A 561,287-nucleotide genomic window follows, 5' to 3' on the forward strand; every position below is an offset into this window, starting at 1 on the left:
CTGCACCTAAGGGCCTGCGGTGTAAGAGAGGAGTTGAAGGCCAGGAAAACGTCATCAGGCATCCTTTGTAGGCCAGAAATTCCAGGAAAGATTGGAGTCTTTTCCTGACCCTAGGACACCCCCACCTGACAAGGCAGCTGTCCCTCTTCCCCCTTTCCCAGAGGCCCTGCCAGCACCTGCTCCAGATGGCCTCCAACCCCAATGTCCTACGCAGGCCCATGACGTCAGAGTTTATCCCTCTCCACCCGCCTTTTCTTTTCCTTGTAAAAAAAAAAGATAGGTCCTTACCCATGGGTTCAGCTCCTTTGGGGGAACAACCTCTCCTCATCTTGCTGCTGCAGGCAGGTGAGGGGGCAGGGCTAAGGTTTGAGCCCCCGAAAAAGTGTTCAGAGTAAGGGAGGTGCCTTCCCAGCAGAGCCAGGCTCAGCACCCCAACGATGTGAAGCCTGCACCAGATGTTTGAGTCTGTTGCCAGGCCATTGCCCTGGGGATGAGGTCTTGCCTTGGCTGGGCTGTGGTAAAATGCTGGTTCTATGCAGCTTTCTAAGCAGTGAGCCACACTCTTAGGCTGCGTGAGGACCTTTGTGACAGGCCCCCTTCTTAGTTTGGACCCACAGGGAGTTCATGTTATCTGATCTTAGAATGTTTCAGATTTTCTGGAGGCTACAGTCTTTAAGGGGGGTTACTTCTGGAGGACAGAAGGGACTCCAAGTGTCTTCCGGAAGCCCCTTAAAATGGCCCCTTCACAGAATCATGAGATGGGGTGGCCAGAATCTTCATGCCACAGTTTGCTTGAAGGAACCATTTCTCTGAGTTTTCTAATCCTGGAAGTTCTCTGTGGACGTTTTTTGCCCCGTGTGATCATGCACTGCTCCCTGGCCAGTGGTCAGTTTCTAGAACTACAACTGGCCAGACACATGACCATGCCAAGTGCTCACACAGCTGGAAGGAACATACTACTTGCAATCCCAACTTCATGGGAATTGGAAAATACTTTAAAATCTGAAGTGCATAAATCGTTTGACAAAACAAAACCCCCCAAAAACTAAAAACAACAACAACAACAAAACAAAAACAACAACAACAACAACAAAAAAAAAAACCCGAAAACCCTCCACAGTGACTGTGTGAATTGTCTTCGGGCTGAAGAAGCAACATTATATAACGACCTGTTCCTACCTTATGTCCTAGTGTGGGTTTGGCAAGGAGACACGACCTTCCCCTGAGTCAACAGCCTCCTTTGCCATACAGAAATAATTCTAAGAGAAAGCCATGGCTCCGTAGGCTTGGAACTTCTTCTCAAGCAGCTGATTTGGGATCTGGGTCCCCTTGGAGGTGGTGAAGGGCAGAGAGACAGTCCTGTGGATTGGACACCAGCCTTGGCCGCCTGGGATCTTGGCCTGCTGAAGAAGCTGGAATGCCGAGAGGGAGTTTTCCCAGGTGTCCTTGACTACTCTTAGGTGTGTAACCCGAAATAGGACGGTCTCATCCCCAGTTTCCAATTAGCTGCTGCGTTATTAAAGGAGCCAGCCCACGGGGAATGTCTGTCACATGGCCAGAGCAGTTCCTGGGGCAGAGAGGACCTGCCAGTCGCATCTGTTCCCCTGTGTTAAGGTTGTCATCAATGCAAGTATTCTTATAACTATTGTTGCTAATGATTACATAGGGCTTCTTCTTGGACCCACTCCCTGGGCTGCATGTGGACTAACTGTGGGTGGGCCATTCCTAAGCTCCCCTGACTGTGTGATACCTTTTTAATAGATCTCTTTTCTATTTCACTCACAAGGTAAGTTTCTTTTGCTTACACAGACCCCCAAATAGCTCCCAAGGGACCATACTTTCAGCCCTACAATTTCGTCTTTGGGAATAATGCATCTGCTGGAATCCTTGGTTCTTACACAGCCACTCAGGTAAAGGTGACGCCTGGAAATGCCATGTTCTTCTTCGCCCAGTAATGAATAGCTGGGCCAAGGGGATGATACATAGCGAAGCAAAGGTTAGGTGGCCCGTGTGGCTTCTCTCTAGAACCGCAGGATGAATCACATAGACAATGTTCAGGGACAGGGTCTAGGCTGTCTCCAGAATGAGATGCCTCCTGAATTGGTTCTTGGAAAGTTGGGTGAAATGAATGTGACGAACACGTACAGGCATGATTCAGTGAAGCAAATATTTCTGACTTTGGAACCTTCTTATCCCATTAGCTCGTTTCTTTCCTTGAGCTCAGAGAAACATCAAGATGGCCCCAGACTGTGAAAGACAGGGGGCAATAGAAAACCTGGGGTGGTGGATGGAGCTGCTCAGGGAGACTCTTCAAGGAGCGTAGCCACTTGGAGGGTGAGTTGCCATTGATTTGATTTCTAACCGTTTCTGTAATGGGTGGGCTGGGCAGAAACGTTCTTCTGAATCCCAAGGCTGCATTCCCTCTGGACTGCTTTCCAAATGCCTTTCCCCTGCTGGAGAAATATATCTGTCCCCTGGTTAAGTACTCAAGGAGTGGGACATAGCTGTCTGAGCATGTCACTGCTGTATCCCCATTTACCACTGAGTCTTCCTTCTCTTATTCTGCCATCTCTTCAGGGGACACATCTATTTCAATAGGTACAGGTCCCAGTCTGGCTACCAGATTGTAGGTGTTTATTAAATGCTCAGTAACTGGAGAGCAGCGCTCTGCTGTGCCTCAGAAGTGAAGAGGCAGCCTCTGCCCATGCAGTGGGGAAGTCTGGGGAAGCCACCAGCTGATCCATTTTTCAGAAGGGGTTGGGAAGGTCCCGACCAATTTCCCGATCTGCCTTCAGTCATGGCTCGGGCCTCATTACTGTCTAGGCCTTGCTGGTAAGCTGGCTGATATCCAGTCAGTTGTGGGGACAGGCTAGGGAATGAGGCTCTGCCCCTTTTTTGAACATCTGCTTGGGAGGACAGCTGTCTCCACCTTATGCGGAGCAGCTCCAGTGGGAATGTGGTGTGTGGCCTGGCAGATTATGGGACATAGTTGTTCTGCCACCAGTGGCCATTTTGGGGGAAGAGGTAACCTCCAGGTTCTGGGGCCTTTGTCACATCTGTCAGCAATGATTTCCCTGGGACTTTCTTTTCATTCTTTTCTAGTTAGCTTCTTGGAGGTCTGGGAAGGACAGAACTGGACACTTTAGGAATGCTTTGGCCATAGAGAGTATTAAGAGATGGCCTCTGGGGTCAGGAAAGCAGCCCTCCGCTGTGGGTTAGTGGGTGTCGGGCCGGAGACGTGGGCATGGGAAGTAGGCCAGAGTAGGGCTCTGAGACTGCAGTGTCATGGATGCCACTTCAGGAATGCTGGCCTTGCCTTGGACTCTCAGTCAGGCATGTTGTGGGGTTCCTGGGCCTCAGAGCCAGTGGATGATCCAACCTGGACCTACTCAAAGAAACCATTCCTCAGCACTGGCCATCTGAGGCCACAGCTGCTATCTCTATCTTGAGAAGCTTCAAAGAAGCAGAGTCTCACGGTTCATCACCCCATTCCCAGTGCCTTCCTGGAACACTCCTCTGCAGGAGAACTCTGCCTCAAAGCTGTCACAGAGTCTGGGACTGAGCCAAGAGAGACCTAAAGGAGTCAGGGGCTCAGACAGGGCAGGGCTTTGTGTCTGGGAGGGGTCTGCCTGCTCTCAGAGTCTGAAGAGCTTCCAGACGAGGCGGGGAGGGGGCAGAGAACATGCCCAAATCCCGCAGGATGGAGGATCCCCTCACGCAGTTCTCTGGTATAGAACTATAAGAGTGGGCAGCAGCAGGCCTGGGCCTCTTAGGTCTGGGGATGGGAAAGGAGCAGGCAGCTGACCCTCAGAGGACTTTCCTCTGGATCTCTGAGCTCGTGGGCATAAGCACAGAGGAGTGACAGGAAAAGAATGACCATCACTGGGGACCTAGAGGTTTGGGCCTTTTACATGAGCTCATGCGATAAGACGTACTCAGGCTTTGCATGCCGGGAGCTTGGCACAGCTGCTTGGACTGGCCCTGCAGCCCTCATCCAGCATGCATCCCTTGCATTTTTGGAAACTTGAGGGTGAGCCCTAGGAACTCGGCTTGGGGATGATGTGACCAGTGTTAGTTTGGTTGGATGGAATTCTGGCTGAGAGAGTGAATGGCAGGAGACTCGGGGTCAGAAGTCACTAGTAGCTCAGGGCTGATGAGTCAGAGCGGGTTCTCTGTCGTGGTCTCTTTCCAACCCCTCTTTAGTGCACGTTGCTTGTATTCAGTGGGGTTAGGGTTTAGGATTAGGGTGTAGGATTTTGGTTAGAGTTGTCTTCTACGGTTTCTAAAGACTTTCTTAAATATTTTGAAAATCAGGTTGTAGTTGTTATTGCTGTGGTTATTTTTATGTGGCTTTTCACTTCCAGAGTCTCATACTGTAGCCCAGGCTGACCTGAGTAGCTGAGGCTAGCCCAGACACTCCACAAGTAGCTAAGGCTAGCTTCCGGTTCTCAGATATCTCTTCCTTTAGACTTCTGAGTGCTGGGATTACAAGCATGAGCCGCTGTACCTGACTCAGATTATTAACATTTTTTAACCACTTAATTTTTTTTATTCAGAAAATATTTTTTTCATGCAATATATTTGATCAAAGTCTTTTCCCTCCCCCAAGTCCTTCCGGATTCTCCCCACCTCTATACCCATTTGACTCCATTCTCTCTGTCTGTCTCAAAAACAAACCCCCTCAAAAAAAACCCTCGATAATATCATTTCTGATGTTTACTGTGACACTTTCTTCCACTCTACCAAGATCAATTGTATGCTACATCCCTATGCTTTCTGTATTTCTCCTTTGTTACTGGCTCATGTGGTCGCTTGATTTACATCTTTGTCCCTGAGATCCATCTGTCCCCGGAGGGCTGAGGTCTGGCCTGATTTGTTCCTGTCTGTCCCTTAACTCCCAGCCTGGAAAGGCAAGTCCTCTACAGAGACTCTAAGTGTAGGCCACAACGTGGCTTCCATTATGGCGAATTTGACATTTCTATTTCAATGGTACAGAGAGGAAACTGAGCTCAGAGATGGCTCAGATATGAATCAACTTTTCAGGTAGGACCAAAAACCCAAGAGTCCGTCTGTTCCAACGCTTGCTCTTTGTTCCCCCACCAAAATCTCTGTGGAGCGCCTAGGCGGGCAACGTCTGCATTCTTCTGTTGTGGTTTTACAAGCGTAGCTGTGTGAGTGTGTGTACATGGACGTATTAAGCTTCAACCTGTCTGGAAGGTTCTGTGGTAAGTAGAAAGTAAAGATCTGTTTGCTGTTTGTATCCTACTGCAACTTATTTCCCAGGTTAGCCGAGTGGTGATTCTTTCTTTTGTTGCCTGAGGTTTACTTGATTCATGAAATGTTTAACTTACGTGTCACGCAGAAGCTGCTCTTCTGTTGTGTTGCTTTAAATAGGATCTCAGACCTCCCTGACTGGTCATGAACTGGCTATGTAGACCAGGATGACCTTGAAGTTTTAGTCCTCCTGCCTCTAGCCCTCGAGAGTCCTGGGACTACAGGTGTGCGCTACCACAGCTGGCTTTCACCATAAAGTTTCAACAATTGCTATTTATGTACCATAGATTTGCAGGCATTTCCCCTGGTTTTGCCTAAAGAATTTTCCTGAAAACTGTTTTTTTTCCATATAAATGTTATTACTTTATAAACTTTTATAGAATTAAATTTAATTTTAACTAGTCACATTTTATTTTCATTTAAACTCTTATAATAGCTAGTTTTATTGATTTATGTTTAATTTTATTGCCTCGTGATTGGAGAATATAACCTGTAATATCTGTAGGATATGAGCATTACTATCAGTTCTTTGTGCCTGAAAACGAACCCTTGAACTGAAAGAAACCCAATTCTAACTATAAGGGTCTTTAGTTGGTACCTAGGACCTTCTGGGTGGCGGAAAAATTCCTCTGTACAGCTTACGGGTTGGGGTTGGGAAGGATTGAGGATTAAGGAGACACCTGAAATGGGCAGTGAACTGCCCCAGTCACATGGACACAGGTATTTCACAGGATGAGTGACTTGGGGGGGGGAGGGTGGACCTGTACAGTGGCCGTGAGCTTGCTGTCTGCTGTGTTCCCTGTGTCATCTCAGTCACTGTGAGAGTTGTTCTTGGTTCTTCTAGGGGATTTGAGAGGAACTGATGCTGTGCTCTAGAGGAAGTAGAAGGGGACCGTGGAGCTGTCCCTCTTCCCTTAAACCTGGTGGGGTGCCTGAGCCTTTCTAGATGAAACATACTGACACACTACCCCCCATCCCCCAAACAGCCTTGCGGCTCTCCCCAGCAGCATGGAGCGCCCCTTCTTGCTTCTCATCAACACTGGGTGTGACAATCCTTTCCAGTTTACTAATCTAGTAAAAGAGCTTCCCACGGGTTTTGAGGAGGTGGTGGCAACACATGTGTGTTTATTTTTCTTTTATTCTTCTTTAAAAAAAAAAAGCCCTTCAGTTTCCAGTGAGCGTTCACATACGCTCCTCACTGTCTGTTTGCCAATCTTCACCGATAACCATTTTATTGATAATCGTTTTATACCTATCATCCATTTCCCACGGAAGCGTATGTCTTTCTAATTGGTTTGGAGGATTTATTCATCCACAGAGAAGATGGTCTCCATGGTTTCTCACATGTCAGAACGCCCTCGGTTTTAAAAAAGCCATATGGAAATTTCTATTTTTAATGTAGTCGAATCCATCATTTTTAAATGTTTTCTAGCTTTGTAGTCATTTTTAGAAAAAGCCTTCCTCCTCACTCCTCAAAACTACATAAACACACACTTATTTTTTTCTAGTACTTTTCTGGACTGGTTCTGTGCGTGTTGATGTCTATCTATGTCTTTACTTCAGACCCATCTGGTGTGAGGACCGGGATCCAGCTTTGGTTTCCACCATGGAAAAGTTGAAGGCAGAGGCTCTTAATCACCTCTCAGGATGATTTCTTTTAATTCAACTTAAATGTTGAGCACCCAATTTTAGATACTAAGACTTCTTGGTACAAACTTCACTCTCAGACATAACGAATAATTAAATGCTTAAGTTTCATTCATCCATTCATTTAACCATAGAAAGTTAAACACAGAAAGACTGATTAAAAAACAGTCAGAGAGACTGCTCTTCAGTCATCTCCTCTCACGGGGTTAGTAGCCAATCCCCACAGTGACTTGGTCAGTGTGCTCAGCAGTCAGAGACCAGGATTGGAGTCAGGAGGGATGAGCATTTGGTCCACGCAAAGGTGGGATCCAGTCACCCACCGTGCAATTTCATCAGAAGAAAGGATGGCATCCAACAGTTCTCTCTAAAGCAGACCAGCTGATTTTATGTGATTAATACCACGTACTCCGTAATTTATAACAAAAATTGGTTTATTCTGCTCTTTCACTAGTACCTTGGGAGTTGAAGATCGAAGGGTGTTTGTAAAATCCTCTTCCTATGATGGTTAGAGAAGCAGGGAGAAGGGAGAGAGACCGAGGCAGAGAGACAGACAGAGACACAGAGAGATAGAAACAGAGAGAGACACACACAGAGAGAGGCAGAGAGAGGCAAAGAGAGACAGACAGAGATACAAAGAGACAGAGAGAGGGACAGACATAGACAGAGACAGACAAACAGAAACAGAAAGGCAGAGGAGGAAGACAGAAGGGGAGGGGAAGGATAGAGGAAGAGAACTTCTGGTCTTCAGCCTTTAAAGAATTGCATTACACTCGCGCACACCCACACACGCATGCACAAATGTGTGTGTGCGTGTGTAAGTGTCACAGCACTTCTGTTGATGTCAGAGGACAACATGCTGAATTTTGTCCTCTTCTATTAGGTGGGCTGTGGTTGCCTTGGCAGCCAAGTACCTTCCCCCACTGAGCTATCTCAGGTGGCTTTCCTCTATCCCTTTGCTGTTTTTTCTGTGTATGCCCCCAACTCCAGTGCTGGGGCCGATACCCACATTCTTGCACTTACAAGTGCTCTGTCGTGAAGCTAAATCCCCACCCTTCACTTGCCTTTCGTAACTGCCAATAGTCTACTCATGAGGATGGAGCCCCAGGATCTAACCACCTCCTATTAAGCCCCAACTCTCAACACTGTTGCACCAGACATTAAGTTTCTAGCACAGGTTTTTGGGGAAACACATTCAAACCTCAGCAGAACCCATCCATTCACAGATCCAAGCTCTGGTAGAAGTCCCCTTAGCTCTGTAGCAATGAGGTATATGAAAGACCACATGTTTCTTTGTCCTTTCTCCCCCTAAATCAGGTCGAATGTGGCTCAGCCTTTAGCTGTCTTATCTTAGAATGATTGGCTTTGCCTTTTGATCCCAGAGAAGGAGCTTTGAATTCAAGACTGGGGCAACTCAAAAGATTTAGCTAGGGGAATTTAATGACAGAACTTACCCCAAAGTAAAAGGAAATACAGGAGGTAGTAGCAGAGGGCTGGAGGTAAAATAAACGAGCTGCTTTAGCCCCTGACAGGACATGGTCAAGTAGGGCAGAGAATGAAGAGAATGAAGAGAAGAGTGTGGAGAGTATCTGATGCAGAGACTTATGGATGTCCCAAGAGGGCCTCCAGGTTGGGCTCAACACTGAGTCTTCTGCACCCTGGTCTCGATGACCCATCTGCCTTGGGGATGAGCCAGCTGGTGTCCTGGGCAACTCTGCTGGCCCGACCACGTGGGCACTGGAAGGCACTGCTTTCTGACTTGTTTTGGGGACAATAGTGGTCTCCCCTTTCTCCTCTCTAAGAGATCACTGAGGGAGGGCTTGGTCTGCAGTGGGGATCTAGAACAGTAACAAACTCTTTCTGGAGCCCTTTCTGGGGCTGGGCCCTCGTGGTTTGTACCAGGGTCAGCAGAGCAGGCAATGTTGGACATTGGCGCTTCAGGGCCAGAGGAGCCAAAGTTGGTGCTCAGCAGGGGGTAGATACCTAGAGAGAGGCGAGCGCCTGGAGAGAGGGTGTCTAAGGAAACCAAGTTAGAGCGAAGGACACTTAAGATGTCCTTCAAGGCGGGGCTGGAAGCTAGAGGGGGTGAAGGAATTACTTTCGCTTATTCATGACTCTCTATCAATAACTGAGTGGGATCACATGAGAATTATGTAAGTCCATTCTGAGTGGAACATCTGCTGCTTCAAAGACCTCTTCTTAGGCCCTGCTTCTTAAAGCTTCAGTTTAAGTTGTCAGACAGGGATCAGGTTTCCAGCATAGGTGCGATCGGTCCCTTTAGGGACCAAGCCCAGCATCACTTTGTGAAGAGTATCCTTACATGACTAACTAGTGAGGAGGGAATCATGGGGGACCGTCAGAAGGGACAGTCGAATAAACTGGATACTCACAATAATATCCATATAGTGCTCTTTACATATTAGGTGTTCTGGAACTGTTTACCAGGCCATTTGCTATTAGCTTATTTATAATGGTAGCTTTATTATCATTATTTTTCAGAACCTTGGACCTTACACCTGGTAGGCAGGCACTCTACCACTGAGGCTGAGTGCCCAACCAATCCTGGCAGCCATTTTTACCTCTATAAATGAAGAAACGGAGGCACAGTTGGGTAACTTGCCCAGAATCAGTCACACAACTAGACCTGGGGGAACCTGGATTCACACTCAGGGAATCCATTCAGAGTTCATATTCATTAATCAGTGAATTAATATTGATTATTAATCAATGAATCAATTCAATTAATATTCTATGCCATTCGCATTTGAGAGCTTCACAAAGATGTATCAAATGTCTGCTATGTGCGTTGAAGCCACTTGGGAAACCAAACCTTCTCACGAAACTCCAACAGGCAAGCCCCCAAGGATCACCCCACACCTGCTGAAAGTCGCACCATGGTACCTCAGGAGTCAAGTCAGGTTCCCTCCCAAGACAGAGGAAGCAGTAGTGTGGTCAGAGCACAGCAGACAGATTGTCCTGCACACTGTTGTCTCTTGCCACATCCTGCCTCCTGCTTCCTGGGGCAGCTGGAGAACCATAAGGCAAATCTCATGTATTCAGATGTAAGTGTGCTTAATTTATGGACCATCTGTTGAAAGGAAGAGGGAGGGCTAGCTTTCTTGAAGGGTGCCTTCAGAGGATACTAAGGTATCCGAATGGGCAGAAAACTAACTTCCTTCCTCCCTCCCTCCCTCCCTCCCTCCCTCCCTCCCTCCCTCCCTCCCTTCCTTCCTTCCCTCCCTGTCTTCCTTTTTTCCTTTCCTCCCTTTCTTCTTCCTTTCCTTGCTTTCTTTCTCTTTTTCTTTCCTAAGGCAGGATTTCTCTGTGTATCCCTGACTGTCCTGGAACCCACTCAGTAGACCAGACTGGCCTCAAACTAAGAGATCTGCCTGCCTTTGCCTCCTGAGTGTTGGTATTAAAAGTGTGCACTTTGCCCACAAATAATTCTTAATAGAATTCAGCCCAGCCTGTGTCTGACTCCTTAAGAGGATCAGTTCCATGTTTGGGGGAATAGAGGGTGGGAAGTCAGGACAGGAGGGGAGGGGTCTACCTCAGGATGGTAGGAGACAGGCTTATCTGGCATCTCATAGTTGAGTGTTCACTAGAGTTTCACTAGCACCTGTAATCATCTTTAACACCCCTAAAGAGGAGGAGGCCATCATTACTCCAGTGAGGGCCATACACCTAGTTTGTGTCAGGACCTTATAGCACTGGGGGTTGGGGGGGGTAGGAGGGTTATGCCTAAATAAAAGCTTGGCCAAGATTTATCTGTGAGGAATAACCCATATACTTTTTGAAAGGTGTCCAGAAGCCAGGAAGTCTCATTCCCCCATGGCTTTAAAAGGAGATTATAAAAGCCCTTCTAACTTCAGTATGTTTCCTTTTGCTACAAATGTACATGTTTGACTTTGTATCTTTGTTTAAAGTGAAATGTGCCCTTTAAAGAAAATACTCAGTTACTGTCACACTGTTAATTGGGTTTTTCTCCCCCCCATTTAGACATTCACTTTCTCACACTGTGTCCTAAGTTTACCTTAGAAACTGGGCCATGTTTATGGTTTTGCCTCTTATTTCTGACCACACGTTTTAACTCATTGTGGTTTTAAAAGACATTCAGCTATCTGGGAATGCACCCCTCCAAAGTTAAGGGTTTTTTTTTTTCAGGATCTTTCTTCTCTTTTCAGAAGAACTTTGAGGTAACTTCTTCAAGTTTTCAAAGTATCGTATATAGTCCTATCAGAATCCTATGAGAATGTGATATCCTATCAATATTGAAGTTTCCGTTTTAAGAAACAAAGCAGTTCTGAGATTTCATGGTATATATTCTCTACAACCTAATGACACTTAAAAAAAAACCCAACTGATCCTCAATTCTTTTGGAAGTTAGAAATACATACATGCAGATAGCCAATTTTTTAAAAAAGTTAAGCTATAGTTGTCCTTGGAGATACAAAAAGTGTACTATCAAACTGACTTACGATGTTTATGGATAAAGAAATAGATCAGAAAGAGGGCAGGAGGTAGAGAGATGAACCAGGTTTGCAGAGTCAGGCCTCTGGGATCTGGATCATCTGGATTGGAGGACAGACCTAAAATAATAATAGCACATTGTCTAAGTCAAGAGCAAACACACACACATTGAGAAGGTGTTCTTTGTGCAGTGAAGCCAGGCTGCCCGCCCCAGCTATACCTGGCCCTCCCTGCCCACTGGCCTCTGTCACCTGTCACAGCACCTGGTGGTGAAGGTGTGGGAGATTCCTCTGTAAGATTCCCACAGCTGGTTCGGTGGAGCCCCTGGAGCTGCTTTGGGGATGTCTTGGGTACTCAGACCCGTGTGCTTTGCAGTTAGGCTCCTAGAGTTCTTAATGGGGTTGCTTCTGGAGATCTGGCTAGTCCAGTTTGCTTGACTTGTCCGAGCCCATCCTGTCTCCAGTGCCAGGATCGAAGTGAAGTGGTCCCTCTATTCAAGGCTTCCTGAATGCCAAGATTTGATCATGGGAGGAGCTGGTTAGCAGTCAGCCTCCTCTGGAAGCTGACAGTTTGGGGACGGTACTGACCCTTTCTTATCTAGGGAGCTTCCCGGTATCAGGAGGAACCAAAGACAGGAATGCCGGAGGCTCCCCTCTGTCTGCTGCTCACTCGAATGTATTTGGCCTTGGCCACCTCGTAAAACTCACCGAGCCCTCAGAAGGTACCCCCTTAACCGGGTAACCAAGGAGAATATTTTGTTAGGAAAATTATGTGGGCTTGGATAGAGGTATTCAAGACAAAAAGTTTTCTCTTTTGTGCAGACAGGAGTGTGGCTGGTGGGGAAGACATCACTCAGTATTGTCTTTTGAGTAATTTGCTGTCTGACAACGATGACCTCACTGAATGAGGTGTGTGGCTTGACTGTCTTCACTGATTTTCCATGGTGGAAGTCTTGTTACCTACAATGCTGAGGTGGGATGTCTACGTTTTGACATGGCTACAATTTTACTGCTTCTGACCAGATGACTCTGGGGAATGTGAGATTTGAGTATTTTTGGTTGCAAATTCTCTGCCAAGTTAAACAATAGAAAGCACCAGGCTTCCACCTTAGGGCGACATGAAGGGTTGGTTTTACTATGGATGGGTTTCCTTGCAGTAGGAGATGATGACATGGGACATTCTAGAATTTAGGACAATAGGGAAAAAAAACTTTATCCAAAGCTGAAATGTGCAAAAAGGACCAAGATGCAGGTTCTGGAGAGACATGTGACAGATCTTGGGGACAGGCCTCACTGGACTGGTTTACCATGGCACCGTTACTCCATGTAACTCCATGGTACTCCAGTGTACTCCAGTATCAGCTGATGACCTTGTGTACATCCTCCCAGTCATTCCTAAGTCAACTGTCACTATTCTTGTTTTACAGATAAGGCACCTAGGTTTGACTCGGGGCATGGTGGTCAGGGAGTCAAGATGGGATTGGACCCGTTCTGAGCCACTGTACATTGGAGCCGCAGTGAGTGAACACCACAAGAGTGTTGGTTGGAGGGACGGAGGAGGATGATATGGAGGTACCAATGCGGGCACAGATTGTTGTTGGGCAGGAAAAGGAGGGAGGCCTGCTCACTGGAGATTCCTTGGTAATTTGGGAATCTTGCACCCAATGAGTATTACTTTCCAAATGAAATATGTAAAATAACAAAGAAGACAAGATTCCTCAGAGCTGAATATAAAAAGGTCACTTCAAACAAACAACAAACACTCCCATGGGTATCCCTGACTGGCCTAAAATTTCTGGTCCTCCTGGCTGTACCTTCTGAGGGCTGAAGTCGCAGGTGTAAGCTACCACACCTGCTTTAATATGGTGCCGAGGATTGACCCAGAAGCTGTTTGCAAGCACCCTGCCAGCTGAGCTGCACCTTCAGAACCCCTCCCCCTTCTTACGTTTTAAAATACTTTATGGTTCTTTGAGAATGTTGGGCACTGTGTTTTGATTGCCTTCACCCTCCTCCTCACTTTTCTTTTTTTAATGATTCTGGAGATCTAACCTAGGGCCTCACCTAGGGTCTCATGCATGGGAGAACAAGTGTTCAAACGCTGATCTACAGTCCTGGATCTTCCTCCTTCCTTCCTATCTCCTCTGCGTCGTCATCATAGTCCTCCTCTTCCTCTTCCTCCTCTTCTTCCTCCTCTTCCTCCTTTATGATGGTTTTTTTTGGTTTTATTTATTTATTTTATGTGTGCAAGTACACTGTCATTGTCTTCAGACACCCCAGAAGAGAGCATTGGATCCCGTTATAGATGGTTATGAGACACCATGTGGTTGCTGGGATTTGAACTCAGGACCTCTGGACTCTCTGGCTACTGCTCTCTTAACCGATGAGCCCTATCTCTCCACCCATGATAGGGTTTTACTATGCAGTCTAACCTTGAATCAAAAATCCTCCTGTCTCTACCTTCTGAGTGCTGGGTTTGCAGTTGTGTACCTTGTGAACCTCACACACAGCCAAAGGCCACTTTTGGGTGGTGTGTGTGTGTGTGTGTGTGTGTGTGTGTGTGTGTGTGTGTGTGTAGAGGTCACAGGTCAACCTTGGGTGTCCTCCCTTGGGAGCTGTCCTCCTTGTCTTTTTGGAGAAATAGTCTAACTGAGACCTAGTGCTCACCAAGGGTGACTGGCCAGCAAGCTTCAGAAAGCCTTTCGTCTCTGTTTCCCCAGAGCTGGGATTACTAGTATGTGAAACCACATCTTACTTTCCACCCCCAGGGGTTCTGAGGAGCAAACTTATCTACTCATGTGTGTGCTAAGCCCTTTACTGACTGAGCTATGTATGTTCCAGTCCACAAGCTACTTTTGAAAGACCTCAAACCAGCTTGGTTTTAGTTTTCATTCTTCAAAAGCAGCGCTCACAAGCAGCCTGATTCTCTGGCTGCCCTTCCCTTTCTATGGATTAAGATAAAAATTAGCACAAAACAAGCGGGAAATTACTTACAGCAAGGGTGATAAGAAATCGCCAATGTGGTATTTTATTTCAGTTAAAATTTTAATTTTGAGTTATAAAAATCATAATGTATGGTATGAATGATATTTTGACCGGTGTACACATTGTAGAAAGGCTGAATCAAACCAATGAATATATTTATTGCCTTAAGTACTTAGTTAATGGTGAGATTTGAAGTGTATTCTCCTAGCCACTCTTTATTGTATAATCTGTTGTTATTCACTGCAGTTATTGTGGTGTCCAACAGGTCTCTGAAACTTAGTCGGTGTCTGTCTGTCTGTCTGTCTGTCGGTCGGTCGGTCTGTCTATCAACCTTCTGAGGCAGGGTCTCATTGTTGCCCAGACTGACCTGTAACTCATTATGTAGTTAAGGCTGCCCTTGAACCCTGAGTTCCCTGCTTTAGCCACCCCAGTGATGGCTCTACATCCTGCAGGTCTATTGAAATGTTGTATCCCTTGTGGGGAAAAAGAAAACATCTTTTCCATTCACCCACGTCTCAACCCCACGTTGCCACCACAGCTTTCTATTTCTGCTTTCTCAGATCTGGGTGTAAGTGAGCTCAGGGCTGTTTGTCTTTCCTTGTCTCTTTTTTCTTACTTGGCACAAAGTCCTTTCAGTGAATGCATGTTGCTACAAGTAACAGGATTCCCTTCTGATGAAAAGGTCTGCATAGCACCCATCACATCTGTATGGTTTGGATGTGAAATCGCCCTTCTCCGCAAGAGACTCCTGAGATGGAGGCTCTGTCCCTGACTCAGGGAGTGTTCAGAGCTGGGCCTTTCAGGAAGGGGCTTCGACAATAGATTAATCTCTTGATGGAGTCTTAATTCAGTGGAATTATTGGAAGGCAGCGAGAGGTGGGTGTAGAAACGCAGACAGTGGGTCACTGGGTGTGTCTAGAAAGGTAAACTTTGTCTTTGGCCCCTTCTAAGTCCATTCTCTCTCTCTCTCTCTCTCTCTCTCTCTCTCTCTCTCTCTCTCTCTCTCTCACACACACACACACACACACACACACACACACGCGCGCGCGCACCTGCACACACACGGAGTTTCTTTTATGCACTTTCCAAGGATAGACACTTGTATTGGCTCCCTGTTTTGGCTGTTGTAAACAGCACTGCAGTAAACATGGGATAGCAGATGTCTCTGACACACTGACTTCATTTCCTTTGGATAGATATGCAGAAGTGGAATTGCCGGATCATAATGTAGATGAGTGTATAATTTTTTGAGAAAATTCCAGGTTTTCCACAATGGCTGAATTGATTTAGGCTCCCACACCAGTGTTTGAGGGCTCTCTTTTCTCCACATGCTGGCCAAGCCTTTGCTCTTGCCTTTGTGTTTATCGGCATTGTAACAGCTATGAGGTAATCTTACTGTGGTTTTAATTTGCAACTTGACACTTTTTTCTGAGGGAAGTTCTCATGGATCCCAGGCTGGCCTTGAACTCATCATGAGCTCCTGAATCTCCTGCCTCCGCTTCCCAAGTGCTGAAGTTACAAGTATGTGTCACCAAGTCTGGCTTTACTGTGACATTCTGTTAAGAGACTTCAGGAATGAATAGGATTGAAGACCTTAGTAGATGACTACATATTCACAATGGAAAGAACAGATATACTCAGGAGAAAAGATACTTCTAGTATCCAGATGTTAAAATATAAGTAGTAATCATACAAATATAATTTAAAGAGGCTGGATAGATGGTTCAGTGCCTAAGAATACTCGCTGCTCTTGCAGAGGACCTGTGTTGTGTTCCCAGCACCCACCTGGCAGTTTACAATTGTAATTTCAATTCCAGGGCGTCTGACACCGTCTGGTCTCTGCAGGCACCAGGTACAAATGCGGTGCACAGACGTACATGCAGGCAAGAAATGCATGCATATATGATAAAAATATGGTGTTTTTTTTTTTAGCAGCATTCAATGGATGCGATGCACATTTGATATGGTCAATTGCCAAGCAAATATTTATTTTTGTGACTAATAAATTTGTTTGTCTATGCAAATGGTCCAAACGAAGTTGAGCAAAATATACAGATATAATTACCTCATTCCTCATAGTGTTAAGACTAAATGTAGCTACTATATACAAATTTATTTAACTGCTGTACAATTTTTTATAAAATGATTATTTCTAAAGTAAAAATGTGATGCATCTGAAAGATTGTTATATGTATGTTCTTAAGTATTGTTTATGATAGCAAATATGTAGACTAACCTATATGTCTAATAGCATAAAATAATTTCTCTTAAACAAGTAATAAAAAATAAATATGACACTGGAAAATCAATGATGTATAATGTTGTTGTATAACATTTTCCCCTGAGATTAAGACACTCTATCTCCAATGGAATATTATTCAACTATTAAAAACAAGGACTTCATGAAATTCATAGGCAAATGGATGGAATTAGAAAATATCATCCTGAGTGAGGTAACCCAACCACAAAAAAAATATGGTATGCACTCACTGATAAGTGGATATTAGCCCAAAAGCTCAGATTACCAAACATACAATCTACAGACCACATGAAGCTCAAGAAGAAGGATGACCAAAGTGCGGATGCTTCAGCCCTTCTTAGAAGAAGGAACAAAAATATTCATAGAAGGAAATACAGAGACAAAGTTTGGAGCAGAGACTGAAGGAATGGTCATTCAGAGACTGCCCCACCTGGGGATCCAGCCCATATACATACAGCCACCAAACCCAGACACTATTGCTGATGCCAAGAAGTGCATGTTGACAGGCGCCTGAGCTCCTGAGAGGCTCTGCCAGAGCATGACAAATACAGAGGTGAATGCTCACAGCCAACCATTGAACTTAGAACAGGGTCCCCATTGGAGGAGTTAGAAAAAGGATTGAAGGAGCTGAAGGGGTTTGCAACCCCATAAGAACAACAATACAAACCAACCAGAGCTCCCAGGGACTAAACCATTGTCCAAAGAGTACACATGACTCCAGTTGCATATGTAGCAGAGGATGGCTTTGTTGTATACCAATGGGAGGAGAAGCCCTTGGTTCTGCCAAGGCTGAACCCCCCCACCCCCAGTGTAGGGGAATGTCAGGGAGGTAAGGTAGGAAGGGTGGGGAAACACCCTCATAGAAGAAGGAGGGGAGTGATGGGATAAGGGTTTTATGGACAGGAAACTGGGAATGAAGATAACATTTGAAATGTAAATAAAAAATCTAATAATAAAAAAGACATTCCATTAGCAAGGGAGCCCCTATAGCAGGAAAGTAAACAACTCAAGAGAGCTTCAGGAAGTCCTTGAAACTCAACAGATTCACTAGACTCCTCCCTACCAGAGCAAGCAATAAAAGATGAGAGTCCTTCTCAGATGAAGTAAAGCTGAGCAGCAAAGAAGGTTTTAGATTAGAGCAGCTATGTGGAAGAAACAGAAAGCAGCTGAGCAGCCAGGAAGGGGTTTAGACCACAGTTACTTGGAACAGTTCAACCTGTTGAGCTGCCTGCAGGTTGTGCACTGCTCCAGGTTCCCAGTTTTGTGAGCTGTCACCCATGCTGGAGTGGGTTTTGGTGATGCAGCCATCTGCTCCTGTAAGTAACCTCAATAAAACTCATTGATGGTGTCTGTATGTTGGTCCATCTGGGATGAGTAGGCATGTATGTTGTATCTTCCCAGGAAAAGTTTTATCACATGATGTATGTACATGTTTTAAGTTGATGCTATGGAAATTTACTGTGGATGGTATACATGCAAATGTGTCAAAAATTTAAAGTTAGAGATTATTTTTTTTTTTAAATGTTTATTTATTTTACGTATATGAGTACACTGTAGCTGTCTTCAGATACACCAGAAGAGGGCATCAGATCTTACTATAGATGGTTGTGAACCACCATGTGGTTGCTGGGGATTGAACTCAGGACCTCTGGAAGAACTGTCAGTGCTCTTAACCCCTGAGCCATCTCTCCAGTCCTAGAGATTATTTTTAAGGTCTTAAAATATATTCCATTGGGGACACACTTCTCCACTTACACACTTACTGTAAGACCCGTCACCATGGCAGTGTGGTACTGGCTTACAGTGGACAGACAGAGGGACAGAAAGGAGAGACAGAAGAAACATATAACTCCATGGCCAAGTGATATCAACAAGTGTACCAATATCATAGGAAAAGAAACATCTTTTCACAGCACATAACAGGAAAGAAAGAAGGAAGTTTACCCAACTCTAAATCAAGAACCAAAATTGTGACATGAAACTCTTAAAAGGAGTGAATTGCTATTGATGTGAATTGCTGTGATTTCAGATTAGACAGTATGATATTGAAACACAAATGACCCAAGAAAACAGATGATTTAGATGTCATCAGAATAAAAAAAAAGGCACCAAAGGAGACTCTTGGGATAGTGAAAAACCTATTCAGAGATTGGGATCAAATATTTGAAAGTGCCTAGTACCTAGGATATAGAACTCTTTCAATACAATACAAGCAGTACTAGATAATGAACAAATGTCTTGAAGAAAATGTCTCCAAAGACAAATGGTTGGCGAATGAGCTCACAAAGAGAGGGAAGGCAGAGACAACACTGTGCTAGATGATGCTCCGTTCATCAGGATTGCTGAGAGAAAAAGGGGGGGGGGCAGTGAGATGATGACTCAGCAGCTAAGTTCGCGTTTGCAGTTGAACTTGATGACCCGTGTCCAAGGTCCCTGGTGGTGGAAGTGGACAACTGGTTTCAAGTTGTCCTCCGGCTTCTGTGGGTAAAGACACTTGCAATGTTCGCCTGGTGACGTGAGTTCAAGTCTGGGATCGCTGTAAAGGGACCCGGAGCTGGCGGGAACTGAGTCTGCAAAGCTGTTCTCTGCGCGTGCGCCCACAGGCACACAGAATGCGCTCTTACACGGTGATAATGAATAAGTACCAGCTACAAAAGGTAGAAATATTGTCATACGTAAAGAAACCACGGTGTTCATACACAGGAACACATAGCAGCACACTTACTATTTAATCAACTCACGCAACGCAGGAATCCCGCTACTCAGGGTGCACCCAAAAGGATCGAAAACTCTTTCTACGCAAAAATGTGTATGTCAGTGTTCACAGTACTTTGGCTGTAATTACCAAAAGGTGATTAATAGAAAAACAAAATGCGGGTGTCCACACAATTCAGCCATAAAAATAAGTAAAGTAGATACAAGCTGTGGTAGGAACAAACATTGAAAATATTAATTATGCTAAGCGGAAAACGTCAGCCAAGGGACCACACAACAGGTGATTCTATTTGTAGTAAAGTTCAAGATAGAAAATTCTAGAGAGGGAGACTAGATTGGCAGTTGCTTTGAGTTTCAAGGAAGGGCGGATAATGGGGAGTGACTGCCACTGGGTACAGTGTCTCTTTTTGGTGCGATGGAGAACGTTGTCCTGTTTGGCTATTTTCCTTCATCGTGTCTACTCTGACCGTGGTGGTTATTATGCACTAGGACGGCACTAATCAGCCCTGGGCCGCACACTTTAAAATGACGAATTTATGTTACATAAATTGTATATCAACCAAAAATTTCAGAAAACAATATTCCGAATGTACACGTCTGTATATCAGCTAATTTTCCCTTTGCAGAGCTAAAATCAGGTTAGGGACAGAAGGGTTTATTTTGGCTTGTGGTTATAGGACATCCGTGGTGGGGAAGGTATGGTAGCAGGAACTCGACTCTGTCCCTTCCCCACCCCTGATTTTATTCAGAGATCTCTTTCTTTTCCTCTTCCCCTTTCTGTCCTATTTAACATTAGGGAGTTGAAAGGGAGGAAGAAAAGAGATGAAGGGGGAGGAAGAAAGAAGAAGAAAGAAGCCAAAGTCCAGTTACAGTCACGTCTGTCTGTAAGGAAATGCCATGCCATTGGAGTTAGGCAGACATGTAGGTTAGCCACATGAGAGATCAACAGCCACATGGTGGGGAGGGGAACTTCAGAGAGAGGGGAAGCACAAAGTACCAGGAAAAGCAAACTTGGGCTTTGGTCAGCATATGAAAGACACAGGGAAAAAAAGGAAAAGTTGAGGACTGACCACTGGCGTCAACTCACAGGGACTACTAGCCAGAAGGAACTCTCTCTAATGAAGTGTGTGTGTGTGTGTGTGTGTGTGTGTGTGTGTGTGTGTTAGACAAGGTCTTACTATGTAGCCCTGGCTGTCCTGTAGACCAGGCTGGCCTCAAACTCACAAATCACCTGCCTCTGTTTCCCGGGTCCTGGAATTAAAGGTATGTGCCACTCCACTCCCTGTAATGAAGTTTTAAAATCTTATTTTGCATGTTAAATATCCCTTTTCCCTAATCTGTTTGATTTTCTATTTATTACTCTTCCTTTAAACTTGCATCTTTTAGAAAAGCTTAGACGTAGGTCCCTTTGTTTCGTTCTTTCTTGTTACTATAGTAGTTAAAGCTGTAAACATTTCTCGAACACAACTTTTTTTTTTTTTTTGGTTCTTTTTTTTTTTTTTTTTCGGAGCTGGGGACCGAACCCAGGGCCTTGCGCTTCCTAGGCAAGCGCTCTACCACTGAGCTAAATCCCCAACCCCTCGAACACAACTTTTAACTGTGTACCTGGTATGATTTTTGTTTTTCAAATATGGAGGCCTGCATTGCAGCCTTGCAACTGGGACGCTCCCTTCCAGAATGCTGCTTCTACTCACATCTTGCCACGTGTGAGCACGTGGTATCCTGGTATTCACTAACTCTTGTATTGCAGTCTAATAGAGGGGGAACGTTTCTGAGTCTTGATACCATCTACCAAGAATATCTTTGTTTTCAAAACTGTAATTAATTTCTTTTGTAATGCCATAATTGTTACTAAAATAATGATGGTCATTTTGGGGGAAAGCTCTCATTTCTGAGGGTGTTCTCCTTTGGAGAAATCCCTCCCAATAGCTCTCTGCAGTAGAGGAAGTTAGACAAGGTGCTGAGGTGTGGGGACTTGCTAGTGATTCCTCACTGGGGCTGGGTCAAAGCCTGTGTTTGAGGCTCATGAATGAAGTATTGTGGGGGAACCGATGCCAACATGCTCCAACAGCACCCTTCCCTTGTTGGTGCTGCTTCTGTTGAAACCCTGCAGGGCAGGGCTGCCCTTGGCCAAAAGGCATGCCCTTGCCTTCCAGTTTCCCTGCTCCACAGAGCACTAGGTGACCTCTTGTCCTTGGTCCTCTTTCTGGCTTTGGCTGAAGAAGAAATTCTCCGTTGGGGTGAGGGTAGCTTCTCATGCACACTGACCTCTAAAGGGTCTCCCTCTGGTGTTCCGGGCATGCCAAGGTGTGCTGGAATCCTGGGATGAAAATAGCTTCGACAGTCAAGCCAGCACACGCGTGCTTGCTATTGTATAAGTGTGGTTTATCTGAGCCAACTTCTCATCCCCTTTCTCCTTTTTTTTTTTTTGGAAATACATATTTTACAAGATGCATAGATGTGAATTTTGTTTTTAAATCCAACCTGTGATTCTGCTTTTTTTCTAAGTAGGAGAATTTAGTCCATTTACATGTAATCTTAAAATTGTTGTAATTGTGTTATCTGATATTCTCTCAGTTCATAAAATTCTTGGCTTTCTTCTAAACTTAATGCAGGGTTTCTAATAGATGCTGTTTTTGAGATTCATTTAGAGATCAGATGTAATGTTTCTGAACCTAACTTCCTGGAGCTTTTCTCAGTGTCTTCAATTATCTGAACTGAAACATCCTGTGTTCATTTTTCATACATAGTTTAGCTCAAGAGCATCTTCTTTCTTATACATAGATTTAAATTTTTGAAGACTTACTTCTACAAATCCTCCCTAGTCAGACAATCTTGGTGTGTGTGTGTGTGTGTGTGTGTGTGTGTGTGTGTGTTGCACATACATATGTGTCACAGGATAACTTGTAGTAAGTGGTTCTCTTCACCATGTGGATCCTGATAATCAAACTCAGGTTGTTAGACTTGGTGGAAAACACTTTAACCCATCGAGCTGCCTCGTGGCCCTCCCAGCAAGACATTTTAAGATTTGGTCATTCCGTTTTTATCATCCCTGCTCATCACATTCCTCCTCTTCACACTAAGTTGTGTATCTGTGGAGAGGTCAGGCTACTCTGGACGAAGTTATCATTTTTCCCTTACCCTGCTCATTCCTTATCCCTCTCCCCTAAGAAGACACATACACACCCTCGTCCTTAAGCCACTATAGTCCTGAGTTGTGATAACGCTAATGGGTGAGTCTGGTTTCCCGACTCAGCTGACTGGGCCCCTAACCCAATTCAAAGGCTGACTTCAGTCAATCGGGTGTTTCTGTGTAGAATTCTAGAGTGAACAGGCAGTATTGTTGAATGGAAAGGGAAACCAATTCTTCATTTATATTTTCTCTTTTTTGCCGCCCCAGCATATATGCCTGCTGGTGCACATGTACCCACTGCCCTGCAAAGCTTCCTCTGTGATCATAAAGCAGTTGGTGCTCCATTTGTTAGAAATGCCAAAAAAAAAGGGTTGGCAGGCTATGTGGCCTGCTACGGAAATATAAATGCTACCCTGTTGTTGGGACCACCATCCACCAGACACAGCCATTTTACAGTCTTGAGAGTGGCTACCATTTAGAATAACTTTTTATTGAATGATAACAGTGTATTTACTATGCGTCAGGCACCATTATAAATGGTTTACACTTACAAGGCCATTTAAATGGTTCACAGTAACATCATAGTTGCTATGCATAGTACCATAATCATCCATAGCAGTGGCTCTCAACCTTCCCAATGCTGAGACCCTTTAAGACAGTTCCTCGTGTTGTGTTGATCCCAACCATAAACTTAGTTTTGTTGCTACTTCATAATTGTAATTTTGCTACTGTTATGAATTGGGATGTAAATATCTCACATGCGATCTCCAAAGGGGCCTTGACCCATGGGTTGAGCACCACTGTTCTAGAGGGAAGGAAACTATTGAGTACCTAGTTCAAGACTTTACAGTGTGTAAGTGGCTTCCACTGAGCAACTAGGGGAGCTGGATTTAACCCAGCGGTTTGGCTCCCTCTGCTGTAAGGGCTGCGATGTGTTGCTGTGTTATTGATTCCGTAGCTCAAGAGGTCCCCTTGTGTTAAATTATCACCTGCTGGAGCCGGGATCTGGCAGTGGCAAAATATGGAAGAAAAGTAAAGTTTTGTCTAATGACGCCCTTTCCCTGCAGTGCAGTCCCCACTAGCAGTCTGGGTTTTGTGGATTTTATGTCATTTTTCTCTCCTTCAGGTGTGACAGCTACTAGGTGCCCCTTGGAACACTCCCATGATGGAAAGAGACCATTCAGAATCTAAAGCGACATGGAAGACAGAGACAGGAGAAAGAGAAAAAATGCTGAGAAAAGATAAAAACAGAAGTTGTTTTGAGACTAGTTCTCACTGGGTAGCCCAGGCTAGGGCCCAAATCCCACATTTAAAGTGCAGTGCATGGACTGAGAAAAAAGTGGAGCAGTAAGAAGCACCAAAAAGCTAATAATAAGAGACTGTCTAAAAAGAACAATATACTGAAGAAATTAGGAGAAAATTGGGTTCAGTGGGTAGGAAGTTCTTGCTGTGCAAGCCTGACCACCCGGGTTTTATCCTGGGAAACCGTGTAAAAAGTTTGTTGTACATCTGTCATCCCTCTGGTGAGATGGGAGCATCTGCCAGCTTTCAGGCCAGCTAAGCTAGAGTATGAAGCACCATTTAGAATTAAGAGAAACTCTTGTCTCAACAAGGTGGAGGGGACAACAACTCCCGAAAGTTTCCTCTTACACACACACACACACACACACACACACACACACACACACACACACACACAATTTAAAAGATGATGTTGACAGTTATAATAATTAGAAAGATAGAAATCATACTTATTTTTTTTCATTTTCTTTTTACTTTATGTGTATGGGTATTTTCCCTGCGGGTCTAACTGCACTATGTGCATGCAGTACCCACTGAAGTCAGAAGAGGGTGTCAGATCCACATGGGACGGGAGCTACAGGCTGTTGCGAGCTACCCCATGAGTGCTGAGAACTTGGGTCCTCTGGAAGAGCAGCCAGTGCTCTTAACTGCTGAGCCATCTCTCTGGCAAGATCAAAAATGTAAAAGGGACCTGTAAGGTAAAAAGGGAACACAATAATAAAACAATAAGACCCAAGAATTTAAAAAAAATGTTCTGGTAGGATTTACATTCTAAAGGAATATAAGAGAAATTAAATACTAGGAAGGGGGGAAAAAGCCCCAAGCATTTATACAAAGTAAAATGAGGACAAAACCAGAATACAGAACACAGCTTCCCATTGGAAACAGTGGCCTGGATGGGTGTAGGTACCTCGGGGAGGAGGCTGGACCAGGTACTGAGACATTGAGACATCTTTCTTGCTTTCCCACAGCCCGCTGGCCCATGTACTTAGGCCATGTATAAGGTCTTTATGATTTGAAGTCTCCCCAGATCCCTCCAAGGCCAGCAAACATCACTTTACACTGCTTCTCGGAATGCTTTTAGTTCCCAACCTACTTCACACTCTTTTCGTGATCCTTCACTTCCTGTGTGATGAGACCAGCAGAGACAGCAGTTAGATTACGCTGCTGAATGAACTGATTCTGCATTATCTCCCTGAAGTTCCTGTGGTGTTTGGTTTGGTCACCTCACTCTTTCACACACTTACTCCCATGCGTATGTTGTGTAAACACCCTGCCTCTGTCGCCTGGGTTTGCTTTTGAGGTTGCAACATTTTTTTTTAATTGATCCCAGGTTACTTAGTAACTGCTCTTTTCCCGGTCTCTGATGCCAATGGAATTGGGGCGGGATGAAAAAGACAACTTCCAGGATCAGCTGATGAATGTGTAAAGATGTGGTGACAGAAAATGTGCAATCAGGGACAACTCCTTGATGCCTACCGTTGTGACTGGGTGGGTGTTAACACAGAACCCTGGGCAGAGGAAATGGTGGTTAGGAATCAAGATTAACCAACCCTGGAACGCTCTGGGACTCCAGCAGTTCTTCATTAGTCCTTAACTCATCAGTGAAGCAGGGTTTAAGAGTTTAAGAGCAAGGTCACGGATTGCAGGTTTATGTCCTTCCAGATTTCTATTCCGAAAACAGGTCCTAGGGTAATAGGAGGTGGGGCTTTGGAAGGTGATTGTGACCCAAGGGTGAAGCCATCAAGAATGGGATTGGTATTTTTATGAGAATCCAGAAAACCAACTAGTTCTTTTCCTGTCTGATCAGGACAAGACAGGAAACAGGAAGTTGGTCCTGACCAGACAGTCTGCCAACACTTTGATCTTAGAGTTCACAACTTCAGGAATTGTGTAAGTTTCTGTTGTTTAAGGCTCCCAGCTTGTGGTATATTGTTACAGCAGAGGAAACTAAGATGTAGACACAACGTTTCCTAGAATCAAGCTGGTGTGCTTCTTCAGGCTGTAGGCACTTTTCATATCCCAGCAGGGCATGGGAGTTGTGATCCTACTATGTGCTGGGTCTTTTGAGACACTTTTGAGCATTTTGTATCATTAATGGACTATCAGTCACCCAGAGACCAAGCATAGATGAGGTTGAAGTGCAGAGCAAATTAGGCCTTCCCATTTCTCATGACACCACTGACATCCCACAGAAACCCAACCAAATGGAGCCTAGTGAATCACCTGACCCTTCAACAGGATGCAGTATGAGGTATATATGTAGACAGAATTCACCAACTCATGCATTTGGGCCTTCTCTTCTCTAGATCACCAGGTGGGTTTGTACTTTTTATTCACTGAATGAGTGATGTGACTTACTTTTACCAAACTATCACTACTTACTGGTCCTGGTTTGCTGTTTTTTTTTTTTTTTTTTTGTTCTTTTTTTCGGAGCTGGGGACCGAACCCAGGGCCTTGCGCTTCCTAGGCAAGGTTGCTGTATTATATCTAGGCCTTTGCTACAGAGTGAACGTCTGTGTCCTTCACCACTTTCCCAACACCTAATGAGACGGTATTGGGAGGCAGTCATTGATAGATGACTAAGTCATGGGCACCAAGTCTCCATGGGTGGGACAGTCTCCTTGTAACAGATTTTAGAGTCTGTATTTGTATTTTCTGTCTTGTGGGGGATACGGTGAACAGATTCCTGATTATCAGTCAGGAAGTGGGTCTACAATAAACACTGAAATAGGTCTGTGACTTAATTTTGGATTTCCCAGCCTCTGCTCATAGACTGCTCAGTCTCTGGTATTTCAGTACTGCAGTCAGAATGGATTAAGACAGCCCTCTTGACTATATGGTTTCCATAATCTTCAGCCACACAAATATTTTTCTTGATTCACTTTCATAGACAGCTGGTTAAACCAATCATGGAAAGATTCAGTTTCCCAGGGGAAATCACTATTTCTAAGTCTTTTGGAAGTACTCAAGGGCACACTTGTTCTGTGAGGATTATACGTAGACCAGAGACAGGTGCGTGGAGTAAGGCTCTTAGCCCAGATCCACCTCAGAGTGTGTGGTCTTTCAGAACACACGAGGAAGACAAGCTCACTACACTTGGAAGTCATGGTAGTATGCTCACTCGACCTTGACACAGTTATCAACACTTTATGCCAGATGTTCCATCAAAATGAGGTCTTGGACACTAATAATCTTGACTCTCCTTCCTTTGTCCTTGCCATTCTAGTCTTGAGTTTATTTTTGTTTTTCTCAGTTCACCTCCCATTTCCCCCACCCCCACCCCCAACAATCCTTTGTTCTCTGTCTCTTCTGGCTTTTCTCATCCCTGTCTCCATTGGTTTGGCTTCCTATTTGCAGAACCCCCAAGTCTCTGCCATTTATTCTCTGCAGTCTGAATAGGCAAATTTTGCTTACACGGAAGTTTGGTTGGGGTTCTGGAAGGATCTGAGGAAGAGCAAGAAAAAAATAAAATAAAGAATCCTCAGGTTCACTCCTTAAGCAAACATGGAATTTATACCAAGGTGGGGCTTCTTAAAGGAATAAGAAATCCAGACGTTTTCCGTATCTTCTATTCTTGATTCAATATGGAGAAAAATGGGCCTTCACCAGAAGTGGATCCCATTCCTTACTTTGACAATGAGTATTGAATTTTGACTATTCTATTGGCATCTTTAGACACATGATCTCCACAACAGTTGGTAGCCCCTCTCTGATGCTCTTTGGGTTTCCTTCTCTATGGTTCACAGAGTCCTCGAGTTTTCAATTCTTGACCCACTTGCCTGTAGGGGCCATGCTGCCTTCTGGCAGGCTTAACACCGCGTTGCAGGTATTCCATAGCTTGACACACTTTTCCCACCCACTCCACTTGGTTGAGGTCTCCTTGCTCTTCTCTTCTTTTGCCTAGGCAAATTTTTCTCGCGCAGGCTTTACAGCTTCCTTCGCTCAGCTTATCTGGGATAGACGGACACTGTCACCTCTTTGGTTACCAGCCTGCACGTGCCAACAATGCACCTAGCCATGTACAGGTGCCCAGTGAAGAAGTGATGGGCCAATGCGTGGATGAATAAAACTTGGTAACAAGGAAGGTGCTGGCGTTATTCCACCGGCGAGGACAGGAAGATGAGAGTATCCAAAAGTCTAGTGACACACGCAACGTGACACCGGCTGGGTGGTGGGTTTAGGATCCAGGTAGAACGAGAGGGACCCCAGGCAGAAAGGCTGCCGTCGCCCAACCGGGAGCCGCCCATGAGGGATGAGCCTTGCACCGCCCCTCACTCAATCCCTTGGTCCTGCAGCGACCAACACCTTCACCGCCCACCAGCCCCGCGCTTCGCTCTTGGCCCTATCCGGCCACCGTCGCTCTCGGAACGCTCGCTCGTGACCCGGAAGCGCATTCTCCCTAGCAACTGCGGGTCTGCGGCGGCGCCGGCCTCCGGGGAGCGACGGTGAGGCTCCTGCCCCCTCCCCCTGCGCACGCCCTGGCCGTCCGGCCTGGCCTTCCCTCCGCGCCGCGCTCCGCGGCCTGGACCGTGCGTCCTCGCTTCACTGGGCGCCGGACCCCAGCGCCTCTGGTCGCCTTCTGCCGGCCCCGGCCGGGCCTCAGGCCCCTCACGCCCTACGGGCCCTTTCTTTTTGTAGTGCAATTCAGTGAGAGAGGAGGGAGAAGGGATTGGGGCCGGTGTCTAGGAAGACGCCGCTTCCCGAGGCATGGGTCACCTGGGGACGTGTTCTCGTGGGTCTTGATGGAGGCTGACCGGCTTGCGGCGCCTCGGGAGTACTGAGAGGCAGCACATGCTGATTGCAGGAGCTTTCCAAAGTGATACACTTTATCCGGTCTCTGGGGCGTAGAGGCTCTTTTAGTTGTACACTTTGAACCGACCATTTCCCCGGGAGTTAGCTTTCCAGTTATGAATGAGTTGTGGATAGTATATTGTATCATAGTTGCTGTGACTTCCAGTTTTATACAGAAGGAACGTCCTGGGACCTGACTGACTAATCTTGGGAAAGATTTCAAGTAAAATTTACTCTGCAGGGGTAAATGTATCTCTAATTTACACTTCAAAAGATAACAGTGGCACCGAAAACCTCTTTTGAGTTTGGACAAGTGGCACCTAAGAAGACCTTAGTCCTTGCTGACCTTAATAGAATGGTAGAGTAAAAACAAAGGTGTGAGTAGTTTGCAGAATTATTTAGAAATAAAATGCAGGAGCTTTTAAAGACTCACCATTGAAAATTGTGTCATTTAATTTCAGTGCTAAGCACCTGTAGTGTTAATGCACTTGAAATAAGTTTTAGCAGACATATGAGGTTGTACACATTGCACTATTGGAGAAACAGGAAAATGACATTTGGTTAAATACAATCTTATGTGGTGATATTCAGTGCTGTGTAGTAGGTTAGGGGGTGGAGAAATAAATGTAGGCTGGTGCTTTCAGAAACGTGTTTGAGGAGGAAATAATAGTTGATTTGCTCTGAAGGATAGATACACTATATATTGGAGGTGACAGTGAATTAAAATTTTTTTTTAATATTCTTTATGGTTTGGGAAACATTTCCATGTGGTGTTCTTTAGTTCTTATTTAAAAATTTAAAGCCACTCTGATCCTGATCCATTTCTTTTAAAACACACCATGATCTTACCCCTTCAAGATCTTTTGCTTCTGCAGTCAGTCTTACTTTTATGTAAAACACAACTGTTGAAGAAGGGTTACTGTTTAATATGTAAGACCTAATTTTGCTCTTTGACTGATATCTTGAGTGTTTCATTTGTAGCAGGCACTGTGTCAGGAGACATCAAAAACAATGGTTACTCAGCAGCCAATTTCTATGTTTTATCTATGGGGTGCGTGTGTGTGTGTGTGTGTGTGTGTGTGTGTGTGTGTATGAGCATGTGTGTGTTAACGTGCTCGAGTGCTTGTGCTTAGCTGTGGAGTTGAGAATGGATGCAGATGTGGCTTCTGTCTTTAGCAGATGATGTTAAGCTACAGTTGTGATGTGTTAAGAGAAGTCACAAATGAGACCTATGAATGGAGGTATTCAGGATGCATAGGAATGGAAGTGCTTCAGTCTCACTGAAGATAGCAGGGCAGAGACCCTGTGCTGGCAGGGTGTTTGGAGAGGATCAGGGACAGAAAGCACAGCTTTTGGGAGCTGGAGGCATGTGGAGCAATCTGGTAGGACAGTGGTGTGGGGCCAGATTGTGCTGGACCTTGTAGGCAGGCTGAATTTTCCTTTGTGCTTTGAATAAAGAGAAGCCTCAATGGAAGGTTTTACTAAGGGACTTAGGCTGTGTGTCTGGTGGGGATGACACAGTATGTTTGTGTCTGAATAGCATGCTTTGTGTTTCTACCCCCGCCAGGCTAGCATTTGCATTGTTTTCTCATCCCTTGTTCTTCAACTTGCTCCCTATATTTTATTTTGTAGATTTAATAAAAAATCTGAATTTACATTTGTTAAACGTGTGCATGCGTGTGTATGTGTGAGGAGGACTATGGGTGATGTGTGGGAGTCTCTCGTGCTACCAAGTGGGTCCCTTGGGCTTGAACTCCGATGGCCAGGCTTTGTGACAAGTATATTTACTTCCTGAGCCATCTCATTGCCCCCCTCTCATGCTTCATTATAGTTTGGGATATCTCCATGTTCCACTTGCAAGGTGTACTCATTTTTCTTTTCTTTGGGAAAAACAAAAGAATTGGGACTGTAGAGATGGCTCAGCTCTTAAAGGCTAGACTCCTCAGTAAAAATATAAAATAGACCATTGTGGTTAGTTGACTAATAGTAATTTTAATCAGTACTACTGCTTGGGAACTAGTTTTTGTGTCTCTTTTACTTTTTTTTTTTTTAAGTTGTAGTGAAACTCATAATATCGAACTTACTGTCAGGCTGGGAATTAGCTTAGTTGGTGAAGTGTTTGCAGCACACGAGGACCTGAGTTCCACATCCCAAGCACCCATGTAAGATGCAGACCTGGTGGCATGTGCTTGTAAGAGTTGTGCTTAGGAGACAGAAGGATCCTTGTGGTTTGCTGTAATCTGTGAACCCCATCCCAATGAGAGTCAAGCTCAGAATAAAACAAAACAAAGCAAACCCCAAGCTTTCCCAGATGAAAACCAGGGTAAGCAGCTTCTGAGGAATAACACCCAAGTTGACTTCCTGGCTTTCAGGTGCAAGCGTCCATCCACATACTCCTAATCATTTTCATAATGAAATGTAGCCTATTTCTAGAGAAAGCCGTTCTCTCCTTGCCTGCTGTTGGCAACCATCATTCTGCTGTCTGTTGTCATAATTTTGGCCATTTGTATATTTTGAGTGGACTTGTGCATTGCCCCTGTGTCTGTCCACCATCACTCAGCTCAAAGCCGTCAGATCTTAAGTACTCAGCTAGTCTCTGGGCTTCATTCACAGATTTGGGGCAAAAGAGTTTCTGTTTTTGTAAATCTTTTTGGCCTGCCAGTAATGTAATGAACCCCGATGAATTGGGAAATGGTTCCTTTTCTTCAGTTTTCTGTTACACTTTGTGTATACTTGGTGTTTTTTCCCCTTACCTGATATCAGTATTTGTTAGTGTTTTTATCTGGTTTGGAGTGCTCTTGTGGGAAGGTTGTTGTTTTGACAAAAATCTGGATTCTTTAATGGAAAGAATGAAACCTGTTTCTTTTTGGATGACCTTATTAATCATAGTGTTGTTGAGTTTACTTGTACGTTGGTGTTCTTGGTCACCTTATTTTATGTGTTGTCAGCCTCAGTGCAGTTTCCATTATTTGTAAGCATCTTTAAAAAGCATATTTACCCCTCCCCCTATTTTCATGAAGTGTATGGTGTATGCGTGGATATTTTGTGTATGCATGAATATTTTATGGACGCGTGTTTGGGTGACGCCTGTGGTTGGATGTGGGGAATCATCCGGTATTGATTTTCTGCCTCATTATTGAGGTGGAGTCTCTCATTCAAATCCAGAGATCACTGATGTGACTAGTCTTACAGTCTGGCTTGTTCTGGGGATCCCTGTCTCCTCCTTCATAGGTTTGAAGTACCTGCAAGCTGCCACACTCACCCAGCATTTATATAGGTTCTTGGACTCTGAACCCATGTCCCCAGGCTTGCTTGCAAGACACGGGTTTTAACCACTGAACCATCTTTTCAGCCCAGAATCATATCAGATACATGTATGTATGTATGTATGTATGTATGTATGTATGTATGAACGCATGCATGTATGTTCCAGGGCAGCCAGGGCTCTGTTACACAGAGAAACTCAGACTCAACCTACTCACCCTTACCTCCAACAAAAAGCTGAACCTCTTTCTGGTTACACATGCATTGAGTTAATTTTCTCTTCTTTCCTCTGCTTATGCTCATATTTGCATCTATTATGATTTTATTTCTGCTTTAGGGACTTCCTTTAAACTTTCTATTAATGGGAACTTGTTGGTGATTGTATGTCTGAAAAATTGTTTTATTTGCTTTGGAAAACATTTAAGTAATGAATTTTAGATTCCTCCCTGCCCCCAATCAATCACTTAAAAGATGTTGATTTATTGTTTTCTGTCTCACTTGTCTCTGATAAGAAAGCAGCCAAGACCATTTTGTTTCCTGGTACATAATATGTATTTTTTCTGTGGCTGCTTTAAAGATACTGTCTTTAAACTGGTTTAACCAAATTGATTGTGGTATATGTTAGTGTAGTTTTCTTTATGTTCCTTGTATTTGGTATCATTGAACTTCTTGATTTATGATTTAATAGTTTCTATCAATTTGGTAAAGTATTTGACTATCACTTTTCCCCAATATTTTTCTTTCCTATTCCTCTCCCTTGTAGATTTTGATTAAATGTAATTAAGTTGCACGAGGTGGTTCTGCATCTCACTGATGCTCTGTTAATTTCTTTCTTTGGATTTATGTTGTTGCCCATTGCTATATTTAGAGGTCACTAGCCTTGTCCCTGTACAGTATCTAGTCTATTACTAGTTCAGTCCTTCTGTTCTTCTAAGGTGTGTTATTAAAGACATTTCACCATGTCTTTAATCTCAGACACCAGAATTTTAAACTTCTGTCTTGGTGTGTATGTGTGAGCATGTGCCCCACATACCATAGCATATCTGTGGAGATCAGAGGACAACTTTGTGAAATCATTTCTCTTTCTACCTTTATATGGGTTCCTGGGGTGGAGCTCAAATTGTTAGGCCAATGTGACTGGTGACAGCCTGGTGCCATCTTAAAGACCCTGGTGCCATAGTTTTTAATTTCTAGGGGTCTTATTTGGATCTTCTGAATACTTTTTCCTGACTTTTCTTAATATATTCAACTTTTCCTCTAGCTCATTAAGAATATAGAGTGTTACATCATTTGTTGTCATTCAAAGGCACTGTACCACAGTCTTTCTTTCCATTCTCTCTCCTAAACCCACACTAGGTGAAGGTCTCCTGATTTTATATTCCAGGAGCTGAAGCTTAAGAGAACTGGGAGTTTGTTTTGGTTCAGGTCAGATAGCTAATGATTCAAATTGAAATTTAGTTTTTTTCTAACTAGAACTTGATTCTAGCTAGACAGACAAATATAGAAACAAAGCAGGAGATGAGTGGGGAAGAATGCCGTAACAGAGCGTAGCACATGGGGCCGTGCTGTCCATAAAGATTTCTAAAGATGCAGGAAGCGTTTGGGATGGGCTTTGGAAGTTAGGAAATTTTGTAGATCTCTCTTGTGAGGGAAGCATCTGAGGGGTGTGTGGTGTATGGGTGGGCAGGAGGGGGCAAGGGAGTGTGTATTGCAGTGCACAGGCTTGGAAGATGGGGCATGTATTTGGCTGAATTGGGTGTGACTATGAAAGCAGATAACAAAGGAGTTAGACTGAGTTGTAGAAGTTTTTTTTTTTTTTTTTTTTTGTCTAGCTTCCAAACAGTCTTTTGTATGTCTTTAGCTACTGTATGAGTCTGATCCAGGACAGGCATCTTTTAAAATTTGCCTTCATTACTTAGTACAGTCTTGCACATAATTAATTCACAGGTTATTGATTGATTGATAGAATGTTTTCTTACTGTTACTTAGTTACTTTGTTAGTGCTTGTGATTGAATTGTTTATTGTATAAGAAGTCTTAACTCTTGTGTTCATAAAATTCCTTCCAAAGAAGTCAGCATACTGTATGCTGATTCATTTATTGATTATCTCAGCAGTTAGTTTACTATACCCAAGAGTATTCCTCTATAGGAACTTGGATACAGCTTCAACTGTAGAGTCATTGTAGCTGTCTTTGTTTTTATTCTTCAAGACTGGGTTTCTCTCTGTAACCTAGGCTGTCCTCAAACTCACACTATAGACCAGGCTGGCCTCGAATGCACAGGTCTGTTTACCTCTGCCTCCTGAGTTCTGGGATTAAAGATGGGTACCACCACTGCCTGGCTCTACTTTTTTCACTAACAGTGACAAAATTTATGTGTGTGATTGTTTTCCTTGCATATATATCTATGTAACATGTGTGTGCAGTGCCCTCAAGAACTAAGAAGAAGGTATCAGATCCCTGGAATCTTAGCTACAGGTAGTTGTGAGCCATTATGTGCTTACTGGGAATTAAATGAAGATCTTCTGGAAGAGCAGGCAGCTCTTGAAAAACAAGACAAACAAACAATTTAAGCTACATTTTAACTTTAGTGAGAATGCTACTAAGTTATATCATAAGTATTATTCTTACTGTTTTAATAGATAAGCATTTTAAGAGGTTTATTTGCTATTTTTATTTTATATGATGTGTTTGCCTAAGTGTGTGTGTGTGTTTGTGCACCAGGTATGTACAGTGCGTGGAGGCTTTAAAGCTGTCAGATCCTCTGTAAGTGGAGCTATAGATGGTGATCCACTATATGGGTGTGGGGAATTGAACCTAGGTCCTTGAGAAGAGCAGTGGGTGCTGTCTGTTGCAGAGCCATCTCTTCATGCCCTCCATTGTATCTTTTGAGGCTTGAAGTCTTTCACTGTGCTGATGGTCTTTCCATCTCTGCCACTCTTGCTAGGGTTAAAATGCAAACATCTGTGCCCAACTCTTTTTTTCTTCCCAACATGGGTCCCAGGAATTGGAACTCAGGTCCTCATGATTGCATAACAGACCTTACTGATAGAATGTCTTCCCAGCCCCAAAATTTTCATCTTCTATGTGTTGGAATAGCTTAACAGCAACCAGGATATTTGACATTGGTTAAGGTAGAGTATGTGTTCAATATTTACTGTTTTAGTCTTTTGCAATTAAATCTGTTGCTTTTCTTCCTGATCACTATCAGGTTTGGTGGGAAGTAGGGCAGTAGCTTAAAGATGAAAATAATTTTCTTCACTTGTATAGCTGACCATTGTTTAGAATCATGTAGTGAGAAATCCTTTATCTGTTGAGGCATAACCTTCAGCACACATAAAAATATCTGCATTTGTTTCTTTATTGTCTGATTAAGCATCTTTTAATAGCGACCATTGGTAAGTTTATTTGAAAACTAATTTAAAAAGTAGTTTTTACTATTTAGACTTTTGTCTGTTTTTAATAATGAGGCCCTGCTATGTGCTTTTTTTTTTCCTATGTAGTTACTTTCTTGCCTTTTTTCGGAAAAGTTGTTGAGAGAGAGGTTTTCACTGGATCTCCTGAACCTGGTTATGGTGATACATTAATTTGCTGGTCTAGCAGGATACAATATATAAAAGTATAATTGTCTCTCATTTTCGTTTTCATTTTAGATTATTTTGTGTGTGTATTTGTGTTTATGTATGTTCACCATGTGCATGTTTCATGTCCATGGAGGTCAGAAGAGGTGATGGGTCCTTTAGCCTGGTATTATAGATGGTTGTGAGCCGCTTTGTGGGTGCTGGAAACTGAACTCAGGTCCACTGTAATAGCAACAAGTGTTCTTAACTACTGAACCACCTCTCCAGCCTTTTGATTCTGTAGCTCCAGAAGCCTGGAGAATTGTGCTGATGTTTTTAGTACCTTATATGGAACACTGTATTTGCATGTGACCTGTGCATATCCTTTTGAAATTATTTCTTGATTAGTTAAAGTATTTAACACAATTCCTGTGTTGTTTAGGGAATAATGATAATGAAAAAGTGTAAGCATATTTAGCATTTTTTCTTTGTTCTTTTCAATCTGTGTTTGTTGAATCCACCAAGGCAGAACCTGTGGATTTGGAGGGTCCAGTATACCACTGAGTGATTTACACAACAGAAATGTACAGCACAAAGGTCTGGAAGCCAGAAACCTGACATCCAGGTCTTGGCAGAGTTGATTCCTGAAGGCTGTGAAGAATCTGTTCCATCTCTCCCTCTCCTAGCTTCAGGAGGTTGCTGGCAGTCTCTGGCATTCTTTGGCTTTTAGACATACCATTTTGATGTTTGCCTTAGTCTTCACATGATGTTATCTCTGGGAATGTGTCTATGTTCAAAATTTTCCTTTTTATAAACACAACAGCCACTGGGTATGTCCCTACTCTTATATGATGTCAAACTAATTACTTCTGCAGAAACCAAATAAAGTTATATGCTGAGAAGCTTCAGGTTTAGGACTTCAACATATATTGTGTTAGTCAGCTATGGCTGTAACACAATATCTGAGATGACTAACCTATTTTGGCTTATAGTTTTGGAGGTCCAACCTGTGATGAACTAGAAGTCTGTTGTTTTGGGCATGTGGTGAAGTCACATCATGGTGGGAGTGCATGACAAACCTAAATTGGACATGCTATGACCAAAGAACAAAGGAAAGAAGTAGAAAGAGGCCAGGATTCTATTACCCTCTTCAAGGGCTTTCATCAATAACATAAAACTCTTAAAGGTTCTGCCATTTCCTAATAACACAAGGCTCCTTGGGAGACATTCAAGGGTACCGTCATAGTAGTCTCCTTGCTCCTGCAGACATGGCAGCTCCTGGTGGGTCTAGGTGGTAGTGGTTTAGAAGCACTGTAGTTTGGAACTGGGGTAAATGTGAGAGACTCATAACCAGGAATGGTTGCATTAAACATGGTTCTGCTATGTACTGGTTTTCATTGACTGAGAACCTGAAATTTGTCAGAGAGAGAAGCCTCACAAAGATAGATGTTTCTGAGGCCCAAGGAAGAATGCCCTGTTAAGAGTCTCCCAGAGTTGATGAGAGGAGTCTAAGCTCCTGGAAAGAATGGAGGTTCAGAGTTAAGGAAGAAAGCATAGAACTTCATGTCTGAGAACTGGCTTAAACTTATTCAAAATACAATTGTCCTCAGTATCCATGGGGCCTGTGTATAAGGATTCAGATAACAACAGATCAGAGTCATTGCACTGAGCAGGTGTGGGCTCTGACTGTGCTGTCAATACATGATTTGCATAGGATTTAAATTGACTATAAAGACAATTCTTTCACATGCAAGTATATGTGTGTTTGAAAGTATTTCTCTCTGTGTGAGTGTGTGCATGTTTGCATGGTGACTAGAAGACAATCTCTAGTATCATACACAGGGAGGCCACCCATCTTCTTTGAGATAGAGTCTCTTATTGGCCTGGAACTCACCAATTAGGCTACTCTGGCTGTTCAGTAAGTGTCAGGAATGGATCCTTTGTGCCTCCCACAATAGGATTACAAGTGTCAGCTAGTATACCTGCTCTTGTTCCTTGGGTTCTGGGCTTGAACTCAGGTGTTTGTGCTTGTAGGGTTTGATTTTTGATCAAGCCAGCTCTTCCCCTGTCAGAGATAGTCTAAGTGTATAGATGGATGGGCACAGACACAGATACAGTCCCATTTAGTATAAAGGACTTGGTCATCTTTGGATTTTGGTGTACATGAGGGCCTTGGAACCAGTGTTCCAAGTAGGAAGACTATGTTTACGGCCTTGGGAGACTAGGCACCATTTTGAATTTCTTTTAGAATCTTTAACTTATAAAGTAAAGAAGAAGTAGAGACCAAAACCTGGAAGGCAGTGAAGAGTGAGGATGTACTTATGTGGGAGAACTGGAGACTGCTGTCTTGTTAGAGATCCAGTGGAAACAGCATGTGAGCTGTGCAAGGAGAGACAGAAAATACAAATGGAGTTCTTTATAGAGTTTTCTAACTGACCATTGACAGTTTTTGAATTAATTTCTAGAGTTTCATTACAAGCATTCCTTCTGAGCTGTAAGTTAAAAACTTTGTATTTGGATACCACTGAACAACTGCAATGCTTTTTCTGGTGATTGTGTTGGATTTTCTAGGTAGATTTCATTTATAATGATAATTCTAAAATACTGTTTATATCACCTTTTATGTAGCAATGACTAGCTCCTTCAGAATGGCATTGAACAAAAACACCATATCCTTTGGTAGAAGCCTTTTCCTGTTTTTAAGCTAATTGGGATGCCTTTGGTGCTTTCGTTGTTTATTATATTTTCTGTTTATATTTTTGCTTTATGAGGCAGGATTTCTCTGTGTAACCATGGCAGTCCTGGAACTTACTATGTAGGCTAGGTAGACTTCGAACTTAGGGAGATTGGCCTGCCTCTGCCTCTCAAGCCACCATGTCTGGCTACTTTCTTTTAAAACTTTCTTTTTGAGTTAAACTTATAGTTTGAGATATTTGTAGACCTACACACAGTAGTAAGAAATAATAGAGATAGAGCCCAACTGCCCTTCACTCAGTTCTCTCTAGAAAAACTGTAGTATATTATTATTACCAGGGTATCTCAGCCACTGTTTCTCTGTATTACCACATGTTGGTGCTTTGTATTCTTGTTTTTCCAGTTTCACGTGTACTCACTAGAGATTGTGTGAGGTGTATATCTGTGTGTTTGTGTGATCACCACCACAGTAGATGTGCAGAAGAGTCTTCTCATTACCCTTTCATAGCCTCAGTCATGTCTGCCCCTACCCAGCCTGGGTACCACTCAGCTCTTCTCTGCAGTTTTCTCATTTCAGGGGTACTACATAAATGGAGCCACATGGTCCATAACTTGTGGGGTTTCTTTCTCTTGGTATCATTCCCCTAAGCTTTGTTCTGGTTGTTGTGTGTATCAGTAGTTTGTATCTTCTTACTGCTGAGTAGAATTCTGCAGCAGCCTGGTCATTCTGTGGAAAGATTGTTCTGCTTTTGGCTGTTTGAATAAAGCTGCTGTGAGCATTCATGTGCAAACATAATGTTCATTTCTTTAGCATAAATGCTCAAAGTGCACATGCATTTAGATTCTCCTGTGGTTAACATTTCTTCTCTTTCTGCTCTGTCTGCCTTCTTTATGCACGTATGCAATACAGTTTTCCCCCTTAAATGCATGAACGCATGTGAGTAAATTGCATAAACCATTACCTCCAAATATTTCAGCGAGTGTTTGGCATAGTAAAGACATTTTCTTACATATGCACAATCATTATTAGTTTAATTTAACTCAGATATTACTTCTGTTAGGTCCACTGTCTCCTACTCATAAACTGTTACTAAGGTCTCCTTTAGTATCTTGTTTCTCTTTTCTTGTTTTAGTTAGTATGTTATTTTATGGACTAATCAATTCAATACAGCTTTACAAGATGCATTTTATTCTCACTGGATCATATGGGTGATGGAACCAAGGCAAAGAAAGGTGAGGCGCTTTGTCCAAGTCACAGCTTCTAAGAGATAAGAGGTTGGATTCATCTCTGGTGTTTTGACTCTCAAGGTCTCTTAACCACTAAGCTCTGTCTTCCATTAACTATTTAGCTCATAGCAGCAATGTTTGACCTTCCAGAAACTGATGTTTTAATTTTCTTATGTTGTTGGCAGAAACAAGTGTTACTTTTTTTGTTTGAGGGTATTCCAGTCATTTCGTGGTGACTAGGTATTTTCTCTTTCAAATGGAGCTAACACTGAGCCTGTTTTGCACCTGCTTAGTGTCTACTACAGGAAGTAGTATTTGAAATGAAGTTTTGGGCATTTGAGAGTAGAGGAGATTTTTTTTTAACCCCCCTTTAAGTTTATTTATTCACTTTATATCCCAATTGCTGCCCCTTATTCCCAGCCCCTTCCCCCACAATCCTTTCCTCCATCTCCCCTCCTCTTCTCTGAGGGGGTGGAGGCCCCCCAATGACCCCCCTACCCCCATCAAGTCTCTATACAGCTAGGCCTATCCTCTCCCACTGATGCCAGACTAGGTTTACCAGCTAGAAGAACTTATCCCACAGATTGGTAACAGCTTTAGGGATAGCCCCTGCTCCAGTTCTTTGGGACCTACATGAAGGCCAAGTTGCACACCTGCTACATTTAAGTGGGGAGGCCTAGGTTCAGCCCATGTATGCTCTTTGGTTGGTGGTTCAGTCTCCGAGAGCCCCTAAGGGTTCAGGTTAGTTGACTTCGTTGGTTTTCCTGTAGAGTTCCTATCTCCTTTGGGGTCCTCAGTCCTTCTCCCAACTCTTCTATAAGTGTCTATAAGCTCTATCCAACGTTTGGCTGTGGGGCTCTGCATCTGTTTCGATTAGCTGCTGAGTGGAGCCTCTCAGAGGACAGTGCTAGGCTCCTGTCTACAGAGTATCATTAATAGTGTCAGGGATGGTGCTTGCCCATGGGATGGATCTCTAGTTGGCCCAGTTATTGGTTGGCCATTCCCTCAGACTCTCCATCCCCCATTCCTGTATTTCTTGTAGACAGGATAAATTTTGGGTTGAAAGTTTTGTGGGTGGGTTGGTGTCCCTATCAATCCACTGGGTTTTTGCCTGCCTCTACCATATCCCCACTGCTATGAGTCTCAGCTAAGGTCACTCCCATTGATTCCTGGGAGCCTCCCCCATCCCAGGTCTCTGGCATGTCCTGGAGATGCTCCCCTCTCTCCCACGTCCACCAGTTGCATATTTCCATTCATTCTCCTGGCCCTCCCCACACCTGATCCTGAACCCTGTCCCCCTTTTCCTTCCTCATCCCCTCTCCCCCCACCAGTTCACTCCCTCCATCTGCCTCCTATGACTATATTATTCCCCCTTCTAAGTGAGATTCGAGCGTCCTCGCATGGGCCTTCCTTCTTGGTTAGCTTGTTTGGATCTGTGGAGTGCCTGGTCTCTGCACTTCACATTAGTTAAGGATTATTTCTTTCAGGATTATTTCTTCAGTGCTCTGCTCAGTCTTTAATTTCTCAAAGAAAGAGTTTCCCTCTCCCTGGAGGAGGGCAGTTTTGTAATCTTTATCTTTTCCAGGCATCTTTGATGCCCTCTTCTTCTGCAGCACCATAAATTGCATGTGTGTAGGCTTGCCAAGCTTGTAGTTGTGGGAACTGCCATCTCTAGATTTCTTCACATCTGCCTTGGTGGACTGCGTGCCCAGGCTCTGTATGGTGCTCTGTATGGTTGCAGGCTTAGATTTAACACCCAGAGGCGGTGGGATCTTGTGCTGCAGCTCTTCTGGGATGAGTTGGATGCTTGCAGCCTGAAGATGTAAAGCACTCACCTGAGGTTCTGAGCTTCGCTTTGGAGCTGGCCCGTGCTCTGATCCCTGCTCACACTTTGCACAAACACTGGCTTGCTTCCCTGGGTTCCCAAGCTATGCTTTATTCTGTCTCACTAGACATGTAGGGTCTAGGTGGGTCGTAGTTGTACTTGAGTATTTTTGGAATTGTTACAGTTATCTGCTTGAATTTGTTTCTTTATTTGGATTTTACAGTTTCTCTGCATGTACCTAAGATTGTTAAGGACTAAATTCATGGGATGGTTCTTATGAGTGATGATCTTACCAATGGGCTGGTTTGGGCTATTTCTATATCTGGATGGAAGTTGTGAATAGGCAAAGGGTGGCTGTTTTAGTCTTGGTGGTTCTGGACCCTCGAGTGCTAAGAACCCATGGTTAGGCAGGCTAACAGGTTTATCATTTACAATCCTGAAGAATAGAGGCTATGGCTCCTAGCCCTGGCGGTCAGAAACTCACAGTCATAGATGCTTAGGTTGGGGGTTTACTGTTCTGAGCGTTGACTGTTAGTGGCGTTACACTCTGACCAGGAAACCAGTTCATTGCAGTGTCTACGGTTGGTAGTAAGCAGCAGCAGTGCACCAGGCAGCAGTGTTACAGTTCTTGAACCCTGAGAGTCTGGACCATGGCTTCTATGGACTCTCAGTCCCCAGGGCTTGGCAATTTCCTGAATTATTCTAATTCTCATCTTTGTTTCTTTACAACCTTCTGTCTCTCACAGTTTTGGATTTCTGCTTCCTCTCATCTTCTGATATCAGCCTCTGTGATCTCAGCTGCAGCTGAGATCCCTACTCCCTGTAGCACTTTGGTCCTCACTAGCTTTCTATAACTTGCCTGTTTCTGCCAGTAACACCATCTCCTCTTTGACCTGTCAGTTTAGCACCATGTTTTTACTATAAAGTCACAAGTGGGCAAGAAAAGACCAGTGGGAGAAGCCTTCTCAAAAGGTGTCTGTTAGTTGATTACAAAGTAAACTTTACAGAATGGTTATATAGTTTGGGAGGGCATAGATGTAGCATGTAAATGAAGGATTATATTTGTACCAATCATAGTATAGTGTCCAGTCCCATTGAGCATAGGCTCTGCATAGGGACAGGTTTCCTGCTGAGTTACTGAGGAGTAACTTGAGTGAGAATAGCCTCAAGGTTATCTAAAGGTTACTAAATCTTGCCTTGATTGGATTGATGCCTTCCAAGGTCAGTGCAGGCAGTTGTGAGGAGAGCAAGGCCTCCTGGAGCCAGAGTTGTGGCTTTCACTGCAGTGTTCCTGGCAGCTGGTGCATTCTCAGAGCGATAAAGTGTCTGAAGTAGCTGGGTTGTCTTGAGGTCAGTCTACCCAGTTGTCAGAGAGGAGGCTGCCTAGCTGATGGGTCCCTACTCCAACTTCCAGGCATAAATGTACCCTATTCACTTCTATTCAATTCTATTTTATTCCCAAAAGTTTCAGTTTACAGGGAAAAATGGCATTTATAAGATATTTAAAACTGAACACAAAACTAGTATTCTTGAAGCATTTAGCAGTCCTTGAAAGCAGTTAGTGGGCTTAACAGTGCCTAGTCCCTGTCCCAGGGCCCTGCAGAGTTGAGTCCCTTTGATCTCAGTAGTAGTTTTTATATGGGAAATGTGGAAAAGCTACAGACCATAGGGTCACCGTCTTCCAAAACACGTTGAAAAGTGCAAATGTAGACAATGTTTCCTTCACAGAGATGGGGGCTAGAATTAGGGTTGAGTTTGCTGGGCCTCTCAGATCCTTCACTGCAAGGTGAACAGACCAGATCTGGAGCCGGCAGGTTGGCTTAGGGGCCATTGAGCTGCCCACATCTCACTGTATATTTGAATTTAACTCCCCAGGCCTTTTTGTGTCCTGCAATCCTCTATATTTCTTGAATTATATATTTTTTCTCTGACTTCGGGCATTTTAAGGTAGATGTTTGACTTTGTATGTCTTCTAGTGCTGCCTAAGACATGATACAGATGTTGTGTTACAGTAGGCCAGAACGTGGCTGACTCCATAGGTAGTGAATTCCAGATGTTTGTAGTGGCAGATCTGAGAGTGTTATACATTGTTATAGCAACACTTTACCAAGGACAAAGTAATGATATAAGTGACCTTAACAAAATGAACTTTTGTTAAATTTCTCACAGAAGCCAGCTTGATAGTGATAGCATGTGTAAAATTTAAAGAATGCTTTGACAAACATTGACATTTTATTTGAAATGATATGAAACTAGGGGAAACTAGTTTCAATTCTTGTATGTTTTAGTCATTTCTTTCAGCAGATTGCAGGTTATGAAAGTCACATATTTTTCCAAATTGCCATGGTAAAATTGGCCATGCAGGTGGGTTTTGCGGTTCTGTTTATGTCTTATTACTTTTTAGATGATGGCAGCGATTACTATGGAAATGCTGTGTATGGTTGGTAGATCAGTTCGTTTTCAGCTCTCATTAAGTAACTGCTTTTCTAACACACTGTGGAATTTGTATTGTTCCTATGTTTGTCTTGTCTCATACAATTTATGATTTATGTACATAAAGGCTTTTAGTAGTTTTTTAGTGTGTGTCTCTGTGTGTGTGTGTGTGTATGTGTGTGTGTGTGTGTGTGTGTGTGTGTGTGTGTGTGTGTGTGTAAGATAGAGAACCATTTCATGTGTCATGTCTAGACTGGCTGACCAGTGGGTACCAGGGGTCCTCCTGTCTCTGCCTGCCTATCACTGAGATTACTGATGTGCTTTACCACGCCTGGATTTTTATATGCGTTGTAGGGACTGGACTCAGGTCTCTGTGCTCACGGAGCCAGTGCTTTACTGATGAAACCGTCCTCCCTGAGCCTAATAGCTGTAGTGTTACTGAGTTGATTGCTAAGTAGGATATTTTGACATCATGTCTGGGTATGATGGAATAGCCTATCATCCAAGCTACTTAGGACTCTGCAGCAGGAGAATTGCAGTTTGAGGCCAGCTATGGTGGACAACTTAGGGACACTCTGTATCGGAGACACTTTGTAAAACAAAACAAACAAAAAATGGAGGGAAAAAAAGAGATTGGTAATATAGCTCAGTAGTAGACCACTTTTCTAGCAGGCATGAGGCCTTGAGTTAAATAGTGCTACAGAGACAGGCAGACAGACAGACAGACAGAATTTTGACTTTGTAACCCATAATTGAGTTTTATAAAGGAGATTAAAGAGTTTTCTTAGTAGTTTAATATAATTTAAGATGTGTGTGCTTGTTTAGGGATAGATGAAAGATTAGGTATTAAAGTGAACATGTAGATAAGCATCACAATATTTCCTACCCTCCCACTTCTTTTCTTGGCACTCACTTCGTAGACATGATATAGTCTTATGATGCTCTCACTTCATAGCCTAGGCTCTTCTGGATCTCATTATGTAGCCCAGACTGCAAAACTTACAGCAGTCTTCCTTACTCAGCCTCTCAAGTGCTGGCATTATGAGCATGGCCACCATGCTTGGCATGAATATGTTTTATTTAAATTTTTAATTATAGATTTGTATATGTGTGTTATCTTTGTTAGGGTTTCTACTGCTGTGATAAAACATCATGACCAAAGGCAACCCAAGGAGGAAAGGTTTCTTTCACTCGCATTTTCTGTAAGTGTAAGAATTGGCACAGTTCTGGAAATTGTGGCTTTTCTCGGGAAGAATGACTTGATCAGTAGGTGACTGTTTATTTTATGTTCCATACTCTTTGGGTTTTAACCTTGCCTTAGGCATGTTGGCTCTCTGTAATAGAGTATAGGACCTGTCCACTGTACATCGAACTCTTAAAGTTTTTGTTTCTGAATTCTCAAACAAGACGAATAGAAGACAGCTAAGCTGGTGAAGTAGAGAAAGAGAAAGAGGCATTGCTAGCTGTAGTATATAGTTCCACACAGTTTTTAAAATTTCTATGAAAAATTCACTCATAGAAGTAGAGAGAGCAGTGTATTGACCACCTGTTATAGATCCTCAAAAGTCAGTATTTGGAGTACATTTGCCTTACACATCTAAGTTTATCTTCCATTGCTGTCATACTACAAAGATCCCTGGCATCATTTACACACACACACACACACACACACACACACACACACACACACACACACACACACACAATTTCATTCTACACAATGCTGTTGCAGTATCTAATACAAAGTTGGTTATCTTTTGCTGCTATCTACTATAGAAAGGATATTAATGAGTTTTTAAAAAATTCTTTGAACATGTAGGGAGTGTTCCTCCTTTGGTCTTGTGTTTTGTGCCTAGAACGCTATGCTATGAGACATTCACGTAGTGGACTTAGTTCTATATAGCTTTCTCAAAAGAGGTGTTTCTTTACCAAAAGAGGTAGTGTCCTCTTTCCCCACTGTGTTCACTGGCCATGTGATCAGGGTCTCATCAGTCTACACTGTAAGTACCATGAAAGCAGGCATGTAGTTGGTCATGCTTATTGCCCGCTGTTCAGGGTCTGAAGCAATAAATAGCTTGTAGCAATAAATGTCTATAAACATTAATAATAAATGGTTCCAATTTATTGCTTAATATCTTGTAACCGCTGTTTTCTGAGTTTTATCCTGAAGCCTTGCTTTTCTCAAGATCTTAGTGAGCTGCTGTGTTAGCAGAAAGTGCTGGGTTGTTGTCCCTTTCAGGACATTTCATTTTTTAAATCCTCAAAATATTTTGTAAATTATAAATGAGTAAAGTCACTTCTGACCCGTTTAAGAGGCTGTGTCTCACTGACATCACTTTCATTTGAGATCACTTTTATTTGGGTTTACAGCTAATAAATCTGTTTTGGTTTATGTGAAACAGGATAGAATGATCTTGTAGCCCACATATCTTTAGTTGATTAATTTAAATTAATGCATCATGCATTCTACGCCGGGGTTCTTAAAATTGTTTTATCGACAGTTGTTGAGCATATTGTTTAGCATGAGAAAAATGTAATTCACTAAAACAGATATGACTCTAAAGATGCTCTTTAGATGCAGAGAACCATGGTTCATTTCCCAGTACCCACATTGCAGCTCACAACTGCAGGGAGACTGACATCCTTTTCTGGTATCTGCAGTTACCAGGTATGCACACACTGCACAGTCATACATACAGGCAAAGCACCCACACACAGAAAGTTAAAAATGTAGAATTACAGTGGTCCTAGGTTTACTGTTCAGCACTGAAAAGGAAGGAAGGAGGGAAGGGTAGAAGGAAGGATGGAAGGAAGAAAGGAAGGATTGGAGGATTGTAGACCTACAGGAAGGAGTTAAGATTAGGGGCTGATGAGACGGCTCAGTGGAAAGGCACTTTCTGCTAAGCCTGTTGACCTGAGTTCAATCACTGGGACCCATATGATAGGAGAGAAACAAAGTTGGTTGTCTTTTGCTGCTATCTGTCTACTGTAGAAAGGACATTAATGATTGACCCTGTAAGTTGTCCTTTGACTTCCACACACATGTTGTGACACAAGTGTAGACACACACACCACACCACACACACCACACACCACACCACACACACCACACACCACACACACACACACCACACACCACACCACACACACACACACACACCACACACCACACCACACACACACACACCACACACACACACACACACACACACACACACACACACACGTGCACTGACTTTGGGGAAGAATGGTAGAAAGAGGAGGATGGTTCACTAAAGTGTTTCCTTACAATCTTAGAATCACAGGGGCCTGAGTTAGATTCCCTAGAGTGTATGTAAGCAAAGTGGGGTTTTGGGTGGCTCCTTATAACTCCAGTGCTGGGGAGGTGTTCCCTGGGTTCCCTGGCCAGCCAGCTTAGGAAGCTTGGTAAGCTCTAGGCCATGAGAAATCTTGTCTCCAAAAAAGTTGAACAGATCTCCTGAGGAGAGACATTTGAATTTCATGCATTCACACACACAGACAGGTTTGAGCACACTCAATGGTACTGAGAGTTACTCTGAACTTTTTTTAAAATCATATTTCCCAGTGTTAACATTTTCCCACATTCTCTTTGATATCCCTCTTGTCTCAACTCTCTTTTATTTTAGCTGTTTGAAAGTCAATAACAGAAACTCAAAGCCATTGGGGTTTCTAATAATCATTGCATAATTAACCAAAACTGGGAAATCAGGACTGATATAAATAATATCATGTATAATTTATAATTCTTTTTTTTTTTTTTTTTCGGAGCTGGGGATCGAACCCAGGGACTTGCGCTTGCTAGGCAAGTGCTCTACCACTGAGCTAAATCCCCAGCCCTTTAATTTAGAATTCTTATAGTCTCCTATTAATCTTCGTGATAGCCTTGAATTTATTGTATAGCCCAGGCCTGAAACTTGAAGCAAGCAATCCCCCTGCCTTAGCCTCTTGAGAATTAAACAATTTTGAAAATTGTCGACAGTTATTTTGTAATAAGTCATACATTTGGATTCTACTGATTCTTTAAAAGTGATGTTTCCCAGTACGTGAGCTCAGGGGGCAGCTGGTGTTGATTTTGACCATTTGCTTGAAGTGTGTTTGCCAAAGTTTTCCATAGCCTAAATCTGATTCCTTCCTTCAACCTACCCAATATCTCAAGGTACTTTGAGACCATTTAGTTTTCCGTTATTCCTTAGTCTTTCACCATCACTTTTAGCACTAATTGAGGAGCATGGGTTGTTAAGATTGTCCATGGTAAGTGTTCAGTTTTTATTCCTCCCTGCATTTGTTAATTGGGTCCTGCTGTAAGGAAGGTCTTGCCCCTTTTATTATTTGGTATTTTTTGCCAGCATAAATTCATGGCTTCTTATTTTATTTAATGAATTATCTGTTACCATTTAAGTATTTTGGTACTTATGGTATCACGTATCTGGCTAGTGGGAACCTTTACATCTGGCTTCTATGAACTTTTGATTCATTTTCATTTTCTAGGCTAGTTCTCAGCAAACACTTTCTGTAAGTGATCAGATAAAAAATATTTTGTCATAATGTTGCCTGTGTGTCAGGAAAGCAACCACAGATAGTTTGTAAAACAGTGAGTAGTCTGTTTTCCAGTAAAAGTTTATTCACAAAATAAATGGACCATAGTTTGTTAACACATTATTAATATTATTGTTATTTCATTGAGACAAGGTCTTGTTATATAGGTTAAGGTGTTCTCAAAACTCAAAGGCCTCCCAATCTCATCCTCCAACTGATGGGATTGATTGTAAGTGTGGTCTATCATGCCTATTCTTGTAAGACCTTCTTCTGGTATCCAATTTAAGTCTTCTTTCCTTCCTTCCTTCCTTCCTTCCTTCCTTCCTTCCTTCCTTCCTTGCTTTATTGCTTTATTATTTCCTGTCTGTCTGTCTGTCTGTCTATCTATCTATCTATCTATCTATCTATCTATCTATCTATCTATCTATCTAATTCAAGTGTGGTCCATCATGCCTATTCTCCTAAGACCTTCTTGTGGGATCCAATTTGTGTGTACATTTCTTCCTTCCTTCCTTCCTTCCTTCCTTCCTTCCTTCCTTCCTTCCTTCCTCCCTTCCTCCCTCCCTCCCTTCCTTCCTCCCTCCCTTCCTTCCTTCCTTTATTCTTTTCCTCTTATTCATTCATTCATTCATTCATTCATTCATTCATTTTAGAGACAGGTTATCATATATCATTTTTGTCTATTATTATTATTATTGTTGTTGTTGTTGTTATTTCCCTTTATATCCCAATCACTGCCCCCACTCCCTGTTCCTTCTCACAAAGTCCCTCCCTTTTTCCCTCTCCCCTTCTCTTCTGAGAGGGTGGAGACCCCTGGTATCCCCCAAGTCTCTGCAGGGCTAATTTCATTCTCTCCCACTGAGGCCAGACAAGGCAGCTCAGTTACAGGAATGTATTCCACAAACAGGCAACAGGCAACAGCTTTAAGGATAACCTCTTCCTCCCCACTCCAATTGTTGGGGGACCTACATGAAGACTGAGCTGCATATCTGCTACATATGTGTGCAGGGGTGGGGGAGGGGCTTGATCTACCCATATATTTTCTTTGGTTGGTGGTTCAGTCTGTGAGAGCTCCCAAGAGTTCAGGTTAGTTGACTCTGTTGGTCTTCCTGTGGCGTTCCTATCCCCTTCAGGGCTCTCAATCCTTCTCCCAACTCTTCTATAAGTGTTCCAGAGCTCCATCCAATGTTTGGCTGTGGGTGTCTGCATCCGTTTCAATTAGCTGCTGGATGGAGCCTCTTAGAGGACAATTGTGTTAGGCTTCTGTCTACAAGCATAACAGAATCTATCATTAATAGTGTTAGGGGCATGGGTCTCAAGTTGGGCTGGTTATTGAGTGGCTATTCCCTCAGTCTCAGATCCATCCCCCATCCCTGCATTTCTTATAGACAGGATAAATTTTGGGTTGAAAGTTTCGTGGGTGGGTTGGTGTCCCTATTGATCCACTGGGGTTCCTGCTTGGCTGTACAGGAGGTGGCCTCTTCAGGCTCTATATCCACACTGCTGCCTCAGCTAAGGTCACTCCCATCAATTCTTGGGAGCCTCCCCCATCCCAGGTCTCTGGTATGTCCTCCAGACACCCCTCCCCCACTTCCCCACCCTGCCAGCTGAGATTTCTATTCCTTCTCATGGCATTTGGCCATCTCTCCTGTCTCTGTCCACACCTGATCCTGAAAACCCTCCCCTATTCCCTTCTCCTTCCCCTCTTCTGCCACCCAGTTTCTTCTCTTCCTTTACCTCTCCCGACTATTTAATTCCCTCTTCTAAGTGAGATTCAAGCATCCTCACTTGGACCTTTTTGTTTAGCTTCTTTGGGTCTGTGGAGTGTGTGTAGAGTGGGTATCCTGTACTTTATGGCTAATATCCATTTATGATTGAGTAATACCATGCATGTTCTTTTGGGTCTGCATTACCTCACTCAGGATGATATTCTCAAGTTTCATCCATTCGCCTGCAAAATTCGTAATTTCCTTATTTTTAATAACTGAACAGCATTTCATTGTATAGATGTACCACATTTTCTTTATCCATTCTTCAGTTGAGGGGCATCTAGTTTCTGGTGATTACAATAAACCTGTTATGAACATAGTGGAGCAAGTGTCTCTGTGGTATTGTGGGGCATCTTTCGGGTATATGCCCAGGAGTGGGTCTTGTGGTAGAACTATTCCTAGTTTTATGAGAAGCTGCCAAATTGATTTCCAAAGTGGTTGTAGGAGTTTGCACTCCCACTGGCAACAGAGGAGAGCTCCCCTTGCCCCACGTCCTCCACAGCGTGTGCTGCCACCTGAGGTTTCCATCTTAGCCATTCTGATGGGTGTGAGATGGACTCTCAGGGCTGTTTGATTTGCATTTTCCTGACGACTAAGGAACATTTCTTTTCATGCTTTGTGGCCATTTGGGATTCCTTTATTGAGAGTTCTCGGTTTAGCTCTCTATCCCATTCTCAAACTAGTTGGGTTGTTGGTGTCTAATTTTTTTTTAAATATATTATTTATTTAATGTATATGAGTACACTGTAGCTGTCTTCAGACACACTGGAAGAGGGCATCAGATCCCATTACAGATGGTTGTGATCCACCATGTGGTTGCTGGGAATTGAACTCAGGACCTCTGGAAGAGCAGTCAGTGCTCTTAACCACTGAGCCATCTCTCCAGCCCCGGTGTCTAACTTCTTGAGTTCTTTATGTATTTTGGATATTAGCATTCTGTTAGATGTGGGGTTGGTGAAGATATTTTCCCAGTCTGTAGGCTGCTGTTTTGTTCTATTGGCAGTGCCCTTTGCCTTACAGTTTTTTAGTTTCATAAAGTCTCATTTATTGATTGTTGATCTGAGAGCCTGAGCCATTGATGTTCTGTTTAGGAAGTTGTCTCCTGTATCAATGTATTCAAGACTTATTCCCTACTTTCTCTATTAGATTTAGTGTATCCAGTTGTATGTTGAGGTCTTTGATCCACTTGTACTTGAGCTTTGTGCAGGGTGATAAATATGGATCTATTTGCATTAATCTACATACAGACATCCAGTTAGACCAGCACCATTTCTTGAAGATATTTTCTTTTGTCCCATTTTATGGTTTTGACTATGTCAAAAATCAAGTGTCCATAGGTGTGCTTGTTTATTTCAGAGTCTTTGATTTGATTCCATTGATCTGTCCATTTCTATACCAGCATCATGCTGGTTTTATTACTCTTGCTCTGTAGTACAGCTTGAGATCAGGAATGGTGATACCTCTAGAAGTTCTCTTATTGTACAGGACTGTTTTGGCTATTCTGGGTTTCCTGTTTTTTCATATGAAGTAGAGAGTTGTCCTTTCAAGGTCTCTAAAGAATTATGTTGGAATTTTGATGGGAATTGCAGTGAATCTGTAGATTGCTTTTGATAAGATGCACATTTTTACTATGTTAATCCTACCTATCCATGAGCATGGAAGAGCTTCCTGTCTTCTGAGGTCTTCCTCAGTTTCTTTCTTCAGAGACTTGAAGTTCTTGTCATACAGATCTTTCACTTGCTTGGTTAAAGTTACACCAAGATATTTTATATTACTTGTGAATATTGTGATGGGTGTTGTTTCCCTGATTTTTCCGAGTGATCTTTCTCATACTACTTATTATTTGGGTAAAGGAGGGCTACTAATTATTTTGAGTTGGTTTTGTATCCAGCCACTTTGCCCAAGGTGTTTATCAGTTGTAGGAGTTCTCTGGTAGAATTTTTGAGGTCACTTTTGTGTACTATCATCTCATCTGCAAATAGCAACTTCTTTTCTAATTTGTATCCCCTTGATCTCCTTTAATTGTCTTACTGCTCTAGCTAGAATTTCAAATACTATATCAGGAAGAGAGAGAGAGAGAGAGAGAGAGAGAGAGAGAGAGAGAGAGAGAGAGAGAGAGAGAGAGAGAGAGGCGGGCGCTTTGTCTATCTCTGATTTTAGTGAAATTGCTTTAAGTTTTTCTCCATTTAGTTTGATTTTGACTATCGGCTTGCTGTATATTGCCTTTATTGTGTTTAGGTATGTGCCTTGTATCCCCGATCTTTCTAAGACTTTTAATTTGAAGGGGTGTTGGATTTTGTCAAAGACCTTTTCAGTATCTAATGAGATGATCATGTGGAATTTTTCTTTCAGTTTGTTTATATGGTGGATTATGTTGATGCATTTTCGTATATTGAACCACTCCTGCATCCCTAGGACAAAGCCCACTTGATCATGGTGGATGATTTTTTTTTTCCTTTTCTTTTTTTCGGAGCTGGGGACCGAACCCAGGGCCTTGTGCTTGCTAGGCAAGCGCTCTACCACTGAGCTAAATCCCCAACCCCGGTGGATGATGTTTTTGATGTGTTCTTGGATCTGTTTTAAGAGTATTTTCTTGAGTACCTTTGCATCAATGTTCATAAGGGAAGTTGGTCTGAAATTCTCTTTGTTGAGTCTGTGTGGTTTAGGTATCAGGGTGGCTGTCGCTTCATAGAATGAGTTTGACAATGTTCTTTCTGTTTTTATTTTGTGGGGTAGTTTGAGGAGTATTAGCTCTTCTTTGAAAGCATGATAGAATTCTGTGCTCAAACCACCTGGCCCTGGGATGGCTGGCTTTCTTCCTCTTCTTCCTCCTCTTCCTCCTCCTCCTCCTCCTCTTCCTCCTCCTCTTTCTCCTCCTCTTCCTCCCCCTCTTTCTCCTCCTCCTCCTCTTCCTCCTCTTTCTCCTCCTCTTCCTCCCCCTCTTTCTCCTCCTCTTCCTCTTCCTCCTCTTCCTCCTCCTCCTCCTCCTCTTTTTGTTGAGAGACTTTTGATGACTGCTTCTATTTAAATAGTTTACCTTATCTTGGTTTAACTTTGGTAAGTTGTATCTATCTAGAAAAATCATCCATTTTGTTTAGATTTTTCCAGTTTTGTGGAGTACAGATTTTTGACGTAAGACCTAATGATTTCTTTGAATTTCCTCAGTGTCTAATGTTGTCTCCCTTTTTATTTCTGATTTTTTAAATTTGGATACCATCTGGTTGCCTTTTAGTTAATTTCCCTAAGGGTTTGTCTGTCTGCTTGATTTTACTGGTTTTGGTGATTCTTGGTATTGTTCTCTTTGTTTCTAATTGATTGATTTCAACCCCAAGTTTAATTTAAAAAAAGCAAATGCACCCAAGATAGGATGGGATAGTTCAAACTTGCACATTATTTTCCTGAAGAGCTGTAATAATTTTTCTACTGTTTGTGTAAGATCTCTTATCAACACTTGTTTTCTTGTGCCATTCTTCTCACAGCCGTTCTAATAGCTTTGGGTGGTTTCTCATGGTGGTTTCACTTGTGTTTCCTTGGGGTGACACTTGTGACGAGGGATGTTAGGTATCTTTACACACACTTGCTGGGTGGCTCTGTGTTTACCTTTGAGAAGTGTCTGTTCAGATCCTGCTGGACATTAAAAGTTGGTTAGTTCCATATATATTTTGGATATTGGTATGTGATCAGGTGGACAGTTTGAGGATGATGCATCTTCCAGTCCCACAGCTTGAATCTTCAGACCCTGGGTTACTTCCTTTGCTGTGCTGAGATTCATTGATTTGACGCAATCCTGTCTGGTTTGTTCTTTTGCTCTTGTTATCTGTGCTTTTGTGTTTGTAGCTCCTAAACGGCAGCAGCAGCAGCAGCGAAGAGTCTGCCCAGCTCAGTGGGACACAACTTTACCCTTGTGCTTTCACACGTGGTATTATATTGTCAAGTGTAGCAGTCAAGTCTGTAGTAATTTTGAATTGAATTCTTTTTTGAGTTGACTTTTGTATATGGTGTGAGACAAGAGTCCTAACTTCATGCACATGCTTAATTAGAAAATTAAGATTCTAAGTTTCTTAGTACTATTTGGTACAGACTATCCTTTTTCTATTGTGTCTTCTTGCCATTCTTTGTTGAAGATTATCGGTTATAAATGTGTGTGTTTGTTTCTGAGTTCTTTGTTCTTTTTCACTGATTTGATTTTCCATGACAAAATTGTGATGCTTTGATCACTACAGCTTTGTAATATACTTTGATGTTTAATTTTATTATTTTTGTTTGTGTGTACATGTGCACACATGCTTAGTATGTGTGGTTGGGTTATGGTCATGTTATGCCCAGAACAGGAAGTAACCCAAGCTAACTCAGGCATTCTACTTTGGTTTAGAAAGGCAGTAGCTACTTGGATAACCAGTATTAATGCCAACTGCCCTTGTCTTGACAACTATTGTAATTAAAGCTGTTGTCTTCAGAGGCTGCCCTCAAGTCTACTGCATTGTTACTGTACTGAGATCTTTTTTTGAGATCTTTTGTTCTGGATCCTAGCCATTGAACTCTGGATCACTATCATTCTTTTTTTTTTTTTTTTTTTTTGGTTCTTTTTTTCGGAGCTGGGGACCGAACCCAGGGCCTTGCGCTTCCTAGGCAAGCGCTCTACCACTGAGCTAAATCCCCAACCCCACCATCATTCTTAATTAGCTGTCTTGTCTTGGTAAAGCATATCCTTTAGCTTTGTAAGAGTCTGAGGTCTTTGAAGTCTGCACTTCTGAAGATATCTTTATTCTATCTATATACTTCGTTAGTTTCATGAAATATATGGGTAACTGTAAGTCTGAATAATTTTCCTAAACTTTTAACCATTTTATTGAGGTTTGGTTTACATACATGAACTAGTTCCAGGGCTCACATACCTTCTAAAGGCCCAGTGTAACTTCTTTTGTGCTCCTGGAGCTCCTACACTTGATCTTAGCCAAAAGGCCGAGAAGTGATTCTCCTGGAGCTCCTGATGATGTTTTTATTTGGAGTAATTTCTGCTGGGGATGGACTTTCTTCCTTATTTTAAAGTTTTCTAGCTTGCCATCATTCTTGAAGGATTTTTAAGGAAACATTCTATTGATTCTTTGTGAATTTCACATCATGAACCCCAGTCCCTCTTATTTTCTTGTCCCTCCATATTTGCCTTTTGCCCTTGCAGCCTCCCCTCAAAAGAAATCAGTCAACCAATCAATCAGTCAATCAATCAGTCAATCAATCAATCAATCAATCAATCGTCTCACTATGGAAGCTGTGATATGTTACAGTGTGTCACAGTGTGTCCTATAGTCACCCTTTTGCCCAAACAGCTTTTTCTTTCTTTTTTTTTTCTTTACGGATGCTCATTGCACTGAGTCATTGGTCTGGTTCGAGGCCTCTGGCTTCTGCTACACCATCCATCAAGACTGGATCCTCACTGGGACTCCTCTCAGATGTCCTGTTGTTGTAGATATCCTGCATCGCGAAGATCCTGCAGCTTTGGTCTGTAGGACTGGCCATTAAAGAATATTTTTCCTGCTATAGAATTCAAGGTCGATGGCTGTTTCGTTTCAGGACTTTAAAGATGTTCTATTGTCTTTGGCTGTCATGGAGGAAGATACAAAGCAAATCTGATGTTCCAAGTATTGTGGCCAAGTGCTTTGTGCTGCATGCTACATGCTGCATGTACATGCTACATACCATCATGTATGGAATTGACTGTTCTTCTCATAGTCTCAGTTTCTTCCTCAGTGCAGCTGCAGCTTTCAGAGTGTGTGGATTTTGCAGGAACTCTGCCCCACAAGAGTAGAGAAGAGGTGGTGGTAAGAACTCCTTCTGCAGCACCACACACCACACACCACACACCACACACCACACACCACACACCACACACCACACACCACACACCTCTGTTCTTACAAGAGCGGTAGATCTTAATAAACCAGCATCCCAGTTTGATGTGTGTTTTTAGTCAATATCTAGATCTTTATATTATTTCAGTAGTTTTGTATGATTTTATTGTTGTTTTTATTCTGGAGGAATATTTGCTAAATTCCTTCTTTGACCATTTTGGTTTATTCTTTCTCCATACCTCCCTTCTCTGCCCCCAGCCCCCATCTTGTCTTCTTTCATTTTAAACATATTTGTTCAAACTCAGTGTCTCTGCATATGCTGTGAAATGGGAAGCCATTGGATTTCTTTGTAATGTAGCTTAATGCTGCATGTTGATTAACTAGTGTGCTTTTCTCTGATTAGTAATAGAGTTGTTTCTTTGCTTTCAGTGAGCTCTATTTTCCTCTCCCTCCTTCCCCACCTTTATTACTGCATCAGCTTTGCCCTCCTTTACTTTTTCCAGGTCTTGGTTCCTGTCAGTGTCTCAGCTCAGAGTTCAGCTTGTCATTAAGCTTCTGACTTTGCACCTTTCTTCCCTTCATTGCACAGCTTCCTGAATTCATCTGTCCTTGCTGCTCCGGGAGGATGAGACCAGGCCAAAATGAGAAAGAAGGCACAAGAATTCAGTCATTTTCAGGCCCTTCAAGTGTGTCATTGGTACCCTGTAGGGTCGTGGCCCTTGGCTCCCTCCCACCTCCCATATTTTCTATAGTGTGTGTTCGTTGCAGGTTGCCCACTGTTCCAGCAGACTGAATTTGATTCAGGGTTTCGAGCCTCTCCTGTGCTTTGTGCAGTGTGCAGTGTGCAGTGTGCTAGGTTTAGAGGCTAGAGGGTCTCAAGGTATCACTTCATGTGCTCCTGAGCTGTCTTCATGCTCAAGTGTAATGACTTTCACCCCATTCCTTACCATGCCTGCCTTTTGATACCATGCACCATGTCAGCTGTTACTGCCTGTTCCTCCTTGCCCTAGCCTAGCTCTTAGACTGCCATGTCCATGGCGAGGGCCCCTTCTAGGTGACAGTGAGTCATTGTTTCTCATCTGGGAATTGTCTTGTTCCTTTAGTTTGTGAGGGTAGTAGTATCCAGGGTTCCTCCAGGGTTCATGAGCTGTCACAACAATGTGACAGAGAAGGCAAAGTTGTCTGTTTAGTCATCTTTTCCTTAGCAACAGTATACTCAGTTTTTCCTTGTTCTTTTCTAGTGCTTTGGTATTCATAGGTGAGTTTTTGACTCTAGTTTTCTGGCTTATTTTTGCCAATTTGCCTAAATTCTGTGTTCTCTTCCTGCTCTTTGCTGACTTTTAAAGAATGTGACTTCCCTGAATGACCCTGCTCTACTTGCTGTCTTGCTGTTTGTTCACTGAGACACACTTACCAGGTTTGTAAGAAATGGGGTTTCTCAAGCCCACGTTCTAGGCACTGTGGGAGTCACTGGGGCACAGTGATGAACCCAACAAAATGATTTTGTTTTTTTGAGGTAGAAATGGCAGGAATCCAGTTTCTGCAGGAAGGAAAAGTATAGATGCTGTTGATACCTGAATTGGATCTCGTGTTTCATGTCCTTTAACTGGTAGTATTCCTCACTGCATCACGATTGATATAAAGGAACCTGTTTTAATGTGCTTTTGCTCTGTGGAGACACCACGATCATGGCAACTCATATAATAGAAAGCATTTAAATGGGAGCTGGCTTATAATTTCAGAGGCTTAGTTGGCAAAATCATGGTGGGGAGCGTGGTGGGGAACATGGTGGGGAGCATGGTGGCCTACAGGCAGGTGCTGGAGTTACATCTCGATCAGTTGGCAGAGAGAGAGAGAGAGACTGGGCCTGGCCTTTCCATACCTCCTCATCCTTCTAATCCTTTGAAAGCATTCTCCTCTGTGGTGACCAAGCATTCAATATTCACGTGTTTATGAGCCTGTGGGGGCACGACTCTCACTTCTGGCTCTTGCCCCACCCCAGGCTGCTGTTGGGCTCAGACTCCCTATTGGGAACCAATTCTGATCATGAATTTTTCTTTGGAAACTTTCCTGTTTTCTTATTACTTAACTCTGTTAGCTCTTTTCCTGTGTCTTATTTTTATGTTTCTTTTATTGTTTGTTTATTTTGCTGTTGTTATTATTATATTTTCTACTTCTTCCCTTTTGCATTTATAATGCTGCCTTAACTGATTTATCAGGAGTGCTCGCTCAGACCTTGCCCAGGGCCACAGGGCCTATATTGATGCTTCATGGAAATGTAGGTTACTGATTATCCCTTATATTGCTACCTTCTCTGCTACAGCGGATAGACCCTTGCTATCCATTCTTGAGCATGTTGGTTTGCATCTTTATCTAATAGCTAGGTGATGTCTCACTATAGATTATGTCTCACTTTTTTGGATTATTTCACATGGACATGTAGTACCTCAAATAGAAGTCATCATTTTTTTCTAGCATTAGGCCAGTCATAACTCCCAGCCCTATCACCAGGAACCTACTCAGTTTGCATGGTTGTTTTTGGTCTTCCTGATTGCCAGGTGAGTCAGCCCAGCTGCAGAGGAGCATGTCAGAGGCTTCTGTTGTCCACTCGTATAGCTCCAGTGCTAGCTCTTCCTGTTGTCCTGACTCATCTGCTTCTCCACGAGGTGCAGGTGCTGCTCTCCACTCCATTCAGTTCTGACTTCTGTGCCAGGAAGATTCTTCTTAAAACAACTTTAGTCCATTGTTCTCTCTGCTCATTCATGCTTCAGAAACTCCCTAGTGCCTTTGAAAACCCCGGCTTGTTTTCTAGACCTTCCAACTTGTTTTAATTCCTTGCCTCTGCCTTCCTCCATATAGGCAGGACTCTAGCCAAATGGGATTAATGTTGCAAGAATCCGCCTGTGTTTTCTGTTTGCGTCCTGATTCTTGTTTCCTTTTGCCAGACGTATGCTTTCTTCACTTCCTAATGTCTTAGTTCTCTCTTAAAACTCTCCCAAGGTTTCTTAGATTTCCTGACCTGGGCACACTCTTTCCTTCCCATACATAGTTAGTTATCCATACTTTGAAAACCATGATGCTATCATTCCTGATGTATATTACTATTACTGCATGACTTTTTAAATCTCATGCTTCTTTCTCTTTCATTCTGTTAACTATTGTGCATTGTACATATTTGTTAAAATATGAGAGAATGAATGCGTGCCTGCTTTAACCCTCAGGCCGCCTAGATTCCTCTCTTCTCTTCCTATCCCTTTTCTATTTCTGTGAGGATATCTCCGTATTTGGGTTAACTTTATCTTACAGTTACTTTGTATATCACTAAGTGATCTGTTAACCTTTATCTTTGTTGTTCTCTGAGTTAATAGCAGTTTCAGTTTAAAGAAAACTTTGATCATTTGGTAAGTCTTGTGTGAGGGAAATTTGAAGAATGGTTCAAAATGACATCTTGATCCATTTTGTTGTGAAAGGTTGCCTAGTAGGATTTGGTAGTTTGTAAGTATAGACTTAACTCCAGGTGGGTGGCCAGTAGAATGAGAAGTACAAGTTGTGGTGGTGTGTTCACTGTGCAGATGGTGGCCACATATGGTTGGGCTTTCAAACCTACTCCAGTACAGCTTTCAGAGTTTCCACTCTACAGATTTGCCTACTTTCTTATTTTCTACTTCATTGCCCCATCAGTGGAGCCTTAGCTGAAGTGCTCAGAAGGAGCAATGTAGTGTGTCTATGAGGGTGTAAACCTTGGATAGAAATGCAGTGCAGATCGTATGACTACCCAGGAGAATCCCACATTGCCTTTGCCATCTCTCAGTACTAAATTTCTAAGGGGACAAATGAAACCACATGTAACTGCTCTCTAGTCACCAGTTTCTTTTTGGTTTTAGCTCGTGACAACTGAGCTGCTCAAGGCAGGAAGAACTCTGAGCTGAATAGTAGTGGGTCCCTGAATCTGGAAAGAAGAAGCCACCTTGGAACCAGTAATGAACCATCCTGACTACAAGCTGAACCTTCAGTCTCCAGGGACTCCCAGAGGTAGAGAAAAGAAAATAGAGCTTGGCTTGGCAATTGGAGACTTGAAATACAAATGGACTGGGTGTGGAGGTAGAGGGAGTTTCTTGGACTGAGACTAATTCTTTTTTTTTTTTTATTGGATATGTTTTTATTTACATTTCAGATGTTATTCCCTTTCCTAGTTTCTGTCCATAACCCCCTCATCCCACCTCCCCTTTCTCTGCTTCTATGAGGGTATTCACACACCTCCCCCCATTTCCTGCCTCTCCGCCCTGACATCCCCCTACCCTGGGTATCAAAACTTGTTGATGCCCAACAAGACATCCTCTGTTATATATGCAGCTGGAGCCAGGGGTCTGTCCATGTGTACTCTTTGGATGGTGGTTTAGTCCCTGGGAGCTCTGGTTGGTTGGTATTGTTGTTCTTATGGGGTTGCAAATCTCTCTAGCTCCTTCAATCCTTTCTCTAACTCCTCCATTGGGTACCCCATTCTCATTTCAGTGGTTGGCTGCAAGCATCCACCTCTGTATTTGAGACTGATTCTTTTAATAAACTCTTAAATATTCTCCCATGTTACTTATTCTAGAATTAGGTATGCTGTTATGGTTTTAGTTGATTATTATATAGCCATTTTATTTCTTCCAGAAATTTGACAGTCTTTTAATAATTCCTTATTTTTAAAGGTTTGTATATGAAAATAGCAAAGTATACCATACCCATTATTCAAATTTTGCTCTGTGCATACTGCAGTGGTCACTAAGGCCTCATCTGCTTCATTTATACTGTCTTATATGTTCTTTCCTTTTTGTGGCTGTTTGAAATTATCACTGGAAAGGTTCATTCATTCTCTTGCTGGCCTTTGGAGGTAACAAGAACAACAACAAAAGACAGTGACATCATAACACCTCCAGTTAAAAAAACAGAGATGTGTAACTGAGGGAGGGTTGATTGCTGCCTCATGTTTCTAGGTGTGTCCTCTGTGGTTGGCCCGAATGCTGTTGGTGCTTCGCCAGGTGACAAAAAGTCAAAGAACAAGTCCATGCGAGGGAAGAAAAAGAGCATATTTGAAACCTACATGTCCAAGGAGGATGTTTCAGAAGGCTTGAAGAAAGGAACGCTTATCCAGGTGCTTAAAGTTTACAGGCTATTTAACCCCTGAATATATGGAAGGGCAGCAGTCTTGTTTGTTAAACTTTTCCCTGTTCTGTGCTGTGTGCTCTGACATGGTGCCGGGTTTGTGCTTCTTAAATCTATAGCATGTGTAGGTAAGTACCACTGGACTCTCATAGGCAAACCTTTGAGAGATGACAAGAGAGCCTTTGTAGCTCACGTCAATGTTGTGTCTGCCTGGGAGAGATCTATCTGAGCCAGGCTGGGGATTGGTGCAGTTGAACAGATAAGTATAAAGAGCTTTCCAAATGAAGTAGCCAGTATGAGCTTTTAAGAAAGAGTAGATGGTTGGGTTAGACAGTGCTAGTCATTGAATTGTTCAGTGTGCCTGAAGCACATGAATACCAAATAACTGAGGAAAATGGGTAAAGGTGTAGAGGAAACAGTAAACAGGATTTATTGAATGCTTTGTAATTTGTATAGTCTGTTCCCAGGCTATTCATTGGTGTGGCTGAGCAGATGTTCTTTGAGCATCTATCTTTGAGCCAGGAACACTTCCTGTTAGGAGAGTGCTGTAGGGTGAACTTGAGAAGCAGTATGGGATAAGGCAGCTTAGGTTTGCTCTGGTGTGACATCCAAGGCAGCTAGTAGGTAACAAGGCTCGAGAAGGAAGCAGGAACATGCCTTCTTTGGATTCAGAGTGTTTCATAATTCTTGGGTAGAAATACTGCCATGCTGTACCCGACTCAACTAATATTATTGAGTCAGGGCTGGGGCTTCAGTAAAGTGCTTAATACCCACGCATGAGATCCTGAATGTGACCCAGCGCTCACATAAAAGCTGGGAGGAAGTACGAAGAAGCAGAGAAAGGAGATTCCTGGGGCTTGCTAGCTACCTGCCTAGCTCTGGGTTTACTGAAAGACTCTCGAAAAGCCAGGTGGAGAGTTATTGAGGAAACCACTCTATGTTGACTGCTGGCCTCTTTACACCCATGTCTACACATGTCTACACACATGTATAAACACACATATTTAACATGTACAAATGCTGACTGAGTCCCATCTTGTCTCATTCTGAAAACTCAGAATCAGTTGTGTTTTGGGTGGAAGATTCATACAAACAACAGATAACAGCTTCTCTGGTTTTATCATCTTTCTATAGTTACCTATGTCCATACTACATGTGATTGATGTAGACTCTGGAGCACATCACTAATTTTTCACAAATCAGTTGGTCCTTTTGATATAGGAATACCATTGGCTTTTTTCCTCCTGGATGTCTCTGACAAGTCTCTCTTAAGAAACTGTATTTGCTTGCTTCTCATGGTTTGACATTTATATACTTCACTTTACCTGCGAGTGTCTTGGCTCTCCTGTTCCTGTGTGAGGTCTTAATGTGACTTCCTCATTGTTGTCTCCTGCCACTCCTTTCCAGGAATGTCCTATGTTCTGATTGTCTTGGACTTGCAGATCTTTCCTCTAAAACCTGTGCTTGCTTGCTGTGGTAGCTTGTGCTGATAGTCCCAGTACTTGGGAAGCAGAAGCAGGTAGATTTTGGTGATTTTTTTTTAAAAAAGACTTATTTATTAATATGACTACAATGTCTGTCCTCAGACACACCAGTAGAGGGCATCGGATCCCATTACAGAGGCTTGTGAGCCACCATGTGGGTGCTGGGAATTGAACTCAGGATCTCTGGAAGAGCAGTCAGTGCTCTTAACCACTGAGCCTTCCCTCCAACCCCGATTTTGGTGATTTTTAAGGCTAGCCTGATCTATATAGTAAGTTTCATAGTGAGATCATGTCTCACAAGACCAACAACAACACCACCAACAACAACAACCCAAGGTGAAACTAAGTATAGGTCCCTGGTAGACTTTGCTCTTGCTGTCCTGGAGCTTGAGTTGGTTCCCCCATCAAAGTGTGGCAGTCATGTTTGCCTTGCCAGTCCCCGAGCAGCCTGTACTTAGATGTCACCCTCACATTTTCTAAGCTGAGTTGGGTGTTACTGCCCTCAGGAAGTTAGCTTTGTTGTCTTCATGTTAAACTCTTACCTTTGTTTGGCTTTTATGTCTCCAAATAGATTTTTCATCTCCTTATTGCATGGCCACACATATTGTACATGGTGTCCAGCTCTGGGGATTGGCCAGTGCTTACTAAATTTATGCTGAATAAGGATTTCTTTTGCTGGCTGAATACAGATCTAGATACTGCCTTTTGAAGAAGAGTGAGGGGAACTATAGTTGTTAGAACTTGAGAGGAAACCAGCTTTGTTATAGAAGTATACCTTTATGAGATAGGGTTGGAGTGGTGTCCTGCAATATTAGTTTTCGTTTCCTTTTAATTTTTACATTTGAAGTGACTTTTTGCTGGCATTACCACAAAACAAAATATCTGATCAATATAACAGCTCACATTCCCAGAAGTTTGTAAGTGATTCTTCCTGGCCTATGACATCATAAGCCTCCACAGCCAGAGACTCTCTCCCCCTCTATCCCCCACATGTGAGAACAGTTGTTCTCTGCAGATGGGGTGAGGAATGGGTTCCAGATATGAGGTCACCATGAGAAATATACAACATTGTAAATAAGATTTTCATAGGCAGAGAAATAGAGTACATCTGCTTTTGGATAAAAACTTTCTGTGTGTATCTGTAAGGTAAAAAGCTAGACAAAAAGTGATATTTTAATGCCATTGAAGAAAGTTAAACATATCAAATATACTTAGAAATATCTGTCAACTTTTGTGTTCAGATATGTCATAACTTCTCTCTTCCTTATCAAGAGAAAAGTCTTGTATTGAGAGATATTAGGGATCTTAAAAATTAGTGGAATAATTTAGTGTTAGCCAATGCCTTGACAAAAATTTGGATTTTATTGTTTTGTAGGAAAGAGGAGACCATAGTGATCAAAGAAACCTCTTCTGTATTTTTAAATGAATGGGAATAAAATATAATTCAGTCCGTGTAGTTTTCTTAATAACCAAGTTCTCACATTAGTGTGTCATTACTCTGTGCATAGGAGTAGTATTGGTTGGTTGTTATGTGCTCTGAGAGAGGAGAGCCTGGAGGTAGGTCCAGTTAAGGGGATAACTAAGTCACACGGGCAAAGAGAGGGTAGAATTAGCTCTTTCAGAATCCAGATTATGCACTGATTAATAGAAGTCCCAAATGAGCCCTCAGATCTGCTGGAGGCATGATGTCAGGATTCCTGCTGGAGTGGAATATTGGTGAGAAGTGGTTTTCACTTCTGACAAGACATATTCCAGGACAGAGAGCACGAGAGTCTCATCATTTCTAGGGATTTTGCTCTTTGTTAAGATTGAGGTCAGGGGACTAGATATTTTGCTCAGTGGTTAGAGCACTGGTTGCTCTTCCACAGGACCCAGGTTCAATTCCTAGCACACATATAGCAGCTCACAACAGTCTGTAACTCCAGTCCCAGAGTATCTGTCCTCTTTTGGCTTCTGAAGGCACTGTATGCACATCGTGTGCTGAAGTACAAGCAGACCACCCACACACATAAAGGAAAAAAGATTGAGGTCAGCTTGGGTGAGTATTAAAGGACAGAACAGTAGAGGTGACATTAGGATGGAATGCCTAAGAGAGAAGTGGCGTTCAGAGTTGTGATACCAGGAACAAAGGGATAACGTCAACACTGCAGATATTGGTAACTAATGAACTAAAAACCATTTCTTGACAGCCTAGTGAATGTCAAGCATTTGGGAATGAACACTAGAAAAGTCACTGGGGTGGTAGGCAAAAATAGCTAATAATGAATGAAATTGTAGACTGGATCATTGTTCAGAGAGAGAGGAGAGAGACTGGATAGATGGAGCCACTGCACATATTGTGGTTAGGGAAGTCTCTGTGAGATTATCCTGCAGGTGAGATCTGAAGAGCAAGAGTAGGCAGCCATTTTCAGCTTTGGAAAAGATTATAGGTAAAGAGGTCAAGCAGAGCAGCAAGGAGAAGACTTGATGTTTTTGAGGATTAAGAAGGAAGCAGCCTTTTGGGACATACTGGAGCAAAGATAGAGTTAGGCAGTAGCCAAGTCCTTTAGGGGCTTAGACTATATTAGAAATTTGGATTATGCCAAAGACAAGTCTCAGCTTGGAGAGGGGTTCCTGAGAGAAGAAGTGTTTGAGAGTGTGAGAAATGACTTGAAGTCAATCTTGGGGTACAAACTGTCAGCCTGTGTTCTGCTCAAGACAGCTTTCCCAGGAGGTCTCTAGATAGCTCAGCTTGCAAAGATCAAGGCCCAGTCTTTTATTTACAAATCATTTTCAAGTCAATCATTTATTCTAGGTTCCCTTTTGATTATCCCAGGAATCAGCATTCCATGACTTTCCCTTGATTCTTAGAAGAAGATAGCAAGTATACTTTTTAAAACATTGCAGAGGAAGTCAGAGATCTGTCTGTCTTTGTAAGAACAACCAATAAACCTAGTTGGGTGGGATCTCATCCTGGGATCTCATTCCTACCACTCCTGCACCTAAATTTGGTCTGTTTCAGGCTAACCTTGAAATCAGGAATCTGCCTGCTTTTGTATCTTCTTGCCTTTGTATCTTTTTGACAAGTTTTGTATTTTTCAATAGTGTAGCTGCTTCTTTTTTTTTTAGGCCTGTGAATCCCCTTATATTATTCATATTGTGTCCTTATATTTTGCATAGTTGAAAAATTATATTTTTGAACTCATATTTTCAGAGTTCTTTCCCATAGCCTTAAGGGCTGTCCTGAAGGTCACAGCTTTTACCATTTTTGCTAAGGACATTGACATACCCTCTCCTCCCCAACTGTCTCTGATGCTCATGGAATCATTAACCTTGGCAGAGAGCACATTCCCTGGAAGGAGGAACATAAAGTAAAATATACAAATAAGCCTTACACCTAGCAACTCCAGGAGGCCTAGGCCCTGCTGGCTCTGTTCCATGGATGGGAAATCATTGGCCTTACATGGCCATGCAGGTCTTCGAAGACACCTTGCCCAGAACAATGGCAAGTTACCAAAGGGTATTAAGTAGGTAGCACGCAGTCCATTTCACATTTTAAAAATGTCTCTTTGGCTGTGGTGAAATGAGTAGACTTGAATGGAAGTTGGACGTCCACTTAGGAAGCCACCAAAGCCCACTAGATAAGAAAATGCTGTGACATGAAAAGAGAGCGAAGGGTGCTGCAATGAGGAGAGAAGTGCTTGCATGTGGAGCCTGAATGGACGCCATGCTGGTGTGTGCATGTGGAGCCTGAGTGGACGCCATGCTGGTGTGTGCATGTGGAGCCTGAGTGGACGCCATGCTGGTGTGTGTCCATGTGGAGCCTGAGTGGACACCAGGCTGGTGTGTGCATGTGGAGCCTGAGTGGACGCCATGCTGGTGTGTGCATGTGGAGCCTGAGGAGCCTGAGTGGACGCCATGCTGGTGTGTGCATGTGGAGCCTGAGTGGACGCCATGCTGGTGTGTGCATGTGGAGCCTGAGTGGACGCCATGCTGGTGTGTGTCCATGTGGAGCCTGAGTGGACACCAGGCTGGTGTGTGCATGTGGAGCCTGAATGGACGCCATGCTGGTGTGTGCATGTGGAGCCTGAGTGGACGCCATGCTGGTGTGTGCATGTGGAGCCTGAGGAGCCTGAGTGGACGCCATGCTGGTGTGTGCATGTGGAGCCTGAGTGGACGCCATGCTGGTGTGTGTCCATGTGGAGCCTGAATGGACGCCATGCTGGTGTGTGCATGTGGACAAGCAGGCAAAGGGAGGGATTGGGGCTGATTCCTTAGCATCCAAGTGAAGGCCTGATCTTGCTGTTAGTTAAGGTAAAGAAGACAGAATTGAAGATGTATGGATTTGGGGAGGGTATAAATTTGTGAAGGAGTCCTGGTGAGGACTATCACACAGAGGCATTGGAGCCTGGATTCTGGAGCCAGACTTAACAGACTTATCTTCTCATTAAATGCCCCAGTCACCTCATCTATAACAAAAGAAGAAAACAGTATCTATGTTATAGTTGTGAGAGTTATTTCATAGCTAATTTAAATTAGCTAACTTAATTTAAATTAGTTTATTACCTCTTTTTTTTTTTTTTATTTATTTTTTTTATTAACTTGAGTATTTCTTATATACATTTCAAGTGTTATTCCCTTTCCCGGTTTCCGGGCAAAATCCCCCTCCCCCCTCCCCTTCCTTATGGGTGTTCCCCTCCCAACCCTCCCCCCATTGCCGCCCTCCCCCCATAGTCTAGTTCACTGGGGGTTCAGTCTTAGCAGGACCCAGGGCTTCCCCTTCCACTGGTGCTCTTACAAGGATATTCATTGCTACCTATGGGGTCAGAGTCCAGGGTCAGTCCATATATAGTCTTTAGGTAGTGGCTTAGTCCCTGGAAGCTCTGGTTGCTTGACATTGTTGTACTTTTGGGGTCTCGAGCCCCTTCAAGCTCTTCCAGTTCTTTCTCTGATTCCTTCAACGGGGGACCTATTCTCAGCTCAGTGGTTTGCTGCTGGCATTCGCCTCTGTATTTGCTGTATTCTGGCTGTGTCTCTCAGGAGCGATCTACATCCGGCTCCTGTCGGTCTGCACTTCTTTGCTTCATCCATCTTGTCCAATTGGGTGGCTGTATATGTATGGGCCACCTGTGGGGCAGGCTCTGAATGGGTGTTCCTTCAGTCTCTGTTTTAATCTTTGCCTCTCCCTTCCCAGCCAAGGGTATTCTTTTTCCTCATTTAAAGAAGGAGTGAAGCATTCACATTTTGATCATCCGTCTTGAGTTTCGTTTGTTCTAGGGATCTAGGGTAATTCAAGCATTTGGGCTAATAGCCACTTATCAATGAGTGCATACCATGTATGTCTTTCTGTGATTGGGTTAGCTCACTCAGGATGATATTTTCCAGTTCCAACCATTTGCCTACGAATTTCATAGACTCGTTGTTTTTGATAGCTGAGTAATATTCCATTGTGTAGATGTACCACATTTTCTGTATCCATTCCTCTGTTGAAGGGCATCTCGGTTCTTTCCATTTTCTGGCTATTATAAATAAGGCTGCGATGAACATAGTGGAGCACGTGTCTCTTTTATATGTTGAGGCATCTTTTGGGTATATGCCCAAGAGAGGTATAGCTGGATCCTCAGGCAGTTCAATGTCCAATTTTCTGAGGAACCTCCAGACTGATTTCCAGAATGGTTTTACCAGTCTGCAATCCCACCAACAATGGAGGAGTGTTCCTCTTTCTCCACATCCTCGCCAGCATCTGCTGTCACCTGAGTTTTTGATCTTAGCCATTCTCACTGGTGTGAGGTGAAATCTCAGGGTTGTTTTGATTTGCATTTCCCTTATGACTAAAGATGTTGAACATTTCTTTAGGTGTTTCTCAGCCATTCGGCATTCCTCAGCTGTGAATTCTTTGTTTAGCTCTGAACCCCATTTTTTAATAGGGTTATTTGTCTCCCTGCGGTCTAACTTCTTGAGTTCTTTGTATATTTTGGATATAAGGCCTCTATCTGTTGTAGGATTGGTAAAGATCTTTTCCCAATCTGTTGGTTGCCGTTTTGTCCTAACCACCGTGTCCTTTGCCTTACAGAAGCTTTGCAGTTTTATGAGATCCCATTTGTCGATTCTTGATCTTAGAGCATAAGCCATTGGTGTTTTGTTCAGGAAATTTTTTCCAGTGCCCATGTGTTCCAGATGCTTCCCTAGTTTTTCTTCTATTAGTTTGAGTGTGTCTGGTTTGATGTGGAGGTCCTTGATCCACTTGGACTTAAGCTTTGTACAGGGTGATAAGCATGGATCGATCTGCATTCTTCTACATGTTGACCTCCAGTTGAACCAGCACCATTTGCTGAAAATGCTATCTTTTTTCCATTGGATGGTTTTGGCTCCTTTGTCAAAAATCAAGTGACCATAGGTGTGTGGGTTCATTTCTGGGTCTTCAATTCTATTCCATTGGTCTATCTGTCTGTCTCTGTACCAATACCATGCAGTTTTTATCACTATTGCTCTGTAATACTGCTTGAGTTCAGGGATAGTGATTCCCCCTGAAGTCCTTTTATTGTTGAGGATAGCTTTAGCTATCCTGGGTTTTTTGTTATTCCAGATGAATTTGCAAATTGTTCTGTCTAACTCTTTGAAGAATTGGATTGGTATTTTGATGGGGATTGCATTGAATCTGTAGATTGCTTTTGGTAAAATGGCCATTTTTACTATATTAATCCTGCCAATCCATGAGCATGGGAGATCTTTCCATCTTCTGAGGTCTTCTTCAATTTCTTTCCTCAGTGTCTTGAAGTTCTTATTGAACAGATCTTTTACTTGCTTGGTTAAAGTCACACCGAGGTACTTTATATTATTTGGGTCTATTATGAAGGGTGTTGTTTCCCTAATTTCTTTCTCGGCTTGTTTCTCTTTTGTATAGAGGAGGGCAACTGATTTATTTGAGTTAATTTTATACCCAGCCACTTTGCTGAAGTTGTTTATCAGCTTTAGTAGTTCTCTGGTGGAACTTTTGGGATCACTTAAATATACTATCATGTCATCTGCAAATAGTGATATTTTGACTTCTTCTTTTCCGATCTGTATCCCCTTGATCTCCTTTTGTTGTCTGATTGCTCTGGCTAGAACTTCAAGAACTATATTGAATAAGTAGGGAGAGAGTGGGCAGCCTTGTCTAGTCCCTGATTTTAGTGGGATTGCTTCGAGTTTCTCTCCATTTAGTTTAATGTTAGCAACTGGTTTGCTGTATATGGCTTTTACTATGTTTAGGTATGGGCCTTGAATTCCTATTCTTTCCAGGACTTTTATCATGAAGGGGTGTTGAATTTTGTCAAATGCTTTCTCAGCATCTAATGAAATGATCATGTGGTTTTGTTCTTTCAGTTTGTTTATATGATGGATCACGTTGATGGTTTTCCGTATATTAAACCATCCCTGCATGCCTGGGATGAAGCCTACTTGATCATGGTGGATGATTGTTTTGATGTGCTCTTGAATTCGGTTTGCCAGAATTTTATTGAGTATTTTTGCGTCGATATTCATAAGGGAAATTGGTCTGAAGTTCTCTTTCTTTGTTGTGTCTTTGTGTGGTTTAGGTATAAGAGTAATTATGGCTTCGTAGAAGGAATTCGGTAGTGCTCCATCTGTTTCAATTTTGTGGAATAGTTTGGATAATATTGGTATGAGGTCTTCTATGAAGGTTTGATAGAATTCTGCACTAAACCCGTCTGGACCTGGGCTCTTTTTGGTTGGAAGACCTTTAATGACTGCTTCTATTTCCTTAGGAGTTATGGGGTTGTTTAACTGGTTTATCTGTTCCTGATTTAACTTCGATACCTGGTATCTGTCTAGGAAATTGTCCATTTCCTGAAGATTTTCAAATTTTGTTGAATATAGGTTTTTATAGTAAGATCTGATGATTTTTTGAATTTCCTCTGAATCTGTAGTTATGTCTCCCTTTTCATTTCTAATTTTGTTAATTTGGACGCACTCTCTGTGTCCTCTCGTTAGTCTGGCTAAGGGTTTATCTATCTTGTTGATTTTCTCAAAGAACCAACTTTTGGTTCTGTTGATTCTTTCTATGGTCCTTTTTGTTTCTACTTGGTTGATTTCAGCTCTGAGTTTGATTATTTCCTGCCTTCTACTCCTCCTGGGTGTATTTGCTTCTTTTTGTTCTAGAGCTTTTAGGTGTGCTGTCAAGCTGCTGACATATGCTCTTTCCTGTTTCTTTCTGCAGGCACTCAGCGCTATGAGTTTTCCTCTTAGCACAGCTTTCATTGTGTCCCATAAGTTTGGGTATGTTGTATCTTCATTTTCATTAAATTCTAAAAAGTTTTTAATTTCTTTCTTTATTTCTTCCTTGACCAGGTTATCATTGAGTAGAGCATTGTTCAATTTCCACGTATATGTGGGCATTCTTCCCTTATTGTTATTGAAGACCAGTTTTAGGCCGTGGTGGTCCGATAGCATGCATGGGATTATCTCTATCTTTCTGTACCTGTTGAGGCCCGTTTTTTGACCAATTATATGGTCAATTTTGGAGAAAGTACCATGAGGAGCTGAGAAGAAGGTATATCCTTTTGCTTTAGGATAGAATGTTCTATAAATATCCGTTAAGTCCATTTGGCTCATGACTTCTCTTAGTCTGTCGACATCACTGTTTAATTTCTGTTTCCATGATCTGTCCATTGATGAGAGTGGGGTGTTGAAGTCTCCCACTATTATTGTGTGAGGTGCAATGTGTGTTTTGAGCTTTAGTAAGGTTTCTTTTACGTATGTAGGTGCCCTTGTATTTGGGGCATAGATATTTAGGATTGAGAGTTCATCTTGGTGGATTTTTCCTTTGATGAATATGAAGTGTCCTTCCTTATCTTTTTTGATGACTTTTAGTTGGAAATTGATTTTATTTGATATTAGAATGGCTACTCCAGCTTGCTTCTTCTGACCATTTGCTTGGAAAGTTGTTTTCCAGCCTTTCACTCTGAGGTAGTGTCTGTCTTTGTCTCTGAGGTGTGTTTCCTGTAGGCAGCAGAATGCAGGGTCCTCATTGCGTATCCAGTTTGTTAATCTATGTCTTTTTATTGGGGAGTTGAGGCCATTGATATTGAGAGATATTAAGGAATAGTGATTATTGCTTCCCTTTATATTCATATTTGGATGTGAGGTTATGTTTGTGTGCTTTCATTCTCTTTGTTTTGTTGCCAAGACGATTAGTTTCTTGCTTCTTCTAGGGCATAGCTTGCCTCCTTATGTTGGGCTTTACCATTTATTATCCTTTGTAGTGCTGGATTTGTAGGAAGATATTGTGTAAATTTGGTTTTGTCATGGAATATCTTGGTTTCTCCATCAATGTTAATTGAGAGTTTTGCTGGATACAGTAACCTGGGCTGGCATTTGTGTTCTCTTAGGGTCTGTATGACATCAGTCCAGGATCTTCTGGCCTTCATAGTTTCTGGCGAGAAGTCTGGTGTGATTCTGATAGGTCTCCCTTTATATGTTACTTGACCTTTTTCCCTTACTGCTTTTAATATTCTTTCTTTATTTTGTGCGTTTGGTGTTTTGACAATTATGTGACGGGAGGTGTTTCTTTTCTGGTCCAATCTATTTGGAGTTCTGTAGGCTTCTTGTATGTCTATGGGTATCTCTTTTTTTAGGTTAGGGAAGTTTTCTTCTATGATTTTGTTGAAGATATTTACTGGTCCTTTGAGCTGGGAGTCTTCACTCTCTTCTATACCTATTATCCTTAGGTTTGATCTTCTCATTGAGTCCTGGATTTCCTGTATGTTTTGGACCAGTAGCTTTTTCCGCTTTACATTATCTTTGACAGTTGAGTCAATGATTTCTATGGAATCTTCTGCTCCTGAGATTCTCTCTTCCATCTCTTGAATTCTGTTGGTGAGGCTTGTATCTACAGCTCCTTGTCTCTTCTTTTGGTTTTCTATATCCAGGGTTGTTTCCATGTGTTCTTTCTTGATTGCTTCTATTTCCATTTTTAATTCCTTCAACTGTTTGATTGTGTTTTCCTGGAATTCTTTCAGGGATTTTTGCGATTCCTCTCTGTAGGCTTTTACTTGTTTATTAATGTTTTCCTGTGCTTCCCTAAGTGTGTTCATGTCTTTCTTGAAGTCCTCCAGCATCATGATCAAATATGATTTTGTAACTAGATCTTGCTTTTCTGGTGTGTTTGGATATTCCATGTTTGTTTTGGTGGGAGAATTGGGCTCCGATGATGGCATGTAGTCTTGGTTTCTGTTGCTTGGGTTCCTGCGCTTGCCTCTCGCCATCAGATTATCTCTAGTGTTACTTTGTTCTGCTATTTCTGACAGTGGCTAGACTGTCCTATAAGCCTGTGTGACAGGAGTGCTGTAGACCTGTTTTCCTCTCTTTCAGTCAGTTATGGGGACAGAGTGTTCTGCTTTCTGGCGTGTAGTTTTTCCTCTCTACAGGTCTTCAGCTGTTCCTGTGGGCCTGTGTCTTGAGTTCACCAGGCAGCTTTCTTGCAGCAGAAAATTTGGTCTTACCTGTGGTCCCGAGGCTCAGGTTCGCTCGTGGGGTGCTGCCCACGGGCTCTCTGCAGCGGCAGCAACCAGGAAGACCTGTGCCGCCCCTTCCGGGAACTTCAGTGCACCAGGGTTCCAGATGGTCTTTGGCTTTTTCCTCTGGCGTCCGAGATGAGTGTGCAGGGAGCAGTCACTTCTGGTTTCCCAGGCTTGTCTGCCTCTCTGAAGGTTTAGCTCTCCCTCCCACGGGATTTGGGTGCAGAGAACTGTTTATCCGGTCTGTTTCTTTCAGGTTCCGGCGGTGTCTCAGGCACAGGGGTCCTGCTGCTCCTGGGCCCTTCCCCACGGGAGCCCAGAGGCCTTATACAGTTTCCTCTTGGGCCAGGGATGTGGGCAGGGGTGAGCAGAGTTGGTGGTCTCTTCTGCTCTGCAGCCTCAGGAGTGCCCACCTGACCAGGCGGTTGGGTCTCTCTCTCACCGGGTCTGGGAGCAGAGAGCTGCTGCGGGCCGGGATCCGCGGGTGTGGGACTTCTGGTAAACACAGAACGTGCCCGGTCCTAGAGAAATTCTGCTTTCCTGTGTCCCAAGCTCACCAGGCAGCTTTCTTGCAGCAGAAAATTTGGTCTTACCTATGGTCCCGAGGCTCAGGTTCGCTCGTGGGGTGCTCCCCACGGGCTCTCTGCAGCGGCAGCAACCAGGAAGACCAGTTTATTACCTCTTAAAAGTGCATGGTCCATCCATATTCTACACATATGAGTGGTGTTTGAGATTGTTTTCAATTACTGTCTGGCACATCTATAATTAACTGAGGTGGTTGCTGCCCTGTGGAGATAGCTGTCTGCAGTTGTATGATTATTTTTCAAGAAAATCTGGAAACATATTTTTATGTGTGAAATTCCTTAGTTTTTAGTCTTTTCAAACATACTGTAAGCCTGCTAAAATGTATTTGTGATTGCCAAGCTGGACTGATTAGACCATTCGCCTGTTCTTTTTCTGCAGTGCCATTCTGGTCCTCGGGTATAGGCAAGGAGAAGGCAGATAGTTGGGGTCAGTTGAAAGGTAGACCTTATTGATTGTGTAGACGGAATTGGGGACCCAGAGCTCAAAGTTTCTGAAGCTTAGAGATAATGGCAGGCCAAAACTATTAGTTGGCCAAGGAAGGGAGTAACCATAGCTGAAGGACACTGATTGGTAAGTTTCTGGGCTGTGACATGGAGGTCTTAGTGAAGCTGAAGTATTACTGGAGTTCCCATGGCATGTGGGATGGAAAGTACAGCACACTCCACCCAGGAGGAGTGATGCCGGACTGTCTATGTTGGGAACTGATGTGATGGCAGGGGATAGGCAGTGGACAAGGTAGCTTGAATGATTTGGTCACTGATGTCGATTCAGAGTCCTTAAATGTTTATAGGAATAGGGATTAGAAGGGAAGGGAGTGACACTTGCGTCAAAACATTAGTGAATTAATGCTGTAATTAGTAAGTAAGAAGTACCTGCACTAAGTCTAGCAACAACTGTGACATGAACTTCAAAAGGGTGTTTGAGAAGGAATATAGGAACAAACCAATTTTAAGTCCATTATTGGGAAATAGTCTCCACTATCCTTGAGATTGTCTTTGATAGCACCCAGAGGAAGCAATGACATTAGTGCAGGGCTGGGTTCTGATCTCGTAAGAAGTGACAAAAGTATTCAGAATAGGATCCTCATTGGTTAAACTCCAGGCCTGGAAAAATTTCAAAAAGAGGAAGTACAGAGGATTGGGTGAAAGATAGACACTCAGGATTTGGCCTCCTCTGGGTGAGACTGATCTTCTGCTAGGGGAGTCTTTGAGCTGGTAGACTGACAGTCTTCTCCTGTCAGGCTGTAGGGCCAGCTCTGCTCTGCCGAGGACTCAGGTGGAATTGCTTGTTTCTACATGTGATCTGTTCTCTCTCGGGTCTGTTCCTGATATCCAGCTTTTAAGTTAAATTTCCGTATGCTAATCAGAAGCAAGGCTTCTGTCCTACCCTCTGTGCTTTTATCTGTTGCGAGGTTTGGGACAGTGAATCAAGAATCAAGAACTTTTTGCCTTTTCATATATTTTAAGTTGAGCCTAGATACAGACCTGAACAATGTGTGTCTTTCCTGGGAGCCCAGTCTTGATTTTTCTCAGTATTCTGCAATTAAAGGCACACTCAAATCAAGAGGCTAACTCTTTGCTAAACTAAAAGGGAGATGTTAGAAGAATAGGAATTAAAAAAAAATCTTAGAAAAGGGTGTCTGGAATCAGAAAATGAAATGCTTAAAAAATCCTGTTTAAATTCACAGAAGCATTTCCCCTTAAGTCTGTCATTCCCTACTGTAGCCTCCTTATCACAGTGCCTGTCAAACTAGTGGTCAGGAAATATTTGTTGAATGTGTGAGTATTTAGAAAAAAGTTGTAAGTGTTTCTCCTTCCTTTCAGGAAGAAACAGTTGTTTTAGAAGTTAATTTGCTTCATCACTCTTAACCAAGAAAGCCTGGGCAGCTTTGTCAGCTATATCCCCCATGCCTCTTTCTGTACCCCAGCAGGGTTCTGGCAGGATGGGGACAAGTGTTGGACGCCTCTCCTGCTGCAACTCTACTGCCCTGCCCCCTTCCTTCACCTTTGCTCTTCCCTTAGGACTGTGTTAGCTGTCAGTGTGCTCCTGTAACTGTAACTCACAGCATTCCACACCTTTTCTTTCTCAAGGACCAAGCTTAGTTCTTACTCAGTACCCTATGTGGTCTGTTTGGGGGTTTGACCATAATCACTATCAAGTATCAATACCAATGGCTAAGGACTGAGTGATCATTTGTGATAATCTAATTGTTATATTAAGATGTGTACCATGGCATGGTAATTTGTAATTTAAATACCTGTGAAAGAAAGAAATTATTTTCCATTTAATTTTATGCCTTCACCTATCTTGTGAATTATGTGCCTTTGAGTCATTCCTTTTAGTGGGGAATGTTATTCAAACACTTTCTCAAGTTATCCTTTGAGTTGTGTAGGTCGGAAAACAGCTTCTTCCCTGCACGTGTTCCAGTGGCTGTGAGTGCAGCTGGGCTCTGGGGGAGGTTATGGCTTCCTGAAAAAGACCCACAGCACTGAGCAGCCATTGAAGACTGTCCCCACCTGCACCCCTGACTTGGTGCTGGAGTCCTACGAAGTTGAAGGCAGACTGGGTGGCCTAGCTGTGGGAGCCAGCATTGACAGTTGCAGTGAGAGCTGTAGGAACCATTTGGAATATTAACTCATGTGGCTCTAGGAGGAGCCAGAGTAAAACATGCACATCCGGTTCCTTGAGGCTAAGCATCTGATTAGAAACCAGCTTGAAAAAATGGTCCCAGAAACGTGACATTGAGCAGAGGTCATGGGACTGAGAGAGAAAATAGGCTGCTGGTATGGAGGAGGCTCCTCTCCAGAGAGCCTGAGTAGAGTCGGGTGTAAATGAGAGGGTAGGTAGTTGTCCTGTCCTGCTCTATGCGACTGCTGCTAATCCTTCTTGTGCCCTCAGAGCAGGGCAGCAGACTCAGCTGCCGGTATTGGAACCTGGTGTCTCCTATACCAGCCTTGATCAGTTCTCATACATCTAACTTGTTTTCTGGATCAAATTGCTTAATAACTTTATCAGAGAATAACATATATAGGAGAAATCATAAATATCCAGCTAGTAGATTTTTTCATAGACTTTGGTTTTGTTTTGTTTTAAAGGGTGTATTGAGGATCAATCCAAAGAAGTTTCATGAAGCCTTCATTCCTTCTCCGGTAAGTTTATTAACTTTATAACTCAATGTCATACTGAATATTTTAGATGTGCTCTGAACTTGAAATCATATACTTTGACTAAAAAGCAGAATAGTAAAACAAAGTTGAGAATAGGCAAAGGTTTGTTTCAAATTTAAATAAATAAAATTTGTTCACTGCCCCTTCTGCCAATCTTAAAGCTGAACGCCAGATGAGAAGGGTGACATTTGCTCTGAGGCTGCAGAAAGCAGCTGGACCTTCGCAGACGACCCGCCAGCCCATGTAATTGGATGCTCTTGCTTTATAGCTTAAAGGGATTTATAGGTTTTCCCACTGATTTAAGTTAATCTTTCCTAAACATATATGCTATCTACTTTCGTTCTACCGCATGAGCTAATCTGAACATTTGTCCAAAAATAATGTGTAATGCTTTTCTGTTTCTCACTTCACTTGGGTGCAGATGATAGGCCTGTGGACAAGGTGCTTTAGGTTTTGTGTTTAGGCTGTTTCTTGTATTCATGACTTATCTAAGAGCTTCTCTCTGGTTAAAGTAGTCCTGCACTGATAAGTAGTTAGCAGCAGGTCTGTGCAGAAGTCTGTACCTGAAGCTGGGAGAACACTATTCTTGAGTTCCTGGTCTGACTTTTCCAGGATGTTGTAATGGATGGCTACTTTTTTTAAATTGTATTTTCTTTTTACATTTACATGTTACCCCATTTCCTGGTTTCCCCTCCAGAAACCCACTACCCCACACCTCCGGCTTCTATAGCTATACTCTGACTTGTAAAGTACCAACTTTGAGGTGGCATTTTACCTTGGGGACAGTTCTGTTATGCAGTGGATTGTGTAGAGTTTGTTTACATGTATGTTAGAGTCTAAAGTTTGCTCATACAATGAAGGTCACATGCAAGAAGAAGATGCCATGTGTCATCTTAGAATCAATGTCTGTTTCAGTAGGCTTTGTATAACCAGCATTTCTCACATTAGAAAGGTTGGCTTTGGTTTTTGTTTTTGTTTTTGTTTTTTTTGGTAACATTCCAGTTGTGAGAGTTTAATTAAATCATGAGTCTTTGTGTATGAAAAACAGTGATTTTTTTTAATTGGACATGTTTTTATTTACATTTCGAATGTTATCCCCTTTCCGGGTTTCCCATCCGTAAGTGGGATGTTAGGACTTGAATGCTTACCTGTCTACAGGAAAGTGTATGAAAAGAACTTATGGTCTGACCATAGGAAATAGATGTTCTCATGTCTAATATGAAGAGATGATCAAATATACTCTGTCACAGCTTTAAAATTCTAAGGCTTTTGGAGAGAAAAGAAGGAAATTTAATTAGGTTAGGCTTATTCTTACTCTAAAAATGTTTACTGAGTGTTATTTGCCGTGTGAAACTGTCCACCTAGGCCAGTGGGCTAGGTTCTTATCATCAGCTATAAAAGAATATTTTGTGTTGAAGGAACTTGACTTGGAATATTATAGTTTCTATTGGTAGTAAGCAGATTTTATTTTCTTACGGCGGATTCCAAATGTGTGGGACAAGTACATATATCTACCTGCCAGTACCTGGAATTTTTGGCAAAAGTAAAATACAAAGTGAAAATTAAAACAAATAACTTTTAAGTAAAGTAAGATAATGATAATATTACAATTTCTTTTTATCCTATTTGAGTTGAGATAAAGAAAAGTAATGGAGGGCGTGTTGTTTCTGTCCTGGATTATGTGGGTCTAACTTTTGTCGTGGGAGGCATGCTTTATCCAGCTGCGGGATTTTTTTCTGGTCTAGAAGGACCTATTATCTCACTAATAGAGGATACTTTGACCATTATGACATTCTTGTATTGTCTTCCATCATTGTCTTTTTAGTTAGATATTCCCACACTCCTTTTATTTTTCTATGGATGTTCATCTTCCACTTCCTGTCTCCTTCCTGATCCCCTACCCATCTTTAGATATTTCTTCTGCTATTTTTTCTAATGGATGAGCAAGTCTAGCATCCAAGTGAAGAGCTGAATTTCAGAGCCTTAGAGACCAGTTAAGAGGGATGATACTGAACAGTTCCTAAGTGCAGGATCTTTTGTTTTGTTTTTTAAGACAGGATTTCTCTGCAAAGCCCTGGTTGTCCTGGGACTCGATCTGTAGACCAGTCTGGCCTCTCAAAACACAAGAGATGTGCTTGCCTTTGCCTCCAGGGTGCAGGGATTAAAGGTGCCATCACATCACCTGGCTTAAGTTTAGTATCTTAAAAATGACGAACTTGGCTATAGATATAGGCTTCTGAGTGAATTGAAGAATTGAATAGTGTACAGTAGCTAGGGGTTGTCTTAGATTCTACTTATTCTCTCTTCTTGGTTCTTTAAGACAGTAATGTTATAGTCTAGTCATCTACTCTTTTATTTTCTGAGCCACGAAAGGATGCATACAGCTGCTTGTTGAGGAGACACTGCATTGCTGATGTTTCGATACAGGAGGATGGGTTAGGATGACCTCTGAGCAGCTCTCTTCCTTGAAGGGCAGTTCATGAGATCATGGTGCTTTAAATACTTTGCAGAAGGCAACAGTTGATGGTGATGGGTCACACTTGTGTTCACATTCTAGTCACCAGTCCCCTCTGTTTCGCTGGGAAGCTCATCACAGGGTCAAATTGCCTTAATTCTTTGTGGCTAACACGGTAGCTGTTTCTTAGGGATGAGGGTGGGGTCAGGTTTGGCAGAGTGTAGGCCACAGCTGCCAGCCATCACCAGACTGGAAATTGAATAGAAAGTTTGTAACTGGGAACTATAAAACATGCTAAGTGGTTAAAATCTTCTTCCTTTTTTTTTTTTTTTTTGAGGCAGGGTTGGTGATTTTGGAATGCCAGTTTTAATTAACTAGAATTTTATAGTACTCAAGTTACTTGAGTACTATAAAATATTAAATATTAACAGTATAGAGTATCTATATTACAAAATGAGTGACTTTCCAGAGACTTTTGCTATCAGCTCCTGTAAGGAACACCAACATTTAACTTCTCTTTTATTCTCTGAAAACGAACATGACAACTTGGGACACTAAAGAAGAGTGCATGATTGTGGAGACATTTTTCTCTTGGCCTCAGATCCCCAAAAGCATGTTTTTCCTTAGCTGTTTCTTGCATTTAAGAGATTTATCAAGAAATCTCTGACACCCATTTGATTTTGAAGTAGATGCCTGGAGAGTTTGCTGGGCACCACACCACTTACCATGGGGCCTTTCTGGTTTTGAGACTGAGGATGCCTAAGGTGTTGATGCTTTGTGTTCACAGTCTAGAGCTTACCATGCTCTGAAGTCAGGAGATAGGCGGTTTGAAGATGCTTTATGAATCTTATTTTCATTTAAAATTTCATGTATAAGTACTATATTTAAATCATCTCCTTTCCCTCTCATCCCTCTAATTCCTCCCAAATCTCTTCACTACTCCTCAGGTCATAACCTTATGTTTATATGTATGTATGTGCATGTATATATCCATGTTTGTACATATAAATGCATAAATATAACCTGCGGAGTCAATTTGGTATTATGTATGTGTTTAGATTGTTGGGTGACCAATTAAGATGTTCATCAGAGGGGAAGGCTGATTCTCTCTCTCCTGCAGTCATTAAGGTGTCCTGAGTCTGAAGTATGTGATATCTTCATCAACAGGGATTGACCTCAATATCTGGGTAGCAATTTAGAGTAACAGCAACAGCATGTTATTTTGAGAGTCTTTTGGACTCTCTTGATCAACAACTTGCAAGGAGGGTCCCTATTTTCTGGTACTGAGGTTTTAAATGTGATTCCTTATGGAATCATGTTTACTTGAAATTACATATAAGTGTAAATGTTTACATATGTATCTGTTAAATTAACCTTAAGTTCTTGTCCCTTTCATTTCTCTCTGCTTTCTTTGGAGGTTATTTTTTTCTCTCACTCTAAACTGAAAAAGGATAACATAAAAAAAGCATCTTTTTTGTTTTAGTAATTTCTTTCTTTCTTTCTTTTTTTTTTTTTACTGAGTATTTCTTATTTACATTTCGAATGTTATTCCCTTTCCCGGTTTCCAGGCAAACATCCCCCTAGCCCCTCCGTCTCCCCTTCTTTATGGGTGCTCCCCTCCCCATCCTCCCCCCATTACCGCCCTGCCCCCAACAATCACGTTCACTGGAAGTTCAGTCTTAGCAGGACCAAGGGCTTCCCCTTCCACTGGTGCTCTTACTAGGATATTCATTGCTACCTATGAGGTCAGAGTCGAGGGTCAGTCCATGCATAGTCTTTGGGTAGTGGCTTAGTCCCTGGAAGCTCTGGTTGCTTGGCATTGTTGTTCATAAGGGGTCTCGAGCCCCTTCAAACTCTTCCAGTCCTTTCTCTGATTCCTTCAACGGGGGTCCTGTTCTCAGTTCAGTGGTTTGCTGCTGGCATTCGCCTCTGTGTTTGCTGTATTCTGGCTGTGTCTCTCAGGAGAGATCTATATCCGGTTCCTGTCGGCCTGCACTTCTTTGCTTTATCCATCTTGTCTAATTGGGTGGCTGTATATGTATGGGCCACAAGTGGGGCAGGCTCTGAATGGGTGTTCCTTCTGCCTCTGTTTTAATCTTTGCCTCTCTATTCCTTGCCAAGGGTATTCTTGTTCCCCTTTTAAAGAAGGAGTGAAGCATTCATATTTTGATCATCCGTCTTGAGTTTCATTTGTTCTAGGCATCTAGGGTAATTCAAGCATTTGGGCTAATAGCCACTTATCAATGAGTACATACCATGTGTGTTTTTCTGTGATTGGGTTACCTCACTCAGGATGATATTTTTCCAGTTCCAACCATTTGCCTATGAATTTCATAAAGTCATTGTTTTTGATAGCTGAGTAATATTCCATTGTGTAGATATACCACAATGTACATTCTGTATCCATTCCTCTGTTGAAGGACATCTGGGTTCTTTCCAGCTTCTGGCTATTATAAATAAGGCTGCTATGAACATAGTGGAGCACGTGTCTTTTTTATATGTTGGGGCATCTTTTGGGTATATGCCCAAGAGAGGTATAGCTTGGTCCTCAGGTAGTTCAATGTCCAATTTACTGAGGACCCTCCAGACTGATTTCCAGAATGGTTGTACCAGTCTGCAATCCCACCAGCAATGGAGGAGTGTTCCTCTTTCTCCACATCCTCGCCAGCATTTGCTGTCACCTGAGTTTTTGATCTTAGCCATTCTCACTGGTGTGAGGTGAAATCTCAGGGTTGTTTTGATTTGCGTTTCCATGATGACTAGGGATGTTGAACATTTCTTTAGGTGTTTCTCGGCCATTCAGCATTCCTCAGCTGTGAATTCTTTGTTTAGCTCTGAACCCCATTTTTAATAGGGTTATTTGTCTCCCTGAGGTCTAACTTCTTGAGTTCTTTGTATATTTTGGATATAAGGCCTCTATCTGTTGTAGGATTGGTAAAGATCTTTTCCCAATCTGTTGGTTGTCGTTTTGTCCTAATCACAGTGTCCTTTGCCTTACAGAAGCTTTGCAGTTTATGAGATCCCATTTGTCGATTCTTGATCTTAGAGCATAAGCCATTGGTGTTTTGTTCAGGAAATTGTTTCCAGTGCCCATGTGTTCCAGATGCTTCCCCACTTTTTCTTCTATTAGTTTGAGTGTATCTGGTTTGATGTGGAGGTCCTTGATCCACTTGGACTTAAGCTTTGTACAGGGTGATAAGCATGGATCGATCTGCATTCTTCTACATGTTGACCTCCAGTTGAACCAGCACCATTTGCTGAAAATGCTATCTTTTTTCCATTGGATGGTTTTGGCTCCTTTGTCAAAAATCAAGTGACCATAGGTGTGTGGGTTCATTTCTGGGTCTTCAATTCTATTCCATTGGTCTATCTGTCTGTCTCTGTACCAATACCATGCAGTTTTTATCTTTTAGTAATTTCTTTATGTGTTTTCTTTGTTTTTGTTTGCCTATAGTAGATCTCTTTAAGTATTTGGTGATTTTAGCCTCTGCTAGTCTGTTTTTAGGTTTGAATTTTTTTTCTATCAGAAGAGACTTAGTTCCATTTAGATTTGTTTTAGGCTATGGAAGAGTGTTTTCAGACAGATTTAGAGTGTAAACACTTTTTTTTCTTTCTATCTGTTTTTCAGAGCTGGGGACTGAAACCAGGGCCTTGCTCTTGCTAGGCAAGCGCTCTGCCACTGAGCTAAATCCCCAACCCCGAGTGTAAACACTTTTAAAGAAATAAATTTTGGCTCCAGGCCTTGGTAATTTGACTGTTCCTTTATTTCTCCCTCCAACTTAGGATGGTGATCGGGACATTTTTATTGATGGAGTTGTTGCTCGTAATAGAGCCTTAAATGGGGACCTTGTGGTTGTAAAACTGCTTCCTGAGGACCAGTGGAAGGTGAGTTTAAATTTCCTTTTCTAATTATTTTTTTATAGTGTATCGTGCATTCTATGATGTACTTAAGCAGTGTGTGTGTGTGTGTGTGTGTGTGTGTGTGTGTGTGTGTTGTGGATTATGGGCCTCTTAGACCCCAAGGCAAAACTGAGTTTTGCCTCTGAGTAAGGAAGGTTACTGAATGGGGATTTGAAGCATCTTCCCCCACCCCGTTTTCTTTCTCCAGTCCATCTATCTTGTCAGATTCTTGTATTGAATTGATTTCTTTTGGATAAGAAAAGTGCTTGTAGTCTACGGCCATACCACCCTGAACGCGCCGGATCTCGTCTGAAGAAAAGTGGTTGTAGGGTCTTGGCAAATGTGAAATAATTTATTAATTTCCTACACCCTATGCTGTAAGAGCTGGAACAAATCTACAGAAATGATACTTTTCATCCAATTCTGTACTGTACTGTACACACTTTTTCATCCATGTCCTGTACTGAGCCACGCAGCAGTATATATTTAGTGCTGAGATTTGAGGTATGTGCCACTGAGCCTGGATCTAGAGGTCTGATTTTGCGAATGCCCATGCTGCTAGAGCTGGTTAAACAGCAAAGGGTTGGCAAAAACAGGTAGCATCCCTGCAGTCGGTACAATCCAGGCTTCATGGATAAAACTTACTGTCTTTCTTTTCCAGTTAGTATGTAAAAATGGAAGAAATCAAATCAGAAACTGTCCTGGCTGTTGTCTGAACATTCACTGCAGTGGGGACATGTTACAGTGTGGAGGCTAAGACTTGGGCCTGACAGTTGATGTGGAGAGGAGTTGGCATGTGAAGACAGAGTAGACAGGAGTGAAGGCATCTGTGAGAGCAGAACAAGGAGTCAGGGGAGCTGCAAACAGCTGCTACGTTTTGTAATAGGCAAAATGATTGTGATGTCATTAGCTGAAATGGAGGGCAGGGGGGAAAAGCATGGATTGCTGTAAATGTCACTTGTTTTGCTTGGTCTTATTAATGTTTTCCTTTCTGAATATATTATTTAAAAAAAACTTCAGCATCCTAGATGGTCCCACTTACTGGTAAACCCTGCTAAACATTTAAAGAAGAAATAGTCCTTGTCTTACACAAAGAGCTACCCTTTTTCCCTCATTCTATACCAGACCACCATTGTGAAATAGCAGCATAAGAAACCACATAAAAAAATCAAAAGATTTCTTAAGATCTCATAAACACAGGTGAACAAGTACCCAACAAAATATTGGCAAAGAGACTCTAGGAATGTGAACTAAGAATAGAACGTGGATATGTGGCGCTTGTCCTAGAAATGCGAAGTTGGCTTAATGTTTAAAAGCAATCTTTACAGCCCACCATTTAACAAGCTAAGTCTTACACCATATTTCAATCAAGTATTAGTCAGTGTACATAGGAAAAACAAAATTCCAGAATTGCTCACGATAAAATTCTAGTACTGAAGAGGCTAGGGCAGGGGGTCCTGAGTTGGTGCTACATGGTAAGACTCCATCCTACCCACTAAGAGGAGGTTGTCAGGGGCACTCCTGCTTCCTCCTCAGTTTTGATGGCAAATCCTTTCACCACTAAGAATGGCACTGCTTTAATGTCTTCTACATGTTCTCTGTGGTCTCGGTTCATAACATGACCACTATTCCAGGCTTGCTGCAAATTTTTATCATGAACAGTTATGGTATATAGGTATCGGCCACCAAACTTGCCTTCCCTACATTGAGACTCAAGCCAGTACCAAAAGGAACTAGGAAATAACTGTTTTATGACAGTGTGTGTGTGTCTGTTTGTGTGTGTGTGTGTGTACCATTTGTTTAGTCTTTTCTCATACAATACATCCTAACTACTGCCTACCTTCCCTTTTCCCTCCAACACTGCCTGGATGTCCAAGGTCTGGAAACTACACGGCTTAGAGATCTAGGGTAGAACCAAACATCACTTACAAAACTACATGGTTTTCTCTGTAGAAAGTTCTAATGAGTCTGTTGAAAAAGATGCTAGAAGAAGTGAGTTATCAAGATTGAAGAACAGAAGTTCTATATAAAAAATTAATTATTTGCAATTCATGCTGGCAATGAAAACCAGGAAATTAAAAATTTTCTGAAAATGTCATTTAAAATAGGATAAAAATATGACACAATTAGGGAGAAACTTGACCAAAAATAAAAGCAGAATACATTAAAACTATAAATCACCAGTGAAAGAAATTAAAAATGGAGGGAATGGGGGAAATAGAAAAGAGTCAATATTTTTCTTTCTTTTTTTTTCCCCCAGAGCTGGGGACCAAACCCAGGGTCTTGTGCTTGCTAGGCAAGCACTCTACCACTGAGCTAAATCCCCAACCCCAAGTGTCAATATTTTTAAGATTCCAGTACTACCTAAACAGATCAAACCGATTCCATGCACTGCCCTCCTCCAATATCAGCAGTCTCTTTAAAGGAGTTACAGGCAACTTTTTAGATGTATGTGGAAGCCCAAAACATCTAGAAGAGCCAAACAAAGAACAAAACTGGAGATTTCAAGAGCTTTGTTAAAGCCCCTGTAAGCAGGGCTGGGTATGCTGATAGAATTAAGGTGGACAGAAGATAAGTGGGACAAAGGAGAGAACCCCGAAATAGACTCAGACATTCTTTGATTATATTCCATAAATTACTAAGGTAATTTAATGAGAAAGGGAACTTTTCCCAACAAATGTTCTGTGCTAGTTTTCTAGACATATAAAAATAAATTAACTTTGCCTCTTCCTGTATATGGGGACATAGAGCACAGGGATATACAGAGGTGCCTTGGGAAGCTGAGGCAGGAGTATTTCAGGTTAGAGGCCTGACTGGACTGCATAGTGGGTTTAAGGCCAGCCTTTCACAGGATGACCATGAAAACACCGTGGGCTAAGGAATGAGCTCAACAGTAAGGAGCACACCTGTAACTGGCTCTAGGTTCAGTCTGTAACACAGCCAAAATAGGGACCAGCAAAAGAAGGAAACACAAGTTAGAAATTAATCAGACCCAAATGTTTATGTAAAAATACAAATTTGCTAGAAGAAAACTAAGTCAAAAATTTTAGATTTCTAGATTTTAGATAACAGATTTGACCAATATTTCTTAGGGATCCCAAAAGAAATTGGAAAGTATAAAAAAATGTCAAAATCATACACTTCGTTCTTTAAAATTCACTGTTTGAAATAAAACAAGATAGGTCACAGATGAGGGTAAAGATTGCAAAAATTTTTTTTCTGACTATGTACTTTTATTTAGAATATAAAGAAATATTCACTAATAACTGAATTACAAAATGTATTAAATGTTTGAACAGCTTCATTAAAGATATATGATAGTAAATATGGGAAAAGATATTAAACATAATTAGTCATTAAGGAAATACAGAGTACAATTACAAGATACTACAGACCTACTGGAATAGCTAAAGGTAGCAAGATTGACCATGTGTAGAAGCAAATACACACAGGAGGAGTAGAAGGCAGGAAATAATCAAACTCAGAGCTGAAATCAACCAAGTAGAAACAAAAAGGACCATAGAAAGAATCAACAGAACCAAAAGTTGGTTCTTTGAGAAAATCAACAAGATAGATAAACCCTTAGCCAGACTAACGAGAGGACACAGAGAGTGTGTCCAAATTAACAAAATCAGAAATGAAAAGGGAGACATAACTACAGATTCAGAGGAAATTCAAAAAATCATCAGATCTTACTATAAAAGCCTATATTCAACAAAACTTGAAAATCTGCAGGAAATGGACAATTTCCTAGACAGATACCAGGTACCGAAGTTAAATCAGGAACAGATAAACCAGTTAAACAACCCCATAACTCCTAAGGAAATAGAAGCAGTCATTAAAAGTCTCCTAACCAAAAAGAGACCAGGTCCAGACGGGTTTAGTGCAGAATTCTATCAGACCTTCATAGAAGACCTCATACCAATATTATCCAAACTATTCCACAAAATTGAAACAGATGGAGTGCTACCAAATTCCTTCTATGAAGCCACAATTACTCTTATACCTAAACCACACAAAGACCCAACAAAGAAAGAGAACTTCAGACCAATTTCCCTTATGAATATCGACACAAAAATACTCAATAAAATTCTGGCAAACTGAATCCAAGAGCACATCAAAACAATCATTTACCATGATCAAGTAGGCTTCATCCCAGGCATGCAGGGATGGTTTAATATACGGAAAACCATCAACGTGATCCATTATATAAACAAACTGAAAGAACAAAACCACATGATCATTTCATTAGATGCTGAGAAAGAATTTGACAAAATTCAACACCCCTTCATGATAAAAGTCCTGGAAAGAATAGGAATTCAAGGCCCATACCTAAACATAGTAAAAGCCATATACAGCAAACCAGTTGCTAACATTAAACTAAATGGAGAGAAACTTGAAGCAATCCCACTAAAATCAGGGACTAGACAAGGCTGCCCACTCTCTCCCTACTTATTCAATATAGTTCTTGAAGTTCTAGCCAGAGCAATCAGACAACAAAAGGAGGTCAAGTGGATACAGATCGGAAAAGAAGAAGTCAAAATATCACTATTTGCAGATGATATGATAGTATATTTACGTGATCCCAAAAGTTCCACCAGAGAACTACTAAGCTGATAAACAACTTCAGCAAAGTGGCTGGGTATAAAATTAACTCAAATAAATCAGTAGCCTTCCTCTACACAAAAGAGAAACAAGCCGAGAAAGAAATTAGGGAAACGACACCCTTCATAATAGACCCAAATAATATAAAGTACCTTGGTGTGACTTTAACCAAGCAAGTAAAAGATTTGTATAATAAGAACTTCAAGACTCTGAAGAAAGAAATTGAAGAAGACCTCAGAAGATGGAAAGATCTCCCATGCTCATGGATTGGCAGGATTAATATAGTAAAAATGGCCATTTTTACCAAAAGCGATGTACAGATTCAATGCAATCCCCATCAAAATACCAATCCAATTCTTCAAAGAGCTAGACAGAACAATTTGCAAATTCATCTGGAATAACAAAAAACCCAGGATAGCTAAAACTATCCTCAACAATAAAAGGACTTCAGGGGGAATCACTATCCCTGAACTCAAGCAGTATTACAGAGCAATAGTGATAAAAACTGCATGGTATTGGTACAGAGACAGACAGATAGACCAATGGAACAGAATTGAAGACCCAGAAATGAATCCACACACCTATGTGCACTTGATTTTTGACAAAGGAACCAAAACCATCAAATGGAAAAAAGACAGCATTTTCAGCAAATGGTGCTGGTTCAACTGGAGGTCAACATGTAGAAGAATGCAGATCGATCCATGCTTATCACCCTGTACAAAGCTTAGGTCCAAGTGGATCAAGGAAACCAGATACACTCAAACTAATAGAAGAACAACTAGGGAAGCATCTGGAACACATGGGCACTGGAAACAATTTCCTGAACAAAACACCAATGGCTTATGCTCTAAGATCAAGAATCGACAAATGGGATCTCATAAAACTGCAAAGCTTCTGTAAGGCAAAGGACACTGTGATTAGGACAAAACGACAACCAACAGATTGGGAAAAGATCTTTACCAATCCTACAACAGATAGAGGCCTTATATCCAAAATATACAAAGAACTCAAGAAGTTAGACCTCAGGGAGACAAATAACCCTATTAAAAATGGGGTTCAGAGCTAAACAAAGAATTCACAGCTGAGGAATGCTGAATGGCCGAGAAACACCTAAAGAAATGTTCAACATCCCTAGTCATCATGGAAACGCAAATCAAAACAACCCTGAGATTTCACCTCACACCAGTGAGAATGGCTAAGATCAAAAACTCAGGTGACAGCAAATGCTGGCGAGGATGTGGAGAAAGAGGAACACTCCTCCATTGCTGGTGGGATTGCAGACTGGTACAACCATTCTGGAAATCAGTCTGGAGGGTCCTCAGTAAATTGGACATTGAACTACCTAAGGACCACGCTATACCTCTCTTGGGCATATACCCAAAAGATGCCCCAACATATAAAAAAGACACGTGCTCCACTATGTTCATAGCAGCCTTATTTATAATAGCCAGAAGCTGGAAAGAACCCAGATGTCCTTCAACAGAGGAATGGATACAGAATGTACATTGTGGTATATCTACACAATGGAATATTACTCAGCTATCAAAAACAATGACTTTATGAAATTCATAGGCAAATGGTTGGAACTGGAAAAATATCATCCTGAGTGAGGTAACCCAATCACAGAAAAACACACATGGTATGTACTCATTGATAAGTGGCTATTAGCCCAAATGCTTGAATTACCCTAGATGCCTAGAACAAATGAAACTCAAGACGGATGATCAAAATATGAATGCTTCACTCCTTCTTTAAAAGGGGAACAAGAATACCCTTGGCAAGGAATAGAGAGGCAAAGATTAAAACAGAGGCAGAAGGAACACCCATTCAGAGCCTGCCCCACTTGTGGCCCATACATATACAGCCACCCAATTAGACAAGATGGATAAAGCAAAGAAGTGCAGGCCGACAGGAACCGGATATAGATCTCTCCTGGGAGACACAGCCAGAATACAGCAAACACAGAGGCGAATGCCAGCAGCAAACCACTGAACTGAGAATAGGACCGCCATTGAAGGAATCAGAGAAAGAACTGGAAGAACTTGAAGGGGCTCGAGACCCCATATGTACAACAATGCCAAGCAACCAGAGCTTCCAGGGACTAAGCCACTACCTAAAGACTAAACATGGACTGACCCTGGACTCTGACCTCATAGGTAGCAATGAATATCCTAGTAAGAGCACCAGTGGAAGGGGAAGCCCTGGGTCCTGCTAAGACTGAACCCCCAGTGAACTAGATTGTTGGGGGGAGGGCGGCAATGGGGGTAGGATGGGGAGGGGAACACCCATAAGGAAGGGGAGGTGGTAGGGGGATATTTGCCCGGAAACCGGGAAAGGGAATAACACTTGAAATGTATATCAGAAATACTCAAGTTAAAAAAAAAAAAAGAAAAAAAAAAGCTTGATTATGTGTTGGTGAGGTTATGGAGTAGCTAGTATTGTTGATGGGGGAAAAAACTGACAGTTCCTTTGGAAAGGAGTTTGGTAGTTTCTTAAACTGTTCAGCATATGACTAATACATGATTCAGCCTTTCTGTTCTTAGTTGTTTACCTTAGTGGAATGAAATTATTGGCACATTAAATCTTTTTTTTTATTGGATATTTTTATTTACATTTCAAATGTTATCCCTTTTCTCGGTTCCCCCTCTAGATACCCCCTATCTCATTCTCTCTCCCCCTGCTTCTATGAGGATGCTCCCCTGCCCACCCAACCACTCCCTCCTACCTAAAGTCTTGTACACAAATGTTTTGACTCCAAGGTGGGAAACAAATGTACATCATTATGTGAATGAGTAACCTGATCATGGTATGTCCATTCAATGTAATACAATTCAGTAGTAAAAGTAGAAAATGTCTGACATGTACCACAAGATAAATAGATAACAAAATAATCATGATGAATGAGAGAAGATAGGGGAAGGGATGTACCCTGTGATTTGATTTGTATAAAAATCTAGAAATGCAAACCAATTATGACAAAAGAAAGAGTAATGGTGGCTTAGAGTGGGAGTAGGAGAAGTACATGTGTGAATTCATCTTTTGTGGAATTGTTCATTGCATGTGTATTTCAGAACTCATCACTTTGTACTTTTAGTATGTGTAGTTTATGATGTGTTAGCTCTACCTCAAGAATGTTTTAGAAAGTATTAAAAATGAAGCTCTTTGTAAAAATGAGTTTGGAGCTCCAGGAAGAGATAGAAACTAGACATGCAATTTTGGTAGTCATGAATATGTACATGTGCTTATAGTAACATTGGTAGGTGGATTACCTATAGTCACAGCTAAAGAAGGGATACTTGAATACTATGTTCTTGTGTGAGCCACTATTTAGGGATTAGGTGAGGACAGCATAGAGAGGCCCACATCCCTGTCATATGGGGACAAAACCATGGCAGCCAGATTATGCCTGGTGTAGATAAGGAGCTAGTGCTATCTGAGAAGTGAGAACACAGGTGAGATGGCGTCAACAAACTCAGGCTCTTGTAGTCCATTCTCTGTACAGAGAAGAGGGTGTAATTTTGCTGTCTGTGATTTTTGAGACAGACTTTTTGGGTAGTCCAGGTTGACTTCAAAGTCGCCGTCCTCCTTCCTCAGCCTTCTGAGTCCTAGGATTATGGGCATGTGCTTTTGAATACACCTTGTTTGCTGCTACTTAATCTCTCTTGGCTGGAAGGCCAGATGGAGCTTAGAGTCATTAAGAAAGAGGAGAATGCCAGTAGTTTTTGTCCTCAGGGATATAGGGAGAAGATGAGCTCACAGAGGCCAGGATGAGAGACATGTGATACAAGGGCCTACCTAGTGTAGGCTGCAATATGCTTTGTATTCCTCCATGTTTAAAATAAGGCAGCAGCAGCAGCAGCAGCAGCAGCAGCAGCAGCAGCAGCAGCAGCAGCAAAGCTCTGGAAATGCAGAAAGTTGTGTTCTCACCTGCTCCTCTCTGAATTCTTCAGCAGTCCATATTGTGGAGGAACGTTTTCCAGGGGCTAGAAGGAGCGGTGGCATCTTGCGGGTCAAAAGAGTAAGAGTCCCTGAGCTCTGGGTGCTGAGTCCTGGCCTCAGTCGTTGAGTTGTCCACGAAGCATAGACAAACCTCCGCCTTACAGGGGTCAGAGGCCTCTTGAGCTCCATGGTTTGGAGGCTGCCTCTTTTACCTGGAAGGCAGTATAGGTATCTTATCAAGAGGCAAAGCAGCTAGTGCTTTGTGGGACTGGGTGACTCTAGAGGTTGGAGGAAGCTGAGAGAGGAGATGGCACTCAGCAGAGAAACTTGTGAGCTGAGAGCAGTTATCTCAAGTCTCTGAGAAAGATGGAGTTGGGAATGTCAGGCCTTCGGCCTGGGCCTGTCTTTAGTCTACAAATCATCTATCTGGGAATTTTGGTAAATAAAAATTCTAATTTAGTGAGGCCTAAGTGGTGCCCCAAATTGAGCATGTCTAGTACATTCCCAAGCCATGCTGATTCTCTTGTTTTGAGAGTCATACCTTGAGTAAAAGACCTACTCTGTGGAGCAGGAAGAAAAGAGAAAGAAGCAGATAGGTGTTATTGGTCCTTGGATCTGAGTTCCTTTTGGTTGGGGAAGACAGTTGAGTGAGCAGTGTGGATAGAACAGTTGTGGCTGGACCATCGAGTCCCAGGCTAGATGTTCGTGCCCTCTGTCTATTGGTACCATCCTAATGAATAGAGACTGACATGAACAGTCATAGGCTTGACTGGCAAGGAGCATCCCTTTCTCGTAGTTTCTGCTGAGGGCTGGTGTACGACTGTGGGGGCTACACTCTTGAGTTACAGTTTTGATGTGATATGCTTCTTTAACGTTAAGAAGTTTGAGATTTGGAGGCTACTCTGGTTGCTTATTCCGTGTCTGTGGAATTCCCAAGTGTCTTCACAGGGGCTGCTGACACCGGCTTTGGTTCTTTTCAGATCAGCTCCATTAGGCGTATCTCTTAGGCCTCATTAGTCCATGTGGTTCACAACTTCTCAGTTTGAAGGGCTTGGAAGTCTATTTGCTGTGACCTAGCTGTGATAGTTGTTGGTGACAGAATCAAACTAGAGAGAAGAAAATATTCAGACTATCACTAGAAATTCCTGACATGTATAATATAGGCACCTCAAAACATGCTGGCCAGTTGTATTACAGGTTTGTTAGTATAAGAACATATTGTTATTAAAGGACTCTCTAGTTAGCAGTGTAAGTGAATGGGGATTAATTGGCTTATTTGTCTTTGCTTCTTTATGCTTGCTGTGTTCACTCTCTTGGGTATGTAAACTACAGTGCCTTTAGGGTTTTAGAGAAAAACAATAGTTCTTTTAGTTATGGTAGTAAATAGTCAATTTATTTCACAGCATGCTTTTTGGCAAAATAGATAGCTATAAAAGTATCAAGCTGTGAGGCAATAATAAAAATAATTTACTCTTATATAACAATTTTAATTTCAGAATTCTTTCACATTTTTAGTGTTTGCATATAAGAGACATCTACTGAAGGATGTTTGAGGGACAAATGATAATTTCTTTACTTTGCCAGTTGGGGAACTGATACAGTGAAGGTGTGTGGTTTGAACAGAGTTTTCCTCAGGTGTTCCACTGGGTGATGATGGTGGGAGTTGTGCCCAAGCATTGGCCCTGTTTCTTCTTGGAGCTGCATGGATAACCAGTGACTTCTCCCATTCACCCTGCCCTGGGCTAGATCCTGGAGATATAAACAGAATAGGTCCCAGGTTTACCCTTAGGGAGCTGCTAGGCTGGTTAGAAGGAGATGGAAAGAATTATGGTAAGGTTTACAACATGGAAAGAAATACATCATTATTTGAGAAGCAAACTCTGAGACAGTTGGGGAAGGTGGCACAAAGGTTACATTAGAATTCAGGTTTAAGGGATGAGAGCTTTTGTTTTGTTTTATTCCAGAATGAGAATGATTTGTCAAAAAAGGGTTATGGAAGCATCAGGTTTCAGGGAAGAACATGTGGATTGAAGTATTGGCTAAATAAAGTCTCTCTACTTACTCCCAGATGTGTTAAAGAAGAAGGGGGTCTACCTGCTCTCAAGACCCTACCCTTTGTGGGAACCAGTGTCCCTGGCATCTCATACAAGTCTCCTGAGATGCTGCTTCGATTAGAAATGTTTGCTAGGGCTGAGGAGATGAGTTAATTGTTAATGTCCTTGCTACCCAAGCCTGAAGACCTGAATTTGGATCCTCAGCATCCACCAAAAAACAAAACAAAGCAAAACAGGTGCACCAGTGCACATGCTGTGGGGGTGAAGGTGGGGGTGGGGTGGTGGCAGCAGAGACAGAGGTGTCAGGGGCTTGTTGTCCAGCCTTCCTATCTGAAATGTTGAGCTCCAGTTTCAGCTAAAGAACCTGTTTCAAAAATAAGGGCTGTGTGTGGTAGTGCACATCCTTAACCTAGCACTTGGGAAGCAGAGGTGGGCTGATCTTTTGAATTTGAGGCCAGCCTGTTCTGCATAGTGAGTTGCTGGGCAGCTAAAGCTACATAGAGAGACACTGTCTCCAAACAATAACTACAACATCTACAACCACAACCACTACTGGCAGCACAACCACAGCAAATGATGAGGCAGAAAGGACTAGGGAGACATCTGACATTGACCTCTGCTTCCACGTCAGTGCCCACCAGCAGGTCCACTAGCCCACACATGTACAGCACGCACGCACGCACACACACACACACACACACACACACACACACACACACACACACAAAATATTTGCTGGCTTTGTGATTTTTTTCCTTTGGTTTTTCTGTTTCTTCTCATCCTTTTCCCAATTTAAAATATTCATCCTTCATAACTAATATTGTCTTACCCTTCATATCTTTTGTGCATATGTGATGTGATGTGGTGTGTGTGTGTGTGTGTGTGTGTGTGTGTGTATGTGTGTGTGTGTGTGTGTGTGTGTGTGTGTGTGTCTGTCTGTCTGTCTGTCTGTCTGTCTGTCTGTCTGTGTCTATGATGGAGTTTATGTGGAGGTCAGTAGACAAGCTCAGGTTTTGGTTCTTGCCTTTTTGCCTTGTTTGAGTCACGGTTTCTTCACCACTCTGTAAGCCTGGTCAGCTGACTGGTGAGTTTGTGGAGGTTCTCTTGACTCTGACTCCCATCGTTCTGTAGAATTTCCATGGAGTTACAGATGCTTGTGTTACTGAGACCAGCTTTTTAATCTTATTTATTTTAGTAATATGTTTTTGGGGGATCTGAACTCAGGTTGTCTGGTTTGCACAGTAAACAGTCTTACCCACTGAGTTATCTCCCTGGCCCTCTGTCCTTCTTTTAAACAATAAAAAGCTGTATCCTGCTATTTTCCTTATCTTTGTACTCCAGTATAGTAGACTGCAAAGAACCATGGGTAATAAGCCTGGTGACTGAACGTTTTGTATCTGCTCTAGTAGCAGGTAGTTCATTTTGCATCTCATTCTTTAGGATCTCTACTTCAGTTTTATGAATGAGAAAAATGGGGCTTACATATCTTAATATAATCAATATTGATATAATTAATTAGTAAGTTGGGTTCAGATGTATGTCTTATGATTTTATTATCTCATTGATATTTGTTAATCCAGGAATAATCAATGAAGGAGTTATTTGATCTGTAGGTGGATATTGTCTGTACCATAGAATTTGCTTGGATTTAGAAAAAAACATATGTTTTAGCATTAGATAGCATCGTAAGTTGCCACCATGAGTAATGGAGTTGACTTTATCAGCTGGGATGTCTGAAACCTAGTGTCAGTCTCAGGAAATAATTTAGGGAAACTTACTTAGAGCTCTGGCAGCTGTGTGTGAGGACGAGAAAGTGTGGGAGTTTCCCAGGTTTTGTGGAGGCAGATGTTGGTACCTGACAGCAGCCTGAATGTGAGGCCTAAAGCAAGAGCCATTGTGCACTGGGCAGACAGATAAAGGGGGTGGTGGGCCTAGATGCTGTCCGGGCTCAGTGTCAGCAGATGGCAAGCAACACAGGACAGATTTTCAAGGAGCAAATAGGCGGTTGTGGAGATGTGGCATTTCAGAGATGTGGCACTTAAGTCTTAGTGCCAGTCACCTGACTTGGAGCACAGGGAGTCACACACAGGGAGCATGGTCCAGAACAGAAGTGGAATTCTAAGAGGCAGAATTCTGGGATTTTTTTGGTTACAGCAAATGATGCTTGGGGCACAGAATTCAGCCCTGGTGTCTTGATTCTGAATGATGGATTGAAAAGCAAGCCTTTCAGTGAGCTTGACTTGAGAACTCAGGTGAGCAGCTTAGCTGAGGCAGTCATAGTAATCAGCTCTGAGAAAACTAGAGTACAGGAGCCTGACAAGATTGTGTTAAAATTAGACTCAGATAACACAGTGTGAAACAGAACTTGACTGGAAGAGAGAGATTTTAAGTGAAGGTTTTGCTCACTGGGCCTTAGTCTTTGGATTCTTTTGATTGAATATTAAAAGTGAAAAGTCAAGCAGAGGTCTTGATATACTGATACCTCCTGTACACCTGATGCTAGGGACTGATTCACTTAGTACCATGGATCACCTCATGTATTTTTGGTCCCTTACATTGGTGTGAGAGGACAAGTGGTGGTGGGGTGGGGAGACCAGGCAGCTATTGTGCTGGTTAAGTCTAGATCCCTCTCAAGATTCTAGTGGGTTGGTCACTCAGCTTACAGTGAAACAGAGTATAACCATGGACAGCCATGGCACATTGGCCGGCATGTCTGTTGTATGCTCACTAAGCAAGCTTACTTTGGGCAGGGGTAGTGATGCTTCAGCTGCTAGAGCTCAGTTGTATGTTTTCAAGAGAAGACTGGCTCAGAAAGAAACAGCTTGAGTTTGAAAGAATAAAGGAAGTACTGATAGGGGTGCTGCTCTTGTTCTAAACTAAACAAATACAGAAATCAAAGTGTACATTTAATCCCTAATTTTCAGTGGCGGTTCCAAACCTTTTCAGGGTCACAAGACTTTGGACCAGTACAGTAAATTGTTTCCTTTGACAATCAACATTTACTTCAAGTGATTGTTTGAAAGTTTTATCTTCCAAGTTCTTCTTTAAATATGCACCCATCATGCTAGATTATATTTAATCCAATCTCTTACATAACCACTATCGTTTTGGATTGTTGTCAATTCCAATGGAATTAGAATTTCTTAGAACTGTTTGCTTTCTTGGCCTGCATGACAGTCCCAGAAAGGACTTGGAAGGTACTTAATGATGGAGGGAAGGCTTGGGAACTCCACCTGGAGTACAGTGTGTAGGCGTATCTACTCCCATGATCAGCTTTTCCTCAGATGCTATGGACACAAACCTATTTTTAACAGTCATCTTTTCTTCTTCAATGTTGCCAACTCTGGGCTCAAATACTTCAGGTTCTTGCCTGTTTTAAACATGTCTTCAGATCTCTGTAATTCAGGTTGAAATGTCTGAAATAAAGAATGTATCATTTAAGGATAGAACAGCTTATTTGTCCTGGAAAACTCCCAATTAATATTTTACGATTATATGTTGAAAAACGAATTTCATTCCTCCTTAAGTCTATGGAGATAGTTTGGTGAAATCCGTATTCATTGCAGCGAATGAGTTAATGGAGACAAGACATGGCAAAAATGACATATGAGTGCTCCAAAAGTGTCAGGTATTTATTACTGTTATTTCTAGAAATGAAAACTGTGAAGCCAAGACCACCTAGTTCAAATGTACTATTTGTAGCTCTTCAGTTTGCTACTGATAACAATTGTGTATAGGAGATATAAAATATTGGTGTCTTAGAATATCTGACTGCTAAGTAGTCTGCATGGTAGGTTAGCTTATAGTGTGGGATAGTGTGATCTGTATCTTACTGACACTCTTCCCTAGAAAGATCCTCCAGTGTTTTACTTTGCATTTTCCTTACTCCAGAGCTTAGACTGGATGGAACTGTGGCCATATACTCCTCTTGCCATGTACTCCTATGACAAAAGGAAACCAACATTTAAAATCCCTGCTCTAGATGGTGAGGTCACTTCTACTTGTTTGTCAGGATGGCTCTACCTAACCAGAAGAGGAACAAGAGGTTCAGTCTTCCTGAGAGTGTGTAGGCAGGGGTAGCAGGATCTATTTGCCAAATGGTGTTTGTGGCTGTCACACTGGATTAATTATACTCATTATATGTTGCATGCTGAGTAACCATTTGAAAAATATATGCCAGTGCTTGTGGGATGAGCTTTTCCACCACTTACTGCAAATTCATCCCAGTTAATGAAAACAAAATTCAGAAGTAGTTGAAAGTGATCCAGATGGTCTTCAAGGTCGCCCTTGGTTAGGTAATCACGCTTTAAAGTACATTCTGTGATACAAAGTAATTTTGTTGTTTTTCAAGTTAAGTTGATAGTGCAACAGTATAGTTTTAATAAATGGGAGGCTAAAATATTATATTTTAAAGAAATATACTGGGATTTATCTGTAATATTTACAAAGCATAAGAGTATCTCTCAGGGTATAGTACTGCTGCCTCCTCCTGCTGTTGTTTAGATTCTCTTTTTTATTTTAAAAAAGCCAATAGGTCTACCTTATCCAGTAATGATATAGGGGACACATACACATACACACACACACACACACACACACACACACACACACACACACACACATATACACACATGCACACACACAATATTGTCTTATGTATTTAGGTAATATATACCAGGTAGAAATTTTGTACAATGGGCTATTGAGAAAATAATGATAGAATTGGATAGCCACATATATTTTAGTGCTTTGAAACTTAAAATGCAAGAGAAGAGGCGAGGCTGGTAAATAAAATATGAGGAGTGGTGTCAAATCTTGAAATGTCTTGCTGCATAAGAAAGTCTAAAATTAACATGTAAGCCTTGGAGAGCCATAGACTTCCTTGGAGAGTGGATAGTCATATTTGCATATTGAAATATTCCAGCTGGTTGGGTGCATGACCTAAAGGGAAGGGGAAAAATGGTGGGAGATTGCTCATGGATTGGCAGGATTAATATAGTAAAAATGGCCATTTTACCAAAAGCAATCTACAGATTCAATGCAATCCCCATCAAAATACCAATCCAATTCTTCAAAGAGTTAGACAGAACAATTTGCAAATTCATCTGGAATAACAAAAAACCCAGGATAGCTAAAGCTATCCTCAACAATAAAAGGACTTCAGGGGGAATCACTATCCCTGAACTCAAGCAGTATTACAGAGCAATAGTGATAAAAACTGCATGGTATTGGTACAGAGATAGGCAGATAGACCAATGGAATAGAGTTGAAGACCCAGAAATGAACCCACACACCTATGGTCACTTGATTTTTGACAAAGGAGCCAAAACCATCCAATGGAAAAAAGACAGCATTTTCAGCAAATGGTGCTGGTTCAACTGGAGGTCAACATGTAGAAGAATACAGATCGATCCATGCTTATCACCCTGTACAAAGCTTAAGTCCAAGTGGATCAAGGACCTCCACATCAAACCAGATACACTCAAACTAATAGAAGAAAAACTAGGGAAGCATCTGGAACACAGGGGCACTGGAAAAAATTTCCTAAACAAAACACCAATGGCTTATGCTCTAAGATCAAGAATTGACAAATGGGATCTCATAAAACTGCAAAGCTTCTGTAAGGCAAAGGACACTATGGTTAGGACAAAATGGCAACCAACAGATTGGGAAAAGATCTTTACCAATCCTACAACAGATAGAGGCCTTATATCCAAAATATACAAAGAACTCAAGAAGTTAGACTGCAGGGAAACAAATAACCCTATTAAAAAATGGGGTTCAGAGCTAAACAAAGAATTCACAGCTGAGGAATGCCAAATGGCTGAGAAACACCTAAAGAAATGTTCAACATCTTTAGTCATAAGGGAAATGCAAATCAAAACAACCCTGAGATTTCACCTCACACCAGTGAGAATGGCTATGATCAAAAACTCAGGGGACAACAGATGCTGGCGAGGATGTGGAGAAAGAGGAACACTCCTCCATTGTTGGTGGGATTGCAAACTGGTACAACCATTCTGGAAATCAGTCTGGAGGATCCTCAGAAAATTGGACATTGAACTGCCTGAGGATCCAGCTATACCTCTCTTGGGCATATACCCAAAAGATGCCCCAGCATATAAAAAAGACACGTGCTCCACTATGTTCATTGCAGCCTTATTTATAATAGCCAGAAGCTGGAAAGAACCCAGATGCCCTTCAACAGAGGAATGGATACAGAAAATGTGGTACATCTACACAATGGAATATTACTCAGCTATCAAAAACAACGACTTTATGAAATTCGTAGGCAAATGGTTGGAACTGGAAAACATCATCCTGAGTGAGCTAACCCAATCACAGAAAGACATACATGGGATGCACTCATTGATAAGTGGCTATTAGCCCAAATGCTTGAATTACCCTAGATGCCTAGAACAAATGAAACTCAAGACGGATGATCAAAATGTGAATGCTTCACTCCTTCTTTAAAAGGGGAACAAGAATACCCTTGGCAGGGAAGAGAGAGGCAAAGATTAAAACAGAGACTGAAGGAACACCCATTCAGAGCCTGCCCCACATGTGGCCCATACATATACAGCCACCCAATTAGACAAGATGGATGAAGCAAAGAAGTGCAGACCGACAGGAGCCGGATGTAGTTCGCTCCTGAGAGACACAGCCAGAATACAGCAAATACAGAGGCGAATGCCAGCAGCAAACCACTGAACTGAGAATAGGACCCCCGTTGAAGGAATCAGAGAAAGAACTGGAAGATCTTGAAGGGGCTCGAGACCCCATATGTACAACAATGCTAAGCAACCAGAGCTTCCAGGGACTAAGCCACTACCTAAAGACTATACATGGACTGACCCTGGACTCTGACCTCATAGGTAGCAATGAATATCCTAGTAAGAGCACCAGTGGAAGGAGAAGCCCTGGGTCCTGCTAAGACTGAACCCCCAGTGAACTAGACTGGTGGGGGGAGGGCGGCAATGGGGGGAGGGTCGGGAGGGGAACACCCATAAGGAAGGGGAGGGGGGAGGGGGATGTTTGCCCGGAAACCGGGAAAGGGAATAACACTCGAAATGTATATAAGAAATACTCAAGTTAATAAAAAAAAAAAATTGTAAAAAAAAAAAAAAGAAATACTCAAGTTAATAAAAAAAAATGGTGGGAGATTGATGGGAACATTTGTTCAGAGAGACTTAAGGAGGGATGATAAGCCACAATGGCATTGAGGAAGTTGAGTTGAATTTAGGCTTGAGTAAACCTGGTGATTGGATATAGTAAATGAAGTAGAAGGCAGAAACTAGGATGTGTCTTTCACTTTGTGCTTAGGTGAATGAAGATAGCAGCATTATTTGTTATGGTAGGATCTAGAAAAGGGAGCGGGCTCAGAGGCTAAGGCAGGAGCAGTTTGACATGTGCAGGAACATGTAAATTTATAAAACTAGAAGGGAGCTTTCTCTTAGGATTTAAGCTAAGGTATGGGACCTGGCTAGAAGTAGATGTTTGGTTGTCCTCAGTGGCACTTCATTAAGTGGAGATTTTATGAAGAAATAAAAGCAGTATAGAACCCAAGGAGTACTGAACATAGTATTCTGTGGGGAAGAGCATCCCGAGATGGAGAGTGAAAGCCGGGGCAGAAAGACACCTAAGAGTCTACCAGGAGAGAATGCGGTCCTGGGAATGAGGACAGGGACATCTGAAGGAGGAATGAAGAGACATGTTCCTGGTTAATATGGAGCACCTATGATATTGATTGTTGGAGCAGATTTGGTGGAGTAAGAAGGCAGGAACCAGAGCACCTTTAGTCAAGGAGTGCATATGAAGACCCAGAAAGACCAGTGATCTCAGAATAAGGGACATGTAGCTCATGGGCACTGTTGTTTTGAGATGGTAGAAAGTTCAATATAGTGCTTTAAGTTGGGATTCTTGCTCAAATAGCCTATGTGAAAAATGTACAATTTCTATTTATGATTTAATTAGGAAAATCTCAACAGAAATCCAAAGCTAGAGTTTGAGAACAGAGCACCGAGGATAGACAGACACAATGCTAGAAGCTGGAAGAGCCTGGAGAGGGAGGACTTGGCTCACAGGACTGAAGGCAGACACGGGGCAAGCCAGAGAGAGCCAGAGAAGGTTTCAGGAGCAAACGCACCCAGGGCAGTCAGCCGGGATAAGGGAGATACCTCAATGATGGATTTTGGGGAGCATAGGAACTTTGAATAGAACGAGTTGATAAACTTATGGAAAAGGCTAGATAGCAAACATTTTTGACTATGGGTCTTCCAGATCAGTCACAGCTTCTTTGCTGTTTGTATTTCCTACAAACAGAGAAAGACTGTATGTAAATGAATATGTACAGCTGTGTTTCAGCACAGCTTATAGAAACAACAGGGTTTGGGCTATAAGCTGGAGTTCCCCGCTCTGTGGTAGAGGTTGTAATTATACCTCCTCAAGGAGCTTGCTCTGCCCGTTGAAGATCCTGGTGATCCTGGACACATCTCTTTCTCATTTCTAAAAAGTACATAGACTGTGCTAGAAAATGTCTGACTCCTTTGAATCTGTTCCAGATCTACTAATTCTACTTTGAATTTTCTTGAGTCTTTAGATTTTAAGTCAGAAAATGTTAAGAAGTCTCTGTCTCTCTAGGTTCTTAGGAATTAGTTGTCTGGGCTCTGTATTCTCTCTCTTTTTCCTGCATTTTCTCTTTAATAAGGTGAAAACATTTAGTTTAAAATCTATTAAGAATTCTTGGGGCTGAGGATACATTAGTAGTTCAGTTGATGAAGTTCTCGTCTAGAGTGCACAAGGCACTGGGCTTGATCCGTAGCCTCACATCAAGCAGGCCGTGGTGGCACAGGCCTAGAATCTACAAACTCAGGATGAAAAGGTAGGAGGATCAGAAGTCAGAGTCATTGCTGACTGTAGAGGGAGTTCAGTGCTAGCCTGAGCTACAAGAGACACTCTAAAACAACAACAACAGCAACAACACACCTGGATATATTATTCATCACAGCTTTAGGTTCATCAAAACCTTTTTGTTGTATGTATGTATGTATGTATGTATGTATGTATGTATGTATGTATGTATGTATGTATCTGTGTGTGTACATGTGAGTGCATGTGTCATGTTCTTTCTTCCAGGTATTGAAGTCAGGTCTTTAGTCTTGGTCGTGAGCATCTTTACCCTCTGAACCATATTGATGGTCTGTTTTAGGTCCTTTTGATTAGGCTAGAAACTAATCTTGCAGATGTTGATCTAAGTGATATAGTTTGGAATAGAAGTCACATTGTCCACATTAACTCTCTGACATGACTCCCTATTCAGTAATGGCCCAGTCCAGGTTCTCATTCTGTTTTTCCTTTACTGTCCTTGGGCTCTGCTCTCATCTTAAGGCCTTTGTCATTATTTAGTGGTGGCAACTTTGCAATGATCAGAAAAAGGACAAGTATTTCTCTACTCATCTCTTTTTTTAATCTTTATTTGAGACATGGTCTTAAATAACTCAGGCTGGCCATGTACTCACTATGTAGCTGAGGCTAGCCTTGAACTCTTGATCTGTACACTTCTACCTCCCAAGTGCTTGGATCACTGGCATTTACCATAATGCATGTCTCTCCTAAGTTCTTTGAAAGTCATATGGCGATTGATTGTGTCTCTAGATAAAGTGTCAGGGTACGCGATGCCCTAGTATTTAGTAGTCATCAACTAAAGGTTGGTGCTCGAGGCAAGGGACAAAATGCAAGGTTACAAATATGAAATGAATACAGAATCAGAATAAAGGAGATGCCTTATAGATTGGTGCAGAGAAAGGGGAATGACCCAGATCAGTAGCTTGGAGTCTGTCTTATTAGCAGGGGCCATTATGCTGCTTTGCCATTGGACTTACGTTAAGAGTGAACCAGTTATTGTGGGTGATCTTAGAAGTCTAGTCAGGAAAACCAGCACAGAACACAGAAACTGATGTGAGGAATTCTGGGAGCAAGGATGGTATTTGAATAGTGCTATTCCTGAGGTAAAGTAGAGAAGTGAGTTTGTTAGACATAATGAATGCCTTAGTGTGATAGGGCTAATTCTCCTGAGGAACTCAGCTTGAGAAGGGGAGTCTAGAGGAGCAATGCAGAGAAAAGCAGAACATTCTGGGTATGATGGGAGTTCAACAAAATTCCCAGCTAGTCCTAGAGAGGGCCAAGGAATGCTTTCTGGAAAGAAATTTTGGAAGGAAATAATGAGTGGAGAGAAAATTAAGCATGGAGTATCTAAAGAACAGAAGACTTGATCTAGAAAGAACTCAAGCTGCTTTCGGTTCAGAGCCTCTTTCAGCTTCGTGATTTATGTGGGCAGAGGAGTAGCCGTAGATGCTTCTTCCCAAGGCACTGGCCCAGGCAGAGTGTGCACCTGAAAACCTAGTGTTTAGTCTATTTTGTGCTGCTGTGACAAAATATTTGAAATTATTTCTAAAGAAAAGAAACTTGTTCTTACAGCTTAGGGGCCAAAAAGCATACAGATTCAGTTGTGTTGTGTGGGGAGGGTTTTCAGTTCCAATTTGATTCTTTGTTTCTGCCTCTGAATTAATTTCCTAATTTGAGCCTCACACTCATCTTTACACTTTGCCACTTGCCTTAGGCACTGACCTTTACTTGAATATTAAAGGCAGAAAGGACAAGCAGAGAGAGTGCTGCACTGTAAGAGGAGAGAGCCCCCCCCCTTGACCTGAGCATCTGTAAATCCCTTCCTCCTAATGCCACCACCCTGTCACCATCTATTGAGTGTTGAAGAAGGCATGCTCAAACTGCCACATCTACCAATGGTTCCAGTAAACAGATAACCCTTCACCAAGGGTTGTAACAGTGTCCAACCCTTCTCTATGTCCCTGAACACATGACACAGCTAGGAGTGGAATCTCAGTAACCATCTATGAAGGTATCTTCAGCTGGTAAGTGCTATTGTTTCAGGCCTTTGGGGTAAGATCTGGTCGTCTTTGGAAAATGAGGGGTTGAGCATTGACAACTGGCACATACTGACTTTCTGCTACTTCTCTGTGACTTGCACTTGGTGTTAGGTGGGCTTTTCCCTTTGGAATCTGAACACAGGCAGCTCCAAGTGTGGTCCGTGTACCAGCCCCCCACATTCTCAAGCTCTATTCCTGAGACTCAGTGGATTAGAATCTGCGGTTAACAAGAGCCCTGTTCGAACTGTGTGAGCATTAGTATTTAAAAAATACTGAGGAAGATGATGAAGTAGAACAGAACGATAATGTCCTTTTGTGGCTTATGTCCTTAAAATAATATCTTCAAGGCTCATCTGTGTTGTAACACATGAGCACTTTGACTGACTGGGTAACCATGTTACATTGGATGGCTGTACCACATTTTATCATCTCACCAGTTGATATACATTCCTGTGGTATTGTAACACTTCTTTACATTCCAGGCAAAGAATGAAGAGAGGAAGCATATACACACACACCGTTTTAACTGGAGGCCAGCGTTCTGTGGGTGAAGTGATGTAGAATCTCCTTGTGTAGGCTCCGGGTACTCGCGATATTCTCTCTCCCTCCCCTCCTAGTTAGCTGTAGCAAATGGAGAGAGAGAGATACTATTTGTATAGTTTGTAGGCAGAAAAATATGTTTATTGACAAAGGTTAGGTTGATCTGTTTTGAATTGTTTTTATTCTAAGAAGAGTTCTATATATAACCTTTTCCTTCCCATTTTCAGAGATCTTTGAAGTTCAAGCAGTTACATCATTTCTCTTAATAGTCTCCAGTCTCACTCATTTTCCTGAAGAATCTCTCTTACCATGTGTCTGTAGTGATGCGGTTTTCTATTTTCTTCTCATTAATTGAAACCATGCTTTAGTTCTTTTTAATATATTTTGAAATCTTATTGAAAGTCAACAAAAGATTTATCACTTTTGCATAGTGGGGGCCAAAATACCTGAGATAAGCATAAAGAAGGGAAGATTGCTTTGGGCACACAGTTTGGTGCATGGTTTCAGAGGGTTTGGTGTATGGTTGCTTGGCCCCAAGAACATGATGTTGGGTTAGTGTGAGTATGGAGAAGGCTGTTGACTTCAAGACAGATAGGAAGCAGAGGACAAGCCAGGGACTCAGGATTAGATACAGCTTCCAAAGTTCTTATGTTGAGGACTTGGATCTATTAGGTGTTGATGTTTGTGCAGGGTGAGAGAGAAGGACCTAGGTTCATTCTTCTCGTACACTTTGAGTTTTACTTGTTGAAGATGCTGTCTTTTCTCTAATGAGTAGTTTTGACATCTTTGCCAATTGTCAGATGGTTATAGTAGTATCACCCTGTACAAAGCTCAAGTCCAAGTGGATCAAGGACCTCCACATCAAACCAGTACACTCAAACTAATAGAAGAGAAAGTGGGGAAGAGCCTCGAACACATGGGCACAGGGGAAATTTTCCTGAACAGAACACCAATGGCTTATGCTCTAAGATCAAGAATCAACAAATAGAACCTCATAAAATTGTAAAACTTCTGTAAGGCAAAGGACATTGTCATTAGGACAAAATGGCAACCAACAGATTGGGAAAAGATCTTTACCAATCCTACATCTGATAGAGGACTGATATCCAATATGTACAAGGAACTCAAGAAGTTTGACTCCAGAGAATCAAAGAAACCTATTAAAAAGGGGGGGACAGAGCTAAACAAAGAATTCTCAACTGAAGAATATCAAATGGCTGAGAAGCACCTAAAGAAATGTTCAACATCCTTAGTCATCAGGGGAATGTAAATCAAAACAACCCTGAGATTCCACCTCACACCAGTCAGAATGGCTAAGATAAAAAACTCAGGTGACAGCAGATGCTGGCGAGGATGTGGAGAAAGAGAAACACTCCTCCACTGTTGGTGGGATTACAACCACTCTGGAAATCAGTCTGGAGGTTTCTCAGAAAATTGGACATAGTACTACCTAAGGACCCAGCTATACCACTCCTGGGCATATACCCAAAAGATGCTGCAACATATAACAAGGACACATATTCCACTGTGTCCATAGCAGCCTTATTTATAATAGCCAGAAGCTGGAAAGAACCCAGATGTCCTTCAACAGAGGAATGGATACAGAAAAAGTGGTACATCTATACAATGGAGTGAGGTAACCCAATCTCAAAAGAACACACATGATATGCACTCATTGATAAGTGGATATTATCCCAAAAGCTCGGAATACCCAAGATGCAATCCACAGACCACATGAAGTTCAAGAAGTTAGAAGAACAAAGAGAGGATGTTTCAGTCCTTCTTAGAAGGGAGAACAAAATATTCACAGGAGGAAAGTGTGGAGCAGAGACTGAAGGAAAGGTCATCCAGAGACGGCCCCACCCAAGGATCCATCCCATATACTGTCACCAAACCCAGACAATATTGCTGATGCCAAGAAGTGCATGCTGACAGGAGTCTGATATAGCTGTCTCCTGAGAGGCTCTGCCAGAGCATGACAAATACAGAGTCAGGTGCTAGCCATTGAATTGAGAACAGGGTCCCTAATGGAGGAGTTAGAGAAAGGACTGAAGGAGCTGAAGGGGTTTTCAACCCCATAGGAAGTACAGCAACATCAACCAACCAGACCCCCAGAGCTCCCAGGGACCACTCACCAAAGAGTACACATGGAGGAACCCATGACTCTAGCCGCATATGTAGCAGAGGATGGCCTTATCGGGCATCAATGAGAGGAGAGGCCCTTGGCCCTGTGAAGGCTCAATGCTCCCAAGTAGGGGGAAGCCAGGGTGAGGAGATGGGAGGGAGTGGGTGGGTCGGTGAGGAACACTCTCAGAGGCGGGGTTGGAGTAGGGGGACTCCAGAAGGGGAATTGGAAAAGGGGATAACATTTGAAATTTAAATAAAAAATCCAATGAAAAGAAAAAAAATGTATACTTGTATATAAATTTTAAGTAAAGAATTTCAAATTAGACAAGTAGTAAAAAATACAAATTAAAACTAATAATTTTAAATGTAAATTTATTGGTAAATGTTTTTTATAAATACCAAAGTACAAAACACATTTCTTTTGTTAAGACTGAAAAATAAACCATATATACCTGAATAAATCTGCCATATCACACACACACACACACACACACACACACACACACACACACACACACACACACACACACAAACGAGGAACAAGGATCATTTGAATTGAGAGCTCACATACAAGGCCATACAATTATAAATATTCTCTGTGTCCACGTTCAGAGGCTGGAATAGCAGGCAGGTGACATTCCCATCCAACATCTGTGTGGGTTCTGGGGAACTTAACTCCAGTTCTCGTGTTGTATGGCAAGCGCTAAACTATTGAGGCATCTCCTAGCTCTCTTCAAGATGTTAAACATGAAACTATATTGGATTTTGTAAGTCCTTTCTTTATATCAAGGTGACCATGTGATTTCTGTCCTTGAGATGGTTTGTGTAGTTTATAACGTTTGTTGATTTATGTATATTGAAACATTCATGCATCTGGAACCAACTTGATCAAGTGAATAATCTTTTTGTTGTTCTCTTGAATTTGTTTGGCAGGTGCTTTGTTGGGAATTTCTGCATCTGTGTTTGTTATTTTCTTGATGCATTTCTGGGTTTAGTATAGCTTTGTAAAAGTTTGGTAATATTCTTTTCTTTTCTATTGTATGGATAGTTTGAGGGACATTGATGTTAGTCTTACTTTGGAAGTCTGACAAAATCCACTAGTGACTCTATCTGGGCCTGGAGTTTCTTTTTTTAGTTGGGAGATTTTAGTTATTGTATCAGTCTCATGGCTTATTATAGATCTATTCAAATTGATTATCATGATTTCATTTCATGGTCTTAATGCATCTAGAAATTAGTTCTTTTAGACTTTCTTATTTATTGGAATGTATATTTAAGTAAGACCTAATGATTTTCTAAATTTTGTCTCTTAAAGTGGCTCCCCTTTTCATTTCTAATTTCATCTATTTGGATATTCTATCTCTCTTTTGCTTAGTTTGGCTGAGGGTTTGTTTAGTTTTTGTTTTTAAAGAACCATCTTTGTCATGGTTGTATTATTTTGTTTTGTTTCCATTCATTAATTTCTCCTCTGATATTAATGATTCCTTTACATCTACTGATTTGTTTGGCTCCTCCTCCTCCTCCTCCTCCTCCTCCTCCTCCTCCTCCTCCTCCTCTTCCTCCTCCTCCTCCTCCTCCTCCTCCTCCTCCTCCTCCTCCTCCTCCTCCTCCTCCTCCCCCTCCTTTCCCCTTCTTTTTTTCCTGCTTCTTCTAGAGATATATCACGAAGTTATTTATCTGAGAAAGCTCTCATTTTCCTATAGGCGATTGGAGCTGTAAGCACCCCGCTTAGATCTGTAGGATTGGTGTGTTGTGTTTCCATCCTCATTTCACCCTTTATTCCCTTCTTGGTCTCTCCTCACTCAATGGCATGGTGTTTAAGCTCCATGACTGTACATTTTCTGTAGTTTTTCCTTCTGTTGATTTATAATCATAGTCCATAGCAGTCAGTTAGAATACCAGGATCATTTTAACTTTCTTGTATCTGTTAAGAATTGCTTTTCAGGGTCTGGAGCACTGACTGCGTTCAAGAGCACTTGCTCTTCCAGAGGACCTGGGTTTAGTTCCCAGCACTCACCACGATGGCTAACAACCAGCTGTAAATGCATTTTTAGAGAATCTCATGCACTCTTCTGGCCTCCATGGTTACTGCATAGACATAGTGTGTAGGTGCATACAAGCAACACAGCCATATGCATAACAAATTAAACAGAGAACTTTTAAGGGCTGGAGATGGATCAGCAGTCAAGAGCACTGGCTGTTTTTTCAGAGGACCCACGTTCAATTCCCAGCACCCACATGGTGACTCACATCTATGTAACTCTGAATCTAGGGGATATCATACCTTCTTCTGTCCTTCATGGGTATCAAGCATGCATATTGTACAAGACATACATGCAGCCAAGCACTCATACACATAAAATAAATAAGTAAAATTTAAAAACATTAAAAAGGACTTGCCTAAAGCCCTAATATATGATTGATTTTAGTCAAAGTTCTATGGGAAAAATGGGAATTAAGTAGTGTTTGGATGAACTGTTCTGTAGATATCTAAGTTTGTTTGACCTGTGTTGTCACCTACGATATGAGACTTATGGGCTGTTATCTTACTTGAAGTTCTTCCTTGATAGCATTCTTTTTCTTAGTTTTAGTATGTTATTATTGACTCCCTTTTTTTTACACTCCCAGCTTCTGCCCTGAATCTGTCTGTCTGTCTGTCTAATGTTTTACTGTTTAGAGTTTCATGTACTTTTATTTACATAATGTAGCTTAAAATAACCTTCATTTATTTGTTCACTTTACATCCTGATCACAACCTCTCCACCTCCTCTACCCCCAGTCCCACCCTTAAAATAACTTTTTTAAAAATTTAAATGAATTCTACCATCATTTGTTTATTAAACTTTGATTGCCTGTATTGGTTATACTTGGCACTGACTGTCCTAGGGATATAATTGCCATCTTCAGCTGCCCTAGATCATTGTACAGACCAGTATGTTAACAGATGTGAATAGAGGGTCCACAGTGCTATGGGATATTTTGCTCAATAGAGTTGAACATTGAAGTGACAGAAATGTAGGGGCTTAATAGGGGGAGAAGCCAAGCTCTACCTAAAACCTTGCTCAAGTTTCTTTTTTCTTTTTTCTTTTTTTTTACTTTTATTTTTTTATAGTCCAGTCATTGCCCCCTTCCCAGACTGCCCTCCCACAGTTCCACATCCCATTCTTCCTTCCCACTGTCTTCAAGAGGATGCCCCCACCCCCATCCCATGCTCAAGGGGCTGGCCAGATGGCTCAGTGGTTAAGAGCACCAACTGCTCTTCCAGAGGTCCTGAGTTTAATTCCCAGCAACCACATGGTGGCTCATAACCATCTGTAATGGGATCTGATGCCCTCTTCTGGTGTGTCTGAAGACAGCTGCAGTGTACTCTCATATATAAAATAAATAAATCAAGTTTCTTATAATGGGTGATATTTGACTTGCAGGTTGAGAGTTTGCCAGATGAACATTTAGGAGAGAAGAAAATATTTCAGGCAAGGACTGTGTTTAAAGAAGTAGAAGCATTCATTCCTTTAAGCCTAAACTGGTCACGGTAGGGACCGGGCATTTCTGTGTTTATAGTAATAGTGTCCTATTAGACCATAGCCTTGTCAAGTCTGACTGAGATTACATTCTAGATTCTTTACTTCCTGGCTCTGAGCTTTGAAGTAAGAAAGCATTCACCTGTAAATGGGGTGTGTTTGTTGGTGGAAATTAATGACAGAATCATCTAGGAAGCCTTGGATGCTTTCGAAAGTGTGAGTTTCATTTATTCTTTTAACTATTCTTGTAGCCAGCCACTTAATACCTGGCATACAGTAGGCAGGGAATGAAGATTTGTTGAACAATCTCAGTATTTGACGACATTAGAAAAACATCTGGTTCGTTTCTTTTGATGTAACATTTTGTGACTAGAAAGAAAGAACATATGGTGAATTCACTAGGTTTTGTGATCTTATGAAGCAGAAATTTGTTTTCTTAAATACTAAGTGACATTGATGGGGAAAGCAGCAATAGTTCGGGCAGGTTTTTTTAGGTGTTTGTACATGGGAGCTAGACAGAACTTTTCTCTTTGAATATAAAATATAAATTATTCTGTTCTCTTTCTTCTTTTACCTATCTCCCTCCCTCCCTCCCTCCTTCCCTCCCTTCCTCCCTCTCCCTCCCTTCTTTCCTTCCTCAAACTTGGTGTGTAGCCAAGGATAACCTTGTCTCTGCCTGGAGTGCTGGGATTACAGGTATGTACTCTCATGCCTGGTTTTTAAACAGTGCTAAAGATTACACCTAGGGTTTATTATAAAGTATGTTGCAAAAGATATAGAAACAGCCAGATGATAGAGTGCTATGGAACAGAACTGAAAGTTATATCATTTGTTAGGTGTGAATGCACCTATGGGGCCCTTATTTTAAAAGCCTTTGTCCCCCTAAGACCCATCTTAGTTTTATGTGACACTTTTAGAGGAAATCTTGAGCAAGGATTTTTAGCTCGTTGCACACAGAAACCCATATATTATGTCACTGGGTTTTGGAAAAGAAAAAAAGGTAGTTAACTGGCGGAAGCCAGGAACTGTAAGCCATGATCTGTCTCCTGCACTAATGGACAGCAAAGGGATTTTAGAGAGGGGAGATAAGTAGTCTTGGTTGATTTGATGGTGAAAAGGTGGAGTGTGTGTGTGTGTGTGTGTGTGTGTGTGTGTGTGTGTGTGTACGCACACATGCATGTATACGCGCAAGTATTGTGTAGGCTACTTCACAAGTCTCCCTCCCCCTTTTGGTTGGAGAAGTTTTGCTTGGGGGGTGGTTGAGCATATGATGTCAAAGGGCTGTTGACTAGATAAACTGATTTCTGTACTTGTCCATTCTAGAAAAGTCTATTTCAAGTCATTCTTAAGTGGGTTATTTAATTTTTCCTCTAGAAAATAGTTTAAACACCTTATTACCTAAGGAATTTATAGCAAGGTATGCTCAGTCCTTACCTGATATAAATGAAATGAAATTGATACAGGGTAATTTTACTTTTCTATCTTATCTTTCTTTTGTTCCGGTTCAACTTGCTGCTTGCCATTTGATGGAAAGGAAATTATTTAAGGGCAGGTTTTATAAGATGGAGAGACTGTTGTCCTTACAGCTTCATCACAGGGTACTCAGGTTCACAGAGGGCTTTTATAGGGAGAGAATGGGGGAAGTAGACATAAGGCCATGTGCTGGGTCAAATCATCTTCATGGGCCTGACTTCTTAGGCATAACTTCTGTAGTTCTTATAGACAGCACTTTTTGGGTAAGTTAAATCTGTTAGCATGGTCTGGAGGGATGGCTCAGCAATTAACAGACCTGGCTGCTCTTGCAGAGGTCCTGGGCTCAGTTCCTAGCATCCATATGGTGGCTAATGACCATCTGTAGCTCCAGTTCCTGGGGATCTGACACCTTCTTCTGGCCTTTCTGCACTGCATGCATGTGGTGCATAAAATAAAAAGTCAAACCTTAGCAGTTTCACATTTTGTGTTGTTATTGCGCAGACCTAAAAGTAAGGTGCTATGTTAACACGTTCTGGCGTTCTCAGCGTTCCAGATGTTCTGGCTTCTGAAAAGTAAAAGAACGACTATTGACCTAGCTAACATAATGATGTGGGTGCATCTTCTCTTTAGGATTCAGATGCTGGGTGAAGAGAGGGCACGTGACCTTATGTAGACCAGGTCAGATTGGAGTGGTCATTGTTACATCTTCCTGCCATTTTGTCCAGAAGCTTTCCACTGATACCCATTGTTGAGAATCCATCAATACAGAAATCAATCTTTTCTTCTATCTTCTTGTTCTTTAGGCTACCATCTTCTAATTTTTCATGCTGGGATACAGTCTATGCACATGTGTTTTTATCCATCTTCAGGGAGAGTTATTTTGGAATTAGGAGGAACCTGGAGCAGTGAAGTGTGGGTGGGTAGTTTTGTGTAACCTAGAAAGCTAGTATTTTGGTGATCCTGTTTCTTCTTCTTGTACATGGTTACATCAGTGTGTTTGCTTTGACAGATTTCTTCATACTGGACATTTATGGCTTGTGTACTTTTCTATATGCAAATAAAACTGGAATATACTGACTAAAGGTATTTAAAACAGGAAGAAAATTTAATGACATTCCTCTATACTACTTTTAATTAGTACACAAATATAGTTATTGTTTTTATTTATTTTTCTTTTATGTGTGTTGGTGTTTTGCCTGCATGTATATCTGCGTGAAGGTGTCAGATCCACTGGAACAGGAGATACAGACAGTTGTGAGCTTCTGTGTGGCTGTTGGGAATTGAACCTGGGTCTTCTGAAGTCAACCATCATACTTAACCACTGAGTCATCTCTCTAGCCCTTTTAATTTAATTGTGTTTTAATGGCAATTATTGAAATGAGCATTGTGGATTTGGCTACAAATTTTTGATATTGATTTCCAATAGCAAACTTACATCTTACCCTTGTTCTTTTACTAACCTGTTACTTATATTTCCTGTCCTTAGTGGTTTCACTATGTAATTCAGACAGTATTACAGAGAGATATAGTAATTTGCCTTGGTAACTTCTCTTAAAGGGGGATGAATTAGGACATCAAACTAAGTATTGAGCCACAAAGCCTGGTACCAGTCAGTGTTCTTAAGGCTCTATGTCTGCTTCCATGTAAGGACTCGCATGGTACTTAGAGGATGAAGTGTGCGCTGTGCTGTGGCTGTCCTCCTGTGAGGCTGTGGTGGAGATTACTGAGAGTAGCTTAGCCTGCTTGTTCCGAACAGAACGAGTGAGCTGAATGTGAAAAGTGTGGATGGTCGGGGTAAAGTTCACAGAGCCACAATTGTCTACTTTGCCTGACGTTTTGCTCTCCAGTGGGACGTCTGTGTCATAGGTTTGAGTACCTGTTTCTTGAATGGTTTCCTATGCTGCAAGTTTTCCAAAGCCCAAGTTGATGTACTCTTTGAGTCAGTATGAATTTATATTATACCCCTTCTTCAGAGTGTTGAAGCAAGAACTGGACTCTGCACATGGGCTGATGGGTGAAATCAGACACTGATAACTTACTAGGCTTGGGGTGAGTGCTCCATTCACTGAAATGCTGACTTAGTGGCTTAGCAGATATTTGCAAAAATAAATGCAACTGTTAGAGCTTGTGAACATATTTTATCCATAAGGTGTGCCTACATTAAAAAATTATTATTTACTTGTGTGTGTGTGTGTGTGTGTGTGTGTGTGTGTGTGTGTGTGTGTGTGTGTGTTCACGCCACAGCTCACATGTGCAGGTCAGAGAAAAGCTTTGTGGGGGTTGGTTCTTTTTTTCCACTATGTGGGTCCCAGGTCATCGGGCTTGGCAGAATTTGTGTTTACCCACAGAGCCATCTTGCTGGCTGTGGTAAAAAATATTTTTATTTATACCTATTTAAAAAGGTAATAGTATAACTTAATGACTTTTTTTTTGATTCTTTGGTCTTTGATGGTGAGTTCATAGTTTTGTATTTTTAAAAGCTAGAAATATTATAACAGTGCTTTTAGGGTAAAACATCTGTCAGTATTTCCATTATAAAGTGTAATTTTAAAGAGTTTAGAAGTCAGCTGTAAAAATTTGTTCTTGGCTGATACTTAGTATACAAAAATCTCTGCCCAGGGTAATTTCCAGAATTTTTGCAGAAGCATAAACTAAGGTTACATGGTAGAAGGAGCCTACACTGGGCACATTTTTGTTTCTGTCAGTGTAGGGAAGATGACAGCTTTTAAAAATGATGCATATAAAACAATATGATTTCTTTCTTGAGATGTGTTCTTAGAAAATTGTTGGTTTTAAAAAAATGTTACTTCATCATCTAAAAGGTGACTGTTGCTTAAATATAGAAAAGTTGAAGCTCATGTGTTGGCACACACTTTTAATTCCAGCACTCCAGAGCAGAGGCAGAGGCAGAGGCAGGATCTCTGTGAGTTCAAGGCCAGCCTGGTCTACATAATACCCTGTTTCAAACAACTAAACCTAACCCAACCCGAGCCAACCCAAGCCAAGCCAAGCCAGCCAACCTAACCCAACCCAACCCAAACCAACCCAGACCCCAGTTGTACCCCTACCCCTACCTGAAGCCCAAACTGGAGGAGCTTGAAGAACTCCTTTGTGATCAGGGTCCAGCAGCTCCTCTTAAGGTCAGTGCTCAGGGCTATGCAGTGACTCTGTGGCTTCAGATCCTTTTTTATTACCTGGTCTACTTTGTTGAAAAGTAGCTTTCCTTTTGGTATGTGGCTTTGCAGAGAAAGTCAAAATACTGAAGAAGAAAAAAAAGAGGCATTTTTATTCATGGCTAGAGACTTAGCCAGTAAATCTGGAGAGCTTCTAGTTAATGTAATTTTCTTACTAAATCTCTAGGAAGGTGTTAACTTGAAGCCATCAACTACAGTGTAGATAAACTTTTTGCTTTTATGTTGTAACAAGTACATGTGCACATATAGTTTAGATGCATTTAAAACTCATGACCAGGCCTTTGTTCTTTTCTATAGTGTCTTTGTAGTTAAGTCCCGTAAGTAGATTTCCTCCAGAGTAGCTTCATATGAGACACCTAGACTAGCCTTCTAGTTGACAATAACTGCCTCTTGTGTTACTGAATCATAGAAACACATGTATGTAAAGCCTTTAGGGAACATTTGAAATTTTGATTTTTAAGATGAAACATGAGTTTATATGAAGTATGAATTGGAAATAATACTGGATTTTATGCATTCATTTCAAAATATAGTATTCATGGTGGAAAACCAAATACTTTATTAAGAACATGCTTCCTCCCTCCACAACCACCCTGATTTAAAGCCTCCCTCATACTATAAAATACTATACTATTTTTAGGGCCAAAGGAAATAAAAAAATAACCAATCCTACCTTCATAAACCCAAGAACCTCATCAAACAAATGTATTCTGAGAGTCAGGTCAGGTTTAGGAACTTGCTTAAATTCTTAGTGTTATCATCACCAATGGCTGCTGCCCAGTCAGTGCTTCAGTGGACAAACACCCCCACTTGGCCTTAGAGACTGCCATGTGTTGCTCTGGAACCATCTTTGCTGAGATGATTCCGCTTTTGCTTGGCTAGTTTGAGGTTGGTCATTCTAAGGGAGATGACTACTCATCTTGTCATGACTCATGTGACACTAAGGGCTGAAATTCTGAGTGTGGACGTGATAGTGGGCATTAAGCAAAGATTTGATCCCCAGGTCCTAAGAAGTGTGTGTGATCCTGTGCAGAGATGCTCCTTGTTACGTAGTGCTTTTCCTGGACTTTTCACTTTTCTAAGAAGCCCTGGTTTGTTTTGGTTTTTTTTTTTCAAAGAAATGTAGGTTCTGTGAAGCCCTCTTAGTGAACAAGAACCAATAAATGCACAACACACACACACACACACACACACACACACACACACACACACCCCTACCTCTTCCCCATGTATTAAAATTTGTGTACACACAGAAATCTCCAATTCTAGTGTAACACTCCCGAGTTTGTTCTAGTTTCCCCTTCCCTACACTTATATTTACTTTATCTGACATAAGAATTCTGCCTTTATTTTTTAATACGTAGTTCTGTGACGAATGGTGTGGAGATTTTGAATAGACTGCATTGACTCTGTTTATTGTTTTTGGTACGATAGTAATTTTCATAGTATTGAATCCATCAATCCATGAGTGTGGGAGGTCTTTCTATTTTCTATTGCCTCCTGTGATTTCTTTAGAGTTTTAAAGTTTTCATTGTACAATCCTTTGCTTCCTTGGTTCCTTGCTTAGTTTACTCCAAGCGGGTTTTTTTTTTTTTTTTTTTTTTTTTTTTTAATGCTACTGTAGATGGGGTTGTTTGCCTGGTAGATAGGGAAACCTTGTCAGAGTTTGTTATTATTACTTTAAAAAAACAGTCACTTATGACTGGGAGGAGGTGGACTCTCAATGCAGTTTTGATTTATAGTTCATTGATAACTAAAAATATCGAGCATTTAAAAATACATTTTTATTGGATTTTTTAATTTATATTTCAAATGTTATCCCCTTTCCCAGTTTCCCGTCCATAAACCTCCTATCCCTTCTACCCTCCCTCTTCTTTTATGAGGGTGTTCTTCTACCCAACCCTACCCACCCCTTCATTTATTGGGTATTTTGCTTTTTTTTTTTTTTTCGAGAAGTCTAATTCTTTTCTTAGTAACTTTTTTGGTCCTCCTACTCCTAACACGTGCATGCATGAGTGTGTGCATGTGTGTGGTGTGTGTGGTGTGTGTGTGTGGTGTGGTGTGGTGGTGTGTGTGCATGTGTGTAGTATGTGTGTGTGTGATGTGTGTGGTGTGTGTGTGTGTGTGTGTGTGTGCGTGTATGTTAGTGTCTGTGTGAGAGATGGGGAGGTTCAGGAAGAGGAGGAAAGGGGGAGAGGGAGAGTGACTGTCACCTAGGTCATGGTGGCCACATGTGTTGTTCAGCTCTTGTTTCCTACTTTTTTATGCTAATGAATGTGATTGAGGATTTTTTTTTTTTTTTGGTTCTTTTTTTCGGAGCTGGGGACCGAACCCAGGGCCTTGCGCTTCCTAGGTAAGCGCTCTACCACTGAGCTAAATCCCCAGCCCCATGATTGAGGATTTTTAATGCTTATACTTAGTTTTTCTCTATGTTTTGTGAAGCCTTATTAGGTTCTTTTACATCTACAACAATGACATTTATGCATTGCCTCTTATCAACATCATTTGGGGCATTTTGTCCTTGGTAATACCCATTTTTCTTGAAGTTGTTTTGTCTAAATTCCAATCCCAGATAAGTGTGTGTGTGTGTGTGTGTGTGTGTGTGTGTGTGTGTGTGCGTAGACCAACCAGTTCTTGTTCTTATTAGCTAGGGGTCACCCACTTTAAGGGACCTGGACTCTACTGATTAGGGTAGGCTGGTCAGCCAGTGGGGCCAAGGATTTACTTGTCTCTATCTTTCCAGCCTTGGAATTATAAGCACACACCATCATCGTGAGCTTTTTTTATGTGGGTGCAGTGATCAAACTCATGCTTATGGGTTACATGGCAGTAACTTTGCTGTCGGAGCCATGTCCCTATTTCTGCTCCCCTATGGACTATGCCAAGCTTGGAATATGACCCTTATTTTGGTGCCCGATGCTCTCTTGCCCACAAACGTCTTCACTAAACTTATCTGTTTTTCAGAGATGGTTTGCAGGCTGATTTTACTTCTCAGTGAGTTTCAGGATATTGAAGTATCTGTGAAATGTGGAATGCATTTGCTAAAGGGTGGTAAGATGTGGGAATTTGAGATTAGATACTAGCTAAGCCCCTATATAAATAACATACTTAAATATAAATGATCCTTATATTAGTTGACAAGTTATTGAAACATTTAGGATATGTTCTTTTCTAAATAGTCTATTTCTGCTTTGATTCTGTGTCAGAAATTGGTGTGATTCTAAATTGAGTAATATTTAATTCAAGCAAGTCTTAACTGCCCTATCAGTATACTTCTAGGAATACAAACATGAGAATTTTCTTTAAAAAGAATCCTAGTTTGATCATTTCCAAGGAGACTTGGATCTTTATTCTTTACTAGGAGACACAGATTCATACTCCACTGACATAGGGGGCAGTCAGTCTAGTCCCTATCTATGGGTATGCAGGTCATATAACGGAATGGGTTAGCTACAAAAAACTTGGTAAAAATGAGATTGAAGCATCCTCTCTTGGGCCTTCCTTCTTGTTAAACTTCTTATGGTCTGTGGGTGGTATCATGGGTATTCTGTACTTTTGGCTAATATCCACTTATCAGTGAGTATATACCATGCATGTCCTTTTAGGATTATCTCACTCAGGATGATATTTTCTAGTTCCATTCATTTGCTGCAGAATTCATGATGTCCTCATTTTTAATAGCTGAATAGTATTCCATTGTGTAAATGAACCATGTTTTCTGTATCCATTCTTCAGTTGAGGGACATCTGGGTTGTTTCCAGTTTCTGGCTATTAATGAATAAGGCTGCTATGAACATAGTGGAACACGTGTCCTTGGGGAGTGGTGGACCATCGTTTGGGTATATGCCCAGGAGTGGTATAGATAGAACTATTCCCAGTATTCTGAGAAACCACGAGATTGATTTCCAGAGTGGTTATACCAGTTTGCAATCCCACCAGCAATGGAGGAATGTTCTCCTTGCTTCATATCCTTGATAGCATGTGTTGTCATTTGAGTTTTTGATCTTAGCTATTTTAATTGGCATAAGGTGGAATGTAAGGGTTATTTTGATTTGCATTTCTCTGATGACTAAGGATTCTGAATATTTCTTTAAGTGCTTCTCAGCCATTTGGGACTCCTCTGTTGAGAATTCTCTGTTTAGCTCTGTACCCCATTTTAAAATTGGGTTATTTGGTTTTGTTGGAGTCTGACTTGTTGAGTTCTTTATATATTTTGGCTATTAGCCCTCTCTCAGATGTAGGATTAGTGAAGATCTTTTCCCAATCTGTAGGCTGCTGTTTTTGTCCTATTGACTATGTCCTTTGCCTTACAAAAGCATTTTAATTTTGTGAGGTCTCATTTGTCAATCTTAAAGCCTGAGACATTGGTGTTCTGTTCAGAAAGTTGTCTCCTGTACCAATGAGTTCAAGTCTGTTATCCACTTTCTGATCTATTTAGTGTGTCTTGTTTTATATTGAGGGTTTTGGTCCACTTGGACTTGAGTTTTGTGCAGGATTATAAATATGGATCTATTTGATTTCTTCTACATGCAGATATCCAGTTAGACTTGTAATTTTTTTGTTGAAGATGCTTTCTTTTTTCTATTGTGTGGTTTTGCCTTCTTTGTCAAACATCAAGTGTCTATAGGTGTGTGGGCTTATTTCTGAGTCTTTGATTCCATTGATCAACCTTTTTGTCTCTGTATCAGTACCATGGGGTTTTTAATAACTATTGCTCTGTAGTATAGTGTAGGTTGAGGTCAGGGATAGTGATTCCCCCAGAAGTTCTTTTATTGTTGATAATTATATTCACTTCTTGTTTTTTTTTTTTTCATATGAAGTTGAGATTTGCTCATTGCATGTCTATGAAGAGTTAAAATTTTGATGGGGATTGCATTGAATCTGTAGATTGCTTTGGGTAAGATGGCCATTTTCACTATGTTAATCCTACTGATCAGGAGCATGGACATCTTTCTTCTGAGATATTCCTCAATTTCTCTCTTCAAGGACTTTACATTCTTTTTTTTTTTTTTTTTTTGGAGCTGGGGACCGAACCCAGGACCTTGCGCTTCCTAGGCAAGCGCTCTACCACTGAGCCAAATCCCCAACCCCTAGGACTTGACATTCTTATCATACAGGTCTTTCACTTGGTTGGCTAGAGTTACACCAAGATATTTGATATTATTTGTGGCTTTTGTGAAGGCTGTTGTTTCCCTAATTTCTTTTTTAGCCCATTTATCATTTGTATAAAGGAAGGCTACTCATTTGATTTAATTTCATATCCAGCCACTTTGCTGAAGTTGTTTATCAGCTGTTAGGAATTCTCTGGTAGCATTTTTGGGGTCATTTATATAAACTATCATATCATCTGCAAATAGTGATACCTTGACTTCTTCCTTTCCAATTTGTAACTCCTTGATCTCCTTTTGTTGTCTAATTGCTCTAGCTAGAACTTTGAGTATTATATTTAATCAATAGGGAGAGTGTGGGCAGCCTTGTCTTGTCCCTGATTTTAGTGGGATTGCTTCATTTTTCTCTCTATTTAATTTGATGTTGGCTGTTGGTTTGCTGTATATTGCTTTAGAAAGTGGAGAGATCCAATTTAACAAAATATTTGAAAGCTCTACAACAAAAAGAAGCAAACACACCCAGCAGGAGTAGACAACAGAAAAGGACCAAACTCAAGTCTGAAATCAATCAATTAGAAACAAAGAGAACAATATAAAGAATCAACCAAACCAAGAGCTGGGTCTTTGAGAAAATATACAAGAGAGGATCATTGACTCCCAAGAAGATTGGGACCCACAGGTTGATAGCCTCTGCTCTAAACACTCTGTCAAGGAAATTCTTAGATCTGATAAGTCCTTTCAGAAAAGTGCCAGGATATAAAATCAACATAAAAAAATTAATTAGTTTTCTATGAACCAACAATGAATATGCTGAGAAGAAAATAAGAAAAACATTTCTACATTATCTTCAAAGCAAAAACCCTAACTAGAAGTAAACCTAACCAAAGAGGTGACAGGCCTCTAAGATGAAGATTTTTTTAAATACCAAGGGAAGAAATTGGAAACAATAGAAAATGGTAAGACCTCCCTCATTCATGGAGTAGCAGAATTGATATTGTTGAAGTATTATTACCTACTATGAAGGATTATTTTACCTAAAGTGAATCATAGATTCAATGTCATCCATACCAATATTAACAGTGGCAGGAATAGTAAAAGAATTCTGAAATTCATATAGAAGCACAAAACAGCCTGAATAGCGAAAATAATCATTAGGAAAAGTAGATATGCTAGATGAATCAAAAGGTTATGGCTTGAAGTTATTCTGCAGGGCCATGGTAACCAAACAAGTATGGCATACGTACACACATACTGACAGACCATGGAATTAAAAGCATCCATATACACACTCTATTCTTTTAAAAATTTAAAAAATCGAGAATCTCACACATTAAATATACTATGTTGCTTTCTGTTTCCTCCTACACCCGGAGCTGACCCTGTGACACAGTTTTCTCTATTCAGATCCTGCTGTAAGAAAGCTTGTCTCCAGGAGTGCTGAGATACAGGCTTACAGGAGGGTCAAGCCACTGTCAGAGACATCAAGACAAGCTAACACCAGAGACAACCAGATGGCTAGAGGCAAGTGCAGGAGCTTAAGAAACAGAAACCAAGACTACTTGGCATCATCAGAGCCCAGTTCTCCCACCAAAGCAAATACTGGATATCCCAACACACCAGAAAAGCAAGATTTAGATTTAAAATCACATCCCATGATGATGACAGATGAATTTAAGAAGGACATCAATAACTCCCTTAAAAACAGGACAACACAGGTAAATAAATAGAAGACCTTAAAGAGGAAACACAAAAATCCCTTAAAGAATTACAAGAAAACACAACCAAACAGGTGAAGGAATTGAACAAAACCATCCAGGATCTGAAAATGAAAATAGAAACAATAAAGAAATCAGAAAGGGGGACAACCCTGGAGATAGAAAACCTAGGAAAGAAATCAGGAGTCATAGACGCAAGCATCACCAACAGAGTACCAGAGATAGAAGAGAGAATCTCAGGGGCAGAAGACACCATAGAAAGCATTGATACAACCATCAACAAAAATGTAAAATGCATAAGTCTCCTAACCCAAAACATCCAGGAAATCCAGGATACAATGAGAAGATCAAATCTAAGGATAATAGGTATAGAAGAGAGTGAAGACTCCCAACTTAAAGGGCCAGTAAATACCTTCAACAAAATTATACAAGAAAACTTCCATAACCTAAAGAAAGAATGCCCATAAACATACAAAAACTCTAGATAGATTGGACCAGAAAAGAAATTCCTCCCATTACATAATAGTCAAAACATCAAATGCACAGAAGGAGAAAGAATATTAAAAGCAGTGAGGGCAAAATGTCAAATAACATATAAAAGTAAACCTGTCAGAATTACACCAGACTTCTCACCAGAGGCTATGAAAGCCAGAAGATCTAGTACAGATATCGTATAGACCCTAAGAGAACACAAATGCCAGCCCAGGCTACTATATCCAGCAAAACACTCAATTACCCTAAATGGAGAAATCAAGGTATTCCTTGACAAAACCAAATTTCCACAATATCTTTCCACAAATCCAGACCTGCAAAAGATAATGCATGGAAAACACCAACACAAGTAGGGAAACTACCCTCTAGAAAAAGCAAGAAAGTAATTTCCTTGCAGCAAACCCAAAAGAAGAGAGCCATGCAAACATAATTTCATCTCTAACAACAAAAATAACAGGAAACACCAATCACCATTCTTTAATATCTCTTAACATCAATGGACTCAATTCCCCAATAAAAAGACATAGACTGACAGATTGGATACATAAAGAGGACCCAGCATTTTGCTGCATATGGGAAACATAGTTCAGTGACAAAGATAGACACTACCTCAAAGTAAAAGGCTGGAAAAAAATTTTCCAAGCAAATGTTTCCAAGAAACAAGCTGGAGTAGCCATTCTAATATCAAATAAAATCAACTTTCAACCAAAAGTTATCAAAAAAGATAAGGAATGACACTTCATATTCATCAAAAGAAAAATCGAACAAGATGAACTCTCCATCCTGAATATCTATGCTCCAAATGCAAGGGCACCTACATTCATAAAAGAAAACCTTACTTAAGCTTAAAGCACACATTGTACCTCACACAATAATAGTGGGAGACTTCAACCCCCCACTCTCAGCAATGGACAGATCATAGAAACAGAAACTAAACAAAGACACAGAGAAACTAACAGAAGTAATGAACCAAATGGACTTAACAGATATCTGTATAACATTTCATTCTAAAACAAAAGAATATACCTTTTTCTCCACACCTCATGTTACATTGTCCAAAATTGGCCATATAATTGGTCATAAAACAGGCCTCAACAGATACAAAAAGATTGAAATAATCTCATGCAGCCTATTAGATCACCATGAACTAAGACTGGTCTTCAATAACAACAAAAACAACAGATCGCCCACATACACATGTAAGTTGAACAACACTGTACTCCATGATAACTTGGTCAAGGAAGAATAAAGAAAGAAATTAATGACTTTTTAGAATTTAATGAAAATGAAGGCACAGTAGGCCCAAACTTATGGGACACAATGAAAGCAGTGCTAAGAGGAAAACTCATAGCTCTCAGTGCCTCCAAAAAGAAACTGGAAAATGCATACACTAGCATTTTGACAGCACACCTAAAAGCTCTAGAACAAAAAGAAGCAAATATACCCAAGTAGAGTAGAGGGCATGAAATAATCAAACACATGGATGAAATCAGCCAAATAGAAACAAAAAAGAACTATACAAAGAATCAACAAAATCAGGAGCTGGTTCTTTGAGAAAATAAGATAGATAAACCCATAGCCAGACAAACTAGAGGGCACAGAGAGCATATCCAAATTAAGAAAATCAGAAATGAAAAGGGAAACACACAACAGAATCTGAGGAAATTAAAAAAATCATCAAATCCTACCACAAAAGCCTATATTCAACAAAACTGGAAAATCTGGATGAAATGGACAATTTTCAAGACAGATACGAGGTTCTAAAGTTAAATCAGGATCATCTAAACAGTTCTATAACTCCTAAAGAAATTGAAGCAGTTATTAAAAGTCTCCAAAAAAAAAAAAAAAAAAAAAAAAGCCCAGGACCAGATGGGTTTAGTGGAGAATTCTATCAGACCATCATAGACTACCTAATACTAATACTGTCCAAATTATTCCATAAAATAGAAGCAGAAGGAACACTACCAAGTTACTTCTAAGAAGCTACAATTATGCTTATATCTAAACCACACCAAGACCCAACAAAGAAAGAAAACTTCAGGTCAATTTCCTTTATGAATACTGAAGAAAAAATACTCAATAAAATTCTCACAAACAGAATCAAAGAACACATCAAAAGGATCATTCATCATGATTAAGTAGGTCTCATCCCATGGATGCAGGAATGGTTCAAGAAATGGAAATCCATCAATAGAATCCACTAATCCACTATATAAACAAACTCAAAGAAAAAAAGCCACGTGATCATTTCATTAGATGCTGAGAAAGCATTTGACAAAATTCAACACCCCTTTATGTTAAAAGTCTTGGAAAGATCAGGAATTCAAGGCCCATACCTAAACTTAGTAAAAGCCATATACAGCAAACCAGTCGCTAACATTAAACTAAATGAAGAGAAACTTGAAACAATCCCACTAAAATCAGGGACTGGACTAGGCTGCGTACTCTCTCTCTATGTATTCAGTATAGTACCTGACGTTCTAACCAGAGCAGTCAGACAACAAAAGCGTGTCAAAGGGCTACAAATTGGAAAGAAGTCAAAATATCACTATTTACAGATGATATGATAGTATACTTAAGTGACCCCAAATGTTCGACCAGAGAACTATTAAGCCTGATAAACAACTTCAGCAAAGTGACTGGGTATAAAATTAACTCAAACAAATCAGTAGCCTTCCTCTACTCAACGGATAAACAGGCCGAGAAAGAAATTATGGAAATGACACCCTTCACAATAGCATAAAACACCTCAGTGTGACTCTAACCAAGCAAATGAAAGATTTGTATGACAAGAACTTCAAGTCTCTGAAGAAAGAAATTGAAAAAGGTCTCAGAAGATGGAAAGAACTCCCATGGTCATGGATTGACAGGATTAATCTAGTAAAAGTGGCCATCTTGACAAAAGCAATCTACAGATTCAATGCAATCCCCATCAAAATTTCAACTCAATTCTTCATAGAGATAGAGCAATTTGCAAATTCATTTAGAATAACAAAAAACCCAGGATAGTGAAAACTATCCTTAACAATAAAAGAACTGATGGAATCACTATGGCTGACCTCAAGCTGTTTTACAGTACAATAGTGATTAAAAACTGTATGGTATTGGTACAGAGACTGGCAGGTAGATTAGTAGAGTAGAATTGAAGACCCAGAAATGAACCCACACACCTATGGTCACTTGATTTTTGACAAAGGAGCCAAAACCATCCAATGGAAAAAAGATAGCATTTTCAACAAATGGTGCTGGTTCAACTGGCAGTCAGCATGTAGAAGAATGCAAATTGATCTATTCTTATTGCCCTGTACAAAGCTCCAGTCCACGTGGATCAAGGACCTCTGCAGAAAACTAGATATACTCAAACTAATAGAAGAGAAAGAGGAAGAGCCTTGAACACATGAGCACTGGGGAAAATTTCTTGAACAGAATACCAGTGGCTTATGCTCTAAGATCAAGAATTAACAAATGGGACTTCATAAAATTGCCTGTAAGGCAACAGACACTGTCATTAGGACAAAAGAGCAACCAACAGGTTGGGAAAAGATCTTTACTAATCCTAAATCTGAGAGATGTCTAATATCCAATATATATATAAAGAACTCTAGAAGTTAAACTCCAGAGAATCAAATAACCCTATTAAAAAAGGGGGACAGAGCTAAACAAAGCCTTCTCAACTGATGAATATTGAATGGCTGAGAAGTACCTAAAGAAATGTTCAACATCCTTAGTTGTCAGGGTAGTGTCAATCAAAACAACCTTCTGATTCCACCTTACATCAGTCAGAATAGCCAAGATAAAAAACTCAGGTGACAACAGATGTGGCACGGATGTGGAGAAAGAGGAACAGTTCTCCATTGTTGGTAGGATTGCAAGCTGGTACAACCACTTTGAAAATAAGTCTGGAGGTTCCTCAGAAAATTGGACATGGTACTACCTGAGGACCCAGCTACACCATTCCTAGGTATATACCCAAAAGATGCTTCAACATATAACAAGGACACATGCTCCACTATGTCCATAGCAGCCTTATTTATAATAGCCAGAAGCTGGAAAGAACCCAGATGTCCCTCAGTAGAGGAATAGGTACAGAAAATGTGATACATTTATATAGTGGAATACTACTCAGCTATAAAAAACAATGACTTCATGAAATTCATAGGCAAATGGATGGAACTAGAAAATATCCTTAGTGAGGTAACCCAAACACTTTAAAATAATACACATGGTATTATTTAGTGATAAGTAGATATTAGCCCAAAAGTTTGGAGTACCCCAGATACAATCCACAGACCACATGAAGCTCAAGAAGAAGGAAGACAAAAGTGTGGATGCTTCATTCCTTCTTAGAAGAGGGAACAAAAACATTCACAGGATGAAATACAGATACAAAGTGTGGAGCAAAGACTGAAGGAAAGGCCATCCAGAGACTTCCCACCTACGGATCCAGCCTGTACATAGCCACCAAACCCAGACACGATTGCAGTTGCCAAGAAGTGCATGTTGACAGGAGCCTGATATAGCTGTCTCCTGAGAAGGTCTGCCAGAGCATGTCAAATACAAAGACAGATACTCACAGCCAGCCATTGAAGTCAGAACGGTGTCCCCAATGGAGGAGTTAGAGAGAGGACTGAAGGAGCTGAAGGGCTTTGCAACTCCATAAGAACAACAGTACCAGCAAACCAGAGCTCCCAGGGAATAACCACCATCAAAAGACATGGACAGACCCATGGCTCCAGCTGCATATGTAGCAGAGGATGGCCTTGTTTGGCACCAATGAGAGGAGAAGCCCTTGGTCCTACCAAGGTAGACCCCTCAGTGTAGGGGCTTGTCAGTATGGGGAGACAGGAAGGGGTGGGTGGATGGGTGGGTAAACACCCTCATAGAAGAAATGGGAAGGGGAATGGGATAGGGGGTTTATGACTGGGAAACCAGGAAAGGGGATAACGTTTGAAACATAAAAAAAAAAAATCCAAGTAAAAAGATTTAATTTGTGCAGCATCATGTCTAGAAGGCACCATGTTGAAGAAGGTGACCCAGTATTTTGTCTTTTACAATTAAAAATAATAGTTTTGAGAGAGAGGGAGAGGGCGAGGGAGAGGGAGAGGGAGGAGATAGGGAGGATATCTATCTTTGTTTGTGCATGTAAGTTCAGTGCCTGTGGAGGCCAGAAGAGGACTTTGGATCTCCTGAACTTATGTTGTGGGAATTTCTATTTCTGTGATAAAATGCCATAACCAAAAGCAATTTGAGGTGAAAAGGGTTTGTTTCATCCCACTGCTTGTAGTCCATCATCCAGGAAATCAGGGCAGGAATTCAAGACAGGGACTTGGAGGAAGGAGCTGCTGCAGGGGCCATGGTGGAGTTCTTGTTCCCTCTGACTTGCTCATATACCGCAGGTTTACCTGGCCAGGCACAATACCACTCACAGTGGAATGGCCTCTAACACCTCCATTATCAATCATGAAAATGGCCCATATGCCTTCCTACAGGTCGAACTTGGAGGCAATTCCTCAGCTATGATTTTCTCTTCCCTGATGACCATAGCTTGTGTCAGGTTGATAAAACCCAACCAGGCAGGGTAAAACAGAGGTAAGCCTCCTGATGCTAGGAACCAAATTTGAGTCCTTTGTAAGAGCAGAATCTGCTTTGAACTGCTCAAGTATCTTTTTAGCCTCATTTGTCTTTTTCAGCCCCTTTCCTGATGTTCCCTGAGCCTTAGGTATATGGGTTGTGTTGTAGATGTACCAATTGGAACAGGCACTCTAGAGTCAATTGCTCTGTACATCTGGACCTTTTGTGTATCTGAATACTGTCCTCTGTCTGCTACAGTAAAGAAGCTTTTGATGAGTAGTGAGAGCTACATTACCTGTCAGTGTAAGCATAAATATGTAGAATGCAGTTGGAAGGTAAATAGAGTTAAAGAAATACAGTACTAAGTTCTTCTCTAGGGTCAAGGCTCTCTATGAGCCTTGAACTCATGGCTATAACCAGACATGGGTTTCCTTTTGGCTTGCTTAAGTCCAGTTAGACAGTTGTTAGTCACTTCCATGATAATGGTACCACTCCTGCACCACCAGGGCTGTTTTCTGGGCTGGCTGTTGTGGTTACAGGTTTTACACTGGATAGGAACATTGATCACTGAACTCCACTGCAGCTTTCAGAGCACCTTCTCAAGGGTTCTTAAGGGTTCTCTGGAAGGTCAGTTGTGTTAGATGGCGTTTTGTTGTCTTTGTGGCGCGTGCAATAAATGATAAGTGCTAAAGAGGCAGAAATTTGTGAGGGAATGTGACTTTGGGGGATGAGAGTTGATATTCTTCATAATGTTGGCTTAAGAAGATAACTGAGCAGTAACAACTACAGGAAGCGAAGGGCTCCTAATGGAGATCTCATGGGGCATTTGGTGTATACCTAAGTGTGTCAAGGAATAGCACAGAGGCTGACGGAGAGTACTGGTAGGAATGCAGGGATGCTTGGGGTGGAGTGAAGGTAATGTATCAAGCAGGGCCTGTGCATTGTTGTTAGGATGAGTCTCTGATTACAATCGAAAAGCTTACAAGGGTTGTGGAGGGGAATCGATACAATGTGTCTTGTGTTTACTTGGCTTATTCTGACCCCTGAGTTGGGAGTAGATAGAAAATAGGCAGGAGGCTTTTATGAATTTGTTGCCTATATTCAGAAGAACTCATGGAGACTAAGTCTGACAGCATTGAATTTGGAATTGACATGGTTACCTTATAGATGGTTATGTATGTATGTATGTGTATATGTGTGTATGATTGAGAGATATGTATAGAGGGTGATGGGGAACTGAGAACAACTGAGTGATTAATGGTAACAGTTCGGAGCCTGAACAGGTAGAAGAATGGATGTAGTTTGTTATGTTTCCAATAATTAGATAAAAGTTCTTGTGATGATCCACCTTATGCCATGTATTTCTTCAGAAGTATACATAAATATGTCTTTAAGATGATAGTGTCCATAGTTATATTTTATAGTGAAAGAGGCTTTTTGCCAAGACTTCTCTAGAACTCCCTGTGGAAATATCAATTGCTTTTCTTGGCTCCGAGGTATTTTCTGAATAGTGTAATATACTACATCCCAAATATGCCATTAAGGGATTTGAAAGTTTGTTAAAACATGTGTGGCAACTGAGTACTGTCACTTAAGCCCAGTCAGAGTAGCCAAGAAAGGAAGAGCAGCTCCTAGCTGGACTCGTTGACATGCATCAGAGCCAAGCAGAGCTCAGGTGCAGTGCAAGAGGGGATTGTCTCCTGGGCACAGAGCCTCCAGCTGACACTGTCCCAGCGGCCCTGGTTTCTGCACATGTGTGGACAGAGGTGTGCTGTGTGAGTCCTTTAGAAAGGCTCTATTATGTCAGGGTGATAGCAACCCTGTGCTCATAGGGGACATTACAGTGTCCTCCTCCTCTTTTTCTTCCTCTTCCTCCTCTTCTCTCCTTTTTTCTTTCTGGAATTGAATTTTCCAAATTCAATTGCTCTTTTTATAAAATTTAAAATAATTTTTTCAAAAGATGGCCCTTATATCCATATGAGTTTTTTTTTTAATATCAATAAAGAGAGCTATGTAATATCTTGTGTGGAGTTTGGGTAAGCCAGCATAATGGAAATGTTACCTGGTATTTTTACTTAGGATTCCATTTGAACCTTTTGGTTACAGGGAATTTTTCTGTTTGCTCCTCAGTCTTGAAATACAGCCCATTAATTTTAAAAGGAAGGGAAGAAAAACCTAACACACATCAGTTTTGAAGTGACCAGTTCTTCTTAATTCTGGTGAGTTTCATGTGCTATTTGCAGTTGATCTAATTTACTTTCTCAGTGGAGATAATTGCTCTCGTTTTTGAGTGATAGAAAGGTACAGTACGATGCTGAAAACAACCAGGAAATGTCCCTGTAAGTTGCTGCCAGATGTAGGCTTTCCCTTCTTTATCTGGGCTTTTGTGAGTTTTTGTGCTAACACTTGTTTTCAAATTGGGAAACAGTGAATTTTCTATTTACATTGAGACTATATTGGAAACTGGAATTACAATTTAAACACAAAGGCCTAGATTTCTTTTAGAAAAGAATGTATTTTTAATGTCTTCCAATTTTATTTTCTCACATTTGTATATGTATTTGCATCACACTGTGGTCTTTTCATTTTGAGAAGAGCACTTGTTGATGGTTTTCCTGATGTTTCACAAGGACATTGCAGGATGGCCATAGCATCATGCCAGTATGCATTTTAATTTTGTGACTCTTAAAATGAGCTAGTTCGTTCATTTCTGCTCTTTTTGATCATTTTTTTAAACAGCTGATTCAAATTTTACTCTACCAGAAAAAAAGGAACAAATATTTACTGAGGATGTTTTATGTGCAAACATTGTGGGAAATTCTGGGAGGTACAATAATGAATATTTCTTCATTAGCTATCTGTGGACGAGTGAAATGTCAAAGTGCCTGCTCAAGGAAGCTTGTAGTGAAAGAGTAACAGAGGCTAGCGGTGGTCAGAGGAAGGCCAGAGAACACTTCTTAGAATGGGAGGTCAGCAGAGGACCATTTGGCAAAGAACTGAGTTTTGAATTTTAATTATTTATACACAAAGTGAAGAGATGGTTCTTGTTCTGTGAGATGTTTCTCACGGTCGGTGCTAGGTGTATGAAGTTCATCTAAGTCTGTCTCTCATCCAGGAAGGAGATGTCTCTAGGGAGTCTGGGACCAAAAATGCTGGCTGGATTTAAAACCTTAACCCTAAGTTCATGTCTCAGCCCTTGACTCTTGGTTGCTAAAGGGTTGCCATATCTGAGCCTTCCCTTCTTTCATGAGATGGTGCAGCCTTGGGTGCTCTTTCCTGCACCACTTAGGACCACTGTGTGAATCAGATCAGCTATTGTGTGTAAAACACAGGAAGATTTGTCAGGATGTGAGTTCACTATGATTCCCATAGTCAAAATTATATATATATATATATATATATACTCTCTCCTCTTATTGGACTCTATGTCTTCCCACAACACTATTTTCTACTGACACAGCCTGGGGCACTGCTGATAACTGCCAGACTGTGGAGTCACAAGTCTGGATCCCAGTGCTCCAGTCTCCGGATCTCCCTTTCCAGCTGCCCCTCGGTACTCCTTCAGATCTTGCACTTTCCAGGCCTTAAGGCAAAACGTGTCTCCCTTTATGTTCGAATTGTTCCTAGGTTTCAGTTTTTGTTCCAGGCATCTCAGCTATATCAGTTCTCACAATGTTATGATAATTTAATAGTTTATCCCCATTTTAAAGATGGCAGACCAAGACTCAAAGAGTGGAATTTTCAGTTAGCTCTCCTGGGAAGCAGCAGAGCTTCAGCTGGCTGTGGAGCATGCCCAGTTCTTCCCTGTCGTACAGACCTTACAGAGTAGACTCAGCAAAAGTCATCAGAGCTCTTCACATTGGCATCTCCATACTTCCTCACTCTGACTGTGCATCCCACCATTGTTCTCAATTCCTAAGGGACAACTTAGGTTTTCTCTTGCTCTCTTCTTTTGAAAGTGTCTCCCTCTCTCAGTTTGGACTTCTTTCATTCATATATTTATCCCAAGGCAGGGGAAGCAGTGTAGTCAACTAAACTAGGGCTTGGAAGTCAATGGAATGTTTTTTTCTTTATCCCATAGTCCTAATATAGCTAAGAATGGGCTGGACCAGTTTTCATTCCTCCCCACAGTATATTGCTGTTTATTCTGTGCACATTGATATTTTCAGAGTTTTAGCTTTTTACCCCCCAGCCGTAGTTCTATAAAGATATATCCTTGAGGGTTTAACTTGTGTTTCTCTGAAGTCTAATGGGGCTGGGTGCCCTACATATTTATTGACTTGTTGACATTTCTATTCTTGTCAAGTAACCCTAACCTCTTCCCTGCTGTTCTAGTAGATTTTCTGCCTTTTGTGGATATGTAGGAGGTCTTTATATATTCTAAATGTAAGCACTTTTGTGCTTATTTTTTAAAAATTTCTTTTGATATCTGAGGATAAAGGGAAGGTTAATTTCCTGTTGCGTGTGGTATATGTTTGTTTGTATTTGTGCATGCGTGTTTGTATCTGCATGTGTGTGAGTAAGCAGCATGCCTCTGTCTATGCACGTGGAGTTTAACGTGTGTGTGTTCTTTGATTGCTGTCCACCTCATTTTTTACATGTGTATTTTATATTTATGCACATATGTATATGTGTAACAACATTGTGCTGTTCTTTAAAATGTTAATATTCCTTTAGCTTCCTTTATCAGATATGACTCACATTCAGTTTGGAGAAATACTTTGTAAGTGATGATGTATACTTAGTCTTATAAAGAGTGGACAAGAGCTGTGGTACTTTTCTTTGTAACATTTGGTAGATCCAGATATTGTTGCTAGTTGGGCCTTTCTACTTTAAAACTCTTTCCTAACCATCTTACGACTTTTTGGTTTTAGGAATCAATAGTGATCATTCCCCAAATCCAAGTGGAAGTAGCCAAATAGTGATTCTTTTATTTCTTTTGAATTTAACTGAAGAAGTTCTTCAAGGAAGAACTTTACTTCATCAACTGTTTGGATACTGAGATGTGTAGGTTGTATAGGAAAGCTAGGTTAAATGCTTACAGTTGATTAAGGCTCCCCAGAGAACCCTTTCATGATCATTCTCAAGCCATTTAGGCAAGATGCTCATATCGTTTAATAGTTTCTTTGTTGTTCCAGCAAGAAAAGATGCTCAAGGTATATCTTGTCTATGTCCTAGTCCAGACCTAAATTAGCCATGTCTCCAAGGAGTCCTGACTCTAACCACAATGTAATGTGGAAGGATTCAGAAGTGTAAGGGTTTTTATGTCTTGAGAGCTCATGATGATCTGTCCCCCACCATGCCTTTGTTTTATTCTTTCTTTTTGGTTGTCGTGTTTGCGGGTATGTGTGTTTAAGTGTGTGCTCATTCATGCTACAATATGTATGTGAAGGTGAGAGAACAGCTTTGGAGAGCCAGTTCTCTTCTTCCACATGGGATCTAAGACTTACCCCAAGTCATCTCACTGACCTGTGATTCATTTATTTGTGTCTTAGATTAGCAAACTAGAATAAAGAAATTTTAAAATACATATTTATATTTTAGTTGCACAGTTTTAAGTGACTTGGTTTATTCATGAAATCCCATTATAGCATTGTTTTTGCTTCTGTAGTTCTGAATGTAATACCTAAAATAGTAATATATCTTCTCTTCTTTGTCTGTCTCTCTGTCTCTGTGTCTCTGTCTCTGTCTCTTTCTGTCTCTGTTTCTGTCTCTCTCTCTCTCTCTCTCTCTGTCTCTCTCTCTCTCTCTCTCTGTGTGTGGGGGGGTAGTGGGGATTTTAGGTTGATGTCAGATTGTTTTGCATGGCTACTTTTTATCTTTGAGTCCAAATTCCATTGCTTCAGCCAGTTGGCCTCAGGGATCTATTTGTTCTCTTTCTCCCTCTTTTCCACTGTCATTCCTCAAGTTGCAAATGTGTGTCACTATATATCTAGCTTTTTATGAGTTTTGGGTGTTTAAATACAGGTACTTGTATTTGTATAACAGGCATTTAACTGACTAAATTATCTCCCTAGCCTCACATATTCATTCTTGAGTCTAGTGTATAAAACAGCGTTTAACTGGGTTAGTTTTGTAGTGTACTATACAGCAGGATTGGCTAAAGTGCTAGAGTACATGCATAGTGTGTGTCTAGAGCCAACTCCCAGAGCTGTAGATAAATGGGAAAATGTACCATAGAGCTAATTTTATTGCGTTCTGGTTATTGTTTTCAACTAACCTCTTCTTTCCAGTAGTGATTTCTTGATATTTGTACACATAAGCCAAAACACAATTCTTTAACATTTTTTCGTATGATGCATTTTGGTCATATTCTCTTTCCTTCCCTCAACTTCTCCTGTATCTCCTTCCTCTCCCTATTTACTGTACTTTATGTTTTTTCCCTCCTAAAAGCCCCTCCCCCAAGAAAACCTTAAAACTAAACCAAAACACTACAAAAGCCACCCCCTCCCAAACAGACTGGTAGTCCAATTTGTGTTGGCCAACACTTCTGAGCATGAGACCTATACTAGAATATAGTTGATAAACACACTCATTGTCACTCCATTGAATAAAACTTATTTTCCCCCTTCTAGAAACTATAAATTGTAAATATCTTCTTGGCCAGAGGTGGGACTTTGTTTCCAGTTTTCCCCATCTTACTCAGAATTTGTTTGGCTTGAACTTAATGCAGGTCTTATGCATGCTGTCACAGTCTCTGTGAGTTCTTATGTGCATCAGCCTTGTGTCTGGAATGCTCTTTCCTTGAAGTTGTCTATCACCTCAAGCTCTTAGAATATTTCCAACTCTTCTTCTGCATAGAGCCCTGAGAGTTGAGGAGAGGGATATGATAAAGATATCCCATTTAGGTAGGATCCTCTGAAGTCTTTCACTCTGCACATTTTACAGTTGTGAATTTCTGTACACCTAAAGCACAAATAGAAGGATGGATGGGTGAATGGATGGATGGGTGAATGGATGGATGGATGAATGGATAAATAGGTAAATGTTAATTACCGTCTACCATTAGAAGCAGCTTCTCTGATATGGGTTCAGTGATACATTGATCTCTGAGTATAGCAATATATCATTAGAAGTCATCATATTATTATGTTCATTTAGGAGAATAGCAGTAGTAGGTTTTCCCCTATGGCCTATGTCCTGTCTAGATTCCTGGCCTCAATAACAGGGCTATGGGTCCTGTTTCATGGAGTGGGCTTTAAATCCACCCAAAAGCTGTTGGCTACTCCCATAACATCTGTGCTACTATTGTGCCAGCAAAGTACAGTTCCTAATACATGGTTGGGCAGAATCATGCTCATTTCAGAATCTTTATATATGCTCACATTCAGAGAAAGATGTGAGGTGGGTCAGTCTCTATTTTGTGTTAAATCAGAATTCTGGTTCTGAATGTAATATCTTCTCAGTAGTTTGTGGGAAACCAACTCAGTTTTGAAACCAGTAATGGCAGAAATCGACACACAGTAGAAACTAAGGCATAAACGCTTTGCCTACTGTCTTTTTAGAAAGCTGGGTAAGGTGGCATGTGCCTGTGGTTCCCTATTTCCATCTCAAAAACAGTAAGCAAACAATCCTCTAACCCTCCTCTCCCCAAAAAACCAAAACAAGGTTTTGGGAAGAGGGAGCCAGGGAGGAAGGTGAGGGCGATGGAGGTTGTTTGAGTGTGACCTCTACCATGTAGTCTTTTGTTGTCCCCGAATTGTGATTCCTCTGTGATAAAACAGTAGAACAGTGTCTGGTTGTAGTCAGCCTGCCTGGCACTTAGGATGGGCACATGCTTCACCCGCTGGTCTGGGAGGCTCTGAGCAGCTTGCATTATATGACCACTGTTTGAGGATGACTGTGGTCAGATGCTCCTAAATGTTAGTGAATTTCTAGGTTTATTTAAACCAGCTAAATGGTTTTGCTGTCAGTCTTTTTCTCTGTAGCTTACTTACTCTCCTTCCTCTTCTTGTCCCTTTCTCACTTTCCCCTCTCCTCCCTTTGTCCCTGCTCTCTTCCCCTTTCTCCCTCCCTCATTGGTCTTTCTCTTTCCCAACTGTCTCCTCTCCTCCCCTTTCTCTTACTTTCTCCCTCCTTTCCCTCTAGAGCAGAGGTTTGTCAATCTTCCCAGTGCTGTGACCCTTTAGTACACTTCCCCATGGTGTGCTGACCTGCAACCATAACATTATTTTTGTTGCTACTTCATAACTGCAATTTTGCTACTGGTATTCATTGTAATGTAAATATTTTTGGAAATAGAAAATTGCCGAAGGGCCCCAACCTAGAGATTGAGAATCACTGCTCTAGATTCTTTATGTAACCCAGACCAGCCTTAAACTCCTGATTCTTTTGCCTCAGCTTTTCAAGTACTGGGATTACAGGTCTATGTCTCCACACTCAATGTTTTTAGTGATCTACTTTGGGACAGGTATGTATTTATGTGTGGACATACAGGATTTATTTATGTTATGGCATATAGGATATATGTGTAAGGCAAAGGGGAGAGGGAAGAGGTTTTTTTAATTGAATGTCAGTGTAATGCATCTTCACTTACATGTGCTCTTGTAGAAAAGAATATGGGAAAATCCTGTTTTTAGGTTACTGCCCTTTTGAAAAGTTAGTACAAACTAGCTTAAAATTAATTTCCTAGTAGTCTCAAATTTAATTCCCATGCCTCAGTCTCCTGAATACTTGGTGTATATAGGTGTGATCTACAACTCCAAGTTTATTTTTATTTTTGAAATAATTGTTAAAAGGCTTGATTCTGCTCAGAAAAACTAACCATTAAATATGAATTTTTCTGTTGTTATAATTTCATAAAGCCATTTTTCAAAATTTAGATATATTTTCTTATAGTTATTATGACTGCAAATTTTTTTATAGTATTTCACTCTGATTTCCTACATGAACATTATAGCATTAATCATCTAGAGATAGTTGTAGCAATTGAAAACCATAGCATTGGAGTATTGTAGGAAGAATTTATTAACTTTTCTGCCCTGTATATGATGAATCTTTCATTAAGCACAGTCCTCATGTGATTTACTTAGACTATTGATCTGCTTTGCTGTATATTTTGAAATCTGGTTAAACTCAGTAGGCCCTTCACAAATATAAACACATTGAAATCTTGCTTGGCACTCTCTTCAAAACAGTGCAGTGCTGCTAGTAACCCGGCCCTTTCTCACATGCTTTAGTATCCCAACCAGTTTGATTTCAGGCCCAATGCAAGGAATTAAGGCTTTAAATAATGCAAAAATATTTATTGTATGTGTGTGTGTGTGTGTGTGTGTGTGTGTGTGCGCGCGTGCGTGTGTGCGCGCATGTTTGCGTAAGTACCTGCCTGATGAGCATAGATGCCTCTGGAAACTAAAAAGGGCATGGAATGGAATCTGCTAGAATAACAGGCTGTGTTACAGCCTCATGTGGGCGCTGGGAACCAAACTCCAGTCCTCCATGAAAACAATACATGCTCTAAACTGCCACATTGTCTCTCCATCCCGAAGGCCTTATATCTTTAAGAGAACATTTTAATAAACTTACAGCTTATTTTGTCTTTTCCACAACGTCTTATGTTCTTGGGGCAGCACTTGGCTTTATCTTGGTTCCTCTGACTTTCTGGTGTGTTCTTAGGCTCTGTCTTTGGATTGTATCCTGAAGTTCTTGGGCCTTGTGGCCACATTTGCTTTTTCTTTGTTGGTTTTGAATGTCTAATGTCATCAGCTTTATTCTAGTTCCCAATATCTTCTTTCCTGCTAGGCTGAGTCTGTGGGTGAAGGTTTCTATTCTGTTCTATTTGATTCACTGAGTTGTTAATTTCCAACATTTCTGTTTGCTTTTGTTGTTGTTGTTGTTGTTGTTGTTGTTGTTGTTGTTGTCGTCGTCGTCTGTTTCCAGAATCTCAGTCCTTTGCTGATGTTGTCTTCCTTGTTGACCTTTCCATCCATATTGCTGGTGATCTCATCCATTTTGCTAATTTTTCCCTCAAGGTTGCTGACTCCCATTTTCAGTCCTGGATTGAGTTTATCTGTATTTATCTTTGAGTTCACTGATTGTTTTCACCAGCAAACTTTTGAAATTGTCATCTAGCACGTTATCCATTTCAGTGTTTTTGATTTCCGTGTTTGAAGAGCGGTGTCTTCTTGGAGGAGCCATGTTACTCTGCTTTTTCATGCTCCCTGTGTCTCTGTGCTGTGCTTTGTGCATCTACTGGTCTGAATACCTCTGTGAATCTTCTTAGGGATTTTTTTTTTTAACTGAGAAGCCTACGTTTTAGGGATCAACTCCCTGTAGCCATCCAGAGAAGGGAAAATTTGCTTTGGATGATGCCTCTATTCCCCTCTAGTCTACCCCTCCGTTTGGTTTGTCTTGGCTAGTCGGCTTTTGGGGTATTGCTCTTTTTTTTTTTTTTTTTGTACTGCTCAGTGTCTTATCACTGTTTTTACATTACTGAAGCTGTTTCTTTCCTCTCTTTGGGACAGAACCTGTCTCCTTATTCTGACTTTTCTTCATTTGGTCTCAAGGGAACAATGTGGATTCTACCATCTTATCTAGAAGTTATTATTAGGGGTATCCATGTGAAACACTGTGACATATCTGGCTGAATTCTTTTATCCTTTTCTAACATGCTGATTGCTTCTATGTGATAAAATTTCATGAAGCAGCATGGAACCTTCAGGTATTCAAAGTCTTTGGGAGAGGGGATGAAAATGTAGATCAAGTCCTGAGAAGATGGCATCTTGAAGACTTGTGTACCAACCAGCCTGGCATTGCTGGCTTGCTTATCTACCTAATGTAATCTGTGCATCAGGAGAATAAAGGTCTATTTTTTCCAGTCATATGTTATGAATATCTAGTATTGTCAGCTGCCCTCAGTGTTTTAGAAGAGTTTTTCTTCCCCTTTATTTAGGGAGTTAAACCAGAGAGCAACGACAAAGAAACAGAAGCTACTAATGAAACTGACATCTCTGAGGAGTCCTGTGGACACCACCTTCTGCAGAAGTCCCCAAAAGGCTGGAATGGTCCTGATGTTATTATAGAGGCTCAGTTTGATGACAGCGACTCAGAAGATAGACATGGCAACACCAGTGGGCTGGTTGATGGTATGAAGAAATTGTCAGTCTGTACTCCTGACAAAGGTGAGTCTTGGGCATCTGTTTGACATTTTCTTACAGCTCATGATTTGGTTTTTTGTTTTTCTGTTTGTTTTTTAAGTTGAAACCTCTCTCTGCAGCAGAGTAAGAGACTCATAGAATGCTTAGTATATTTTCAGAGTCTGTGAAGGCTTTCAGGAAGCAGAACATCTGGTAGAAGAGAGGGAGAGAAGAACCACCCAGGGCTTTGTCTGGATAGTGGTCGGCACTTCTGTGTTTGATCAGAGTTCCTCTCAGTGTTTGTGATAGGCTCTGAGTTGCAGTTGGTAGTTAGCTGTAGTATGTTCCATTCCACCCTGAGGTTGATAAGAGCAGAATCATCCTCCCTTCCTTCTCCTTCCTTTCTTCCAGTTCTTCCCTTCATGCCTCCCTTCCTTTTTACGTGAGCTATACATCCAGCCAGAATTAAGCAAGTCTCAAATCTTATTAAAAAAAAACAACAAAACTTTATTTTACTGTTTTGCTTTAGTTCAGCATATAATTTCAAAATATATTTGTTATTTGTGGTAGGCATAGATCACTTGGAATTTTGAAAGTAAATTATCTTCAGGAAGTATTTTGACCTCAAGCCTTAAAAAAAAAAATGAAGGCTAGCCTTATTTTTCTGAATGGCACATCAGCCATGGGTTTGGTGATTATAGAAAATGTGAAGTTGCAAACACACGAATGAAAAGTTGTACCAAAGGTTCTACCTGGCCACACTCTAGGAAACTTAAGGGCAAGTGATATTTGCAAGTTGAGTGTTGCAGTATCTAGGTTTCCAAGGGGTTTTAAATAGGGATGGTATATTTCCAGCCAGATTTGAGTTTTGTATATACTTGGAAATGGAGCAGACCTGGACCTGGCAACATGGACCTGGGAGGGTGATTAAACAATAAGCATTGTTATCAGGACATTTCTGGCCCAATGGCCATGAAACACTAGAAGGGATGCCAAAAGATTACCAAAGGAGGGTTTTGAGCAGACGCCTATGGTAAGGTCTGGCAAGCACAGCTCAGTACATCCTGAAGGCTGGGCTGATTTCAGGAAGGATTGCCAAAGCATGTTTGTTCTCCATTGCTTATGACCTTAGCTAGAGAGTCAGCTCTGGAAGCATGTGTCCTTTTGGTGGCAAGGGTCGCTCCTTCAAAGTGACTTCCCAGCCTTGAAATTTACTTTGAATGACCAAGCTAGTGTTCTTGCTGGTACCCTTGTCTGTTTTCTTTCCCAGGTACACTGACCTGAGGGCACCCAGCTTACTCTTGGTTTTTGGTATGCCTAGGTAAACCAGTGGTTTCATTCTTCAGGGATCAGGCAGTTGGATCTTCATTTGGACACAATTCCTTGACATTTCTTTCTACTTGTGTTTCTCTTCCCTCCTTTATAAACAGTTGAATATTGTCATGCGGGTTGTATACAACAATATCCATACTAGACATTATGCCTTTTTAGTGAGAAGAGAGGGATATAACCAAGACCCTAAATAGCCACATTTTTTATTAACAAGATCACTAAGAAGAAAGGTACTCACAGAACAAAATCAAGAAAGGAACACTTTAGAATAAGTTGCTTGTTTGGTCAAAGCTACTCAGAAGAAATCCCTTTCTGGTGGCCCAGAAGATCTTAGTATCCTCTTTTCCCTGGGCACCAAGTTGAGAGAATGAGTCACCCACACAAATGCAAGGAAATGGCAGATGGAAACAATTGCAGAATTGATGACCTAGGTTGTCAGTGATTTTGTCCTTTGTCTTGTGGGATGTTCTGGAGACTGACTTGTGCTTGCTATGTCATCTGCTGCAGTTCCCGTCTCTATCATAGGAAACTCTCGGAGCACTTCACAAGTCCATGGTGGGCATGCTTGTAGTTTTCCTTCTTCCCTTCACGTGCTCCTATCCCACTGCTATTTCCATCATCTCTACTATTACTTTCTTGGCAGCCTTGACTGAGGGAGCAGCTTTAATTCTTTCTCGGTGTCAGGTGCAGATCCCTCTTTCCAGCTGCCTCTAAATAGAGTTTGTGAAGCCATATGGCTGTTTCTCATTTCTTGTTCTCTTGATATTTAGGAAAATCACAATTTGCTCTTTTAAGCAATCAGAGCATTTTTAATGGTATTTCAACCAGCTTTTCTTGCTTAGGATAATATAAAATCTGGTTATATTTAAGATCTTAGTACATTTTGTATTGTTTAAGGATTTGAAAGTTGTTATTGGAATAAACCATAACCTTAAGAACATTATAAACTTTTCCCTAATATTTTCAGAAAGATTCTTTGCTTTGCATTGTACTTTTAAGTGTATTATTAATCCCAGTTCATGCTGTGTTTCAAGGTATTATTTTAAAAATCTGGTTTCTTTACATACAACACATGCTATATTTATTGCTCACATTTCTTCCTCTTGGTTTGGAAAACTTCAGTGCCATCTTGTCTGGTAAGTAATAGCTTAGCCCTAGTCCAGTTGTTTGTAGCAAGGACTCGTTGAATTAGTCAAATGGCCCCTGTATATCTCAGACCCACTCGTTTCTCCCAGGCAGAAAATATGAATATATGCATATATACACGTATGTATGAATGAGAGAGAAGATGAGCCAAAGACCTGGCCCCATTTGAATATCCAGTTCTATGTCTTCTTGAAACTGATCTTTCACTGCTACTCAGGCATGGCTTCTTGTCAGCATGGAAATCTGTCAGAATGACTGGGACTGTAGCTAAGTTACAGAAGCACTTGCCTAGGATGCACAAGTCCCTGGATTTGATCCCTAACCCTGGGGAAAGAAGATCTGCCATTGTGTAGAACCTGGAGACAGCTTCATTAAATTTCACTGCTTTTTAATGTATCTGTGGCTTTGAAAAAAAAAGTTTTGGCAAAGGTTGCCTGGTTAGCAAGTTCCAAAGGATAACCGTCTTTGCCGAGTGATGGAAGAGCTTTGTATCTTTCATCACCAGCAATGGTGAGCACAGCTTTGGCCTTAGCCTCAGGAGATCATGTGCAGTGCATGCCTATCCTCTACCTCAACAGGGTCTTCCAGAGACCTTTCCCATTTCCTTGCCTGGTGGTGGCTACCAGTACCCGATGAGAGAGTATAGGTTTAGAATGTGAGATTAAAGACACCTTTGCTCCTGTCTCCCAGTAGGTAGCTTCTATTTTCCCCAAAAGGAGACTGGCTTCCTGAGGAATCCCTAGTCTCTCCCAAGATTCAAATATTTCTATTACTTTCCTCATAGGCTTACTCCTCAGAGTCACCAGAACTCTCAGCCCCTATATTCCCTGGAGTTTTCTTTCCTCCTCTGTTTGGCTTATGAAAGCAGACCCCTGGGATTATTCTGATGTACTTTGTTGAGTTGTTGAAACCCCAGTTCTTTCCTCCAAATTGTCTTTCCACATCTCCAGTGTACATAATGATAATTAGTACAACTAGAAGACTGTTATATTTGCTTCAGAAATTAGAATAAATATTAAGCACCTAGTTTTCTATTACCTAAAACTTAGCATCAATCTTTAAAAATCTGATTTTAGAAAGGTAAAACTAGACTTTTCTTTAACAAAGAGTACAATGGGAATTTTTGCTTCCATATTTTTATCAATAGGATGGGGTAATGCAGTAATGTTGGGTCGGGAGATCATGGCCAGGACCTGTGGTATCCTGAGACCCTCACTCTTATCCCAGAGCCACAGCCTTCCCTGTGGAGATGTCAGGTGATACATGCGTAGAAGACGTGAGCCAGTGCGGCAGTTGTTCAGTAGGCAAGGCCTGATCGGAGCCAACATGACTCACCAGACCCTCTCCTGCTGGCAGTACCTTGGCCTTTTTACGTCTTGTCTCTACCAGTGGGAAGGATTGTCCAGACCCACATGTGTACCTTTGCTTTCGTGCACCTCTGAAGCCTGAGCCCAGCCCTCTTCCACATAGTCAGGCGCTGTGTCTCTGCATTTGTCTCTCTCCAGCTTTCCAGATGTACAGATTTCATTCTGTACACTACTTTGTCATAGTCTTTGCCTACTATTAATGTGTCAGGGTTACTCTACTTTTGATACTTTTCAGAAATTCTTACTGGGTTTCTATAGAAAAACTCTTTCTGTTTAGGCATTAAAGATGTCTATTATTATTATTATTATTATTACCATCATCATGTTGTCATTTAGTTATTTGTCTATTAAATTGCTCTATGGTATCAATAATTGAAAATTTTCAATTTTGGTGTTATGACATTAATTATATTATGTGTTTTTAAGTTTTTCCCTGTTCTTGGGTGTCACCTCTTTCTCCATATGATCTTTTATTTAAGATTTACCTCTTGATGGGTTTTATGACATATATTCTTTAGTCTATTGGATATTGAACCATTATTGAATTCCGAGAATAAATATTATGTAATCCCAATGTGTTATTGTTTTTCAACTATACTATAAGGTTCATTTGAACATTTTTATAGTAAATAATTTTTGTTTCATGTTAAAATAGATACAAGATTTCTTGCCATTTTATTCAGTATTATAATTGCTCCATAGAATGATCTAAATTTTTTTCTAGTTTTTGTTTTGCTCCATAATAGCTTGTATAAACTGTGAATTAATTGGTTTTTTTTTAAGGTTAGGTAAAATGCATTGTAAAGTTGTTTGCACCTGTTGTTTTTAAAAAATGAGATTGTTGTTTTCAAACACATTAACTGATATTTCTAAATTATGAAATTTGTGGTAATTTCTTCTTGTGCTAATTTTGGTATAGTTTAATGAGAATTTATCCATTCAGATGCATTATCATATTGATATTCCTAATACTCTTCAACTTTTAAAATTACTTTTTAAATCTATATTGAATGTTTTCATATCTTTAATTCTGTATTTTAATGATTCAATCTCTATCTTCCTCTCTTTCTGTCTCTGTCTCTCTGTTGTTCACTCATGCTGACTCTTGGATCTTGAACATCACACATGGGGGAAAGTGTTCTACATTTAGTTCTAGCTCCAACTCTATTTGTATTTTGAAGCAGAGTCTTACTAGTTTTCTAGAATGGTCTTGAACTCATATTGTTGCCCCCATAGGACTTGAACCTGTGAGGCAGAAGGATCTGCCTCAGCCTCCCAAGGAGTTGAAACTATAGAGTTATAGTGCTAGACCCAGCTGGTTGGATATGGTTTTTAGTAATTATTTTTATTCAGTGCATCATAATTTTACTTCCTAATAAGTATCAACACTTCCTTTAAAATACCAGTAAAATTATTCATTGGAGATTTTTAAATGGTTTAGATAATAAGAGATGAGGTAAATTCTTGGGAAAATATTTTGGCAAAAACTTTCTTTCAGTTTGTTATAGGCAAATGCTCTACCACTGAGCTACATCCCTAGACCTTCTAATCTAATAAGTATTTGCTTATATTAATAACCAAAATTATTACTGTGTAGGAAGTAACATTTCTCCTGTTATAGTTTATAAACTTTGCCCCTACTCTTACATCTCCTTCTTCTGGAAATTATGCTCAAGGATCTATTTCTGAATTATCACAGAGCAGGCATTCAGGCAGAGTGATGGACTGAGGGAGGTGAACAGGGTATGGGGCTCCCACTTGTTTTGTAATGAGGGAGCTGGACGGAGGTATTGAGTAGGTATAGTTTCAGTATTGGGAGGGATTTAATCAGCTAGACTGGGATGAGTCATAAACATGAATGACTTCCACGAGTACTGCTCAGTCTCCGAAAAATATTACGGTGTGTGCCACTTTCCTTTGCTGTTTGTTTATTTGCATACAATTTATGGGAGGATTATGATGGTAGCAATGTTCTGCCATACGCAGCTCTCTTATTTATTGACATCATAGAGCATGCTGGCTATCCTCCCCACGTTCTTCCCCCTCCCCTCCCTTTTTTTAATCGAGGACTCATTCTGGTCTGCTTGCATATTTCTCTGACAGAGAACACCTGAGGCCTGAGGGTGGTAGTGCACTTTTCTAGCATTACAAGTAATTGATGAGATAGAATTTGTTCTATCTGGGGTCCCCTACAGTACTTGGGAGTAGGTACGCTTGTTGGCAGCCTTGCCAGCACTGTTAGTACACAATTATTATAACTGAAACTTAAAATTAAACAGTTTGTCACAAACATTGTTCCTACCACTGTCTGCAGGCAGGGGTTACCAGTCCTCCAGCATGTCAGTTGTGTGTTCCTAATGTTCTCAGCCAGGAGCAACCAAGAGAGGCAAAGGGACTAACAGGCTTCTTGTTTTCCCCATAGCTGCTCTGCTCCCTCCTTTGGGCCCTTCTCACACTCTTCTCAGTATGATGCTCTGTGGCTTCTTGCTTGCTGCGTCCTTTTAGCTTCCTTCTTGGCTCCGTAGGTTATTTTATAATCCCGAGCTCCTTGGCAATGAGACAGGAAGAACCCTTTCCTTTTTCCTTCTCTCCCTCCTAGGCTCACTAGACTTCAGCCCTCCACCTCCCATTCTTCCCCCCCATCCACCTACAGACCCCCCCCCCCATCTACTCAGGATCATAGCAGTTCATGGTCATGACAGCAAATGGACCAGCTGTCATATCTGGTGGCACCTACATTATGTTCATAGATGCACCAGTGAGATAGCTCTTTGGTGAAGGCACTTGCTACCAAACATGGCAGACCTCTGGGACCCACCTGGTGGAATGAGAGAATCAACTTCTACAAGCTGGCTTCTGACCTCCACATGCAGACTGTGGCCTATGCATGCATGGATGCACAGAGAGAGACACAATAGGACTGTATTGCAGTGTTCTATGCCTACGTCAGTAGCTCTTAGTCAGGCACTTCACATTCCTGACGTTTCCTCATACTGGATGAAAATGCAGTTTGCACTGCAAGGCAAACCTGTGTCCCAGCTGATGCACCTGACTGCAGCCCTCCAGAGTGTCTGACTTTCTCATCTGTCAGAAGCTCTAGTGGGCAGTGGCATGCTTTGATTTAAAGGGGAGGGATATGAAATTAATTATAAGTGGAATTGTTATAAAAATACTCAAAATGTGAGTTTCTAGACAAGTTAATTTAAAAGAATTTCCAGCTGAAACCTTCCAGCTAGACACAGCTCGTTTAGCGCATTCTTTCATTTTACAGCTGAGGTTATTGAGGCTCAGATAAGTGACTAGTTTTCTTAGGGTCCCAGAAGTTAGTAGCTTTATAAATGAAAATTATCCATGCCCATAGCAAGGACGATGTCCCTAATAGGCTACATTTGAAAAGAGCAAGTCAAGACCATTGGTTTAATTTTTTCCTATACGAACAGTGTTCATCGCCCATCCAGTTCTTACCCACCTTCATGTTCCTATATTTTCATCTGGGCATCCACACTCTTGCCAGATACCTTGCAATTTGAGTGAGTTGATTCTGGCTGCAGAGTGAGGCCTTATTTGTTCTATATAAGTTTCTTGGCACACTTACTTGCCTTATGCTAGTAGGACTTAATGCAGCAATGGAACTCTTCTAACATGAATGACTGGTACTGTCACTGGAGAGGTGGTGAAGTAGCCCACGTGAATAGGGCTGGTATGGCTGAGAAGCTGAGAATCAGTTGTGTCCATTTTAATAGCTACGTGTGGGTAGTGGCCTTTTTATTGGATAGTGTAGCTTTACTTTTGCCTCTTTCTGAAGATCAGTGGCTCAGTCTAATCAGGGTGAATCTTACTCAGAATTCTGGGACAAAAGTTGTTTCCTTATGGATATAAGCAAGGAAACATTTATCCCTAATTACTATTGGCAGCTGTCCTATGACTTACTAAGTATTGTGAATAGAAGAGTGAAGAACCAAAAATGTCTGGGCCTTCACAACCATTAATGAGCCTTGGATCAACTGACCCTGAAGTCTCCCCTACATAGGGAAGGGAAATACACAGTTACACAAACGAATGAGTCACTTTGTTGGTAAGGCAGTTTGAGTTGGATATTCTGTCCTTTCAACTATGAGTAACCAAGTAGTGGCAAAGGTACTAACAGACAGGCATTCCAATGAATGAATCTCATAAGAGAGGGAGAGGGCTGTGTTGTAAAGTGGGGTGTGAAGTAGGTACCAGTTCTACTCTACCTGCATGCCATGTAAACTGGGCAGTTTCTTTTCTTCTCTGGTTCCAGGGTGTTTATTTGTTCGTGCACATTATACTCCTTTGTAACCCATATGGTATTTGCACACAATAAGGTTTATGTTTGTTGTTGGGGAGCCAGGCTGATTACAAAGGGAAATCTAGATGGTTGTCCTTGACAGGCACTCAGTCATTGAGAAAAGACCAGAGCATGGAACACGCTTCTACTTCTGTAGTAGATACAGTTGGATAACAGTCTCACTGCCATTAGATGCTTTCTCCATGGCTTCCAGGTTCTGAAGCTGTAATATCTTGTAAAGTCAGAGGCAAAAGCAAAGGTATTAAAAAGCAGAGACTGGACACACCCGCGGATCTCGGCCCGCAGCAGCTCTCTACTCCCAGACCCGGTGAGAGAGAGACCCAACCGCCTGGTCAGGTGGGCACTCCTGAGGCTGCAGAGCGGAAGAGACCACCAACACTGCTCACCCCTGCCCACATCCCTGGCCCAAGAGGAAACTGTATAAGGCCTCTGGGCTCCCGTGGGGGAGGGCCCAGGAGCGGCAGGACCCCTGCCACAGACACCGCCAGACCCTGAAGGAAACAGACCGGATAAACAGTTCTCTGCACCCAAATCCCGTGGGAGGGAGAGCTAAACCTTCAGAGAGGCAGACAGGCCTGGGAAACCAGAAGAGACTGCTCCCTGCACACACATCTCGGACGCCAGAGGAAAAAGCCAAAGACCATCTGGAACCCTGGTGCACTGAAGCTCCCGGAAGGGGCAGCACAGGTCTTCCTGGTTGCTGCCGCTGCAGAGAGCCCCTGGACAGCACCCCACGAGCAAACCTGAGCCTCGGGACCACAGGTAAGACCAAATTTTCTGCTGCAAGAAAGCTGCCTGGTGAACTCAAGACACAGGCCCACAGGAACAGCTGAAGACCTGTAGAGAGGAAAAACTACACGCCCGAAAGCAGAACACTCTGTCCCCATAACTGACTGAAAGAGAGGAAAACAGGTCTACAGCACTCCTGACACACAGGCTTATAGGACAGTCTAGCCACTGTCAGAAATAGCAGAACAAAGTAACACTAGAGATAATCTGATGGCGAGAGGCAAGCGCAGGAACCCAAGCAACAGAAACCAAGACTACATGCCATCATCGGAGCCCAATTCTCCCACCAAAACAAACATGGAATATCCAAACACACCAGAAAAGCAAGATCTAGTTTCAAAATCATATTTGATCATGATGCTGGAGGACTTCAGGAAAGACCTGAACACACTTAGGGAAGCACAGGAAAACATTAATAAACAAGTAAAAGCCTACAGAGAGGAATCGCAAAAATCCCTGAAAGAATTCCAGGAAAACACAATCAAACAGTTGAAGGAATTAAAAATGGAAATAGAAGCAATCAAGAAAGAACACATGGAAACAACCCTGGATATAGAAAACCAAAAGAAGAGACAAGGAGCTGTAGATACAAGCTTCACCAACAGAATACAAGAGATGGAAGAGAGAATCTCAGGAGCAGAAGATCCCATAGAAATCATTGACTCAACTGTCAAAGATAATGTAAAGCGGAAAAAGCTACTGGTCCAAAACATACAGGAAATCCAGGACTCAATGAGAAGATCAAACCTAAGGATAATAGGTATAGAAGAGAGTGAAGACTCCCAGCTCAAAGGACCAGTAAATATCTTCAACAAAATCATAGAAGAAAACTTCCCTAACCTAAAAAAAGAGATACCCATAGACATACAGGAAGCCTACAGAACTCCAAATAGATTGGACCAGAAAAGAAACACCTCCCGTCACATAATTGTCAAAACACCAAACGCACAAAATAAAGAAAGAATATTAAAAGCAGTAAGGGAAAAAGGTCAAGTAACATATAAAGGGAGACCTATCAGAATCACACCAGACTTCTCGCCAGAAACTATGAAGGCCAGAAGATCCTGGACTGATGTTATACAGACCCTAAGAGAACACAAATGCCAGCCCAGATTACTGTATCCAGCAAAACTCTCAATTAACATTGATGGAGAAACCAAGATATTCCATGACAAAACCAAATTTACACAATATCTTTCTACAAATCCAGCACTACAAAGGATAATAAATGGTAAAGCCCAACATAAGGAGGCAAGCTATACCCTAGAAGAAGCAAGAAACTAATCGTCTTGGCAACAAAACAAAGAGAATGAAAGCACACAAACATAACCTCACATCAAATATGAATATAACGGGAAGCAATAATCACTATTCCTTAATATCTCTCAATATCAATGGCCTCAACTCCCCAATAAAAAGACATAGATTAACAAACTGGATACGCAACGAGGACCCTGCATTCTGCTGCCTACAGGAAACACACCTCAGAGACAAAGACAGACACTACCTCAGAGTGAAAGGCTGGAAAACAACTTTCCAAGCAAATGGTCAGAAGAAGCAAGCTGGAGTAGCCATTCTAATATCAAATAAAATCAATTTCCAACTAAAAGTCATCAAAAAAGATAAGGAAGGACACTTCATATTCATCAAAGGAAAAATCAACCAAGATGAACTCTCAATCCTAAATATCTATGCCCCAAATACAAGGGCACCTACATATGTAAAAGAAACCTTACTAAAGCTCAAAACACACATTGCACCTCACACAATAATAGTGGGAGATTTCAACACCCCACTCTCATCAATGGACAGATCATGGAAACAGAAATTAAACAGTGATGTAGACAGACTAAGAGAAGTCATGAGCCAAATGGACTTAACGGATATTTATAGAACATTCTATCCTAAAGCAAAAGGATATACCTTCTTCTCAGCTCCTCATGGTACTTTCTCCAAAATTGACCATATAATTGGTCAAAAAACGGGCCTCAACAGGTACAGAAAGATAGAAATAATCCCATGCGTGCTATCAGACCACCACGGCCTAAAACTGGTCTTCAATAACAATAAGGGAAGAATGCCCACATATACGTGGAAATTGAACAATGCTCTACTCAATGATAACCTGGTCAAGGAAGAAATAAAGAAATTAAAAACTTTTTAGAATTTAATGAAAATGAAGATACAACATACTCAAACTTATGGGACACAATGAAAGCTGTGCTAAGAGGAAAACTCATAGCGCTGAGTGCCTGCAGAAAGAAACAGGAAAGAGCATATGTCAGCAGCTTGACAGCACACCTAAAAGCTCTAGAACAAAAAGAAGCAAATGCACCCAGGAGGAGTAGAAGGCAGGAAATAATCAAACTCAGAGCTGAAATCAACCAAGTAGAAACAAAAAGGACCATAGAAAGAATCAACAGAACCAAAAGTTGGTTCTTTGAGAAAATCAACAAGATAGATAAACCCTTAGCCAGACTAACGAGAGGACACAGAGAGTGCGTCCAAATTAACAAAATCAGAAATGAAAAGGGAGACATAACTACAGATTCGGAGGAAATTCAAAAAATCATCAGATCTTACTATAAAAACCTATATTCAACAAAATTTGAAAATCTTCAGGAAATGGACAATTTCCTAGACAGATACCAGGTATCGAAGTTAAATCAGGAACAGATAAACCAGTTAAACAACCCCATAACTCCTAAGGAAATAGAAGCAGTCATTAAAGGTCTCCCAACCAAAAAGAGCCCAGGTCCAGACGGGTTTAGTGCAGAATTCTATCAAACCTTCATAGAAGACCTCATACCAATATTATCCAAACTATTCCACAAAATTGAAACAGATGGAGCCCTACCGAATTCCTTCTATGAAGCCACAATTACTCTTATACCTAAACCACACAAAGACACAACAAAGAAAGAGAACTTCAGACCAATTTCCCTTATGAATATCGACGCAAAAATACTCAATAAAATTCTGGCAAACCGAATTCAAGAGCACATCAAAACAATCATCCACCATGATCAAGTAGGCTTCATCCCAGGCATGCAGGGATGGTTTAATATACGGAAAACCATCAACGTGATCCATTATATAAACAAATTGAAAGAACAGAACCACATGATCATTTCATTAGATGCTGAGAAAGCATTTGACAAAATTCAACACCCCTTCATGATAAAAGTCCTGGAAAGAATAGGAATTCAAGGCCCATACCTAAACATAGTAAAAGCCATATACAGCAAACCAGTTGCTAACATTAAACTAAATGGAGAGAAACTTGAAGCAATCCCACTAAAATCAGGGACTAGACAAGGCTGCCCACTCTCTCCCTACTTATTCAATATAGTTCTTGAAGTTCTAGCCAGAGCAATCAGACAACAAAAGGAGATCAAAGGGATACAGATCGGAAAAGAAGAGGTCAAAATATCACTATTTGCAGATGACATGATAGTATATTTAAGTGATCCCAAAAGTTCCACCAGAGAACTACTAAAGCTGATAAACAACTTCAGCAAAGTGGCTGGGTATAAAATTAACTCAAATAAATCAGTTGCCTTCCTCTATACAAAAGAGAAACAAGCCGAGAAAGAAATTAGGGAAACGACACCCTTCATAATAGACCCAAATAATATAAAGTACCTCGGTGTGACTTTAACCAAGCAAGTAAAAGATCTGTACAATAAGAACTTCAAGACACTGAGGAAAGAAATTGAAGAAGACCTCAGAAGATGGAAAGATCTCCCATGCTCATGGATTGGCAGGATTAATATGGTAAAAATGGCCATTTTACCAAAAGCAATCTACAGATTCAATGCAATCCCCATCAAAATACCAATCCAATTCTTCAAAGAGTTAGACAGAACAATTTGCAAATTCATCTGGAATAACAAAAAACCCAGGATAGCTAAAGCTATCCTCAACAATAAAAGGACTTCAGGGGGAATCACTATCCCTGAACTCAAGCAGTATTACAGAGCAATAGTGATAAAAACTGCATGGTATTGGTACAGAGACAGACAGATAGACCAATGGAATAGAATTGAAGACCCAGAAATGAACCCACACACCTATGGTCACTTGATTTTTGACAAAGGAGCCAAAACCATCCAATGGAAAAAAGATAGTATTTTCAGCAAATGGTGCTGGTTCAACTGGAGGGCAACATGTAGAAGAATGCAGATCGATCCATGCTTATCACCCTGTACAAAGCTTAAGTCCAAGTGGATCAAGGACCTCCACATCAAACCAGACACACTCAAACTAATAGAAGAAAAACTAGGGAAGCATCTGGAACACATGGGCACTGGAAAAAATTTCCTGAACAAAACACCAATGGCTTATGCTCTAAGATCAAGAATCGACAAATGGGATCTCATAAAACTGCAAAGCTTCTGTAAGGCAAAGGACACTGTGGTTAGGACAAAACGGCAACCAACAGATTGGGAAAAGATCTTTACCAATCCTACAACAGATAGAGGCCTTATTTCCAAAATATACAAAGAACTCAAGAAGTTAGACCGCAGGGAAACAAATAACCCTATTAAAAAATGGGGTTCAGAGCTAAACAAAGAATTCACAGCTGAGGAATGCCGAATGGCTGAGAAACACCTAAAGAAATGTTCAACATCTTTAGTCATAAGGGAAATGCAAATCAAAACAACCCTGAGATTTCACCTCACACCAGTGCGATTGGCTAAGATCAAAAACTCAGGTGACAGCAGATGCTGGCGAGGATGTGGAGAAAGAGGAACACTCCTCCATTGTTGGTGGGATTGCAGACTGGTAAAACCATTCTGGAAATCAGTCTGGAGGTTCCTCAGAAAATTGGACATTGAACTGCCTGATGATCCAGCTATACCTCTCTTGGGCATATACCCAAAAGATGCCTCAACATATAAAAGAGACACGTGCTCCACTATGTTCATCGCAGCCTTATTTATAATAGCCAAAAGCTGGAAAGAACCCAGATGCCCTTCAACAGAGGAATGGATACAGAAAATGTGGTACATCTACACAATGGAATATTACTCAGCTATCAAAAACAACGAGTTTATGAAATTCGTAGGCAAATGGTTGGAACTGGAAAACATCATCCTGAGTGAGCTAACCCAATCACAGAAAGACATACATGGTATGCACTCATTGATAAGTGGCTATTAGCCCAAATGCTTGAATTACCCTAGATCCCTAGAACAAACGAAACTCAAGACGGATGATCAAAATGTGAATGCTTCACTCCTTCTTTAAATGAGGAAAAAGAATACCCTTGGCAGGGAAGGGAGAGGCAAAGATTAAAACAGAGACTGAAGGAACACCCATTCAGAGCCTGCCCCACATGTGGCCCATACCTATACAGCCACCCAATTAGACAAGATGGATGAAGCAAAGAAGTGCAGACCGACAGGAGCCGGATGTAGATCGCTCCTGAGAGACACAGCCAGAATACAGCAAATATAGAGGCGAATGCCAGCAGCAAACCACTGAACTGAGAATAGGTCCCCTATTGAAGGAATCAGAGAAAGAACTGGAAGAGCTTGAAGGGGCTCGAGACCCCAAAAGTACAACAATGCCAAGCAACCAGAGCTTCCAGGGACTAAGCCACTACCTAAAGACTATACATGGACTGACCCTGGACTCTGACCCCATAGGTAGCAATGAATATCCTAGTAAGAGCACCAGTGGAAGGGGAAGCCCTGGGTCCTGGTAAGACTGAACCCACAGTGAACTAGTCTATGGGGGGAGGGCGGCAATGGGGGGAGGGTTGGGAGGGGAACACCCATAAGGAAGGGGAGGGGGGAGGGGGATGTTTGCCCGGAAACCGGGAAAGGGAATAACACTCGAAATGTATATAAGAAATACTCAAGTTAATAAAAAAAAAAAATCTAAAAAAAAAAAAAAAGCAGAGACTGCTAGTAACCACAGACAGTGTCATGTATAGAAAAGGAAACTATTCAGAGGATAGACAAGGTAAAAATAGGTAAGAGGAGGAGAGAGTCCTTGGATGATAATGTATTCCCTGAGCTTTGAAGGATAAATACTATTTGCTAGATGGGAGAAGGTGAAGAATATTCTGAGTATAAGCAGGATCATAGAGGTAGATGAGTAGTAACTTCAATGGGACCAGTATAGGATACATAGTGGAAAGTCTGGAGAGAAGGCTAGAAAAGAGAGTGTACTGAAGTTCGCAGTTATATATGGCTGTTAAGAGAGCTCAGTTGGAAAGAGTCACCTAGAGTAGCTATGGAAAGGGGATTATAAGAAAGAGTGGAGGAGTGAGGCCAATACTCATTCAGACCAGCTGACAATATGACCTGATTGCTGACTGAATGCAGAATAGATGGGGAAACACTCAGAACTAGGATTAACAGTGGCAGCTCAGATGTGAGGCAGGCAGAGGAGCGTCAAGCCTAGCAACTGTTGTGTACTCATAGTCTTAAGTGAGAAGAAAACTAAGAATAAGAAGGGCTGTGAACTCAGGCTCTGACTGTTAAACTTGAGTCCCCTACACGTCACTCTGTGATACACAGAAAGTGGTCCCACAGGAGGGATGGTGAGATCCTACATTTGTGTACTGTTAATAAAGCTGTGGGAAATCAGCAAGCTTGTCAAGTAGATGGACTCACTTGGATTTACCTGGAGGAACCATTCATTGCTTTGTTAAAGCAAAACAAACTGGTGGATGCAGAAAACTCAGGGGCAAGGTGAGCACAGCAACAGAGAGCTTTATAGAAGACCTCGGAGAAATGTTTGCAGAAGCGGGAATGAATGCTTTGGAGAATAAGGGAGTGGCTGACTTTCCTTTAGTGAATGTCAAGTTGTTGAAGATTATTTTCATTGAAAAAGACTTAATTCTCTTAGTTTTTAAAAACCTGCCATTATTCAGGGAAGGTTGCTTTTTTGCATTCAACTCTTATTTTATAACAAGTTAATGAAAAAGTTCATTTCAGGATTCATTGAACAGGTCTAGAAATGTGTGAATCAGCTGTGAAGAGCATTTCTGCTTGCCTCTTCCTGTGCTCCAGAGGCTGCTTGTCTGTGAAGTCAGAATTGAGCCATAGGAAAGACCCTTTCAAGTAATTCCTTCCTTTTCTCTCTTGGCCAGCCTGTGCCACATTTATTCACTTGAACAATGAAATCTTTTTTTGTAATTTGTTTTTTAACCTCCCTTTCTTGAAGCTTTTAAAAAAATTTATTGATTTATATTATCTATATGGGTACACCATCTCTGTCTTCAGACACACCAGAAGAGGGCATCAGATCCCATTACAGATGGTTGTGAACCACCATGTGGTTGCTGGGAATTGAACTCAGGACCTTTGGAAGAGCAGTCAGTGCTCTTAACCACTGAGCCATCTCTCCAGCCTTCTTGAAGCTTTTTTAATTATAAAAATCATAATAGGTTTTTTTCCATTTCTTTTAGATTTTTCAAACTTGGTGGAGTTCAAGTTTTTTTTTTTTAAATCTTTATTTACTTGAGTATTTCTTATTTACATTTCGATTGTTATGCCCCTTCCCGGTTTCTGGGCCAACATCCCCTAGCCCCTCCTCTTCCCCTCCCCTTCTATTTGGTTGTTCCCCTCCCCATCCTTCCCCCATTACTGCCCTTCCCCCAACAATCACGTTCACTGGTGGTTCAGTCTTGGCAGGACCAAGGGCTTCCCCTTCCACTGGTGCTCTTACTAGGCTATCATTGTTACCTATGAGGTTGGAGCCCAGGGTCAGTCCATGTATAGTCTTTGGGTAGTGGCTTAGTCCCTGGAAGCTCTGGTTGCTTGGCATTGTTGTTCATAAGGGGTCTCGAGCCCCTTCAAGCTCTTCCAGTCCTTTCTCTGTTCCTTCAACTGGGGTCCCCTTCTCAGTTCAGTGGATTGCTGCTGGCATTCGCCTATGTATTTGCAGTATTCTGGCTGTGTCTCTCAGGAGAGATCTACATCTGGTTCCTGTCGGCCTGCACTTCTTTGCTTCATCCATCTTATCTAGTTTGGTGGCTGTATATGTATGGGCCACATGTGGGGCAGGCTCTGAATGGGTGTTCCTTCTGCTTCTGTTCTAAACTTTGCCTCCCTATTCCCTCCCAAGGGTATTCTTGTTCCCCTTTTAAAGAAGGAGTGAAGCATTCACATTTTGGTCATCCTTCTTGAGTTTCATGTGTTCTGTGCATCTAGGGTAATTCGAGCATTTGGGCTAATATCCACTTATCAATGAGTGCATACCATGTGTGTTTTTCTGTGATTGGGTTACCTCACTCAGGATGATATTTTCCAGTTCCAACCATTTGCCTACGAATTTCATAAAGTCGTTGTTTTTGATAGCTGAGTAATATTCCATTGTGTAGATGTACCACATTTTCTGTATCCATTCCTCTGTTGAAGGGCATCTGGGTTCTTTCCAGCTTCTGGCTATTATAAATAAGGCTGCTATGAACATAGTGGAGCATGTGTTTTTGTTGTATGTTGGAGCATCTTTTGGGTATATGCCCAGGAGAGGTATAGCTGGGTCCTCAGGTAGTAGAATGTCCAATTTTCTGAGGAACCTCCAGACTGATTTCCAGAATGGTTGTACCACCTTGCAATCCCACCAGCAACGGAGGAGTGTTCCTCTTTCTCCACATCCTAGCCAGCATTTGCTGTCACCTGAGTTTTTGATCTTAGCCATTCTCACTGGTGTGAGGTGAAATCTCAGGGTTGTTTTGATTTGCATAGGTTTCTTATTAGCATGTATTCATTGTGAAAGCTTAGTTAGAAATCACTCATTCATTGCTACTGCGCTGAACGCTATGTGCCTGCAGGTCCATCTTGTTGGCATCCAGTATCCCTTGGATCACTCTAAATAATTCCCATTCTCCTTTGCGAACTTTTGGAGATAGCTTTCAAGTCATGCAGAAACATGCCAAGGGGAATCTGCCTGACTAATGGACTTGGTGTAATGATGTTTATGACTTGTGGAGATTTTCAAAATGCTAGTGAGGATTCCAGCTTGTTCTGTTAAATAAAAATGAGGCTTTGTGTTTTTGGCTGTGAAAGGCCCATCAGTAAGGGCAGATTGTATTCAGTTGAACACTGTTTATGGCTTTCAGATAATGTTAAAACAATAATATTCCATAATGCTAATGTCGGAACATATTGCCCCTCTCTTACCCCCATACTTACTTTCTAGTCCCCTGAAGGAAACCACAACCTTACAGTGTGTCCTATACCCCAACTAGTGGCTCCAACCTGGCCAAGCCCTAGCTCTGACTCTGATTTCTCTGGGGCCTGTTAGCTATTCCACCTGCACTCTGTAGCTCACCTTGCCTATTGATCCCCTCTTTAGTTTCTGGTAGTAGTGCTACTCAGCCCTACTGTGTAGCAGGGTCAGGATCCAAGTCTGTCTGACTAGCTGTTGACTTCTCAAGCAGCAAAATGGTTTCTAACAAAATGTGTCAACACTGTGCAGGATAAGAGAACTGAAGAAGCATGTTTGCCATTTTCCCTATTCATAAAAATCCTTTGTAATAAACACCTTGACCACTTCATGGGTTCTCACATAAATCAAGTGAGGTATTGGGAGGAAAAACTCCTTTAAAAGGATGAAGCATTACCTTCCATTGTGGGATTTTTCCAAACTATGTTTTTAAGCCTAATGTCTCTTGAGTGTCACATGACTCTCCTGAAGAGATTCTCAGACATCACAAGCACACACATCATTGATTAGCTTTCTTGGTTGCTGGTGGCCCTTTTCCACCGGGACCTCCCGTCTAGTGCTTTGCTTGCCTGTGTGCCCGAGTGCTGCTCAGGCCCCAGAACCTCCAAACACACCCTGCTCATTTTTTGCCCTGTTTCTGTGGTTCCTCTCCTGCTGTGAAAGCTACCCCGCACTAGCTTCTCCTGTGAAAATGACTTCTTTCTTCACAATCCCAGCTATGACTTTAGAAGTGTATTTGTTTTCGATCACCATGCAATAAATCACTACAGGCTTGGAGGCTTAACACAATGCATCTGTTATCTCTGTTCTAGGAGTTAGGAGTCAGAACTTGGCTCACCCAGGTCCTTTGCTTCTGGGCTCTTCACAGGGCTAAGGTCAATCTGTTGAGTCATCAAAAGGCTGGACTATAAGAAAGATCTGCTTTAAGGGTCCTTGGAATTGACTAGAGTCAGTTCCTAGCAAGTTTGGAGCCGAGAACCTCAACTTTTGCTGTTTGTATGCTAAAGGCTGCATTTGGCTGCTTCCTGCACAGGTCCTTCTTGTTTGTAGCTGGCTTCTTGAGACTGAGTAATAGAGTCAGATAGCAAGATGGAAGGTACAGTCATATGTAACTTAATCATGGAAGTTGCATCCCATTATCTTTGCTTTATTCTGTTGCTTAGAAACAAATCAGAGGCCCTGCCTATGCTTGAGGGGGTTGGAATTATATAAGACATGAAACAAGAAGGTGGATATAATTTGGGCTATCATAAGCCTGGTTACCACAGATAACCTTTTTAAGCCCTTACTTATTTCTTCCATCAAATATGTGATCATCCCTTTTGTGGCTCTCCTTTATGGCTACCTAGCTGCCTTTCACTAGTATTTTTATGGTTGGCTTAGGCCTTTTATTTTCTTCATGTGGCTGCTTTTGCATATCTTGAAGTCAATAGCAGTTCCTAGAACAGTTTTCTTTTGTATATTGTTCTGCCAAAGATGCCTTCCTTCTATTGAGTGAAACTGAAGGACCAAACTAGTACCTCTCCTGTGTAATGGCTTGAGTCTCCTTTCTTGCTCAGCTGCGACACAGCATCCATTTTATAAATCTAGAAATTTGAGATTTGGTAGCACATCAGTGACTTACCCACATGTCTGTAAGCTACTGGGAATGGTTGCTCACATTGCCCTGATTTGCATTCAATGCTAGCTCTTGTTATGTTATTAAGAAAAAGCAGTTGTCCATCAAAGACATAAACAATACCAGCTTAAAACATTAGCTGTTTTTTGAGTGGTTAGCTGTTCCTGTTTTTTGGACCTTAGAAATAATATAATCTAAAAAACAAATTAATTTCTGTTTAAACTAGCTGGCTCTGTTCTCTTTTAATAATTATTTTGTGGTTCTACTATTTCTAGGTCATAAGAAATGAATTGAAAAAAGGGCTGGCCTTTGGGGAAGCAGCATTTAATTTCTTTCCCTTTAACCAGCAGTGATCTAGTCTTCATTATGCTTATTTAAGATGTTCTATAGGGTGAATATTCAATACACTTTAAAAGACTTATAACAGACATGTATCATTTGGTATCTGTGGGCCTGCAAACCCCAAATGTGGTATAATTCATCTGGTTTAGCTTCCCATGCTCGGGGTCAATCCCCGTGTAACTCTCTAAGCTAGCTTCTAACATTTTTCATTACTTGTCCTGTTAGTGTACTAACTAACTAGTCTTTAGAAGGCAGATAAAAAAATGATAGTCCAGTTTTAGGGAACACATTTGTGGTACTGAAATGTTAATATCACAGTGGAATGAGATGACTGGTCCCTTTAAGAAAAGCTGAGGTGCAAGCCAACTTCCATTTGGAGGAATCTTTCATCTGTTGAGAAAGATGCAGAACGGGTGCATTAGAGACAGACAGAGGTGAAAGCACACGGATGTGTGTGTCTGCATTTTAGGTCTTTGGGGAGCCATGAGGCTAAAAGCCAATTAAAGCTTTAGTAGAGAGGAATTTAAAAGTCGTTTCTCTTGGGCAAAGGAAAGATTTGGAGCAGAGAGTGCTCATAGAAAAGCAGGAGGGCGTTGAATTGATGCAGCCAACTCCTGGGAATTGGAATCACTGCAAAGCCTCATCTAAGATGTCCCCATGAAGGATTCAGGTTGGAGCCCCATAGAGACTCTAGGACTTGGGAACTTGAGGATGTGTGTATAGTCAGCCTGAAGAGGAAAATGGCTGTATCCTGCCATGTTGGTTCCTCCCTTCTCTAACCTCTTACCAGTTTTCAAATTAATATAGTTCAGAGAAATTGATAGTCTTAGGAGTTTTTTAATCTCTTACTGATTGTGCGTTAACTTCCTTTTTATTCACTTATTCATCTTAATATATTAAGGCTTTCTTTTACCAGTCTCTGCCCATGAATTTCAATCTGGTGGTCTATTGTTACCTAATTTATATTCCATTTGACATTCCTAACCTCTATCACAGGATGCAGTCTGTATATATCCATCTTGGACAGAGAATATCACCATATTTGTACCATTGTGACCTCGAACTCAAAGAGAGTCCAAAATGCAGTTGACTATCCCAGTGTCTAGAACTAAGGCAAATCTCTCAGATGGCGTGGTTTCCTTTCCCATTCTGTGTCTATCGATGCCATTTCATTTCTGAAGTTAGTGTGGCACCATAGGAAGAGGATGAGGTATTGGCAGTAATCAGAGTCAGACTTGAATCCTGACCTATTGCTGTGCTTTCCTAACTGGTATCCATTGAAAAGCCTGATATTTTGTATTTTTGAGCCTTGTTTTTCCAAACTTTAGAATTGTAGTAGAGTTCCCTGCCTACTTCACTTGGACTGCTAGGGAATATTAAATCTAGTGTTGTATGTGAATCATCTAATACAATGCCAAGTGTGTGATATCAGCTCAGTGCTAGTTCCTGGGTAGCGAGTGGTCAGCACCAAGCTTTTCATGTACAGGCCTGTGTTTTGGGACACATTCTCATGGAAGTTTCTTCTAGCGTGTGGAATAATGAGCTCTGCATATATTGGGTTTCCCTCCCACTTTTTACAGATGTGGTTGGCTTCCATAATTCAGAGGAGACAAGGCCCATGTGTAATCTCATCTGCAGTGTTTCAGTGCAGTCAGTTGGCATCTTAGGCTTTCTGCCTGAGGTTAATCTTTTCTCCTGGGCTCTGATCTTATTCCTTCCTTCCCAGGGACCCCTCCTTTTCCTAATTGTGCTCACTTCTACCACACCTTCTTGACTTGTTTCTTCCCATCATCAGCTAACCACTCCAAGCCTCTCTTATCTTAGAAAAATAAAATATTCAAAACCATGTGGCAATTTCTCTCCCTATGTAGCCACCACCCTGTATTATTCTACCCCCTCACAGCTAGACTTCCCGAGCCCCATTCCACACCCTCATCCCACAGTCCACTCAATTTCCCAGGCACAGTATCCTGAGCTTGCTTTGTTTTATTCATTATGATTGGTCTCACCAGCATTAACTGTGACCTTGTTACTACAGCCACATTGCCGAACATGCTTCTCCCATTGAAATCCTTTCAGGCTTTGGCTTCTGTGACCCACCATCAACCTTCTTTTTTACTACCTTGCTGACCTCAGTTTCCTTTGGAAACTTTTCTTCTGTTGCTTTGCTTGAAAGTTGATGTTCCAGGGCTCCCATCCCTCATAATCTAAACAGTCTGCGAGGCAGAGCCACTGTGTTCATTCATCTGTTCTCTATACACAGGTGACTTACATAGACTAGATCTAGCCCAAATCTTCCTCTTGAGCAACATATCTAATAGCAGATGCCTCAAGCTCACTAACCCCCCTGAGCTTATGTCCTGTCATGTGTGTCTCAGCGTGCTCTTCCTGTGCTAGCCCATTGCTCTTCATGCTTCAGTGTGCCTTAGAATCAACTGAAAGGCTTGTTAAAATACAGATTTCTGGACCTTGTCCCCAGAGCTTTTGGGTCAGAAGGTATGAGGAGAAGCTGAGGTTATGATTTACATGGGTCCCTAGGTGATGTTTATGCTGCTAGTCTGGAAAATATACTTTGAGAATGTCTGTTATAAGAAAATAAGACACAGTTTTCTGCTTCCTGCTGTACCCTATATACCCCTGCAGTTCCAGATCCCCACTTTTTGAGGTTTGCCTTCTAATTGCATTTCTGTCCAGGATCCTTCTGTAACTAAAATGCTTTTCTTCCTCCCTCCCTCCCATCTTTCTTTCTTTCTTTCTTTCTCTCTTTCTTCTCCATTAAAATTTTCATTTTCAATACAGATACTAGTGTAAATTTCTTCACACAAGATTATGTATGTCAAGACTGTTGCCTTCACTCTCCTTTAGCTCCCTATTGATAAATAAATTTAAACTCCATTTACAAAGAACCTTCTCCCTCCTTATTTTGCATATCATGAATTAGGCATAAAAAAGAAAGAAAGAAAAGAATGAAACAAAGGAAAGAAGGAAGGAAGAAAGGAAGGAAAGAAGGAAGAAAGGAAGGAAAGAAGGAAGGAAGGAAGAAAGGAAGGAAGGAAGAAAGGAAAGGGCATATGCCTCATCTGGTAGAGTACTTGTTTAGAATGTATGAAGCCCTGGGTTAAATCTCAAGCACCACATAAAACTGGGTGTGCTGGCATGTGTTTATAATTCAAGCGCTTTGAAAGTAGAGGCAGGAGGATCAGGAGATCAGGGTTAGCCTCTGCTGTGTTGAAAGCTAGCCTGGGATATATGAAATCCTATCAAAAGAACAGAGATAGTGGGTGGGGAAAAGAAAACAAACATCAAACGTGGCAGCCATTTTTATATACCTCATTACCACTTATTCTTCCTGTTATCCCTGTACAGTGTATTTTATGCTTTGAATCTGAAATATTGTCACAGACTCAGGTTTTAAATACTTGCTCCCCATTTCTTAATGATATTTTAGAAGAATACAGAGCCTTTAGAAGATAGGGTTTGACTTTGCTGATGGAAATAAGTCTCTAGGGGCAGGCCATCAATTGAGCCCGAGTTACAGATAATCTTTTCTTCCTGATCTGCCTGATAAAGATAATTGTTCTCCACCGAATGCTGGAGCTATTATGATATGATCTGCTCAGTTGCATAAGGCCAAACAACCATGGATTGAACCCTATGAAAACTATGAGGGAAAGTAATTTGTTACTCCTGTAAATAATTTCTTCCAGGAACTTTGAATAGAGACACAAAAGCAACTAATACAAAAAATTAGCACCAGCAAAATGGGATCAGTACTATGAGTATACTGATCAAATGTTTTTAGGCTATTGGAACTGGTTTGTAGGAGCAGTATGAAAGAGTTTGGGACTACAAACAGTGCTGAAATGGTATAGAAGGAATGTGCTGAACCATTCTGGTAGGAGTTTGGAAGGTCGGAATGCCTATAGAAATGTGGATAGTAAGAGAAAGAGCTCTCCTGGGAATTGGAATGAAGGCATTCTATCAAAGACTTTGTATTTTACCCACAATGTCCTGAAAATTCAAATGATGTTCAGTCCAAAGGTAATGAATTAATTTGGTGAAGGTATTTTCAAGATAACATAGTACTAAGACTTTAGAATATTTACTACTTGCTGCTCTTAGCCAGATTTACAGTGACAATCATGAGCAAAAGGTAGAACAGAAGGGTTCGAAACTGGCAGTTGATCAGAAAAAGACTATACATGTAGACAAAATGGCTATAATTGTTAACGAGAGCAGAGCCATTTAAAAGAAGCAACATGCTTTGCACTGGGATAATAGGAGAGGTATCTTGAGGTACAGCTTGGGCCAATAGAGGCCCCACAGTTTATAAAAATAAAAACTCATTTGCAAGACTATATTTGAAAAGAAAATGCTACTAGTGTGCCATACTAGAAAGGAGTCATGTGGGGAGATGTTAGTCTAGATTCAGTTTCCAAGTGTGCTGGCTAGTTTAGGTCAACTTGACAGAAGCTTGACATAAGTAGAGAGGGAGGGATCCTCAGTTGAGCTCAGTTGAGAAAATGCCTCCATTAAGATTATGCTGCAGGAGCCTGTAGGGCATTTTCTTAATTAGTGATTGATGTGGGAGGGCCTAGCCCATTGTAGGTGGTGTTACCCCTGAACTGGTGGACCTGAGTTCTATAAGAAAGCAGTTTTTACAACCCAACTGGAGCAAGTCAGTAAGCACTCCATGGTCTCTGTGTCAGCTCCTGCTTCCAGGTTCCTTCCTTGCTTGACTTCCTGTCCTGACTTCCTTCCATGGTGGATATATGAAGTAGAAGTGTAAACCAAATAAGTCCTTCTTCCCCAAGATGTTTTTGGTCATGGTGTTTCATCACAGTAATAGTAACCCTAATTAAGACACCAAGGTTCGGGCTGGAGAGATGGCTCAGTGGTTAAGAGCACTGGCTGCTCTTCTAGAGGTCCTGAGTTCAATTCCCAGCAACCACATGGTGGCTCACAACCATCTGTAAATGAGATCTGATGCCCTTTTCTGGTGTGTCTGAAGACAGCTACAGTGTGCTCATATGAATAAACAAACAAACAAACAAATAAATAAATCTTAAAAAAAGACTTCCATGCATAGAATTAAAAAAAAAAAAAAAGACACCAAGGTTCTCAGAGGCCAGTGTAGCCATGTACAAGAGGGCCTAGCATCTTTTCAAACTTGCCGTAGACCTTGGTGTCATCCATTGAGTGCTTTTTCTTGGGCATACAGAAAGCAGGAGTTAGAGAAAGTATGATGTCTCCACCAAGATTTCTGAATACAAGCTTGGGGATCATTCAAAAGAAGTGGGATTATTTCTCCTGTGGGAGCCAGAGAAGTCAAGATCTGAATATGAAGCTTATGTTGTAATTGTAAGTTCACAATGTTGAAAATGCCAAAAATATGTTGTGCTTGCTAAGGAAAACTCCAGGCAGTGAGGGGAACTGGCTTAGGCCATGTGTGTTGTAGGCTGCCAGGCGATAGGGCTGGGTCTGCTGAAGCCCATTGGTGCCTGTGTCATGATACCATGTGCTCCAGATGCTGGACAGGGAGCTACAAGATTTGCTATTTACTTGCTAGGTAATAACTTGCATCTAATAACTCTTCCTTGCCATCCTCCTGTTCTTTGGGAATGGAAAGTGTGCCACTGTATAGTGGGAGACTATAACAGCTAAGGTTTTACTTCAAGTCTCAGGAGGGACTTTGAGACTTGATTTTGAACACTGGGAACTGTTAAGACTATGGAGACACTTGATGTTGGGCTAAATGTGCTTTTGTGTTATGAGGTGGCCTTGATTTTTTTCTTTTAGAACTCAGGTTCACCAATCCAGGGGTGACACCAAATGGGCTAGGCCCTCCCACATTAATCACTAATTAAGAAGATGCCCTACAAGCTTCCTACAGCCCAGTCTTACAGAGGCATTTTCTAACTGAACTCAATTGAGACTCCTTCCTCTCTGATGATTCTAGCTTGACTCAAATTAATCTAAACTAGTCAGCACACTTGGAAACTGAACCTAGGCTGCGGGGGTGGGGGTTGGGTGGGGGTGGGAGTTTGGGGGTGTGGTCTAGCAATAGAAGATTGTTTTAAATTTGAAAAGCACCCCACAGGCTCCTGTTTTGAATGTGTATCCCCTAGCTGGAGGGTTATAGTCTAGGGAACCTGTGGAACCTTTAGGAGTTAGGGCTTACCTGCAGAAGTAGGTCAATAGCAGCAAGTCAGGCCCTAGTTTTGGGTGCTCTCTGTTTCCTGGTCTGCCTGTCTTCAGGCACAATCTCCTGCAGCCAAGGTGCTCTGCTCCTACCCATGGAGTAAAGCAGCTCTGAGCTGAAGTTGATGAAACCATGAGCTAAGACATTCAGTACAGTAAGTTGATTCTATTTACTATTTTGGTTGCAAAAGTGATCATTACTTAGGGTTGTAGGTTACATTTTATATACCAAGTTATTTTACATTGTTGCTAGTGCCATCTATAGTCTTGGCAGTCACTTGTGCCTGTGTTAAAGGATTAGATTCACTCAAAATTCATTCTAAGAAACTAGGCTCAAATCTGTAATTGTACCACTTAGGAGGCTGAGGCAAGAGGATTATGTGTCCCAGGCCAGTCTAGTTTATGTAGCAAACCCTTTTTACAAAGCTACCCAACCAACTAAACAACAACAAAATAGCTTACAGTAGATGCTAATGATGACAGTAATGTTAATACCATCTAACAGTATTTGTTAGAATGCTTGTGTCAGGGTTACTTCATGTCCACATAAATTATACAGTTCTCAGTTATAAAGGTAAACATTTAGGTGCAGAATAACCTATTCAAAGTTGCATAGCTTAAAGAAGTAGGACTTGGGTTTTAATTTACCTCTCTGACACCAAATTAGTGGGGTTTGTCACCTCTGTAGATGAAAGTAGTGACATTACACCAAGAGGGCCTTATCATTTGATAACTCTAAGACTTAAAATCCTGCCATGTCTGTTTATAAGTGAATTACAGGTTTCCCTGCCACCCTCCTATACACATTGGAGGTCATCCACTACAACTTTCTTGTTTCTAGATCTTGTCATACTCTGTTAGGAACTTCTTAAACTGGAGCCATGATGGCTTCTGGACCCCATTTCTGCTAAGCACTTTTTGCTTGAACCTTGGGCTATGCTACTTTCCCTCTTTAACTACTTAGTACTTTTTGATAAGACTCCTGAGGGGAATACTTTCTTGTACATTGATGAGAAAATGTAACATCTAAGTCTCTGCTTCTACACCTTGTGCTTTTGCCTTAATGGGACATTGGGCAGTGCCATAAGGAAAACCCACTGTGTTTCTTGTGAAGATTGTCACTGTCACTCTTTAATATTGTTCTCCATCCACAGTCACCTGAAAAAAATATCTTCTAGCAATGACAGTGAGTTTTTTATTTAGACATGCCCTCCCACAGAAATTTGTAAATATCTTGAGGTTATCTTCTGACAGCTTGAAGAAACTAGAGCAGTTAGAACTCCCAAACCCCTTAGAGTAGTTATGGTGGCCTCTGAGAGGTTTCCCCGAGAGGTAGAAACATAGGGAAAAGAGATGTGAAAATGGCTGTCTTCTTCCTTTTCAAGATGGTTGGCGTCATTCTCACCCTTCTGACCTAAGACCAAGGCCTGGAAGATTAAAACAAAGGTCTTTCAGGGGTCTTTTCTCCTAAGGGTAGGCCCTCTGTCAATGGGATGGCTCAACAAATTCAAGGCCAGATCAGGATATGTTTACACAATGGATGGGCCAGTCATTCATCTTGTTTTCCTTAAAAGGAACCAACCCTACATTAGGAGAAGAAGACCTTTCAAAGAATTTATAAAACCGAATTCCCCAAGGAGAGACTACTTTGGCTTCTCAGGCATCCCCTCTGATTCTTGGAGGGGCATTCTCTCTGTGTTTGATGTCTGTATATTTATTTAACCTCTTTCTTAAAAAGCCTTTCTTTAGTGGCTTGGGGGAAAAATTCTTGGGGCTGCTCAGTAATAAAGGGCACTTTTGCTCTTGAAGAGGACCAGGGTTTAGTTCCCAGCACTTACATAGTGTCTCATAACCATTCAGACCTCTAGTTGTATGAAGTTCTTGATCCATTGCCTCTTCTAACTTCTGCAGGCACTGTTTGTACATGATATACTTAATACATGCAGGTAAACACTCATACATAGTAAATAAAATCAATTTGAAAAAAATTTTTTTAAAATATTTCTATCCCTTTATTACAAGTAAATACTATTCTTTTTTTCGTAGTACTCATTATTTTATTTTATATATATGTATATATATAATTTTTTTTTTACTTAACTTGAGTATTTCCTATTTACATTTCGAGTGTTATTCCCTTTCATGGTTTACTGGCCAACATCCCCCTAATCCCTCCCCTTCCCCTTCTTTATGGGTGTTCCCCTCCCCATCCTCCCTCCATTGCCGCCCTTCCCCCAAAAATCACGTTCACTGGGGGTTCTTAGCAGGACCGAGGGCTTCCCATTCCACTGGTGATCTTACTAGGATATTCAATTCTACCTATGAGGTCAGAGTCCAGGGTCAGTCCATGTATAGTCTTTAGGTAGTGGCTTAGTCCCTGGAAGCTCTGGTAGCTTGGCATTGTTGTTCATAAGGGGTCTCGAGCCCCTTCAAGCTCTTCCAGTTCTTTATAAGATTCCGTCAACGGGGGTCCTGTTCTCAGTTCAGTGGTTTGCTGCTGGCATTCGCCTCTGTATTTGCTGTATTCTGGCTGTGTCTCTCAGGAGCGATCTACATCTGGTTCCTGTCAGCCCGCACTTCTTTGCTTCATCCATCTTATCAAGTTTGGTGGCTGTATATGTATGGGCCACATGTGGGGCAGGCTCTGAATGGGTGTTCCTTCTGTCTCTGTTTTAATCTTGCTTCTCTATTCCCTGCCAAGGGTATTCTTGTTCCCCTTTTAAAGATGCAGTGAAACATTCACATTTTGCTCATCCATCTTGAGTTTCGTTTGTTCTAGGGATCTAGGGTAATTCGAGCATTTGGGCTAATAGCCACTTATCAATGAGTGCATACCATGTATGTCTTTCTGTGATTGGGTTAGCTCACTCAGGATGATATTTTCCAGTTCCAACCATTTGCCTACGAATTTCATAAAGCCGTTGTTTTTGATAGCTGAGTAATATTCCATTGTGTAGATGTACCACATTTTCTGTATCCATTCCTCTGTTGAAGGGCATCTGGGTTCTTTCCAGCTTCTGGCTATTATAAATAAGGCTGCGATGAACATAGTGGAGTACGTGTCTTTTTTATATGTTGGGGCATCTTTTGGGTATATGCCCAAGAGAGGTATAGCTGGATCTTCACGCAGTTCAATGTCCAATTTTCTGAGGAACCTCCAGACTGATTTCCAGAATGGTTGTACCAGTCTGCAATCCCACCAACAGTGGAGGAGTGTTCCTCCTTCTCCGCATCCTCGCCAGCATCTGCTGTCACCTGAGTTTTTGATCTTAGTCATTCTCACTGGTATGAGGTGAAATCTCAGGGTTGTTTTGATTTGCATTTCCCTTATGACTAAAGATGTTGAACATTTCTTTAGGTGTTACTCAGCCATTCGGCATTCCTCAGCTGTGAATTCTTTGTTTAGCTCTGAACCCCATTTTTTAATAGGGTTATTTGTTTCCCTGCGGTCTAACTTCTTGAGTTCTTTGTATATTTTGGATATAAGGCCTCTATCTGTTGTAGGATTGGTAAAGATCTTTTCCCAATCTGTTGGTTGCCCTTTTGTCCTAACCACAGTGTCCTTTGCCTTACAGAAGCTTTGCAGTTTTATGAGGTCCCATTTGTCGATTCTTGATCTTAGAGCGTAAGCCATTGGTGTTTTGTTTAGGACATTTTTTTCCAGTGCCCATGTGTTTGAGATGCTTCCCTAGTTGTTCTTCTATTAGTTTGAGTGTGTCTGGTTTGATGTAGAGGTCATTGATCCACTTGGACTTAAGCTTTGTACAGGGTGATAAGCATGGATCAATCTGCATTCTTCTACATGTTGACCTCCAGTTGAACCAGCACCATTTGCTGAAAATGCTATCTTTTTTCCATTGGATGGTTTTGGCTCCTTTGTCAAAAATCAAGTGACCATAGGTGTGTGGATTCATTTCTGGGTCTTCAATTCTGTTCCATTGGTCTATCTGTCTGTCTCTGTACCAATACTACACAGTTTTTATCACTATTGCTCTGTAATACAGCTTGAGTTCAGGGATAGTGATTCCCCCAGAAGTCCTTTTATTGTTGAGGATAGTTTTAGCTATCCTGGGTTTTTTGTTATTCCAGATGAATTTGCAAATTGTTCTGTCTAACTCTTTGAAGAATTGGATTGGTATTTTGATGGGGATTGCATTGAATCTGTAGATCGCTTTTGGTAAAATGGCCATTTTTACTATATTAATCCTGCCAATCCATGAGCATGGGAGAGCTTTCCATCTTTTGAGGTCTTCTTCAGTTTCTTTCTTCAGAGTCTTGAAGTTCTTATTGTACAGATCTTTTACTTGCTTGGTTAAAGTCACACCGAGGTACTTTATATTATTTGGGTCTATTATGAAGGGTGTCGTTTCCCTAATTTCTTTCTCGGCTTGTTTCTCCTTTGTGTAGAGGAAGGCTACTGATTTATTTGAGTTAATTTTATACCCAGCCACTTTGCTGAAGTTGTTTATCAGCTTTAGTAGTTCTCTGGTGGAACTTTTGGGATCACTTAAATATACTATCATATCATCTGCAAATAGTGATATTTTGACTTCTTCTTTTCCGATCTGTATCCCCTTGACCTCCTTTTGTTGTCTGATTGCTCTGGCTAGAACTTCAAGAACTATATTGAATAAGTAGGGAGAGAGTGGGCAGCCTTGTCTAGACCCTGAATTTAGTGGGATTGCTTGAAGTTTCTCTCCATTAATTTAATGTTAGCAACTGGTTTGCTGTATATGGCTTTTACTATGTTTAGGTATGGGCCTTGAATTCCTATTCTTTCCAGGACTTTTATCATGAAGGGGTGTTGAATTTTGTCAAATTCTTTCTCAGCATCTAATGAAATGATCATGTGGTTTTGTTCTTTCAGTTTGTTTATATAATGGATCACGTTGATGGTTTTCCGTATATTAAACCATCCCTGCATGCCTGGGATGAAGCCTACTTGATCATGGTGAATGATTGTTTTGATGTGCTCTTGGAAACGGCTTGCCAGAATTTTATTGAGTATTTTTGCGTCGATATTCATAAGGGAAATTGGTCTGAAGTTCTCTTTCTTTGTTGGGTCTTTGTGTGGTTTATGTATAAGAGTAATTGTGGCTTCATAGAATGAATTCGGTAGCGCTTTATCTGTTTCAATTTTGTGGAATAGTTTGGACAATATTGGTATGAGGTCTTCTATGAAGGTCTGATAGAATTCTGCACTAAACCCGTCTGGACCTGGGCTCTTTTTGGTTGGGAGACCTTTAATGACTGCTTCTATTTCCTTAGGAGTTATGGGGTTGTTTAACTGGTTTATCTGTTCCTGATTTAACTTCGGTACCTGGTATCTGTCTAGGAAATTGTCCATTTCCTGTAGATTTTCAAGTTTTGTTGAATATAGGCTTTTATAGTAAGATCTGATGATTTTTTGAATTTCCTCTGAATCTGTAGTTATGTCTCCCTTTTCATTTCTGATTTTGTTAATTTGGACACACTCTCTGTGTCCTCTCGTTAGTCTGGCTAAGGGTTTATCTATCTTGTTGATTTTCTCAAAGAACCAACTTTTGGTTCTGTTGATTCTTTCTATGGTCCTTTTTGTTTCTACTTGGTTGATTTCAGCTCTGAGTTTGATTATTTCCTGCCTTCTGCTCCTCCTGGGTGTATTTGCTTTTTTTTTGTTCTAAAGCTTTTAGGTGTGCTGTCAAGCTGGTGACACATGCTCTTTCCTGTTTCTTTCTGCAGGCACTCAGCGCTATGAGTTTTCCTTTTAGCACAGCTTTCATTGTGTCGCATAATTTTGGGTATGTTGTACCTTCATTTTCATTAAATTCTAAAAAGTCTTTAATTTCTTTATTTCTTCCTTGACCAGGTTATCGTTGAGTAGAGCATTGTTCAACTTCCACGTATATGTGGGCATTCTTCCCTTATTGTTATTGAAGACCAGTTTTAGGCCGTGGTGGTCTGATAGCACGCATGGGATTATTTCTATCTTTCTGTACCTGTTGAGGCCCATTTTTTGTCCAATTATATGGTCAATTTTGGAGAAAGTACCATGAGGAGCTGAGAAGAATGTATATCCTTTTGCTTTAGGATAGAATGTTCTATAAATATCTGTTAAGTCCATTTGGTTCATGACTTCTCTTAGTCTGTCTACGTCTCTGTTTAATTTCTGTTTCCATGATCTGTCCATTGATGAGAGTGGGGAGTTGAAATCTCCTACTATTATTGTGTGAGGTCCAATGTGTGTTTTGAGCTTTAGTAAGGTTTCTTTTACGTATGTGGGTGCCCTTGTATTTGGAGCATAGATATTTAGGATTGAGAGTTCATCTTGGTGGATTTTTCCTTTGATGAATATGAAGTGTCCTTCCTTATCTTTTTTGATGACTTTTAATTGAAAATTGATTTTATTTGATATTAGAATGGCTACTCCAGTTTGCTTCTTCAGACCATTTGCTTGGAAAGTTGATTTCCAGCCTTTCACTCTGAGATAGTGTCTGTCTTCGCCTCTGAGGTGTGTTTCCTGTAGGCAGCAGAATGCAGGGTCCTCGTTGCGTATCCAGTTTGTTAATCTATGTCTTTTTATTGGGAGTTGAGGCCATTGATGTTGAGAGATATTAAGGAATAGTGATTATTGCTTCCTGTTATTTTCATATATGGATATGAGTTTATGTTTGTGTGCTTTTTTTCTCTTTGTTTGTTGCCAAACGATTAGTTTCTTGCTTCTTCTAGGGTATAGCTTGCCTCCTTATGTTGGGCTTTACCATTTATTATCCTTTGTAGTGCTGGATTTGTAGAAAGATATTGTGAAAATTTGGTTTTGTCATGGAATATCTTGGTTTCTCCATCTATGTTAATTGAGAGTTTTGCAGGATACAGTAACCTGGGCTGGCATTTGTATTCTCTTAGGGTCTGTATGACATCTGTCCAGGATCTTCTGGTTTTCATCGTCTCTGGCGAAAAGTCTGGTGTGATTCTGATAGGTCTGCCTTCATATGTTACTTGACCTTTTTCCCTTACTGCTTTTAATATTCTTTCTTTATTTTGTGCATTTGGTGTTTTGACTATTATGTGTCGAGAGGTGTTTATTTTCTGGTCCAATCTATTTGGAGTTCTGTAGTCTTCTTGTATGCCTGTGGGTATCTCTTTTTTTAGGTAAGGGAAGTTTTCTTCTATGATTTTGTTAAATATATTTACTGGTCCTTTGAACTGGGAGTCTTCACTCTCTTCTATACCTATTATCCTTAGGTTTGATCTTCTCATTGAGTCCTGGATTTCCTGTATGTTTTGGATCAGTAGCCTTTTCCGAGTTACACTATCTGTGACAGTTGAGTCAATTTCTATGGATTCTTCTGCTCCTGAGATTCTCTCTTCTATCTCTTGTATTCTGTTGGTGAAGTTTGTATCTACGGCTCCTTGTCTCTTCTTTTGGTTTTCTATATCCAGGGTTGTTTCCATGTGTTCTTTTTTGATTGCTTCTATTTCCATTTTTAATTCTTTCAACTGTTTGATTGTGTTTTCCTGGAATTCTTTCAGGGATTTTTGTGTCTCCTCTCTATGGGTTTCTATTTGTTTATTTATGTTTTCCTGTGTTTCTCTAAGGGAGTTCTTCACGTCTTTCTTGAAGTCCTCCAGCATCATGATCAAATATGATTTTGAAACTAGATCTTGCTTTTCTGTTGTGTTTGGATATTCCGTGTTTGCTTTGGTGGGAGAATTGGGCTCTGATGATGCCATGTAGTCTTGGTTTCTGTTGCTTGGTTTCCTGTGCTTGCCTCTCGCCATCAGATTATCTCTAATGTTACTTTGTTCTGCTATTTCTGACAGTGGCTAGACTGTCCTATAAGCCTGTGTGTCAGGAGTGCTGTAGACCTGTTTTCCTGTTTTCTTTCAGCCAGTTATGGGGACAGAGTGTTCTGCTTTCGGGCGTGTAGTTTTTCCTATCTACGGGTCTTCAGCTGTTCCTGTGGGCCTGTGTCTTGAGTTCACCAGGCAGGTCGCTTGCAGCAGAAGAGTTGGTCTTACCTGCGGTCCTGAGGCTCAAGTTTGCTTGTGGGGTGTTGCTTTTGAGCTCTCTGTCGGGGCAGCAACCAGGAAGATCTGCGCCGCCCTTCCCGGGAGCTTCTGTGCACCAGGGTTCCAGATGGCGTTTGGTGTTTTCCTCTGGAATCAGAGATGTGGGCAGAGTATAGTCTCTTCTGGTTTCCCAGGCGTGTCTGCCTCTCTGAAGGTTTAGCTCTCCCTCCTCTCTGGGTGCAGAGAACTGTTCATCTGGTCGGTCCCTTCAGGTTCCGTTGGTGTTTCAGACGCAGGGGACCTGCTGCTTCAGTGCCCTTAACCAAGGGAACCCAGAGGCCGTATACAGCTTCCTCTTGGGCCAGGGATGTGAGCAGGGGTGGGCAGTGTTGGTGGTCTCTTCCGCTCGGCAGTCTCAGGAGTGCCCACCTGTCCAGGCAGTGAGGTCTCTCCCCCACGGGGTTTGGGAGCAGCGAGCTGCTGCGGGCAGGGACCCGCGGGTTTGGAAATCCCGCTAAAAACCAGAAGTGTTCAGTCCTAGAGGAATTTTGCCTCTGTGTGTCCTGAGTTCACCAGGTAGGTCGCTTGGAGCAGGAAGGTTTGTCTTACCTGTGGTCCCGAGGCTCATGTTTGCTCGTGGGGTGCTGCCTATGAGCTCTCCGCGGGGGCAGCAACCAGAAAGATCTGCGCTGCCCTTTCCGGGAGCTTCTGTGCACCAGGGTTCCAGATGGCGTTTGGTGTTTTTTCAATTTGAAAAAAAAATTTTTTTTTATTTTATATTCTTTTTTTTATTTTTTTTTAATTTATTTAATACGTAATAATAATTCTTTGGTTTCCGGGTAAACATCCCCTCCCCCCTCCCCTTCCTTATGGGTGTTCCCCTCCCAACCATCCCCCCATTGCCGCCCTCCCCCCACCAGTCTAGTTCACTGGGGGTTCAGTCTTAGCAGGACCCAGGGCTTCCCCTTCCACTGGTGCTCTTACTAGGATATTCATTGCTACCTATGAGGTCAGAGTCCAGGGTCAGTCCATGCATAGTCTTTAGGTAGTGGCTTAGTCCCTGGAAGCTCTGGTTGCTTGGCATTGTTGTACATATGGGGTCTCGAGCCCCTTCAAGCTCTTCCAGTTCTTTCTCTGATTCCTTCAATGGGGGTCCTATTCTCAGTCTAGTGGTTTGCTGCTGGCATTCGCCTCTGTATTTGCTGTATTCTGGCTGTGTCTCCCAGGAGAGATCTACATCCGGCTCCTGTCGGTCTGCACTTCTTTGCTTCATCCATCTTGTCTAATTGGGTGGCTGTATATGTATGGGCCACATGTGGGGCAGGCTCTGAATGGGAGTTCCTTCAGTCTCTGTTTTAATCTTTGCCTCTCTCTTCCCTGCCAAGGGTATTCTTGTTCCCCTTTTAGAGAAGGAGTGAAGCATTCACATTTTGATCATCCATCTTGAGTTTCATTTGTTCTAGGCATCTAGGGTAATTCGAGCATTTGGGCTAATAGCCACTTATCAGTGAGTGCATACCATGTATGTCTTTCTGTGTTTGGGTTAGCTCACTCAGGATGATATTTTCCAGTTCCAACCATTTGCCTACGAATTTCATAAAGCCGTTGTTTTTGATAGCTGCGTAATATTCCATTGTGTAGATGTACCATATTTTCTGTATCCATTCCTCTGTTGAAGGGCATCTGGGTTCTTTCCAGCTTCTGGCTATTATAAATAAGGCTGCGATGAACATAGTGGAGCACGTGTCTTTTTTATATGTTGGGGCATCTTTTGGGTATATGCCCAAGAGAGGTATAGCTGGATCCTCAGGCAGTTCAATGTCCAATTTTCTGAGGAACCTCCAGACTGATTTCCAGAATGGTTGTACCAGTCTGCAATCCCACCAACAGTGGAGGAGTGTTCCTCCTTCTCCGCATCCTCGCCAGCATCTGCTGTCACCTGAGTTTTTGATCTTAGTCATTCTCACTGGTATGAGGTGAAATCTCAGGGTTGTTTTGATTTGCATTTCCCTTATGACTAAAGATGTTGAACATTTCTTTAGGTGTTTCTCAGCCATTCGGCATTCCTCAGCTGTGAATTCTTTGTTTAGCTCTGAACCCCATTTTTTAATAGGGTTATTTGTCTCCCTGCGGTCTAACTTCTTGAGTTCTTTGTATATTTTGGATATAAGGCCTCTATCTGTTGTAGGATTGGTAAAGATCTTTTCCCAATCTGTTGGTTGCCGATTTCTCCTAACCACGGTGTCCTTTGCCTTACAGAAGCTTTGCAGTTTTATGAGATCCCATTTGTCGATTCTTGATCTTAGAGCATAAGCCATTGGTGTTTTGTTCAGGAAATTTTTTTCCAGTGCCCATGTGTTCCAGATGCTTCCCTACTTTTTCTTCTATAAGTTTGAGTGTATCAGGTTTGATGTGGAGGTCCTTGATCCACTTGGACTTAAGCTTTGTACAGGGTGATAAGCATGGATCAATCTGCATTCTTCTACATGTTGACCTCCAGTTGAACCAGCACCATTTGCTGAAAATGCTATCTTTTTTCCATTGGATGGTTTTGGCTCCTTTGTCAAAAATCAAGTGACCATAGGTGTGTGGGTTCATTTCTGGGTCTTCAATTCTATTCCATTGGTCTATCTGTCTGTCTCTGTACCAATACCATGCAGTTTTTATCACTATTGCTCTGTAATACTGCTTGAGTTCAGGGATAGTGATTCCCCCTGAAGTCCTTTTATTCTTGAGGATAGTTTTAGCTATCCTGGGTTTTTTGTTATTCCAGATGAATTTGCAAATTGTTCTGTCTAACTCTTTGAAGAATTGGATTGGTATTTTGATGGGGATTGCATTGAATCTGTAGATCGCTTTTGGTAAAATGGCCATTTTTACTATATTAATCCTGCCAATCCATGAGCATGGGAGATCTTTCCATCTTCTGAAGTCTTCTTCAATTTCTTTCTTCAGTGTCTTGAAGTTCTTATTGTACAGATCTTTTACTTGCTTGGTTAAAGTCACACCGAGGTACTTTATATTATTTGGGTCTATTATGAAGGGTGTCGTTTCCCTAATTTCTTTCTCGGCTTGTTTCTCTTTTGTATAGAGGAAGGCTACTGATTTATTTGAGTTAATTTTATACCCAGCCACTTTGCTGAAGTTGTTTATCAGCTTTAGTAGTTCTCTGGTGGAACTTTTGGGATCACTTAAATATACTATCATATCATCTGCCAATAGTGATATTTTGACCTCTTCTTTTCCGATCTGTATCCCCTTGACCTCCTTTTGTTGTCTGATTGCTCTGGCTAGAACTTCAAGAACTATATTGAATAAGTAGGGAGAGAGTGGGCAGCCTTGTCTAGTCCCTGATTTTAGTGGGATTGCTTCAAGTTTCTCTCCATTTAGTTTAATGTTAGCAACTGGTTTGCTGTATATGGCTTTTACTATGTTTAGGTATGGGCCTTGAATTCCTGTTCTTTCCAGGACTTTTATCATGAAGGGGTGTTGAATTTTGTCAAATTCTTTCTCAGCATCTAATGAAATGATCATGTGGTTTTGTTCTTTCAGTTTGTTTATATAATGGATCACGTTGATGGTTTTCCGTATATTAAACCATCCCTGCATGCCTGGGATGAAGCCTACTTGATCATGGTGGATGATTGTTTTGATGTGCTCTTGGATTCAGTTTGCCAGAATTTTATTGAGTATTTTTGTGTCGATATTCATAAGGGAAATTGGTCTGAAGTTCTCTTTCTTTGTTGGGTCTTTGTGTGGTTTAGGTATAAGAGTAATTGTGGCTTCATAGAAGGAATTCGGGAGTGATCCATCTGTTTCAATTTTGTGGAATAGTTTGGATAATATTGGTATGAGGTCTTCTATGAAGGTCTGATAGAATTCTGCACTAAACCCGTCTGGACCTGGGCTCTTTTTGGTTGGGAGACCTTTAATGACTGCTTCTATTTCCTTAGGATTATGGGGTTGTTTAACTGGTTTATCTGTTCCTGATTTAACTTCGGTACCTGGTATCTGTCTAGGAAATTGTCCATTTCCTGTAGATTTTCAAGTTTTGTTGAATATAGGCTTTTATAGTAAGATCTGATGATTTTTTGAATTTCCTCTGAATCTGTAGTTATGTCTCCCTTTTCATTTCTGATTTTGTTAATTTGGACACACTCTCTGTGTCCTCTCGTTAGTCTGGCTAAGGGTTTATCTATCTTGTTGATTTTCTCAAAGAACCAACTTTTGGTTCTGTTGATTCTTTCTATGGTCCTTTTTGTTTCTACTTGGTTGATTTCAGCTCTGAGTTTGATTATTTCCTGCCTTCTGCTCCTCCTGGGTGTATTTGCTTTTTTTTTGTTCTAAAGCTTTTAGGTGTGCTGTCAAGCTGGTGACACATGCTCTTTCCTGTTTCTTTCTGCAGGCACTCAGCGCTATGAGTTTTCCTTTTAGCACAGCTTTCATTGTGTCGCATAATTTTGGGTATGTTGTACCTTCATTTTCATTAAATTCTAAAAAGTCTTTAATTTCTTTATTTCTTCCTTGACCAGGTTATCGTTGAGTAGAGCATTGTTCAACTTCCACGTATATGTGGGCATTCTTCCCTTATTGTTATTGAAGACCAGTTTTAGGCCGTGGTGGTCTGATAGCACGCATGGGATTATTTCTATCTTTCTGTACCTGTTGAGGCCCATTTTTTGTCCAATTATATGGTCAATTTTGGAGAAAGTACCATGAGGAGCTGAGAAGAATGTATATCCTTTTGCTTTAGGATAGAATGTTCTATAAATATCTGTTAAGTCCATTTGGTTCATGACTTCTCTTAGTCTGTCTACGTCTCTGTTTAATTTCTGTTTCCATGATCTGTCCATTGATGAGAGTGGGGAGTTGAAATCTCCTACTATTATTGTGTGAGGTCCAATGTGTGTTTTGAGCTTTAGTAAGGTTTCTTTTACGTATGTGGGTGCCCTTGTATTTGGAGCATAGATATTTAGGATTGAGAGTTCATCTTGGTGGATTTTTCCTTTGATGAATATGAAGTGTCCTTCCTTATCTTTTTTGATGACTTTTAGTTGGAAATTGATTTTATTTGATATTAGAATGGCTACTCCAGCTTGCTTCTTCTGACCATTTGCTTGGAAAGTTGTTTTCCAGCCTTTCACCCTGAGGTAGTGTCTCTCTTTGTCTCTGAGGTGTGTTTCCTGTAGGCAGCAGAATGCAGGGTCCTCGTTGCGTATCCAGTTTGTTAATCTATGTCTTTTTATTGGGGAGTTGAGGCCATTGATGTTGAGAGATATTAAGGAATAGTGATTATTGCTTCCTGTTATATTCATATTTGGATGTGAGGTTATGTTTGTGTGCTTTTCTTCTCTTTGTTTTGTTGCCAAGACGATTAGTTTCTTGCTTCTTCTAGGGTATAGCTTGCCTCCTCATGTTGGGCTTTACCCTTTATTATCCTTTGTAGTGCTGGATTTGTAGAAAGATATTGTGTAAATTTGGTTTTGTCGTGGAATATCTTGGTTTCTCCATCTATGTTAATTGAGAGTTTTGCAGGATACAGTAACCTGGGCTGGCACTTGTGTTCTCTTAGGGTCTGTATGACATCTGTCCAGGATCTTCTGGCCTTCATAGTTTCTGGCGAAAAGTCTGGTGTGATTCTGATAGGTCTGCCTTTGTATGTTACTTGACCTTTTTCCCTTACTGCTTTTAATATTCTTTCTTTATTTTGTGCGTTTGGTGTTTTGACTATTATGTGACGGGAGGTGTTTATTTTCTGGTCCAATCTATTTGGAGTTCTGTAGGCTTCTTGTATGCCTATGGGTATCTCTTTTTTTAGGTTAGGGAAGTTTTCTTGTATGATTTTGTTGAAGATATTTACTGGTCCTTTGAGCTGGGAGTCTTCACTCTCTTCTATACCTATTATCCTTAGGTTTGATCTTCTCATTGAGTCCTGGATTTCCTGTATGTTTTGGACCAGTAGCTTTTTCCGCTTTACATTATCTTTGACAGTTGAGTCAATGATTTCTAGGGATTCTTCTGCTCCTGAGATTCTCTCTTCCATCTCTTGTATTCTGTTGGTGAGGCTTCTATCTACAGCTCCTTGTCTCTTCTTTTGATTTTCTATATCCAGGGTTGTTTCCATGTGTTCTTTTTTGATTGCTTCTATTTCCATTTTTAATTCCTTCAACTGTTTGTGTTTTCCTGGAATTCTTTCAGGGATTTTTGCGATTCTTCTCTGTAGGCTTCTACTTGTTCTCTAAGGGAGTTCTTCACGTCTTTCTTGAAGTCCTCCAGCATCATGATCAAATGTGATTTTGAAACTAGATCTTGCTTTTCTGGTGTGTTTGGATATTCCATGTTTATTTTGTTGGGAGAATTGGGCTCCGATGATGCCATGTAGTCTTGGTTTCTGTTGCTTGGGTTCCTGCGCTTGCCTCTCGCCATCAGATTATCTCTAGTGTTACTTTGTTCTGCTATTTCTGACAGTGGCTAGACTGTCCTATAAGCCTACGTGTCAGGAGTGCTGTAGACCTGTTTTCCTGCTTTCTTTCAGCCAGTTATTGGGACAGAGTGTTCTGCTTTCGGGCTTGTAGTTTTTCCTATCTACAGGTCTTTAGCTGTTCCTGTGGGCCTGTGTCTTGAGTTCACCAGGCAGGTCACTTGCAGGGGAAAAGTTGGTCCTACCTGAGGTTCCGAGGCTCAAGTGTCCTCGTGGGGTACTGCCTAAGTCCTCTCCGCGGCGGCAGCCACTGAGGAGATCTGCACCGCTCTTTCCGGGAGCCTCCGTGCACCAGGGTTCCAGATGGCGTTTGGTGTTTTCCTCTGGCGTCTGGATGTGCGCAGAGTGCAGTCTTTTCTGGTTTCCCAGGCGTGTCTGCCTCTCTGTAGGTTTAGCTCTCCCTCCCACGGGATTTGGGTGCAGAGAACCGTTTATCCGGTCTGTTTCCTTCAGGTTCCGGCGGTGTCTCAGGCGCAGGGGTCCTGCCGCTCCTGGGCCCTCCCCTACGGGAACCCAGAGGCCTTATACAGTTTCCTCTTGGGCCAGGGATGTGGGCAGGGGTGGGAGGTGTTGGTGGTCTCCTCCGCTCTGCAGCCTCAGGAGTGCCCACCTGACCAGGCGGTGAGGTCTCTCTCCCACGGGGTTTGGGAGCAGAGAGCTGCTGCGGGCCGGCAATTTGAAAAATTTTTAAAGAGTCCAGATGACATTGAGAATTTGATTAATGGGTGTGGAGCTAGAAGTAAAGACCAGATTCTTCACAAGAATCTGAGACCTTTAGACTCTACCATCAGGGTAGGCCTGGAACAGACTCTAGCATGGATCTTTAGCTCGGGTCAAGCTGACTGACTGGGGCAACCAAGGGATCTCCATTCCTAAATTGTTTTAAGGGCTGGCAATGTCCCTGGCTATCTGGCAAAAATCAGGTGGAAATTCTTTTAAAAGAAAGGTTTCTTGAGCATAGGCCTCAGATTATTCAGTGTTCTATAAATGGAATTATAAATTCTAGCTAGCTCATATGAAAGATACACAATCCATGTATTTTATTATAAGCTGTCAACCTATATTAAGCAGGCTTTGGAGCTATTCTAACTTACATATCCCGTTACTTGCTGTTTCTCCTGGCCACATACTCATGGTTCATCTCTTCTCATGGTGGCTTTCTCCCTCCATGTTCTTTCTTTCTATTCTCTCTCTACCTATGACCCCAGCCAGGTAATAGAAAATCCCTACCTCTATTGCTTAGTCATAGGCTTTAGCCTTTTATTCACCACTTAACTTGGGGAGCAGGGTTCATACAACAAAAGCTGGTGTACCTGAGAATTTCCTCATTGGGGGCATCCAGATCTTGGGGGTGGGGGCATTATTTAGCATTGAAATACATAGCAGCACCAGACCAACCCTCTATAGTGATCAGTTCATAAATATACCCTGGCACTCAAGGAAAGCAGAGTCCTAGAGTTAAAACCAGCAAGAAACCACAAATGAATCCCTTTAACAAATATTATCAGGGCTTAGAGAGATGGGTCAGTGCTTAAAAGTACTTGTTGAATTTCAAAGGTTCAGTTCCCAGCACCCAAATGACAATTCATTGCCACTTGAAACTCAAGACTTGAGGGATCCAACACCCTCTCTGAGCTTTGAGGGCCCATACATACAGCCAAATCATAAAAGTTTTTAAAAAATTATATTATTAGATATTGAAATCACCTCAGTCAGAAAACTTCTCTTTTCTCTGTTAAAAGAAAAAAAAATAAGCCTGGCGATACTTGCAAAGAATAAAAAACTAGGCTGGGCATGGTGGTGCCCCCTTTAATTTCATTCCGCACTTAGGATCTCTGTGAGTTTGAGGCCACCCTGGTCTACAAAAAGAGTTGAGGACAGCAGAGTCGAGGACAGGCAGGGCAGTTACACAGAGAAACCCTGTCTTGATAAAAGCCAAAAGCCAAACATCAACAAGCAACAAAACAAAACAAAACCATGAGTTGTATTATAGCAAGTTGGAAAAGAAACAAGAATAAGTTTAGTGAAATTTAAAACTCAGTGAGTGAGAAAAAGAATTCACTTATTAAGTGTGAAAGGAAAAAAGTTGGTAGAGCTCATTGCACATTGGATAAAGGACAGTAAATAAACTGAAAGATTGTAAGAAAAATGCATTCAGAGGACAACACAGAGAAATATAAAGACTAAAGCACAGAGTGATGTGATTCAAGTGTAGTTTGAATCCTAGCAGGAAAGGGCAAGCAAGCAACTTTGAGAAGGTGGCTGAGATATTCTGAAACAGGTGAAAATGTAAGTATAGATAAGGTGGAAACTTGATAAAAATCAAAAGCAAGCTGAAAGCCAGTAGTGCTGACACACCGGAGAGCACAGAGGTAAGACCAACACTTCTGCTCTGAAGGACCTTTCTGGAACCCTCAGGACACACAAACCCAGGAGCAGTCTGGGACAGAACTCTTCTGGTTTCTGCCTGCGCCTGGAACCACCCCAGTCCCATAGCACTGTGTACCCAAATACAATGGGGGAAGAGAGCTGGACTCTCAGAAGTGCAAGTAATCCTGAGAGCTCAGGGGAGACAAACACTTCTGCTCACATTTCTGGCCCAAGAGGAACCTGCCCAGAGCCCTCTGAACACAGGAACCCAGGCAGTAAGGGATAGGATCCTTCTGGTCTCTGCCTGCACCCAGAGCTGAAAGCCAGTCTCCAGGAGTTGACACACCTGAGAGCAGAGGTAAGACCACCACTTCTGCTCCAAGGAACCTGCCTGGAGTCCTCAGGAAAGAAATGCCCATAAACATAAAAGAAGCCTACAGAACTCCAAGTAGATTGGACCAGAAAAGAAATTCCTCCCATAAAATAATAGTCAAAACATCAAATGCACCAGAGAGAGAGAGAGAGAGAGAGAGAGAGAGAGAGAGAGAGAGAGAGAGAGAGAAAGAGAGAGAGAGAGAGAGAGAGAGAGAGAGAGAGAGAGAGAGAGAGAAAGAGAGAGATAAAGCAGTAAGGGAAAAAGGTCAAATAACATATGAAGGCAGACCTATCAGAATTACACGAGACTTCTTACCAGAGACTGTGAAAGCCAGAAGATCTAGGGCAGATGTCATACAGACCCTAAGAGAACACAAATGCCAGCCCAGGCTACTATATCCAGCAAAACTGTCAATTAACATAGATGGCAAAACCAAGATATTCTATGACAAAACCAAAATTACACAATATCTTTCTACAAATTCAGCCATACAAAGGATGATAGATAGAAAACTGGAACACAAGGCGGGAAACTACATGCTAGAACAAGCAAGAAAGTAATCTTGCAACAAACCCAAAAGAATGGAGCCCAATCATAATTCCGCCTCTAACCACAAAAATAACAGGAAACACCAATCACCATTCCTTAATATCTCTTAACATCAATGGACTCAATTCCCCAATAAAAAGACATAGACTGACAGACTGGATACATAAAGAGGACCCAGCATTTTGCTGCATATGGGAAACACAGTTCAGTGACAAAGACAGACACTACCTTAGAGTAAATGACTGGAAAAACTTTTCCAAGCAAATGGTTCCAAGAAAGAAGCTGGAGTAGCCATTCTAATATTGAATAAAATTGACTTTCAACCAAAAATTATCCAAAAAGATAAGGAATGACACTGCATACTCATCAAAAGAAAAATCGAACAAGATGAACTCTCCATCCTGAATATCTATGCTCCAAATGCAAGGGCACCTACATTCATAAAAGAAAACCTTACTTAAGCTTAAAGCACACATTGTACCTCACACAATAATAGTGGGAGACTTCAACCCCCCACTCTCAGCAATGGACAGATCATAGAAACAGAAACTAAACAGAAACACAGAGAAACTAACAGAAGTAATGAACCAAATGCACTTAACAGATATCTATACAACCTTTCATTCTAAAACAAAAGAATATACCTTTTTCTCAGCACCTCATGGTATCTTCTCCTAAATTGACCATATAATCAGTCATAAAACAGGCCTCAGCAGACCCAAAAAGATTGAAATAATCCCATGCATCCTATCAGATCACTGTGGACTAAGGCTGGTCTTCAATAATAACAAAGATGACAGAAAGCCCACATACACATGGAAGTTGAATAACACTTTACTCAATGATAACTTGGTCAAGGAAAAATAATTAAAGACTTCTTAGAGTTTAACGAAAATGAAGGCATAATATACCGAAACTTGTGGGCCACAATGAAAGCAGTGCTAAGAGGAAAACTCATAGCTCTGAGTGCCTCCAAAAAGAAATTAAAGAGAGTATACACTAGCAGCTTGACAGCAGACCTAAATGCTTTAGAACAAAAAGAAGCAAATACATCCATGAGGAGTAGAGGGCAGGAAATAATCAAGAAGCAAGCTGGAGTAGCCATTCTATAATCGAATAAAATCAATTTTCAACCAAAAGTCATCAAAAAGTAAAGGAAGGACACTTCATATTCATCAAAGGAAAAATCCACCAAGATGAACTCTCAATCCTAAATATTTATGCTCCAAATACAAGGGCACCTACATACATAAAAGAAACCTTACTAAAGCTCAAAACACACATTGGACCTCACACAATAATAGTAGGAGATTTCAACACCCCACTCTCATCAATGGACAGATCATGGAAACAGAAATTAAACAGAGACGTAGACAGACTAAGAGAAGTCATGAACCAAATGGACTTAACAAATATTTATAGAACATTCTATTCTAAAACAAAAGGATATACCTTCTTCTCACCACCTCATTCTCCAAAATTGACAATATATTCGGGCACAAAACAGGCCTCAACAGATACAGAAAGATAGAAATAGTCCCTTGTGTCCCATCAGACCACCTTGGGCTAAAGCGAGTTTTCAATAACAATAAGGAAAGAAGGCCCACGTATACATGGAAATTGAACAGTGCTCTACTCTATGATAACCTGGTCAAGGAAGAAATAAAGAAAGAAATTAAAGACTTCTTAAAATTTAATTAAAATGAAGGTACTGGATGCCCAAAATTATGGGACACAATGAAAGCTGTGCTAAGAGGAAATCTCATAGCTCTGAGTGCCTGCAGAAAGAAACAGGAGAGAGCATACATCAGCAGTTTGACAGCACACCTAAAAGCTCTAGAACAAAAGGAAGCAAATATACCCAGGAGGAGTAGAAGGCAGGACATAATCAAACTCCGAGCTGAAATCAACCAAGTAGAAACAAAAAGGACTATACAAAGAATTAACAGAACCAAAACCTGGTTCTTTGAGAAAATCAACAAGATACATAAACCCTTAGCCAGACTAACGAGAGGACCCAGAGAGTATGTCCAAATTAACAAAATCAGAAATGAAAAGGGAGACATAACAACAGAATCAGAGGAAATTCAAAAAATCATCAGATCCTACTATAAAAGCCTATATTCAACAAAACTTGAAAATCTGGAGGAAATGGACAATTTTCTAGACAGATACCAGATACTGAAGTTAAATCAGGGACAGATAAACTATTTAAACAACCCAATAACTCCTAACAAAATAGAAGCAGTCATTAAAAGTCTCCCAACCAAAAGAGCCCAGGTCCAGATAGGTTCAGTGCACAATTCTATCAGACCTCCATAGCAGACCTACGAATACTCTCCAAACTAGTCCACAAAATTGAAACAGATGGAGCGCCACTGAATTCCTTCTATGAAGCCATAATTATTCTTATACCTAAACCACACAAAGACCCAACAAAGAAAGAGAACTTCAGACCAATTTCCCTTTTGAATATCGATGCAAAAATACTCAGTAAAATTTTTGCAAACCGAATCCAAGAACACATCAAAACAATCATCCACCATGATCAAGTAGGCTTCATCCCAGGCATGCAGGGATGGTTTAATATACGGAAAACCATCAACGTGATCCATTATATAAACAACTGAAAGAACAAAACCACATGATCATTCCATTAGATGCTGAGAAATGCACGAATTACCCTAGATGTACAGAACACATGAATCTCAAGAAGGATGATCAAATGCAAACGCTTCACTCCTTCTTTAAAAGGGGAACAAGAATACTCTTAGAAGGGGATAGGAAGGCAAAGTTTAGAACAGAGACTGAAGGAATGCCCATGCAGATCCTGCCCCCCATTTGACCCATACATAAACAGCCACCAAACTAGATAAGATGGATGAAGCAAAGAGGTGCAGAGTGACAGGAACCAGATGTATATCTCTCCTGAGAGACACAGCCAGAATATGGCAGATACATAGGCGAATGCCAGCAACAAACCACTGACCTGAGAATGGGACCCCAGTTTAAGGAATCAGAGAAAGGACTGAAAGAGCTGAAGGGGCTGGAGACCCCATATGAATAACAATGCCAACCAACCAAATTCCAGGGACTAAGCCACTACCCAAAGACTATACATGAACTGACCCTGGGCTCCAAATTCATAGGTAGTAATGAATAGCCTAGTAGGGGCATCAGTGGAATGAGAAGCCCTTGGTCCTGCCAAGGCTGGACCCTCAGTGAACGTGATTGTTGTGGGGAGGGCAGTAATAGGGGGAGGATTGGGAGGGGAACACCCACAGAGAAGGGGAGAGGAAGGGGTTAGGGCAATGTTGGCCTGGAAACCAGGAAAGGGATCAACATTTGAAATGTAAATAAGAGATACCCAATTTAAAATGCAAATCAAAACAACCCTGAGATTTCACCTCACACCTGTGAGAGTGGCTAAGATCAAAAACTCAGGTGACAGGCTAGGATGTGGAGAAAGAGGAACACTCCTCCATTGTTGGTGGGATTGCAGACTGGTAAGACCATTTTGGAAATCAGTCTGGAGGTTCCTCAGAAAATTGGACATTGAACTGCCTGAGGATCCAGCTATACCTCTCTTGGGCATATACCCAAAAGATGCCCCAACATATAAAAAAGACACGTGCTCCACTATGTTCATCGCAGCCTTATTTATAATAGCCAAAAGCTGGAAAGAACCCAGATGCCCTTCAGTAGAGGAATGGATACAGAAAATGTGGTACATCTACACAATGGAATATTACTCAGCTATCAAAAACAATGACTTTATGAAATTCGTAGGCAAATGGTTGGAACTGGAAAATATCATCCTGAGCGAGGTAACCCAATCACAGAAAAACACACATGGTATGCACTCATTGATAAGTGGCTATTAGCCCAAATGCTTGAATTACCCTAGATGCCTAGAACAAATGAAACTCAAGACGGATGATCAAAATGTGAATGCTTCACTCCTTCTTTAAAAGGGGAACAAGAATACCCTTGGCAGGGAAGAGAGAGGCAAAGATTAAAACAGACACAGAAGGAACACCCATTCAGAGCCTGCCCCACATGTGGCCCATACATATACAACCACCCAATTAGACAAGATGGATGAAGCAAAGAAGTGTAGGCCGACAGGAGCCGGATGTAGATCGCTCCTGAGAGACACAGCCAGAATACAGCAAATACAGAGGTGAATGCCAGCAGTAAACCACTGAACTAAGAATAGGACCGCCATTGAAGGAATCAGAGAAAGAACTGGAAGACCTTGAAGGGGCTCGAGACCCCTTATGAACAACAATGCCAAGCAACCAGAGCTTCCAGGGACTAAGCCACTACCTAAGGACTATACATGGACTGACCCTGAACTCTGACCTCATAGGTAGCAATGAATATTCTAGTAAGATCACCAGTGGAAGGGGAAGCCCTGAGTCCTGCTAAGACTGAACCCCCAGTGAACATGATTGTTGGGGGGGAGGGCGGCAGTGGGGGGAGGATGGGGAGGGGAACACCCATAAAGAAGGGGAGGGGGAGGGGTTAGGGGGATGTTGTCCCGTAAACCAGGAAAGGGAATAACACTCGAAATGTAAATAAGAAACACTCAAGTTAATAAAAAAAAAAAAAAAAAACAGAATTACCCAATTTAATAAAGATGGGAAAAAAAAATCCCAAGTATAGACAGAATCATCAAAACCAGGACTTGGTTCTTTGACAAAATCAACAAGACAGATAAACCCTTAGCTAGACTAACCAGAGGGCACAGAGAGAGCATCCAAATCAACAAAATTAGAAATGAAAATGGAGATATACCAACAGAATCTGAGGAAATTAAAAAATTTAATTCGATTCGATCGAAAAATTGATTCGATCCTACTACAAAAGCCTATATTGAACAAACTGGAAAATCTGAATGAAATGGACAATTTTCTAAACGTTACCAGGTAACAAAGGTAAGTCAGGATCAGATAAACTATCTAACCTGTCCCACACCTCCTAAAGAAATAGAAGCAGTTATTAAAAGTCTCCCAACCAAAAAACAAAACAAGACAAAACAAACAAACAAAAAAAGCCCAGGACCACATGAGTTTAGTGGCGAATTCTATCAGACCTTCATAGAAGACCTAATACCAATACTGTCTAAACTATTTCACAAAATTGAATCAGGAGGAACACTACCCAATTCCTTCCATGAAACTACAATTACGCTTAGATCTAAACCACACAAAGATTGAACAAAGAAATAGAACTTTAGATCAGTTTCCCTTATAAATATCAACACAAAAATACTCAATAAAATTCTTGCAAACCGAATCCAAGAACACATCAAAACTATCATCCATCATGGTTAAGTTGGCTTCATCTTAGGGATGCAGGGATGGTTCAATTTATTGTAATCCACCAACATAATCCACTATATAAACAAACTCAAAGAAAAAACCATATGATCATCTCATTAGATGCTGAGAAAGCACTTGACAAAATTCAACACCCCTTCATGTTAAAAGTCTTGGAAAGATCAGAATTTGAAGGCCCATACCTAAACATAGTAAACGCAATATACAGCCAACCCGTAGCCAACATTAAACTAAATGGAGAGAAACTTGAAACAGTCCCACTAAAATCAGGGACTAAACAAGGCTGCCTACTCTCTCCCTATGTGTTTATGCAACATAGTATTCAACGTCCTAGCCAGAGCAATCAGACAACAAAAAGAGGTCAAAGGGTACAAATTGGAAAGGAAGACGTCAAAATATCACTATTTGCATATGATATGATTGTGTACTTAAGTGACCCCAAAAGTTCCACCAGAGAACTACTAAGCTTGATAAACAACTTCAGCAAAGTGGGTGGATATAAAATCAATTTAAATAGGCAGTTTTCTTCTACTCAACTGATAAACAGGCTGAGAAAGAAATTATGGAAATGACATCCTTCACAATAGTCATAAATAACATTAAATACCTTGGTGTGACTCTAACCAAGCAAGTGACAGATATGTATGACAAGAACTTCAAGTCTCTGAAGAAAGAAATTGACGAAGGTCTCAGAAGTTGGAAAGAACTCCCATGGTCATGGATCGACAGGATTAATATAGTACAAATGGCCATCTTGACAAAAGCAATCTCCAGATTCAATGCAGTCCTCATCAAAATTTCAACTCAATTCTTCATCTCTATGAAAAGAGCAATTTGCAAATTCATTTGGAATAACAAAAAAACCCATGATAGTGAAAACTATCTTCAACAATAAAAGAACTTCCAGGGGAATCACTATGGCTGACCTCAAGCTGTATTACAGTGCAATAGTGATAAAAACTGTATGGTATAGGTACAGAGACAGGCAGATAGATCAATGGAATAGAATTGAAGACCCAGAAATGAACCCACACACCTATGATCACTCAATCTTTGACAAAGGAGCTAAAACCAGTAGAAAAAATATAGCATTTTAACAAATGGTGCTTGTTCAACTGGCAGTCAGCATGTAGAAGAATGCAAATCGATCCATCCTTATCACCCTATACAAAGCTCAAATCCAAGTGGATCAAGGACCTCCACATTAAAACAGATACGCTCAACCTAATAGAAGAAAACGTGGGGAAGAGCCTCGAACACATGGGTACTGGGGAAATTTTTCTGAACAGAACACCAGTGGCTTATGCTCTAAGATCAAGAATCGACCAATAGGACCTCATAAAATTGTAAAGCTCCTGTAAGGCAAAAGACACTGTCATTAGGACAGATCGGCACAAAAACAGATTACGAAAAGATCTTTACCAATCCTACATCTGATAGAGGGTTAATATCCAATATATACAAAGAACTCAAGAAGTTAGACTCTAGAGAGTCAAAGAATCCTATTAAAAATGGGGTACAAAGCTAATCAAATAATTCTCAGTTAAGGAATGAGATGACTGAGAAGTACCTAAAGAAATGCTCGACATCCTTAGACCTCAGGGAATAGCCAATCAATACAACCCTGAGATTCTACCTCATACCAGTGAGAATGGCTATGATCAAAAACTTTGGTGACAACAGATGCTGGTGAAGATGAGGAGAAAGAGGAACACTCTTCCATTGTTGGTGGGATTGCAGACTGGTACAACCACACTGGAAATCAGTCTGGAGGTTCCTCAGAAAATTGGACATAGTACTACCTGAGGAGCCAGCTTTATCACTTCTGGGCATGCACCCAAAAGACACTTCCACATATAACAAGGACACATGTTCCACTATGTCCATAGCAGCCTTATTTATAATAGCCAGAAGCTGGAAAGAACCCAGTAGAGGAATAGATACAGAAAGTGTGGTACATTTACACAATGTATTACCATTCAGCTATGAAATTCATAGGCAAGTGGATGGAATTAGAACATGTCCTTGTGAGTGAGGTAACCCAGTCACAAATATACACACATGGTATGCACTCACTGATAAGTGGATATTAGCCCAAAAGCTCAAATTACCCAAGATCCAATCCAGAGACCACATGAAGCTAAGAAGTAGGATGATCAAAGTGTGGATGCTTTAGTCCTTCTTAAAAGGGGTACAAAAATATTCATAGGAGGAGATATGGAGACAAAGTTTGGAACAGGGACTGAAGGAATGGCCCTTCAGAACCTCTCCCACCCGGGTATCCAGCTTATATACATACAGCTGCCAAACCCAGACAATATTACTGATACCAAGAAGGGCATGCTGACAGGAGCCTGATATAGCTGTCTCCTGAGAGGCTATACCAGATCATGACAGATACAGAGGTGGATGCTCGCACACAACCTTTGAACTGAGAATAGGGTCCCCATTAGAGGAGCTAGAGAAAGGATTGAAGGAGCTGAAGGGGCTTGCAACCCCATAAGAACAACAGTACCCACCAACCAGTGCTCCCAGGGAATAAACTACTATCCAAAGCGTATGTACACATGGACAGACCCATGGCTCCAGCTGCCTATGTAGCAGAGGATGGTTTTGTTGGGTACCAATAGGAGGAGAAGTCCTTGGTCTTGCCAAGGCTGGATCCCCCAGTGTAGGGGAATGTCAGGGTGGGGAAGCAGGAAGGGGCAGGTAGTTTGAAAGAGAGAGAACACCCTCATAGAAGAAGGGGAAAAGGGATGTGATAGAGGGTTCATGGACAGCAAACCTGGAAAGGGGATAACATTTCAAATGTAAATAAAAAAATATCCAATAAAAAAAGTCAAAAGCAAAGAGAAAATTTTAGGAGAGGGTAGGTTTGACCATACTTTTTAAAAAAGATTATAAACTGGGTGGTGATGGTACAGGCCTTTAATCCCCGTACTCAGAAGGCAGAAGCAAGTGGATCTCTGAGTTTAGAGCTAGCCTGATTTCCAGAGTGAGCTCCAGGATAGCCAGGATTGTTCGACAGAGAAACCCTGTCTCTAAAAACCAAAACAAAAATCCAAAACCCAAACTAACAATGACTATACTATAATTACAACATTTCTCCCTTCCTTTTCCTCCTCCAAATTTTCCCACATTCCTATTCCTACTCCCCCTTCAAATTCATGGACTCTTTTTTCATTTTTATTGCTTGCACATGCGTTTGTATGTATAACACATATAACCCCAAATATGACCCATTCCGTGCTTATAGTGTTCCTTGTATGTACACTTTAAGGGCTGACCTTTGGTACTCCTGAACTTCTTCTTAGCAGGAAGAGCACCTCTCCTGCTCCAGCTCTCCTCAGTTGCTTGCTATGTAACATTGAGGCCTTGAGGGCTTTCCCTCATCCCTTTGGGCATGTCCATTGGCGTTCTTGCTCAGCTCACATTTGGGCAGTCATATCGGCAAGACTGCAGATGGTTGTCTTTGTGCAGGTGAGGACAGGCACAGATAAAGCAAAGCCTGTGAAAAAAAGGAAGGCTGGCACAGAGTTTTTGTAAGGTGGGAGAGAGGAGAAAGGAGGAGAACCAAGATGGAGGCAGAGAAGGATGACCAACATCCGTGTGGCCTTAAATGGCCACTGGTATTTATGAATATTTCTTAAGGGATGGACTTTTATAGGTCGATCTAGGTGGGTGGTTTGTATCATTATCAATTGGTTGTGAGTTTATTGTGTAGACATTTTGTGGAGTGTAAATTTACTGAGATAAATTACTGAGATAAATCTGACTGCTAAGTTACAAGTTTCTGGAGTTTTGAATTGGTAGGGCTGGTGTGCGTTGTTGAGGGTGATCACAGGGAGCGGTTGCAGGGAATATGAAGAGTTGGCGACAGGGAGCTGCTGGGACCTCTAGAGTCATGATTTTACTGGGTTGCTGGTAATGTGAGCAGAGTTCAGTGGCAGAGAGCCAGGAGCCTCTGGGACCAGAGAATAGCTAGAGGTAGCGTGGTGTGGTGCCCTAGAACTGGCTGCCGCTGAGATGAATATACTCTGTTAATGCCATATGGCTCGATGATGCTGCCTAGCGAGAGGGTTTGTGGTTATTTTTAATATTTGCAGCACCAAGACTTTATAGGTGTCCCTTCTGATATTACTAGGAGATACAATCTCACAGCAAACTCTTTGATCATCTGGCTTTCACAAACCTTCCATCAGTGACTTTTTACATAATATAATCCTGATCACGTTAATGTCAAAAATTTCAATGACTTTCTACTTCTAAGGTATAAAATAGAACTCTTAGGGTATCATGTAAGGCCTCCGTGGTCTGGTCCTTAACACTCAGATACACAAAGCCTTCCTCTGCTCAGTTTATCCTTGAGTAGGTGCCTTTGCTCAATTCTTTTCCCTTCTGGAATTACCCTAAAGTCTATCCCTCCAGCCAGCTCTTACTCAGCTTCTACTCCAGCTCTGAGGTCAGGGCTTTGTCATCTCTACCCAGCTCCTATCACATGACCTTGGGGCACACTGCTTGCCTGTAATTACCGAGCCATATACTTCTAACACTTGTTGTAGCTTTGTTTGCCTTCTAACCCAGGCTCACATGGTTAGGGAGACAGGAATGCCTCACATTCCTTATTTTGCTGATGAAACAGTCCCTTGATTTGACTTCTTGTGGCCTTTTTGTCCAACTCTGATCTTGCTGTATGGATAGTTGGTCACCACAGCCAATGTCTACATTCTGTCATCTTCTGGCTCTGCACTTTTTTTTTGTTTTAAAATTTATTTATTTACATTCCAAACGCTGCCCTCTCCCAGTTACCCCTTCACAGAGTCCTTTCTCCTATCCCCCTTCCCCTTCTCCTCTGAGCTGGTGGGCCTAGTGGACATCCTCACACCCTGCATCAAGTCTCTGCAGATTTAGGCAAATCGTCTCCCCCTGGAGAAAGACAAGGCAGCCCTATGTGCTAGGGAGATAGGGGGAGGCTCTCTGTTCAGTCATGTATGATCTTTGGTTGGTAGTTGAGTCTCTGAGAACTGCCAAGGGTCCAGGTTAGTTGACTCTGTTGTTCTTCCTGTGGTGTTCCTACCCCCTTCAATCCTTCCCCTTACTCTGGCTTGGCTCTTTCATTACCCTAGTTTCCCGGTAAGACAGATTAGCATGACTCTCTGCCATTGAAGAAGCTGTGAGGTAAGGTACATGTAGGGAAAGGAACATGTTGAGAAAATTCGCTGGCTTTGTGGTTCCATTAGCTTTACAGGAAAGTGAGAAACTCATTAGGGCTGGGATTTGGTGCCCCAGGGACTTTCTCTCCTGAGTCTTCCTGTTTGCAGGAGCTGCTTCCTACCTTAATCAGCCGCTCATTATGCCCACAGGCCTTAGAGCAGATCAAATGTTTATTCCTAGTGAATGTTTCTCCAGCCTCTGAGGTCATGTGGTCATTTGTACATTTCACTGGCAAGAGGGGCTCATGAGGCAAGGTTTCCTACTTGATTGATATTGAGACCTATCATATTGAGATTCTTTAATTAAAAATTTTGGAAATTACACATTTTTATTGTCCTTTGGTCAGAATAGAATGGGTTTGGATTTGCCATGTGGGTGTACTGCTTGCTCTTTCAATCAGATAGATTAACGCCCCTCCACTTTTGAAGGCCTTAGCCTTGTTCTTTATCTTTTTTTTATTATTAATGTATGTGAGTGTTTTACTTGTATATGTATGCATATCACATGTGTGCCTGATGCCCATAGAGACTGAAAAGTTGTGCTAGAGCTCCTGAAACTGGAGTTACAGATGTTTTTATACCATGTGAGGACTGTGAACCAAACTTGAGTCCCCTGCAAGAGCAGCAAATACCCTAAGGCCCTGAGTTCTCTGCAGACTAACACACTTTTAAAAAGTTATTAATTATTTGTGGTGCTGGATAGTAAGCCTAGAACCTCATGTATGCTAGGCAAATGGTCTGCCAGCCCTAGAAATGTCTGATATGCTTACAAAGTGTTAAGAAACATTAGGCTTGTTGGCCTATTATTTTTATAGGAAATAGCCAATCAGAATAATTTTTCTTACTAATACAGGGTTGAGTTGCATTTGGTCTTATACAGGTGTTAATGATAACTCTAGTATACTAGAACTTTCAAACTAAATAGAATTTCAGATCCTTGATAGAGATTGAATCTTACTTGACTTTTTTTTCTGTAGTATTTCTCAGGGAGTCTTGAAAAGTTGTTTATCTTAGTGTGTACCTAGTTTGGAAAAACATTCTCCTTTAGGGCTGGTGAGGTGGTTCAGCAGGGGAGGTGTTTGCCATCAAGCCCAAAGGGCTGGGTAGAAAGAGAGAACCAGTTCTTCCAAGTTGTCCTCTGATTTCCACATGCCCATCATGGACCGACTGTGCACATATGCACACACACACATAAGTAAATTAATAAATATATGATAAAGTAACCACAAGAAGATTATCTTTTAAATAAATATTTGGTCTAGAATTGCTCGAGACAGAAAGGACATCAGAGCTGGGAGCTCTGTCCTCAGTAAGGCAAACTGAGCACTGTGGAGGTCACAGCCTTTCCCTATTGAGAACGGCTGACAGCTCTGCCCAGTGCTCAGGTCCATTCTGGTATTGCAATGCTTTGTCAGAGCAGTGTTCCTGAGAGTCCATGAAAAGCATTTTAAATTAAAACCCATTTTCTACTTTTTCAGACCCATCATTCCTAGTGATACATGGACATACTTAGCAGCCCCTTCCCTCCCTCCTTCACTCCCTCTCCTCTTCTCCCCTCCCCTCCCCTCTCCTCTCAGAAGCATGACCTCTACTGGCCATCACTGCTGCTCTTGTAATTAAGGCTTTGCTGTGTCTCACATGGACTGTAAATCCAGCTTTCAAAGCTTTCTTGCTCTATTGTCTGTCAACTCCAGAGCACTACCAACTTCATGATCCTAACCATATGCTGTATACCTCTCAAGAGAGAATCATCTCTGGCTTCTGGGATGCTTTAAGGGATAGTGTGTGAGCTTGTCACTCTCTTTGTCTGGACCTGTATGTTAGAAAATATGTTCTGATGAAAATAGCTTTGAATCCTAAAATAGAGTTGGCTTAAATGAAAAGAAGTTTATTCCTCTCACACATTAAAGAAGACCAGATGTGGGCATGTGATGGCTTGCAGGGTAACTGATGGTCTCCAAAACCAAAGTACTCCAATACTCCAGGTGAAGCTGTTATCTCCCACATTCCCTCCAGAGGCACGAGGGAAGAGAAAGCTGGGTCTCTGGACTTGAAGGATCCTTCCTGAAAGATACTAGTAATACTTCCCCCTACGTGTTACTGGTTAAAGCTATGGCCAAAACTGGCAGTCATACATAGTTGCAAAAAATCCTAAAGAACATGGTCTTTTGACCAGGCTGCCCTGCTAAAATTTGGAGCACTCATTATTAGGAAAGAAGAGACTAGACATGAGCAGTAACTACAGTCTGCATGGAGATTGTCCCACTGCTCTCCCAGCCATGTCTTTCTCCTATGGCCGCTCTTTCCCACCCAGCACCGTGTCTCCAACCTGTTGATAACTACTGTAAATGTCTTACTAGACTGTTTCTGTTTCCTCACCAGCAATGGTACACTAGCCCTTCCTATGTGGAGCAGTGGAAAAGTTTTGTGGACTTAATAGTTATAGATTTGTGTTGAACTTCTGCCCTACTTGGTGGACTGAAAGTTTGAGTACAGAAGTGCACAGCATGTATTTAAAGCCTGTCACTTTTGAGTTGTAGACTTTCGTATTGAGCTGATTGTTCAGCATCATCCCTTAAGGTTCTCACAGATGTGCTCAGCATGTATGGCCAGCTCCAATTTAGAACTCTAGATTTCACTTCCTTCTCTAACTACCAATGTAACTGCCAAGGTCATAAAGCTGGAGATAACCCTTCAATGTTCATATTGCAGTAACCCTTAAGTTCTTGTATAAAATTGCCACCAGTCTATCATTTTAACTGCAAAATATATCTTAGTTCTCTAGTACCTGTACTGTACCACAGCTCTGTCCCCATACAACTTCTCCCTGCATATTCTCAATCAGTTCTGATCTTGCCCTGGGCCATGCCACTCTGAGCCATGCTATTCTTGCACAAACCCAGATTCCTGTTGATTCTAGGCTTAAATTCTGGACTCGTGTATCCTGCAAGGAAGGTCCCACCTGATTTCATTGCTATTGTTCCTTTCTCATTTCTTGCATATCCCATCCTTATGTCTGCTTTCTGGTTCCCTTTCTGGTCCTTGACTGTGGTCAGGACCATACAAGAAGAACAACCTGCCCCCACCCACCTCTTCTACACTTGGTGTTCCTCACACCCTTGCTACTCTTGCCCACACCATCCTTGGGTCTCAATGCAAATGCCATTTCCTCAAAGGCCATCCCTTAACCTCTAAACCATATTTCCCTTCCTGTTTTTTAGTGCTGTTTGCTTTTTTTTCCTGAAAATTCATCACAAATTATTTATATTTACAGAGTATTTACTTACTAACACCATTTCCACATTTGTGTATATAAGTTTCCTGAGAGCTTAGAATATACTTCTCTTACTAAAAGCCAAATTCTCAATACCTAATATTCAATAAATATCTAATGTTTCAAATAAATCCATTAAAAAGTGACTTCAGATTAAGCAGCGAAATATCTTTCATTAAACTGGCAACTTTGCTATTCAATGCAGAGAGCCTGGAAAGGCTGTGTTTTAGTTATGTGGAGGGAGGTCATGTCTGGGCCCACTTCCGTCCTTGACCTTTCATTTAGATGGAACCTGGTATACCCTCTGGACTGGCAGGCTTGCTGTTGTCAGCACAGAACCCAAAGTGACGGTCACCTTAAAAGGGAGCCTCTGTCCCACAAGGAGGCTTGCCCTGGGTTTGGGCTGTTATAGAAAAACTGGTCTCAGCTGTGTATAGATGGGTACACATGCCTTTAATTCCCAGCTCTCAAGAGGCTAAGGCAGGGAGATCACAAGTTCAAGGTCAGTCTCACTATTTACCAAGAAAACAGAAACAACAAAGAAAAAAGAAAGAAAGAAAAGGAAGGAAGGAAGGAAGGAAGGAAGAAAAAAAGAAGGAAAGAAAGAAAAAACTTTTCCCCCACCATTCTGACTTGATTAACTTTGCAAGTCCAAACCCTTAAATATCAGATATCTAAATAGTGTACAATTATAATTTTATCTTCTTTTTTTCAATGAATTGTGTTAGTCTGTAGAAAACACTGGCAAGATAACATTGCAAAAGAAATCAACACTGGGTATGTGTGTTTTCTTTCAGACTATTTTTTTAAAAATGTTCTGGAAGCAACTGTTTTTTTTTTTTTCTTTTGAGTTATTGATCTAAGCTAAAAGTTGATCTTGAGTGATTACTGTGCTTTTACTGATAGGTCATTTACCATGGGAGAATTTGTTTTTCCTTTTTTGGAAGACTGAAAATTTTGCTTTTAGTAGCACTATGGTGGGTGGATTTCAGCAAAGATAGAAATGTATATATATAGTTCATCATTTTGAATTTGAGACCACTGCAGTGGTTCTGGAACTTGCCCAGAAGAGACAGCCAATCATGAAAAGAATTTATGTATTTTATTTGGCCCTTGCAAATGTCTAAACGATAAGTACATGTCTCTCTTAGCTTCCTGGAGCAGGTGCTATGTGAATTGATTATGGATCCCTGTTAAGCAAAAATCTGTTATAGCTGGAGAAGAATGTTTTTCAGAGAAAATATAATGTAACAAGTGAAGATAAAAAAATTAAAATTTCAGAAAGTCTAATTTGCTGCTTTTGGTTATGGTGTTTTTAATGAAATGCTTCTAGTACAAAGCCTGACACTGCTTCCTTGGGGCGATGTGACTTCATTTTCTTGAGTGAATGTGCATTGCAACAGTTAAGATTAGAAAATTAGGGTTAGAGGTCTTTAAGCACTTTATTCTTCTTATGATTCCACTAAGAATCTTTTTCCTTCCTAGCAATGTTGGGTATTGCATCTAGGACCTTATGCATCTTAGCAAGTGTTCAGTTATAGCAACAACCCTTGTCAATAAGAATTGAAACTAGAAAATTCAGAATTGGGTCATTCATTCATTCATTCATTCATTCAATACCATTTATTTTTATTGTTTTCCATCATGGCTGGTACTAAAGCGCTTTCCAAAGTTCTTTGTTACCGTTCAGGGAGTCTGCTCTATAACTTCTGTGAAGTTGTCAACCATGAGTGGGTAGGACTTTATGGTGATGTGATTATTTGGGGGTCAACCATGTTCTTGTGAGTAACCCCACACCTGTACTCTAAAAGAATGCTCAATTAAAAAGAAAGTAAAGGTTTATGTTCATTTTATTTAATTTATTTTATGAGATGTACACAATAAACTTGCTTTTCACTTTTATTCTTTGCTGGGTACTGGAGTCCTGTGGACCAGATCTATGCATTTTACTTTCTGGCTTTTTGACTCATGAGCAATTTAATTTTTTTTTTAATTTTTTTTTTTTCCGGAGCTGGGGACTGAACCTAGGGCCTTGCGCTTGCTAGGCAAGCGCTCTACCACTGAGCCAAATCTCTAACCCCGAGCAATTTAATTTTAATGCTCTCTACATTTATGCTGTTTAGCATGTAAGTGTGTTAAGCAGGTCAAAGGTAGCCTGCTTAGAGCAGGTGTTCAGTGCTGGCACAGATACGACATGTTTGGTCTTATCCAAACTGTTGCCCGTGTTCAGTCCTCTTTGTAAAGAAGTGCTGTGGAGTACTTGACCTCCAAGAACCTTTCTGATGGGAATTTCATGATCTCTCTTTGCCTAGTGGACATGGAAATAACTACTCTTCTTTTTTATTTTTTCTGACTTAGGAAAAGAAGATTCTAGTGCTCCAGTTATGAAAGACGAGAACACCCCCAAGTCACAGGACACAAGAGCTTTATCAGAGAAGTCACTCCAGAAATCAGCAAAGGTCTTTTCTCACATATTTTCTCTACTTGTCACTTTGGATGCTCATCAGAACTGTAATAGCTCAGTTAATCAGAAAGTCAATAGAAATTGTAAATTAGGGTAAATGAATAGAGTTTCTGTAACTTAAACATGTAAATTGTGTCTTTGTTTGCTTGAGTTGGGATGTTAGTGGCATCTTTGGGTGTAGGACCAACCATAGTTGGCTCTTACTTTTGGTGGCACACGTGCTGCAAGACAAGAGATGAAGTGAAACTGTAGTGTAAGACTTCCTGTACAGAGGTGTCCATCAGTATTTACTCTGGGTTGCACATCAACCGTTTTGCTGAGAGTAGCTCTCTTGCTCCTCTGTCTACATGAGGAGTTTATAAGTTGTTATTACCGTGTTTATCCTGCTGTTGTTCATGGGTCATCCAGAGCTTCATTTTACTAGGCATTCTGGGGGGAGCGCGATGGAGGGGGTTGCCTTCCTCTTCTCACAGTTCTTTGGTTGCTTCCTGTGTTTTTGACATGAAGAATGTGTAAATTATCACTCTGTCATCTGTGTATTATATATAAAGCATGCACATATATACATGCATATACTATATATAGCATACATGTGACAAAGCTGTATCTGTTTTGGCTCACCTGTATAGTATTTATATCCTTACTTTATAGTTTATATTAAACAAATAAGGAATGTTTACATAAAAATTATACATTTTGCTTGCTTGTCAAATCAAATTCTGGCTGCACTGAGCCTTGATCCTCTGTGATTTTAGTTAAATTGGCCTCTGTCCATGGAACTTCTGTCTGTAATTTTCTGCCACCCTTCCACCATGCTTATCTCTTTTCTTCTCTCTGTTGGGTAATATTTCATAATTAATTGGACCTAAAATGATAAGGAAAAGTTAGTACTTCTATGTAAAATGTATGTGGAGTTAGTCATTCCCAGGGCAGCTGACATTGAATGCATAGTAGGTCATGCTCAGCTGCACTCTGTACTTCAGAGGTATCAAAGATTAAATGGACAAGCAAGGACTTCTGGGTCAGACACTATGGCATGGACTTGTTTTTCTCCTACTAAACGTAACTATAAATCCTGGAAAGAAAATAATAACAGGCATTCAGAGGAGAACTATGAATAGTAGAAAGGGGGGAATGAACTAGTTAGGAACTCTAGAGCTTGAGAAGGCCAGAGGGTAACATACCCTGTGTTTCTGAATCTAGCCCAGCAATAGAGGGTGGAGCAAGGAGACTCATTCCTCACATCTAACATGAACTCTCCAGAAATACTAGGTAATCCTGGCAGCACCAGCAAAGGAGATTGACTGGGAGCCTTGGATAGTAGATGGCCAGGGGAAAGGGCTCTTCTTTTACTCAGGCCTCGAATCTCTCTCCCTATCAAGAGACAACAGGCATCTGACTGGCTTCAAGAGACCCCACAACAAGAAACACGATACTCAGGAGGCCTTTTTCTCCACTCAGGCACCAGGCTGCCAGAGACCACAGAGGAAAGGGCAGCCTAACACCAAAATCTCCTTTCTCCTCATCCAGAAGATTTAGCCTTTGGGTAGTAAGGCCCTTCCTCAACAGGCCCACAGTCCCTATGGCCTGGGGAATCCTCTCTTGTACCTAGAGATGTTGAGCAGCCAGGTAGCGCCAGCAAGGGGGATTCTGCTCTAAGAAGATACTCCAAATTGGAAGACTCTGTCCTTGAAGGCTGGATATATCCCTTTCATACTTTAGGTGGCCTACCCTGGGAGAGTATCTTCTACCTCACAGGAACAACTAGCAGATAACAGTAGGAGTCCAGTGTTACTATATAAACCAGACATATCAAAATTGCATTGAAAACAGAGTTATCATTAACTCTGTTTAATTAAGTCCACTTCAGTAGGCTAAAGTATGCTGAAGTTGAATACAATTTCTGCTTCTGTCTATGAGAGGTTTAAGTAAGACCCAGAGACTCTTAAGTTGATAGCCTAGAGGTCCACAATATAGTAGAAACTCCTTAAGAACTATATGTACCAAGAACCAAAACAATTTTATTAAATGAGAAAAGGTGTTCAGTTGATGTTAATGCCCAAGATACTGGGTTATCCAACAAGAGCCCAATTATAAGCTATTATAAAGATTTTCAATAAACATTACATGTTCTCTGGACACATTTGAGAAGACAGGAGATGTGAGCAGAGAAATAGAAATAATGTCCCAATTGAGAATAGTAAATTTTTTATGTTTAATAACATCTTTAAAGAAAGCAGTTGCTGTTTTGTTCTTGGGAAGTCCTGGCACTGTTCTTGTGGGAAAAGTATAATGGTGGAGCAGATACTTGGAGCTGCCCATTCCTGCTAGGCTGCTCACATCTTTATAAGACTAGGGCATGGCTATCAAAAGCGTGTTTATCTAATTTATCCACCTGTTCCACAGTTTCTTTCTTTTCCTGAATATTCAAGTTGTTGCAGCTTCCATATATAGATCACTTACTGACAGAGTATCTCAGAGCCACTTCGTGCTGAGCTCCTAAAGCGTTAGATCTAGTCCATCAGATAATGTCCTTCTGACTTTCTGACTGATACTCGTATAGAGAAACAATGACTTCTTTGTCTTTGGTGTTTTCAGGTGGTTTACATCTTGGAGAAAAAGCATTCCCGAGCAGCAACCGGCATCCTGAAACTCTTGGCTGACAAGAACAGTGACCTGTTTAAGAAATATGCCCTGTTTTCTCCTTCAGACCACCGAGTACCTAGAATTTATGTACCACTCAAGGACTGTCCCCAGGACTTCATGACCCGACCCAAAGACTATGCCAACACGCTGTTCATCTGCCGCATCATAGACTGGAAGGAGGACTGTAATTTTGCCCTGGGGTAGGTGATCTCTGGCAGAAAACTGCAGGGGACAGGATGAAGGCAGTGTGGGCGGGCTTTAGGTGAGCAACTTATGCACTTTAGGTCTTACTTCTTTACTAAAAGCCTGAGTCCTGGTGCAGTTTGGCCCCAATCTTCTAAAAATTGCCTGTAGGTTACCTACAGACTGCTTAACTCACCAGGCAAACCGTTGCTTTTGGCATAAAATATAAATACATTCTAGACTTCTTCCTACTATGTCACAAATACCACTGAGACTTGTATACTGCAGATGAGTTCTTGTACTAAACAGTCAGTCTTCTAATTTCAGACCTCATGTTAAATATGAGAAGTGCCCCCCCCCCATATTCAGGAAATCCGGGGCTTCTCTGCTTTAATGTGAACATGGAGACACGTTTGAGTGTTGGGCTCATTCATGGTGTTCTTTAATTTAAATAATGCCAAAGATTCCATACATTGGAGATAGGGAAGAACACAAGGGTACCATGTTTTTATGGACACTGTCAAAACCATTCTAACTTAAGTATATGTGTCATGGTCCTTTCCCATTTTACTTTGTTTGAAGAATCAGCTGGACCTTCATCATAAACACTATGCCTATTTCTTCTTATAGCTAGTGTTCATTTTGTAAGAAAAGTCATGTTGTGTGAGCTACATTTTTGACCTTTTATAACTTTAGTATTTGTATCACAGGGAATAAAATATAAATATATAATGTAGAGGAGTCTGTCTGGACATTTACTTGTAGTTCAGTGTAGTACTCATCCAACTTGTCTAAGACCCTCCTAGAGATGCTCTATGCTTATCAGAGCCAATGTTGAATGAATGACAACTGGACACTATGTGCTGCTTTTGTTAGATTTATTCTACTTGTACATTCTTAATGCTTAGTCAGTTCAACTAAGGAAAATCTGTGTATTAAGCCAGGCATGGTGGCCCACCCTTTAGTCCTTTAGCCCCAGCACAGAAAATCAAGACCTGTGGATTTCAAGGCCATTCTGGACTATATAATGAGACCCTTCTCAACAAACAAACAAACAAACAAACAAACAAACAAACCTATCATCTATCTATCTATCTATCATCATCTATGCATCTGTGCATGCATGTATATATGTATCTATATATATGTATTATGTATGTATCTATATATGTATCTATCTTCTATGTATGTATGGATGCATGTGTGTATTATGTATGTATGTATTTACCTATGCATGTATCTGTGTATGTATGCATGTATGCATGTATCTATGTAAAGTTATTATGTGTATGTGTGTATCTATCTACTTATGTATGTATGGATGCATGTATGTATTATGTATGTATATATAAGTCTATCTATCTATATCATGTATCATACTGATGCAGTTTAAGAAACCTCACCCCATTTTCCTTTTCCCATTCTGTGAAGGCTGGAGTGATTTCCATGGTCTCAGAGCTACATAGGAGCCATTGTGCTTTCTTTTCTGCTCTCAAGTATGTGGTTGTAGTCTCATCATTTTAAAGCCTAACTCATTATCAAAGAGTGACATCAGCCTCTCAAGCTCCAAACAGCCCTCTCACAGGCTTTGCCAGTTTCTCACCATCAAATCAAAGGGCCTGATGATGGTTGTGCCACCTGCCCTGTTGACTGTGTGGCCACACTGTTGGGCAGTGACAAGGGAAATTGCCATGTAAGAGCAGGAAGTCCAGCTGTCTTTTATCTGCTTTTCTAGCATATCCCATTGTGAAAGCATGATTGGGCCATTTCCTAAGGATTCGAGTCTAAGGGTGTGTAGTCAGGAAGCCTTCCTGGTGTGAGTTTCTGAAGGGCCTTATATGTTTTCCATGCACAGCTGAACCCTTATCTCATCAGGAACCCTTGGCTTCAGTTAAGTGCAGCAGCAGCAGCCACAAAGAGATCCAGGCCTCAGAAACAGCAAGTGTATTCACTGGTTCTAAAAAAAGAATATTCTAAAATGACAATCCTATGTTCTGGAACTTTCAAAGTAAAGCTTGACTCTCATCATGTTTAGATAAAAAACCATGATTTGTCTACATTTGTAATGTAAAGACATTCAAGTTTTATTTCCTAAAACCATGTTTTCAAAATTCTTTGTGAAAAGATAAAATTTACTTATTAAATAAAGCACGGCAGCTTTCTATAATAAGGTTCTCAGATGGCGTGCGTCCGTCGCCCAGAGGGTGAGGGCTGCAGCTGTTGGGCTGTTGGTGGTCCCCACCGTTTTGTTGTGGCTGTCACTTACTGATCTTTAGGAGCTGAGGTCAGTGCTTCCCAGTCTGCACATGATGTGCTACAGTGGCCTAGGCTTTCTCCTTCATCTTTGCCAGGCTTTGCTGAGGAACATGAGGTAGTCGTTGCAGTGGGTGGGAATGGATGGTCAGCTGCCTAAAACCCAACAGTGCCTAAAACCCAAATTAGCTAAGGCAGCTTCCTCAGGATTTCTTCCTTGTTCTATGTCTTTCCCCTAAAGGGTCTTGAGCTTCTGCCCATGAAATTATCAGTTATTTAAATCCAAAGTTAGATTCCTCTTTGATGGATAAGTTTAGTTCAGCTTTAAGTATGTGTAAGGTGCTATACCACCCTGGAAATTAGGGTGAGCAAGCTAGAGTCAGTTCTGGAAACTGTGACTAATAGAAGTCCTTGATATAAATGGCTGAAATAATTTGATTTTAAGAAATGGAATCCCACCTGCACTAATTTAAATCGCATGGGGATTACTGTTAGAAGCTGGTGGTTCTCCTAAAACCCAGGGCACGAAACCCAGGAGGAAGGCTCATGAGAAATTCATAACTAGCAAAGCTGCAAACATACTGCTTTTCTCTCAAGCACCCTGACAAGACCAGCCCTCCTTTGCTGTGAGCTTCACTTGGCACAGCAGCCGTCTACCTGCACAGCAGCACACACAGCTAGGCTGAGGGTCACTGAAGTCTGGATCCCAAGACAGAATTCACAGGGCAGACAATTGCGTTGACCAAGTTACCATAGATATTTTTCTAGGAAGTAGCTTGAAGTAGAGGTGGAACCCAGGCTTTTGTGGCCTTCTGCCTCATATGCAGGACTGTGAAACTAACTCTCTGGAAAGAAACATGGAGAAATCAGAAATGAATGTCCTGTCTTTTTGAACTCCTACAATAGTACAAAACAAATTTTCTTAAGTTATTTCAGAGAAAGAAAGTACATTCATGAAAGTTTGGAGGATATACAAGAAAGGGGAGCTAGGATCATTGTCCAGGAGACAGGAAGCTCTTTGCTAACAGAGCTCTTGGACTGAGAGTCTAGAGTGGACAGAAAGGGGCCCAAGGAACAGCTAGAGAGTAGAAGCCAGAGGAAGTGGGGAAACCTGAAACAGGAAAACTGTGAAAGAGACAAGCAGGGTGAAAAGATTGGGGGAGAAATAAAGAAGGTTTTCTTCATGAAAGAAAAGGTAAAAGGATCTTAGAACTTCCAGACCTCAGACGGAGAGGGCAGATGCTAGTGGTAGTGTAACCGCAGAGCAGACTTTTGTAAAACCTACTACCAAGCTCCCATGATAGCCTTCACCGATTCCCCCTTTGATATTTTCTTAGATGGCTGTGTCTGCTCAAGGCTACAAGGTTTTGCATACTATACTTACTAGCAGTGACTCTCACCTCTTGGTGAAATAGTCAGCTTTTCATTTCAACTAAGTTGGCCATTCAAAAAAATCTTCACTGACTCTCAGGCCTCCTTCAGGGTTTTCACATAGCTTCTAATAATTTCCCTACTGTAGCACAGATACTGTTTGGATTACAATTGCTTATTTAATATTTTACTTAGCTGTGAGTTTATTTTAACCAAAAATACCTTAGGATAAAGCTGGTTGGATGATTAGGTAGAAATAAAGTTGACTCTCAGATCTGGAGCTAGGCTGACGAGGAAATACAGGGAATGAGGGGAAGTCTGGGATGGAAAATAAGGAGACCCAAAGTTCCATGACATCAAGGGCAGTGAGTGGTGACAGCATATGACACGTGTACACATCAGGTGGAGAGTGTCAGTTTTAGGAGGTTCCAGTGATTAGCAAAAAGATTGAAAACAATATGAACATTTATAGAATATATGACATCAGTAGCTTTGGGAAGAGCCTAAGGAAGCCATTGGTCTTGGCTCCCATGTGCTGTAATTGCCTCTGGCATCCCCTGTGACACTTTTGCACCTCAATTTAAGGGAAGCTCAGAAGCCTTTACAGGAGACCCATGATCTTTAGGGTTATATTCTGTCTTGATGTTGGAATCATCATACGGAGTCTCACTTGACTTCTCTTTACAATATATCTACTACTTTTAGTGAATTATTAGGCTTGTAATTCTGTCAAAACCCAAACAGTAGTCTTAGTGAGCCCTTGCTGGCATTTAGGGACCACTGCTTTTTGTCATAAATCACAGCATACTTAGTACTTTTAATATTTAGTAGTAGACTCTTGTCCAGAATAACCAAAGAGCTGCATTGGCTTCCTCTCTGGAATGATTTGCAATTATGTAATGAGATTTACAGTTTCAGGAGCTCCTCGACTCTCTTAAATCTTCATTCCCTTTTGAAACTCTCATAGTGACATTCATGCTGGTATTTCTTAGACCTTTGTGAAACCCACTACCAAAACTCTAAAGATCACTGTCTCAGCCTCCAAGATTTGTTGTGGTTTCTTTTCAAATAATGTAAGGATAGCTCTTGAAGGAAATGGAGGAGTTTCACAGTAGCTACTGTAAGGAACAAATAGTGGTTTTTGGCAACATTGAACGCTGAGGATATAGAGGCAGGAACTGGTCTAGAGTAAACTGACATACATCTTAGATTATTTAAAATGTTTTGGGGGAAATGAATAATAAGTCAGTTCAAGCAGCAAAGATGAGAGACTTAGGTTTGAACTTGGGACTGTCTGGGCTTAATCAAAGCTTTTGGAGTGAAGTGGAGAGAATGGGTTGCAGTATCACTCATTTCCGTGAGGGCAGCAAAACCCTCTGAAGCCAATGGCTAAGCAACATGAAAACAACGGAAGAGAGGTTCTGATTGTTTTGGTATGTAGTGGAGAAGGTTGAATGGGGTCTGCTTGAATATCTTTATCTCCAAGCCTTTTACTAGGAAGTTTTTTGTTTTGTTTTTTTATTTGTTTGTTTGTTTTTAAGGGCCAGTCCTCAGATAGTCATCTGATGAAAGCAAATATTTCTATTAGGTTTTTTTTGTTGAGACAGGGTCTTACCATATAGCACTGGCTGTCCTAGAACTTGCTGTGTAGACCAGCTGTCCTCAAATTCAAAGAGATCCACCTGCTTCTGTCTGCTGAGTACTGGAATTAAAACTGTGAGTCACCACATCTGGCTTCTATTTGGTTTGGAAGATACTGAATTTCTTTAGGGAATAGATACAAATTGATGGTGTGGCTAAAATTACTTTATGTGAATTATTTAATGTTAGCAGAAAACTGCATTGGTAACCAGACCCTTAGATAAAGCAAAAGGCAGAAATTAATGCTACAGAGGAATTGTTTACAAGATTAGTAAAGAGAAAAACACTTTCTGCTAAATCAAATGCCTCCCAACATCCCTACACAAAATGAGTATTTTACTTCGCCAAAGGTACTATTTATTTAAATAGTTTCTAAAGGAGAGGCGGAGTTGTATGAAACAGTGAGATTTTTACAAGTCCTATTCTGACTTGTGACTGTACCTAGGTGGTGGTGGTGGTGGTGGGGAGCAAATCAGGCTGAGGAGGGGTCTCTTTTTTTGTCTGACTGTTGGCTCCACCTGGTGGCCTGAAAAGATCAGAAGATCAGCTTTGGAAACAAAACAAAACAAAACAAAACAAATTGCCAAAGTCAAGGGACTGCAGGAAAATAGTGCTGATACAGGCGTCTTAGTGGTTGCTTTCTCAGAGAGCCTCATCACCAACACAGCCTGTAGTCTGTGTACAGGAGTAGGAGCCCTACCAGCTGCCAGCATGGACGTACCCTCACCTCCAGGAATAGAAACTGTAGCTGGGACAGTGTGCGTTCCCACTATCCAAACAACATCTTATTCTGGCTGAAAAGATTACGGGAGTTCTGCTGGATGACAGTGCTGAGCTGCTGCCCATGGTAGAGCCCCCAGCTCCCCAGTCTCTGTGTTCCAAGGTAGATGAGGCTAGTTCTGCAGGCTCATCATGCCAAGGAAGAAGGTGCCTGGAGTTAGGCGGTGGTGGTGCTGCTTCCTCTTAGACACAGAAAAATAAGGGTCAGAAACCAAGGCAATCCTTGTGGAACTCAGCTCCAGGTCTGAAGGCTTGCTAGTTTGTCTGTAGACCTCAGCACCAAGAACCACATGCTGCAAATTTAATAGGTCATTTAGCAGCAGAAGGTCAATTATGTAGCACCTGGAAGTTTTCAGCTGTAAGAACTTTGGGTTCTACTGTAGCCCAGACAAGGTAACTTAAAAAAACAAAACAAAACCCTCTACTGTGCATTTTGATTTTTTTCTTCTGAGAAATTTGTTTTGAACCCAAGTCTTAAGTTTCTCAATAACGGAAAAAAAAATCTCCATGAAAACATTCTGCCAAAGTCAGCACCTCTACTGCAGGTCCTAGTGCTCCTGCTTACAGTGCACTGCTGTGGGCTTCGGGCAGTGCCAGTCTTCCCACACACTGAGCCTGCATTCGGCCTCTAGCTGCTCCCTTTGTGACAATATTGATTCACACCTTTGCTTCAAGACCTTCCCTAAAATCATTTGGTATTGCTAAATTTTGGTATTTCTAGTGCCAGGGACAGAGGAGAGGATAAGAAATTCAAGGCCTTATCAACTACATATTGAGTTGGAGGTCAGCCTGGCCTGCATGAGCTTCTATCTCAACAAACAAATACCCACCCACCCTCTTCCCCCAAATTAAAACAAAAAACAAAATCGAAATCAATAACAAACTTAGTTTCCACCCACTCCTGTGTGTTTTTACTGTTGAAACATTTCCCCTAAGATACTCATTCCTTAATACTGCCTTTTGCTGTGTGACAGACCTGATCTAGAAGAGGAGGTAACTTACCTTCTACTCCGGATTATGGAAAACAGTATGAAGACTACACAGCCATAGACATTGTTGTGTTTGCCTTGGGGGCAGTCGGACTTTGTATAGTTAACTGGTGTTCTGGGCCCAGGATCAGCCTGGGTTTGTTTTCCACTTGGGGTTTCTTGAGTCTGTGAAAGCATGGAATTTACAACATGGGACCTGGGTCATTAGGTAGGGCAGTATTTATTTAAGGGTAGTGATGATAAAATGATGATAGAGTGTATAACTTGGGTATAGACTAGCTCTAAGGCTGGCATTCAAAGAATATTTAATAGAGAAAAGAAGACAAATGACCAACGACACTAATATTGCGGGTGTCTTACTGATATAAATACAAAACTCAAACATACTTTCCTTTATGTAAACAGGCTGATTTGAGGGACTGTCTCTGTTACAGCCTCTTTTGTCTGTAGCTGGTCCCTTTCCTTAATAACTTTGTCATTTCCTTATCACTTGGGGCAGTCAATCTGATGCTTTTCATAGAGAGTATTTATGCCCTCATAGTTCCCCCCCCCAACAGGAAGAGGCTTGACTACACGGCCTCTGTTACTTGTATGTTAGGATGCAGTATTCATCATTGTAAATTCACTACTGAGGAAATGCTCCTTCCTTACAACTATAATTGCAACATCAAAATTCAGATATAGTTTCACTTTTATTTTTTAAATATATGAAATTACTTATTGACTATACTATTGACAATGAAATTTTTCTAAAATCTCACCCCAATAAGTCTTTATTAGGGTTGGCTATATATTTAATAAGGTATTATTTAATTAATAAGATTATCATAGAAATATTTATTATTTGGGGGCTGGTGATATGGCACTCATAGACCTGGTGATCTGAATTCAGTCCCTCAGACTCCATGTAAAGGTGAAAGGAGAGAACCAACTCCACACAGTTGCCTTCTCTGACCATTAATACCCTTCTCTGGTTCTTGACTGCTTCTATCCCATGCAGTTTGGTTTAATGACACAGTGACTATGAGCGTTCGTGGCAGTCTTCTAGTACATGAGGCTTTTGTAGAGTGTTTGTCATCGAATCTGTAGACTGCTCTGTCTTTGGGTTTGTCTGATGTTAGAGTTGGCTCGTAGGCTAGATCTTCTTTGCTTTCTGAGATTTCTTCACACTGACTCTGTGGTGGCTGCACCAGTTTACAGTGGTGCCAACAGGGGTATTCTTTTGCCCATATCCTCAGCAGCATATTTCTTAGCCATTTTCATTTCTTCTTTAAGAACTTCATTCAGTTCCATGGTCCATTTTTAATTTGGTCTTTTGTTTTCTTGACCCTTTGGTTTTTTGAATTCTATGTATATATCATAGATACTAATTCTCTATCATAAATATAATTGGCACATGTCTCCCCCACTCTGTAGGCTTAGTTTCCACTCGTTTCTTTCCTTTGCTGTACAGAAGCTTTTTGGTTTTATTGGGGAGGTCTCATTTGTTAGTTGTTGGCCTTAATTCCCAAGTGAGTGGAGTAATGTTCAGGAAGTCCTTTCCCACACCTGTACCTTGTAGTGTGCTGCCTCTGTTTCCTCCTGACAGTTTCAAGCATTTCAGGTTTCACACTGAAGTCTTTGATCCGTTTAGAGTTGATTTTTATGCAGTGTGGTAGATAGATAGATAGATAGATAGATAGATGGATGGATGGATGGATGGATGGATGGATGGATGGATGGATGGATAGATGGGTGGGTGGATGGATGGATAGATCGATAGATAGATAGATAGATAGATAGATAGATAGATAGATAGATAATCGATAAGGGTCTTAATTTATTCCTGTGGACATCCAGTTTCCTCAACCTGCTTTGTTAGAAATGCCATCTTTCTCTTGTTTGTATTTTTGGCTTCTGTCAACTCTGAGATGACTGTAATATCACCTCGTGTTAGGGTCTTGTGTCTGTATTTGTGCCGATACCATGCTATCATTATTACTCTATTGGGGCTGCTTTTGTGATTCCATATGAATTTTAGTGCATATTTCCCCATATTTCTGTGAATAACGTTATAGGAACTATAACTGATAGTGATCACATTGACTCTGTAAGTCGCTTGTTTTTTAAAGAATGGCCATTTTCACAATATTAATTGTACCAATCCATGAATATTGGGGAGGGTTGTCTTTTCATCTTCTAGTGTCTTCCACAAGTCTTTTCATCAGAGATTTAAAAACTACATTGTAGACATCGTTCATGCCCTTGGTCAAGCTTATTCCTATGTTATGGTTATGTGATTTTATTGAGGCTATTGTGAATGAGACTGTTTTCAGGATTTTGTTCTCAGTTTGTTATTAGTGTACAGAGAGGATACTGATTATTATCAGTTGGTTTTGATTATTTCTGGATCAACATTGGTAGAATTTTGTACAGTTTGTAAAATCAACATTGGTAGAAATTTGGGGATCACTTAGGTACAATATCATATCATCTGCAAACTAAGATAGCTTCATTCTTTTCCTGTGTGTATGTTTTAAATTTCCTTCTCTTGTCTTACTGCTTTAGAGTGGTTCAAACACTACTGAAAAGGAGGAGGAGGACAGTGGGCAGTCCTGTCTTGTTCCTGATTATGTAGGATTGCTCCAAGGGTTTTTTTCATTTAGCATGATGTTGGTATGTGTTTGTCATATATAGCTTTTCTTATGATGAGGTATGTTTCCTTTAGTCTCATTCTCTCTAGGACTTTTTTCATGATGGCATTGTTTATTTTGTCAAAAGACATTTTCTGCATTGGGATTGGCAAAGACAGATAAGATATTTATGTAACTTTCATCTTTAATTCCATTTAGATGATTTATAGCGTTTGTTAGCTTATGTTGGAAAAGTAACTGTACACTGTCCTTATGTGTACAGTGTCCTTATGTCTCCTATAAAGCTCAGAGGCAGCAGCACAGGCTTACTGGTTGGGGGAAACATTGACTGTAGCTTTCCTAGGGCTCACGTTACCAATATTTAAGTAGTGAAGTGAAGAAGGAATAGGAAAAGGGAGTTAAAGTGATAAGGGAGGAGGAGGGCTGAGCAGAGGTCTGAGAAGCAATAGAAGGAGTGCGGACGTTAGGTTCATGGAAGCACAGTAACCAGATAGCAGTAGACAAATGAAGCTTAAAGGGAAAACAGGTTCAAATGATACTAAATTAATTTTAAGTTAAAGGTTAAAAAACAAAATGAACAATAAAATAAAATAGAATGTATATTCTCAGTCATTTCATCTTTCTGATTGGGCAGGACCTACCCCTGCGTTTGCTATTATTGCAAATCTAAAGTCTACTCTTTTTAGTACTGGGAATTTTTTTTTGATAAACTGAATTTAAAACCAAAACGGTCTTAGATTTGCAGAAAGTTTTCATGGTGGGCTGGAGAGAAGGCCCAGCTTCAGTTCCCAGCACCCACACTGGGGAAACTCACAATCAGCTTCAGTTCCAGGGGATTACACTCCCTTCTGGCATCCATGAGCTCACAGACACCTGAAACTGCAGTTCCAGGAAAGTACACAGAAAGCAGTACCATCTGAACAGCATACATCTACACGAAAGTTATTTTTATGGTTCTGAAATTTACACTGAAACTAAAATGTCAAAACAAACACTTCGGCAAGATAAATACACAGTCTACCAGTCAGTTCCTTGGTAAAGCTTAGGGATTCTACTGTTTCAGGAAGATCAGATCTTAGTTCTTAGATAGAAGGGAGCGTTTCTGGGGCATCTAAGGCCCCTTCTCAACAGCACAGCTCTTCCACCATGCTGACCCATTAGATTTTTATCTTCTGCAAGCTCTTCAGTCTGTGCAGCTATCAAATATATCTCCAGTGGAAACCCATAATAAATTCATTTAAATGAGGCACTTGAGAAATGTTCTTTCAAACTTAGTAAAATAAATGTTAATTACTGCTAATAGGAACTTGGAGGTGTTGATTTCATTTGGAAGGCATAACTAAAATATGACTTTGTCATTATAAGCCATCTTGTAATTTCATGAAAAAATTAAGATTTTTTGGCCCCAGTCTATAACCTGGTGAGTTTTATTGCCAGGACAGAAAGCATAAGATGGGAAAAAGAAATGTTTTTCTCTTTAATTTTAGTAACGCCCCAGTGACTGATGTGGCTTAGGTGACAGTTTGTGGGGTTGGGTCCATCATCATACTTGCTGACTGTTACATCCTTCCCCTTCGCACTGTCTTTGCTACATATATATGGTCCAGTAACCAAGGCTGCTCAGTCCTGTGGAGGATGGTCTCCATCTCTTAGTGGGCCGCTCTTTTCACCTGATAGGTTCTCCTTAGGTGTTTATGACAGCTTTGTTCTCTTGAGATCTTGCATTTGGAAAACTTTAACTCTGAAATCGAATGAGCTTCCTAGAATATGTTTCTCTGGTGTTTTCCCCTGTTAGTTCTTCCTGAGATGTGATCTATCTTGTCAGACAAATCTCAATTTCCTCTTATTTCTTATATTTAAAAATGGTTTCTAGTCCTCCTATCTAGAACCTACCTTCAACTTTGTCAGCGTTAGATCCCTTTGATCTGATCTGATCTGATCTGATCTGATCTGTATAGTAGTTACTTGCCTCACTTTTGTGACAAGACAACAAAACAAAAGAAAAACCCAACAAAAGCAGGTTAATTCTGGCTCCCAGTTTAAGGGTCCCGTGCATCAGAGTGAGCAAGAGGTGGCAGATAATACTACACCCACAGCCAGGAAGCAGAGAGTCATGAGTGCTTGCGCTCATCTCCCTTTTCCCTTTTACTCAGTGAATTAAAATTGTACTAAGGTTATTAATTATGCTTCCTTCTCCAGCCTGTCCTGGTGCTGCCCACATGAGTTAACCTACTCTAAACAGGCCCTCCCAGACAGGCTTAGAGATTCCCTCCCATGGTGATTCTAAGTCCCTCCAAGAGGACAGCAAGGTTACCCATCACAATCTCCCATTCACAAGTGCCCTCTGAGTTCTTCTGAGATATTTGTGCTTCTGTTTCATTGCCTTCCCTTTTTCCACCTCTCTCCCCATGGCCCTCACTTAGTGACGTTTTAGCTCCTTGACCCTTGGTGTTTGTAAGTAGTGTCACTTTGCCTGTAGCAGCTGCTAGCAGGATCTTTGTTTCTCTGGAAGGGCTAATGTTCTTTTCTACTTATTTATGAAGTCCCCAAGCTGAAAGCCTTTGAGAGTTATGCACTTGGGCTGTTGTTCCAAGTGCTGGACTCCCAGAGTTCATAGGCTCACCAGTTGTACCCTTGAGTCCACTTTTGGGTCATGACTGTCATTTTGAGGCTATTTTCTTAAAGGATGTTAGCTCTTCTGTGCTTTCCTTTAATCCTTCCTTGCTTACAGTCAGTATGGTTTTTTAACTGAACACACTTTATATTTAAATGTTCTATAACATTTATATAATAGTCAGTTGTTTGCAGAGGATGCACTCCAGCCTTCTGATAGAGGTCTAAAACCACAGGCAGCACTGAACCCTACACGAACCGGGTTTGTCTATGAGTATGAACTTACAGTAAGGTTTAACTTATCCAAAGTTAGATACAGCAGAGATTAACAACAGTAACTGATCAAATGGAATAATTATGACAGTGTACGGTAGTAACGTTGCCAGAACCACTGCTCTTACACCATGTAGACATTAAGTAAAATAAGTGCCTGACCTCAAGCCCCACGCTGCCTTAGAACTTGGTCTGGTAACCAAGATGGCTACAAGTGACTAATGAATTGGTTGAATGTGCCCAGTAAATAGCTGAGGAAAAGAATAATGCATGCTCTATGTAAGACCTAGCAGGATGGCAGGAGATCTGTTACCCAGAATAGCATGTGACTTAAATTTATGAATTATTTCTAGATTGTTTTCCATCTAGTAATTCCTAACCATGGGTGACTGGCCAACTAAGTCTTTGGAAAATTAAACCGTAGACAGGGAACTATTGTAATAATCTTCCAAAGCTGAATCTTAGCAAACGTCTTTGTCCAGGTTCTTGCACTTTTCCACATTAGGTGTAGGATTATCATTTATGGCCATAAGTATCTTGGAGAAGAGCACCACAGGATGAGACCAGGATATTTATTGTGGTCTATATCTGCTATACCTGCACTTCTACCAAAAAACCCACACATACAAGAACATATTTCCTTTTCTGTAGGCATAATTCTCTCAAACTTCACTATGCCTCATTATTTGTACTTCTCCCAGGAATTATTTAGTGATCTGATCAATAAATAGTTGTTTGGTGTCATTTAAATACTGTCTTGAGTTTGAGGCCACCCTGGGCTGCAGAGTAACATCCTATCTCAAAAGGGAGTGTGGGGGTCGGGTGCAGAGTTTTCTGCCTCAGCCTCCTATGTATGCAACCTCTTTACATTCTTCCAACCATTTTACTTGGGAGGGATCTCAGTTGCCTTGAATTGTAAATAAAGAAGTCAGTAGTGGACTCGATGCCTGTTTATGTCAGTCAGGGATCTTGTGCTCTCCATTTCAGAATAGAAGGAATTATTGTATCCCTATAATGGTCATAAAAGAGCATCACACTGGAGGTAATAGTAAGCCAATCTCCAGAGACAAGTACCATATTATTTGTGGTTCCTAGATTTTACATAACTATCTAAATCATGCATGTTTTTATGACTTGAAAGAAGCCAAAATAAAAGTAATAAGCATCATGAGGACAAGAATTGCATTTTTTATAATTAAGGTTTTGTTATATGTCCCCCTCCCCCCCCCCAGTTCTAGGTACCAAACTCAAGACCTTGTGCATGTTCACAAATGTTCTACCACCAAACTGCATTCCCAGCTACAAGTAGATCTCCATTGTGACACAAAACAGCCTGACACTCTTGCCTTGCTTCCTAGGTTCTCAGATCTCATTTCTAGAATGCTAGGGCATCACTGTCTCTGGCAGGCTAACATTGCAGTCTGGCAAGGGCTATCTCCTGATTATCTCCATCAAGTCAGTGAATTCTTAAGATTTGTTTCTTTCAAAAAGATAGTGTTGCATGAGATAATATCTGGTCATATAATACCTTATAAGTATTCTCAATGTTGTGGTATTTATACAGGTATGGTAGGTAGAGCAAATGAAAATGGCAGCCACAAACCCAGACTTAGAGTTTCCAGATTAATGGAAAGAGGTCACGTTGTCATGAAGACCTCATTAGACATAATCAACTATTATCATTCTCTGACTTCATTCTCTGTCACAGTTGGCTATGGCTGGCTGTTGGCACACTGGTGTCCTATGAGGATGGGAGCCAAGACAACACTAATGAGAAGTTATTATTGTGGCGTTCATTTCTTGCTGCTGTCCTCAGTGTTTTTAAAGCCTATGAGGAAGCACAGGCATGATTGGTTCTCAGGGAGACCCTTGCAGCTTTCACGTTGAGTTGTTTGACTGAGATGCAATATGTATTAGTTTTCTTTCTCATCACTATGACCTAATACTTTACAAGACACAGCTTAAGGAAGGAAGGTTCCTCTTGGCTCATCGTTCAAGGGGAAGCAGTTCGTCATGGTAACAGAGTTTGAAGCAGCTGGCCATATTGCATCTGCTGTCAGGAAGCAGAGATGGGTGGTGGTGCTCAGCTCATTCTCCTTTACATTAGGTCTAGGACCCCAGTTCATGGATGGTGCCACCCACATCCAGGGCAAGTAGTCTTTCCCCCTTAGTTTAACATTTTTGGAAACATACTGAGACAAACCTATAGGGTATATTTCATTGATGATTCTAAATTCAGTCAAAGTGACAGCAAAGACTAACCACCACACAGTATAAACACTGCCAGGCTCATTTCAACAAACTTATTTTATTCACTTATCTCTTGTCTAGATACCCTCATTACCATGCCTTTCAGGTCCCTATCCATATGGTTAAATTTGTAGCTCCCTCCTATTAGGTCCTTTTTCCTCATCCAAAGCGGACTGCAGATACATTAGAAAGTTTCGGCCATGCTGCCTTTTCACAGACCACGTGTTCAAAGGGATGGGTGGGATACTACCGTCATCTGCTGACTCCGAGTTGAGAGTGTAGAGGGCCAGTGGGAGCTCTGCAGCGAGGACAATGAGCTCGTCTTTCATCTTCCTCCATACATCCATGTCTGTGTCTGTGGTGCCCCAAAAGTTTACTAAGGGACTTATCAGCTTTGAAGGGTGTCCCCCAGCCCCTGTAAGAAATTCAGTACCCTCGTCAGTGGAAGTCTTTTTAGTCTATTTTTACCCTGGAATCAAGAATCCAGAGATTGGGCTTATCACTCTTTGTCTATCCATTCTCTTATTCTCCAAGCTTGTTTTCTTGTTTTTTTGTTTTTTTTGTGAGTCCTTCTATATCTTTATATAAAACCTTTTCCAACCAAAATTTGTTTTTGTGCTTGTGATCTAGAACTCAAACAGTTAAAGACATTTTTATTAGAGGGTTGGAGACTTGGCTCAGCTGTAAGAATACTAGCTGCTCTTACAGAGGACTCAGGTTTGGGTCTTGGCATCCACATGGCTGCTCAGAACCATTGGCAGCTGTAGTTCCAGGGGCTCCAAAGTCCTCTTCTGATCTTTGTAGGTACTGGGCTCATAAGCAGGGCATAGACACTTACGCAGTCAAAACACCAATAGACATAAAAAAGGACCTTGGTGCTAGGAGAAGAGCATGGAAACAGACCCTCAGGAGACTGAATAGTAAATAGGCCACACGACTAGGGAAAACCTCAGATGCCATTAGTTTTCACAATCCTAGCTAATTTTTAGTGACTAATTATTACCTTTCATCGCTAGAATAAAGTTCTTTTTAACCCGAGCAACATTATTCTAAGTTGCCTTCCTCTACCCCAGTGTTGGATTTTTATGTCCTTACACTTCAAGGGCAGTGATAATAGCAACCTCAAGTCTTTAGCGGGAAGTTCATTCTGGTGAGCACAAGTCAATGTTAGTCATTTAAAAGATTCCTTAGCATTTTGAAAATTATTGGGACCCATGTCCTTAACTGTCTGGGTTCTTGCTTACAATCAAAAGAATGGAACTGTGTTTAGGAAAAGGAATTTATTGGAAGAGTACTGAAGGGATTGCAGAAACAGTGAAGGCTTGACCCTCTGAGTGCTGCAGAGCCAAGAAGCCTAGACCTTGTTTTATGTAAAGATTATTTGGCCACAGTGCTAGTAGATCCCACCTCTCCTCTTGCAAGACACCATTGACACAAACCCTGCTGCCTCCTCTGCAACAGCGAAGAGCGCTTTTACCACCACACGCGAGTACGGAGAGCTTCTCTTGTCTTTTGGGCCCTGTCTCTGAACTAGGAGTCTTGGGTTGAGAGTTTAAATATAATATGCTGAATTCTGTTTTCATACACACAGAGAGATCTGACAGGAAGCATGCAGTAGGAGACTGGTCATTTCTGTCATGGGAATTGTACTCAGTTTATCCCACTATTTGCAGTGTGAAGCTCTCCCATTTTAATTTTATGCCTTGCTTACCTTTTGCTTTATAGCCTGCACTAGGCCCCCAGAAACAATGTTGAATAGTGTTAATGAACAGTTATTTTTTCCCCTCATCTCTAAGAAAGCATTTAGACTTTAACTGTTAAATTTAGTATCAGCTCTAGGATAGGAGAGGGTATGTATATGTACATGTACATGTTCATGTATGTGCACATATGTGTATGCATGTGGAAGCCTAACATTGGTGTTTTCTGTTGCTATCCACTGTATTTTTAAGGTGGCCTCTCACTGAACCTGGAGCTCGACAGATTGACAAGGCTAGCTGGCCAGCAAGCTCCAGGAGCCTCCTGCTTCAACCTCCCAGTGTTGGGCTTACAGGGGCACATACATACCCACAGCTGGCTTTTCCTTCCTTTCCTTCTTCCCTCCCTCCCTCCTTCTTTCCTTCCTTTCCTTTAAACATAGGTATTAGATTCCAAAATGAGGACCTTATTTCTACCCTGCAAGCATTCTACTGGCCAAGCCATCTCCTCAGGCCCAGTTCTAGCATTTTTAATCATATCAGAGATGCTTCTTCCATTGATCATATGCTTTTATTGTAAATGAATGTGAAAATTATGTCAAACTCTATTTCTTACTTTACTGAGATGATTGTATATGTTCTGTGATTATTACTAGGGTGAATTATAGTGATTGATTTTCTTATGTAGGAATAAATTTTAATTAATTGTTTATGATAATTTTAAAATATAACAGCTGAATTCTGTTTTATGTATTTGGTAGAAGCTATCAGGAAAACCTGGAGTTTGAGTTTTCTTTGTGAGAAAATTTAATATGTCAGTTCAATTTCCTTAATAAATATAGGTATAGTCAGATATTGATTTATTCGTTAAGAATCCTGAGTGGTTTGTATCTTTCAAGGAATTTACCTGTTACATCCAAGATGTTCAGTTTATTGGATACAAATCACTAGTCACCCACCCTCTTATGCTTTTTGTTTTATTTTTTTTTTTACACTCTATTGGTTAACCCTTTCCTGGTCGGCTTTCCCATAGTTCCTCATTCTTCCTTCCTGCTGTCTCCAAGAGGATGCTCTCCCCCACCCCATCCCTCACCAGACCTTCCCCCTCTCTGGGATCTGAAGTTTCTCTAGGGTTAGGCACATCTTCTCTCACTGAAGCTAGACTAGGCCGTCCTCTGCTATATATGTGTCAGGGGGCCTCATACCAGCTAGTGTATGCTGCCTGGTTGGTGGCTCAGTGTCTGTGAGGTATCAGGGGTTCGGGTTAGTTGAGACTTCTGATCTTCCTAGGGTCACCCTCCTCCTCAGCTTCTTCCAGCCTTTCCCTAATTCAACCACAGGGGTCCCCGACTTCAGTCCTCCCTTATGCTTTTTATGCTGTAGGATGTTAACAGTATACCTACTCTTACTCTGACAACTAGAATTTGTGTCTTTGCCTTCCCGTCTTCCTTGTTGAGTTTAACTAGGATGTTATCTGTTTTACTCTTTCTTTATGGTTTGTTTCTTCTCTGTCTACTAGTTATTGTTTATTTTTTCTTTCCTGTTACTTACCTAGATTCTATTGTTCCCTTTGTCTCAGAGTTTTTATTGCTATAATAAGCCACCATGACCAAGGCAACTAACTTATAAAAGAAAACAGGGATTTAATTGGGCTCATAGTTCCCAAGGGCTGGAGTGTTGACTGTGGGTACTGTACAGTGTTGTGAGAGGGTGGGCTGGTAAGCAGGTGTACGTGGACTGCGGAGCTGCTTTTTCATGGCTTCTGAGAGAGAAGCTCATATTTGAGCTCTGTCTTCTCCCCTAATGTTTCTATGGGCTGGGCTAAAGGCTGCTGCTTCCTTCTTTCATCTAATTGTCATAATTTAACAGCAGGCTAAGTTGGTCAAACTTTTCTAAAGGAGTTTTCCAAAAGCCTCCATATAGACATTTCACAATATCAACTTTGAAGCTAGGCATGATGGCATCTGCTTATAATCCTAGTACTTGGGAGGCTGAGGCGGGAGAATTCCCAGTTTGAGGGCACCCTGGATATCTAATCAGATTGTCAAAAATGAGGGCATGTGAGGACCAATGCTGACTTCTCCAAGAGTAAAATTGCAGGAACTCCAAGAAATTTGGACTTTTGCCTCTCTTCCCCTGGTCAGAATATCTCTGGAAGGTACAATCACACTGTAGTCATAAACTTCGTGAGGATTTTCATAAGAACTTATTTTAGAAAAGAGACAGAGGCCTACATATTATTTGTTTACTAATACAATTAATTGTCCACTGTGTGCTCTGTCCACAGGCAACTGGCTAAGAGTCTTGGGCAAGCTGGTGAAATTGAACCTGAAACAGAAGGGATCCTGACAGAATATGGTGTGGACTTCTCTGATTTCTCTTCAGAAGTTCTCGAATGTCTCCCTCAAAGCCTGCCATGGACAATTCCACCTGAGGAGGTGGGCAAGAGAAGAGACCTAAGGTAAACATGGGAAATACCTAGGAACAACTGTTTCTGCTCTGTCTTCTCCCCTGATATTTCTAGGGGTTAGGCTAAGATATTTCCTTCTTTTATCCGCTGTTTGGATTCAGTTGAAAGTCTGGTGTTTCTGTGCCAGAGGTCAGCAAGTTATGGATTAACAACTAAATCCAGCCCACGGCTTGAGCTCATCAACTGAAGATGGATTTGAGATTTTAATGATTTGAAAAATGTCAGCAGTAATTAATAGCTATGAATAGTTATTAATCTTCGTAAGTGCTATGAGATTCATAATTCTGTGTTCAGTCAGGCTGCAGCAGAGTACAACTATGTATTCTTTGCTTATATATTGCTCAACCATTCCTCATGACACCTTCTGAGTTATTGCAACATTCGTGTGGCCTTAAAATATTGACCCTTTGTCCCTTTGCAAACATTTGTTCTAGAGTGGTTCTAAACCATTCTAATTTCAAAAGGTTGCAGGTGGCCTTACCTAGTCTCTTCTCCTTGCTGGACCCCGGTCTCATCACATACAGGCCGTGTTACCTGTTTAGAACTGCTTCTTCTAAATGGGCCTCTCTAGGCACATAGCAGAGGACTCAGGACCTTGTGCTTGGAGTCTCATTTTAAAGCTTTACTTTTAGGTCTGGAATTTATTGGAAAGTACTTTTGTGGTATTTTTATAACAACATCTTCTTTGAAGATGTTTCTTCATTGTGGGATGTTAGTTCTTTTCTGATATTTCTCTTCAGAATTTGGTTTCAGTACTGGCATTCATTCTGGATGCCACATGGAGATACTTAGAACCAAGAAAGTTTTCATACACCCCACCACGGAGGCTGTGGAAGGTTTTTGCTAAGGTTATCCCGTGTCAGAGTCTTTCCACCACACTTGCTTGCTCTGTAGCTGAACTTACGGTGCCTTCAGCTCCAAGTGTCTAGTACTCCAGCACATCTGAGGGTGTTTTTCTGTCCTCGCATGCATTGTATCTTTCAGAAACTTACCGTCTGGTTTTGCTTTTCTTGCTGAGAATGTGTAAAGACAATGGAGATAATAGTCCCTTCCTACTTGTCAGTGTGGCTGATGGAAACACATGTTGTATTCCAACTCTTTTGCCACAAGTGGCTCCTGGATGTTACCGCATTACACATAGGGTTTTATCTCCTCTGGGACCTTGAACCTGAACCTTTTGGAAACTTGGTTGCCTCATGTACAACTGAGAGGCTTACTGAGATCTTTTACTGAATCTAGGATTATATAAAAAACTTTAATGAAGTCAAATATGGTGGCACAGATTTTTAATCCCAGCATTTGGGAGAGTGAGGCAGGAGATTCATGCTATTCCACAAAGAGTTCTAGATCAGGCTGGGCTGCACAATAAAATCCTGTCTGAAAAACACAGTCTTTGAGGCTGGGTACGATGAAGATAATATTGTATCATTCAGGAAATTGTCAAGGGATTTAAAAAGTAGGAAAAAGACTAGAACCAGGCAAAAGTGAAAAATTAATGAGAAATGATTAAATTCAAATGATAATCATTATTTTTGAAGTCTAATTTAGTGCTTATTCAGTTTTAAATGTACCCTTTACCCACAAACTCTACTTACAGAAGTATATCCTACTGAGGGAAGTGTACAAAGATGGGCCAAGATTTTCACTGCTGTTAGATACTGCTGAGCCCATCAGTAATGGAGTGGCTTAATAACCTATGAGCTATCCATCCCCATGATAACATTGCCTGCAGCTATGCAAAAAAGGGACTGTATCCGTATCTCTGTCCTAGAGGGGAGACCATCAAATACTGTTAAGTGAGAGAAGAAACTTGAGATTATGTGATCGTCATTGTATTTTTGTGAAGTCAGTAAGCCAGAGCTATATAAGTGCACACAAACATGTGTACCACATGCTGATATGTGCACATTAAAAGTGTGTATGTATAGAAGGTAGAAGGAAGTAAATCAGCCTGGTCACATACATGACTAACGTGGGAGGAAATTGGCTCAGGGCAGTAATAAAGAGAAGGGAAGCAATATTCTACTATTCACTTAGCATACCACTCCATTGCTAAAAATCTTTAAAATAACTTCAAGAAATCATAAATTCAAATGTCAAAGGACAGATATATTCATTTTTTCTCTGACCTGATTATAATCTGCAGAAAATTACTAAACATTCAGTGGTCACAGGAGCCAGAGTTGCACTGAGTTATCCTTTTATGGCTCCATCTTGCCTTTGGTTTGGCCCTTGTTGCTTTCTGGGCTGAGCTACAGAATAGACCTTGCCCTGCAGAAAGCTTCTGTTAAAGTCTAAGCATGTGCTCTGAGAAGGAACCCGAAAGTAGAGGGCCTTTGTAGATGCTTCTGCATTAAGTAGTAACAGAGTTTTAAAACCCCTTTAGCTTCCCAATGTCTTCACTCTCATCTCCGGTCCCAAGATTATGTTTCTAAAATTCAGATCAAAATAAATTATCCTTTTACATTTAAAATTTTAAATGGCTTCTTGATATCTAAAATACTAATCTGTAAACATTGGTAAACATGCATTTCCACTAATGTACATCTTTTTAAAATTATTAAAAAACACATTACTAATCAGTTATTTATATTATAAATCTAACCAAAAGAAGAAAAATAAAAATTAAATAAATTTCAAATATTTCGATATTTCTTCTGAAAGATATTAAAGAAAACATGTTTATATTGATGATTTTACTTTGGGTGAAAACAGTTCAACTGGGTACTATTGTTCTTTTTAAACTTTGCTTTAACAAATTGTAGCATGGAAATTTAAATATCTGATTATGAGTCCTATATGCTTAATTTATTTAGACAGGGTCTTCATATGTATCCCTGACAGGCCCAGAACATGTTATGTTCCACAAGAAACTCACAAAAACCCACCTGCCTCTGTCTCCCAAGTGTTGAAACTGAACACATGTACCACCATGCTGAACTACTCCTGTCTACTTTGGTACTTAATTTTAATGATCATCATAGATAGATAGATAGATAGATAGATAGATAGATAGATAGATAGATAGATAGATAGATAGATAGATAGATGAGAGAGAAAGAAAGAGAGAGAGAGAAAGAGAGAGAGAGAGAGGCGCTAACCTAGTCCTGCCTATTTTAACTTGATTTTAATGATCATCATACATACACACACACACACACACACACACACACACACACACACACACACACACACACACAGGGATATAGGCAAGTACTCTATACCCTTGTTCCTATTTTAAAAATAAATAAGAGAACTTTTTAAAGATATGAAATGAGTTTACTAAAGCATAATACTCATATTTTAGGTTCTATTCAGCAAGTATATCCAAATTTATCTGAGGGCGACTCTAGCTGAGACTCCTAGCAGTGGTGGATATGGAGCCCAAAGCGCCCACCTTTTGTAGTAAGCCAGAGTCCCTAGTGGAGGGATAAGGTTACCAACTCACTCACAAAACCCTCAACCCAAAATGTGCCTGTTGACAAGATGTACAAGGACAGAGATGGGACGGAGACTGAGGGAATGGACAGCCAATGACTGGCCCAACTTGAGACCCATCCCAGGGGCAAGCACCAGTCCATGACACTCTTATTGGTACTCTGTTATGCCTGTAGACAGGAGCCACGCATATTTGAAACCAGTCAGCTCTTGTGGACTGCTTAAAAAGAGCTGCATCATTAGCTTTTGGCCTTTTTTTTTTTTTTTTTTCTTTGTTGAAACATGGTCTTACTATATAACTTAGGCTGTCCTTAAACTGCAGTCTTCCTGCCTCAGCCTTGCAAATGCTAGGGTTATAGGCACTATCACACCCAGCGTTAGACATTTTTAAAAAGGTTTATAATCCACAGCAAACTCTTTCAGTGACATCATAAAAACTAGTTGTAAAGTTCTGTATGTAGTTTGGGTGTGTACATGTGAGCAACTTAGTAGTTTGTATAGAGACACAATTTTTGGCTCCAAATAATACGATAGGAGAAGCATTTCAGTACATCTGTTAAAAAGATCTGTGTGTGTGAGGCTTTTGGTTTGACCCTAGTACTGGAAAAAAATGAAAGAAAGAAAGAAAGAAAAAGAAAGAAAAGGAAAGAAAATGTTTTTTGAATGTTTATCTAAATATAAATACAGTATTTTATTTTCAAATTGAATAACCCCTTTTCCTCAGTGTTAAAAGCCTATCTTCCCCTGAAGAGACAGTGTGTTTATTTTTTGTAAGTACCCCAAAGCTCTTGGCAGCCAATGTTGTGCAGTCACATTCACGCTGTAATGAGTTCCTACAAGGAGAAAAAGTGCCAGATCTGCTGTGTTCTTGGTGCTACTGTTTCTAGGAGCACTGATGTTAGATATATATTATATAAATTTATTAATATAACATCAGTTATAAGTATAACTGGTATAATAGTTACTGTTATCTTAAGCCTCTGCATCTTTCCAGTATATTTTAATGACTCGCCTATGTTATAAAGATTAATTTAGCTCAAATTAGATGAGATCTGTAAGTCCACGCAAACAGGCATGGTAAAAACCTATAGATTAAGTTGACCCAGGAACAAATGAGAGAACCCATGTTATGCATTTTCTAGAATGTTGACTCTTTCATCTGCACATGACACTTATACTGACCCATAAATACAGTGAGGGCATTGTAGTTAATTCATATATTTATGTAGTCCTGTTGAGTTTCTTATTTTTTACAATAAAATGTAGTATAAAGTAAAGCCTATGACTCTGCTAATGTGTTTGGATCTGATGAGCTTCTTTTTGTTGACTGATATGTGGTAGGTTTATTTAATTTATCAACCAACATATATTTGTGATATGCCATCCTTGGACATTGGGAATACAGTAACAAATAGAAATCGATGTGGGTTTCTGCCCCTATGAACCTTCTCCCTCAGTCTCTTGTGAGAGGACATGAGTATAATATATGAAGCAATAGCCAAATACCTAATATTTAGTGGAGGAAAGTAATTAGGGTAAGTATTTATAATAGTGGGATGAATTCTCCGAGAGTCCCATATCTTCAAAGGCATTTAAAAAGCAGTGAGTGTTCATTTTCTTGAATTTGACCAAAAAACTCAGATTGAGCTCTAGTATGTCCTGAAAAGTGTCTCACTCATTGAATAAATTAATAGACATTCTCCCAAAGCCACTCTTCTGTGTCTTTTTAAACATTTCCTACTGAAACATTTACATATATTTTATGTGTATGCAACACAACAAAAATACCATATGTGTGTGTATGTATGTATGTGTATGTATATATATATATATATATATATTATATTGAACTAGCCACTGAAAATACAAAGACAACTGAGGTTTAGCCCTTTATCTTTAGAGAATTGGACTCATATTGAGGTTAAGCACTGCAGAGAGTGGCAGGTGCTATAATGTGGGTGTGAACACATCAGTTAAACTAAGGTCTCCAGTTGCAGAATTAAGAGCTAAGACTAAAGGCAATAGTTAGGAGCTGGAGGGACCGAAGTCATCTCTACAGAAAGGCTGTGTACCATCAGACTGGGAGATCCTCTGACAACACTTGGAAGCCATCTGTAGCTTCTTTCTCCCCTCTCCCCAGGTCACTCTGCCTTGGAGCCTGCAGTGTTCCTCTGGCTCTAGCTACGTAAGAGCTTCTACATACCCGTTTAGGTTTGGTATTTAACAATTATATTTGGAACAGAAAAGTTCCATCAATCTTTAAACCTCATAATCCAATTATGTCAGTAAAATTCCAGTTTTTTAGTCCAGTGGAATTGGGGTAATATTTTGCAAACTGAAGTTGAGAGAAATAGTGTTTATTTTGAAAAGAAAAATGGTTGGTTAGCAATTTTTAAGAAGTAAGGCTGGTGTGAACTTGCAGGGGTGATCTGGCCCTTCTGATTGGACTCACCATTCTTTTAGACATTTGGCTCCCATCTCTGGAGAATCCCCACTTACATGGCCTAGAATTGTAGCTCTTTCTAGCAGGGCACCTGAGGTTAAAGAACACCAATCCTGCAAGTATTTGGGGGCTAATAAAATACTGTGCCAGGGGGACTGCTTAAACTCGGTTGTATGTGAAGACGGAGAAACCCCAGGGTTATTTCCAAGTCAGGCTGCACTTTTTTCTAACTTCATTCATACTGTTTTGTTTCCTTTGTTACTGAACTAGAATAGGAAACTGAAGCTTAAAAGTTCAACTCAAGGAGAGAATAAATACCTAAATACACTGAAGGGGAAAATACCATGTTAGCCTGATTTTTATGTTTCTTCAATAGCTAGTATTATTGTAGACATTTGAATTACATCACTTTTTGGTAAGGCCATAAGCTTCATTGAAACAGGGATGGTTTCTATAGCTTTTACAAGAGAGCTTGTGATATCTATTTCTTTACTATTCAATCCTCAATAAAAAGGGAACCCGGTGACCTCCACCAGACCATTACAAATGTGAAACTTGGCACTTAAAATTGCTTGCTCTAAATTTTCCAATTGCTCTCTCTCTCTCTCTCTCTCTCTCTCTCTCTCTCTCTCTCTCTCTTCCATTTAATGTCATTCTGCCAACTAGTGATTTTATTATTATAAACAGGACATTGTATTCACTTTTAAGAAGAAATATGAAGCTGGAGGTAAAATTACAAACTGCAGCTTCTCAGCTGCCCAAATAGAAAACAATGAGCTAAAAATACTGAGCACAGAAGGGGTGTTGTGGTAAGAAATATTGAAATATCTTCAAGGTGGAGAGTTCCCAAGGAAATGCTCTTCTTACTCCAGGTAAAACCAACCTTGAAATAGCAAGTTTAAGGGGGAGTCATAGAGTCATAGAATACTAACCTCTTTCAGGTCAGGCCTTTGTGGGAAAGCCTTCAAACACAACCACCATTAAATGACTAATGACCTTACTGTTTATCAGGAAGTCCAATATGATTAAACTGCCATTTAGAAAAGGCTCCTCAGGGAAAGCAGGATAGCAGCATAGAAGAACACTAGAAATCAGTCCTGCCTCCTCCCCATAACCCCCTGGGTGACTCTGTACTGGGAGAGATAGGAGTAATCATTATCTTTTATAATGTGGACTTTTCTGACTGGATTAGAATTTTCCAAAAGATGTTATAGGTTGTGTGTTCATTTGGGTTTCAGAGGGTTTCATGGGTCATACCTGTGTTCCTGGGGATTTCCATGGGGTTCATGGAAAAAGAGTGTGTGACAGCCAGTGCTTTTGGAAAACAATGGGTTAAAAGATTTCTCTGAACCTTTTCTCCTGAATCATCTCAGGGAATTGGTGTTTCATTGTATATACTTGTAAAAATGATGAACTACTCAGTTTAACCCTTTCTGTTGCCCTTAATCTGGCTAGTGTTCTTTGGTTTTGTCCAAATGGAATAGTCAAGTAGTTGAGGAGCGGTTCATCTAGTGTTGGTAGTCATGGGCCCTTGAATGCTGAAGCTTTATGGGCCGAGCCAACAGACTCAGGAGCTCTTAGTTCCAAGATCTGAGAACTCAGAACTTACTTATTTCTTTAGACCTTAGAACACAGACTCATAGTTCTAAGTACCCAGATTAGAGGCTTACTTTTCTGGTCCTACAGCCAACAGCCCAGCACTCAGTGACTAGTTAAAATTCTCAGCTATACGCAGTTGTTAGCTCCAGCACTAACATCACAGCAGTCGAGCCTTAGTGTTGGAACCCTGGGTCTTTCCAATGTGGGTAGTGTTGTAGTTGCCTTGGGCACTGGGACCTGGTCTTCAAGCTAGGTTAGCCCCTCGTGACTTGAACTAGCAGTACCTCATATCCACTTTCTTCCATCTGAAATCTTGGCTCCTCTTGTAATGGGACCCCAGACTTTAGCACAACTGACACCGTGTTAGAGGCACCACAGCACCATTCTGATCTAAGAGCCCAGCATGTAGACTATAGCATGTGCCAAAATGAGACCAAGAGCCCATCCATCACAGTTCACAGTTCTGGGAAAGTCCCTAAATGTACTAACCTTGATTTTTGGCTTCTGTAGCTCTGCTCATTACTAATTGTTCTTGCTAATTGAAGTGAGTCAACCAGGATATGGTTTTTTTGGCATAAAAAGCCAAGAACAGTAAGGCTCGTGGCTACATGATTTGGGCAGGTTCCCTGGATAACAGGCTGGCCTGTGAATAAAGACTTCCTATTGGCCTTAGGAGTCCATGTGCTCTTTGAACCTCCACACACTCTATTACTTCCACAGTCTTTGTTATCCACGGCTTCTTCACAGCCACATGCTGTCATCCTGCTGCTGCCAGCTCCTCTGCCTTTCTTACATCATCAGCTCAGCCTGCCCGAATAGTAAAATCACAGGAGGCAATAGCCTTTTATTCTTCTTAATATTGCAACAGGTAGGACAGATATTTCAGATTTACTAAAGTGAGCTGAACATCTAGAATATATACATAGCAAGGAAAGTGAGTTTGGCATAGGTTGTAATATGCAAATGACACTGACTTGTTGTTACTCCTGCAGCACAGTCCCTTCCTCCCATCTTGTTCGCGGATAAGTACAGGGTTATCTGAAACCACTGAGCTTCTTTGCTTGGAATACGGTTTTCCTTAACTAGAAGGAAGAAGTATTAGACTGTTTGGCATCTGGAAGAAGCTGTCATTTGAAACTACCTGTAATATTATTCTTTTCATGTCAGTTCCAGCTCACTGTGAGTAATTAATGCATCCTCAACAGGGTCTACAACTACACGTTCTCAGTTGGTGCACTGTCTTTAGTGCTTTGCCAGCTCATGAGCTCATGGGAAATAGCATGACTCTTAGGAAAAAAAAACCCAAACAGCCAACAAGTAGATGCGATAATGCCTACTGGCAGAGAAGACAGTTAACTTACCTTTTATGGTACAGAAATATGAATGTGTGGGTAAGATAAATAATTGTACATATTCTTAAAAATTGGAAATTTATACTGATATGAAAAATAATTTCATGGAAGTGATTTAGGGTTTGGAGCAAATGAGGCTCTAGAGAGCTGATTTTAAGGTTCTCAAGTCTTTAGGATTTCCATAGTGAGATTATTATCATACACAAGGAACTTGACCCTTTTAGGTTGCTAGTTCATTGTATCTTTCATAGTCACCAAGTCCTGGATCAGTACCACTGTCTAGTTCTATAACATTTCCATCACACCCAGGAGAAATCTCCGGTAATGCTCCACCATCCCCTGCCTGTTTCTAGTAACCACTAATGGACATTCAGTTTTTACAATGTCTCTGTTCTAAAACAGGCTTTTGTGTTTTCTAGGTGGCTTTTCTCTAACATGTTTCCAAGCTTCATCTGTTTTGTCGCACTGATCAGAACTTCCTCTCTCCCTGTGTTGGATAGCATTGCATTGTGGGCATGTGACGTATTCCGCTCATCAGTTAGTAAACATGGAGCTGATGCTGCTCCTTCACTAGTATGAATCATGGGGTATTTAGGTACAGCTTTCTCTTCAGTCCTCTTAGATACTGCTCCTGCTCACTGCAGAACTGCAAGGTCATGCGGTCAGTCTGTACTTAGGTTTTCAGTCAAGCTGTTTTCCTCAGAGTTGCACCATTTTTGCAGGTCCAGAAACAATGCAGGGCAGTCTCGGTTGTTCCACTCCTCACCAGCACTTGCTACATGTACTTAGGACATAACCACACGCGGTGTGCAGTGTCATTTTTGTGATGACTAGTGATACCGAACATATTTTTATGAGAATCTTGGCCATTTAAAATTTCTTTTGTGAAGGAATAGCTATGTGAGCCCTCTCCTTGCTTTCTTGGTTTCTGTTTTTATTGTTTCTTTTAAGGGTTGTTTATATATTGTAAATTCTAGTCATTTATTGGATATAGAAGTTGAAGATTTTCTCCCATTTGTTTGTCTAGGATTTCCTTCACTCCTCCTCCTTCTCTTTCTCTTCCCCGACTTCCCTCCCTCCCTCCCTTTTCATTCCAGACAGGCTCTTGCTATTGCGCCAAGGCTGGCCGTACACTCGCTATGGAGTCCCCGCTAGTCTTAGAGATGGGACTCCCAGTGCTAGCATTCCAGGTGCACTTCCTTTGTCTTTAATTCGCATGCACAGAGTTAGGGATGTAACACAGCGGGGCTTGCCTAGCAGTGCAAGACCCTGGGCTTAACTTCTAGTGGCAAAAACACAGTCAGCAGCAATAAAGAAGAGACGTTTCTAAGTCTGATGGCTGCCAGCCTGTTTTCTTACATTGCTGATACTTTTGATGTCTTATTTCAGTAATCGTTGGCCAAGAGATGACAACAATGTGCACAAAGTCTCTAAGAGGTTTAAAGTACTGTTAAATTTATGCTTATGATAAGTTCTTAGTTGATTTTTGTAAATGGTTTAAGGTAAGCATCCAATTTCTAGTCATCTCAGCAGCACAGGAAAACACTGACTGTGGCTCTTATTGTGATTAGTTATTTTGAGTGTACATGGTGTGTGTTTGTGAATATGTGGGTACATGAACATGTGTACGCATGTTTGTATGGAGGTCAGAAGTTGATATCCAGTGTCTTCTTCACTAGACATTGGACAAGGGGGATACATTTCTTTACAGTGCTCTCCACTTTATTTTGTCTTGTTTAGTTTGTTGTTTTGAGACAGGGTTTCTCTGTGTAGAGCCCTGACTGTTCTAGAACTCACTCTATAGGCCAAGCTGGCATTGAACTCAGAGATCCCCCTGCCTCTGTCTCCCGAGTGCTGGGATCATCCGAGTGTGTGCCGCGATGCTATCTCCATCTTATTTTTCGAGGTAAGATCTTTCACTGAACCTGGAACTCCCCAACTCAGCTAGACTGACTGGCCAATGCACTCTAGGAATCCTCCTGCCTCTGCCTCTCCAGTACTGGCATTATAAGTTATAATTTATAATAATTATATATTATATATAATAAAATTTATAATAATAAAGATTATACAGTCTCTATCTTTTTACCTGGGAACTGGGCACCAGAGCTCAGGTCCTCGTGTTTATGTATATTAATATTTGCTTCATAATGGAGTCATCTCCCTAACCCCTTCAGGTTAATGTTAAAGTTAGTAAACAGAGTAATAGGTTTCATTGTGGAATTTGCACACATTTACACCATTATACTTTGATCTTATTGTTGAAATGATTTTCCCAGATTGGATTATCTTGTCACCCTTGCTGAAGATCAGTCGATCATAAATGTAGCTTTATTTACATTATGTCCTCTCAGATCTGTGCTTCTGCTAGTGGCCATGCTGCCTAGATTACTGTAACCTTGTGCTGAATTTGGAAATAGAGAAGCATAAGTCTTTTAACTGTACTTTTTAAATTTTTTACTTTATATCCTGATCACTGTTCTCCCTCCCAGTAACCCCTTTCCACAATGCTTCCCCCATGCCCGCTTCTCTTCAGAGAGGTTGTAGGCTCCCCTTGGGTATTCTCTAACCCCGGAACATCAAGTCTCTAGCCTTTCACACTGACCAAACAAGGCAGCCCAGCTAGAAGAACATATCCCACAGACAGGCAACAGTTTGGGGGATAACCCTGCTCTAGTTATTTGGGACACATATGAAGACCAAGCTGCACACTTGCTAGGATGTTGGGAGTGGTGGTGGTGGTGGTGTTGGGAGTGGTGGTGGTGGTGGTAATATGGATGATGATGGTGGTGGTGGTGGTGGTGGTGGTGGTGGTGGTGGTGGTGGTAGTGGTGGTGGTGGTGGTGGTGGTGGTGGCGGCGGCGGCGGTACAGCCTGTGTATGCGCTTTGGCTGTGATTCAGTCTCTGAGAGATCCAAGGGTCCAGATTAGTTGACTCTATTGGTCTTCCTGTGCCTTGTTGTGGTAAAAATTAAAAAGGCGGGGAGGGAGAGCTAAACCTTCAGAGAGGCAGACAAGACTGGGAAACCAGAAGAGACTGCACTATGCACACATCTCTGACGCCAGAGGAAAACACCAAACGCCATCTGGAATCCTGGTGCACTGAAGCTCCCGGAAAGGGCAGCACAGATCTTCCTGGTTGCTGCCGCCGCGGAGAGCTCGTAGGCAGCACCCCAAGAGCAAACTTGAGCCTCGGAACCACAGGTAAGACCAACTCTTCTGCTGCAAGCGACCTGCCTGGTGAACTCAAGACACAGGCCCACAGGAACAGCTGAAGACCTGTAGATAGGAAAAACTACACGCCCGAAAGCAGAACACTCTGTCCCCATAACTGGCTGAAAGAAAACAGGAAAACAGGTCTACAGCACTCCTGACACACAGGCTTATAGGACAGTCTAGCCACTGTCAGAAATAGCAGAACAAAGTAACACTAGAGATAATCTGATGGCGAGAGGCAAGCGCAGGAAACCAAGCAACAGAAACCAAGACTACATGGCATCATCAGAGCCCAATTCTCCCACCAAAGCAAACACGGAATATCCAAACACACCAGAAAAGCAAGATCTAGTTTCAAAATCATATTTGATCATGATGCTGGAGGACTTCAAGAAAGACGTGAAGAACTCCCTTCGAGAACAAGTAGAAGCCTACAGACAGGAATCACAAAAATCCCTGAAAGAATTCCAGGAAAACATAAATAAACAAGTAGAAGCCCATAGAGAGGAGTCACAAAAATCCCTGAAAGAATTCCAGGAAAACACAATCAAACAGTTGAAGGAATTAAAAATGGAAATAGAAGCAATCAAGAAAGAACACATGGAAACAACCCTGGATATAGAAAACCAAAAGAAGAGACAAGGAGCTGTAGATATGAGCTTCACCAACAGAATACAAGAGATGGAAGAGAGAATCTCAGGAGCAGAAGATTCCATAGAAATCATCGACTCAACAGTCAAAGATAATGTAAAGCGGAAAAAGCTACTGGTCCAAAACATACAGGAAATCCAGGACTCAGTGAGAAGATCAAACCTAAGGATAATAGGTATAGAAGAGAGTGAAGACTCCCAGCTCAAAGGACCAGTAAATATCTTCAACAAAATCATAGAAGAAAACTTCCCTTACCTAAAAAAAGAGATGCCCATAGGCATACAAGAAGCCTACAGAACTCCAAATAGATTGGACCAGAAAAGAAACACCTCCCGTCACATAATAGTCAAAACACCAAACACACAAAATAAAGAAAGAACATTAAAAGCAGTAAGGGAAAAAGGTCAAGTAACATATAAAGGCAGACCTATCAGAATCACACCAGACTTTTCGCCAGAGACTATGAAAGCCAGAAGATCCTGACAGATGTCATACAGACCCTAAGAGAACACAAATGCCAGCCCAGGTTACTGTATCCTGCAAAACTCTCAATTAACATAGATGGAGAAACCAAGATATTCCACGACAAATCCAAATTTACACAATATCTTTCTACAAATCCAGCACTACAAAGGATAATAAATGGTAAAGCCCAACATAAGGAGGCAAGCTATACCCTAGAAGAAGCAAGAAACTAATCGTCTTGGCAACAAAACAAAGAGAAGAAAAGCACACAAACATAACCTCATATCCAAATATGAATATAACAGGAAGCAATAATCACTACTCCTTAATATTTCAAAACATCAATGGCCTCAACGCCCCAATAAAAAGACAGAGATTAACAAACTGGATATGCAATGAGGACCCTGCATTCTGCTGCCTACAGGAAACACACCTCAGAGACGAAGACAGACACTACCTCAGAGTGAAAGGCTGGAAAACAACTTTCCAAGCAAATGGTCGGAAGAAGCAAGCTGGAGTAGCCATTCTAATATCAAATAAAATCAATTTTCAACTGAAATTCATCAAAAAAGATAAGGAAAAACACTTCATATTCATCAAAGGAAAAATCCACCAAGATGAACTCTCAATCCTAAATATCTATGCCCCAAATACAAGGGCACCTACATACGTAAAAGAAACCTTACTAAAGCTCAAAACACACATTGCACCTCACACAATAATAGTAGGAGATTTCAACGCCCCACTCTCATCAATGGACAGATCATGGAAACAGAAATTAAACAGAGACGTAGACAGACTAAGAGAAGTCATGAGCCAAATGGACTTAACGGATATTTATAGAACATTCTATCCTAAAGTAAAAGGATATACCTTCTTCTCAGCTCCTCATGGTACTTTCTCCAAAATTGACCGTATAATTGGTAAAAAAAAAAAAAAAAAAAAAAAAAAAAAAGGGCCTCAACAGGTACAGAAAGATAGAAATAATCCCATCTGTGCTATCAGACCACCGCAGCCTAAAACTGGTCTTCAATAACAATAAGGGAAGAATGCCCACATATACGTGGAAATTGAACAATGCTCTACTCAATGATAACCTGGTCAAGGAAGAAATAAAGAAAGAAATTAAAGACTTTTTAGAATTTAATGAAAATGAAGGTACAACATACCCAAACTTATGGGACACAATGAAAGCTGTGCTAAGAGGAAAACTCATAGCGCTGAGTGCCTGAAGAAAGAAACAGGAGAGAGCATATGTCAGCAGCTTGACAGCACACCTAAAAGCTCTAGAACAAAAAGAAGCAAATACACCCAGGAGGAGTAGAAGGCAGGAAATAATCAAACTCAGAGCTGAAATCAACCAAGTAGAAACAAAAAGGACCATAGAAAGAATCAACAGAACCAAAAGTTGGTTCTTTGAGAAAATCAACAAGATAGATAAACCCTTAGCCAGACTAACGAGAGGACACAGAGAGTGTGTCCAAATTAACAAAATCAGAAATGAAAAGGGAGACATAACTACAGATTCAGAGGAAATTCAAAAAATCATCAGATCTTACTATAAAAGCCTATATTCAATAAAACTTGAAAATCTGCAGGAAATGGACAATTTCCTAAACAGATACTAGGTACTGAAGTTAAATCAGGAACAGATAAACCAGTTAAACAACCCCATAACTCCTAAGGAAATAGAAGCAGTCATTAAAGGTCTCCCAACCAAAAAGAGCCCAGGTCCAGACGGGTTTAGTGCAGAATTCTATCAGACCTTCATAGAAGACCTCATACCAATATTATCCAAACTATTCCAGAAAATTGAAACACATGGAGCACTACCGAATTCCTGCTATGAAGCCACAATTACTCTTATACCTAAACCACACAAAGACCCAACAAAGAAAGAGAACTTCAGACCAATTTCCCTTATGAATATCGACGCAAAAATACTCAATAAAATTCTGGCAAACCGAATCCAAGAGCACATCAAAACAATCATCCACCATGATCAAGTAGGCTTCATCCCAGGCATGCAGGGATGGTTTAATATATGGAAAACCATCAACGTGATCCATTATATAATCAAACTGAAAGAACAAAACCACATGATCATTCCATTAGATGCTGAGAAAGCATTTGACAAAATTCAACACCCCTTCATGATAAAAGTCCTGGAAAGAATAGGAATTCAAGGCCCATACCTAAACATAATAAAAGCCATATACAGCAAAACAGTTGCTAACATTAAACTAAATGGAGAGAAACTTGAAGCAATCCCACTAAAATCAGGGACTAGACAAGGCTGCCCACTCTCTCCCTACTTATTCAATATAGTTCTTGAAGTTCTAGCCAGAGCAATCAGACAACAAAAGGAGGTCAAGGGGATACAGATCGGAAAAGAAGAAGTCAAAATATCACTATTTGCAGATGATATGATAGTATATTTAAGTGATCCCAAAAGTTCCACCAGAGAACTACTAAAGCTGATAAACAACTTCAGCAAAGTGGCTGGGTATAAAATTAACTCAAATAAATCAGTAGCCTTCCTCTACACAAAAGAGAAACAAACCGAGAAAGAAATTAGGGAAACGACACCCTTCATAAGAGACCCAAATAATATAAAGTACCTCGGTGTGACTTTAACCAAGCAAGTAAAAGATTTGTACAATAAGAACTTCAAGACTCTGAAGAAAGAAATTGAAGAAGACCTCAGAAGATGGAAAGATCTCCCATGCTCATGGATTGGCAGGATTAATATAGTAAGAATGGCCATTTTACCAAAAGCGATCTACAGATTCAATGCAATACCCATCAAAATTCCAATCCAATTCTTCAAGGAGTTAGACAGAACAATTTGCAAATTCATCTGGAATAACAAAAAACCCAGGATAGCTAAAACTATCCTCAACAATAAAAGGACTTCAGGGGGAATCACTATCCCTGAACTCAAGCAGTATTACAGAGCAGTAATGATAAAAACTGTGTGGTATTGGTACAGAGACAGACAGATAGACCAATGGAACAGAATTGAAGACCCAGAAATGAACCCACACACCTATGGGCACTTGATTTTTGACAAAGGAGCCAAAACCATCAAATGGAAAAAAGACAGCATTTTCAGCAAATGGTGCTGGTTCAACTGGAGGTCAGCATGTAGAAGATTGCAGATCGACCCATGCTTATCACCCTGTACAAAGCTTAGGTCCAAGTGGATCAAGGACCTCAACATCAAACCTGATACACTCAAACTATTAGAAGAACAACTAGGGAAGCATCTGGAACACATGGGCACTGGAAAAAATTTCCTGAACAAAACACCAATGGATTATGCTCTAAGATCAAGAATCGACAATGGGATCTCATAAAACTGCAAAGCTTCTGTAAGGCAAAGGACACTGTGGTTAGGACAAAACGGCAACCAACAGATTGGGAAAAGATCTTTACCAATCCTACAACCGATAGAGGCCTTATATCCAAAATACACAAAGAACTCAAGAAGTTAGACCACAGGGAGACAAATAACACTATTAAAAAATGGGGTTCAGAGCTAAACAAAGAATTCACAGCTGAGGAATGCCGAATGGCTGAGAAACACCTAAAGAAATGTTCAACATCTTTAGTCATAAGGGAAATGCAAATCAAAACAACCCTGAGATTTCACCTCACACCAGTGAGAATGGCTAAGATCAAAAACTCAGGTGACAGCAGATGCTGGCGAGGATGCGGAGAAAGAGGAACACTCCTCCATTGTTGGTGGGATTGCAGACTGGTACAACCATTCAGGAAATCAGTCTGGAGGTTCCTTAGAAAATGTGACATTGAACTGCCTGAGGATCCAGCTATACCTCTCTTGGGCATATACCCAAAAGATGCCCCAACATATAAAAAAGACACGTGCTCCACTATGTTCATCGCAGCCTTATTTATAATAGCCAGAAGCTGGAAAGAACCCAGATGCCCTTCAACAGAGGAATGGATACAGAAAATGTGGTACATCTACACAATGGAATATTACTCAGCTATCAAAAACAATGACTTTATGAAATTCGTAGGCAAATGGTTGGAACTGGAAAATATCATCCTGAGTGAGGTAACCCAATCACAGAAAAATATACATGGTATGCACTTATTGATAAGTGGCTATTAGCCCAAATGCTTGAATTACCCTAGATGCCTAGAACAAATGAAACTCAAGAAGGATGATCAAAATGTGAATGCTTCACTCCTTCTTTAAAAGGGGAACAAGAATACCCTTGGCAGGGAATAGAGAGGCAAAGATTAAAACAGAGACAGAAGGAACACCCATTCAGAGCCTGCCCCACATGTGACCCACACATATACAGCCATCCAATTAGACAAGATAGATGAAGCAAAGAAGTGCAGGCCGACAGGAGCTGGATGTAGATCGCTCCTGAGAGACACAGCCAGAATACAGCAAATACAGAGGCGAATGCCAGCAGCAAACCACTGAACTGAGAATAGGACCCCCGTTGAAGGAATCAGAGAAAGAACTGGAAGAGCTTGAAGGGGCTCGAGACCCCATATGTACAACAATGCCAAGCAACCAGAGCTTCCAGGGACTAAGCCACTACCTAAAGACTATACATGGACTGACCATGGACTCTGACCTCATAGGTAGCAATGAATATCCTAGTAAGAGCACCAGTGGAAGGGGAATCCCTGGGTCCTGCTAAGACTGAACCCCCAGTGAACTAGATTGTTTGGGGGAGGGTAGCAATGGGGGGAGGATGGAGAGGGGAACACCCATACAGAAGGGGATGGGGAGAGATTAGGTAGATGATCACCTGGAAACCGGGAAAGGGAATAACACTTGAAATCTATATAAGAAATACTCAAGTTAATAAACAAAAAAAAAATTAAAAAGGCACACTTTTCATGACTGGTTCCCAGCTCTGTGCTTTCTCTCCCTGGCTCCCTCTGACCCAGGTGGTCTGTGAGCTGTTCACTCATAGCTCTCTTGGCTGGTTTCCACCACACCAGACGTACACATCCCAATTTTGTGTCAGGCTGGTGTAGCCAGCCATCATACAGTCTTGAACTCAAATCCCCACCTGAAAGAGCTCACCACACAGTAACCTCTGACCCAACTGATAGGCTATAATTTGCCCATCTAGATAGCACAAAATTCTGTACACACCCATCCCTTAAAAATAGTCATAACAACCTGTATTTTATCTCGTCTGCCTTCACCTGCATAATGACATGAACATACAGTTCCTATTCCTTTTAGGGCCCTCATTCCTTCCCCTAGCTCTTTCTTTAGTGTCCCCAAGCTCCATCCAATGTTTTGATGTCGGTATCTGCATCCCTTTGAGTCAGCTGCTGGTGGAGCCTCTCAGAGGACAGCTTTCTAGAGTTCTTTGTAGATGTATCACATTTTCTGTATCCATTTTTCAGTTAGGGGGCGTCTAGGTCGTTTCCAGTTTCTGGTATTACTAATAGAGCTGCTATGAACATAGTCGAAACGAGTGTTCCTGTGGTATAATGGGGCATTTTTGGGTATATGCCCAGTTGTGTAATAGCTGGGACTTGAGGAAGAACTATTTCCAGTATTCTGAGAAACCTCCAAATTGATTTCTAAAGTGGTTGTACACATTTGCACTCCTGCTGGCCGTGGAAGAGTGTTCCCCTTGCCCCACATCCTCACTGTCAGTCCATCTCTTGAGTTTTTATCATAGCTGTTCTGACCCATGTAAGATGGACTCCTAGAGTTGTGTTGGTTTGCGTTTCCTTGATGACCAAACACTTAGAACATTTCTTTACGTGCTTCTCAGCCATGAGAGATTCCTCTCTTGAGAATTCTTTTTTTAGCTCTGTACCCCATTTCATAATTTTTGTAATTGGTTCATTTTTTATCATGTAACATTTTTATGATGTAATATTATGGCAAGTTATAACTAATATTTCAGTTGTCACATAATACTAACTATATAGACATACATAATGCATATATGAAAATATGTGTATGTGTACATAGATACACACACATATGGTGGAGAGAATGAAGTCACAATCAAGCCTCAAATGAAAAATGATCAAAACTAGGTGACCATCATTTCTACTTAATATTTTGATTGTTGACCTAGCATTTGCTGGCTAATATTCTTTACAGCCCTTATAACTGTTTAAACACAGTAGAAACAATAGGTTCTTTGTGTTCAGTAGTGGAATACAGTAACTAAAATTTTTGACCATATGTATGTGTATATGTGTATATATATATATATATATATACATATATATATATATATATATATATTGTATACTTTGCCCAAATCAAGAAAAAGAAAATTAGAACACATATTTTGCCAACTTATATACTATATATGTGTATGTAACAAATTTGTTTCATCAATTCTATGTGTTTTCATAGATATTTCTGTTATTTGTGTTGGTGTGTAACTTCTTGAGTTCTTTATAAATTTTTGATATTAATCTTTTGTCAGATGTGGGGTTGGTGAAGATCTTTTCCCAATCTGCAGGTTGCTGTTTTTTCCTATTGACAGTGTCCTTTGCCTTACAGATGCTTTTTCAGTTTCATGAGGTCCCATTGTTGATTGTTGTCAATTGTTTATCTTAAGATTGGTGTTCTGTTCAGGAAGTTGTCTCCTGTACCAAGGCTATTACCCCCTTTCTAATCATTAGATTTGGTGTGTCTTGTTTTACATTGAGGTCTTTGATCTATTTGGACTTGAGTCTACATGCAGATGTCAAGTTAGACCAATAATACCATTTGTTGAAGATGCTTTTTTTTTTTTGTTCCATTGTATGGTTTTGGCTTCTTGGTCAAAAACCAAGCATCCATAGGTGTGTGGGTTTATTGCAGGGTCTTCAATTCTATTCCATTGATCAGCTTATCTGTTCCTATACTAATACCTCGCAGTTTTTATTGCTATTGCCCTGTCATACAGCCTGTAAGAGATGGCAGTACCTCCAGAAGTTCTTTTATTGTTCAAGATTGTTTTAGCTATCCTGGGTTTTTTGTTTTTCCAAATGAAGTTGAGAATTTCATTTCAAGATCTGTGAAGGATTGTGTTGGAAACCTGATGGGGATTGCATTGGATCTGTATGTGGCTCTTCGTATAATGGCCACTTCATCATGTTAATCCTACTGACCCATGAGCACAGGAAATCTTTCCATCTTCTGAGATCTTCAGTCCCTTTCTTTAGTGACTCGAAATTCTTTTCATACAGACCTTTCATTTGCTTGATTGGAGTTACACCAAGACATTTTATATTATTCATGGTTATTGTAAAGGGTGTTTGTCTTAGTTAGAGTCTTATTGCTGTGAACAGACACCATGACCAATGTAAGTTTTATAAAGGACCACATTTAATTGGGGCTGGCTTACAGGTTCAGAGGTTCAGTCCATTATCATCAAGGCGGGAACATGGCAGCATCCAGGCAGGCATGATGCAGGAGGAGCTGAGTTCTACATCTTCACCTGAAGGAAGCCAGACTGAGCATCCTCAGGCAGCTAGGAGGAGAGTCTCCAAGCCCACTCCACAGTGATACACTTTTTCCAACAAGTCCACACCTTATAATAGTGCCACTCCCTGGGCCAAACATGCAAACCATCACAGTGTTGTTTCCCTAATTTCTTTCTTGCCCCTTTTATCATTTGTATAAAGGAGGACTGTTATTATTTTTGAGTTAATTATGGATCTAGCCACTTTGTTGAAAGTGTTTATCAGATGTAGGTGTTCTCTGGTTGAATTTTTGGGATAGATAGGTAGGTAGATAGATAGATAGATAGATAGATAGATAGATAGATAGATAGATAGATAATCATTTGCAACTGATACTTTGACTTCTTCCTTTCTAATTTGTCTCCCCTCGATCTCCTTTAGTTGTTTTATTTCTCTGGATAGAACTTCAAGTACTATAGTAAATAGATAGGGAGAAAGTGGGCAGCCTTGTCTTGTCTCTGATTTTAGTGAAATTGCTTTAAGTTTCTCTCCATTTAGTTTGATGTTGGCTATTGGCTTGCTGTATATTGCTTTTTTTATGTTCAGGTTCGTCCCTTGTATCCCTGATATCTCTAAAACTTTATCATGAAGGGGTGTTGGATTTTATCAAGACCTTCTCAGCATCTAATGAGATGATCATGTGATGTTTTTTCATTTTATTTATATGGTGGATTTTGTTGATAGATTTTCATATATTGAACCATCCCTGCATCCCTGGGATGAAGCCTTCTTGATCATGATGGATGATGTTTCTGATGTGTTCCTAGATTTGGTTTAGGAGTATTTTAAGTATTTTTTCATCAATGTTCATAAGAGAAATTGGTCTAAAATTCTCTTTCTTTGTTACGTCTTTGTGTGGTTTAGGTATCAGGATGACTGTGGCTTCATAGAATGAGTTTGGTAGTGTTCCTTATGTTTCTGTTTTGTTAAATAGTTTGAGGAATATTGGTTATTAGCTGTTCTTTGAAAGTATGGTAGAATTCTTCATGAAAACTGTCTGGTCCTGGGCTTCTTCTGGGTGGGGAACTTTTAATGACTGCTTCTATTTCTTTAGGGGTAATAGGGCTGTTTAGATAGTTTACTTGATCTTGATTTAACTCTGGTAAGTAGTATCTGTCTAGAAAATGAGCCATTTCATTAAGAACATCAGAAAGGTTCAAAAGTTCTTGACCAACTTGAATTCTCGTTTTGTTTACCTGGCTTTCAGTGGATCTGAACTTAACAGCTGTATTTGAACACTTGGTCTTGCCTTTGTAAACTGTAGCTACTTTAAATGACACTTGTCTGGGTTGATGGATGGATGGTAGGAATTGCAATGTGTCCAGACAATAGGGCGTGTATTGCTATACTGTACATATTCTTACAACAGCAACTCATTGTAATGATTTCAGTTTATATAGTTTGCACCTCTTATTGATATCTGTCCTTCTATTTTATTGCTTTTTTTCTTAAGTTATACCTCCTTCTTTTTCCTTTTCCAAGTGGTTTTAGTAATTTTAAATTAGGGTCCCTAAATTTACACAAAAACTAGGATTTATGACCTTTATTACTACTGGCATCTTTAAAATAGTCTAGGTGTTTTACCTTTAAAAACTCTGTAGAGCTGAAGAAACAACCAATATGTAAAGAAGAAACACACAGAATGGAAGTGGATCTTTGTCATCTGTACATCAGATCCAGGATTAATATCCAGAATATTCAAAGAACTCATAAAACAAAGGACCTAGGAAACAAATGATTCAATTGAAAAATGGGCTAAGGATAGAAACAAAGAGTTCTGAATAGAAGAAATAAAAATGGCTAAGAAATACTTCAAAAGTATTCACCCTAATAATTGAGAAAATGAAAATTAAAGTAACTCTGAGATTACATCTCACCCCAGTCTGAATGGCTAAGGTCAACAACAGAACTGGCAATAAATGTTGGCAAATAAAGATTTGATGAAAAAGGGAATCATTCAGTATTGGTGATGATGCAAATTGGTTTAACCACTTAGGATATCAATATGGAAATTCTTTCAAGAACTAAAAATAAATTTTTATGTGACCCAGTTTAAAAAATTAGAAGATTTTCCAGTTTTGTGGAGTGCAGGTTTTTGTAGTAATATCTAATGACTTTTTGACTTTCCGCAGTATCTGTTGTTGTCTCCGTTTTCATTTCATATTTTGTTAATTTGGATATGGTCTAGTTGTCTTTTAATTAATTTTGCTAATTGTTTATCTTGTTGATTTTCTCAAAGAACCAGCTTTTGGTTTTGTTAATTCTCTGTATTGGTTTTTTTTTTTTATTTCTAACATACTGATTTCAGCCTTAATTTTGATTATTTTCTGCCTTCTGTTCTCTTTGGTGTCCTTGCTGCTCCTGTTGCTTTTGCTGCTGTATCCCTCCTTCCTCCTCCTCCTCTTCCTTTTCCTCTTCTTCTTTTCATATAGCTTTCAGGTGTACTTTAAATTTCCGGTATGAGAACTTTCCAATTTCTTCATGGAGTCACTTAGTGCTATGAACTTTCCTCTAAGCAGTGTTTTCATTGTATCCCATAAATTTGGCTATGCTGTGCCTTCATTTTCATTGAAGTCTACAAAGTCTTTAGTTCCTTTTTGATTTCTTCTCTGACACAGAGATCATTGAGTAGAGAGTTGTTCAGGTTCCATGAGTGTCTAGGATTGCTGGAGTTTTTGTTGTTGTTGAAGTCTAGCTTTAATCCAAAGCATTATTTCGGTTTTCTTGTATCTGTTGGGGCTTGCTTTGTGACAGACTGTTTGGTCAGTTTTGGAGAAGGATCCATGAGGTGCTGAAAGGAAGATATATTCTTTGGTGTTTGAGTAAAATATTAGGTAAACGTCTGCTAGGTTAGGTCCATTTGATTCATACTGTTAGTATCATTATTTCTCTGCTTAATTTTTGTCTGGATGTCCTGACCATTGATGAGAATGAGGTGTTGAAGACTCCCACTACTTATTTTTTTTTATTAACTTGAGTATTTCTTATTTACATTTCCAGTGTTATTCCCTTTCCCGGTTTCCAGGCAAACATCCCCCTAATCCCTCCCCCTCCCCTCCTCTATGGGTGTTCCCCTCCCCATCCTCCCCCCATTGCTGCCCTCCCCACAACAATCTAGTTCACTGGGGGTTCAGTCTTAGCAGGACCCAGGGCTTCCCCTTCCACTGGTGCTCTTACTAGGATGTTCATTGCTACCTATGAGGTCAGAGTCCAGGGTCAGTCCATGTATAGTCTTTAGGTAGTGGCTTAGTCCCTGGAAGCTCTGGTTGCTTGGCATTGTTGTACATATGGGGTCTCGAGCCCCTTCAAGCTCTTCCAGTTCTTTCTCTGATTCCTTCAATAGCAGTCCTGTTCTCAGTTCAGTGGTTTGCTGCTGGCATTCGCCTCTGTGTTTGCTGTATTCTGGCTGTGTCTCTCAGGAGCGATCTACATCCGGCTCCTGTCGGCCTGCACTTCTTTGCTTCATCTATCTTGTCTAATTGGATGGCTGTATATGTGTGGGTCACATGTGGGGCAGGCTCTGAATGGGTGTTCCTTCTGTCTCTGTTTTAATCTTTGCCTCTCTATTCCCTGCCAAGGGTATTCTTGTTCCCCTTTTAAAGAAGGAGTGAAGCATTCACATTTTGATCATCCTTCTTGAGTTTCATTTGTTCTAGGCATCTAGGGTAATTCAAGCATTTGGGCTAATAGCCACTTATCAATGAGTGCATACCATGTGTATTTTTCTGTGATTGGGTTACCTCACTCAGGATGATATTTTCCAGTTCCAACCATTTGCCTACGAATTTCATAAAGTCATTGTTTTTGATAGCTGAGTAATATTCCATTGTGTAGATGTACCACATTTTCTGTATCCATTCCTCTGTTGAAGGGCATCTGGGTTCTTTCCAGCTTCTGGCTATTATAAATAAGGCTGCGATGAACATAGTGGAGCACGTGTCTTTTTTATATGTTGGGGCATCTTTTGGGTATATGCCCAAGAGAGGTATAGCTGGATCCTCAGGCAGTTCAATGTCACATTTTCTGAGGAACCTCCAGACTGATTTCCAGAATGGTTGTACCAGTCTGCAATCCCACCAACAATGGAGGAGTGTTCCTCTTTCTCCACATCCTCGCCAGCATCTGCTGTCACCTGAGTTTTTGATCTTAGCCATTCTCACTGGTGTGAGGTGAAATCTCAGGGTTGTTTTGATTTGCATTTCCCTTATGACTAAAGATGTTGAACATTTCTTTAGGTGTTTCTCAGCCATTCGGCATTCCTCAGCTGTGAATTCTTTGTTTAGCTCTGAACCCCATTTTTTAATAGTGTTATTTGTCTCCCTGAGGTCTAACTTCTTGAGTTCTTTGTATATTTTGGATATAAGGCCTCTATCTCTTGTAGGATTGGTAAAGATCTTTTCCCAATCTGTTGGTTGTCATTTTGTCCTAACCACAGTGTCCTTTGCCTTACAGAAGCTTTGCAGTTTTATGAGGTCCCATTTGTCGATTCTTGATCTTAGAGCATAATCCATTGGTGTTTTGTTCAGGAAATTTTTTCCAGTGCCCATGTGTTCCAGATGCTTCCCTAGTTGTTCTTCTAATAGTTTGAGTGTATCAGGTTTGATGTGGAGGTCCTTGATCCACTTGGACCTAAGCTTTGTACAGGGTGATAAGCATGGGTCGATCTGCAATCTTCTACATGCTGACCTCCAGTTGAACCAGCACCATTTGCTGAAAATGCTGTCTTTTTTCCATTTGATGGTTTTGGCTCCTTTGTCAAAAATCAAGTGCCCATAGGTGTGTGGGTTCATTTCTGGGTCTTCAATTCTGTTCCATTGGTCTATCTGTCTGTCTCTGTACCAATACCACACAGTTTTTATCATTACTGCTCTGTAATACTGCTTGAGTTCAGGGATAGTGATTCCCCCTGAAGTCCTTTTATTGTTGAGGATAGTTTTAGCTATCCTGGGTTTTTTGTTATTCCAGATGAATTTGCAAATTGTTCTGTCTAACTCCTTGAAGAATTGGATTGGAATTTTGATGGGTATTGCATTGAATCTGTAGATCGCTTTTGGTAAAATGGCCATTCTTACTATATTAATCCTGCCAATCCATGAGCATGGGAGATCTTTCCATCTTCTGAGGTCTTCTTCAATTTCTTTCTTCAGAGTCTTGAAGTTCTTATTGTACAAATCTTTTACTTGCTTGGTTAAAGTCACACCGAGGTACTTTATATTATTTGGGTCTCTTATGAAGGGTGTCGTTTCCCTAATTTCTTTCTCGGTTTGTTTCTCTTTTGTGTAGAGGAAGGCTACTGATTTATTTGAGTTAATTTTATACCCAGCCACTTTGCTGAAGTTGTTTATCAGCTTTAGTAGTTCTCTGGTGGAACTTTTGGGATCACTTAAATATACTATCATATCATCTGCAAATAGTGATATTTTGACTTCTTCTTTTCCGATCTGTATCCCCTTGACCTCCTTTTGTTGTCTGATTGCTCTGGCTAGAACTTCAAGAACTATATTGAATAAGTAGGGAGAGAGTGGGCAGCCTTGTCTAGTCCCTGATTTTAGTGGGATTGCTTCAAGTTTCTCTCCATTTAGTTTAATGTTAGCAACTGTTTTGCTGTATATGGCTTTTATTATGTTTAGGTATGGGCCTTGAATTCCTATTCTTTCCAGGACTTTTATCATGAAGGGGTGTTGAATTTTGTCAAATGCTTTCTCAGCATCTAATGGAATGATCATGTGGTTTTGTTCTTTCAGTTTGATTATATAATGGATCACGTTGATGGTTTTCCATATATTAAACCATCCCTGCATGCCTGGGATGAAGCCTACTTGATCATGGTGGATGATTGTTTTGATGTGCTCTTGGATTCGGTTTGCCAGAATTTTATTGAGTATTTTTGCGTCGATATTCATAAGGGAAATTGGTCTGAAGTTCTCTTTCTTTGTTGGGTCTTTGTGTGGTTTAGGTATAAGAGTAATTGTGGCTTCATAGCAGGAATTCGGTAGTGCTCCATGTGTTTCAATTTTCTGGAATAGTTTGGATAATATTGGTATGAGGTCTTCTATGAAGGTCTGATAGAATTCTGCACTAAACCCGTCTGGACCTGGGCTCTTTTTGGTTGGGAGACCTTTAATGACTGCTTCTATTTCCTTAGGAGTTATGGGGTTGTTTAACTGGTTTATCTGTTCCTGATTTAACTTCAGTACCTAGTATCTGTTTAGGAAATTGTCCATTTCCTGCAGATTTTCAAGTTTTATTGAATATAGGCTTTTATAGTAAGATCTGATGATTTTTTGAATTTCCTCTGAATCTGTAGTTATGTCTCCCTTTTCATTTCTGATTTTGTTAATTTGGACACACTCTCTGTGTCCTCTCGTTAGTCTGGCTAAGGGTTTATCTATCTTGTTGATTTTCTCAAAGAACCAACTTTTGGTTCTGTTGATTCTTTCTATGGTCCTTTTTGTTTCTACTTGGTTGATTTCAGCTCTGAGTTTGATTATTTCCTGCCTTCTACTCCTCCTGGGTGTATTTGCTTCTTTTTGTTCTAGAGCTTTTAGGTGTGCTGTCAAGCTGCTGACATATGCTCTCTCCTGTTTCTTTCTTCAGGCACTCAGCGCTATGAGTTTTCCTCTTAGCACAGCTTTCATTGTGTCCCATAAGTTTGGGTATGTTGTACCTTCATTTTCATTAAATTCTAAAAAGTCTTTAATTTCTTTCTTTATTTCTTCCTTGACCAGGTTATCATTGAGTAGAGCATTGTTCAATTTCCACGTATATGTGGGCATTCTTCCCTTATTGTTATTGAAGACCAGTTTTAGGCTGCGGTGGTCTGATAGCACAGATGGGATTATTTCTATCTTTCTGTACCTGTTGAGGCCCTTTTTTTTTTTTTTTTTTTTTTTTTTTTTACCAATTATACGGTCAATTTTGGAGAAAGTACCATGAGGAGCTGAGAAGAAGGTATATCCTTTTACTTTAGGATAGAATGTTCTATAAATATCCGTTAAGTCCATTTGGCTCATGACTTCTCTTAGTCTGTCTACGTCTCTGTTTAATTTCTGTTTCCATGATCTGTCCATTGATGAGAGTGGGGCGTTGAAATCTCCTACTATTATTGTGTGAGGTGCAATGTGTGTTTTGAGCTTTAGTAAGGTTTCTTTTACGTATGTAGGTGCCCTTGTATTTGGGGCATAGATATTTAGGATTGAGAGTTCATCTTGGTGGATTTTTCCTTTGATGAATATGAAGTGTTTTTCCTTATCTTTTTTGATGAATTTCAGTTGAAAATTGATTTTATTTGATATTAGAATGGCTACTCCAGCTTGCTTCTTCCGACCATTTGCTTGGAAAGTTGTTTTCCAGCCTTTCACTCTGAGGTAGTGTCTGTCTTCGTCTCTGAGGTGTGTTTCCTGTAGGCAGCAGAATGCAGGGTCCTCATTGCATATCCAGTTTGTTAATCTCTGTCTTTTTATTGGGGCGTTGAGGCCATTGATGTTTTGAAATATTAAGGAGTAGTGATTATTGCTTCCTGTTATATTCATATTTGGATATGAGGTTATGTTTGTGTGCTTTTCTTCTCTTTGTTTTGTTGCCAAGACGATTAGTTTCTTGCTTCTTCTAGGGTATAGCTTGCCTCCTTATGTTGGGCTTTACCATTTATTATCCTTTGTAGTGCTGGATTTGTAGAAAGATATTGTGTAAATTTGGATTTGTCGTGGAATATCTTGGTTTCTCCATCTATGTTAATTGAGAGTTTTGCAGGATACAGTAACCTGGGCTGGCATTTGTGTTCTCTTAGGGTCTGTATGACATCTGTCAGGATCTTCTGGCTTTCATAGTCTCTGGCGAAAAGTCTGGTGTGATTCTGATAGGTCTGCCTTTATATGTTACTTGACCTTTTTCCCTTACTGCTTTTAATGTTCTTTCTTTATTTTGTGTGTTTGGTGTTTTGACTATTATGTGACGGGAGGTGTTTCTTTTCTGGTCCAATCTATTTGGAGTTCTGTAGGCTTCTTGTATGCCTATGGGCATCTCTTTTTTTAGGTAAGGGAAGTTTTCTTCTATGATTTTGTTGAAGATATTTACTGGTCCTTTGAGCTGGGAGTCTTCACTCTCTTCTATACCTATTATCCTTAGGTTTGATCTTCTCACTGAGTCCTGGATTTCCTGTATGTTTTGGACCAGTAGCTTTTTCCGCTTTACATTATCTTTGACTGTTGAGTCGATGATTTCTATGGAATCTTCTGCTCCTGAGATTCTCTCTTCCATCTCTTGTATTCTGTTGGTGAAGCTCATATCTACAGCTCCTTGTCTCTTCTTTTGGTTTTCTATATCCAGGGTTGTTTCCATGTGTTCTTTCTTGATTGCTTCTATTTCCATTTTTAATTCCTTCAACTGTTTGATTGTGTTTTCCTGGAATTCTTTCAGGGATTTTTGTGACTCCTCTCTATGGGCTTCTACTTGTTTATTTATGTTTTCCTGGAATTCTTTCAGGGATTTTTGTGATTCCTGTCTGTAGGCTTCTACTTGTTCATTAATGTTTTCCTGTAGTTTTCACGTCTTTCTTGAAGTCCTCCAGCACCATGATCAAATGTGATTTTAAATCTAGATCTTGCTTTTCTGGTGTGTTTGGATATTCCATGTTTGCTTTGGTGGGAGAATTGGGCTCTGATGATGCCATGTAGTCTTGGTTTCTGTTGCTTGGGTTCCTGCGCTTGCCTCTCGCCATCAGATTATCTCTAGTGTTACTTTGTTCTGCTATTTCTGACAGTGGCTAGACTGTCCTATAAGCCTGTGTGTTAGGAGTGCTGTAGACCTGTTTTCCTGTTTTCTTTCAGCCAGTTATGGGGACAGAGTGTTCTGCTTTCAGGCGTGTAGTTTTTCCTATCTACAGGTCTTCAGCTGTTCCTGTGGGCCTGTGTCTTGAGTTCACCATGCAGGTCACTTGAGCAGTAAAGTTGGTCTTACCTGTGGTCCCGAGGCTCAAGTTTGCTCGTGGGGTGTTGCTTATGAGCTCTCCGCAGAGGCAGCAACCAGGAAGATCTGTGCCATTTCCGGGAGCTTCCGTGCACCAGGGTTCCAGATGGGGTTTGGTGTTTTCCTCTGGAATCAGTAATGTGTGCAGAGTGCAGTCTCTTCTGGTTTCCCAGGCATGTCTGCCTCTCTGAAGGTTTAGCTCTTCCTCCCACGGGATTTAGGTGCAGAGAACTGTTTATCTGGTCGGTCCCTTCAGGTTCAGGCGGTGTCTCAGAAGCAGAGGACCTGCTGCTCCTGGGCCGCCCTCTATGGGAACCCAGAGGACATATACAGTGTCCTCTTGGGCCAGGGATGTGGGCAGGTGTGGGCAGTGTTGTTGGTCTCTTCCACTCTGCAGCCTCAGGAGTGCCCACCTGTCCAGGCAGTGAGGTCTCTCTCCCACGGGGTTTGGGAGTAGAGAGCTGCTTTGGGCAGGGATCCGCTGGTTTGGGACTCCCGCTAAATACCGGAAGTGTCGGGTCCTAGAGGAATTTTGCCTCTGTGTGTCCTGAGTTCACCAGTTAGGTCGCTTGCAGCAGAAAAGTTGGTCTTACCTGTGGTCCCGAGGCTCAGGTTTGCTCGTGGAAGTCTCCCACTACTAATTTTCGCGATTTGATATGTGATTTAAGCTTTAGCAATGCTTCTTTTACAAATGTTGTACCCTTCTGTTTGGCACACAGATGTTCATAGTTGAGATATCATTTTGGCAGATTTTTGCTTTGATGAGTAAGAAGTGTTCCTTCCTTGTCTCTATAGATTAATTTTGGTCGAAAGTCTATTTTACAAGATATTAGAATGGTTACTCCAGCTTGCTTCATGGTTCTATTTGCTTGGAAATTTTTTTTACAGCTCTGAACTTTGAGGTAATTTTTATCTTTATGGCTGAGGCCTGCTTCTTATATGTAGCAGAATGATGGATCCTATTTTTGTATCCATTCTGTGTCTTTTTACTGTGGAATTGAGTCCATTGATATTGAGAGATATTAATGACCAATGATTGCTAATTTTTTTATTTTGATGTTGATGGTGTTTGTGTGTATGGGGTGTGTGTGTGTGCGCGTGTGTGTGTGTGTGTACACAAGTGTGTGTGAGAGTATGTGTGTGTGTGTGTGTGTTGGTGTGTTGGTGTGTTGGTGCTTCCTTTGTTTATGCTGGTGTGGAATTACATATTTCCTGTGTTTTCTTGGATGAAGTTATCCTCTTTGGTTTGAAGCTTTCCTTCTAGTGTTTTTTGTAGGGCTGGATTTATGGATAGATATTGTTTACATTTAGAGTTTTTTTGAAATATTTTATTTTATCCTATGGTAATGGAGAGTTTTGCTGGGTATAGTAGTCTAGGTTGGCATTTTTTAGAGGTTGCAAGATATTTATCCTGGCTCTTCTAAGCTTTTAGAGTCTCTGTTGAGAAGTCAGGTATAATTCTTAATAGTCTGCCTTTGTATGTTACCTGGCCATTTTCTCCTTTCTTTCTTTGTTCTATAGATTTTGTGTTTTGATTATTAAGTGGTGAGAGAATTTTCATTTTTGGTCCACTCTAATTGGTGTTCTATAAACTTCTGGTATATTTATAGGTATCTATTTCTTTAGGTTGGGAAAATTTTCTTCTATGATTTTATTGAAAACATTTTTTGGTCCTAACAGTACAAATTAGAAAAATGAACAAAGAAGTGTAAGTAATAGGGAAATAGAAATCCATATCTCAGTTTCCTATGTAGCTACCTGTTCTATGTCCAGCACTTTTAGTCTGTCATCATTCCACATCTTGCTCACCCTATGCTTCTTCCTTAGTTGCTAGGAAGGAACGTTTTAGCTTATGTAACTTTGGTTTCTCCCTCTGGAACGATTAGACATTTGCTACTCAGACCCCCTGGCAGTTTGCTCTTTTGCTGTCTAGTGAAAGTTTATTCATGACTCTGATATAACAAACTCCTTATTAAGAGGAAGTTTTTCTGCTAGCAATAAAGCCTTCATGTTTATAACAGCCAACTTAGCAGCATATGATAAATAGTATACTAAGGAAGTGTATATAGGATGAAGGGAAAGAAAAGAGACATTACCAAGGTTTTATGTACAGCTATGGAAACTCATGTAATTTACTCAATAGGTTGTGTGCTTTTATCAATGATAGGATTCATTCCTGTTTCATTTTAATACTCTGAAGAAAATGATGATAAAACATAGTTGGTGCCTTCAGATAGGTTATAGTTCATCAAGAAAATTAGTTATAAATTACTGTTGCAAATACTGAACACAACTTTAGTTTCTGGCAAAGATGGAGTACCCTGTTCTTTTCTAGTCCCCCTCATAAATGAAAGCATAGAGGTAAAAGAAGATTGTGAATGGTAGCAAAAGAAGCCTGGGGGGTCTCAGACTCTAAGAAAACCTGGAATTCCTCTGGGTTTCCTATTTGCTTGCTGTATGTCTCAGAGTTCTGCAGACGTCAAAAACCTGAGATGTTCACAAACCACAGAAAGGTGATATTTAAAATCCTGCTTCCTCTAGTTAGAGAAGGAAGGACATAACTTCACAATAAGATGTTTTTGACAGTACCCACCCTAATGCCAGTCATACACCACCTGAAAAGCCTTCTTTCCACATACACATGCAGAGTTCTCATAAGGATGAGCAAGATGTTAATGTTGGACTGAAAGCCATTGGAATGTGAGCTTTGGTGCTCTGGTCACACATTGTGATGACCATGGAGTCTAGCAGAGAGTGAGTCCTCCATCCCACTGACTGGGGACAAGCAGCCCTCCTCTTCTCCCTTGAGCTAGATCTGGGGAAGGTGGCTGATCTTTCCTCAGTGTATGCAGATGGTACTCTCATTCTCTTGCCTGATAGGATCAGTAGAACTAAGCAAGGAGCTGTTCTGTGCCTCTCTCATTGGGAGAGCCATGCTCTGTTCCTCTCCTAGGATAGGGTTGCCACAGCCAAGGTACGGGGTGACACTATTACCATCCAGTGGAAAAGATATGTTTGAATTTCCCTATTGAGCTAATAATGACAGAGTTGAACTTGAAGCAGATGGCCTTCTAGTCCCTATACAGTACATGGAGACCTAAAATCTGCTTTGTTTTAAGTGAAAAAGCAGCCTTCAAAATAGAGGGAGGAAAAGAAGGAAATTATAGGTGTGATAAAGGACTATATCCAGAATATGTAAAGAACTCTTATAACTTAGCAATGAAACTCAGATAAAATTGGACAAAGAATGTGGGATATATAGATGTCCACTAAACACATGGAAACACTAATATCATTCATCATGAAAATTGAAATCAAACCCAAAATGAGAGAACACTGTATAACCTCGAGGAAGTTGATACTGGTGAGTAGCCCTCAAGCACCTCTGGTGAGTGTGTGCAGGTTCAGCCACTGTATAAAATGGTTCTCAGTTCCTCACTTAGAAACAGAGGTGTCTTGTTGAGTAGCAGTTCTATTCCCAGGGAACTGAAAACGTCAACAACACATGTTTATAAATGCACATAGTAACAGCTTTAAAACAATGCCTACATCCATGATCGATGAAATAGAATAGTATTGCCCACAGATAGGGATGAGGTCCTCTCATACAAGCTATGGTGTACACACACCTTGGAAATATTATGCTTAGCAAAAGAGTGCAGCTACTATGGCTACTAGGGTCTGTGGAGTCACCAAATAGTGATTATTATGGACATTGAGTTCCTTTAAAAGATTGCATGCCTCTCTCTCTCTCTCTCTCTCTCTCTCTCTCTCTCTCTCTCTCTGTGTGTGTGTGTGTGTGTGTGTGTGTGTGTGTGTGTGTGTGTGTGTGTGTGTGTTGTGAGGGTTGAATCAATATGGGAAAGTATTTATAAAAGTCCAACATTCAACTAACAAAAACATACTAGAATTTACTTAGTTCACAGGAAAAGAGAACAGTGTTAACTTGATAAAGACCATCTACAAAAACCTTCAAAGGCCAGGCAAGATGAATAAGTTGAAACTGAGAACCCATGAACAAAGCCACACAATGAGTGCTGTTGATTTGTGACAAAGCAGTAAGGGAATTGGGTGGCAACTGGATAGCCTTTCACTAAGTACCAGGCTCACTTGGCAAACACAGGCTAATGAACCTCAGCCAAATTTTATGCCTTATGTGAGAGTAACCTCAAAGTTAACCATGCATTTAAATATAAGATACAGAAATAAAAATCTTAGAGAAGAGCTCGTATACTTGGACAGAGAAAACCCAGTCCGTAAGAGAATACAGTGCATCTCATATGATTAAACATTTTTTGGTTTGTAAATGACCCTGAAAATACAGACTAGGAAAAATATTTGCAAATATTTAACAAGGATTCAGTAATCTAAAATTTATTATGACTTTAAGCAGGATGAGGGTGATGGTTCAGAAGGTAAGAGTGTTTGCTGCACATGTCTGACACCCTGCATTCCATCCCTGGAGTATGTGTGAAACTCAAATGCAGTGAATTTGTAAGTTGGAGGGCACCCTTGTCTACATATAGAGTTCCAGGCCAGCTAGGGCTACATAGTGAGACCCTGTCTCAAAACAACAAGAACCCCACAACCACAAAAATTTGTATTCTTATTAAATATTTTAATTAAATTTTCTACCTAGCACTTACTTTCTAATGTAAAAACCTGTATAAGTTAAATTAAATTTCCAAACTTTTTGAAATCAATAATAATGTTAAATATAATACATATAATAATCAAAATATGATAATTAATATGATTATTTTAAATTATCCTTTTTTTTAAGATAGAATTTTACTACAATGCCCTGGCTAGCCTGGAACTCGGTATGTAAACCACACGGACCTCTTAGATTTCTGCTTCTGTCTCCTAAATCTGAAATTAAAAGTGTGCACCACTACACCTGTTAAAATTATCCTCAAAACTGAATAAATTTTAGAAGTCCTACAATTTTGATGAAAACCTAGGTAGTAGTTTAAATGAAATGGTCCCTATAGGCTCATCAGGAGTAGCATTATTTGAAAGGCTTAGGACTTGTGGCCTTGTTGGAGTGGGTGTGGCCTTATTGGAGTAGTTGTAGCCTTGTTGGAAGAAGTGTGTCATTGGAGGTGGGCTTTGAGATCTCAGATGCTCAAATCAGGCCTGGTGTCATATTCTCTCTCTCTCTCTCTCTCTCTCTCTCTCTCTCTCTCTCTCTCTCTCTCTCTCTCTCTCTCTCTCTCTCTCTCTCCTCCTGCTGCCTGCCAGTCCAGATGTAGAATCTTGGCTTTTTCTCCATATGCCTGCCTGCGTGCCACCATGCTCTTTGCCATGATGATAATGGACTAAACCTCTGTAACTGTAAGCCAGCCTCAATTAAATGCGTTCCTTTATTAGACTTGCCACAGTCATGCTGTCTGTTCATGGCAATAGAAACACTAAGACAACACATGAAACTGAAATAGCTGGACATTGAATTATACATTTTTATCCTAAATATCTAAAAGACATATCATTATACACATAGGTGAAATATGTTATCTTTAATTTTTCCAATTTTATTTTCTTGTCTGGTATTGTGGCACACACCTTTAATCCCAGCACTTGGGAGTCAGAAACAGGAGGATCTCTGTGAGTTTGAGGCCAGCCTGCTTTACAAAGTAAGTTCTGGGGAAGCCAGCACTGTCACACAGAAAATCCTGTTTCAAAAATATTGTTTTTAATTTTATTTTATGTCCTGAGTGTTTTGCCTGCATGTGTGTATGTGTACCACATGTGTGCCTACAGAAGCCAGAAGAAGGCATCAGATCCCTCGATATTGAAGTTGTGTATGGTTTTAAGCTATCATTTGCGCATTAGAAATCAAACCTGGATCCTCTGCGAGAGCAGCCAGTGCGCTCAACCACTGAGCATCTCTTCAACCCCAGTAAGTCTTAAGGGCAATTTAATTTAATTTTTATTTTTATTTTATCAAATTTAGCTTGTTGTAAATACACTGTCAGAAGCATAGATGCACTTGCCTCTTTAAACAATGTCAGAATTTATTAAATAAGAATAAAATCACAAGTACAAGAGTTTCGATTTCATCAGTTTGCCAGATATTCCTATTTTTCCCTTGGTAGTCTGGCAGAGGTGAACAGGGGTTCTTTTATTTCTATTGTAATTAATAATATTAACTCTTGTATCACTCATTACACTGTAAACATTTCTTTCTCTGTGTGAGCATGTGGGTTATGCTATAAAAGGATAAAGAGTTTCTGGAGGTTTAAGAAGTAGGTTGATAGAAATGTAAATAGTCTGTATTGCCAAGATAACACACCGAGAACTCAAACCACCCACAGAGAAGAAACTGAGGCAGTGGGTCACAGGGCTGAGAGGGAAGATGCAGAGTTAAATCCAGCTGCAGAGCAAAAAAAGGGGGTGGGGTACCTTGAGTCTGAAAAAATGAGTAGGAGGAGAAGCTGATGACTGTTGGGTAGTGTCAACAGCTGCAACTGAGTAGAGCAGACTCCCCAAGGACAGTTGGGAATTCTCTGCCTGTTGGCCTGACTCACATAGAGGATGTAGGATGGCAGGTTGGTGGGGCTGCTGCCATCATAGTGGAGGGTGTTTACCAGTGTATGGGGTCCAAGAGAGGGAGTTGCACCCTTTCCTCGGTCTGGTGTGTCCAGTAGGTTCTTGGACCTGATTTTCCCAATATGATTATAACATTTCCATGTGCTCCTGCAGGCTTCATTCACCATGATAATTTTATAGGATGGCCCTTTCTACTCCCATGAATAAGTCAGTTATCAGTCTGTGCTACATGGGTGGTCCTGGACAGATGGGGTTGTTTATGTGTTCATTGGGGTGCACAGTTACCCTCCATCCTCAAAATGGAGTAAAAAACTATATGTAAGCTGGAGTCTTATGGGACTGGAGAAATGGCTCATTGGTTAAGGGCTGTTCTTGCATAGGACCTGGATTTGGTTCCAACTATCCACTTCTGGTGACTCATAGCCACCTGGAACTCAAGTTCTAGATTTGATACCCTGGTCTAGCCACTCTATTGGACACCCATATGTGCACAGTACTCATGAAGACAAATACCCATAGGGACTGATAATAAATAAATAATCTCTTGGGGGATGCACTATCTGGGGGAAAAAAAAAGCAATTTTAGGCAATATTGTAACTTAGAGAAGGATGCAGCCTGATCTTAACATAGCTTATTTGTCTAAGATTTACTTAAGGCATGTAAAGAGCTTGATTTAACAATTTTATTTAATGTGACCAAGACACATTTTGTAAGCAACTTTGGTATCATTAGCCAGTACACAACCATAAGCCTCATGGTAGACCTAACTTAAAATATGTAATACAGTATATATAAACATAAGCTGATAAGAGCCCCCAAGTGTTATGTTACTCATTTGCTACTTAAAAAATTGAGATCATTAGTCAAATGGCTTTTTCCATTGGAGTAAGCACTTATTATTGCTAAATCTACACTTTCCAGGGCATGTGTGACTTTCTACAAACTAGCATCCAATTTCTACCTCAAGATAGAGAACTTAAACTTAACCCAAATGCCGTAGAGAAAGGTGTAAACAAAAGTGCAGTGCAAACAAAACAAGTCAAAAGACTGAGCTTATCATGGCTACTCAGTCGCTTCCCTTGTCTTTACAGCCAATTAGCAAAGAGGGAAAGTCTTCTACACATGGGAATTTCTTTTACAGTGAATTTTTAAGTGATTAAATAAAATACCAAGTCATATTTTAGGGACTATATAGTTGTATGTAATGTGCTTTCTAAATGTTGCAGCTCTTCACTGGGGAAGGCAAAGACCACTTTCTATGACCCCTGTCCCTGGGAAATCTTCTCTTGAGCTTCAAGAAGCCTTTCCTTCCTATTTTCAGGCCAGAACAGATATCCTAAGGAATGTATTCCATCCTGGACTTTAGACAGGACGTGTTACCAGGGAAATGGGGTTCCCTTTTGTGGGTTCTCAGTCTTGTTAATAAAAAGAATTTAAAAACAGACTCAGAAGGAAGCTTGAGGACCATTTTATTAGAGTTTGGAAGAAAAACAACAGGGTAGGCAAGCTGAAAAGTCTCTGAAGCTGCCAGGAAGAAGGAAATGGCCAAGGGGGAGAGAGATAGCCATGCCTTTTGAGTTAGGCATGGAGGTCAGAAAGCCCTGCCAGGGAAAGCACGCTTGGTTTAAATTAAAGAAGAAAAGGGGAAAGTTATGGTTTCTGAGTTAGAACTCAGAAAAGTGGGCTGGCTTGGCATAGTAAAGACTTGTAAGCAACTGCTTGCAGGGAGAGACCTCTGGGAAACATGAGCACATTTTCTCACAGTATGATCGTTACTCCTCCCATCTTCTTAGTGGGTCTTCATATGAATCAGCTCTCCTAGAGGTGGTCTTCTGGCCAGGTGGTTGACAGACCCCATCAGATTAACTCTTAGGATGTAATACTCTAATCTTAGGGGAAGATCAGAAAGTCATGTCTCCACCAAGGCCAGAGTTAGAGCCCTCATGCCAGTCTTTTGACTAGGAAGCAACTTTCCATGAATAGGCCTCAACAAAGCCCTAATACTCCATCTTCTCATCCGGCATTTTCGGTCCTAAGAGGGAGCAAAGCCAATGCTTCTCTAATGTTTATAGGGAAACATGAGTTATGGTCCAAAATTGATCATGAAAGAGGATTCTATCCTCAATTGCTTCCAGCCATAATAATCACTGTTGAGCCATCTAATAATATGACCCAAAAGCAATTTCTTCAGCCTGAGTTATTATAGGTTTTTTTCCCAAGATTCCCACTCACAACCTTTTTCTGCCCCTTGGTAAGTCAGGAAAAGTTTAGGACTCTAGAATGTGAGAATTGGGTACCCAGCATACATGAAAGGGAGCAAAGTCAGAGAGGGGGTTTATACAGAAACCACAATTAAGACAGGACATGCCAGTAGGCATTGTTACAGGACATGTTGATTACCAAACCCAGACCGTATACTGGAAAGGGTCCTCATGGGCCATCTGCTCCCAGGTTCCTACCTGGAGCCCTTTTTTACAGCAGAGATTTCTCTCTCCTGTGAATAACAAGCCTGCAAAGGTTGAAGAGAATAGGGGTCATTACTAACAAGAGAATTAGTTTTCAACCTCCTGAAGTGAGTCCCAGAAGCTCCTGTCACTTGGTATCAGAACCCAACTTTATAGCAGATGCTAGAGCCAGGAAGGTCAATCTCGGGGTTTTTTCTCCATTAGTTATGTACAAATTTAAATTTTCTTGTCAGATGAATGGAAGTAGCAAAACAATCCAAAATAGCTCAAAAGATACCATTAAATTATAGAAATTAAATTTTTCTTGCATGACATTCCTGAATAGATCTAAACAGCTCCCCAAATGGCAGGATTCCAAATATACCTTCTTCTTTTAAATTTCTTCCAAAAATTGGTACCCACAAAGGACAACACTTGTCCATGATATGGTGCTGGGCTTCAAATGTATCACAGACTGCTAAGAGCCACATGGTAACTAAGAATGATGCCTGGATGCTGAGTTTTCAAAACCAGAAATTTTGAAAATTGCAAAAACAAACAAGAGTAATCTTCAGATGATGCCAGAAAAAGATGAGTCTCAAAAATCCAAGACTCCCTTTCTTTTCTAACCAATAAAATGCATTTTTATGGACAGCCAGTACTGTAACTAGGAAGCCAGGTAGACTACTTGATAGAAGGTAAGTCCTAGCAGTTTCTAGATAACCCACATTCTAAGCACAGGGCCAACTTGCCACGAGCAAGGCAAGTCTTTTCCTCTAGGGCTTTTTCTACTGACTGGTTTGCTTAACTTCTTTTATTGGAAACTAATTGTAACCTTACAAAGAACGAGGGTAGTGAGTTGGTCAAAGGAAATGTATTTGCCTTCTCTCTAGCTTGTAGGCAGGGTTATAATGTACAGGAAAGATGGGGAAGACTGGTATGGATGTGTGAAGGTGGATCACTCACACACTGGCACTGTAAAAGCAAATGCCACAGCCACTCGAGACACTCTTGGACAGTTTCTTAATAAATTAAGCATAACCATTCAAACCAGTAATTGCATTTCTGGGCATTTGTCCCACCGAAATGAAAATATCTTTTCTTTAAAACCTGTAGATGGATTTTCAGAGCAGCTGAATATTTACTTATAATAGTCCCAAACTGGAGACGGTCCAGATGTCCTTCAACTGGTGATTGTTAGACAAGTCATTGTGCAGCCAGGATGATCCTCATTGGTACATGCGACATGGTGTGTGACTGTTTAGGAAATTACGCTGGGCAAGAAAGCCAGTCCTGAGGACTGCACAGACATAATTCCATTTATGGACTAGTTTTGAGAAGTCCTACTCTAGAATTAGAAAACAGATTTTAGTTGTTCCTGACTCTAGGAGGTGGAGCTCCTGGAGGCTGGGAGAGATGGAGGGGTCCTCCAATCAGGAGTGTATGTGTCCATGAGTGTAGGCAGGGATTGGAAATGAAAAGATTGGCTTGTGTCAGCATCAGTGCTGACTTTAGTCACTGAAGTATAGCTTTGTGAGCTTTTGTACTCTGTGAACCCTGAAAAGGGACACAGCATCTGTTTTTATTTCTCACAGCTGCCAATTAACCTGTAACCATGTCAAATAAAGGGCTCCATTTCAAAATGGCAGTGGACAAGCACAAATGAGAAAGTAACTGATGTCGTGTGAAGAACACTTCAGAGTTTAAAGAGCAAGCGATGTTCTACCTTAACCTTGAAGGGCCTAGGATGTCAGTGGGCTTTGCCTTATTATTTAAAAAAGAAGACTCAGTTAACATTGTCATGTGCTCTGAAAGAAGTTCACCAGAAGACTGGCGTTACTGCTCATCTCTGCCTAGACCTGGTGTTTCCAAAGATTAAAACGGTGCAAGGTGTCAAAGAGTTTTATTCACGAGTAGAATGAGAGTCCAGGCTAGACACACTGCAAGGGAGCAGCAGACTGGTTGAACTTGAATGCCCAGGAGCATGAGGCTGCTACTTAGGGCTTTCTTATATGGCTCCAAGGATAAGAGTTGGTTGCTAAGGGTGATGTATGAGTAACTTTTTGTTTTCACTGACAGGCTTGGGTTATATGAGCCTGTGTTCACTTTGTATGTTCTTTACTATGATGCATCTCATTTTAATCATGTGTTCATTCATTTGTGCATAGGTATAAGATAGCAGAGGTGTTGAAGATCATTCCGACGAAATACTCTGCCTTACTGTACATGAACCCAAAATAAACCCAAGCTGGATCATACCATTGCTGTGGCTCCTGGATATATTTTAGGACATGTTTAACCCCAGAAAAGGAGTCACTAGGGGTTGCTAGGGAGCTAAAAGTCAGAGTGACCATAAGCCTTTGTTTAGAGAAGCATGCATGAAGCTCAGTAGAGACTTGGTTCCAGGTTGTCAGGTGCTCTGTTGGGAAAAGGGTATGTGTATACCTCAAGCTAAGTGGGGTCCTGGGTTGCTAAGGTTTCCTAATGCCTGTATGCCTCGCTAGGAGGAGATGCCCACATGGCCCTTGAATTGTATTGATAACCACAGACCACAGTGAAGTTCAAGAGGGTCTCAGATAAAACAATAAAGAGTATGAACAGCATAACTTGCCTGTTAGAAAGATGAATAAAATCTGCTGATTATATGCTTAACATTCCAAAAGGAGAGAAAGAAAAATAGGCCTGGTACCCAGGTGCCAAGTCTGGAAGTCAGATACCTGGCTAGAGTCACATGACTAGTAAGGGCTCCCAGCAAATAGAACTAGAAGAAGGGTTCCAAGAATAGACTCCAGAGCATGTCATACTTCCCAGAAGCTTCCTAGGGCAAGGTGGACTTGGAAAAACAGAAATGGAGGCCTTAAAAGAGTTGAAGAAAAGGAAAGTGTGAGTTTGTGTCAAGTTCTAATGGTGTTCTCTGAGCAGTGTTGACATTTGGGCCAAGGCTGAAACACGGATCACAACATTGTATTTAGCTGTCAAGTTTCTATCTTTGTCTTTTAGATGTGTCAAGAATTAATTCTATGTAGTGACTAGAACAAAAGTCAGATTCCAGTCCATTGAGGAGCAACTGGGAGGGAGGGAGTGTCTAAGCACAGATGTCTGTTTTAAGGGCTCTGCTGGGCAGGGAGGGAAGGGGATCCTGAGAGAAGCCAGATCCTGAAGATGGTTTGGGAATGAGGAGGAGGCTGGCAGCTGGCAAGCGGAGCTGTGGAGCTCTAGAAGACATACACATTTTTGGACTCCTCTTTGGAAATCGCCTTCAGAGCCTGAGGCACATTTTCAACAATGGCAAATCTTCATCTTTTGAGGGTGAATTTAATTTTTAGAAAGAGCCAAGTAAGTTCAGAGCCAAAGGTGGTAAATCAGGTGGGAGATCAAGGTGAACAATCCAACTTTTTTTTAAAGAAGTATAATTATAAAGTAGTAAGACGGATTTCTTGTGAAGCTTTTGAATTGACTTAGCAAGTGTACTTAAAGGATCCCAAAACTGCTTAGGCATTGTGACACTGTGTGAGTGAGTACATAGAGTCCCTTAGTCCTGTGCAGAAGAACCGTCACCTGTGGCAGCAACCAAACTTGTTACACAGTTTCCTCCCTGTGCTTAAATGCAAGTTGCCTGTGCTTCTGTTGCCCAAGGGGTGTCTTAGTGGAATCATCCCAAAGTTTATATATGTGAGAATCAAGTGTTTCAAACTGTGATTGTTTAAACAGTTCTCCTGTGGTCTTTCAGATGTAATTAGAATTCCTAGGATAGGAGTGTTCCCACAAGCATAACAATACTTTAAATGTGTGTTCAATTATCCTTTTCTATAGTCATATTTAATCGTTTCCTTTTGAAACAGTTACTTTGAAAATATTAAATTGCTCACACACTCTCAAATGTTTCTCAAATCTATGGCAGTACTGGGCACATAGTAGGCACTCTGACAACACCCTCCATCTTTTCTGCTCTTGTGTTTGACATACAAGCCAACGGGACAAAAATCAGTTCCCTGGTAGATCATCTCTGTTAATAGTTGGCCAAAAAAAATCCAAGGTTAAAAAAAAAATGAACGTAGGCAAAAGTTTGAAGTTTCCTGTAGCCTTACTAATGTGTCGCACACATACAAAAGCACATCCCTTACTGGAAGCCTATTTTATACCTTTTATTCACATGTATTATTCTAATCAGTAAGCCAGCATGGTGGAACACACAGCTCCATTTGACAGATGCAGACACTATGGCTCAGACAAGTGCAAAGCCACACAGCTGCAAGGAACAGAGCAGGAGCCTGCATTCAGCCATTCCAGTATGCAGTGCTGGTATCTGTCCTCTGATCCTCATGTCTCCACCTCATGACCCATGTCCATGATAAAAAGAGCAGTCTGTCCAGAAATGCTTCATCTTCCCTCCCTCACACTGAGAAAATAGAAATTAAAATCATTTTTAACTTCAAATTCCTGCTGGCAAACAGACCAGTGTTCTAGCATTGTGCTTTATGGAATTTGAATGACGAAGGCAGTAGTTTTAAAGTTGACTTGGTTTTGAAATGGAAACCTGACCTTACAGTTCATTCATGCCCTCCCCCTGCCTCCCACACCTGGAAGGCTCACGCTGCTCCCTGGAGTGGGTGGTGTGGAAGTGGTGACTGTAGCATCCTGTAATGGCTTCTTAGTGAGAAAGCATGAGAGAAAGCCACGGCAAGTTTGCCATTCTAGGAAACTTTCCACAGCTGTTGCTTTAATTAAAACTTCTTGGGCCCAATGAACAGAAACCACTAGAGCTCACTTAAGCTGAAAAGGGAATCTGTTTTAAGGCTCCTGTCGTGCCTCCCAACCAAAGGGCAGGGAGCTTAGGAGTGTAGTGAGGCAGGAACCCAGGCACTTCTCTTGGCCTCTTCATGTTCCCTTCACCCAGAGGAACCTTCTTTGCCTCCTGGTGGGAAGATCCACCCAGAGGCAGACTGATTTCTCTCCTCCTCATAACCCCACTCTTCCATCGCTATCTTTCTCTGTCCCAGTTCTAGACTCTGTGGCAAGGCTTAAACTATCCCAGCTTGGGTTCAGTGCTGATTCAGGAAAGCCTTATAGAGCAGGCAGCCTACATTCCCACCATAACTGTGCTCGCTCCTGTATTGTTGGTTTTGACTTTTTGAGACAGGCTCATTTTCGTAGTTCTAGCTAGTCTGGAATTTCTCACTCCTGTCTCTCTTAGTCATGCTACTTTTTGATTTCCATGCCAGGAGTTGGAAACTTTAATTAATTTTGATGTTATAGGGATCAAATATATTAAGAATATGGAATTTAGGGGCTGGAGAGATAGCTCAGTGATTAAGAATGTGCACTGGTCCTGTAGAAGACCTGAATTTAGTTCCCATCACCACACTGGACAGCTCACAACTATCTAACTCCAGCTCCAAAGGGCCTGATGCCATCTTCTGGTATCCATGGGTACCTGCAGTCACACGCGTAATCTCACAAAGACACAAACATACACATAATTAAAAATAATAAAAACAGGGCTGGAGAGATGGCTCAGTGGTTAAGGGCACTGACTATTCTTCCAGAGGTCCTGAGTTCAAATCCCAGCAACAACATAGTGGCTCACAACCATCTGTAATGAGATCTGATACCCTCTTCTGGTGTGTCTGAAGACAGCTACAGTGTATATTATATGTATAATAAATAAGTCTTTTTTAAAAAAATAAAACAAATACTGAAAAAAATCTTTTAAAAATGAATGTGAAATCTAAAAGTAACATTGGCTTGCTTTCTCACCACTTCCTTGAGGGTTTACCTGAGCCTTAGGTTAATATATATTCTTTCCAGTATATCATCTTGACTTTAAATATAGGAGCATATATAGTACTTAGCTTGGAGACATGTATCCACTATAATTGGTCAAATGTTGTTTCTTCCTCCTTTCTAAAAATCATTAATATAAAATATCAGACCAAAAAGGTATCTAAGTTGCACTAGGAATAACTTCTTCACACCACCCTCACACTGCCCTCCCGCTGCCCTCACACTGCCTGAGCCCTGAATCCTACTTTTTCATCAGTCACTTGTTTTATATTTTTTATCCAAAGAACTTTGGTCCTAAACCCTCAAAAAAAAAATCTCTAGGACAGTCCTTCTAGGCAGTGGCTAGAAGCCCCAAGTCATCACCCGAGATTATTCCACTCTCAGAGATATGTTGGTGCATGTGGTATAAGCTCTGTTAGGGGAAAGCCATTGGTGCCACCTCTAGCCTTTGTTCTAAAGGTTGGAATTGGTGAAAAGAGCGCGCACTCTGATCTTCACACTCATGCCATGACTTGTACATACTCAATATACATAAATGTAAATGAAGTTTTAAAGATGGAGAGAAGAGAAGCGCCCAAGAGAATTAATTAAACCACTTCTCAGCCTTTTGATTAAAATTCAGTGAAAATTTAACTCAGCAAATACTATTTCCTAGTATTTGCAACAAGTGAAACAGACACTATGAATTAAAAACTATTTAAGTGGGGAAGCAGTCCTTTCAGCGAGAAGTAAGAATAGAAAAGAAGAAAATGAATTTCTACATATTCTTTTCCTTCTCTCAAGGTGTTTGAACAGAACTGGTTCACCAAAGTCCCCTGAGAGTGAAGGTCACTAGATGTGGGGAAGCATTTTTGTTCCAAGAGTCCTAGTCCTAACAGGCACAGCCCAGCCATTGCCCAGAAACCAGATGCAACCACCATAGGAGAGCAAAGTTAACCAGTCTACTTATTCCCAGACTCAGCTCTGTCCTAGGAGCTTTCAGACTCCATGAACAGGACAGTGGGTGGAAGGACGGTGAATAGACAGCGTGTGTAACATAGTTTCACCAAACTGTAGTCTGGTGATCTTTATTTTAGAATTAGTCTGGGCCTTGTCTCCTTAGGAAAGGCATTGGTGCCTTTATTAAATAGAGTAAGCTCTTGAGCAAAGGAGTCAAGTTTTTGTTTTAGTTTTCCATGGGAATTTAGCTGGAACAGCCTCACAGTCCGAATTACAGTCAAGTCAGGGAGACTCTTACATGCATTCAATCCTCTAAAGCTAGCTAGAAGGTGCTCAGTGTTGGACAAAGGGAACATAATTGAATTCTCTGTCTTGGAGGTTTCCTTTGTTCTGATAGTCAAATGCTGAAGCATATAAAAGGAAGAGAAGGGAAGAGACCAGGCATAGATGGTGAGCTACTTCAGGTGTAGTGGAAGAGTAGAAGAGTAAATTCAGAGATGATTCAAAATTTGGAAAGGACCAGGCAGTGGGAGTCAGCCAGCAGAGAGAGAGGGGGGGGAAAAGGGAGGGGAGGGGAGAGGGGAGGGGAGGGAGAGAGAAAGAAAGAAGAGCATGTCTTTTCAAAATGAATGTTTTATTAAGTGGGTAAAGTGAAAAGATGGTGTTCAAGTATCATGAACTGTCCTACTAGGCCTAGCATAGTTCTATAAAACTGAGGTCATTTGCTAATTCCCATTTATTAAGGTAAGCGGCTTGTACTGAGATACATTCTACATGTTAATGAACTTTGCCCTGTAAATAATAACATATCTATCTATCTATCTATCTATCTATCTATCTATCTATCTATCTATCTATCTATCTATCTCTTTAAAACATGAAAATAAATATAGTTTTACTTTAGGATGACCAGGAATCATTATTTGTTTAAAGTGGGGAAGGCAGACCCGAACCCCTGAAATGCAGGCTGTGAGTAAGGAGCTTAGGTGTGGAGGGGAGCCTTCAATGCCTCATTCTTTCCCAGATCCTTACTTGGAAACTCTCTACACCAAGCAGTAATTGTTAGCTTGTTTTCCTCTTGAGAATCTAAGTATTTAACATTAAATCTGCCAGAAATCCAGTCAGTACACTTCCACCTTTGCTTTTACGTATAGAACCAGTTCTCAACAATGCAACATGGTTTGGACCCAAAATGAAAACTTAAAGACATAAAACAAAACTTGACTTTCCTTATTACTAGCAGAAAAAGTTCATACTTTTTTCCTCTTGAAATTTCTGAAATATTACTCATTTTAGAGAAAGTAAGAATAGAGTTTCTGATCTTCCTAAAGTATAACTGATATTTATTTTGGCATTTAAAAAGTATATCCATGTTGCCATTATTTACCGAGCAAAGTTCATTAAAATGTACTGTGTATTACTTGTACAAGCTTCTTACCTTAATAAATGGGAATTGGCAAATGGTCTCAGTGTTTTACAGAACTATGCCAGGCCTAGTGAGACCTTTCATGATGCTCGAACACCATCTTTCCACTTCACACACTTAGTAAAATATTCATTTTGAGAAAACATGTTCCAGGCAGCTCCTCTGCCTCCCAGGAAGAATATTTTGGGTCTCCCAGTGACCAGGGGATAAAGAGACTTGACAGAAGAGCCCTAGAATCCCTGAAGAGCTAGTTCTTTGAAAGAGTCATTGTTATGGAATCTCCCTTTGAAAGAGACCACTTTATCAAGCTTCTAAGCATCTATAGGACAGACAGCATGTTCTGAAAAGAAATTCAGGGTAGTGTTAAAGGTAATCTAGTATGGATAGTGTGTAATTAGAAGAAGGATAGTCCCATTTTTATGGTTGCCATAACAATCATACAGTTGTACAAAAAATGTGCATAGCTTTTATAGAAGAGAGATGGCACCATTGTGATAATTCTTCTCATATCAGAACAACTGTTTTCAGATCTGAAAAATAGCGTGGCTTAACCCTTCCCCAGTTAGCACAGCATGTTCCCTGAGAACCTTCCAAGTTCCGGGCTGTTGAAATGCATTCACACTTGTATTTGCATTTTAGCCTGATAAATGGATTGAGAATTAAGGATGATGATCCTTTCAACAGCAAGTTTTGAACTCCTGATTTGGGAATTCAAAGGATGGGAAGTGTGTGTGTGTGTGTGTGTGTGTGTGTGTGTGTGTGTGTGTGTGTCCTCAAATAGAAATCTAGGAGAGATGTCTAGACATAGTTAATTCCTTGACTTTGTTACTATTCTGACCACTAGAATTTAAATTCATTACTCCATTGTGTTTAATCTCAAAAAAAAAAAAGTCACAATAAGATTTGGTTACATTTGGTTACAATTTCTGTTTTATTTTATTTTTACATGTTAACTATGTTGCTTCTGGAACTTGTGAATTAAATCTGTATAGTATATTTAAGTTAAAGTATATCTATCCATACACTACTTTTTAAAAATCTATTCCCCCGCCTATATTTTTTATTAATGTAGTCTCTCAAGGAAAAATACTTGGAATTTGACTCCTTTAGACATGTAAATAAATATCCCATTTGATGAAATTTGATACCAAAAGTTTATGAAGTTACAAATTAAGTATAAATCTGTCAAATTGTTGTACATAAAATGAAGTTCCTTTCAATGTATATATGTATGTATATTTGTATGTTTTTGAAACAAGATCTCACTATGTAGCCCTGGCTGGGCTGAAACTTTCTATGTAGACTAGACTGTCCTTTAACTCAGAAATCTGCCTATCTCTGCCTCCCTAGTGTTGATGCTAAAGGCATGCACCATCCTGTACAGCAAACTATTTATTCTTAAGTGTCCTAATAGGGGTTCATTTAAAACTGCCCCCATCTTTCTGCCTTCTGTTCTTTTTCTGCTGAATGAAACCCTTCCACAGATTTCATTCACCTACCATAACAAGACACTCTGACCCTTATTTAGATCCTGTCTGAACCTGGACAAGTCTTACCACTCCATGACCTATTTCCACAAACCACCCTCTTCTGTGCCCCCTACTCAGCAAGAAGTAGCCAGAACAGAGACTTTACCCTGCTTACCATGGCAGTGAAGTGAAGGATTGACCCTGGCAGGGATGGAGGTGACAGTAAGGATGGAGACGGTATAATGTGAAAGTACAGCAGAATGTTCAAAGTAAACAGTTAGCTTGTGCAATGGAAGAACATTATGTCTCTCCACAATGACAGCAGTGATTAAAGAGCAACAAATTCACAAACTGTAGCCATGTGAACCTGATTAATAACCAACTGAGGGAAACCATATATTTTTGTTGGTTTGTTCGTTTTCTTGTTTGTTTGTTTTTTTAACTTTTAAGATTTATTTATTATATATGAGTACACTGTAGCTGTCTTCAGACACACCAGAAGAGGACATCAGATCTCATCACAGATGGTTGTGAGCCACCATGTGGTTGCTGGGATTTGAACTCAGGATCTCTGGAAGAGCAGTCAGTGCTCTTAAACTCTGAGTCATCTCTCCAGCCCCTATCTAACCCAATTCTTAACCTTGCTATGGCAGTGTAAGTGTGCTCCCTAGTTATAGAAAATGGTGGAAGTACACTTGAGTTCACCGAAAGTATTGCATAAGGTAATACGAGTGAAAGCACTGAGTTGTGAATTTTTTTCATCTAATTTACCTTCTCTTAGACTTTTAATGTAATATTTTAGAATTTTAGACACTACTATGTGTTTAAGTTACTTCACATTTTAGAATTAGTGGTAACGAAATGGGGAACACTTGACCTTTATGGGTACTGTCAACTACACTAGTGACTTTTTAAGTAATGTGTCAAGCTTGTATTGCTACATACCTAGTCCTTAACATGCTTGCTACTCAGTTTCTAAATTTTATTAACACATAAGCCATTATGCTTTATACCAACTGTAAAATTGGGCATTGTTTTATTTTCCTTTACAATCTAATAACTACTTCTTGATGACTGCACATGAGGTAAGGCTGCTTGATAGTTCAGAAAGATCACAGTGATGGTGTTTTCTTGACAGTGTGTAGTCTCCCATAGTGAGTAGAATGACCTGTATGATGTCACTATCAAACCAGCAAGACTGCATTTATGCACCCGTCATTTTCAGGATTATTGATAACTAGAACACACTTTCCTCAAATCACCTTGCCTCCTTGTGTCCCAAGGCCCAGCTCGCTCACATTCACTTCAGTGACTGTACCTCTGGTGATCACACCCAGGGTTGTGTATAATGGGGATGAGGGGAATGAGGGATTCTTCTTCACACTGAGCATAGACAGGCAAAAGGGAGCTTTCAGCTTGGGCTGTGTGACTTGGGTTTTTTTGAAATGTAGACCCATTGGCCTAATGAACCTTTCTTATTTAGGTTGTTTTCTTGTGAAACCATCACCAACAAAGCATACTTTTGTAACCATTCTCTTCCATGCCTCCTTTTTTTCTTTTTCTTGTTCAAATAACTTTCCATACTTTGTTTCTCCTTAGGCACAAACTTTGGGTAGAGGGACCTCCCATTTTACCACTTTTTCTTTTCATTTCTGCTTAATCATGTTGGAAAGTACTTTTGCTCTCCACTGCCCCTTTCTGTCCAGCAGGTAGGCAGGGACTGCTCCCTGTGGAGACTTCTCACCATCCTTCTGCTTGGTGTTTCTCTTTTCATGCATGTTAATGGTCTTTTTCATTTATATTTTCTCGGCATGGCACTGTTTATGGTAGAGCTTGGCCTTCAGGTCAATCTTTTTTTTTTGGGGGGGGGGTGTTATTTGGCTTACATTTCCACACCGTAGTCCATCACTAAAGAAACAATCATTTTTTATTACTTATTTGACCGTTCATGGGCCTCCCAACCTTCTTTCTTTCTCTTTTTTTCATGGTAGTCCAAATGATATCCATATTGTTTGTGGTGCAATTCAATGTATTCATTTTGTGGCATGATGACAGCCTTGGAGCAATGGTCCACAACCTCCCAGGTTCCAAAAACCTTTTCTTTCCTTCCATTTTTATTAAATTGGCTGTCTTGTTTACATTTCAAATGTTATTCCTTTCCCACTTTCCAGACCATCATTCCCCCTAACCCCTCCCCCTCCTCTTCTATATGCATCTTTCCCTCCCCATCCACTCCCCATTACTACCCTCCCAACAATCCCATACATTGGGGGTGCAGCCTTGGTAGGACCAAGGGCTTCCCCTTCCACTGGTGCCCCTACTAGGCTATTCATTGTTACCTATGAGGTTGGAGCCCAGGGTCAGTCTTTGGGTAGTGGCTTAGTCCCTGGAAGCTCTGGTTGCTTGGCATTGTTGTTCATATGGGGTCTCGAGCCCCTTCAAGCTCTTTCAGTCCTTTCTCTGATTCCTTCAACGGGGGTTCCGTTCTCAGTTCAGTGGTTTGCTGCTGGCATTTGCCTATATATTTACTGTATTCTGGGTGTGTCTCTCAGGAGACATCTACATCCGGTTCCTGTTGGCCTGCACTTCTTTGCTTCATCCATCTTGTCTAATTGGGTGGTTGTATAAGTATGGGCCACATGTGGGGCAGGCTCTGAATGGCCGTTCCTTCAGCCTCTGTTCTAAACTTTGCCTCCCTATCCCCTCCCAAGGGTATTCTTGTTCCCCATTTAAAGAAGGAGTTAAACATCCACATTTTGGTCATCCTTCTTGAGTTTCATGTGGTCTGTGCATCTTGAGTAATTCGAGCATTTGGGCTAATATCCACTTATCAATGAGTGCATACCATGTGTGTTTTTCTGTGATTGGGTTACCTCACTCAGGATGATATTTTCTAGTTCCAACCATTTGCCTATGAATTTCATGATGTCATTGTTTTTGACAGCTGAGTAGTATTCCATTGTGTAGATATACCTCATTTTCTGTATCCATTCTTCTGTTGAAGGGCATCTGGGTTCTTTCCAGCTTCTGGCGATTATAAATAAGGCTGCTATGAACATAGTGGAGCATGTGCCTGTGTTGTATGTTGCAGCATCTTTTGGGTATATGCCCAAGAGAGGTATAGTTGGGTCCTCAGGTAGTGCAATGTCTAATTTTCTGAGGAGCCTCCAGACTAGTTTCTAGAATAGTTGCACTAGTCTACAATCCCACCAACAATGGAGGAGTGTTCCTCTTTTTCCACATCCTCACCAGCATCTGCTGTCACCTGAGTTTTTATCTTAGCCATTCTGACTGGTGTGAGGTGGAGTCTCAGGGTTGTTTTGATTTGCATTTCCCTTATGACTAAAGATGTTGGACATTTCTTTAGGAGCTTCTCAGCCATTCAGCATTCCTCAGCTGTGAATTCTTTGTTTAGCTTTGTACCACATTTTTAATTGGGTTATTTGTCTTCCTGAAGTCTAACTTCATGAGTTCTTTGTATATTTTGGATATAAGGCCTCTATCTGTTGTAGGATTGGTAAAGATCTTTTCCTAATCTGTTGGTTGCCGTTTTATCCTAACAACAATGTCCTTTGCCTTATAGAAGCTTTGCAGCTTTATGAGATCCCATTTGTTGATTCTTGATCTTAGAGCATAAGCCATTGGTGTTTTGTTCAGGAAATTTTCTCCAGTGCCCATGTGTTCGAGATTCTTCCCCACTTTTTCTTCTATTAGTTTGAGTATATCTGGTTTGATGTGGAGGTCTTTGATCTACTTGGTCACTCAGTAACCAAGCCTACTTAATTTTTATCAGTCAATATTCTCAAAATCCATCTTAAACCACAGTTTGATATTTTTAGTCTGGATTATAGGAAAACTACTACCAGCATAAAAGTAAGGCTAGGTGGTGGGGGCACGCATCTTTAATTCCAGCACTCAGGAGGCAGAGTAAGGCACTTCTCTGAGTTCCAGATAAGCATGTTTAGAGTGGGTTCCAGGGTAGCCAGGGATACACAGGAAAACTGTGTCTCCAAAAAAAAAAATAAAAGAGAGGGAGAGAAAGAAATAGTAGAAATAGAACTAGAACTAGAACTAGAACTAGAACTAGAACTAGAACTAGAACTAGAACTAGAACTAGAAATAGAAATCATGGAGCTTGGTACAAAAAGATTTTCTGGGCCCAGGGGAATCACCCAGCAACCTCACAACCATTGATATGTTTTATATATATGTTTGTGTGTGTGTGTGTGTGTGCGTGTGTGTGTATGTGTGTATGTGTGTGTGTGTGTGCACACACACACTGCTTTCAGAACATTGGAAAGCCTAGCTCTTAGGTCATCTGAAATGGGATGTTGAAAGACTAAGTTGACTGTCTTTACCTTGTAAGTTGAGTGAGTTTAGTGTCTTTAAGTAAGCTCATGGGGAAGGTTATGACCTTTGTCCTGAGGAAACAGGAGACTCCCTTCCTTCATGGCATCTTCCCATGGTGCATTCTCATTGCAGCCTACCCAGACTCCAGTGCCGGCGCCATCATTGCAGTCCGCTGCTCTGCTGTCTTTTCTTTCTCTGCTTTAATTCAATGTTGTGTATTTCTCTCTTTTGCCCCACAAGAGTCTAGGTGGATAGAAACCTTTGTGTGTTCTCAAATGGGTCCTGAGCACCTCGGACAGTAGAGGCCCACTACATATTTGTGATGAAAGACCTCTGGCCTTTTCCTCTTCGTTTCCAATACTGTCTTCATGTTGATACTTCATTAGTTCCAACAACTCGGATTTGTTTTTGACAAAAGAATTCAAATTTATGAAAAGGACTGCAATTATATAGTTATAATCCATTTAAGAAAAAAAGGAATGGATATATTTCTTGGGAAGTATCATGTTTGAAAGGTTTTGTGGTTTAAATGGAGTCATTTAATCTTTGTGGCTACAAAGGGGCCTGAACATAGTTTCTTAGCCATATTTCAATGAGCCTCCCACCATGCTTTGTAATTGTCAGAGCTACCTAAAGTTAAAGGCGTGTCTAATGAAACAGTGAACTCTGTCCCCATTCCCCACCCCAAGTATTCAAGATGTTGGTTGGCTTGGAGTTGGAGACACTAGGGAGTTCATTTGACCTCGAGTGAGCTTCTAACAGTAGTGATTCTATGACTGAGGTCTCTAAAATAATACAGTGACTTTTAGGATATCTATCTATCTATCTATCTATCTATCTATCTATCTATCTATCCATCCATCCATCCATCCATCCATCCATCTATCTATCTATCTATCTATCTATCTATCTATCTATCTATCTATCTATCTATCTATCTTCTACCTTCCTGTCTCTATTTCACATGGATTGAGGATATAGACCAGTCATAGAGGAGTTGCCTAGGCTCTGGGTCAACACACACACACACACACACACACACACACACACACACACAGAGAGAGAGAGAGAGAGAGAGAGAGAGAGAGAGAGAGAGAGAGAATGAGAGAATGGATAAACCAGAAATTGGTAGAATGATTTAAGTATAGGGGGCAGCAAAAAAGCGTAGAAAGATAAAGAATGGGAAAGAGTTCTCTAAGAATAATTTAATTCAAGCCATTTAAAGGTTTAAATACTAAACAGTAAAATTAAATCTAAGTGCTCAGGAATCTGAAGCAAAAACTTGATTTTGAGTTCAAGGTTAACCTTGATACAAAGTGAGATCTTGTCTCAAAAAAATAGTAACAGTGATATATGATACATTGAATTTAAAAAACAATGACTTTGTAAAAATATTAAAAGGAGAGTGACAGGGGGCTGGGGATTTAGCTCAGTGGTAGAGCGCTTACCTAGGAAGCGCAAGGCCCTGGGTTCGGTCCCCAGCTCCGAAAAAAAGAACCAAAAAAAAAAAAAAAAAAGAAGAGAGTGAGACAGAGACAGAGACAGAGACAGAGACAGAGACAGAGAGAGACAGAGACAGAGAGAGACAGAGACAGAGACAGAGAGAAGACAGCTGTGGAGCAAGGTAGGTCAGCAGAAACTCCTCTAAACAGAGGAGTGCCAGCCAGTACAGTTTTATAACTTATAAAATTATAGTTAAGTGAAAAATCATCCAAGAATACTGAAACCACTAATGGAGTGGCTGTTTGTGAATAGTGTATTCATATATGAGAGTCTTTTTCCTTAGAAGACATTTTCTGTATGTTGGGGAACAAGGAGCAGTCAGATAGCCTGGTCTGGCTATTAGTACCTTAATCCTTAATCTAATAATCTGCCAAGGTGGTCTGACAGTGTGCCTTCTGATAGGATACAGTGTGAAGCCAATACCTCACCTGGGAAGCACTCAAAACAGTGACTCTTTAACCAGCCCACTTCTGTAAAACAGTCAACCTTTTAAATAAAACTTGTTTGAAATAGAGAGGAGATTAATTGGAGACAGGGTCTTGCTCTGTTGCCCAAACTGGCCTGGCGCACAGGCTAGCCTCAAATTCATGACCACCTTGCTTCCGCTTCTTGATTTCTAGTATTGCAGGCAGATGCTGCTGCAATTGATTTATTTGTCTTTCTTTTTCTCTTTCTTTCTATGAGGAAAAATTTCAGTAAAACAGAGCAGATGACATTATAAGTCAGCTGGCCTGGTTCTTCTAGACCAGTGGTGTTCTGTTAAAAGACAGCTGGATAGTAAAGAGACAAAAGAGGCATGACTAACAGATACAGTGTAGAAGCTGATTCGATTCTGCAGCAGAAAGAGAAAACCTCTTGAAAGCTTGTGATGGACAGTTGAAGATACATATGTGTGATTTATAGACTAGGGGTAGCACCACTGCTTGGCTTAGACTATGGTATTGTGGTGCCATCAAACGCCCTTTGTCTTCAAACACATGCTGCAGTCTAGAGGACATGGAGAATTCTGCAGCACAGCTCCTACAGGAGTTCAGATATGAAAAGAAAAGAAGCCAGTGTAGAAAGGGAGATGTGGAGGGAGACAAAAGAAGCAAATGTGGCTGAATTGTGACCTCTGAGGAGTCATCATGGGGAAAGACTTAGGGGTTTGCTGTAAGCTCCAGAATACCCTGAAACTCATCTTGTAGCCCTGGCTGACTTAGAACTCCTGATCCTCAGTCTTGAGCTACCTTGAGACTCACCTCTGCTTGGTCTTTATAAATCATTTTACAGCTGCTCTTTTAATGTCCCTAAGAGTTCAGAGGGAAGAAGTTTGTGTTGAGCCCATCTTGTGCATTTTAACCCTGGCTTCCCTGGCTGTCTCTGGCTTCCTGGCGTCATGTGGCATTGGCAGAGCCGTGAGAAGTTCATTGGGTGAGTGAGAAAAAGAATAGGACAGGGAAAAGTCATTTCAGGTGCTTCTGAGTCCCGTTTCATCCTTGTCTTATAAAAAGTCAGAGAACCCAGGAAACATTCATTTACAAATGTTTGCCAGCTCTTGAGGCTTTGTTTTATGCTGCCACAGTTAATTCCTGGCTAGGTAAAAGAGACTTTCCAAGAAGGCCATGCTATTTCTCTCTGCCCATGGTATGTTTCGTGAGTACCACTTCATTACTGAGTGGAAAGTAGATAAGCAGGATTGGTGACCGTAGACTTATCACTTTAAAAAGGCTGGAATTTGAGTCAGCATCAGCTATGTCAGTAGAACTGAGAGAGAATTGGTATTAAGGTTTCGGCAACTGCCATTTTTAAAAGCAGTGGTTGCACCCGTTCCTAGACTAGGAAGGGTGGGGTAAACTTTGAGTGGGCATTCCAGCTAATGAGGCTGTTAGCAGACACTGCAGCACTCACCTGGTGGGCCACTATGGCAGTGTTCTCAGGATTCAGTACTGTGGATAAGTACTCTATCTGTCTCTTCCTTCTGATATGTTTTAAATAAAAAAAAATTTGCTTTCTCTATTAATCATAATACCATCTAAGAAGGTGTTGGAGTGAATATCTTATTCCTTATCCTAAGATCGTTATTTCTTGGATTTTTTTTTCCATTCTTTTTTACCCATTCACCACTGTTGACCCAGATCCTTTCCACCATCATTGCTTACTCTCAAGAAGACAAACCCAAAGTCACGGGCAAAGGAGGACCACTATAAATTTTGTTAATCTGGAAACGGTTCCCAAACCACAGTTTGTAAAACACTATTTTATGAGAAAAGAAGATGGGATGAAGACAGAGAAGGACACCCTTGGAAACAATAACACTGTGGTGTGACCACAGGATCCCACGCCAGGAAGTCATGAGTTCTAATCCTAAATGTATTTCCCAAGGCACAGTGGCCACATTGAATGGAAAAGTGCTAAAGAGAGCCCTGTGGTTATTTCCTGTTCATCTCTCAAGCAGCTCTTCACTGCATGTATGCTCTCAGTGTTACAGATACAAGGAAGTGTCTGCCAGATCTGTAGTAAGTAAATAACAGTCCATCGGGGACAGTGGCCAGCGCCATCCAAGAGGAGCAGGTCACAAGCATGGGTAGAATAGGACAGAGAGTGTAGTTTCTACTCTGTACAGTCCTGGAGATCCCTGAGGAAAGATGGCATTGTTCCTGGGTCTTTAAAAGCCAGGTTGGTCTTAGACCTTAGAAACTGGTAGGGAGAGTCTCCCAGTACAGGAATAGAACGAGCAATAGTTGAGAGAATTCAGGATACAGACAAGTTGGGAATGAGATCTAAATAGAAAAGCTTTGACACCTAAGCTGAATTTCTGTTTTATTCTTTAAGGAGCTGCAAAGGGGTTTAGACTATATATTTGCTATCTGCTGATTAATCTGTCAATGACCATGACCTTCAGAAGAAATTTCTGTGATAAGTGGTAAGGGTCATGGCTAAAATCTAGTGAGGTGAATGGTGATAGAGTACTATGGAGACTTGGCAACTGCTTCTAGCTGAAAGGGGTTTGAGATGATGGCACCTTGAGGGAACAGAAGACACAGGATCACCTAGAAGATGTGAAAAACAGAAGAGCAGAAATCTCTTCTGTGCACTTCTTTCTTGGGCTCTTGGCTGGATCATAAAGGAATACAGAAGACTTTTAATTATTCTGCAGGTATTCTTTTCTAGAACCAATGGCTTCAAATAAAACAGACTGTCTTGGAACTTTACTGTCCCTTTAAAAAGTTCTGTTAGCCCCTAAGTCAGTGCTTTCAGGTTATATAACTACTGTTCTGCAGCCTCCTGGATTCTCATTCTTTCCCTCCCCCACCTGGCACTTTCCTTTCTGTGGGTCAGGTTTAGCTTTTTTCTAACCATTGTTGCGGAACCCTTTAAATATTTGGTCTCACAGGTTCTAAAAGCTGGCAGGCCAGGCTGCTCTCTGCATGTTGTGAGACCAAAGCCTTCCAAAAGGGGGCCAGTAAAATCACAAGCATGTCAGCAGAGCGAAGCAGCTGGAGGGTACAGTGCATCTGCATCCATACTGAACAGCTCCCAGCCACTGTGGCCCATGACCAGTAGCAGCCCTCACTCACCACACCATCACTGTCATGGCAGGCACCTGATCATGGAGATGACAGTAGGTTAAATCACTGGGTCTCAGCACTAAGGACTGCTGCTTATCAGGGTCACATATTATTCATTCCTGCTTTGATTTCCATAGTGGGATGGCAAGTCTAGAGTCCACTGCAGCAGAGCAAATCCTCCTTCGGAGCATTCTGAGTATGACACCATCTAGAAATTTGTTCTTTGTCCGTACTGCATGAATCTTTGTCCCAGCAGGCCCTCAACAATCTAATCTTAGTATATATGGATTTATTTATGCTCCCCACCCCCAATTTAGCTTTGAGAAGCTTGAGATACTAAATATAATGCAGTGACATTCTTAAAATTAGGAAATGAGGCAAAACATATCTTTGAATAGGAAAATAGGTAGAACCAAGGTAGAAACTAGAAACCACAAATGTCTTCTAGAAGATGGGTTTTTTGAGTTTGCTGGGAGTCAAAGTAAAGACAGAAACTTAAGCATAAAAATGTATGTATTAGATGCTGAGAAAGCATTTGACAAAATTCAACACCCCTTCATGATAAAAGTCCTGGAAAGAATAGGAATTCAAGGCCCATACCTAAACATAGTAAAAGCCATATACAGCAAACCAGTCACTAACATTAAACTAAATGGAGAGGAAATTGAAGCAATACCACTAAAATCAGGGATTGGCAAGACTGCCCACTCTCTCCCTGCTTATTCAATATAATTCTTGAAGTTCTAGCCAGAGCAATCAGACAACAAAAGGAGATAAAGGGGATACAGATTGGAAAAGAAGAAGTCAAAATATCACTATTTGCAGATGATATGATAGTATATTTAAGCGATCCCAAAAGTTCCACCAGAGAACTACTAAATGCGATAAACACCTTCAGCAAAGTGGCTGGGTATAAAATTAACTCAAATAAATCAGTAGCCTTCCTCTACACAAAAGAGAAATAAGCCGAGAAAGAAATTAGGGAAACGACACCCTTCATAATAGTCCCAAATAATATAAAGTACCTCGGTGTGACTTTAACCAAGCAAGTGAAAGAGCTGTATGGTAAGAACTTCAAGACTCTGAAGAAAGAAATTGAAGAAGACCTCAGAAGATGGAAAGATCTCCCATGCTCATGGGTTGGCAGGATTAATATAGTAAAAATGGCAATTTTACCAAAAGCGATCTACAGATTCAATGCGATCCCAATCAAAATTCCAATCCAATTCTTCAGAGAGTTAGACAGAACAATTTGCAAATTCATCTGGAATAACAAAAAAACCAGGATAGCTAAAACTATCCTCAACAATAAAAGGACTTCAGGGGGAATCACTATCCCTGAACTCAAGCAGTATTACAGAGCAATAGTGATAAAAAAAACTGCATGGTATTGGTACAGAGACAGAAAGATAGACCAGTGGAATAGAATTGAAGACATAGAAATTAACCCACACACCTATGGTCACTTGATTTTTGACAAAGGAGCCAAAACCATCAAATGGAAAAAAGATAGCATTTTCAGCAAATGGTGCTGGTTCAACTAGAGGTCAGCATGTAGAAGAATGCAGATCGATCCATGCTTATCACCCTGTACAAAGCTTAAGTCCAAGTGGATCAAGGACCTCCACATCAAACCAGATACACTCAAACTAATAGAAGAAAACTTGGGGAAGAATCTCGGACACATGGGCACTGGAGAAAATTCCCTGAACAAAACACCAATGGCTTATGTTCTAAGATCAAGAATCAACAAATGGGATCTCATAAAACTACAAAGCTTCTGTAAGGCAAAGGACACTGTTGTTAGAACAAAATGGCAACCAACAGATTGGGAAAAGATCTTTACCAATCCTACAACTGATAGAGGGCTCATATCCAAAATATACAAAGAACTCATGAAGTTAGACTGCAGGGAGACAAATAACCCTATTAAAAATGGGGTTCAGACCCAGTGAACGTGATTGTTGGGGGGAGGGTGGCAATGGGGGGAGGGTGTGGAGGGGAACACCCATCAAGAAGGGGAGGGGGAGGGATTAGGGTAATGTTTGCCCGGAAACCGGGAAAGGGAATAACATTTGAAATGTAAATAAGAAATACTCAAGTTAATAAAAAAAATGGGGTTCAGAGCTAAACAAAGAATTCACAGCTGAGGAATGCGGAATGGCTGAGAAACACCTAAAGAAATGTTCAACATCCCTAGTCATCAGGGAAATGCAAATCAAAACAACCCTGAGATTCCACCTCACACCAGTCAGAATGGCTAAGATCAAAAACTCAGGTGACAGCAGATGCTGGCGAGGATGTGGAGAAAGAGAAACACTCCTCCATTGTTAGTGGGATTGCAGACTGGTACAACCATTCTGGAAATCAGTCTGGAGGGTCCTCAGAAAATTGGACAGTCTACTACATGAGGACCCAGCTATACTTCTCCTGGGCATATACCCAAAAGATGCTCCAACATACAACAAAAACACATGCTCCACTATGTTCATAGCAGCCTTATTTATAATCGCCAGAAGCTGGAAAGAACCCAGATGCCCTTCAACAGAGGAATGGATTCAAAAAGTGTGGTACATCTACACAATGGAGTCCTACTCAGCTATCAAAAACAATGACTTCATGAAATTCATAGGCAAATGGAATGAACTAGAAAATATCATCCTGAGTGAGGTTACTCAATCACAGAAAAACACACTTGGTATGCACTCATTGATAAGCGGATAGTAGCCAAAAAGCTCGAATTACCCAAGATGCAATCCACAGACCACAGGAAGCTCAAGAAGAAGGATGACCAAAATGCAGATGTTCCCACTCCTTCTTAAAAGGGGAAAAAGTATCCATAGGAGGGGATATGGAGCAAAGTTTAGAGCAGCGACTCAAGGAATGGCCATTCAGAGCCTGATCCACATGTGGCCCATATATATATACAACCACCAAAACTAGATAAGATTGATGAAGCTGGAAAATGCATGCTGAAAGGGACCTGATATAGATCTCTCCTGAGAGACACATCCAGAGCATGTCCAATACAGAGGTCAATGCTAGCAGCAAACCACTGAACTGAGAATAGGACCCCCTTGGGGGGAATCAGAGGAAGTATTGAAAGAATTGAAGGAGCTTGCAACCCCATAAGAACAACAATGCCAACCAACCAGAGCTTCCAGGGACTAAACCACTACCGAAAGACCATACATGGACTGACCCAGGGCTCAACTGCATATGTAGCAGAGAATAGCCTTTTTGGGGCACCAGTGGAAGGGGAAGCTCTTGGTCCTGCCAAAGTTGGACCCCCAGTACAGGGGAATATGGGGGGACAATAGGGGAGATGTATAGGGGAGATGTATAGGGGAAATGCCCATATGGGGGAAGTGGGAGGGAATGCAGGCTTATGGACAGGAAACTGGGAAGGGGAATAATGTTTGAAATGTAAGTAAAGAAATATATCGAATAAAAAATTAAAAAAGAAAATCAACTTGAAGTTATCAGTGTTCTCTGAAGAGCATGTAGTAATGTTCTTCAGTGTTGAGGATCCAGCCTTGAGCAAGAGCAGCTGTTCTGTCTCAGAGTCATACGCCCATCCTCTCACAGAGTGAGATTTTCAGCATACTGCCTGTGCTACAACTAGCCAACTCTGCTATTGTGTCAAAAAATATGACTGTCCCAATCAAGCATTTTGAAAAACTGAGGCTAGAGTTAAACAGTTAAGAGCATGGGCTGCTCTTCTAGAAGACCCAGGTTAAATTCCCAGCATTCATAAGACAGCTCACAACTGTCAACTGCCTGTAACTCTAGTTGCAGAGGATCTAACATTGTCTTCTGGGTTTACAGATATCAAACACACAAGTGGTACACATACAAACAAACGGGCAAAGCACCCATTGCATAAAATAAAAATTAAAAAATGTAATAAAAATATAAAAGCTGATATTGGCTTTCAGGCTGTTTACAAGCACGTAGCAGACCATGCTTGCATGCAGCCCCCATCCCTGAGGACAACTTCTTCAGCTTACCATCACAGTAAGACCCCTGAGTACTGTTCCTTGTTGTCCACTTTAACTTAGACTTTATGTTCCTGGTTTAAGAGCAGATGAAAAAGATCATGGTGGAATAAACTAGGATTTTACTCAGAAAATAACTGTGGGAGAGCAAGGGGAAAAAGAAACATTTACAAACTCACCATAGAAGTTGTACTGTATTGCTAATGACTAGGTCTGTTTCAGGCTGGAAAAGTCCTAGTAGGCATTAGCATTTGTTCATTGTGTTCTTAGAAATGAATGCCCCAGAATCTCTGGAGACATTTACATTACAAAGGTACAACATACTAGTTAATCCTCCAAGTAAATCAATAAAGTCATGCCCCACCCAAACTAACAGCATTTTTAAATTTTGACCTGGAAGGACTTCTCTCAACATCTTATGATGTCATTATGATGAAATAAAAGGACCACAGCATCCCTGATACCCCATGTGACATGTCGGATTTAGTTAAAGTACTTTTTATTGAGTACTCCTTGTTCATAAAGCATTTGACTGTTTTAAGGAGGAGATAACAAGGAGCAAGGAGCAATGCATCCTTCCTTTACCTTGTGAACTAAGTTTAAGGTCCTCCCCATTGTACAGTTTATTACTGTATCATGTTAATCAATTTAATCTCCTGGGACTTTCTGTTACCACTCATCCAATATTTCATTCTATGCCAGTCAGAATGGCTAAAATTTAAAAACTAAATAAATGAATTAGTGAATGGCCAAGATTTAAAAACAAACTAACTAACTAACTAACTAACTAACTAACTAACTAGCTAGCTAGCTAGCTAACTAAAGGAAGCAGATGCTAGCTAGCATGGGTGTAGGGAAGGGGAGCACTGTGCTGATGGTGGGCCCACACACTGCCACATTCACCATGGAAATGCGTGGGGAAGTTCCTCAGCAGGCTGGATGTAGATTTCCCATGTGGTCCAGCTGTGCCACTGCTGGGCAGGTTTCCCAGGGGTTCTCTGTCCTTACTGCAGAGTAAACTGCTTACCTGTGTTCATTATTGCTTTATTCACAATAGCCAGTAACAGGGAAGAGCCTAGACGACCATCAACTAATGAAGAGGTAATGAAAATGTAGTACATACTCACAATGGAATATAGCTATAAAGAAAAATGAAATTATGAAATCTCCAGGTAAATGGATGAATCTGGAAACCATTTTGGGATAACTCAGTGCCCAGTAGACAAATGTTATATGTTCTTTCTCATATGTAGATGCTAGCTTTGGAACTTTAGATATGTGTGTTTAAATTGGAGTACTCATAAAAGTCAAGAAACTAGTAAAGGGGTCATGAGGAGAAGATTTTAAAGAAAAGGAGAGAGAACACAAGTACTATAGAGTAAGGAAAGGGAACAGTGGAACGGGCAGGGTTAAGTGAGAGTGGTGGGGAAGAGGCTGGAGAGATGGCTCAGTGGTTAAGGACCGCAGTTTATTCCCAGCATCACGTCAGGTTTCTCCCAACTGTCTTTAATGCCAGCTTCAAGGGATCCAATACCTTCTTCTGGTCTCTTTGGGCACTATGTACATGTAGTTCACTAACACATCATAACATTAAACAAATACATCTCTTTTAATTGGGGCAGAAGAGGGAAGGACAGGGCTGAGCAGGTAATATGGGAAAGAATAACAAACTTTTGAAAATGCCACATGGAAGCATACTACGGTAGAATATATACATACATATATATGTATATATGTGTATATACATGCATATATAAAAGGAGTTTAGATGGAGTTATCCTAGACCCCCCCCACACACAAACATTAAAGGCTCATTGCTTTTGGTCACCTCCAGAATTCATAGGACTTGGGAGATGAAGCTAGTATCAACCTGGAGACTACATCCCACTGGCTACCTTTCATAGTGCTGAAAGGTCCTGCGCATGTGCTGGGAGAGTGATTTGCAGTCTTACCCAGCAGTGAATCATGAAAACTGTAGTAATACCTGGCCTGGCAAGATATGACTACTTATTAAATAGCGGCAAAAGTGTTATAAAAGGAATCAATTACTTTCTGGTTGGATATAAAGCTTTTTTCACAAGATGGAAATACTATTAACTGGACCAAAGCTCGTGTCTCATTAGATCATAGACCCTAAGGGAGAACCTAGTACTCTTATTCTGCTAAATGGACATAGTAATAAACTGCCCCTAAGTTAATCTTTGTACCCATGTATTAGTACATTTCTCAATCCTCGTCAGAGAAACTTCTTTTTGCAGTAGATGGACATTGATACAGAGACCCATAGTTGGTCAATAGGCATAGAATAAGGGTCTGGGGAGTGCCTAGTTCTAAATGGACAATCTGTACTACGTCTCTCCCTAACAGAGTTCAGGGGCCATTGCAGAAGAGGAAGCAGAGAGATTGTAGTGGATGTCAAATCACACAGTATTTGCTGGGCACAACAAAATACTTAAACACAATGCCCACACAAGATCAAGCCAGCCAAAATCCCAGCATGGATGGAAGAAGGACTCAAAAGTTCCACCCTTAGCTGAGGTGCTGCCCCAATTGATGGCTGCTGGGAGATGAAGAGCCATTTTTTCATTGGGGATTTGGACACTAAGAGGCTACTTATTCACCATTTGGTAGTCCTACAGACACACACAGAGGAAGCACTAAAAGGACTTGGGTTTTTGTTTGCTTGCTTGCTTTTTTAAGAGTCTGTGAAGTTAGAAGAGAAAAGTGGTTGAGGTGGAGAGGAAAAGAATTGGGGAGGGAATGGGGGATGGGTTTGATCAAAACATATTATATGCAAGTATGGAAATCTCAAACACTGAAAAAGAAAGTCTAACACATCACCATTTTAATTATTTCTAAATGAACAAACAGAAAAATTGACCAGTATTTGTTATGCATAAATCACATATAGATCTTAGACACCACAGACAAGCAAGATTCTAACCCCTCCCCTCCATTCATACCTCATTCTCAGGCCTTGACAACCACTGATTTGCTCTGTCATTCTAAGTCTTTATTTTTGAGAAAGTTAATGTTTAACTTTCCTTTAATATTGGTTATAGGTTGAACCAAAGGACTCAAACATTCCCCAACAGCTCTTCTATTGATCTATGTTCCAGTTCCCTGTTAGTTTATTATAATGTTTAATTTTTGGAAATTATTTTTTTTATCATTTTGATGTGTTCTTGGATTAGGTTGGCAAGAGTTTTATTGAATACTTTTGCATTGATATTCATGAGGGGTTCTCTTTGTAGGGTCTTTGTGTGGTTTAGGTATGAGTGTAATTGTGGCTTCAAAGAACGAATTGGGTAGTGTTCCTTCTCTTTCTATTTTTGTGGAATAGTTTGACAAGTATTGGTATTCCGTCTTCTTTGAAGGTCTGATAGAATTCTGCACTAAACCCATCTAGTCCTGGGCTAATTTTTTGGGAAGACTTTTAATGAACGCTCTACTTCTTTAGGGGTTATGGGACAGTTTTGATGATTTATCTGATCCTGATTTAAGTTTGGTACCTGGTATCTGTCTAGAAAATTGTTCATTTCATCCAGATTTTCCAGTTTTGTTGAGTATAGGTGTTTTTAGTAGGATCTGAAAATTTTTTGAATTTCCTCAGTTTCTGTTGTTATATCTCCCTCTTCATTTCTGATTTTGTTAATTTGGATACTATCTCTGCCCTCGGTTAGTCTGACTAAGGGTTTATCTAACTTGTTGATTTTCTCAAAGAATCAGCTCCTGGTTTTATTGATTCTTTGTATACTTTGTTTTGTTTTGTTTTATTTTGTTGTTGTTGTTGTTGTTTCTACCTGGTTGATTTCAGCCCCAAGTTTGATTATTTCCTGCTGTCTACTCTTCTTCGGTGAATTTGCTTCATTTTGTTCTAGAGCTTTCAGGTGTGCTGTCAAGCTGTTAGTGTATGCTCTCTCCAATTTCTTTTTAAGGCACTCAGAGCTATGAATTTTCCTATTAGCACTGCTTTTACTGTATCCCATAAGTTTGGGTATGTTGTGCCCTTATTTCCATTAAATACTAAAAAGTCTGTTATGTCTTTCTTTATTTCTTCCTTGATGAAGTTTTCATTGAGTAGATCATTGTTCAGTTTCCATGTGTATTTGGAAATTATAATTACATTATTTTCTCCCTTTCATTTCCTCCCTCCATCCCCTCCCATATACCTCACCCCTCACATGGCATCTGGCACTTGGTGTGCGCACACACACACACACACACACACACACACTTCATGGCCTCCTTTCTTGAATTGTCATTGTTGTTGTTCTTGGCGGTGATGGTGGTTGAGGCGTGTGTATTTCTAAATACATAAATACAAACTACTATCCATATAATTTCACTTGTATGTATGTATATGTTTTTAAGGCTGACCTTAAACATACTGGATAACCAATTGTTGTGCTCTTCCTGGAGAGGATTGTTTCTCCTCTCTCAGACTTACTTAGTTGCTGATAGCTCTTTGTTTCGGGTTAAGGCCCTGGGGGCTTTCACCATCCACATTAGAGTGGCTTTTGCTGTTAATCTCATTTAGGTCATGTTTAAGAAGCATGCTGGTGAGTTCCTTCTTTGACATTTCTAGATGACCCTGTCTCACACCAAACTGCTGATTCTGCTGGGTATTAAACTCTTCCCACACCTTCCCTGAGCCTAAGGTGCAGGAGTTGTGTTACAGATGTAGCTGTTGGAACTGTACTCTACAATTCTGCATTTTAACTGATTATGGTTTCTATAATGATATCCATCCAACAAAGAGCAGTTTCCTTGAGGAAGGATAAGAAATACACTTACCCATGGCTAAATGGATGCATTTTTCAAATGTAGTTAGGGATTATGCTAGTTTAGGAGATCCTGACTTCACTATCCCTAGGTAGTTAGGTTTCTAACACCAGGCATGATTTCTCTCTTGTGAGTGGGCCTTATGCTCAGTTAGAGAGCTCTTGAGTACTTACCATCAAGCTATGCTTGTCACCACTGCACCCTTGGGTTATCCCGCCATGATGTTCATTGTTGTTTATCAGCATCATAGCTGAGTAGGACTGTTGGTTGCTTCTCTCCTTTGGAAACTTGCATAATGCTTTCTGGTACAATGAGAGCTAGTCCCCTGAGGAGGTTTTCCAGTCAGATCCAACTCAGGTTCTCTTAGTCCTGTGTCTGAAGTACGTAGTGTCTTCAGCTTGCTGTAGTGTACATGTAGAAGTCATAGGACAATTTTCATGAGTGGATCCTCCCTTCCACCTTGTTGAAGTAGGGCCTCTTGTTTTGTTTCTGTCATACTGTACACCCTAGGCCAGTATGAGTAAGTATGACCCATGAGCTTCTGGGCAGTTCTTTTATCTCCACTTCCCATGTTGCCATAGGAGTGCTGGCGTTATAGATGTGTGCACCACATTCAACCTTTTATGTGGGTTCTGAGTGAGGTGGTTGGCTATCCCAGGGACACAAACTGTGATCTGGTCTGTTTCTGGATAGAATTATATTATGCTTAGCTAGGTTAACTATATGGCCCCATTTTTTAATAACCTATTCCTGGGTCCTGTCCCTATCTCAGATGCCATGTAACATTCTTTGGCATACTCTGTTTACTGGATGAAAAAGGGTTCAGGAAATTATCTATAGCTGATCCTTGGAGGACCTGCTCCTGTATATCCCGTGGACAGGGAGGCCAAAGATAAAATCTCCCTGCTGTCTGCAGACATCTGTTTTCTCTGGAGGCAAGGAGAAGTTGGGGTCAAGCACGGAGAGGAAGAGAATAGTGATCACATCTCTGTCTCTCCCAGCCTCACACATCTCTCTCCTCATGTGCAAACTGTTCTTTAACATTCTGTGACAGTGGATTATTTGTGCTAATTCTGTTTTCCATCTTTCCTAGAAAAGACTGTATCTTCACCATTGACCCATCAACTGCTCGAGACCTTGATGACGCCCTCTCCTGCAGGCAGCTCACTGACGGTAGGTAGGCTAGACATTCCTCTGCTGCAGTAGGCAACCTACACATGCACATGCTATATACAGGCTTGCTTGTGCTGTTTTAGTGGCCTAATGGGCAAGGATGAGGTTGCTTCATTCCTGAAATTAGCTATACAAGCTAAAAGTTGAGTCCCCCTGGAGGCTCTGGTGTGGGAGAAGATGAGAAATGTTCTCTCACTAGCTATCTGTGGGTCTTAGAGGAGGTAGCCATGATAGCACAGAGCTACTTCTAGGCCTTGGCCCTCCTGTTAGCTTGGGTATGAGGAATTGTAGGAAGACCCCTATGGGCTCTACCCAAGAGAGACTGATGTTTCCTTCAAGCTCATCATGGAGGGGGCTCTCTCAAGACATGCTGTACAGTAGGGCGGCAGCAGGTACTACTTCCTGACACATGGTTGTCTAGATCTGACCTGCAGAATGCAGAAGCCTCTCTATTCCCTCTAGCTCTTTGTCTATTAAAAAGATTGTAAGGGCTAAAGAGATGGTTCAGTGGTTAAGAGCACTGACTGCTCTTCCTAGAGGTCCTGAATTCAACTCCCAGCAACCACATGGTGGCTCACAATCATCTGTAATGAGATATGATGCCCTCTTTTGGTGTGTCTGAAGACAATGACAGTGTACTAACATACATAAGATAAATCTTTTTTTAAAAAAAGTTGTGAATGGATGACTGTTAAGGGCCTTTGAAAAGTCAGGGTCACAGTCATGGACAATTGTAGTAGAAAGAATAGCAGCAGCTGATTGTCAGAGGACCTGTGGATGGTGTGAGGAGAAAAAAAATCCTCTCAGTTTCCTCCATCCCCACAGATACATTTTCTAGGTGTGTGTGGCTCTTTTCTTAAGGGGTGCCTTGGTTACTACTGTGACATTAATTATTCTGGAAGATTACTTTAGACTAACATGGCTCTAATGATTTACCAGTGAGGTATACACATCTTTTTATTTTAGTCTGGCACAGAGCATTAATGGTCCACCTTCAAAGTATTCAGCCCTCATCTTCCTCTGGTACAAGCCTCTGCATTTCCTTCTCTGTTGCAATAAATAGTGAAGATTAGCAGACATAAACTAAGAGACAGAACATGCTGCCTAAAACTGCTTAGCTTCTTTTAGTAGATGCTCTCTCCACCCCCAACCACTCCCCCCAAATAATCCTGTGAATAAGACTCATGTGTGCTGGGCAACCCTCCACACAGTGCTCTCAGTATATGTTTCCATAATCTCAAATTAGAGCAGCCTATTTACAAGAGCAGACTTTGGCCTAACGCCTTACATTCTGAGCAAGTCTGTTCTCTCTGCAGATCCTACTCTCCAAAACACCAAAATGAGCAGTGTCCCAGGCAGAGGCCTGGTGATGCTGGGCCTTCCTTCCCTGGGAGTTTCAGCTCCTTTCTGTTAGTGGTTGAGAACAGCTGCTCTGTTTATTCTTTCTAGTTTTAAGTTGTTTATGACAGAAGTCTAATACCTGTTTCTCTATCTCTGCTAGCCTCAAACTCATGGACTTGCAGGAGAGCAGGGAGCTAGCATACGACCTTCTCACTCACTCAGCACAGCCACGTTATATCTAGTATGCAAGTGTGTGGACAAAGGTTTCATGGAGAAGATAAGGAAAAAATACCTCAAGGAAAGCAGATTAGCAGCAAATGTTCTTTACTTGTCAGACCATAGAAAACCACATAGACATTGTTCTGTAGGAACTCAGCCACAGCGGGGAAATAAGTTTTCAAAAGACTAAAGGAAAAGGAGAAGTCGGCCAGGAAAATGCCAGAGAAACTCCACAAGTGTAGGCAGGCAGACCTGGACTGGAGATTATGAACAAGGTCTATGAAGGGTGAGGTAACAGAGTTGAGGAGAAAAAGAATGTGTGGAAACAGGTGGCAGAAGGGAAAAGGAAGACAGAGGTGGTTCATCCTGGATGGGGGTGGGGGTAACTATCCATAGGTAGAAATTGGAAAGTCAGGAGGACATGCTGGTTTTGGACAGGTTGCCACATGGAGTTGCCTGTCTCATGATATGCATTTATATGAATCACTGCTAACCTATTTTTAAAGGACAAAAGAACAGATAGATAGATAGATAGATAGATAGATAGATAGATAGATAGATAGATAGATAGATAGATAGATAGATAGATAGAGTAGATGATGTCCTAAAACTATAGCAAGAGAGCCCCAAGGGAGGACAAGTGGCATACCCAGTACAGAGAGTGAGCCTCCTAGAATGGATGGGATCACAGGCCACTTTCCTCTCTGCTCTACTGTCCAAATCTTATAATGTGGTAATAGTAGCTTTATAATGAAAGTAAAATGTTATGAGGTGCCAGAAATCCCAAGCTGCCCAGTAGTCACCATTGCACCAGGGGGTCAGAGCCTTCTATGTGCTTGCATTCCAGAGAGACAGTTGACATCTGTGCATTTGGCGGGGCAGCAGCAAAAGGAAGAAACCAGGGAAGTCTTGGGAAAGGCCGAGGTAGTCAGTCAAGCATTTTTATGGTGGCACTTCCACAGTTGGCCATTGGGACAGCTGGTTCTGCCAGGATCATTTATCCAGGGAGATGAAAAGCAAATGGGCAAGCCCAGTTTGGATTGGAATGGTGTTGGCTAAGTTCAGGTTCCATTAGTTACCAGTTCATGTCAGTTCCTACTTAGAGGAAAATATTTACTGTTTTAAAAAGCAAATAATGTTTTCTGGACATATTTACATAATCTGTGTTTGTTTAAATAAAATACTATATAAAAGGTATGTTTTTCTTTGGTCTCACAGAAATCATCTGAATGGCTATTATGTGAAAAATCACCTCTATGGACAGACAGATCCTTCCAGTGCTCACACTTCCTTTCATATAGTTGCAGGGTATACTCAGGTCTTTCCTATCAGGTGCAAGATACAAACAACCAATTGTGTAAAGTGTTAAAATTAACTGAAAGGAGGAGAAAGTATATCCCCACCTCCCTTCCAAAGCAGAGCTTCTACCATGCCTCTGTTCTGGGATTCTTCCCTTTAGCCCCAAACACACCGAAGGGGAAGGAGCACTCTCCAGCAATGTGGGTTCTTCCACTTTTCTTAAGAAAATATTTAATTAAAAAGTGGTATTGTAATGATATCCCAGAATCTAAAGACAGTAAATCCCAGTTCAGTATTTTATGATTGTAACAGATTGCTTGCAACACACCTCATGGATGACCTCACATTAGTCTGGGAATACCACAGTTGTAAGCTCACCCTCTGGTTTCTTAATAACTCTTGTGGCATTCACTTTATTGAATATCCAGATTGCATTTGAACTTGTTACTTTAAAGGCAACCTGTTCTGTCATAAGACTGTGTGACTCTTAGGAAATCCTCCCCTAAAACAATCAGAAATACTGTTATCTCTCTGAGGTTTTCCATTTGTTAGTCCTGTAAATGCTCCCCAGTGCCCTGCAGCACAAGTACAGTGTCTCACGTGAAAATCTTTCTAAACAAGAGCTATCACTTTTCTTCTGAATCACAAGATCTCAGCTAAGGAACTGTGAGTCCATTTACCATGTCATAAAGTCTTCCTGCCTCTGTGAGGTCTGGGGTGGATGGCTCCCTGTGGCTTGCAAGTTCTCCTAGAAAAGTCCCTTTTTACTGGAAGAATCGGGATCTGGATAATATGCACCCATTCTGCTCAGTCACTGCTTTTTCATAAGTGTCAAAGACCAAACTGTCAGGTGATGAGTCCTTTAGCAAACTGTCAGGCAGGGCCTTTAGCTTCAGTTGTTTCTGGAACCCCACAATTCTACGGCATCTTGTTTTATAATTTGAATTCTCTAATGTTTGCTCTGTCATTGAACATGGCAGGCCTTAGAAGTGAATGAGCAGGAGAGGGGATTAGCTGCTAATGAACTAAGGCTTCTTTTTGGAGTGATGAAAGAGTTCTGGAATCACATGGCTGATAGTTGCAGTTTTGTGAAAAATGTTTTCAGTTTGTGAAAAATGACAGAGAAAAGACGAATGAGTGAAGAATGAATGAATGAATGAATGAATGAATAAGAAAAATAAGTGAAGAAATCTAAATCTACTTAATTTTGGTGCTTTATGGAAATTAGAATTTAGATTTTATCCATGACTAAGCAGGGATCTTAACAGAATATCCACCTGGGTACCTATAGTCACATCCTTTTTGTCTTCTCCTGGTTCCTTTTATCTCTAAACCCAAGTGCCCAGCTACCTACCTGCCCCAACCCATTTGACTCATTGCAAGAAGGGCCTTCCTCCCACCTTGGTAAAAGATGGGGAAATGGATGTCTTTGATCAAGCCTGCGTACCTCCAAAGACTACAGTGTTGCTCTTCTCTCAAGGTATCTCTCTCCTACTGAGGCTTTCTGACTGCCCAGCTGTCTTAATTTATTTTCCGATCACTGTGATAAAATTCCCTGACAAAAGCAACTCAGAGGAGAAAGGGTTTATTTTAGTTTATAGCTCAAGGGCAAAGTGCATCATGGAGGCTATCGGGGCAGCAGGAGCTGAAGGCAGGTGGTCACATCACAACTACAGTCAGGAAACAAAAGGCAATGAGTGTTTGTGCTTAGCTAACCTCCTTTTTTATACAGTTGAGGATGCAAACCCAAAGAATGATACTGTCCACTTAAGTGTGTGTCTTCCCAGCTTAATTAACTTCATCAATACTGTTCCTTCAAAGGCTTGTCCAGAGACTAAATAATCCCTCATGGTATCTGGAGGTTGTCTACTTGGGTCTTAAGATAGAACTATTCCCAATCTTCTGAGAAACTGATAAATTGATTTCCAGAGTGGTTGTACAAGTTTGCAGCTCCCACCAGCTCTACAACCTCACTAGCATGTGCTGTCCTGTGAGGTTTTTTATCTTAGCCATTCTGATGGGTATAAGGTAGAATCTCAGAGTTGTTTTGATTTCTATTTTCCTGATAACTAAAGATTTTGAACATTTCTTTAGGTGCTTCTTGGTTATTTGAGATTCCTCTGTTGAGAATTCTGTTTTGCTACGTACCTCATTTTTAATTGGGTTATCTTGATTGTTGGTGTCTGTCTTGAGTTCTTTATATATTTTGAATATTAGCCTTGTCAGATGTAGGCTTAGGAAAGATCTTTTCCAAATCTGTAGGCTGTAATTTTATCCTATTGATGGTGTCCTTTGACTTACAGAAGCTTTGAGGTTTCATGAGGTCCCATTTATTAACTCTTGTCCTTAGTGCTTGAGCCATTAGAGTTCTGTTCAGGAAATTGTCTCCTGTACCAATGAGTTCAAAGCTATTCCCTATTTTCTCTTCTATTAGATTTAGTGTATCTGGCTTTATTTTTTCTATTTTTTTATTGTTTATTTTATTTATTTACATTTCAAATGTTATCCCCCTTCCCTGTTTCCCCTCCACAAACCCCCTATCCCCTCCTCCCTCCTCCCTGCTTCTATGAGGGTACTCCTCAAGCCTCCAGAGGACCAAGGGGCTCCCCTCCCAGTGATGCCAGATAAGGCATTCCTGTGCTACATATCCAGCTGGAGCCATGGGTACCCCCTATGTACTCTTAGGTTGGTGGTTTAGTCCCTGGGAGCTTTGTGGGGTTTGGTTGGTTGATATTATTATTCTTCCTATGGGGTTGCAAACCCCTTCAGCTCCTTCAGTCCTGGCCCTAACTTCTCCATTGGGGTCCACACACTCAGTCCAACATTTGTCTGTGTACATCTGTGTCTGTATTGGTCCAGCTCTAGCAGAGCCTCTTAGGGGCTAGCTATATGGGGCTCCTGTCAGTAAGCACTTCTTGGCATCAGCAATGGTGTTTGGATTTGGTGTCGGCAGATGGAATGGATCCCTAGGTGGGACAGTCTCTGGATGGCCTTTCCTTCAGTTTCTGCTCTACTCTTTGTCCCTGCATTTCCTTTTGACAGGAGGAATTTTAGATTAATATCTTTGAGTTGGGTGGGTGGACCCATCCCTTAACTGGGGGCCATACCTATCCACTGGACATGGTCTCTACAGGTTCTATCTCCCCTTTGTTGGGTATTTTGACTGAAGTCCTCCCTGTTGGGTCCTGGGAACCTCTTCAGTCCTTGGCATCTGGGACTTTCTAGTGACTACCCCCTGTGTCCCTCCCCAATGCTACACATCTACTTTCAAATTCCTGACCCTTAACTTCTCCCCAATTTCCTCCCATATCGGAACTGGCTCCCCTTCTTCCTCCCCTTCCTCTTTCCCTCCAGATGTCTCTCTCCCTCAACTTCCCAGAGATTATTCTCTTTCCCCTACTGAGTACTACTGTAGCATCTTCACTTTGTTATGATCTTCTTTCTTCTTAAGTTTCATATGGTCTGTGAGTTGTCTTGTGCCTCTTTTTGGCTAATATCCACTTATCTATGATTACATACCATGTGTCTTCTTTTGTGACTGGGTTACCTCACTCAAGATGATATTTTCAAGTTCTATCCATTTGCCTGTGAATTTCATGAAGTCCTTTAATAGTTTAATAGTTAAGTAGTACTCCATTGTGTAAATTACCACATTTTCTATATCCATTCCTCTGTTAAAGGACATCAGGGTTCCTTCCAGCTTCTGGCTATTATAAATAATGCTGCTCTGACCATAGTAGAGCATGTTTCTTGTTGTATGTTGGAGCATCTTTTGGTTATATGCCCAGGAGTGGTATAGCTGGGTCCTCAGGTAGTGGAATGACCAATTTTCTGAGGAACCTCCAGGCTGATTTCCAGAGTGGTTGTACCAGCTTGCAATCCCACCAACAATGGAGGAGTGTTCCTCTTTCAACACATCCTTGCCAGCATCTGTCGTCACCTGAGTTTCTTATCTTAACCATTCTGACTGATGTGAAGTGGAATCTCAGGGTTATTTTGATTTGAATTTCCCTGATGTCGAAGGATGTTGAACATTTCTTTAGGTACTTCTCAGCCGTTCAATATTCCTCAGTTAAGAATTCTTTGTTTAACTCTGTTGCCCCTTTTTTAATAGGGTTATTTGATTCTCTGGAAACTTCTAACTTCTAACTTCTTGAGTTCTTTGTATATTTTGAGAATTCTCCCTCGGTCAGATGTAGGGTTTCCCAATCTGTGGATTGCCATTTTGTCCCTTTTGACAGTGTCCTTTGCCTTACAGAAGCTTTTCAATTTTGTGAGATTCCATTTGTCAATTCTTGATCTTAGAGCATAAGCCATTGGTGTTTTGTTCAGGAAAATTTCCCCTGTACTAATGTGTTCAAGGTCCTTTCCCACTTTCTCTTCTACTAGATTCATTGTATCTGGTTTTATGTGGAAGTCCTTGATCTACTTGGACTTGAACTTTATACAAGGAGCTAAGAATGGGTAAATTTGCATTGTTCTACATGCTGACCGCCAGTTGAACCTGCACCATTAGTTGAAAATGCTATCTTTTTTCCACTGGATGGTTTTGGCTCCTTTGTCAAAGATCAAGTGACCATGGGTGTAAGCATTCATTTCTGGGTCTTGAATTCTATTGCAGGGATCTACCTGTCTGTCTCTGTACCAATATTATGTGGTTTTTATATCACTATTCCTCTGTATTATAACTTGAGGTCAGGGATGGTGATTCCCCCAGAAGTTCTTTTAATGTTGAGAATGTTTTTTGATATTCTGGGTTTTTTGTTATTCCAGATAAATTTGAGAATTGTTCTTTCTATCTGTGAAGAATTGAGTTGGAATTTTGATGGGGATTGCATTGAGTCTGTAGATTGCTTTAGGTAAGATGGCCATTTTCACTATGTTAATCCTGCTGAGAATGGGAGATTGTTCTATCTTCTGAAGTCTTCTTCAATTTCTTTCTTCAGAGACTTGAAGTTCTTGTCATACAGATCTTTCACTTCTTGGTTAGAGTCACACTGGGGTATTTTATGTTATTTGTGACTATTGTGAGGGGTATCGTTTCTCTAATTTGTTTCTCAGCCTGTTTATCCTTTGAATAGAGGAAGGCTACTAATTTATTTGAGTTAATTTTATATCCAGCCACTTTGCTGAAGTTTTTTTTATCACCTGTATGGTCTCTCTGGTAGGATTTCTGAAGTTGCTTATGTATACTATCATATCATCTGCAAATAGTGATATCTTGACTTTCTCCACCCCAATTTATATCCTTTTGATCTTTTGTTGTCTAATTACTCTGGCTAGAACTTCAAGTACTATACTGAATAGATAGGGAGAGAGGAGTGGGCATCCTTGTATTGACCCTGATTTTTTTGGGCTTGCTTCAAGTTTCTCTCCATTTAGTTTGATGTTGGCTACTGGTTTGCTGTATATTGCTTTTACTATGTTTAGGTATAGACCTTGAAATCCTATTCTCTCCAAGACTTTTAGCAAGAAAGAGTGTTGTATTTTGTCAAAGGCTTTTTCAGTATCTAATGATATGATCATGTGGGTATTTTTTCTTTGAGTTTGTTTATATAGTGGATTACATTGATGGATTTCCATATATTGAACCATCCCTGAATTCCTGGGACAAAGCCTGCTTTTATCATGGTGAATGATCATTCTGATGTGTTCTTGGATTCAGTTTGCAAGAATTTTATTGAATATTTTTGCATTGATATTCATGATCTAAAGTTCTCTTTGTTGGGTCTGTGTATGACTTAGGTATTAGTTTAACTGTGGTTTCATAAAATGTTTTAGGTAGTGTTCCTTCTGTTTCTATTTTATGATATACTTTGAGAAGTATTGGTATTTGGTCTTCTTTGAAGGTCTGATAGAATTCTGCACTAAACCTATCTGGTCCTTGGGATTTTTTGGTTGGGAGGCTTTTAATGACTGCTTCTATTTCCTTAGGGATTATGGGGCTGTTTAGATGGTTTATCTGATCCTGATTTAATTGTGGTACTTGATATCTGTCTAGAAAATCATCCATTTCATCGAGATTTTCAAGTTTTGTTAAGTATAGGCTTTTGTAGTAAGATCTGTTAATTTTTTAAATTTTTTCAGTTTCTGTTGTTATGTCTCCATTTTCGTTTCTGATTTTGTTAATTTGGATACTGTGTCTGTGTGCTCTGGTTAGTCTGGCTAAGGGTTTATCCATCTTGTTGATTTTCTCAAAGAATCAGTTCCTACTTTTGTTGGTTCTTTGTATAGTTCTTTTTGAGAATTGTTCTTTCAAGATCTGTGAAGAACTGTGGGAGGTAGGGGTTGTTGGGGGTATGACACCAATGGGGGAGATTATCCTCAAAAGAGAAGGGGAAGGTTGGATAGGGGAGGACTTGTATGAGAGGTACTGGGAGGAGAGGAAGGGCTAATATTGAGTTGTAAAGTGAATGAATGAATGAATGAACGAACAAACAAACAAACAAATTCAGGAATTACATTGGCTACCTTTTCTTCTCAGGACTGTTGCTGGGGTCCCTTCAGTAACCATTCCTCCCTCATTTCTGCCCATTATCTTTCCTGTGCTGTACTTAAAAGGACCAGAGCATGTCACTTTTCTTAGAAAATCTGCTTGTGCCTACAGACCAAGTCCTACCAAAGCCCTGTAAGGCTAGTCCTCTACTTACCCTTTCTAACACACACACACACACACACACACACACACACACACACACACACACACACACACGAGTGCATATACACTCACACATGCATGTGTACATACTCACATGCCCACACACACAAGCAAGATAAAATTCTGCAGATATCTTTCCTCCAGGCAGAATGAATTATTTTTACTTGATCACAATAGCCTGTTTCCTTCATGTTTCTAACAACAATAAATAAGATTACTTCTGATTTAATGCCCCTTTTTTCTTGTTTCCCAGGGCAGAGTGTTCTTTGGACAGATGTACATCTCAAGTATCATGAACTTTAGAAATCTGAACTGTAAAGCTGTTCAGGGTTGCCAGATCTCACTAGGCAATCTTAAAGTATTGCCCTTCTTTTTGCTGTTGTTTTTGTTTGTCTTGTTGTTGTTGTTTTTTTTTTACTTGCCTTCTTCATTCTTCTGTCTTTATCCATAAGTTTGTGGTTACTTGTAGGCTTATATCCTGATCTATAAGACTCCTTTACTTTCTACCCTAAACTAAATGTTTCTTTGGAATTGTCTCATCCCCATTTTTTAAGTCCTGTGTAATGTCTTGGTGATATTGACAGGCACACTGAAGTCTCTCTTATGATTGTTCTGTCTCTTTTTCTAGCATGGTGGATTTTGTACACCTCATCCCCAGAGTTTTCTTACGTGAGTCACTGGATGCCCTAAATGCTTTTCTCTCTTCATGCCTATAGCCTTCCCAGAGACCCACAGCATGTCTTTCATTTTGTGCATCTGTTTCTGCCTGTATCTTTGCCATTTCCAACTAAGGAAGGGCTAACTTAAGTCTATTATAGGCACAGAACTTACCTTACTCCTCATGAATGTCTTGAAGCTTGGTTATATATCATGGTATTTTTCCCCTTGGTAAATATCCCGTGTATACCTGAGAAACACATGTTCTCTTCACTGTTGAGAAGTGTTGACAGTAAAGACAGTGTTTCCGAGTGCTCTTGTGTCCTCACTGCTTTGTGTCATCCATGCCTGTGTTAGCTTGTCTTCACTGTGATAAGTGCCAGAGAGAAACAAAGGTTCACCTGCTCCTACTCTAGAGGCCTCAGTCCAAAGGCAGGATTGAGAGTGCAGAAAGCAGTCCGTCACCTCTCCTGCAGTGGCTCTTTTATCTCCACTGTCTGCTTTACAGTTGTTATAGATACTCCATGTAACTGTTTGTGTTTGAATTGTATGTTTTTGTCCATCCTTCCTTCTTTTTAAACTATGTTGGATTTATGAGGAAATTGTGGGCAGTCAAGGGTTTGAGTGTCATTCCCCTGCAGCAACATTTCTTTATATGTTAAAGTGAGTTGTTTTGTGTTGTTTTGTTTATTATCCCTCATGCTGTTGGCCAATTAGAGGAGGACCTGGAAGGAGATCCAGGTGCTGAGGCAGATCTTTGGGCAAATTTGAAAGCCTTCGCATTTGATAGCATAATTGTTTATAAAATCTTGTTGATACAAGACTTTCCTTTTGTTTGACTACTTTCACAATATGAAGTGAGCTAAAGTTATCAACATCAAGCAAAACAAAATTTCTTTAGTGTACAGGTGTGTCAAAGGTTTCTCTACTTGTACTTTCCTATAGCTTTTAAGATGTAAATTTGAGACTTAAAATTTAAAAAGAAAAAAAAAAGACGTTCTGGGGGCTGTAGAGTTGGCTCAGAGTAAAGAGTGTGCTGGCCTTCCAGGGACCCAGGCTCAGTTCCCAGCAGCTTTGCCAAGGGGCTTACCCAGGCTTAACTTCAGCTCCAGAAGGGCTGCTTGGAACAGGCTCTGTGCACATCATTTATACATGCCACAGACAGACATGCACATGTGCGCATGATCTTGAAAACAGAGAGTCTTTTTTTTTTAAAGATTTATTTATTTATTTCATGTATGTGAGTACACTGTTGCTCTCAGACACACCAGAAGAGGGCATCGGATCCCATTACAGATGGTTGTGAGCCACTATGTGGTTACTGGGAATTGAACTCAGGACCTCTGGAAGAGCAGTCAGTGCTCTTAACCACTGAGCCATCTCTCCAGCCGCCCAGAGAGTCTTTTCTAAAGGATCTTATTTTAAAAAATAGTTACCATAAAAGCTTTTACAAATCATACATATACAAGAAAAAATATAGATGATCTTGGAAATATATTTAAGATAAAAGTACATGTGATACACACACATTTACTTTGCTTATTCTTTGGGGATAATGATGAATGCTTATTCTTACAGTGTACCAGCCTGATAACTCGGCCTTGGCTACATCAAATGGGTTTTAATGCAGTAAGCATTCCTGCATATGAAGACTCACTAAATCATGATCACAAATGGCCAATTCAAGAAAATATAATAATGCTAAACACATTCACCAATAATTTGTTTCAAAATATATAAAACAAAACTTAACAGAAATACAAAGATGAGTTGATTTTTATTGTTATGGGTTAATTTTATATACCTTTCTCAGGAAATTATACTATAAACAGACCAGAAGTTCAGTAAAATTACAGAAAATTTAAGCCACATAGCTACTATCTGTTCTAATAAGGTTATCTAATGCAGCATTTACATCTAGAAAATGCAAAGTATGCTTCTTAAATATAAGATACAGTTATTATTTTCTGCACAAAGTAAAGTGATCTTTAAATCTTTTAAAAATAACTATGAAAGTGGTATTCTGGAAAATAAAATACAAATGGAAAATTTAACCATTAGCTTCGTCCTTTTTAGTTTATGAAGACTTTGCCCTTAGTCCAAGACAAAAAGTCCTTGCAGTGTCACTAAACTGAGACCTGAAACATACTAATGTAAACCTCTCTCATGGTCCAGCCTCCTCTGCTAGGAATTTGGCTAATGTCATCTTAACAATGAATAGCACTATGTCTCAGATCCTAAGACACACTACTCACTAGCGGGGACCCCGGCCACACCGATTGTGTTGTAAGAAGCTGACAGTTCTGCCAGCCTCAGATGATCCTTGTGCCCAACCCTTAGAAGCAAAGGCTTTGCTCTGCTGTCTGACTTCACACGTATTATAATAAATGAATATCTGTCTCATCTTTCTACAGGAAATGGTTGCTTATTTGATAAATATTTAGAAAATCACTAGGAATCCATTTCATGAGTTTATTTTCTGAACACCTTGAATAGGAACTGACTACACAAGAAACTCCTTTAAATTTGATCTCCAAATTCATTTAACAGATTGGAGTCTTGAGATCTTTTGCAAAAGAAGAAATGGAAACCCTAATCCTGGGACATTGTAATTACAAAAATAAGATATGCAGACATATGAAAAATTGCTCACAGAAGGCACAAATGATAAAAAGATAATTTTAAAAATGGAAACAGTTGATACCCTTCTTTGTTTTGTGAGTACTGCAACAACTAAGATAATTGAATTCATTCAATTCAATAACCTGAATTCATTGTCTACTCTGTGATTAGAAATTTAAAGAACATAATTTATCCTGATATATTTTTCAAGCCATTAATTGAGATATAATTTCAAAAGATTACAGCCTCTATCAAAGCAATAGCATCTTGCCAGCTTTCACCTCCCTGTTTAGTAAACTGAGGGTTGCATCAACTGGCATAGACGACGTAGTTAATGCTCTTACTATATGTTCTTGTGGAGAACTGCGTTCTCCCTTTCATCCCAAAGCTCTGCTGCAGAAAACTGGCTGTAGTCAGGATGCACACACTTTGGGTCTTTTTTTTCCAGTATTGGGGCCACCAGAATACAGACAGTCAGTGGCGTGGACAGTGGCTCAGCATGCCTGGCAGCTCTGTCAAAAGCTGCTGGTGCACGCATTATTGTTCTTCACCACACAGGACATACTTGTAGATACTGATTTAAAAAAATTAAACCATTAAACATCTCAAACATTGGTATTATACAATCAGATGCCTAGGCCATAATTCAATTACTAATTGCAAAAAGTACTTTAAGAAAATTTTATCAGGGTTGAGGGTAGGAGTAGTGTGAGGGGGGTGGGAGGAGAGGAGGCTGTGATTGAGATGTAAGTGAATAATTTAATTAATTAATAGAAAAAAAGAAAAATTCATCAATAACAACAAAAATAGATTTGGAAATACGTTTCTTTTTTTTTTAATATTTATTTATTTATTTTATGTATGTGAATACACTGTAGCTGTCTTCAGACACACCAGAAGAGGGCATCGGCTCTCTTTACAGATGGTTGTGAGCCACCATGTGGTTGCTGGGAATTGAACTCAGGACCTCTGGAAGAGCAGTCAGTGCTCTTAACCACTGAGCCATCTCTCCAGCCCCCTGGAAATACGTTTCTTATTATACAGTTGCCCAATTAACAGAGATTAAGGTTAGCCATAACTTGATTCCTTCTCTTCTTCCATTCAAAGATCAATCAGATGGAAGGCACAACAGGGGCACTTAGTGTGGTCCTCTAATGCGCCTTGATGAGAGTGATTGTCCCAGCTCGCCTTGGCTGTTTAGTCATCACAGCTTTCTACACAGAGTACCAAATGTGTCCTTCTTTAGGCTTTGGGGTTTCTACTTGTCCTACTTTTCTGAAACTGTACAAGAGCCACTTAACTCTGGAATGTGCCTGCGCTGTCTTGTTTCCCTACAAGTGAGCACGGGGTTGTTTAGAAGCTGCTACTACAAGAGACCACATCACAAAAGGGAAGAGCATTTCTTTAACAGAAGAAACCTTGTTCCTGGTTGCTGCCGCCGCAGAGAGCCCTTGGGCAGCACCCTGCGAGCAAACTTGAGCCTCGGGACCACAGGTAAGACCAACTTGTCTGCTGCAAGAGAGCTGCCTGGTGAGATCGGGACACACAGAGGCAGAGTTCATCTAGGACCGGGCACGTCCTGTGTTTGCCGGAGGTCCCACGCCCGCGGATCCCGGGCCCGCAGCAGCTCTCTGCTCCCAGACCCTGTGGGAAAGAGACCGCACCGCCTGATCAGGTGGGCACTCCTGAGGCTGCAGAGCGGAAGAGACCACCAACACTGCCCACCCCTGCCCACATCCCTGGCCCAAGAGGAAACTGTATAAGGCCTCTGGGCTCCCGTGGGGGAGGGCCCAGGAGCGGCAGGACCCCTGCCTGAGACACCACCGGAACTTGAGGGAAACAGACCGGATAAACAGTTCTCTGCACCCAAATCCCGTGGGAGGGAGAGCTGAACCTTCAGAGAGGCAGACAAGCCTGGGAAACCAGAAGAGACTGCTCTCTGTACATACATCTCGGACGCCAGAGGAAAACACCAAAGGCCATCTGGAACCCTGGTGCACGGAAGCTCCCGGAAGGGGCGGCACAGGTCTTCCTGGTTGCTGCCGCTGCAGAGAGCCCTTGGGCAGCACCCCGCGAGCAAACTTGAGCCTTGGGACCACAGGTAAGACCAACTTGTCTGCTGCAAGAAAGCTGCCTGGTGAACTCAAGACACAGGCCCACAGGAACAGCTGAAGACCTGTAGAGAGGAAAAACTACACGCCCGAAAGCAGAACACTCTGTCCCCATAACTGACTGAAAGAGAGGAAAACAGGTGTACAGCACTCCTGACACACAGGCTTATAGGACAGTCTAGCCACTGTCAGAAATAGCAGAACAAAGTAACACTAGAGATAATCTGATGGCGAGAGGCAAGCGCAGGAACCCAAGCAACAGAAACCAAGACTACATGCCATCATCGGAGCCCAATTCTCCCACCAAAACAAACATGGAATATCCAAACACACCAGAAAAGCAAGATCTAGTTTCAAAATCATATTTGATCATGATGCTGGAGGACTTCAAGAAAGACATGAACACACTTAGGGAAACACAGGAAAACATTAATAAACAAGTAGAAGCCTACAAAGAGGAATCGCAAAAATCCCTGAAAGAATTCCAGGAAAACACAATCAAACAGTTGAAGGAATTAAAAATGGAAATAGAAGCAATCAAGAAAGAACACATGGAAACAACCCTGGATATAGAAAACCAAAAGAAGAGACAAGGAGCTGTAGATACAAGCCTCACCAACAGAATTCAATAGATGGAAGAGAGAATCTCAGGAGCAGAAGATTCCATAGACATCATTGACTCTACTGTCAAAGATAATGTAAAGCGGAAAAAGCTACTGGTCCAAAACATACAGGAAATCCAGGACTCAATGAGAAGATCAAACCTAAGGATAATAGGTATAGAAGAGAGTGAAGACTCCCAGCTCAAAGGACCAGTAAATATCTTCAACAAAATCATAGAAGAAAACTTCCCTAACCTAAAAAAAGAGATACCCATAGGCATACAAGATGCCTACAGAACTCCAAATAGATTGGACCAGAAAAGAAACACCTCCCGTCACATAATAGTCAAAACACCAAAAGCACAAAATAAAGAAAGAATATTAAAAGCAGTAAGGGAAAAAGGTCAAGTAACATATAAAGGGAGACCTATCAGAATCACACCAGACTTCTCGCCAGAAACTATGAAGGCCAGAAGATCCTGGACTGATGTCATACAGACCCTAAGAGAACACAAATGCCAGCCCAGGTTACTGTATCCTGCAAAACTCTCAATTAACATAGATGGAGAAACCAAGATATTCCACGACAAATCCAAATTTACACAATATCTTTCTACAAATCCAGCACTACAAAGGATAATAAATGGTAAAGCCCAACATAAGGAGGCAAGCTATACCCTAGAAGAAGCAAGAAACTAATCGTCTTGGCAACAAAACAAAGAGAATGAAAGCACACAAACATAACCTCACATCCAAATATGAATATAACGGGAAGCAATAACCACTATTCCTTAATATCTCTCAACATCAATGGCCTCAACTCCCCAATAAAAAGAAATAGATTAACAAACTGGATACGCAACGAGGACCCTGCATTCTGCTGCCTACAGGAAACACACCTCAGAGACAAAGACAGACACTACCTCAGAGTGAAAGGCTGGAAAACAACTTTCCAAGCAAATGGTCAGAAGAAGCAAGCTGGAGTAGCCATTCTAATATCAAATAAAATCAATTTTCAACTAAAAGTCATCAAAAAAGATAAGGAAGGACACTTCATATTCATCAAAGGAAAAATCCACCAAGATGAACTCTCAATCCTAAATATCTATGCCCCAAATACAAGGGCACCTACATATGTAAAAGAAACCTTACTAAAGCTCAAAACACACATTGGACCTCACACAATAATAGTGGGAGATTTGAACACCCCACTCTCATCAATGGACAGATCATGGAAACAGAAATTAAACAGAGATGTAGACAGACTAAGAGAAGTCATGAGCCAAATGGACCTAACGGATATTTATAGAACATTCTATCCTAAAGCAAAAGGATATACCTTCTTCTCAGCTCCTCATGGTACTTTCTCCAAAATTGACCATATAATTGGTCAAAAAACGGGCCTCAACAGGTACAGAAAGATAGAAATAATCCCATGCGTGCTATCGGACCACCACGGCCTAAAACTGGTCTTCAATAACAATCAAGGAAGAATGTCCACATATACTTGGAAATTGAACAATGCTCTACTCAATGACAACCTGGTCAAGGAAGAAAGAAAGAAAGAAATTAAAAACTTTTTAGAATTTAATGAAAATGAAGGTACAACATACCCAAACTTATGGGACACAATGAAAGCTGTGCTAAGAGGAAAACTCATAGCGCTGAGTGCCTGCAGAAAGAAACAGGAAAGAGCATATGTCAGCAGCTTGACAGCACACCTAAAAGATCTAGAACAAAAAGAAGCAAATACACCCAGGAGGAGTAGAAGGCAGGAAATAATCAAACTCAGAGCTGAAATCAACCAAGTAGAAACAAAAAGGACCATAGAAAGAATCAACAGAACCAAAAGTTGGTTCTTTGAGAAAATCAACAAGATAGATAAACCCTTAGCCAGACTAACGAGAGGACACAGAGAGTGCGTCCAAATTAACAAAATCAGAAATGAAAAGGGAGACATAACAACAGATTCAGAGGAAATTCAAAAAATCATCAGATCTTACTACAAAAACCTATATTCAACAAAACTTGAAAATCTTCAGGAAATGGACAATTTCCTAGACAGATACCAGGTACCGAAGTTAAATCAGGAACAGATAAACCAGTTAAACAACCCCATAACTCCTACAACAGATAGAGGCCTTATATCCAAAATATACAAAGAACTCAAGAAGTTAGACCGCAGGGAAACAAATAACCCTATTAAAAAATGGGGCTCCGAGCTAAACAAAGAATTCACAGCTGAGGAATGCCGAATGGCGGAGAAACACCTAAAGAAATGTTCAACATCTTTAGTCATAAGGGAAATGCAAATCAAAACAACCCTGAGATTTCACCTCACACCAGTGAGAATGGCTAAGATCAAAAACTCAGGGGACAACAGATGCTGGCGAGGATGTGGAGAAAGAGGAACACTCCTCCATTGTTGGTGGGATTGCAAACTGGTACAACCATTCTGGAAATCAGTCTGGAGGATCCTCAGAAAATTGGACATGAACTGCCTGAGGATCCAGCTATACCTCTCTTGGGCATATACTCAAAAGATGCCCCAACATATAAAAAAGACACGTGCTCCACTATGTTCATCGCAGCCTTATTTATAATAGCCAGAAGCTGGAAAGAACCCAGATGCCCTTCAACAGAGGAATGGATACAGAAAATGTGGTACATCTACACAATGGAATATTACTCAGCTATCAAAAACAACGACTTTATGAAATTCGTAGGCAAATGGCTGGAACTGGAAAATATCTTCCTGAGTGAGCTAACCCAAACACAGAAAGACATACATGGTATGCACTCACTGATAAGTGGCTATTAGCCCAAATGCTTGAATTACCCTAAATGCCTAGAACAAATGAAACTCAAGACAGATGATCAAAATGTGAATGGTTCACTCCTTCTTTAAAAGGGTAACAAGAATACTCTTGGCAGGGAAGAGAGAGGCAAAGATTAAAACAGAGACTGAAGGAACACCCATTCAGAGTCTGCCCCACATGTGGCCCATGCATATACAGCCATCCAATTAGACAAGATGGATGAAGCAAAGAAGTGCAGACCGACAGGAGCCGGATGTAGATCTCTCCTGAGAGACACAGCCAGAATACAGCAAATACAGAGGCGAATGCCAGCAGCAAACCACTGAACTGAGAATAGGACCCCCGTTGAAGGAATCAGAGAAAGAACTGGAAGAGCTTGAAGGGGCTCGAGACCCCATATGTACAACAATGCCAAGCAACCAGAGCTTCCAGGGACTAAGCCACTACCTAAAGACTATACATGGACTGACCCTGGACTCTGACCTCATAGGTAGCAATGAATATCCTAGTAAGAGCACCAGTGGAAGGGGAAGCCCTGGGTCCTGCTAAGACTGAACCCCCAGTGAACTAGACTGTTGGGGGGAGGGGGACAATGGGGGAGGGTGGGGAGGGGAACACCGATAAGAAAGGGGAGGGGGGAGGGGGATGTTTGCCCGGAAACTGGGAAAGGAAATAACACTCGAAATGTATATAAGAAATACTCAAGTTAATAAAAGAAAAGAAAAAAAAAGAAATAGAGGGTAAGAGAGAAAAAAAAAAAAGAAGAAGAAACCTTGATGCCTGAAAACCATCTGGGAGAAAGTGAGCAGAAAGCTGGTCCCCGTGTACCTGTTCCCTATGGACACACTCTTCTGTTTGCTGACTTCAGCTGCTGACAGTGCTTCTTTCTTAGCACTTTACTTCAAGGCTGGTCTCATAACCTTTGCTCAGTGCTTCAAGCACAACTGGAAATGGTTAAACATGTCAATGGCTTCCTGTTCCTTGCATCAAATCTAGGTCCACTTGAACCTCTATCTGCTCCCACACCGTGAGCACCCACACCTTGACTATTTTCCCCTTAAGAGTCTAGACCTAACAGCATCTAAAAATACCTTAGGTACTGCTTGTGAGAAGTCTGTCTCAGGACTTGACTCCTCCTGGGAAGAGTATCACTAGGGAGGCTCATTCCTTTTGGAGAAGAATGCTCCTGTGCCTGTGCCTGCTCTACAAATCACAATAAATGAATTGTCTTGTTAGCTCCTGCCTTGGCAGTGTCAAAGAAGCAGGTCACCTGGTTGCACTCTGTGGTAAAACACTGGGTCTACAGCATTCTCTGCTACATCAGCTGCTTGAAAGAAACTACATTCCCTTGGGCTCCTACCACCATGAACAGTATCCTTTGCCCTCTCAAAAGCTCCGATGACATGGGATAAAAAGATGGCCCAGCACCAGAGGAAGGGGAAGCCCTTGGTCCTGCAAGACTGAATCCCCAGTGAACGGGATTGTTGGGGAGAGGGCAGTAATTAGGGGAGGATGGGGAGGGGAACAACCATATAGAAGTGGAGGGGTTAAGGGATTTTGGCCCGGAAACCAGGAAAGGGAATAACAATTGAAATGTAAATAAGAAATAATACCCAATTTAATAAAGATGGAGGAAAAAAATAGAAAGTTAAAAAAATTACAAAGAAAATGTAGAACTAGGGTATGTATAAACCTAGCAATATACAATAAATATTTGCAGCATAAAAGTTACATAATGGTGATAAACTACCAAATACTGCAATGAATAAAGATAAATGCAGTTTTTATATATTTTAAGATTCTGCCTTTTACAAAGGACATCTTATCCCTATAATTGTACCTTTAATTTTTTTAAAATTTCTATCAAAATCTATGCAAGGTTTTTATGAGCAGATATATTTACTCTAAAGTTTATATGGAAAGGCATAGACTCTGCAATAAATTTTCAAAGGCATAACAATATTCCATTATTTTAAAACAATGTGTAAGCATGGCAAATTATATGAATGAAATATTTTCTACATTCACAATACTGTGGGTAGAAGACATGCCTCAATGGTTATTACCCTTTTCTCTCTCTCTCAAAATACCCAAGATTGTTTCCCAGAACTCAAATGAGGTGGCAACATAGCACCAGTCACTGCAGATATAGGTGAACCGACTGATTCAATCCATTGCATTTTTCATCCTTCTTCTGGAAATCCATTTCAGAAAAAGGATAATATTTCTATATTCTTGAGCTAGAACATGTAAGTGGGAAGGTGGGCAGGATGTTGGAGTAGTTGAATGAAGGGAAACCATGATCAGAGTATATTGTATGAGAAACTTTATTTTCATTTATAAAAAGAAAAAAACATTTTGTAAATGAATTTTTATTACACAAAATAAGAAAATAAAAAGACTATATACAGGAGAAAAAAAAAAAAAAGATGGCCCAGGCTCTTGTAACACAGTTTACAGAATAGAGAGTCAAGCTTTCCGGTTAGTCTTCAGTATCTCAGCACTACTGTATGGATGACCTTATACTTCCTATGGGGGTGAGGATGGGGGAGGGGCCCACTGGGGCCAAGTATATGTGTGTCTCAGCCTCTACATTGTCATAGTCTTGTCTAGCAGTTCATCCAATTCAGATTTAAAAGACTTTTTAAAGTTGAATCCACACTGAACATGTATTTTTCTATTGCTTTTATTTTCTAAACAGTATAACCAAATAACTGTGTACAAAGCATATTAGTATACTACAAAGTATATTAGGTTTTATAAGTCCCTAGAGATGATTTTAAATGAGGACATGCACAGATTGTGTACAGATACATCAGTACTTTATGTGTATGTTCAAATACTGGAGTGCTTTATAAATGGGACTTGTGCATCCAGACCCCAGGGAACTGTGAGAATGGACCATATTCTCAGGCCCTTCAGTCAGTGTGGCAGCCTGATGACTGTCTTAGTAGCTGACCATCCCTCTCTGCCGGAGTTGTCTTTTTGTCCTTGACATTTTAGCTATTAGCCTGTCACGATTCTCCCAGATGGGCCATCCAGACCCTTTGACATTTGTATATTAGGCAGAATGCCTGATTTGCACCCTCCATAATCTCTTAGCCTACAGGATATTCTCCCTGGTCCATCCACTTCCATGAAGTGAATCTTAACATGCTGTGATTCAATTGGATGCTTGTCTTAAAAACTGAGTACTGTGCTGAGAGGCAGCTCACACCTAGTTAGGAAAGTTTTATCCGTCAGCTGTTGAAGATGTGCCACACTATCTTTACAACGTAAGACCTACACATACTATTTAATCTCACCAGCAACTGTATAAAGTCTGTTCTTTGTGTTGAAAAGGGCCCCTTATTCATTCTTCAATAGATTTTGGAAGAGAAATTTTCCATTTGAGGGCAATTTTCCGCTCAGATACACTTCTGGACTTTGTCTCTGACATCTTCATGATGCCCTGTGCTTTGAATGCTGTTCCTCCTACGTCCCTTCCATGGGAAGTCATTTCTAATCCCCGTTTTGAAACACTGATTTTTTTCTCCCCTCTTGAAGTCTCTTATGTCAGAGGGCATTCTGACCTAAGACAAATATCAGGCAACTCAAAGACTCAGTTGCAGACAAACCTTATTTTGGTAGCAGTGCCCTTGATGAATCTGGGAGGAGCAATGGAAAGTTCTGTAGGTCCATCCGCCCAGAAGGAAGCACATGTCTTCTCCATTCATTTGGGGCCCTGGTGATGGAACAACTCTAACTGTCCTTGATGGATGATCTTTTTTAAAAACTTAATTGTACCTTGACTCAAAATATCCAAATAACTGAATAGCCATGCAAGAGCCCTGGCATGAGAGTGGGCTTCTGGGATACATGCCAAATTGCTCCTGTTCTGAGGGAGGCTATAAGTGGAAAGATTAAGTGGAGAGACAGCCCCACCTCTCTACGTCTTATTCCTGTGTTCCACTCAAACCATGCTAGCCTGATTTCTGTGGGGTCCAGGCTTTGGAAATTCTCCTCTCTTCATGGATGTCTCAGTGCACCTTGTTAAACCAAGTTTGGACCCTGGCCTGTTCATCTCTTTCCAGCCCTACTGATTGGTTCCAGTTTCCTTGCTCATTAAAGCCAAGATAATCTGGCACCCACTAGTCAGGCATCCTCAAGCATCTGGCACCAAGGTAAACCTGGAAGCCAGTGGGGAGGCCCAGTGACCCAACACTCCCATTGCACGGTAAGAGACAGTTGCAGTGTGCCAAAACGAGCACTGGAATAGGAGCAGAAGAATGGGCTTCCCACCTTGTCTTCGCCTCTGCTGCCTCTGGAAGTTCAAGCATGTCTGTGATTCCCTGAAATTCTTTCCTCAGCAATAAAATAGTGGTTTAAACTAGACATCATTGCAAGTTTCTACCAGTTGCAAATTGCTGAGTATATTAAAAACTAAATTAAATAAGCCCCCTTTATACCTGTTGTTGCAAAAATATGGTCTAGCTTTAACTATGCTAGCAGTAGCATATTCTACTGATGCTCTCTACAAACCACAAGGTGAGCACTGTGCAAGCCTGCAATTCCAGTGCTCGGGGGTGGAGGAAAGTAGAGGCCAACCTGGCCTACCTACACAATCTGTCTACAAACAAACAAACAAACAAACAAACACAGCAACATGGGTGACCTGTAAGGATACTCACTGCCAAGCCTCTTGATTTAAGTTTAATCCTCAGAACCCACACATGATAGAAGGAATTCACCTCCTGAAAATTGTGTGCCATAGTCTGAGTACAGGAGTGTGCACTCACACAGCAAATAAATTGAGAAAAAACCATTTTTAAAGGAAATAATGATAGCTACTATAACAAAATGAGAAAGATCAGAGTTCCTATTCCAAAGGAAAAGGTTAGCTCTCTGAGCCCAAATTCTCTAATCTCTGAAATAAGGATGATAATATCTAACTCAGAATTAATGGGAAAATTAGATTAAATAATCCCTGGAATCCCTGGCACCTAGAACTGTGCAATACAAAGAGTGAATGTTCGATGAATATAATTAATTAATGTTAACACAAAAGTGGGAAGATTAAACCTAAGAGTTGTACTACAGAAACAAACATGCAGCTGCTGTTCAGAAGCTGGAAAGGAAACAGAATAGAAAATTCCGAACCACCTAATGTGTGCATGTGTGTGTGCATGTGTATGTGTGCATGTGTAGTCATCTATCTTTCGGCTCACTATTACTTCAGTGCAGTGGAGAGAGGGTCTGAGAGTGAATAAGTAGTGCTAGACCAAGTGAGGAGCCTGTATAGAAGAAAAGGAGAGTTTGATCCCTGCCTCACATCCTACATAAAAATGAGCCCCATGTAACTCAGATCTACATGGGAAAGGCGAATCACTAACACATCAAGAAGATGACAGAGTAATAATCTCACAGCCTTAGGGGAGACAATGATTTATTAAACCGGGCATGAAAAGCATGATCCTAAAAAGATAGATTAGGCCTGGCATGGTAGTTCATGCCTTTAATCCCAGCCCTGGGAGGCCAAGGCAGGCAGATCCCCAGGAAACCCTCTCTCACAAAAAACAAAAAAGAAGAGAAAAGATTTATAAACTGGACTGTCTATGCTGTGATAAAATACCATAGCAAAGGTAACTTATAGAAGAAAGGGTTTATTTTGAGAGAGAGAGAGAGAGAGAGAGAGAGAGAGGGAGAAAGAGAGAGAGAGAGGGAAAGAGAGAGAACAGTTGATATGCTATTTCTGTAGCAGATTTACATCCTTTGCATATATGAATTATGAGTATAACTTTTTTGGTTTTGTCTACTTCTGGGAAGCCAGAAAATGGTTTCTCTTTTATGCAAAGAAATGAATGAATGAATGAGTAAAATTGAGTAATTAGATTGAAAAAGAGCTATTTAACATTACTAGAAATATCCCCTCCCAAAGAATTCAAGAAGTTAGACTCCAAAGAGCCAAATAACCCTATCAAAAAATGGGGTTCAGAGCTAAACAAAACATTCTCAGCTGAGGATTATCGAATGGCCAAAAGCACCTAAAGAAATGTTCAACATCCCTAGTCATCAGGGAAATGCAAATCAAAACAACCCTGAGATTCCACCTCACACCAGTCAGAATGGCTAAGATCAAAAAGTCAGGAGACAGCAGATGCTGGCAAGGATGTGGAGAAAAAGGAACACTCCTCCATTGTTGGTGGGATTGCAAACTGGTATAACCGCTCTGGAAAACAGTCTGGAGGCTCCTCCAAAAATTGGACATTCCACTCCCTGAGGACTCAACTATACCTCTCTTGGACATATACCCAAAAGGTGCCCCAACATACAACAAAGACACATGCTCCACTATGTTCATAGCAGCCTTATTTATAATAGCCAGAAGCTGGAAAGAACCCAGATGCCCTTCAACAGAGGAATGGATTTAAAAAAAATGTGGTACATCTACACAATGGAGTACTACTCAGCTATCAAAAACAATGACTTCATGAAATTCATAGGCAAATGGAATGAACTAGAAAATATCATCCTAAGTGAGGTTACTCAATCACAGAAAAACACACTTGGTATGCACTCATTGATAAGCGGATAGTAGCCCAAAAGCTTGAATTACCCAAGATGCCATCTACAGATCACAGGAAGCTCAAGAAGAAGGATGACCAAAATGAAGATGCTCCCACTCCTTTTTTTTTTTTTTAAACTTATTTTTTTTTTATTAACTTGAGTATTTCTTATATACATTTCGAGTGTTATTCCCTTTCCCGGTTTCCGGGCAAACATCCCCCTCCCCCCTCCCCTTCCTTATGGGTGTTCCCCTCCCAACCCTCCCCCCATTGCCGCCCTCCCCCCATAGACTAGTTCACTGGGGGTTCAGTCTTAGCAGGACCCAGGGCTTCCCCTTCCACTGGTGCTCTTACTAGGATATTCATTGCTACCTATGGGGTCAGAGTCCAGGGTCAGTCCATGTATAGTCTTTAGGTAGTGGCTTAGTCCCTGGAAGCTCTGGTTGCTTGGCATTGTTGTACTTTTGGGGTCTCGAGCCCCTTCAAGCTCTTCCAGTTCTTTCTCTGATTCCTTCAATAGGGGACCTATTCTCAGTTCAGTGGTTTGCTGCTGGCATTCGCCTCTATATTTGCTGTATTCTGGCTGTGTCTCTCAGGAGCGATCTACATCCGGCTCCTGTCGGTCTGCACTTCTTTGCTTCATCCATCTTGTCTAATTGGGTGGCTGTATATGTATGGGCCACATGTGGGGCAGGCTCTGAATGGGTGTTCCTTCAGTCTCTGTTTTAATCTTTGCCTCTCCCTTCCCTGCCAAGGGTATTCTTTTTCCTCATTTAAAGAAGGAGTGAAGCATTCACATTTTGATCATCCGTCTTGAGTTTCGTTTGTTCTAGGGATCTAGGGTAATTCAAGCATTTGGGCTAATAGCCACTTATCAATGAGTGCATACCATGTATGTCTTTCTGTGATTGGGTTAGCTCACTCAGGATGATATTTTCCAGTTCCAACCATTTGCCTACGAATTTCATAAACTCGTTGTTTTTGATAGCTGAGTAATATTCCATTGTGTAGATGTACCACATTTTCTGTATCCATTCCTCTGTTGAAGGGCATCTGGGTTCTTTCCAGCTTCTGGCTATTATAAATAAGGCTGCGATGAACATAGTGGAGCACGTGTCTCTTTTATATGTTGAGGCATCTTTTGGGTATATGCCCAAGAGAGGTATAGCTGGATCCTCAGGCAGTTCAATGTCCAATTTTCTGAGGAACCTCCAGACTGATTTCCAGAATGGTTTTACCAGTCTGCAATCCCACCAACAATGGAGGAGTGTTCCTCTTTCTCCACATCCTCGCCAGCATCTGCTGTCACCTGAGTTTTTGATCTTAGCCAATCGCACTGGTGTGAGGTGAAATCTCAGAGTTGTTTTGATTTGCATTTCCCTTATGACTAAAGATGTTGAACATTTCTTTAGGTGTTTCTCAGCCATTCGGCATTCCTCAGCTGTGAATTCTTTGTTTAGCTCTGAACCCCATTTTTTAATAGGGTTATTTGTTTCCCTGCGGTCTAACTTCTTGAGTTCTTTGTATATTTTGGAAATAAGGCCTCTATCTGTTGTAGGATTGGTAAAGATCTTTTCCCAATCTGTTGGTTGCCGTTTTGTCCTAACCACAGTGTCCTTTGCCTTACAGAAGCTTTGCAGTTTTATGAGATCCCATTTGTCGATTCTTGATCTTAGAGCATAAGCCATTGGTGTTTTGTTCAGGAAATTTTTTCCAGTGCCCATGTGTTCCAGATGCTTCCCTAGTTTTTCTTCTATTAGTTTGAGTGTGTCTGGTTTGATGTGGAGGTCCTTGATCCACTTGGACTTAAGCTTTGTACAGGGTGATAAGGATGGATCGATCTGCATTCTTCTACATGTTGCCCTCCAGTTGAACCAGCACCATTTGCTGAAAATGCTATCTTTTTTCCATTGGATGGTTTTGGCTCCTTTGTCAAAAATCAAGTGACCATAGGTGTGTGGGTTCATTTCTGGGTCTTCAATTCTATTCCATTGGTCTATCTGTCTGTCTCTGTACCAATACCATGCAGTTTTTATCACTATTGCTCTGTAATACTGCTTGAGTTCAGGGATAGTGATTCCCCCTGAAGTCCTTTTATTGTTGAGGATAGCTTTAGCTATCCTGGGTTTTTTGTTATTCCAGATGAATTTGCAAATTGTTCTGTCTAACTCTTTGAAGAATTGGATTGGTATTTTGATGGGGATTGCATTGAATCTGTAGATTGCTTTTGGTAAAATGGCCATTTTTACCATATTAATCCTGCCAATCCATGAGCATGGGAGATCTTTCCATCTTCTGAGGTCTTCTTCAATTTCTTTCCTCAGTGTCTTGAAGTTCTTATTGTACAGATCTTTTACTTGCTTGGTTAAAGTCACACCGAGGTACTTTATATTATTTGGGTCTATTATGAAGGGTGTCGTTTCCCTAATTTCTTTCTCGGCTTGTTTCTCTTTTGTGTAGAGGAAGGCAACTGATTTATTTGAGTTAATTTTATACCCAGCCACTTTGCTGAAGTTGTTTATCAGCTTTAGTAGTTCTCTGGTGGAACTTTTGGGATCACTTAAATATACTATCATGTCATCTGCAAATAGTGATATTTTGACCTCTTCTTTTCCGATCTGTATCCCTTTGATCTCCTTTTGTTGTCTGATTGCTCTGGCTAGAACTTCAAGAACTATATTGAATAAGTAGGGAGAGAGTGGGCAGCCTTGTCTAGTCCCTGATTTTAGTGGGATTGCTTCAAGTTTCTCTCCATTTAGTTTAATGTTAGCAACTGGTTTGCTGTATATGGCTTTTACTATGTTTAGGTATGGGCCTTGAATTCCTATTCTTTCCAGGACTTTTATCATGAAGGGGTGTTGAATTTTGTCAAATGCTTTCTCAGCATCTAATGAAATGATCATGTGGTTCTGTTCTTTCAGTTTGTTTATATAATGGATCACGTTGATGGTTTTCCGTATATTAAACCATCCCTGCATGCCTGGGATGAAGCCTACTTGATCATGGTGGATGATTGTTTTGATGTGCTCTTGAATTCGGTTTGCCAGAATTTTATTGAGTATTTTTGCGTCGATATTCATAAGGGAAATTGGTCTGAAGTTCTCTTTCTTTGTTGTGTCTTTGTGTGGTTTAGGTATAAGAGTAATTGTGGCTTCGTAGAAGGAATTCGGTAGGGCTCCATCTGTTTCAATTTTGTGGAATAGTTTGGATAATATTGGTATGAGGTCTTCTATGAAGGTTTGATAGAATTCTGCACTAAACCCGTCTGGACCTGGGCTCTTTTTGGTTGGGAGACCTTTAATGACTGCTTCTATTTCCTTAGGAGTTATGGGGTTGTTTAACTGGTTTATCTGTTCCTGATTTAACTTCGATACCTGGTATCTGTCTAGGAAATTGTCCATTTCCTGAAGATTTTCAAATTTTGTTGAATATAGGTTTTTATAGTAAGATCTGATGATTTTTTGAATTTCCTCCGAATCTGTAGTTATGTCTCCCTTTTCATTTCTGATTTTGTTAATTTGGACACACTCTCTGTGTCCTCTCGTTAGTCTGGCTAAGGGTTTATCTATCTTGTTGATTTTCTCAAAGAACCAACTTTTGGTTCTGTTGATTCTTTCTATGGTCCTTTTTGTTTCTACTTGGTTGATTTCAGCTCTGAGTTTGATTATTTCCTGCCTTCTACTCCTCCTGGGTGTATTTGCTTCTTTTTGTTCTAGAGCTTTTAGGTGTGCTGTCAAGCTGCTGACATATGCTCTTTCCTGTTTCTTTCTGCAGGCACTCAGCGCTATGAGTTTTCCTCTTAGCACAGCTTTCATTGTGTCCCATAAGTTTGAGTATGTTGTATCTTCATTTTCATTAAATTCTAAAAAGTTTTTAATTTCTTTCTTTATTTCTTCCTTGACCAGGTTATCATTGAGTAGAGCATTGTTCAATTTCCAAGTATATGTGGGCATTCTTCCCTTATTGTTATTGAAGACCAGTTTTAGGCCGTGGTGGTCCGATAGCACGCATGGGATTATTTCTATCTTTCTGTACCTGTTGAGGCCCGTTTTTTGACCAATTATATGGTCAATTTTGGAGAAAGTACCATGAGGAGCTGAGAAGAAGGTATATCCTTTTGCTTTAGGATAGAATGTTCTATAAATATCCGTTAAGTCCATTTGGCTCATGACTTCTCTTAGTCTGTCTACATCACTGTTTAATTTCTGTTTCCATGATCTGTCCATTGATGAGAGTGGGGTGTTGAAATCTCCCACTATTATTGTGTGAGGTCCAATGTGTGTTTTGAGCTTTAGTAAGGTTTCTTTTACGTATGTAGGTGCCCTTGTATTTGGGGCATAGATATTTAGGATTGAGAGTTCATCTTGGTTGATTTTTCCTTTGATGAATATGAAGTGTCCTTCCTTATCTTTTTTGATGACTTTTAGTTGGAAATTGATTTTATTTGATATTAGAATGGCTACTCCAGCTTGCTTCTTCTGACCATTTGCTTGGAAAGTTGTTTTCCAGCCTTTCACTCTGAGGTAGTGTCTGTCTTTGTCTCTGAGGTGTGTTTCCTGTAGGCAGCAGAATGCAGGGTCCTCGTTGCGTATCCAGTTTGTTAATCTATGTCTTTTTATTGGGGAGTTGAGGCCATTGATATTGAGAGATATTAAGGAATAGTGATTATTGCTTCCCGTTATATTCATATTTGATGTGAGGTTATGTTTGTGTGCTTTCATTCTCTTTGTTTTGTTGCCAAGACGATTAGTTTCTTGCTTCTTCTAGGGTATAGCTTGCCTCCTTATGTTGGGCTTTACCATTTATTATCCTTTGTAGTGCTGGATTTGTAGAAAGATATTGTGTAAATTTGGTTTTGTCATGGAATATCTTGGTTTCTCCATCAATGTTAATTGAGAGTTTTGCTGGATACAGTAATCTGGGCTGGCATTTGTGTTCTCTTAGGGTCTGTATAACATCAGTCCAGGATCTTCTGGCCTTCATAGTTTCTGGCGAGAAGTCTGGTGTGATTCTGATAGGTCTCCCTTTATATGTTACTTGACCTTTTTCCCTTACTGCTTTTAATATTCTTTCTTTATTTTGTGCGTTTGGTGTTTTGACAATTATGTGACGGGAGGTGTTTCTTTTCTGGTCCAATCTATTTGGAGTTCTGTAGGCTTCCTGTATGTCTATGGGTATCTCTTTTTTTAGGTTAGGGAAGTTTTCTTCTATGATTTTGTTGAAGATATTTACTGGTCCTTTGAGCTGGGAGTCTTCACTCTCTTCTATACCTATTATCCTTAGGTTTGATCTTCTCATTGAGTCCTGGATTTCCTGTATGTTTTGGACCAGTAGCTTTTTCCGCTTTACATTATCTTTGACAGTTGAGTCAATGATTTCAATGGAATCTTCTGCTCCTGAGATTCTCTCTTCCATCTCTTGTATTCTGTTGGTGAAGCTTGTATCTCCAGCTCCTTGTCTCTTCTTTTGGTTTTCTATATCCAGGGTTGTTTCCATGTGTTCTTTCTTGATTGCTTCTATTTCCATTTTTAATTCCTTCAACTGTTTGATTGTGTTTTCTTGGAATTCTTTCAGGGATTTTTGCGATTCCTCTCTGTAGGCTTTTACTTGTTTATTAATGTTTTCCTGTGCTTCCCTAAGTGTGTTCAGGTCTTTCCTGAAGTCCTCCAGCATCATGATCAGATATGATTTTGAAACTAGATCTTGCTTTTCTGGTGTGTTTGGATATTCCATGTTTGTTTTGGTGGGAGAATTGGGCTCCGATGATGGCATGTAGTCTTGGTTTCTGTTGCTTGGGTTCCTGCGCTTGCCTCTCGCCATCAGATTATCTCTAGTGTTACTTTGTTCTGCTATTTCTGACAGTGGCTAGACTGTCCTATAAGCCTGTGTGTCAGGAGTGCTGTAGACCTGTTTTCCTCTCTTTCAGTCAGTTATGGGGACAGAGTGTTCTGCTTTCGGGCGTGTAGTTTTTCCTCTCTACAGGTCTTCAGCTGTTCCTGTGGGCCTGTGTCTTGAGTTCACCAGGCAGCTTTCTTGCAGCAGAAAATTTGGTCTTACCTGTGGTCCCGAGGCTCAGGTTTGCTCGTGGGGTGCTGTCCAGGGGCTCTCTGCAGCGGCAGCAACCAGGAAGACCTGTGCCGCCCCTTCCGGGAGCTTCAGTGCACCAGGGTTCCAGATGGTCTTTGGCTTTTTCCTCTGGCGTCCGAGATGTGTGTGCAGGGAGCAGTCTCTTCTGGTTTCCCAGGCTTGTCTGCCTCTCTGAAGGTTTAGCTCTCCCTCCCACGGGATTTGGGTGCAGAGAACTGTTTATCCGGTTTGTTTCCTTCAGGGTCCGGCGGTGTCTCTGGCAGGGGTCCTGCCGCTCCTGGGCCCTCCCCCACGGGAGCCCAGAGGCCTTATACAGTTTCCTCTTGGGCCAGGGATGTGGGCAGGGGTGAGCAGTGTTGGTGGTCTCTTCCGCTCTGCAGCCTCAGGAGTGCCCACCTGACCAAGCGGTTGGGTCTCTCTCTCACCGGGTCTGGGAGCAGAGAGCTGCTGCGGGCTGGGATCCGCGGGTGTGGGACTTCCGGTAAACACAGAACGTGCCCGGTTCTAGAGAAATTCTGCTTCCGTGTGTCCCAAGCTCACCAGGCAGCTTTCTTGCAGCAGAAAATTTGGTCTTACCTGTGGTCCCGAGGCTCAAGTTCGCTCGTTGGGTGCTGCCCAGGGGCTCTCTGCAGCGGCAGCAACCAGGAAGACCTGTGCCGCCCCTTCCGGGAGCTTCAGTGCACCAGGGTTCCAGATGGTCTTTGGCTTTTTCCTCTGGCGTCCGAGATGTGTGTGCAGGGAGCAGTCTCTTCTGGTTTCCCAGGCTTGTCTGCCTCTCTGAAGGTTTAGCTCTCCCTCCCACGGGATTTGGGTGCAGAGAACTGTTTATCCGGTCTGTTTCTATCAGGTTCCAGCGGTGTCTCAGGCAGGGGTCCTGCTGCTCCTGGGCCCTCCCCCACGGGAGCCCAGAGGCCTTATACCGATTCCCCTTGTGCCAGGGATGTGGGCAGGGGTGAGCAGTGTTGGTGGTCTCTTCCACTCTGCAGCCTCAGGAGTGCCCACCTGACCAGGCGGTTGGGTCTCTCTCTCACCGGGTCTGGGAGCAGAGAGCTGCTGCGGGCCGGGATCTCCCACTCCTTCTTAAAAGGGGGAAAAATATTCATAGGAGGGGATATGGAAGCAAAGTTTAGATCAGCAACTCAAGGAATGGCCATTCAGAGCCTGCACACACACACACACACACACACACACACACACACACACACACACACATATATATATATGTATATATATATATATATATGTATATATATATATATATACATATATATATCCACCAAAACTAGATAAGATTGATGAAGCTAAAAAAAATGCATGCTAAAGGGGACTGGATATGGATCTCTCCTGAGAGACACATCCAGAGCATGTCCAATACAGAGGTCAATGCTAGCAGCAAACCACTGAACTGAGAATAGGACCCCCTTGGGGGGAATTAGAGGAAGTATTGAAAGAGTTGAAGGAGCTTGCAACCCCATAAAAACAACAATGCCAACCAACCAGAGCTTCCAGGGACTAAACCACTATGGAAAGACTATACATGGACTGACCCAGGGCTCCAACTGCATATGTAGCAGAGAATAGCCTTGTTGGGGCACAGGTGGAAGGGGAAGCCCTTGGTCCTGCTAAGGTTGGGCCCCCAGTGCAGGGAAATATGGGGGGACAATAAGGGGGATGTATAGGAGGAGTACCCGTATGGGGGAGAGGGAGGGGAGGGAATGGGGGCTTATGGACAGGAAACTGGGAAGGGGAATAACGTTTGAAATGTAAGTAAAGAAATATATCTAATAAAAAATTAAAAAATAAATATCCCTTCCCACCAAAGAGAGACAATCCTTTCCAAGTATTTATCACTAAGATATAAAGTGATAAACTTTTGCCTCTCAGAATTTAAAGTGAGAGACAAAAATTTTAATTTCAGGTGAAAGGAAGATTTAAACTGAATTAATCAGTAGATAATTTTTATCAGTAGATAAAAGTTAACACATAGTATCTATACATTTATTCTTCTAGATGTATAAAATTATATATCTTTTATATTTTTCTTTTAGAAACTATTAGGAGAAAATAGAAATAAAAAAAATCTACAAAGGGCTGAGTGTGCTGGAGCCTGACTGTAATCCCAGCCTTTGTGAGTCTGAGGTAGGAGGAGCAGGAATTCCAGAGCAGACTTTGCTACACAGCAAGTTGGGGTTGAGGTCAGCTTGAGACCTGGTATATGAAACAACAGCACAAGAAATGGGGTGAAGAGATAAAAGATGGAGGAAGAGAGAAGAGGAAGAATGAAGGAGGGATAAATCATCCTATGAATGGGCGTGAAAATGCTAAAATTCTGTAGTCAAGCCTACACATGGGCATGCTAAGCTCTGGAGGAAAGCTGTTGGCAGGAATCATACAGTGCTCTGTACACAGTAGTGGAGTAAGACTGGGGCTTTGGGACAGCCATATTTAGACACCTGAGAAACTTTTAAACAGTTGTGGACTGTGGACTCAGAGTTATGTGGCAGCAAGTGGGCACAGAGGCAGTATTTTGTCAGTGAATTTAAAAAGCAATCTCGCTTTCCGCCGGGGCAGCCATCTTCCAGTAACTCGCCAAAATGACGAACACAAAAGGAAAGAGGAGGGGTACTCGGTATATGTTCTCTAGACCTTTTAGGAAACATGGAGTCGTTCCTTTGGCCACATACATGCGAATCTACAAGAAGGGTGATATTGTAGACATCAAGGGAATGGGCACTGTTCAAAAAGGAATGCCCCATAAGTGTTACCATGGCAAAACCGGAAGAGTCTACAATGTCACCCAGCATGCCGTGGGCATCATTGTAAACAAGCAAGTTAAAGGCAAGATTCTGGCCAAGCGGATCAATGTGCGGATTGAGCACATCAAGCACTCGAAGAGCAGAGACAGCTTCCTGAAGCGGGTGAAGGAGAACGATCAGAAGAAAAAGGAAGCCAAAGAGAAAGGCACCTGGGTTCAGCTGAAGCGCCAGCCTGCGCCACCCAGAGAAGCGCACTTTGTGAGGACTAACGGGAAGGAGCCCGAGCTGCTGGAGCCCATTCCATACGAATTCATGGCCTAATGTACGCAGAGGAAATAAAGGACCTGGACTAAGTCTTCTCCTTAGGTTGAAGTGTGGTGTCTTCTCCCTGAAAGAAAATGTTAAAGCAAAAAAAAAAAAAAGCAATCTCAACCTTAAATGAGAAAGTCATTTATCATGGAAAATTAGAATTTATTTTTAATAAATGTGGACCACAAAGTCAGAAATAATCCTATTTTCCAAGGTCCAAAAGTCATCATTGGGGACACTGTCATTCTGTTCCAAACTATAACTGTCTTTTGTCTCTTTGGCTTCTCTTTCTTTTAAGTGTAGTTTTGCTTTACTGTATTTTGTCCTCAAATTTTTTTCCTTTCCTTGGCTTTAACCTTGTAATTTTGGGAGGTGACGGAGAGTCTTGAACATGCACAAGAGCCAGCTGACAGAATATTTTAAAATGTGTGTTGCTTCTGCAGTCCTTAAACCATAGCCAGTCTGCCCCATTTCCACCCTAGCCACCCCGCCCCCCGCCCTAGCTCCTGTTGCTTTTACTCTCTAAGTGTGTAAGCACCTTCAAGATCCTTCCCCAACCCTGAGCTTCACTATCTTGGCTTTGAGGAAGGATCAGATGTGTGTGCTCAGTGCTCTGTCCCAGGCCTGACCGGCTGACCCAGGCTTTCCCCCTCTCACTTTGGAGACGCCTGGAAATTCCCAGACACTGCCTGTGCCAGCCTCACATGTTCAGCTCCTCTTTCTCCTTCCTGTTAATGAAGGAGCCCATTGCTCAAATCATTTGGAAGGAAAGTGGACCTCACTACCTGGGTGTTCTTCTTCTGTGTTGTTCATATGAACTTAAGCTGAGATTCCTGAGAATTAGATTGAACATGACAAAAATTGCCGTGTGGGCAGTTTCATTGAGTACTTGCAGATTGATAGAACCCTTTGCAACAATGAAGGAGAAAGGCTCTTTAAGCTGCCTACCTCCAGAAGGTAAGCTCACCAGTTAAGGTGTTTGTAACTGAAGATCCTTTTTAACCCTTTGATGGGCAGTAAAGAAAGAAACAAAGAAAAGAAGAAGAAAAGAGCTTTGCACGTGGCAGTATCGTAGCCAATGAGGTTTATCTGAGGCGCGATTATTTTGCTGATTGAAAGAAGAAAAGAAAATCTACAAACTCTTCCAGACCTAACCCTGAGGGGCATCTGAGTGTCCGTGCCAGACAGCACCCTCCTTGTGCACACAGACCTTGCATTGCATTCAGATTTATGTGTCCTGGAATTTTTCATTACTTCAACTCCTTCTAAGTCTAAGAAATAGCTTCAAATCCTCACCACGTCACGGCCATGGAGTGCTGCCATGGCATGCCATCCCAGTGGTCAACTTTTGTGTGAGGAGATTACATAACAGAATACCGCACAGAACTGGAATTCATCAGTTTGAATTGTCCTTCTTACCTAGCAGCTCTGTCAGTGTTTCCACCAAAGTCAGCGTCAGCGGGACTCTGCTTGTCCCAGCTGAAAGAGGAAGTTTACTGTGTGGCCACAAGGTGATATAAGCCCAATTGTTTTTCAGATGTTTAGTCTGTCTCAAAACTTCAGAAGAATCAAGCAAGGCCAGGGCCTGCATCCTGGCTGCATGAGTTACCCAAAGGGAAGCCCTTTCTGTTGCCCCTTTGGCCAGTTTATCATTCCTGAGCTCTCAAACCAGATTTGTCTCTTTCTTCGAGCTTATAGGTTGGAAACACTAGTCATGGGGTCAAGAGGGTAATCCCCAAGAGCAGTGTGTTCCCATCATAGGTTGGCTGGTAGCCCATCTAAGTCCAGCATCTGCTGTGTTGGGGAGAAAGGGCGTCTTGTAGGTGATGATACTTTCATCCTCTGCTTGTGCGTACTGCATAGACGACTTGCCAGACAGCTCATTTCTTTGCCTGGCAACACCATTCTTCAGAGATCAAGACCTTCTTTGGGGTTACTGTTTGCAGTTTAGTATCACCATAAACCCCCACAATAGACACCTGGTATGCAGAATGAGGCCAGCAGCCAAATGAGAATGTGAACCTGGTATACTCGTTAAGGTCTGTTTGTTTCTTTTCATTCTCCAGTGGCTTCCCATCTCAGCTGAAATAAAATCTACATGCTTCATCCTGACCCAGCATGCCTATTGTTAGGCCTGCCTTCTTCACTAGGATCCTACTTCCTTCTTGCCTTCTCTTTGTTTCTTAGGCTCATCAAGCTTACTCAGCTCCTAGCCCTTTGTTCTGGATATGCCCTGCCAACCATGCATTATTTGACATAGTTCAATCTACCTTGCGGGTTTCGGTGTATTCTTCAGGGAAGCCATCATAACTAAACTGAAACATGCCAAATCTTCTCTCCCATGTTGTTACTTTACCCGAGGTCTTTTCTACTGTCTTAAGTAGACATCTTAATCTTATCATTTACTTTCTTGCCAGTATTTTCTCTTTGCTAGAACAAAGCTCCATAGAAGAACCCTGCCTGTCCTTCTGTATGAGTAGCCCCAGTCCCTGGAAAATGCTTAACCCGTACATGGTAGGAGCTTTCCTAGCATCTGTCAGATGGTCGAATGAGTGGTGGTGCTTGTCGAGAGCGTATTGGAGAAAGTGTTAGGACTATGATATAATTCACTATGAAGCTATGTGTTGTCTCACCTGAAGGAGAGTAGCTCTAGAAGCCCTGGGCTGTTGGCAGCAGCCACAGCTGTTGCTAGCTTTTGCCCAACCCTATTCTACTCTTCCTCTTAGCCAGAGTCTTGCCCCTGAGTTATGGACTTGTTCTGAGCAGCCTGTAAGCTGGAGCTAGAGCAATCAATAAAAATTCTAGGGAATTGGCTTTGAAAGGGGTGGGGAACGAATACTTGCCATTTTTATCTGAGGATGAGGTAGACTACACTGGGAAGTCCTGAGACTTTGAAGTCACCTAAAAGATGAAGTCTTGGACTGGATATTCTGTGTGCCAACCACCAAGGGACACTTGACAGCAGCCACTGTTTTAACTTTCCTGCTCATTCATTTGATGTGAAACACAGATCATTTAGCCTTTTCTTTGTCCTTCAAGCTGATTACAGGGTAGGGACATAACTGATAATAAGCATGTGGTAACTGATGTTGGGGGTCGGGTAATAAGCTCTAGGAAGGTACCAAGCAGGTGATGGCGCAGCTTTGTCTAGGTCCTCGGGAAAGTCCTGCCTGAGAAAACCCTCTCTTACCCTTCCATGGAATATGAGGGACAAGAGGAGCTGTCAGGAATTAGGTGGGAAAGAGTGCAGCATGCCCACACAAGACAGACAGACAGACAGACAGACAGACACACACACACACACACACACACACACACACACACACACACACACACACACGGAGGATGGAGCAGGGGAGAGAGGAGGATCTGGAGTTCCAGGCTTGGGAGAGAAAGGTGTGAGGACTTTGTTAGTTTCAAATTAGTTGCCTCCAAGTGACAAGATAGCACAGGGAGAAGAGTGGACCATTCAAAGAGGTGGAACTCTGAGGAAGGATGGGCAGGCCTGTATTTCAAAAAGAGCACTATCTTCTGTGTGAACCATAGGTTTGTGCAAGGGCAGGAAGCAGTGAGAAACTTGGTCTTCCTTAAAGGAAATGATGGTCACTCTAGTGAAGTGGGACTGGGTGGGGAAGAGGTCTGGGCAGATTGGAGAACTTCGGAAAGTAGAGTGCAGTACCTGGTCAGCAGAGGCCTGAACACGTCCTGGGTTTCCTCTGATCTGCTCCATGAAGGTGCCTTTGCTGATTTAGTGAATTTGGAGAGGACACAAATCCTCAGTTTACTACAGCAGATACTGTTGTTTTCTGTGAGGTGTGTCCTGTGCCACCAATGTCCTTCTCAGTAGTGGTGCAAGCACACTTAAGTGACCAGGTCTGGAAGGGTCTAGTTTTGCCCTAGCTAAGGAAAGACTGACAATGCCTCCATCTCCCCACCTCTGCCTGGGCAGTCCTCGAGGCTGGCCAAGCCTCTCTCTGCCTCCAGCTAAAGCTGGCTGTCAGCTAGAGATTTAGAAAGGAGCTGCTGGGGTTTCCAGGACTTATTCTTCTAATTAAAGAGAACTAGAGTTAATGGCTTAGTGGTTGTTCCATAATCAGGCCCTGCTACAAGTGGTTAAGGAGCTTGGCAGTGAAAACCAAAAGAGCCTTCAGGGACGGGGTGTGGCTGTGAACAAGGCTAGGACAAGGACTTCTGCATCCAGAGCTAAGAATGTGGCTTCCCTGAGTCGTGGATGATAGGGAGGTTTTTGAGTTGTGGCCCATTGAGACAGAAAATTAGGCTGTTTCATCTTGTCCTGGAAGTGACCGTAGATGGGGGTTGTGGGTGTGGGGGGATGAGGGGGATAAATGGAACAAAAGCTCAGGAGTCAAGCTGGCTTGGAATTGGGGCTTATCACATCCTGGCTGCGCTATATTAACCAGTGATTAGCAGCCTCCTCTATCCTCAGGTGATTTATCCTTGCAATCTGTTGGATGTGGTTATTGTCAGTGTTAGATTATACTCAGACACCCTGGCACAGAGATATATTTTAAAAGTGGTCATTCCTACTTTTCTGAATAGCTTTTGAAGAGAAAGGATTGAACCCAGGGCTTTGTGCATGATGGGCAAGTGATATGTCATTGAGATAATCCCCATGCTCGATTAGCAGCTTTGTGAACATCACTGCCAATGTTATATTCATATAGCTGTCGTACATTATGAAATACTTTACTATTTTCCATCAGTGAGACTTCATCTCACTCTCACAGGCTTTTGTCCTCTAGCATCAGTGTATCCACTAATTTCATTAGGCCCTGTTCTCCTTAAAAGCTGAATTTCCACGTGTGGATGTCTAATGCTGGCATCAACCAGAGGCTTCATTCTCTGCATCATAGGTTTATTCAAGAAAGCCCTCATTGAGCCTGGAGAGACAGCTCTCCAATTAAGAGCACATGTGTTCTTTTAGGACTCACACAGTCAGGAAGCACACAACTACTTTATCTCCAACGCTAGGGGATCTGATATCTTCTGGCCTCCATAAGCTCTGATATATATATATATATATATATATATATATATATATATATATATATATATATATATATATATCATCTTAAAAAAAAAAACAAAACGTGGAGCCCTTGAGAACAGGCCACGTGAACACCTGGAGGATACCCCACCCCCGAGGATAGGACAAGGACCCTGTTGAGAAGTGGTTGCAAAGGTGGTTTCTGAGCCCTGGCTCGAGTCTATTAGTGTTTTACACAAGTCAAGAGGTTCCGATAGTCTCTTTGCTTCTTTCAAAGGAATGTTTGTATTCCTAAGAGCTTTGCAGTCTTTGTAAAAGTAGGACAGGCGTGAATGGCCTTGGGAAAAAGACCATTTCTCTCAGCTTTCACTGCTCTCAGAACTCATGGGAGTCTCCTCTGCCCCACTAGATAGAAAACTGTTTTTTTTCTTTATTTTAAGGAATAGTTTTATATTCTTTTAGTAGACATTAAAGAGAGCATTTTATAAACATAGCACTCGTCCTCAGTGTCCTGACAGCAAACGCTAGCATGCTTGACCTTTGAGGTACATTATTTTCTTTCATAGAATTAAAACTTCAGTGCCACTGTCTTAAGAGTTCTGCAAGTTCACATTATGAAAACATATGTAATAAAATATTTATTTAGGGTTTTCATAAAAAGTGTCCAAAGTAGAGAATAAGAGAGTATCTTTTGCTGGGTTGAGAGGCTCTGCAGGGAATTCAGAATGAAATTCAAGTCCCTCAAATATATTTTGGTTGGCCTCCACCATGTTTTATCTCCTGTAATGAACTCTTTGTCAGTTTGTCAACTTTCACTAAGTTCACAAAGTTCATGTATAGTAACACAGAACCTGGGTTTAAAACTATGGTTTATATCATGATGTAATAGTCGTCTCTCTTCCTTCAGTCAATATTTACCCCAATTTCAAAGGAAGACCTTTTATTTTACCTTCTTCAAGTGTTGGTTTTAAATACTTAAAGTATCAGAATTTAGAAACTGAGCCATCCAAGACTTCTTCTACCTGTGGTCACTTAAAGTGCAGAGAGTGTCAGGCATCATGGGTGGGTCACTGCATCCAGTGACCCAGCAGCATAGCTGCATGCCTACCAGAATGAGACTACTCAACTTGGAGCCCGGCTGCTTTATCCGAGCTCCCCAACCAGCCTTTTTCCTGTGGAAGATAAGCCCTTTGTACCACCCCATGGCAGCCGTCGGCTGCCTTAGACGTGACTTCTCCTTTGTAAATGCAATAAAGCTGTACAGAAACACCCAAGGAACACTCAGTGGGAGGAGGTCTGTTTGTCAGGACAATGGAAGAATAAGTTCTATCTCTACTTTTTAAAAATCCCTTCTTTTTTGTACCCTTTTTATAAAGCTAAGGTAAGAATTACCTCTAGTGAAGGAGGACCAGGGAAGATGTAAAAGCTACTGATGTTCCATACCAGCTATCGGGTGGGCCAGTCAGATGGTTTCATGGCAAAGGCTCCTGTCCCCAGGCCTGGGATCTGAGTTCCACCCTCAAGGTTCATAGGGTGAAAAGAAAAAGAATTGCTTCCTTCAAATTTTCTTCTAACATTCATTCACATGTGCACCATAGCATGCTTACCCCCCCCATACACCCACACCCATGCATACACATGCATATAAATAAGAATGTCATTTTTTTTAAAGGTAAGAATGTCTGATGTCTTAGGGCTGGTCACACAGGTCATTAAAGGAGCAAATGGTGGTGTGCTAATAAGCTCTTTGATATCAGATGTGACTGTCAGTGAGTCGGAACTGAAAACGTATTCATTAGCTTAGAAACACCCAAGTAGACAAATGGCCTGGGTTCAACCTCGGCTGGACCCTGAAGGTCAAATGAGGTCACCTTGGACTTTCCCCTATTTCTTAGACTTGTTATTTTTCTGTGTTGGTTTGAGTATTCCTGGCAACTATCCTTCATTTCTGAGTTCACAGGAGAGACCCTCTTGGATAAAGTCCATGTTGGCCCCTAAAAACAAGCTCAGAAAAAAAATCTGTTTGGGTCATATGCCTATGCCAAGAACAGTCACTGTTGTTGTAAAATATAAAAAAATTAAGAAAGTATAGGTGTCTGTTACCTCGCTAGGTCCGGCACCAGGGTGCCCCAAGATATCTGCTAGATATCTTGGTGGAAACACATCCCAACTCCTCGGCGGCCCAGAGTCTCCTGCCGCCGCACACTTTCCTACACTCAAACCATCACATAAAAGAACACACAACACAATAATCTTAGATTCAATTGATAAGATATAATTGCCCACCTAAACATACAAAGCCCAGTACATTTGTACCTGTACCTGTAAAGGTACAGAGTAGAATCTTAACGTCACCCACCATATTGTCCTGCCATGACTTCTCTCCTTTCTCTTTCTTCCTCCTGTCTCCTTTCTCTTTGTTCCTGTCTCCTCCTCTTCCTTCAAACTTTTCTCCCGCCCATCCTTCCTTCTCATCCAATGACAGGCCTCCTTCTATCTTGTACCTGCCTCACCTGTGACATCATCCCACAAGTCACTGCCAACAGGGATGGGGTATAAGACAGTGCATCAGGTGCATGCTCGGTTTAATCACCGTCAACCCTATGCTTGCATCACCAATGTATCTTTCTTTCTCTAAGCTCAATGCCTTATGAGCATGCTCTTTTTAGATACTGTCCATTTTATGTATTTATATAAATACATAAGTATATCCATGTATGTATTATATATGTGTATAGCAACATGTATGCATATTTATGTTCATATGCCATATCACATTTGAAAGTTAGTTAATATGACATTCAAGGGTAAATCTTAAGTTTATAAACTACTTCTCCTATGGCCCTAATGGACATTCCCACCAACCTGGTTAGTACTACTTTGGTGGCTCTTGGAGGGATTGAACTGTTGGAAGGAAGGAAGGAAGGAAGGAAGGAAGGAAGGAAGGAAGGAAGGAAGGAAGGAAGGGGAAGGAAAGGAAGGGAGGGAGGAAGGAAGGAAGGAAGGAAGGAAGGAAGGAAGGAAGGGGAAGGAAAGGAAGGGAGGGAGGGAGGAAGGAAGGGAGGAAGGAAGGAAGGAAGGAAGGAGGGAAGGAAGGAAGGAAGGGAGGAGGGAAGGAGGGAAGGAAGGAAGGAAGGGGAAAGAAAGGAAGGGAGGGAGGGAGGAAGGAAGGGAGGAAGGAAGGGAGGGAAGGAAGGAGGGAAGGAAGGAAGGGAGGAAGGAAGGAAGGAGGGAAGGAAGGAAGGAGGGAAGGAAGGAAGGGAGGAGGGAAGGGAGGAAGGAAGGTAGGTGGGCAGGAGAGAGGAACAAGCAAACTATTGATTCTACACTAGGCCTGTCTTTTGCAAATGTGGTGAAGGATTTATCCAAAGATTAGAAGCCTTTAGAAATGGAAGATACTTGTGAAAATATTACACTCATTCACAACAGGAACCTCACCATCTGTTCAGTGTGGGATGAAGAAAGAGAACAGCACAGATCACAGCAACTAGAAGTAGCTGGCAAGACTAGAACAGTGACCCATGCTTCAGGGCTGAGCCTGTAAGGGCTTGGAAAGGATCCCTGTGGAATTCTGCTGTCCTTCCAACCAAGTTGATGCTCCTCCTTATCTGCTTACAGGCACCTTCGAAGTGGGCGTCCACATAGCCGATGTGAGTTACTTCGTTCCTGAGGGATCCTCTTTGGATAAGGTAGCTGCTGAGAGAGCCACAAGTGTCTACTTGGTCCAGAAGGTACAAATCAGCTTTGAGTTTCTAGACTTTACTAAGTGTACCCACTTAGTGTGTTTTGAATTTGTAAAGAATATGCCTTTTCTGAATCTTTTCTCAGATCTAGTAATGTCTAAAGTTTGGGCTTGATGCTGGGAATATGCTTGCCTTTTGCTACTGCACATTTTTATCCCAAGCTTCATTTTCAGAGTATCCTTGTCACATAAGTAGCTACAACAGTGGTCAGCTTCAGAAAGAAATGAGGGGAAATGCTTGCTTTCAAACTATTGCTCCAAAGAAGGGCCTGTGAGACAGCCCATACCAGCTGCTGATTTCTGTATAGTTTGGTTGGGACCCAGCACATGTATTATCTGTGACCACTCTCACATAATAACAACAGAATGGAATGACAATTTACTATCTACAAGAGCCTTTGAGAAATTGTTTCAACCCTTGTTCTAAATGTGGGCACCAATCCTGTCCTGACCTACACTTTACAGGAGGCCCATGGAGTCCCCAAGATGGATTCTTTTGCTGTTAGATGTCCCTCATCTCAGGAACGAAGATATTATGTCCCTTCTAGGGACTGGGAGATCATTCAATAAGTAAACTATCTGCCATGTGAGCATAGGGACCTGATCTCAGGCCCTCAGCACCTCCATGAAGCTGGGTGTGGTGACATGCATCTGTGATATTAGCATGAGAGGGAGTGGAGGGAGGCAGAGCCCCACAACTGCCTGCTCAGCAAGTCTAGCCAAACAGTGAGTTTGGGCTTTGGTGAAAGGGTCTATCTCAAAAAATAAGTCAGAGAGTGAGAGAGGAAGATGCCTATTGTTGACCTTTCATCTTTCTGCACATGTACACACACACACACACACACACACACACACACACACACACACACACACACACACGTGGAGAAAGAGATCTATCTATTCCACTGCTATGTAACTGTAACTGGCACATCCCTACAAGTAACTACAAGTATTTACTAAGCACCAAGTGTCTACTGGGCATTGCAGTAGGTCTGAAGACAGCTGTAAATAAAAGAACATATGTGACTTATCTCTGTCCTCCGTAGTAGTTCATGAGTTCTCCCAGCCTTTTGCTCTCTGACAATCTGCTCACTTGCTCATTTGGTTCATCTTTTTTTTTTTTTTTTTTTTTTTTTGACATTCACTTTCTCTCCAGCTCCCATGAACTGAGTGGCTTGAACCTTCCCTCCACAGTCACATGCTCTAGAACATGACTTTTGGTATTTGATCATTGATTGTACCAAGGTAAAATGCCTGTTCCCACTCCTGCCAACCCATCCCAAAGCATTCTTGAAACTGGATATTGCTTGCTTGGCCCAACACTCAGGGACCAGAGACTAGCCAGGGGCCACATCTACTCCTTTCTGAGAATTTCCAAATGTCATCACTCAGGGAAGGGTACAGCTTCCTAGTCTCACCACTACTAGCTGCCTGTGTGCCCACACTGTTGGCAACATGATCACAAGGCCATGAACTCTGCCTCACAAGCAGTGTGTCCTCATGGTCTGGCTGCTGCCTCTCTAGTTCCTTGTTTATTTTAGGTAGAATGAATACTGGAGTGCCCAACTGAAGTTCTGAGGTCTCTGCCTACATTGGGAACCTGCAGGGAATTTTAAAAGAGGTTTGCCAGTGTCTAAGTTTTCACATACCTTTGGGCCTGAGTGTTTTTATCCTGTTTATAAGGCAACCTCCCCCTTTCTCTTAGGTCTTGCTGACTTCTCTTGCTCCCTCCACACTTTGACAAACAAGACCTTGAAAACACATGCTTTTCTGGTTGTCTGAACTCCTATTACCTGCTTCCCAGAAGGTTTAGTCCTTTGGTAATTATGTTGTCTAGATGTTGCTAAGGCAGGCCACAGAGGCACAGTGACAAACAAGAGAGACAGTGTCTCAAGCAAGTTGGAAGGTAAGGACCACCACTGAACATGCGCCATGGCATATGCATGCATGCACTCACGTAAACAAAAAGTGCACACACATACATTCTGTAGAGTGGCCTCTATTCTACTTTGTCTCCTTTTGGTATCTACACTAAGTTTCTTGAATTAAGAAACATATTAAACTCCAGGGCCCCTTCCTAGCTTGACCCTTCTAAGAGTGCAGTTCTGACTCCTGTACAGTAACTCCACTTGACCTCAGGCTGAAGAAGTCCCATGTGCACTTCCTGCCTGACAGTGCTGCTGGCCAAACCCGCCCCTTTTCCCTGGTCCAGACTGAGAAGAGGGAAGCTGAACTTCCAGATCCCTTGTAACTGTGAAAACTCTAGTGTAGAGATAGGAAGTAACTGCTCGCACTTAAAGGCTGTGTCAAGAAAGTGTGAAACACTCTTCATTTGCAGTAGGTTAACTCTGCCCTTTGTTGAGAACTTTAGATCCCATTGGAGCCTCCTCTTCTGAGCAGGTGGCTTTCTCTTGTCTCGAAGCTGCAGTCTCCTCTTATAACCAGGAATTCTGTTTCAAAATTAGAAACCAAAAGAATGAAATTGGATTAATAACTAGTGTTGTCCTTTCTGTTCCCTTGGTATTGTTACTGTCACACTTTGGTAGTGTGGGTTGGGACTCTGCTGCTAACCTCTAAAGTGGGGAGCTGGTAGAAGATGGGTTGTGAACCTCCACTGCCCAGCCCCGCCTCTAGCTTGGCAGGAGCTTGAGGCACCCGCCTCAACCTTGGCCAGCAGGAGCTGTGCATTCTGATGCCTTGAAGCACTGCTCTGACCTTTCTTCCTACTCAGCTTTGTTTCTTAAAGGCCTGGCTGTGTCCAGGAACTTTCTGCTGCTTTCACTTACTCTGCCTATAAAGGTCTTCTTAGAAGCCAGCGAGCTGCCTTTCCCTCTGCATCTTCTCTGCTCTCTCATTTGGCCAAATCATTTTTTCCCAATTCTGTCACTCCAGGGAATGGAGTGGGAGTTCCAGTTGATTTCCCATCTATAGAAAATGTGGCTCTCACTTCTTTTCATTGAGATGCCAACTTAGAAGTGAGTGATAGTCAGAGTCACAGTCTTGGTTTGGTGAATGACCCCAGAGAGTAGGACAATAGACAGGGAACCAGTATTGGGTCCAGATCCTAACTCACTGGCTTTAAATGAAATTCTTCTCGTTGAGATTTGACTCACAGTATAAGGACTCAGTAACTCGAGTTAACAAGGGCACGTAGTCAAGAGAAAGATAAATTTAAACAGTGTCTGTTTAAATGTTAAAACCTACCCTTCCTTTTAACAAAGATGGTTCTCTTAAGATAGGGACAACTGTGTTTCTGAACTTGAACCTATTTTCAGAGGCTGTGACATTTGCTCATCTAATATCTTCTCTGGGAAAGAAATACAATTTAATTTTAAGTTTTAAGGTAATTAGAAAAAATAAATACATAAATTAAGTTTAAAGTAAAAGAAAACCTGAACAGTCAGAAACCAACCGAAGCTCCGTGTCTGCTGGCCCAGCCGTGCATGTTGTTTTAGGTGTGAGACAGCTCGGATGAAAGCTCGCCCATAAATCTCGAGGATATTTTATTGGTAGTGCTTTATAATAGAGATCAAAGATTGGGATTGGAAGCCTGTCTTCATGTAGAGTCCAGAGAGTTTTAAGATGTTCCTTTCTGACACCAGCAGGTTGTCAGTGCTGCTGTTTTGTTAATGTCAAACTGGATAGCAAAAGAGTTGCTCAAATTCTGAATTCATGGAAGTGTTGATATGAAAAAGGAGACCCTTTAAGCAGAGATGTTGGCTGGCAAATATATTATCTATTTCCTTTAGGTTTCTTTAGTCTGTGAGCGGGGAGCTAGCTGAGCATGCCTTGGTGTGAAAACCTCCAAGTCCTAAGAAAAGGAGAAAACCCCAACTTGCCATCTGCAGATCTAGAGTGCACTAAGGGAGTGAGGGGTTACCTGGGGAGCCAGCCAGGACCTTGGCTTAAAAAGACAGAGTGTGACCTCTCAGGCAGTAGGAGACCCTCATTACTTGTGAGTGTCTGGCTTGATGTCACTGCTCATCCTTCCTGTTTCTCCGCACCCAGATGATTGATTCTTCCCCTCTGTGGCCCTTTCAACTGGTCACAGGGCTATCCTGGCTCACCCACTGCTGAACTTGGCCAGCCTGCCTGCTGTGGCTTTAGCAGATGTTTCTGCTCTCTGAGGCTCATGTAAGATTTTATAGCCTTGTTGGTACCCCCACCCAGCAGTATTGGGCAGTGCTGTGCTGACCTAAATGACCAGTTCCCTCAACTCTCCCAAGCTCTGGTCCAGAATGCTTAGAAAGTCAGGGTCCTGTCATCACTCCTTTTTCTACAGCCAGCCTTTAATCTCTGTCCGGACTGCATTTTGGGTTTAGGTCTAAAACCTTCCCCAGTTCTGCCTTTTCTTCTGCCAGATCTCTTGTTCTTGTCCATGCAGCAGTACTGAGGACCACAGGTGTTAGGCATGCAAAACTGAAGGGGACACTGGTTTTGTTCCTGATCAGAAAATGTTGACACATTATAATCACTTCCAGTACACTGGGCTGCCTTAGTTACAGAAGTATAGAGAGGAAAGGGAAGTCATGTCTACCTGAGTTGGAAGGAGTGGGGGACAGCTTCTACAAGAGTCAAGAAGATGACACAGAGGTCAGCTTTTGGAATGTCTCACATTTTAGGAAAATGTCTAGATAGATAGAAATAGGTACTGGGGACCTTCCAGGCAGAAGGTAAAAAGAAGTTCAGAGGCTGGAGGGATGGCTTGACAGGTAAGAACTACTGCTCCTAGAGGAGACCCAAATTTGGTTCCAATACCCACCTGGTATCTCATAACCACTAGTATCTCCAGTTCCATAGGACCCAGCCTTTCCTGGCCTCTGGTGGTGCACAGAGCTCACATAGGCGTGCACGCGCGCGCGCGCACGCACACACACACACACACACACACACACACACACACACACACGTGCGCACAAGAGAGAGAGAGACAGAGACAGAGAGACAGACAGAGACAGAGAGACAGAGACAGAGACAGAGAGAGTGTTGTGGTTTGCCCTGGAGTTATCTGTATTTTGATGCTAATTCCACTGCTCCAAGGGTAGCTGCCTAGTCACTACTCAGGAATCAGGTGACTTCACCAGAACCTTCTCCCTATTGAATTTGTAAAATACAGGTGAGGGGCAGATACAGAATAGAATGAGGCCTGTCATTGGAGGAGAAGGAAGGATGGGCGGGAGAGAAGTTTGAAGGAAGAGGAGGTGACTGAAATGAGAAGGAGAAAGAGACAGGAGAGAAAGGGAGAAGCTGTGACAAGAGAATATGGCGGGTGACGTTAAGATTCCTCTCTGTGTATTTACAGGTTGTTATTAATGTTCTTAAAGGATGGATGGTACTGGGCTTTGTATGTTTAGGTGGGCAATTACATCTTATCAACTGGACCAAAGGTTATTGTGTTGTGTGTTCTTTTGTGTGATGGTTTGAGTGTAGGAAAGTGTGCGGTGGCAGGAGACACTGGACTGCACGGAGTTGGGATATGTTTCCGCCAAGATATCTAGCAGATATCTTGGGGCACTACGGTGTGACCTAGTGGGTATAAAAGACATCGAAAGAAAGGAAGGAAGGAAGGAAGAAAGAGAGAGAGAGAGAGGGAGAGAGAGAGAGGGAAAGAGAGGGAAAGAGGGGGGGGCCTTAGAAGCACTGTGGTTGAGGAGCAGCGTGTAGTGACATGCTGGGATCTGAAGTTGGAAAGAGGCTTGAAGTGGCAGACTAAGCAGCGTGGGCTTCCTTCAGGATTATAGGGTGTGCTCAGTTTTGAGGACAGTTGAATGGTCTTCCTTCTAAGCAGAAACGCAGTTGAGCACTCCGGATAAAAGAGAATTCAGCCAGAGTCAGGGCTAGCATATCAGTACCAGGGTCCGCTCCACATTACTGTACCCCTGAAACTGAGTAAGTGCCCCGACATAGGCAGAACTCTCCAAAGTGTTTATCATGCTACAGTATTGTGCTGGACAGTCACCTCTAATTCCAGTAATGCCTATCACACAGCAAAAAAGAGGGAGAAGCAAAGAGTGGGGAAATGGAGCTCTTTCTCCAGGCACTGCTACTGCCTACATTGAGATAAATGCAGAGGGCAGATTCTCCCTAGCAGCTCTTAGTGCATATGACCCCTGGCCACTGATTGTGGGGACCCAACACTGCTCTTTCTGTATTTTGTTTTTATTGTTGTAGACTTGGTGTATTATTGTATAGCTCAGGATCTCCCCGCCTCTATCATCATATCCAACCTATAGGCCTCGCCTTTAGTGAAGACTTCTTCACCCAGCCAAAAGTATCTGGGACCCTTTTACCAATAAGAGACAAAAATCCAGCGGATCCAGCTCATCCAGCACATTGATTCCTGGTAAAGGTAAAAGTAACAGGACCTAATATAGATAGGATTGCTAAAACAGGGAGTGTAGTGATAGCTGGCAGATCACCTACCTGAATAGGATTATCTATGACCAGAGAAGAAGGAAGATGCATGGGAAGAGAGACAGCTCAGTCATTAAGAATACTTGCTACATAATCATGACCAAATCTCACATATATCTCAGTAGCCAGGTTAACAAGCCAGATGTCCCTACGAAACACCTGGAACTTAGGCTCTGAAGGATCTGATACCTTCTGGCCTCTGCTCATGTACAGGTACACATAGCCACAGACAACCACAAACGTTCATGCAGGCACACACGCACGCACACACACACACACACATGCGCGCGCACACACACACACACACACACACACACACACACACACACACACACACACACACAGAAGTCCTAAAAGTAAAGAGCAGACTGAAGTCTGGAGAAAAGGGAGGTGATATTTGCTTCAGCAACACACATACAGAAATTGGATGCAGAGATTAATACTGCCCTTGAGTAAGGCTTACGTGCAAATTTGGAGTGTCCATATTTTAAAAATTACTGAAGTAAACTTTATTTTTCTGTTTTCCATTATCTCCATGAAATATCTGAAGCTAGGTATGAGGTGTAGTAAGTTCAGTCTTGCCTCTTGACTCTGATTGGTCATTTGGTTTGCTTTTATGTTGTTGCCATTGCTATTGTTTGTTTGTTTTAGCTTTGAGACCATGTCATGTAGCCCAGGCTGACCTTAAACTCTCCATGTAGCTGAGGGTGGCCTTGAACCCTGATCTTCTTTCCTCTATCTCACAAGGCTGGGATTAAAGGTGCATGCTGAATTTTGAATCCCAAAAGTCCAAACAACATAAGGCCATCTCTAGTGAAGGCCCCTTTTTATCACCTCAAGGCAGATAGTCTGGTAACAGCAGGAGCTATGTAGAAAGAAAAGATCATATGATATGACAGACAGCTAGGATGAAAGGAGGAACCATTATCTGCCTCACCTCTTAAAGATCCTACCATCTGTCAACACTGCTGTACTGAGAAACAAGCTCTGATTACACAAATGCTTGAATGAAAGAACATTCAGATCATCTCTAAATTATAACAGTTCTACCCACAATGATTCTGAGAAGAGCTTTGCCACTGGCCTAGGAAACTATAGACTATATCCAAAAAGGGAAAGTAATTGTCCACATTTGAACACTGTAAAAGGAGACAGAGAATCACTTGATAGAGATTTAGAATGCCAGACCTTCAGGCCCAGGCACTGATTAGGTGTCATAGGCAAGGACTGATAGTTCAGGGGGTCAAGGGAATGGGGAAGTGGGAATGGCAGGGTCTTGTTTCTTAAATGATTCGGGGAAGTGTTGTGGTTTGTTTGCTCATTTGATGGAGGATAAGATATTGTTCTTACAGAAACATCAGTACAGGGAGGATGGAAACACAAAGGGAGGAAGCACCAGGCTCTGTTCTCATGTGTGTTTAGAGAATTCATGATGTCCAGACTCAGGTGTCAACAGAGGAATCTAGATTCCAAGAAGAGGCAGGGCTCAGAATGCAGAAGAGATAGGTCAGAAACCAAAGTGAAGGAGAGAGGATAGAAGGTGAGGGACAACTGAAAAGGGAGTACAGGAAAGGCCAGTCTTGAGTGTCTACTGGTTCTTTATTTTGAAAAAACATACATAGACTACGTAATATATATTTCCTCCCATATGGTCATGTGTGCACAAATGAAAGCATGGGTTTGTACCATGATGCTAGCATTCTAAGAACTGGGATCCCATGGTGTTTGTGCTTTCAAGTCTTGATTTAGAGAATCTAAATTTCCTACAAAGGTTGTGTAATTTCTGTAATTAAGGAAAGAGTAGAAGATGAGAAGTATAAACCATTTTGAGAAGCTTCAAGTGGAGAGACGAGGGGTGTGACTGGCAGAGGGATATAGTCTGGAGTTGATGATAGCCCCAACTCTGCACTCGGGGAATCGAACCAGCTGAGCAGGTAGAGCACTAGCAAGAGCTCCAGACTGAAGGCAGGGGACACTTGCCTTGGGATAACAGGACTGGCCATCCCTGAAAAGCTAGGGGAATTATCTCAAGAGGGTAGTTGATGGAAAGTGCTAGAAAGGACTTAAGTCTACCTTCTCTCTGTACAAGAGTTGAATTGCTCTGCTGAGAAGGAGTGAGAAGAGAGAAGAATTGGAGGAGAGCAGTAACGAGTGTGAAGCCTGGGGAAGATGCTGTCAAGGCATGGCAGGAGCTGAGACTATTTGTTGATGCATCCGCATGCAGCCCAGCACGTTTCCTGCCATCAACGTCTAGCCAATAGGATCCCAAGAACGAAGGAAGCAGACTATGAGATGGGTTACATGACTTGCAGTTAGGACAGTGGGAGTTGGGCAGCTGGGATGGAAGCCCATAATAAGCAGGGAGTGTGATACAGGCAGGCCCAGGAGAGACATTCAAGCCCCACAAAGCATAGGCACTGGTCCGATGCTGTTGGCAGCAGGACTTCCTCTCCAGAGAGATCTCCTTCCTGGTTATCCTGGTACTCTGCACCAGGCCACTCTGGCCCAAAATCTCTCCAGATACTGACAGCTTCACACAGCCCATGTGCTGCTGAGGTCAGGGCACTTCTCTCCCTCTCACCTGCCTGGGCAGAGTTTTAAGAAAGTGGCTTTTAAGAGAATAGCCCAACCTCAGCAGTACTCTTCCACAGGACAGTCTGCTGTACTCCGGGTTGAGCAGAACGCATGCACAGTGACCCTGGAGGACCAGTGGATTTACGAGAGGCTGTGCCAAACCACACATGTGATTGTAACCTCTTCATTTCTTCTCCTTTGAAAGGCCTCGGCCTAACCACCTATTTACAAAACTGGATGGACATGGACTGTTTCCTCGGAATTCCACGTGATTCCTTCCCCAAGACCTAGTAGAAAGTTGATTAAAAGGACTGTCCCTTAAAAATTAAATGCAATTCTGCTGTCACAGATTCTTCATGAAACTTGAGGTCTTTGGCATCTGACCAGTGGGAGGAGCAAACAGTTTTGATAACCTGATCAGCTACAGGATATGCTAGTAGGTCTTTGTTTTTGTCTTTGTTTTCCAGTGGGCAGCCAAAAATCTTCCCTTTCTACCAAAAGTACTAATCACCCAGTTTTGGTAAAGATGCTGCTATAGAGTATCTGTCGACAAGGATGTCATAAAGTGTTGGGATCTGGGTTTTGTTTGGTTTTGTTTTGTTGTTGCACAAATGTGTGTGTGTGTGTGTGTGTGTGTGTGTGTGTGTGTGTGTGTGTGTGTGTGTGAGAGAGAGAGAGAGAGAGAGAGAGAGAGAGAGAGAGAGAGAGAGAACGAACATAGAAGAAACCAGGTTATTTATCTTATAGCAGAAGTCAGTCGTCTGTGTACTAATGGTGCCTGCTGTGGGGAGGTAGAAGATAGAAAGGCAAAGCCAGACCGACCTGCTTTTGTTCTTGGGGTTCCATATTCTGGAGTGGGGGCACCTAACAAGGGGTTGGGACGCAGTGTGGTCAGGGCCTTAGAAATGCTGTGGACAAGTACGAAGGTGGGGCAAGCTTATTCTTTGGGACTGTCCCACAGCCACTGTGAAGGATCAGGGGAAGTTATAAAACAGTACATTCACTGCCTGGGGGAGTCTGGATAGCATGGAGATGGCAAGGAGCTGAGTGTGGAAGGATATGCCAAAGTCTGCCTGAAGCAAAGTGTCCAGAAAGGTGTTCCAGAAACTGGGAACACCATGTGCATAAGCTAGAGCAGCAAGCAGGGCAGGTGAAGGGCTTGCAGTGGGAAGACTCATGGGCTCGAGCTGTGGGTGTTGGAGGGGAGTCCCAGGCCCAGGGCTGAATAAGGAAGGCTGAGCCAAGTGACACAGGGCTTGGACGCCTTCAGCTGATTGTTATTGGGCATTTCAGAGCTATTTCACTTTGAAAGAAACTGATGTTCAGAATTGTCCTAACATGCTGGATTATCACGCAGTGCCGGGCCCAGGGTTTGGCTTGAGGTCGCTGTCCAAAGCCTTATGTCCACCTGCTGCCACCTCTGCTGCACTACCCTCAACTGCTCGATGGTCTGAAGACCTTGAACCCTACCCCACTCTTCACTTTATACATAAAATTTAACCCATATTTGTTTATGAAAATAGATCAAGACTACTATTATAAAAAGCATAAAATTATATTTATGTATAACATAATTTATAAGTGTATAGCTTAAGAGATGCCTTTGGGACACTGCTGTTAACTGCACTCCTCCTTTATTTGGATATCACCTGTTTTTCCCATCAGTGTTTTCTGTCTCAGGGTCCAGTCTAGACCCAAGACACAATCACTTTCCTTTAACAAACACTAAAGCATGATGATGAAAGTAATGTTGTGACTTTAAGTCTTGGAAGTTAAAGCATGATACTTCCTTGAACATTGTCCAGTTAAAAGCAACAACCAAAAGAAATATTGAACGCTGGACTAATTGTTGCAGCCAGTTTCCACAGAATATCAGGTGTCATGATCTGACAGTGCAACCCAGAAAACGTGTGGGCTTTGCTCAGTCTCCGTGATAGCACACCACATACTGGGTGACATCACCAACAGACCTATATAATTTTTCCCAGTTTCAGGTGCTAGCCAGTGTGATTCCCAGTGAAAACCTCTGCCTAGATCATGTGTGGCAGTGTCCTCACATGGCCTCACCTCTGCACCCACTTGGAGAGATGGACTGTGTGTTCTTTGTCGCTTAGCTTCTAAACTCAGTTTCATGTAACTAGGTTTCACCTTTATGACTTCATTTAACCTCAGTAATCACTTAATAACCCTGTCTTCAAATACTGTGAAACTGGAGACTGCAGCTTCAATATATAAATGGGTAGGTACAATTCAGTTCACAGCATACTTCAGAGTCTGAAATTATAGAAAAATCTTTGTAACTGTCACAAAACAGTATGACACAGAGACTCACAGTGTGTTGGTATAGATGTGGATGAAGTGTTTTATAAAACACTTGACATACAAGAAAATATCATATATTTAGAACACATTTTAACTTATTACTAAAGCTAGTGTGGTGCTGAGACTATAGCTGGCCTAATATGCACAAAGCCCTGGGTTAAATTCCCAGTACACCATAAACCAGGTATGGCCATGCACACCTGTAATTGAAACACTCAGGAGGTAGGGAATCCGAAGTTCAGTCACCTTCAGCAAAGCCATCCTTTGAGGCAAGCCTAGGCAACACAAGACCCTGTCTCAAAGCAAACAAACAGAAAACAAAATAACAAATAGTGTGTGTCATTTGGGCTGATGGTATAAAAAAAAAATGCAAGAAAAAGAGAAAATGTCAATAGCACTTTCTTATAGAAGCTTTTACCAAAGTTTTCAAGTAGTCATTAGGTGTAAAACTTGTAGAACACTGCCCAACAGCTATTAATTTTTGTCACCACTATTGGCCAAGCATCTTAAATTTCTCCTTCCACACCAAGGACATACTTTCTATGGATGCAGCACATTACAGAAACTTCACAAAGTGAGGGAAACCATGGGGGTTGGTTTTGATTTTACTAATTAAGAAATTTACTAAATCTACATAGATACAGTGTAACAGCCCTCCCCTCCCAGTGAGTTGAACCCAGCACAGGGGTCAACAGTATATGTCAAGTTAGTCCACAGCAAATATAGGAAAGAATGGCTTATAATGCTATTTCAATTTGGGAAGAGAGTAGGTGGTAATATTATAATATGGGAGAAGAAATAGATTTGAAAGCAGGTCGGAGAAGGCAAAGTATCTTGGTGGAGAAAGCAGAGAGAGATACTAATATGTTAAAGACAAATTATTTTGTTAAAAAAAACAGGTTGTGCAATTAGTTGTTTATTTGATTGTTTATATAACCCTAGCTGGCCTGGAACTCTCTATGTAGACCAGGCTGGCCACAAACCCACAGAGATCTGTCTGCTTCTACTTCTGCCTTCTGAGTACTACTATTAAAGGTGTGTGCCACCATAACCAGGAAGATCAGTTTATTATTATAAGATTGAAATGATAAGCAAGAAAAATAATTCAGGCTTAAAAAGCTGCAAAAATGGGGCTAGCAAAATGGCTGTGTGGATAATGTGCTTGCTGTCAAACCTGATGACCTGAGTTCAATCTCCAGTACCTACATAGAGAGAACTAAGTCTCTTGAGGTGTCCCCTGACTCCCAACACATATGTGCCATGGTATACACACACACACACACACACACACACACACACACACGCACGCGTGCGCGCAAACATAAATAGTGCATTTTTTTTAAATCCTGAAAAATGGGTGATTGTTTGGCCAATGTTCACCTATAAATCTGAATTTATGAACTTCGATTATAATAATTATTATATTATTCTGTTTATACTCCAACATAATTTTGTAATTTATGGTATATTCAATTACCATAATTAAATAACTGATTATTTTATCTTGATAAGATTTTACATTCAGATATTGAATTTTAAGAATGTTATTCAATCAGAACAGTTATATCCCCAAACCTCTCTCATTTTTATCGTGTGTGTGTGTGTGTGTGTGTGTGTGTGTGTGTGTGTGTATGCACTTTGTGCATGTCTGGTACTCACAGGGACCAGAAGAGGGCATCAGATGCCCTCAAACTGGGGTGAGCCACTATGCAGGTGCTGGGAACCAGACCTCTGCAAGAACAGTAAGTTCTCCAGCTGCTGAGCCAACTCTCCAGCTCCCTCCTCCTGTTGTCTCCAACTCTTCTCTAAATCACTCATAATCATTAATGTAGTGTTATATTTTATTACTTAGGGAATAATGACAAGAAAAAGGTCTATATATGCATTCCCTGCAGATGCAGTTTTAGAAATGAAGAAACCATTCTAGGCTTGGCAGAACCTAGGGAGATACAGATTGGACTGTAACTAAAAACAGTGACAGTATTTGTTACTGTCTGACACCCTCCCTTCCTACTTCCCAGGCAGAGCTGAGACAGTGTGCTCTTTCTGCAGAGGCCACTGGGAGTGAGCCTGCTTCACCTTCAGCTCACTCCAGAAGCTCACCAAAACTGTGTCTGTGCTATGACTGAGAGCCTGAGACAGGCTCCTGCCGGTTAGACAAGGATGCTCAGAGACTCTCATCTGTTCACAGGTGGTCCCCATGCTTCCCAGGCTTCTGTGTGAGGAACTCTGCAGCCTCAACCCCATGACTGACAAGCTGACCTTCTCTGTGATCTGGAAGCTGACTCCTGAAGGCAAGGTAGTAACTTGTTTATTTTGTCATTCATTCTTCATGTATGCTGTCTTATCCTGTCTATTGTGGTAAGTACCATGTGCCTGCACTAGGCTGGAGTTCCTTGGTGGGTGGGTACAGAAGGTCTCAGGCAGCTGCTGTAGAGAAGTCCAAGGACCCTCACTAGCCTCAAAGGAGCCAGTCCTACATAGGAGACACAGCTGACCCTGCTCCCTGCCAGTGTTTACCAGCTAACAGAGGGTACTAATTGTGAGATGGAAGATGGCTTCAGTAATGGTGAGATGGACATCTGGAAGGCAGCTAGGAGGCCAGGTTGTTAACGCATAGTGGGAATTGATGTTCCTCTGACATGTCCTGAAGAAAATGCCATGAGAGCTGCAGGTTCCTGTGAGATGGCTGGAAATGCAAAGTCAAGTAGCACTTGAGTCAGAGCATGAGGTAAGGAGAGCACAGAGAATAGATGGTATCTGCAAGCACCCCTTCTACACCAGGAACAAAGAAGAGGGGTAAAGCTAACTCTGGGGAACGAGCTCCACTCCACAGTGAGCAACTGTAAAACAACACAGTCATACATGAGGACCTAGGGCTTACTTGGGCAGGCTTCTGAAAAACTGGTGCAAACACTATAAAGGAACATGGGAAATATATATGCTATAATGATAGATGGGAACAAAAAAAGATTTAACTATAAAGAGGCTCCAAATAAAGATGGAAGATTAAATAACCACATTGATTTCCATTCCATCCCAAAACCTCACTAAAACAACAGTAAAGAGATTTAAAAAAAAAGGCATAAACCCACAAGGACAAAGAGTGTGGGCGTGGAGTCAACTGGAAGCAGAGGAGTGAACTTGCTTGGGGGAGCGGTAACTGACTTAGCAGCCCTGGGAAGGCCTGAGCCTGAGCCAGGCAGGGAGGAAGGCAGGGAATAAACATTCAGACTTCCACAGAGTTCATTGAAGAGATTGATCCCTGTGGTCTTAGCAGGAGACCTAGAGTTTGTTTTTTTTTTCTCTATAGAGAAAAAAAAATAATGGGTGTGTATGAAGCAGGGGTGGCAAATACTCCTGATACTACAGTTCCTCAGGGGCATTGGGGCAAATCTTGATATCTAAATGTTAAGAATCTTAACTCCAGGATTCTAGGCCTGTACTCTGTGAGTCACGAGGTCAGAGAAAGACAAGGAATCTAAGTCATTGAGAATAACCTTCAGCATCCTTAAGGACCTACCAGCCAGCAGCCCAGCACTGTCCAGTCCAGTTCAGTGAAGCTTAGAGGCTTGGCACAGTGAGAGCCTTTGGGACTTCCCTCCTTCTGCTGCTGCTTGTCGTCGACATCCTCCTCCCCCCACCCTAGACAGGGTATCACTATGTAACTGTGGCTAACCTGGAACTTGCTATGTAGACCATGCTGATTTGGAACTCAGAGACATCCCCCTGCCTCGGCCTCGGCCCTACCCCTGTCACTATTCCCAGATACAGTATTTCACTTTCCTGCATGAAGAGACAACCACGTAGAAAGCATCTTCTGGGGGTTGGGGATTTAGCTCAGCGGTAGAGCGCTTGCCTAGAGAGCGCAAGGCCCTGGGTTCGGTCCCCAGCTCCGAAAAAAAAAAAAAAAATTAAGAAAGCATCTTCTGTAAAATGAATATAGCAAAGCACGCGTACAAACAGAAGGAGCCATCCTTGATAACCACTAGAGAGTTTTAAACAGTAGTGGGCGGGGGCCATGGGGATTTTAGAGATTAAAAACAGGATTGTAATAAATGGAGATTCATGATTCTGTTTTAAAGTAAAGTTGAATATTCCAAAACGATCAAAGAAAATTAAAGGATCAATCTGACACACCATCTACCGGAACCTGCTCTGTAACAGTTCCAGAAACCAGAGCAGAGGAAATGGGAAGAAACGCTGAGTTAAACCGTGCATTCTTAAAGGATGTGACTTTGTAGGTGCAGAAAGCTCACTGCAATGCCTGTGGTGGGGATGTGCCATCCCTAACATACAAACCCTGATAGAGTCTCACAAGACAGGAGACAAGGAAAGACCCAGAGGCGTTATGAAGGCCAAAGGAAGCTACACACACAGTAGACCAGAAGGTAAAGCCTCAGAAGTGTGACAGTGCAGGGACAACGCCTCCCTGTCTAGAAGGATAGGATCCCATCAGATATACACTGATAGGCTATCTGTAAACGGGGGAAGCCTCATAAGACCTTGTTGTTGGCTCTGTAATCATAGGAGCCAAGGCATGAAGCTTGTAAGCTGAAAGCCAGCCTGGGTACTCAGAAAAAAAAGAGAGATGAGAAAGGAAGCAGGAAGGGGGCAGGGAGGGAAAAGATAATGAAGACACTGGAAGAAAAAGAAAAAAAAAGGAGAATAATAAGAAAGAATAAGAAGAGGAAGAAAGAGAGAGAGCTCATCGCCCAGACAGGTGGGCACTCCTGAGACTGCAGGGCAGGAGAGATCGCCAGTACTGCACACTCTTGCCCACATCCCTGGCCCAAGAGGAAACTGTATAGGGCCTCTGGGAACAGTAAGATAGGGGCACTCAAGCTGCAGGAGCACTCTGGTCCAGACTGCTCCCAGATCTGAAGGGACCCGGTCAAACAGCTCCCTGCACCCAAATCCCGTGGGAGGAAGCGCTAGACCTTCAGAGGGGCAGACACGCCTGGGAAGCCAGAGGAGACTAGTCTCTGCCCACATTTCTGACTCTAGAAGAAAACACCTAGTGCCATCTGGGCCCCCTGTGCACAGGGACCCCGGAGAAGGCGGGGCAGGCCCTCCTGGTTGTGGCCCTCACGGAGAGCTGAAACCTAGTGCCCAGGAGCGACTTCACGCCCAAGACCGAAGGTAAGACGAACTTTCCTGCTCCAAGTGACCTGCCCAGTGGACTCAGGACACAGGCCCACAGGAACAGCTGAAGACCAGTAGACAGGAACAACTACACACCTGAAGGCAGAACACTCTGTTCCCACAACTGGCTGAAAGAAAACAAGAAAAGAGGTCTACAGCACTCCTGACACACAGGCCTATAGGATAATCTAGCCACTGTCAGAAATAGCAGAACAAGGTAACACCAGAGACAACCTGATGGCAAGAGTTAAGCGCAGGAACCCAAGCAACAGAAAACAAGACTACATGGCATCATCAGAGCCCAATTCTCTCACCAAAGCAAACACTGAATATCCAAACACACCAGAAAAGCAAGATCTAGATTTAAAATCACAATTGATCATGATGATGGAGGACTTCAAGAAAGACATAAAGAACTCCCTTAGAGAAATGCAGGAAAACACAAATAAACAAGCAGAAGCCTATAGAGAGGAAACACAAAAATCCCTGAAAGAATTACAGGAAAACACAATCAAACAGGTGAAGGAATTAAAAATGGAAATAGAAGCAATAAAGAAAGCACAAAGGGAGACAACCTTGAATATAGAAAACCAAAGGAAGAGACAAGGAGCCGTAGATACAAGCATCACCAACAGAATACAAGAAATAGAAGAGAGAATCTCAGGAGCAGAAGATTCTATAGAAATCATCGACTCAACAGTCAAAGATAATGTAAAATGTAAAAAGCTACAGGCCCAAAACATACAGGAAACCAGGACTCAATGAGAAGATCAAACCTAAGGATAATAGGTATAGGAGAGAGTGAAGACTCCCAGCTCAAAGGACCAATAAATATGTTCAACAAAATCATAGAAGAAAACTTCCCTAACCTAAAGAAAAAGAGATGCCCATAAACATACAAGAAGCCTACAGAACTCCAAATAGATTGGACCAGAAAAGAAACTTTTCCTGTCACCTAATAGTCAAAACACCAAAGGCACAAAACAAAGAAAGAATATTAAAAGCAGTAAGGAAAAAATGTCAAGTAACATATAGAGGCAGACCTATGAGAATTATGCCAGACTTCTCACCAGAGACTATGAAAGCCAGAAGATCCTGGACAGATGTCATACAGACCCTAAGAGAACACAAATGCCAGCCTAGGTTACTGTATCCAGCAAAACTGTCAACATAGATGGAGAAACCAAGATATCCCATGACAAAACCAAATTTACACAATATCTTTCTACAAATCCAGCCCTACAAAGGATAATAAATGGTAAAGCCCAACACAAGGAGGCAAGCTACACCCTAGAAAAAGCAAGAAAATAATCGTTTTGCAAAAAAACAAAGAGAAGGCAAGCACACAAACATAATCTCACCTCCAAACACGAGTATAACAGGAAGCAAGAATCACTGTTCCTTAATATCTCTCAACATCAATGCACTCAATTCCCCAATAAAAAGACACAGATTAACAAACTGGATGCACAATGAGGACCCAGCATTCTGCTGCCTACAGGAAAAACACCTCAGAGATGAAGACAGACACTACCTCAGAGTAAGAGGCTGGAAAACAACTTTCCAAACAAATGGTCTAAAGAAGCAAGCTGGAGTAGCCATTCTAATATCGAATAAAATCAATTTTCAAACAAAAGTAATCAAAAAAGATAAGGAAGGACACTTCATATTCATCAAAGGAAAAATCCACCAAGATGAACTCTCAATCCTAAATATCTATGTTCCAAATACAAGAGCACCTACATACATAAAAGAAACCTTACTAAAGCTCAAAGCACACATTGCACCTCACACAATAATAGTAGGAGATTTCAATATCCCACTCTTATCAATGGACAGATCATGGAAACAGAAATTAAACAGAGACATAGACAGACTAAGAGAAGTCATGAGCCAAATGGACTTAACGGATATTTATAGAACTTCTATTCTAGAACAAAAGGATATACATTCTTCTCAGCACCTCATGGTACTTTCTCCAAAATTGACAATATATTCGGGCACAAAACAGGCCTTAACACATACAGAAAGATAGAAATAATCCCATGCGTCCTATCAGACCACCACGGGCAAAAGCTGGTCTTCAATAACAATAAGGAAAGAATGCCCACATATACATGGAAGATGAACAATGCTCTACTCAATGATAACCTGGTCAAGGAAGAAATAAAGAAAGAAATTAAAGACTTCTTAGAATTTAATGAATGTGAAGGTACAACATACCCAAACTCATGGGACACAGTGCAAGCTGTGCTAAGACGAAAACTCATAGATCTGAGTGCCTGCAGAAAGAAACAGGAGAGAGCATATATCAGCAGCTTGACCTAAAAAAGCACACCTAAAAGCCCTAGAACAAAAAGAAATACACCCAGGAGGAGTAGAAGGGAGGAAATAATCACACTCAGAGCTGAAATCAACCAAGTAGAAACAAAAAGGACCATAGAAAGAATCAACAGAACCAAAAGTTGGTTCTTTGAGAAAATCAACAAGATAGATAAACCCTTAGCCAGATGAGAGGACACAGAGAGTGTGTGCAAATTAACAAAATCAGAAATGAAAAGGGAGACATAACAACAGAATCAGCGGAAATTCAAAAAAATCATCAGATCCTACTACAAAGCCTATATTCAACAAAACTTGAAAATCTGGAGGAAATGGACAATTTCCTAGACAGATACCAGGTACCGAACTTAAATAAGGAATAGATAAACAGTTTAAACAACCCCATAACTCCTAAAGAAATAGAAGCAGTCATTAAAGGTCTCCCAACCAAAAAGAGCCCAGGTCCAGACGGGTTTAGTGCAGAATTCTATCAGACCTTCATAGAAGACCTCATACCAATATTATCCAAACTATTCCACAAAATTGAAACAGATGGAGCACTACCGAATTCCTTCTATGAAGCCACAATTACTCTTATACCTAAACCACACAAAGACCCAACAAAGAAAGAGAAATTCAGACCAATGTCCCTTATGAATATCGACGCAAAAATACTCAATAAAATTCTGGCAAACCGAATCCAAGAGCACATCAAAACAATCATCCACCATGATCAAGTAGGCTTCATCCCAGGCATGCAGGGATGGTTTAATATATGGAAAACCATCAATGTAATCCACTATATAAATAAACTGAAAGATAAAAACCACATGATCATTTCATTAGATGCTGAAAAAGCATTTGACAAAATTCAACACCCCTTCATGATAAAAGTCCTGAAAAGAACAGGAATTCAAGGCCCATACCTAAACATAGTAAAAGCCATATACAGCAAACCAGTAGCTAATATTAAACTAAATGGAGAGAAACTTGAAGCAATCCCACTAAAATCAGGGACTAGACAAGGCTGCCCACTCTCTCCCTTCTTATTCAATATAGTACTCGAAGTCCTAGCCAGAGTAATCAGACAACAAAAGGAGATCAAGGGGATACAGAATGGAAAAGAAGAAGTCAAAGTATCACTATTTGCAGATGACATGATAGTATATTTAAGTGATCCCAAAAGTTCCCCCAGAGAAATAACCTGATAACCACATTCAGCAATGTGGCTGGGTATAAAATTAACTCAAATAAATCAGTAGCCTTCCTCTATACAAAAGAGAAACAAGCCGAGAAAGAAATTAGGGAAACGACACCCTTCATAATAGTCCCAAATAATATAAAACACCTCGGTGTGACTTTAACCAAGCAAGTGAAAGATCTGTATGATAAGAACTTCAAGCCTTTGAAGAAAGAAATTGAAGATCTCAGAAGATGGAAAGATCTCCCATGCTCATGGATTGTCAGGATTAATATAGTAAAAAATGGCCATTTTACTAAAAGCAATCTACAGATTCAATGCAATCCCCATCAAAATACCAATCCAATTCTTCAAAGAGTTAGACAGAATAATTTGCAAATTCATCTGGAATAACAAAAATCCCAGGATAGCTAAAACTATCCTCAACAATAAAAAGACTTCCAGGGGAATTATTATCCCTGAACTCAAGCAGTATTATAGAGCAATAGTGATAAAAATTGCATGGTATTGGTACAGAGACAGAAAGATAGACCAGTGGAATAGAATTGAAGACCCAGAAATGAACCCACATACCTATGGTCACTTGATTTTTGACAAAGGAGCCAAAACCATCCAATGGAAAAAAGAAAGCATTTTCAGCAAATGGTGCTGGTTCAACTGGAGGTCAGCATGTAGAAGAATGCAGATCGATCCATGCTTATCACCCTATACAAAGCTTAAGTCCAAGTGGATCAAGGACCTCCACATCAAACCAGATACACTCAAACTAATAGAAGAAAACTTGGGGAAGAATCTCGGACACATGGGCACTGGAGAAAATTTCCTGAACAAAACACCAATGGCTTATGATCTAAGATCAAGAATCGACAAATGGGATCTCATAAAACTACAAAGCTTCTGAAGGCAAAGGACACTGTGGTTAGGACAAAATGGCAACCAACAGATTAGGAAAAGATCTTTACCAATCCTACAACTGATAGAGGGCTCATATCCAAAATATACAAAGAACTCATGAAGTTAGACCGCAGGGAGACAAATAACCCTATTAAAAATGGGGTTCAGAGCTAATCAAAGAATTCACAGCTGAGGAATGCTGAATGGCTGAGAAGCACCTAAAGAAATGTTCAACATCTTTAGTCATAAGGGAAATGCAAATCAAAACAACCCTGAGATTCCACCTCACACCAGTCAGAATGGCTAAGATCAAAAACTCCGGTGACAACAGATGCTGGCAAGGATGTGGAGAAAGAGGAACACTCCTCCATTGTTGGTGGGATTGCAGACTGGTACAACCATTCTGGAAATCAGTTTGGAGGGTCCTCAGAAAATTAGACATTATACTACCTGAGGACCTAGCTATACCTATCTTGGACATATACCCAAAAGGTGTCCCAACATATAACAAAGACACATGCTCCACTGTGTTCAAAGCAGCCTTATTTATAATAGCCAGAAGCTGGAAAGGACCCAGGTGCCCTTCAACAGAGGAATAGATACAGAAAATGTGGTAGGTACATCTACACAATGGAATATTATTCAGCTATCAAAAACAATGACTTTATGAAATTCATAGGCAAATGGATGGAACTAGAAAATATCATCCTGAGTGAGGTAACCCAATCACAGAAAAATACACATGGTATGTACTCATTGATAAGTGGATATTAGCCCAAATGCTGTAATTACCCTAAATGCATAGAACACATGAAACTCAAAGATGACCAAAATGCGAATGCTTCACTCCTTCTTTAAAAGGGGAACAAGAATACCCTTGGGAGGGGATAGGGAGGCAAAGTTTAGAACAGAGGCTGAAGGAACACCCATTCAGAGCCTGCCCCACATGTGGCCCATACATATACAGCCACCAAACTTGATAAGATGGATGAAGCAAAGAAGTGCAGGCTGACAGGAACCAGATGTAGATCTCTCCTGAGAGACACAGCCAGAATATGTCAAATACATAGGTGAATGCCAGCAGCAAACTACTAAACTGAGAACAGGACCCCCGTTAAAGGAATCAGAGAAAGGACTGAAAGAGCTTGAAGGGTCTTGAGACCCCATATGAACAACAACGCCAAGCAACCAGAGCTGGCAGGGACTAAACCACTACCTAAAGACTATACATGGACTGACCCTGGGATCCAACTGCATAGGTAGCAATGAATAACCTAGTAAGGGCACCAGTGGAAGGGGAAGCCCTTGGTCCTGCCAAGGCTGGGCCCCCAGTGAATTGGATTCTTGGGGGAGGGCAGTAATGGAGGAAGAATGGGGAGGGGAACACCTGTATAGAAGGGGAATGGGAGGGGTCAGGGGGATGTTTGCCTGGAAACCGGGAAAGGAACAACATTTGAAATGTAAATAAGAAATACTCAATTTAATAAAGATGAAAGAAAAGAAAAGAAACGGAAAGACAAGAAAAGAAAAAAAGAAGAGGAAGAAAGCTGCTGGGTTAGGGGCAGGGCTCCATAGCTAAAAATACTTGTCACACAGACATGAGGGCCTGAACTCAAGTCCTCAGAAACCAGGTAAAGCCAGGCATAATGGTGGGTATTTGCTACCCCAGTGCCCTACTTTGAAATGCAGGACAGACAGGGCAGAGCAATGAGAATCCCTGGAAGCTCTGGGCCAGATGCCTTACAGGGCAGGCACAGCAACAGACAACAGAAAACCCTGTCTCGATCTATACTAGAAGGTGGGGAATGAGTCCAGAGACCGTCCTCTGTCCTCTGTATGTGCACTGTTACAGGAATGCCCACATACCCTCAAATATATGCACATGCACACATGCATGTGCACACGACATGAGGTCATTAGAGTGGGCCAGTGCACCCGTGAAGGTCATGCCCATAAAGAAGGAAAAGGCACAGCAGAGAGAGCTTGCTGCCTCTCCTCTGGCATGTTGAAGACGCTGCTGAGCAGCTGCTGTGTTGGAGCTGTGGAAACAGCCCTCACCAGGACTGAACTGGCTGGCATTTGATCTGGAACTTTTAGCCTTCAGAACTGTGGGAAATAAATTTCTATGGCTTAAGCCACTTGGTTTGTGGTATTTTGTTATAGCAGCCCGGACAGACTAACACAGTATCAGATGGACTTTGTTAATCAGGTTACATAAAAATCTACTGAGAATAGAACATTTATCCAGGCATGACTTTTAAACATATACTGGCTATTTAGAAAGTACTGACTTAATATGCTGATCTCTAACTGTGAGAACATTTCAATATATAGCATTTTAAAAACCACATTGTTAGTGTCATTGCTCTTCTTACTAGCCCAACCTTTTCAGTATTAGGAAACCCACAAGCTCGTGTATCAGATGCAAGGTTTCTAGGATTCTGATTTTGAGAAAGTTCAACTTGTATCATGAGTGATAAGCAATGTCCATTGTTTCCTTGAAGTACTAAATACTCAAGTCTAAATAACCCTGAAATCTGGTTATCTATCAGTTCAGCTCACAGCTAGCTGTGTGCATGCTTTTCCTCCAAAGGTCATCCTCCTGCCTCATGAAGAATAAGTGACCAAGATAAGTACTTAGGGTTGAGACCTAGAAAAGTCGTGGATTTTCTTGTCCCTGAGAATATTTAGCTCTCTTTTCCCTGCCAGTGTGTGGTAGTGGGCAGTAGTGTGACCACTGTGTCCTATGCAGGTGACATATTTTACCCACCAGGGCTTCTAGACTACAGCTATGAATGGCAGTATACAGAGCAGGCTGGATCACACCCTGGATTATGGCAAAGAACAGTTTGGACCACATAGGGCCCTGAATGAGGCTCAAGGACCCCCAAGAGTCCATGAGCCCTATTTGGGAAATAAATCAAGCAAACCAAAACAAGACAGATAAGAGTCTGATGAACGTAAAGGCTGTACAGGGAAGGCAGCAACCCTTCCTCTTTATATCACCACAGAAGTGTCTTGATATGGGAGTCTGAATAGTTCTGAGACCACTGCAGCCTGGGCCACTCATGAGTGTGAGGTCAGTCAAAGCTACACAGCAAGACCCTGCCTCATAAAAAATAGTCAAATAAAACGGAAAAATAGTGTTAGAATGATATGTGCTTTAATTAGAAAAAATGCAACTGTATGTGGTATAAGGAAAACATCACAATAAGCCCCCGTCCCTGTGTCCCAGACTCAGTATTGTCAAGAGCTCGTTCTCTGCTAAGACCATAGTATTTTAAAACAAACCACAGACGTGTCATTTCACTCATGTGTGTTTTGATATGTGACTAAAATTCTGGGCATTTTCTTATATAACCACAATGTCCTCAGCATACCTAACAGTGAGGGCTGGTGTCAGGATGCCATCCAAAACCTAGGCCATAATGCATTTCCTTGGTTCTCTCCAATTGATTGGTCCAAATTGGGATCAAATAAAGCTACACACATTACATTTGGTTTTTATAGCTCTTAATTATCTGGTAAAAAGTTCCTTTTCAAGCTCTAAGAGGCAAACATTATCTGAACTATGAGTGCAGGGTGCCAGCAGCCATAATCTGGTGGATGTGGGAGCAGACTTAGGGGGTGGTGAATGGAAAAAGACCAGAAGGAAATAACACAAAATGCCAGCAGTGGCTGTATTCTGGATGATTTACTGTGAGTAATTTTTTCTATCTTCTAATGTTTTATAAAAATATGAATAACTTTTATATTTTAATACTTTTTAAAATAACTAAAAAAAATGATTAAATAGAAAATAAAAGCCCCTAGAAGCATCCTACTTCAAGTCAATAGAAAAGAACACTGTGTCTGAATTATGCTGCCAGGGGCAGGCCTGAGAAATTAAAGCTGCCTGGTCTAATGTGCTTCTAGAATGTGGGGGTAAAAGAAACACTAGGAAAATGTGAACTCCAACATTCACTGGCCTTTGGAATTTCTTTTGGAAGCAGTATATGGAACCCAGGCGTTCTTCTCAATGAGGGCTAGAAGACAGGTGTAAAAGGCACAGGTCTGCAAGGGTGCTAGGCCTCCCTCCAAACCACACCAGATAGGAAATATGAGGGTTGGAACTGCAGACAGGGTTGTGGGGCAAGGCCCACTAACCACATTCTGTGGTTACCCAGACCCAGTGACCACATGAAAGATGGATCAGTTGGTAAGCCTGGGGATTGGTGACATCTCCCTCAAGTCAAGATGCCCATAACGAAAGGTTCAATACCACACGCGAGATCCAAGGGCTCATCGTCCAGGATACTAGACTGGAAAGCCTGAACTAAGCCTGAGACCAGGTAGGAGGTCAGGGTGCCATGGAAGGTCCTGTGACTAAAGAGCTCCGGTGACTAAAGAGGAGCAAATCCAAAGCATGTGTGGCTGAAGCCCCAGGCCGAGTTTGCCTGCTGGGAGGGCTTTTCTTGGTGTTGGGGCCTAAGGTTGGAAGGGGCAGTACTGAAGTGGACAAAGCTTTGCCATCTTCCCTAGGCTGCTACAATTCCTGCTTTCTAAGGCAGGCATGTCTGCTACGAGAAGGCTGTCCTAACATATTTGTGATTGTTGTTGTTTTCTTAATATGGGTATTTTCAACACCTGCAAGAAAATCTGTGCATTCCTTAAGCCGGTGCTAGTAACAATTCCTCTTTCAAGCAGCACTTCTCTCTCCTTTTCCCCATCCTTCCCTGCTCTTCATCAGTAAAAATGTCCCCATTGCAATCTGAAAATAAGCTCTTATTTTCTGGATGTATTAATGGCCACCCCTTCAGACCTTAGATTTCTAGCCCTCTTCGCATCTGCACAATTGAGCAAGTCGTAGCTGTTCAGCTGTGCCTCTCTTCAGTCCTCTTTCCCTTAGTACAGTGATTACCTTAATTCCAGTCCACATTGTCTTGTTCTGGGGCCTTCTAGTCTGTTTCCCCATTAGAAGCTGAATCTCATTCCTTTATATAAGTTCTTAATCTTCTCTGGCCACGTGTCCTATTTAACCCCAAAAGTGCAATATTTGAAGTATGACTTACAGAGACCAGCTCTCTCCCTGCATAACCACCTGTCACCACCATGCCCAGGCCCTCACCTTCGGTCCTTGCTGTTGAGGGGTTCTTTGAGCTTAACAGAGAGCTGTTGCACTGATACTCCATACTGATACTCTGTCCCTTCCTTGAAGACCCTTCCTCTCACTCTGCCAGCAGGAAGCCTGCTTATCCCTTGTGTCCAGCTAAACTGCTGTTTCTTCCAGGATCAAGTCCAGAGCCTCACACTGGAATCCAAGCCTTGTGACATTCTTAGCGGTGACTTCTTATCGTTCACTTAGTAACATTGAGTGGTGTTTGTAGCACTCAGATACCATACAAAGTATTGAAAATCTCAGACTGCATCCCCACCCAGACAGAAGTGCTTCTTTCTGGTAAAAGAGAGATTGTCCATTCTCTCTTTTCCTAGACTGCATGTTTTACCTTTCCTACAATGAAGGCATATTGCAACTTAAAAGCAATAGTCATTTTGAGATGTTTTTGCATAAGTAGATGAGATACTGGAGTGCATTCGTAGGCTGTGAAAGGCAGACAAGGTGAGGACAGAGTCACAGTTTGGGGACCTAGTTAAGAAGGACTCAACCTATGTGACTAGAATAAAGGGAGGGGCCTGGGAATGGGGCTCAGTAGACCATGGGAAGGTGATTGGATGAGCTCCCTGTCAGGTTTCCCAATGGTAAATGTCACTGGCCCAGTTCTGCTCTATCCTATTCTCCTGCCAGACTCTTACACCCAGACCAGAATTTTACTTCTCCCCCATAGTTCAGTACCCTCTATTCAGACAGTGCTCAGAAATTACTTTGCCCTGATTTTCACGTTTGCACTGTTCTGTTTATCCCGGTTGCCTAGTAAGAAGGGGGTCCCGATAAGCATGTACATCTTCAGCAGCACTCCTGTCCTGTGAACGTGCATGCTGGGAGTCACAGAGCATCTCCCGGAACCCTACCCCTTTCCTCACAAGCATGCTCTTCATTTCTTTAATGGCCATGTGGACATTTCTGCCATTGGCCTGCCAGAGACCACCAGTGAAAAGCTTGAGAAAGCAACTGCTGTATTCTTCCTGGGTCACTGTGGTCCAAAGCACACTTATGGAGCAAGGCTCCCACAGTGCCATGTAGCGTAAGGTTTCTGCTAAAAGCAGTGCTGGGTGTTGTGTTCCAGACCCAGGCTCCCTACTAAATACCTTTCCTGAGACACTCCAGGAGGACAATAGCTTCAAAGCCTAGTTCTGAGAATCAGAACTCTTTCCCAGAATCTCTCCACTTAATCATTACCAGGGCAGAACCTAGCTGTTTTATTTCAGACCTGTCGGTGGGACCTTCACAGCAAGGGAAGGACGGAAGGAGCTGCTGTTCTATAACCCTTGAGTCCCAATTTCCCACTGAAGACACTGGCCAGCTACATGGCTTACCTACTATCACATGAGGAGCAACAGAACTCAGTTGTGAAGCCTGAGGGGGAAAACCAGGATTCTTGATGAAACATTTTCAAGATATGAAATGAGGTGTTTGTTTCAGTAAAGAGCAGAACAGGTTGCAGTACTGAGTGTCTTTGCAAGGACAAGGGACTTTGTGAGCTGGCTTACAATGGACCTGTTCAAAGGAAGGCTGGGGTACTGGGTTCACATGTCAGAAGATGTTTGGGATGTTTCCTGGGTCCAAACCCTCCCTTCCCCCACCGCTGCTTCCCACGTTCTCCTTCTTTCTCCCTCCCCTCCTCCAGCTTCCTTCTTGTACAGTGATGAGTCCCAAAGATGAGCCTTTAAAGCCACTTTCTGCCAGTCTTCGAGAGGGCGAGACACTGAAAACCACACCTGCTTGAGCATCTTCACCCTGGTCACAGGAGCAGAATCCCTGACTCCTGGCCACAGCAGAGCCTCCAGGCTCAGCTAAAGTTCTGGCTCCCTCTAGCCCAGGGGTTCTCAACCTTCCTGATGCTGTATAATACATACAGTTCCTCATGTTGTAATGACCCCCAACCATAAAATTATTTCATAGCTACTGTAACTTTGGTACTGTTAGGAACCCTAATGTCAACATCTGATATGCAGGATGTCTGATATGCAACCCCCAAAGGGGTCGCAAGCCACAGGTTGAGAACCCCTGATCTAGTTACTGCATGTGGCAAAGATTTGGTTTCCTCTGCTACCTTGCCTTTAGTTTAGAAGCTCACACAGCCGTCATCAGATCAGGATGGGAAAGGACCTAATGATCTCTCTTGAGACTGGAGTGCTAAGATTGTGTAGTTAATTCCAGCTTCTTTTCTATGCAGACTCTACTCTGTACACCCAAGTAGGCTGGCAGACTTGGAACCAGACAGCCTGTGCTGCTGGGCTTCTAAGGCACTCGTCCCGTCCCAGTCACTGGTGGTCTTGACACAGCAAGAGCAAACCTGTAGGATGAATGGGCTGCTGGAATGGCAGCCTTGCTACAATTTCATTCTACCCTGCAGCCTTTCTCTTGTTATAAGAAGAAACCTGGGTCTCATTCTGTCACCCAGGCCTTAATTGAGAGAGAGCCTAGTGAAGGAGGACCTCCAACCCCACCCCCTGCCACCCTGAAGCCACCCCACAATTTTTTGGCTAGTTGGTCACAGGTCATTCTGTAAGGAGACAGCTTCCCTTCCATCAAGCAGCTTCCTGCCCTTTGCTGTCCCCACCTCTCCACCTTCTGTCCAGGTCATTGCCAGGTACTTTGTCCTTGACACCTTTGACTGTGCTTTTGGCCAGGATGGCTGGGGTGGCCATGCTGGCTGGGGTGGCCATGTTGACCAGACTGGACTGGCCTCTGTAGCTTTAAGAAGCAGCAGCAGTCTGCTGCCACCAGACACCACCACCGCTCCAGACAGCCTGCTTCTGTTCCAATCAGTAGAGTGTTGATTTCTGCCTTCCAGGCTTTTGAACTAAAAGTTCTCTATGAGGAAGCTCAGAAGTGCAGAAGTCATTTCACATCTAGTTATTTAAAAATTTAAATTAGCTCTATTAGTAGTTTTTTGAACCAAAAATGTCTCAATGAGTTTATATTTTTCAGGGAATATTTTTTAAAAGACAACATCTTTATGGTATAGGGCAGGATATCCAAAGGTTTCTCCATGCCTTTCTATCTATAAATTGTAGAAATGAATATGTATTTGAGGTACATTTGGTTCTCATGATCTATTTTATGACCTTCAGCTAAAAATAAACAAGTGTGTGTGTGTGTGTGTGTGTGTGTGTGTGTGTGTCCACTAGATTTTTTTTAGTCTGAATCTTTAGGTATGGACCTAAGAGTTTGCATGATTCTTGAGTATTTCCCACATGATTGTCCAGCTGTAAAATTGACTGTCAAAAGCTTCTTCCCCTGTTGTGTCACAGTGATGCTCAAAGGCTATGTGCCTGAGGCTGGGACCAGCAGCACTGGACTGTTTTGGGTCTTGTAGGTATCAGGATGTAGGTCAGGAAGTGGGTACCTCCTTAGACGTGTTTCTCAGCCCTGTGCCTTCAGTATGTGGAGAAACTGCTTAAGCTGACATTCTGAACAGTGGCACCCACAGTATGTACTAGATGAAGGGAGTGGTCTGAATCCTGTGTTTATGCAGAGGAGACAGGACACAACCTCCTCAGGGGTTTTGTCCATGTGTTTCCTCCTCCTTTTTTCCCCCTACCTTTTCCATGAAAAGCCCTTTGTCTTCTGCCACTGGCCCTGGTTATGGAGAGGGTGTTGATGTGAGCACAGTTTTCAGATTGGAAATTAACAAGGTGTTCCATCGAGAGAAGTCTGACTTCTAAACTCTGACTGGCTGGCTGGCTGCTCCCAGGTCTCCTCCATGTGGGTCTTTGCTGCTTTCCCTGTGGGCAGCTGCCCCTGGCTGGCATCCTTCTATTGGCATTCCCCAGAGGTACTTTTGAGACTGCTTTTCCCAGGCTAGAAACTATTCTAGTACATGTCAGCTGTGCCTCCCACAAGTCCTGAGCCAAGGTAAAGCCAGACAACCTTGGCTGAGAAAGGAAGTTCGAAAAGGCTCTCCTTTGTATGTTTGTGAAAAAGGCTGGCATAGAATGTCAGGGATGTAGGATTGAAAAAGAGGAAGGGAAATCAGGTAAAGGCACAATGGGAACCAGCACTGATGTAGAAAGTTTGGTATTATCCCTGTGGGCATTGGAGAAAGGCTATCTGTCTTGACAAGAAGGAGACAAAGAAGCAGAGGTACCCTTTAGGTAGGAACAGGTGCTTCTAATAAGATAGTGTACTGTGGGCAAGCAAGTCCACAAGCTTTGTGAGGGATAGTAGGCACCCTACGGTTACACGTGGCTGCCTGTCAGGACTCAACAACCAGAGGGACTAAGGAAGCAACCGATGTGTAGAGCCAGTACACATGGCATGCAGGCAGAAGGGCATCCAAGAGCTTTATATAGCTTGCTGTAAAGTTATGTGCATAAAACTAAAGTGCTCTGAGCATTCATGAGCTTCTACAGCAGTTCATCTTCCTCTAGCTCTGTACAGCAGAAATCCTTCATGGTATGGTAGGTAGTTACCTTCACTTGAGTGTCATGCACTAGGGAGGAGGATGTGGATTGCAGGAGGCTGATGGCAAGACCTGGGTATGGAGGGAGTCCATGAGCTAGCTCATTGTGGAGTGTAGGAATGAAAAGGGTAGCATACAGTGTAAGCTGTCATCATCTGTCAGCAGGCTGAAAACAGGCTACCTAACACACACGTACACAGGACCAGGCTGAGGGAAAGAAAATTATGAAAAAGAAAGAAGCTGCATCTTGAGGGGAAACTTTGAGACCACAAAAATGAAAAGATCACAGCCATGCCCTTATGAAGGAGGCTGAGACTCCATTCAGGAACTGTTGGTATGATTGAGGCTCAAGCCTGGTCACCTGGATGGCTTCTTGTCCAGGTCATTAGCTGCGTCTGTCTCCCGGCTGCTTGCAGCCCCTGGAACTGGTTCTGTAGCTGTCCTTGCCTATAGCATACAAGGCCTTGTGAGTGCCAGATGTGAGGCCTGCTTGCCATAGAAGACAGGAATTCATTGAGTCTCTTGCTATTTGCAATAGGGATCATTCCTGGAATAACCTGAAAAGTATAGTTTTAGAAATTTTGAAGAAAAAGTAGAATCTAATATTACAGATTCTAGACTCCTTATAAAGATTTTTGCATCGAGTGAATAAAAATGTGAACAGTAACTTCTGCTCTCCAAGTGCCCATGTTGTCACTTTTAAAAAGCCACAGTCCTTCCTCTCAGGAAAGGTGATCGATCACAAGGGTCACTGCGGACAGCTAGGATGGAAGCTGTGTTAGGTAGATTCAGTGTGTGGAGAGCTGCTGGGCTCCTCTCTTTCCTTCTCTTTCTCTAAGCCATCAGCCAGCCATCAGAGTCCCATCTCGTGTCTCAGGCGGCTATCCCATCTTCTCTTTGTGACACTGATGGCCATTCATCCTGATAAATGGAACACTTCCCATGGTCTTCAGTGCAAGTCTCCACTGTGGCCTGCTTTGTGCTGGGGAAGACCTCAGCTGTCTATCGAATCCTGCCAGGGCCTGGTAGTCTAAACTGCCAGAGGGCAGCAGCCTCTATGTCTTCTTCATCCATGTGGCACCAGTCAGAGCACAGTGCATGTGATGTGTGTAAAGAAGTACAATCCTCCTGTCTTTACAGATCCTTGAGGAGTGGTTTGGCCGCACTATCATCCGTTCTTGCACCAAATTGAGCTACGACCATGCGCAGAGCATGATCGAAAATCCGACTGAGAAGATCCCCAAGGAAGAGCTTCCCCCTATTTCTCCAGAGCACAGCATCGAGGAGGTGCACCAGGCAGTCCTGAACCTGCACAGCATTGCAAAGCAACTCCGCCGCCAGCGCTTTGTAGATGGTGCACTCCGTTTAGATCAGGTCGGTGCGTCTCTTGTTTTATGTAGTCTTGAGTTTGGCTTGGGCCCAAAACCCGAGTGAGAGACAGCTTGGTGGCCTCTTCCTCTCTACCTGTTTCCCCTGCCAATTTGCCACACCATGGTACTATGAGTCAGGGTAAGATGGTATCCGTGTAGGGAGTTCTGTGGCTCCCAGCTGCTCTTACCTGGAAAGCCTGTGTCAGGAATTCTCACTTGTAGAGGGCATTGCTGTGTCACATCCCTGAGACATAGAAGGGAGGAAAGACTTGAGTGAGCGGCTCATGGTTTCAGAGGCACTGGAACTTGGCTCTATTGTTTCTGTCCCACAGAGATGGGAGGGGAGGGGGAGACATGTGAGAAGCATGTGGCTCAGCGGAGCTGCTTGTCTCCTGGTAGCCAGTAAGCAGAGAGAGCTAGAGAGACAGAGGCATGTAAGGAGTCAGAGACAAGATAGACTTTCCAGGGCACATCCAATGATATGGATAAATCCAACAGCTGGTTCTCTGAGAATATAAGCAAGGCTGACAGACCCTTGGTCCAACTAGTCAAGAGAGAGAGAAAGGACCAGATTAACAGATCAGAAATGAACAGGGAAACAAACAACAGAGTTTCATAAGGGCATACTTTAAAAAAACTGTACTCTATTAAGTTGGAAAATCTAAAAGAAATGGATGAGTTTCTAGATTCAGCCAAACCACCAAAAAAATTAAACCAAGAAGTGAACAACCTAAACAGACCCATAACAAATGAGGAGGCTAAAATAGTTAAAACAAAAACGAAAACAAACAGAAACCCTTCCAGCTAAAAAGAAAAGTCCTGGGCCAGATGGATTCACAGCACAATTTTACCAGATTTTCAAAGAAGATCTACACCCAGTCATACTTAAACTATTCAAGAGGTAGAAATAGAGGGAGCACTCCCAGATCTCCTGTGTGAAGCCTGTGGGTCTCTTTGTGTCACCAGTTCTGTCCTCTCATAGAGATTTCTTCCTCTGCTCCTTGCTTCATGCTTGGTGTCCTAAGGCTGCAGCTGCCTTCCTGTCCTCTCTACCAACAGTTCCTCCCTGATTCCAAGTGGCTTAGTTGAAGCTAATGATGCCCGCCCCTGTCTCTGACCTCTCTCTCCCTCCCTCAAGTCTAGCCCCTCACTCGATTCTAGCCTCTCTACCTGCCTTGTCTGCCTGACTGCCCTTCAGCGGCTCAGCAGTGCTCACTCACCCTTCCTACTGCATAGAGTGGTGCTTGGTGCCCACAGCATGGCACACAGGCTCCTTGCATCCTCTTCTCCCTCTGATGCACTGGGGCATTTCGTGTGTGCACCCAACCTGAGTGCACCAGTTGCACAGGCCTTGTAATTATGCTTATATGAAATATTAGGCAGACAGATCAAATGCAACTCTAAAGAAAGCTGATTATCTGTACACACATACATGTTTTAGAAAGACAGGTCTTCAGAATTTCTCTTCTTTAGTTAAGACAGCTGTGTAGGAGCTGGTAAAGGAGACATCCAGACTGAAGTCACTTTACCAACGAAGCTTAGGGAAGTCCAGAAAATGAATTGGTTTTAGTTTTTTCAAAGACTAGGGATCTGTGATATTGGCACCTATAATCTCAGCACTCAGAAAGCCAAACCAGGAAGACTGAAAGTTCAAGGCCATATAAGGTATATGTCAAGAGCCTGTGGCAGGGATTGGGGATTTAGCTCAGCGGTAGAGCGCTTGCCTAGTGAGCGCAAGGCCCTGGGTTCAGTCCCCAGCTCCGAAAAAAAAAAAAAAAAAAAAAGAGCCTGTGGCAGAGAAGAGGAAGAGGAGGAGGAGAGAGAGAGAGAAAGGCAATGAAAAAAAATCAATTTAGTTTTCTCTTGCTCTTTAGCTCAGGTTGGACTTGAACTCATGACTAACCTCCTGCCTCAGTTTCCCAAATGGTGGGATTACAGGTGTGAGCCACCATACCAGGTACTGACCTGTGTTTTTAAAGTCTTCTTTCATAAATGATGAAGAAATGTACATTAAGTTATTAATGTAATAAGTTATAATACAAAATGTTAAGTTGTATATTATGTGTGCCTCTTCTGCATGATTCTCTTATTTACTTGACTTTTACAATGACAAACCAGCTGCTACCCAAGCCCATCAAATGAGGAGGTTTCTGAAGTACCATTTCCAGATGTTTCCCCATAAAGATTATAACAAATTCAACTGGATTGATCATCTGTGAAGTTGAGGTTGTGGGGAGGGGAGAGAAACAGAGGCAACTTAGCTCCCTCTCATTGGAAGGTGTGGTCATCAGGGTAATAACCATAGGTTGTTGATGGAAGATGAGCTGTTTGCATGTCTGATACTCAGGATTATAGTACTGAAAAGACAAAGATATCTGTGTCCCAGTGGCCCTCTTAACTCATAGATGAGAAAACTGAGATCCCCACAGGTAGATGGGTTGCTTATTGCCAGGCATCCAAGTAGCTCTTTATTTGATTTGATTTTCACCCATTTATTACACCATGCTGACATAAGAGAAAAAGCAGTTTGCCTTTAAAGTGAGAGGGGAAAACACCCTCAAAACCTAATTAAGTTCCAGTTAATTAAGGTTTGAAAGTAATGAATTTGTATCCTTGGAGTTGATTCCTTAGTTCCCCAGAAAAAAAGTCTGTAGACCCCCACATTAGATGGAAACATCAATCTTTGCAGCCAAGGACACTGGTGAGACCATTTATAAATCAGCTAAATGGCTTATTCAGAAGCCCCGCATTTGTTCTCCAGTCCCTGTTGCCTTCTTTGCCCTCACAAGTCCATTTTTCCTTGGTGCCTTTTCAGTAGCCTGCTGTTAGGCATTGTTCTCTGAAGGTTTGTCTGCCATAGTTCACTATGTCCATGTTTTGGGTGGCAGTCCTTAAAACAGCACATCCTTTATGTCAGCAGCAATTAGAGATCGGTCTTCAGCCAATCCAGAGGCTTTGCCTTTCCGAGAAATCAGTGTTTGACGACCCTGAGAGTAAGCAAGGATGAAGGACGAGGCACTAATACGGTGCCTGTTTGCAGAGCCAGAGACACATGCTTGATAAGTGCAGAGTGCCAGAGCAACTTGACCTTCGGGTGTTTGCAGTAGCAACTCAGGCCTCAGTGGCTGGCCTGATCTGAGGTAGTGAAGCTTTGGCTCAGGCCTCCGGGACACCAGCTGGCAGTCCTGTTCCCTGAGCCTAGCATACAGGCCTATGCTAGGAAGCAGTCTACAGTGCTGCTTGGAGGCTGAATAACTCTCTAAATGACGCTCACCTAGAGCTGATTTTAACAAAGTTCTCTTCCAAACAGTGATTCTCCTTTGCCCCAAACGACACAGGCCTCCAAGACTGAAATCTCTAAATCCGTGTTCTCTGCTGCCAGAGCAGTTCAAGGAACTTGGTATAGATGGCCACTTTATTTTAATTATTTGTTTGTAATATATATCTCTCCTGAATCTGAAAGGGGCCATAATGGGACCAAGACATCTTCTGTATGTGTGGGATAAAAGAACTAACTCACAGTGGTCTCTAATATCTACATCCTGAGTTTGATGCAAGAGGAGCCATCAGAGGGCTCTGTTCCTGGCTAGCACAGGCCTGCCCTCAGCAGTTTCCATCCAGGGAGGAAGATGAATCTGCCTGGCTTGAGTGTATATAAGATTCTGCATCCCTTTTGGGGGGTTCTGGCTCAGCTATTGGCTTCAGAAAGGATATGACAGGAAGGTAGTGGGGTGCCAAACGGTTCCTCAGTACTAAGACTAATACTGGCTGATGTCAGGAAACCCTACACCCTGCTTTCTGAAGCTCTCTGAACCTGTTTCTCTTCAGCCAGGTTAAGGCTTCTATGTGGAACAAACCAGAGGCTTGCAGAGATCAGACAAGGTCTCCCAGCAAGTGCAGAAAACCTGAGGAAAATTCATACAAAGTAAAGGAGGCTTCGCTAAGTTCTCAGCTCTGTCATTCGTGACACCTACCTGACATAGTTCTGAGGCCCAAGTTCCATGCAGTGTCTTTGTAAAGGTAGCCTTTCTAGTGGAAGACACTTTTGAACACCCTGGGACTCAAGCTGTGTGAATCTTTTATGTTTGATTCTAACCTAGCCTAGGCTTTCAATCAGTGTTGGCAGGCTTTCCCAGGAAAGGCCGAAGAGTAAACGACATGAGCTTCTGGTCCATATGGTCTGTCTCTGACTCAGCCCTGCCTGTTAATAAATAGGAGTAGTTGACATGCCGTAAAATGTGAAGGTCACTGAGACTTGGATTTGATATCATTTTCACAGGCCACAAAATATTATTCTTCATTTGATTATTGTTCAACTATTTAAAAATGTAAAAATCCTTTGCTCCCTGGCCACACAAAGCAGGTTAAACTGTGACCCACACTCACTGACCCCTGCTTAACTGACCAGCAAGCTTTTCAGCCCTGTTACCCAGCAAGCTTTTAGCAGCTCATTACCACTTCCCCAGGAAGCCAGGCCAGGTAATGGAGAACAGTTGGGCTAAGTGAGTTCTCAGGATGGTTCCATACAATTAAGTAAATTATTCTTTTGACTAGTACCATGCTTAGGGCTCCAGTTGGAGGCTGGAAGTGAGAGTGACTGACCCCTCCCATCCCAGCACAGTTATTCTCCTTCCTAAGGTCCAGTCCCTTTAGCCAGCGGGAAGCCAAGAAGCAGCACTCTGTTTACTCCTCTAAGGACCCTCAGGGTCAGGGCAGCCCTCCCCCTCACCTCCCCTGGCCCTCCAAGAAGAGCAGGCTGTGAGGATGCCGGGTAGCTTCTCTCCTCACACCTGTGCACAGGGCTAAGCACAGCAGAGTGTCCCTTCTCTCCACCATAGCTGTATTCTCTATGGCTGCTGCTCAGTGTTGCTTGCCATGACATTGGATACAGCTGTGGAGGATGGGCAAACCCTTCTGGCTTTCCTTTAGTTTTAGTGTCTGTGTCATCTTAAAGTACAAGATAGGTCATGGCCCAGGTTCTGAGTTTTTTCATTCAGAGCGTTCTTCACTCAGCATAGCTTCAGAGACCTGTTTGGAGAGCCTAGTGTGTGTGTGTGGGGGGGGGGGGTTTGCTGAGAATATAAATGAGGAATGAGAAGTTTCAGGTATGGGGAGGGAGGCAGTGACCCACTAGACAGAAAGAAGCACTAAGACAGACTCTACCCAGAGTGCAGGAACAGACGGTGTGCTTGCTGAACTTGAGACTGAGGAGTGACTCCTGCCCCAAACCAAGTGCTCATTCTTAGAACCCTGAAGAAATCCATGTGCCTGAAGCATACCATTGCTGTCTTCTCTGATCTTCAGAAGACATCATTTTTAACTTCTGTCTCTTTGTGCCTTTTACTTCCTGTTTGTAATGGTTCACAAGAGTCATTTGTGTTGGCCTGGTGTGAATAATTATAAGGAAAACCAACAGTTTAGACAACCCCTCGGTTATCTCTCTCTTTCTCTCTCCCAACCCCCCCCCCACACACACACACACGTCCAAAGAGTAGCTGTGCAACTCCTTAGTGACAGTGGTTCAGTGGTCTTCTGTTACTCCCAGGCTGTCCGTTTAAATGTTGGCAGCACATAGCTTCACTCCACATTTAGCAACTTGCTCACTTTTCTACTTTCCCATTTATTTTCATTTGTAGATCCAGCTCTCTGTGCCACTCAGACCTGGACTTTCACGGGTGGGAAGAGGGTAGGGAGCTTCAAGGATAGGGTCTGAGAACCTTTCCTTTGAGAGTGACAGATCAGTTTAGTTACAGAAAACAGCCATATTTATGCATCCCAAGGCATGGGCAGGAAACAACCTTAAAACATGACCTAGGGGGTTGGGGATTTAGCTCAGTGGTAGAGCGCTTGCCTAGCAAGCGCAAGGCCCTGGGTTCGGTCCCCAGCTCCGAAAAAAAAGAAAAAAGAAAAAAACATGACCTGGTCACATATAACTGATTACAGCTACGTACATGACCTAATCAGTGTTTGTGCCTTGTTAACTGGTATATAAAAGCTGACACAGTCCTTCCTTGTCAGATGAACTCCTCTGGGTGGCTTGTTAGTACCATCTGTGCCCTCCCTACACTCATAGCATAAAGCTATTTCTTGAACTTCTAAAAGCTTCAGAGAATCCTGTTTACCTTGGAATTGTTATGAATGCAGACTCACATATGACCAGTGGCCATTGCCGGATGCATGGGATGCCTCTTGAGTTCTCTCTCCAGTAGCAGGAACACTGCTCATAACTCCAGGAGGGAGCTGTAGGTGGTGGGAAACAGATGCCGCACCTGAAGACCACATAGCAAGTAAAGGAGAACATATGGACTTGGCAAAGAAGGCCGAGGGCATCTCTAGCATGACGGGGACTGGGTGGGAGTGAAGGGCAAGGCCAACCTGGTCAAAAAACCTGTGCCCACTGAAAAGCAGCTCCTCATCCTCTGAGCCTGGAGCCTGAGGCTGGACACAAGTGACACACCAAGTGAGGGGAAAGTGTCTCCATCTACCCCTGAGACAGAAAAGTAGCCAGAGATGGAGCCACGGCCTCTGCCAGCTGGAATACTTGGGATGCTTCCCCACTCCTCCACCCCTGCTGTCACCTTGACTGTTGGGTGTCTTTCCCGGGCAGGTGTAGTGAGGCCTGAAACTGGAGCTGCTGCACTTGGTCAACAGGCCTGTGCTGAGCCTCGGCAGAACACTGAGTCTGCTTTCTAAGTAACTCTAGAAAGCAAGTTTGGCTCCTAGCCCACCCTAGAAGCTTTTGCTTGCCTTCTGGTTCATTCTACATGCAGATATCCAGCCTCATTTCTTCCAGGCCAAAAAAAAAAAAAAAAAAAAAAAGCATTGCTTCATGCCTGCTGCTATATCCTCTGCCTTATCTCTCTCTGGACCTGCAGAATCTGAATACTGAAATCTACTTATTCCATGTGGGGCTGTCCCAGCCCGTCCTCTCTCTTAGGGTGTCCTGTCCCTTCGTGCCTGTTTTTGTCACATTGTCCAGCTGTCTTGTCATCTTCCGTCTCTACCCCTGTCTTGTCCTCTAGGATTCAGTTCCTGTGGGGCAAAGATCACATGGTATTAATCTTTGTATCCCTAGCCCCTGAACAGTGCTGCTTTTTAACAAGCTCTAACAATGCTGTGTGCACTGGTCTTTTTGAATAAGGTAACTCCAGTGGGGAGAGTGGAGACCAAGGCTGTAGAGCAGAGACACGTTTGCACAAGACAGCTACCGTACAGTGTGAGCCAGGGCTGCCTGAGTAAACTGCCTGATCCCTGGTTCTTTGCCAGGGCATCCAGCGCGTAGACAAGATGTGGTGAGGACTTTCTGAGGTGGAGCTGCCTTGATCGGTGTGAGGAGTCAGAAGCTTCAGGACCCTAGGGTCATTGACACTTGAGAAGTCCCTCTCAGATTGGAATGTCTCTGCTGGGGGTGTCAAGAAGGACACTCCCTAAGTTCCACCAGAGAAGGGAGATGCTGGTCTGAAAAGGCAAAAGTACCAGATCCATACCTCCTCCCAGGTAGTTCTGGATGAGCTACCACCAGAGCTGCTCCTCTCAGTCCTGGAATGAGGCAGGGACAAGTTGGATAGGAATGGCAGCCTCCCATCTCTGCAGAATCCTGAGAGGATCCCCATTTTGCTCAGAATGAAAATGGCTACCACTAGATTAAGGCTTTCTGATGGTCTTTGGGGCTTTTAAGAAGAGAACTTAAAATAAAACCCAGGTGGCTTGAACAGAAGTTACTGACCTTCCCAGGGTACACTGGAGGCGAGGAAGGGCTCTCATGCTGACCAGAAGAGACAAGAACTTCTGTGACTTGAACAGGGCATGGCTAGAACCCCCATTTCCTCAGAGATGAGATTATTTTGTCTTAGTGACCTTGACAGATGGAATGGAATTTGACCCTTCGGGGACCTTGCCTTTGGGTAATTGTACTCACAGTTAGGCAACCCTGGGACTCTATTCACAGGACATGCTGAACATCCTTCCCTGCCCCCATGGCACACTCACGTCAATTGAATGGGAGCCAGACAGCTACATAAGAAGCATGGAATGCTTTGACGTTGGTAAAACCTGCACTGGAGAAAGAGAACCCTTGCAGCTGATCCTTAGATTTCAACCATGACTGCTTCTTGGGACTGGCCCAGTTGATTTCAGTTTTATTCTTCAGTGCACTGGGGACTCTGTTTCCTAGGCCAAAGCTCTCTGTCCTGTGCATTCTACACTGAGTTCCCGAAAATGCTCCCTTGTCCTCAAGAACCTATGGGCATCACCAACCAATGGCAGAAATGTCTAGGGGACAACATATAGGCGTTTTATTTTACCACGCAAAGATATACTTAAAAACCCTCAGTTACCAAGCTTTGGATATATGGCTTAGCTGTTATGTGCTTACCCAATGACATGAAGCCTTGGGTTCAGTCCCCTGCACAACATAACTATGTAGTGACCACACACCTGGAATCCCAGCACTCAGAAGGTGGAATTAGGAGAATCAGAAGTTCAATTTCAAATACACAGAGAATTTGAGTCCAGCTTGGAATACATGAAACCCTGTCTGGGAAAGAAAAAAATGCACTGTTACTGTACAGACAAAATATTCTATCCTAATTGGATGACTGGATGAAGCAAAGAAGTGCAGGCCGACAGGAGCCGGATGTAGATCGCTCCCGAGAGACACAGCCAGAATACAGCAAACACAGAGGCGAATGCCAGCAGCAAACCACTGAACTGAGAATAGGACCCCCGTTGAAGGAATCAGAGAAAGAACTGGAAGAGCTTGAAGGGGCTCGAGACCCCATATGTACAACAATGCCAAGCAACCAGAGCTTCCAGGGACTAAGCCACTACCCAAAGACTATACATGGACTGACCCTGGACTCTGACCTCATAGGTAGCAATGAATATCCTAGTAAGAGCACCAGTGAAAGGGGAAGCCCTGGGTCCTGCTAAGACTGAACCCCCAGTAAACTAGACTGTTGGGGGGAGGGCGGCAAGGGGGGGAGGATGGGGAGGGGAACACCCATAAAGAAGGGGAGGGGGGAGGGGGATGTTTGCCCGGAAACCAGGAAAGGGAATAACACTCGAAATGTATATAAGAAATATTCAAGTTAATTAAAAAAAAATTCTATCCTCAAGACAAAGGAAATAGACAATGTGATAATATGAAGTAAGTTTTTATTACATTCTTAGTTATTTGGGGAAGTGTGAAAATAGACATCACAAATGAAAATCAAAGGACAGCTTGCAGGAGTCTGCTCTCTCCTTATACCTATGGGTCCCAGGATGGAACTCAAGTTGTCAGACTTAACTGCAGGCAAGGTTATGTACTGAGCCATCTCTCCAGCCATGAAGCAGTTACTTTCAATTAACTCGACTGAGCTTGTTGGAAGCATGCTTTATTGTCGATTTTCTTACTTTGTTTACCTCAGAGTAGCTTACAAGAATTACTAGAATCACACATTAGATCCAAATGTTTTCTGCCTTTTGATAAGGAACAAGAGTGTGAGGAAGGGAGGCAGGTACTTTTGCATCACATTCCAAGCCACTCAATTCTGAGCTGCAAATTACTCATTGTACAAACTGATCCAAGTACAGAACACTTCCTGGTGTCGCTGCAGTTGGGCTGGTTACAGTTTTTACTACTATAAATGACATTGTAATTGTTATTTACACATAAAGTTTACACATAAAGTTTAAAAGTCACTTAAAAATACAAACATCTTAAAATTACAAGGTTAAAGAAAATTGACTTTTTCCTGTGTCAATTCTTAAAATTAATGTTGATTATTTTATTATAAAATTAATATATGTTCACATTATAAACATTTTTAAATGAACAAGGAAAAAGTAGCCATTGGCTACACATCACCTAATAATAATACTTACTATGTTCATATTAGAGCCTTTGGCTTGCTGGGTATTTCCCAGAAAGCTTAGACTAATTGAGGTTTTTACCTCATCAGAGAACAGTACTGTGCTGTTACTCCTCTCCACAAATTCAGTTCGTGGCTTTGCTTTAATCTTTGTTAATGTAAGTAACTTGGAAGTGGTATTCCATTGTTTGGGTTGCCTTTTTTCCTTCTGTGTCTCTATCAGCTTTCAGGCCTGTCTTTGCCAGGCCTGTGGAAAGTAGGTTCTATATTTCACCCCTGAGACCTCCAGCACAGACTCCTGCTCTGATCAACTATAACCACTTTTCCCCTATGAAGGTGAAATTACATACAATAAAATCCACCATCTTTAGTGTACAGCTCCCCAAGCTCCACATATAATCATATGACCACTGCCATGGTCAAAATCCAAAATAGCTGCTCACCCACAAACCCCATGTGTGCCCTCAGTAGGCACTGTCTCAGCCCCTAGGAAGCCGCACATGAGCACATGCATACATGGGCACAGGGCAATTGAAGGTATCATCCTTTCAGGTGACCTCTACCTTGTTTGTTGAAATAGGACCTCTCACTGGGACCCAGAGTCACCAATTTGGCTAGACTATCTGACCAGTGAGCTCCAAGTATCCCGTCTCCACCTCCCCAGCACTGAGATTACAAGTATGTGCCATCACGCCTAGCTTTTACTGTAGGTTCTGGAGACCAAACTTGTGTTCTCATACTTGCATGGAAACACGTTCCAACCAAGGTATCTCCCTAGCCTACTTTTTACCCATTTCTTAGTTGGGTTTTTTGGTTTCCTAGTACTGTTTCGAGGATTTTTTGGATATTTTAAATAGAACCTCTGCCAGGTTGTATGACACTGCAGGTAACCCAGCTCATTCTTTCATTCCTTATCTTATTCTGTCTGGCTCTTTTTTATGCCTTTTATTTTTCATCTTTTGAAAAGTTTTTAATTTGGAAGCAGTCTAGTTTATCAATTGTGTCCTTATGTTATCATATCTAAGATTTCTGTTTTGCTTCATTTTGGTTATTATTATTAATTTAATGTATATGAGTCCTCTATCTGCATGTACACCTGCATACCAGAAGAGGGCATCAGAACTCATTACAGATGGTTGTAAGCTGCCATGTGATTGCTGGGAATTGAATGAGGGAACCACTAGAAGAGCAGACAGTGCTCTTAACTGCTGAGCCATCTCTTTAGCCCCGATCATTTTTTCTTTTAAACAGTCTTACTATGTAGCTCGGACTGGCCCTAAACTCGAGATCCTCCTGCCTCAGCTTCCCAAGTGCTGGGGTTACAGCCTTGTTCCTCTAACTCCTAACATGAGAAATCTTTAACTGACCTAGAATCACAGATTTTCTTCTAGAAGTTTTATAGCTTCAGAATTTATTTCTACTTTCTGTCTTCCTTTATAAACACATTTCCAGGCCGAGAAGTTTGTTTTAGAAAATAGTTCCAACAGCAGAACTGGACACACCTGAGCAGATTTAGGGTAGAGTCAGACCTGGGAGCCTTGCCAAGCACAGTACTCTCCAGGAGCCATCTGCAAAGAAGTTACCTCAGGAGTGGTTTGTAAGCAGATCTTCTCTGGTTTAAGACTTGGCACAAAGCTGAAGAGTGTATCTTTTGAATCCGGGAGCAAAATGATAAGAGAAAAAGAAAAACCTTTCAGCTCTCTAGACAAATCCTCTTGACTATCACAGAGCTGATGGTGAGCAGAGCCAGGCAAGACTTTGTCGAATACATGCAAACTCCCATGTCAGTGACTCACTCAATCATGCTTTAATCTCATAACTCAGTGGCTTTAAAAATTACAGTCAACAAGGCAGCTTGCGGGTTACAACTGCCATTGGAACTAGGTTTTCTCTGAACAGCTGGAGTATGATGTGGTGGGAAGAAAGCCTGCTATGGGTGAGAGGCCAAAGATTGCTTGGCTGGGAAGGATGTGCAACTAACATTTGATAAAAATCTGTGAAATGACCACCCTTGGCCAATCTAAGTAGAGGCCTGACATCTTCATCCATGGGAAAGTACTCTGCAGCAAAAGCATTCAGAAGGCACTGGTAAGACAGTGTCCATCACTGTTCATCAGACAAGACAGCCCTGACTTCAGGAAGTGTCAGGTGTCAGAGTATTAGTATGCTGGAATATTAACAGGGCAGGCAGAAGATTCCAGTTCTAGTCAAGAAGGGCCAGTGAGAGAGAACAGTTTGGGAATGGCTTCTCTGAACAGATCCAGACAGATCAGTGTAGTCATTTGCTATATTCTAAAATGTGCAGGCCTCTGCCATAGCTGTGCCACAGGGGATATATAAGCAGGCTATTCTTTGAGGACCTTATTGGGCTGTCCCCAGACATAGACATTCTCTTGATTTCAATGTGAAAGCTGCTACCCACAGGAGGGATGGAGTGGGACTTTAGTTTCAGAGCCCCATCTATAGCAGCTTTGTTGAGACCTAACTGGAAAGGCTCAAGATATGACATCACATAAGGCACTTAGAAAGCTGTAATGGTCATCAGACATCAGACCAGAGCTGACAGGAAGAAACAGGTGAGAGAACCTGGAGAAAGGTCATCGGGATGCTCATGAGTTTCTGCCTGCACAGCATGGGCATATGGTATTACCAGGAGAAGCCATCTGCCCATAGAGGACAAGCAGACATCAGTTGGGTGATAGGGACGTGAAAACTTTCTGGCCCATCTTTGTTCTGTTTCTGTTCCAGTGCTAGATGTGTGAGGTCGTCATCCTTAAAGCTCTAGACTTCCCTCCCCTGCTAGCCTAGCAAGACTATGAAGCAACACAGAATCTAGATGAGTCCTGTGTGAGCTGCCCAGGTGCTTAGGAGTAGAGTGGGGTAGAACACTTTACAAGAGTACCCCTCCCCCTGCAATGAGCCCCTTGTTCACTGTGGGGCTGGGAACATCACCCAGCAGGCCCTATTGGTCCTGGCCTGCTCCCCTCCCTCCTTACCTCCTTCTCACTCACTCTTCCCAGCTCAATCTTTCTCGCTTGTTAGAGGGAAAAAAAAGAGAATTCAATCCCAGTCCTTTTGAAACCCAATGTGTCAGTGATCGATGAGGCTGTATTCTCTAACTTCAAAGGAGAAAAACTAAGTAGAGTGAATACTGGCCAGGGGAGTTGAAAAGTCCCAGGGAGCAGGAGACACAGGGGTGACCCTGCCATCATGAGGAGCACCCCCCATCCCACCCCTGCTGGTGCCATGCAGAAGCACAGACAATGCCACTTTCAGTAAATCATGACAGATCCTGAATGCCCAGTTTTGTCCTGTTTTCAATGGGCCGTAGGCATATTGCTTAAGATATAGCCAGCCATTTGTGCTGGGTTCCCAGCTACTCAAAGGCTCGACATTGAGTGCTCTCTCAATTGTATAATGGAGTCTTTGCATATGTGATCTGGGGGGAGGTTTTTTTCCTCCAGATTTCCATAGCTAATCATAGTAGAAATGACCTCAAGTGTAGTGCAGACCATTGTCCCTCTTCACCCCTGCAGCCTTTGAGTAGTGCTGAGCTTTAGGGCTATCCAGGCAGCACCTAATTCAATCACTCATCTGACCCAGCCTCGTTGGCCACTTCTCTGAGCTCAGTAGCTCCCTGGGGTCTCCTACTCCACAAGCCTGGCTGCTCAAGAGCCTTTGTACTGAGTGGGAGTGCTCAGCCCTTCCTCCAGTCCGTCCAGATTCCCACCCCACCCTGAATTTGAGTCCAGAGAATCCAGTGCTGCAGGGCCACTTCTTCTCATGAGGCTGCACTTGCGGAGATGCCTGTGTCCCTGTAGAGGTTTCATGCTAGAGTCTTAGGAACACCGGGAAAGAAAAACCTGGGGTTGTTTAAGGGCTGGCGTGGTCGTTTACTTAACCATCTGTAACCAGCAAGAGCCTTGTTTTCAGCAAAGCTCGAAGCTTCCTTGACTCTTTAGCAATCATCATAAACAGCTAGAATTTATAGAAAGCCTCCCACTTGCCAAGTGCTTCCACATGCTACCTCCCTTCACCCTCAAGCCCCATACCCATTTTTACAGATGAGGAAAGCAAGACTCGAGGTGAGGAATTGTCAAAGAGCACAAACTGGCCAGGATTACAGAACCATCTTCTGCCACTGTTGCCTTTCTCTTGTTGGTTATGGATCCTATGGTTTTATACTCTACACATTTTAAAAATGGATGAAGTTCTCAATTTAGGGCAACTTTGAAAGGCTAAAGTGCTGTGTGTGAGTATATTTGTAAAATATTGTTGAAATGACAGGATTCCAGAGGAGGAGACTACGTGCATAGTTGCTGGATGTCAGAGCTAACAGAACCAAGAGGGAATCCGTGTTCTGGGACCATGTCTGTCTCCATGACAGTAGCAACTATGGGGATCCAACCATGTGTGCAGAGTGGCCCATATCTGGAAACATTGTGACATCTCCTGAGCTATAACCATGATGTAACCTTTGGTGGAAATTTAGTGATGAGGACATGAAAACTTTCTGGTTTGTGGTTGTTTGTTTCTATTAACTCTCTTAAGTACCTCATTGTGTTGGAAATGACCAGGTCTCAGATCAAGAGCCACATTCTGCCAAAGTAGTTCACACCATGCAGCTTTCAGGGCCGAGGAAGGAAACAGAATCTAGCAGAGAGACCAGATTTTAATGTCAGTCAGATGTGACCTGAAACTCTATTTCCCTTTTTATGGGAAAGTGCTAAAATAAGGGTTGGCCCTTCATACCCCAACCTCGGGGCTGTAGGTTAGGACCCAGAGCAAACTCTTAAATGCTGCAAACTTCTCAGTTCCTAGCTGTCAGGTAGCTGTGAACTATGCCCACCTCTAGAAGCCAGTAAGAAAATCCACTACACTTGATGGCCTGAAGTTGGTGTCTGGGACTTACAGAGTAAAGAGAGAGAGCTGACTTCAGCAAATTGTCCTTTGACATCTACACATGTATGTACCTGAAAACACACACACACACACACACACACACACACACACACACACACACACACAGCCCACAAATAAAAAATTTTCATGTAAACAAAAAAGTTAAAACTTTTTTTTAATAAAAGGGAGGATCTAGCCCGAACACAAAACTTTTTAAGTTACAGTTGAGCTGCCTAAAATGAGTGCTGGAAACTAAACTTGAGTCCTCTAGATGAACAGCAAATTCTCTTAACCTCTGAGCCATCTCTCCAGTCCTAGCTTTACCACACTCATCACAGAAAGATATGTTGAGCTCATTCTGGATGACTTATGTTGCCAGCATGAGTATCTGTCTAGCCCCAGGTCTAATCTCCATGATGTAGTTAGACCTACCCAACAGATAGCGAGGCAGCAGTAAGTATTCTTTTTTATTTTGTCTGGATTGGTCATTTATTTCTTTACTGTTACTCACTACCTTGCTGAAGATTTGGGCTGGCACTGATGAGAAACTGATAGGTATAACCCAGGTGGTCTCTACCTGTATTTGTTTCTTTTCTATTGCTATGACAAACACTATGATCAAGACAACTTAAAAAAGAAAGCATTTCATTGGGCTTATGGTTTCAGAGGGCTCAAGTACCTGACAATGAAGCAAAGGCATAGATAGCATCAGGAGGAGGTGAGAGTTCACATCCTGATTCATAAACATGAGGCAGAGAGCACACTGGGAATAGCACCAGTCTTTTGAAACCTCAAAGCCTGCCTCCAGTGACATACCCCTTCTAATAGGCCACACCTCAATCCTTCACAAACCATTCCACCAACCATTCAAAATATATGAGCCTTGTGGTGCTCTCATTCAAATCACTACATTACCTGAGACCACTAAAGGGCTTCATATTTCCTATCACCTGGAATCCTCCCATCATGTCTTTCATAACTTAGAGTATTCTATGTAGGCTCCTCTTCCAGATCCATCTCTGAGCTCCTACAATGCAGTCATGTGACTAAGCCTCTTTGCCAACGTTTTCTCTGAACTGCTCATTCTGCCTCCACAGTGACCAGTGCTGCAGACAATGTATACTTAGGTCCATGCCCTAAGCAATCTATTAGACACAGAAGTCCTCAGCCCATTTCTTCAGAGAAGAGTAGTAGCTCCCATGTTAATCTTGGTGGTAGTGGTGGTGGTAGTGGTGGTGTTTTTTTTCCTTGATTCCTGTCAGTCAGTATGTCGACCAGCTGACTAACATTTCTTATTTCAGCCTTTTGTGTCCTCTGGGGGTGAGATCCTCTTGACTTCAGTTCTGGTCTCTTTACTGGTTCTGAGTACAACTGAGCCATGCTAGCTGGAAGGCAGACATTGAATGGGAAAGTAGAACTAGCATGTGTCTCACTCCCACACAGATGGACATACCTAACTACTCCAGTCTCCACATTGTGCCTTCCTCTGACAGAGTATGTAAGGGTGCCCTTCTCTCAGCACAGCCTCAGTCAGCCCATGACTCTGGCTAGGCCAGTGTGTTTAGGCTGTATGTCTTAAATACAAAGGCATGGAAGCAGGCCTCTTTGCCTGTAATTCTCAACAAGATTCACATCTGAATGCTATTTGCTGTTCTTTGCTTGAACCTAGAGAACAAGTTGTAGCATGGGGCTTTTACATGGGAGAAGATAGCGAGTGGGAAATGCAGACTTTAGAGCCAGGTGGGTTTGCATCTATATACCAGTTGGCCAAGTGCTGATGTGCCTTACTCTCGTCAAATTGCTATATCTACTCTAGCATCCATCCTGAACTCCTTTAACTAGTGGCAATGGTAACCAGGCATGAGACCCTCTTGGCAATATTACAGTTGCACAAGGAGCCTGTGAGTCCTGCTTCTCCTTTCAGGGCTCTACCTGGTCTTGTTTAACATTTTTTTGGTTTGGTTTGGTTTGGTTTGGTTTGGTTTGGTTTGGTTTGGTTTGTAGTATAATCTTTGTGGAGCTTACCCAAGGTTGGGTAAGACCAAAGTTGGGACTTGTATTTCAGAGTTAGGCTGGTTAGGACAGGATAATAGTTGAACAGATACACAGTGGAAATACCTTCCAACTTGAGGATAAATGGGAAAGGTTGAACAGAACGCTATACTTGAATTTGGACTGCCTAAGCCAGCCCTGGCCATGCTCTAGAAGGTTGTTGTGGCTGCCTCCCTGCCTAGTCACCAATGAATAAACAAGTTGTTGCTGGAGCCAAGATGCTGGCTGTGCTACTACCATTGCAAGGCACATCTGCCATCCCAGCAGGGCCGTCTTAGGTTGTTTGGTTTGGTATTTGAGGAAGGGGTGAGAGTTTATTTGGCTACTTGTTTATTTAGTTAATTTATTAGTATTTCTGTTGTTTGGTTGGTTGGCTGTTTGTCTGGTGGTGGTGGTGGTGGTGGTGGTGGTGGTGGTGGTGGTGGTGGTGGTGGTGGTTGAAACAAGGTTTTACTGTGTGGCCCAGGCTGGCCTCAAACTCTCTCGCTTCAGCCTCCAGAGTGCCCGAGTTAGAGGCATATACTACCATCACTAGTGGAAGCCTTGCTTATGAAGAGTGTAGCTCCATTAGAGGTATGTAATGCTGCCATAGGCTGAAGCATCCCTAGAGACCAGTCACCAAGGGAGAAGACTGGGGCTACCATGTTACAGAGGAGCTGTGCCAGCCCGGCCACCTGTGCAGTAGGTATACTGCAAGACTCCACTGCAGTCAGAGGTTTAGGTCTGCTGATATGTCTCCCAGGGAGGCCTGCAGAGAAAAAAAGATGGTTTCCCTAATACTGCTCAAGTTAAAACAGAACATGGTGACACTTGCCTTTCATACCAATACTTGGAAAGCTGAGGCAGGTGAATCTCTGTGAGTTCAAAGCTAGCCTAGTCTACATAGCCTGCCAGGGCTGCATAGTGAGACCCTGTCTAAAAAAGAAAAATGAAACTGAACCCTGCAGTTGTAGAAACTGCTCAGATTTCAGTGAGTTCTTTTGGACTAACTGAAGGAGCTTGTTCCAGCGCCTCATTTTTCTCATGTGGAGCTAGCACATTAGCAAGACTATCCCCAGACCTTGCTACTACAGGGTCACTATTGTGAATAGATCCTAACTGTTGGCTTGTGGTTTTCCTCATTTAATTTTCACAACAACCTCAGAAGTTCTGTCATTATCTCCTACAATTCTTCAGAGTCAGAAAATGAGGTACAAAGAGGTCAAAGAAGGAAGGCTGCCTAACTATTAGGAATACAAAGCTGGGGGACCTTTTCTTCTAGTCTAACTCCCCTTCTCAAGTTGTAAAGGTGGGACACAGCAAAGGAGACAGAAGCTCTTAGAATGCTACAAAGAAAAAGACTGGGGGTAAGATCTAGACTAGAACAGTTAGACTTGGTCTATCTCCTGAATTCTAGCTTTGGAGCCCCCACAGAGGCTGTGTGGTATACACTACAGTTAGAGGGCGCACAAGTGTCTGCTTAACAAAGATTGTGAACTTATTTCATTAACATTCAATAGTGTATATAGTTTCTTTTTCAATTTCATCCTTTTTTTTATTTTATGTGCATGTATGTGTGAGTGTATACACATTCCACAGCACACATCTGGGGAGATCAAAGAGTAGTTTATGGGAGTCAGTTCTCTCCGCCTACCATGTAGGTCTCTGGGATCAAAGTCAGGTCATCAGGCAGCAGCAGGAGCCTTCTCACTGATCTCCATATGCACTTGATTCTAAAGAACAAGGGCTTCTTATCCAAAGCCTCTCTCATCACAGTTAGCGAGGCCGAGGATGTTACTTCCTTCCTGGAGCCTGGCTCTTGCTGTTACCCGCCCCCCAAACCTCCTGAATTTTGTTTAATATTTACATCTCTTCTAAGATGTAAAGTACTTGTGATGTCTTTACATTTCACAACATCCATGTGTTCCCTGGTTCTCACCACAGGTAGGGCAGCATCTCTTAGATAATGTTGTTCTATATGCAAGAGAGCTCAGACACAAATAACAACCTGGATAGGAATAGCAGTTTTGAGTAGCCATCACCTCCTGGACAGTCATTGCATAGTTCTGGGCAATCTAGTCAGCAGTTGTGTGCTCAGGAGGCACTGTAGAGCTGAATGGTAGTGAGTGTCTCTCATGCCAGGAAGTGCGCCAACCTCACTGGAGCAAGCAGCAGGCAAAAGAGAAGGGACAGGTGGCTTGCCCCAAGACCCAAAGGGGCCTGAGATGGCAGCTGTCATTTTGAATAGTCGTGCAGGTACTTAGGCTCTGGAAGGGAGGAAACCAGTTAGCTTAGTATCAAATCATGAACCCTGACAACTGCTCTTTCTTACATAAGACATCCTTACATAAGGATGCAGAGAGAGCATCCTCATTAAAACACCTCAAGGGCTACATACTGATTCTTCTAGAAGCACTGAGCTTCTTCTTTCCCAACAGATACAGCAGGACTAGTTATAGATACTTTCCTTCAATAGGCTAAAAAAAAGTCCACATTCCTCCAGGAGACAAACATCAGGACAGCCACAGAAGTACTGGGCTCCATGGTATAGGTGGGGCATCTAAGGTCCCAGAGCCCCCACCTCTATCCAGACTCAGGGAGAGAACGAGAAGCCAAAGCTGCTGGCTCTCAGTTTGGTTTATATAACTTCTGACTCCCCAAGTCCCTGGAAACTGAGGCCAAGTCCCTGGAAGATCACTCTGTTCTCTCCTGTTTTTTCAAGAAGAGAGCCAGCCTGATCACTGGCTCTGAAGACTGTGTGAGAGTGTCCCGTTTCCTTCTTCCACGAACTGAGTGTCTGCCGTCATAGCCGTGGTTTAGGCAGGTTCCGTTTGAACTCTCATAACTCTACATATGTTTGTCTTGTATTGTAAAGAACTTTACTTATCTTTTGTGCACCCTCCTCTGTTTCCAAAAGAAATTTGAAGACTTGCAGCAAAGGAAATAAGCAATGAGGTGAACACATTAGGAGAACAGGAAGTAAGAGACCAGGAAGAGAAGCAAGCAGAAAGTGAGACCCCATGTTTGTGTGCAGAGTAGGCACCAGACTCTTTACTGCAGTATCCAACAGCAGAAGCAACCCTACCTCAGAGAGTTGAGGGGGAGGGTAATAAGACACATTTTTTAAAATGACAAACTTCATTGAAAGTTGAAAGATGTCTTTCCTAGTACTAAGAGTAGTTTCTCATGTGAGGTTTGCTGTCACGGACATTGCTTACACTTGCAGCAATGAAAAAGGACTTTTATAGGCTCTGTCTTAAGGTAAACTCATGAGAATGGAGGATGACTAAAACAACTCAAGGAAGGCCATGTGTCTGGGCAGCACCAGCTCTTCTGGAGCCTCAGAGTGTCCAAGGTAAAGTTAGAACATACGGCTCAATTAGTGCACTAAGCGCAAACACAAACCAAGTTCTGGGCTCATTCTGACACAGACTGACCAGGGCTCATGCTTGTAATCGCAGCACTCAAGGGGCGGAAGCAGAAGGATCAGAAAAGCACAGGATAGACCAACCTCAGCTCCATAGACAGTTTAAGGCTATCCAGGGCTACCTGAGACCCTGTCTATAAACAAATGACTAAACAAATAAGCAACACACTTAATTTTTTTATAGCAACCACTTTGAAGTCAGAGATCTGATAAGGGCTCTACTGTTCACAGCAGAGTAGCTAGGCAGATAAAGGGCAGGCCAAGACACCGGTACAGTATCATTCCCGTGGATTCAGAGGAACCATGTGCTACCTCCACAGTAAGCATCGGTACCTGCCCATGCGGGTAGCTCTGACAGCATCTGTGCCCAAACAATGGCTGGTCTGTGGCCCTAGCTGCAAGAGGAAATAGTTGTGTCAGTAATTGCCCGTTTTGAGTAGAGTGATCAGGTGGCTACAGCCTCCTCATCTGGGTACATGTAGCATATGCAGGCTTGCTCATCAGGCCTTGTATCTACTGTTTTCACCATAACTGAGAATGGGAGAGGCACACAGAGCCTAAGGACTAGATGGAAGCTGTCTAGAAGCCTCTGGGACCCTCGGGGACTGTTGACCTGCTAAAGAAGAACCTAGGAAGGAAACTAAGCTCTTCTGCATGGGTCTCACCAGTGATGGAGACAGAAGGCCACACGGGACAATGTAGAGTCCTGCTGCACTGCTCTTACTGTGGTGAATAAAGAGGTGGCCCTCAGAAAAGGAGGCAACTAGCCAGGAGGGTAGGACTACTACTATTGTTTTGCTGGCTGGTTCCTCTCAAGTGAGTAGCCTTCCCTGGGGACAGACCTTAGCTCTAAGACAGACGTGGCTTCTTCTGAGCAAGTCAAACCTCAACATCGAAGAATCCCTGTCTTGTCGGTTTTAGCTTTAACAAGAATAGAACAAGCTTCTGGAACAGGACACAGTGGAGTCAGGAGAAGCGGCCTTAAGTGAAGATACAGCTGTGGGGTTTCCAGACGCGCACTGCAGGGAGGCGTCATCCAGGGGGAGCGGCCAGCCTCGCTGTAGACTTCCAACACTAACGAATCGGGAACTCCATGCTGAACAGGATTTAGTTAGAGGGTCCCTGCGCCAGCAGATGGGTGTATTTTTCTTGAAAGACCAAGGTGCCAGAACTCTTCATGATTACGTTACTGGAGCGAGGTTCTTTTTTTGTGGTTTGTGAAGTTGAGCGTCAGGACTGCAGGATTCTCTCGCTCTTTCTTACTCTTATTTTTTCCAGGTCAGAACCAGAGCTTGGAGCAGGGAGAAAAATCCTGCTGAATGAGCAAGTTCTTTCTTAAAAAGCTCTTCAAGTCCAAAAAGACTTCAGTGGACTTAGGAGAAAGAAATTTAATACATTGCCATAGAATCGCTGTTAACCAAGTTAAAGCAAAGCCCACAGCATCTTTGTCTTATAAAAGAAAGCAAAGAGGAGATGGAAAAAAGAAATAATGCTTAGGAAATCCAAACCAAACAATGAGGACTAACGAAGGAAAACTAAAGATCACTTCAAAGAATGTGAAGATTCCCTCCTAATAAGATTTTTCAATTTCCAAACCTAAGCTTCAGATGGGAGGAAGGTTCCTTTCAAGTATGCTGTAAGTGGTATTCCCCAAATGTTGGCCCTGTGTAGGATTGGCTACTTCCCATATACGGAGCAGTCAGATACCCTGAGAGACCCAGGAACTGTGGGGAGCTTCAACCACGGGAAGCCAGAGGCTTCCCAGACTGCTCCTTGACCTGAGCTTGAACCTGAGTCCTAACAGCTAGCAAACTGAAACAAGCTCAGCCCCCAGGGAAGAAGGTGGGCTGACCTGGAGCAGTCCTAGCCATGCTCAACTTTCACCACTGGCCTGTCTTTACATCCTTGTGAGGGAGCCCTGAGCTGGGCTTCCAAGTCGCCTGCTCAGACCATCCCTCTAACTTGCTAGCACCTTCCCAGCCCACGCAGAGGCACTGGTGCCCATGGGAAGTCATTTTGCATCTGTTGCGGACAAGACAGGGAATTGTTTGATTTTTTTTAAAGAATTACTTATCGTTGTTAGTGTGTATGTACACACACACACATGCACAAATTTACCAAAGCAAAGGGAACAACTTGTGGGAGTCAGTTCTTTCCTTTCACCAGGTGGATTCCCAGGGCTGAACTCAGATCACCAGGCTGCAAGCAAGCCCCTCACCAACACAGCCTTCTCACCACCTGTATAGTTTCTCAACTTTTGCCCAAACTCAGACTAGTAGTTTTTAAAAGCACCAGAAGCTCTGAGCTTCCTTACTCAATGGGGTTTAAGAACCAGCTGCCTGGGCATAATCTTCTCCAGGGTGGGCCATTTGGACAGGCCAACTGTGTACCTGAGCTGTGCAAGACTGGCTTGCACATTGGCCCAAGGGACGCCTAGCATGCACACTGACCACCCCTTCCAGTTTCATTCACCCTTTGTTGCTTATTCATATGAATGCCCTTGGACCCACTGACTTTACTGGGCTGAGATCCAGAGTAAGGCCACGTGCCTTTTACTCATCATAGGAAACAACTATATGGCCTCCTAGCCTCCTGCTTAGCTTGGACATTCATTCTTTTCCTAAGGTTTTGCTCCCAATGTGGTGGAATCTGAGACCCAAAAGGAAGCCCTTTATGTCCTCAGCCAACTAGTCTTGTGGTTCCTGGGAGGGGACACTGCTGGTCTCCCTTGCCACTACACTTAAAACTCAAGAGGTTCAGTAACCCCAGCAGAGCTTACACCCCACCTTTCCAAAATCCGGGTCTAGCCTTTAACTCAGCCTTAGTCCTATGGCCAGATACCTTGTTCACCCTCATCGCGAGGCTTGGACAGCAGAGGGTCCCATCAGAAGTTTTATGTTCTACTGCCCACAGCCTGCTCTCCTGTGTGGTCTCAGCCTAAGTTTCTAGAAATAAAAGACTTTAATATTCATATTCTCTCTCTCTCTCTCTCTCTCTCTCTCTCTCTCTCTCTCTCTCTCTCTCTCTCTCTCTCCTTCCCTCCCTCCCTCTCTCCCTCCCTCCCTCTCTCTCTCTCTTCCTTCCTTTTCTCCTTCTTTCCTCCTTCCTTTTCTCCCTCCCAACTTCTTTCCTCCTTGCTTCCTTTCTTCTTTTATTTCTTCTTGTGAGTCAGAGTCTCTTCACATATACCAGGCTGGCCTCAGATTCACAGAGATCTGCCTGTCTCTGCTTCCCGGGTGCTGGGATTAAAGGTATGCACCACCACACTTAGCAGCTCTTCTGTTTTCTGTCTAAAGAAGACCTGTTTGTCCTTTGTCAATCTGAGAGCCTTTCCTCTCCCTAAATCCCTTTGAAAACTTTATCCCTGTGGCAGTGGCCTAGAGCACAGCCTTGTGAATGCCTGGAGACCTTCACCTCCTCCACCTCACTCAGTATCAGGGATGTTGTGCAGCTAGAAAGTGTCCACCGAGGAAGCCCCTCCCTTTGAGAGGACTGACTAGCAATCAGTGCTTCTGTTCCCTATAGCAGATGTGGCCAAAGTGGCTACTGTTCCTGCAGGCTGACTTCCTACTGAGGGAGGCCCTGCAGGGCTTCATTATGTGCCCCAGGCTGGCACAGAGGGCAGCAAGTAGGACTCTGTTCTGGCTAAGCTTGTACTAGGAGGTATCTGGGAAATACTGTTGCTCTTCGGGGTGCTGACAAGAGAGGAGCACTCCCTTGCTTCCCTGGGGATTTGGGCCCCTAATTTCAGTAGAGCTGGTCTTTGTTGAGTGTCTCTGCCTGCATGTCCTCTGTTATAGATGTTTTGGTCTACTTGCTTTCTGGCTGGAGGTACTGATCCAGTGCACTGGCCTTTATACTCATTGTACACACTCCCCTAGCTTGTGGGCCTCAGCTGGGTCACACATCCCTTTCTGAGCCTGTTCCTAGGACAGCACACTGCCCGCATGGATGTCTGCTCAACAGCTGAAAGGATGGGCCTCTCTTAGGTCCCTCCATCCCTGTTAGGTCCAGTCTGCCTCTAGAGATTGGGTCTGCTTTTCCCTGCAGCCCTAGATGGCACATCATTAGAAAGAACTGTCATTAGAAAGTTCTGCCTCTGTGTCCGCTACAGGGATCAGTGTGTTCATTCATTCATATTGAACTTTGTACTTGTAGGCACCTACATGCCTGTAGACATGCCTAATGGTGTGGCTTCTCTGAGAAACAGCATATCACCATCCTGGGTGGATTTTAGAACTTCTTAGAGGATTGTCCCATCTCTACCTCTCTACTCCTTGGCTTTTCTTTGATATACTAATTATCTGTCCATCCTAAAGTCACACACAGTCTGCTGTCTGACCACAGCTCCTGATCCTCCCTCTAGTCCATAAATACCTAGGAAGCCAGTACAGCCAGGTGCTTTACTATGAAGACTTCAGTTCTGCTGCTTACTGGTCAGTATGGGCCTCATACATACCAGATCTTTCAAACACAGTGTAGAGTGAGAATCTAATAAGATCACTTAAAGGATGCTGAGAGCAGATGTACTTCATAAATATTAGTTTCCTACAGAACATCTGTCACTCAGACCCTCTGCTTTCTCTCAGTTGGGCTTCATTTCTCTTTCATGTCCATCAGCACTTAGGTTCCCTGGCCTGTCTGGATCCATCTGTTGCCGTATCACGTTGCCCTCCCTTGCCCATTATTCATCCCTCAAACCTTTCTGGAAAGATCCAGCTTTGGACCAAGTTGGCTTTCTTCTTCACACTACTGTCAAGGTTGCAGAAGGTTGTTCACTAATCCTAGCTACTGAGTGCTCCCCAGCAGTCCTCCTGCATGGCCCCATCTAGGTCTTTGTCTTGTCCTCCAAAGCAGTAGCCACAGCCTTCATCCTTCCTCAAACTTCTAGTCCCCTCACCAAATTCCTCATTCTTTGCAGATAATTTGACTTCCTAGTTCTCAGGAGGAAAGACAAAAAACAGAAGCCATGCTAAAATGTTCTAAACCCTCCTTGCCTGGTCTAAACCCTCCTTGCCTGGTCTACAGATCTGTCTGGGTCCCTGTTCACCCCTCCCATCTTCTGCAGTAGAGAAGATCTTCTGTTGTGTGTTAGATTCCAGTCCCTAGCCATCTCAGAAACAACACTCTTTATTTCCATCTCTTGTGTCTCTAGTCACTTCTTCTTTAAAATGTCACCACTTAGATACACTCCCTTCAATCCCTCACTTACCATGCTGTCCCACTGTAGTTTCTGTTGTCTCTTCCCTACAGCCATCTAAAGCCACTTACAACTTCTGTTTCCTTGCCTTCTCACTTTTCAACTGTCTCCTACTCACCTCTGCTCCCACTACTACTCCCCTGCAGCCCACTCTGCCAGATCCAGTGGGGTCCGTGTTTGGGACACACATTCCTCTCCTATGTGGCATTTTAGGAGGGTGTAACAAACTGGCTTGGCTTTTCCTTCCTTAAGACATATTTATTTCCCCTTAGCTTCTTCAAGATATAAATGAAGACCCACTGCTACCCTTCTTGGTCTCTGCTCCCAGCTCTCTCCTGCAAGTGTTCTTTGGACTCTGCTAGGATCTGCTGCCTTTCACATACCTCTCAAGATGGCCTCACCCCCTGCAGCAAGCTCTCATCTTGCCAGATGAAGCTCACACATGCACTTGGAAACCTCAGGACTGTACATACAGCAGCCTTCTGGCCATCCCCACCAGAAACAAAGAAATAAGCAGTTTCAAATAGGACCCAAACTCACCTCCCAAGCTTACCATCCCGCATCGCCTGTGGGAATAGCCTCACCATCTGGCCCAGTGTCTGAGGCAGAGACTCTGTAACCATGTTTGTGACACCTCCCTTCCTCCTTCATATCCAGACCAGCAAAATTCCATAATATTAGCAATGGGCAAGGAGTGTGAGTTTGCCTTACAACTCTGGTTCTATTGTGCTGTGGACACATTCCTTAAGGATTTGTTTGCATGTATACATATGTGTTTGTGTATATGTTGGTGTATGTGTACATGTAGATGTTCTTGTATGTGGAAGTCAAACAGCCTCGTAGTTCCTCAGGTGTTGTCCATTTGCTGTTGTTGTTGTTGTTATTGTTGTTGTTGTTGTCGTCGTCGTCTCTTACTGTTCTGGGTTCAAGAAAGCTCGACTGGCTGGCTATTGAGTCCCAGGATCTGCTTGTCGCTGCCTCCCCAACACTATTACAGGCATGCTCACAGATGCCTAAGTTTTAAAAACATGGATTTTGGGGATCAAACTCAGGTCCTTCTGCTTAAATGGCAAGTACTTTACCAACTAAGCTATCTCCTTAACCTCCCTCAACTGAGCTATCTCCATAGGCACACATAACCCTCCCTCAACAGGATCTCAGTATGTAGCTCAGGTTGTCCTTAAAACTATGACCCTTCTGATTCAGAATCCTGAGTGCAGAGACTATGGGTGTTCATTACCGAGCCCAGCTAAATTCTTAATCTTTATCAGCTCCAAGCTTCTTCTCTATTAAAGGAAATTATAACACCTAATTCAAGTGGTCATCAAATGTACACCGAGTGAAGAAGGGGGACATTTCTTTTTGACACAGAATCTGAGTAAGTGGCCTGGGATGACCCTGAACTTCAGTCCTGCTGCCTCAGCATCCCAAGTGCTATAACCAAAGGCATGTACAACCATATCTATCTACACATGTCCTAAGTATACAAAGTCATGGCCTTGTGTTGACATTTCTGTACATATGTACTTATACTCGATGATCACCCCCTGGGCTTTCCAAAAGAGAAGCGCCTCTCCTCTCAAGTCTCTTTTTCTAGATCCCATGCCTGAGACAGAATATATTTGTCTGTCTACATCCAGCTTATTTCACTTAATATCCATTTCCCTTCAAATGACAATTTTGTATTCTTGTTCCTTTTTCCATTTTCCACATGTGTGTGGGTATATGTGGGTGGGCATGTGCAGGTGGAGGCTTGGGACTCATCCTCATTTGCTTTTCCACCTTTTTCTTTGAGGTACAGTCTCCCATCAAAACCCAGTGCTCACTGATACAGTGAGTCTTTCAAGCTTGCTCTGGAGATCCCCTCTCTCCTCTCCAGGATTAGAATTACTGGCCTCGATGTGAGCTCTAGGGATCCAACTCTGGTCATCACACTTAAGCAGAAAGTGCTTTAACCAGTTCTCATTCTTTTTTGTGGATGAATCAAACTCCACTATGTGTATGTACCACGGTTTCTGTATCCATTCTTCTCTTGATGGGCATCTAGGCTGGTTCTATAGAAGTGCTGTGAAGACTGCTTCGGTACAGATGTCTGTGTTGTGCTGATCTTGACTCCCTTCAGACAGATGTCCAGAGGTGGTAGAACTGGATCATAGGATAGTACTATTTCCTTCCTCCCTCCCTCCCTCCCTCTCTCCCTCCCTCCCTCCCTCCCTCTCTCCCTCCTTCCCTCCCTCCTTCCCTCCCCCTCTCTCTCTCCTCTCTCTTTCTTTCTTTCTTTCTTTCTTTCTTTCTTTCTTTCTTTCTTTCTTTCTTTCTTTCTTTCATTGGAAAAGCCTCTACACTGATTCCATAGTAGTTGAACTAAATTCTTTTTTATTTAACTGGAATAGAGGCCTGGTTAGAGCCAAGGTATACTCTGTAAGAAAAGCATGCCTTTGACTCCAGTGAGGTTCCTGGCTTTGTTGTGGTAAAGAAGCATTCATTTCTAGTTTGAATGTTCATCTGGGTCAGTAAGAGGACAGACCATTCCCAAGAGTGTGCTTTGCTCTGAGGGAGAGAAAAATTGTCCAGTATCTAGTGGTGCAAATCATTAACTGTGTTAACAACCCTACAGGAAAAAAATCATAATAATGTATCCCCCTAATATGTAGTTAATGTAGCTAATTTTCCCTGGTGACTTAAAAGCCCAGGGAATTTTTAGAGATGGTAATTGACTCCACATAGGAAATACTCAAGCTTCCTAAGCCCTGGGCTCTAGCAGATAGACAGTAAACCTGCCTGAGCCCTGAGAAAGCTCTGTATTCACCTGAGATCTTCTTGCCAGAGTCCCAAAAGAAGCCAGGACTCAGCCAGTTCCTGTTTTGGGATCTTCACTAATGGGATCTCCAAGTCAGTACACTCCTAACCAAATTTCAGACTCCCTTCTTTCCATCAGTGTGATATTTACCTAATCAGTTGTTCAAATCAAAACCATGAACTTCCATTCTCCTTTCTGTCTCCATATTCATCAGTGGTTGATTCCACTTCTAAAACTCGCTCCATTTAGATCTCTCAAGTGTCCATTTCTCTCCATCTTGCCTTCCTATCCTCTGGTCCCCATTCCTATTCCCTCAGCCTCAGGAACAGACCTATGTAGGCTCCCATTTCTTCCCTCCTCCTGCAGATAGCACAGTAGCCAGCTAGAGGGTCTTCCCAAACAGAACTGTGGTGACATCATCCACCCCTCTTAGAGCAGATTAGGAGCCTTCCTTTGTAGTTAAGGCAAAGATCAAAGAGTTCAGTATAGCCAAGAGTGTTGTGCATATTTTGCCTGGCCTTTTCTCCTGTCAGTACCCACTGTGATCCTTGTAGCTATTGGACCGAGCTTCTAGCCATCCTTGAGTTCCTGCAGCTCCTGATCAGGACCTGTGTACATGCTGTGACTTCTGCATAGGACAACTGTTCCTTCACCTGTGGTCTAGTCACCCCTCCTTCCCACAGCCCTGTTCTGTCTAGGCCAGCTTGTTTGCTTTTCTAGACACATGGTAAGTTATATTTTGCCCCCCCCCATAAAGGTTCCAGGAACTCTTTTCAGTTCAAACTTCTGCATATACCTGGATGTTCCTTAGAATAGAGGTTCGCTCTTGTGATAGCAGGCTCCATGAAGGTGACTCCTTTGCTGTAATGTTCCACATGTTCTGCTAACTCAGAGGCAGGTATAAAATGTTTCGTGAGTACTGATTACATGGCCAGTGCGTAAGATGCTCCTGGTGACAGTACCTGTGGGTGGCAGAGCTCCAGTGATGTATGGCTCTCCCACAGTGAGAGGCCGAAGTTTGCACAGCACATCCATTGGAGGGAGCAGATTGGTTTGATTTCTCCATTCCATTGAGTCAAAACTCACTTGTTTTTCTTTCCTCTTTGTTTAGCTGAAGCTTGCTTTCACTCTGGACCATGAGACTGGATTGCCTCAAGGATGTCATATCTATGAGTACCGAGACAGCAACAAGTAAGCCATTCACTGTGTGGAAAGCACTACCTACACGCTGCACCACCTACATGCTGCATCACCTACACGCTGCACCACCTACACACTGCACCACCTACACCCTGCACCACCTACACGCTGCACCACCTGCACGCTGCACCACCTACATGCTGCACCACCTACACGCTGCACCACCTACACGCTGCACCACCTGCACGCTGCACCACCTGCACGCTGCATCACCTGCACGCTGCACCACCTACACGCTGCATCACCTGCACGCTGCACCACGTACATGCTGCACCACCTACATGCTGCACCACCTACACGCTGCACCACCTACACCCTGCACCACCTACATGCTGCACCACCTACATGCTGCACCACCTACACGCTGCACCACCTACACGCTGCACCACCTGCACGCTGCACCACCTACACGCTGCACCACCTACACGCTGCACCACCTGCACGCTGCACCACCTACACGCTGCATCACCTGCACGCTGCACCACCTACACGCTGCATCACCTGCACGCTGCACCACGTACATGCTGCACCACCTACACCCTGCACCACCTACACGCTGCACCACCTACACCCTGCACCACCTACACGCTGCACCACCTACATGCTGCACCACCTACACGCTGCACCACCTACACCCTGCACCACCTACATGCTGCACCACCTACATGCTGCACCACCTACACCCTGCACCACCTACATGCTGCATCACCTACACGCTGTACCACCTACACCCTGCACCACCTACACGCTGCACCACCTACATGCTGCACCACCTACACGCTGCATCACCTACATGCTGAGCAGCTGTGGCAGGCTTTCTGGCTCAGGCTTCCCTTACAGGAAGGAGGTGCTCAACATTTTTGCTACCGTGTGAGAAAATGTCTAGCGCGCGCGCGCACACACACACACACACACACACACACACACACACACAAAATACACACCCCCAGTCTCTTTTGCCCTTAAATGTAATAGAAAGGAACTTGCATAGAGGGCTGGGGCAGTGGCTCAAAGCATGTACTGTGAATGTGTAAGGACCCATGAACCTTCATAAAGCCAAATTCAATAGCAGACGCCTAAAACCCCAATGCTCGCTTTCCCACGGTGAAACGTGAGGAAGAGAGAAGAGAGTCCTTGAAGTGCAGGCAGAGAGCCTGGCGCACAGAAAGCCCCTGTGTCAAACACTGTGGAAGGCGGGAACCAACACTGCAGTTATCGTCTGTGTCTACATTTCTTCATGGCACACACTCATGAAGACTTACACACAGAAATGTGTGTGTATCACACCATACATATACATACACAATCATACACACATGCGTGAGAGTTGGTGATGAGTAAGAGGTATGTTTGGAAACAAACCTTTCCTTTTCAGGCTCCACCCTCTTCCCCACCTCCTCCCCACCTCAGTGTTCATCCCTCGTCTGTTTATCTGAGTCAGCTGTGACTTTGGCCTTGGTTATGGTTCTGTAGACACCGCTGCCATACTTACTGCTTCTGTAGTGATCCTGGGGCTTGTGTAGTTAGGAGGTGTACACAGATGCAAAGTGGTATAGCTGGGTTAGAAAATGGCCCCGGCATAATTTTAAAGTACCATCCTCTTCTTCAAAGGCCCTGATTCTCTGAGTGTGTGTTGTTAGTGAGACAGGGACAATGGTGGTGAGTGAGGCAGAGGGAATATGCCATGGTGGTGGTGGTGGTGGTGGTGGTGGTGGTGGTGGTGGTGGTGGTGGTGGTGGTGGCGGCGGTGGTAGTGATGATGGCAGCTCACATATAGGCACCAGCTCTACGTTAGACTATTAGACTCCTATGGACCACCATGAGCCATTCCTAAGTAACCCTCACCACAGCCTGAGGAGTGCACTTTCATGACCATTGCACTGCAGAAGCTGAGAGCTAGGGAACTCTGCCAGCTCACTCCAAGGAACACACAGTCAACTCTCACATGCCTACACTGGAGAAAGACGAGGTGGAAGAGAGTTGTTACCACTCTGGGGAACCATCCTCAATAACCAGTAGGCCCAGCTGGGACTTGAGAACGTGTGTTCTGGTGTCATCATATAACTCTCCAAACTATGGGCACCTGCCAGCAGAGCCGCCATTACCTCCCAGAAGTACAGACTGTGTCATCATCAGGAACTTACTGCTCGGATGTGAGTAGAAGACAGGCCAGTGGGTACCCTTGTGACGACATCTGTACACAGATACCTTCTGGGTGTCATTGTAATATCTGTATCTTTAGGCAGATGATGGACTTGCTATTGGGCAACACTAATTCCTACTGCATGAACCATGGGGAAGGTCAGCCAGTCATCCCCCAGTGCTTCTAAAGCCATTGTGTCAGAAATACCATCTTGGTTTCTTATTGTGCTCAGGTCAGCAGCAAATTCGATCTGGGATTCTCTGAAGCCAAGGACAAGATGGGAGTACTGATGAGATTCCTGGGTGGCCAGGCAAGCTTTCTTAGAGAGTAAGCGCACTCCCATAACAGTGCAACACACCGTCCTGCTTCCCTCTCCTTGCTCTGCAGTGCTCTCCACGCCTTGGCTCTCACTCTTGACCTTCAACTGCTTGTCAGGATGCGCCACTTATTGTTAGTCCTCTGCAGAACCTTCTTGCCTCTTATCCACCAGCCAGCTTCACAGGCCTACACTACACTTCCAGAGCTTCCCAGTGGTACAGGTCATCCTGGTATATGTGAGTTATTGGAACAGCTGTTTGTCCACAGACCCTATCCATGCCCACATACACTTAGTGGCCTTTCTGTCCACTACTTACCAGGAGACTGGCAGAGCTGCCATAAGCCTCTATACAAACCTGGTCACTGGAAGGAATGGAGCATCTGGGTAGGGACTCTCAGCTGCACTTACTTTTGAGTCACTTCAGCCAGTCTATGGGAAGCCTCAGGCCAATGCCCTTTGGAGGCAACTCCCCTTCATTAGGGCCTAGCCTATGTCTGGGCTCCACACATCTGGGGTAACTGCTAGATGACTCAAGGCATGGAAGGCAGCAGGGGGAGGGCTCCAAGACAGCTGCAGCATGAGAACTGAGCAGCCACTTCTGGGGCTATGGCAGGGGATCCAGTGTACCTTTCCCTGTGTACCACCCTCAGTGGGGAGAGCAAAGGATTCTGGACCAAGTCCCATGTTTAATTAATTCATCCCTCCCTGTCTGCTTAGTTCTTCTTCTTTTCCTTCCCCCCTGAATAAGCAGATGGAATATTTCCCAGCAGCCCCTGACAACGTCAAACCAGCATCAGCACTTCCCAGGACTTTGGAAATGGCACTTTCTGTCTGTGCTTAGAGCTGTTGCCAATTCTACAGGCTAACTGCAGTGTTCCCTAAGAGCCATTCCTGACAGAGGATAAGCACCTCCAGGCATCTCACAAATGCAGACGCTGCCAGGTCAGAGTAAGAATGACTTTCTTCTTCCTTGTAAAGTCCCAGGTTAGGAGAAAGAGAAGCTGAATCTCCTGGAGATAGGAAGGCTTGTGGAGCTGGAGGCAGCAGACGTAGAAGTGCCAGGAGTGACCTCATGGGAACAGCTGCAGCTGGAGCATGCATGCAGGACTCAGCCACTCACAGTGTGGATGTGGGCTTCTGTGGCCCTCACAGCAGGTGGGGTGTGGTATCTCTACAACACCAACACCCCCGCTTTCAGGGTCGAGCTCTAGGATGATGTCTCCTCACTGCCTACCACACAGGTGTACCCTTGACTCTTCCTGTCCTTGTTCCCTAGCATGAGACCAATAGCAGCAACCAGAATATGCTGGGTACCAAAATACAGTGTTTGATTCCACTTGCTTGCCCTCACATGTTCTCACTTCACAGAAAGGGGCACCTGTGATCTGAGAGATGCCCTGCCCAAGGTATCTAAGAAGCAGAGCAGGCAAACAAGCTTCTCCCAAGGTGCTGCTTCCTCTTTGAGGTGCACAGCAGGCATGGGCCCAGCGTGTGGGTCTATAGAGACCTGGTACTAAGTTGCCTAGGGATCTGGGGCAGGGAAGTCAGCAGGACTAGGGTAGCTGCTACCACATCATGGCTTACGGTGCCTTCATGTATTACGTGTGGCACCTTCACAGTTGCTGTCTATACACATGTAATCTGTGTACAGATGACCAAGATATTTATTAGGGAGCTAAGTCAGCATCACTTCCCAAGATTTACTGGGAGAACCAGGGAAAATAGGGCTGAAGAGAAGAAGTTACCAGAGGTTTCCCATACTGCCACGCTGGCCCTTGGCTGTTCAGGCACTGTTCCCCTTCTCAGGCCAGAACTGTTTAAAGCAAGGAAACATGAAAGCCAGAAAAATGAGCTTATTGTGCTAGCCACAGACCTGCCACAGACCCCTCAGTGCATGCATATACATGGAACAGCATGGTCCGTGTTCCAGCATGCAGAATGACATAGGCATTATACTGTTTTCTTCTGTGGCACACACTAGAAAATAAATTTATACAATAAACTCACTTTGTAAAACTTACTTTGAAACCACTAGTGCAGAGAGAAAAGCTACAGACCCTAAGTCTGTAGCCATTGTCTCCTAGTCATTATTCTGCTGCTGTGCTGAGACACCATGACTAAAGCAATTCTTACAAAAGAAAGCATTTTACTGGGGCTCAATTACAGTTTCAGAGGTTAATCTGTTATCATCATGGCAGGGAGCATAGCAGCGTGCAGGTAGGCCTGACGCAGAAGCAGTAGCTGAGAGTTACACCTTGATCCATGGGCAGGAGAGAGGGAGGGAGGGAGGGAGGGAGGGAGGGAGGGAGAGAGGGAGAGAGGGAGAGAGGGAGAGAGATAGAGACAGAGACAGGGATTGATTGACTCTGGGGTCTGGTGTGGGCTTTTGAAACTTCAAAGTCCATCCTTAAAGACACACCTAACTCACAAGGCCACAGCTCCTGCCCTTTTCAAACAGTTCATCAGCTGGGGACTAAACATGCGAGTATAAAAGCCTATGGCAACCATTTTCATTTACCCCACTGCAGTGTTAGCAAGTGAGCATGGCTGGGTGTGATGATGCCATAAGCCTAGAAGAGGTAAGTGGGGGGACCAAAAGTTAGGGTCTTTCTTGGCTACAATTGAGTTTGAGAGCAGCCTAGACTTCAGGAGACCCTCTTTCAAAAAGACAAAACAGAAAGAAAAAGAAAATAAACACAAACACACTGAGGTCAGGAAATAGACTGTTAGAGCTCCCTAAACACATACATACTCCATCCATCCCCCATTCAGAACCTTCCTCACTCCTCCAAATGGAATCAGTCAGCAAATCCTAATTTTCCTCCAAGTATTACATTAATGAGAAGCCATTGTTGTATATGGTTGTGCTCCCTTCATTTTCATTGCTGCAGAGCTTTCTCTTGAAAAGTTGAAGGTAGAGCACGTACCTGGCATGCAGAAGGCCCCAATTCCTTGAGAATTTCATATACTATATTTTGATCATATCCACCCCAGTTTCTCCTCCTAAGTCCTCCTAGATCCTTCCTCCCTACTTCCCCCAGCTTCTTGTCATTGTCATTGTTTCTTCCTCTCCCTCCCTCCTCTTCTTCCTCTTTCTTCTTCTTCTTCCTCCTCCTCCTTCCTCTTCCTCCTTTCTCCTCCTCTTTCATAATGCATTGACTCTAATTTGTGTTGTCCATATACTTCTAGGTATGAATTGACTTGCCAAGAGCTACACCCCTAAATAAAACTGACTAATTTCTATCCCAGAAGCTTCCAGCTGTTCATAGGTCCTCAGCTAAGGTTGAGGCTCACAAACTCTTCCCCACTCCATGACAGAATGTTGCCTAGACTTGATCTAGTGCAGGTCTTATGCACAACATGGCTGCTGTGAGACCCTGAATGCAGCATCCTGTCATGGCCAAAAGATGCTGTTTCTCCCCGGTCCTCCCTGACCTCTAGTTCTTTCTGAGATAGTACCTGAGCTTTGGAGGTGGGCATGATATGGAGGCCCCACTTGTGGCTGGGCACTCCAGTCATCACCATCTACTGTGCACAAATAGTTCTCTGATGAGCTCTAAGAGATGCACAAACTTATGGGTAGAAAGACACAGACTTAGAGAGCAGTTAGACTGTGTCCTTTTAGCAAAATATTAACAGTAGCTCCCCAGCCAAGAGTTCTTGGCTAGATTTACAATACCAGGTGTGTGTTGCCTCCTGTAAAGTAGGCTTAAGTTGAGCCAGTGCATGACTGGCTACCTCATACTATTTGCAGCACTCTGCACCTATGGGCATAGCTCACCACCCTGCTCACTATTGCAGCTCACAGGGTTCACAGCTACGTAATGGTACTGAGGACTCCCACAGCAGCCTGCAGGCATCTTTCAGGACGATGAAGGTTAAACAGCAGGGAGGAAGCTGCTTAGTACCAACTTTATTTCTCCATGTCCTGTGACAAGTATGTGTGGTGTCTTAAGCAATAGAGTCTTATCATCAAGTTCTAGTAGGCAGACAAACTATGAAAGGCTTTTAGAGTCAGGTATAATGTAGTCCCAGCATTTAAGAGGTGGATGCAGGAGGATCAAGAGTTTAAGGTCATCCTTGGCTACATAGTGAAATTTCAGCCATCTTGAGCTACTCAGACTCTTGTCTCAAAAACAAAAAAACCCAATTATCTACTCTTCATTAATCTAATCAGCATTTTGATTGTTTCTGTGTTGAAATTATTATAGATAAGTCTGTTTATATATGCTTTTGTGTGCACATGCATGTATTCTGTTTGAGTGTAGACCTAGGAATAAAACTGTTCATCCTGTGTAATTGCACTTATCAAGTGACAAGAATTCAGGCCTTTTCAAAACTTCTGCCTGATTTTCTAGGTTTTCTCCTTGGTGTGTTTTTCTGCCTATTCGGGATGTGAATCCTTTGTTGACTGTGGGTATTGTACTTGTCAGCCTAGAGTCAGGCAGTAATGACTAGACAGCAGGAGCAGAGCCTAAGGCGCTCTAGCTCTTTACATGGAGGAATAGAGGTGAGCAGCACCACTTTCTGGTTCCTGATCTTTGGCCAACTGGGGACTTCCTAACACTTCGATCCCTTTGGCTAACTAAGGAAGTGCAACTCTAGAATCAGTGACTTGTGTTCTCCAGCTTTGGGATAGCCACAGATGGAATCATCAATAATCTGTTCTCTGTTTTTTTTAAGTGTCTTTTAGGGACCTAACCTTATAGATGACCCTCCAGTCCTTTCCATGGTTATGTAGACACTCATTCCCTGTGTGGTATCACTGTACTTAGACCCATACCCCTTAGGGAAACCCATCAGGAGAGTTGAATTCTGGGCCCTGCTTACCATTCCAAGGAATAGTAAAGAAATTCTTAATGAACATGCCACATGAACATGCTGAAGAAACTTGCATGATTCTGCAGTTAAGAGAGATCTGTAAGCCCCAGAGCATTTAATGTTTTTTGATCCTGTGATTGAATACTGAGGGTACAACCCCAAGATCATAAAGGTACCCTAGAGGAGAGCTGCTAACCCACCATACCAGTATGTTTGCTCCTTCCTCCAAATTCCCTATGGCCCTCTCATCTGCCCCACCCCTCCTTTCTCTGATATCCATTGCCAAGATGGTCAAGGATCTCAAGCTAGAGGGACTCCTCCATGCTGCCTGTGTATAGCCCTAGCGGGCTGCATGTAGCTCTCCATGGCCTCCTGGATGAGCCACACACCAGACTAAGGTCTCTTAAGCTATTCTGTCTCCTGTTGTCTGCTGCCAAATGGTGTCCATCACAACTGAGGTCTGTGTTCTTGGCCAGATGCTCAGACTGCAGGAAGGACCTACAGCACTTTGTAGTCTCACCTGCCCTGTTTGCAGTTCCTGAGTCCTGGGCAAGATGAACAGAATCATTCTGCAATCACTGGAACAGACACGAAGAGCATAGAGACCCAAGGCTAGCAGTCCCTAGAGACTGCTGAGAGAACCAGCCATGGCTCTGAGAACTTTCTCAGTTTTTCGCACACTCCTTGCTTTGCAACCTAAATAACTACCTAAAGATGACCCCAGAGATTTTCCCACAGGACAGAATTCACAGTACCAAGAACTCATACAACTAACTGTTTCTCAGCTTTCACAAAGACCTTACTTACTAAAAGTATGCCCTTGGTTGACACAGAGTGGCATTAAATGAATCGAGTTAAATTGTCTCTGCTTAACTCTGCCACTCCCTCTCCTTAACTCCTTAACTCCTTAACTAAGGGATGACTGCAGTTCTTCCCTTCTATGGAGTCTCTTGGGACTACAGCTCCAGTGTAATGTGGAGCCCTCAGTCATTCCCTTTCCAGACGCCTTGTAGCACATGGTGACATGCTCTTATCACAATGGTGTAGGAGTTAATGGCCATCAGCATTTTTACTGTCTCTGAATCCATACTGGTCATAGCTATACCGTTCTCTCAGTTTCCTGGCCTGACCAAGTTGCTTCCTTTGCCTTCTCTGGGTACCTGTGCAGGCACACATCTCTGGGCACCTATGCAAACACACCTCCGCGACCCAGAGGCACTCCAGAACCAATTTCTATAAGCACATAGTCATCCAGCAGCTTTCAAACCCAAGGAGGCTTGTTCCTCTCTGAGACTTCAGGAAATTCTAGAAGAGGCTGTGATCTTTGGGCCTGTATCCCCAGTGAATGAACAGGCCACACACTGCTGTCCAGTAGACAGTGAGCCACAGCCTCTCTCTATCAGGATGCTGGACCAGACACTAGACACATTCAGAAAGTGAGAATGGCAAGTATGCCTGCACTAGACACCCTCCCCAAGCACCAGAGGCCTGTGATATTCACAGGTTAGCCCTCCAGGAAGCAGGCCACAGCAGGCCACAGGACTTAAGGTTGGGCCTGAGCCTGGAGAAAGGTGCCCATGCCCATCACCTCCAGCAGCTACTTGGCAGGCAACCAGAACATGCTTGGCTCACTCAGCTCTTGGCTGTGCTCTCCATAAGGAAGTGTTTCTAATCTGTCGTCACTGCTACTTCCATGCACTCTGAGGCATTGTGGCTTTTCCTTGCTGGTTGGGCAGGAAGCCTCCAGAGCCTGAAGGAATTGCCATGCTTGATGACAGACAAAGGCTATTGATGGCTATAAATCACTTAGCTGCTGCCTGCCTTATTTAAGGCCAAGAGGACATGTTAACTGTTCTGAGGATAGGTCTTCCTGTGCTGGGCACCCAACTGGAAAGGGATCTCACAGAGTGACTCAAGCTGTGTCCGCTGAGTTAAGTGGAAGGAAATACCCCACTTAGGCATGGCTTTGCAAAGCCAACCAGCAAAGCCTGACTGAGGTACAAAACACAGATCATTCCATTGACTTGTGGCCCCACCTCACTGGGCATCCTCAAGTGACCCACCTTAAGCACTGCTGGGCCAGGCTCCAAGGTGAGCAAGCCAGAGGATGACTAGCACCACTTTGAGGGGGACTGTTCTGACAGAGGCAGATATAGCTTAGCCTTAGATGTGGAGACTGTGCTCTCACCACCCTATCCCTAAAGGCTGGAGCTCTCTGATTCTGTAGTCAGGCCTCCCTTGGGATGGAGGTGCTCCATTCACCTGCAGGGGCTTTTATCTCAAAAGCTGTAACATCTTCATCTGTGTCCTTCTTGTCCCCTATTTCTTCACATAAGACACCGTGGTTGCCTTCTCCTGGGTGTTTGACCTTAGCTGTGGTGCTTACACAAATGTGTAACATTTGAGCTGTTTAGAATGATAGGAATACACTTGTTCTGTAGACTCTTGTTTTCACTGGGGAGAGAGAGGTCATAGTGTTTGAAGCATCAAAACCTTGTCACATATATATATATATGTCATATATATATAATATATATATATATATCTCCTCCTAATGACATTGGCTAGACATAACTGAGGTTTTAATAACTGAGGATTATTCAAAATATTTATGTTATATAAAAAGGGTGTGGGTGTTCTGCTGTGTTATACTGTGTTTTTACAGTATGGAGATTGAACCTAAAAGTTCAGACATACCAGGCAAATGCTCCATGAGCTGCATCCTTAGCTATTTTTAATTCCTTATTTTGAGACAGAGCCTTTCTAAATTTCCCAAGCTGGCCTGGCTGTCCTTGACCTTGCAATTCTCCCGTCTTAGCCTCCAAGTGAGATTACGTGACAGCAGTGCCATGCCCAGCTGAAAATGCTTTCTGCAGAGTCTGCTGCACTCTGCACAGACATTTTCCCCAACAGTGAGTAACCACAGTGTCGAGGGGTTTTCCCTTGACTTTACTGAAACCCTGCCCTGTGTGTCTTTGTCTCCGCCCCAGTGGCTATCAGAGTAGTTGTCGCCTCCCCACTGTGGTAGCTGTGAAGACCAGGTCTTGTGGGGGCCTAGAATCCTTAGGAAGATGAGGCAAGTGTTCGAATTCTCCCGGTGAAAGGAGGTATGAGTCCAAGCAAGGCTACAGTGGGTCTCCACACAGCAAAGTGCCTGTCTCATGCAGACACATGACATGTGTCCTAGAGCTGACTTTGAGACACACCTCCTAGTTCTGCACCATTCTACTCTCTGAGACTCTGTATGTTTGTATACCACACCTGCCAACTAAGCCAGACTGACTGAATTACTACATGCATTTTCCCATCCCACCCCACCCCACCCCACCTCATCCCATCCCATCAGGAAGTGCCTCTTCCCTGGAGCCTGGTGAGGCTGCCCACCATTTTAAGCTAAAAGTGTCCTCTATCCTTCAGTGTAACCAGACTAGTCAGGTGGTCACTACGTTTTGTGTAAGAAATGCCATTCATCACTGTTCTGCTCATGAAACAGAATGCCCTTTTCACTCCCTCTGACTTCTCAGTGAATTTTCCAGTGCTGATGTCATCAAACTTGACTCGAATTGTTAACATAACCCTCAGTCTCAGAACTACCAGTCCCCTGCTGAGTACTGCAAGAGGCGGGTTCTTGCCTCTGCCTCGGTAACTCAGTGGAATGTGAATGCTTTTGACTGTGAGGTGGAGAGTATGTATTAAAAGGCTTTACTGGATTCTCTTTAGATTCTGGTTCCCAGTGCTTAGAGCAGACCTGGGACCCAGCCAGGGACTGCTGAGAAGAAACCAGTTTGTAGCACTGATGACGTTCTGATAGAAGGTAATCTGACTTCATGTGCCCAAAAGCAAGAACAGTGCCCTGCACAGCTAGCACTGGAGATGTTCATCCATGTGCCCAAAAGCAAGAACAGTGCCCCACACAGCTAGCACTGGAGGTGTTCATCCATGTACCTAAAAGCAAGAACAGTTCCCTGCACAGCTAGCACTGGAGATGTTTATCCATATGCCCAAAAGTAAGAACAGTGCCCCACACAGCTAGCACTGGAGGTGTTCAGCAGACACTAGGTGGATACCTCTTCTTGAAAGCATGGAGTACTTTCCCCTTGTGTCCTTAACCTTGGCACGCCTCTGTTCCTTCTAAATCACCAGGTTCCTGTCTCCTCCATTTACTCTAGATGGCGTTCATAATGTAGGTTAAGAATCACTGATCTGGAATACAAACCAAATACCTTATGAACTTCAAGTTTTAGATTTTAGAACATTTTAAATTTCATATTTTTGTATTTGGGAGTCTATGCAAATATTCACAAATCTGAAAATGAAATCTGAAGCACTTCTGGTCTCAGCATTTCAGATAAGAGATTGACAGCCTGTGTGCTAATCATATTTATGGAATACTTAGCAGTGTCTTGGCCCCTAAGAGAAGAACTGAGGAACTGTCTACTCCTCTCTGGAATAACCTGAGATTCCACAGGCCCTGTGGGGTTCGCAGTGCCATCCCTGTACCCACTGAGTTACCATGACCAGAAAACCACTATTGCCATTGGGCTCTTGGGAGGTAAAGTTGCCATCCACATGAGGATACCCACTCCCCAGCCTCCACACCTACTACCATAGTTCTTGCAGTACCTTTCTGTTCAGGCAAGCATACCATGGGAGCCAAGCCAGTGCTGTTCAGACCCTCAGTAGAGTCATCCACAGCCAGGGAGATGCAGAATTCATCACAGAGAGCCCATATGCAGATTGTGTTACACATTAGACAGCTCTGTCCCACTGCTAAGCCTAGAAAAAAAAATGGCTCCACAAATGGCCCAGATTGCAAGAGGAGGATCCCTGGGAAATTCTACCATGTACCTCACAGATTAGAAGAATAGTCATTGTGTGTACTGTCACTCCAGTGTAAACCTCATTCCTTTGCTTGCCCAGCATGAGCCAAGCACTGTGCAGTGCATGGAAATAATAAAGGCTCAGAGAACCCACTGAGGAAGACAGACATATTAAATCAATATCCCTGACAAATACCTGAGAGGGGGCATGATGAGAGAAATGTCCTTGGGCTCAATCAGCTTAAGGTCAGGTAAGCAGTGTGGTGGGAACATGAGGTAGGAGCAACACAGGTCACCTAGCTGTGGCCAGGAAGCAGCAGATGGCAGGAGAAAGGGGTCAGGAACAAGATATAGAGCCCAAGAATCCCCATCACTCGACCCGAAGTGCCCTTTCTTCCTAAATACTCTGCCACCTTCCAAAACAGTGTCATCAGTAAGGAACCAGGCCTTCAACTCATGAACCTATGGGGGCATTTCATGTTCACACCATACAGGGTGACAAAGGAATTAGGATCGAGGCTCACAGAGATGCCAAGCCTCGGGCGGGAAGTACATGCACTGCCTCTCTCAACTGGGGCCTCATTTGACAGGCAAGTGCACTGTGAGCAGGTGGCAGATGGGAGCCTATATTTTGACATAGAGAGGACAAGAGTGGTGCCTAGGTGCTGCCAGGTGGGAAGGGCGAAGTGCCTATGCGAGGAAGTCGGGTGCAGTCCAGGCACATGTTGGGGAAGCCCAGAACTCGCTGGATGGGAACACGTCCATCTAAAGCACTCTGAACCCAGTTCATAAAACCATGGGTCAATATTTTTAAAGTCACATAACTAATGAGCTTTGCCAGACTCAACAGACCGCATCCCAGTGGGTGATAAGACAAGTGTTAGCGCAGAGGAAACAGCCCGGGTGGGAAGAGGCTTTTCTTAATCTGTTGGGTTTCGTGTTTATAGGAGAGCAGCTGCCCTTGGACAGGAGTATTCACTTATCAGGTCACCCACAAAGGAGGCTTACTTACCATGCTCACCCTGTTTGGGTTTAAGTAATAACTGTCTACAGACATGTAAAAATTTGATCAGGGCAAGTTCAGTAGGTCCCACCAGGCCTGCAGAAGCTGTCTCAGGTTCTGACTGCCAAGTTCATGTGCCTGTTGTCCAGCAGGAATAAGGAGAGAGAAAGCCGTGGAAACCCTAGCCTAGAAGACCCTAGCCTAGCCCCGAAGAGCTCTATTTTCACTCTTTAAAAATGTGTATTGTCTTTCACCCAGTATTTCTATAAAACAGCAGCAAATTATGATTCTAGTGTGGCTCATTTGGTCCCTGAACATTTCATCAGCATCTAGCTGGTCTCTGGAATCTCCAAAACCATTCAGGCCTAGATTCCCCACACCTTCCTTCCCAAGGGTCTGCAGAGGAAGCGGGGCAGAGGAGGGGGAAGAGCCAGGTCACATTGGTCACATTGGTCAGCCCTCATCAACTCCCTTACCAATCAGGAAAAAAAGCAAGGCACTGGTCCAACTAAGCTCCACGAATATGGCTGCAGAGGATGCTCTGTGAGTCCTCACTTCCAGCAGAGACTTTGTCAGGGCCTGGCAAACTCTGTCACCTCCTGAGTCCTATACTAAGATACCCAGAGGCACCTTTTCACTCCTGCTAGCTTCTTGTGGGTTCAGTGACACAGATCTTGGCCCAGGCTGTACCTAGAGGCATTTGTCTCCCCATGAGGTTTATTGTTCTTACTCTCTGTTTTCTTGAGGCAAAAACAGCATGTGCAGAACGGTAAGGTGCTGGTCTTTATAAACAAAGCAAATAGTCTCAGGAGACTTAGAAAAAATTGCCATAGGCTCAAAGCTAACCTGGTCTATGTAGTATAGCAAGTTCCAGGCAATCTGGCCTACATGGTTAAGACCTCCACACCACCACCACCACCACCACCACCACCACCTTCATAAATTATATATTAATTATATATCATTATAATATTTTAAAGTATTTAGTGGCTGCTATGTCCTAGACACTGTTCAAGGTACTGGGAAATAAGGCAGTTGAGCTGTCTGAGCCACCCAGGTTAGTAGTACTAGCTAGCTGTGACTGGCCCAAAAGAATGAAGGGGTGGGAAGAACAGGAAAAAAAATCACAAGTAGGTGGGTGGAGCCCCCAAGCCAGGACTGCTGTAGACAGAGCAGCTGAGGGAACAAACTTACACGGGCACCACTGAGAGTTGATCCAACCACGGCTTGTCCATGAACTGGTGGGTTGGAGCAAAGCAAGGATGATTGTAGAAGCTGTACTCCAACCTAAGTGTGTCTAGTTCCAGGATGCCCCTCACCTGTGCCTTGGACTTGGGGAGCACGGGGGGAGGAGATTAGGGCTGGTGGTTCCCTAATGGTTTCCCAAAAGCTTATTTTAAATTCTGCCCCCATGCACGGTGGGGCTATGGCTTACTCAGATACAAGCTTAAATGTCAGCAAAACCATAAAGAGGATGAAAAAGAAGTATCATCTCCCTTTTACCCTCCAAAGACTGAAGCCAGTGGACACGGCCCTGGGCAGTTCACCTAGTGACTTGACAATTTAGACAGCTCTGACTATGTCCCTATGCCAGGATGCAGTCTGTCTGCTACTCCATCTGTCCTGGTCTTCCCCAGAGCCTCAGACCAGCAGACAGAAACCAGTTCATGCTTGGTTCTGGCTAGACCCATTGCAGGTGCAGAGTGCATCATGGGAAAGGGAAAGAGCAAGCAGCTCATCCCAGGGCTCCCTCCACTAATGTCTCTCCCTAGAGATACACTCAGGTTCCTCCCACAGCCTCTGCAGGCCTGGTCTTGTATTGCCCGACAGAGATAACCTACAATTCAGAAGGAGCACTCAGTTACTTCTAGTGTCCTCTTGATTGGTTGGAACCAAACAACACTGGGACACAGGCCATCCCTCAGACCCACAGGAGCAACCCTACCATGCAAATCTAGTTGTGCTCTGCCTCCAGCTTGGGGTGGGCTGCCTGGGTTAGTTAATACATTAACTTGCTTGGTAAAGGGGAAGAAAAGGTGACATTTAATAAAAAAAAAAGAGGGCTGGAGAGATGGCTCAGCGGTTAAGAGCACCCGACTGCTCTTCCAGAGGTCATAAGTTCAATTCCCAGCAACCACATGGTGGCTCACAACCATCTGTAAAGAGATCCGATGCCCTCTTCTGGTATATCTGAAGACAGCTACAGTGTACTTATATATAATAAATAAATAAATAAATCTAAAAAAATAAAAAAAAGAGTTTGAGGGGCTGGGCCAAGTGAGGCTTGAGTTCTTTGGGGAGCAGAAGCCCTGCAAGGATTGGATTTCATGTGCCATCCCAGAGCAGGGTTCTCCAAAGGGAATAGCTTGTACCTCCTTCCCTTAGCATAGCCACCCCAACTCCAGAAAGCCCGGTAAAGTCACAGCTGCAGGCCTTGGTGGGTGCCCCACCCAGATCCCAACCCTGCCACAGTCTGGCTCTAATCATCTTCATTAGCCTCTGAGACTCAGTTTCCCTCTGTGCACATTAAGACCCACAGTTTCTTCCTGAGAAAGGACTCACTCGTTGGGCTGGATGACAAAGCACACAGAGAGCTTGGCTGCACTCTCTTTTCCGTCCACCATTAGTGGCCTCACCACTCCAGGGTGGCCTTGGAAAACGGGGCCCACCCCCTAGCAGCCCAAGCAAAAGCATTTTCTTGAAGGTGAGCAAAGCACACTTTCGATAAAGCAGAGCAGCCTGAGCGCCCAGGAGTAACTGGCTCCCTCTCTCTTCTCTAGCTCTCTCTTGTAGTTGTGTGTGTATGAGAGAATTTGTGTGTTCTAAAACACCCTTCTCCTCTGAACATATTAACACCCAAATTCTAGCTTCAAAACCAAAGTTGATCCCTCCCAAAGTCAGAGGTGACACAGTTGGTTTCCCTGAGCTTATCCAAGCTCTGCCCTTGGGGCAGGTCTACAGGGTCAGGCTCCTCTACTTGGGTGTAAGAGGGAGCACTGGCCTTGGCTAGGAGTCTGAGCAGGGCCAAAAAGCTGTTGCAGGCAGGCAGTGGCTCCCTGAGGTGATGTGCTTCTGTATGCCTTGGCCACACCTCCTCTAACCCGCGGTTCCAGCTTCAGTGGAACTAGAGAAAGGCGTGTGTGTCAACATCATAAGAGAGCCAGCAAGGCCCAATTACCCTTCACTGCAAGGCCACACGGCACACCGCCTGGTTCTGCTTATGGGCCAGGACTGTTGCCCACGTGCAGGCCTGCCCCGTGCCTCTGTGCAGAGCTAAGCCTTGGGAAGAGCAAGGCTTCGTGGCTAGCTTTACGCTGACAAAGGGCTTTCAGTGCTGTCAAAGGACTGAGAGCAATCCCTTCCCCCTCCCTACCACAGGCACTGGGCCTCCCTCTGGCAGGGCCAGAGGGCTGCACTTGGACGCCCAGCCTCTGGAGACTTCCTTTGAACTAGAAAAACATGGCTGAAACATGCTTCATTGCAGCAGGACTCCACTGCTGAACCTATAGAAAGGGCTGGAGTAGATTCAGCCCCACAGACTAGAAAACCTGGCTCTGGCCTCACCCACAAGTCCTGTTATGTCTGGCTCCAGAGACCTGCTCCTCTGGGGTTTTCCATGCCTGTGAACTAGGCCCCATTCATTTCCCTGTGGTTTTATGGGAACGTCCAAAATGTTGAGCAGGTTGCAGGGAGCCCAGGAGGAAAGGGGTCAGTGAAAGGCCCTAGCTGTGACGTGGGGTGGCCCTGTGGTCAGGCCATGGTGGGTGCCTTATCAGTCTGCTGCTGCCTCTCCTCCCCAGGTGCCCCTCCCATTCCCCTGAAGCTTGGCCTGCAGCAGCACCCCCTTCCCCACCCCCCAGGCCTCCACTTTCCAGCTCCCTAGCCACCAGCTCCACCCTGGCCTGGCCTCAGAGGGGAACTGCAACAAGATCTCTAAAGTTTCCCACCCCCAGCAGCTCTCAAGTTAGTGCTGGTCAGACCACTGACTTCCCATCACGCTCCATTCCCTTGCAGTTTTCCACCACACTACACTCAATTTGGGGCCGCTGAGAGAGCAGCGGGTCTCCGTGAGGGTGACTGCTGTCTTCCTACCTTGGGCTGCCGGGCTATAGAGAAGAGTCATGCTCCAGCACACAGCTCTAGTGAGAACCCAGCAGCTGCCTTCACAGCTACTGAGGAGCCCAAGGGCTCCTTAGCCCACAGTGAGGATGTGCCCATGTGGGGGAAATTTGGTTTTCAGAAGAAATGAATTTGAAACTAGCTGGGAGCAATTCTTATCAAATTTCCATGTTAGCAGTTTTCGCCAAGCGCTAATTGAACAATCTCTGTGAGTGGCCTAATTCCATTAGCATGAGATTCCCACAAAGTTGACAAGAGCCCTGGTGGCTGAGGGCAGAGAGGCTCTTCTATCTCTCACTTGGTTTTGGTCTTTAAAAATGGATGCAGTTTCAGGTTTCAGCAATACACAGACAGGTGCTCAGCTCTGGCCCTGTCGGCTTCAGTCTAAACAGCTCAGCTCCAAATCACTTCTGAGGCCACTTTGCAAGTAAGCTGGGTGTGAAGTGGCTGGGATAGGCCTTTCTCTTCTGGGTTTGCAGGTAAAATGGATCTCAGGGTAGAACATCTCATAGGCCTCACCTCCCTTGCCAGGCAGTATTGAGAGGCCAGATGCAGAGGAGTAGAAAATAGGAAGGCAGAGTCTGAGGAGGATGAGTCTGGACAGGGCCTCTCTTATCACCACATCCCCACCTGAGGTGAGACCCAAAGTTAGTGCCAGCATCTCACTGTTCAATTAAGAAACTGAGTTCTTGGACCTGTTCCTGTCCTTGGGCCACAGTAAAGTAGCTATTCCTAGTGGGTACAGTACTTTCTCTTCTCTTCACTTCCCCAAAGGGCTTGACAGTTCCAAGGACAGTGCTCTGGGGCATCGTGCTAGATGAGGAGTCCAGAAAAATGTAGCATCTAGCCTCTTTGTCCCTGACTGGCTGGCTATAAGACTGAGCAAGGGTCCTCTCTTCCTGATAGCTGCAGCATGGTGTCAGATGAGTGCTGTGACCTCTAGGGTCTGTAAGGGACAGCATTAGCTGCTATGAGCCAGCCTTTCTATGGTTCCTGCAGGGAGTATGGTCAAGGCCTACAAGGCCCTTCCTCTGCCCTGACTTGGGAACTCAACCTGCTCTACAGGGAGATATAAGACAGTGACTCTCCCTCCCCTCCTCTTGACCTGCTGGATGGCTTTCTGCAGGCTTTCTCATAGCATGAGCCCCTGCCTCCTAGAGTACCTTCAGCTTGTCTGAAGATAATAAAAGGCCCCTGGCTGCCTTCCTTCTGTCACCGACTCTCACCAAAACTGAACGGAGCATTGCCTGCACTTGACTTATCATCCTTCCCTATTTTTCTAAACCATATTCCCCAGCCCTACCACCCTGGTGGCTTGCCTCTACTTGCCAGCCACAGGGTCCCTTACCTCTGCCTCTGCATCACTTTACCAGGGTCAGCCTGCTGCAGCTCCTCCATGTCCCTCTGCCTTGTTCTGCCACTGCCACCCTCTGTTCTGGCCTCCTGAGGGCCAGTGCACACGCCTTGCTCACCTGGCTCACTCAAGCCCTGTGCTGCTCTCTTACTACTTCATCCCTCATCCTAACTGACCCTGCTCTGTCCCCCACCCCCAACTGTTCCCACATGCTTATTTGAAACATCTTCCTTGCTCAGTAACCTTCCAGCTCCCAAGTAGGATCCAAGCCTATACCCTCAATTCCTGACTTTCCACCTAGAGTTTTGTGTTTCATCCTGGTTCCTTGGCATCCCTTGAAATGAGTCCTGCTGTGAGTGTATCTGTGAGGCCACAGCTAGAAAAGATGAGTAAGAAATCCAACAAAGAGACAGCTAGTTCTAAAGGCTGAAGCCTACCAGCCATTGCTATTGTAAATAACTCTGCTGCTGTGTATTAAGGAAGTAGTACTAACCATCAGTAGATGGGTTAGGGCCTGTAGAGAAAAGATCAGGAGACTTGGTGGCCCCAAATTATCAGCCTGCCTGGCAGTGAGTGTTAGGGAGTTAGAAGCACCTAGGAACCAAACAGAAAGGACAACAGTGATAGGGGCCCAACCTCCTGAACTGGAGCCTGATGCCATTGCTCCCAGTAGTTCTTCACTCTGTGCAGGTCGTTGACTATCACTCTGGGACTAGCACATGTACTAGGGATGGAGATGAGATAGAGCCTAGGACCAAGAAGCCATCGCAGTCACGAAGGCCTGGTGCTGTGATGGGGACCAAGAGGATGCTTACAGAGAGTTCCTCATGCTGTCTTCCAGACTGAGCGATAGCCAAAGAAAGCACTTGAACGAAGAGCAGCCCTGACACACTTGTACTCTGGGCTGTGGGAACAGTAATATGAAAGGACAGGAGCTGAAAGGACCTCAGAACTTCAGTACGGCTAGAGTAGGATGCAGCAGGGAAGAAGAGGGACGCAGTCCAAACACACCACATTGTTTTACCAGGTAGAGGAACTGCTGTCTTTAAACAGTGGTTCCTGCTGGAAGGGACATGACCCTGTTTGGTGTGAAGGCAACAGAGCAACAGGAAATGATGACCTGGAAACAGTGGTAACAGTGTGGTAGGAGAGCAAGGGACACTTCTGAAAGCTAGCCCAGATCCTAGAATTGGAGCATTTGAACAACTCTTGCATACCCTGTTGCTCTTTTTAAAAAAAGTAGTAAGGACAGGTGCCCAGACAAGAGGAGGTCTAGCTAGGCCAGGGTAGACACACTGTAGTCTGTGGTACTTACTTAAGGCCAGGAACTTGATCACTGATTTCTGCTTGGTCAGCATGCCTGCCTTGCTCAGAGGCTTCTCTCCTAATCACTGTCTGATTCCTGTCAGGAGGCTGAGGCAGGAGGATTATAAGTTTCAAGCGAGTCTGAAAGACCTTCCATAGAGAAAGACAGTCTCAAAAAGTTATGTAAATAGTAGATAAGAAATACATTTAGGACACAAATAAATAAACATAGCCCAGTCTGGGTCCTCAGATGGTGGCACTGTGTCCAGCAGCTCCCTCATGGTTGTGTTGAGCATACTCACTTCCTAAGGTAAAGAATGCCTGTACTAATAATACATTGGCAGCTCATAGACCTCTGCATCTGAACCTTTCCCTCTAAGTGGTATTAGAACAGTTCTGGGCAGAAGCTGCCTTTCCTATGATATGGAATGTGCATCTCTGGTGCGTACTTATATATAGGCTGATTGTTGCTTGCCAGGATGTGAAGCCCTGGCTCAGCTGTTCCCTGCGATGAGAAGCAGCAAACCTGTCCGCTCTCCCCAGGCCTTGCAGACCCTGACAGCAGGTAGGGAGAGCTTCAAGAGAGGCTGTGGAGCTTTCGCCATGATGTCCGGGCAGACAGCCTCTTGTCACTGCACAGTCCCACCCAAGACCTCCAGAGTTATAGGCCCCAGTGGCTCAGGGCTCCAGATGCTCAGCAGATGCCAGGCCTGGGACTGAGGCCCCATCTCTGAGGGCTTGGCTTGCTGTTCTGGAAGGTGATTCTGGCTGTCAGCCATTCCTGAGCCCCTATTTAGAGCAGTTGTCAGGCAGTTGCTGGGCTCCAGCTAGCTCCCCATCCCCAGGAGGGCCGAGTGATCTCATGCCTATGTGATGCTGTCACTGGGGAGGAGGTGCCCTAAGACTGAAGACAGGTGCCCAGACTAGAAGGAGAGTCTAAGCCTTGGCAACCCAGACAGCCCTCCCTCGGACACTTTCCCAATCCCATTCCCTAATGTGCTCCAGCCTGGTTCATGCCCTGGGTTAGCACAGGCATCATTTGAGTTTGTCTCCAAGCTTTTGTATGAGACTTTGCCCCTCTCCCCACAAGAGAGTAAAGATCAGATCCATGAGCTTACTTGCCAGAGGCCCCCACAGCCAACCAGTTTATCAGAACCCTCAGCCCAAAGACAGCTTTGGCTAAGAAAGAAACAGCAACTGGGACACCAGGGACCCCCTGAACTTTGGGCCACAATTTGTAAACTCTGAGGCTGTTCTTGCCCAGTTCTTGGGTTCTTTTTTTTTTTTTTTTTTTTTTTTTTTGGTTCTTTTTTTTTTTCGGAGCTGGGGACCGAACCCAGGGCCTTGCGCTTCCTAGGCAAGCGCTCTACCACTGAGCTAAATCCCCAACCCCCAGTTCTTGGGTTCTAAGTGACTTCTGCCACGTCCCAGGGCTGGGAGGGAAGAGTCTGATGGCCCCCTGCTGATCACTGTGAGAAGTGCACAAGGGTAGACAGGTGCCAGCAGGGGCCTTTGCTAGGTGAGAGGAGGGATCTGGGCACCTCTCCGTGGGGTGATTGCCCCACAGGGGATCTTAAGCTCAGTGGCGTTCTGACTGCCACTGGCATGGCCATGTCTCAGCCTAGCAGTCCTGGGGTTCCACTGGGGTCCATCTTCAGATCCTAAGCCTCCTGGGAGTCAGGGAGCTCCAGGGCCACAGCATCTGCTGGGTCCTTTGTGGTGGGCACATGCTTGCTCCCTCCCCTTCCACTTGCAGGTGTAAGAGGACTTTAAGGGCAAGGTGGGGGAAAAATGGTCCCCACAGCCACCGTAGAAGCACCCAGAGGTGAGGACTTACTGCTGTGCCATCCTCTTAGTTGGTGACAGGTTTTCAGTTAATGCTTTGCTCTTGCCAAAATGTTGTGAAGAATTCCTGGGCTGATGTCTTAACTCAGAGGGAGAGAGGAAGGGAAAGACAGATGGACAGAGGGAGGGAAAATGGACAGATGGACAAGGACTGCTAATGGGAATGGGAACTGCAGACACCAAGGTGCTTGAGCTAGGCCAGCCTATGCAACCAGAGTCATGCCAGACTGTGGTCAGGGTTAGACATGCAGCTCTTTTCTCAAGGCCTTCGGCAGCTTAAGGGGCTGTGCAGATGTCCAGGGAAGATAAGTAGTAGGGTCATGGTCACTGGAGAAGCTGCTTCCCTGGAGTCTTCTCACGCCTGTTTCCCATAGTGTCCCCTCCTTCACCCCATTCCTCTCGTCTCCCTACATGAGCTCATGAGGAGTTCCTGTGGACCAGGAGTCTGGCTCATCCCAAAATAGTCTCTGACCTGTAGGTGGGGGCATGGAGGAGGGCCCCCATCCTGAGCCATTAGCCCAGCCCCGCTTCTGCCTGCCTGCCAGACTTATCCTCATAGTCCTGGTGTGGGGTCCTGCTGCCACCTGCCGGCCTCACTGATAAACTGCAGTTCTAGCTCAACCCTGGGATTACAAGGAAGAGACTGTGTGCTCTGGTCCACAGGGATTGAGACTGCAGAAAGAGAAAAGGCCTGGAGACCTGCCTGACTCCCCATAGTAATGCCTGTTGAGTAGTCAAGTCCACAAATGTCTGAGCATTTGTGTAACAGTCTGAGCAGGAACAGACTGCATCCCCAAGTTCTGGAGGCTGAGGCAGATGTGCTCGTCATTTTTATGGTGGCTGGGAAGACGGGAAAGTACCACTGTGTCTTAGTTGATATTCCTTCCTAATATCTGGCCCAGAACACATGTTTCCTCTGCCTTTACACCAGCCCAGTGATCAGATGTTAGCATCATCTTACTCTGGGAAGGAAGAATAGGAGAGGTCTGTGATTCACTAGGGGTACCACAACAAGATTGTGGTAGAACCAGAATTCAAACTGTGTCTCAGAGACTTGATGGTCAGTGATGGTGATTGGCAGGTACTGACTGATAAGCACAAGAAGAGGTTGGGTACTGAGACGAAGGGTAATGGCCTAAAAAGCTCTGACTACAGGCTAATGGGCAGCACAAAGACTTCTCTTCTTGAGCTGAGTCTAGTTGTCCATGACAGGAGCCAAGTGTGCCCAGACCCCATGACAGGAGCCAGGTGTGCCCAGACCCTGTGATAGGAGCCAGGTGTGCCCAGGTCCTCTTGTCAGGAGCCAGGTGTGCCCAGGTCCCCATGACAGGATCCAGGTGTGCCCAGACCCTGTGATAGGAGCCAGGTGTGCCCAGGTCCTCATGACAGGAGCCAGGTGTGCCCAGACCCTGTGATAGGAGCCAGGTGTGCCCAGGTCCCCATGACAGGAGCCAGGTGTGCCCAGACCCCATGACAGGAGCCAGGTGTGCCCAGACCCCATGACAGGAGCCAGGTGTGCCCAGACCCTGTGACAGGAGCCAGGTGTGCCCAGGTCCTCTTGTCAGGAGCCAGGTGTGCCCAGACCCTGTGATACGAGCTAGGTGTGCCCAGGTCCCCATGACAGGAGCCAGGTGTGCCCAGGCCCCACCTGGTGTGGCCTTCACTGCTAAGGCACTTACCTAGTCTTTGTAGAGAAAGCACTGCAAATAGGCACCCAGGCAGAGCAGAGGCAAGCTTCCTCACAGCAGGCCCAGTCTGGGAGGAGGAGCACCCCCTTCTATATGTCTGATTTTCCTTCCAAGAACTTGTCTAGATCACAGGTCTGACCAAGCAACACTAATCAACCTCCAGTAGGGGGATTTATCCTAGCCTTTCTCAGATACTGCCAAACTCTCTGAGGTGTCTCCTCTAAGCTGAACAAGGTCTCTAATGGCTCTTGCCTGCCCAGGGAGCAAGCTTTTCCACACAGGACATTCTGAGTACAGTAGTATCAGGGTGTACACTCCCTTCCTGAAAGACTTCATTGTCAATCCACGTATCTCACCAAGGGAGCCCCAAGGGTCAGGGGAGAATAGCATGAGACCTGCCTGCCCAGGCTTGAAATACGGGTAACGAACTTCAGGGCTGGTTGACGCTAACTTTGCCTGGCTTCCCAGTCTTGGCGCACTTCCTCCATCTTCCATCAGGCCCTGCTTCTTCTCACCAGGGCCTTGACATGTTTTCATCTTCCTATTCAGCTCTTTATCCACATGTGCTTACTTACAGTACAGCTACTTACGGTAATTCTAATCTCACTGAAGCAAAGGAAAAAAGAATGCTAGTTCTTACAAGTGAGCCCCAGAGGAAGCCTGGCCAGTCTTTTTACCAGAGATCTTTACTGTGCACCATCTCTGGACCAGGCATGACCTGAGAGCATCCCCATTCAGTGAGAAATGAGACAGGAGACCACACACATCACCAAAGTGAAAGTCATTACTGACAAGTTGACTCTGGGAAAACCTGACCTTGGAGATGAAAGAGAAAGAGCTAGAAGAACCAGTTAGATCAGGTCGCAGGAAGGTTCTTACACTGAGAACTAAGGTGTAAGAGAACCAGCTGAGCAAAAGCTTGGGACAAGGACAGTGTCACCTGCCTCCAGGGTCCCTCTAGTTACTATCCATCTCCCACAGGCTTGTAGAGGAGTTCATGCTCCTGGCCAACATGGCAGTGGCCCACAAGATCTTCCGCACCTTCCCTGAGCAGGCCCTGCTGCGCCGGCATCCCCCACCGCAGACGAAGATGCTCAGTGACCTGGTGGAGTTCTGTGACCAGATGGGGCTGCCCATGGATGTCAGCTCTGCAGGGGCCCTAAATGTGAGTGCTGGTGGGCAGGTAATGGGAAGCCCTTCTTGGAGAAAAGAGATGAAAGCCAAGAAGTTTGGCTGGTGGTGACTTCTCTGCCCCCATTTAGTCCCTCCCTGTTTACCCAGGTCTTCCCTGCAGTAGAGAAGATGGATTCCACTAGGGGCAATCTCTATTATCAGGTCTATACCAAAGGAGACTACTCAAGGTGTAAGCACTGGCATGGCCTCTGGCAAGGACTGGACTGATCCTTAAGAGCTAGGATAACTGAAAGCGAGTTTTTCTTAGAGGAAAGCTTTTCACATGTTCCCTTCTCAGAGCTAAGCATATAGGGCTGCAGAACCAGTGTCCTTGCCCATCCCACCAAAAGGAGACCTCCCACCCATGTTCCAAGATGGAGGTGGGTGTGAAGTGGGCAGAGGATTCCTCTAATCAAGAGCTGGCCTACTGGGTAAGCACAGATCATCTTAGGCCCATTGTATGACACAGACTATGGATCATTGTACCCTGCAGGTGGTCAACATGGCCCATGGCCTGGGAACCCGTCTCTACCTCCCCAAATTTGGGATCAGATACTTAGCAGTAATGAGCCTCAAGCCTGTTCCCAGGCCTGACCATATCTCATACAGGTTTCTGGGGTTTACTTCTAGAAAAGCCTGACCAACACATTTGGAGATGACAAGTACTCTCTGGCCCGGAAAGAGGTGCTCACCAACATGTACTCCCGGCCCATGCAGGTAAGGAGGGTCACACAGTCCCTGATCCCAGTAGTAATTATAACTCTGGCTGGCAAGAACCATGTGTACAGAGCACACTGCTGTCTTGCTCTGCTCTGGATAGAGAGGAACTGAGGAACACTATCTGGCAAAAGAAGCTGCAGTCACACCTGGGACAGGCAGGCACTGAGCTCCAGAAGAATTGATCCTATGTGCTCAAAAGCATGTTCCATCTCTCAAGAGCTGTATGGCCTGTGGCTGCTAGAGACCCCAGGCAAGAGAAAAGGTCTCTACCTTTACTGTAGCTACAGTCTGGCCAGGAGAATCAGTCTTCCTAAGCCTGGGCCCATGTCCCCAAGCAAGTGACAGCTATGAGATGAGCAGATGGGCTGGCTCCTAGCAGCCTGTCACAGCCCTCCAGCCTGCACTGCAGTCCCTGCAGGGCCTAAGCATCCTGGAGATGGGAGCCATCTCAGGAGATTGGCAGGTCAATTGGAGCTACAGGTACTAATGGGGTCAGTTGTGGGCCCCAGCATTTGCCAGGGCAGTGGCAGGCCATTTTTCAAGGGTCAGTCACTCTCAGCAGGTTCAGTCTGTTCATGAGAGTCAAGTAGCCTCAGCCAGCCACAGCTGATTTATTTCCCGATAACTCCTAGTTCTACTAGGAATGGAGCCATCAGGGCCATTTGGGGACCTGGCTGCCTGTTCCCTGCTCCCAATCTCCACTGCCTGTTCCCCACCCTGCCACCTACCCTAGACAGAGCACACAGGACCTTAGGCTGTGCCCTGTACGGTGCTTCTGCCCCCAGGATTCTGATGGCAAGGACAAAGTGACAAGTGACAGGGACAGGTCAGGGCACAGCAACAGCAGCACAAAAGTGAGGAGTGAGGACTGGTTCCCAAGAAAGCTGCTGAAACAGGACGCTAGGTTGCCCCAGTGGTCTCTAGCCACTGCAGAGAAGCCATGATTGTTGCCCTGACCAGAGATAGCTACACTGACCAAAAGACCCTGGGCCCCTTTCCTCTTCACCCTAGCCTTTCTCAGGAACTGAGCCACCACTGAAACAAAGACAAACATGACTTCTTACTTACGAAGACTATGCCCTCTTTCTCCAGCAGCTTGCTCCAGATGTAGCTCAAGATCCAGCAGGAAACTACACTCTGAATTCTAGGGCTATGTACATGGAGTGGCCAGAGAAAGCTGTCGTTTGGCCAGGCACTCTGGAGCTTTCAGAGGAGTGAGCATCTTTCTAGACAGCAGCTGCTGATTCCAAGGGCCATGGCAGGGTTGAGGCCAGCTAGGTTGTTCTGAGGGTTACAGCAGCTCAGTGGTTCCTTTCCCTCAGGTCTCTTAGACCTGTGCATCACCTTGGACAGTTGTTCAGAAGCAAACAGATGCAGGCTTGCAAGCTAACAAGCTGCCCCCTTGGCTGACATATGCTAGAGCACTGTGGAACTTGGACTTGTGGCAAGTGTGACAGTCAACTGAGAAGAGATCAGGGCAGAGGGAGTGGGGTTGGCTCATCAGAGGCTGAGTTGCTCCTACGGCTGTTCTCCCTTGGGATTGGCATCTTCTTGTGCTGGCCAGGGATATGCAGCCTCCTCAGCTTCTGCTCGTGTCTCCAGAAGACAGTTCACAGCCCTGGGCCAACATGGCCATGTTTTCCTGTCTGCAATTATCTCAACCCAGGCTGGCTGCTCAGACCCATCCTGAGGAGAACTGGTCCACAGCAACTCCTCTGCATCATTCCTGGTAGGGACTCAGCAGCCACAGGCCTTAAGGAGGAAGAGCCCTTGCACAGCTGCCCTGGTGGCTAGTGCCACAGTGCTAGAGGCCACTCAGCATCCTGAGGGCTCCCAACATCCCATACCCAACAGAGGCATAGCTTTCTGAGCTGTTCGAGCATTGCCCTTATGGATGGAGCCCTGGCAGACCCTAGGCATGATTGGCATGTATCCTGAGTGGGAACAGGGTCTCCACGGCAGCTGCTGAGATCCGCTTAAGTAGAATGGCCCTAGCCAAGAACCTGGCTGGCTTTGATCAGCTGCCTAAAGCTTATAGGGAGGTGCATATCTACCTTGCCATGGGCCAAGCTTGGGTCTCACCACCCAGCAGACCCAGCCAGGCTTAGTCCCGCTCTCCCTCCAGATGGCACTGTACTTCTGCTCTGGGATGCTGCAGGACCAGGCGCAGTTCCGGCATTATGCTCTCAACGTTCCCCTCTACACACACTTCACCTCTCCCATCCGCCGCTTTGCTGACGTCATAGTGCACCGCCTCCTGGCTGCTGCTCTGGGTAAGGGACATGACTCTGGCCTGGGAAGAACTTTGCTGGTCAATAGTTACCCACTCTCAGAGTAAGTGACCATATTACTGTGATCATGGACACGCCAAGGGACAGAGAACCCTAAGTCTGAACACTGTCCATCCACGCCCAAATGATGGAAGCTTTAGTAAGACTTATTGCAAGCCTGGGACCATAGTTGGCCCCAGAGCCCTTCCCTCAACACACAACCTTCTTCAATACCCGCACCAGCAACCCTGGTCACCTTCTCCCCCAGGCTACAGTGAGCAGCCAGATGTGGAGCCTGATGCCCTACAGAAGCAAGCCGACCACTGCAATGACCGCCGCATGGCCTCTAAGCGTGTGCAGGAGCTCAGCATTGGCCTCTTCTTCTCAATTCTAGTAAAAGTGAGTGTCCAGCCTGGCCCCTTCTTCTTCCCCTTTCTCCACCCTCCTGTGTATGGAGCACCAGTGCAGGCCCTCCCTGGGAGGATGCTATGGCTAGAGCATTGTTCCCACAGGAGAGCGGCCCCCTGGAGTCTGAAGCCATGGTGATGGGTGTCCTGAACCAAGCTTTCGATGTGCTGGTACTGCGCTTTGGGGTACAAAAACGCATCTACTGCAACGTGAGTGTCCCTGGTGTGCGTGGGAGGCATGCACCTACAGGCAAAACCAAACACTAAAGGACTTAGCATACTCTATTCCCTGCCATTTCCCTTGTTGGGAAAATATGCCCCTGGCCCAGAAAAGCCCGTGATAGTTTCACAAGCATAGATGGTGGGATTAAAGAGACCCCTGCTGTCCCTACCCATAAGCTATGCAGGAGTGTTCACTGGCATGTGGCAATAAAGGATCCAGAGCCCAGACCCCAAGTAGACCCACCTGGGACAGGACCTCAGGCCAAGGGTCAAGTCTGAACTCTTCCCTAAAAACCCAGGCACTCAGAACAAAACCGGGATTGCAGGGACCTGGAATGTTTTTATAGAAACATAGAGAAGGAGAAGCCAGAGGATGGCCAGCACTGCCCTGAACACTGTGAAGCCTGTCCTGCCTTGGCTTCTTCCCTAGGTGACAATTTATTCAAAGTCCTCTTGGTGCCTTCTGTAATGTCACTTGGGGGGCTTCATTTTAGCTGCTCTATAGTCACCAAGTAACCACTTGGTTCCTGCCCCTAGCTTTGAACTCCTTCCACACACCAGGGAAGTGTGGAGCCTTGCACTGGAAGAGAAATTCATAAAAACAGCAGAACAGGAAAGGGCCAAGTGCAGCCAAACCCATCAGGCACCTGTGGTTCATGCAGCAGGACGGGAGTCAGATCTGGGTCAGCTCTGTAGTTACCGGGCTCTCACCTGCAGGTAGCTGAATACACCTAGGCAGATCTCTTCTCTCCCCTACAGTCACCACCCTCCCAAATTGTCCCTTGGTCCTGGGTCACCTTCAGGTTCTACTTTGGCCAAAGTTGACTTGACTGAGATGGACCAGGGATAGGGTGGCCCATGTCTCTGGCCAAGCAAGCAGCTGCAGTAAGGTAGCGGGTACAAAGTCTCCCTCCAGCCAGTCAGAAATAGGTCAGGGCAGAGGAAGCATCTGAAGGCCACAGCCTGAGGTTCTGGTGTGCACACCCCCAGGCACTGGCCTTGAGGTCCTACCACTTCCAGAAGGTGGGGAAGAAGCCAGAGCTCACTCTTGTTTGGGAGCCAGATGACCTTGAAGAGGAGCCAATACAGCAGGTCAGTCCCCTACTGTGTCCCTAAGCCCACCTCTGTCTCAAATATGTGCCTCTAGGTCCTTGTCTGCCCCTCATTTCTCCCCAGGACCACAGGCTCTCCTGTGGGATTCCACGGTCCCCAGCTGAGGCTTAGACTGCCAGGTTCTATATGGGAGCACCCACTAAGGCAGTGCTTCTCAACCTTTCTGATGCAGCGACCCTTAATACAGCTCCTCGTGTTGTGGTAACACCCCCTCCCCAGCCATTAAATTATTTTCATTGCAGCTTCATAACTATAAGTTTGCTGCTATTATAAATTATAATGTAAATATTTTTGGAGATTGAGGTTTGCCAAAGGGTCTTGAACAACAGGTTGAGAACCACTGCTCTATAGGTAAAGACAGGCACTGTCCCACTCCCCTGAACATAACTTCAGAATTTTTGAGAAGCTAATCAAAGCTTCTTATATCCCTCTTGTTCCAAAGGCTGGCCCAGCCCAGCCTAGCCCAGCCCATTCTCTTGATCCTTGTGAATGGCCACTGAATAACAAGTGTCTGCATAGAGCCTTGAAGCCACTGGTCTTCCCATACCCCATGACTCCCATTTACAGATAGGCAACATAGGCTTGGGGAAGTAAGTGAGCCTCAGTAGTCAGCTTGGCTTTGGTTGCAAGCCCTTACCTGCCCTGTCCTCTCCCTGTTCCTGGCTCTGCTACAGGTCATCACCATCTTCAGCCTGGTGGATGTGGTCCTGCAGGCAGAGGCCACAGCCCTCAAGTACAGTGCTATCCTGAAGCGACCAGGCCCGGAGCATTCCCTGGGTCTGGAGAAGGAGTCTGATGAGGAGCCTGAGGACTGAATGCTAGCCCAAGCCAGGCTTGTGCCTGCCCTACCCTGCTGGCTTTTAGGAATAGGACCTTCTGACACCAAAGGGGATTTTTAATTTGGTTTTTAACAACTCAGGGGTTTGTTTTTATTTTTTTTTCATTTTATTTTACTTTTGCTCAATTTTTAAATGAACTGGAAGGTTAGGGGTCAGGGCAGGGAATGCTGAGGCTTGGCCAGTGCTTCCCTGAGAAGAGAGAATCCCAGTCCTCCTGGGCAGGCAGCCCCGCTTCTACCAGGCGACCCACTGCCCTTCCCTGCCCAGGAAACAGGGGGTTTCAGCAAATCAGTGTCATGGAATAAAATCAAGTGTGAATTGCAGTCTGTGTGGATGCCACGGGGAAGCATGGCAGCTGGGTGGCCTGTGCACCAAGGGCAAGGGGCTCCCTAGGATCCTCCTCACAGCTGAGCTGGGGTCATCAGCTCGGGACCTTCCTGCCAGCTTCAGGGTGATGCACGAGCCATGTGTGGCAGATTGATGCTGCAGCCTCCTTCTTAGCTGATTAAAAATGTAATTAGTATGCACAGCAGGGAGCTGCCAGTCACCCTGTGCATGTGGCTGTGGCCAGCCCTCCCCACCCTTCCTCTGTTGCCAACCCATGGGATGTGGGGAGGTGGGTACTACCTCTGCCTCTTGTATATCATAGGCCAAAACTCCCAGCAGCCCTGTTCACAGATATGAGTAAGGTACCTCGATACCTGCAGTTTCAAACCTGTACCCAGCATGGATATGCATAGAAGGAGGCCTTCCAGAAGGCCAGAGGACTTCACACCAGATCCACCTGACCCCGCCACCTACTTAGCATCCCAAGTACTAGCAAATCCTACCCTCATGACCATTAGGCAGCCTCTTCCTTAGGGAACTGGACACAACCTATTCTCCTTTCACCAAACTGGAAAAGTATGAATTGGCTTCAAAAGCAACTAGAATCTAGGAGGAAAAGTAAAGCAACCAAGGCCCTGTTCCCTGTGGCAGCAGGATTAACAGACCCATCTGATATGGTTATGGTGATTTTCCTCAAAAAAGATTCTGTGGAGTCCCCTGGCAGGTTCATTGCAGTGAGTGACTGGCAAGGATATCACAGCCCTAGGATGGGCTGTTGTCTGATGAGAGCAAAGACACCCCACCTGCCCTGGGCTCCTTGCCTTCTTCAATACCTTGTCAGCCTCAGCCTTCAGCTGCCCATCCTCCCACGCCTAGGATTTCCTTTCTGCTCTCTTTCCTAGACCAACAGATTAGTGAGGGATAGTGGTCCAGTAACTGGGTAAAGAAGAGTCTGATACCTTCCTAGTCCTGGATCTCCAGCCTGACAGCCCATCCCTCAAATCTGAGAAGCAGCAGCTTCTCTGGTCTGCCAAGCCCGGGCTTCCATTCCCTCCTCTCACTGCCTCCCACAGAACCCTTAAGGAAGCTGTGCTGAGTACTCGGTTCTCTCAAGACACAGAAGGGGCTGAGACACCACCTCCCTAACCCCCATGAGGAGCAGCTGACCGGTCAGTAAGGACAATTTTTGCAGCCTGGACTTGCTTAGAGAGCAGGTGCTGGACTAGAAGCTTGTACAACAGGCTTGCTTCACCTCAGATTAGACATCATATCACTGAGAACTCCTGAGACCATGGCAGTCCTGGGTTGCCCCAACCTATCTGACAAATGGAAGTCTCAGTTCTCCCTTTGAGGGGTTGCAGCCAGTCTGCACCTGGCCAGGACTAGACCCTTCTGTCCTCTTCTGTTGCCTCCCAGTGACTCCGTCATCTATCTTCCCACAGCACAAAAGCTGAATCACTTCTCTTCCTGTTTATTCACTCAGCACTGATGAGTGCATTGATGAACTTGTGTCCATACACCTCTCAGGTGGCAGTTGGCACCGCACACTAAGGGCACTGTTGGCAAAAGAGATGACAAGAAACAAAACCTCATCAAAAGAAGTGCTCATTCATTCAGCTGTCCAAGACACCTGCCTGCCACTGGGCTGAGGCATAGGGCACAGAGCAGGTCACTGGCTTTTCCTCAGGGGCCCTTCAGGTCCACATGGAAGAAAGAGACACAATCTCACTCTATGACTGGGGTCTCGAAAAGCAGGCAATGAACATGTTCCCAGGGGAAGATGGAGCAGGCTTTGGGCCCAGCATGGATGAGGGAGTTAAGGCAGGAGCTTGTAACCTGCCCTCCTGGGGAGAAAGGCTGACACCCTCCACAGGCCTACTTAGCAAAGAGCCCTGGCAAGGACCTCAGTGGGCCTGGGATGACAACCCACAGGAAGCTGGAGCACAACGCACTAGAGGCACGGTAAGACAGGGAGCTGGTGCCAGGCAGAGGCACCCCAGATATCTACCACAGCCACCAGTGAGGATACCCACTGCACCACCATGCCAGATACCCACTAACGTATCGAGCGAGGGCAGTCCAGGTAAGAGGAGGAAGGCCTGAGAGGGGGAGACATCCAAAATCCTGGAGTGGGTGGTCTCCCAAAATTGGGGCAGCATGGGCACAGTGGGAGCAGTAGAGACCAGAGGAGGCTTCTGCTGTGATGGGCTGGCCTGAGAAGAGGGTTGAGCCATAGGGCACCGCTGACTCAATTGGGGAAAGAGCCACCATGTGTGGAGCAGATGAACCATGGGAAGAGGATGCTCTTCTGGAGGGCACGCAGGGCAATCCAAGAGCCTTAGAAGCCAAGTGGGCAGAGTGGGGCTTGGCTGGGCCAGATCTCCTCCTTTAAAGGTTATTAGTTATGATTTCTGAAGAATACAGGACATCCACTCTCACTACCTCCCCAAGACCACCAAAGGCACCAGGGAGCTTATGTTCGGGAATTCATTGCAAGGGGAGTGAAAATAGAGGAGGATGTTACACTGGAAGCGGAGAGTGAGCAAACAGTCCCTGTTAGACTGGAGAAAGGCAGGTACCAGGCCATCAACAATGCAGAGCAGCAAGCTGCAGTACTGCACAGCATCCAACAAGCCTGGGCTGCTCTGGGCTGGGGGTGGAGAAAGATGGCTACAGAAGCCAATGCTGTCACTGTGGTAAATAAACTGCTTCTTCCACACATCAGCAGGCAAGAGAGCTATGGTTGGAGAGTTAAGCTGAAGCTTTCTGGATTGCAGCCACCAGGCCTGGTAAAGTCTCCTGTGCCTAGGACCCCATGAGATACAGACACCACAGCCCCAGCCCCTCTGCTGCAGGATCTGGTCAGCCCTGAGGACTCAGCAGCCAGGCAGGAGATTGGAAACATTGTCCCTGGGGACCTCCTGTCCCCACATGAAATACAAACTTGGCAGCAGAGGTTCCCCAGAGATATCCCAGCCAGGCTTCTCCTGGGGAGTCAGCCTGCCAAGTCCCTAGGGTACTTGGGCTTCTAGTCACTTAGTGAATCCTATCTGTAAATAGAAATAGCCAAGGGAACTTCTTTTTAAAGGGAAAAGAAGTTCTATGGAGAAAACAGATCACATGGGGAAAATGAAGTTATCACTGACATTTTCAAGGAAACAAGAGCCAAACAAGGGCTGATGCTAGACACAAAAGGAAGGGTGGGTGAGGTAGCCCAGCCAGTAAAGGCACCTGGCACCAAGCCTGCCACCACGAGTTCAATCCCAGGACCTGCATGGTCCTGGTACTCGTGGGCCAGAGCTGTGCTTCAGCAACAGCCAACCGTGGTTGCTATGTAACTCCTTAAGGTGTCTGTGGAGTGTTCAAAGTATCTAAGCTACCATGAGGGCCATCCAGCTGGCTGAGGCTCCAGAGAAGGATACAGTTAGAGTCAAGTCCCATGGCTCCCAACATCTTATTAAAAAAAAAAAAAAAAAAGTAGCTGAGCAAGCAGCTCACACCTGTCATCCCAGCACTTAGAAGCCTGAGGCAGGAGGATAGCCATGCACTGGAGGCCAGCCTGGTCTACACAGCAAATACTAATGCAGCCAGAGCTATGTAGCAAGACTGTCAGAAAGGAAAAATAAGCAGTAGAGAGGCACTTAGAATAAATGCCCATCATTAACTTTAATGGCATTTAAAAGTGCTCAACCCTTAACCAAACGCCCCCGGGAGGATTGGATTATTTTATGTCTCACACACCTAACAGTAGCAGCAGCGCGCTCAGGATGGAGGAACAGGCCAGCAGCACCGGGTGTGTGAGTCTGGAAGCCTGCCTGAGGTAGCCGGTGAGTGAAGCGGCTCAGAGAACGTCAAGTCAAGACGCCAGGACTAGATCGGCACTAAGTACGCTGAAGATGATCCACATCTGACAGTAAGGAAAGTATGGGGTGTGAGTAGAGAAACACCAGTACAAGAGAAGCCTTTCCCTGGCTGTACCTGGCACGCCTGGCAACAGCACTTACATTCTAAGATAATCTACACACTGCTCCGAGACCATATTTCGAGGATGGAGAGGGGACAGGTGAGGAGCCAGTTCCCTTTCTTCAGTGGAAAGGTGGGGAAGAAAGATGGCTGCAGGCTACCCACCCCCACCAACACCTCCTGTTCTTGTCCTTCCTCCTGAGTCCCCCAGGCTCTTCAGCTGCTGAGTTCAAATACAGCAGAAGTGATGCTGCACTGTCCCAGGCCATGCTGAGTGACAGTGCCAAGCTGTGAGGAAACTTGGGTTCTGAGGCATCTTAGAGATCCACCCCCAACCCCCACAAACCACTCCTGCGGTGGCCTATGGAGGAGACACAAAGCCTCTGTAAGACCCCATCCAAATTTCAGGTTTGTGTCAATTTCTTTAAAAAGTAGTATTTTGGCTGCTCAGGAATAGTTCACGACATAATATTAGTGGAAAATATCAGTAGATAACAGCTTAAAACTGGAAATGAAGAAATGGTTGTTTTTGTTGTTTTTTCTGAGAGGTGTGGTTTTTTACAAATAGAACTATAAAAATAATTTTTTAAAACCCAAGTGGATTGGGGGTGGACTAGGCAAATAGTTAAATAGATAAAGTGCTTTCCACACACAGAAGATGGGACAGAACTCACACAGAAGCAGTCGGCCCTGGCAGCTGCCTGCAATCCCAGCACTCAAGAGGCAGAGATGGAACTCCGGTGACCTGACTAGTTAGACGAGCGGGGATCCGTGAGCTCTGGGTCTGTAGAGTACAAAGCAACCAGGGAAGGTATCTGCCATCAACTTGGGGGCTCCACATTCAACCATATGCTCATGCACACACATGCCCAACACATACACACACACACACACACACACATACACACACACTAATAAATACTGAGAGGGGAAAGTGCCTCTGGGATGGGAAATGCATCTAGGAGCACAGACGTACTCTCCCATTTTGTTTTAATAAACCTGCCAGATCCATTTGACACTTTACATCTGTGTATAATTTGGATTTAAAAAACTAAAAGTAGGGAGGAACGCTGTTTATATTTAGCCAGAATGGATCCACAATTGGCCTAAAAGCTTTCCTGTACATTCAGCAAGGAGTGTATTAAACAATCCATTATTCTAGTAACGAAGATAAAATCCCTGCTGACAGGCACCCCGGTATTCCCAGACCATTAAATGCTTCTGTAAAGTCTGCTTAAAGACACAGGCAGCAGGCCTGGTGGCCACACATCCTGGTTGCTTCAGTAAACCTTGCAGGTTCCTGTGTCTAAGCTGAGGTCTAGGTGTGGAGCTCAGGGTGTAGGGCAGCCCTGAGGCAATGCAAGCAGACCTCGGAGACCTGAGGAGGTGACACTGTAGGCAACTTGCAGAAGAGCTGGCCAGGGCCGTACAGGATACCAGCTAAAGGCCTCTGTGGACCAAAATCACAGACTTGGGGATTGGTTGGGGTTGGGGTGAAAGGAATTGACAGATTAAAGAATGAACTCCACTCTGGTGGGTGGCAGAACAAAGGTGATGTTTTGTATAAAATGAAGAAAGCTCCAGAGCTAGGGGCAGCTCGATGACAGAACACCAGCTTAGCAGGTTAAGGAGTTGGGTTCACACCCCAGCACTGCCCCCTTAAAATGGAAGGTTCTAAAGAGAGGGGTGTTTTGGACCTGACAAAATGATCTTGAATTTGTATATAGATAAATCCTGTTTATGACTAAAACCTTATTGTGGGGCTGGAGAGAATGGCTCACCCACTTAGGGACACTAGCTGCTCTTCCAGAAGACTCAGGTTTGAGTCCATAACTCCAGCCCCACAGGGATCCGATACCTTCTGGCCTCCTCAGGCACCAGGCACACAGGTACACATACAGGTATCCGCATGAAAATAGATTTTTAAAAATTAACTGTATCCAGGTCTGTTAGCACATCCCTGTAGTCCCAGCTGCTCAAGAGGCTGAGGCAGGAGGATAGCAAGTTCAAGTCTGGCTGTGAATTAAAGTCCAGCCTCGGCAACTTAGCAAAACCCAGTCTCAAAATAGAAGTTATAGGGTGGAAGGTGTCTGGAGCCATAGCTGAGGATGGAATACTGTCAGGGCCTGGTGAATTCCCCAAGTTCTATTCTCATTCCTGAAAAAAAAAATCATAAGTGGTCAATTAAACCTTCAGATAAGATAATCTCTTTGAACCTGCTCTGCCTTTCTATGAACTTTTATGATTATCAAGGGTTTCTTTCTCAGGTTCGAGTATATAAAGTCATCTTAGGGGATAAGATCCATTTAAGTAATTTATTTTACTTAAAAAGGTCATTGTACTCAAACAGGTTCATGAACTTCACTGTGCTCACAGTGTTCATAAATTGTACATTGTACAGTTCTGGAAAGCAGTCAGCCAAATACCAAGAAAATGAATGCAGAAGAGGGTGGAAAACAGACTGTCCTTTAGCAGAGTTTACCGTCGTAGATTTTCCAGCTAACCAGACTGCTGCTGGAGTGAAATCATCCTCCTGGTGCTCATGACACCAAGTCACAGAGAAGTCCCTGAATGCAGGCAGCACTGGGCACCTGGGACTTTCCATCCCTCCATGCAGCAGGCCATCCATCAACTCAGAAGGATGAGTTAGGGGCTGGGGAGGTGACTAAGCAGATAAGGCACTGTCACACAAGCCTGATGACCCGAGTTCAAGCCCCAGAACCCACACTGAGAAAAAGGAAGGAGAGAACCAACTGCACAGTTGCCCTCTGACCTCCACATGCTCCCCAAGGTGTGCACACCGCCACATCATACATATCGCAATACTACATTTTTAAAGGATGGCTTTGAGCCATCCCTGCCAGCTGTCTCTGATGCTGCCACCACTACAGCTAGACAGAAGAGGTCTCCCCTAGTGGGTAAGTGAACAGTCAAGGGTGCCCACAGACAACCGCTTCCGCCAGGCCCACTCCTGAACTCCTAGATCCTCATAGGCTCAGAGCCTCTTGCCTTGGCTGAAGCTGCAGAAGGGACTCAGCTGTGCACTGTCTCCTCCCCCAGGGACTATGGGATGAGGTAGGGGAAAGGGGACTGTCTCTTGCCTTGGTGCTAAATCAGTCTCCTTCCTTTTCCCACCCCAGGGCCCAGCAAGTTCCTGCATGACCCAGGGATTGACCTAACTGGGGTGATGAGATAGGGAAGAAAGGACCTACACACAGCCTCCCTCTACGTCCCCACAGCAGCCCCAGGGCATAAGCACAGAAGAGCTGGAACTGGCTGGGCTGTGCATTTACTCTATACATACATCTGAGTCAGGGAGGTGAGTGTATTGTACACACTGAACAAGGAGGCAGATTTAGCTCATCTTTATAAGAGGTCTCTGTAGGGGAACAGTCATCCCAGAGGAGGAAGCCTCTAACTTCCGCATAGACTGTTAAAATTTGCATTCGGACCAGGGAAAGGCTTTGCCACTCTGTGGGCCTGAGGCATTGGGATCCTTGATAGCTCAGTCCATGTCAACAACACATTCACTGGAGGTTTTAACTGCTCCTTACACTTAAGGCTTCTGCTGCTCCCTATGCAGGGCAGGTGTGGGGATATATTTCTTGCCAGAAATGGAATGATCAAAGCAAGGCCCCACCTCACAGGCTCCATTAGGACAAAGGGTCACTCCCAGAATGAGCCACCTCCTTTAACACTGGCCTTGGCTCCCACTTGAAGACCTCCAAGATTCCAAGGCTTGTTTCTTTGTTCTGAAGCTCAGGGTATGACCTCCTGTTTCTCCACACACATACCCCTCCCTTCAGTGCATACTAAACCTCTAAGATCTCCCACTACATCCCCATAGCAGCTACAAGTCCTTGTCTCTTGCTCATTCTCAGGTAAGAGAACTTAGGCTTGGAGAGATAACACTTTGGAAGATAATCAGAAAATGGTGGAAGTGAATGCGAACTCAGACCCAAAATGTATTGCATTTCTTTATTAAATGTTTTTAATTCTAACTGTGTGCCTGGGTGTTTTGTCTACATGTGTGTCTGTGCATAACACTGGTGTGCCTAGTGCCCACAGAAGCCAGAAGAGGATGCTGGACTTCTTTCTTTCAATTAGTACTTCTCTAAATTCAACTATTCATGTATCACTTTAATGATTCTTTTTTGCCATAGCCACATTGCCTGGGGTCATATTTATTTAATGTTTTTCATTAAACAAGCTTAGGTTTTTCCTTGATATAATTAGAAAGGAAAACTTACAGTTACCAAAAAAAATAGAGGGCCAGCTAGGGAGCAAGAGTTGGTAGAGTGTTCACCTAGTATGCACAAAGCCCTAGCTTCCATCCACAGTACCCAGAGCTTGAGGGAGGGGAGGCAGGATCAAGAGTTCAAGAACATGGCCAAGCATGATGGGGCATGCCTTTAATCCCAGAGGCAGACGGATCTATGTGAGTTCAAGTTCAGCCTGGTCTGCAAAGTGAGTCTTGGACAGCCAGGGCTCTGTTACACAGAGAAAACCTGTATCAAAAAATAAAAAGCAAACAACAACAAAAAGAGTTCAAAGTCATTTCTGGCTATATAGCAAGTTTGAGCTCAAGCCCATTATGATGAAGGAGGAGGAAGAAAAAAAGGGAACAAGAGAGGAGATAAAAGAAGGTGGGGGGAGTAACCAGAACGCATTGTATAAATGCATGAAATTGTCAAAGAACGAAGTTAATTAAAAAGCAGGAAGACCACCATCACCAGCCCCGAATAGAAGGCAGCTGCATATTCCAAGCCTGCAAATAGCAGTGAGCCTTTGCCTTGGGGGGGTGGGGCTCTACTTCAAAAGAGATGGTAAAGTTAACACAATGTTAAAGGCATTCAGAGATTCTTTCCTCGATATCATCAAAGGGGTGGAAAGAGAGACCAATGATGCTCCACAGCACAGACCCATCACTCCTGTGCCTGGGAGGCTGGACCCAAGGGATCTGTCTCTTGAAGACGTCATCTCCATAATGGCTCAATGATATTTTACACCCTGTGGTTGTAGCTGAACTAGCCCTTTTCACCTAAAAAACCATCCCTGGACACCACAGTTTGTCCCATCTTAAAAAATGCCAGTTGAGATGGAGATTGAGAACCTTGGCATGAGCAGATGCATCTGGCCTCAATCACACTGCCAGCCTGCTCCTTCCTTCCGAGGCAGCTCATGCTGAGGAGGGCTGGCTAGCCCAACAGTGGTGCAGGGCTGAAGATCATGACTCACCCTCTCCCAGAGTTCACAGCAAGAGGTGTTGAGCCCAGTAAGTCCCTCCTCCAGCCATGACTAATTGTTAACAGTGTCTATCTTCTGATGGTCTTGGCAGGTAACTTCAGCTCCTGTGAGTTTATGGTTGTGATGACTGTGGCATCACCAAAGAATGGCATTTCCAAGTCCTCTCTGCCTTCTGGCTTGTATTCTTTCTTCTTCTTCCTCCACCTTGTCCCCCTTGCCTTAGAAGAATGGTATTCATGTCTTGTTTAGGGCTGACCACTCAGTGTCTGGGCCTCAAATGCAGCCTCAAATGCAGTCTTTGGTTAGTTGCTCCCATAACAAGTAGACATGTCTGGAAGGCCTTTCTTTTTAAGATTTATTTATTTTATTTATATGAGTACGCTGTAGCTGCACACCGTAAGAGGACTTCAGATCCCAGATGGTTGTTAGCTACCATGTGTTTGCTAGGAATTGAACTCAGGACCTCTGGAAGAGCAGCCAGTGCTTTTAACCGCTGAGCTATCTCTCCAGCTCTACCTGGCAGGTCTTATCTAGCTCTGGTAGGTATCCAAGCAGATGGTAAGAAGAGCCTGTACTGTTTTGGATGTCACTGGAGCATCCCTGATCAATGACTGACATGAAAGTGCTCCAAACCTCATTCTGGGATTTTTGTTTAGTAACCCACAGCTTCTAGGAACAGTGTTATCCAGCTACGAAGGGGATCTCTCCATATACTCTGTGTGTGTGTGTGTGTGTGTGTGTGTGTGTGTGTGTGTGTGTGTGTGCGCTCGCGCACGCAATTGTGCTACAATATAGTAAGTTTACACACTTGTTTTGGTTAACCACCCCCACCCCATCCCTGCCTTCCCACTTCTTTCTCTAATTAAATCTTTCCACTCCAAAGAGCATTACTGATATTGCAGAGAACATGGGTTTGATTCCCAGAATCCACTTGGCAGCTTACAGCCATAATAACACCAGTTCTAGGGAATCCAGTAGCCCCCTCTGGCCTCTACCTATACCAGACACACACACCATACACTTAGATAAATGCAGGCAAAACATTTGTACACATAAACTAAAAACAAATCTTAAGAAACAAAATCCTTTCCACTCAAAGTATTCGCCCTCTCTGCTTCCACTTTATCTTTGTCTTGCTATCCCCTCTCCCTTAAGGGGGTGTGCATGCACACTTGCACACACACACACACACACACACACACACACACACACAGAGAGAGAGAGAGAGAGAGAGAGAGAGAGAGAGAGAGAGAGAGAGAGAGAGAGAGAGAGAGGAGACTCCTAGCTTCCTGGCTTCCACAAGCACTCCAAGGTAAGCACACATAATAAAGAATGAAAGCTAAGAGCCATGTGTAAGAATGTAATAGCATCTGTCTTCTTTCTGTACCTGAGTAACACTACATATTTTTTTCCAGTTTCATATGTTTGCCTATGAATAAAATTCGTAAGTATATATGCTCCATTAAAAAAACAAAACAAAACATTTCAGGATAGCCAGGGCTACCCAGAGAAACTGTCTTAAAAATAAACAAACAGCTACCAAATCCACGAGCAGTCCAACCAATGCTGAAACCCTGGTTTTGCAGACTTCTGGGGTTTTAATCATCTTAATCTGTTTCTCTTTCTTTTCATCTTTTCACTTCTTTCCTGCCTTCATCAGCTCCAGAGCCTTTCTCACCACAGATGTCAGCGTTATCCTCCTCACCTCTCCCTTCCCACTGCAGTCCTTGTCCTCAAGCTCTCTTACCCTTCTCAGGTTCCCCCTCACCTTATCACCACATCACCCTTCTGCAGCCCAGCCAGGACCTTCCTGTCCTCTCAAAGTCAGCGGGGGAGGGGCTTAAAGGCGCTCAGGTTAGTCTTAGTTACACAGAGATGGGCTTTTCGACATCTGGTCTCTTTCAAAAACTCCAAGCTACTATTCTCTGTTTCACTGTAAGTTCAGATGTGGGAGATTCTCAAATTTTGCTGTTAACCTGTCCAGACCCTTCAAAACTCCTACTGCCTCTGAGCTCAAGCTTTTTCAATTCAGCTAATGGGAAGTTTTGGAACTGAAATTAAGCCTACACTTAACAAAAGAAGGAACTCTTCATTCACAGTCAGCCACTAACCTTTCAGCTTCCCGTCACTTGATTTGAACTGTCTAGACCAAGTCCTGGGAGAGTTGCTTAGATCCTGCCTTATGGTAGATTCCCTTCTCCATGTTCATGTTTTCCTCATCACTTCTCTTCAGATTTAATTTTCCTTGAGGCAAGAGTGGAGAAGGGAGAGATGTACTAGCTAGGCTCCTGCCTCACACACTTACCACTTAGCTCCACTCTCAGAATTTCTCTTCCCAAAGACATAGAGATGAACTCACATCCAACCCTGTCTTAGATACCTTTCTATTGCTATAAGGTAGACATGACCACGGCAACTTGTGAAAAAAAAAAACATTTAATTTGGGGTTCACAGTTTCAGAGGTTGAGTCTGTGACCATCGTGGTGGGAGCATATTGGGAGGCAGGCATGGTGGACAGGCAGTCATGCTATGGCTCTGGAACAGTAGCTAAGCACTTAGATACTGACTGAAAGCTCAAAGCCCACCCCTGGTGACACACCTCCTCCAACAGGTCCACACCTCTTAATCCTTCCCAAACAGTTCCACAAGTATTCAAATATATGAGCCTGTAGGGCCCATTCTCATTAAATCACAACAAACCCCCTGTGGCCCTACTAGGGGCATCAGATAGGATCTGTGGAAAAGTTATAAACCCTTTACCACGGGGTTGGGGATTTAGCTCAGTGGTAGAGCGCTTGCCTAGGAAGCCCAAGGCCCTGGGTTCGGTCCCCAGCTCCGAAAAAAGAACCAAAAAAAAAAAAAAAAAAAAAAAAAAAAAACCCTTTACCACCACTCTGGGTTCCAACAACCCAAGACCACCATTTTCTACTCTTGCTGAACTGACACCACCCAGAGTCTCTCAGCCACAGCCTAGAATGAGGGAACCCTTCTGTCTCTTTTCATTAACTTTGTATTCTTCCTTCATGCTATTGCCCATAGATGGAAAGATTCACCCCCTCCACTGTCAAGCAACACATACATTGACAAGCCACATCACTCCCCTGAATATTACTTCTGCTCTGAAGCCAGGTCAAGCAAAAGGTATTGATCACTGAAGACTGTCAGCTACTAACTTATACAGGAATTTATTGACTTAAAAGATAAGGTCCAACAGTAGCTGTCTGCTTACTACTGGGAACCAGTAGCTGCTTAGCCCATGGGGCCGGAACCTCAGCAGTCCCAATGTGGTCCTGAGGAGAACCCATTCCAACAGAAGCAGCAGAGGTAGCAACAGGATAGCTGGACTCACAAACAGTACTCATGAACTCAAGAATAGAAGAGAAGAACTTGTAAACAGGGTACGTGAGCTCACAGCTGAGCTGTGAAGGCAAGCAGGTAAAAAGTAAGAGCTTTACCTCAGACCTTCAGTCTGGGCCATCTACACTTAGATGGTTTTTCCATCTCATTTACTATGAGCAAGCGAATCCCTCTTAGGCAACAGAGGTTAACCTAATCGACATAACCCCTCGCAGGTGTACCCAGAGCTTGCCACATGATACTAGATCCTGTCAGGTTGAAAATGTTAACCATCTCAAGGGTCATACACATTCCAAAAGGGCACAGTAGTAGCTATTCTTGGTTGTCAACTACGTCTGGAATTGACTAAAACCTGAGTGGCTGGATATGCCTGTGAGGGCTATTCGTAATTAAGTCATCTGAAGTGGGAAGACCCACTTTTAATCCAGATCTTCTAAGGTGGGAAGATCCACTTTAATCTAAAGTCAGTCTATTTAAATGACATGGAAGGAAGAAGTTTGCTCTCTTTGTCTGCTAGCTCTTGTTGGCAGGTCCATCCCTTCACTGAAGCAAAGCCTGTAAGACATTGTTGTTTGTTTGTTGGGACAGGGTTTCCTGTGTAGCCCAAGCTATCCTGGGACTCACTTTGTTAGACCAGGCTGGCCTTCAACTCCAGGTCTTCAGATCCAAGTGTCTATGTCTCCAAAGTGCTGGGATCCACCACCTGGCTCTATGAGTCATTCTAATAAATCGTGTGTGTGTGTGTGTGTGTGTGTGTGTGTGTGTATACACACATGTGTATGTATACACATAGGAAGGAGAAAGAGATTCATTCTACAAGTTCTGTCCCTCTGAGAACCCTGACTAATAAAGCTACTGACTGCTTTAGTAACCTTTTTGTTCTCTTTTGGGGTCACACACACAAATAAGTGAACCACTACAATGGGCAACATTCTTCTATGCCTGCTGGCTGCCCTGGGGCTGTTTCGTCCACCCTTGTGTAGGGAGTCTTTTGCTCTCAAGTGCTGGCATCTGACCTGTGCCCTTTTAGATCTGTTGCTAATTTGGTCTCTGCACTGGGCAGTCCGAAGGAAGCCGGGGCTCCAAGTAAAGACTTCAGTGATCTTCCCTCATGGCAAAAAATGTGTGCTCTGTTATTGGAAGAAATGTCCTTGGCCTAAGCAAGCTCTGATTTAATCTAACTATATTATGTGCTCTTTTAATCTACTACTCCAGGTCCCTGAGCATTGCTGTACTCGGTCATGTGTCCTCTTGACATTAATCTGGCTCATTCCATGTTGATGAAGGCTGACAGTGTGAAGTGGGTGGCAACAGCTCGTTGTCTACATGAGTGTTCCTGGACTCCAACAAAAACGAATGCTCCTCCAGTCTACTCTGGGTGACTCTACGGGACGAGAGTCTTACCAGATGTCAGAGTATCTGACTCCTTGAAAGCTGATGGCCTCACAGGTAGTCTCAACAGGGGTCAATGCTCTTTCTGGTGGAATGAACTCCAGCTCCTTACAAGAGGCACCAAGGGCGTGCTCACCATGCCTCTTGACCTGTCCACACTGCTTGGTATTGAAGCTTTCTAAGGCATATAAAGTGAGATGTCTGGCCTACTAGTGACCCTCTAGGAAGGAATTTCCACTAAGCAGGACATCTTACTGCCCTGAACACTTTCTTAACATTGACTCTCGCTTGTCCACCAAAAGAAGCCTTTGAGCCATATGTCGTAGCACTTACCTGTAATCCCATATTTGGGAGGTAGGTGAAGGGGGATAGGGAGTTCTAGATTATCCTTGACTATGTAGCAAGTTCATGTTTGAGGTTAGCCTCGGCTGCATGAGACCCTTGCCTCCCAGGAAACAAGCAAGCAAACAAACCACAGGCAAATTTCCCCAAGCTCAAACTCAGCCTTTCCCCTGTGCTTGCCTTCTTCCCAACCACCTCTTCCTCCTCACCTCCATTAGCCCCATGCTTAAAGATGCTACTAAAAATGTCTTTTAGTAAACTCCAATTCTGCTACATTTAAAGAAAAGAAAAAAAAAAAGGTGAGCCCCACGAGCAACACTCCACCGTCCCTGGGTGCTGGCTGGGGTTGTTTGGGTGCGGCCTTGGTACAGCCTTGGCCTGGAATGTCACCTCACACAGAAGAAGAGCCCTGGGTCCCTGACTGACTGACAGTCCACAAGCAGAGTTTTCTTCATTTCCCTGGGTCTTAGCAGGCCTTCGTCTTCAAGGTTCTCCTTACCCTCTCTTCTGCTCTTCCTTTCTCCCTTTTTTTTTTCTTTTTTGTCCCTTCATGGGAAAAAGTATATTTATAAACCCCAATTTAAGACATAAATAAAAAAGCAAAAACAATAAGCCTCTAATCAAATGAGGCCTAAATGAGCACTGGAAGACTTGTACCTATCTCTACTGAAGTTAATAATTTACTCCGTGTCTCTCTGTGCATGCTTGGCTTCCACAGAGGATCTTTAACATGGGATGCAACTTCTTCAGAGACCTTCAGCTCCCAGGAGGCATGTGGACATCATGGGGGCTGAGGAGGGGCAGGTAGATGCTGTCGAGCCAATGGAATACCTGGGGTTCCAGGTCAAACCTGTGACTCATGAAGTAAGGAGGTATGAGGGGGGCTGCTATGGGCATCGATTATTTAATAATCGATAAATTATTTAATAAAGCAGTTCCTTCTTTTGAAACAATTTTAAATTGTTATTTTAAAAACTATATGAAATAAAGTTTATCATCTAAATGAGGTAGGGGTGCCTTCAGTCTCAGCACATAGGAGGTAGAGGCAGAAAGATCAGGGCTGAAAGGTCAGCCTACATGAGACCCTGTCTCAAAAAGACCAAGTAATTACTAATAATAATTAATAATAATAATATAGCAGTAGCACTATTTGGTTACTGGGGATACAGCAGTATAACACTTACCCAAAAGGCCCTAAATTCAATGCTGAGAACAGCCAAAAATAAAAAGTAATGTGTTGTTCTCCCCACCCCACCCCCTTTTTTTTAAAGAGTCTCACTATGTAGTCCTGACTGGTCTGCAATGTACTATGTAGCTGAGGCTGGCCTCATACTCAAAAGAGATTAGCCTGCCACTGCCTCTTGAGTGCTAGAATTAAAGGTGTGCCCAGGCATACTTGGTCTTGTTTGGCTTTTGAGACAAGGCCTCATTAAGTCCCACCTGGCCTCAAACTCTCCGTGTAGTCAATGATAATCTTGAATTTACACTGGAAAATGGAAGCAGTCTGGAAAGTAACTAGACAGGGCATATGTATATGCAGCACAGGATGACCAGGTAGCTTGCCTTGGCCTACAGAGTGCTGGGACTAAAGGGGTATCCCACTGGTGACTGCCTCTATTTAAAGGTTGGACAACATTCCATTGAGCCCGTGGACCATCTTTCTCTGAGCCACTCATCCATCAATGGGTACATGGCTTGACCCCACACCTCTTGGCCACTGGGGATAATATTGAACCCAGTGCATTCTTCTCAAAATATACTCTGAGGTGGAATCACTGGATCCCAGAGATCCTTTGAGCCTAACCTAACCCCCTCCCCCAGGCTACAGAAAGCTCATAGTTTCTGTTGGTTGGTTGGTTTGCCCCTGACTCCTGTCCCTCACCCAGCCTGGGTTTCTCTCTGTGGCTCTCTGAATGTCTTCAAACTCACTCTGTAAACCAGGCTGACCCTGATCTCCTAGCTCTGCCTGCCTCTGCCTCCCTAGTGCTGGGATTAAAGGCATGCACCATCTGTTTCTTATCCTAAACTACACCTATAGATGTGCTAAGGTTTGTACAGACATCCCTTCACCGCCTATGAGAATAAGGATCAGGAGTAAACCCTGCCTGCTTCTCAGGAAGATTCAGGTTTGCCTCAGGGTATTGCAACCACTCAACCTGGCATGTTCTGGCCATCATCCTTATGAATGGACCCTCAAAGACAAGGCTCTCCCAGCCTGCCCTAATAACTTGAGACACCAAACAGGTCATGAACCAATGGTGCCCCGATATTTCCTAGGCAATAGTCATCCCAGGACTCCAGGTCTTGGTACCCCACTGACTCCCCCCAAAGCCAGGCAAGAGGATAGAGCACAGCACTGAAGCCACTTTGTGACCTTGTTCCCACGTCAGTGGGCTCATGATGTCAGAAGGCCAAATCCAGACCCTGCACCAGGCTACGTGTTTCCAGCTCCACCCCAGAGTGTATCCCAGTCCAGCTGTCTCTTTGGAACAGGAGTGACAGATAGGTCCTGACGACAAGAGCAGAAAGTGGTCCGTGCATCACAGGACACAAATCCTCACCCTGGGAAAAGCAGCTTCCAACCTCACCCCCCCCCCCCAATCCCCCAGAGGCTGGCCTAGCCACACCCTGCCACTTCTCTCCAGGCAGCAGGGCTTCCTTTCCAGAGCAGGAGGGGTGGGGTTGGGGAGGAGCCTGGGAATTAGGGACAGACACTGAGCTTTTCAAGCAAGAACTGTTCCCCATCTACTGCCATCCCTCCACTAGCCCCAGCTATGCAGGGAGCCTGGGTGCTGCTGCTGCTGCTGCTGGGCCTCAGGCTACAATTGTCCTTTGGTGTCATTCCAGGTAAGGAGGCTCCCCTAACTGCTTGTCCCCACTCATAAATACAGCCTTCCCCTGACACCTGCCTCCGGTCTCTTCTTTGACCAGTGGAGGAAGAGAACCCAGCATTCTGGAACCAGAAGGCAAAGGAGGCCCTAGATGTTGCCAAGAAGCTGAAGCCCATTCGGACATCAGCCAAGAACCTCATTATCTTCTTAGGGGATGGTGAGTGCATGAAGCCTGGCCACCCTGGGGTCCTCAAGCTCCAGGCACCCAAGGCCACTGACGGGTTCAGGAAAGTCTGGGAGCTCAGGCCTGACCAGGTTCTGTTCCTTTAGGGATGGGGGTGCCCACAGTGACAGCCACCAGGATACTAAAGGGACAACTGGGTGGTCATCTAGGACCTGAGACACCCCTGGCCATGGACCACTTCCCATTCACGGCTCTGTCCAAGGTGAGTACTGGAACACACAGCTAGGATGGGAAATGGCTGGAGATGACCGGACAAGGAAGAACCCAGAAGAACTGGAGCCCAGGTTAGCAACCAGGACAGTGTAGACCCAGGAAGCAGGGACTAATGTCAACCAGTAGCACCCAGCTGAGAGTGTCTCTGTCCCCAGACATACAACGTGGACAGACAGGTCCCAGACAGTGCAGGCACAGCCACCGCCTATCTCTGTGGGGTCAAAGCCAACTACAAGACCATCGGTGTGAGCGCGGCTGCTCGATTCAACCAGTGCAACAGCACATTTGGCAACGAGGTCTTCTCAGTGATGCACCGTGCAAAGAAAGCAGGTGAGCCGGGCATGAAGGTACACACCATTAATCCCAGCAGTTGGGAGACAGAGGCAGGCAGATCTGACTTCAAGGCCAGTCTGGTCTATATAGTGAGTTCCAGGCCAGCCAGGGCTACATAGCAAGGACTTATGCAAAAACAAACAAACAAACACAAGTGAGTCGGGGCCAGGCTAAGGAGCTAGAGCAGGCTTGGAGCAGTAGGTGGCCCACCTGATCCCTGTCATGTCTAGGGAAGTCTGTGGGAGTGGTGACCACCACGTCGGTACAGCATGCCTCTCCAGCCGGCACCTACGCACACACAGTGAACTGTGACTGGTACTCAGATGCACACATGGCCACTGCTGCACTACAGGAGGGCTGCAAGGACATCGCCATGCAGCTCATCTCCAACATGGACATTGATGTGAGCCCCAAGAGCTAGGGAGGAGGGGTGCATTGAGATGTCACTCACTGCAGTATGGGCAGCCAACTGCCTGAGCTCGCTCTGAGGAATGGGTAGGAGGAGGAGATAGAAGAATCCCACTTCCTCCTGTCCTGACCTTCTAATTATAGGTGATCCTTGGTGGGGGCCGCAAGTTCATGTTTCCCAAGGGGACACCAGACCCTGAGTATTCTGGCAACAGAGCTCAGTCTGGAACCAGGCTGGATGGACAGAATCTGGTGCAGAAGTGGCTGGCAAAGCACCAGGTGACAGGGACACCAGGGTATGGGGCCAGCAAGCATAGGACAGCGCCTTACACCTCAAAGGTATGCGCTAAGACTGGCTGTGTCCCTGCAGGGCGCCCGGTATGTTTGGAACCGCACAGAGCTCATCCAGGCCTCCCAGGACTCAGCAGTGACTCACCTCATGGGTAATTGTCCAGTTCCTACCAGGCCATTTTCAGTAGGACTTCACAGGACATCCATGTAAGTGTCAACACAGCCTGGGATCCCTGTGTTTCTGTGTCCCCCAGGCCTCTTTGAACCTAACGACATGAAATATGACATCTACCGAGACCCTACTCAGGATCCCTCCCTGGCCGAGATGACAGAGGTGGCAGTACACATGCTCAGTAGGAACCCCAAAGGCTTCTATCTCTTTGTGGAAGGTGAGTGGTCCTGCCTGGCAGAGAGGAGGGGAGAGAAAGAAGAGGGAAGAAGGAAGAGGGGGGAGAGGAGGAGGGGGGAGGGAAGGAGGAGGAGGGGGAGGGGGAGGGAAGGAGGAGGAGGGGGAGGGGGAGGGAAGGGGGAGGAGGGGGAGGGGGAGGGAAGGAGGAGGGGGGAGGGGAAGGAAGAGACAGGGGTCTAGCACAGGCTCAAACATCTCCCCATCTCTGGTTTCCTGCAGGGGGCCACATCGACCATGGCCACCATGAATCTATAGCCTATCGTGCACTGACTGAGGCTGTCATGTTCGACTCAGCTGTTGACAAGGCAAACAAGCTCACCAGTGAGAAGGACACGATGATCCTTGTCACTGCTGACCACTCTCATGTCTTCTCTTTCGGTGGCTATGTACCTCGAGGGACCTCTATCTTTGGTAGGCCAAGGACAAGGAAAATGGATCAACTATATCGGTCACATAGCAGAAACTTCTCTCGGCCTGAGTTTCCTTGTCTGTCAAATGTGTATAGATAGGCTAGTTGTCAGGCAAAGGTGAGCATTTGGGTCTGTATTGGCTCCACACCAGGACAGTGGCAAAGTGTCTCTCCCCCACCCCCACCCCCACCCCCTCCCCCTCCCTCTCCCTCTCCCTCTCCTTCCCCCTTCCTCCCTTTCCCTCTCCCTCTCCCTCTCCCTCTTCCTTTCCCTTTCCCTCCCCCTCTCCCTCTCCCTGCAGGACTGGGGGCCTCCTTCAATGCACTGGATGGCAGACCTTTCACCTCAATCCTATATGGCAACGGTCCTGGCTATAAACTTGAGAAAGGTACCCGGCCAGATGTCACTGACAAAGAGAGTCGTAAGTTCTGTGTAGTAAGTACTCTTGAAGTCGAGGGTAGAGGATACTAGTGTCAAAGGCCTTCTGTCCTAAATACTTGTTCCCCTAGGTGACCCCAAGTACCGGCAGCAAGCAGCTGTACCTCTGTCGTCAGAGACCCACAGTGGGGAGGACGTGGCCATATTCGCGCGTGGCCCTCAGGCGCACCTGGTGCACGGAGTGCAGGAACAGAACTACATCGCTCACGTCATGGCCTTCGCAGGCTGCCTGGAGCCCTACACCGACTGCGGCCTTGCGCCCCCTGCTGGTCGGAGCAGTGCAGTGAGCCCAGGCTACATCTCGACCTTGTTGTGCCTTTTGGCAGGGACAATGTTGATGCTGTTGGTGTCAGCTGAACCCTGACTACCTGAGCTTACTGGACTCTACTACACTGTCCCACAGCTGCCCCTGTGTTCCTGGCTGTGGTGGTTTGAATATGGTTGGCCCAGGGAGTGGCACTATTAGGAGGTATGGCCTTGTAGAAGGAAGTGTGTCACCATGAGGGTGGGCAATGAGATCCTCTTCCTAACCACATGGCAGCTGATCTAGCAGCCTTCAAGTGAAGATGTAGAACTCTCAGCTCTACCTGCTCCATGCCTGTCTGGATGCTGCCATGCTCCCACCATGATGATAATGGACTGAACCTCTGAACCTGTAAGCCGGCCCCAATTAAATGTTGTCCTTATAAGAGTTGCCTTAATCATGGTGTCGGTTCACGGCAGTAAAACTCTGTGACACTGGCTATCATTCTCCTCCAGACTCCTCCTGTCCCTCTGGTTCCCTGTGTCTTGGCTTCAGGTTTCTGGTCTCAGACATAACTCAGTTGCAAGTCCTGCTACTCACCATGGACTCTAACAACAAGCCTCAGTGTTACAACCAGCCTCAGCCTAACAGGATACCCAGCAGCCAAGGGACTGCCACGCTGGTGTCTGTCACACTGATGTCGGCTCCCAGAAAATGTGACACCATGCATTCAGTCACAGCCTGTGCCTGAGGGCCATGTAGGTACTTGGGTCCCCACAGGACAAGGACTGAACAATAGTGTGCTGGCTTTTCTTGGCTTTGGTGTCCACAGCACACCCAACAGAGCCTGGAGAGGCTGATGTAGCTGGCAATGGCTCTCTGACAGTCCTCAGCTACCACCATTGGCCTCAAACTCATGATCTTCTGGCAACCTCCCAGGTGTCATGATGACATGTATGTGCCTCTGTGCCCGGCTTGCACGTTAATGTCCAAGCAAAGGATGCCTCCTTCATTCTCCTGGGAGACTTTGCAATAATAAAGTGAACCATTACCGGCATAATGCCAGCAGTGCTTTGCCGAACGGAAAGCTGGGCGCTCGGGTGGAGGCAGAGTGAGAAATGGAGTCTGAGTGAGTGAGGAGGAGGGGTATTGAAAATCCCAGACACGAGCAGCCTTTACAGGGCTGAGTCATGGCTTCCGGGTTCCACCTCCTGCAGTGAGCTTCAGGTTTGCAAGGACCAAATAGCTTAGCCACACACAGCTCAGTTCTTGCATAAGGCCCCACCCGCTTAGGCGGCTGCAGAGGTAGAGCAGGTAACATACCAAGGCCAGAAGTATAAAAAGGCCCAGGCACACAGAAGAATGTATTTCAGGCTCCAACTAGGAAACTGGCTAAGGGGTCAGGGCCAGTAGTTAGTTTCCCATCTCCCTATAGGGTCCACTCTAGACTCACGGAGACAGCCTTAGAGTTGACCTTCTTGTCCTCGGATGGGCGGAGACCAGTCCGCTCTCCCCAAGGTGGTCAGGGCAGATAGCTATGGTCACACTTGCCCCAGAAATCACCCATGCTCTCTAACTTACCATCCCGGGAGGATCCTACCCTTCCCAGGCCCTTACAGCACAGCAGTGAGCACTAACATGCAACTAGGGGATCTGGATTCATGATCTAGTGCTCCCACCTGCCTCCTGCAGAGATGGAGATTCAGAGGTCACCAAGTAGACAGCCCTAGGATGCTGCTGGTGGAGGGTCCGTGAGGCAAGGAGCTGGGAGCCAGAAGCAGGGGACCTGCAACCTCACCTGCAGGGTGTGGAGGGTGAGAGGGGACACCTGCTGCACATACTTCATAGCTACCAACATCCTTGTCCTCAGAGAAGCCCCTCTGGAAGGTCTAGGCCTGTAACTTTAATCTTTTCCAAGGCTACTTTTAATGATGATTCTTAAATGCTTTAAACTCCCTTTATGCCCACCACCCACCAGAGGTAGTGCAAAAGAAAGGATACCAGTTTAGAAATGGTTCTTCGGAGCAACTCCCATTTGCCTTGTCAGAAGTGGCAGCTCAAGCCACTCGCAAATGCTTCACGGATATTCCAGCAGTTCAGTTCAGTGGAGTCAGGACAGCAAACACGAATCAGCAGCAATGACATTACCTAGCAGAGACAGCCAGGCCTCAGCCTGAGAACAAGTCAGCAGGAGGGACCAGGGTCGACAGGAAACGTTCTCAGCTGTGACTCTCTCGGCAAAGATCAGTGAAGCCTCGAGACCAACAAGCATTTAGCAATGCACCAACAAGCATTCAGCTATGCAAGCAAGCCAAGCTCAGCCTCCTTCACTGACCTTTGAGTCCTATCTACATCCCTTCCAAACATCACGTGTCCTCCACAGGTCTTGCCTCAGCATGTGAGTCTATCTCAGCCGATTTCACTCTACCAATCAGCCCTGGTCTGCGGAAGCAGCAAGAAGCCACAACATATCCCCAGAAAATTTTAAGCGAGTTTCTCTCTATGGAGTCCCAACAAATGGAGCTCAACTACCAATGTAAGACAGACCAATACATTTGAGTCGTTAGCAAAGCAACGAATCCTTCATCACGTGCCCTTTCATGTACTTGCTTTAACAGAACATCCTTTCTCCTGCGTCTGAACATTCCTTTACAAGTCTGCCTTAACCTTTCACCTGTGTCCACTTCAATGAAACATTCCTTCGCTTGTTTGCCTTAGCAAAACCCCAGCCAACACAAGTGACTTTCCAAAGAACCCTTAAGTTTCCACTTCATGGCTTGAACCTTCTCAAAGGTCATGTCGGAAGAGGGATCAGAAAGAAGCAACGAGAACACACCAGAAAGCCAGGGTGGTGGTGACATGAGCCTTTAATCCCAGCACTTGAAAGGCAGAGGCAGGCAGATCTCTAAATTCAAGACCAGCCTGGTTTACTGCATGAGATCCAAGACACCCCAGGCTACACAAAAAACAAACAAACAAACAAACAAAAAAAACCAAAACAACAAAAAAAACACTGTCATGGAAAGCAAAACAGCAAAAACCCCACCAGAGTCCAGATGCACAGAAGCTCTGGTTGATCCCTGGGGCACCATCCCCTGAATCAGCCTTCTTTCCCACACCTTCTACTGCCCACCAGGTCTAGGGTGCATTGCAGGGTACTAAGTGTCTACGGCTGCTCAAGCATCACTGTTGTATGTAGAGTCTGCTCTGCATGAAGTGGAGAGCAGGCTGGCCCTAGTCTTCTCCAGTTCCCATCAGTAATCCACCAGCCCTGGTAGCTCACTTCCGTCAGTCAGGCTCACTCCAGCTGCAGAATGTAGCTCCTGGGCCTTCTACTCCTTAGCAATGGTCCTTAGCAGGCTAAGCAGGTGACCCACAAACACCCTGGAGGTGCCTGGGCCCTGCACTAGGATAAGCTCCCACAGGCATGGAAAGGACTTAAGTAATGGGACACCAACAAACATATAGTAAAAAACCTACCACCTGGAGTCTTCCTTTCTGGAGCCCACCCTTCCCTGAAGACCCAACCCAGAAACCCCTCATGCTGAGCTAAGTACAAGTTTCTCTCAAACAGAGTGTCTTTGTCAGTTTAGGGAGAGACAGGGATCCAGGGTAGAAGGAATGGAGGCGCCCCCATGCCCTGACACACATACAGACTCACAACCTCCCTGTAAGCTGCAAACAGTTCCACTGTGTGTATTCACTGGTGAGGTGTGTTTGTTTGGTTGGTTTCCAGTTTTGGTTGAACTCCCCATCTACTGAGAGCGGAGGTCACAAATGTATACTGCCACACCTGGTTCTGGGGCCTATACCTGACCCCACAGCGTTTCAAAGCATCAGTGGAAGGACTGCGACTAGTGTCCCCACGTCAGGTGCCTCAGACATGAGGCAGAGATCCAGGTGGCCCCTAGAGGCTGGGTTGTCTATAGCCTTTAGAGTCCAAAGTTCAAAGTCTCTTCTGAGCTTCATCCAATCACTTAACCATAATCCCCAAAGCAAAACAGGAAAGCAGCTGGGCAAACTCCACACTCTGCATCTCCATGTCTGATGTCAAAGCGGTCTTCACATCTCCAACTCCCTTTTCATCTGTGGTGACTGCAACAAACTTCTTTCTCCTGGGCCGGTCCCACTCCCAGTTAGCAGCTTTCCTCAGCTGGAATCCCAAGGCTCTAGCATCTGGGACATGTTGGGGTCTCCAAGTCAACTTCAGCTTCACAGCTTCTTGTTCCAATGAGAGTCACACATGATCTTCTGGGCTCCTCCTAAGGGCTTGGGTCACTTCTCCAGCTCTGCCCTCTGTAGCACTCTAGGCTCTGGTTGACCCCACTCCACTGCTGCTGTTCTCTGTCAGGTCGATGGCTAGATCACTCAGCCCCACCTTCACCTATGTTTGTTCTGGGAATCTAAACTGGGTACTCACGGTACTACAGAACCATAATATATGCCTAGCCCTTGAGTTTGAAGAGTGTTCATTCTACTGTAGGTAAAATGCCACCAAACAGCATACTGCGGTGTGAGTGCGTGTGTGTGTACATGTGTGTGTGCGCGCGTGTGCGCGTGTTCGTGTGCGTGTGTGTGTGCACGTGTGCGTGCGTGTGCGTGCGTGTGCGTGCGCAAGAGTCAGTGGACATAGGAACCTTAACTGTTGTACTATTTGAAGAAGTTGCCACAGCCACCTCAAACCCCATCACACCTCCTCCAAACCCCCTCCATGGTCAGCAGCTATGAAAACCAAAGGAAGACTACACCCCACACACAGGGCTGAAGGAAGGCTGTGATGGACCCCTATACATTTCCAGGCAAGTTCTCCCTGGAGCATAAATTGAGCTCAATCTCAGTCTCCCGCTGCCTCAGCTTCCTGAGTCTTGGGAAAGTACAGGTGTGTGGCTCTACATCCAGTGGCCCCCAGCAAGAGTGGTCTTGCTCTGTAAGCTAGGCTGACCGGGAACTCACCATGAAGTCTAGGCTGCCTCCGGCTCCCGTGGGCTGCAGTTCGGGCTTCAGTTCAGGCATGAGCTACCACACCTGCCGTCATCAATAGTTCTTAGCTGTGGCACTTTCTTTTACATTGATTTATTACTTATACTCTCTGTGTGCATGGGCATCTGGGCCATAGCCACCTGAGAGTGCAGGTCAGAGGTCAAAGGTCAGAGGTCTCAGGAGTTAACTCTCATCTTCCACCATGTGAGTTCTAGGGATGGAACTCAGGGCTTTAGGTTCAGTCAGGTGGCTTACCCCTGAGCTATCTTGCTGGCTCTGTAACATACTTTTTCAGACTCTTTTGTGGTTTCATTTTTGTTTGTTTTTCGAGACAGGGTTTCCCTGTCCTGGAACTGACTCTGTAGACGAGGTTAGCCTTAAACTCAGAGATCTATCTGCTTCTGCCTTCCAAGTGATGGAATTGTTGTGTGCCACTGCCATGCTCTGTAACGTTTTTAAGTTAAGGAACATGCATTATTTATACATGTTATCATATGCTTACCCAAACTGTAAACACACATTTCTTATGCACTGGGAAAGACTGACCAAATCCAAATGGCTTGCTGTGAGGTATTACCGACTTCTGTGGCTTGCTGCATAGTTTTATGCCAACTGGACACAAACTAGAGTCTTGTGAGAGAAGGGAATCTCAGTTGAGAAAACACTTACATAACATTGGGCTGTAGGCAAGCCTGTAAGGGCATTTCCTTAGTGATTAATGGGGGAGGCCAGCTCATTGTTAGTGCTGGTGGTCTGTTCTGTAACAAGCAGGCTGACCAAGCCATGGGGAATAAGTCATGGGGAGCAAACCAGTAAGCAGCACCCCTTCGTGGTTTCTGCATCAGCGCCCGCTGCCAGGGTCCTGCCCCTCATGAGATCCTGTCCTCACTGCTTTTTGAGGATGGACTGTTATATGGAACCATAAGTGAAATAAACCCTTTCCTCCTCCATTTGTTTGTTTGTTTGTTTATTTATTTATTTATTTATTTATTTAGTGGTCTGAAGCTAAATTCCAAGGTATGTTTCACATTTAATAAACATGCTATTGTTCATTTTTTGCTGCTGCATAGCTTGCTATTTATGGAAATACCCCCAGTCATGGTTTTTCTGTGTAGCCATGGCTGTCCTTGAACTTGCTCTATAGACTGGTCTAGAACTCACAGAAATCCACCTGCCTCTGCCTACCAAATGGGATTAAAGGGGTGTGCCACCGCCGCCCAGCTGGAAATACTCTTTTTATCTTTGCCCCACTGGTAAAATTCTGCCACTGTTTCCAATGTTTGGCTATTTAAAGAAGGTCACTTTGGCTGGGTGGTGGTGATGCACGCCTTTAATCCTAGCCCTCCAGGAATCTCTGATCTACAGAGGAAGTTCCAGGGGTAGCCAAGGATATGCAGAGAAACCCTATCTCAAAAACAAAAGGAAAGGAAACAAAAACATTACTTCGACCCGACTGATATGTGCAGCCTGGGGTCCCAGAATGCACATGGCCTGTCTGGATGTTGCTCTCTAGACTTTCTCTTTACGCTATGTCTACAGGGTGGGACTCACTGTGCTTCTCAAGTGCCTGGCAAGTCTCCTGTATGGGGTTGTAGGCTTTGATTTTTCAAAACTTACTTTAATAAGAGTTCTTAAACACATTGACCTTCCTTCTGGCCCACCACCCTCCAGAGGTTGTGGAAAGAGAAGGTTAATATGGCCAAGGCTATGCGGACCTGTTTAATAGTTCTTTGGGAGCGACTCCAATCTTCAATGTCAGGATATCAGCAGTTCATTTCACACGAATCAGGACCAGCAGTTTGATCCACTCCCAAACACCATTCATGAATCAGCAACGGGAGTTCGGCCCAGTGGAAATCACAAGGCTCTGCCAATAGGCCTTGAGTCTGCAGGGACTGCAAGAAGCCGCCGACCGCAATATCACAAGACGTTCTTTGGTGAGTTTCTCTCTCCAAAGTCACGGCAAACGATGATCAGCAAAGAAGGCAAGGGGAACCAATGCCACAGCATCAGCAGCAAAGACCAGCGTCAGCAAAGCCCACGGAAGACCCACAAGGGGTGGCAAGGTGAACCAATACCACCCTGTGGTCCACTGTCTGTTGGGCTCAACTTATACCCTTTCCAAACATCATCTTTCCTCTTAAGTGTCCACTCCAGCAAAACATCACACACCTTTTGTCCAGGCAGCTTCCAGAAAAGCACCACATGGCACTACCGAGTCTCCAAAGAAAACCAGAAATTCCCACTTCATGAGGGTGCTTATTCTGCTTAGGTTGGGCACCTTTCCCCATGTCCCTTGGTTTTGGAAGACCCTGGAAGGATGTAGGAATTCTTAAGGAAAAAGCAGACAAGAGGACACCGAACTCAAAGACACTTTGGGAGGAAGGGACAGAGACTGCAACAGATTTGAACACAGTCAGCCAGACTGCACTCATCTGCATGTGATGGCCAGCTGTGGACAAGCTCCCATGGGCCTGGGGACACCTTCTAGCTCACATGAGCTTGGCCAACAGAGACTCCTCACTACACTGTCTGCACGAGGATGTCCCCGCCCCACCCCCCACTCGCTGCTGCCCTAGGGCTGGTACCCTACAGGGGACAGTGTGAGAGGAGGGAACAAGAAACTTTGCAGAATTAGTGTTTCAGGTGGGCAGGAATTCCAGAGGCTCCAACCCGAAGTACAGTGCCCTGCAGGGAACTCCCTAATTCCAGTGAGGAAAGTGAGGGCTGAAGTGTGGAAGGACAGACACTCTTCCCCATACTGGATAGACTAGAGTGGGTGGAACTTTAACCACTTCGTGGCTGGAGGGAAAGATTTTATAACTGTGTTCCTGAAGACACTTCCAATGTCTTGGCAAGTCTTCTAAACTTGAATGTTGGGTTGAGCTCTTGTTTTGTGCATGTGTGTGTGCGTGCACTTGTGTGTTTCTCTGTAGCTCTGGCTGCCCTAGAACTGGCTCTATAGACCAGGCTAACCTCCCCCTCCACTGTTTCTCTACTGAAGCAGAAATTGGGCAAGAAAAGCAAAGACAAAAGAACCAGGCTATCAATGAAGACCTACTATGCATCAGACTGAGTGCCCAGTGCTTTCCTGCTTTTAACTATAAGTCTCAAACATGCAGCCTGGCGTGTGTGCAGAATGAGGAGGAAGGGGTCTAGCTACCTGGTTATGTGACCATGGTTTCCAAAGGTGGTAGCTGCTTGGAACCTCTCCCTTCCCCCACAAATAACAGAGGCCAAGCATCAGGCCTTTGTTGTAGCCCATGAAGACCTCCTGAACTGGCTCTGCCCTGGCTCTCCCAACCAGGCAAGACACCTGGGGAATTGATTGGCATAATGGAGACTCTGCATTCTATGGCCGTGGACTACCATGTGTTCCAGAAGGTCAAATACTTGAGTGTGGCATCTGGGGAGCCCAAAGGACCTTACTGTCTCCACTCTGGGACACAAAATGTTCCCACTGGTGTTGGCTACCTGAGTCTACCCCTGGCCTGAATGCAAGGTTTCTTATTCCTACTTCCTACTGACCAACCTGTCATCGACCGGTGCCAGGACTTCATGTTCACGGGATGGCTGCAGTGACATTCCATCGCTGACACATCTCACCTCATGATTTTGAGAGGCTGGCCCTCTACTGCCATACAACTGTGTTAGTGTACCCACCTACAGATCCACCCAAGGACCACTCTTCTAGCTGCTGTAGACAAACAGGTACTGTGTAACAATCAGCTTTATTGTCCCCAGAAGAAAGGAGGGTCCAGGAAGGTAAGAAGTGCTTGACATTTTATGGTAGCCAGACACAGCAGGAGGCACCTAGAATTCCAGATTTGGGGAAGCTGAGATTAAGATGGTGGACTAAGCAAGACCCTGTCTCAAAAAAACTACAGGGGAAAAAGTGCCAGGAAGCCCTGTGGATGGAGGAAGCCTCATACTAAGATACAGTTGCAGGACCGACAAACCAAGTTAGCTCTGAGATTACAAATGGGGTTCCAGAAAAAAAAAAAAAGAGGGCCAGTTGGAGCCCAGAAAACAGTACTGGCAGAAGGTCCTGAGCAAGCCAGCTATGGGACAGTGTAGTAGATAGAGTCCAGTGAGCTCAGGTAGTCAGGGTTCAGCTGACACCATCAGCATCAACATTGTCCCTGCCAACAGGCACAGCAAGGTGGAGATGTAGCCTGGACTCACTGCACTGCTCCGACCAGCAGGGGGCGCAAGGCCGCAGTCGGTGTAGGGCTCCAGGCAGCCTGCGAAGGCCATGACGTGAGCGATGTAGTTCTGTTCCTGCACTCCGTGCACCAGGTGCGCCTGAGGGCCACGCGCAAATATGGCCACGTCCTCCCCACTGTGGGTCTCTGACGACAGGGGTACAGCCGCCTGCTGCTGGTACGTGGGGTTGCCTGTCAAGAACGGGTGTTCAGAGTAGATCCTCCACCTCAGTGAGCACGTTCAGCCCCATGTTGATAACCCCACACTGAACTTACTGCTCTCTTCCTCGGTGACATCAGCCCGGATGCCATTATTGAGCTTGTAGCCAGGACCATTGCCGTATAGAATCGAGGTAAAGGATTTGCCATCCCCAGCCTTGAAGGGAGCCAGCCCTGTAGGGAGAGAGGTTGACCTGTTTTTCAAACTGAGCTGCCTCTGAAGCACCTTTTGTCACCAGATCCCTGCGAGGCAACAATATCTGACACTGCCTGCCCCATGCCTACCAAAAATGGAGGCCTCTCTCTGTGTGTAACCACCAAAAGAGAAAACATGAGAGTGGTCGGCGGTGACAATGATCATCGTGTCCTTCTCACTGGTGAGCTTATCTGCCTTGTCAACAGCTGAGTCGAACATGACAGCCTCAGTCAGTGCACGATAGGCTATAGCTTCATGGTGACCATGGTCGATGCGGCCCCCTGCAGGAAACCAGAGATGGGGAGATGTTTGAGCCTGTGCTAGACCCGTCTCCTCCTCTTCCTCCTCCTGCCCTTCCTCCCCTCCTCCTCCTAGGCCTCCTCCTCCCTCTCATCCCTGCCAGGCAAGACCACTCACCTTCCACAAAGAGATAGAAGCCTTTGGGGTTCCTGCTGAGCATGTGCACGGCCACCTCTGTCATCTCGGCCAGGGAGGGATCCTGAGTAGGGTCTCGGTCGATGTTGTATTTCATGTCATTAGGTTCAAAGAGGCCTGAAGAATAAGAAAATCTATGGTGACTACTAGACCGCACACTAGGGACACACACATACACACACACACACACACACACACAAAAGACACACACACACAGGACAAGAAATGCAAGTTATTACCCATGAGGTGTGTCACAGATCTGTTCAGGGAGGCCTGGATGAGCTCTGTGCGGTTCCAAACATACTGGGCACCCTGCGGGGACACAGCCAGTCTACTAAGCACATACCTTGAAACGCACAGCCCTCACTAATTCTTGCTCTGCCCTTTGCCGTGGCCCCACCCCCACCCCACACCCGCCCCACACCTGGTGTTTTGCCAGCCACTCCTGAACTAGATTGCGTCCATCCAGCCTGGTTCCAGCTTGCTGAGGGTCAGTCGGATATTCCTGGTCTGGTGTTCCCTTAGGAAACATGAACTTGCGGCCACCACCGAGGATCACCTATAACCAGAGGGACCCGACTGATGCTCTGTTCCCTCCTGGCAACATCTGGTCCCAGCAGGTATGAGGGAAGGGACTCCTGGGCTGCCCATGCCCAACCCACCACTCAGATACCCAGGAGGACTCAGAGCTCAGACTGTAGGTCTGAGTGAATTTTCTCCAGCCCTCCTCCCTTGCTTAGAACTCACATCAATGTCGGTGTTGGAGATGAGCTGCATGGCGATGTCCTTGCAGCCCTCCTGTAGTGCAGCAGTGGACATGTGTGCATCGGAGTACCAGTTACGGTTCACAGTGTGTGCGTAGGTGCCGGCTGGAGAGGCATGCTGCACCGATGTGGTGGTCACCACTCCCACAGACTTCCCTGTAGAAAGTCACGTGAGCCACCCAGAACCCCCCGCCCCAGGTCTGTCCAGGTCTTTCCACCCTGTCCCAACCTACCTGCTTTCTTAGCACGGTGCATTACCGAGACGACCTCATTACCCCACGTTGTGTTGCACTGATTAAAGCGTGCAGCTGCACTCAAGCCAATGACCTTCATATTGGTTTTGACCCCGCAGAGAAAGGCCGTGCCTGTGCCTGCGCTGTCCGGGACCTGCTTGTCTGTGTTGTATGTCTGGGGAGAGACACTCAGCTCAACTCTACTGCTGAACATTAATCCTCGTCTCTTCCTGCAATTCTGGATTCTCCCCAACCACCTTCCTATTATCCCAGCTCTTGCCACCCCGTGGAGACTCACTTTGGACAGAGCCATGTGTGGGAAGCGGTCCATGGCTAGTGGCGTCTCAGGTCCCAGATGGCCTTGCTGCTGTCCCTTTAGTATCCGGGTAGCCGTTACTGTGGACACCCCCATCCCTGAAGGAACAGAATGTGGCCAGGACTAATCCCCTAAGGCCCACCAGGGGCCTCGGGTGCCTGGGGTGTGAGGCTCCCAGGGTTGCCAGGCCTCACTCACTCACCGTCCCCCATGAGGATGATGAGGTTGTTGGCTGACGTCTGAATGGGCTGCAGCTTCTTGGCAGCCTCCAGGGCCTCGGCTGCCTTTCGGTTCCAGAATGCTGGGTTCTCCTCCTCCACTGGTGAAGAAAAGAACAGAGGCAGGGTCAGACTGAAGATCCATGAGTGCAAAAACGAGAGACACCTGAAGGAGTCTCATTACCTGGGACGAGGCTCAGGGACATCTGTAGGCTGAGGCCCAGCAGCAGCAAGCAGGCTCCCCACATTGCCATGGTGGAGTACTGGTCTGTGAGGATGGCGGATGGGGACTCTGCAACACCACAACACTAGCTGAGGCCCTCACTAGCTCCTCTTAAATACGGGAAGACAGTTCCTGCCTCTCCCTGATCCTTAGGCACTACCTTGGCCCCACCCTATCCTGTGAACTGCAGCTTGTCTGGCTGTAAGAAGTTGGCAGGGTATGGAAGCCTAGGCCGACGACGTCCTGAATCTGCGGCTGTGGGTGGGTCCCAGACATCTCCCCACGTTAGGTGGGAGGCTGGAGACAGCTACTGTCTGAGGGAAGAGACAAAATCTTATGCTGCAGTGGTCTCCGGCCCTCCCATGAGCATCTGTCTCTCTTTTGTTCCAGTGAGTCTTGCCCCCAATTGCCTGTCCCCTGACTCAGGGCAGGTATGGTATCCAAGAGCATTGGCCAGGAGGAATGCTGAATTGGAAAGATGGGGCTGATGGGTCCTGGAGAACTTCATTTGTACCACAGCTACTTTTGAGTGTGCTTGAATGCAAATTGGTCTGAAGGCTGTGCAAGATGCTGAGCCAAGCCAGGAAAGGCCTGGGTCTTCCTCAGGAGCAGGTGGGCTTTACCCTTGTTTGATGTTGACTCATATTCTCGTGGGCAGGTAGAGGGATCCCAGCATGAGTGCTCTGCACAGACCCTGAGCACTGTAGGTGTTGCCTAGGATACGAAACTGTAAGCTTCCTGTAGTCTGGGGGTAGGCTAGGCTCACAGTCGCGAAGAGGTGCGGGCTCAGACTATGTGCCCATTGACGGCTAAGTGGATCAGAGAAATGTGATCCAGATAGGTGTGGTGGTTCAAGGTCATAAGCCAAGTCTTCTGAGTCATGGCAGGGAGATTTAAGGCTAGCCTGTGCTACAAAGAAAATATATTGACTCAACAGCAAGCACATAGCTGGGCAAGCTTTAATCATAGTACTTAAGGGGCAGAGGCAGGCAGATCTCTATGAGTTCAAGGCCAGCCTAGTCTACACAGTGAGCTCAGGACGTCCAAAGTTACACAGAAAAACCCTGTCTTAAACTCCACCCCTCCAAACAAACAAAAACAGTAACAATAAAAACAAAACGACAAAAAACCTAAGTCCATTAAGCCAGACTTTAAGCACATTCCTTTAATTCCATCAGTTAAGAGGCAGGGGCGGGTGTGTGTATGTGAGTTCAAGGCCAGCCTGGTCTATAAAGTGATTCCCAGGGCAGGTGGGGCAACAGAGAGACTTTATCTCAAATAAATAAATAAAAAAGGTAAGTGAGCTTGGGATATGCCACAAATGAATTACATATCTGATAAACCCATAAACCAGAAAGTGTGTGTGTGTGTGTGTGTGTAATCCCAGCACTTGATATGAATACATATCTTGCGTGATCACACACACCTTTAATCCCAGCACTCAAGAGACAGAGGCAAATGGATCTCTGTGAGTTTGAGGCCAGAGTGGCCTACAAATGGAATTCCAGCTCAGCCAAGGCTACCCAGAGAAACCCTGCCTCAAAAAACCAAGAGGGGAGGCAGGAGAAATAGTAGTTCAAGGTCTTTTTTTTTTTTTTTTTTTTTTTTTTTTTTTTTTGTAGAGAAGCGTAAGACCATGTCTCAAAAAACAAAACAGAAAATGAAAAAGAGGTATCCCATACTGGCAGCCAGCTTCTGAAATCCTAGCTGTGGGGAGGGGAAGGGAAGCAGAGAGGCATGTTTGGAGGACAGCCTGGGCTATGAAAAAGCTTGCTTCAAGAACCCAAACTGGGGCTGGGCAGGGTGGTGTACACCTTTAATCCCAGCACTCTAAAGTCGGCATCTCAATCCCACACTGGGGAGTTAGAGGCGGAAACAAGCCTGGTCTCCACAGTAAGATACTATTTCAAAACAGACAGACAGACAAACAAGCAAACATAAACCTCTCCTCACTTAAGCTCTACTCACCAAGGCCCTCCCACAGCCGCCTCCTTCTGTCCTCAGTCTCACCTGGCCACAAGGCTGCTCCCCAAATCCAGGGCATTTTCACTTGCTGCCCTGAGCACCTGCCTGCCCCACTAAGCCCCTACTATGCTTGCTGTGGCCTGGAGAAGCTGCCTCTACATTTATTATGGTCCTGCGGAGAGCCAGCATGATGCCCTGCGCCCGTGGGCCCCGGCACTCAAGGCTGAGGTGGAATGGTCACTGTGTTCATAAGCTTGAGACTAGCCTAGGCAACATAGTGAGTTCCAGGCTATCCTGGGCTATGTATCTCTCGAGACACTGCTTCATTAGTAATAATAATAAAGAGTACTGTTCTGGAAGACTGCTCCCCAGGGATGTAGATTACGGAAATGAGACATAAGGGAGAGCCAAATTGACCCTGGGCCATCTTAGGCCCTTGAAAGGCACTGCCTTGTTGTCGAGACAAGGTCTCACTATCTAGCCCTGGCTGGCCTAAAACTGGCTATGGAGACCAGGCTGGCCTTGAACTCACAGAGAATTCAGCTGCCTCTTCCACCCCATTATGCACAGGAGTATTGAGCAACTGTGGGGGAGGGCAGTGCTTCCTCCAAGAAGGCACCTCGGGGACTCTCACCTTTCTCTCAAGGGAGCTTCCCCAGGAACAGTGAGATCGTCCTGCCTCCAGGCGATGAAAGATTGTTTCCTTTTTTGCGTCTTTTCCTAGGTGTCACATTCGGCAGACTTAATGTGATCAAGTTCCAAGCCCACGGAACCAACAGGGCTTTGGTTGGCTGGTATGAAGGAACAAAGTACCTGGGCACTGGGGTGGGTTGTGTCTAGAAGTCACCTCAGACCCCACCCTCTTGTCACTTGTGGTAGGGCATCTCTTCTCTCAGGTCATGTCTGCGTATACATTTAAGGAACCAGGGGGAAAGGCTCAGCCATTCTCATGGTCCTCCTACCTTCCTGACTGAAGGGCCACCAAGGAAGTCTGTCACACATGACTAGTGCTGCTCCACTGAGCGGTTAGGGACAATATGTTCTGCCTGTGGGTGGACCAAAAGGAGTGCTCACCACAGAGCAGTGGGTCTCAGGCTTAGTTAGGAGTTACCTGAAGATTCTTTGTGTCATAGCAAGAGTGAAGCCCACAGAAGATGAAGGGGCCCCGGAGCATAGATACCTTAATTACTACTGTGAACACGTGGGCCAATGGCACTGACTGCCCTCAGCCAGCTGCGGAATGAGGCTCAGGACATGAACAGCGTGGCCATATTCTTTTTCACTGGCTGGGACCACATAAACACTTGCTGTTGTATGCTAGTGCCACTGTTGTTCGTGAGAACTCCCCAAGAGAATCTAAGAGGGGGCTGGTACTGGGAGGGAAGCTAGGAGGAGCTGGGCTCAGGTAGAGCACCAGAGGAGATAAATAATTTCTCTGGAGTAATCACAGGGTTTAGTCAAGCCTTGGAAGCCATAATACCTACCACGTAAGCAAGGAGGTCAGAGGGAGAGACCAGGGTTTCTATGGAGATGGTGTTATGGGGGCAGAGGATTCCATGTTCCCTTAAACCCAAGGACAGAAGAGCCTCTGTCTAGGACCCTGGTGTTACACAGGGTGTCCTAGGAGCATCTGCTTAGCCCATTATGGGCAGAAGTTGGGAAGCAGAAGCCCCAGGGAGGTGAGCAGTAGGATCTGGGGGCTGCCAGGGCTGAGACAGGACAGGACATAGAGATTGGGTCAACCTGCTCTCTGTGTCCCAGATCTCTATGTCAAAGTCTAACCATCCCTCAGCAAGGCGTCATCTCCATGTACAACACAGAAACTCTGAGGCCACTGCAGATCGGTTCTCATATGAAGGACACCCATTCCTGATGGACAGGCAACCGGAGGAAGGTCCTGGAACTCTGGGTCACCTTCTCAGGTATGTTCAAAGTTCTCCAGATGCTCTCCATCCTTCCTTTCCTGCCCTCAGCCCTCAGTGGAAGTGGCTGCGGGACCAGATCTTCCAAGAGCATTTCTCTGAGGATGAGGAGGTGTTGCTAGCTATGAAGTATCCCGCCCATCCTCCACACCCCTGGGTGAGGCTGAGGATCTCCAATACCTGCACTCCCAGCTCCTTGCCTCAGGGCCCCTCCACAACATCCTAGAGCTGTCTACATAGTGACCTGTGAATTCCCAGTCCCTGCTAAAGCCATGTCTCAGGAGACAGGTGGGAGCACTGCAGTTGGGAAACCAGATGCCCCTGGCCACACTGGTCACATGCTCACTGCTGCCTCGTGAGAAGCTGGGAAGCTTGGGGGTCCTCCTGAGTTGCCCCTGCTTTCTGGGATGGGGAGTCTGGGTGTTTTCCAAGGCAGGTGTGACCACAGCTATATGCCCTGACCACCTTGGGGAGAGCTGACTGGTCTCTGCCCATCTTGAGAAGGAGAACAATGAAGAATCCTAGGAACTGGAAGCAAGTCTGCCTGGGCCAGGCCAACTGCCACTGTCACAGATTGGCCTCCACCTATGTTGTTCTCTGTGGTTTCCAAGTCCAGGCTCAGCTTCGGTCTTTGTCTTCCCTGCAGCCTCAGGTCTCTTTGCTGCACCCTCCTTGCCCTCCCTCTCCAGTCAGCTCAGTGGTAGGGCCTTAGACCAGGGCTGGGCTGTGTAGCCGAGCTGTTTGGCCCTCTGGAGACCTGCAGCTTTTGATCAGAAGGCAGAGCCTGGAGGTTGTGTGTGACTCACTCTGCTTTGTCTATTTTCATTCAGCCGTCCACTCCTCAGGTGGCCTCTCTCTAACTTCCTAATCTCCACTACCCACCTCTCCACCTGTCCTCCGTACCCCAGAAGTCCAGGGATTTTCTTACTAAAAAGTACTGGAGGCATTACCTTATATAAGCATTTAATTTTGTTGTCATTGTGTCTCTTCAAGGACTGGGGACAAGAGTCGGTAATATTCTTTGTCCGGTTTCTATATGCAGCCTGAGATGGACCAGGGGTGGGGGCCCAAGGCTGCTCTGCGCTGCTTGCTTGAGAACCCACAGTCTCCTGGACTTTTGAGATTTCCTTTCATAGGAACAAGCTAAGGCCTGAAAATGTGAGTTACTTGGTCCCTGTGAAGGGTGATGGATTGAAGGGGAGTCTGGGACAGCCACAAACTATAGCTTTCTGGATACCGTTCGGTACCTCCCACTGCAGTTGAGAAGCGGAAGCCCAGAGTTATAAAGCAAATCTCAGAGTATATTCCCAGAGGTGGCCCTTAGAACTGTGGGCCGGGATAATGTTTCAGCATCTGGATAAGAGAACAACCAAGTTGGGGTGCAAAGGCCAGCGTTGAGACCCTTGGGTAGAGAATGATGAACTCAGGACTGACAGGGCACAGGAATCTATGGGGGGTCGTGGGGAGCAACCAGCAGAGGGAGGAGCCCAGTGGGGGACCTGACCATCAGGACACCACCAAGGCTGTCCCGACTAGCAGCAGCATGCTGACCAGCAGCTGCAGGGACAGAAGGACATTGTTCATAGTGATGGCACTGTTCTGGACCGGGGTGGTTGGTCTGTTCTCGTCTGCAGGGGGCGCCAGACCGCAGTCGGTGTAGGGCTCCAGGCAGCCTGCGAAGGCCATGACGTGCGCGATGTAGTTCTGTTCCTGCACTCCGTGCACCAGGTGCGCCTGTGGGCCACGCGCGAATATGGCCACGTCCTCCCCACCGTGGGTCTCTGACGACAGGGGTACTGCTGCCTGCTGCTTGTAGTTGACATCACCTAGGGGGACAGGGTGTTTAGGGGAGCAGTGTCCATCTGCCCTGGTCTCCTCTGCGAACACCCCAAGCTAAGCAGTGTTGTGGTACTTACCACTCTCGGCATCAGTGACATTGGGCCGGTTGCCTGAATTAAGCACATAACCTGGGCCGTTGCCATAGAGAATGGAGGTGTAGGATTTGCCATCCTGGGCATTGAGTGGGGCCAGACCTATATGGGAAGAAGAGAGACGTCTTGTCCTCATACTGAATACAGCTTTTGGAGTGGGGGTGAACTCATTTTGCTTGCTCAATGGTTACATTCTCTACAAGGCCATTTTGTGCCGTTTTGACAGGTGAGGACACTGAGGCACTGTGATATCTGTCCCCATAGATCTGAAGCAACATCACCGGACACTGCCCCTTGGCTTACCAAAGATGGAGGTCCCCCTAAGTGTATAGCCACCAAAAGCAAAGACATGGGAGTGGTCCGCAGTGATGAGCGTTAGCGTGTCCTTCTCATTGGTAAGCTGGCTGGCCTTTTCGATGGCGGAGTCGAACATGACAGCCTCAGTCAGTGCCAGGTAAGCCGTGCCCGCATGGTGGCCTTGGTCAATACGACCTCCTGCAGGAAGCAAGTGATGGGGGAAATGCTTGCGTTTGCTCAGGGCCCCTTCCCCTTCTCTTTTCTGCCCGGTACAACCACTCACCTTCTACAAAGAGGTAGAAGCCTTGTGGATTCCTGCTCAGCAGGCGCACGGCCACCTCTGTCATCTCTGCCAGGGAGGGGTCTACTGAGGCGTTTCGGTTGACATCATATTTCATTTCTGCCGGCTCAAAGAGGCCTGAGGGGCACAGGAATTCACAGTGACAACCAAGTTCAGGGTGGGGGTGCTGCTGGCACACATACAGGCTCCAGCGGAGGCCCTCTGAGAGGTGCTAGGGCAGAACCAGGGTATTACCCATGAGGCGAGTCACTGCTGGGTCCTGAGAGGCCTGCATGAGCTGCTCTCGATTCCAAACATACCGGGTCCCCTGCAGGGACACAGCCAGTCTTAGCACATAGCCAGCCCTGACAGGCACAGTCCTGCCCTACGCCCTGCCTTGGCCCCTTCCTCGGAACCCACATTACCTGGTATTTTGCCAGCCACTCCTCCACCAAGTTCCGACTATCCAGCCTGACTCCAGACTGGTCAGAGTCACCTGGGTATTCAGGGTCTGGTGTCCCCTTGGGAAACATGAACTTTCGGCCTCCACCAAGGATCACCTTTGGTCAGAGCATATCACAAGTGGACTTAGGGTTTTATGAGCTCCCTAACCCCTCCTGAAAGACAGCTCCTGTGTCCCCACCATGTCTCTGGGATAGGATTCTCCTGGCTGTTCCACACCCACCCCTTACATATGTATACTGCAAGGGACTTGGAGTTCAGGCGGTTTACGCCCGGAACTATGGCCACTCCAAGGTGCACCCCTCGTCCAACCCTCTGGCTGGTTCTTGGAGCTCACATCAATGTCCATGTTGGAAATGAGCTGTGTGGCGATGTCCTTGCAGCCCTCCTGCAGGGCGGAGGAAGGCATGTCTGCATCCGAGTACCAGTCTCGGTTAACCGTGTGCGCGTAGGTGCCGGCTGGAGAGGCATGCTGCACTCTGGTCGTGGTCACCACGCCCACAGACTTCCCTGCAGATCATAGAAGATCACCCAGTGATCCAGCCCTGCCGTAACCCTGAGGCCCAACGCCAACTCACCTGCTTTCTTTGCACGGTGCATCACTGAGAAGACCTCGTTGCCAAATGTGCTGTTGCACTGGTTGAATCGAGCAGCCGCGCTCACACCGATGGTCTTGTAGTTGGCTTTGACCCCACAGAGATAGGCGGTGGCTGTGCCTGCACTGTCTGGGACCTGTCTGTCCACGTTGTATGTCTGGGGACAGAGACACTCAGCTGAGTACTACTGGTTGACATTAGTCCCTGCTTCCTGGGTCTACACTGTCCTGGTTGCTAACCTGGGCTCCAGTTCTTCTGGGTTCTTCCCCCTCCAGCCATTTCCCATCCTAGCTGTGTGTTCCAGTACTCACCTTGGACAGAGCCGTGAATGGGAAGTGGTCCATGGCCAGGGGTGTCTCAGGTCCTAGATGACCACCCAGTTGTCCCTTTAGTATCCTGGTGGCTGTCACTGTGGGCACCCCCATCCCTAAAGGAACAGAACCTGGTCAGGCCTGAGCTCCCAGACTTTCCTGAACCTGTCAGTGGCCTTGGGTACTTGGGGTACAAGGGCTTTAGGGTGGCCATGTCTCACCATCTCCCAGGAAGAGGATGAGGTTCTTGGCCGATGTCTGAATGGGCTGCAGCTTTTTGGCAACATCCAGGGCCTCCTTCGCCTTTTGATTCCAGAAGACTGGGTTCTCCTCCTCCACTGGACAAGAAGAGGTATACCCAGGTTAGTCCAGGTGGGGTAGTGGGTTAGTCCATCTGTGGGAGTCAGAAAGGAGCCTTCTTACCTGGGATGACACCAAAGGACAGATGTATCCTGAGACCCAAAAGCAGCAGCAGCACCCAGTCTCCCTGCATGGTTGGGGCTATTGATGGACGCCCAGCTGGGGAACCAAGGTATCGGCTCCTGCTTAGCCTGCCGGGGCTCAAATCAGAGATGGACTTTGTCCCTGGCTGTAAAGGGTCCTTGTCCCTCCTCTAGATGTAATCACCCTGGCCCCACCCCTGCCCTGTGAACTAAAGTCTGGCTCTCAGGGTGTGGCTAGGTCAGGGGTCCTATGTCTACAGGTTGGATGGGAGGCCAGGGGCAACGGATCCTGAAAGAGAACCTTGTCCTGTATGTTGCTGGGACCATCCTCCATTCACGACTGTCTTGTCAGGGATTCCTCACACCTTCTGAGAGCCAGCTGGAGCTAGGTTCAAAGAAAGTGGGGTTCCAAGTACCCAGCCTAAGCCAGGACCTGGCTTTAGTCCCCCAGACCCAGGATACCCAGGGAAGCACAGAGAGTACTCTGAGTTCCCTACCCTACAACTGTCTTCTCACTAGCCTTGCCCGAGGCTGACACACTCAGGATGTGGTCCTGAAGTGACTGCTATAGGGACAATAGTATTGCTGGGACTACCGAGAGGGGAACCTTGAAGACATGGGTCTTCAGTTCTCGGTGGTGTACTCGGCCTGCCCTGTAGACCTCAGGCTGGGTGTCTTTTATATGCATTCAGCCTGTGACTGGAGTGGGGCGGCTGTCTTGGGCCAGATGTGACACTGGCTGGAGTTTTCAGAGCTTGTGTTATATGATTGACTCCTGTTCCCTCAGGCAGGGAGATGGGGCCCAAGCGTAGGTAGGTGAGTGTACTATCTACAGGCACTGGGCACACCCAAGCATCTCTGATAAGAAAGCAGATTCAAATGTGATTCTACAATCCCACCTCTGAGTGATACCCAGCAGAATTGAAGCCGGGGCTCCATGTGTAGCAGCATATGCCTATAATCCCAGCTCTGGTCAGGGGAAGGCGAGGGGATCTGGAAGAAGGGAGGAAAGAAACAATGAAACAAACGTTGTTTGAAAACAAGCCATCTTTAAAAAAAAAAAAAAAAAACTCTTTGTAAATGGATGAAAATTTAGGAGCAGGGTCCGTGGGGCTGGGGAGACATCTCAGAGGTTAAGGACCTTTACTGTTCTTATAGAGAACCTATGTCAGGTGACTCACAGCTTCCTGTAACTCCAGCCCCAACGGGACCTAACGCCTTGGGTCTCCACAGGCACCTGAATTCATTTGCACATGCCACACACAGAAACAGGCACATCCACATAATTAAATTTTAAATTAAATAAATTAAACTAAAATGCTTTTTAAAAAACATGATAAAAATAAAAATCAGGGTCTCAGACAAATAGACCTCCAGCCCAAGACGGACAGCCACACCACTGTCGCAGTAGGCAGGAAAAGGGAGCAAGGGCTATGGTTTGGATCTAGTCGCTATGTGTCCCACGAAGGCACAGGTGTTGCAAACTTAGTCCTCAGAGTGTGGCAGTGCTGGGAGGTGGGGGAATTGCTAACAGGTGAAGAGTCGTGATTGGTGGCTAGTTACTGCGGCTGCTGCTCTCTAGAGAGGTGAACGTAGTTCTCCCGGGACCCAGGAGGATGCTGCTTCTGTGAAGCGTAATGAAAGACTAAGACCGACGCCCCTCCCTTTCTGGGTCCCAGCTTCCGGGCGTAAGCCTCCTCTCACGTGTTATAGAACTGTACCGCCATTTGCCCTGTGACGTCACCAAGGGCCTCTTAGCAGAGCAGAGCAGAGCTGGAGCAGCAGGCTGGGGTAGGACAGCTGTCTTGGGCCAGATGTGGCACTGGCTAGATTTTTTGGAGTGGCCCTCAAGCTTATATAAGACTGACCCCTGTTCCCTCAGGCAGGGAGAAAGGGTGAGTGTACTGTTCACCCGGCCCATGCCAGCGCTCGATCTTGCGAATACTTGAGCTCTTCTCATATGTCACCACTGCAGCTGTTATGTCAAGGGGAAAGACTCTTGTTTTACCAAGCATTTTGGATGGATGAATGGCCAGGCAGAGTGTGCTCCGCACACACAAAAGGTTCCCTCTGCCGTCAAAAGGGAGGGAATCTGATCCGAATACATTACATACCTATATGGAAATGTCACCATGAAACCCATTGTAATGCATAATAAACATGTCAACAAAACCAAACAGAAACAGCACAGGAAAGGGGAAAGGTTCACTATGCACAGCGGTAACCCAGTCCTCAAGAGAGGAAGGCAGAAGTTAGGTGGGTTATGGGTGGTAGGTTATGCACCCCATCCCCTAAGAATAATGCAGCTAGCAACCTCAGACCCTCTTGCAACCTCCACCTATGTCAGGCTATGGGTATGTCCGTCACTGAACAGTGATATACATTTCCTGCTATTAGTAATGATCAAATCCAGGCAGTTCTCATTCAAATAGATTCCCAAACATATCTAGGTATGAAAAGCAGAAGGGCCCAATTAGTCCGAGTGGGTGTGCGTACATGTTCAATAAAACACAGAACTGTGTTCTCAAGCCATGTTTTTAGGGAGGCTCCGAATTCACCATATTGTATCTATGCATAACTGGGTACTCATACAATTAAAGCCAGATGCATTATGGGAAGGGACAGGGGTAGCAGGAAAAAGGAATGAATGACTTAATATATCCAAATAAGGAGTGACCCAAAGTACACCCCTTAGTAACTGTGGTGGTTTTAAATAAAAATGGCCCCATAGGCTCATAGGAAGTGGCACTGTTAGAGGTGTGGCCTTGTTGAAGAAAGTGTGCCACTCAGGGTGGGCTTTGAAGTTTAGAAGCTCAAACCAGGCCCCGGTCTTCTCTTCTCTCTCTCTCTCTCTCTCTCTCTCTCTCTCTCTCTCTCTCTCTCTCTCTCTCTCTCTCTTTCTCCTCTTCTCTTCCCTCTCTCTTTTCTCTCTCCTTGCCACCTGCTGATCCAGATATAGAAACAATTAAAATCCCAGTCAGGAGATAGAAGCAGGTGGATCAGGTGTCCTGGCCATCCTACCTTGTGTTCAATTAAAGGCAAGTCTATTATACCCTGCCAAGAATCAAAAGCCATTCAGGCACAGGGGCACACAACTTTAATTCCAGTACGGAAGCAAAGGCAGGCAGATTTCTGTGAGTTCAAGGCTAGCCTGGTATATATAACAGGTTCCAGGACTACAGAGGTTACAGAGTGAAATCTTGTGTCAAATAAAAGATGACATATAATAGAAAGTTTAGAGGGTAAATTTTATATTGTGAATGTTTTAAAGAATATCTAAACATATTTCAAAGATTAAAGGGGGTAGGCACGGAGGCAGGGGGCTTCCTTGAGTTCTCTCCCCAGCTGGATACACCTTTTCGGCTCAGACCCCTCACCATCTGAGCAACAGACCTAATTCCCAAGTGTCTGCTTAGCCTCACGGTGTCCTTCTCGGTCCCGCCTTCCCTTGGGCAGAGCCTTCCGGAACTCTCTCATCTCTACCCCAGAACTGTGCCTGCTGATTCTGAATCACAGAAGCAAGGCCTAGGGGAGTCCTCAGTGCCCACTAATCACCACAGGCAGAGTATTTGCCCAGCGTGCCCAGCCCCAAGTTCAATCCCCATTACCGAAAAACAAAAGCCATTTAATTACCCCCACTCTGCCTCCTGGGGTGCCGCATTCTCAGGCTGTGTTGGGGTAATACTATTGTTTTTGAGACTCATCAAGAAATAGGCTTTAGAGTCAAGAGGAGAAGGAGAATACTGGGACGATTGATGCTGGTCAACTGGAGCTAAGAAATTAATGGTGACTAAGAAGAGCTAAGGTGAAATCTTCTGGGAAGTGTTTTCTGAGAGGACAAAGAAGCCATGTTCCAGAAATAGCCAAGGTTGTACCTCATGCTGCTGTTGGACTTGGTAATGTGTAAGAATCACCCAGTGATACTGGTGTGGAAAGCATGAAGGGGTCATGAAGAGCAGCTGAGGCTCTGTGAGAGGCCATGGAAGGCCATTGCTGAATATTCACCCTTAATTGCAGTTGAAGGTTCAGGACTGAAGGGACCATGCAAAGAAGTTGAGGCTTGTTACCCTAAAGGGAGACTATAAGAGGCTATTGGTGAAACCTAGTTACAGGGAGAAACCCCAGCAATGCCTGTACCATGGGATGAGTACCAGGAACAGCAGCCACAACACGGGGAAGTCAACCAGAGCCTAGAGTGCACCAGAGGGCAGAACTAAGGTGACCCAAGTCTGTTTGAGAATCCTAGAAGATCATGTGTGGATCCCAGACATTGGAACAAGAAGCTGTAATGTTAAAGTTTCCTTGGAGACCCCAAGATGTTAGAGATGTTAGAGCCATGGGCTATCTGCTAAGGAAAACTGCTAGCAGGGAGTGGAACCAACCCCGGAGAAAGACTGTTGCAGTCAACAAAGATAAGAAAAGAGCTGGAGGTCTGAAGACCACTTTGGCTTCAGACGTGGAGATGCAGAATTTGGAGTTTGCCTGGCTGGTTTCCTGTCTTGCTTTGGGGATTATAGTTAAGTGATTGTGGATCTCAGAAGAGATTGTTAACTTTGGACTTTTAACATTGTTGAGACTGCTATAGATTATGGGGACTTTTGGAGTTGGACCAAATGTACCTTTTTATTATGTTATGTTTAGGTATGGCCCTCATAGACTCACATGCTTGAACAAGCCTATGGGGGCCAGGGAGTAGAATGTGGTGGATTGAGTATGCCTAGCTCAGGGAGTAGCACTATTTGGAGGTATGGCCCTGTTGGAGTAGGTGTATCATTGTGAGGTTGGGCTTTAAACCCTCATTGGAGCTGCCTGGAAGCAAGTCATCAGATGAAGGTGTAGAACTCTCAGCTCCTCCTGCACCATGCCTGCCTGAATGATGCCATGTTCCTGCCTTAGGATAAAGGACTGAACCTTTGAACCTGTAAGCCAGCCCCAATTAAATGTTGTTCTTATAAGAAAAAAAAAAAAGAAACATTACAGGGCCTAGGGGTGTAGGGGTATAACAGTTGGTAGATAGTTTATTGCCAAGCATAACCGCTCATGGCTGTAACCTTAGCACCCAAGAGGCTGAGGCAGGAGGATTGCCATGAATTCTAGACTAGACTAAAGGGCTGGGGGAAACATTTCAATTAGGGTACATGATTGGCATACTAAGGACCTGGGTTGGATCCTCAGCACTAGAAAAATATTTTAATTGGCAAATATTAATTATATGCGTATCGTTCTTCGTGGAAAGGAAAATTCTTGACTAAAGGTCAGAGATGACGAGCTACTGGTCAAACTTTAATCAATTAATTAGTTTTATATCAGGCTATAGATTAAAGGACAACATAGTCAGTCCTTGGCCAGGAAGTTTTTAGTGGGGCGCACGCTGCTTTGATAGAAGTTTTGACTTTACTAGAGTTGTGTGCCACTTTTTAAATTTTGTGTCCTCCTCCTCCTCCTCAGTGTGTGTGTGTGTGTGTGTGTGTGTGTGTGTGTGTGTGTGTGTGCGCCTGTCTGTATGAAGTGTGTGGGTGTGTGGCTGCCACAGCACCCATGTGAAGGCCAAAGGATGACTTTGAGAAGTTGGTTTTCTCCTGCTCTTCCTGGACTCTGGGGTGGCAGTGGGGGGTGAGTCTTGTGTGGAGCCATTTCACACCCTCTAGAGCCACACTTCATCTTAAAGAAATGAGATAAAGGCCTTGGAGAGATGGCTCAGAGGCTAAGAGCACCGGCTGATTTTCCAGAGGACCCAGGTCCCATTCGCAGTACCCAGGTGGCAGGCCACAGCCATCTGTAACTCAAGTTCCAGGTGATCCCATACCCTCTTCTGGTCTACCATAGCTACCAGCAACATACATTACACAGACATACATGTAGACGAAGCACACGCACACACACACACAGACACACACACACTAAAATAATGTTTAACAATGAGATGATATAGTGAGAACCCTATGCATTTAGCCCGTGTCCCCATGACTTTACTATAGACATGGTTTCCATTTCTCCAGTGTGACAGAAGTTTTGGGGTGGGGGGATTGAGACCCTGCTAAACCTTATCACTTGTACAACTGCTATATACAACTATACCATTGCCTACACACAACTATACAACTTCACTCTGCTCATGGTATCGCCCAGCTCCTCTCTAGACTCTTCTGTAACCTCCACTCCTCCTCCCTGCGCTCCATTGTCTGTCTCCCATAGAGCTAAGATTTGGACCCCCTAGCTTCAGAATCTGTTGCTTCTTTTTTTTTTTTTAAGATTTATTTATTTTTTTTCTTTTTTTTTCTTCTTTTTTTTTTTAAAGAGTTATTTATTACATATGAGTACACTGTCATTGTCTTCAGACACACCAGAAGAGGGCATTGGACCCCATTACCGATGGTTGTGAGCCACCATGTGGTTGCTGGGAATTGAACTCAGGACCTCTGGAAGAGCAGCCAGTGCTCTTAACCGCTGAGCCATCTCTCCAGCCCCGAATCTGTTGCTTCTAATAAGTTATGGCCACAAGGCCTAACTACAGACTTCGGATTGGCTTTTGGTCATACAACATGGTCTTCGTTACCAGGACAAGTAGGTGAGAGATATCATAGTCACTGAGCATTCTCTTGCTAAAGCACTTGCTAAAAGGACAGCTAGCCAAGCTGTTTGCTGCTGGCATTGGCCTGTATGAGTAAAGTGGAGGCCAGTGTGCAGGGTCAGTTTTATTTATGAACACATTTCCATTCTGCGCAATGTGTGCCAGCACTGTCCGTGTGATGACGACACGTCATCAGTTAAGAGACTGCTGGGTTGTCCGTGCAATTAGCTGTGCCATGTCCGCCATTTCCATGCAAGGGACCCTTTTTTTCCTTCCTGCCAATGTTTCTATACATAACAGCTGAGACGGTGACTCTCTACGTCTGAGTACAGTTCAGCAATGAGTGGGGGGATTCCTGCCTGAAACACGCCTGCTCTGTGGACTACAGTGACCCTGGGAAGACAGAGGCACAGGAGGCTCTAAGGGAAGCCATGAGAACTACACTAGTTGTTATAAAATGATAACCTTGGTCCACAAGGATTAAAAATGTCTTGTTCAGCCCATAGTTCCATGAGAGGTTGCTGGGAAGATGGCCTCACAGAACCTGGAAGCAGGCACGGCAGCACATGTCACCGTGGAAACACAGGCAGGGGAATGTCTGTGAATTACAGACTACTCGGTCTACATTGCAAGTTCCAGGACAGCCAGGGCTACAAAGTGAGATGCTGTTTTTAAATTAAAAAAAATATCGGGGGGGGGGGTGAATTTACAGTTGCCTGAGGGTAAGAGTTATGGTTCTGGCAGAATCTTTTGTCTGCCTGTTACCAGGCAGAAAGGGTGAGGGCCCCTCCCTCACTGCCTCTTGGCTTCATTTATTTATTTATTTAATTTTTTTACGTGTGTGTGTATGTGTGTGTGTGTGTGTGTGTGTGTGTGAGAGAGAGAGAGAGAGAGAGAGAGAGAGAGGGGGGGGGGGGAGAGTTAGTTCAATGTCAGAGAACCTTTTGAAAACTATTTCTTTCCTCCTATCATGTGGGTCCCTGTGTCAAACTCAGTCGTGTCAGGCATTCAGGTAAAACTGTGGCAACAGACACTTTCTACTCCCTGAGCTATCCTTCCAGCCCCTACATTGCTTTTTTAAGTTCTGTAGTTTTGTCTTTTGAGAGAGCTCAAGCTGACCCAAACCTCACTATGTAGCCTTAGCTGGCCTTGAACTCTTAACAGTCCTCCTGCCTCAGCCTCCCAAGTGTTGCTAGCCAGCACAATTAGAGCAAGGAACAGGCTTTTAAAAATGAAGAAGTAGAGTAGTATTATTAACAATATAATAATGTCAAGTTAGATGGGCATGGTGGCATTTTAGCCTCAGGAGGCAGAGGCAAGTGGATCTCTGTGAGTTGAGGACCAGTTCAGTCTATACAGTGATTTCCAGACCATGCAGTGTCTCAATAACAACAACAACAACGATGATGATAGTACTACTACTACTACTACTACTACTACTAATAATAATAATAATAATAATAACTTCATTTTGTGTAAATGAGTTTGAAGCATGAACCCAGACCTAAAGGTATCCACTCAAATAGCCATGGCAAATGTCACACAGACATTTGGCCCGTACTCTTGGCCCATGTAATTGGGTCTCCATTACCTCTGAGGGATTTATCCAGCAACAACATGGAGTCTCAGCTCTGAGCACTACTTTATGACACTAACAGACACTCAGTGGAAAGGTTTTCCTCTGCAGAGAGAATTTAACCAGGGTTGTCGCCAGTCACAGTCTTTGTAGTAGAATCTGGAAAGGCACCGAAGTGACAGATAAACCTCTAATCATGTTTACTGGCCACACCAGAGTCCAAAGGGTCTGACAAATGAATCAGAGCCAGAGTCCCAGTGTCCGTAGGGTGAAGTCATTTGGCCACCGCCTCTATGACCTGCAGCACTTTACTTTGTAGGGGTTGACCTGAGTTCCTCCATTTTGTTTCTGACACCATCACATCTGAATTTGGTGCTGCCCACTGCTTTGTGGCTGTTGTTGGCTATTTCAACAGGTGTGCAACACAGGTGTCTCTCATCCTCCACCACAACCAGCCCAGCTTTCCTGTAAAGCATCTTCTTGTACCTAGACAGGACTGGATATCGGGACACACTACCAGTTACCTACAGTGATCAAAGAATGTTTCTTTTTTTTAAAAAAAAAAGATTGATTGATTTATTATATATGAGTACACTGTCGCTGTCTTACAGATGGTTGGGAGCCACCATGTTGTTGCTGGGATTTGAACTCAAGACCTCTGGAAGAGCAGTCAGTGCTCTTAACCACTGAGCCAGCTCTCTGGCCCTCATGTTCCATCTACAAAGTCTATGGACACAATCCAGCCTTCTGGGCCCGTCTGGGCTCCTGCGTCCACCTCTATGCCTGAGTCACATGACCAGTGACAGTCCTGCTTCTGGGGCCCAGGGATGGTGTGACAGCAATGATTCTGCCTCGGACTTAGAGATGTAGTTCCATTCCTTCCACGAGTGGGTAATCCTTACACAGGGCTCTGATAGGCAGATACTAGGTAAACAGTGGGATCGGGGAGATGTAGAATCACTGAAGCCTCAGCCTATCCAGAGACGCATGACCCTCCCATCCCTGGGATGTAACTTGTCTCCTCTCAGGCCAGGCCTGCCCATGCATTTCTGCAACCAAGGAGGAGACCAGGCCACCCCTCTCTCCTTCCCAGCCTGCCTGGTGGAGGGGCTTTTGGGAAAGTCTGTCCCTTGAGCCAGCACTCGAACAACCAGATGCATTGTGCCCTGACTGCGGATCACCACGAAGGAATGCACAGCAACAGAAGCTGGGCCATCTGCAGGCTTTGTGCGATACCCATCGAATCTCCAGGAGCACTTTACACATAATTGTCAAGAACAAGTAAACGAGGTGAATGTAAATGGGATGAACGGTTTATAAATATACCCCTCGCGCTCTGCAGTCAGAGGCTCGCCACTCAAAGGCCAATGTTCAGGGCATGGGAGTTGGCAAGAACCAATCAGGTTTGTTCCAGGGTTGTCAGTCTTGAGAAGAAAGAGTGGCTCATCTCAACTTGAGGGCTCCGGAGTACAGAGAGCTTTTTCAGTGGTTCTCAACCTTCCCGATGCTGCGACCCTTTAATACAGTTCCTCGTGGTGTGGTGAACCCCAGCCATAACATTATTTTTGTCACTACTTCATAACTGTAATCTGGCTACTGTTATGAAACGTAAGGTAAATATCTGATATGCGATCCACCAGAGGGATGAACAGTTGAGAACTGCTGGTTTATAGGGAGGAGACACGGAGGAGGAGGGCTGCCTTCCGAAGCATCTTCCTCATCTAGAGCATGGGCCTCCTTTTTACTCCCTGGTTGGAATGCTGAGGTGGACCTCAGTCTCTGGCAGCTAGTTCCCATATTTCCTTGTGTTTTTTCCCCCTGAGACAAAGTCCACATCTGTAACTCGGGTTGGCTTGGAACTCACTGTGGAGCCCAGTCTGGCCTCAAGCATGCGGCATTCCTAGTTTGGCTTCCCAAGTGCTGAGGTTATGGGCATGCACCACCGCTCCCAGGAAGATACAACCTTCAGCATCTACCTAGGGCTTCTCAACAGCAAACGCTCAGAAAGGGGTGAAAAGGCCAGGGCAACAGAGGGCACACTTAGACATGTGTAATTTCAAAACCTTCTCAGGCAGCAGTGCTGGCAGGGGGTTCTTGCAGAGGACCAAGCCCCTCTTCAGACAGCTCACAGCTAATGGTAATTCCAGTGCCAAGGAATCTAACACCCTCTTCTGGGCTTCTTAGGCACCTAACACACAAACACACACACACACACACACACACACACACACACACACACACACACGGGGGGGGGGGGGAGAATCTTTAAAAAAAATGTCCTGCACCAGAGGTATCTGTAATCCCAGTATTCAGGTTACCCAGGCAGGAGGACCAAGAGTTATAAGCCAGCTTGAATAAATAGCAAAATCCCTGTCTCAAAACACAAACCTTTCTCAGTAACTTGAAACCTTAAGGTCAAGATATACTAAATTAAGTCATATACATTAGATATCTAGGAATTTCTAAAGAAGTTAGGTTTCTAGCCAGACATCGTGATACATATCTATAGTTCCAAAACTTGGAAAATTGATGCAGGAGAATTTCCTTGAGTTTTGAGTCCTGTCTCAAAAATAAATAATAAAAATGAAATTATAAAGTTTATTTATTAAACTTAAGTTCAGGGCTTACATATCTTTTATTATATTTCTTTATTTTGGATGTGTATGCGTACGGGCATGCCTTTGGGCCACAGTGCATGTGTGGAGGCCAGAGGACATCTTCCAGGTCTTGGTTATTTCCCCCCAATGGATCTCAGGGATCAAACTCAGGTCATTGGACTCAAAAGTATCTTTACCTGCTGAGCTCTCTCCCCGGCCCCTTTTTTATATGATATGGAAAATAGACCAATAAATTTCGATCTGTTAGAAAATTCATCGTGTTTCCACATTTGAAAATTGTGTTAGAGACAAGCGTGGTGGTACGTGTCTACAATCGCAGCATTTGGGAAACGGAGAAAGGAGGATTAATGCATTTGAAACCTGCCTGGTCTATATAGTGAGTTTCAGGCCTGAGTGAGACCTAAAACCGCTTCAAAGAAAGGAAAGGGGTGAAGAGGAGAGGGGGTTTTCTCTTTTAAAGATATATTCCATCATTATTTATTAATATTTGTAGTTTTTTGTATCTCCATGTGGGTATATACACAAGAGTGCAGGTGCCTAAGGGGCCTAGAGGTATCAGATCCCCTGATATCCCCGAGCCACCCAAGTGTAGATTCTGGGAACCTGGGTCCTTTGCCAGAGCAGAGCTAACTCTTAACTGCTGAGCTATTTTTCCACCCCCATGGGGAGGAGAATTTCTAATAATGATTAGAAACATGGTGCTAGTCTCCTGAATAACTGTTACACAGAACTAAATATAAGACAGGAAACAGCTCTATATGTGAGGAAAGTATAGAGTCTAAAGATGTTCCCAGAACCTAGAAATCACATTACTTTTTGAGATGGGTTCTTATGTAGCTCATGTGGCCTTAAACTCTCCACATGGCAGAAGATGGCCTTGAACTTCTGATCCTCATGCATTTATATCCTGAATGCTGGGGTTGCAACAGTACACCACCATACCTCTGGGCCAGGAGGGTTCTACTGGCTTATCCACAGCCCTCGTCTAGAGATTGTTTTTAATCCTAAATCATTAATGCAGGATAGTGGCTTCTTATGGCTTAAGAACAGTAGGAATAGCATCAAGTGTGTATTGTGAACTGACTGGGCCAGGATCCGTTACTGGGACATAAGCTTGAAAACAGAAAGGAGCTGACCAAGTGAGTGAACAGCCTACCAACTCAGCCACAAGGGATGGAAGGAGGCCTGCAGGGGGCGCTACTGGGCAGCAGCCTCTTGCCATGGAGTAGCGGTACAAGGGGGCTACATCCATTGGTGTAGTTTTACAAACCGCTTTCCTTCTGTGTGCTCGCATCCTCGCCTTGAGATCGGTGGTCAGTGGGCAGTTGATCTGACCCAGGAGCTGCTGAGTTACGCTTATGGCCAGCGTTACTCTCTTGCACAAATGCCTTGGCTTCATGGTGTGGCCTGGGCCTTATGAGGGACTGGTGCTAGAAAACACGGGTCGGATGAGTTACAAACGCATTGTTCCCCTATGTTCTAGTCTCTGCCATGATACTGATTTCTTTTATTCATAAATTTATTTCATTTTTGTTTTGTTTTTTGATTGCTTGTGGGTTTTTTTTTCTCGTTCAGTTGGTTGGTTTGGTTTGTTTGATTGTTTGTTTGTTTGTTTCTGAGACAGGGTTTCTCTGTATAGCCCTCGCTATCCTGGATCTTTCTGTGTAGACCAGGTTGGCCTTGAACTCAAGAGATTTGCCAGACTCTGCCTCACAAGTTCTGGGATTAAGGCATGTGCCACCACTGCCTGGCTTTTGATATTTCAAAACAGGGTCTTACTATGTAACCCAGATAGTCTCAAACTTCTTATCCTTCATCCTGAGTGCTAGGATTTTGGGCCTGTGCCACCACATCCATGTTTGGTCTGCTCAGAATAGGAAATTATGAAAGTTTTTGGTTTGTTTGTTTGTTTTTATCTTTTAGGCAGTCAGTCTGGAAATCTAAGATTTAAGATTGTTTTGCATAGTTTTGTGTGTAATGCTTTTTCTCCTTTGAGACAGGGTTTTTCTATTACTATCTTATGGCTGTCCTGGAACTCACTATATATACCAGATTGACTTTGAACACACAGAGATCTACCTGCCTCTGCCTCCTGAGTGCTGGGATTGAAGGCCTGAGCAACCACACCTAGCTGGCTTTTGTTTTTGAAATAGAATCTCATGTAGCCCAGACTGGCTTTGAACTTGATATTTAGCTGAGGATGACCTTTAACTAAATCTTCCTACTTCTACTGCTGAGTCACAGAGGTGTGTCACCATGTCGCAAGACCCCTTCGAAAGATACTTTCATTGGTTTTCTTTTAGAATGGTCCTAGTTGGGCCTGGAGAGATGGCTCAGCAGTTAAGAGCACTGACTGTTCTTCCAGAGGTTCTGAGTTCAATTCCCAGCAACCACATGGTGGCTCACAACCATCTGTGACTGGGATCTGGTGTCCCCTTCTGGTGCGTCTGAAAACAACAACAGTGTACTCACATATATAAAATAAAATGAAAAAAGAAAAGTGGCCAACTGGTCGACCTCCTATAAAATGGCCCTAGTTAATGAAGTGCTTTAAGCTTTTCATCTATTGGACAAACTTCCTCAAGTCAAAGTTTCCCCTTTTAAGATTCCAATTCTTAACCTCTGTGTGTGTGTGTGTGTGTGTGTGTGTGTGTGTGTGTGTGTGTGTGTGTGTGTCTGTGTGTCTGTGTGTCTGTGTGTGTGTCTGTGTGTGCATGCACTCATGTGTAAACACACATGAGCACAATTGTGCATTCTGCAGCACAAGTGTAGAGATCAGAAGCTTACTCTGGTCCATCTGTTCTATCTTTAAGTGGGTCCCAGGGATTGAACTCAGATCATCTGACTTGGCAGCAGGAGCCCTTACCCACTGAGCCATCTCATCAGCCCCTTGTCTACAATGGATTTTGAGATTTTTTTTTCCAGAGGGTCCCTAAAAGTCCTAAAAACACATATTAGACTTGCACTTGTATGGATGAATTTTTGTATAAATGGAGTTTTGAATGTATTATTAATATATGATCCAAAATTGTATAAAAGTCATAACTCATAAGTCTGTGTCTTGGTTTTTATTAATAGTCATAATTCTAATGTTACTCTTTTTGGAGACAGGATCTCATTATGTATCCCCAGCTGATCTGGAACTTGCTACAAAGTCAAGGTTGGCCTTGAACTCTTGGTGATCCTCCTACATCTGCCTCCCAAGGTCAGGGGATTCAAACATGAACCATCACACCCAACTGCAATGTTGTAGGCTATAGAATAATGAATGGCTTTCATTGTGAACTACCAGATCATTCTATATTGCTGGCCTTGTTGAGTTCAGTTGCTTTATTCTGTCTTTTTGGATGCTTTCTGCATTCAATTAAAACCCTAAAGTGGTGTCTTCTACAAGGTTGCCGGGAAAGATGAGGTCTCCGAGAAATGTGAATTTTTAATGACTTCAGACTGGAGAAGAATTTCCAGAACTCTATGACAGAAATTGGTGAGTTTATGAAACTGCTAACCCAATGGCAGGGAGAAAAGGAATTGATAAATGTGAGGTTGAATTCATTAATAAAACAGTTTGGGGAGCTAGGCACGGTGATGCATGCCTGTAATCCCAGCACTGAGAGGTGGCAGCGGCTGGATTGTAAGATTGAGGGTTATATGAGATGTAAGCAAGACCCCATCTCAAAAACAGCAACAAAGACAAAATTAAAAATGAAGAAGGCACCAGATATAGTGACCCACGAGTACTCCTAGCACTCAGGAACCTGACACAGAATTGCCACAAGTTAGAAGCCAGCCTGGGCTACATTGTGAGTTCAAGGCCAGATTATGGACTAATAGTAAACCACATCTCAAAAGAATGGAAAGAAGGATGGAAAAGAAAATAACACAGCTTCAAGTATTCAGTTATAGTAACAGAAAAGCCACAAATAGAAGGGCTTGCTATACAAGCATTAGGTTAGAGAAGAGAGACAGACTGCTATGGTATGGCTGTGGTTTGTGTATCTCAGGTACCTCTCCAGGTTTCCCAGCTTGAAAGCAATGTGGTCTCTAGTGTGGCCATGGTAAAGGGCAGTGGAACCTTTAAGAGGTAGGACCTAGATACAAGTCCCTGGGATTAGTCCCCAGCACTGGGAGGAGAGGAAAGGTCAGAAGTGGGGAAGGAGAGGAGGAGAGGAGAGTTGGGAGGAAGAGGGAGAAGACAGTGGGGGAGGGAGTCATTAATTATAGAAGACACTATATCATTAATTATAGAAGACATTATATTTGAGAAGCATTCAGGTAGTTCTCAATGGACCTGAGTTACAACTAGAAAAAGGGTTGTTCTGTCTGTCTGTTTGCCTGTTGTCTGTCTTGCCTCAGCCCACACTCTGGCTTCTAGTCCAAGGATATGATCTATTTCTTTGGAATGTGCTTTTTGCTGTCATAGTGCCATAGGTCATAAGGCAAGATAACACTGATACCTTGCCCTCAAACCTCAGAGCCCTGAGCTATCTCTTTTTCTATTTCTTCTTCTCTTCCCCTTTCTTTAGTTGTTCATTTAAGGTATGATTTATTTTTGTTTGTGTATATAATGTGTGTCTGTTGTGTGTGCATTGTTGTGGGGTGTCCACCATAAAAGGCTGCTTGGACACAGGTTGAAGAAAGTCTTTATTAGCCTGCCGTGACTACACTGAGTTTTTGGGATCCCATTGTAACCCCAAGCCTTTCTTAGGGTGAACTTTAAGCACAAAAACCATATCCTGGGTTGACATACTTCAGTTAGCAAGAACAGGTAGCCAGACTAAGATCTGGGGGGCTGTTACATATATATATGTATATGTGTGGGGGTACATGGATGCATGAGGGCATCTTCTGCCTTGAGTAGTCTCTCTTTCTCAATGTTGTGAAAAATATGAAATACTCCACAAATGTGTTCCACCCTCTTTCAGGGGACATGCTAATCGCTGTATCCATACAATTTTAGTATATGCAATGCAGAGCCGACCCTGGGACAAGGCCTCACTTGTCCACAGATGTGTGGTTCAGGTTAGCTGACCTAAGAGCTTTAGGTGATTCTCCTGCCTCTGTCTCCTGTCTCCTCCTAGGAACCCCTGGGATTATAGACCCATGCACTGTTGTTTGGAATTTTCCTGGGTTCTGGATCGTAAGGCGCAGCAACCATTTTGCCACCAGGTTATCTTCCCATCTTATGTTTTATTTTAAGACAAAGTCTCAGTCTGAAGTCAACTTCAGTGTAAAACTTTCAGTATTCCTCCTGGATCATCCTCACCCCAACCCAAGCACTAGAATTACAGGCATGAGCCTCCACAACTGACTTAAGCCTCTGAAAAGAAATGTCCATAGTTAACTTTTCTTTCCATTAAAAACATATTTGGGGGGTTGGGGATTTGGCTCAGTGGTAGAGCGCTTGCCTAGGAAGCGCAAGGTCCTGGGTTCGATCCCCAGCCCCGGAAAAAAAAAAAAGAAAAAAGAAAAAAGAAAAAACATAGTTGGGGGGTTGGGGATTTAGCTCAGTGGTAGAGTGCTTGCTTAGCAAGCACAAGGCCCTGGGTTCGGTCCCCAGCCCCGAAAAAAAAGAAAAAAAAAAAAACCATAGTTGGGAGCTGGAGAGATGACTCAGCAGTTAAGGGCACTGACTACTCTTCCAAGGACCTGGGTTCAAATCCCAGCACCCACATGGCAGCTCATAACTGTAACTCCAAGATCTGACACGTTCACATAGACATACATGCTCGCAAAACACCAATGAACATAAATGATTTTCTAAAACTCTTATTTATGTTTGTTTATTTTAGTATGTGTTTGTGTGTGTGGTACACATATATGAATGTTCCATGATGCTCATGTGGCCATCAGAGGACAAATTTGATTATTGATTGGTTGATTGATTGGTTGATTGATTGATTGATTTTGAGTCAGTTCTACAACTTTATTGACATTCGGCAGGTTAGCTCTCATCCACATTGACAAACTGTAGATTTCTGGATGCGGTAACAGGCATGGAAGTTACCACCGTGTAGAGGATGAATCTCATCCTCATTATGTTTTTCTGGACAAAGGTACTCAGATGAGATACAGAATATTCCTTCTTCCCTTGGCCCAGACAGCCTTATTGAGCCTGGCATCAAGCACACATCTGGACTCCTCATCTCCGTCATGGCAAATTTCCAGATTCCTTTGAGTGCCTGAGAAGCACGCTTCTTGAAGCCCACGCCATGGATGCGCTTGTGAATGTTGATGGTGAATTCTCAGGTCACCACCTGGTTGATAGCAGAACAGCCCTTCTTGCCTTCTTTGCAGGATGTATCTAAATTCAGGTGGCAGGGAGGCTTCTGCCTGGCCCAAGTTAACCAGAAAACAACTTTTGAGGGCTAGTTCTCTTCTTCGATGGTGTCTGCCTTGGGAATCTAACTCAGGTCCTCTGGTTTGGTAAAACCTTGATCTTCAGAGCTATCTTGCTGGCACTCTTTGCTTTTGTTTGTTTGTTTGTTTGTTTGTTCTTGAGACAGAGTCTCACAGTGTAACTATGACTGACTTGGAACTCACTATGTAGACCAGGCTGGCCTCCAACTCATAGAAATCTACCTGCATCAGACTCCTGGGTGCTGGGATTAAAGACGTGTGTCCCCACATCCAGGTTTGCATTTTTGAAACTTGACTGACTTAGTGACAAAAAATAATGTCCTGAAGTGATGGGAAGAGGACTGCCTGACAACTGGCTTTATTTTTCTCCTCCAGTTTTTACTCTTGTGGTGGTTTGCACCTAAAATGTCCCTCTAAGGCTCATGCGTTGAAGGTTGAGTCTCCAGGATAGCAACATTCAGAGGTGGGCCTTTGTTTCACTAGTTTTTCATGGCAGGGTTTCCAGTAGCCCAGGCTATCCTTGAACTGGCTATGTAGTTAAGACTGACTTTTAACTCCTGATCCTTCTGCCTCCATCTCCAAAGCAAAAGGACTGCAAGTCCTGTCTTCTGGGTAAAGCTTTTGATTGGATCTTGAGGCTCTGACCTTATCAGTAGATCAATCCATCAATAAATCACATTTGATGAAATTACTGGAAGGTGGTAGGTACCCTGTAGTTGGAGGAGATGGGTCCTGGGGGATGTGCACAAGAGGGTGCATCCTGTCCCAGCCCCATCCTTGCTTTTCCCCTCTGTGCTGCTTGGCTGCTGTGAGGAGACCAGGTTTACTCCACTGCACTCTTCTGCCTCAGCTGGGAATATCCAAGTGGCATATACTTCTAATCCCAGGGAGGGAGAAGGCGGAGGATAAGAGCTGAAGGTCAGGCTGCTCTACACAGTGAATTCTAGACCTACCAGGCTACAGAGTGAGAGCCTGCACAACAACAACAACAGCAGCAACAACAACAACAACAAAACAACAACAACACAACATCCCTTTTCTCAGCTATTTTGCCACAGCAATGAAAATCTAATCTAACACAAACTGTGGAAGGAAAACTCAGAAAACCTCTGCACTTTGCTGTTTTTCACATTTCTTCACCTCAAAACAAGCTATATGCCAAGGACACGCAGACCTGGCAGGTGAGATGGCTCAGTGGGTGGAGGCAGACGCTGCCACGTCTGACAACCTGAGTGTGACTCTGGAACCCACATGTGTAGAAGGAAACACTGACAAGTAGTTGTCCTCTGACCTCTGATAGTGCTTGCCTCTAATCCATGGGCATCAGGAGTGTGCACATACAGGCACACAGACACACAGACATATGAAGAACAATTATTGAATGTGAATCTGAGTGTCTATTTAGGGTTCTTGGTTTGTCTGTTTGTTTGGGTGCTTGAGATGGAAATGTGACTTGCTAATGGTACTCTTCCACTGACCCAGCCCAAGGCATACTGTTTCTACAGGAGACAGAGATGCTACATGTATGTGGAAACGTGAGAAACTGTCCTGAGGGAACATTTTCTAAACTGCATGCAAAGATGTCACCTGCAAAGCATGACATAAAGCAGGCTGGAATCACAGTTCCTGTGTTCCTGGAAATGAAGGCTACCTGCTAGGCTCAGGTAGCACACATTTATAGTCCCAGCTCTCAGAAGACTGAGGCAGGAGGATTGACATAAGTTTGAAGCAATCTTGAGATACCTAGCAAGTACCCAGGTCAGCCTGGGTTAACAGACCAAGACCTTGTCATAAGAAAACATTTTTTAAAAACAGAAGCAGAGAATCATGGTGCTTGCCTCTAATCCCAGCACTGAAAAGCTGAGGAAGGAGAATTGCAAATTCCACTCCGTCTGGACTACCTAGTAAGCTAAGGCCATCTTGGGCTGTTTAGCTGGATCCTGTCTCAAGGGGAAAATAAGATTCTTTAGAGATATAACTTAGTGGTCAAACACTTCCCTTTCACACACAAGGCCCTGGGTTAAAGTTCACTGCTGTGAAGAGACACCGTGACCATGGCAACTCTTATAATTGGAGCTGCCTTACAGTTTCAGAGGTTTAGTCCATTATCATCATGGCAAGATCGAAGCATGGTGGTGTGTAGGCTGACATGGTACTTGAGAGGTAGCTGAGAGTTCTACATCAAGATGGGCAAGGAGCAGGAAAAGAGAGTGACACTGGGCCTGGCTTGAACATTTGAACCTCAAAGCCCACCTCCAATGATACATTTCCTCCAGCAAAGACACATCTACTCCAACAAGGCCACACCTCCTAGTAGTGCCAATCTCTACCAGTTTTTTCAAACCACCAAGATGATGCTAATGATGTGATGATGATGATGGTGTGATGATGATGATGGGGAATTCTTGACAGATGCTAGTGATGTGGAATTAGAAAGGGGAAAAGAACAGATTTAACTTTAAAAGATTTATTTTTATTACTTTTAATTGTGTCTGGATTTGAGTGTGTGCATGTAAGAACAGTGCCCATAGAGGCTGGAAGAAGATATTGGATCTCTGGAACTAGAATTACAGTTGGTTATGTAAGTGCTGGAAATGGAACTAGGGTCCCCTCTATAAGAGCAGCCAATGCTCTTAACTACCAAGACATCACTCCAGCATTCTCTTCACCTGTTTGTCACTTGTCTGATTTGTCAACAGAAATAAGATGCCACCGGAGGTAGCATAGGGTGGGGGAAGGGCTGGCAGCAAGTGAGTTGGATCTAAAATGTGTCCTAGGACTGGAAATATTGTTTGTTTGCTTGGTTGGTTTTTGATTTTTGAGACATGGTTTCTCTGTGTAGCCCTGGCTGTTTTGGAACTCAATTTTTAAACCAGGCTGACGTCAAACTCAGTGATCCACCTGCCTCTGCCCCCTGAGTGCCGGGATTAAAGGTGTGTGCTGCCACCACCTCTTGGGAATATAGTTTGATTGATGCCTAGCATGCATGAAAGCCTGGGTTTGGTCCCCAGGATGGCATAAGACTGAGTATTGTATTGTATTTTGTCATGTTGTGTTGTATTGCACTGCACTGCATTTCGTGGTTTGCCTGTAATCCCAGCCTTTAAGAGAGAGGCAGGGGGTTAAAAATTCAAAGATTTGGGGGCTGGGGATTTAGCTCAGTGGTAGAGCGCTCACCTAGGAAGCGCAAGGCCCTGGGTTCGGTCCCCAGCTCCGAAAAAAAAAGAACAAAAAAAAAATTCAAAGATTTCCTTTGTTAGCTATCTATCAAGTAGAAGGTCAGCCTGGAATACATGAGACCCTGTCGCTAAATTAAAATAAAAAGACCTAGAAAGCTAATATGTTGAAAACATGGCCTCCAATATAGCAATGTCCAGAGTTGGAGTTTTTGCTTTGTTTTCCTATTTAAGAAAGGGTGCTTGTCTGCCCTTAGTACAAGAATGAAGGAGGTTGATCTCATTTTCTACTACCCTTTCAGCAAACTGGCTTAGGAAACCAAGATTGGTCTACCAGACTGTCCCTCACTGGGGCTTCGGTCATGTGAGGAAACCAAATCCCCTGCTAGAGAGCAGTACATTTCTCCAAGCTGTCTAACATTCTGTATTTCCCTTTTTGAGTCTTCTGATTGTAGAGAAAATCTCTTATGTACTGTATGGATGCAACACCTGTCAATTAAAGCTGATAGACCTGTAGCTGAGGCAGGAAATAGAAGGTGGGACATCTGGTAGGCAGAAAGGACTCTGGGATAGAGGGAAGATTGGGCCCCAGACATAGATGATCCCAGCATGTAGGAGGCTGATGTAGGAAGAGCTTAAGTTCAAGGCCAACCTGGACTGCATAATAAATGTCACTCCAGTCTTGGTCACACAGTAAAACTAATCCTCTCCCTCTTTTTCTTTTCTTTCTTTTTTTTCTTTTAGAGGGAGGGTCTGTTTGTGTGGCCCTGGCTGGTCTGGCACTTGCTATGTAGATCTGGCTAGCCTCAAACTCACAAGCGTTCCACCTACCTCTGTCAGAGATTAAAGCTATGAGCCACCATGACAGTCAAGACCCCATTTTTTTAAATTCCCAAACAGTGACAAAATACAACTAATTGGGTTTTCTTGATGTATTGAATTAAATGGGAAAGTTGTCAAGGAATATCTAATGATAAGTCTGGTGAGTTAAATTTACATAAGTGTGTTACTAATATGTGTCTCAGAAGTTGAACAAGATTCATACAGGTCTGATAGTCTGCCACACTATCAGCCATAGTTTGCTGTCTTCAAGCACATGCAGAAGAAATAACTGAATTTCCACATTCACAGATGGTTGTTTACTCGGTAATTTCCCAAGCGACCATCAACCTAAACTGTTTTGTTCTCCAGGAGACTCTCGGAAGAGATTCAGGCAACTTCCTGATGACTTTAAGATGGAGCCTCGGCCCTGCGGAGAAGTCCCAGGATGCTTCCCAAGAAGTCAGTTGGTTCTTAGACCCAGTAACCCAAGGGGGAGCAAAGCAAGAGCTCATTAAGGCCAGGTGTGTGGTGCATGCCAGAGTCCCAGCTCTCAGAAGCCTGGAGTTCCAGCTAGGTTATATGTCCAGAAGGTAAGTTATTAATACCAAAAGAAAAAAACTTTAGTAGATTTTTCCTCCTTTCTTCCCTCCCTCCCTTGCCTTCCCTTCATTCTTCCTTCCTTCTTCCTTCCTGTCTGTCTTACTTCCAACATGGTCTCCTGTATCTAACTGGTATCTAACTCCTGATGTAGTCAACAAAGGGTGGCCTGGAGCTGATCTTCCTGCCTATGCATCCTGTGTGCTGGGATCACAGATGTGCACTACTAGAGTATATGTGCTGTTGGGGACTAAACCCAGGGCTCCCTGCATGCTGGGCCGACTACCTACTGAGCTGTATCTCCAGTGCCACCCTCCCTCCTGGTGTGTTTGAGGTTTGGGGGATGGGGGGCTGTAAGAAGGCAGATTTTCATGCTATGTCAGCAAGTTTTGAACTTGTGTTTGAACACCTAGTCCTCTTCTAATGATGTTATTTCAGGACAGTGTGGAACCTTTGGAACTTAGGGCCTAAAGAGTGGATCTAGGCCATGGGGTGAGACTTGAGGCTTATAGCCCAGGCCTGATTCAGGTCCTTTCTCTGCTTCCTGACCTGCCATGATCTGAGGAGCCTCCACCACACACTCCGCCAAGACAAACTGTCACACCTTCCTGCCAAAGTGGATTGTATGCCCTTAAGCCCAGAGCCAAACTAAGCCTCTTTGCCTTTAAACTGTTTCTGCTACTGACAGCCATGAACATGACAGCAGGAGCCAGGACTCTCCAACTGTGTGTCCAAATTCAAAAGAAAAAGAAATCGTGTCAGGTGTGGTGGCACACACAAAGGAGAGGCAGAGGCAGTCAGGTCTGTGAGTTCAAGGCCAGCCTGATCTACATAGCAAGTTCTAGCCCAGTCAGAACTACATAGGGAGACCCTGTCTCAGAGGAAAAAGAAGAAAAACAGACCTGCTTTGTAAAAGGGTAGTCCTTCCTGTGATTTTACAGCCCTTAAGTGTGGCTCACTAGCAGAACGATCACCACACACAAAACCTCTAGGTTTGCTTCTCAGACCACAAAAAAATAAAATAAAAATATAAAAATAGGGGGCTGGAGAGATGGCTCAGTGGTTAGGAGCACTGACTGCTCTTCCAGAGGTCCTGAGTTCAATTCCCAGCAACCACATGGTGACTCACAGCCATCTGTAATGAGATCTGATGCCCTCTTCTGGTGTGTCTGAAGACAGCTACAGTGTACTCACATACATAAAATAAATAAATAAATCTTTAAAAGAAAAAAAAAAGAATTCAAGGTAATCTTTTGGCCACACAGCAAGTGTAGGCTTAGTTCTATGAGACTTCTTGTCAGTAGGGGCTGCATATGTAGCTCAGTTGATAGTGTTTCCTAACATACTAAATCCTGAGTTGGATCCCGCACTGTGTAAACTTGACAAGGTGACATGTCTATAATGCTAGCAACTAGGAGGGAAAACACAGAGAAGTTTGAGGTCACCATCAGCTACAGAGTAAGTATGATGTCGGCCTGGGCTAAGTGATTCCAACTCTCTCAAAGTAAACAAATAAAGGTAAATTGATCCAGATTTGAATGTAGCTGCGGGTAATCCCAGCACCCATCAGGTTGAGGCAGATGGACTGTCAAGAGTTAAGAGGCCAACCTGGGCTACATAGCTACGATGAAGCCAGTCAAAACCTATCTCAATTAGCCAAAAACGAAGAAATAATAAACAAATGCTAGCAAAAATACTGGACTCCATAACTCATAGACTAGAAAAGATGTACAAGTAGGGGAGTGTGGTTTTCTAGTCCCAGTCTGCCTCCGTGGTTTATAACCCATTCGTGCTCCTGCGTGGCCCACACTCCCCTGAGTGCAGTCAAACTCAGCTGCTGTCTCCATCCCTTGATGGGCTATTTGGATATTCACAGAGAGAGTCTATCCCATCAGCACCTCCAGTCAGTGCGCCCTTGTCATGGTCTGCGTGGTTCGTGTTAGGGAAGCTTTTCCATCCAGGGCCAACACTGTGATGCTGGTCAAGCCATCAGGAAACATGTTTCCTGGCGAAATCAAGGAGCTCAGGTGCTGTGCTCATGATAAAGGGACCCAGTAAGACAACAGGAAGACAATGGCACCGCTCTTTACCAAATCACCTCTCATCTCGTCAAAGGCTGAAAAGACAGATATGCTTTAAACCTGAAAGTGACAAGGTGCTCCATCCATCCTGTGTCATATACTCAGCCACACAGAAGAGTTCCGGACCTGTACTCACTGGAGCAAGGCTCCAAAGAATTACATCAAAAAAAAAAATTCCCATCCAAATGATAACAAAATATTCCATTCCATTGACGCAGTGTCTAAGAAATGACATTTTCGGACAAAAGGATGGATTACTAGGTTAGGGGTTAGGGATGGAGGAAAGGGTAGGGGAGGCCAGTGAATGGCTTTAGAGGGGTCTTTGGGTTTAGAGGTGTGGTGGCCATGGTGATGATGGGAACCCACTCAGGTAATGAGGCTGAACAGAAGCTGGGCGCGACAGAACACAGCTGTACTCCCCACACTGGGGCAAGATCCCAAGGGTCAGGTGTCTGGACTCCATCGTGCGACACCCTGTGAAATAAGAAGGAAAAGAAGAAGGAAAGGCAGGAGGAGGAGCCTGGAGAAAAGGCTCCGTGGTAGAAAACCCACGTTGGGGTCCTAGCACCCAGTTCAGGTGACTTCACAATGGGGTGTAAACACTCAGAGGGATTCCGCACCTTCCTCTGGACTACACAGGCCCCGCGTGTACATACTTATGCACAGACACGCATAGCTAAAAGTGAAAGTGAATATTTAAAATAAAGGAAGGAAGGGGGGTGCACATCCCCCCACAAACTCACATAAATAAAACTGGGGGCTTGGCCACAGTGTCTGGGTATTGTGTCACTGGGACTAAGATAAGTCCCCCCACATTTTCTCCCAGCACCTGGCAGTCAGTTCACCTCATTCCTTACAACTGTGAATAGGACTCTACAATTATGCCAACATTACAATTTCAAAGGGGAATAGAGGCCAGCAAGATGACTCAGCAGGTAAAGGTGCCTGCCACACAAGCCGAATCCAACACCTGGAGCACACATAAAGGTAGCGGGAGAGAACTGACTCCACAGACCCCTGACCTCTGACCCCCACATGGTGGGAGTGCACACATGTGCACACACACAGCACACACAGATGATGGTGATGGTGATGGTGGTGGTAATGATGGTGATGATGGTGGTGATGGTGGTGGTGATGGTGGTTGATGGTGGTGGTGGTAGTGATGATGATGGTGATGGTGGTGGTGATGGTAGTGATGGTGGTTGATGGTGGTGGTAATAGTGATAATGATGGTGATGGTGGTGGTGGTGGTGGTGGTGGTGATGGTGACTGAAAATAAGGGAAGGAGGAAGCTAAATAATTTGAAAGGGAATTGTGTATCATAGCTAAGTCCCTCTGACAGCACTCACTGTAAGGTCACGAACCTTCACCCTGCAGCTTGGTTGGGTTTTTTCTTTTTTATTATTTTTAATTAATTGATTAAGAGCTTGCCCCGTACCCAGTCACCTCTGAACTTTAGCCAAGGATTTTCCTCTCCCAGCACAAAGAAATACTTAAGGACATGAAAACTCTAATTACTCTGATTTCCTCATTCAGTAGTGTACCATGGATAGAATTATCATTGTTCCCATAATTATTGTAGGGCCATAAAATCATTGGTTGATAAACTTGAAAAAATTAATTCTCCTAGGACAGCATGTCGACAGGAAGTAGAGGGAGTGGTTAGAGCTCAGACAGGGAGGCTCACCTAGAGGTCTGTCCTACAAATGCAGTGTTAAGGACCTCATGTGTCTGGGCAGCACATGGCCAGGTGTCCTGCAGAGAGGAGACACTGAACCCATTAGAGAAAATCTCCTGTCTCTCCCATCCCCCAGGCCCTGGCTATAGATCGTCCGTCTTTGCTTTTTCTTTTTTTCTTTTCATGGACCTCATTAAACAAACTTTTTATACTTTGTTTTTAAAGATTTTCCTTACACCCGCCTCCCACCAACCATTCTTATTTTATGTGTATGGGTGTTTAGGTATGTATGTCTGTGTGGGAGGTGTGTGTGTGGGGGAGGTGTGTGTGTGTGTGTGTGTGTGTGTGTGTGTGTGTGTGTCTTCAGAGGTCAGAATTGTATCTGATTCCCCTGGAATTGGACTAACAGATGTTTGCAAGCTACTGTGTGTGCTAGGAATCGAATTGGGGTCCCCTGGAGAGCAGTCATCTCCCCAGCTCCTTGTTTTATTTTCAACCACACATAGGTGTGTGCGAGGTGCGAGTGCATGTATGAGTGCAGGTGTCTGAGAAGCCATCAGGTCCCTTGGAGCTGCAGTTTCAGGGGTCTGTGAGCGACTGATGTGGGAGCTGAGGGCCGAACCTGGATCTGGTGCAGGAACAGAGTATGCGCTTAACCTCCGAGCCATCCCTCCAGCACCTCCCCATTCTTAAGAACTCAGGAAACGTTAGGTCTCTTGGTGGTGCCTGAGCAAAAACGAGGAGGCAGGGCTTGTGCCTTTGTGATGGGCTAATGGCACTTAACACAATCTCCTCATGGCTCATAGGAGTGTGGCTGGGGATCCCCTTGGCTTTGACTTTGGTTTGTCTGAGTTGGGTCTGAGGTTGTTTTGGTGGCGGTCCTAGTGTTGCGCTCATGGTCTGAATCTGGAACCCAGGTCCTTAGGTATGTGTGCTAGGGAAGCAGCTCTGCCCTGAGCTGTAGTAGCCCCTCCCCACCTCTGCTACTGAGCCGTATCCCCACCCCTCCCCTCACCCCCATCTCTTATCTCATGTTGGCTTTTAAAATCTTATTTATTTATTTATTTATTTATTTATTTATTTATTTATTTTTGAGGCAGGGTCTCACTATGTAGTCCTATCTGACCTGGAACTCAGTGTGTAGACCAGGGTGATCTCAAACCCACAGAGATCCTCCTGCCTCTGCCTCCCGAGCACTGGGATTGGAAGTACTCACCACATTGGCTTTTAACTCACTGTGTAGCCATGGCTTCCTTGAACTCCTGATCCTCCTACCTCCAACTCCTGAGTTCTGTAACGACACTTGGCAGATCCCTTCTCTTTTCAGGCTAATGATGTTCAGTTACTTATAGGAACTGTTTCTTGTTCGTTTATGCAGTCATCCACCCAAGCACACTCAGGCCATAGCGTCGTTTTCCGTTGCAACAGCAAAGGATGGTGAGGATTGCATTTAAATCAGGGGTTTGGAGGTCCAATGCCCTGGCCCTCATAAGGGCTTGAGTCTCACAGAGTTCCTCCTCACTACATCGAATGGTGTATATATCAGGAGAGGACAAAGAGAAAGATCCCAAGGGAGCCAGAAATGGAGGAGAGGCCAGTCTTGGTCTGTCATTATAACCTCCTCTAGTAGGGACTAAGCAGGATCTCATGAAAAATACCTTAACTCCTTCTAAGAATATAGCCTCAAATGACCTAGTCACCTCTCCCTCCCATCACCTCCAACATCATCACCACACCAGGGACCAAGCCTGCAACCTGTGCACCCAGGAACGGACTCCATCCTTATTCAAACCATAGCACACAGCTGCTCTTGTTGGAGGCCACCATGCAAGGTTTGTCTCCACGTGGAAGACAGACCTCTGTCTGCAACCCCATTTTAAACACGCAGCACAGAGAAAACATCCCAAGTACTTGCCCAGGTCAAGCTTAACGAGAGGCCAAGTGGACAGCAGGGCACTCAACGTGCCTTGTTTCTTTTGACATTTGACTCCAGGTATCAAGGAAGCCAAAAAAAAAGGCCCCTCATCCAAGCTGTGTGCTTCAAGACCCACCTCCAGCACCCAGAACAAGCCTAGTTCCCCTGGCTCTCAGGAGCAAGCGTGATTGAGAGACAGGAATTGTGAGCAAGAAGTGGGTATGCACCGTGGCAGCATGAGGCACAGGCAAGAGGGTAGCTGCATACTGCATAATCTCCCTCCCTACTTGGGGAGGACACCTAGTGCTCACATGGAGCCTGCTCTGTCAGGACCCCCAGCCCAGGCTGCTGTAGACACACCCTGCCATTTTCCTCCAGCAAGCAGGAGTTCAGTTCAGTTCACGGGGCAGGGGCGGGGCCAGGATGGCCACTTCGATCCAGGGGAGGGGAGTGGGGCTGTTCGGTTAGGAACAAAGTCTTCCCCTATTTAAGTCCAGGCATTCTGTGCTTTCGTTGATCCCCTGGTGTCCCAGCTCCTCGTCTGTTGCAGCCCCACCACCAGACCCAGCCATGCAGGGCGCCTGGGTGCTGCTGCTGCTGGGCTTCAGGCTACAACTGTCCCTTAGCGTCATTCCAGGTAATGAGGCTCCTTCAGACGCAGACCCCATTCCCACCCATGGCCCTTCAGTCTGACCCTTCCTCTGCTATTCCCTTGGCCAGTGGAGGAGGAGAACCCAGCATTCTGGAACCAGAAGGCAGCCGATGCCCTGAATGTTGCCAAGAAGCTGCAGCCCATTCAGACGTCAGCCAAGAACCTCATCATCTTCCTGGGTGATGGTGTGTGAGGCCTGGTTACCCTGGGACCCCTGTACTCCAAGTACCCAGGGCCACTGGTGGGTACAAGCAGGCCTTGGGCTTCAGTTCTGATGCGGTTCTGCTCCTTCAGGGATGGGGGTGCCCACAGTGACAGCTACTCGGATCCTAAAGGGACAGTTGGAAGGTAATCTAGGACCTGAGACACCTCTAGCCATGGACCACTTCCCATATATGGCTCTGTCCAAGGTGAGTACTGAGACACATCTGGAATGTGAGGAAGAAGCTGATGGGGACCCAGGGAAAGGGTGGCAGAGAAAATGACCAGCCTCCAGGCTTGGGTGAAGAAATAAATGTCTGCTCTGAGCCCAGTTGGGTGGTATCTCTGTCCCCAGACATACAGTGTGGACAGACAGGTCCCAGACAGTGCAAGCACAGCCACCGCCTACCTATGTGGGGTCAAGACGAACTACAAGACCATTGGTGTGAGCGCGGCAGCACGATTTGACCAGTGCAACACCACATTTGGCAACGAGGTCCTCTCTGTGATGTATCGTGCCAAAAAAGCAGGTGAGTCAGAGCCAGGCTCAGGGATGGGGGCAAGCCCGGGGTACTGGACATCTCACCCTGACCTTTGCCATCTTCAGGAAAATCCGTAGGCGTGGTGACCACCACCAGGGTGCAGCACGCATCTCCAGCAGGCACCTATGTTCACACTGTGAACCGCAATTGGTACGGGGATGCGGATATGCCTGCCTCTGCACTGCAGGAGGGCTGCAAGGACATTGCTACACAACTCGTCTCCAACATGGACATTAACGTGAGGGATAAAGGGCAAGGGGGAGGGGAGGGGGAGGGAGGGGAGGGCAAGGGGGAGGGAGAGGAGGGCAAGGGGAGAAGGAGGGGGAGGGAGGAGAGGGCAAGGAGAGAAGGAGGGGAGGGCAAGGGGAGAAGGAGGGGAGAGGAAGTGAAGGGGAGAAAGAGGGGAGGGGAAGGGGAGGAGGAGGGGAGAGGGAGGGGGAGGAGAGGGGAGGGAAGGGGAAGGAGTGAGGTTGGGGAGGGGAGATGCAGGGAAGGGGAGAGGTAATGGAGGAGAGGGGGAAGAGGTGGTCCCAGTCAGCCTGTACACTGAGCTCCCTGGATCTTGGGAGTCTCTGAGGGCTGGGTAGTTCCCACACACCTGGTGTGGAGCTGGCTGGAAAAGGAGGCAGAGGCCCTAAAGCTCACCTTCCTTCATCCTCTCTGACCACAGGTGATCCTTGGTGGGGGCCGAAAATACATGTTTCCTGCAGGAACCCCAGACCCTGAGTATCCGAATGATGTTAATGAGACTGGAACCAGACTGGACGGCAAGAACCTGGTGCAGGAATGGCTGTCAAAGCACCAGGTGATGGGGTGGCAGATTAATAGTGATGCAGGGGAGACCAGGGAAGGACTTTGGGCCTTACCAGTTGTTTACGTCCCCCTAGGGTTCCCAGTATGTTTGGAATCGCCAAGAGCTCATTCAGAAGTCCCTGGATCCATCAGTGACGTATCTCATGGGTAATGGCCCCATACTTCCTGAGGTGGAACACCTCAGACGGCAACCACTGATTGTGTGTACACGTACCACGACCCCACTACCAAGCTTGGCAGTCACCGTCATTTTTTTGGTTTTGTCCCCCAGGCCTCTTTGAGCCTGTAGACACAAAATTCGAGATTCAACGAGACCCCCTGATGGACCCATCTCTGAAGGATATGACAGAGGCAGCCCTGCATGTGCTAAGCAGGAACCCCAAAGGCTTCTATCTATTTGTGGAGGGTGAGTCTTCAAGCTCCCATGGAAAGAGGGGACAATGGGCAGGGATGGATTCAAGCACACTGGCTTCCTGCAGGGGGCCGGATCGACCGCGGTCACCATCTGGGCACAGCTTATCTGGCGCTGACTGAAGCTGTGATGTTCGACTCAGCCATCGAGAGGGCCAGCCAGCTCACTAGTGAGCAGGACACTCTGACCATAGTCACTGCTGACCACTCCCATGTCTTCTCCTTTGGTGGCTACACACTTCGAGGGACCTCCATCTTTGGTAGGTTGGGAGACAGTGACAGGTGTTTGTGTTTGTTTGTTTGTTTGTTGTGTCAATTACATACCGAACTTCTGAGCTGTCGTTTCTCTGTTAAACGGACAGAAAGGGCACCTGCCTTGTGGGAAATCTAGCAACGACTGAACCCACTGGCCAGGCAAAAGGCGGGGGCTAGTCTAAGCATCAGTCCTTGGTAGGACAACGTGTCTCTCTTCCTCCATGCAGGGCTGGCTCCCCTCAATGCTCTGGATGGCAAGCCCTACACCTCCATCCTGTATGGCAATGGCCCAGGCTATGTCGGTACAGGGGAAAGACCCAACGTCACCGATGCTGAAAGCCGTGAGTGCGGTGGCCTAGCTTGCCTGAAAGTCGAGCGGAGGGGACTCAGGTCAGAGATCCTCTCTCTGAACATCTTGTCCCTCCAGATGACCCATCGTACCAGCAGCAGGCTGCTGTGCCGGTGAAGTCGGAGACCCACGGTGGGGAGGACGTGGCTATATTCGCACGTGGCCCGCAGGCGCACTTGCTACACGGAGTGCAGGAACAGAACTACATCGCGCACGTCATGGCCTTCGCAGGCTGCCTGGAGCCCTACACCGACTGTGGCCTGGCGCCCCCTGCAGACGAGAACAGACCAACCACCCCGGTCCAGAACAGCACCACTACCACCACCACCACCACCACCACCACCACTACCACCCGGGTCCAGAACAGCGCCAGTAGCCTGGGTCCAGCCACCGGCCCACTGGCCCTGGCACTACTGGCCAAGGCGCTGATGCTACTACTGGGGGCTCCTGCTGATTTCTAAACTCCAACTCAGCCAGGGTCCACCCACCAGGTGTCTGCTCTCTCACCAGGTCCTTCTGCTCCCTGACCTCCCACTAATGTCTCCTCATGGTCCCCTCCCCAACTGCACCCTTACCCAGTGCTCCCTGCATGCTGGCTGTGGGCTCTACCCCAGGATCCTCTCGCTTTCTTCTAGTGGCCTCAACGCTTAGCCCTACTTAGGGTTGCAGCTTCTAGGCCCCTGCCCAGGCATTCACAAGGGGGTGATCACCTCTGAGGTAGCAGCCAGCCTCAGATCCCACAGAGCTAGCTCCTTCCCAGACAGCATGACCACCACAGCTCTGAGGCTCGGACCTCACGGGACAGTCCCAACTCTCCTTTTGCCTTCATCCACCAGCCCCTAGCAACACAGGATCCCAGCAATAATTTGTGAAGGAGTAAACATGCATCTACCCATTGATCCTCTCTTCAGGCTTGGATCCATCCCTGCAGGCTCTGGACCCAGGACTAAGACATAAGGAAGAGGCTAGCTTCTCATCACTCCTCAGTCTAGTCTGATGGCAGGCAGCAAGGTTGCTGTGCTGGTTTCCCCTAGCCAGCCTTTGACACAGTCCTTCCTCACCGTCACTGGGCCAGGTCCACACTCAGAACCCTTCATGGGCACAGCCACACCAATCCATAGAGCGGAAGCTTCTGGAGTCCTTCAGCCCTTCCACGTCTTTCACTCAGCTAGGAAATGCAAGGAGCTGTATCCCCCGCCACCACTCCCAGGTCATCTCAGGCTGCACCTAAATTTCTGAAAGCCCCTCACTTCCTAGGTCTACATTCCCCTGGGAGAGACAGACCAATAATAAAGTATTGTGCAATACGATAACAATAGTCATTTCCTGTTTCTTCAGCTCAAAACCAGAGCCTAGTGCCTCCTAGGAAAGTTGCTCTACCACTAAGCCATATTCCCATCCTCTAGTAACATCTCCTTCCCTCCCCGTCCTGCTCTTCCTCCCCTCCCCCTGAGACTCCATAGCCCAAGCTGCCCTGACAACCCATTTGCTGCCGTCTCCCAAATGCTGGGATTTTAAGTGTGAGGCACACTCCCGGCATTTTAGTAGGTCCTTTGCAGAAGCAAAGACACGTGGAGGACAGGGTTCTGGTGGGGAGGGGTAACAGCCTGCTGAGCAAGAATCCCTAATAGAGTGAAGGCCTGAATCACAGGGCCCAGCGGTACAAAGGCCCTGAGGCAGCAGTCAGCTGAGGAGGTTACAATGACTGGGTCTATGAGGGTGGCTGGGATGAAGGATGCAAAGCTAAGGCTTCCAGGAGCTGTTGAAGGAGAGGGAGAATTGGTGCTGGGCTCACAAGCCTTTGAATAAGAACAGTCCTTCAGAGATTGTTAAGCAGATTACTTCCATCAGTATTGAGCCTGGAGTGGAGGTTGAAGTCACCATTGCAGATGCCTAAGCCAACTGTTTAAATAAATTGACTTAATTGTTAAAAAAAAAAAAAAAGAATTCAGGACGTGGTACTTGGGCTGTTGCTGGTAATATGCACTCTTTCCCCCCCTTTTTTCTGTTTTTGTTTGTTTATCTGGGGGGTGTTGTTTTCTTTTTTTGGGGGGTCTTGGAGTGGGTGATATCTAGATATAGGAGCTGGTCAGCCAGAGGGGAATGTACCTCCCCTAATCCTCTCTGACTTGCGTTGGGAACTTGGTGGATCACCCCCCCCCCCCATAGTTCTCTTTCCCTGACCTAGCCAATGAGGACGTTTGAAAGAATTATGTAAAGGTGGGTTTAGCTGTGTTTCCCAGTAAATTCTGCAACACTACAAATTTATTTGTACATTTATGAAGGTACAAAAAACACACTTTGTTCCCGCTAGTAATATTAGGGAGATTGAATATGTTTCCTTGTTTGCTAAAATCTTGATTTAACACTGGGAAACAACAATTTGAAGTCTTGGCTCTTGGAGTAGTTTATTTCAATACAGGATTTTAGTGGCTGTCGTGAAAATACGGGAGCTGAATGGAAGAAGGCATCGTTAACGGAGCTGCCAGGACCATCATACTGGTTTTTAAATTCCACCCACCAATTATGCAAGGCTTTTGTTTGGCTCCAGCTGATATATTTCTGTCTTCCTGGGTGTCAGTTAGGTGCTCTTTCAACACAATGGAGTGGCATTACACGTCTATGTTTTATAAATTTGTTCAAAACCCAAGGACCTCTTCACTTTCAAACTTGTGGTTTTAAAAACCAGCCCATTCTGGAATTAGCTGTTGGGTAATAGATGCTCAACTCTGTGAACGTTTCTGAAAAGTACTAGATTGTGTGCGTTAAGGAGGCGAGTTTTACGGTGCATGGGGAGTATACCTGAATTTTGAAAAGCAGATTAGATTAGTCTTTACTTACAAGTCTCAGGGTGTGAGTACGAGGACTTTATTGGTCACACATTGCTGGGAGACCAACAAGATGGCCCAGCACATAAAGGTGCTTGCTTTACGATGCAAGTTTGATCTCCAGAATCTACATGTAGATAAAAGGAGAAAGCCAACTCTACAACATTGTCGTCTGATTGCCACAAGAAATCTATGGCATGCACAAACACACACACACACACACAGAGAGAGAGAGAGAGAGAGAGAGAGAGAGAGAGAGAGAGAGAATAAGTACAAGTTTTTTGGGTTTTTTTTTTCAAGACAGGGTCTCTCTGTGTAGCCCTGGCCATCCTGGAACCCACTCTATACACCAGGCTGGCCTTGAACTCACAGAGGTCTGCCTTCTTCTGCCTCCTGAGTGCTAGGCTTAAAGGTGAGAGTCACAACTGCCCAGCAATAATTTAATTTCTATAAATACATCTTTGGTTACAGAATCAAGTCTTTGTGAGCCTTTTCAGGAACTGGACTAATGGCTAGTGATGAGAGCATTTGCTGCTCAAACATGAGGGCCAGAGTTCAGATCCCAGTACCTGAATAACAAGCCAGACATGGTCTCACACACCTGTAAACCCCAGCACTAAGGAGAACAAAGCCGGGAGGATTTCCAGAGCTTGGTGACTGTGAGTTTCAGGCTCAGAAACAGACTGTCTTGGAGGATAAGGCAGAGAAATACTAGAGGAGGCCATCTAATACACTTTTGGCCACTGTGAATGCTCTCACATGTACCTGCACCCATGCAAAGAGAATCCTGTTCAAATTTGTTGTCAAGTTCTCCTTCTCCACTATAAGACTTTACTCAAGATTCAAAGACGGCATTCTTATGACTTTTTCGTTAAAGGGACATCTTTACTAAAGGGTTGCGAGCAGGGAAAGTACATTCCCTTTTTGCAAGCTTTTTACCAAGTCCTTAAACAAGACAACCCTTGTCGCCTTAGTAAATGTTGGCACACAAATTTTGAGTGAGAGCCAGGCATGGTGGTATAGCCTTAGAATTGCTAGCACTTGGGAGGCTGAAGCAAGAGGATAGCCACAGGTTCAAGACCAGCTTGGGCATCATAAACCAGCTGGGAGTATAGAGTGAAATACTGTCTCAAAAAAGTTTTAGAAAGGGAGAATGAGGAGGAAGAGGAGAAGAAGGAGAGAGAAGGCAGAGGAGGGAGAGGGGAAGGGAGGCAGAGAGGCACAGAGGAGGGAAGTAGTGGTTTCAGCTATAGGGAGGCTGAGGTAGGAGGGTTTCTTGAGCTCAGGAGCTCCAGATTAGCTGGGGCAGCACAGTGAGACTTTGTCAGCAGGATCGGTGATGTGGCAGGGAAGGGGTGGAGAATCCTCAGGACACCTCCTTCTAGGACTTTGCCACAATTATTCCTGACTCATTCTCTCCAATCTAGAAAGCTTTTGAGGCCAGACCCAACCACGTCACCAAGAGTCACAAAGATTTTGATCTAATAGGACAATCTTGCTTTTATAAACTTACGCCACACCTCCTACATTCATGTGTGCCTGCAGGGCTATAATTGTGGACTGAAGAGTGGGGTGGGTGACTTTGGAAGCCACCTGAGCCCTGACTGTTACCCAGAATCCTTTTTAAAAATCCTTTTCCCCTGGTTCTTCCATCAGCATAACTTCTACCATGTTCCCCATAGGCCACTGCTTTTATTTCAACAAGGCGTTTACTGCAGGCAGTATTTCTTCTCTGCTGTATCTTGTGCATTTCGTGATTGGAAGAGAATCCGGCAGATACCTTAAGCTGAGGAACATCTGTACTCTCAGTCAACTGTATAGCAAACCTCCCACACTGGGTAATTTTCTCTAATACTCGTCCTTCCAATCAACGGCGGTGTTTCCCCCATATCTTTCAGGAGTATTTGCTGACAAAGATATGCCTTTCGGTTTGTCGACAGATCATTTACTGTTCATTGTTTCTGCCATTTTTACTGCAGCAGAAAGAAAAAGTGTTTGCCTGGTGCTAGGTGGGTTTTTTTCCCCCCTTTTTCTTTTCTTTTTTGTCTTATGCTATTATGTAAGAAACTTTACAACAGCTTTCCAAATATTTATCCTTGCTTAGGGAAATATCAAAAGTACTGGGCTGAGAAGCACATAGCTCTAAACATCGTCAGGGAAAAAAATTACAGGGGTTTGTCTTCATGTTCTGAAGGCTGTTTTTAAACGTCTGGTGAACCGTGAGGATTTTATACTGTTGTTGCTGGATATCTCAAGGCGTCCACGGCTAAGGCTGTACTACGAAGGATGGGAGGGGGTGTTTCAAATAGTACTTTAAAAACAGTATTTAATGTGTGTGTGTGTGTGTGTGTCTGTCTGTCTGTCTGTCTGTCTGTCTGTCTACATCACACAAATGTTCCTATGGTGCACTTGTGTAGAAAAATGCATGTATGTGCACACGCATGTGGAGATCAGAAAAGCCTCTCAGACATTATTCTCAGGAGCCATTCACTCTTGGGTTTTTGGTTTGTTTTGTTGTTGATATTTATTTTTATTTTTTTTAAAGACAGAGTCTTTAAAAAGGATCCTCTGACTCCACCTCCTGCATGTACACATGTATCTGGCCATACCTACTTATACTGAGCTATCTTCCGGCCCACGTTTTTTGTTTGGCTCGGCTTGGTTGTTTTTAGACAGAGTTTCACAGTCCAGGCTGGTCTTGAACTCTTGAACCCCCTCCCTCCATCTCTCAAGTGCTGGGATTACAGGCATATAGCACCATGCTGGGTTTATGCTGGGTTTCTACTGGGGATCAAACCTACAGCCTTACACAGCCTCGTCAAACATTCCCCTTACTGAGTCACATCCCAGCACTGAAGTTTGGCATTACTTATGAAGCCTGACTATTCCTGCCACAGGTTGTCCACTGACGGGGTTGTGACAAAACATAGGACAGAAGTATACCTGAAGATACTCTAGCACATAGCGGGCACTCAGGAGCGCCTGGTGCCCTCAGCCAAATCTCTAAGGGCCAGATAACTCCCTATGATAGTGGTCACCTTGCCCCAGACATAGATCTGCCCCAGGCCGGGCCAGAGGGCACCGCAGCTCTCACTTCCTGTCCCCACTCCCAGAGTCCCTCCAAGCATTGACAGCTGGCATAGAAAATGCCACAAAGGGGAAAAAATGGGCACAGCTGCCTCAGCCACTTGGGAAGATTCAGGCAGGTGCCAGGTGTGCCCTCCTCTCGCCCTTGCCGCCGACGTTGCATCTGATGTAGGTCCTGGAAACAGGTGCCTCTAGCATTAGCATTTGCGTGACAGGCTCCCAGCCCCTTGAGGAAGCTTCCCACCAGCCTCCCACCTTCCAGAGGCCTACAGAAGCTGTGTGGGCTTTCCCATCACACCCCTGATCAAAGGTGGCCCCAGGGCCTACTTATTCCTGCTGTTCCAAGCTCCCATGTTTGCTAGCAGCACACACCAGCCTGCAGCACCTGCAAGCGGCTAGAAGTTCCCCTTGATGTAACCTTGCCCACTGGGGATGTCAGCCTGCAAGCATTGAGCTTTGGCATGATGCCAGGGAACCCAAAGGGGGAGGAGCTTGCTGAACTGCCCTTCAGGGAAGAAAGTCTTCCCCTGCCCCGGTAGTGAGACCCCCCACTGACCTTAAAATGGGGGCCACCGGATGGCAATGTGGTACTCTGGCACCTTTTACATCGTGTTTCCAGAGTCTCACCCCTGGCTAGCATGGCATCTCAGACCTTTACCACGGCCAGAGCTGCTCAGGTAAAAGGAGAATGTTCCCCTAAAGAGTCTTCCTCGCTTTCAGACATCACCTCCCAAGTCCCTGACAGCAGCCCCTGCGACTGTTAGGTCCCACAGGAAGATGGGAGAATTTTTTTCCTTATTTATGCAAAGTATAGACAAGAAGAGATGCGCCTTTACAGCTCCATGTGACAGCAGCTTGGGGATTTGAGCTGCCTGCCGGCCCAATGAATCAGCTGTGAGCGGCTGCCAGAGGCTCCCGCATCCAGGCAGCAGCTGAGGTCGTGGAAGCCTGGCGCCTGCTTTACGGTCCACGAGATGAGCTCATGCTGGACTCTAGCCCACTTGGGACTGAACCCAATGCCCCATACATCACTCTAGGCACCTTGAACCCTGTACTGATTACAGCGGTGGCGAAGGCGGGGAGGAAGGGGTATCCACTGTGATCCGCCAAGTGGATTTATTTCTGCTTCACCTGAATACACCGTCTGGCAGAAATGTGACTTGAGCTGGGGAATCTGTGGTAAAATGAGGCACAATGAAAGCCAGCTTTGCCCACCATTATACCACCAGTGCACGGCTATACTGCACAAAGATAGCAGAGTCTGGGAGCTATAACCCATGGAGTATACAGGAAGTCACCTCAGAGGTAGGTTACACGTAAACAAAAGCGGAGGGTCCCCACCTCAGGAAACCTCAGAGGCTCCAAATGGGCCACAACTCATGCCCGATGGCTAAGTCCGAACAAAGGAGGAGGGTAGTTGGCAGACACGGGGTAACACCTGTGAGGGAAGGATGCTGTGGTTTGCCTTAGATAAAGGAAGAAATTATGGTATTGGCCGTGGGGAGCAAGGACTCCAGATGTGGGCTCCAGATCATTACAAGGACTATAGGAAAGTCTGCGTGGGGTCAGGACAACCATTTCTTTCAACAGGAAAGAGAGACAGAGTCCTCAGTCCTGGTGGTACTGCAGGCAGGGCCCACTGACTGCCTGACGGGTGAGGGTGAGGCCGAGATCCGTGCTCTTCTGTAAGGCTGCCAAGGTCCCTCGGTCAGTTACATGCCACACAAATCCATGGACTTCAAAGCACAATGACAAGTGAGCTTCTGAGGCAAGGACCTCCCTGGGGAGGATGGGCTGAGTTTCTCATTGTCCTGAACCCTTCGCGAAGCATATGAAGGAATTATAAATAGCATGATTAGCAGTGGATTTTTCTCCATGAATTCTCCCAAGGACCACCTCCTGCAGATCAATTGCTGTTCAGTGGCCTAAACTTGAACAGCGGGCTGATTCCAAAGCCCAGAGAGTCCTGGCTTCCCACGAAGCCCCTTCATAGACCCAGTGGGTTTGGAGGTAATAGAAATGTCTGTGACCCTTTGCCAAGGGAGCGGGGAACAAGGGGGGAAACACTAATTCAAGCAGAAGCTCTCCTCTTGTAAGAGGTGGGAGAGAACTAGTTCTTGTCTCTATAAATAAATCTCTCACTGGTTCAGAGGCCATGGGGACGAGAAGGGGAGCTGGGCTATGAAGTCTGGCCACTGTCCTGCCTCGCCCTGGCACAGGGTGGCTCCAAAGGACAATGGGTGGGCAGGGAGTGCTCAGCCTCTAGATAGACAATCTGGGGCCAGCACGAAAAAGAAGTTGCTCGTTTGCTGTCCCTGTCTCTCTGTGTCTCTCTGTGTGTGTGTGTGTGTGTGTGTGTGTGTGTGTGTGTGTGTGTGTGTCTTTCTGTCTCTACCTCTGACTCAGTCTATCTCTCTGTGTATGTCTTTCTATCTCTACCTCTCTTTGTCTCTGTCTCTCTCTCATTGTGTGTGTGGTGTGTGTCAGTGTGTGTGTGTGCATGTGCACATGTGTATGTGCACGCGTGTGTGTGTGTGTGTCTGATTTTCTGTCTCTACCTCTCTTTGTCTCTGTCCCTCTCTCATTGTGTGTGCGTGTGTGTGTGTGTGCGCATTCATGTGGAGGGTACCTATGTGAGGGGGCACACATGCCTATGTACACAACACATTAGGAGAGGTCAGAGCACAAACTCTCAAGGTAATCCACTTTTTGCTCGGGGTGGTTCTCTCGTAGGCCTGGTACTCTATGCTCCTTGGCCTGCAGCCTTCTGGCTATCTGGCCCTCTCTGCCTGCCTTCCTGTCAGTGGGGTTCCAGGTGTGCCACCATGCCCAACTTCTACATGAATTCTGAGATTCACACTCAGACCTTTGCATACATGCGTTTTACCAGATGGGGAGAACATTTTCCCTGTTCCTTCTTTTTTTCTGAAGCAGGTCTCATGTAACCCATGCTGGCCTTAACCATATCACTGTGTGGGTAAGGATAGCCACACATTCCTTTCACCTGGCCTCTGTTTCCCAATGTTGGAACTACAGATGCATACTACCACAGTCTTTATGCAGTGCCGGTGTAAGGAGAAGTGGGTGTCTAAAACCATCTTGGGAAGGTCAGACGGAAGAGACAGAGAGGCAGGACACCTCAACAGCTACACAGGTCATACGCCTTTAACACCTCTAAGAACTGTCCCTTCTTCAGGTTTGGAACTGTCCCATCTTATACAAGTGGTGCACTACAGACAGAAAAGATTGGGTATGTATATGTACATAATATATACGTATGTTTATATGTGTATGTATATGTGTATGTATATGATGTATAGGTATATTTATTGTATGTGTATGTATAGGTACACATATGTATGCGTATATGTATGTGTATATGTGTATGTATATGTATGTATATATGCATGTGTATATGTGTATGTATATATGTATATGATGTATATGTATATGTATATTTATGTTTATATGTATGTGTATATGTATATTTATATGTATGTGTATATGTGTATATATGTATGTGTATATGTGTATGTACATGTATGTTTATATGTATGTGTATGTATATATACACATATGTATGCTTATATGTATATGTATGTTTATATATATGTATTTATATGTATATATATTTATATGTATGTGCATAGGGGTAGGGAGTAGAAAGGGCCGGACCAAGCCCCCTGGGGTCCATCCCAATTTTTATGTGGAAGACCCTCACTTCAAATACATTTGCAATAAGGTTCAAGCAAACTTTAAAACATGTCACCTAGGGTCTTTGGCACTGGGGCACACCTGATGTGCTAGACATCTGGAACAGCTCAGGAAGTCAACCACAGGGATAAAGAGACCTAAATCTGAGCCTCTCTGAATGTGTTAGAGCCAGGGCCTCACTGGCACCAGACAGTGGCCCTTGAGGGTGTCACATGACTCTCAGGGTCACCAAACTGGAGATAGATCCATTCAGGATGTCCCATCCAGATATCCTTGTAGCTAGCTCCAAATCCTTTCCCACTTGTTCAAAGAAATATCTCCCACCATGCTGAGAAGTATCCCAGAATCCCTGGCCATGAGGTCCCAGAGTTGAGCTCATACTTGTGGGCCATCCCTGGCAGCCATGATGAGGCACAGCCGAGGTAGGGTACTATGGAGATGCCACACTGGTGAGGGAAGAGGAGGTGGTCGTGTGTGGGCCTACCACATGTTGCAGTGAGCTAGTATTAGGGGCGCTCCTCACTCCTATGCTGCTAGGAGCCCAGAGAAGGTAGCTATCTCCCACTGGTCACACAGCAGTAACTCCTGGCTCAAGGGCCAGTCACGAAGATAGATGGTGGAATCAGATTCAGTCTAGAAAAGCCCAGGCAGCTGATTCCAGGAACTATTGCTGGGAAGAAGAGCAGCCCTGGGCACATGGACATACAGATGGATGCCTGAACGCTGAAGCGAGGCCCAGTTAGAACATCTCCAGCTCCTTTATTTCCCTGCTATTAAATGCTTAGCGGAGGCCTGTGTTTGTCCTCCCAGTGTGCTGTTTTGAGTATACCTGCTGAGAAGATGAGCTCACTGGAGACAGCCCTATCACCACCCTTCTGGGCTTCTACACTCCTGTCATTATGGCTTGGAAGGGCCTTCGCAGCTGCACTGATGCCCCCCCTTGCCCAAACAGAAAGGAACCTAAGGCAGGGGCTTCAGTGCTGTGCTGGGCTTATGTGAGCCCCTCCACCTCAGGATATTTAATCAGTCCCCAGGACCTGCCATGGCCTCTGCTGTATGTGGTTTCTTAACAGAATACATGGAAAGAGTCTGGACACTGAACACAAGAGGACTCGGAAGCCAGCAGGTGACCTGTTACTGTGTCCGGGTCTTTGGGTTGTGTTGAAGGCATTCATAAGCGTCTATCAGCAACAACAGTGTGGGAGCTAGTGGGTGATACCGGGCCCCAGATTACCTACTTCCGGAACCATCTCTAGCTCAGGAGATTCATGTCTTCTCCCAGCAACCCCACTGATAGCCTCAGCAGGGTATGGTTGTAGCAGGGAAAGCCTGGCCTACTGCCCTGAGGCCTTCCTGAGCTGCATCCACAGTGGCAGAAGGAACTGGACCGCAGCTGGGGAATTTTGGTAGTGACTTGGAGACTGGGTCTGGAGCCCCAGTTCTCCCTATACCTAGGCCAGAAGGGTGGGGTGAGTCTAGGACATGGGAGGCAGGTCTCAGACATCAGTACCTCAAAATATCTCACAGGCGGTGGCAAGTATCCTTCTATCCAAGCTTCCCAAGGGGCATGGTATATATGTACCCAGTCCAGGAGAAAAGCTCTGGAAACCATTCCCGTGTGAGACTCACCTCCAAGGAACATGTCATGAAATGTCCCCAACAAACAGTTCTGAGCTGGTGTGTGCCCTCGGTAGTCTTCCCCAACAACCGGGAATCCTCTTGCAATCATCATAGACTAGGAGGAAAACTGGCCTCCTTGACTGGCCACTCAAGGGGCTCCTTCTCAGAACCTGGTCCCTCATCAGGGCCACATTACTGTAGCCCAAGCTGAGATAATTGGGACTTTTTAAATGTCACCCGAAGCTGGAAACACTGGTAAGACATTCTCTGAGCACACCAGCACTGCTATGATAAAGTGGAGATGTGCCATCAAAGGGAAAAACTACCGGAGAAAAGGCAGGCATTGGCTTCCTTCCTTATAGACGCAGGGACTGTCAGGCTGCCCAACATGGTGATCTCCTCACCTGGCACTGCGCCTCCACGACTGGGCACACCACTGGGCAGCCCAGGCGGAATCCCTTCCACCACTGGTTGCGCCTGGGGCCCCTCAGCTAATTGCCTACTACTTAGCTCACATAGCATCCCTCGCTCTAAGCTGTGGAAGGCCAGATGCTGGAGGCTGGCTTCGAGTTGATCGAACCTGGGGCCCCAGACACCTTCCCAAAGGAGAATCTGACGTTGAGGCCCAGCTGGAAGACTGAAAAAACAAACCTGGCTTTCCATTGCCAGCAAGTCCCTGTGTCACCCTAAAGTTCCTTCGTGCTATGGGGGACGGAGGAAGGCGATCTGGGTAGGGAGGAAGCAGTAGTTAGCAGAGAGGTGAAACAGAGGGGCTCCTAGCTGTGCTGTAGGGCTGCGCCTCCCACCCAGAGGGACCCTCCACCTCCACCTGTCTGGAGGCCACATATAGTACAGCAGCTTTATTGACCAGACTTCTCAGCAAGAGCACACACAGCAGTGGGGCCTGTACAGCCCAGCCCCAGAGGGGTCCAGCTGCCTAGAGCCAGGTGTGGGGACCTCAGATTTCCCCTTCGAGTGCACCCAGAACCCAGCCTCACCCCTACTCCAGGCCCTTGCTGAAGTGAAGGACTGCAGGGGGTGGGAAGAAAATCACATAAAAGTTGGGAAGGAAGATAGACCTGGAGCAGGGACATAGGGGACTGACGTTGCCCCAGCAGCTGGCAGAGGTGATCCGTGCAGGGCAGTGGGGACGTGCAGGTAGACAGGCTCACCACACAGAGCATTTATGGACAGGGTTCATGGGAGAGTCCTTGGGACAGTGGAAGGCCCGGCCGAATTCCTCAAACTGGGACACGCTACCCAGGACCCTGAGGTGGGAGAGAGACCCCAGCAGTGTGGGCTTCACTGGCCACCCTACCACTTCCAGGTTGACCCCTGACCCTTCTTGCCCCTCTAACCCCATGCAGACACAAGGAGGGGACTGCCCAGGAAGGCAGACACGCATACCGGTAGTGCTCAGGTGCGTGTTTGTCTGTCAGCACCTGCAGGTAGATGGACTGTGACCGTCGCTTGATGCACCAGTTCTGGGACCAACGGGAAAAGGGAAGAGGAAGAAATGGAGCCAGGTGTCTACTGCCTGTTCTCTGCCCTTTCCTCCACCCATAGGGCCCCAGCAGAAGCCATGGGACATCACCTCCAAGAGGACAGGCATTAGATGGATGGATGGATGGCTAGATGAATGGATGGATGGACGGACGGACAGACCGGGGGATGGATGGACAGGTAGGTAGACGGACAGACGGACAGACAGACAGACAGACCGAATCTTGGGGATGCTCATGTGAAACCTGGGCAAGACTGAAACTGAGACTGAGCATGGACACTGTGTTCCCTACTCGGCCCCTTCCCACCTCTATCTGGTCTCCACCCAGCTCACCTGGGCAAAGGCAATGAAGAAAAGCTGGTTGTGGGTGTACTTGAGCCGGTGCAGCGGGTGTTCTGGGCCATGCTCCCGGACCCACTTCTGATAGGCCTGCGGGTGCGGAAAGCGGGTAGCCGCTGTGGCCAACGCCTGCGCTGCACACTGCCTCTTCTCCATCCTTCACTCGGTCTCCTCTTGGGAGACCCCCAAGTTCTCCCCCACCACCCCAGTTCTGTACCATCAGTTCTGTATTCCCTGCCTGTACGGCTTCCCACTCTGGCGTGTTGATCCCTCGATAGTGCCACCTTCTCCAGGTAGTCCTCTGTGTTCTCCCAGTAAGATGGTGTCTTGTTTTCTCCCCTCCACCCCGAGGACCCCAGCCTAGGCCAGAGCATCAGCAGGACAGGAAGGGATGGGCTGTGTCCCTGGTCTGGGGTTCTCATAAGCTCCCACCTGTCCCCCAGCAGAGATAGAGAGTAGGCTGGGTGGCTCACATAGTAGGCCAGCTTGAGGCCTCCCATGTCTGCGATGTTCTCGCCAAGTGTGTGTTTCCCATTCACCTGCGGAAAGGGAGAGAAAGAAGAAGCTGCATGGGGCCTGCTGGCCTCCCACAGATCTGGCTAACCTGAGCTACTGCATGTCCCCTTTTCCTCCCCTCACCCCTACACAAGTACCATGTGGACCTTTGAGAACTATGTGGCTGTTTGTGTCCATGGGAATCAAGAACATATGTGCATATGCTTTATTTGGGTACACGTATGTGCACATGAGCATGCATGCTTCTAGTTTGTGGCCAGCCAAAGGGGCACTGGAGGTGAGGGTGGAAGGCCTCACCCGCTGGTTGTAGACGGTGAAGTTGTCATAGAGGCGAACAATGCACTCGGCCTTGTGCAGAAAGCGGCTGTAGGAGGCCTCAGTCCACCAGTGCAGCAGGTTTCCTGAGCGGTCATACTGTCCTCCTGTGAGCAAGGGCAATAGCCAGCGCATGAAGACCGAGCCTCACTCTAAGGGCCAAGCTGGGCACTAAGCCCCTCCCCTCCCACCAGCCAACCCCAACTCATCCTCCATGACTCCTCCCACTACTGTCCGCCCCTCCCCCAAAACCCTCTGAGGCCTTACCCCAGTCATCATAGCCGTGGGTCAGTTCATGCCCAATGATGGTACCGATGCCCCCGTAGTTCAAAGACCTGGACCGACAGCAGCAGGTTAAACCCTATCCCACCTGTCTTCTGAGAGCCCCACATTGCTGCCCAGGCTCCTACTGCCTCTGGAAGGTGGCCAGGGAGGCCCCAGAGATCTACCCATCTCCAAGACCCTCGGCATGTGTTCCCCAGCTTCCTCACTCTCCATGAAAGGGACCAGTGACCTGAGCTAGTCTGAGTGCAGGATCACCCAGATTACATTGGCCTGTGACCACGCCTCTGAGAGGCTGTCTGGTGAGGAAAGCCCAGCTCACTGTGGGCGGCGCCTGGGATGTAGAAGAAAGCCAGCTAAACATGAGCCTGAGAGCAAGCCAGAGAAGGAGCCTGACACCCACAGAGGGGGCTGATGGGCCCAGCTGCACCCTTTACGTTTCCTACTTACTGCGGGAAGTCTGGGTCATACAGGGTGGGCTGCAGGATGCCAGCTGGGAATACTAAGAGAAAGGCATGGTTAGTGGGAAACAGATCCACTTCCGGGCCCACCCTGGGCAAGGCAGGACACAACTTCTTACCCATTTGGTTCTTGTTGGGCAGATAGTAGGCATTGAGCGCCTGCGGAGGGAGCAGCCACCTGTGTGAGGAGGCCAGAGTCACCTGGAGGGTACACGGGGACTTCCCCCAGGATCCTCACACCCGAGCTCTCTTCAAGGGGGTCCTGGCATCTCGGCTAGCTTCTAACAGTGCATTCTCTGGGCTAAGCCACCACCTTACTGTCCTCTCTCATGTTTACACAGGCCCAGCATGTCAACACACCCTCTCCTCCCTCATGGCCCTCTTCGACCCATAGCTCAGAGCCGGGTACCCACGTGGATTTGTCCACCTCCTGTCGGATCTTCTTGACAGACAACTGGATGCTGAATCGGATGCTGTTCAAAATGTTCTTGAAGTAGGTCTTCTCGTGGACCTCAAACTGTATGGGGACGGGCAGTGCTCAGCCATGAGCTGGAGCAGGGCCGGGCCCTTTCCTCAGGAGCCATGATTTCTCCTCCAAGTTTGGTAGTGGGCTTCCCTGGGGCCTGGAGGTAGTGAAATCCTGCCTACCTCATACTCTTTGTCTACAGCCTCAGGTTTCAGCAGGAAGTCTGGATAGCCAACCATGACCATCATGTACTGGAGCTGCAGGCGAGAGATCAGAGCAAGGGGGCCAGGGCCTCAGGAGACAGCCTCCCACAGGCAAAAAACAAAAGGGGGAGGGGTGTCCAGTCTAGCATGGGTCTGGGACTGAGGGAGGACAGACCAGACTGAGTGATTCCAAGTCCATAAAGGCATCTCTGTATCTGTCCCCTTGTTATTCCCAGTGCCTGATACCCAGCAGGAACTCAATATTTGTGGAGTCAACAACCGGGACCCCAGCCCTATCTCACCTTAGCCCGAGCAGCTGCCTTGGTCTGGGCGTCCATCCAGTCCAGCTCCTCCAGGCGCTGGCCTAAGATGTACTTGATATCTTCCACCAGCTGCTGTACCTGCAGGGTCAGGAGTCAGGGATCAAGGGTCAACTAAGGAAGTCTTAGATCCGACCCCCAGCACTGGACACCGAAAGTATTCCTATTGTCTGGTAACACTTCTTCAGTACAGGGCACCAGGCTGGGGAGTAGGGCCCTACGCTCAGCAGCATGACAGCAAACCCCCTGCCTGGAAGGGAAAACCATCCCCACGCAAGTCTATACAGTCCTAAGGCCATGTCTCCTGAGCATGAAGGACCCTCGGGGGAAAGACAGGGCAAGCCACCTGAAGCTGACTGTAAGCAAAAGTCCCAGTGGAGGAGCATCCTAAAGCCTTGGACACAGCTAAGCCCCTCTACCCACCCTGGGACCTGCGCCACAAGGGGATCTGTGAGATCTTCCATTCTCTGCACTGAGCTCACCCCCTGCACCCCACCCTGGACCCCCGGCAGCCTGACCTTGGCTTTACTGGCAGCTGAGAAGTGTTCGTGTACAAAGAGGGCACCAAGAGCCATGCCGAAGTGGCGGTTGGCCTGGCCCAGGCAGACTCGGGCCAACTCCTGGGGTTTGTCATTGCCCTCCATCTCTTTGGCCAGCTCATGCAGTGCCTCTCGGAATGGTGGGGACAGGTGCTCACTCAGAACCACCACCACACGCCACACTAGGTAGTTGTGAAGGATCCTGGAGGCCAGGTAAAGCAGGGGGTTGTCTAGACAGATACGTATGTAGGTCATCACTGTCCTACCCACCTGTGCTCCCTAGGATAGGACTCAGTACCCACCCTGCCCCACTAAGGAGAAAGAGATCAATTTAGATATGCAGAAATCAGTTTGAAATGTCCAAGCCCCAGAAGCACACAATATGATTTTGCTACTAACAAGATCCATTAAGCCCGACCTTGATGGACTGCATTGTTTCCCAATTTCCCTTTTGGTGTGGGACACTGGGAACTCAGAAATGCATTCCTTGGTGGCTTTATTTTCCTTCCCTAGATGTCCAGGGTCTAGCAGGATCCCCCCCCCCCCCCAAGGATCTACGCATGGGCTGTAAATAGCTTCAGCTACATATCCCAAACTCTCAACCTCACCATCCCAGGAGGTGAGGGCAGCTCAAGGGGATCCCAGCCTACCCAGGCTCCCACAGGGAAGGAGTGAGCATATGACTGGAGGATCTAGATTCCCCTACCAGCGCTCCCACCTGCCTCCTTCTGTGTGGCTTCGGCAGAGACGTGGTTTACAAAGGTTACCAAGTGGACAGCTCCAGGGTGCTGATGGAGGGGCCCTAGGGCAAAGAGTGCAGGGATGGAGGAGCTACAGCCTCACCTTCGGGGTGTGGATCGGATGAGCTGGGACACCTGCTGCATGTAGTCTGTGGCCAGCAGCACCACCTCCTCCTCTTCAGAGAAGTCCTCCTGGAAGATCTGGTCCAGCAGCCATTTCCACTGCAACTGTGGGCAGGGAAGCAACGGGAGACAACAACAAAGGGGTCACAGAGAGGCAACAAAAGTATTGAGGAGCATGGAAGACCTCAGACGTACCTCAAGACCTTTGACTTACAGCCCCTACCCTGCCCCAACCACCACCCATTAGCCAGGTCTGGGGACACTCACATGGGGGGTGATCTTCTGCAGCTGCCCCAGAGTCACTTTGTTGTACACGGAGCTGACATCTCGACGGAGATCATCATATTCTGACACAGAGATCTGGAGTGGAGACCAGATAGACCCAAACCTGACCTATGTTCCCCACCCCTTGTCCCAGTCCTGGAAACTCCCAGCCCCTCCTGCTCACATTAGCTAGCCTCTGCTCCAGTTGAAGGATTTCCTGAGCCTTCTGTTCCACAGCGTCTGCACCCAGTAGTCTGAGTAGGCGCTCCATGAACACCTTGTATGCGGCCAGGACCTAGACCAGGACAAGAGCTCCTCAGTTATCAGGAGGGAGACACCTACCCCTGGGACACTCATTTCTGGGGCTCTTTCCTTCCCAGAAGCCCCAGCCTCTGCCTAGGCACCTTCTCACTCTCCTCATCTTGAGCTAGGTACAGGGTTCTCTCTGGCAGGGTGAGCCCGTCCTGGTCAATCTGGGGAGGAAAACGGGGATCCCAGGTCAGAAGTGCCAGTTTTTTAGCGTTTCCACTCAACTATCAAAGAAGAGAGGACGAACAAGTCAAACGTGAATCCGTTGTCACAAGCTCTAGGAGCATGAAAACCAGCCCCTCCCTCCAGAGAAGCTAGCTATTAGCCCGGCCTGAAGACTCCTTGGAGAGCCCACCCTCCACTCCTTCCCCAACAGCTTCACTTTCCCCACCTGTAGTGACACCGTAGGGCACTATATCCGGAGTTGGAACCTCTGGAATTCCTGGCCAACCCCAGCCATCCAGGGCGATCGCCTGCGGGCTTCCACTCCCCGAACCCCACCTGCCTGAGGGCTGGCAATTGCGGCTCCCGCAGTTCAGCTAAACACCGCAATTACTCCAGGGAAATTACTTGCGCCCTCCTCCCGCGCTCTGCCCCTGCGCGCCCCGCTCCTCCCCGCGCCCCTCGCTGTCCGAACCGTATCTCGGACGCAGGACCCAGGTCGGGGCACGCGGGGCTGAGGATACGGGGTCTCAGATGGGGTGCGAGGAATGTCGGGGGGCGGGAGGCGGGGAAACTCACACGGATGACGTAGCGCGAGGAGTTCCTGTCGTCCAGGCTGACTGTAAGCGAGAAGAGCGCGGCCGCGCTGTACACACCCTGTGCCTTGTACAACAGTCGGTTGAGGTCCCAGCGAGCCGCCCCCGGGCGATCGGCCGCGCCGCCTAGGTCCCAGCCGCCGCAGTCCTCGATGACCTCCAGCATGGGCCGCGGCCCGAGCCTCTCGATCTCGCGCATGTCGAGGCACGAGCGGAAGAAGGCGCGCACCTTGCGCTGCGCAGCGCCGCCCGGGCCTCCCGTGGGTCTCGCCAGCAGGCGCCGCAGGCGCTCCTCGTTCTGCTCTCCGATGGCCGCGATCGTGCCATAGGTGAGCTTGTCGTCGGGGATGGCGTGGCGCCGCAGCCAGCCCCCGCACGCGAACGAGTAGAAGTCCTGGCACGGGTCGATGCTGGCGTCCAGGTTGGCAGACAGGAAGCGGGCGGCGCGCGCGAAGGCCTTGCGCTCGGGGCAGCCCTCGGGACAGGCTCCGCCAGTGCCCGCCGCGCCAGGGCCCAGGTATTTGAGCGCCAGCATGGCTGCCAAGATGGCACAGAGGCCGGCGGCGAACACCAGCCCGGACAACAGGCACACCTCCCGTCGGTTCCAGCGCGGTAGCCCCGACCGGGCCCCGCTAGCACTGCGCCCTGAGCTCCTCGGGAAGCCTGGAGGTAGGGAGGTCCCTCGGGCGCCCCCGGTGCCACACCGGCTCACGTACTTGACTTCCTGGAACTCATCATAGTGCGCTGTCATGGAATACGGGGCCTCCATTGTGCCGAGGCTTTGGCTGCAGACCCCTTGTTTGGTCAGTTATGGGTTGCTTCTGTCTGCGGGCTTTCTGGTCGGCGCCCACATGGCCCTCGGTCGCAGCTGTAGGAAGGGAACATTAGAAGGTTCAGAGAGGCCCTAGAAAGTGAGGGGACCCAGAAAACAAGGGGTAGGGGTTAGTTTAAGAAGATGGAGGCCACCTGGGATCCACAACCAAGGATCCCATTTCACTCTGCCACCTTAGGAAGAAGGGCTCAGTTGCCCCCATCTCTTACTGGAATCGTAGCCCTTAACCTGTCTTCCCAGGTCTCCACAAGCTCACCACAGAGTAGGGATGCCCGGACATAAAGCAAAAGAGCACGGGGCACAAAGTGGGGCATCACTGACAACCTGTTTCCCTTGCCTGTGCCCTTCTTGCCCGTCATCCGCTCCAGCCAAACCAGGTGGGGGAGGGGGAAGCAGAAGCTGGAGAAAGGAGGTGTGGTCAGGGGCGCCTCTATGCGGACCCTGAAGCCTCCTTCAGTTCTCCGAACTAAAGAGCGACCAGGCACCCAAACTTTGTCCTCAGGGAAGTCTGCAGGACCACTCCCAAGCCACCCTCTGACTGTTTCTCTTCAACGGTCCCAAAGCCCACCAGCCCCTTCCCCAAGCAGCAGCCCTCTCCAGTCCCCATCTTTCCCCCACCCCCAACCCCCGACGGCCCTAATGGAAAACCAGAGACTGGTTTCATCATTGCCACCCATCAATGCCCCGGGCCATTCCTGGCGTCAACAGGTTCTCCCCAGAACCCAAAGTTGGGAGAAGTTTCACCCCCTTTGCTGCGCCAGCCCTGAGCTCGGAGTCTCCTGCGTCGCGCGGCGCAGTCAGCGGAGCTTGAGAGCCGAGTCCTGGAGTCGCAGCCGCAGCCGCAGCTGGAGCCGGAGCCGGGAGGACACAGACAAAGCCGAGAAGCTCGGCTCCGCGGCCGCGGTGGCCTCGGAGGTGGCTGCGATGATGGCCCCAGAGGCGGCGAACCGGAATGACACTTACCGGGCAGGTGCGCGTCTGGGCCGAGCGAGGACGGAGGGAGGGGTCGGAAGCAAATCCCGGCCTCAGCCAGAGCGGAGCTCGGCTGGCTGCGGCTCTCTCCGTGCGCCCGCCGCTTCCTCTGCCGCCGCGCCGCCCGCCAGCCCCGAAGGAGGGGGCGCGCCAGCGGCTCCACCCTCCTTCTCCCGCCCCCTGCACCCCTCCTTCTCCCTGCTTCCCTCTGGGCTACCTGTCAGCTCCAGCAGTGCGGAGGTGGGGATGGCAACCGCCGAGATACGCTCCTGAGGGTGGTGCACCAGTTTCAAGCTCCAGGACTCCGGAGTCCAGATCTGTCCCGGGAGGAGGAAGCACGGTCTCTTCTGATGAGGTTCCTCCACTTGGAGCCACCTACCAGTCTGCGGTAAAGGGGCTGAAGCTGGAGATCTGGAGGCGAGAGGGCCGTCTGGGCCGAGCCCACAAAAGCTCAGTCCAGGAAGGATTCCAATGGACTGTGGGAGGCGCAGGTGAAGAGCCTGTTAGAGCCCAGTACTCTGTCATGCACCTTCAGCACCAGGACTTCTTTGTCCTTTTAACTGGAGCTCATGCCTGCCCCGTCTTGGTTCTGGTTGGTGCAGGGCCCTTATAGGTAGGCTGCAAGGAGAGGCTGAGGCTGTGGCCTTCTCAACCTTAGGTTTTCCTGACATCGCTGACAGGAAGTCCCAGACCCACATAGAAAGGCCAAGAAAAGGATGTAGGACGGGAGAGGGAGGAATCTTGCCCCATTTCCCTCACGGGACTACACGGGGTGAATTTGTCCAGCCTTCCACCCCTTCCGGTTGTACTTGCTTTTTTAAATGTTGGGGACCTCCCTCCTTCCAGGAGGCAGAATCGTCTTTACCTCTCCACTGTATCCACAGGGTGAAGCCCACATGTGACAGAGACCTGAGAGCTTTCTGAAGGACTGGTGCTCTTTCTGGAATCTGCTTTCTCTGCCTTGACTTACCTAATCTCTTTCAGTGTCCCCAGAAAAGGACCACACAGCCCCAGCAATCTCAACCCTCTGGTTCCAGCCTGCAGGCCTGGCCTAAGCAATGTTTCAGGCATTGGTGAAGACCCATGTGACGGAATCCATGTTGAGGTGGGACTGCAGAGACGGGCCCACCATCTCGTCACACTCCGGTCAGGATGCTCTTCAGTCAGCTACCCAGTTACTGGCCTTCAGCGGCCACCCCTACCACTCTCCTGCCCGTCCAGTCTGTCCACTTCCAAGTCCCACTCTCAGGGCTGTCTCTCACTCTGACCATCCTAGGGTCCTCTTCTGCCCAATGCATTCTTCTCAGGTCCTATTAATTCTACTGAGGAGCGATGGAATTACGCAAAACGCTGTTTCCGTGAGGGGGAGGGGAGGGCAGGGCGGTGGCAGAGTGGCTCTTTGTGCTTTTAATCTGCATTTTCCCCTCAACATTCCATCTCTAGGAGGATAATTTTCCAGCCTTTTCAGGCCCTGATTGGTATCATTTCTCCGGCAATGACAGCTTTTATTTTCCCCGAAATGAATGCCGTGAAATTTCCAAGAAATATAAAAATGGATATTGTCTCAAGGAGCCGACTACTCCAAAGGCAAGGCACAGAGGCAAACATGCTTCTCCAGGGATTCCCACAGCAGCCACAGGAAGATAGGGACCCCAGTCCTCAGTCCTTTTTTTTTTTTTTTTAATTTTGTGCTTCCTTCCTCTGGGGTCAGCCCTTGGACTCCCTTCTGGTCATCATTCACACATTCGGCCGCCATTGATCCATTTATCTGTCTCCCAGCCAGGTTCTTTGGGCCTCCCAATCTTCCTGTTCTGTTCGACATCTTATTCTCCACACTGAGCCCTGAGTGCAGGACCAGGGTCAGCTGAAGTTAGCTTAGAATTGGGTCCACTGACCTCTAGGTCCTTGTCACCCTGATGTGTCCTGTGATTAGGCTGTCCATAGAAAGGGTCCAATGACCCACCCCTTCTCTATCAGGCCTATCTTGCTCTATCAGTCTCTGAGGTTCTCAGAGATCCTCCTTTAGTTGCTATGTGCTCCCAGATCTGATAAGGATTCGATTGACAGGACGAGGCCATGCCTAGCTGAGTCCAGCAGAGCTGCAAACGAGGTTCTAGAAGCCCAACTTGGGAAAAGAAGGCAGGTGGCAGTCAGAGAAGGCACAAGGGGGTGCGAGGGACAGAAGAAGAGAGTTTGGAAGCAGTTCTCTGCCTCCACACGAGCCAAAGTCATATCCCAACTACTCCATTGATGGAGTGTCCTTGATGGAGTGTCATTGGGTCTGTGTTCTAAGGAAGGAGCCCCTGTAGCTCCATCTCTGGGGCAGCAGCATTCAAAGGACTCACGGCTACTGAGCAGGCACTAAGGTGCTGTGTGTCTCACCCTAAACAAGGGCCATATCCTAAAGCCAGACCAGCCAATCCAAGGCCCAGCTCTGGTCAGTGCCAGCTCACCTCTGTACCATGTGGGATAGAACCCTGGCCCCAGAAGTGGGACAGCTCTGGGCTCCACCACAGCCTCTCTCTGATCCAGCCAGTGCCCCCGTCTCCTAGCAGGAGTTGTTGTCTCTAGGCCACAACCAGTTTCCTGCCCTCTGCCTGGCCTCCCTGGGCTTATCCATCCATTATTCACAGCACAAAATGGATTTTTAATTTGAGAAATGAAATGACTCTCCCTAGTGGCTGGTGTGGCAGGAGGGGTGGGGGAGAGAAAGGTTGACTCTTAGAGATGACTGCACGTTGCTGGCTATGGCTTTTCTTGATAAAATGAATGCCCACAGCAAGTGTTGGGGAGGATGGGGGGCCACAGATATGTGTCCCCCCACCCCCCCACCCATACCCATGCCTTTACTAATGCTGTTGCTGTCACTGTTTGAGTTAAGAATGCCCATCAGTCCTGTGGTGGCCCCTCAGTGAGGTCTGGGAGTAGCTAGAACCAGCCACCTAGTTGCTTTCTCTTGGCTGATCTGTCACCTTTCAAAGTTCTGGTCCTCACTGTCTGTTCATCTGGCTTCCCAGGATTCGGCCCCTCCAATAACTCACAGATCAACCTGGATTTTTAAATTGTATATTATTCATTAGTTAGTTATTGCAATAGGGTCTTATATGTAGTCCCTGGTCTGGAACCCCTGTGCTCAGGTGATCCTCCTGCTGCGACCTGTAAGTAGTCAGGATCACAGTTAGAGTCATTAAGCATGCCAGGCTATGAAATGGCTTTTCCCCCTTTTCCGAGATAGGGTTTCTCTGTGTAGCCCTCACTGGCATGTAACTCACTCTGTAGCCTAGGCTGGCCTCAAACTCAGAGATCTACCTGCTCCTTCCTTTTAAGTGCTGGGACTAAAGGGTACACCCCCACGCCTGACATGAAATGGCTTTTTAATTTGTGAAATAAAATGTCACTCCCTGGTGGCTGGGGTGACAGAGACCAAGTCTGAAATCTCCTGCACCCAATCTCTCTTAAGTCCCCAGTTGAGCTCCTATGTGAAGCCCTAGCTCTTCACTGACTTTCCCACTCGCCTCCAGTCTGCAGAACCCTGAGTCACCCCTCATGATGACTAAGCTTAGTCACTTTAATGTAGCCCTTAAGGCAGTGGCTTCCTCCCGTGTGTGTGTGTGTGTGTGTGTCTGTGTGTCTGTGTGTCTGTGTGTCTGTGTGTCTGTGTGTCTGTGTGTGTCTGTGTGTGTCTGTGTGTGTCTGTGTGTCTGTGTGTGTCTGTGTATGTGTCTGTGTGTCTGTGTCTGTGTGTCTGTATGTCTCTGTGTGTGTGTCTGTTTGTGTGTCTGTGTCTGTGTGTCTGTATGTCTGCCTGTCTGTATGTCTGTGTGTGTCTATATGTCTGTGTGTCTGTGTGTGTGTCTGTCTGTGTGTCTGTGTCTGTATGTGTGTCTGTGTGTCTCTGTGTGTGGGGGTGTGTTTGTGTGTGTATATCTGTGTGTGTGTCTGTCTGTCTGTGTGGTTGTGTGTGTGTGTGTGTGTCTCTATGTGTGTTGGTATGGCTGTGTGTGTGTGTGTGTGTATGTGTGTGCTAGTATGTTCATGAGTATGTGTAGAGACCAGAGACCAAGTACTGGTGTCCTTCCTTGGATATTACCTACCTTGTCTTTTGAGACAAGGTCTTCTTGGTCTGGAGCTCGCCAGTAGACTAGGCTGGCTAGACATCAAGGCAGGGAACTTCCTGTGTCCCTTCCCTTCCTAGTATGAGTCTTATAAGCATGGGTACCACACCTAACTTTTTTAAACATGGGTTCTGAGAATAGAATGCTGGTCCTCATGCTTACCCAGCAAGCATCTACCCAACTGAGCTATTGCTCTCCAGCCTGGAAATCGCCACCTTTATGTCCCTCTCTGTCCTTCCCAGTCTGAGTCTCCCCGCCTGCTCTCTTTTCCCTATGTAACTCTGATTAAGTGTAATTTCCAGGACACAGGTGGCTCTCAGATGCCTCAGGACCCTAGTGCTTATTGACTGGAGCTTCCTTCCTCTGTCACCTCTTGGACAATTGTTGATCATCTTTCTGGTTTTTTGCGGGCACTCCCCAGTGACCTCTTCAGGCTCCAACGGCTTGGGGCATGCCCTCCCTCCCTGAGTCCCCACCATACTGTTCTTGCCAGAGTCTAGTACAGAGACTTGCTAAGTGGGTTCCAGGAATCCACTTGTACTTACTGATGCAACAAGATTACAGCATCACACCCAGCCTCTAGGGATTGAACTTGGGCTCTCATGCTTGCACAGAAGACATTTTTCCAACTAAGCCATCTCCCCAGCCCCTAGAACAATGTTTTATGTGAGTAAATGTCTAACTAACTTTTAGTTTCAAATAATTTAAGCCATGCACATTTGTAGGGGACCGACCCGAAGAGTCTCCTTCCCATTGCTTCCCATCCTCTGAAGCCCTGCCCACACCCTTTGTGAGCCCCTGGTTTCTGAGGCCTCCTTGGTCCTACCCCACATCCTTGTTTATGGCAACTGAGTGTTCTTCCTTAAGTCCACTCTACTTTTGGAGCAGATCCACATCTGTGCCCAGAAATCCAGGCAAGAGCATCTTGAAGCTGGCTGGGGTCCAGAACTAAACCCAGATCCAAACCAAAGCAAGCTTCACATGTTGATCATACTGAGGGCAGGTGCTTTACCCAGAAAGCTCTGAAGGAATCGGAGACCTTGTGGCTAGGACCTTGGCCTCCTGTCCAGACATCCTGCCTCCAAAGGCCTTTCCTGGATCTTCCTGGCTGGAGCAGCTCAGCCATCTTTCGTCAGCTGCTCTGGGTACATCTTGTACCGGATTTGTCCCTACCTGACATTCTCTTGTGACTTGCTCTGTTCCCAATGGCAGCCTCCCTTCCTCGGTCTGTTGGGAGCACCATCCATCCTGCCAAGTGAGGCTTGGGCACCAGGCTCAGGGTCAGTCTCAGGGGCTGGCTAGGCCTGGCTCTGACCCTGGATAGTCCAACCCAATAGAGCACACTAGGCAGTATCAACCAGAGGGAGAATGGATGTGGTATTGGGAAGCAGAGTTTGGAAGCCTGCAACTCTGACAGGTGGGCCTCTGGGGCTAACCATTTTGATGGAAAGTCAGCTCGGCTCTCGCAGCAGACAGGAACGAGAGCAGGGCATCGGGGGCTGTGTGGCATTGGACCTCACAACTTCGGCACCCTTTCCTATCAGGGCCACCATAGCCACTGCCCATTACTGCAAGGAGGTAACCAAAAGGACCCAAATGAAATTTTCCTTGGCTCAGAGGGTCTCCCAGTCCCCTCCCCCAGCACTTCATCATCATTTCAAGTGATTGGAGCTGAAGGGGATTGTTAGATAATTAAAGCTGAGCCACTAATTGTCCCTTTCAGGAAAGGGACTCTGCAGAGGGGAGGGGACACGGAATCTCAGGTGGCTATGTCTGGCTCTGGCCCTGGGTGGGGCTTTCTAGAATGTCTGAGTGTGTCCAGGGCAGGCAGAGACCTGGTAGAATGGAGAACCAGAACAGAGCTCAGGGCTCAAGGAGGCACCTGTGTCATACCATGAATGTCCATGCCTAGCTCTATGCTCTGCACCCACCCATCCAGACGTAGACTGGAACAGGGCTTAGCAAGGGTATCTCATTTACAGTATCCTCCGTAAACAAGAGGCAGGATTCCAGGACCCCCCAGGTTCCAGGCTGACCCCTGAGCATAGAACGTTGGTGGTAAATTCCTGCCCAGCCTTCATCCATTGCTGGCCCCTGAAGCGGACACTCTGGCCTCACAGAGTTAGCCAGCAACTAGGTCCATCAGTCTAGAATCCCGGTCACATCTGCGACTCCCATCAGACTGGTTCCAAAGTCCCTCCTGGAAAGATAGCCAGGACCTTTGACACTGTTGCCAAAGGAAGTTCTTGTTGTCTATTGCTGTCTAACAAAGCTGCCCCAAACAGTCATTAGAGCACAGCTGGACACCTTCACAGTCTCTTTGCTCCTGGCCCAGGTGTGGCTGACTATATTTTTGTGCTCAGTGTTCCACTAGACTTAGATCAAGGTGTCAACCTCGACTGTCACTCTCCCCTGAGGCTCAGGGTCTTTCCCTATGCTCACTGGTGGGGCAGAATTCTCTTCCTTTTAGCTAGATGCCTCAGGTTTCTACCTCAGGCTTGCTGTCCACTGAGGGATGCTAGGGACACCTGCATTTCTTATCAGCATCTCTAAAGCCAATAACAGGGCTTTAGAGCTAATCTGAACATCTACTGGATCACACTGAACAACCAAGAGAATATTCTGCTGTAAAGTGCTCACATGCTAGGTCAATTCATACTAACAATATCCCCCATTTTGAGGTCAACTCATTGGAATCCTCCTTGAGTCTTCAAAACCTTTTCACAAAAGCTAACGCCAACACATGAGCATCAAGCACTGACCTAACCTGGTTACATTGTTTGGCTTTTGTTTGTTTGTCAACTTTGAAGACACTGGGATCATCTGGGACGAAAAGACTTCAACTGAGAAAATGTGTCCCTTGGATTGAAGTCTGTGGGACATTTCCCTGATTAATGACTACTATGGGAGGGCCCAGCCCATTGTGGGTGGTGCTATCCCTGGGTGGGTGGTTCTGGGTTCTATAAGAGAGCAGAGTGAGCAAGTCATGGGAGCAAGGCAACAAGCAGCATTCCTCCATGGTCTCTGTTTCAGTTCCTGCTTCCAGGTTCCTGCTTGAGTTCCTGCCATGATGTCCCGTCACGAAGGACTATAAGCTGAAACAAGCCCTTTCTTCCCCAAGTTGCTTTTGGTCGTGGTGTTTATCACAGTAGCAGAAGCCTAACTCTGAACCTCTAAGGCTAAGTTTATCTTCTTCAGTTCCCAGAATGATTCCAAGAGTGAGCACCATGATTCCCCTATTTTACAGAGAATACAACCAAGATACCATGAATTCCACAAAGCCACCCAGCCGATCTGTAGCCTAGTCAAGATGCAAGAGTTGCCCAGGGTCTAATCTAGGCTTTGCTGTGTGTTCTTTGGAAAATCGTGCAACTACTCTGTTCAATGAAAATCCTAAAATACTCACCATAGACAAGTAAGTCAGATTTCATGCTGACATGATAGAAGACCAGCGAATTGACCCACCCCTTCCAAAGTCATTGGCATGTGGCTGCTGGACCCGCAGCTGTAATACCTGATGAGGCAAATGGAACCTGTCCCTGATGCCCATCCAGCTACAGCCAGTCTGACCCCGCAACCCAATGACAATGCCCCCAGCAGCAAGGCTGAGAGGTCTCCCAGCATTAAGAACCCCAGGATGAATGGCCAGGAACTGCTGCTCTGCAGGCTGGCCTCTGGACACCTGAGTGGGGCTTGAAGCCCTCTCTCCTCTCTGCAAAGCAGTTCTGGGGAGAGAGGTGAGATGCAGAGGAAGCAATGGCCACCTGCTCCCTCCCCCATGAGAAAAGCTGTCAGTCACCCCCACGGTCACCTCCCCCACTTCCCGCCCCCGCCCCCACGCTTGAGCTGCCTCCCTCAGTAATGGGCTTAATCATAACATGCATTAGCTAGGGCCTGCTGCCTGCAATTACCACTTCAATCAGCCACCCACCACCCGCCACCCCCCAGCCTCAGGCCACCCATGGGGACATCCCAGCAGTACACCCCGCCTCCCTGAAAATGTAGCTTAGGAGCCCCAGACTGTGCAGATGGACATTGATGTGACCCCTGCAGCAGAGCCTTGGGGTGGGGCTGGCCAGCGGGCAGAGAGCCACATCTCAGGGCTCCAGGCAATTATTTTAAAAGCCCGTTGAGGGAAATGTGCTGCCTGCCCGGTGCAGTGTTGTCTTCCTGAGGTTATGTTGACCCAGGTAGCTGACAGGCTGCTAGCACACAGTATGTTCATGTGCTGGTTACAGCACACAGGCACCAGCTGGCACCAGGACATCAGGAACACATATACATGGTACCCACCTGGACCTCAAAGAGTTGGCTACTCGCTGTCTCTAAGATGTAGGCACAAAGCCTGCCCTTGGTTTTGGGGGCTCTTCCTATGCAGTCTCTTGCACTCTTTAGACCTAACCTCCTAGCGCCCACTCCCTCCTAGGGAACAAAGGTGCTGAATCGGACTGGAAGACTTCCCATGACATCCAGCCTCTGAGCTAGATGGGAACTGGAGAGAAGGGCAGAAGGCGGGCCTGGTGCGGGGAGTGGAGGGGGTGCTGTTGTGCTGTGATTCTCTCTAATTGCTGTTTTGCTGAGAGGTAATTAAAATGCCTTTTTATTTCACACGTCAGGGCCCTTGCCAGGCTGCGGAGAGGGCACAGGGGGGGAGCCAGGAGGCAATAGAGAGCTAGGCACATGCAGGAGTCAGAGGGTGAAGTACTGAGCCCGACCAGCCTGCCAGGAGACCTCGGTCTGGCCCATGGTCCAGCCTATGAGCACCTGAGTATTGTCCAGATCACAGCCTGTGGAGCCAAGAAAGGCCATGATAATGAACACAGCACCAACTCTGGGAGTTTCCTCCACACAGGTGTTTGCTGGCTGTTCAACTTGCAAAAAACAACTACTCCTGTGGAGATACCACCAGTATCCCAGGAGAGAGGAAGAGCCAGGAACCCCTCCCTGGCTTCTTAATCCCTAGCAGGACAGGATCTGAACTGAACAGACTCTAAACCCAAAAGCATCAGATCAACGTGCCTACCCATCCAGCCACATACCTGTCTCCTCCTAGAGTTCCACAGCCCTACCCTGACTCTCCTTGGAGCCCCGGGGGAAAGGGCACAGTTTTGAGGTGCATGACAATACCTGCAGTCAGGCATCAATCCATGCACATCCCTCTAGACTGTGGTTACCTGAGGACAGACCCCTGGAGCAGAATAGTCACGACTTGCACTGGCCATAATCAGACAAGCCTAGCCATTTACCCAGCCAGAGTCAGGCTAGAAAGCAGAAGGTCCCCTGCCTTCTCCTAGGATTGCTGGAGACGGTGGATTAATAGCACATAGGCTTCAGTGGCAGGGGTGGAGGAGGCAGACCCAAGGCCAACTGAACCCCACCTCTGTGTTTCTTGTACTGCTCCACCCCACTTCCTATCTGCTGATTCTCTTCTTTCAATGTGGCCTGGTATAGCGTCAATCCATCCATACCTCCATCCCCTTCTCCACCACCATCAGTACCCCCATCAGTACCCCATCATTACCATCAGTACCCCCATCAGTACCCCATCATTACCCCATCAGTACTCCCATCAGTACCCCCACCAGTACCCCCACCATTACCCCCACCAGTACCCCATCAGTACCCCCACCAGTACCCCCACCAGTATCCCCACCAGTACCCCCACCAGTACCCCCACCAGTACCCCCATCAGTACCACCATCAGCTCATCTATTATCCTCGTCTTTGTAGAATTCATCATCATCTCTACCATGGGCATCAACATCCTGTCATCGCCATCCCATCACCAGTGCTAGCAACGCCGCCATCACCATCAGGACCCACCCGGTACCTAGCACTATCTAATCTCATTGACTTCTCAGAGTGAGACCTCTGTGATCTAATTTCTCAGGTGGACAGACCAAGCCTTGCAACCAAGGAGCTTACCTAAAGCCTCCAAGGCAGGATTTGAGTCTGAACTGCTTGACCCCAGTTCAAAGTTATAATTGCTACACAGCACCACTGTCGGTCCAGAGGCCATGTCAAAGGGAAAGGAAAAGAGCGGTCCATTAGGATTACTTAGGAAGCAACAGAGACAGAGGTGTGCCCATTACTTAGTTCAGTTTCCTTAGCAGACAGCCTCTTGTCACTCTAATAAATGCTTAACAGCCTTGCTCCCAGTCCTCCCCTGGCTGGCTTCACCAGAGCTACAGGGGAGGAATAACTCCAAGAAAAGCCACTGAGATTCAAGCTAAGGGAGTGGAGGGATGGCTCAGTGGTTAAGAGCCCTTGTTGCTCTTCCAGAGGACCTGGGTTCAATCCTCAGCAACCACATGGTGGTTCCCAGCCATCCAACACCCTCTTCTGATCTCCGCAAGTCCCAGGCAAGCACATGGCTCAAATACATCCAGACAAAACATCCATACACATAAAATTAAAGTATTTTAAAAGAAATAGGTAAGCTGAAGACCAGGGTTTTGTTTGTTTTGGAGTTTGTTTGTTTTAGAAATGCACCCATGCAGAAGCCAGAGACTGGAGTCATGTCATGTGCCTTCCCCAATTGCTTGCTGTGCTATTTTTTGTTATATGTATTTTATATGTATGGGAGTCCTACATGCATGTATGTGTATGCACAGTGGACTTGCTGGGTGCCAGTGGAGGTTGGAGGAATGCATTAGATTCCCTGGAACTGGAGAAACCACCATGTGGGTGCCAAGAACAGAACCCAGGTCCTCTGCAAGAGCAACCAGTGCTCTTTAAGCACTGAGCCACCTCTCCAGTCCCTCCAACTTATCTTTTGAGATAGACTCTCTCCCTCTTTGGTGCCGGGATTTACAGGCACGCACTGCTGAGCCTGTTTTTGCTTTTGTTTTGAACATGGGTTCTAGAGAACTGGACGGGGGAGGGGTCCCCTGTGTTTACACAGCGTGCAGTTTAACACATGAGTCATTTTCCCAGTCCTGAATTCCGGTTTTTGTCTCCAGTACAATGGAAGGCAGACAGCCCCATTTTGTGAGCCATGATCAGCTCTAGGAGGCACCGATCACCAGTGGTGGCCACTCTGAGGTTGAACTGTGTCCAGTTGGGATTGCTGTAACAAACACAGTAGGCCTGGGATACGTGTTTGGAAGGCTGGGAGTATGTATGGGTCAGGGAGCTGACATGGACAGGTTCTGCTGAGGACCTGTTCCTTTTTGTAGAAGGCAATCTTCCTGCTCCATCCCCACATGGTAGAGAGCAGGGAAGTAAGGCAAACCCATTCGTGTCCCATCATTAGGGATCCTCTCTCAGATCTGATTCCTCCCCAGCAAGACCATCAGTGCTGTGGTTTCAGACTATCATGTGGGAGGGAGTGCTTTCAGCCAGTTCATACAGACAGTGAGGTCAGTGGGTACTCGACAGCCCAGCCAGGCAACAGCCAAGGACACAGGGTAGATAACAGCCAAGAGAAAACTCCTTTCTTTCCAGCCTGCCAACCTTCTCTCCTCAGCCTCACCTGTCCTTGGGTCCCATTGACCCTAGTGTATTTGTCACTTAGGGAGGCTCGGGAGAGCAGTCACATCTTCAGCGTCTCATCATGTCCTTTGTGGTATGTTTTGTTTTTTGGAAGTACTGGGATGGGCATGTTTGGGATACTTGAGGGATAGTAGAGGAAGGATCAGGGATCCTGAGGCCCATCTACAGGTACTCCCCTCTTAAATCCAAGGATGACAACTTGCACCTCCTCCTGTCCATCATGGTAGCTCTGTGGTCTAGAGGTAAGTGATCCAGGAATGGAGGGAAGACGCTGGGGACCCCCTGGGTCTCTGCAGAGGACAGGGGATGCCTCTGTCTTGTGCAGCAGCATGGGCTCTGGGCAGGAAGGGTCTCAATTTGTGTCCCCCAGTGTGTCACACAGACGGAAAGAATGAGTAGAAACCTTAGGAGTAAAAGCCCTCCTCAGGTGGGTTGTAACCCCCAGTCAAGGGAGCTCTCCATCACTGGAGAAACTGACTGACATCTCAAATGAGATGAGAATGTTCTAGTTGAAATCTCAGCACCAGCATTCACTAGCTGTGTACAGGATACTTGGCCTCCGTGAGGCTTGTTGTCTTTATCTGAAAAAATGGGGGTGATAAGACCTCCCCTGATTTGCTGAGATCCGGAGGAGGGTACTGTCCAGGAAAGCAGAGAAGAGCCGTTGATGAAGGCTGGGCAATGGCCCAGTGTGGGTGCTGTGTCTAGAAAGTTCCTCCTCCCAAGAGACCAGCTTCAGAGCAAGGTTAAAGAGCTTGGGAAAACAGCCCAGGCTGCATTTGGGGGACAGTGAAGTCTACAGAAACCAATGGAATCTGAGAGTAGGAAAGGTGTCCCCTGCCAACACTCGCTGAGCTGGAGCTCTCCCTGTCTCTCAGCCTTAGCATCCTCATCAGTTACGAGGGAATCCCAGCAGGGCCAACCTCTGAGGGAACTGTAGGATTCACACAAGGCAATGCAATGAAAGCTCTCGGCAGTATGTCAGGCACACCGAGGCAGGGACACCACACACACACACACACACACACACACACACACACACACACACACACACGCCCATATGCACACCTGGCTGGCTTCCCTGAAGAAGCCCTGGTACCCCCCACCACCCTTAGCATCCACCTCTGGATGCTACAGCAGTCATGCTCATGGCTGTCAATGTTCCCTGCCAGCTAATGGACCAATTTTTTAGCATTACGGAGATTTGGCCAATTTGGCGGCCCTGACAGAAAGGCTCACGGAGTGAACAGTTGCCTGAGGGTAGGGTGGGGTGGGAGAGCTGAGGAGGATGGGAAGAGAAGGGGCTGCAGGCACTCCCCCACCTCTCTGCCTGCTCCAGCCTGGAGCCTCCTGGTCCAGCCAGGGGAGGTGGAGCTATTGGGGAGATTACAGAGATAATTACCCCCACTTACAGGCCCCTCCTGTGCTGAGCACTTTGCATATATTTTCCTCTTTTAATCCTCCATAACCCTATGAGGCCATTCCTATTATTTTTTTCCATCCTTCCTGATGTGGAACTTAGGCACGAGGTGCTGTGCTCGCTCAAGGTCATGCGGCCAGAAAGTGACAGGAGTCGAGAGGAAGAGTTGAGGTTTAAAGTCAGGCCTTCTCACTGTCACCATGCTCCATCGTGACTATAGATCGAGAATCAGGCCAGACACCCTTCAGCCATCTGCCCACCCCATCACCCATCACTCAAGGGTCTCAACCCCGAGTCACCATGTTCTAAGGGCTCTGTAGCTGGGGATCCCCTATGTGCCACCAAGGGGTCCCGATTTCCTTTTTCCATCTGTCTGAAGGTGTGCCCTCACATCTCAAAAAAAAATTCCTCAAGCCAGCATACTGCAGGGAGAGGGCACTGGTGCCTTAGCCTGGAGCTGGGCTTCTCTCTCCTGTCCAGGCTGGGCAGCATCCCTAACAATCTATGGCTTCCCAGGGCTGGTCCTAAGCAGTGCTAAGCTGCACTCTACCTCAAGCCCTGGGCTCGTATAAGAGCAGGGAGGCTGCGTTGCCAGGGGAGAGGGGGAGGGGGCTGGAGAGGGGGAGGGGAGAAGCCGCCACAGGCAGTGGGGAGGGGGCTGCTGGGCTCTGTGCATTAAGCGATCAGAGAGCACAATATTTCATTGCCGGCAATCGCAGCCAAGACATCAACTGCTTGGGGAGAGCAGCCTTAAAAGCCTTTTGATTTTATTTCTTCCACTTCATTTTTTTTTCTTCCCTTTCCTTGCTAGTGTCCTTGACAAGGCTCCCATCCCCCTCTCCTGCCCCTTCCCCAACCTGGGCTCTAATGCTCCTTAGAGTCTGGCTGAGAAAAGCTGAGCTTCCTCTTTGAGGCTTTTGCAAAGCTAAGCACCTCCAAGAGCTCTAGCCCAGTAAGACTCGAGACTTGCATGTGGCTGGGAAGACGCCTTGGCATACTTGTGTATGCCCCCCCACCTTTACAGGTATAGGTCTGTGTACACGTACACGTGTGTGCATGCCTTGATGGAGAGAGAGAGAGAGAGAGAGAGAGAGAGAGAGAGAGAGAGAAGCCCTCACCCTCGGGTAACCAGCATGTGCCCACAGAAAACACTACCCTAAATAAGAAGAAATAATGGAGCGGGTGGTGGTATGGGTTGAGTGGGGACTACCGCAAATTCAATGACTCGGGGTGGTGAAGAGTGGAGAAACCCTTAGGCGTCAGTCCAGATGGACCCAATCATGAACCCACTGTAGATTCCAGAGACCCTGAGACCTAGACTTGTGCAGGAAACAAGTACTGGCTCCTTACAGAGTGATGCATACGGGCCTTCTAGGTCGCTGCGGGACACTGAGCCGGCCGCCCGTGACGTCAGCCTGTGGGCTGTGACGTCATTGCCCCGCCCCCGCCGCTCTCTTTTTCCCTCCTCCCGCAGGGTGCTTCATCTCCACCTAATGGCAGGCGACGCAGAATTGCACATCTGTCTTGTCGGGAATTAGTTAATTGAATCAGGCGGCCGGAGCTGCCGCAGCGACCTCGGGCCTGGCCCCTGGGAGGGGGGCTGGGCAAGGTGGGGGGAGGCTCAGACTGGAGGGCCGCTTAGGGGGCTCACACCTAGGCTGGTGCGGGAGACGCAGTGATGTGTGAATGTAGGTCAATGTCCCACTCAACCTTCCCTTCCCCCTGCACCGTGAGGACCTGGGACCAGAGGCCCCCAAGGGCTGGTTAAAAACCAGGCTCCAAGAACCAGGGCTGGAGACACAAAACTGTGCCCCTGCCAGAGGACCCACTGCTGACACACCTCTGTAGGAGCCATTCTTGTTGACACCATTTCCCTCCTCCCGCAAAGAGCAGAGAAGCCAAAAAGCACAGCTAATTTCCCAATCTGGGAAGTGGGTTATCTTTCCCTCCCCTATGACCACCTCCAGCCAACCTCAGAGAATTTATCCCTAAACATTGGGGTCGGGTAATTGCCCCTCTGCCTGAAGTTGGTCTTGGCTGCTGTTCATAACTGTATGGAACTGATCTTAAGAGCCAGAGAGCCTGAGTGAGATGGGACAAACCGGGGTTGCTTCTTTGAAGAGGCCCCAGCACCCAGGGGCTCCTGCCCACACTTCAGCTCATTCCACCAGGGTCTAGGGCTTACCAGCTGGTCCTCTTTTGTTCAGTCCCCACCTTTGGGTACCCTTTACCATTTCAGATTCTTAGCTAAATGATTGATCCTTGAGCAATAGCCTCCCCGTTTCACAGATGGGAAAGCAGAGGTTCAAGGAGGGTAAGTGGCTGACCAAAGACCTCGACAGCTACAATCCGCCCTGGCCTGGATTTGAACTCAAATGCTCTGGCCTTTAATGTCAGTCACTCTGCTGCTCTGCCTCCCCCTCTAAGGACCACTTTGTTGCTAGGAGACAGCAAACTGGTGGTTACTATGGGAACTAGGCTGATGGGGAAGGTGGAAAGAGTTGGTGTCCAGATAGCAACAGAAAGGCTCCAGGTGGACTTCCTGGCTTCTTCCCCACTCCTCACACGGGGGCAAACTTGGGCTTTCAGCTCTGGGCTCTGGGCCCTAGTTCCTGGGGGTGCAGGGAGCAGGTTCTAAGCAGTGAGATAAAAAGGACGCATAGTTGCACTGGACAGTGTGTTGCAGACTAAGAACCCTACGTGAGGATGTGAACCCTCAGATGCAGCAGGACGGTAAGACAGACCAGGTGAGGGGAGCCTCACACTTCTGCTTCCATGACTGGTTTTGGCCAGTGGTATAGACAGCACCCTTTCCTCAGGAAGCAAGAGCAGGACTACAGTGGGGTAAAGCCACTGAGAAGGCTCTAGAGTTGTGTAAAATGGTGGCACCCTAGAGCCGCTCCCTCAGTGTTGGAAACTGACAAAGGTACAAAGCACTAAGCCTCATAGGTAGACTTTGCTGTGTGACCCTAGCCAAGTCACACAGCCTCTCTGTGTGAAAAGGGGGCATAGTCACAGTACCCGTCACATAGCATTGCAAAGATTGCAGGAATGAATCCCATGCTTCAAACAGAGCTGGCGGGCTCTAAGGACCATCAGCATTAGTTACATTTTTATCTTAGATGCTCACCAAGCCACAGAAGTCCAGACCACTTTAGACCTGGCTTGTTATCCCTTCTCTTCCTCAGAAGCACAGGCCTGTAGGCCTCACCCCTTGCTGGGCATTGGAGGAACTGAAACAGAGCTATATCTGTCCCCAGGCCCTCCTACCGAAGCTGGCGCCACAGTTTGGGGACCCAGAGCATGGGAGGCTGAGGCCGGAGGAGTGAGGGGGCAGGGGCGGGCTGCAACTAAATTTGCTCATCTAGCCTGTCAGTCCCTTAATCTGGTCCCAGAGGAACAGCGCAGAGGCTTCACTCTGGATGACAAACGAGGGGGGGGAGAGGCCTGCCCTGCCTGGACTCTCGGTGAGTAATGGCTTTGCATTAAGATATTAGGCCGGCCAGGGTTGGTGGGGACGTGCTCCTGCCTCTGCAAAACAGGGAATCGCTCTGAAAAGGAAACCTGGAAAAGACTGGGCACTAAGAGAGCTGTGGAATGGGGGAGGGTCGCAAGGGACCTGGGGAAGGGAAGGAGGTGGTAAAAGACACGGAAGGGAGGAGCACTGTGACAGAAGGACTGTGTCAGAAAGACAAGGAGACAGAGCCCCAGGCAGAGAGGTAGCAGAAAGAGGAGGGAGAGTATACAGACCGGACTTGGGGAGCAGACAGCCCCAGGGGAGGAGGCTGAAGCCCTAGACCTCTGGAGAACACCACCGAGAGGCAGGGCACCACCCAGTGGCTGGTCCTTTGATGTCCCTCTTAGTTCTGAAAGGACAGTGGCTAAGTCTGGAAGTCCTAACAGAGGTGGCCTTGCTGTCAGGCTGGCGGGGAGGGAGCCCTGTTCCCATGAGCTGTGCCTAGGGCAGGTACCCTGTGATCTGTCCTCAGTAGACTCTGCTGCCTGTAGCTGATCCCAGAGGGACTGACTGGGGAAGAGTCTCTCAGGGAGGAGATGGACCTGGGCAGGGGGAAGGTTTGAAGTCAGTGGGGCACAGACAGAGGCTATCAGAACAAAAGGGAAGCACTGGACTCCAGAGAAGTCCAGGGGTAATGCCCTCTCTCTGCTTTACAATCCCCCCCCACATCCTGAGCCTGCCTTCCCCCCACATCCTGAGCCTGCCTTCTCCACTGGTGTGTCCATCCCTGTGCTGTGACTCAAGCAGGGTGCGTGACAGTCTTGCTGGGCCTTGTTCAGGGCCCTAGATCTGAGAGTCTAGTGATTGTGCCTTGGTTTTAGGAACTCCATTTGTGGAATGCCTAGAATAGGCAGGTTCAATAAACTTCATAAGTGAATGCTAATTTTATCCCCCTGCTCCCCAAGGTCCTACAGTGTCTGTATAACCAATGTGAACCCCGGAGCAAGTCTCAGCAAGTACCATTTCTCTCCTCAGAGGAGTCTCCTAGTGGTTCCCGTCCAGACCTGGGAAAGTATCCAACTCTCTGTGCCTCAATATACTGGTCTGTTAAATGGGCCTCCTAGGAAACTCAGTGAAGTAAGCAATACAAATAAATGCCTTATGAGGTCACAGAGGTCACCCAGAATCCCAACCCTCTGCTTTGATGCCCTCAGTCTGTTCTCTACACTTGCCGAAGCACATTTGTGCAGGAGAGCCAAAGCTATGAGCCTCCCTGAGTGGGGACGGTCAGGCAGAACTAAAAAGGCCAAGGTGGGTTGGAGGGAGTGAGGGGTGAGGGGTGAGGAAGGGCGAAATAGGGGAAAGAAGGGAGGCGGTGCTTATCCTTGATCTAGGATAGAGCAAAGGCCTAGGGGCCAGCTACCACCACTAATCCAAACTGCCTATGGCTCCAACTCAGCTTTCTGGGTGCAACCTATTTGGTGGAGTCCTCTGACGTCACAGACTCACAACCCTTAAGCCCTGCTGAACAAGGCACTGTGCCAGGATACAGCTCAGTGGGCAGAGTGGTTGCCAGCATGCTCAAAGCCCTGGGTTTTCCATCCCCAACTACTCCTAAACTAATTGTGGTGGCACATAACTGTTAGCCTCCATACTCCCCGAGACAGAGGAAACACAGAAAATGTGTCCAACTACTCAGGAAGCTGGCCCTGCAGAGCTACACTTGACCCGGAAGAAGGTGATTTGGGGACGGAGGTCCAGTGTTGGGGTACTGGAGCGCAGAAAAGCAGTTCGAGATCTCAAAACAGAGATGCCCCTTCTGCTGCATAGGTCTGAAGGAGTCTCCTGAAGGGGAGGTGTCATAGAAGGAGGGGCTTCTGAACCACACCCCACGTTCTCCTGCTCTAAACCTCTTGGGTTTGTCCTGGGTCCTTTGACAGTTCTGTACCTTGAGGCGTCACTACCCAGAATTTCCCGGCCCTCATGAGGCCTGCATCTCTCGCAACGAGCCACCAGGAGGCGCCCCGCGCCTACAAATCCTCCTCAGGGCCGCCTACGTGAGGAAGGTCTGTGACTTGGGGATCAAAACCTCTGAACAACCCAGGGTCCCTGCGCCCCTCAAGGGGATCATTTCCTGATCATTTCCTTCTCCTCCCCAGTGTTTCCCTGACCGCAGCCAGGCTTCCACAGCTGAGCAGGCTACAGTGTGGCCAAGGTCCCGCCACTGAGCCTGCCACCAATGCTTCTCCGGCTCCCACCAAGGCCAAGTTTCTGCTCTTTTCCTGAGTCCCCACCTGCGAATGTCTCAGCCTCATTGCAAGCACAGCGACCATTGCTGGTCAGGGTCTGGTTTGGTCTGTTTTCATCACGGCCACAGCTCCTTAGTCTCAGTCCATCCCAGGTTTCTATGCAGCAAATGTTACTGCTGCTTTGTTCAGACTCATCCTGTGCGTTAACGCTTAGGCCTGAGCCAGCGGGGCGGGAGGTCAGAGCCTGCAAGAGAACAGTCACTGCCTACCGGGACTTCTGGCTTCCTTAATCGTGGGTAGAGGCTCCACTTGGAAACCACCAGCGGCAAACAGCTCCTGAATTTTTTTGATTACATTTTTAGTTATGTTTTGTTTGTTTGTTGTCTGTGAACTTATGTCACATCAAGTGTGTGCAGGTCAGAGGACAACTTGCAGGTGTCAATTCTTCCCTTCAACCATGTGGGTCTCTGGGATTGAACGCTGGCCCTTAGGCTTAGACACAGTTACCCACTCAGTCGTTTATCCAGCCTTCAAAAGTATAGTATTTTTAAATACTTGTAAGCTGGAGATGGTGGTACAGATGTACAGTCCTGCTATTTGCTGTCTGAGATGGTGCTTGTGTAGCCAGCACCTTCATGGGGGTTTTGCATAGGGAACATTGTTGATCTCTCAACAGCCCAGTGACAGAGGTCTGGGCTTGACTCCATTGAAAAGATGTGGAGCCTGAGGCTGGAGGGACCTTAAGTGATTTGCTGATGAGCTGAACAGCTGACCAGGTCCTCCATGCCCCCTTACCTCCTCCTGAGACCTTCTCTTTATAACCCCCTCCCACACATAGGCACTCAGGACCCCCAATAGCCAGATCTATTCCAGCTCCCAGCTCAGAGTAGGCTCCTCTGCATCTTCGATGGTGAGCTAGGCTGGGGCTGGCTTTAGTTGTAGGGCCAGATCCTCCCTGTACAGTGGCCCTGGAGAGAACCACACTGACCCTAGCGGTTGGAAGCACAGTTGCTAGATCCCCTTCCCGGAGGCCCTGCATCTGCTGGCTCTGTGCCTGGAATGCCACTCTGTTCCCAGGGGCTCCTCATGGCGGCTGCCAGCCTCCCTCCCTGTCTCCCATTAATCATGTGTGCAGGATTTATATTCTCCAGCAATTTATTTCAGTAAATGCAATCTGGGTGTGCCTGCAGGTGGGCAGGATGCTCCACTGCTGCTGGAGTCACGCAGCCTGGCTTTATTGTCAGGGTAATGGGCATGACTCAAAAGCCAGCACCCTCAAGGAAGATGCCAGGCCTAGCCAGGCCCTGGAGCAGAACACCGGGGACCCAGGGACCAGCCCTCCCCAACGTGGACTTGACAACCCCAAGGGTCCTGCTCCGTCATCTTTTCTCAAATGACTTAAGAATTGGGGGTAGGAAGGAGACTGCAGTCTCAATCCTCAACTTGACAGTTCAAGGTCCAGATTGGGGAGATACAGGGGTGGGGGTCTAGTTTCCTGACCCAGGCCCTCCTCTGAGTTGCTACCCCTCAAGTGTGCAAGACTCATCTTGGAGGGACCATAACCCCACTTCAACTTTCTGAGTCCTCTTGTGCCCTTTCATCTCCCTCTGTCTCTTTCTGGTCACTGGGTGTGGCAGCCTAAGGCTAGGCAGAAACAGCCTGAGGTCATGTAGGAGCTAGGCTACCAGGTCCTGGAGTCAGTCCTCCCAGTTATCCGCCCATTTACAGGCTCTGAAACAGTGAGAAGAGGCAGGGGCTACAGCAGCAGGGTCTGGCCCTCTGTAGCCCTCTCCATCCAACACCCCAGATTCCTTCCGTTCCAGGTAGGTCCCAATCTACAAGCGTCCGTCTCTTTCTTTAGGATCCCCAAGACCAAGGCAAAGCAGCAACAGCCCCTGCACCCCCTCCCAGGTTGCCCCACCCTTCAGGGCTTCGTAGTGTGTGTGTGTGTGTGTGTGTGTGTGTGTGTGTGTGTGTGTGATGTATGTGTATGTGTGTGATATATGTGTGTGATGTATGTGTAAGTATGTGTGTGATATATGTGTGTGATGTATGTGTAAGTATGTGTGATATACGTGTGTGATGTATAAGTGTGTGATGTATGTGTGAGTGTGTGTATAATGTATGTGTGTGAGCTGTATGTACAAGTGTGTGTATGTGTGATATATGTGTGTGATGTATGTGTAAGTGTGTGTGATGTATGTGTGAGTGTGTGTATGATGTATGTGTGTGAGCTGTATGTACAAGTGTGTGTATGTGTGATATATGTGTGTGATGTATGTGTAAGTGTGTGTGTGATGTATGTGTGTGAGAGATATATGTGTGTGAGATGTACGTGTAACTCTGTGTGTGTGTGTGTGTGTGTGTGTGTGTGTGTGTGTGTGTAAGGACAGTGGCTGCAGCTGACAAGAGGAAGGGCACAGCCTTTCCTGCCTTACTCTCTAATTGCCTCCAGGGATTTATTGACTTTGCACACTGTTCCTCAGCTCTAGTCCATACCCTGGATACCCACCTTTCTTGGTCCTTAGCGGCAGGGCCCGATACTTTAAGCAAGAACTGGGTGTGGCCTGCAGAGGGTCCCTTGATCTATATGTATCTATATGCAGCCTCTCTACCTCCATGCCTAGAAACTGAAAACAAAAGGAGAGAGATATCTGGGTCCCCCCACTCCCAGGAGTCCCAGGCCAGCAGACCCCATGCTCTGTCTACTCTGGAATCAGGAGACAAGATTCCCGAGAGACACTGAAGAAATCTGGTAGCCCTGGACTCTCTTCCTTTTCCCCTCAGGGCCCTAGTACCACAGAATATCGCCTGCCATTTTCAGGCCCTGGCCCCCAGGTGCCACTGCAGCTCCCCTAACTCTCCATCTGACTCCCCACTTCCTTATGGCCAGATTCAGATTCATCAGTGAGCAGGAAGAAAAGCCTGGACACCAACCCTTCCTTTGTACCCCAGGAAACCCGGGCAGGGGCCCAGAGGCCGGGGGGGGGGGGAGAGGATTTAGGAGCAGGTACACTCAGATCTGATGTCTTCTCTAGGGATGGTAGCAGTCTTAAACAGGCGTGGCGAAGCTTTGGTACATTGTACTACCTTGAGTTTCATGGACCTGCTTCGTTTGGTCAGTGCTTTACACCAATAAATATTTGAGGATGAAATAATGCGTCAACAAACACTGATTCACTGAAAGGGGTTCTATCTCATACTTTTAGAAGACATTCTTGATGCCCTGTACTGGCCCCACGCTACCTGTGGTTTTAAAGACTACCCCCATGCTCCCAGCATGCAGGGAACTACAAGGAAGAAGTTTTAAAGTAAAAATGAGTCTCAGCTCCCAGGTGAAGATGCTGGGTGTTGGATGATGCTGGGTGCTGGGTGACTGGTGGTACGCTCCTGTAGGCCTCCCAGCATCTGGAGGCCAGCAAGACCTGGAGTTTCAGGCCAGCCTGAGTTGCACAGTGGCACTCTGTCTTTAAAGAAAATAAATAAAAGAACGAAAGAAATTAAGCATTATTAATATTAATGAACAGCCATTCTTCACAGAAATCTCATTTATTGATGCAGATAGACATTTAGAGACAAACTGATAGAAATTAATATCATCATAAGAAGGACTCTAACTGAAGATTTTTAATAGGATTGATAAAATTTAATTTTAATTTATGTGGAAAGCAGGGACAGAAGTGACCCTGAAGAGAGTCACATGACTCTTGTGTTTCTTCTCAGTCTCCCCCAGCTCCCAGACACATACAGGGACTCACATACCCCAGACACACCAGGCTTCAAACTCTCAATGTAGACTACGATGACCTTGAACTTCTGATCTTCCTGCCTCCACCGACTGAGTCTTGGGAGGACTACATACCAGGCAAGCACTCCCTGGCCCCAGAGACTTTTTTTTTTCTCCTAAAAGACCATTTAAGTCAGACTTAATGGCTTGCCCCTGTAATCCCAGACACTTGTAAGACTGGGGCAGGAGGATTGCTTTGAGTTTGAGGTGAGCCTGGGCTTTACAGTGAGTTCTGGGACAGCCTGGACCACAGTGTACACCTGTGTCTCAGGAAATCAAAACAAGGGCTGGAGAGATGGCAGGGCAGTTAAAAGCACTGGCTGCTCTTCCAGGTCCAGAGTTCACTTCCCAGCAACCACATGGTGGCTCACAGCCATCTGATGCCCTCTTCTGAAGACACCTACAGTGGACTCATAAAATAAACAAATCTTTTAAAAAATCAAAACAAATAAAAAGACCATTTAATGTTAACAAGAAGATCTGAAATCCTGATCAAGAAAAACATATTGCACAACTGGCAGGGTTTATTTGTTACGTTCCTCTTTGACAAGTACCTAAAACAGCAACTCAAAGAGGGGTTTGCTTTGGCTCACGGTTCAAGAGCACAGTCCATCATGGCAAGGTTGTCATGGCAACACAAATGACAGGCAGCTGCTCACACTGCACTGCTCACACTGGGAGGATTGGGGTGCTCATCTTTCCCCTAGTTTGAAGCCCGTGGCCCCAGTCGGGTGTCACCTACAGTTAGCGTGGGTCTTCCCAACCAGGTCAACCCTTCTTGGAAGCACCCTCATGGACATGCCCATCGACTTGCCTCTAAGGTGATCCTAGTTCCTGTCAAGTTGACGGTCAGTATTAAACCAGCACAAGGGATAACGGAAATGAGGGTGTTCAGTTACCAAATATTAGAGAAACACAGCGTAAACCACATTCAGAAAAAGGGAAGAAAATATATGAAGAGAGATGGCAGATGGGAAGGAAGAAAGAACGAGAGAAAAGACAGGAGGAGAGGGAGTAAAGAGGGAAAGAGAGTGAGGAGGATGAAGAAAAAAAGCTTACACACCCCTGTCATCCTCACTACTGGGGAGTCTAAGGCTGGAGAATATACATTCAGGCCAGCCTGGGCTACAGAGTGAGTTCAAAGTAGTGAGACCATCTCAAAACCAAAGTAAAGAGAGAATGTCAGGCATGGGGCAAAGCTGTAATCCCAGCATGTGGTGGGTAGAGATGAGGCTCCTTTGTATTCAGTGAGTTTGAGGCCAGTCTAGGCTCCTTGAGATCCTGATTCAGACAGACAGAAAGAAAAAAGGAGAAACAAACCAATAACTAACTAAAAAGAAGGCTAGAGATGTAGTTTGATGTGAAAGTAATTTGTCTGCTGTGGGCAAAGCTGTAGGTTCAATCCCTAGTACCAAGAAGGAGAGGAGGGGACAGAAAGGGATGGAGGGAGGGACAGAGGGAGGGAGGAAGAGAGAGAGGGAGGGAGGGAGGGAAGGAGAAGAAGAAAAGGAATCCTGGCCATGAAATGGTTTGTTTTCTTTCCATTACAGGTTGGACAGTGAACTACGGAGATCTGCGCATGGTGGTCTTGTGGCTGGCTAAGGCTTCAAGTTTGAGGCCAGCCTTGGCAAGAAGGGAAGGGAGATGTAGGGTCTGCTTAGCCCCACCCCCCCACCCCAGCCCTTCTGGCAGATTCCAGTACAACCCTGCTTCTCAATCCACGGATCGGGGGCTGGAGAGATGGCTCAGTGGTTAAGAGCACTGACTGCTCTTCCAGAGGTCCTGAGTTCAAATCTCAATCCACGGATCTGTGGCAAGCAGCCCAGCTTCAGCACCCCACACTCCTAGACAGAACCCCCACCTCTCCAGGTCCCTCCTAAAGCCTAGGGGAAGTGGGAAGGTCAGAGTGAAAAGCAAAGCTGACAAACTGAAAGGAACTCTTAGCCATGAGGAAGGCTCTCTTCCCAGCCATCCCCTGAAGTCAGGTCACCCCCACTCCCTGGGGAGCCCCCTCCCACTGCCACCTTCCATGTCCTTTTTCCTTTTCAGGGGTTGCCACAGCTCCCTTTCTACCTCCCTGTTCATTCAGTTCAACAGCGTCCCAGTGACCTTTGAGACCCAGAGCGATGACCCTGACATCCCCTAGCAGGAAGACTGAACTGCATCAATTCTGTTAATCTTCCCAGCAGGATAGATATTGAGCCGCCCTCCCAGATGAATACACATCCATTCCTCAGAGGCTGGTGTCACACAGAGCCACATTTCTGAGACCCAGGGCTCAGGAGAGTCCTGGCTGCTGCCAGGAACCTGCTCCCTACATTACAGCTTCCTCCCTGTGTTTCTGGAAGTCTCATCATTCTTGGGTCTGTATCCCTTCGATTCCTGCTTGCATCACCACACAACCTTCATCCTATGGCCTCTGTTTCTACGTCACATTGGACTGGGCACCCCAAACTTCTTCACTGGTGCATAGCTCTAGTCAGGTCACATTCTGAGTAAGGGGGTTAGAACTCCAGCATATCTTTGGGGAGATGATTTGGGCTCCAGCAGGAAGTGACTCATGGAAGCTCGCCCAGGAGTACAGTCAGCCTCACAGGGCTCTCTGAGTCACAGCTGAATGGCCTCTCATCCCACAGAGGCTCTGATGTCAGTCTCCTCTCAAGTTTCATTGCATCAGACATCAGCTCACAGCCACCCCAGTGTCCAATGGTCCAGCTGATGCTGACGCAGGTGTTACTGTGAGAAGTAGAGATTCTGTCCTCAAAGACAGCCTGGGAGTTTCTACATCCTCCTGTCCCCCTTCTGCTCCTTCTCCAGGAAGAGCATGGAGATCAAGGGGCATTGATCTCTTTGTTTTGAGACAAGGTCTCACTGTGTATTTCTAGCTGGTTTGAAACTCACTATGTAGACCAGGTTGGCCCCAAACTCACCAGATTCAACCTGTCTCTGCTGATTTAGGTTTAAATACAAGGTAGATTAGGCATGACTGAGCCTCGATTAAATGCATGAGATTTCAGAGTCAGGAGACTTTGTGATGCAGCGAGGGGTGGACCTTCAGTGTCTGTGTGGAGGCCTAAGTGAGGGAAGGGAACACCCCATACACACCCCCAGAGCCCGCCCAGAGCATACCTATAAAGAGGCTACACCATTGGCTTCTGGGGATTCCTTCTCTTTCACTCCTCCCATCCCTCCCACCCGTGTTCCCCACCCCCAACCCTTCTTCCTCACCTGAACCCGCTAAGGCTTTCTAGATATATTGAAGAAAACCCCCAAGGTTCCCTGCTCTCCCCCTCCTCCTTTCAAAGTAGAAACACTAGGGCTAAGGGCTTGTCTCCACCTTTAGGAGGGGTGAGGAAGAGCTGTGGCCTTCCATTTGGCTCCCTGGAGACTTGAAACAAAAGTACCACCCTACCCCTGGGTATTAAAACTGCCCAGGGAATCTCACCCTGGGAGAATAGAAAAATTGTTCTGACATCAGCCAAGGGAGAATCTTGCCTCACAGGAAGAGATTTCACAGGCCCCTAACAATTTGTAAGATCTGAGTTGAGACAAGGATGGGGTGGAGTGGGGAGGGGGATCTTCTCAACGTGTAGGAGCCAGATCTGAAACGATGTGCCTTTTCCGTGCCCTGCCCTTTGCTGTGTAGGTGAGAGAAGAGTCTACTTCCTTCAGACTGGACTCAAAGCCTGACCCATGCTAAGAAGGCAGAGTGAGGAAAGAGAGTTCTATGCTGGCCACTCTAGCCCGGGCAGCTTCAGCAGGCACCCAGGAGCCACACCTCTCTGCTAAGAATTTGGAGACCACCTGAGATTTACCCCCATGATACTCGTAGATAATTCCAATCCCTGGTGTCATTGAATACACACAACAATCTATAACCAGCATTCTCTTCACTTTCCTGGATGCATCCTGTTGGTGGGAGACGGGCTACATACTGTTCCCTTTGAAGAGCACACAGCCCCTGGACACAGCGTGTCCTAATTCCTGCACCTAAATCCTTAACCAACATGGCCCCGCTGCCAGCACAAATCAAGGTGCCAAGGGTAGTTTTTTTTTGTTTGTACCCAAAGGTCCAGCCATACCCCAGGTGGTGACTGGCCATTGGGACAGCTGCCTATTTATGAACCTTCTTTCAAGAGCCCCTCCTGCCAGATCAGGGTCACGGCAACTGAAAACAATGCTGGACACACTGAGCGGGCAGGGATGGGGGTCTGGGAGAGACTCAGAAACTGCTGGGTCCTACGCTCCCCAAACTGGGCCACAGTGGGGCCTTTCATCTCCCACTTGCTTTTGCCTCTTCCCACCCCGCTACCCCAGTGCAGCAATTACGGCGCAAATTAGAATGCTTTGATCATCTTTAGAAATGGCCACACGGAGGAGGGACACTGGCAAGCAATTAGGGGCAGAGGGGCTGGAAGTTCAATGGCTTGCTTAGGGGGTGAGTATGCCCAGGACACCCACCCCTATCCCTAGCTCTCCTCCCTCCAAGAGTGCCTGCTCCAGCAGAGCAGTGGACTCCCCAGGGTGGCAGAAACAGATGGGGATCTCCCCCTCCCAGCCCCTGCCCACCAGTCTCCCTCTGCCTGGCCCCCAGCCCAACGGTCAGTTCTCCTTCCCCATCTCAGCCCCTTTGAAGCGGCCGCAGTAACAAGGGCTGCTTTCACAGAAGTAGGGAGACTCAGAGTGGGATGATGAGACTTCAAAGGTGAGGGTCCAGCCCGCTACCTCATTCCCTCCCTGAGTCCTGGCTGCCCTCCCACGCACCCCCCGCCCCCGTCCTCTATATAGCTCCAGAGCATCGTTTCCCCGAGGGCTCCCAGGAGGTGAGGGCCAGGTGAGGTGCAGACCACTAAAGATAGGTAACTTAGTGTAAGACAACGGGATCAAATGATTTAAGGGACACAAAGAAACCCAGGAGAGGGTGGAGTCCAGGAAGAAAGAGAACAGGGTCTCCCGCCTTGGCCCCAGGTCACCATGCCGCTGGCTATGTTGTTGTTGCTGCTGCTGCTGCTGCTACTGTCCCCAGACTCCCAGACTGCCAATGGGCATCCACTGTACATGCGCCTGTCCCCCAGCACCCTGCAAGGTGAGCCGGGCTGGTCTGAGGAAGTCACTGGGATGGGAGGGGCATAGAGGAAGTGAGGTCAAGGAAAGACAAGGAAAATGAGCTTGTCTCTTACACCTATGAGGACCTGTAGGTCCTTCCGCCCACCTGCTGGGAGGAGCCTGGAACTGGGATATAGGAGGGGAGGGCAGATGGTCTCACCCAGGAAGCAGAGACGGCAAGCGCTGCCAGGAGATCCAGAGATACCAGTGTTAGAAGACTCAAGGCAGCATGCTTTGGTAATTCAGGTCCAAAGATAGCCACATTCCCTGGGTGCTGGTGGGTAGTGGTTTTCCTCTGAAGTCTTTAAGAAAGGAACTTTCCAAAGATTCCAGCCCAGTTCAGTTGATCATAGCACCATCTGCCCTGAGGGCCCGGCCTCAGACCCTGACTCCTCTCCTGATCTCTACATACCTGGTAGCACAGAGCTCACCATGCCTCTCTAGGACTCCCCAGACAGGGTTCTTGAAGACTTAGACTGAGGCTCTCTGCCAAGGGGATGTGACTTTGTGTCCCATGTCCCCTCAGTTTTGTCTGCCCAGGGGACTCAGGCATTGCAGGCTGCCCAGAGGAGTGTCCAGTGGGCCATAAAGCGCGTGTCCATGGAGATCCAGCACAGACGGCATGAATGCCAAGGTTGGACCAGAAGTACTACCCAACCCGCACCCCAACAGACTCACACTATTACGGGGGACTCCTTCCGCCCACGCCCAGCCCTTATTTTTATGTTCCATTCTCTTGGGGGGGGGGTGTCAGACTCTTTCTGAAGGTCCAAGTGGAAGGGATATGCCAAACTTGAGGAAGGAGGAGGGGAAAGTGTGGGCTCAGGAGGTCACAGTTCATGGCTGCTCAAATAGTTGCGTGTGCTAGAAGGTGGGCCAAGAGGGGAGTGGTTGAAATGCAAGGGCTCAGTCCCAGCATAGGGTGGGAGATCCGCAAGAGGGCGGCAGCGAGGCTCAAAGAATGGTTTCTCAGCAGGACCTGGACGCCCTAGGCCTCAAGCCTCGGTCTTCCAGGACCCACCACCAGAGCCAGGTGAGACCAAAAAGGCTCCAAGGAGAGAGCGAGGTGGGCCTCAATGTGAAGACAACTAAAACGTTTCCTTCATGACGCCGTTTCTGCCTAGGTCCATGTGGAGAAAGACGCCAAAGCGTTGCCAACACGACCCGGGCTCACGGCCGCATAGTCGGTGGCAGCACGGCTCCATTGGGAGCCTGGCCTTGGCTAGTGAGGCTGCAACTTGGGGGCCTGCCTCTGTGCGGGGGCGTTCTGGTGGCAGCGTCCTGGGTGCTCACGGCTGCACACTGCTTCGCCGGGTACGACGTTGAGATCCCAGGCACCTGCTCAGCAGGGCTACCCAATCCGATGGGAGTCTTAGCACCCATGGGCCAAAGCACAGCGAGCAGGTGTCTGCTGCCCCCTAGCGGGAGCTGGCTCCCAACCTCAAGCTTCAAAATGCCGGTTGCGCGGTGGGGGCTGGGATCCCAGGGTAGGAGGACATCACACTGGATTTTTCCACTGTGGGTATCCGCCCCTTCCCGGGTCTTCCTCTCTGACCCTAGGGTCACAACAGCCACATTTACAGGCTCACTGGAGGGTGTGGGTGCATGAGGGGGCTGGGCCTCCAAGGGGGCCTCATGCCACCTCTGTCCCTGATCCTTTCACCCCACTACTTGCTCTGCAGTGCCTCGAATGAGCTTCTGTGGACTGTGATGCTAGCCGAGGGACCCCAGGGGGAGCAAGCAGAGGAAGTGCAGGTGAACCGTATCTTGCCCCACCCTAAGGTGAGAAGACACACCCTGTGTCCTCAGAGCTGGGAACAGCACCCCAAACCCTCTTCCTTGACTTTGTACCGCCATCTGCTCTCTAGTTTGACCCGCAGACTTTTCACAATGACCTAGCGTTGGTACAGCTGTGGACGCCTGTGAACTCAGAGGGGCCTGCGCGCCCCATTTGCCTACCCGAGGGTTCTCGGGAGCCTCCTGCCGGCACTCCCTGCACCATCGCAGGCTGGGGGGCTCTCTTCGAAGGTATTGCCAGCTAGGGCCTGGTTAAACTAGCTGCAAGTAGTAGTGAAGAACCAGTGGGGGCAGGGTGGTGGTGATGGGAAAGGGGGAGGGGAAGAGGGAGAGGAGGAGGAGGAAGTAAGCTGAAGGGATTGGAGAGGCTAGGATGATGTTCCATCGCACAAACCGGCAGGAATCAAAGAGGGCTAGTGAGAGGGGATCTCCAGACACAGCCTCTGCCTTCCAAACCCGGCTTTCCTGCTTTCCTGTAGACGGGCCTGAGTCTGAGGCAGTGAGGGAGGCCCGCGTTCCGCTACTCAGTGCAGACACCTGTCAAAAGGCCCTGGGGCCTGGGCTGAGTCCCAGCACCATGCTCTGCGCTGGTTACCTGGCAGGGGGCATCGACTCATGCCAGGTATGAACTAAAAGTGACAGGGGCCCTGGATGTGTTGCTCCCCTTGGCAAGATAACCCTGTTCTCTCTGGGGTCTAGCTAAAAATTCCTACCAACCGCTAATTCTTCCTAAATAAAATGGAAACAAGTAGTAACCACAAACACGGCCAGAGCCGCCTTCCCCTACCAAGTACTAGGCAGGTATAATTCAGAGAAATGATGGATGCACTGCTTTCTGTTGGCTCTGGTCCCTTAGGGTGACTCCGGGGGCCCTTTAACCTGTTCTGAGCCCGGCCCGCGCCCCAGAGAGGTCCTCTTTGGAGTCACTTCTTGGGGAGATGGCTGTGGTGAGCCTGGGAAGCCTGGGGTCTATACCCGTGTGGCCGTGTTCAAAGACTGGCTGCAGGAGCAGATGAGCGGTGAGCATCCCCCCAGCCAATGGTCCCTCGGACAGCTCTGGGCGAGCCGGTTTCCATCCCTTGTTCTGATCTCTGTGGAGGAGCTGCGGATGGGTGGCTTGTAGACCCACATAACAAGGGGTGATCTGGCATCTGCTTGCAGCGGGCCCCTCCACTCGCGAGCCTAGCTGCAGAGAACTTCTAAATTGGAACGCTCGGGAAGAGGAGCCGTTCGCCGACGCCCCGGGCCTCTGTGCCTTCTATGAGCGCCAGTGCCTAGGGTCCGAGAGCTCCTGTGCGCGCCTAGCGCTCCAACAGTGTGTGCAGCGCCGGCGGCGGTGTGGTCCGTCCGGTTCTCCCGGGCCAGGGTTGGGGAGGGGGTAAGGGGTATAGGGGGGATAAGGGGAGTGGAGTAGGTGTGGGGAGTAGGAGTTGGGGAAGTGGGCCCCACCACCGGATCGGTGGCTAACACCTCTGAACCACTCGCAGAGCTGCGGTCACTGGCGCACACGCTGCTCGGCCTGCTGCGGGGCGCGCAGGAGCTGCTCGGCCCCCGGCCAGGGCTGCGGCGTGGAGCTCCAGCACCTGCTCACTCCGCTCCATCGCTCCAGGAGCTACCGGGTCACAATGCCCGCGAACAGCGGTTATACTCAGGTAATCTGAGTGCCCCAGCTAGGCCTAGCCCCAGAGTCTCGGAGTCATGTACACTCTCCGAGGCGTAACCACTAACTCCGTGGTCTCCTCCAGGATCCCGAGTTGCAGGAGCTTGGTTCCAGAAGCCAAAGCAGGAGCGGCGCGCGGAAACGAAGGGTAATGCCGCCCCCTGCCGGTCGCTGAAAGGGAACGGCCCAGAGGCGGTTTCTAGAAAGGTGGTGGTAGGATTGTCTGCTAGAAAATTCCAAATCGCAACAGAAAAGACCCTCTCACTCCCTCTCCTCCAAGAAAACAGATTCCTTTTTAAGGAGACATGTGGCACCGAGCCCTTGTTGGTATTCTGCCTAGCATGATCACAGAACCTCTGCCAGCCTCAGTTTCCCCATCTAGACCACGCAGAGGATACTGGGCCCTGGGATATCCCTCTGCTGTCAATGTTTTCATAGTCTGTGGAGCTCCCCTTCTTGCAGGCTGCCCTGGACTGGAGCCACTGCAACAGAAGTTGGCGGCTATTCAGCGAGCACACGCTTGGATTCTACAGATCCCAGCTGAGCATTTGGCCATGAACTTTCATGAGGTAGGTCCCCAGGCTGCCCAGGTTCTTCACAGTGGCCTGTAAAGCTGATCTGACTGGACCTCAGTGCAAGGAAGAGACAGGGGGATCCAGCTTTTGCGGGAGTGGGGGCAGGGTGAGCTAGGATAACGGGTAGCTGTGAAAATGGAAGGCAGAGAGGTAATAGCAGAAGGGTTCATTAGAGCATCATCTGATGAGGAAATTAGATGGACTTCAAAAAAGGGGGCGGGACAAGGATCTAAGTACGTTCAAAAGCTCCAGGAGGAAGGAACAACCCCCAGGTCAAAAACCCTCACGAGTGTTTTTTAGGTCCTAACCTCTTCCCTCTGCAGGTGCTGGCAGATCTGGGCTCCAAGACACTGACAGGACTCTTCAGAGCTTGGGTGAGGGCCAGCTTGGGGGACCAGCGTGTGGTCTTCAGTGGCCTGGTGGGCTTGGAACCTTCTACACTGGCTCAGAGTCTCCCCCGGCTCCTAGTGCAGGCCCTGAAGGCCTTCCGCTCAGCTTTCCTGACAGAAGGAGAGCCCCAGGCATCCTGGATAGGTACAGAACAAGAACAGAGGCTGGGAAAGGAGCACCAGGGCCAACTCCAGCCTCCTGTTCCCTGAACCAGGCGACCCTGCGATGGCCACACTGTCCTGAAGGCTAAAGGGGCTGTGTGAGATGTAACAAAGTCTCACTATTCCGGTTGATCTTGTATGTGTGAATAGAGTGGGATCCTGGACCTCACATGTCTTTTTAAATGTGTCACCAGACACTCACGGCTGCTTTAATAAATGTTATTTATACTCTGCCTAAAATCTGGAACTTTACTGGAATGGGAAGGAGCTGGCATTAGATGGGAGTGGGACAGGGGCCAACCTCCAGAAGCAGGTAACAGAGACCACAAAGGAGCTGGAAGGAGCTGTAAGTGGTGGCTCATACGTACTTGGGGTACTAGCACTCTGGAGACAGAGGCAGGATTGCAATGAGTTAGAAGTTAACATGATCTACATTGTAGCTCTAGGCTAGCCTGGGCTACAAAGTAAGACCACCCCCCATCCCCCACACACACACATAAAAAGAAACAAAACCAGGGGCTGGGAGAGATAGCTGTGGGTAAAGTACTCGATGCATACGGTTCAGGTCCTCAGGGCCCAGGAGCAGCAGCACACCAGGAAAGTGCAGCCCTGGCCAAGAAGCAGGGCAGTGGGGAGCAGACAGATCTGAGGAGTTCACTGACCACTCCAGCTCCCTCAGGTGATGTCTGGGTTCAGTGAAGAGGCCCTGTCTTGAAAAGTAAGGTGGGGGAGTTCAGCTGGATGCCAGCAGCCGCAGCAGCTCCAGAGCCTTGGTTCTTTCGTAGCTTTCCTTGTCTTCATCTCCCTTCCGAAAACATAGCCTCTGGTGTCTCACTAGGTGATCGATCAATGACAGGCAAGTGATTTGGTATGCAAGTCAACCATGCCAAAGGGGGTGAAGAGAGAGGCTGTGCTCCTCTGGCTGGGTGAGGACCAAGATACCATCCTGGAGCAGAGCAGGGAGGTTCAGCAGGTGACAAGACCCTGCCAGACCAGGACTGCCGCTCTGCCCTCTAAGAGAGTACAGCCCTTCCTCAAACTGTCTATCCCTACCTCTAGCCATACAATGGGCATGTCTAACTCTGTAAATGACCCCTCCTTGCCCCAGTGGATTTCCTTCCCCTTCCCCTTGGGTTTTGGCTATTCATAGATGCAGGAGTGGCAAGGGGACTTCAGTTCAAATTAAAGAAAGAAAAGAAATGGGCTTAGCAGGTACAGGCACTTACTGCCAAGCCTGGTGGTCTGAGTTTGATCCCTGGGACCCACTCACATAGTAAAAGGAAAAAAAATTCCTTCAAGTTTCCTCTGACTTCCACACATGCCATGAATTGAGCAGACACACACTGAATAGATGGATGGACAGGTTTTATTCATTTATTTACTTATTTCTTTTTTCTTTTCTTTTCTTTTTTTTGTTTTTTTTTTTTTGTTTTGTTTTGTTTTGTTTTTGAGACATGGTTTCTCTGTATAACATCCTGGCTGTCTTGGAACTCACTATATAGATGGGGCTGGCCTTGAACTACAGATATCCACCCTCTCTTTCCAAGTGCTGGGATTAAAGGTGTTGTGATGGTTTGCACATGCTTGGCCCAGGGAGTGGCACTATTAGGAGGTGTGGCCTTGTTGGAGAAAGTGTGTCACTGTGGTGGTGGGCTTGGAGACCCTCCTCCTAGCTGCCTAAGGATGCTCAGTCTGTTCCTGGCTTCCTTCAGGTGAAGATGTAGAACTCAGCTCCTCCTGCACCATGCCGGCCTAGATGCTGTCATGCTCCCACCTGAACCACTGAACCTCTGAACCTGTAAGCCAGCCCCAATTAAATGTTGTCCTTTATAAAACTTACATTGGTCATGGTGTCAGTTCACAGCAATAAGACCTGACTAAGGCAGGTGTGCACTGCCACTCCTGGGTTAAGTGTAATATTTTTAAAGACGGGGGAAAATACATAAGTACAGGTACAGCACCAGCAAGATGGTGCAATAAGTAACAGTTGCCTGCTGTACAAGCCTGGGCTCACCTCAGAACCCTCTGTAGAGAGAGAGAAAAACAACTGTCACACACACACACACACACACACACACACACACACACACACACACACCCCAATATTAAATAGAATAGAAATGCAAAAAAGATAAAATGGTGAACAATAGACTTTGATTTCCACAGAACCACCTACAAACAGACACACATGTACACACTCCATACACATATATACACACTCCGTACACACATGTACACACTCCATACACATATACCACATGCACAAAAGAAGCTGGACGCAGGGCAGCTGCTAACATGTCTTTCACTTCAGTCCTTTAAGGACTGAAGTGGCAGTAACTGACCTATGTGTCACCACCCTATCCACAGCTACCAGCATGCCACACAGACACACAGAGACACATACACACACACCATTTGTCCCCCACCCTCTGCCACCCTACCCTACCAGGCCCCACCCTACCAACTAGCAGTGGCAGTCCCTGCCTGGGATCTTTGCATTCTGCCCTTAGGCTCCTGCCCTAGCTGGCAAACCCCACCCTCTCATCACCAGCCTTCAAGTATCAGATTGCGTTTCCGGCCTCTTCTTTCCAAACCCCTAAGCCGCCAGCACCTGTCCCCTTGCCTGCCTCATTCCACAGCCAACAGGCTGAAGGGGAGACATAAACCCCAGTCAGTCGGAGGTGGGGATGGCAGGGCCTGTGCCCACACTGGGGCTGCTGGCTGCCCTTGTTGTGTGTGGTAAGGGTGGAAATGACTCCCTTCCTGGGGGCCTTCTATGCCCACCTGGGCCCCTCACCGCATGGTGCCCACCCTCACATCATGCCTAATTCCCACTCCCACTCGGCCCTTTCTAACCCTAGATATCCCACTCTCAGGGTGCAGCTGGCTTTCCTCTGCTCTGCTCAGCCCAAGGCTGACCCAGCAGGACCACAGGGAAGCTTCCTTCCTAGGTCCAGTGACCAGCACCCTGTCCCTCTCCCAACCCTCCCAGGCAGCTGGGGCCTGAATGAGGAACAAAGGCTGATCCAGCACCTGTTTGAGGAAAAAGGCTACAACAAAGAACTTCGGCCGGTGGCTCGAAAGGAGGACATAGTGGATGTCGCCTTAAGTCTGACCCTCTCCAACCTCATCTCCCTGGTGAGTGGACCTTCGTGGGGTAACCTGGGCTGGGAAGAGGAAGGCAAGAAGGAGCAGTTGCTCAAAGGCTCCTGACCAGGTCGTCCTCTGGGAGACACGCATGACTACCCTCTATGCCGGATGGTGCCACAGGCCTACAGCCACTCAAAGCCATCAGCTCTGCCTGCCACTGTCAAGCTATGCCCATGCTCCCCCCAGGCCTCACATCAACAGCCTCTGCCCTTCGCTTCCATAGTCTGCTGACCCACCTCGATTGGTTGCTCTAGTGGGCCCTGGTCCTTCCAGCTGCCCTGGGAACCAGGCAGATTAGATTCTGATGGTTGAATTTGGGTGAAAGGTGGTTGGGAACCTTTGGATACAACCCTCTTGTTTGATTACAGAAAGAAGTGGAGGAGACCCTCACCACCAATGTGTGGATAGATCACGTAAGGACCCCACACCGCAGGTTCCAGGTCCCCTTATGCTATCTCTAGTTATGCTAGAGACCCACAAGTTCCTGGGGACACTCCTTTGGGGGATCTTGACTACAGAGAACTCAGCTGCCCTTTTCCACTGAGGCCTCTTGCTAGCTCTGAGGACATGTCCCAGAAGACCAGGGTTTCCTCTCTGCTAAAATTGCTGCTCTGTCCCAATTTGCTTTGTCATTGTTTTGAGATGGGGTTCTCTGGCCCTATTTCCCAGGCTGGCCTAGAACTTATGAAGTAGACCAGGCTGGCCTCGAACTAAGAGATTCATTTGCATCTGCCTTCCAAGCACTGGGGCTAAAGGTGGGATTGAAGCACCGATTGCATTAGAGGACACTCTTCTGATCAAAATATCAGAACTGGCAGAGGTTCTCAACATAGAAGCGAGCCAACCTGGTATGGAAGTTGTGCCCCTTAGTGGTGTAATGTGTGTCCTACACAATTGTCCTGACAGAAGTCTTGTTCTTTACCTATCTCCAAATTCCTTTTGTCCCAACTCTCGGGCTTTGTTCAGACTTCCCTGGAGAAGTAGGGACCACCGGGAGGGTGGACAGTGGCCAAAGCCACTTCTGACGTCTTTTATGGACTTCTAGGCATGGATAGACAGCCGGCTACAATGGAATGCCAACGAGTTTGGGAACATCACCGTCCTGCGCCTGCCCTCTGACATGGTGTGGCTACCAGAAATTGTACTGGAGAACAAGTTGAGAGGAACCTTCCCCGCCCTTCTTGCCTCACCTGCTTCCCTTCCTTATGCCCCTCAGCCTGGGCCTCCAGCCCTGCCTGCCCACCTTCCTTTCCTGCCTTCTCTGGTCCTGGCTGGCCAGGGCACACAGTGATTATGGTCTCCATCCCACAGCAATGACGGCTCATTCCAGATTTCTTACGCCTGCAATGTGCTTGTTTCTGACTCGGGCCATGTGACCTGGCTGCCACCCGCCATCTTCCGCTCCTCCTGCCCCATCTCGGTCACCTACTTCCCTTTCGATTGGCAGAACTGCTCCCTCAAATTCAGGTGCGTTCACCTGCACCTGAGTGTCTCTCAGTCCAGGGCACCCAGCCATGGACTGGAAGTGGTGAACTGAATGCTTTCAGGCAGAGGCCTTGGTCCCATGCTCAGTCTATAGCCTTCTCCAACTAGCCCTCCCACCCCTGCCACCACCTCCTGCCCGCAGAAGCTCCATCTAGAGACTTACAGCCACTGTTCTCTCCAGTTCACTCAAGTATACCGCCAAGGAGATCAGACTTAGCCTGAAGCAGGAGGAGGAAGACAACCGCAGTTACCCCATCGAGTGGATCATCATTGACCCTGAGGGTTTCACAGGTACCTTAGAAGTCATGGTGGATGGGCCCCGTAGATGCACACATCTGTGGAAGTTCACTTGCACTAGCACCTCACACACTCACAGCTGGGGCACAGCCTACACACTACCCACCTACAGTCACTGATCCAAAGAGGCCCCAGAGCAAAGCTGAAGGGAAACAGGAACCCCCTCATCACTCCGACCCCCGCCCCCAAACACACACACAGCAGACACTTTCGAGTATAGCAGGGTCTCTGAGGATAGATGTAGCCAATGCATCTGGGAGCAGACCTTCTGAAGCCTGCAGAGACTGAGGGTGGGGCTGGGGGGTTTCATGGATGGATGTAAGCCATCACCAACCCTATCCATGACTAGCTCAGCTCTGTGGGGCTCCCTGCTCAACCCTGTCCAGAAGAAGAACGCTCTTCCGGTTTCAGGGCTGGGATATCCTAGTGAGAGTATTATACTCATCTGATGTCCTCCCGAAGAGCTAGACCAAGGAATGACAGCCAAGTACTGTCACTAGACTTAGAAGACAAACTCAAAATGTCACGGTAACACACATGCCTGTAATCTCAGCCCTCAGGAGGCAAAAACAGAAAAACTGCCCCAATTTCAAAGCCAGCCTAGTCTACACAGGGGTTTCAGGCCATCCAGGGTTACACCTCAAGACCTTGCTTCAAAAACAACGGAAACAGGGCTAATGAGATGGCTCAGCAGGTAAAGGTGCTTGCTGCTAAAGCTGAGGCTGTGAGTTCAATTCCTGGAGCCCATACAGTGGAAGAAAATCAACTTCTATAAGTTATGCCCTGACCTATACACATGTTTGTGCGCACACACACACATACATAACAAAAAAAAGTCAGTGTGGTGATATATGCCTGTACGTCCAGTACTCCAGAGGCCACAGTAGGAGGATCATGAGTTCAAAGGCAGCCTTGACTGTTTCTGACATAGTGCTATCAGCCTGAACTGCAAACTCAAAGACCAAGAGCATTTGTTTTAGTTTTTTTTTTTTTTTTTTTTTTTTTTTTTTGGTTCTTTTTTTCGGAGCTGGGGACTGAACCCAGGGCCTTGCGCTTCCTAGGTAAGCGCTCTACCACTGAGCTAAATCCCCAGCCCCTTAGTTTTTTGTTTTTTTTTTTAAGGTACTACATTTTATTCTCTCTCTCTCTGTCTCTCTCTCTCTCTGTCTCTCTCTGTCTCTGTCTCTGTCTCTGTCTGTCTCTGTCTCTGTCTCTGTCTCTCTCTGTCTCTGTCTCTCTGTCTCTGTCTCTGTCTCTGTCTCTGTCTCTCTCTCTCTGTCTCTCTCTCTCTCTCTCTCTCTGTGTGTGTGTGTGTGTGTGTGCGTACGTACATGCACACGTGTCCCATAGCATATGTGTCCACGTCAGAGGACAATTTGCATCAGTCAGTTCTCTCCTTCCCAGAGACTGAACTCAAGTCACCAGGCTTGGCAGATACCGCCTGACTCATCCGCTCCAGACAGTGATTTTTTTTTTTTTTTTTGGTTCTTTTTTTCGGAGCTGGGGACCGAACCCAGGGCCTTGTGCTTCCTAGGTAAGCGCTCTACCACTGAGCTAAATCCCCAGCCCCCAGACAGTGATTTTTAAAAACTCTCTCTTTAATTGTCATGCAACATACTTTTGATTTGTTATAGCTTTTTAATGATTTACTATTTATTTTATGTATCTGGGTATCTTGACTGCATACATGCTTTGCATACTAGAAGAGGGCAAGGGACTACATGTATAGGACTACATGGCACTACGTGGGACTACATGTAGAGGACTATAGTTATAAATGATTGCGAGTGGCTATGTGGGTGCTGGGAATTGAACCCAGGACTTCTGAAAAGGCAGCCAGTGCTCTTAACTGCTGAGCTATTTCTCCAGTCCCTTGTTATAGCTTTTAAGCCAAAACATATTCCTCATTTGAACCCTGTGTGGCTTCAGCTTCTGTCTTTTTCCAAGGAGAGAAGAAACAATAAACAAACAAGCAAATAAATAAAATAACCTTCTGGGAAAAGTCACAAAGAAAACCTCCTTCCTCAAAAACTGACCCTGCCAGCCAACCCCAGAGATGGACCCCACAGTACCCAAAATTTCTCCATGCCTCAGCTGCCTTAGACAGTACCCTGGCCTGCTTTGCTCCATCTCAGACCCTCATTCTGTCCTAAGGCTCCTTAACCCCATGGTTTCCCTCCTCCATCTTGATCCTGAGCCATCCTTGTACCTCCCTCAGAGAACGGTGAGTGGGAAATAGTTCACCGGGCAGCCAAGGTCAACGTGGACCCCAGTGTCCCAATGGACAGCACCAACCACCAAGACGTCACCTTCTACCTCATCATCCGCCGCAAGCCGCTCTTCTACATCATCAACATCCTGGTACCCTGTGTGCTCATCTCCTTCATGATCAACCTGGTCTTCTACCTGCCAGGCGACTGTGAGCCTCATGTCCCACTCCCTGGCTCCCTGCCAGCCTCTCCCAAGGCCACTTAGCACAGGTGTTCCCAGTCCTAACCCTGCTCTTTAAGGTGGGGGGAGAAATGACCATGGATGATGTTCTGTATAAGAACTGAGGGATAGCAGGCAGGCCTGGCTGGTCTTTGGATTAGGAACTGCATGCTAGAGTTCTACCAGGATGCCTGAGAGCTTTCTGAGGGGCTGGGGATACATAACAGTTAGCGTAGCTCACCTAACAAGTTCTATGCTTGCAATGTTTTGAGAAAAGGGCAGAGAGTTTGAGTTCAGGCTACTTGCCTAGACTACTCAGCTAATAAGCTGTGGTGCCAGGATTTAAAGACAGGCACAGGATGCCATACCCTATGATATGTATCGTGGCACTGTGAACATTGGTATCGAGGCCTGTCATGGGGTGACTTTGTGGACTCCAAGTGTGAGCCTCCAGCTAGGTCTGCCTGTCCAGGTGGAGAGAAGACCTCGGTGGCCATCTCAGTGCTCCTGGCCCAATCTGTCTTCCTGTTGCTTATCTCCAAGAGGCTGCCGGCCACATCCATGGCCATTCCTTTGGTAGGCAAGTGAGTATCTATAGCCCTGCCCACACCTAGCCTTGCCCACGCCGCTGCCCTCATTCCCTCAGGCACGCTGTGTGTCCTCAGGTTCCTGCTTTTTGGCATGGTGCTGGTCACCATGGTTGTGGTGATCTGCGTCATCGTGCTCAACATCCACTTCCGAACACCCAGCACGCATGTTCTGTCTGAGGGAGTCAAGAAGGTGAGATTTTGATAAAAGATGGGACCCAAGTCCTGGCCAGGGGGATCTGTGAGGGTGATGGGTGTGATCAGAAGCACCAGGCTCAGAATCTCCAGACTTGTTGCCTAGATTGAGGACCTGGGTCAGCTCCTCAGCTCTGCTAAACTTAGATAGATAGATAGATGATAGATAGATAGATAGATAGATAGATAGATAGATAGATAGATAGATAGATAGACAGACAGACAGATAAGGGGACAGTTAGATAGCTCCGTGAGTTGGAGCACTTGCCACCAAGCTTGACCACCTGAGTTTGATCCCCACAACCCATGTGGTGTAAGGGGAGGACCAACTCCTACAGGATGCTCCTCCCTACCTCCTCCACGAGAGCACCGTGGCATGTGTACCCCTGCACACATATGTGCCCACATACATGTGTACATGGATAAATATAACTTTAAAATTAAAACAAAAGGTAAAAGTAAGCAGGTGAGGACACAGGGGACAGGGTGTTTGGGACAAGACTATCTGTGCTCTAAGCCACTGTGGGCCAACGGGTTCTTCTGGAACAAGTCATCTTCCAGATGATGATTCTGCAGCCCTTTAATGGGTTTTGTCTCTAATTGACTGAAGGAAGAGCTCAACATTTCGGCTTTTATTTGTTTGAGACAGGGTCTTACTGTATAACTCATAAACAGGAGAGGGGCACAGGTACACAGCTCAGTTGGCACAGTGCTTGCCTAGGGTGCACAAGGCCCAATACTGAGTGTGAACCCCCCTTAGCCTAGTGGGAGGATCAGAAGTTCAAAGTCATCCTCAGCTACACAGTGATATCTGTTTATCCTAGTATACATGAGACGCTAACTTAGAGGGGGGAGGGGGAGAGGGAGAGAGACAGAGAGAGAGACACAGAGAGAGAGACAGAGGGACAGAGAGAGAGAGAGAGAGAGAGAGAGAGAGAGAGAGAGGAGGAGGAGGAGGAAGAGGAGGAAGAGGAGGAAGAGGAGGATCAGTGATAAAACGTATGTTCAAACTTTTAATTCTCCTGCCTCAACTTTCTGAATGCTAGGATTAAAGGCATGTAATCCCCACTCTCAGTTTCCTTTTGTTCTTAAGATTTATTTTCAGGGGGTTGGGGATTTGGCTCAGTGGTAGAGCGCTTGCCTAGCAAGCGCAAGGCCCTGGGTTCGGTCCCCAGCTCCGAAAAAAAACAAAAAACAAAAGAAAAAAAAAGATTTATTTTCAGTGACTGAGTTCCGCTGTTGCTATGAGTAATGAAGGACAGTTGAAAGCATCCTACATCAGTCAGTGGGGAATCTGGGAGACAGACGATGGGGTCAGCCTGGGAGCTCTGCTTAGCAACCGGGTTCATCAGAGTGTATAAAGATGACTCCACATTTGTGAAATGGTCTGTCTTGTGTCCCCTTGACTGCTAAAGTTCTTCCTGGAGACTCTGCCCAAGCTCCTGCACATGTCCCGCCCAGAAGAAGAAGACCCGGGCCCCAGGGCTCTTATCCGGAGGACCAGCTCTCTGGGATACATCTCCAAGGCAGAGGAGTACTTCTCACTTAAGTCCCGCAGTGACCTCATGTTTGAGAAGCAATCAGAGCGGCATGGGCTGGCCCGGCGCCTCACCACAGCCCGTGAGTTCTGGTAGCTGTGGAGCTTGGCCCATGTGTGGGAGGTGGTCAGGGATAGGCATCACGCCTGCCCCTGGCCCATGTCCACAGGCAAGCCACCAGCAAGCTCTGAGCAGGTCCAACAGGAGCTTTTCAATGAGATGAAGCCAGCCGTGGATGGGGCGAACTTCATCGTCAACCACATGAGGGACCAGAACAGTTACAATGAGGTGAGTGACCATGGGATCAGATGTGCGAGTACACTGGGGATCAAGTGAATTCTGTCTTCCCCTCATATACACATGTCAACTTAGATGAAGAGATGCATGGTGGGTAGGACCCTTGGTGTACATTCTCCCAGGAAGGCAGAATTCCTTTGTGAAATCCCACAGCATCACACTGGGCCAAACAGACTGTGGTACACACAGACAGACAGCCCTACTTGACCAGGACAATTTTAAGTACATCTTCTACTCAGATACTCCAGAGACAATCTATTTATTATAGTTATTTACTTTTATATTCATAATCTTTATATACCATATGCAGTGTATTTATATATTGTATATTTATTATACAATTATATTGTGTAAATATATTTTATAAAAATAGGAATTAATAAACAACATATAACAAATATTTTACATATTATATGGTATGTTACATATGAATATATTTTATTATATATTTATTTATGGTATTTGTTTTATTATTATGTTACCTTTGTGGTGCTCAGGGCCTTATATACGCTAGAAAAGAAAGCACTGTACCCCCAGCCCAGCACCATGCCTTTGAAAGACTGGGTGGTCTATTCTTAGGCAACTTCTTAACGGTTCTCCATTGTATCCTCCTGTTCCCATGTGGCTAGAAGCAGCCCTGAGTCCCTAGTAGGAGTAATGGCATCCTGTCCTGACCTACCCTGCTGACGTAAGCCTGAGGTGACCCCACAGACACATAGAAGCCAAGCCTATGAGCTTCCATTTCTGGGTCCTAGCTTAGGGGTGTGAGTCTGCAGTCTGAAGCCCTTCCTTACTCCATGGTGTCTTGACCCTACTTATAGGAGAAGGACAACTGGAACCAGGTGGCCCGCACAGTGGACCGTCTCTGCTTGTTTGTGGTGACGCCCGTCATGGTGGTGGGCACAGCCTGGATCTTCCTGCAGGGTGTCTACAACCAGCCCCCACCCCAGCCTTTCCCTGGGGACCCCTTCTCCTATGATGAACAGGACAGGCGCTTCATTTAGAGCAGGCATGAGTAAAACAGTCAGGCAGACGGCGGTCTGAGAATTGTCCTTGAGCTTGTGCCTATCTGGGGCTGTGTGGCTGGGCTGAGGTCATGGGAGGAAGAGCTCCCTCCCAGGAGCAATTCCTTTCTAAATAAAGGAGAGAGACACTTGAGATTGGCTGAGAGTGGACATGGTGGGGAGGAGACCCAGGGCTGTGGGGAGAAGCATGGCCTTGCTCGGGCCAGGGATGTGACCTTGGGACTGGCTTCCTGGGAAGAGCACTGTGAGAGGGTCCCTCAGCCTGAGCTGCTCCTCTGCCTCGCTCTCTTCCAGAGCAGGCCAGAATCTGAACTTCCTGTTTCCTTGCCTTCCTTCCATTACCCACCTGGGGCCCAGAGAGGGTGACTCCTCTCCATTCCCCAGGGACGGAGGTTTTCCATGATGGCAGACTGTCCAGGTCATCATCTCTCAGGCCCCAATTGCTTGGTCGTTCTGTCTGGGTCCTTCTGAGAAGTAGGGGACTGGTGTGGGAGGATCATTCTTGGCATCAATAAAAGCCCCATCAGTGTGTGTCACACATCCTAGAGCATATACCCAGCCCCTCTAATGTACGTACCCCCAAGTCCCTTCCTCCTAGCCCCGGGCTCTCCAAACCAGGGTTATCTAGCAATATTTGAGGTACACTTGTGATAAAGATTTATCCATCATTCATCGGAAGTTCAAATTTAAATGTGTACCCAGTTTTCTTATTGAGTTTGGTCTTCAACCCTGTCCTTAGGGAAGGGGCATTCAGATCTATCCCGAGTCCCATCAATCACAGGAGCAAGGAGACTAGGCCTTAGGCTAGCCTGCAAAGCTCACCTCTCAATTCATATCTTGAGACAGTCCCCGCACCCTGTACCTGGCAGTTCAGAGTAGCAAGTAGAATGAGGGAGAAATGATGCTGTGCTCCTCAGAGAACAGCTTCTAAGATGGCTGTTCCTGCATGATGGTGCATACCTATAACCCCAGCACTTAGGAAGCAGGGGCAGACAGATGAGACCAGCCTGGGCTACACACACACACACACACACACACACACACACACACACACACACCACTGTGGAAGCAGGGGCAGACAGATGAGACCAGCCTGGGCTACACACACACACACACACACACACACACACACCACTGTGGAAGCAGGGGCAGACAGATGAGACCAGCCTGGGCTACACACACACACACACACACACACACACACACACACACACACACCACTGTGGAAGCAGGGGCAGACAGATGAGACCAGCCTGGGCTACACACACACAAACACACACACACACACACACACACACACACACACACACACACACCACTGTGGAAGCAGGGGCAGACAGATGAGACCAGCCTGGGCTACACACACACAAACACACACACACACACACACACACACACACACACACACACCACTGTGGAAGCAGGGGCAGACAGATGAGACCAGCCTGGGCTACACACACACAAACACACACACACACACACACACACACACACACACACACACACCACTGTGGAAGCAGGGGCAGACAGATGAGACCAGCCTGGGCTACACACACACACACACACACACACACACACACACACACACACACCACTGTGGAAGCAGGGGCAGACAGATGAGACCAGCCTGGGCTACACACACACACACACACACACACACACACACACACACACACACACCACTGTGGAAGCAGGGGCAGACAGATGAGACCAGCCTGGGCTACACACACACAAACACACACACACACACACACACACACACACACACACACACACACACACACACCACTGTGGCCTCTCCCTTCAACTCTCCCACTCTCTTTGGAAGCTGACCACCCTATTGAGACTCTGCAGTCTGCAGAAGGGTCCACCTAACAAGAGCCACAGTGGCAGGTAAACTAGAAAGAGGGTCGTTCTACTCTGGTAGGACCTCTAGATGAGAGCTGAGCTACTTCTGGGTTCAGGACCCTCAGAAACTGTTGGGGATAAATGCGTGTGGGAGCAGAGAGTTTGTGGTAATTCGCTTCACTTATCATAAGATCTTCAGGGACCCACCGCTCCTATTGTAGTCTTTTATGATGCCAGGGGTGGAACCCATAGGCCTGTGCATCTGTGAAAGCCTTCCCATCAGTTAGCTGCACCCTAACCCTTAGTTTCAGTCTTTTATGCACATAGGAACCCTGCTCACAGGTTGTCGCTAACATTGAACTTGCTCACTGGGGTTAAGGTACCTGTGTTCTAGAAACTTAATTTTTAGTACCTTTAATTTTTTTCAAATCCTGTTTTTAATGATGGTTCTTCAACTCTTTAACCTCCCTCGTAGCCCACCACCCACCAGAGGTAGTGGAAAGGAAAGGATATGGGGTAGGGATGGGGGCGGGTCTGTTTAGAAAGGTTCTTTGGAGCAACTCCCATCTGTGCTGCCTGGAAATTGGCAGTTCAGTTCACAGGTTAGCAGTGGCAGCTCGATCCACTCACAAACACTTCACAGATACACCAGCAGTCCAGGTTAGTAGAATTGGGTTAGCTACAGTGGTGACATGACCTAGCAGAGACAGCCAAGCCTCAGCCTTGGTTCTAGTCAGCTGGAGGGACCAGGAGAAGTTCTCGCCTGTGCCTCTCTCAGGGAAGCCAAGATCAGCAAAGACAGGAGATCCACAAGCGTTGCACACCTAGCTCTATAAGCAAGCGTAGCCCAGCCCCCATCACTGTCCATCGAGTCCTATTTATACCCCTCAAACATCACATGTGCCCTATGGTCTTGCCTCAGCATATGTCTTGTCTCGGCTGACATCATCCTGCCAATTATCCCGAGTCCTCAGGAGCAGCAAGAAGCAGAGGCAACACCATCAAAAGTGGTGTGGTTTTTGGTGCATTTTTCTCTATGGCATCCTGACAAATGTAGCTTAGCTATGTAGTGTAGGACGAACCACATGTATGTTGTTAGCAAAGAATCCTTCATCACGTGTCCTTTCATGTGCTTGATTCAGCAGAACATCCTTTCAACTGTGTCTGCTTCAGCAAACAGTTCCTTCATGAGTCTGCCTTTCCTGTGTCCACTTCAGGAAAACACTCCTTCCCGTGTTTGCCCCTGCAAAACACCAGCCAACACAACTGACTTTCCAAAGAACCCTTAAGTTTCCACTCCATTAGCATACTCCAAGGGTGACCATGGACCTCATTTGTGGGCTTGGTTTGCAGGACATGAGTCAGAGAGGTTTATACCCAGTACTCCTGTATCCCAGCCTAGTCCTGTGGCAGAGAGAAGCCAAGAATAGGGGCTGGTGGCCCAAGTATTCAATTCTTTGTGCAGTAAGGGCTTCACAGCTTAAAATATTTTCCCAGAGAAAAGTGGTTCCATCATTTGGTCCTGACAGCAGCAGGGGAGGTTTTGAATCTTGAGATATGACTGAGAAAAAGGAAAGCCCATTTCAACCCAAAACAAACCCTACTTTCATCCAGCATGAACTGTCTACAAAGGCAAGGTAACATTCTAGAAAAGCATCTTGATCCAAAACACACCAGACAAGCAGGGAGTCCAGGACTCCTC

At 44.3% G+C, this 561,287-nt stretch overlaps 8 protein-coding genes, 2 long non-coding RNA genes and 4 pseudogenes across 25 annotated transcripts; 9 read left to right on the forward strand and 5 right to left on the reverse strand.

Moving 5' to 3' along the window:
- The first annotated feature begins 28,174 nt into the window (after window positions 1-28,174).
- Dis3l2 (DIS3-like 3'-5' exoribonuclease 2) lies at window positions 28,175-423,591 on the forward strand. 3 transcript variants are annotated; one of them, NM_001109007.2, is made up of 22 exons: window positions 28,175-28,227; window positions 59,635-59,782; window positions 60,730-60,887; window positions 76,559-76,612; window positions 82,869-82,970; window positions 111,369-111,410; window positions 139,159-139,387; window positions 199,615-199,715; window positions 202,319-202,566; window positions 221,337-221,510; window positions 289,031-289,110; window positions 331,762-331,874; window positions 345,387-345,494; window positions 363,464-363,697; window positions 393,019-393,098; window positions 417,506-417,689; window positions 418,328-418,414; window positions 420,543-420,690; window positions 420,956-421,086; window positions 421,200-421,304; window positions 422,307-422,408; window positions 423,104-423,590. In NM_001109007.2, the coding sequence occupies exons 2-22, from the start codon at window positions 59,731-59,733 to the stop codon at window positions 423,242-423,244; spliced, it is 2,673 nt and encodes an 890-aa protein (NP_001102477.2). In that variant the 5' UTR covers window positions 28,175-28,227; window positions 59,635-59,730; the 3' UTR covers window positions 423,245-423,590. The 3 variants fall into 3 exon arrangements, with proteins under 3 accessions (NP_001102477.2, NP_001165630.1, XP_087423214.1); NM_001172159.1 differs by lacking the exon at window positions 111,369-111,410; XM_087567088.1 differs by lacking the exons at window positions 28,175-28,227; window positions 111,369-111,410 and adding an exon at window positions 44,706-44,777 and having other exon boundaries at window positions 423,104-423,591.
- On the reverse strand, window positions 270,935-271,839 carry Nsa2-ps1 (NSA2 ribosome biogenesis factor, pseudogene 1; annotated as a pseudogene).
- On the forward strand, window positions 322,626-323,177 carry Rpl21-ps1 (ribosomal protein L21, pseudogene 1; annotated as a pseudogene).
- Window positions 324,186-324,255, forward strand: LOC148003827 (U4 spliceosomal RNA; annotated as a pseudogene).
- A 4,052-nt stretch (window positions 423,592-427,643) lies between the features above and the next one.
- LOC148003828 (uncharacterized) lies at window positions 427,644-431,559 on the forward strand. The gene is made up of 2 exons (XR_015629708.1): window positions 427,644-427,966; window positions 429,909-431,559. It is a non-coding gene; the product is annotated as an uncharacterized LOC148003828 (long non-coding RNA).
- Window positions 431,560-440,632: 9,073 nt separating this feature from the next.
- Window positions 440,633-444,164, forward strand: Alpg (alkaline phosphatase, germ cell). 4 transcript variants are annotated; one of them, XM_087569026.1, is made up of 11 exons: window positions 440,633-440,743; window positions 440,828-440,944; window positions 441,058-441,173; window positions 441,340-441,514; window positions 441,748-441,920; window positions 442,070-442,204; window positions 442,296-442,368; window positions 442,471-442,605; window positions 442,845-443,036; window positions 443,337-443,470; window positions 443,545-444,164. In XM_087569026.1, exons 1-11 carry the CDS (start codon window positions 440,671-440,673, stop codon window positions 443,758-443,760), a joined length of 1,539 nt encoding a protein of 512 aa, XP_087425152.1. In that variant the 5' UTR covers window positions 440,633-440,670; the 3' UTR covers window positions 443,761-444,164. The 4 variants fall into 4 exon arrangements, with proteins under 4 accessions (XP_087425152.1, XP_087425151.1, XP_087425154.1 ...); XM_087569025.1 differs by having other exon boundaries at window positions 443,337-443,456; XM_087569028.1 differs by lacking the exon at window positions 442,070-442,204.
- Window positions 444,165-452,409: 8,245 nt separating this feature from the next.
- Window positions 452,410-458,376, reverse strand: Alpp (alkaline phosphatase, placental). Of its 2 annotated transcripts, XM_087568173.1 has the most exons (12): window positions 458,106-458,376; window positions 455,468-455,575; window positions 455,268-455,384; window positions 455,048-455,163; window positions 454,750-454,924; window positions 454,500-454,672; window positions 454,177-454,311; window positions 453,992-454,064; window positions 453,735-453,869; window positions 453,407-453,598; window positions 453,179-453,295; window positions 452,410-453,094 (listed from the first exon to the last, which is right to left on the reverse strand). In XM_087568173.1, exons 2-12 carry the CDS (start codon window positions 455,535-455,537, stop codon window positions 452,802-452,804), a joined length of 1,596 nt encoding a protein of 531 aa, XP_087424299.1. In that variant the 5' UTR covers window positions 455,538-455,575; window positions 458,106-458,376; the 3' UTR covers window positions 452,410-452,801. The 2 variants fall into 2 exon arrangements, with proteins under 2 accessions (XP_087424299.1, XP_087424300.1); XM_087568174.1 differs by lacking the exon at window positions 458,106-458,376 and having other exon boundaries at window positions 455,468-455,594.
- Window positions 458,377-460,341: 1,965 nt separating this feature from the next.
- Window positions 460,342-463,807, reverse strand: Alpi (alkaline phosphatase, intestinal). Its single transcript, NM_022665.4, is given in 11 exon segments — window positions 460,342-461,219; window positions 461,310-461,426; window positions 461,628-461,819; window positions 461,905-462,039; window positions 462,157-462,229; window positions 462,327-462,461; window positions 462,701-462,873; window positions 462,942-463,116; window positions 463,271-463,386; window positions 463,492-463,608; window positions 463,694-463,807. Coding segments are annotated over 11 exon segments (1,623 nt in total). The 5' UTR covers window positions 463,764-463,807; the 3' UTR covers window positions 460,342-460,899.
- A 15,550-nt stretch (window positions 463,808-479,357) lies between these two features.
- LOC120094871 (U6 spliceosomal RNA) lies at window positions 479,358-479,452 on the reverse strand (annotated as a pseudogene).
- A 12,156-nt stretch (window positions 479,453-491,608) lies between these two features.
- On the forward strand, window positions 491,609-495,640 carry Akp3 (alkaline phosphatase 3, intestine, not Mn requiring). Its single transcript, NM_022680.2, is given in 11 exon segments — window positions 491,609-491,744; window positions 491,828-491,944; window positions 492,054-492,169; window positions 492,316-492,490; window positions 492,568-492,740; window positions 493,173-493,307; window positions 493,390-493,462; window positions 493,587-493,721; window positions 493,795-493,986; window positions 494,209-494,322; window positions 494,409-495,640. Coding segments are annotated over 11 exon segments (1,680 nt in total). The 5' UTR covers window positions 491,609-491,677; the 3' UTR covers window positions 494,792-495,640.
- A 10,784-nt stretch (window positions 495,641-506,424) lies between these two features.
- Window positions 506,425-515,843, reverse strand: Ecel1 (endothelin converting enzyme-like 1). Of its 8 annotated transcripts, none has more exons than XR_015628876.1 (19): window positions 514,514-514,633; window positions 512,702-513,586; window positions 512,056-512,124; window positions 511,836-511,946; window positions 511,655-511,747; window positions 511,368-511,492; window positions 510,504-510,726; window positions 509,968-510,066; window positions 509,645-509,719; window positions 509,410-509,513; window positions 509,116-509,174; window positions 508,986-509,037; window positions 508,521-508,588; window positions 508,236-508,360; window positions 507,896-507,961; window positions 507,417-507,512; window positions 507,174-507,327; window positions 506,987-507,063; window positions 506,425-506,847 (listed from the first exon to the last, which is right to left on the reverse strand). XR_015628876.1 is itself a non-coding variant. In XM_087567487.1 (19 exons), the coding sequence occupies exons 3-19, from the start codon at window positions 513,485-513,487 to the stop codon at window positions 506,748-506,750; spliced, it is 2,328 nt and encodes a 775-aa protein (XP_087423613.1). In that variant the 5' UTR covers window positions 513,488-513,586; window positions 514,740-514,905; window positions 515,493-515,843; the 3' UTR covers window positions 506,425-506,747. The 8 variants fall into 8 exon arrangements, 7 of the variants coding, with proteins under 7 accessions (XP_087423613.1, XP_087423616.1, XP_087423615.1 ...); XM_087567487.1 differs by lacking the exons at window positions 507,174-507,327; window positions 514,514-514,633 and adding exons at window positions 514,740-514,905; window positions 515,493-515,843; XM_087567490.1 differs by lacking the exons at window positions 507,174-507,327; window positions 514,514-514,633 and adding exons at window positions 514,740-514,952; window positions 515,493-515,812.
- A 14,991-nt stretch (window positions 515,844-530,834) lies between these two features.
- Window positions 530,835-540,925, forward strand: LOC146768880 (uncharacterized). The gene is given in 5 exon segments (NR_203071.1): window positions 530,835-531,018; window positions 537,812-537,892; window positions 538,595-538,755; window positions 538,838-539,407; window positions 540,691-540,925. It is a non-coding gene; the product is annotated as an uncharacterized LOC146768880 (long non-coding RNA).
- A 929-nt stretch (window positions 540,926-541,854) lies between these two features.
- On the forward strand, window positions 541,855-546,973 carry Prss56 (serine protease 56). Its single transcript, NM_001447259.1, is given in 13 exon segments — window positions 541,855-542,130; window positions 542,677-542,784; window positions 543,127-543,183; window positions 543,275-543,464; window positions 543,833-543,932; window positions 544,019-544,178; window positions 544,427-544,569; window positions 544,804-544,966; window positions 545,109-545,288; window positions 545,435-545,599; window positions 545,693-545,755; window positions 546,070-546,176; window positions 546,506-546,973. Coding segments are annotated over 13 exon segments (1,824 nt in total). The 5' UTR covers window positions 541,855-542,018; the 3' UTR covers window positions 546,782-546,973.
- A 2,390-nt stretch (window positions 546,974-549,363) lies between these two features.
- Window positions 549,364-557,870, forward strand: Chrnd (cholinergic receptor nicotinic delta subunit). 3 transcript variants are annotated; one of them, XM_087567459.1, is made up of 13 exons: window positions 549,364-549,472; window positions 549,730-549,871; window positions 550,252-550,296; window positions 550,553-550,731; window positions 550,929-551,038; window positions 551,195-551,350; window positions 551,550-551,659; window positions 553,884-554,084; window positions 554,568-554,679; window positions 554,761-554,875; window positions 556,293-556,497; window positions 556,585-556,703; window positions 557,534-557,870. In XM_087567459.1, the coding sequence occupies exons 5-13, from the start codon at window positions 551,004-551,006 to the stop codon at window positions 557,714-557,716; spliced, it is 1,236 nt and encodes a 411-aa protein (XP_087423585.1). In that variant the 5' UTR covers window positions 549,364-549,472; window positions 549,730-549,871; window positions 550,252-550,296; window positions 550,553-550,731; window positions 550,929-551,003; the 3' UTR covers window positions 557,717-557,870.
- The last annotated feature ends 3,417 nt before the right edge of the window (window positions 557,871-561,287 follow it).

This window comes from Rattus norvegicus, chromosome 9, assembly GCF_021556685.1.
Source record: "Rattus norvegicus strain SHRSP/BbbUtx chromosome 9, alternate assembly SHRSP_T2T, whole genome shotgun sequence".
In the NCBI taxonomy this organism is placed as follows: Eukaryota; Metazoa; Chordata; class Mammalia; order Rodentia; family Muridae; genus Rattus; species Rattus norvegicus.

Excerpts from the sequence above, each read along its gene's own strand:
- Dis3l2 (NM_001109007.2), top strand. The coding sequence starts at position 59,731 with ATGAACCATCCTGACTACAAGCTGAACCTTCAGTCTCCAGGGACTCCC. Across the intron at positions 111,411-139,158 it reads CTGGAGTGCTGGGATTACAG|GGAGTTAAACCAGAGAGCAA; the intron begins GTATGTACTCTC and ends CCCTTTATTTAG. Across the intron at positions 202,567-221,336 it reads GACTGTAATTTTGCCCTGGG|GCAACTGGCTAAGAGTCTTG; the intron begins GTAGGTGATCTC and ends CTCTGTCCACAG.
- Alpg (XM_087569025.1), top strand. The coding sequence starts at position 440,671 with ATGCAGGGAGCCTGGGTGCTGCTGCTGCTGCTGCTGGGCCTCAGGCTA. Across the intron at positions 441,174-441,339 it reads CATTCACGGCTCTGTCCAAG|ACATACAACGTGGACAGACA; the intron begins GTGAGTACTGGA and ends CTCTGTCCCCAG. Across the intron at positions 441,515-441,747 it reads GCACCGTGCAAAGAAAGCAG|GGAAGTCTGTGGGAGTGGTG; the intron begins GTGAGCCGGGCA and ends TGTCATGTCTAG.
- Alpp (XM_087568173.1), bottom strand. The coding sequence starts at position 455,537 with ATGGCAATGTGGGGAGCCTGCTTGCTGCTGCTGGGCCTCAGCCTACAG. Across the intron at positions 454,312-454,499 it reads TCTCCAACACCGACATTGAT|GTGATCCTCGGTGGTGGCCG; the intron begins GTGAGTTCTAAG and ends CTCTGGTTATAG. Across the intron at positions 453,870-453,991 it reads ATCTGTGACACACCTCATGG|GCCTCTTTGAACCTAATGAC; the intron begins GTAATAACTTGC and ends CTTATTCTTCAG.
- Ecel1 (XM_087567487.1), bottom strand. The coding sequence starts at position 513,487 with ATGGAGGCCCCGTATTCCATGACAGCGCACTATGATGAGTTCCAGGAA. Across the intron at positions 511,493-511,654 it reads TGCAGAAGATCACCCCCCAT|TTGCAGTGGAAATGGCTGCT; the intron begins GTGAGTGTCCCC and ends CCCTGCCCACAG. Across the intron at positions 507,962-508,235 it reads TCACCGTCTACAACCAGCGG|GTGAATGGGAAACACACACT; the intron begins GTGAGGCCTTCC and ends CCCTTTCCGCAG.
- Chrnd (XM_087567459.1), top strand. The coding sequence starts at position 551,004 with ATGGTGTGGCTACCAGAAATTGTACTGGAGAACAA. Across the intron at positions 551,039-551,194 it reads GAAATTGTACTGGAGAACAA|CAATGACGGCTCATTCCAGA; the intron begins GTTGAGAGGAAC and ends TCCATCCCACAG. Across the intron at positions 554,876-556,292 it reads TGTCTGAGGGAGTCAAGAAG|TTCTTCCTGGAGACTCTGCC; the intron begins GTGAGATTTTGA and ends TGACTGCTAAAG.